The following is a 542,229-nucleotide window of genomic DNA, read 5'->3' as shown; positions in this document are numbered from 1 at the left end:
CTTCATCCCCACTCTCCTCTGATGACTCCTAGGCCCTGGTGGGAAAGGGCAGAGATTTCTGATGCTCAGGAAGCTCTGACTGACCCCACACTCAGAGAGGCTGCAGAGCCAGGGGAAAGCCTATTTGTTCAGATCCCTTCCATTGGTTTTTGATTCTTTCCTTTTTCTCAAAGAGATGGGTCAAAGGTGGTTTCCCTGGAAGGAAAACCCTCAAGATTGTCCTAATGCCCACTCTTCCACCGTGGCCAATTCTGAAAGGGGGAAGTGAAGGGGCGAGCCTTTCTTGGCCTTGTTGGGAGAAGGGAAGGGGCAGGTAAGCGTTGGCCAGAGGGAGCCTCACCGCCACTCTGAGCCTGGGGTCTTTGCCCCTGAGCTGTGGATTGCCCACTGCGAGCACCCAGACAACGAGTCTAGGAGCCTCACAGAACCAAGCGTGCTCCCCTGATGCGCGGCGATTCCATGCCATGCTGCGCAGCGCGGGTCAGAGCCCCTGAGTGCGCGTGTATGTATGTGGGGGGAGAGTAAGGGGGGATCCCCCCGCCAGGACAGAAGGGCTTGTCTGTACCAGGGTATGACAGATCTGTTACAGTTATGTCCATTTCGTCTTATCTGCCAAATGAAAGGTAATTATGCCAGGTGACCTCTTGCCAGCCCTTCCAGTTTAAAAACGTTGCATCTGTGGAGGTTAAAGGGGGCGCAGAGGAGTCTGAGAAACCACTTCCGGCAGAGGAAAGCCCCTGCTCTGATGGGGGCCACGACAGAGCTGCCAGCTGGCCAGGCCGGTCCTCACTCTCACCTCCCCACTGCCCCCCAATAGTGCTGTGGGGGAGCTCTGAGCCTCTGTTTTATGGAAGACACTGCAGCTCAGAGAGAGGAGGTGGCAAGCACAAGACTACAGAGCGAGGAAGCCTGTGACACAGCTTGGCTCGTCTTCCATTCTCCCTACAGGAAGGCCCCGAGCAACTGAGGCTCAGTGTGAAGGTTTTGCTCTCCGTGTATCTCGTCTCTGGCCACCTGCCACCCCATTCCAAATGAGGAAAGCAACAGCAAAGCCACTGGGTCTCTGGTGCCGATGCAGTGCACGGAGCCTGGTTCCTCTGCAGCCCTGCAGCCCTCTCGGCATCCCCGAGGGCTGAACCCCTGCAGCAAACATCCAGTCAGCCCAAAGGAAGCCCCCAGAGCCAGTGCTCACCAGCCCAGAGCGGTTCCCAACCAGCTGGGGCACGAGTTCCTAGAAGAGCCTGCCCCCAGGGAGGCAGTGCCGAGCCTCCAGGGAACCAGTGGGAGCCGCTCCAAAGGGCACTCCCCAGCCTGTCCAGCCAGGACTGCCTCCTGGCCCTGGGCTTGGCCACCAGGTCTGTCTCAGGATGCACACAAGAGGTGGGGACGCCAGGTAGAAGGGCAGGTGGCTGGAGGCAAGAGAAACGGGGAAGTCAGTGACCGGAAAGAGCAGATCTCCTGAGAGCAGCACAAGCCAACTGGTCTTCCCAGTTCAGACCAGGGGAGAGCAGAGGGGGTCCGTGTTCCACTCCTGTGTCAGGAGGAGATTGGGGGGGGGGGGGGTGTGACTGTGAGTGAAGAGAGAGAGAGAGAGAGAGAGAGAGAGAGAGAGAGAGAGAGAGAGTGTAGGGGCTGGAGTGATAGCACAGCGGGTAGGGCGTGTTTGCCTTGCACGTGGCCGACCCAGGTTCGATTCCCAGCATCCCATATGGCCCCCCAAGCACCGCCAGGAGTAATTCCTGAGTGCATAAGCCAGGAGTAACCCCTGTGCATCGCCGGGTATGACCAAAAAAAGCCAAAAAAAAAAAAAAGTATGTAGAGGTGTGTGTGTGAGGAGGAGTGTGCGTATGCAAAGGAGAGGGGTTTGTGTGTGTGTGTGTGTGTGTGTGTGTGTGTGTGTGTGTGAGAGAGAGAGAGAGAGAGAGAGAGAGAGAGAGAGAGAGAGAAAAGGGTAGAAATGTATTAGGAGTATTAGGTAGGAGGAATGTGTGCATGTAAGAAGAAAGGATTGTGTATGTGTGAGGAGGAGGTGTGTGTGTATGTGAGTGCATGTTAGGAGAAGTCTGTGTGAGGAGTGAGGAGGAGAGGCTGTATGTGTCTATGTGTGTGTGTGTAGCAGAGAGTGCTAGGAGAAAGTGTGTGTGAGTGGGGTATGTGTGTAGGAGTGTGTTAGGAGAGTGTGTGTGAAGAATGTGTGCGCGCGTGTGTGTGTGTGCACGTGCACATGTGAACACACACACGGATGGTGACTCAGAATTATCACACGCAGAGGGACCCCTGTTTGTCCCGGGACACTAAGAAAGCTCCTGCTCTTCCGGGAAAGCCCAGGAGCTCAGTTTTACTGCAGATATGACAGTGCAGAATCACTGACACATGAAGTGAAAGTTGTGGTTTGAGACGCTCCAGACCTTTCCACAGAGCTCTGGGGCAGCCGAGAAGAGGGCCTCGGGGGAAGGAAACAAAGTGTTCCCGGGCCCTGGACCAGAGCGCAGGGCTTCTCCCCGAGCAGGACGGCTGCACACCGGGCAGGGCAGAGGACAGAGCTCCGCCAGCAGGACAAACGTTCAGGAAGCAGAGCAGGGGCAGGAGTCTCAGCACTGGTCCCCCGAGGCCGAGCAGGAGGGTGACTGACTGTGGGATTCAAGAGGCTTCCTGGGACCCCACCAGCTCTCTGGATGCTGCAGGATGACCTGTCCCTGCCCCCAGCACACACCACCACTGTCCCATTCTGGGACAACCTCAGGCTATTACCCAGCTTCCAAGGGTGGATTTTGTGGCATGTGAATTATACCCCTAATAAGGCTGTTATTACGCGAAAACAAAGCTTCGAGAAGCCAGGTCTCACCGCCCACCTCCCTCCCGCCCTCACCTTGCAGCTGCCATTACTCTACGCCGTCAACTTGGGGGGAGCAAGGGGGTCTCTGCCCACCCAAGCAGCATGCTTGTACTACTGTCCCTTTTTCCCACTGTCCCTTCCACTGCTTCCTTCGAGGTCAGCACACGCGATGTGTTTGGGTGAATGACCAACCTTTACGGGAGTATGAGGAATTATGCTGCAGAAATCACATGTCTGCAATGCCGGCTGCCTCCAGCTTCTTGGCAGAATAAGGACCCCAGGAGCTGGCTGCCCAGCTAGAGTTACACCAGAAGAAAGAGAAGGTTGTAGAAAGAGCAGGTCTGAGCCGGATCCTGCCTAACTAGAGCCTCAAGGACGCCAGCCCTCACCTTCTCTGAACCTCACTTTCTCGAATGGGCTGTGGTTATCTGTTACCCCGACAGTAAAGGACCGAGTACCCACCTTCCCTGGGCTTGGAGGAACCAGGAGGACAAAAACCCACGTGGACATACAAAAGGATACAATTTTTATTATTTCACTCTTTTACCCTACCTCCCTTCTCCCCCAAACTAGTCTCTTCTTTTCTTTTGTTTTTTTTGGGTGACACTTAGAGGTGCTCAGGGCTTACTCCTGACTCTGCACTCAGGGATAACTCTGGGCTAGGCTCAGGGGACCATATGGGGTGCCAGGGATCAAACCCGGGCCAGCCATGTGCAAGGCAAGCACACTACCTGCTGTACTATCACTCAGACCCAAAGGGCAAGTTTCTTGGTGCCAGAGTAATAGTAATAGTAATAGTAATAGTACAGCGGGTAGGGCATTTGCCTTGCACGCAGCCAACCCAGGTTCAATCTCCTACATCCCATATGAGCCCCCAGGCACCGCCTAGAGTAATTCCTGAGTGTAGAGCCAAGAGAAACCCCTGAGCATCACCAGGTGTTCCCTCCACCTCCACTCCCCAAAAAAGAAAGGCATTTTTTTTGTTCGTTAGTTTTGTGTTTAGGGGCGAAGGGAGGGAGCTATTCTCAGGTGTGCTCAGGTCCCCTTCCTGGCTCTGCACTCAGGGTCATTTTTGGAGGATTCAGAGGATCATATGGGGTGTTGGGAATGAACCGAGGTTTTCCACGGGCAAGGCAAATGCCCTACCCGCTGTACTATCTCTCCAGCCCTCAAACTAGCTTCTTTCAAGACACTAACCCAGGAGAGAATCTTTTCAATGAGGGCCAGGAAGATACCCAGGTGAGGGGGCCTGATCTAGATCCAATCCCCAGCACCAGCACTGATGGGTTGGCCCTGGAGGCCCCCTGAGCACCGGCAGGTCCAGCTATGGGAACCCCAGCACTGAGGGAGTGGGGTGGGTGGGCTGCAGTACCCAAGCAGCACCACATTCTCGCAATGATCCAGGCCAGTGGGCCCAAGAATCACGAGTGAGTGACCCCTGAGCACCACTTAGAAGACCCCCCCAAAAAACGATTATTTCCCCCTAAAAAATAAATCCACCTTAAGGCCTCAGGGTAACCCACCCTGGCTCTGCCTAAAAGCTTGCCAGAATCAACTTAGAGCCCCCCGTGTGGTCCTGCAAAACTCTCACACCCTTTGTGTCCTTTTCCCAACTCCCCCTAATGCTGCCCACCCAGCCTGACCGGAGCGCCCCTCTGAGGTAGTGCCTTCCCTTCACCCCTTTTTTGCCTTGTCCTTTCTGAGATGGCAGGAAGCTAATGCCTGCCTCTCCCTCTCCCCCCCACCATTATACTGAAACTGAGTAATAAGTCACTACACGTCTTCTCGTTTATCCCAGGATCCCCAGGCGACCCCCTTCCTTTCTCTATTCACGTTCACGTCACCTGTTCCGGGTGGGCTGGAAGACCCCAGCCCCCAGCTGTCAGCATCCCTGGGTCTCCCACTGTCCCCGCTGCCACCTCGCCTCCCAAGGCTGGCCTGGGCTGAGTCCAGAGTGTCTTTGTCAAGCCTGCGAGGGAGCTTCTGCAGATGGCCCCAGTTGCTGCTGTCACTCTGAGGGCAGCGTCTGGCTGGGTGGAGGGAGAAGGACAAAACAGGTGTGGCTGCCAGGAAGGACGGGCCAGCAGGGCTGCCCCCCCAGAAGGCCCCTCCTCTTCTTCTGTTTTTGGTTTGGGGGGTCACATCCACTGGTGCTCAGGGCTTACTCCTGGCTCTGAGCTCAGGGATCACTCCTGGAAGGGCTCCAGAGACCATATGCAGAGCCAGGGACTGAATCTAGGTTGGCTGCGTGTGAGCCAAGCACCCTGCCCGCTGTACCATCTTTTGGGCCCATGAAATGCCCTTTCTTCACAGAGACAGACACCCAGCCTCCCCAAGGCTGTGTTTCATCACAGTCCCCTGCTCTTTGCAGAACCAGCCCAGACAGACTTCTTTTTTGGCTCATATCTGGAACGTGGTTTCCAGCTCGTGAGCCAGAGGGCTGAAAGGGAGGGCGGGGGGGTGGGGGGAGGGTCAGGACCTCCCAAATCCAGTATATGCCCTTGGGCATGCCAACTTGAGCCTCGAGTTCCCCCAAGATTCCTGCTTTCTCTCACATGCTCCTCATTCCCTCCCTCTCTGCTACAAATAAACCCACCAGGATCTCCCGTGGGTTTTGACCTTCACAGCAGCTCTTCCAGGAAGGCCCCCATCCTTGACTGCTCTGGGCAGAGGATGGTCCCTGGACTGTAGACTCACCCAAGCTCTTCTGGCTCCCGTTTCTCAGGCTGAGAGCCTTTCCTGGGCACAAGCACTACAGCCAATGACTGACATGCGAGACCAGGGGAGCGAGTGGGTCATCCCTGGGTGGGTGGTGGTCCTGGGGGTCCCCAAGCTCCAGTGAGCTCCACCTACAACGCTTCCTTCCCCGCTCAGCTTCTTCTCTAGCTCTAGGGGCTTCCCTCACTCACTTCCTCCTGAGAACGTTTCCTAAAAAGCCAGGTACCCCAAACTATCTCAGCCTCTGCTCTTCTGAAGGCTCGGAGCAGCCACTCTCCTAAAGCTCCCAATTATCTCTCCTCCCATTATCTATGTCCATCCACTCCACGTTCTCCGAAGTCCCTTCCTGGGCCATGTCCCCACAAGCAAAGCATCTTAGGGCCTGCAGAATACAACGTGGATTTTTGTCACTTTATCGCCCTGCAATGCCCCGAGCCTGGTAGATACTTAGGTGTTTGATGGTAAATGCACATGCTTGATCAGTTTCCCAGACATGAACATTTGAGGTAAGCCATGAAACAGAACCCATTATTAGTTATTGCTACTTTTACTAGGAGTCTATGTGTTCCATCCTAGAGGCACATTTCCTATTTTAACATCTCTGAAATCAAAGTGTGTCTTATTCATTGTTAGCATGTCATGGCTTAATTAGCATCTTCTCTTTCTCGGTTGTACATAAAATCATGCTTCCCTTTCCAATCACTGGGTCCTTAGACTCCATGGTGATGTTGTTATTGTTATTGCTGCTGCAGCTCCAGCTTGTTACTCACTCTGCTGTGAGGCTCTGGATCCTGGGCCCTGGGCTGCAGAACAAAGTCCACGGAACTGAAAGCACCTGAGCTCAGCTGCAGAGCCAAGTTCTCATAACTTCATGGGCTATTATTGCCCAGGCAGCAGAACGTCCTTTGTGTCTAGACACTTCTAGAACCTCCCACGGAAGCAGGTCAGTGTGATGTGGAATAGGCTCAGGTCTGGGAGTCAGGAATACAAAGTGCTATTCCTGGTTCTTACTGTAACCTGGATGATTCCATGAAAGATGCACCAACACATTTATCAAGTTAAATACTTGACACAATGTGAATCTGCTCAGTCCACCCCGCTCCTTCTTGGAAATGCAGTTACTATCCCCATTTTATAGATTAAAAAAAAAAACAACAACAAGGTTCAAAAGGTTCAATGGGCTGGAGAGATAGTACAGGAAGTAAAGCACTTGTCTTGCACACAACTCTGCTCAATCCCCAGCACTACACACTGCCCCGTGTGGCCCTCTCTCAAAATGATAATTAAAATAAGTTTTGTAGGGGCAGTACTACAGCAGGTAGGGTGCTTGCCTTGCACATAGTAACCCAGGTTAAATTCCTGACATCTCATATGGTCCCTCGAGCACCGCCAGGAGTAACTCCTGAGTGCAGAGCCAGGAGTAACCCCTGAGTATCACCAGGTGTGACCAAAAAAGGAAAAAAAAATTTAAGGGGGGGGTAGAGCAATAGTTCGTCAGGTGGAGCACTTGTCTTGTACATAGCAGATGCAGGTTTGATCCCTGGCACCCTAAGTGGTTCCTGAACCCTGCCAGGAATAATCCCTGAGCACAGAGCCAGAAGTAAGCACTGAGAAGCAGTGGGTGTGGCCTAAACCCAAAACCAAAACCAACCAAACAAAAAGTTGTCGAGTAGCTCTCCCAAAGTCATCCAGAAGACATCCATCACTGGACCTGAGTCCTTCTCTGTGCTCTGGGAGCCTTTGTGCCTACCCTTGTGCCTTATCTTCCCCAGTAAATAAACCAGATGATGAGAGGTCAGGCGGCTATTTTCACACCCCACAGGTACTCTATTTTACTAAAAAACTTTGCTTTGGGGAGGATGAAGATATAGTATAGCAGGTAGGGTACTAGCCTTGCATGTGGCCAGGTTCAATTCCCGGCATCCCATATGGTCTCCTGAGTACCGCCAAGAGTAATTCTTGAGTGCACAGCAAGGAGTAACCCCCGAGCTTTCCCGGGTGTGGCTCAAAAGACAGAAAAACACAAATTATGTTTTATTTGAACCGAACTGATTTTATTGCCCACAAATTTTCCCCCTGCAGTGCCAGGTCTTAAACCCAAGGCCTCAGTCAGGGAGGGCATTTGTTCTATTTCTGAGACCCAAATTGCCAACATTTAAAAAAAATAATCAGGTAATATGCTAAGGCCAAAAAGACAGGATAGGTCTTAGGGCACTTACCTTGCACATTGCAGACCCTCATTGGATCCCTGGCAATGTAGTGGGTCCCCAAGTACCACCAAGAGTGATCCTTGAACACAGAGCCAGGACGAAGCCCTGAGCACAGCTGAGTGAAGCCCCAAAACTAAAATTAATTAATTAGTATAAACATAGCCCAAAACTCAAGATTTTAGGTTGCCTGGAAATAGTACAGGACACAGGCAGAGAGTTCACCCTTTCCTAGGTCACCGTCCCTGTTGTCTCCACCTCATTTGTGCTGTTTTCTGACATCCAGCCTCTGTCACAGAGACCTCCTCTGTTCCCTGCATGCCTTTATGTGCGTGAACCTTAGACCAGCTGAATTTTAGAACCCTCTCTAGGCTAACTGTGTGGCTCCTCCCAGAATCTTCCTCTAAAGAGATTCATCACTTTATGAACTTAGTCGGGCACCACTCAAACAGGCCGGGCCTTGCATCCAGCGACGCCCCAGGAGCCTCCATCCCAGGGCCCCCAGTGTCTGGGGCCCCGCCCAGCACCTCCCTCCCAGCCAGTCAGCAGATGGAGCCTGAGTGACTAAGGTGAGTGGAAGTGAGGCAAGGGGAAGGTTGGGGGGTGGGGGAGGAATGTGCAGGGAGCCCCACTATGGAAGGGCACGACTGACCCCTGACAGGAAAGGAGCTCTAGGAGATGAATGTGAGCTGGAGGGCTTGACACCCGCGGAAGCACACACAGTAAATGGGCCGGGAGGAAACTGCAGCCTCAGCAGCAATTTAGGATATTAGAACACCGTCCAAGGGCCCATTAGGGCCGAGTCAGTGTGAAAATAAGCAAACAAATTAAATAAGAAAGTTGCCGCTGGCCAGCAGGCTGCACACAGCTGCACATACATTGCAGGGCCACAATAAACTGTTCCGCCTTCCGAGTTTTGTTTTTCTTTTTGCGGTGCTGAGAATTGGAGCCAGGACCTCATACATGCGAGGCATGTGCTGAACCACTGAGCCACAACCCCAATCCTTCCAAAGCTTTCTAGAGGTTTGGCATGATGTGTCAAGGGTTCTAAAACATTGACCAGGTCATTGGGGTGGGGGGACAGCATTCCTTTTAGCTATTTTAGAAGTCATCTAAAATATCTCCACAAAGGAGTTTTTAACAGAAGTTGACCATAGCCCCTATTCATAGAACACAAAACACACACACACACACACACACACACACACACACACACACACACACAACCTGTAGATCTGAAATTGAAATTGGTTCACATTACAATTATAGAGTATTTGTCCAGAGATGGAACAGGTGAGGTAGGAAAGGGACTAGATGGGGCCTCAAAGATAGAACAATAGGTAAGGCATTTGCCTTGTACATGGCCAACCCAGGTTCGATCCCTGCCCCCAACAAAACAGAATAAAACAAAACAAAAAGGTGAGAGACTAGAAGCAATTTGATAAAACCATTGATGAAGTCAAATGAAGTGTTTAGGGGCTTGCATACCTCAACTTCCAGGAGGAGGAGGGGGAGAAAGTAGAGAGGAAGGGAGAGGAAAAAGGGGAGGAAAAAGATGAGGATGGAGAGCAGGAGGAGGAGGAAGAGGTGGAGGAGGAAGAAGAGGAAGAAGAAGAGGAAGAAGAGGAGGAAGAGGAGGAGGAGGAGGAGGAAGAAGAAGAAGAAGAAGAAGAAGAAGAAGAAGAAGAAGAAGAAGAAGAAGAAGAAGAAATTATATGAAGTGATAATCAACATGAAGAATTATGCAGACATAGACACTATATAAGATGTAAATTGTGTCGGGGTAGGAGTGGGTAAGACACTTGCCTTGCATGTGACCGACCTCCTGGGTTCAATCCCTAGCACCCCATATGGTTAACTGAGCCCCACCAGGAGTGATCCCTTAGTACAGGGCCAGGAGTAAATCCTGAGTACCACTGGGTGTGGCTCAACACCCACTCCCTCCCCCCACTGGCAAAAAAAAAAAAAGTAAATTGTGTTAAAGCTCCCAGATAGAAGTGTGAATGCAGTTCGACGGGCACCAGATCACTTGCCTTGCATACATGAGACCCTTGCGTTTGATTCCCAATGGGGAAAATTAAAATTAAAAAATGCCTTCCGAAGGATCATGAGCAGCAAACAGAAGAGAATTTTGAACAATGCAAATTGCTAAAGTGGAACGTTTATTCTGTTAGTGGATCAACACACTTTAAATGATGACGAAGGTGGTAACAATGCTGGTATTGATGCTGAGGGACCACTGACTAGGTAGAACCTTCCCATCACAAAAATACCTCAGCCCAGACCATGGGGAGTGGAGCGGGGGTGAGGGCAGGGCAGGCAGGCCGAGAGTCCTGTCTTGAGGAGGAAGAAGGGAATATAAACTGGGAACAGAGAGGAATGACAGTTGGCAACAGGAAGGTGCGGTTTCCCTCTGAAGACACCTCTCACCGAAGAAGCAAAGTTACCCAAACAAGCCCACGCCATCCCACCTCCACCCTCCTGGCTGCTACCTCTCACTGCTGCCTTTGTGCTCTCAATTTTACTCAGACCTTATTTCAGCAACTTCGGAGGTGACACCGGCGCTGTTTGTGGGCTAGCCCAGGAACCTACTCCATTTATAGTGTTGTTTCTATGGAAATGTGTTTCGAGCTTGAAGAACTCGAGCTGCTGACAACCCTGGGGCACACACGTGGTCTCTAAATTAGGGAACTGAGACGAACAGTTATTGTTGGGTCCTGGGTACAGGAAGACAGCTTATTCACTTAGGATTGTGTGTCACTTAATACTCACAAACCAGCAGTGATCCCTCTGGAGTGGGCGAAAGGCCCCTGCAAGGCGTGGGGATGGAAGCCGGGCTTCGAGGAATGAGCGAGGCATTCTAGGAGAGCGCAGGGGACGTTCCCAGCCCAACCTCCCAACACAGATACATCCAAGCTCATGTGCCCGAGAACACGTGCCACTGAGCCGGGGACCGTCAGGTGCATGCAGTCGGTCAAGCCCACGTGCTTGAATTTCTCTCTACCCTGGCAAAGCTCCAGACCTAAGACACGATGGCCCATTTCAGCCTGATCTCCAAACTAGAAACTCTGCATCTTGGACAGTTCTGGAATTTGGCTCTAGCAGATTCACAGCTAAGATCTCTCTACCCACAGGCCTTATGGCAGCAGCCCTGTCCAAGCAAGCGCAACCTTTGCACTCAAGGTCCACCCAGGACTCTCCAGCACTGAAAACTCCAAACCAAACCACGGAGTCTCCACTTCCGGTGCCAACCCTCAGTGGTCATGGGAAAGGATGGCAGAGGGTGGGTGTGCTGGGGGGAGCCTTCAATCAGATGATACTCCATGTGCCGAGAGAGTTTCCCATGAAGAAAAGCCCACATACATGGGGGGGGAGGGGAGGGACAGACAAAAGAGAGAACAGTTAGTGAGAAGACCACTCAGCAGGCAAGCCCGGGTTCTAAGAGAAAGTGCAAGAAGAGCTGCAAACTTTAGGCTAGTTCATGACAAATTGCAGGGGTAAGGAGGGTCCTGTCCACCAAGATCAGCTGGCCATTGATGGGGCTTGCACTAAGGGCAGCTCCAAGTTTCAATGCTGCACTAAACGTTCCCAGGCCCCACCATGAGTCTGTAACACAAGGGCTCCACGTGGGCCTCAGTGCTATAGGCAGTCGGTCTGCACAGCTGACTACAGTCTGCTCTGCAGGAGAATCAGTGGCTTCCTGCTGTGGCCGGGCCTGGAGGACCAGCAGCCGCAGAGGAGTGGGTGGCTCAGAGGCGACCTCGTGGCCACACGTGCTCACTGAGTCGGTGCCCTTGAAATAAGGTGCAATCAAGTCTGGGGATTGGAGGCCACTTGGGGTTGCCAGCACCAGGCAGAGTATAAGGTGAGCCACACAGTTACAAAGGGAAGCATAGTTACACAGTTACGCAGTTACACAGGCAGCTCCACAAAGTCAGGCAGTATCGGACTCAGTCAGCCCCTCTGAATTCGCCAGCCTCTGCGGTGCAGGTGACTGATAAGACCCAGCAGGGCTGTCCTCCCAGAGGTCCCAGGGGGAAGGTTTCCAGCACTTCCCCTCCCATACCCCCCACCCCAGCCTCTTTCCCACCCAGACCTCAAGTCTGTGACTTGCTAAACTCTCAGAAAAAAAAGCGTATCTATCTCTTATTACACTACAACAATTGAAGACACACAAATATGATACCCATGACTGTTTTACCTAGATCCAGTATTTACCTAATGTATATCCTAGCCAATATAACCACTTTTTATATCAAGCTTTTTAAAATCAGTTTTTCTTTTTAATTCAGCAGATTTGCAGTTTACCTACCAACACAAGTTACCTTCTCACCAAAATTCATAAACATTTCCCTATGAATTAACTTTACAGTGGCATAATATTCTACCTTCAGTGCGGCACCGTTTGGAAGGACGAGTAAGGAGAGGCTGCTAAAATCTCAGGGCTAGGATGAATGCAGACATTACTGGTGCCTGCTCAAGCAAATCGATGAATAACAGGATGACAGTGACAGTGACAGTGAACATTCCACCAAGTCTAGGTATCATGAATTATATAGTCATCTGAAACATTTAGCCTGCTTACAATGTCTGCTATTTAAAATAATGTTGCTGTAAATGTGTATTTGTTCGTGCTGTTCTTTTCTTCTTCAGAATTTATATCCTAGAAATTGATCCCCAGGAGCAATAAGGTAAGGTAAAGGTAAAGGCCCTCCCGTTGATCGTCGATTTGCTCGAGCGGGCCCAGTAACGTCTCCATTGGAGACTTTGTTGTTACTGTGTCTGGCATATCGAATACTCTCGGTAGCTTGCCGGGCTCTCCGGGAGGGGCGGAGGAATCGAACTCGGGTCGGCCATGTTGGCCGCTTGTAAGGCAAACGCCCTACCACTGTGCTATCGCTCCAGCCCCCCCAGGAGCAATAGTAATATTAAAAGAAATTAACACTGGGGAGGGGAGGCACGTTATTTCCCCCTCCCCCCACCCCGCCCATGGCAGTACTCATAGGCTATTTCTAGGTCTGGGCTCAGAAGTTACCCTTGAAAGTGCTCAAAGGGCTATAGTAGTGCTGGGAATCTGAACTAGGGTCTCAGTTGCAGAGGCTGAGAAAAATGTAAGCACCTTACCTTCTATACTATCCTCTCCGGCAGCAGGAAATAGCATTTTTAATACTTCAACTTATAAATTAAAAATAAGTAATTCTTGGGCTGGAAGATAATACTAAAGGGCTAAGGCACTTGCCTTGCAAACAACTGACCCCAGTTTGATCCTGGGCACCACATTTAGTCCTTGGAGACTACTGGGAGTGATCCTCCCCTCAGCACAGAGCCAGGAGTAAGACCTGGCTTACCTAACATGACAACCCCCAAACCAAATATATATATTTGGAAGGTCCATTCAACCTGCAGGAGATTCAGTTCGGGCAAAAACTCTTGTAAGAAAAGAAGGTCACTGCTTGGCGGGCAGGGAGATGCCTCTTAGGGCACTGCTCCAACTGAGGCCCTCCGGTAAACCATTTCAGGGCAGGACCACCTTCAAGTGCACACGAAGTCCTTTGTGATATAGCAAAAGAAGCATCTGAGAAGCTCTGCTTCTGGGCTCCTGGGCTACTCCAGCAGGAGACAGACACAGGCACTCAACGCCTCTCATTTTCCAAACAAATGAATAACCCTCCTTCAGCTCCACTTAGGGACTCCTGCTGTATCCTGAAGCTGCTGCCGAGGGGATGTGTTCCTCTTTCTCCTAAAGATCCTTGAAGGCCAGAATAGTACCCCAGGTAAGGCACTTGATGTGTCCAACCCGGGCTCAATCCCGAGGACCCTGAGCCCACTAGGAGTGATCCCTCGCTGTAAGAACCAGGAGAAAGCTCTGAGCACAGCCTGTGTGACCCAAAAACACAAAAATAAACAAACCCACATAAATGAAAGAGCCACGGCCTGTCCTAGTGGCTGGGCGTCTGCTTTAGAGAGGTTTCTGGGCTCCCCTCTTGCTCATTTTCCCTAGTTCTTCAGCACAAATCTAGCAGACAGCTGTGGCCATTAAAACTTACGAGTCCTCCCCCAGCTGCCAGAGGCTGGGCCCTTGGGGTGGCAAATCTCACCTGCTGGTGTACGGTGGGTGCTCCTAGCTCTGTGCTCAGGAGTGACTTCTGGCCATGCTTGGGGATCCTCTTCAGGGGATTGTACTGGCTGGGGTCTGCAGTATTGTAAAGCAAGTGCCTCACCGCCGCCCCCCACACTCCCCTGGTACTTTCTCTCTAGCCCCTATACACCTTTATCTTATGTATCTAGTTAGTTTTTGAGCTTCACCCTGCAGTGCTCAGGACTCACTTCTGGCTCTGTGCTCAGGGATCACTCCTGGTGCTGCTGAGGGAACCAGAAGGGAACCATGTGGGGTGCCAGCAATCAAACCAGTGTCAGCTGCTTGCAAGGCAAACACCTTAACCTTGTACTGTCTCTCTGTGCCCTACTCCCCACGCCTTTAAACCAGCTCCTCACCACAGATGTCTTCTTGGAGTCCTCCTCTGGGTGAGGGAGGCCCGAGGTGCTAGACTCTGTGTCCCCAAGTGCCCCTCACCAGGAGCTTGTGGGCAGACTCAGAGAAAGAGCAGAGCCCCAGGTGGGGCTTCCTTGCAGGTGCAGAGAGGCCAACTCTGTGGCTGCCAGCTCTGTGGCCACCCATGTGCCCCCCGACCCAGGCTGTCCACTGCTCCTCACCCTCCTCCAGCTGCCCCTTTTGATCCTCTCAGGGGGCCCTGATGGGGCGCCAGCCAGGTCTAGGCATAGGCAGGCCTCACCCTGGATGGCAGAGATGCTATGGGTATAGCCAGGGAGCCGGTGACCTCTGGCTGGTCACGCAAGATCTGCTGGGAGGAAGCGGACAGGGAGGAGTTCCAGGCAATGGCAACACTCCTGGCCAGCCCCGAGGAGGGGAAGCACACAGAGGAGCCGGCCGGGCCTTCCAGGGAAGGGGCAAGAGAAGAAGCCGAAGAGGGCAGCTCTCAAAAGCCTGGAAGAGCAGAAACATGATCAAAGTGTGGTGGGCCTGAGGACTTCAGGAGCCTTTGTCTTCTCTTCCACTTTTGTACTGCTTGTAATGTGATTCTGTTTCATTCGGACAAAAATGAGCAAGTTGGTGAGTCAATAAGTCAATTAAAAAAAAAAAAAGAGCAAGTCCATGTAAATCGTGCAGCAGCCACTCCCCTACTCTAGCCCTCCTCTCTCCGGAGGAACATCCCCCCCCCTTCCCCCAGACCTCATACAAGTCACCGAACCTGAACCTCAGGAACCCCCTCAGACTTGGCCTGCCAGTGCCCAGCCCACGACCGTGGCGGCTTCCCGAGTCGCGGCATTAGAGGAAATCGCTGGAACACCGGCCCTCTCCACAGCCAAGAGTCTAGTTAGTTCAGAACTGCGTTTCTCAGCCCAGGGATATGATTCAGCGGTACAGCGCCTGCCTTTCAGGCATGAGGTCACAAGTTACATCCCTGGCACCACCCCATATGCCAGGTGCAATCCCCACGGTGAGATCCCCGGGCACAACGAAAGTGTGTGATCTCCTGGGAGCACTACAACCAAGGGGTGTGCGAGCACCACCACCAAACGTGCAAGAATCAGAACCAAGTGTGTGGACCCCGGCGAACATGGCCACCGAAGGGTGAGACCTCTCCACTCCACCCTAGGCGCTAACCAAGTAAACACTGCCACCAACTGTGGAACCCCAGCCAATGCCACAGCAACGGTGCTAGGGGCCACCGGGGCTACCTCCAGCAGTGCTGTGGGGTGAAGAGGAGGCCATGGAATGCTGGGCTTAAACCCAGGGCCGTGCACATGCCAGGTAGACGCTCCCCTCTCTCAGCAACTCCCTCATTCCTCCTGCTTTTTATTTTCTTTCTCTTTGGATCACACGGGCGATGCATGGGGGTTACTTCTGGCTCTGCACTCAGGAATTACCCCTGGTGGTGCTCAGGGGACCATATGAGATGCCGGGAATCGAACTCGGGTCGGCCATGTGCAAGGCAAAAGCCCTACCCGCTGTGCTATTGCCCCACCCCCTCCTCTTTTTGACTTTTGTTTTGGTTGTAAGGCCTCATCAAGCAGTGCTAAGGGGGTACTTATGGCCCCATGCTTGGGGTTGCTCCCATTGGTGCTTAGAGAAACATGTGGTAGAAGGGATCGAACCCAGGCCCTCTGCAGGCAAAGCCAGCTGCACTCTTACCCTAACCCTTTTGTTTGTTTGCTTCCTGGCCCAGAGACCAGTGATGCTCAGGGGATACTCCTGGCCCTGCACTCAGGAACTACTCCTGGCAATGCTCAGGGGACGATATGGGATGCCAGGGATAGAACCTAGGTTGGTCACATGCAAGGCAAATGCCCCCCTCCCCCCCCCCCCCCCCCCCCCGCTGTACTATGACTCACTAGTATCTTTTTTTTTTTTTAATAGGACATTAAGTCCTTAAAAGGACATAATTTGTCTCAGGTTATTGAAAGTGAATGGCCAAAATTTCCCTCAAGATGCCCTTTCAAGAGGTAAAACTCTTAAGATTAGAGGACAAATATACAAAGCACTCAGCTAACCGACATCTGTCTCTCTTGCATGGCAGAGGAAACTGGCAGGAAGAAGAGGCCAACAGTCTCTGAAGATGAAGCCTTACTTCCTTAGGCTTTAGTTCCTTTTATTTTATTTTTTTATAGGCAAGATAATAGGGAGAACACGTAAGCAAGTTGACCGTCCCAAAGTGGAGAGATGGCCAGGCCTGCAGCACAGGCTCCAGGCACCTCATCATTCCACCAAGAGAGCCTGAAACTCTGACCTCCCATCAGAAAAACAAGGCAACACCTGCCAAATGCCTCATGGTCCTGTGAGTCTTGCCTAGCTCCAGAGAAGAGGCAGAATTCAAGCTGTCACTGATAATTAGAGAGAAGCTAGGCTCGGCCTCAGTCCCTGACACTCAGCTGTGATGGTTCCCGAGTGGAAGCAAACGTGTATGGAGGCTCCAGAAGCAGAGGTGACCTCTCTTTTTCCACCCCAATCATTCTGATTCCAGAGAAGAAATACAACTGTTAATGAAATGGTTTCGCTTTCCAGAACACAGAAGAATGCCAAAAGTTAGCTGGCGGCTAAAGGTTCAGAAAACCATCCAGAAAGAAAGATGAAGATCAAGATGTGCATATTTGCAGGGCCTTAGGGGGATGCTGCTTCTCCTCCATGTCCAGCTACAGCCCATTCCTCCCCTCTGCGGGCTAGAAGATGCTGACTTTGACGGAGGGGATGGGGAGGGTAGGATTATGCATGTCCCACAGGCACATGGACCCCTCCCCACTACAGGAAGGTCCCTGGGAGTGGGAGGCAGAGTTCCACCACCCCCGGAGAGCTTGTGACCTCCAGACTGTACTTCCAAGTCCCCCACAATGAGCACAGAGCCCACTGGATGCCCACTGGATGGGCTCTGCAGCTGGCCTGAGTGGCACGTGAAAGTAGAGAAATAGGGTGGGGGATAGGGGTCATTATTCAGGTCTGTGGGCAGTAAGGGTGCCAGGCCAGCAGTGTCCGCCTCTTGACTGGGGTTCCAATCCCCCTACTTGCCACAAGTGCTGGCCGATTTCTGAGCATCATTCTCAGAATTCTCCCAACACTCCCCCACACAGTTCGTTCTTTATTTCACCAGAGACCTTTCTTGGATTGCAGACCCCAGAAAGTTCTTCCTCCAAACTGATCCTTGGGACAGCACCTTTATTCACACCTCTGATTTTTCCTCTGTGAAGACTGCAATGCGATAGCACAGTGGGTAGGGCATTGGCCTTGCACGCAGCCGACCCGGGTTCGATTCCTCCATCCCTCTCAGAGAGCCTGGCAAGCTACCAAGAGTATCCCACCCACATGACAGAGCCTGGCAAGCTCCCTGTGGCATATTCGATATGCCAAAAACAGTAACAATAAGTCTCACAATGGAGATGTTACTGGTGCCCGCTCAAGCAAATCGATGAACAATGGGAGGACAATGCTCAGTGCTACAGACTACAATATAGAGACTGGAGAGATAACACAGAAGGAAGGGCTCTTGCCTTGCAAGTGACTGATCTGGGTTTGATCCCTGGAAGCACATATTGTCCCTCCAAGCCCCACAGGATGATCCCTGAGCACAGAGCCAGGTGTGGCACAAAGACAAAAACAAATCCCAAACATGGTGTGTGTGTGTGTGTGTGTGTGTGTGTGTGTGTGTGTGTGTGTGTGTGTTGGGGGCGTGGAAGGTGGAGAGTAGTACAGCAGATAAGGTGCTTGCCTTGCACACAGCTGACCTGGGTTTGACCCCCAGCATCACAATAGTCCCCTGAGCCCATCCAGGAGTGACCACCAGGAGAAAGCCCCAAGCACTACTGGGTGTGGCCCTAAAATAAAACAAACAAACAAGAAATACTTTTGGAGGGTTGGAGAGATAGTACAGAGGTAGGGAGTTGCCTTGCACGGCAACTAAACTAGGTTTGATCTCCAACACTACATAGGGTCCCCTAAGCCAGGAAAGAGTTCTGAGCGCCACTAGGTATGCCCCAAAACAAAACAGAAAATACAAGAAATACAGAGAAACGTCCGTGGGCCCTGAGTTATACCACGTGAACACAATCATGGTCCCTACTTTTATAAAATATCAAGCTTCTTCCGCCTTTGGCTTCTTTAAGGCTGGTTTCCTTCTTTCTGCTGTCCTGCTTCCTTCCTTGTCCACCAACCGTCCCTTCTCTGCTGCTCACTCCCCTCAGCCTGGGCTGAACAGCCTAGAGCACCACCGTACGGATATAGAATGAGACAAAATGGTGAGAAAACTCACCCTTTTCCATGGTGGTTCTCCTTTCAAGCCTGCACCTTATTATTACATTTGCCTTCTATGTTCTGGTGATCCCCAAATGCCTACGCCCCAATCCCCACTGACAAAGCAGACTGAACGCCGGTAGTCAGGTGTATCTGGAACTTGTCCTAACGCTGGAGCTTCACGGTGCACGGTCACTTTTACTTACAAGACTTATGTGACCTGGTTAGGACGAATGGAGGTTTCAGGGGCCCACGCCCTCCATTTCATCTTTCTCAGGATCTCTTCTCCAGACCCGAATTCCCAGCGGCCCTCAAGACACCAGCCTCAGATGTCCCATGGGCACCTTCCTCTCTCCTTGTCTGAAATTATCATTCAGACAAGACTCATCATTCCCAAAAACTTGTTCTCCTCCCAGTCTTCCAAGCAGAAATCTAAGCAAACGTCTGGACTTTTGTCTCATTCTATATCCATACAGTGGTGCTCTAAGCTGTTCAGCCCAATTCCCTGACACCTCCCTGCTCACTGCTTCTCGTCCTCCCCCATCTCAAGTCAATAGTCCATGTCAGAACTACAGCGTCTTTTTTTTTCTGGTGGGGGGGTGGGGTGGGGGAGCTTGAGGCCACACTCAGTGACAATACTCAGGGTTACTCCCGGCTCTGCAATCAGGAACACTCATGGCTATGCTCAGGGGACCATAGGGGATGTCGGGGATTGAACCCAGATAATCGATGTGCAAGTCAAATGCCCTACCTGCTGTAACTATCACTCTGACCCAGAGCCACATAATTTTTCAAAAAAGGAAACCCTATCAAAACCCTTCGAAGAAACAGGGAGGGGAAAAAAGTGGGGTGGGGGGGGTCTCATGAAATTTGTATGGAACCACAAAGACTGCAATGGTGGAAGTCATCCTGAAACAAAACAGACTGGACACGCCAGGATCGAGGACTTCAAACTACTCGGGGCTGTTTAGTTAAGGTCAGCTCTGTAAAAAAAAAAAAAAAAAAAAAAAAAAAAAACAGTCCATTGGACCCAGAGATATCTCAGAGGGCAAAGCAAATGCTTTAAATGCCAGAGACCTGGGTTTGAATCTTTATACTACAGGGTCCCCTGAGAATTCACTAGGAGTGACCCCAGAGTTCCCACCAAGTCTGGTCCAGAAATCAAACCAAACCAAAAAAAAAAAAACCCACAAATAAAAAACAGTACATGAATACTGTTTAGTATAAATACTCTTTAGTGTAAAATATCTACTAAAATTTTAGAAGGGGGGCCGGAGCGATAGTACAGCAGGGAGGGCATTTGCCTTGCACGCACTGACCCAGGTTCGGTCCCCTACATCCTATATAGTCCCCCGAGCACCACCAGGAGTAACTCCTGAGTGCAGAGCCAGGAGGAATCCCTGAGCATCGCCGGGTGTGACTCAAAAAAGAAAAAAAAAATTAGAAAGAAGAAAAGAACATAAAATAATTCTGAAAATAATGTTCACTGTTAATTAGTGGAGAAAGCTCATGTTAATGACTATTTCTAAAAATGGAAATTGTGTGTGTGTGTGTGTGTGTGTGTGTGCGCGCGCGCGCACATGCGTGTTTTGTTTGGGGGCCACACTCATCAATACTCAGGGATCACTCCTGGTGGTGCTCAGGAACCATATATGGAGCCAGGACAAACCTGTGCCAGCAGCATCCAAGGCAAGTGCCTTACCTACTCTACCATCACTCCAGTCTTGGAAAAAATTTTAAGGAAAAATAATTGAGTACTGGAAATAACTCATGCTAATCATTTATTTCTAGGAATTGCGGTAGTCTTTCAATCTCATGGTATAGGAGTATGAACTATAACTGCTAACATGTACATATTTAAAAAATTGAAATGGGATGAAATTGAAGATTCAAATATTTGCAAAATCTTATCCTAAATCTATTCAAATCTTTTTGTTTTGTTTTGGTTTGGTTTTGGATCCCCCATCCAGTGATGCTCAGAGGTTACTCCTGGCTCTACATTCAGAAATTACTCATGGCGGTGCTCGGAGGACCACTTGGGATGCTGGGGATTGAACCTGGGTCTGCCTGCTGTACTATCACCCTGGCCCCTCTATTCAAAATTTTGAATGGTTATAGAGCAACATATTTAAAATGGAAAGAAAGAAAAGAAAACCTGGGGCCTGGAGATAGTCAAACAATTTAGGCACATGCATGGTGCCAGCCAGGTTCAATTCCTGGCACCAGAGAACCCCCAAAGACTGCTGCGTACAGTCCTGGGCACATGAGGGGGCCCGGTGTAACCTCAGCACTGCAGGACCCAAGCAACAGCACATCTTTGGACCCCTACACTGAAGCACCAGTTTGGTGGGCTGAGAATGGCAGCTGGGGACCTCTGTGTCCACCGCCTCAGCACCACTTAGGAGTCACCACTCCACGCTGCAAAACCAAAGGAAAGCCAGGTGCACACGTAGGCTTTCTCTTCTGCTCACGGACACGCACACAGGCACGTTCACGCATCATCAGTCTCAGCCGTTCTCGCAGTCTGCAAGGTCAGGTCCAAACCTCCTTGCTGACGCCAACGGCCTCCCAGGACATGACAGAGGTGCCCTCACAGCCCTTCTAGCCTCCTGGGGCTAGAACACAGCTGTTGCCCACAGCCCCCGCACCCCCCTCCAGATGGGCAGTGGGCTGTATTCTGCCCCTCCTCCATGCCAGCTTCGTCCCAGCTACTACTTTCTCGGCCACCTGGTGAACGCCTACTCATTTCTCAGGTCTCTCTCAAACATCAACTCCTCCAGGCAGTCTCCCGTTCTTAAACCATGAGACTGGATTGGGGCTGGAGAGATAGCACAGCGAGTAGGGCGTTTGCCTTGCACGCGGCCGACCTGGGTTCGACTCCCAGCATCCCATATGGTCCCCTGAGCACCGCCAGGAGTAACTCCTGAGTGCAGAGCCAGGAGTAACCCCTGTGCATCACCAAAAAACAAAAAACCTGAGCCAAAAAACAAAACAAAACAAAAAACCATGAGACTGGAGCGGTAGTACGGTAAGGTAAGGCCAACCCAGGTTCGATCCCCGGCATACCATAGGATTTCCCCCAGCACTGCCAGATCAACTCCTGAGTGCAGAACCAGGGTAACCTACCTGAGCCTCGCCAGGTGAGGGCCTCCAAATAAATAAAAGTTCACCTTACTCACTCAGATCTCAGTTTCCTCACATCCCCCTCTCATCTGGTGGGGTGACCCAGCCCACCCAGGAACTCCACCAGGCCAATGTTCTGGCGCTGGCACACATGCATCTCCCTCTCAGGCCTCAAACACCCTGAGTAGGGGGAGTGGGATTGTCTTTATCTGGGAGTCCCAGGTCCAGGACACGGAAGGGCATCGATAGATGCAGGAGTGTGAAAAATGAAAGAATGAAGGAGTGGAGCTGGGGACTCAAAGCATCAGCCTAGACTTCACATGCAGGAGCCCTGGGTTCAGCACTTCACGGTCCCCTGAGCACCACCACCAGCAGACAGCCCCACCCCCAACCCCAAGCACAGAGCTGGAAGTAGTTCCCAGGTATAACCAGGTATGCCCTCCCCTCAATCACTATCACTATCATTATCATCCCGTTGGTTCATTGATTTACTCGAGCGGGCACCAGTAACATCTCCATTGTGAGACTTGTTGTGACTGTGTTTGGCATATCGAATATGCCATGGGGAGCTTGGCAGGCTCTGCTGTGCAGGCAGGATACTCTCGGTAGCCTGCTGGGTTCTCCGAGAGCCAGAACTAGACAATAAGAGGTTGCACAGCTGCAATGCGCGCTTCAGGGAACTTGGTTTTATAGTCTCTGGATCCCAGCCGTTGATAGGATCACACAGGCTGGGGGCAGTTGGTGGGTGTGACTGCCTAGCTACTGGAAGATGGGGAATCTGGGTGGAGGAGACCCAGTCCCAATCCAAGCAGGCTTGGAGATCTCAAGCTCCCGGAAGAGGACAACGCAGTCTCCTGCCCCCGCACCTGGCTGTCTTCACTGGGGACCCTTGGAGGGGGGCAGGCTGAGTTTCCCTCCCCACCCCAAGCAGAGTCCCGGAAGCTGAAGACTTCCAGAACCCAGCCACAGCCATGCTCAAGACCACTCTCCACACTCTCGGACGAGCCTCACACATGAAGAAACCAGCAGAGGAACCCGGGTGTATGGGATCCAGGGCTGAGATCTCCAACCTTGAGATCTCCCCTCAATACGACCTAAAAAAATTGGAGAACAAGAGGGACAGTCCCTTGTCAGCCATAGTGGGCAGGGTTGATGCCTCCAAAGCCTGCTTTGGCCTCCTTAAAAGGACAGTGCAGCCCTTAAGTGCCCGCAGCCTGCCTGGAGAGCTGGTGACCGAGCAGGAAGGTGGCAGTGCGGGGGGTTGTGGCTTCCTGTGTCTAGGGGGCCCAGAGGACAGGAATACAGAGTCTGGCTGTCGCTGCCTTGCAAGGCTCTGCCTGGCATTAGGGAAAGAGAGGGTCCCTGTTTCCAAAATCACAGTCCCTGTTTTCCAAAAGATGAACTGTTCCCTTCACTGTTGGCTGGATGTGCAAGCCACAGGCCTTGGTTCTGCCAGTGTTTATTTATCTATTCGTGTTTTTTTCCATCTGTGGAAGCTGTATCTGTAAATGCAGCTGAAAAAGGACAAACTGTGATTAAAAGGACAGGGACATGGATGGATTGAAGAAATGGGGACAATCAGAGGAGAAGAAGAATACTTTTTAGATGATGCTATAAAATTTATCAATATTTTCTTATGACTGCCACTTGGTGCCTTAAGAAATTCTTTCTTGAAACTTTGGTACATTTACACAATGGAGCACTATGTAGCTGTTAGAAAAGATGAAGTCATGAAATTTACATACAAGCGGTATTACATGGAAAGTATCATGTCAAGTGAAATGACTCAGAAAGAGAGGGATAGACATAGAAAGATTGCATTCATCTGGGGAACATAAAGTAACAAAATAGACTAACACCCCAGAATGGCAGAAATTAGTACCAGGAATTTTGCTCCATGGCTTGGAGGCCAGCCACACATGCTAGGGGAAAAGGGAGCTCAGATAGAGAAGGGAGCACCAAATAAAGGGTGTTGGGAGAATCCTCCCAGGATGGGTGAAGCATGCTGAAAGTAGACTATTGACCAAACATGATTGCCACTCATTGCCTCTTTTGCAAACCACAACACCCAATAGGAGAGAGAGAACAAAAGGGAATGCCCTGCCACAGAGGCAGGGTGGGATGAGGGGATGGGGATGGGAGGGATACTGGGATCCATGGTGGTGGGAAATGGGCACTGGTGGAGGGATGGGTATTTGATCATTGTATAATTGAATTTTTTATTTTATGTTTTTTGCTTTTTGGGTCACACCCGGCGATGCTCAGGGGTTACTCCTGGCTCATGCACTCAGGAATTACTCCTGGCGGTGCTCGGGGGACCATATGGGATGCTGGGAATCGAACCCGGGTTGGCTGCATGCAAGGTAAACACCCTACCCGCTGTGCTATCGCTCCAGCCCCTGGAGCATATGGCTGGAGCGATAGCACAGCCGTAGGACGTTTGCCTTGCACGCAGCCAACATGGCCGACCCGAGTTCGATTCCTCCGCCCCTCTCAGAGAGCCCAGCAAGCTTCTGAGAGTATCTCGCCCGCACGGCAGAGCCTGGCAAGCTCCCTGTGATGTATTCGATATGCCAGACACAGTAACAACAAAGTCTCCAATGGAGACGTTACTGGGCCCGCTCGAGCAAATCGATGATCAACGGGAGAGCCTTTACCTTTTACCTTTACCTTTATGATTGAAACCCAAGCACAAAAATTTGTAAGTCTACAACTGTACTTCATGGTGTCTCACTAATAAAAAAAAATCCTTTATTGGGGGCTGGAGTGATAGCACAGTGGGTAGAGCATTTGCCTTTCACATGGCCGACCCGGGTTCGGTTCACAGCATCCCATATGGTCCCCCAAGCACCTCCAGGAGTAACTCCTGAGTGCAGAGCCAGGAGTATCACCTGTGCATTGCCAGGTGTGACACAAAAAGAAAAAAAAAAGAAATTCTTTCTTAGGGCAGGAGAGATAGTACAGCAGGTAAGACACTTGTCTTGTGTGTGGCCGAGCCAGGTTCCATCCCTGGCATCCCATATGGTGCCCCAACCACTGCCAGGAGGATTCCTAAGTGCAGAGCCAGGAGTTACCCCTGATCACCACCCATAAAAAAACAAAAAAATTCTTTCTTTCCTAAATGCTAAAACAAGCATGTATGTTTGTATTCCAGCTGCATTTGTCTATGCATATGTGTGTATGCATTTGTATAATCTCTTGTCTTATATTTCCAATATTAAGGCAGGAGAGATGGCTCAACAGACCACATGATGCTTTGCATGTAGGAGACCCAGGTTCAATTCCCAGTATACATGCACCCCTGAATACTGCTGTCGCTGCCTTGCAAGAAACACCTGAGCACAGAGTGGGGTGCAGCCCAGGAGCACCACCAGGTATGGTCTCAAAATTTAAAAAAAAAAAAATATATATATATATATGGGGTCTGAAGAGATAGTACAGCAGGTAAGACAATTGCCTTTCATGTAGACAATCCAGATTCAATCCCTGGCATCCCATATAGCACCCCAAGCCTTGCCAGGGCAGGAGAGGTATCACCTAGTGATACCTGAATCCAGAGCCGGGGGAAGCTCTGAGCACGACCAGGAATGGCCCCCAAACCAAAAAAAAAATAGATTTTAAAAAAGCCCAAAACTTCCAGGGGCCAGGGATACAGCAGGTAGGGCACTTGCCTTGCATGTGGCCGACCCAGTTCAATCCCCAGCATCCCATATGGTCCCCTGAGCATCATCAGGAGTAACTCCTGAGTGCAGACCCAGGAGTAACCCCTGAGCACCACCAAACCAAAAATAAAAATAAAATAAAACTTCCAGAATTATTTTACACTTTCATGAATTCTGAAATATATGAATTGTCCCCCTTCTGAATAGAAAGTTGTGACAAATTCTATTTTTAAATGAAACAAAAAAAAGTGTTCAATCTAACTTATAACAACTGGGAAGGAGCACGGGGGCCAGGGGTTCATGCTTTGCATATATAGGGCTCCAGTTCAATTCCTGTCATAGCATGCCACCTTCCCTGCCCTGAACACTGCTGGATATGGCCCTGGGAGTCCCAGCATCACAGGGCCCAAGCACTGAACTGTCTGGTTCAGATGGCTGAGTACTGCCTGGAATGATGAACCCTGAGCTACCTGAGCACTACTTCGGAACACTCCAACCCCCTACCCCCCACCTAGCTTATAGTGTGCACTTTATGGTATGCATGGTATGTCAATGAAAAAAGGCAATCTAACTTACACAACACATTTGAGATTAACAGTATGCATGGGAACTACTCCTTACTCAATACTCAGGAGTCACTTCCGGGAAGCTTGGGGAACAGGGAGGGCCAAGGAGCAGACCTGGGGCTACTTCATATGAAGCACACTCTAGGGGCTCTGAGACCTCAAGTCTGGCCCCATCAAGTCTCTGTTTTATAGCTTACCCTATTTGGGGGGAAGAGTGGAGTTAGGGGTTTGGGGACACATCCAGCAGTGCTCAAGACTTACTCCTGGCTCTGTGCCCAGGGATCACTCCTAGTAGTGCTCAGGGGACCACATGTGATGCAGGGGATTGAATCCTGGTTGGTCATAAGCATGGCAAATAGCGTTAACTGCTGTCCTATGTTTCTGGCCTGAGTGCAACTTCGTTTTTTTTTTTTCTTTTTGGGTCACAGCCGGTGATGCACAGGGGTTACTCCTGGCTTGCACTCAGGAATTACTCCTGGCGGTGCTCAGGGGACCATATGGGATGCTGGGAATTGAACCCGGGTTGGCTGCGTGCAAGGCAAACGCCCTACCCACTGTGCTATCACTCCAGCCCCAACTTAGTTTTATAGGCTCAAAATCTGTTGAGACAAAATATACCCACAGCCACTGAAGAAATGACCCCGTGGCTTCTGACCCTCTGGAGGTGTCTGCTCTCTGCACTAGTGGTGCCTGAGAGGGGCCCCACCTCCCTCTTGTCCTCCTCCTATTGGTCTGATTCTTTGCAAGCCAGGTAAGGAATGTTCTCCCTGCAAACAAGTGCTTAGACAAGACTGTGCGGTGGGTCGACCAGACTCAAATCAGGACCCGGAGGCAGCAGGGTGGAAACTGGACAGATACTGTCTGGCACCCAGAGGAAAGGATCAATGAGGTGCAAAGCCAGACCTGAGAACCGAGAGAGCAGCAGCCGATCAATGTTGACACTAAACACAGAGAACCGTGGGGTCGTGAGACTCGGTTTGGGTGCACGTGCCAATGTGCCATCCACACGGTCTGATGCCGTTTGAATCATTACCCCCACCGTCAAACATTCACCAGGTCCTGCTAAGCATGGAGTAGCAGGCCTGCGGACACAAAACTCTACAAAACAGGCACTTCCAGTTTCCTTGAAAAGCTGATAATGTTTATCCAGAGGAGGGCACACACTGAAGAAGCTGAAGGGACGGGAAGGTCTGCGCCGCTGAAAATCTTTAAACCAGATTTAAACATGATTTCTGCAGCCTGGAAATCTTCAGCAGCAACCAGAGGAGGTGACTGGCAGGGGGGTGGGGTGGGGTGGGGTGGGCTGGGGGGTGGGCGGAGGGAGTACACTGGGTGGAACGGGGGAAATTCTTGGAGGAGGGCCTGGAAGAGGTACCAGGCTGAGCCAAGTGGAAGCAAGGCAAAGGGAGGTATCCCGGCTTCTGGGGAAGTATGGGCAGGAGGAATGCTGGCCACCTACGATGGTCAGTGGAGGGACATTCAGAGAGAGAACAGAGGTTAGGGCGGAGAGAAGCAGAGGCCCCAGGTGGAAGGCCCCAAGGGCCAGACTCCATCTTTACCCCCCAGTCAGTGGTGGTGGTGGGGTGGGGGGGTGGTAGGGAGGTCACTAAAAGGTGCAGGGCAGGAGTGGCACCCTTGCCAACAGGCATTTTAAGTGCGATTACAGAGAAGCCCTTCATCCCGGGCTCATTCAAAGAGCTGTGTGTATTTCAAGTGGCACTCCAGACAGAAAATCTTAAAGCATTTGCCCTGTGTCATGCAGCCGAGGGGGAGAGAAAGGTTTAAGGGTCTCACAAAGAGATGCTTCAGCGAGGAGAGAGATGAAGGGAGACATGTTGGAGAGAAGGAAACACAAGTGAAGGCCGGGAAAACAGCACTTTCTTTAGAGCCCGGAATGCCCTCTTTTGGCCGGGGGTTGCTCTGGCTCCTTTTTTGGCTGTTCGTCATGATGTCAAAACAGCGGATTGTGGTACAGGGAGTGAGGCAGCTGGGAAAAGACAGATGAATAGAAATAGAAATACGGGGCCCGGGGAGCATGCAAGGCCGACATTTGAGCGCACCCTCCGGCCGACTTCTCCACATCCTCTCTCGGGGACGCCCCTCTCCTTCCCAGGGGTTTTGCTAGTTACTGAGTCCCTCTAATCACCTCCAGTGATTTTTCCTTCTGAAAACACTCCAAAGATTCTTGAACTGTCAAATTTTGACTCAGAGCGTTTCTGGTATTGTTCTGTATTGTGCTTAGCGAGGCAGCTGGCAGAGGCTGCAAACCCAGTGGCAAGTCCACCCTGGAAATCAAGAGAGAGAGCGAGGTGGGAGTGGAGGGCAGCGAGTGCCGACTGGGCTCACCAGCTGACCCCGGACCCTGGCTGCGGGGGCAAGCCGGAGCAGGGGAAAGAAGGAGCTAAACCGAAGACCTGGGCAGGCAGCACTCCTGTGCCAGGGGATTTGCTCCCATTTTTTCTGGCCTTTATGGAGGTGACCCTCCAGGCAGTCCCCCCTGCCCACATTCTGATTGGTCATGGCCCTCGGGGTGCTGTGATCTCTATAGTGTCCACCAGAGCGCAGAGGGCTGCAAAGCTGAAACTTCCTTGTCTTTGGGACTGGAAGGGAACGTGCCTTCAGCCTGCCCCGCCAGATCAGCACTGGGGCCCGGCAGGAGAATCCAGGTCTTGCAGTCAAGTTCAGTAAAAGCCCACGGACCTTCACCAGGCCTTGCACAATCCCCCGGCAACTCCTTCCCAGGTGGTGTTTTGCTCTAAAACCCATCCTCCAGAGGCAAATGGGTTCCTCCATTGCACACTTTCTAGAAACGGCCTGACGCCGCATGCACGTCCTTGAGGCTTTGGAAACAGAGCTCTCTGCCAGGGACTGCGCCCTCGTGTTTGGGTTTGACAAATGGTCACTGTGCCCGTGACACACGACTGGCTCGAGGCTGGAACAGGGCATTTCCCCTCTAGCTGAAACTCGGTCATTTGTTCGGGGGGAAGGTCAGGCGTGGGGGAACACCTGCCGCTCAGAGCACAGCGGCTCCCCAGTCACTGAGGCATTGAGGTACCCCCAAATTACACTGTGCCCTGAGCAGGGCCGACTGCTTTGGGAGAGGAAGGGGGCCTTGAGATTGGGGATGTGAAAAGACAGGACACTTCCCACACAAACTTTCTTTTTGCATTTTTGCTTTTGTTGTTGAGTCACTCCCAGTGGTGAGCCGAGCTTATTCCTGCCTCTGTGCTCAAGGATCACTCCTGGCTCTGTGCTCAGGGGACGGGGGATCATCTGGGGGGCCAGGGATCAAACCCTGATCAGCCATGTGCAAGGTAAGTGCCCCCATCCACTGCACTATCTCTTCAGCTCCTTCCTGGACAATCTTCTGTCCGTGTTTTATCTTACTAGTTTTATTTTTTTTATAGGGGCCACACCCGGTTTGTGCTGGCTGGTGAGATCAGCCCAGTGTAGGCTGGCAGTGCGTAGGGGCAAGTGGGGCTCCCGCCAGCAATGTTGGAAAGCCCGGGCCATCCTGGGGACCAAACTCAGGGCCTTGCTTATGCTAGACATGTCTCCACCATTGCACTTCCAGCCCACCAAGGGCTTTGACTGTGATTTATTGTTGTCTTTCTTTTCTTTCTTTTTTTTTTTTAAATTGTGGGGTACCTCAACGATGCTCAGAAGTTACTCTTAACTTGGTGCTTGTGGGGTTGCTTTCTACTGTGCTGGGAATGGGAGGGCCTGGCCTTCTGAATGCAAAGCAAAGTCTCCCGCTTGGGCTCCCTCCCAGGAGTGATCCCTGAGCCCTCTTCCTTTGACCATGTTTTAAATCCCTCTGCTACAGTCAGCCACCTCTGAGGCCCTCTCGGAGTGAAGTCACGAAGAACCTGTTCGCCTTCTTTCCATACTTGCAGGCTTGGCTCCCTTCCTGCTGCTTCCAGCTCAGAAGGTGTGGGACCCCTGCCCTGGCCTGAGTAGGAAGTGGGGGTAGGGGACCTCTGGAGAAAAGGTACATGAGTCCCTTCTTCTGCTCCCCTCCCCTAAGCCAGACACCATGACAGACATGGATACTCAGACACAGATACTCAGAGCCAGGCGCTTCCCCCTTGGTCCCTGGAACACAAGCAAGGCCATTAGGACCCACCTACCAAGTTTCTGCGAGCCGCTGACACTTCAAGGCTCAGAGTCTAGCTCACCAGCTCAGTCACACACCACCGACCTGCAATCTTTGCAACCAGGCCCAATCCGGCAACAGTGCAGGTTTTGCAAATTCCAAAGGCTTCAGGGAAGTTGATAGCAATCTCCCATCTCCTTTTCCTGCTGACGTCATCCCACATTTTCTTCAGAGGCTAGGGTACAGTTCCTTGGATCCGTTTCTGGCAGGCTGTCGGGAGTGGAGGAACCCAGCCCTCCCGAGTCCACTCCACTTGCAACCATTGAGCAAGTTGTCCAAGGTTAAGGGAGAGGCAAAGAAATAAATCACCTCGCTTAAGGTTAAAGGCCAAAAAAAGAACTGAAAGACTGCAGCTAGGCCTCGATCAGTCCTGGACATTTGCAATGTAAATGCGCGTTTTGTGCCCTGCCACCGAGGTCTTGCACAATACCCAGTGTATAAACATCCCCGCCAACAATGCCTGACTGTGCAATCATGCCGTAATTACAGGCTGGCAGGAAGCTGCTGCTAGGAACTGCACCATTCACCCAATGCAAGCGCGGAGTGGCCCCGCGGCACCGTCGGACATTCCTGCACACCGCAGCGTGTCCCAGGCCGCTGTGGCTCCCGCTAGTGTCTCGGAACCCCAGAGCCACGCTCGCACCCCGACCGCCATCCCCGAGTTACACTGCAGGGATGTCATAAACTTCTCAGCTGTTAAAAAGCTCTGCGCCACGCGGCTGCCCAGGCCGGCGGGAAACACCATCCAAGAAGTTCCCAAGCACATTCCTGCAGCGTCGCCTGTTTCAGAAAACAGGCAAGAACGGGAGGTGCCCCCGGAGTCCATGGGAAGCCGGCTTTCGGAGTTTTATTTTAGAAAACACTCACATATGTCCGTGGGCGTACTGACAGTTTTTATGGCTAAATTGCAAAGTGTGAAGGCCTTAGTGAGCACCGTCAGGTTCAGGAGGTGGCCGTGGGGGGCAGAAAGGGTGGCAGGGGAGTCAGGACCGAGTTTGTTGAAAGGGGCTTGGCGAGGAAGGGAGGGGGAATAGCGTGAGGGAGGGGCGGCGGGGGCGAGGTGGTTTGCAATTTCGGTTTTGCTTTTTGGAAATGCGTAGGGTTGTTTTCCCAACTTCAGAGTTGCTCTGGAGAGCCGGGCAAAGAAAAGTTGGGGGGGAAAGTTCCTTCAACTTCCTTCCTGCAACCTCACTGAGGGCTGCAAAGAGGAAGAACACGCTTCCCCGGGAAGCACGGGGTTGGGGGTGGGGTGGGGGGGATGTTGTTGAATACACGCAACTAAGAGCAATGTGGGGGGGGGGGGGCGACGGACGGAGGACGGGTGGCAGACGCAGTCCCCGGAAAGTCCCTTTCCTGCACCCCCTCCTCCTGCAGCGGGCCCGGCTGCAGCCCTGGCGGCCCGCAACCTCCACCCGGGCGATGCGGCGGCCGAACTCCCCACTCCCTGCAGCTCCTCGGAGCACCACAGCCCCCGCGCCGCCAAGCCAGCCCGGCCCGCCAGCTCCCCGCCAGCGCCGCCCGGTCGGGGGCGGGGAGGGGGTCCGAGGCCGGTGCCGAATCCCCACGTCGCTGCTCACCTGCACGCCGGCTCCCGGGGTGGCTCCGAAGGGCGAAGGGTTTTCGGGGTGCGAGCGGCGAGCACGGCCGACAGGCTCAAACTTTGTTGCTCTCGGGACGGCTCAGTCGTCACTTCCTCGCCAGCCGGCGGCGCGGCCAGGGCTGTGACCCAGCAGCTCGCGCGGCGGCGCGCCGGGCCCTGCAGCCGCCCGCGCGCCCCGGCCCCGCGCGCCCCCAACGCAGCCTCCCGCCGCGTCTGCACCCCGGCGGGCCAGGCACGTTCCAGCCGGGTCGCTGGCCGAGTCCGGAGGATGGGGTAGGGCTCAGGGACCCCTGGAAAACTGGGGTCCCTGCAGAAATGCACCAAAAGGGGAATAGAAGAGGAAAAGAAAGTTTCTTTCTCTCTCTCTCTCTCTTTTTTTTTTGGGGGGGGGGGGGTTGCTATTCAGGCCAGAAGATCTTGCCAGAAAGCAGACTGCCCTGTTTTGCCAAGTTAATGCCTAGGCTGGGGCCTGAAACAGCGGTCTCCTTTCTCAGAGTTTCCTCCGAAGGTTTGCACGCAGGTTCCCCACCACCAACCACCACCACCAGCCCGTCTTTTGCACTGGTGTAAGTGCGCGGGGCGTGGATTTGATCGCTCTTGGCTAAGCTGGTTCGGCGCCCAGGTTGGGGCAGCCAAAATGGTTTCTGTTCTGATCCTCCCCCGCAATTTCCACCTCTCCCTTTTACATTCAGCTGAGACCATCTCTGAGGGGCCCGATGCGGTAGGTGTTTGAAGTCTAAACGCCTCTCCGATGGAGTCCGCAGAAGTGGAGCTTCGGAAAAGAGTCATTCTGAAATATATCGCGGCCCAAAATAAATTGGCTCTCGGTGTTCAAAAAAGTACAACCACAGAAAGCCACGGTTCTGAAAAATGGCAACAGAGCTGTTCAAGTGCAGTCTGCGGAGAATTCGCTTCAATGTAGCCGATGGAAAACAGAGACCTTCATAAAAGGGGTTCAGAGGATTAGGGCTAACAATTCCTTTCCACCCACCCCCACCCCTCGCTGCCTCTATTCTCACATTGATTACACTTCACAGAACCTCCAGTTCCAATGCTTCATCTTTTTTAGTAAAGCCCAGGAAACCATAGATTTGAGTGACGGCTTTGTCCAGAAAGATGCATGTGAAATGGACTGACAGTGACATCTGGGAAATAACCCCCAGGAGGCTGTTAATACCTGAATGGGAAGCCACGCGCAGCCTCACCAAAAGACACAGTCTGAAGATCGAAGCTCTCCTAGCAACGTGAAATCCCCCACGCGGCAGCCTGTTATGCTCAGTTAGTTCTAATTTCTACTGAGACATTATTGATGATACATAATACAGAATGCACCACTTTACAAAATACTGTTTTGAGAAAATGAATTGTTATACTAATGGTGACATAAGGACAGTAGTGGATGGTTTTTGACACACTGGTGGTGGTAGAGGTACATAACTGTATTCCAAAAACTCAAACATTGGGGGCCGGAGAGATAATAGTACAGCTGTCAGGGCACTTTTCTTGAATGTGTCTGACCTGGGTTTGATCCCCAGTACTGCATAAAGCGCCCAGAGACCACCAGGAGTGACCCCTGAGTGCAGAGCCCTGAGCACCACCAGATGAGGGCCCAAAACTAAATAAGCAAAAAATACAAACATTAACTTAACTCTATTGAGAAAGAAGATACATATATATTTATTTATCTATATTATTCTTTTTTAACATGGGACCAGGGTTGTAGCTCAGTGGAGAGTACTTGCCTTGCATGAATAAGGTCCTGGGTTCATTCCCTGGAATCACAGAAAAAAAAAAAAAAATAAAACGAGAAAGAAAGTAACCTCAATAATTACAGTTCTCTGAAATTTCTATTACATCAGACTGTTGTGGAGAGGTGGTGGAATGAATGCCCATTTCAATTTTGGGATAGAAGTAATTCCTTAGTGCATCCACTTAGGCAAGCCGTGACATCATCGAGAAAAGCAGAGACAATGCCATCCTGCCTTCTAAAAACAATCTTGCAACATTCTGCAGAATATTTCTCTCTTCCACACCATGATTCTGAATTCTCAGTCACAATTTCATGCATATTTAATATTTCTGCCTGCCTAGGAATAATTAGCAGGCAGTATAAATGGGTGAGGGCCTCACACTTAGATATGTGTGCACACGCATTGCTTTTATTCTGTACAGGGAGACATCTGCTGGAATGCACCAAAGACTGGGGGCTGTGGTAGGCATCCTCTATAATAGCCTTTTCTGCCTCCAATCACCTATCTCCTCCTGGTGCTCACGCCTTTGTGTAGTACCCTGTTCTTGAGTGTGGACTGGACTAATTGACTCTGTTCTAATGAAGAGTGCATGGCAGAAGTCATGTAATGTCACTGCTTGAAACAGGTTATAAAACACATACAACTATGGTTGCCATTCTCAGTGCATTTCTTTGTTACACCTTTCTTTTTGTTTGTTTGCTTCTGTCTTGAGGCCATACCTGGTGGCAGTGCTCAGAGCTTACTCCTGGCTCTACACTCAGGAATCACTCCTGGCAGTGCTCAGGGGACCATATAGGTGGGTGGGTGGGAGGGTGGGTGGAGGAATTGAACCCAGATTGGCCTCAAACAAGGCAAGCACCTTAACCACTGTACTATCTTTCAGGCCCCTGGGTGCTTTCTCTCCTACTCTTTTGGATCACTCACTGTTAGAGAAGCCAGCTGCTATGTCCCAAAGGGCCCTGTAAGAGAGGGACTGAAGCCTGGCCCAAATCTCTTAAATTTGTTGGTCAAGGATTACCTCCTCCTTCCCCCAGGCTGATGAAACCTTCACATGATACCTTCAACCCAGCCTAACAAGAGACCTTGAGGCAGAAGCATGTTGCTAAGCAGCCTGGATTCCTGATCCAAAGAAACTGTCTGATAACCTTTGTTTGTTGTCTTTTGCTGTTTTATTTTGGAGTAACACATTTCATGGGCCAAAAGAGAAGTCAAGGTGGGCCTAAGGCTAAAGCCAAGCTGCCTGCCCCATCCCTCATCTGGAACACAACCCAGAAAGAGAGACCAGGAGCAGACCTGAGGGTAAACCCATCAATCCAAGCACAGAAGCCAAGCACAGAAGGCTGAACCTCTTGCAGGACAAGGGTCAGCCTTGAATTTAAACTAGGTCAGAGGGTGTGGGCTGTTGCCTGATGCCAGGTAGCCCTGGTATTGGGTGTCACCATTGAGGGCACGTGCAGATGTCTTTGTGTCACAAGAATTGACCCTGTCCAGGTGCCCTCTTCCTCCGCAGAGCCCTTGGCATAGCCTGTGGCTGTAGGGCCAAGTCTGGGTCCTGCTTGGAGAACTTGACCTGAGGACCCTCTAGCTCACAGCCGGAGAAGCAGGTGACTTCAGTGGGGGCCTAAAAACTGGAAGAAAATCCTGTAGTCCTGCCGTTGAAAATCAGCTCTTGGACTGTCTCTGATAAGCATCGCCTCCACCCTGCTTCCAGGGCTACCAAGAACATTCTGTCCACGTGATGGTATCTTCCCTTCAGCATCATTTCCTCCCTGACTGGAGCAAATTATTTACTTTGAAAATATAACCCAAGGTTTTTGGAAGCAGGGAAGATGGTGTACTTCTGTGTCCCTAAGCATGGCACTTTTGTTCCACAGCTCCCTCCCTGGAGTCAATCCCAGGCTTCCTGGTAATGGCACAGCCCCGTTCTCGTTTCCCTCCAGAGATCCAGGCTCTGATTTTTCTCATGTGCCATGGCCACAGCTGCTGTGTTGTCATGCTGTCATCCGGTTGCTATGACTTGTGAGGCTGCGAATGTGCCAGAACGTGAATCTATTCATTGAACAGGAACTAGGTTCGGCACATATATTCCTTGTTAGGTCATTTGCTTTGCTCCCTAAACCACATCCAACGTGTGCAGCAATGGGAACGTTTCCTAGAGTCTGGCTTTGCAAATATGCCAGATCTCCTGGATTTGGAGCCTGCACAGTCACTTTTATGTGAATAAATAACGGAAGAAGACATAAAGGCATTCAAGCTCAGGCATGCAAACAGGTCAGCTTAGGAAAGAGATCAATGGGAAGGAAAGAATGAAAATCTCAAGTCTTTAGTCTTAATTTTTTTTTTTTTTTTTTGCTTTTTGAGTCACACTTGGCGATACTCAGAGGTTACTCTTACCTCTGCACTCAGGAATTACTCCTGGTGGTGCTCAGGGATCATATAGAATGCTGGGAATTGAACCCGGGTCAGTCACATGCAAGGCAAACTCACTACTCACTGTACTATCGCTCCCCCAAGCACCACAATTTTTTTTTAATGTTGCCAGGATGAAACTCAGTACTTCATGCAAAACAGTCACTTTACCACCAAGTTATATCCCACCCAGTAACCACCTCCACCCTGCCCTGGCTCTGAATTTATCGATTTATTCTTTATCCACGTGGGTTCTTTCTGCAGAACGCTATAGGCACTAAATTCTGTAAGAATCCCACTCGGAGTCCAGTTTGCTCACCGGTAAGATCTAAGCTCCATACCGGGACTAGGTGCTGGGTCATGATAAGATAAACCCTGTCCTTCTCTGAGTAGTTTTCATCCCCCACCCTCGGTGAACACTGACTTCATAGGGATGCAAAGCTCAAAAGGACAAAGTCTCTCCCTAGAGGAAGATGTATAAATTGTGATGCTGCGGGTGTATAGACATCAAACTTTGTATTAGGCATCATGAGAAACAGAGAAGGAAGTCAGTCAGTCTATCTGGGAAAAGGTTTATAGATCACCACAAGGATTTTTCTCTAAAAAAAAAAGGAATATAAGTGTCAGGGAGATAGTACTGTGTTAAAACTCTTGCCTTACATGCATTTGACCCCAGTTCAATACCCGGAACAATAACCACTCCCCTCCCCCCATCATCCCCCCCCCATCCTCCACCTCTGCTAGCATCATTCAGTATAACACTGTATCACTGTAGCACTGTATCACTGTCCCGTTGGATTTGCTAGAGCGGGCACCAGTAACATCTCCATTCGTCCCATCCCTGAGATTTTAGCAGCTTCTCCTTACTCGTCCTTACCAACCGTGCTGTATTAGAGGCTCTTTCAGGGTCAGGGGAAAGAGACCCATTATTGTTACTGTTTTTGGCATATCAAATAAGCCATGGCGAGCTTGCCAGGCTCTGCTGGGTGAGGGATAACACTAAGACCCCTAAACACTGCAGGGTTTATCCTAGAGCAGAACATGAGTAAGATCATATCCTTAAGCCCTTGAAAACTTCAGCCTGGATGGTCAAGAATTGACCTGAGGGGGCCAGAAAAGTAGTATAGGGATTAAGGCGCTCGTCTTGCATTACAAGCAACTGATCCGGGTTTGATCCTCAGCTCTGCATCCATTCCCTGAGCACCGCCAGGAGTGGTCTTTGAGCACAGAGCCAGAAGTCAGCCCTGTCCACATTGATGGGCCTAATATAAAACAAACCAAAAGAGAATTGCTGGAAGAGATCACTACACCCCTCAACACTGCTTGCAAAGTCCCTCCAAAATAATTTTTTGTTTGTTTTTGGCCACACCAGTAGTTTTCAGCCCTACTCCTGACTCTGCACTCGGGCATAACTTCTAATGGTGATTGGGGGACTAAATGGGGTTCCAGGAATCGAACCTGGGTCAGATACATGCAAGGCAAACCTTTAGCTTTTGGAACACACCCAGAGGCACTCAGGGGCTTCTCCTAGCCCAGTGCTCCTGAGTTGCTCTGGGAACCGTACGATGCCAGGAGTTGAGCACACTTTTCTCCATTGGCCCCGAGAAAGATACTCTGATTCCTTCCAAATCCTCCTTCCGTTGCAAGGCAAAGGCCAAGCCTAAGGGGCCAGCTCCTCAAGGCTTCTCTGAAGAGCCAGAGGCCCTTTGCAGCCAGGCCAGCCGGGCCAGTGCCAGTAGTGAGAGAAGTGCCAGCTCCTCTGTGAGCTGTTGCCTGTGGGAGGAGCGAGAAGGAAGCAGAAGCCTGTCATGCTTTTCCTCCTCTCCAGGTCTCATGCCAGCAGGAAAGGTCCATTACCTAAGGAATGCAAACACAGGGGCACTCTCTCCCAGTTCCCACGGGCTTTCTGAGGCCAAGCTGCCTCTAAGGAGGTTTCGTACCAGAACAAGGGCAGACACGCCGGAGGGGGGGGGGGGGGCGGGGAGGGTGTGGGTCCTGGGTGGGTAGAGAGAGGTTCTGAGGCATCGCTCTCCCGAATCCCCACTGTTTCCACACAGCCGGGCTCAGGGCTGGGAGAAGACCCGGGAGCCAGTGCCGCAGGTGGGACTCAGCTTTGCTGGGGAGCGGACCAAATTTCACCTCTCTCCGTGGGAGCAGCAGAGACATACAGGCCAAGCCCAGACTGAGCTGACTGGCTAGGCTGCAGAGGAACAAGTGTTCTGGACTACCCACCGCATTGAGCCCCATCTCTGCACATGCTGTTTAAGGTGCTTGGGTTTTTTTTTTTTCATTCTATTTATTTATTTATTTATTTATTTTTGGGTTTGGGGGTCACACCCAGCAACGCTCAAGGGTTACTCCTGGGCCCTGCACTCAAATTACTTCTGGTGCTGCTTGGGGGACCAGATGGGATGCTGGGGATCAAAGGTGCAAGATAATAGCCCTACCCACTGTATATAGAGCTCCAGCCCTGTCTGAGGTGCTTTGAACAAGCTCCTAGCCAAACTAAGGCCTCATTTTAATTTCCATCCTTCCTTCCCCTCCCTCTCTCCCTCCTTCCCTCCCTCCCTCCCTTCCATCCTTCCTTCTTTCCTTCCTCCCTTCCATCCTTCCTTCTTTCCTTCCTTCCTTCCTTCCATCCTTCCTTCCTTCCTCCTTCCTTCCTTCCTTCCTTCCTTCCTTCATTCCTTCCTTCCTTCCTTCCTTTTCTTCTTTCTTTCTTCTTTCTTTCTTTCTTTCCTTCTTTCTCCCTTCCTTTCTTCCCCTCTCTTTCTTGATAATTTTATTTTGCTAAGTTATTTTTTTAATGGAATCGTTGTGAGACACAAGTTACAAAGTTGTTCATAATTTGGTTTCAGTCATACCATGTTCCAGCACCCATTCCTTCACCAGTGTAAATTTTCCATCACCAACCAATGTCCTCAGTCACCTTCCAGCACTGTGCCTCCCCCATTTGCCTCTATAGCATGCACTTCCTGTCTGTCTCTGACTCTCTGTCCCTCTGTCTCTCTGTCTCTCTCTGTCTCTCTCTGTTTCTCTCTGTGTCTCTGTCTCTGTCTCTGTCTCTCTCTCTCTCTCTCTCTCTCTCTCTCTCTCTCTCCTTTTGGGCATTATGGTTTGCATACAGATACTGAAAGGCTATCATGCATATCACTTTACCTACTTTCAGCACTCAGTTCTTGTCCAGAGTGCCCATATGCAGTGCTGGGGCTCACTCCAGAGTTCCCCACGTTTAAGACCAGTGCCTTTACCCCTGTACTATCTTTCCAGCCCTGTGTCTCATTTCCTTATCTGTAAAATGAGGGTAATGGCAACTATTGAACCTCCTTGATAAGCTTCTTCTAAGAATTAAATTAGTTTGTAAAACACATGCATATGTACTTTTAAAGTGTCAGTTAAAAAATGAATCATTCGCCAAAGGACTCGATGTGACGTATCACATCCCCCAAAACTCCCCACAGCCAGCTTTCAACAAAGTCTCCCATCCTCATCCATTAGCTCACAGGAAGCCCCAGATCAGCTGTAAACTATACATTACAGTGAACTTAACAGAATAGGGAGACAGTTCAATAGGCTGGAGCCTCAGGCTTGATACCCAGAAGAACATGGTTCTCCAAGTGCCGGGAACAGCAACTGAGCACCATCAAGTATACACACCCTGAACCCCAGAAAGGTATAGTATAGGTAAAATGATTTGACCCGTCCACAAAGTCCAGCTAGGAAGAGAGATATTGAGCAAGTCTTTACAGTTCCTTATCTCCATTGTTCAAATGTAGTTCAGGAAGGAACTACGATAGCAGAATGATTGTCTACCCCTAATAGCCGTGCCTGAGCCCCAGAACCTGTGAATGTGTTAAAAGACAAGACAGGACTGGAGTGATAGTGCAGCAGGAAGGGCATTTGCCTTGCACGCAGCCGACCTGGGTTCGTTCCCCAGCATTCCATGTTGTCCCCTGAGCACTGCTAGGAGTAATTCCTGAGTGCAGAACCAGGAGTAACCACTGAGCATCACTGGGTGTGACTCAAAAAGCAAAAAAGAAAAAGAAAAAAAAAAAGGCAAGACAAACAGGAATAAAGATCGAAGTGAGAATTAAAGCTGCTAATTAGCTGATCCTAAAATAAGATTACTCTGAATTGTCAGGGTGGGCCAAAGTGATCACAGTTATTAAAGTAGAAGAGGGAAAACGGAGAGATGGCTCAAAGGGCTGGAACCCAGGCTTTGCATGTGGGGTCCCCTGGGTTGATCCCCAGTAACACATAATCCCTGAGCACTGAGAATAGCCTCCACCCATACCCCAGACCCCCCCCCCCCCCAAAAAAAAGTGAAAGAGGAGACAGAAAAAGAATCTGGAAGAATAACCAGAGACAGACAACACTGCTAGTTTTGCAGGAAGAAAAAAGGGGTCGTGAGCCAAGAAAGGTTGAGGGACTTCTAGAAGCTTGGAAAGGCAAGAAAACAGACTAGTGATAGAGACCACAGAGAGGAACACAGCCCAACCAATACCTTGATTTTATTTTATTATTATTTTTTTTTTATGTAGGAGTCTATGAAGCTACCGAGAGTATCTCGCCCGCACAGCAGAGCCTGGCAAGCTCCCTGTGACGTATTCGATATGCCAAACACAGTAACAACAAAGTCTCCCGATGGAGACATTACTGGGCCTGCTCGAGCAAATCGATGAACAACGGGAGGGCCTTTACCTTACCTTTACCTTTATGTAGGAGTATTGCTATTTAACACCTTGATTTTAGCCCGAAGAAAAATCTGCAATGTTTTACACTACAAATCTTGTGGTAATTGGTTCTAGTAGCCATGGAAAACTCATGCAGAGGCATTTTCTAAATGTGGTGTTTTCTGGGGTGTTTTGCTTCCTCTATTAGTACATGTGTTACGTGGCATATTAGAAGTCCTAGTTTTCAGATGACAACGTGAGCAGGAAGATTCACTGAGCAGGCCAAGTAGAGTCCCAGGATGCCAGCTCACTGGCAGTTTCTCAAAGTAACAGCCCCTAGAAATTCTAAAACAATACTCTAGGAGTCAGGGAGATATCTCTAAGGGGTGGAACAGCACATGCTCTGCAGGCAGGAGGCCAGGTTTACATTCCTGGTGAAGCCTGGTTCCCCAGAGTACCAGCAGGAGCAAGCCCTGAGCCCTGAGCCTGGAGTAGGCCCAGGCACTGCCAAGTATGACCCCCCAAACAAAAATAATACTGAAAAAAAATAAAACACCTTGAAAGCATAATCAGCATATTATGATCTGCATCATATCTGCATATTCCCTGCCATGGGGACTCGCTTTAATTCACTAACCAGTTCTTGGAGCTTCTGAGACTTTATAACTGTTGGAATAGCAGGCCACAGGGCAGAAGCTGAGGGAAAGGACTAATAAAGTCCACCAGAGTTCACTGTCTAAAACTGCTGTGGAAATTCGATGCATTTGATGACCACAGTTCCCCGGCAAAACTCTGCAGCCATGGGGAGTTTGTAAATGAATCTTTCTTTCATAATGACTAGAAAAGCAGAAACCCAAGAGTGGAGATGGTCATGCAGCACACCCGGGACCAAGGCTGATGGCGATGCTGGGGTTCAGTCACCCCGTGCAGGTTGCTTTTTCCTGTATGAGATAGGTGACTATTTATCGGCACGTACAGTTCAAAGGTTGAGCACACTGCCCACTAGGGAGGAACTTTTTCATAATCCTCTGCCAGTAATAAATTGGTCCTGGAACATTAAGTCTGAGTATATTAGTGTAGAAAGTGTCATTTGAGTTCATAAAACATGAAGATGCTATACATTTATGAGAGTATTTAGGGCTTATGACTTAGTTTTTTGGGGGGAGTGCTATTCTGGCCATACCCAGCAATATTTAGGGACCACTGCTGGCTTGGGGAACCATATGTGATGTCAGAGAGAGAAACCCAGGTCAGTCTCATTACAAGGCACACCTCTTACCTGCTGTACTATCTCTTCGGCTCCTAAAACTCCCCATTTATCCTCTTCTACTTCCTAATTCCAACTACAATTTCCCAGAAGGCAATGAGATAGAAGGGCCACTTTGTCTTTTTTTTTTTAATTTATTAGTGAATCACTGTGGGGTACAGTTACAGACTTACAGACTTTCGTTCTTGCGTTTCAGTCATACAATGGTTGAGTACCCATCCCTCCACCAGTTCCCATTTTCCACCACCAATGGTCCTGGCATTCCTCCTACCACCCCCACCCCATCCCCCACCACCCTGCCTCTGTGGCAGGGTGTTCCCTTTTGTTCTCTCTCTCCTTTTGGGTGTTGTGGTTTGCAATAGAGGCATTAAGTGGCCATCATGTTCAGTCTATAGTCTACTTTCAGTCTGCAGCTCTGGAAAGACCACTTTGGATAGCCCCCTCTAAGTAAGTTCACATTCTTTCATGTTTAGGGCAGCCTATTAGAGCCACTGGACCACCGTGGCTGCCAGATCACTCCTTCAGAATCAGTGTCTGAGGCTGTCCCACTTCAGTGGCCTTTGCTCTGTCATGCCAGACTTCCTGACACAAATTTTGTCCTTTGCTCCTTATTGGAGGGTGTGGTCCATGACTCACCAGCCAGGATGTCAGTGTTTGAGTCTACTCAACCCTCTGAGATGGTTGTGAAGAGCCTGAGGAATGCCACAAACTCCTCTGTGTGGAGCACAGCCCAAATCTCTGTGCAGTTCTCCTGATATCTGTCAGTGTCTGTGCTAAGCTGCTTTGACCAGCCACAAGCTTTGGAATTCATTTATGCCGCAGCAGAAGGATAAACTAGCACCCTGGAGCCCAGAAGTCTGATCACAGCTGCAGAATGATTGGTCTGAGAAAGGACCCACAGAAGCAATCAAGTCTTACTTCGTGGCCCATCTAGCTCTGTTCGGATGAGATTGGACCAAGTCAAAGGTCTTGCTGATGGTATCACAGAGATTGAAAAACCCAACCACATTTGTTATAGGAACTGAGAGGGATGATGCAAGAGGCGGGTGAGCCCGCACCTGCAGCAGCATGGCCACCACGGGCTCTTGCGTACCCTTTGATGTCAGAGCACCACATTCTTCTCCCTTTTGTATAGTGATGACACTTCTAGAGAGTTCTGTATAAGCTATGCAAAAGAGTGGTTTGTCTACATGTTGTCAAGGTAGTGAATTTCTCAATTCCTGTGCCAAAAAGTGAGACCCATGCCCAGTCCACAAACAAGAGCCTCCATTGGCTCTTGTCATGATGGATGAAGACTGAAACTCACTTTCCAGAGAGGTACTTCACACACCAGGGTGACAGTTCTCCATGGACCTGTGGCATGTCCCCATGTTCGCTCTAAATCTGGCTCTCTAAGCTCAAGGCTCCTCTCTGTCGACACACCTTGTTCTGTACAGTGGCCGTCTTGGCATTGCCTTTGGGAATTGGCACTCAGGGCACCAGCACAGGAAAACCCCAGTCCTCTTGCTGTGAACAAAGAAAATCTTTTTTCAGACCCATTTGTGTGATTTTTGTTTGTTTGGGTTTCTTTTGTTTGTTTGTTTTTGGGCCACACCCAGCGGTGCTCAGGGATTACTCCTGACTTTGCATTCAGGAATCACTCCTGACAGGCTTGGGGCTTGGGAGACTTATTGGATGCCAAAAATGGAACCTGGGTTAGCAGTATGCAAGGCAAACATCTTATCCCACTGGTACCATCTCTTTGGCCCGTCATTTTTTTTTTTTAAAGAAAGAAAACAAACCAATTTTTAAAATGTGTTTGGTTGTTTGATTTTTTTTTTCTCTGCAAGTGGGGACATCGGGGGTGGGGGTGTGTGGGAGTGCAGATACCTGATGGATGGTACTCAGGGCTTATTTCTAGCTCTGTGCTCAAAGCTCACTGCTAGTGGGGCATAGGAGACCATATGTGGTTCTGGAGATTGAACCTGGGTGAGCCATGTGCAAGGCAAGTGTCCTATCTGCTATACCATCTCCCTAGCCCCTGTTTGGGTTTTGTGCACCTGGAGGTGTACAGGACTTACTCCTAGCTCTGTGCTTAGGAATCACTCCTGGTGGGCATCCTATGAGGTTCCAGGGATCCAGCTGAGGTTCTGTGTTCAAGGCAAGTGAGTATCTGTACTATCTCTCTGGCTTTAGCAGAAACCTTTAGCACCATGCATGATCAGATCTAACCCTCCTGCATGCAAACCAAGCACTTAGAGGCTGGAATGATAGTACAGTGGATAGGGTGTTTGCCTTGCATGTAGCTGACCCAGGCTCAATCCTTGGCACCCCATACGGTTCCCCAAGCCTACCAGTAATCCCTGATTGCAGAGCCAGGAGTAAGCTCTGAGCACATCTGGTGTGATCCCACATACACACACCCCAAAATTGCATATGCTTAGCCCATTGGGCCATCTCTCTGGCCTTAGACATAAATTTTAATTCTTTGCAATCGAACCCAAACTTCCTTTCAGTGTCATTTAAAATGTGTGTTTCAAAAAAATAAATTAAATAAAATATAAATAAATAAAATGTATGTTTCTTCTACTTGGTCCAGAAGTTTTGTGATCTGCTCACATCCTAGAAACTGCAGTCTGCTCATATGTTAGTTGGTGAGAGGGTAGAAATCCTGCAACTGGAGGGCTGGAGAGATAATCTAGGGATTGAAACACTTGCCTTGCATGTGGCTCACTCTAGTTCAATCACCAGCACTACAAATGGTCACCCAACAACTGTCAGGGTCTCTCCTGAGCACAAGCATGTGTGACTCAAAACTAAAACCCCAACACCCCACCACCACTGCAAAAAAACAAACAAAAAAAACTGAAACAAAACAAAAAATTAAAAAACCTAGACCCTTCATTATTCTTACATTCTTTTTATTCTTTCCCAGATAACATGCTTCACCTACCCACTAGTGAATGCCCTTCATGCCTATGATCCTTAAGACTACCTTAGTGGTTTGAGCCAAGGGGGAATTAATCATACAAAGGTGGGGACAGACCAAGGGATCAAGTGCAAGACTAAAGCTGGGGCAGAGCCTAGTTATATAAGGAGCTTTGGATTTTGTTTGTTTGTTTTTTGTTTGGGGGCCACATCTGGAGGCAGTCTCCTGCTAGGGTTCAGAGGACCATATGGGGCACCAGGGATCGAACCCATGTTGGTTTTGGCCACCTGTAAGGCAATTACCATACCTACTGTACTATTCCTCTGGCCCTGAGTTAAGGAGGTTTGGGCTAAGTCTAAGACTAGAGAAGGATCATTGTAATTCTGGAGAGTTTAAAGTTACATTGGTGGTTGTGTGTTCCAGTCAGTTATGGGTAAACAATTCCAAACATGCACAGGTAAACAAACTCATTGCTTTTATCATATGGAAAATGAAATTAAATTTGACGTTTTCTGAGGCCCCTGCTGGCTGGAAAAATACATGTGATTTGTGATTTTGTAACCGGGCTGCTAGCACACACAATAGGGCTTGACCTAATTCAAAAGAATAATTACAAAGAAGGCCACGGGGTTGTGGAAAGAATACAGCATCCCCGGTTTAAAAGCCTTAATTCTAGGTGCCCTCTGCTGCTTAGCTTAGCTATGTGACACTGGACGAGTCACTAACCTCACCCGAAGGAGGCAAATGTGAGATGTAGACACAAGATGGTTTTATGTGACTCACACATGTGGCATTAAATTACGAACTGAGAAAGAAAGTTTTTTCTCAGTCCGCTTTTAGTTTTCTGGCTGTGCTCCTACATGCTTCTGACTGCTCTTTAACACCTGCTCATCTCCCGCTTTGGGTCAAGAGACTCAGTCTCGGGCCTGAGCGAAAGTACAGCTGGTAGGGAGTTTGCCTCGCATGCAGCCGACACAGGTTTGATTCCCAGCATCCCATATGGTCCCCCAAGCACCCCCAGGAGTAATTCCTGAGCACAGACAGGAGTAACCCCTGAATACTGCTGGGTGTGACTCCCCTGCCCCTCCCCCCCAAAAAGAGACACTCAGACTCAGTAAAACCTTTCCCAGGCAACACCAGCTAGAGTATTTAGTAGCATTGTCTGTTGTAGGTTTTAACTTTTTTTTTTCTTTTTGGGTCACACCCAGCATTGCTCAGGGGTAACTCCTGGCTCTGCACTCAGGAATTACTCCTGGCAGTGCTTGGGGGACCATATAAAATGCCAGGACTTGAATCTGGATCGGCGGTGCACAAGGCCGATAGTACAGCCCTACCCGCTGTACTTCACTCTGACCCTTCTTTTGCCTTTCATTTATGGTAAATAATGCAAGCTTTCCATTTATGGGAATTATACAAAGTTTCCTTTACAAGTAAATTAGTCGTGAAAGTCTTCCAAAATTAGTGGTAGCAAAAGTTGCGAATTCTTAGATGACACTAAAAAAATGGAAATGTGCACTTCCATATGGTGGCTGGATAGTGTATGGATTGACTCCACTGACCGTAGAGAGAGTTGACTTAAAAGTATAGTCGTTCAAGCAAAAATGGGACTGATTTAAGAGAAATGTCAGACAAAACATGGTGTAGGTTGTCAGTCAAAGTTAAAAAAAAATATTGTTCAGAGGCTGCTGACTGACAATTGGGGAAAGACCAGTGGGTTTGGGGGGGAAAAATGGCTGGACTAGAGGGATAGTCCAGAAGTGAAGATGCTTGCCTAGCATGCAGTATTGGGGTTTAATCCTGAGCTCACTTCTGAGCACAGTGCCAGTAACAACCCTGAGCACTTCAGGATGTGCCCCCCCCACCTCTTCAAAACCGCTACTAATTTGCTAGCAGTGTGATCTTGGTCACATGCCTTAACCTTGATGAGCTTATTCCCTGGTACACAAAATGAGGCTATCATCCCTTGATTCGTGAAGAAGCAGATAACAATGAATCAGCAAGCCTCAGACCAACACAAAGATGAATACTAGAAAATGGGACTGGCCAATGAGCACCTCCCCTTCACCAGCTCTGCCCAATCACAGGTCAATACTCACATCTTCACAAGAATGTGCTGGATTAGGTACTGGTCTTCCCATCCAGTAACCCAATACTCTTATCCCCATGTGATATACGGAGTGCACGCAGGCTTAGGGAGCTAACTGAAGTCATAGGGCTGGTGAATAGCTCCAGAGGAGTTCAGACCCCAGTGTCTGACATCTGAATTCTGATTTCTCCTCTCGCCAACCTGAAAGTCAGTCCTAGTCATACAGCCTGGTCATAGAGGGCGAGAGGAGGACACAGGAGTCCTGCATACACATCTCCCAGATGGCCGTCCTGGACAATTTGGGGACACTGGTACTGGTGTCCCCACTTGTCAAGTGAAAGACTCCTTCATCAGGTCTCTAGGGGTTAGAGTGACAGAGTAATTGAGTGACAGTGGTGACCAGTGCTGCTCAGGGACTGTTCCTGGTCACCAGTGCTGCTCAGGGACTGTTTCTGGTTTGGTGCTTGGAGGTTACTCCTGGTGCTCCTAGTGGTGCTCAGGGCTCTATGCTGAGCCAGGAACTGAATCCAGGCCTCCTGCATGCAAATTCTGTGCTCTAGCCCAGACTTCCAGCTAGCTCTCTGTCTCCTTGCCAGGAGAATTGATGCTCACAAATTTGTGTCCTAAATTTCTCACCAGGAACCTAATCACTAACAAGTGATTCAGTAACTGTAGCACTGTAGCACTGTCGTCCCATTGTTCATCGATTTGCTCGAGCAGGCACCAGTAATGTCTCCATTGTGAGACTTGTTGTTACTGTTTTTGGCATATCGAATTCGCCACAGGGAGCTTGCCAGGCTCTGCCGTGTGGGCGGGATACTCTCAGTAGCTTGCCAGGCTCTCCGAGAGGGACGGAGGAATTGAACCTGGATTGGCTGGAGTGATAGCACAGTGGGTAGGGCGTTTGCCCTGCGTGTGGCCAACCCGGGTTCGATTTAGTAACATACAGGGGAAAAGAAGTCTTCATTAGAAAGGTGCAAGTCTTCATTGGAAAGGTGCAAGGTTAAAGCCACCTTTCCTGCATGAAGAAATGGAGACCCAAGAGGTGTCTTATGCGAGGAGGCCAGCCACACAGCAGGTCGATGGCAGACTTGAGACCTCACACCTCAGTCCTGCTGATGGTCAACAGTGACCCTGCCACTGAGGAATGAGTAAAGGAACGGCTCAGCCCTCCTGCTGGACTTTTCTTCTGCTGTCCATGAGACCTTTCTGACATTTACCCATCTGAACCCTTCACCCTCTGGGGCTTACCTAGATCTCTTGATCTCACTTCTGGTCACCAACATCTCCAGCCTTGCTTGCACCATTCCTTCCCCACCGATAGCACCAAGTTTTCTAAAGGGAGAGCACCCAGGTTATGAAGCTTCCTTGCTTATCTTTCAGTAGCTTTCTTATGTTGTTGGATAAAGCCTGGCTCCTTAAGTTGGCTCCTTTGTGAACTGCTGTTTACTTAACTCCATGGCGCCTCTTTCTCTGGTCTTTACTCACTGTGAGCCAGTCATGTTGACATCAATCACAGCCTCTGAGGCTTCTACAAGTATCAGTGCACAGGAAGTGGTCCCTACAGAGTAATCAGTACACCAGGGCGAATTTCCTCCTTTGCTTACACCATTTCTAGTCTCAAATACTCTTGCCTTTCATTTTCTCCCAACTAATTCTTATTGATCCTTTTCAACTCTGCTTACATGTTGCCTTCTCGTGGATACCATCATGCTCTTTTATGGGAGGTGGACCTTCGTGTGCTCTGATAGTAAACTACACTTTTTTTTCACTGTGATGAGGCAGAACTCTCACAGAAGAACCAGAAGCATTGGCACTGAATTATAGAGAATTGAGATATGCCACATGCCCCAATTGTGTGACCTTGAGAAAATCACTTAACCTCACTGGATCCCCATTTCCTCACCTGTAAGAGATATATAATAATAATAATAATAATAATAATACCAATGCTACTAAGGTTGCTGTAAGGATTACATGAAACAATGCCTCATCGACGGCTTCATGCAGAGCCCGGCAGAGAGCTCTCAGTAAATATACGCTGTAATTATTTGAGCTCACACTCTAATTTATTTGAGCACCAGTACCTTCTCTGTCTTCTTGTTCTCAACATCTTGAGGGAAGGGATTGTGCCTCATTCCCTTGTGATTCTCCAGGTGCCTAGCACAGACTCTGACAGATGGCTTTCAAATACATATCTATGGAAAGAAGACTAAGACCAAAACAGAAAGAGAGAATGAGAGAAAGAAGGAAGGAAGCAGAAAGACTGTCTTGGTTTCTCACTTAATCTCCTTTTACTTTATCTAACCCTGAAGATCTCTGATTCTTGGCCAGTTTCCCCGGTTCTGGCCTGGGCAGGACATATCTCAAATTGCTTCTGCGACGTTATGATTTCAGCTCTCCACAACAGTATGAACTGAAGACAGAATTGCTCCCAGCTCCAACAAAAGGCAAAACCTCTCTCCCACAGCGAGTCAGCTCCTCTGCTCTCCCTTTGCTCCAGTTTGTCAGGACTAAGTAGGTGTAGGCAGGACTCCAACCGGGCAGGTGATTCACCTCTTCCTGGGGAGTGGCTGCACCATCCTCTGTGGGTGCGGGGAAGTTCGGAGAAGGTAGGGGATGAACCCTGCTTCCGGGGAACTTCCTGAGGAGTGGCGAGTCCCCACTTAAGAGGCCCAGAGAGGAGATGGGCAACTGCAGGGCTGCATACTCTGCAGATGTCAGGATCTGACCTCACCGCCTGCTGGGAACCAGGACACCCATACAGGACCGGGGAATCTGGTTCCCAGCATCTGGGGCAAGCCGAAATTTAAGGCAGGAGGTTGACTGCATTGAGAGGAAGCAGAGTTGAGTCTGGCAAGGTCAGAGTGCAGATGAAGTCAGCAGCAGTGTGGGAGCTACTGTCTGGGTGCTCTTCCTCCCCCTTCCATCCCTCCTCCTCCTCCCCTCCCTCCTCCCCTCCTCTTTCCCTTCTTTTTCATCTCCCCTCTGCTCCTCTTTCTTTTCCTCCTCCTCTCTGTCCTCCTCCCCATCCTCTTCTCCCTTCCCTCTCCTTATTTCTCCTTTTTTTCCTTCCTCCTCCTCCTCTCCATCCTCTTTCTCTTTCCTCTTCCCCTTTCTCCTCCTCCTGTATATTTTTCTCTCCGGTGAAAGCACAGAGAAAGCCACTCAGGACTACTGGCCTGGGAGGAGAGGCTCACTGTAGCAGCGGCATCCACAGGCCAGCATTCCTGCACCTCCTGTCAAGACCTGCTTCGGGAAGGCAGTGGCAGAGGGCTGGCCTGCGGGTGAGCCAGCCGCTGACTGACAGCAAGAGGAGACAACTGAGGCTCGAGGTCTCGAGTCTCACTGTCAACCTGCGGTGTGGCTTCCTTGCCTTAGACACTTCACCTTCTCTGTTTTTCCATGAAATGAAGGAGGGTTTTACAAAGATTTCCAGACTTTTTATTTATGTTACTTAATCGGTTATTTGGTTTTTTTGTTTTGTTTTGTTTTGTTTGGGGGACACTATGAGGGGATACTCAAGGATCACTCCTCTGTGCTCGGGGTTTTCTCCTGGCAGCGCTTGGGAGACCATATGGGGTACGAGGGATTGAGCCTGGGTTAGCTGTGCTTAAGGCAAGTGCCCTACTTGCTATACTATCACTCCGGCCCTGCTTCATTTATTGAATTAATCTCCTTGTAAGAAATTTAGGGGGGGCTGGAGAGATAGCACAGCGGGTAGGGCATTTGCCTTGCACGCGGTCGACCCGGGTTCGATTCCCAGCATCCCATATGGTCCCCTGAGCACCTCCAGGAGTAACTCCTGAGTGCAGAGCCAGGAGTAACCCCTGTGCATCTCCGGGTGTGACCCAAAAAGCAAAAAAAAGAAATTTAGGACACCAATTGGTGAGGATCAATTTCACTCGAAAGAAGGCAGAGAGATAGCTCAAATTTTGGACTCGAGAGCAGGTTTTGCCCGCAGAAGGCCCAGATTTAGGTTTTGGCACTGTGTTGTCCTCTGAGCACCATCAGGAATGACCCCCAGGTGCCAAACTGGGACTGGTCCCTAAACAGCACTGGGCATGGCCCCAAAAGTGAAAGAAAAATAATAAATTCCGTTGGGTGGTAGAGAGATAGTATAGGGATTAAAGTGCTTTGTCTTGCCTTCAACTGGCCCCAGTCCAATGTCTGCATCACATATGGTTCCTCCAGGACCACCAGGAGTAATCCCTGAGGACAGAGACAGGAGTAAGTTCTGAGCCCAGCTGGGTGTGGTCCCCAAACCAAAAAAATTCCACTGGGGAGAGCAAACACAGAACAGAGGTAGCCCTTTGCCGAGCTTTGATCTGGGACAGAGCTGGCAGTGGATGGACAGCTTTCTGGTCAGCCTCGCTCAGCCTCAGAAGGGCCTTCATGTTTCTCCTTCTGTGGGAAAGGGCTCATTATGTTGGTGTTGGGACTCTGTAGCTTCTTCTGAGAAGGTGTCGCTGAGATGTGCTGGGGTTTTCTGCTGTCAGCTTGGTGCAGGTGCTGCTGATGGCTTTCTGGTGTGTTCTACACAGAGGAGCTGCATGGAGGGATGGCAATCCTGTCCCAGGGAGCAAGGCCTGCTTAGTGGATCAGGAGATTTTCTGCTGCCTCTGTGGGGTGGGTGAGGATAGGCGAGGGTCCCGAGAGAGAGGTGAGCTCAGTGCTCCCTTGCTGTGGAGAGGGGGCTCATGTGGCCCTCAGTGTGGAGGGCCACCATCACTGGGTTAGCACGACACCGTGCAAGGTCTAGCCACCCCCAACGGCCTTGCGGTCACTGCCTTCCTGTTTGTGACAGGGTCAGAACCTTCTCCCTTTCTTTTCTTTACCTGCAGGATGTTTCTTCTTCAGCCCGGCCTCTCTGGAACACTCGGCACCTGGGGACAATCCTTGCAGCAGCTTGGGGGCTCAGCTGCAGAGGGGTTTTCCCTTCTCAGGCCTTTTGGCCTTGGGCTTGTCCCTCTTCACTTGGCCGTCTTGTCTGTTAAGTGTCATCTCATCATTGCTGCTTCTCAGCCTTTTCACCCACCAATTTGCAATATGGGAAAGAATCCAGACTTCTTTTCCCAAGAAAGAAAAAGTGTTACCTTCTATTTTTTTTTTTTTTGGCTTTTTGGGTCACAACTGGCGATGCACAGGGGTTATTCCTGGCTCTGTACTCATGAATTACCCCTGGCGGTGCTCAGGGGACCATATGGGATGCTGGGAATCGAACCCGGGTCGGCCGCATGAAAGGCAAACGCCCTACCCGCTGTGCTATTGCTCCAGCCCAGTGTTAGCCTTCTAAATGTGTTAGCAAAAAAATTACCGGAGCCACAGGATGGCTTTTGGTAATTTTTATATTAACTGATGGAAAAATACACAAAATAATAAAAACCAGTCATTATTTTTGTTACTGTCAGAGGACTTTGCACTTTATTAATTACAGGATCATCTACTCTCCTTTGGGGTACAATCTCTTTTAAGGCCTGAGTCACTGTCTCCATGAAATGCTCCTCCCCAAATCCAACAGCAGAGCTTTCATCTTCCTTAGAACTCGCAGAAATTAGTCACCTACGTCTCTGACTTCACAGCAATATGAGAGAGGCCGGGGAGGTAGATGAGCTGTAAAGTCCTTGCAGGCATGAGATTCTGGATTCAGTCTTTGGCACCACAACAACAATCACACACATAGATAGACAGACAGACAGACCCCCCCCCCCCCCATACACACACCCTGCAAGATATGGGGCCAGGGAGAGAGCTCAAAGAGCTGAAACATATGTGTGAGGCCCTGAGTTCTATTCTTGCACCTCATAACTCCCACAAGCTTGATGTCATGGTAGAAACCTCCCTTTCCACCCACCCCTAAATAAAACAAAAGGACATAGATGTGGCTCCCAGATAGAGCTCTTACTTCACATGTGGGGAGCCTAGGTTTGATCATAGAATCACATGGTCCCCTGAGCACTGCTGGGAGCAATGCCCAAGCACAGAGCTGGGACCAAACCCCGAACACTGCTGGGTGTGGCCAAAAAGAAAAAAAAACTTCACTAAATAAAAAGAAAGTGAAATAAAGAGAAAAATACAAGGGATACCAGAACACTGGGTTAGTGTTCTCAAACTTTTATTACAATGCTCAACAGTGATGCTAATATGATGAAACAAAATTTGTTTCTATTGTTTAATTAAGATGGTTACATCACGTTAAAGTTTATGGTATTGATGTCCAAAGTAATTGTACCCACCCCCCTCCAAAGTGTCCATGACCCTTGTCCCTATGTCACCTCTAGTCCTGTTTCACCCCTTGCTCGTGCTTGGTTATACATGTGATCCAAGGCTGAGGATTTGTCATTGTTAAGTATTATCTGTTTTCTTGTTTTGTCTCACTATATTCCATAGATGAGTGAGACCATCTGGGTTTTTTTTCAATTTCACTTAGCAGGATTCCCTCCGGTTCCATTCAAATTATAGTGAATTGTATGAGTAAGCAAAATTTGAAAGCAGAGAGTAGATTTGTTACCTTTGTCTGCTCCATTTCAGATCCCTTACCCTAGGGTGTGAAAGCCTGAATCCTGTGAGTTTTCAGGAGTGTTAAAGCCCGTTGCTCACCTCTCACTATTAAGACCGAAGACAGCAGACACTTGCTTTCCAGGTTCCTTTATGGGGGGCTTAGACATGTGACCTTGGCTTGGTGAATCAGGCACCATCCTGTCTCTGATTCGGAAACCACAGAGCATGCCCCTTGAAATGTTTTCTGATGGAGTTAGTAGCAACTGCAAGGCCCTGTCGAAATCCAGGGCAATTGGGTAGAAAAGACACCAACCTGGTCCCAACCCTGGTTGTGAAGTCCCAAATTCTTAAAACCCATGCAGGACTTTTTGAATAGCTTCTGTGCCTCAGTTTTGGCCACACTTCATTCTGCCTGCTACCCAGCATCCTTTATTCTCAGTCTCCGTCAGTCTCTTCTCCCTTCTTACCATAGATGCTTCAAGCTACCTAACATGCTTTTTGTAAATTCATCTTCTACCTTAATCACACAAGATCAACCCCTGTTGCACTTCTGAAGAGGTGGGGAAGGGCACACCCTGCAGTGTTCAGGGGACCTTGCAGTGCTGGGGCCTGAAATTGGGGCTTATAGTTGCAAAGCCTATAGTCCAGCCCTCTGAGCCATCTTCCCAGCCCTACCTGTTGTATTTGTGTGTGGGGGTGTTGTTTTGGAAGCCACACCTAGCGACGCACAGTCCTTACTCCTGGCGCACTGCACTCAGGTTTGTTCGTGGTGGTCTCGAAGGACCATGTGGGGATCAAACCTGGGTCAGCTCCATGCCAGGCAAACATGCTATCCACCGTGCTATCGTCCTGGTCCCCTACCTGTTTTATTTTTTTTTTCTTTTTGGGTCACACCCAGCAATGTACAGGGGTTACTCCTTGCTCCGCACTCAGGAATTACTCCTAGCGGTGCTCAGAGGACCATATGGGAATCAAACCCAGGTTGGCTGCGTGCAAGGCAAACGCCCTACCCACTGTGCTATCACTCCAGCCCCTACCTGTTTTACTTTTAATACCTGATGTACTCATTCAGTCTTAACATCCACTTACTTTTTAATTTTGTTTTATCCACACAGTTGTGAGAAAATCCTGATCCCACAGATCTATGGTGTTTTGATTTGATAGGGATGCTTGAACGGAACCCCACAGAGTAGCTCATAAGCAACAGAAACAGATCCTCACAGTTCTGGAGACCAGATGTTCTCAACAGGCATCAGCATGGCTGTATTTAGGCCACTTCCTAATGTAGACATCTATGATGTTCTCTCTAAGGAGATCTCCGACGGCCTTTACTAAAGACTCTGAGCCCAAACATCAGGATTCCACTCTCATGACCTAATCCCCTCCCAAAGTCCCCAGCCTCACCTTTCCTTTTCCTTAGAGGTTAGGATTTCAACATAAGAATTTGGAAGGATGCCAATAATCAGAGCACAGTCAAGGGGTATAGAAAATAGTGAGCAGGAGAGGGAGTACAGGAATTCAGACCCTCTCCTCGCATACTGCCAACATGTGTTCTCCTGAGCATGGTCAGGAGTGGCCCTTGAGCACAAGGCCAGGAGTAAACCCTGAGCACTGCCAGTCATGGCACAAAAGCCGAAAACAAATCAGTAAAGAGAAAGAATAGTAGTAGACACTTCTTCATAATCCCCACTGTGTGTATGCCAGGCCCTGTTCTATTTTAGGTCTATTAACTGACTTCATGAAACATTTACATTGGGGCCATTGTTAACATTCTCCTTTTATTTACTTTTAAATTATTATTGTTTTTGTTTGGGGGCTATTCCCCCCCAAAATTGAATTTACATAAAGACAAAACAAAAACCCCAAACACCAAAGTTCTACACTGGTAGGGCATGTTATGGCATGTAGGAGTCAACTGGAATGACTCCCAGTAGGTCCCTTAGAATAATTTGTGAGATAAAATTATGTATAATTAGATCACAACCCAAAGTGTAGAAGAAATATCCACAAATACACATTTCATACTTTTGTTTTATTTGGGGGCCATTCTCGGGTATGCTCAAAGCTTACTCCTGGCTCTGTACTCAGGGATCACTCCTGGCAGTGCTCAGGAGACCCTATGGAGTATTAGAGATTGAACCCTGGTGAATTGCACTCAATGCAAGCAACCTACCTGCTGCATTATCGCTCCAGCCTCCATATCTAAAAAAAATTATTAGTTTGTTTAGGTCCAGTGAGATATTACTTAGCTTAAGGCACTTGCCTTGCAATTCAGCCACCCTGGGTTCAGTCTCTGGCACTACATATGGTACCCCTTGCACCTTCAGAAGTGACCCCTGAGCCCAGAGTCAGGAATAACTCCTTAGTACCTCTTGGAAAAGCATAAACACCTCCCTAAAAAAAGTGAGAACTTGGGGCTGGAAGTAGAATTCAGTGGGGAAGGTGCTTGCCCTGCATGCTGGGTTTGATTTTTAGCATCCCGTATGGTTCCCAGATAGTCTGCCAGGAGTGATCCCTGAGCACAGAGTCAGGAGTAAGCCTGAGCATAGCTGGGGATGCTGCCCAGAGAGAGAGAGAAAGAGACAGAGACAGAGAAAACTCTAAGGGCTGAGAGTTCAATAAGCTGAGCATATGTTTTGCATGCAGGAGCCCTGGGTTTGATCCTTGACACTGCATCGTCCCCTGAACACCACCAGGAGAGTAACCCCTACATAGAACTAGGAGTAACCCCTAAGGTCCATGGGAATAGCCTGATCTCTTTCCCCTACAAATAAAGAAAAATTGACTTTATTAGCAAGTAGTATAAAATGGACTTCTCTCCTACTAAAAGTATAGTTTACCCGCTGATACAACTTAATTCCCTATTAGCCTATTAAGATCTTAGAGTCTTTGTATTTAATGCAGTAACTTTCTTATAGACTAGATACTTTTTGTTTTGTTTTTGGGCCACACTTTGGCAGAGCTCAGGGACAGGCTACTCCCAGTTTAGTGCTTAGGGGTTTGACCCTGCGGAGCTCAAGGGACCATGCAGTGCTAGGGATCAAACCTGGAGGCCCTGCATGCTCCTGCATGCAAAGTATGTGCACCAGCCTATTGAACTCTCTGGCTTAAGAACAGACATTTTAATAGTCGTGTTTGTGAAAATCTGATCTTCACATCAGCATTCTTAATGATGAGTCGCTGAGGACCAGAGAGATAGCTCAAAGGGCTGAGTTCATGATTTGCATGCAGGAAGTCTGGGCTGGACACTCTGTATGGTCCCCAGAGAACCACTGGGCGTGATCCCCAAGCACTGTGCCTGGAGTAGCCCTGAGCACTGAGTTAGATGTGTCCCTGAAACCGAAATGAAAAAGCTAAAGCTGGGTCAGAAAGATAGAACAGCAGTTAGGGAGCTTGCCTTGAATGTGCCCGACCTGGGTTTGATCCCCTGTACTCCATATTGTCCTCCAAGCCCAACAAGGGTGATTCCTGAGTGCAGAGCTAGGAGTGAGCCCTGAGCACTTTTAGGTATAATCCAAAAACGAAAAGACCAGTGGGGCAGAGCGGTAGTATAGCAGGTAAGGTGTTTGCCTTACACACGGCCGAGCTGGGTTCGATCCCTGGCATCCCATATGGTCCCCCAAATATCTCTGAGTGCAGAGCCAGGAGTAACCCCTGAGCATCACTGGGTGTGACTCCAAAAGCAAAAAAAAAAAAAAAAAAGACCAAAACACTAAAGCTGAATATCTGAGAATAGTTTGAGCTGCCCTGATAGAGAGACCACAACTAACGAGTTTTACCTCTGTCTCAAAAGCTCTGGATCTTTAAGCTAAAGAGAAAAGTCATCCTGTAAGGCCCAGTGGTTGGACAGGGCAATCACTCCCTTCCCCCTTCCCTTGCAGGATGCTCTGCAGGCAACTGTCTGAAGCCGGCACAGCAGTTGTCTTTGCTGTGCATTTGCCTGTTGAGCCCAGGGCCCTCGGCAGCAGCAGGAAGAGCAGAAGGCTGGTCTGAGAGGGACAGCAGATGGCTGCGATGCATCCTCTTGATGCTCAGCTGCCCTGTCCAGCCTGCCAAGCTGTGTGCATATCAAACGTCTGAGCTGCAACCCAATGAGATGGGTCATGATTCCAAATCACTTGTGGAAGCACATGGCTAATCCTTAGGTAGCCAGTGACAAGTGCTTTAAAAACTCACGTAAATCCAGTTGGGGTGGGTGAGGGGCAAGGAACACCCCCCTCCACTTGGTGTTTTCTCCACCAAGTGTTTTCTCCACTTGGTGCCCAGATCAGGCTATCTTGAAGGCAGCTGGCCATTTGTCCAGGACCCCAAAGCTTATCCTATTTTCTATACTTTTGGTTGTATGTGGGTTTTTTTGTTGTTTTGGTTTTGGTTTGGGTTTTTTTTTTTTTTTTTTTTTTTTTTGGCTTTTTGAATCACATCAGTGATGCTCAGGGGTTAGTCTTGACTCTGCACTCAGGAATTACTCCTGGTGGTGCTCAGGGCACCATATGGGATGCGGGGGCCCGAACCTGGGTTGGCCATGTGCAAGGCAAACAATCTACTTGCTGTACTACCATTCTGGCCCCCTGCTTTTTATACTTTTGGAAAGAATGTGATGTTTCCATATAGTGTTTGTTTGGACTGAGGGTGAGGAGGGGAAATGTTGTTTAACAAGTAGGTTTGGAGCCTGAGGAATCATGCATGCTGGCATTTTTCTTCTGGTGTGGAATTGGGGGGCTTCTAGGTCAACCTGCTTCGTGAGATCTCTCTGTTCTATGTCCCTGTCCTGGCTCAGGATTAGAGGCCAATAGTTTCCTACAGTTGTTTCTTTGTCCTGAAACAGGAGACCGTCAGCTCCCTGAGGTCATCTGCATTGTTCTATAGCATTTCCATGCTTGAACATGCTGGTCTCTGGGCACACCCCTCACCCCCTACGACTGCCACTCCCCCTTCAACCCTGGGCTGCTTGACCTGGCTCTTCACTCTTGGTCACTTACTGCCCCCTCCTGCTACAGCTGCGCCGACTACCGTCCAGGCCACCAGCGACTTGGATGCTGTGAAATTTAATAGGTTTATTTCTTTCCTTGAGGAAGCTGATTCCTCAGGAGCACTGGACTAGGGCACCCCTCTCCCTCAGCCTCCTTAGCAGGCTGGTAGGTGTGGGGCCGTGAATTCCAGGCACTACCCCATGAGTTGAAGTGTAACCTTGGTGACACTGTTAATCTGGATTCCTGGTCCCACTGCAGATGCTCCCCTCGGCGAGCACTGTGATCAAGTGCGGGCAGGCCCCGGTCATTGAGACAGCAGTGAAGGGTGGCGGGCAGCTCTGGGCCTGGTGCCTGGTCTTCTGCAGTTTCCCTGGCACAGCAGTTAGGTACGTGAGCATCACCACACGCGCACACACACACACACACACACACACACTCACACACACACAGAGGGGTGCAGCCTCAGGCCCTGCCTGTAAAAAATAAGTGAGTGAGTGCCACAGCTAGAAAGTGCGACATCTGATGAGTACCAAGAGAGCATCACAACTGTAACTTGTGTGTCCACCGAGGAGGCCCACAGTAAGCAGGTGTGTGGCACAATTAAAGAGGTGCCAACCTCAGGGAGCATCGTGGCCAAGCGTACAAGTATCACAGCCTGATGCATGACCTCCAGCAAGTACTACAGCAAAGAACATGAGAGCAGCATGGATAGGGGTCTGTGCAACTTCCCCCAAATGATCATCGCATTAACATCGACAATGAAGAGAAGGGGAAGGAAGGAGGGTAGGGTGCTTGCCTTGTGTGCGGCTTGCATGACCTGGGTTCTATCCCCAGCATCCCATATGGTTTCGCACACACGCTAGCTGCAACTGCTGAGTGTAGAACCAGGAGTAACCCCTGAACCTTGTTGGGTATGACCCAAAAAGCCAAGAAAAAAGAAAAAAAATATGGCAGAGCGATGGCTCAAAGACTGAAGTACCTGCTCTGCCTACAGAAAACCCAGGTTTTGTCCCCAGCACATCATGGTTCTCTGAAGAAAAATACACAAGCAAATGTTTTTTTTTTTTCTTTTTGGATCACATCCGGCAATGCACAGGGGTTACTCCTGGCTCTGCACTCAGGAGTTACTCCTGGAGGTGCTCAGGGGACCATATGGGTTGCTGGGAATCGAACCTGGGTTGGCCACGTGCAAGGCAAACGCCCTACCCGCTGTGCTATCTCTCCAGCCCCGCAAATTTTTTTTTTTTTTTTTTTTTTTTGCTTTTTGGGTCACACCCGGCAATGCACAGGGGTTACTCCTGGCTCTGCACTCAGGAATTACTCCTGGCGGTGCTCAGGGGACCATATGGGATCCTGGGGATCAAACCTGGGTTGGCCACGTGCAAGGCAAACGCCCTACCCGCTGTGATATAGCTCTAGCCCTGCAAATGTATTTTTAAACTCTGAAAACTGGTAAATAAGAGGGAAGGATTTTAGATGCATTTCTCTTTTCCTTTGAAAAGAATCAGGTAACCCAAACTGTTAAAGAGGAAAAGTTTCTCTGTAGAGTCAGAGTTCAGCAAAGAAATGAAGCAAAATAATAGAATTAGAACATCACAGTTTTACAAATGCTAGGGAAATAATCAATTTAGGCCACGACTGTCAACAGCTGTGAACCTCTCAGAAGGGGCTAGGGAGCTATTATGCAGACACAATGCCTCTCGTGAAGTGGTTGGAGTTTCAAGATAAAATACATCATGCCTGCTAACATTTTATTTTCAAATAAAGAGCAAATAATATATAGGTGTATATCCCAAATAGTTCACAAGGTATTCTAAAATGTAGTCAATATTTATTTGAAATTCAAATTTAACTGAGAAGTCTGTGTTTTAATTTCAGCAGGTGATAGTACAGCAGGTGGGGCTTTCACAGGGTTGAACTAGATTCGATCCCCAGAAGCTGATATGGTCCCTGAGCACTGCCAGGAGTGATTTCTGAGGGCAGAGTCAGGAGTAACACCTAAGCATCGCTGAGTGTGGCCCCAAAACAACAACAACAACAACAACAAAACAAAGATTCTGTTGGTCTGAGTCTCCTTTCCATGAGCTCCTCAAGGGTAGAGACTTTCTGCCCCTGCCTGACAGGCACCTGTGACTCCAGACACGCCTGGGAATGAATGCATGAATGGACAGGCAAAGCCCCTGCATCCTTTATAGAGGGACCGGTCATCTTCTAATAGAAGAAACTATGATTATTACACACAAAATGTGCTCCTTAGATAGACAGTTGCACTGTCCTCCCGTTGTTCATCAGTTTGCTCGAGCAGGCCCAGTAACGTCTCCATTGTGAACCTTGTTGTTATTGTGTTTGGCATATCGAATACATCACGGGTTGCTTGCCAGGCTTTGCCGTGGGGGCGAGATACTCTAGGTAGCTTGCCAGGCTCTCCAAGAGGGGCGGAGGAATCAAACCCGGGTCAGCAGGGTCAGCTGTGTGCAAGGCAAACGCCCTACGTGCTGTGCCATCGCTCCAGCCCAGATAGACCATTATCTCAGGAAACTGAGGCAAAGCATTTTCCGACTCCATAGAGAGTCAGAAACACATTCATGTGTTTCTTTTTCCGGTCCTCGGTAATCAAAGCCAGGGCTTCCCGCACAGGCAGGGTTTGCTCTGTCACGGAGACCTCGCCCCCAAGAAAGAATATTTTAGGTCAGCCACGAGGGTGAGTGAGGCAGAGCTTGGGAGTTGGACTCAATAGCCCGACAGTTCCTCTAAACGGAAAAGCCTGGGTGGCTCCTGGTCTGCACAGGCTGTTTCGAGTTTGCAAACATGTGCTGTGCGTGGGCCTCATGGCATTTTCTGGCAGCTGCACGAGGATCATGTCACAAGTCCACAGAGACCTGGGAAGAAAGCCCTGGACAAATTAGGAAAAATAATGAGAGTCAAGCCAACTCTCACCCGGGAAAGTGCTGGCTGCTCAGAGAGACCCGAGCCCCATGTGAGCTCACCTCATTGCACCAGCATCGTCACAGGAAAGGAAGAAGACATGGTCCTTCTCCAGAGCAAAGGGAAGACAAAGGAAAATGCCAACAGCAAAGGCCGTGGCGCTGAGCCCTTGGTCTGAGTCATAGTGGGTTATCAGACTGTGATGCCGCAGACCCTTATTCAATATCTAAAGAGCACATTCTTCTGCAGAACCTTCTTAGGAGTTAGGCAAAGGGCCCTCTGGAGCTGCTATAAAAACATTTTGAGGGTTTCATTTTTTGGTTTTGGCCGGAGGCACACCCGGCAATGCTCAGGGGTTACCCTGGCTCTGCACTCAGGAATTACTCCTGGCAGTGCTCAGGGAACCATATGGGATGTCGGGGACTGAATCCAGGTTGGCCGCGTGCAAGGCAAGCACCTTTCCCACTCTACTGTCACTCTGGCCCCTTGCAGAGGCTTTTAAGGAGAAACAATAAGTCTTTTTATTTTTAATTAATTTATTTATTTTTACTTTTTACTTATTGGGTCACACCCGGCGTTGCACAGGGGTTACTCCTGGCTCATGCACTCAGGAATTACTCCTGGTGATGCTTGGGGGACCGTATGGGATTCTGGGGATCGAACCTGGGTCGGCCACTTGCTAGGCAAATGCCCTACCCACTGTGCTATCGCTCTAGCCCAAGTCTTTTTTCTTTTTGTTCCAGCTAAGTCATGCACTTCATTCTTCAGATATGGCTCTGGAGGTCACTAGGTCCTTGGAAGGAGGTTTGTTGCCTCTGAGTTGGAGATGCTGTTGGTTAGCAGGATATTCCTCAGTGAGGAGGCCTGGAAAGGTTGAGTGGCACAGAACATCACGCTGTCTGTCCACACTGACACATCATGTGCAGGAAGGGTTTGAGAATGAATGAATGGATGAATGAAAAAGAGGGGCAATGGGAGTGTAAGTAGTGTGATGTGTGTGAGAGCAGCCCAATGCTGTTTGTTTTCTGCCAGGACCTCAAAATGCCTTTCCAGGTGTTCGTCCAGGAGGCTGAGGCCATTGCATTGGAGTGTGGGTAATCAGGGCTGCCAGACCGCCAGGATTGCCTGCATAGTCCAGTCTTTCCGGAGGTCCCGGACATTTGAAACACATACACGGAAATGCTGAAATTCAACCCTTCCTGGGCCCAGCACGATAGCATAGTGAGTAGGGCATTTGCCTTGCATGTGGCCGACCTGGGTTTGATCCCCGACATCCCATATGGTCCTTGGAACACTACCAGGAGTAATTTCTAGTGCAGTGCCAGGAGTGAGCATAGCTGGGTGTGATCCCAAAAACAAAAAGAAAGAAAAGAAAAGAAATTAAATCCTTCCTTCACATAAAGATAAAAAATACAGGATTTTGTGAAGCTATTAAAACTGGGATGTTTGGGGGGCCAGAGTGATAGTATAGCGGGTAGGGCATTTACCTTGCACATGGTTAACCCGAGTTTAATTCTTGGCATCCTATATGGTTCCCCAGGTACCATCAGGAGTAAGTCCTGAGTGCAGAGCCAGGAATAACCCCCTGCCAGATGTGACCCAAAAAGCCAAAATACTAGTAATAATGATACATTTTTAAAAATAAAATAAAACTGGGAGGCTGGGGTTGGAGTAATAGTTCAGTAGGTAAGGCATTTGCCTTGCACGTGACTGACCCAGGTTCAATCCCCAGCACCCCATATGGTCCTCCAAGCCTGCCAGGTGTAATTCATGAGCACAAAGCCAGGAGTAAGCCCCGAGCACTGCCAGTTGTGACCCAAGCCCATTCCCACCCCCTCCCAAAAATTGAGAGGTTTTAGAGGTTATATTATTAGCTTCTTAGGGCTTCCATGACAAAGTAACACAGATTTGGTGGATCAAACAACATATTTATTATATGACGATGATGATATGAATAATAGTAATAACATTGTCACACAGTTTGGGAGGCTAGAAGTACAAAATCAAGGTGTCAAAGGAGTTAGTTAAGGGGCTGGGATGATGACTTATCAGGCCGAGTGCCTGAGGCTGGAGCACGCAGATGTCCCGGGTTCCAGCCCTGGCACTACATAGTCCCCTGAGCACTGAGACTGGAGTAACCCCAGCACCAGTAGGTGTGGCCCCCAAACAGACAAAATAAAACAAAGTCTTGCTTCCTCTGAACTTTCTGAACTTCGGGAGTCTGTTCGGCTCTTCCAAGTTTCTTTTGTCTTCCAGGCAATCCCTCACATTCCTTGACTTGAGACTGCAGAACTCCCATCCCTGCCTTAGCCCGTGTGCTGTCCTCTTAGGATCCCTAAACACACAGGGTTCAAGCCCAGATCATATTCTGAGGTCCTGGAGCTAAGATTTAAGTCTATCTTCTGAGAGGAACACAATTGAATTCATAATCGAATGGGAGGGTGCAGAGATAGTACAGCAGGTAGGGTGCTTGCATTAGAGCCGACACGGGTTCAATCCCCAGCCCCTCAGAGCATCCCCCCAGGCACCGCCAGGAGTGATCCCTCAGCACAGAGTAAACCCTGAGCATTTCTGGGTGTAGCCCCCCAAAACAAAAAAACAAAACCCCATAGTTGAATTGGGGAATTGTGGGGAGCATGTTATAATTCAAACAGGGCCCAGCAAGGAGCTGGTAATGAGTTTGTCCTGTACGTTACCAACACAGATTCAATCTCTAACACTTTGTATGGTCGCCTGGGCCCTGCCAGGAGTGAGCTAGGACTAAGTCCCAAGCACCACTGGATGTGTCCCCAAATCACACCAACCAAATAAATAAATAACATCAGGACCATGCAGACTAGCTCTGGGGATGTCTGATTCTTTCTGAGTCCCTGGGTTGCCACAGGTCAGGATTTTCCCACTGAGAAGAGAGGTATTGACAGGCGGGGGGCCTGACCCTCGACCTGTGGGTGTCTCCTTCGGTTTGTTCCTCACTCATCCCTCGGCACTTTGAGCGTGGGCCAAGCTACACCCCTCACCACCCAGGGCTCCGAAGCTTGAGCCTGCCTGTAGAAGAGGAGACAGGGCCAGGAAGCTGGCTCAAAGGGGCTGTGCCTGCTTCACATGCAGGAGACCCAGGATTCAACCCCAGCAATGAGCACCACTGGGATCAACCTCTGGGCACTGAGCCGGGAGTCTTCCCTGAGCTTTGCCAGGCATCTGCCACCCATCCTTCGCCCCTGCAGAAACAAAACAAACACCACATTGACAGTGAGCGAGCACAGGCCTGGCATATGTGAGGTCCTGGGGTTTGAGCCCTAGCCTCTCTCTCACACACCCAAGCTATAAAAGAGCAGCCTATCCTTTAATTTATCTATTTGGGCCACTTCTAGTTTATGCATTTGCTCTCCGAGCTTGACGGAGATACGATTCACATGGCATACACACCCCACCCCCCCGCCTTAAAACCTTCAATTCAGCGGTTTTAGTACATGCTCAGAATCGCGCAGCCGTCATCACTACCTAATTCCAAAATATTTTCCACTCCTCAAAAGAAACCCCACACCTATTAGCGGCCCCTCCCTGTTCCTCCACTCCTACCCCGGGGCCCCCGCAGCCGCTAACCTCCTCTCTGTCTCCAGGGATCCGCTTCTTCCAGACATGTCATCTTCAGGACATGAAATTACACACTACGTGGCGTTTGGGGTCTGGCTTCCCTCCCTGGCACAGGGCTGGCAGGGTCCGTCTACGCCTCGGCGGCCTCGAGCGCCCCTCCTCCCCGGGGTGAGTCAGAGTCCGTTCCAGGAACACGTTTCACTCACCCGTCCGTGCGCTGTGGACACTGGGCTGTTTTCATTTTGGGGCTATGCTGAGCAAGGCTGCTAGGAACATTCATGTACAAGTTTTTTGTGAATCTGCTTGAAAAAGAAATTTTTCCCTCTTGGGAATGTACCTAGGAGAGGTATTACTGGATCAGAGGTGTTGGTTGAACGTCTTTGAAGAACTGCCAGGCATTTGAAAAGAGCTCAGACTTTTTTTTTTTTTGAATCAGCGTGAGATACACAGTTGCAAAGTTGTTCATGGTTGTGTTTCAGCCATATAATGTCCCAACATTGTCCCTTCACCAGTGCACATTTCCTACCATCGGTGTCCTAATTATCCCAGTTCCTCCAGCCTGCCTCTTCTCTGTCTCTCTGTCTCCCTGTCTGTCTCTGTCTCTGTCTTTCTGTCTCTCTGTCTCTCTGTTTCTGTCTCTGTCTCCGCCCGCCCCCCCTACTGTTTGCAACATTGTTCCTGAAAGGTTCTCACCTTTACCTCCTTTCATCTCTCAGTTCTTGTCCAGAGTGATCATTTCAATTATAATTGTACTTACTTTTTTTTTTTATTTATAGGAGCCACACCCAGTGGTATTGTACAAAGGTGGGAGTGGGTAGTGGGACGGTCAACTCAAGAACCTTGGGCCATGCTGGGAACTCGATGTACCTCTGAAGGTAGCTATCTCCCCAGCCCTGAAGATCTGTGCTTGGTTTTGGTTTTAGTTTTGGTTTTGGTTTGGGGATCACAACTGGTGTCCTCTGAGGTTACTGCTGGCTCTGTACTGTACTCAGGGGTCACTACTGACAGTGCTCAGGGGACCAGGTGGTAACTCGGACCTCCATACATAGCACATACTTGGTGCATTGAACTGTATCCCCACCACATCTTTTATTTTTTTAATTTTAAACATCATAGTGGGTATGAAGTGCTAGCTTGATTAATATTTCCCCTGCTAGCTAATGATGTTAAGTATCTTTTTTGTGTGCTTATCTACCATTGTATATAATTGTTTCACCTACTTTAAAACTGGTTCGTCTTTTTATTGAATTGTGAGGGTTTTTGGGGGGAAAACTGAGGGGATTTGTTTGTCTGGGTCACATCCAGCAGTGCTGAGGCTTTCCTCTTAGCTCTGTGCTCAGAAATCACTTCTGGTGGTGCTTAGGGGACTGTATGTGCTACTGGGGATAAAGCTGGGGTTGGCTGAATGCAAGGTAAGCACTTAACCTCATACAGGGGTGTAGTGTATCTCCCTGACCCCTGAATTGTATGGGATTTTTGTTGTTGTTGTTTTTGCTTTGTTTTGTTTTGGGAGGACACAACTGGCTGTGCTCAGGGCTTCATCTTGGTTTTGCACTCAGGGATCACTCCTGACAGGGTTGAGGGACATCATAATGATTCCAGGGAATGAACTCAGGTCAGCTGCATGCAAGACAAGCATCCTACCTGCTGTAGTACTAGCCCTAAATTGTGTTTTTATATATTCTGTCTCCAAGTCCTTTTCCACACATATGACTTGCAATTTTTTTTACTTCTATGTAAAAGTAAATAAAAGTAAATGCCCTCCCGTTGATCATCGATTTGCTTGAGCGGGCCCAGTAACGTCTCCATTGGAGACTTTGTTGTTACTTTGTCTGGCATATCGAATATGTCACGGGGAGCTTGCCAGGCTCTGCCGTGCGGGCGAGATACTCTCGGTAGCTTGCCGGGCTCTCCGAGAGGGGCGGAGGAATCAAACTCGGGTCAGTCATGTTGGCTGCGTGCAAAGCAAACGCCCTACCGCTGTGCTATCGCTCCAGCCCTAATTTACTTCTATGAGTTGTCTTAATTTTCTTTCTTTTTATTTTAATTCTTTTTTTAAAAAAATTTTTAATTTAATCACTGTGAGATAGACCCTTACAAAGCTGTTCATGATTTGATTTCAGTCATACAGTATTCCAACACCCATCTCTCCACCAGTGTACACTTCCCAGTACCAATGTTCCCAGGTTCCCGCCCATCACCCCCCACCCTCACCCCCTTGCCTGCCTTTATGGCAGGTGTTTTTCTTCTCTCTCTCTTTTCCTCTCTCTCTCTCCTTTTGGGTATTGTGGTTGCAATATTGATACCGAAAGGTTATCAAGAATATCCCTTTACCTACTTTTAACACTCAGTTCTTGTCAAGCGTGATCATTGCCAGGCATTGTTGTCTGTTACTGTCATAACGTTCTCTTCTCTATCTTACCTACCCTCAGCCCCACACTCACTTTGGTTAGATCTAAACATTAACCAGTCATCCTAACCCATATTTTTCCTGGTCATGGATATTAATCTTCTACTCTCTATATTTTTATATGCCACAGATGAATGTAGTCATTCTATATCTGTCCCTCTCCTTCTGACTCATTTCACTCAGCATGGTACTCTCCATGTCCATTCATTTATAGGCATGAATTCTCTTCCTTGAAAAAAAATGTATTGAACAAAAGTCTTAATTTTTTCTGCTTTTCTGAGTCACACCCGGCGATGCTCAAGAATTACTTCTGACTCTGCACTCAGTAATTACTCCTGGTGGTGCTCAGGAGACCATATGAGTTGCCAGGGATCGAGCCTGGGTTGAATGTGTGCAAGGAAAATATCTTCCCCACTGCACTATTACTCTGGCCCCCCATCTTAATTTTGGTGATGTTCAATTTATTTTTCTATTGTTACTTTTATTTTTGGTGTCATATCAAATCTAGGAAACTATTGCCAAATCCAAGGTCATAAAACTTTGCTTTTATTATTTTGCTTCAGGGGCCACACTCAGCAGTGTTCAGGGCTTTCTTATAACTCTACACTCGGGAATCATTCCTGATGGTGCTTGGGGACCAGGAATGCCAGGGATTGAACCAGGATTGGCTGTGTGTAAGGCAAGCACTTTGCCCACTATACTATCGCTTGGGTCCCAAATTTTGCTATTTTTTTTATTCTAAAAGCTTTATAGTTTTTTTTTTTAAATATGGAATGCTTCATGAATTTGCGTGTCATCCTTGCTCAGGGGCCATGCTAATCTTCTCTGTATCGTTCCAATTTTAGTATATGTGCTGCCGAAGCGAGCACTAAAAGCTTAATAGTTCTTAACTCTTAGATTCATGAACTCTTTCCTTCGTTTTAGGTTTATTTCTAAAGGACAAATCCTATTTCCTGCAGGATTCTACAATATAATCGTTTCTGCATCATGTCATCTTCGCACTAGCGTGAAACAGTTCCTTAATGAAGTTGTTTAGGGTCAGAGCTATAGCTCAACAGACTGAGCACTTGCTTTTTGTGCAGAAGGCCTGGGTTCAGTCCCTAGAACTGCATAATCCCCCATAACTAGAACTCTGAGTACCGTGCCAGTAATAGCTCTTGAGCATCACTGGGTACGGCCTAAACACAAAAGGAAAATAAAATATGAACGAGAGAGAGATAGTGCAGAGGTTAAGTCTTGCAAGCTACTGACCCCAATTCGATCCCCAGCATATGCTCCTATGAGCACTGCCAGGACATAAGCATTGGGCTCCTCTGTGCTAGCATATGATCCCTGAGTACAGAGGCAGAAGTAAGCATTGAGCACCAAGCTCTGTGACAGCAGCCCCCCGCTCAAAATTTAAACATGAAATTTTTTTTAATTTTTATTTATTTATTTATTTGCTTTTTGGGTCACACCTGGCGATGCACAGGGGTTACTCCTGGTTCTGTGCTCAGAAATTACCCCTAGCAGTGCTCAGGGGACCATATGGGATGCTGGGAATCGAACCTGGGTCGGCCGCATGCAAGGCAAACGCACTACCCGCTGTGCTATTGCTCCAGCCCCCTAATCATGAAATTTTTAATATTTAGTTACTCAGCAAAATAGCCATTCAGGGGCTGAAGCGATAGCACAGCAGGTAGGGCTTTTGCTTTGCATGCAGCTGACCCAGGTTCGATTCCCAGCATCCTATATGGTCCCCCAAGCACCACCAGGGGTAGTTCCTGAGTGCAGAGTCAGCAACCCCTGAGCATTGCTGGGTGTGACCCAAAAAATAAAAACCAAACAAACAAACAAAACAAACCAGTCATCCATACCATTAAAAATCTTTGCTTCTAGGATGTTAAAACAAAACAAAACAAAAACCAAACATACACATAATAAAATCAGCTCACCTGTCTTTAAGCAAGCCAAACCCCATCAAAGATCTGGACTGGAATGTTTCAAAATGTTAGAGGTGGTTGGAAGCTTGGTAGGTTAAACCCTGACAATCTCCTGTGACCTTGATTCTTAAGAAGAAGAAATACAGTTGAGAGGCCTTCAGCGGGGTGACTGCCTAGCTCACTGCTGCCTCCCCCAGTCTGACCACCCAGGGCCCTACAGTGTCTGTGGCTCATTGTTCCCATGGTTTCAATGATGCCATTCAGCTATTGTGTGAGTTATTGTCTTGCCAAGACATTTGAGTCTGGAAATCCTTATTATGCCCTTGAGCAAATGATAGCACAATTTCTTTCCAAATTCTGCGAGCTTTGGTCTTTGGAATTCAGGGCAAAATTTGTCTTGAATATGAGCTGTCTATGCATGTTGATTCTTTCCAAATGTTTTGTCTATAAGTTCTTCATCTTCATATTTGTTTCAATCCCTTCTTAAATAAGAAACAAATTCATTTAAAAAAAATATCAGGGCCAGAACAAGAATGCAGTGGCTAAGGCACTCACCTTATAAGTGACTGACCAGGGTTTGAACCCTGGAATCCCATATGGTCCCTGAGCATTGCTTGGAGTAATTCCTACCTGCAGGATTCACCCCTGAACCTCACTGGGTATGGCCCAAGAATGAAAAAAAAAGATGGAGAACTTTTAAAAAATAATAAAAATACAAAACTTTTTTTTAATCTGGTAAAGTCTCTTGGGGATTAGATTCAGCACAACTGGAAGAAAGTGCCAGAAAGAAGGGAGAGTTCAAATCTGCCATATCTTTATATATGAAGCCATGTCTTTATTCATTTTTAATCCAATCTCCAAAAATTATGTACTTAGACATGGTTACAATGATAAATTTCAACAACAGTTTTCCTAAGGAGAAACAGCTGAAATCCAGCCCTCCAAAGTCTTCACTGTCTAACCAGTGAATCCACACACAATATTCAGAAATAGTCCACCCATAATTCCAAGAGATTAGAGTTGATCTGTGATTGATTGATTCCTCTGTGCTAGCATATGATCTGCTAGCCAATAATAATTGGTAATAACAACCACCAACCAGGTTGCTCGGCAAGGAGGCACCTGTGAGAAGATACAGAGCACATGAGTTCTTGGCTATCAAAATGCACACCAGAACCTGGAAGATGGTATAGGGTGTAAGGTGCTTGTTTTGCATCAACTGGCCCCCGTTTGACCCCAGGCACTGAATACTATCCCATGAGGACAGTCAGGGGTCTCTACTGAGCCAGAGCCAGAAACAGCCCCTGACCATTGCCACGCGTGACTCAAAATTTCAAAACAAACTAATAAAGCCCCCCCCCCACCAATCCCATGCCAGTTAGAGTGTGAGTTCAAAGAAAAACCAAGCTTCCTTTACTGTTGATGTGTTCCAAAACAATCTAATCAGACCCACAACCCAAAGAATAGCATGGAGCCTTGATCACTCACTACTAGGATGCTTTGTATAGCACTGTATAGCACTGTCCTCCCGTTGTTCATCAATTTGCTTAAGCGGGCACAAGTAACATCTCCATTGTGAGACTTGTTACTGTTTTTGGCATATCAAATACATCACCTTAGCTTGCCAGGCTTTGCCGTGCGGGCGCAATACTCTCAGTAGCTTGCTGGGCTCTCGGAGAGGGGCGGAGGAGTCGAACCGGGATTGGCCCTGGTCGGCTGCATGCAAGGCAAGCGCCTTGCCACTGCCGCCCAGGATGCTTTTTAATGAAAGTATTGCATTTACAAAATATATGCAAATTTTATTTCATATTCACCTTTTCAGGATTACCTATGATGGGACAGGAGGCTGTAATATAGCAGGTAGGAAGCTCACTTTGCCTGCAGTCATCCCAGGCCAACCCAATACTTGGCACCCCATATAGTCCCTTGTGCCCTGCCAGGAGTTATCCCTGAGCACAGAGCCAGAAGTAAACCCTGAACACTGCCATGTGTGACCCCAAACAAAAACAAATAAAAAAGTAGCTTATGAAATCATGTTGTTCTAACAGACAGGAAGCAGCTTTGAAAGTGTTGGCCCTTTGGCTCAAGTGTTTCTCCTCCCACGTTGCTCCTGCCTTGAGACGCACACGCCGGGTGCAATGTTTGCTGGGCTTGTCCTCAGTTCTGTGCTGGTGCACATTCAGATTATAATTCTGGTCAGGGATGCTGCAGTGCTCATACAATACTCACACTTGTTGGTCGGTACTCACTGCCTTTGTGGTGCTTACACACATACACATGCATACACATGTGATGTGACTGTGTGATGGAGTCTCAAGCTGTTGTGAGGTGGTGTGTGAGCAGGAAGGATTCACTAGGGCTGGAACTTATGGCCTCATGCAAGGCAGGTGCTTTAGCCAGAGTCCTCCCCAGGATCCCTGTTTCTATGTTTTTAAAAGTCTACAGGGGGCTGGAGAGATAGTACAGCAGGTTGGGCACTTGCCTTGCACATGGTTGACCCGGGTTCTATTCCACATGGTTCCTGAGCACTGCCAGGGTTGTGAACTCTGAGTCCAGAGCCAGGAGTAAGCCACTTGGGTCTGGCCCCAAAACCAAAGTAAAATAAAATGAAAATCTAGAGGACCTAGAGGAATAGCTCAGTGGCCTGGCAAGCATGTGACCGCGAGTTCGATGGCTAGTCAATACATATATGGTGAGGTTGATCCTGCTGACATCTCTGAGGTCTGGCTGGAAGCACTACTGCTTGTGACCCTCTGCACCACAGTGACACCTGCTGCCTGTGACCCTCTGCACCACGGTGACACCTGCTGTCCATGACCCTCCACCCCGTGGGTGATTCTTGCTCCATAGTTGATTTCCGGCTACAGCAGCCAAGTGTTCGCCCCTGCACAGGGACAGCTGTGAACCTGGTGAGTCCTCAGCCTAGGGTGTCTGATCCCTAGCAAACTCAGGTGTGAGCACCACAGCAACCCCCAGAGAACTCTAACAAGGTGTGAGCCCAGAGAAGCCATGTGCAAACTCCATAGCTAGAACTGCCTTCAGCGAGTCCCCAGCGGAGGGTGCAAACAGCCTGCTGGATGCAGCAGCATCCCCATCCTGAGCACCACAGCTGAAGGCGCACGAGCTGGCCAGTGTATGTGACACCGCCCCCCACCCCCCAGCATCACCAGGGCACCAGCAATGAGGGAAAGAGAAGGAATTTTTTTTTAAGTCAGGAGGAGAGATTCAAGAATCAGGGAGAGACTCAGTGGGTTGGAGTATATGCTTTGCTTGCAGAAGCTCCAGGCCCCACCGGGAATGACTCTTGAGCACTGAGCTGTGATCAGCCCCCAGCTCCATATTTCTATGAGAGATGGGACAACCTCCCCCCCACAGAAAACAAGAAAGGAGGATACATTAAAGCGTTTTCTAGGGGTAGCTCAACAGATAGGGGTGCGAGTGCATGCTGTGTATCTAGAAAGGTTGGGTTTGATTTCAAGCTCTGCATTTGAACCTGAGCACCTCTGGGAATGAGCCCCAAATAACAAACTAAGATTAGCACCCTGAGCAACACTGGTGTGACATCAAAACAAAAAAGATATTAATCAAAACTTAAAGTATTTTCTATAGGTAATCAAATGACATTTATCATTTTATACTTAATATTTTTGCTAATGAAAATATTTTACTTCCAGAATACAAAAATCAGTTAATCATATTCTTCTTCTTCTTTAGACCTTTTTTTATTTTCTTTTTTGGCTTTTTGGGATACACCTGGCGATGCTCAGGGGTCATTTCTGGCTTTGAACTTAGGAGTATGGAATGCTGGAGATTGAACCTGGATCAGCGACATGCAAGGCAAAGCCCTCCCCACTGTACTATCTCACATTATTCTTCTTCTTATTGGCTTTGAGGCCATACCTGGTAATGCTCAAGGGTTACTCCTGGCTCTGCATTGCCGAAGATAGAATCCTGGTCATTCATGTGCAAGGCAAATGCATTAGCACTGTACTGTCTCTCTGGCCCTGACCAAATTTTACTTGTGTCTTGGGCTGGAGAGAGTGTACAGGATATACGGTACCCTTCTTGCATGCAGAAGTAGCCGTGACCCAAATTCAATTCTCTGAGCACCATCCAGGGTCACTCCTGAACACAGAACCAGAAATATTCCCTGCACATCTCAGTGTGACCCAGCACTCTCTATTTCTCCAAATTGGTCTTTTCTGAACTCATAGTTAATCATTATTTTTTTAAATACGCAGTTAAAAATACATATTTGAATCTGCTACTCCGCAGGAAAACTTAAAAATAATTACCCTTTAATTGTGGAGAAGCAAGTCAAAGTTGGCTTTTGAAACTAGCGGAGCCCAACCCTAAATTCCAGGTCACAGGGCAGTTTGCCAGGACAGCTGACTCATGGTGTTTCTGCCCCCTCCTGGGTAACTCTGGAAAATGCAGCTTCTAAACCAGGAGCCAAGGAGCTGCGGTGAGACCAGGGGAGAGATTAGCGCTTCCCTTCATGCTCCCTTATCTTCTAAAACACACTACACCGAAGGAAGGTGCTTGCCTTGTACACAGTGAACTCATGTTCCATGCTTCCCATGCTGCATATCGTCTTCTGATCCAGGAGTGATCCTTGAACACAGCTGAATGCGGTCAAAAATATGGAAAACCCACCCACTATATTTAAAACATCTCATACTTCATTCTATGTATTTACACATATATAGGATATACAGTTAAAAAAAAAACAAAGACAGAGTCCAGAGCGTAGGGTGCTTGATTACAAGAATGTCGTCCCAGGTTTGATATATTGGTACCCCATGTAGTCCCCTGAGCCTCACCAGGAATGATCCCTACGTGCAGAGCCAGGAGTCGGTCCTATGCACAACCAGATGTGGCCCAAAACTCAAACCAAAACAATCTTAGCACAAAACTCTCAAAAGTTCTTGAAGTGAACCCCAGGAACCCTGAGCACTGCTTGGGAGTAATCCCCACCCCAGAAAAAAACCAACATAGATTTATTATTGTTACATTCTCCACTTTATTGTATAAATCATGTTACAGTGTGGTTGGAGCAATAATATAGCAGGGAGAGAGTTTGCCTTACACATAGCCCACCCAGGTTCAATTCCTGGCATCCCATATGGTCCCCCCAGCATGCCAGGAGTAACCACTGCTGGGTATGTGGGAGTGACCCCCCAAAAACAACAGAATCAGGTCACAGTGTGCTTTTGAGGCAAGCTAGAGCTGTGCTCCCACCTGCCAAGAATTATCTCTTTACTTTTGAGTCTTGTTGGTACACACAGGTGGCCTGGAGACCCTTGTTTGTTAGGGGCCCTGAATAATATTCCATGAGGAGGGCAGTGCAGGTCACAATGAACCATTTTCTGCTCCATTTGCCCTGATTCAAAAATATTTTTTTTTGTTTTGTTTTTGGGTCACACTGCCAATGCTCACACCTGCAAATGCCAGTTACTACTGGCTCTGCACTCAGGAACCACTCCTGGCAGTGTTCAAGGGACCATATAGGATGGCTGGGATCAAACCTGGGTTGAGCTCATGGAAGGCAAATGCCCCACTGTATTATTTCTCCAGCCCCTTGATTCAAACTTTAAGCTCTAGCTTAAAGGCTGTATGAAAAGGCAGTCTTTAAAAAATTTTTTAAAAATTTTATTGAATCACCTTGAAATACAGTTACAAAGCTGTTCATCAGGGGTTGGAATCATAGCACAGCGGGTAGGGCGCTTGCTTTGCACGCGGCTTAGTCTGGTTTGATTCCCAGCATCCCATATGGTCCCCTGACTATCGCCAGGAGTAATATACTGTTCTAATACCAGTCCCTTCACCAGTGTTTATTTCCCACCACCGATGTCCCCAGTTTCCCTCCTGCTACCAGCCTGTCTCTATGGCAGACACTTTTCTTCTCTCTCTCTCTCTCTTGCTCCCTCGCTTTCTCTCATGTTCTCTCTCTCTTGCTCTCTCTAGCTCTCTTTTTGGGATTTACAGTTTGCAATACAGGTACTGAAAGGTTATCATGTATATCCCTTTACCTCTTTTCACCACTCCTGTCCAGAGTGATCGTGAAAGGGCTTTCTTATAGATGCCTCATCATGCATGTTCTCAACGTTTCTTTATGGTTATATCATTTACACTTTGGTTTAAGAACTCTTCCTCACTCTCAGGTTATAACCACATCTGTGTATATTTTTTTTTTCTTTCTTTTTTAAATTTGGTCCTCAGCTGTAGAAGTGAGTTAATTGTACTCTTTGATTACTCAGGCCATACGTAAGTCACACAGTTATGGTGAGGCCTTCCTTAGACAAATCTGTCTGCCCGTTCATCTGTTTCTTTGTTCATTTTAAACCCATTTCTAGCTCTCTTTTGATGCCCCTAGGGGAAAGAACTCTGACATGTGTGAAAGCTGTGTTAGAATTTATCTGTGTTCTAATAAAATATATATGACATATAGAAGAAAAATGTGTGCATGTATGGCTTTTAGTCTAAATCTTATTTTATCTAACAGCAACCTCATGAAATAAGTACTATCATCATATCAAGTACACAAATGCAGGAACAAGCTTGGAGAAGATGATTTCTGGCTAATGAAGATGGACCTCAGGCACAGTGTCTGGCCCTAAGAACGTTTGATTGATTAATTGATTACAGTTCTAGGGGCAGTTGAACCCAGATTCTCATTCATGCGAGGAAAATGCTCCACTGCTGAGTCACATCCCTGGACTAAGGACTTCTTTTGGCCATTCCTGTTGTTTAACCATTAACAGCTGACAGCCCTGGGAAAGAGCCTTCACTTCCGGTGCCTGGTTTTTGGTTTTTCATCTAGAACTGTCTTGCAACTTCCTTTTTTTATTCTCACAATATTATGGAAAGTGTGAAATAATATTTTAAAAATATTAAATATGACAGCTCGCCTTATATTTTTTCTTGTTGGTTTTGGTTTATTGTTTTAATTTTTTTGGTTTAGAGTGTTAACAGCCTAGTGGTACATTTTTATTCCAGAGCTCATCCTAAGGGATTTCTCCACCAGCCACTAAGACTTGAAATACTACAGTTAGAAAGTCATAAAATAACTCCTTAAAAATTTTATTTATCTGGGAGCTCAAGTGATAGCCCAGCGGGTAGGGCATTTGCCTTGCACGTGGCCGACCCGGGTTTGAGTCCCAGCATCCCATATAGTCCCCTAAGCACTGCCAGGAGTAATTCCTGAGTGCATGAGCCAGGAGTAACCTCTGTGCATTGCTGGGTGTGACCCAAAAACCAAAAGAAAAAAAGTATTTATCTGAAGGCCAGAGTGATAGTATAGTAGGTAGGGCATTTGCCGTGCACGTGGCTGATCCTTGTTCAATCCCTGGCATCCCATATAGTCCCCCGAGCACTGCCAGGAGTAATTCCTGAACACAGAGCCAGGAGTAACTGCCTCTGAATATCGATGAGTGTGACCCACAAAGTCAAAACAAACAAAAAAACTTTTATTTATTTGACCTCACATCACACTTACATGGAGAGGACATGTAGTGACCCTTCTTCATTGTTTCCTCAGCATGAGTGACTGTTGGGCCTTCCCTGTGAGAGAGCAGGCACAGAAGTAGCATGAGGGGATCAAACTGGATTAAAAGGAAATCACACTTGGTCATCACTCCAGAAAGCCTCCTGCACATGAATACTGGGGTTTAGGCTCCACTATACTCTTGGAAGCATCTTTCATGACAGAGTCAAGCTGGAAACACGCCTCTCCATCAAGAAAGGGTTGGGAAAGCACGTTGGAGTCTAGTCATCGAACAGAAGGCCATGCTGTCGAGAATGTGGAAGGTCTCTCACTATAACCAGAGCCAGGCTCGAATCTCAAACACAGTCAGTACTCAGGGAAAGAATGTTGACCTTAGGGCTGGAGAGATAGTACAGCTTGTCTTTTCCTACACTGCGCCTGATGTTTCCAGGTGAGTTAGAGGTCGGGGAGGTGGAGTGTGTGGGAGGTGCAGTTTTGCTTCTGGTTTACTTGCCTGCTACCTGGGCAGCTCAGGGGCTTTGCTCAGACTTCATGGGCAATGGATGCCCTTTGGGACGTAACCAAAGGCTACCTGGAAGGGAGTATGGCAACAATGACGGTGTGTGTGCCTGAGCAGATAGAGCCTGCTTTGTGCTTTCATCCCTCCTACTCCCTTCCGTCAGCAAAGAAGATGGAGTTTGGGCATTGTACCAACCACATAAACTTTTTCTTCTGACATCAGTGCCAAATAGAGTAAAGCAAGAAAGAATGTTGAGGTCGGCGAATTTCTGAAGCCCCTTTGTACCAGTCTGGGTTTGACCGTCTGGACAAGAGTAGTTGCCCTCTGGGAACCATGAGCAGGATGGGGAAAGGGCAGACAGGGAGGCGCCATCTTGCTGGGGGCGGGGCCTGGCGGTTACCTGCCGCAGCTTCCGAGGCTGGCGTCCAGATGACTCAAGGGCTTGAAGTTCACTGGCCACCCTGCAGGCCACAAAAATAAACTGAAGAATAAAAACGAAAAAGAATAAGAACTCTGGCCTCCTCAAGACTTACTTCTAGCAGTGTACTAGTTTTCTTTCCTTTCCCCCCCCCCCCCCCCCAACAACTGTATAGTATTCCGTTGTGTAGTACAAAATTTCTTTAACTAGTCGTAAGTTCTCGGGCACTTGGGTTGTTTCCAGACTTTGGCTATTGTGAACAGTGCTGCAATGAACATGTACGTACAGATGTCATTTCTGCTGTGCTTTTTTGCACCCTCAGGATATATTCCCAGAAGTGGTATTGTGGGCTCATATGGAATGCTCTTCAGATTGTATAAATCATTCTTTTTTTCTGTTCATTTTTGGGCTACACCCATTCCCCAAAAAAACTGAGTCTTAATTATGGTGGGCTTGGGAGACCATATAGGGTGCAGGGACTCAACCAGGGTTGACCTCATGCAAGACACGTACCCTACCTGTGTTTTATCTCTCGAGGCTACATACATTCTTTTAAAAATAAGCTTTTAAAAGTTACAATCAATTTATAATAGAAACATTATATTCAAGTATATTGCTGCGTATACTAGTTTTCTAGGCTAATTTTCTCTGAGTGGAGGCCAGACACTGATGAGGAACGGGTAGTAGGTCCTGAATTTCTGGTGACAGGACAAGAATTTGTTTTTGTTACTCAGGGGCTGGGCTGAAGCGATAGCATAGTGGGTTGGGCGTTTGCCTTGCATGTGGCTGTCCCGGGTTCAGTTCCTCTGTCCCTCTCAGAGAGACCAGCAAGCTACAGAGAGTATCCCGCCTGCAGGGCAGAGCCTGGCAAGCTCCCCGTGACATATTTGATATGCCCAAAACAGTAACAACAAGTCTCACAATGGAGACATTACTGGTGCCCACTCAAGCAAATCAATGAACACTGGGAGGACAGTGCTACAGTGCTACTCAGGGATTATTCCTACTCTGCACTCAGGAATTACTCCTGGTGATGCTTGGGGGACCATACGTTATTAGGGTTTGAATTCGAGTGGGCCATGTGCAAGGCAAGAGCCTTACCTGCTGAACTATCTCTCTGGCCCCAAGAATTTTTTTTTGGGGGGGGGGGCACACTCAGTGGTGCTCAGGATTTACTCCTGGTTCTGTGCTCAGGGATCACTCTTGGTGATGCTCCAGAGACCATATAAGATGCGAGGGGGTCAAACCCAAGTCAGCAGCATGCAAGGCAAATGCCCTACCTGCTGTACTGTCAATATATATATATATATAGGTAAATCTAATTAGTCTCTCCTCCCTCAGCTTCCCCCCTCACCCATCCTGTCTTCCCTACCCCCCACAACCATCCCCACCATCTCTAACCTCAATTTCTGGAGGGCAGCTCTTGGTTTGTGAGGCATGGATCCCCCACTGTTTGTGGGTGCAGAGCTCAGAGTCTGGGGGAAGGGAAGTGATCCCACTGGGAGCCACAGGCTTTAGAGAACTGGAGATTTAAGCAAGTGCTTTAAAGTGTGGGGCTGGAGGACTGGCTGTCTCCTGCAGGGCATCACTTCTTTTGCCTCTCTGGGGGTTCTTTGGTGACTTCCATAATGGCTGTAATCAGGCTCAGGTTTCTTTTATGTCCTCAGGTGGGGAGGCGGGGTTTGACCTATGGTACTTTCGTTGGGGTAGAGATATTCCTGGAGCAGTACTCAGGTCTTGCTCCGGTTGGTACTCAGGGGTCCCTGTTGGTGCTGGGATCAAACATGGGCCTCCTATAGACAAAGCCCGTGCTCCAGCGCTTTGAGCCATCTCCCTGCCCTTTGTTTGATCAAGGTGGAATACTAAGATGGGTCTTAAGGATAGAAATTGAGGCTCTGTTGCATGTGGTTCAAACCCAGGTGGCTCCCTTATGCTGCATCCTATATGCAAGTAGCATACATTCTCCCAGCAGGGCTGCGTGGGACAGTCAAGTACTGGAAACCTAGGACTCTTGGTCCCCTGTCCTCCCCCCAGGCATGGGCAGTGGTCTGTGGCTGAGCCAGCAGCTGGACTCTTGCCGCATGAACACGGATCTCTCTGTGGATGGTTCTGAATCCTGAGCTCAGAGCTGTACCTTCTCCGTTTGTTGGGTTTGGCTCAGATTGCTTGCACGTGGCTTCTTTGGGAAGCATCCCGGAACGCTCGTGGGAGCTCAAGTTGCGGTTCCCACCGCAGTGAGGCACGAAACATGCTGGCAGGGCAGCAGGGAGCCGCATGAGTACAGTGGAATTCCCGTCCGACCTCTGAGCATTAGAGGCAGCTGCTTGGCCTCCATCTACCGACTCTCACACACTTTCCCCTGGGCGCCAAGCATCCTGTGAATAAGAGAGAGGAGGGACTTTTGGCAAATGTTCAGTCCCAACCAAGCTCTGTGAACAGGGAATAAAACTCTCCTGCTTTTCTGCTGAGTGGGAGAGGGCAAGGAACCCCCATCCTAGGCCTGCCTTGCAGAAACAAATTTCTTTTCTTAGTTTTCTATAGCAATCCAGTTTCTGCCTTGGAGCCCCATTCCCAGAGACAGACTCAGAATTGTGAATTTAGGTCCTTCCTGGAGATTCCACCTGGGGACCAGGTGACGTTTCTGTGACCTTACCAATTCCTCATTGAAGGTGCTGCCACAAGTCATCCATATTCATGTTCAAGGTCTTTTCTACATTGAGATAACATACCTTATCCCTTTCCCAGAGTCCCTGCGGAACTGGTGACACCTTTTAGTGTCCATGCCCCGTTGAGGACACTGATCTTGTTTGCCAGGCTGAGAGCCCTGTGCCTTTCCTCACTGGTCCCCTGAGCACTTCCAGGAACAAACCCAGAGCACTGAGCTAGGAGTAGCTCCTTGTGCACTGCCAGACCCAAACAATAGCAACAAACAAACGAAGAGCATCTCAGTGACTCATCAGAAATCTCAGTGATGATGTGGATACCCAACTCACACAGGTGGATGCCTGGGAACCACTGTAGCAGCTGAACTGAAAACAAGCATCTGTCAGAACTCTGGGTCTGAAATAGAGATGTAGGTTCAAGTGGTGGGGAAATTCAAAATAATGGTGGTGGGAAGGTATAAAGGTAAAAATGGAACTGGTATTAAAGTATTGAATGTAATCCATTATTGTGAACAACTTTATAAAAATAAAAATTTTGAATAAATAAATAAAAATAAATAAAGATGCAGGATTAAAGTCAGCCAAGAGAGGCTCCCAGGAAAACAAGAAGTATTTAGGTGCTCAAAGATGCATGCTACAAGGGTTAAGAGGTGTTGTATTGCAGGTCTGCCTGCTCAGGCACCTAAGACAAGCGCCTTGGTACCTGGCCTTGAGCTCACCTGAAAGCCTGGAGAACAGTGTTGGAGGACCACAACACCCACAGAAACTTGCTGTAACCTGGAGGGCTCCTTAGCGAGTTGCTTCCGGTCGACCCTCCCAATATACGACTTTTAACTCAGAGTAATGTAATGTTCAACACACAAACACGCTGTCATCATCATTCAGACGTTTATCTCACCACCTTTCCTATGATCCATCTGTCATTTGGCTGTTTTTCTGGCTGATATGCAGCAGTCCACGGCTTCACAATCCTTCTCCAACCCGTTTCTGAAAATAGAGGCTTAATTGAGTGTTCTCGCTGTGAGTAATTTCATACTGTTGCCAGGGTTTTGGTTGCACATTGTGTTTTAGACTTGTTGCACTGACACCTCTTTTCGTTTATTTTCATTCCTGCGTTTATTTGACAGCCCCCTTCCTGAGGTACATCCTCCAGCTCCTGTCCGCCCCAGCATATGTGCTCCGCGGGGGTGTGCCCTCTGACAATAATACTGTAATGCTGCTTGCTTGACTTTGTCGTCAGGTTGATGAAACGGTGAAACCAAGGGGAAGAGATATGTCTGTAATCATGCTGATTAATAATATCAGGAAAAATGGAGGAAGTCTCTGCAGCTGTGAATGACTAGAACCCAAGTTTGCTGCTGCTAGGTGATATGTATGCCGTTCATGGGTATACTCTGAGTTTCTCCTGGGTCCAGCTACTTCTCACTTTGTAAATAATTACAAACACTAGAAAAGGAAGACACATAAGTGATGCCTTAAATATAATCTTCAGGGGTTGGAGCTATATCACAGAGCTTTGCACAAGGCTGACCCTGGTTTGATCCCTGACATCCCATATGGTCCCCTGAGCCTGCCAGGGGTACTTCCTGAGTGCAGAGCCACGCCCCCTGACCACCGCTGGGTGTGTCCTCAAAACAAAACCATATATATAAAATTATATATAAGATTTATATATAAAATTTTAAATTCCCTTTGCTTCTGTGTAATCACTACATTGCCATGTCATTTATAAAATGATCTCCAGCCATAGAAAACACTGAAGCAGGATACAACTTGCATCCCACTGACACTGGTTCTGATAAGAATGCATGCTGGGGTGTGAAGTGACCTCTCTGAACCCACAAGCCCATCATTTTGAGGGATCCGCCTAACAAAGGAGAGGCTGGGTCAAGAATTAGGAAGATAGGTATGGAATATCAGGGAAACCATGAGGAGTGATTCATAGGTGCAGCAGCTGAGGGAGAAATGAATATTATTTAGGAAGGTCTCAGGTTATATAATGCTGGGTCTCATCATCTCTTGAAGGTTCAAGAATTAAATGTGGAATCACAAATGCATTTCAAGTGTTTCTACTGCACTTGCCTTTTCTCTGAAGATCTCTCTTAAGCAGTGATTCAACACAACGAGATTCTTGTGAAATGACAAGATCACAAGTGAAAGTGTTAAAACTGAATAATGTATTCTTCACTTTACCATTCCTGAAAGAGAAAACTCTCTGGGGAGTGAAACTCAACATTCAACTTAACAATCGCACTGCATGCTAATTCACATTGCAATGTCGAACCAAGCTAGTTGAGATGACATCCAGATAAGGTGGAATGGACCATTGATAGTGCTATGGTTTTTCAATTATGAGTCTCTAACTAGGAGGATTACAAATTATTTCCCAAGTATTAAGGTTCTCAGCATCTCTAGTGGGAACTTTGAAGGTAGTCATTTTGTCTGTGACTGGTCCAGAAGAAGCTGTAGAGGGGGAAGCAACATTGTTGAAAGCCCTGAGTTCTATCCTTGGCATCACTGTACTCCCTGCACTGCTGGATGTGGCCCCTATTAAGAATAAATGGAGGGGCTGGAGTGATAGCACAGCGGGTAGGGTGTTTGACTTGCACGTGACCGACCTGACTTCGATTCCCAGCATCCCATATGGTCCTCTGAGCACCACCAGAAGTAATTCCTGAGTGCAGAGAGAGGAGTAATCCCTGTGCATCACTGGGTGTGGCCCAAAAAGCAGGGGGGAAAAAAGAATAAATGGATCTGGAGAAATATGCCAGTGTTCGACTAAAACCTCATGGGAAGGGGGGCGTTCTGGTCCGTCCTTCACGCCCTACCGAGGTCACCAGTTGCCCCCCGCGAGCGGCTCTCCAGCACGGCCACGGCCCCAGAAGCACAAGGACTTAATGCAGAACCCAGCAGCTTGGAGCAGAAAAGTGAACGGACTATGCATTGATCCAGGCCATCAAGTCTGCCGGAGGGGAAAGGGTGTTGCCCCATTGGCCTTCTCCTCTCTGGAAAGAAAGATGGCGGCCACATGGGAGCCTTGTGGACAGCAGGTATGAGCCGGGAGTGTGGGGGCGACTAAAACCTCATGGGAAGGGGGGCGTTTCGCTCCGCCCTTCACGCCCTACCGAGGCCACCGGTTGCCCCCCGCGAGCGGCTCTCCAGCACGGCCAGGACTCCAGAACACAGAAACCAATTTCTTAACTATCTGACTTTCAGTAGAAATACTTCCAGGGTCAATAGGTAAAAGAGCAGAAATCCAAAACCAACATTTAATTCTTGAACCCAGCCGTAGAAAGCAAATCACTTCACAATGCTTTTTCAGCATGTCTGATTTGGGGGGGGGGTAAACTCTAAATAATAGTGGTGAATCTTTTATTGAAACAATGAATCTAATCAAAGCAGATAGAGTGTTAACTAGAATTCATCTGCCTCACAGGGACGGGGAGGGGTGGGGGGTGGGGTTTTATTGGGGTTCTTCATGGTAAAAAATAAGTATTGGTAAAGGGAAATGTGTCTGATATTTGCATGACTGAGACATAAACCTGAAAGCTTTGTAACCTTTCCCACAGTGATTCAATAAATAAATAAATAAATAAAAAAGAAATATGCCAGTGTTGTGGCGTTAATGCTCTTATGCACTCATGAATTAGATCCCTAGCATCGCATGTTCCCCCAGAATCCCCGGGCTTGAAGTATCCCCTGGGCACCGCTGTATGTGTGGCCTCCAAACCAAAAAGAGGAAAAAGAAATAAAAATTAAAGGAGCTCTATTCATTTTAATAATATAAGGGTGAGAAACGCATTTGTTCTAGTGACAACAAAATGAATGTCAAAAAATATTTGCAATACCTGCTCACCATACCACTGTTTTCTCCAAGGACACCAATGATTTATTTCTCTGTGGTTAGATGACCTTTGGGGAGGAAAAGTCATCTTGCATTTATTCTTCTGAGTTCTTCATGAAAACACTTGGAATATAAAGATTAATACAAGAAAAATAAACAGAATTTTATCATCTGACTCTCAAAATAAATGGGAGTTACCTTCCCAAAGTGGCCTAGAGCTCAGAATTAATGACCATCTTCACTAGTCCAGGGAGGAGGTTACAGGTTTCAATGGGGAGGGCCTCCTGAGTGGTGCTGGGGGCTAGGAGGGAGTCAGGGTCACTTGGGGTGATACTTAACTAACCCAACTGGAAATTCAGAGCTAGGGCACAAATGTGGTGTAATGCTGGGATCTACCCAGGCTATACCCTTTGGTGCTTGGGAGGCTATGTGGTGCCAGGGATCAAGCCGGGTTCAAGGCAAATAATCTTTAGGGAAGATAGATAATGAATGGGTTCTTAGAAGGACAAATGGAGATGTGATCCTTTGGGACAAAGTTTTCCTGGGTTCCTTCCCATATTTCCTGAGTGAAGAGAACCCTAGGGAGAGAATTGACTGACAACTGAATTCCATTTAGAGGATCTCTCTACAGGCAGATAAGAAAGCCTCTCCCTACATTGTTTCCAAGTACCTACAGCTCAAAACTATCGCCAGAGTGGCATATCCTCAATTCCTTTAGTCCTATTCTGAAGTGGCATATTACGCTAACCTTCAGAACCAAAAGTTACAACTCAGTTCTCATCTTCTTTTGGCAATATCGGATGCTGTTGGCTATACATATATATATATATATATATGTATATGCTGTTGGCTATATATATATATGTATATATATATATATATTTTAGAGAATGGTGGATGCCACACTTGCTGTGCTCAGCTCTTATTCCTGCCTGGGACCATATGGCAGTAACCTACCCACTGCACTATCTCTCTGGCCCCTTCCTCTACATATTTTAAAAATGAAATATTCAGGGGCTGGAGAGATAGCACAGAAGGCAGGGCACTAGCCTTGCCTGAAGTCAACCCAGGTTTGATCCTTGGTACCCCATATGGTCCCCTGAGCCTGCCAGGAGTGATCTCTGAGTACAGATCTAGGAGTAAGTCCTGAGCACTGCTGGGTGTTGCTTAAAAACTAAAAATAAGACAATAATAAAATGACTTTCTACATAATAAAATTTTATTTCAGAATATTTACATAGTAGCTTACAAAGGCATATGAAAAATGTAAATTAAAACTGGTTGTCATAAGGCTAAAATAGAATTAATTTTAGATTTGATGTATTTATACTTGGTAAGCATGAAGACTCTGGGGCCAGGAATGTGGCTTGCATGCATGAAATCTGGGTCCAACCCCTCGCACACACACAAAAAGACAAACAAAATGAAAAGAATAAAGACTTCCTAGCTGGTTTTAAATATAGATCTTTCTCAGTTTGACTATACAAACTGAAATCATGCAAAGCAGTTCCGATCTAGGAGATTTATAATCTATAACTATTCTATGACCTTAAATATGTCAAAATATTTTAAAAAACTCTTCAGATTAATTATAAATGTAAAAAATGGTAAAACTAATACTTAAAACACTAGAAGTACTAAAATGATACTTTCTTTCTTTATTTAGAAAAAATTCAAGAGTAGATTGACCTATGCTTGTTTTCTTACCATCACTTAAATTTACCATCACAAAGCAGCATCTTTTCTAGCCCTTGGAAAATTATCAGGCTCATTCATTAAGTTGGATCAGCTCCTAATATTCTAGCTTCTGCTCTTTCAATGCCATGAAATATCTGAGAGTTCCTTTGATGTAATGTGTCTGACTGGTATCACTTCCTGAGGCATGATCTTTACGACACAGCTATTTTATTCATATCTCTACATTGACTTTGACAAGCTCCTTGGCTGCATACTCAGAACTGCTTCTTAAATAGTGACCGTGTCACCATCCCATGACCATCCCACAGCTTCTATTACACCATTAGATTACCTCTGAAAGCTGCAAGGTTTTGATTTTTTGCATAGAAAAAAAATCTCACATTACTGTGCAAAGCAAGTACTACCTATATTCTTGGAATCCAAATGCTAATTTCTCAAGTGAGCTCACCGTTCCACTAATTGATAACATTAATCAATTAATGTCAACTTCTAAAGGTGATGAAATCAACCTTTACTGGCAGTAAAATTTTCTTTTTCAGTTCCTTGCAATTACCATAATAGCAACTAACTTCAATGCTTTGATCTGAATATCAGCCAAAGTAATTGTGATTTATTTCTTGATTGTATTCATCAGTCCAAAGTAGAAGTAAATGTTCCATTTCAACCACCACTGGTTTCCTGTTCCTAGTACAACTGAAACTAAAAGATGTTGAGGCAACCTGACCTTGTTTTTTTATATCAGTCTTCAGACTTTAGGTCCTATTCTATCTTTGCTTCTCTCTATCTTGAAATCTAGTAACCACATCCAGTTTCACTTCAGGTGTTATCAGCTTTCATTTCTTTGAGGATCTGTCATTTTTGTTTCCTCTTTTAATTATGATTTTTGTAAAAATGTCACATGTGTTTACCATTGGGTGACAAGGAGACAATAGAAAATATTTTACTGTATGTCTTTGAACTAATGGATGATGAGTGAATAATTCCCAACTGACTGAAAATTATGAATGTAACTGATTCTTGAAAATAATGCACAACTTTTATTGACATCATAGTTTGTGGACTAACAAGCTAGCTAGCAACAAAGTTCATGCAGCAATTCAGTTAATATGTTAACAGTTCAACTGCATCATTGAATATTATTTAAACTGTGAAAAATTGATATCCATGCATATTGAAATTATGCAAAGCACTCTACCCACTCTTCTATCATTCCAGCCCTGTTCAAATTATTTTATCTTGGGTAATTCAGCGAGCTTTCGAGTTCCTTTTCTTCCTTTTTTACAATAAGAGCATTGAGTTATATCAGGGAGGAGTTTGGAGATATTACAGTGGTTAGGGCCATGTCTAGCATGCACCTGATCTTTCTTCAGTTTCTGACACCACATGGTCCCTGAGTAATGGTCAGTAGAGCTCTGGAGGCAGGTATTCCTGACATTGAAGGATCTTAGTTTCATTGCATCCTTGAGTCCTTGCACTGAATTGCTGGCCTGGTTGACCAAAAATCACCAGCACCCCTCCCCACAAAAGAGTAAAGTTAGGGTTCCTCAATTTTTTTTCAAATTGAGTCACGAGATTCACAATTACAATGCTGCTCGTGCTCCGGTTTCAGTCATACAATATTCCAATACCTATCCCTTCACTAGTGTACACTTCCCACCAACAATGACCCCACCTTCCCCTTCCATCCCCTCTGCCCCCAGCCTTTCTCTGGCGTTTTTCTTCTCTCTCTCTCCTTCTCTCTCTCCTTCTCTCTCTCTCTCTCTCTCTCTCTCTCTCTCCCCCCCTCCCTCCCCTTTTGGGCATAACGCTTTGCCATACAGATACTGAGAGGTTATCATGTTTGTTCCTTAAGCTACTTTCAGTGCACAGATCTTATCCAGAATGATCTTTTCCAACTATCACTGACATAGTTGTCTCTTCTCTATCCCAATTGCCTTCTCCCCCAGAACCTTAGGCAGGCTTCCAACCATGGACCAAACCACCTGGCCCTTGTTTCTACTGTCCTTGGGTATTAGTCTCGTACTATGATTTTTTTTTTATGTCCCACAAATCAGTGCAATGTGTCTTTTCCTGTTATTCTGACTCATTTCACTCAGCATGAATACCCTCCATGTCCATCCATTTATAAGCGAATTTCATGACTTCATATTTCCTAAGAGCTATGTAATATTTCATTGTGTAGATGTACCCTAGTTTCTTTATCCAGTTACAATACCCGGTTTCTAGCTTCTGGCTATTGTGAATAGTGCTATAATGAACATAGAAATGCAGATGACATTTCTGCTGTGTATTTTTGTGCTTCCAGGATACATTCCCAGAAGTGGTATTGCTGGGTCACACGGGAGCTCAACTTCCAGTTTTTTGGGTCCTTCAGTTCTTTCTTTTCTTCTTCTTCTTCTTCTTCTTCTTCTTCTTCTTCTTCTTCTTCTTCTTCTTCTTCTTCTTCTTCTTCCTCCTCCTCCTCCTCCTCCTCCTCCTCCTTCTTCTTCTTCTTTAGCCTATTTTTTTTACACACACAAATTTCAAAAATTCTCTAAACTTTTTAGGAATTTAAAGATAAAGGCACTCCTTTTTATCATGACTCTTATACCCCTTGCTTGATATTCTAATCACCTTTCAGCTACTGAATACCATGAGTTTTGCTGGGCCATTTGCAAGGACATGAAAACAATATCAAGAGCAATTTTTTCACCTAATTAATTCTGAATAGTCTCTCTCAGGGTTTGAAGTCCCTGGGGGAATTGAAACTGTCCTGGGAATAACCTTGCTGAACCCAGTTTCACAGTAAAGAAGGTAATCAGAGTGAAGTCAGTCAGAAGGAAAGAGAGGTATGGAATGATCTCTCTCATAGGCGGGACTTAAAGATACACAGGAAGGTAACAATAAGGGGCCAAAGGCAACACGATGGGAGAAATGAACTGAATCCACTGGGGGTTTGTGATGAAAGTTAGCGGTGTTGGGATCCTTAGGGGAGCCGGGTAGGTACACTGGTGTGGGTTAGGTATTGGAATTACGTACATGGGGAAACCGTCATTAAACATACTGTAAATCACAAAACCTCAATTAAAAAAAAGTTTTAAAAGAAGAGATTAGGGGCTGGAGTACAGCGGATAGGGCGTTTGCCTTGCACACGGTCAACCATGGGTTCAATTTCCAGCATTCCATATGGTCCCCTGAGTACCACCAGGAGTGATTCCTGAGTGCAGAGCCAGGAGTAACCCCTGCGCATCGCTGAGTGTGACCCCAAAAAAGCAAAATAATAATAATAATAACAATAATAATAAAAGATTAAAGAAAGAAAAAAATAAATCAGTGGAGGTACATGAGCAATAGTACAGCAGGCATCGGTGGTTATCTTCCACAAGCCGAACTGGGTTCGATTCCCGGCATCCCATATGGTCTCCTGAATCAGGATTGATTTCTGAGTGCAGAGCCAGAAGCAACCCCTGAGCACCGCCGGGTGTGGCTCAAAAACAGAAACAAAACCAAATCAGTGGAAAATAAAAATCAGCCCATCCAAGGTAATCCATCTTTTGAGGAATTTGGGATTCTGGTAACAGAAAAGACTCAGAAAGAGTTCTGGCCTAATAGCCTGAAGAGAGTTTGTATTCCAGCTCAAGTCCCAACCAGCAGACAGGTGGGGAGAGATCCAATCACATAAATTCTGTGAATCTTAGTTCCTTCCTTTACATAAAGAAGGGCTATACTAGAATGGACTTCTTTCATAGCAAATTTTCAATCCGAACTTAAGGAAGAAGCTCGTAAAGAACTAATAATATTCCTTCAAGGACTAACAGCTGGAAGTGAATTCACTGCTTAGGGCTTAATGAATAGTTCCTAAGGGTCTAGGCAGTAAGAGAGCCCTAGTTCAAGGGCAACTTTCTAAAACTCTTTTGACCAATCAGGTGACTCTCCCTGGAAGTTCCGCCCCATCCCCGCCTCTCGCAGATACGTACCGCTCCAGGATTCGTGCCCAAACCCCAGAAGCCCTCCTCGTGGGCGGGACCGGGCCGCGAGCCGACGCCTACTGGTGCGTCTGCGCCCTGAGGTCGGAAGTCCAAGTTGCGCCGCACGCCCCCCGCAGACCCTCAAACCGCGCGAGATTTCCTCTCTTGCTCCGTGGCGGTGAGTGACAGGCGAGGGGCTGCGGGGCTCAGGCCAGCAAGCCCGAGGAAGCCTACACTGCAGGCTTTGGCTTCCTGACTTCCTCCGGGAGCAGCCGGGGGCGCAGGCGTTAGGACACTTTGCAGAGGGCGTGCAGGAGGAGAAGCAGCCACAGGTCTTTGTTTTTGTTTTTAAGTTTCTTTTCTTTTTCTTTTCTTTTTTTGCGCTGGCCTGGGAGGGCGGGAGTCAGCATTCTCAATTTTGGACAAAATCCGGGGCTTCGGGAACATCCAGCTCATATTTTTTTGGAGCACCGACTCTGTACCAGGCTTGGAGAGTGGACATATACCATTCATGAGAGCGAACACACGATTCCTGTCCTCTGGAGCGCTTAGTAGAGGTAGTTCGGAAATTCTGGGCTGTAGCTGTAGGCTTTTATAAAGGAACTTCCATGAGTTGTGAGGTCACTGAGATAGAGTAGAAGAGCCACGCAGGGACCAGCCACGGCGTAGCAGGGATCGAGGAGGAGGTCCTGGAGACTCACACATTTTAGTGCCAAAGCTCTTGGCTAAATGAGCCGGTGATGAGAAAGCCCAGTTGAAGGGGTGGGGAGCATGTTCAGGAAAAGACTGCCAGGGAACTTGTGTCGAGAGTCTGGCTGGGTCTCATCCTGTCCCTGACCTTTCTCTTACTCTGGGCTGCAAGGGTACCTCGTGACCTCCACCAGCGTGACTTTCCCAGTTGACTGTTGATCAAGTTTTCTTTTTTCCTTTGGTTTTTGAACCACACCCAGTGGTGGTGCTCAGGACTTACTCCTGGTTCTGCGCTCAGGTATCACACCTAGGAACCTATAGGGTGTCGGGTGTCCAACCCAGGTCACTGTCTGCAAAGCAAGCCCCTTTTCTGCTGTACTAGCTTTCCAGCTAGTTTCTTCTTTCTTTGTTGCCTTTATTTTTTTCAGTTTTGGGGTCACACTTTGTGGTCTACAGGGACTCCTTCTACAGTGCAGTGCTTGGGAGACCTTGCTGTGTCGGGAAGGAACTCAGGCCTCCCCAATGCCTGAGCTCCAGCCCTTTGAACTATCTGCCCTGCCCCGATCCTTAACACTAGCGAGGAACTCACTTGATACCATACTAGGCAAAACGGGAGGGCTTAATGTCAGTAAATAAAGACTTGCTTCTATCTTCACCCCAGTTTGGTGTGCAGAAAGCCTCACCCTATACTGCTTAGCCTTGGACACCATTGGGTATGGCTCAGAGGACAGAATATATTTGCACTGGAGAAAGAGTACAGAGGTTAAGGCTCTTGCCCTGCAAGCAGCTGTGTTTGTGACAGTGGCTTGAATCCTAACACTGCTTATGGTGCCCTGAACACTGCCATGTGTGCCCCCTCCTCCCAAACAGAACAAAACCAGCAAAAAAAAATGTAACTAGACATATTTGAATAAGTCAAAATTTGAATATGCACTAGTATTAGATAAAGTTGAGGATGGCCTTTACTATGAATTGTTTCAGGTATAATAATGGCATAGGTTTTATATTCAAAAAGCTTGTTACTGAAGATGCAGAATTGAGGAATTGTTAGGTGAAATGGGATAATGTCTGGGATTACTTTAAGTGGGAATGCAACTTTTTTTTTTTTTGGGTCACATCTAGTGATGCTCAGGAATTATGTCTGCCTCTGCACTCAGGAATTACTCCTGGCAGTGTTCGGGGCACTATATGGGATGCCGGGGATTGAACCCAGGTGGGCCACATGCAAAGCAAACACCCTACCTGCTGTACTATATTCATTTTCGGGAATGCAACTATTTAACTGGGCAACTTTCTGTTTGGAAGGAAAGAACGGATATTGAGGCCAACTAACCATTCAATGGTGAGATAATAAATATATTTAAAAAGCTAAGAAAGGGCTCTGAGATGTGGGTCTTCCTTGCATGTATGAGTCAGTGAGTTAGGTCTCTGGCACTGTCCCGTGTCACCCAACTGCAGGCCCCAGCAACACTGCCATTGTGACTCCTCAAATAAATGTTTGATCTTCTGTACACAGCAAAGAAGTGACACCTCCCACTGGGAACATTTAAAGGACAACAAGGGAAGGGGAGAGAGAAAGTAAAGAAACAACAGGGCTGGGGGTCTGGGGACATAGTACAGTGGGTAGGGTGCTAGCCTTGCACCTGGCCAACCCAGGTTCCATTCCCCAGTCCCCCAGCCCCAAATGGTCCTCCTCCCCTGCTAGAACTGATACCTGGGCTCAGAACCTAGAGTAGGCCCTGAGTATTGCCAGGTGTGGTCTGAAAACCAAACCAAAACAAAAAAGCAGAAACTCCCAAAAAAAGATCAAAGAAGCAATGCGTTGCAGATTCTTATGTTATTTTAGGGAATGCCATTAGCATCAGACATGTTATTTTTTAATTAATTTTTTATTGAGGTTACATCGATTGACAATACTGTCACTGTCACTGTCTTCCCATTGTTCATCGATTTGCTCGAGCGGGCCCAGTAACGTCACCATTGTGAGACTTGTTACTGTGTTTGGCATATTGAATACGTCACAGGTAGCTTGCCAGGCTTTGTCGTGCTGGTATGATACTCTCGGTAGCTTGCTGGGCTCTCCGAGAGGGGCGGAGGAATCGAACCCGGCTCGTCTGGGCTGGCAACACCCTACGGCTGTGCTATCGCTCTAGCCCGTGATTGTATAGTGATTAGTACTCTGTGTTGTGACAATACTATTATTCCTAATTGGCACTGCTTTCTAGTTCTTCAAATATATGTTACCATATTTTTCCCAAAGCACCAATATGTCTCCATCTGCTGTAGTCCATTAGACCCCCTCCACCCTTGCAATCTCCTTCCCCATGCTAATCTGAGATCAGAACCAAGTGATCGCTTTCACTTGGTTTTTATTCCCTTTGAGTCTTTATATCCTTCATATGAGTGAAACCACTCATTGTTTGTTGTTTTCCTTCTGGCTTACTTAGCATGCCATGTGTCCCTCCAGCTCCATCCCTGTTCGAGCAAAAGGCAAGGTTTTTTTCTTGTAGTGTTCCGTTATGTCTAAATAAAACACATCTTTATCCATATGCATATTACTGGGCACTTGGCTTGTTTCCACCTCTTGACTATTGTAAGTAGAACTGTAAATGAATGTATGTAGGAGTTAGATCAATGCTTTTGCGTCCTTGGATAGATATGTAGGACTGGGATTGCTGGGTCTTATGGTAGATCTATTTTGAATATTTTGAGAAGGCCCTGCTCTGCTTTCCATAAGATTGAATCAGTTTATGGTGTATAACACTATAACTCACCAGCATTTGTTGTTTCTGACGAAACAACAAATGGGAAAGCTGTGTGGAGCAAGGGACTGAATTTAGGATTCACACATGCTAAACATATGATTTACCACTTACGTCATATTCCCACCCGCTGCCTTCCCTTCCTTCCTTCAGTGCTTGAAGGACATATGGGAGGACCAAAGGACCATGTGTCCCTTATGTCTCAAACCCCTTTTCAAGTTTGTTTTGATATGAGCATTTAACAGAAATTGCCCATAATTGACCGTGTGCGTATCGGTCAATACCATCTTTGACAAAGTCTCTGTTCAGTTATTCTGTCCTTTTTGGTTGTTTTTGGCCAGTACTGTGCTGGGGACCATGCAGTATGAGGGATTGAACTGGGATTGGCTGCATACAGGGGAAGTGCCTTAACCCCGTACTGTCTCTCCAGTCCCTCTTTTATTAACTCGGATTGTAAACACAGAATAAGCGGACCCTTTATTTGTTTAGCCTTTCTATGGCTGGAGTGATAGCACAGCGGTAGGATGTTTGCCTTGCACGCAGCCAGCCGGGCTGAGCCGGGTTTGATTCCTCCGCCTCTCTCGGAGAGCCTGGCAAGCTACCGAGAGTATCTTGCCTGCACAGCAGAGCCTGGCAAACTATCCATGACATATTGGATATGCCAAACACAGTAACAAGTCTCACAATGGAGACGTTACTGGGCCTGCTCGAGCAAATCAATGAACAACGGGAGGACAGTGTTTGTTTGTTTGTGTTCTATATTAAATAACTTCCTATAAGGTGATGATTTAATTTAATTTGTTTATTTTACTGTTGGTGCTCAGGGGCTAATCCCAGTTTTGTACTGGGAGAGAGGGGACTGGGTGCTGCTCCTAGAAGTGCTCAGGGGCTCATTCAATGCTGGAAATTGAACCTGGGCTTCCTGCAAGTAACACATGCACTTACCCTGAACCACTTTGTCTCTAAAGTGATAATGTTTTTGAGGTGCTACTCTTGTAATCAGCAAAACTACAAATAATTTCCATTTTGATAAAGGAAAGAATTTTTGAAAATTTGATTACATTTCATTTAAGCAGCTAGTGTTTTTATTTTGCCTATTGGATTAGTTGTCTAGCTCTGGAGTATATCATGTTGTTTTCTTTCAATCAAGCCACAGTAGGATACTTTCTCATGATGGCATATAAAAGTGAGTGTGATTGAATCATATGAGACCAGAAACATTTTGCCCCATTCAGTTTTCAATAAACTTTTTTTTATTAACCAAAAATTAGATTTAGAGGTCAGAGAGATAATACAGCTGGTAAGGCAATTCCCTTGCACATAGCTGACCTGGGTTTGACCCATGACACAGCATAAGGTCCCCTGCTTGGACTGATCCCTGAGTATGAGCCAGGAGTCTGCCCTGAGCACTGACTGGTATGGGTCCCCTAAAAAAAGAAATTAGACTTTCTTTTTGTATTTGTTTCAGGGCCATTTTCTGATAGGAGACACTATCATTTTTGGACTTTAAGTATTCATTTTTTCCTTGTTCAGAAATACAAGTAAAAGGTAAAGGCCCTCCCGTTGATCGTCGATTTGCTCGAGCGGGCCCAGTAACGTCTCCATTGGAGACTTTGTTGTTACTGTGTCTGGCATATCGAATACTCTCGGCAGCTTGCCGGGCTCTCCGAGAGGGGCGGAGGAATCGAACTCGGGTCAGCCATGTTGGCCGCGTGTAAGGCGAACGCCCTACCCGCTGTGCTATCGCTCCAGCCCCAGAAATACAAGTGTTCTGCTTTTTAAAAAATCGTAAAAGCTCTTGTTTATTATCTTAAAAAAATTCTGTTCACAGGACTGGTTTTATACAGATCTTTCTGAGACCACTGGACAAACAAGGCAATGATTGTACAGAGAGTGGTATTGAATTCCCGTCCTGGTATGTACCTGTCTGTGATAGATGAACATCTCTGATCTTTGATACTATAAGTACAAATGGAGGGACAAAGAGTAATATGATGTCAACGTGGGAAATTATAGTAGGAAGACACTAATTTAGATAGTAGAATATATGTATATATATTATTTATAGTGTGTTTGTGTGTACACGTGTGCTACATCTAGCTGTTTTTCAGGGCTTATTCCTGACTCTGTGTGCAGAGGTTGGCAGTGTTCACTCTTGGAAGTGCTCAGGAAACTATATGGGATATCAGGGATCTAACTGGAACTGGCTGAATGCAAGACAAGTGCCTTAACCCGTGTACTATTTGTCCAACCCCTAGAGTATCTTTTGAAAGAATAATAAGTAATTGTATAGGAAAGTGACTTTTTTAATTTATATTTTTTGTTTACTGTTTCAGGGAAAAATGGCAATCCAGTGGCAGAAAATTTTAGAATGGAAGAAGTAAACTTGCCTGATAATGTCAACGAAGGACAAATAAAAGCTAGAACTCTTTATCTTTCTGTGGATCCTTACATGGTAAGAATTAGGCTTTTTGTGACAGTGAAAAATAATTTTACTTTTGTGAGATTTCACATTACACATGAGTTTTGTTGTGTAGACCTCATGATTAATATTTGAGTCTTCATGTCTCGGTGCCTGTGAATGACATATTTCCTTTGTTTTTATTCATGTTATTAAGGAATTTTGTAGATGAATGCTTTTGTAATAGTAGCATGTGTGATTAATCAGTTTCTTCCAAATGTCTAGATTAGTCAGCCTTTTTCCAACTTGGGGCCTCTTTCTGAACTTGTTTCTTTCCTGTCACCCTCCTTCTATCGGTCGGCCCCCTAGGCTTGTGCTGTGGTCTCCACGAACTTGGTTTTCATCTGTGAGCCCCTTGGCATATCCTGGGTGGCCACAGGGAGCCATCTGGCCCCCATATTGAGAAGTACAGGTCTAGATCACTTCCCAGTATAAGTAAAACTTGAAAATACTTCATCCATAGCAGAAATTCTCTCAATTGACCTGTTTTATCAGATAAACTCTATGCTAGACTTTTGTTCTAGTTGGGTCTCTTTTTGAAAGGCGTAGACTCACCTCTGGTGCTCTAAAGGAGATTTATTGATGGCTGGAGAGATAGTACAGGGATGCTTGCCTTGCACATCTTCGACCCTGGTCTGATTCTTGACACCATCTAAGGTCCCCTGAGCCCTGCCAGGAGTGACCCCTGAACATAGAGGCAGGAGTAAGCCCTGCACACCACTGGGTGTGACCCCAAACACAAAACAAAAAAGAAATTCTGCCTACGCCCCCAGCCTAGCATGGGCTGCGTCTAGGGGTCCGCCTGCACACACCTGCGCTGCCACAGCCTGGCTGCCCCATCACCTGGCATGCATTCGGCGGGGAGGGGCCCCCACACTACCCGTGGCTCTTCTGCATTGGCCTGCACTCAGCACCCCGCTTCTTGGTGGCCCTGACCTACTGGAACCCCTCCATCAGTGGGGACACTCTGGTCCTGGCTGCCTACTCTGCCAATGTCAGCTTCTGTCTCAGCGTTGTCAGGCGCCTCCCGCTGGTAGCACTCACCCAGCTCTCCTGTTCCAGGGGGCTTCCCCTGCCACAAGGACTTAGTGAGCTTCGTTAGGTTCACTGCTGCTTGCCTCGGCCACATGTTCCTCATTCGCGTTCTCTGTAGCTGACCAAGAGGTACCCAGTCATCCCTGAGCATTCACCATCCCCGCCATCTCAGAATATGCTGCTTCTGACCAACGTGGCACCCCAAAGAGAACCTGGGGGGAACTTCAAGAACAAGGAGATAACAGTTATCCGCCACCCTGAGGAAAAGCCGTTCTGAATCCTTCTCTTCTGCCAGGGAGGAGGGGGTCCACTGCCCAGAACGCAGAAACAAGATGTCACTCTGGCCTTTCCCTTCCCCTGTCTTCTCTCTGCCCTGTTGAAGCTGGGCAGGGGGAGAGGGAGGAAGGGCATAGTGCAAGGATTGCCCCAGATCTGCTGGCTTCTCTTCTCCCTCAGCCTCCTTGAGGATGGCCCAGGGGCCTTCAAGCAGCAGCATCCTCACTGGAGAGGCCTCAGGAAATGGATCTAGCAGGAGAGCTCCACCCTCCGGTGCTAAGAAAAAGGCACGAGGTTCATAACTGCCATTGGTTCTAGGCCTTTCCATAGCCACCTCTTATTGAAGTTAGGGACCACCAAGCAGTGGCCATTTCCTGACAGCCACTGCCACTTCTCTCGGAGTCATCCATTTGACCGACATGTCTATGTCTACTGCGCATGTCCAGGCCTGTAGCCACAGACCCTTCTCAAGTTGCCAAAGGGTTCTAGTGCCGACTGCACCTCTCCCATCCTCATTCAGTGCATGTTCATCTTTCTCTACGCCCCACTCTGTCCGTGCAGGTACTGCTGGGTGAGTGGACTACAACTTCCAAGGGCTTTGGAGCTGACTTGGACATCATCATAATCAGATGCAGTTCAGTGCCTGAAGGACATCCAGACTGGAAAGGACACTTTGATCTTGTTCCCTTCCCTTCTGCCACCTCTGGCTTATAGATGCGCCCTTTGCAAAGGTGTGGGGTGAAGGAGTTCCCAAGTAGATTCCAGCCCCCAATTGGACTCTCTGATATCTCCACCCTCCAACAATCCCCCCCACTCTCCCATGGTTGTGCATCTTATTTCCAAAGAAAAGTTTAAAAACAAAATTTAGCCAAAAACAAAACTTTCACAATCTTGTGTTGCCATCAACGCTTTTCTTTTTCTTTCTTGCTTTTTTTAAAACCTAGTACCTAAGGTTATAACATTATGTCTTTTTATAGTCACTGGGTAAATGAGTAAACATGTTCAGTGTTATCTGAAAGAATTATCCTAATTAGTATTTTCTTTGTTTAGCGTTGCAGAATGAATGAGGACACTGGTGCTGATTATCTAACACCCTGGCAGCTGTCTCAAGTCACTGATGGCGGAGGTATTGGGATTGTAGAAGAAAGCAAACACACACAGTTTACTAAAGGAGATTTTGTGACATGTTTTATGTGGCCCTGGCAAACCAGGGTTATTCTGGATGGAAATGGTCTTGAAAAGGTGAGGTATATAAAGTATCTGATATCCCCCCTATAATTCTTGTTGTTTTGGTTCTGTTTTTGAGTCATACATGGTAGTGCTTAGATAACTATTCTCAGCTCTGCGCTCAGGGGTCACTCTCACAGTGTTCAGTGGACCATGCGATTTACTCTCAATTCTGTGCTTAGGGATCTTTTCTGGCTCTGTTCTCATAGATCATTCCTGGTGGGGCTCAGGGGAACAATTGATCATATGTGGTGATGGGTTAGTCACGTGCAAGCCAAGCACATTAGCAGCTGTACTATTCTTGCCATTTTAATTTCTTTGCAGCAATTTAACTACAAATCAAACCAACGGGGTAAATCTTACTTTCGGTGTAATTATCTTTTTATAAAATTATTCAAGTCCTTAAAGATTGTTGGGCTGGAGTGATAGCACAGCAGGTAGGGTGTTTGCCTTGCACGCGGCCGACCCGGGTTTAATTCCTCCATCCCTCTTGGAGAGCCCAGAAAGCTACTGAGAGTATCCTGTCTCCACGGCAGAGCCTGGCAAGCTCCTTGTGGCGTATTCAATGTGCCAAAAACAGTAACAACAAGTCTCACAATGGAGACATTACTGGTGCCGTTTGAGCAAATCGATGGAACATCTGGAGGACAGTGCTACAGTGCTTAAAGATTGTTATAAAACCTTTACTGTTGTGTTTATATCTTTTTAAAACTCTTGGCTGGTAAGAAAGTAGACAGGGTACCAGAGACGTGATTAAGCAGGGAATCATATGTGTGTGGCCCTGGCTTCGGTCCCCCAAGTGCACATATACATGTACAAATATACAAATATAGCCACACATGGGAAATATAAAAGAAGAAAAATTGATAGGACATGGTAAAGATAAATGTAAAATATTTAAAAGTTTAACAGACACTTCTTTTTATTCTGTAAAATACAAGAAATTACATTAAACCACCTTCTTTATAATTTTATGTTACATGAAATTATAATGAGAACTGTTAAGTTACGGTCATGGTCCTCCCGTTGTTCATTGATTTTCTCGAGCGGGCCCAGTAACGTCTCCATCGTGAGACTTGTTACTGTGTTTGGCATATCGAATACATCATGGGTAGCTTGCCAGGCTCTGCCGTGCGGGTGAGATACTCTCAGTAGCCTTCCGGGCTCTCTGAGAGGGGCGGAGGAATTGAACTCGGGTCGGCCATGTTGGCCCTTGTAAGGCAAACGCCCTACTGCTGTGCTATCGCTCCAGAACTGTTAAGAGTTCAATTTATTTTTATATAGGTAAAGTATCTACTTTGGAATTGCTTGGAGTTTTTTTTTTTTTTAAATTTTGGGGCCACCCCCACTGGTGCACAAGGCTATTCTGAGCTTGGTGTCAGAGTTGCTCCTGACCGTGCTTGAAAGATCAGAAAGATCAGTGGGAGTGTTGCGGATCAAACCCAGGACTCTTGCATGCAAAGCAGAACCCTTTAAACCATCTTCCCGGCCCCACTAGTTTTTGTATTTTACTTTTTGGCTTTGCGTAATCAATTATAGAAATTTAGCAAGCCTGAAGAATGGTGTGCCATTCTAAGCTATATTAGCCATTATTCTACTTAAGCTACCATGGAGGCAGTACTACAGAAATGTGTTTTCCTACAGTTGTGGAAAACTGAAGTCTGCGACAGAGGTTCTGAAAATGGCTTTCAGCAGAAACTTCTCTTCAGCTTGCAGAAGGCTGACATTTGGCTATATCCTTAGATGAGCAGGGAAAAAGGAGCTGCAGATATCTCCTCTTAAGGACACCAGTGCAGCTGGGATTGGTCCCTCTATGACTTCGTTAAGCTTTTAGTATCTATTTAAAAGTTTTGTCTTCATGCTGGAGATTGAACAGATGATTGTTGGGGTGGGGGCGTCTAATTCTAATCTCTACCTTGTGTTAAATCAGAAACTCCTAGTACTGTTTTTAAAAAGGTCTGTGTTTTATTTTAGGTAGATCCAAGACTCGTGGACGGGCACCTGTCATACTTCCTTGGAGCTATAGGTATGCCTGGTCTGACTGCCTTGCTTGGCGTACAGGAAAAAGGTCATATCACTGCTGGATCGAACCAGACCATGGTTGTCAGTGGGGCGGCTGGTGCCTGTGGATCCTTGGCTGGGCAGGTAAGCTTTTTATTTTAAAAAATAATTACTTTCACTGTCACTGTCACTGTCAAAAAAAAAATTACTTAATGAAAGAGCCATGATTTAGAAAGTTACTGATCACAACGAATCACAACCATCCTGTTAATCGTCGATTGCCTCGAGCAGGCCCCAGTAACGTCTCCTTCATCCTAGTCCTGAGATTATATTCAAGGCTCTTTAGGAGAATGAGACCCATCATTGTTACTGGTATTTGGCATATTGGTACGCCACGGGGAGTTTGCCAGACTCTGCCAAAGTTACTGATAGTTGGGTTTTATGCAGACAGTATTTCAACCCCATTCCACCCCGAGTGTCAACTTCCCTCCACACTCCCTCCCGCCCCACCTTCACCTACCACCTTGACAGGCACATTTCAAAATCTGTACTGTTATTTTATACACTTCTAGTAGAAAATCACATCATTACCTGCTTAGATTCTTTTGAACACAATATAAAATATGTTAGGCTGGAGCGATCATACAGCAAGTAGGGCGTTTGCCTTGCACGCAGCTGACCTGGGTTCGATTCCTCCACCCCTCTTGGAGAGCCCAGTGAGCTACCAAGAGTATCTCGCCCGCATGGCAAAGTCTGGCAAGCTACCCGTGATGTATTTGATATGCCCAAAACAGTAACAAGTCTCACAATTTGTTGTGAGACGTTACTGGTGCCCGCTCGAGCAAATCGATGAACAACAGGAGGACAGTGCTACGGTGCTATAAAATATGTTGTGAGTTTTTGTATCTTGTTCTATATAGACGTGGTAAATGCTGGAGTATTGCTTGAATCAACATAAGAAAGAAAATCAGGTAACTGTCTGGAATTCTATTAATGAAAAAGAAAAGCACACATTTAAAGACAGCTTTAGGGGCTAGAGCCATAGTACAGCAGTAAGGCATTTGCATCGCATGCAACTAAACTAGGTTCAATTCTCGGCACCTCAAGTGGTTCTCTACCATACCCCAGGCATGATCCCTGAGTGCAGAGCCAGATGTGACCCCGAGACAAACAAAAGCAGATTCATATAAGAAAGTGCTTATTGGTTTCTAGGAATATAGTATTTTGCTAGAATTTTATAAATATTATTTTTAGAATAAGTATCTTTTAGTGTGAAACCACTGAAACACTGTATTTTAGTAGTGATTTTAATCCCTTTATAAGTCTGAAAAATAGTGAATTGCAAGATACTGGTAGTTGCAATGTGATTCTGCTTGTTATAAAACCAGCTTTAAACTATGAGACTTAAAATAATCAAGCTAAGAATGTTCTTTTTTTTTTTTCAATCTTAGGTTTGAAAAGACAGTTTTTAGAAAAAGAATGACATTTTGGGGTAGAGATTTTGCATAGGAGTAGTAGAACATGTCTCATGTTTAAAGCCCTGGGTTTGATCCTTGGTACCAAACAACAACAACAACAACAACAACAAAACACAAAAAGAGGGGCCAGAGAGACAGCATAGAGGTAGAGCATTTGCCTTGCACTCCGCCGACCTCGGTTCAATCCCCAGCATCCCAGATGGTCCTCTGGACACTGCTGGGTGTTGCCCAAACCATTAAAAAAGAAACAGTATCTATTCTCAGTTTCTTTAGTTTTAAGTTCTAACACTTGAGCTAAAAATTATTTTTTTATTGTTTAGAGGCCACAGCTGGTGTTGTTCAGGGACTGCGCTCCAGCCTGGGTTTGGGAGTAACTCCTGGTGATCAGAGGAGCACACGGCACTGGGGACCTAACCTGAGCCTCCTGCAGGCACTCTGCCTGCTGAACTGTCTTTTTGGCCCCAGGCCTTTTAATTTAACCCAATTTGTGATGAAAATTCCCTACACTTAGAGTAACTTGCATACTTCCAATTGTACTTTTTTGCTTTTAAATGTGATCAGTAGAAAATCTAATTTTCAAAAACATTCCCCTGTAGATTGGCCATTTGTTGGGCTGTTCCAGAGTGGTGGGAATTTGTGGAACACCTGAGAAGTGCCTCTTCTTGACCTCAGAGTTGGGCTTTGATGCTGCGATTAATTATAAAAAAGGGAATGTGGCAGAGCAGCTCCGTGAATTGTGCCCTGCTGGAGTGGACGTGTACTTCGACAATGTTGGTGGTGACATCAGTGATACAGTGATAAGTCAGGTTGTGTGTGGATTTGTTTCATATTTGAATATTCCATTCTATTGGACACATCCTTTTGGCTGATACTATGAAAGAAAAAACAAAACAAAACTTTGAAATTTTAAGATTTATTGTGAAAAATTGTGGTGATACCAGTATTATGGGCTGCAGCAATAGCACAGCAGGTAAGGCGTTTGCCTTGCAAGCGGCCAACATGGCCGACCCGAGTTCGATTCCTCTGCCCCTCTCGGAGAGCCTGGCAAGTTACCGAGAGTATATCGCCCTCATAACAAAGTCTGGCAATACCTGGGACGTATTTGATATGCCAAACACAGTAACAATTGTCACAATGGAGATGTTACTGGGCCCGGTCGAGCAAATCGATGAACAACGGGAGGACAGTAACAGTGACAGTGACCAGTATTATAATTCAAGGATACAGAACTTGTATTAAGCTCTTGTTGGCTTGCAGAATTGCACTGGGCATTCATTGCATCTTTGCCAGTAATATTTGTCTTTGCTCTGTAATTTATCTTTGTAAAATAATTAGTGTTGTTATTCAAATGGTGATGTTCTGGTCACTAACTCATCACTAGATAATGCTATAGCCATGGCCCCTGACTATAGACTCCATATAGATTGTAGGTATTAACATACTTTTATTGGCAATATTATAAAAAATATCAATATCACTATTTTTTTAAACTTTTATTGAATCACTGTGAGATAGACGCTTACAAAACTGTTCATGATTGGATTTCAGTCATACAGTGTTCCAACACACATCCCTCCACCAATGTACATTTCCCAGCACCAGTGTCCCAGGTTCCCTCCCATCACCCCCCACCCCCCAACCCCTGCTCAATATCACTATTATTCTTTTTTTGTTTTTTGTTTTTCTTTTTGCAATGCTCAGGGGTTCCTCCTGGTGCATGCACTCAGGAATTACTCCTGGCGGTGCTCAGGGGACCATATGGGATGCTGGGGATCGAACCCGGGTCAGCTGCATGCAAGGCAAATGCCCTACCCACTGTACTATCGCTCCAGCCCCAATATCACTATTATTCTTTACATTGTTCTTTATATCCACTGCATTGTCTTTTGCCATATGTTAAATTATTTGCAATTGAAGTTTATTTAAATCTAAAGAGTTAATCTACTATTACTAATAAAAGGAATGACTCAGGGACTGGATTGATACAGCGGGTAGGACACTTGCCTTGCATACAGTGACCTAGCTTTGATCCCCAGCACCCCATATACTCCCTTGAGTCTTCTGGGAGTGATACCTGAGCACAGAGCCAGGAATCAGCCCTGAGCACAGATGGGCATGGCCCTCAAACAAAAACCAAACAAGCAAAAAAGGAACACACAATGACTATAGCTAATTTATTTGCTGTTGATTGATTTAGCTTTGTTTCTTTTGATTGAACTTACTGTCTAGCAAACTGAATCTCTTAAATACAGATGGATGAATCTACAAAACAAAAATCAATTAATTGGCACTAAGTTAAGATGGCTTTCACTGAAGCAGCCATAAAATCAGTAAACATAGTAAAGGCTCATATCGATGCCCATGTGACTAAGCACCTATGGTTCCCAAGCACATGTGTTGCCTACATCTTCTCTCCTGAGATATGTACTTTCATATATATTCTAGGATATGTGTAGGGGACTCTCTCCACCTTTGGAGAAGCCTGCATTCTCTCTTGAGCGTATTACTCTCTCTCACTTTCTCTCCCTTCTTCCCCCTCCTCAAAGTCCCCAAATAAAATCTGTTTCTACTTTAAAAAAAAAAAAAAGAGGGCCATATCTTATGGTTTAATCTTTTTTTGTCCTCTGAACAGATGAATCCTAATAGCCACATCATCCTGTGTGGTCAGATTTCTCAGTACAACAAAGATGTCCCATATCCTCCTCCACTACCTGCTGCTGTAGAGGCAATCAGGAAGGAAAGAAACATCTCAAGGTATGTTGTACTCTTTGGCCTTTTTACCAGATTCAAGAGGGTTGATCATAGATACATGGGGCCAGAGAGAAAGTACAGAGGATAGGGTGCTTCCCTTACCCGTGGCTGACCCGTGTTTGATCCCCAGCATCCCATCTGGTTCTCTACCCCCCACCCCTGCCAGGAGTGATCCCCGAGCACAGAGGCAGGTATAAGCCCTGAGCATAGCCAGGTGTGGTCCAAGCCTCCAGCCCTCAAAAAAAAAAAAAAAAAAACCAAAGATACAAGGGTCATGGATATGGCTCAAAGGGATGGAGAACATGTCTGGTATGTGCAAGGACCCCAAGTCCCAGAGCCTTGCCTCTTAGTGCTGTCTGTAGCCCTGGTGGTGCCCCGTATCACTCCAAATACCATAACTCCAGTCTAGACACTGAACACTCATGCCACAGGCCACATCTCCCATCCTTCTCCTCAGTGCCACTGAGAGTGGCTGGCCCCTGTTTGAAAAAAATCATAGAGAGGCTGGAGTGATAGTACAGCAGGTAGGGCATTTGCCTTGCACACGGCCGACCTGGGTTCGATTCCTTCGCCCCTCTCGGAGAGGCTGGCAAGCTACCAAGAGTATCTCGCCCGCACGGCAAAGCCTGGCAAGCTCCCTGTGACATATTCAATATACCAAAAACAGTAACAAGTCTCACAATTTGTTGTGAGACGTTACTGGTGCCTGCTTGAGCAAATCGATGAACAACGGGAGGACAGTGCTACAGTGCAGAGTTTGGGGAAAGAATTTTACTTACAGAGTAATACCAGATGGGACTGTACTGTGGCACTGTAGCACTGTCCTCCCATTGTTCATCAGTTTGCTTGAGTGGGCACCAGTAATGTCTCACAACAAATTGAGACTTATTGTTACTGTTTTGGGCATATTGAATATGTCACGGGTAGCTGTACGAGGTGGACAAAATTAGAAATCTACACTTAAATCTAGAGCTGTCCCTAAAGCTGTATCTTATCAGGCACTGTGACTGAGCTCTAATATTTTTTGGAGGGGGGCACACCCAGCAGTGCTCAGGGACTTCTCCTTCCTCTGAGCTTCGGATCACTCTTAGTGGTGCTTAGGAGACCATATAGAATACTGGGGATTAGACTGGAGTTGTCCACATGCAAGATAAGAGCCTTTACTAACTCCTGTATTATTTCTCTAGCCCCAAGCTCTATTAGTTGAAGGATTAATAGAGCTCTGGAAGAATCTGATTACAATTTCTCTTATTCCCTCCACAGTCTCTCTGATCATTATTTTTTTCTTCCTTACTATAGAGAAAGATTTATGGTGCTTAATTATAAGGACAAATTTGAGTCTGGTATTCTACAGCTGAGTCAGTGGTTTAAAGAAGGAAAACTAAAGGTAAAACTTGCTTCTATATAATATTTTCTGGCTACTTGATATGCTTTTGCTATAATGAACTTATTATAGTATACATTTCATAATACAAATTCTAACTAAATTGTACTGAATATTATAAATGAACTACCTCCCCATTGACTTTAACCTCCTGATTGAGAAATTGCATTATTCCCTTTGTATAAAATTTTTTTTCTTATATGATACTGTAAGAAAGATCCCCTCACAATTGTAATAATCATCAGTTTGTCCAGTATTTATCGAATCCACATGTTAGAAGTTGTTCTTTCTCAAAAATCATGTATCTCCTTATATCCCTATTTCTTTACTATCACATTTCGTTTTTGACCTCCGCACCTCCGTGGACATGTGAGGTATGTGAGATATCTCTTGGTTATTTGTTGGAAGTTGCGAGTTGTAATCTGAGGTCCAGAAACTTTGACTAAAGATATTCTAGGAGTTGGGGATGTGGCTTATAGACCTAGATTCAAGACTTAGCACTACCAAAAAATATTCCTGAGGAAGCTGGGAGAAAATACAGGGTTCAGGGCTAAATGCTTTGCATGCTCTGGATCCCCAATTTGATCACTGCTGCTACCTCCCCAGCACCACCCAGTACAGTCCTGAAGACCCCCCAAGCACTGCTAGGTGTGGCTCTGGTGGCCCAAACACTGCAAGGCTGAACATCGCAGAGAGTGTGGCCAAGGCTTTCTGATCACTACTTGGGAGGTCCAAAAAGCAAATTAAGATATTCTTGAAACCGGCACATGATAAGCAAAGTTAAATGTGTATGTGTATGTATGTGTACTTACATTATTTAATTGGCTGGGGAGGCAGGGGGATAACTATTTTGGACCACATTTCAACAGTACACAGCTGTGCTTAGGAGTCATTCCTGGTGGTGCTCAGAGGACCATATGAGGATGTCTGCCATATGGGGCACATGCCTACACAATGTACTATCTCTCTGGCTCCTATTTTGTGGTTTTCTGTTTGCACAGCAGTTAGGTATGTACCCTAACTGCTGTTTATATATTTTCTGGAAAAGAGGGTTTTAGCAACTGAAGATCAGATAAAGGGAAAACAGGAATTCATTTTAAAATATTGATAGGAAGTATTTATTGGCTACTTATATGAAATGAAAAATAGCTTGTTTTAGACAGACTATGCTAAGTAGTACTGTTGCCTTTTGCACAAATGGGAAGTCGTAAATAGAAAAATTAAGGTTTAAAGACTATTAGTAGCTGATATCTGGCTCAGCAGTAGAATTCTTGCTTCACCCTCGTGATGCCCCAAATTCAGTATTTGGCATTAGAAAGGAAAGGAACTAAATATTTATTTTTTATTTGCAGATCAAAGAAACTATGACAAATGGATTAGAAAACATGGGAGGTAAGATGAATGTATATTTATTCTGCATATAATCAGCCCCTTCTTTTAATTCTGCTTGTCTGAATTTTTGTTTTTGTAATGAAGCTCTTCTTTCCTACAAAACCATCCTAGAGGTTATCTTAAATATATTCATCATGGGGCTGGAGTGATAGCACAGCGGGTAGGGCGTTTGCCTTGTATGCGGCAGATCTGGGTTCGATTCCCAGCATCCCATATAGTCCCCAGAGCACCGCCAGGAGTAATTCCTGAGTGCATGGGCCAGGAGTAACCTCTGTGCATTGCCAGGTGTGACCCAAAAAGCAAAATATATCTCTATCTATCTATCTATCTATCTATCTACATCATGGGAGTTAGAGAAACAGTACAGAGGGTAGAGAACTTTGCTCAGCATGCAGCCTTCCTTGGTTCGATTCCCAGCATTCCATATGTTCCCTTGAGCCTGCCCATCAAGAATGATCTCTATGCACAAAGCTGGGAAGCCAGGAATAAACCCTGAGCATTGCTGGGTATGGCCTAAAGACAAAAAATAATCATTTTTGTCTAGTTTTTTTTTTTTCTTTTGCCACATCCAGCAGTGTTCTGTGCTCAGGCCCGACTCCTGGCTTTGCATTCAGGAATCACACCCGACAGTGTTCATGATCAAACCTGTGTGCAAGACAAGCCACCTACCTGCTGTACTATATTTAAGCCCTTCCTAAAACATCTTTGCTAGTTTTTGGGCCCACAGCTGGCAGTGCTCGGGCTTACTCCTGGTGGGCTCAAGGGATCAAGGGGTTCCAGGGACCAAACCCAAGTCGGCTGCATGCAAGACAAGAGCCTTACTTGAGTTATTATTCCTTCCTTAAATATCTTAAACAAATTACGCGAATGTTCAGTTTAGTGGCATTTACAAGGAACTGTTTTCATGTTTCAAATATATTTTTTTAATTTCATAGTAGCATTTGAAAAAAAGAATAAGGATTGAGAACCTCATTTACCATCTAGGTAAATTTTTGTTTTGGGCCACACCCAGTTCTGCTCAGGGCTTAACCCTTTACTCGTGACTCTGTGCTCAGGAATCACTCCAGTGGGTTGGTGCCAGGGATTAAATCTAGGTTGGCTCCATGCATGGCAAGTGCCTGCTGTAATGTTTCCAGCCCCAGGCATTACATTTTTTTGTTTTTGTTGACCTTAGCTACATATTTACCTCTAGAGTACAGACTCTAATAAGTAATGACAACAGACTCTAATAAGTAATGACAACTGTTGTTAAAACATTTAAACATTTCTAATTTGAGTAAAAACAATTTTTAAATGACTCTATTAGGTTAGTTTGTTCTGTAACTTTGCCAGTATTTTACTCGAGGTTTCTCTTCATGAAGATTCCCTTGTACCTTCATTATTAAATTATCATTGAAGAATCATTTAATTATGTGTCTGCCCTACGGATAAACATGTTTGACAGCAATATTTGTATTTTCAAATAACTGAATTCTATTTTTTTCTTTTCAGCTGCATTCCAGTCTATGATGACAGGAGGTAACACTGGAAAGCAGATAGTCTGCATTTCGGAAGATACCTCTCTATAATCTCTCTTAATGTTTCCATCAAGGAAATACATTTATTGCTGCCAATCCTGCACATTTTCAAGATGTTAAAAAAAAAAAACAACCCTTAGGTTAAGGATAGTTTTTTTGCTTATATTATTTTTTGGGCCACACCTAGCAATGCTTAGGGCTTACTTCTAGCTCTGTACTAAGGGATCACTCCTGGCAGATTCGGGGGACCATATGCAATGCCAAAGTCTGAACCCAGGTCCACAGTGTACAAGGCAAATGCCGTACACACTGTACTGTTGTACTGTTACTCTGGTCCCCAGGTTTTTTTTTTCAATTTAAATGTAATCATAGGTGATTTTTGAGATTTGTTTATGTTTATAGGGGTCACATCAGGCAGATCTCAGTGGTCCACATCAGGTCTTGGGACCAGGCTGTTCCCATCAAACCAGACCTTTTGCATACAAAACATGTGCTCAGCCCAATCTGGCCTAGGTGTTATTCTCTTAGTTGCACAGCATAATTCTTTTCCCATCAATGTCTGTTTTACATGGAACATAAGATTGCTTAGAATAATACTAAGTCAACCGGATTTTTTTCTTTTGCTAAAACTAAAATTACTTATATTTTTACTAGATAGTCTAAACCATTAGATATTAGACAGAACTGTTAATGGATTATACAGAAGATGCTTAAAATAATATTTTAAAATATAATGCTGATGTGAGGGAGGAGATGGTACGAGTCTTGCAAGCATCTGCAGAGGCCACAGCCACAGTTCAGTCTCAGCACCATATACGGTCCCCTGAGCACTGCCAGGGGTCACTTCTGAGCGCAGAACCAGGAATCACTCCTGAGCATCCTGGTGTGGCCCAAAACCAACCAACCAGACCAAAAAAAAATATATATATATATAGTGCTTGAGGCTGGAGAGATAGTACAGAGGTTAAGACATATGCCATGCATGTGGCAGACCTTGGTTTGATCCCTAGCACAACATGATTCCCTGAAAATCTCTGGGTACAGCTGCTACAAAGGCCCCCAAGTACTGTAGGCCTGGGTAATCTCAGGCACTACAAGATCTGAAAAGCACTGTATCTTTAGGGCCTTGCATGAACTACTAGCCCAGCTAGCCAAGACACTAACTTAAAGGCAGGATGTGTATTCTATAATGTTGGAGTATTCAGAGTGTATGGCCATATGTTTGTGATAGGCAGAAGCTTTGTGTTGGTAGTAGTCCAAAAATAATTGAGGTTGGTTAGGTTGATGGGAAAACTAGGATTTACTACAGTTACTGTGTAACCTGAAATCTCAAATATGTATCATTAAAAGCATGTTTATATTAGATTAGCAGACACACAGGAGCAAAAAGCTATAAGGCAAATAGATAAAACACTACTTGAAGTTTTAGGTGCTTAATTTTTTTTTTGAGTGGAGCAAGATAGTTTTTATTGAACAAAACTTAAAATGAAATGGGAAGAGAGGAAATTTGTGTTCAAGAGAGAACACGTGTTTCTCCAGAGTGGAGAAATAAAGCAAAGAAAGAGACAAGCTAGAGAGAGATATGTTCAAAGGAGAACATGGACTTGAAGGAGCAACCTGCTGTTTAAAAAAATTTTTAAGAGAGGCCAGCAAGACACTCAGGAGCTAGCTTATGCTGGGTATGTACAGAATACTGAGTTTGACCAGGGGTGGTACTGATAGCTGCCCAGCAAGCACCATCCCTAGTGTCCAGAACTGCAGAAATTTCAGCAGCCACAAGTGAGCACTAGTGGGAGTGGCCTTTCCACCCAGTTATTGTCAGGGGAGAAAAAGATTTAAACAGCACAGGCTGCTTCAGAAAAGGTCAGGATGGGAAAATTCACAAATGGCTGTAAACATGTCACTGTCACTGTCCTCCCATTGTTCATCGATTTGCTCGAGCGGGCACCAGTAAGTCTCACAACAAATTGTGAGACTTGTTGTTACTGTTTTTGGCATATTGAATACGTCACGGTAACTTGCCAGCTGTAAACATGAATATTAAAAAAAAATAAAAGTTTGTTTTATTAATTGTAATCCTTTAAAACAGTAAACATTGAGAATATTTTTCTGAGTGTTATGCTGCTTTATAGTTACCTGTTTAATACAGTGCTGTTTTTTCTTTGTTTGGGGGCCAAACTGTCCAATGCTTAGGGGTTGCTTGAGACCATATAGAATATCGGGTTCACCATGTGCAAAGCAAGTGCCTGACTTGCTGTATTAACACTCTGGTCTGACAATGCTGTACTTTTGTTTGCAACATTAGTAGAAAATAACCTGCCATCCCGTTGACTTTAGAGGCCATTTCTTCTTGTTTCATGTATGTTTCATGTTCCATTTCTTATCCATACAGGGCTTCATCTCAGGTCTGTGTGTGACGACCTTCCAAGTTGGCCTCTCTATTTCCCACCTAGTACTTGAGCTGAGAAATCTTTACCTAAAAGTATCTCTTCAGAACCTGGAAAGATACTGTTACATACAGCATCATTCTCTTCTGAAAAGAGGTGCTCTTTTGTTTTCTAGATCAACGTGTTAAATTACCATTACAGTACCCAAACTAATCCTCCCTCCCCCCTAAGTCCTGAAGACTCCTCTTTAACCAGACAACTGCCTTTTTTTTTTTCCTTTTTGGGTCACACCCTTCAGTGCTCAGGAGTTACTCCTGGCTCTGCACTCAGGAATCACTCCTGGCGGTGCTCGGGGGACCATATAAGATGCTGGGAATCGAACCCGGTTCGGCGGCGTGCAAGGCAAACGCCCTGCCCGCTGTGCTATCACTCCAGCCCCTAGGCAAATGCCTTTAATTCCTGCCCTGCTACGTGCCCTGCGACAATCTTAGCCGAGTGCCTTCTGCATTCAAAACGAGTCATTTTACAAGGCCAACAAGTTATTCCATGTAGAGCCCGTGGACATCCAGCCAGGACATCCGAGAATGCTTGACATCCCACTATCGGGAACTTCATCTCCCCCCTTCCCCCCAAAAAACATGCGACGCGAGTCTCGTTCCTTACCCCATCCCATTATGCACCTAACTGATTTCTCCCTCGGGAGGGGGCTGTCAAAGCTTCTAGATGTCTTTCCGGAGAACTTGGCTACTAGTCCTTGAGCCATCGCCTCTACTTTAGCAAGCAGCACTGACCTCCGCCGACCTGAAAACCAGCCCAGGATGCCGCAGGAAGGCCGTGACGTCAGGGCTAGGACTCACGCCCCCCTGATTTTCGGCCTGGGCCGAGCGCCGAGCCCCGGAGGTCCCAGGGAGCAAGAACCGAAGCAGGAGGATGAGCGGCTCCCCGGGGGCGGCCCGCGACGCTCGGGGGGGGGGGGGGGGGGGGGTGGAGAGGGGCGGGGGCGGCCGCCAGACTTCCGGTCCCGCGCGCGCCGCTTCCGGCGGGAGCCGGAAGACGCCGTGTGTGGACGGAATTCGGGGCCGACGGTCGGAGACGCCGGGCTGCCGGGGACGCGAAGGTGGGTTAGCTGGGGTCGCCCCGGGCCACACCCACCAGCGGGCGGCCGGGGACCCTGATCGGGGCAGGGGGTAGGCACCGGCGGCCCGGGGGCTGGGGTCCAGGCCGCCCCCGGGGAGGACAGGGAGACCCCCCGCCCCCACCCCCGCGCTCTGGGCACCTCTCCAGGGGTTGGAGGGCCTGGGAGCGGCCGAGCTGACGCCCCGCGGGCCCTGGCCTGCGTGGACCTGGGCGGCTCGGGTTGCAGCCACTCGGCTCGGTTCCGGGGGCAGAGGGTCCGGAAGCCCACCGTCCGGACAAAGCCCGAGCCGGCGGGGGCCGCGGTCTCAGGCCGCTGCCCGCCGCGACACTGCGAGCCCAAGCCACCGCCCTCGCCGGTCCCTGCCGCCGCGTCCCGGCCGAGCCCCGGGCGGGAGAGCTGCGGGCTGCGCCTCCTGCCCCCCGCGGCTTTCCGCGCCGCCCGGCTGGGGGCTGCCCCCAGCTTCACCCCGACCTCGGAGCTTCCTGCTCAAGGAAAAGACTTCCCGTAGTTCGTTGGGAGTTTTAGCCCACTTGCTCCCCGAGGCTCCGAACAGCTAATTTAAATACCCTTTGAAAGCTCAGTCTTATTTCATTCGGGACTTAAGCGTTTGTGTACTTCTTTGCGCTGGCCTCGGCAGCAGTAGTAGCCTAGAGAGGAAAAGGAGTATATTTCAGTGGCAGGCAGGGGCGTTCGTTGTCAGTGAGAATTCTCTTTGGTGCTTTTGTGCTTTGTTTTCTTTAACCACATCCGAAGGGACGAGAGGGCTGCTATGGGGTTGGGGTGTGGAGGGGACACCACCATGTGGTGTTGGGGATCTAACGCTACAACCCTTTGAGCTGGCTCCTTTGGTGTTGCCCTGAAGGGGACAGAGGAAAATGAACTAAACTTGATGTTAGATTTTTTTTTTTTAAGTTTTACATCTATGCAGACTGACCAGCTTTTTCTCTCTGTTGATTAAGGAGTGTGCTAGTTTATTCAGCAAATATTTCTTAAATGCTTAGTTGGTACAAAGGAATGTGCTATATTAATAGCAGGAGGGCCAGTACATTCAAGGAACCACAGCAAGTGAGGAAAATAATGCAAGTAGACAACACCAGTTGCTGAACAGAGGAAGGACAGGTTTGTTGGTACTGGAAAGGAATAGAGACTTTTCTTGGAGCACGTGACATATAAATTGGGAGTTACAGATTAAGGAATTCCACCACATCAGAACTGGTGGTGGGTGTGCACTGCTGGTTTAAGAACTATGCCATGCAGACTTGCACTGAGATCGGTGTGTTCATTTATTTAGAATGGTCCAGGGTGCGCTAAAGTTTAAGGGTTTGTTAAAAACAAAAACAGCAGATGCTGTTACAGAGGACATAAAGTAGAATACTAGAAATTCTGTGTTTCGGGATTTAACTCTTCTGAGGCATTGAGTAAGAAAAGTGACATAAGCCTTTCCGTTTTGGAAAGATTAACTCTTGTGGCTGTGGAAACAATAGATTGGGAAAGGGAATTTCAAGGGCAGCATGACCAGTTGGAAGCATATTTTAGTAGTGAGAAAGTATTGAAAGACCTAAATAAGGCGATCCAGATGGAATTAGAACCAGTGGTGTTTAAGTATGGAGGATGAAAGAGATAGTTAATAGACCTTGAATTTGCAAGTGAGTGGGAGGAAGATGAGGCAATAATTGAAGTGGATAGTATAGGAAGAACAGGTTTGGTGGGGGTATGATAATTTGGATTTTGATCATTGTTAGGTTTGAGGTGTTGAATATCCATGTGAAGATATACACAGCAATCATTAAGAAATGAAAATTCGGTGCTCCGAAGAAAAGTCAGGAATAGAGTCAAGTATTCTGATGTTTAGCTGAGGACTCAAGGGGCTAGAGGGCTTGCTTTGAATGCGGGAGGACCCTGATTAGACTATGTGGCCCAGCACCACATAGTCTTCTGAATATCACCAGGGATAGCCCCCAACACCACAGATTATTTGTAGTATCATTTATGATACCAATATTTGTTCAGTACCTACTAGGTACTTATAAGAAAGTTTATGTGGAAATCCTTTGAGCTCATAACTCTATAGTACTCGGGACTTATTCCTGACTGTACTTGGGGATCACTTCTGACGGGGCTCAGGGGACTCTGTGTGGTGCTGGGAATGAAATCTGTGTTGGGCAAGTGCAAGGCAAGCTCCTCACCGAACTTAGTATCTCTCCGTCCCCTGGAAATGACTCTTGGAGACTTAAATTCCTTATGAATCACAGTACTTTGCCAGGCCCTGTGCTAGGTGAGATGCAGTGGGGAACAGGACAAGCCAGTTACTATTTTGCTTATAGAATTTAAGAGGCAACCAGTCAATAAATGAATATATAAAGACAAGAAAAATGAGAAATTATGATAGGAGCTATAGTAAAGAGAGTAAAGACAGAAAATAATGGTGGAAGAAAGGTGGAAAGTCTTGGATAAGGCAGTCAGGAAAACTTTCCTAAGTGAGTGTAGTTGAAATGAATCCTAGAAAATGAAAAAGAGTGATGGGAGAGACTAGGAAGTGAAAGCTTTCTAAATAGAAGAAATGACATGTGCTAATCCCAAACACAGAGAAGAACTTAAAGTGTTCAAGGAATATGTAGTAGATTCAGCTAGTTAACAAGATTCCAGAGTGGGGAGAAGTAGCAATGGGTCATATGAGGTTCTACTAGCCAGGATAGGAGTTGGGATTGGTAATATAACAGGGCTCATGTTTCTTTCAGCCTGGAGTGATAGCACAGCGGTAGGGCGTTTGCCTTGCGCACAGCCGACCCGGCCGAGCCGGGTTCGATTCCTCTGCCCCTCTCGGAGAGCCCGGCAAGCTACCGAGAGTATCTCGCTCACACGGCAAAGTCTGGCAAGCTACCTGTGATGTATTCGATATGCCAAACACAGTAACAAGAAGTCTCACGATGGAGACATTACTGGGCCCACTCAAGCAAATTGATGAACAACGGGAGGACCGTGACCGTGACATGTTTCTTTTGTATTATGCCGCAGTGAGGGGCACATACTCCTGGTGGTGCTTGCTTGTCAGGACCATGCAATGCCTGGTATTGATCCAGGTCTCCAGCATGCAAAACATGCACACTAGCTCTTTGAGCTATCTCCTCCCACCAGATGACATTTGCTGCTATGAAAGGGATAAAGTGGAGGGAGATAAGGAAAAATACAGACCAGTTAGGCAGTAACAGTTCTGCAGCAGTGTTTCTCAACAGGCTGGGGGTGAGTAGGAGGCAAATGGAAGAAAATCCAGGACTATCCGTATTCCAAGAGGACCACAGGTGAAAATTATGTCAATGGGGACCACTGCACAAGAGGAGGGGGTAAGCCGTTTTGACTAGGGTGGGAGTTGGTGGGGAGAGGGGTGCCCCACAGTGGAGAAAAGGTTGAGAAACTCAGTTGTAGAGCACTTGCAATCCCTTTTGACCAAGAAATGTGGCACAGGTGAGCCTTGCCAGAAATGCCTTGTCTTCAAGGATAGAGTCATTATATGGTTGATTTAACTTTTGGTCAGTGCATCACCTTTTAGTGATGCCAATTTTTTCTTGACCCTCAAATTTCATATGTGACAAGTGGCTGTTCAGAAAGGTGGTCTGCTGAGGGAGGGTGGTAGCAGAATTAGATGGATGTGCCATTTCTTTTGGAGGTAGAATGAATAGGACTTGAGCTGTTGGGAAATGGAGCAAAGGAAAGAAAGTAACAAAATGACTTAGAGGCGGTATCTAGCTCAGTGGTAGAATGCACACACTGCATGGAGGCCTTGGATGGCCCTTATCAAAAAAGAGCTCATCTCTTACAAAACAAAATAAAAAATGACTCCTAAAGGAGGTGAATGAGGGTCTTTCTTGATATATTGATGTGAGGGGAAATAGAATTGGGAGGTAATAAGTTATGATATCATGTTAAAATGTTTGGTAGATTTCATGTTAGCAAGTGTATACGCACAACCACACTTAGAAGGAACATGTAGGTTCTACGAAAAGCTTTTGGAGCCATTCCAGACGTTTTAAACATGAGGGTCTGACTATATGAACCTGTGTAGAAGAGTATAGAGGCTATGGAAAGAGACTGGCCCAATGGCTAATGAGGTGGGAGTGAACTAAGGAACCTGTTTCTTGGGAGCAGAGTGAAGAGCCTGAGGAAAGAGGCAGTGCTTCTGAGTGATCATATCCATTATGACATTTTGGTAGCTGGTGACTAATTTACTTCGGTGAGGGGGGGGCGGGGAGAGGAATTTCTAACAAGGATTCAGGCTGCTCACAGGATGTAAGGGAATGCTGAAGGCACCGACTTCATGAAGGTCTGGAGAGATCAGAGCAGCCCATATGTTGGCTGCTAACTCATAACTGGAGTGCAGAGGATGATGTAGGAGCAGTTTCCTCCAACATTGTCTGGTGTAGAAAGAATACCTAAACTACAGAATATACCCAGTGAGAGGAGGGACAAACGCCCAGACAAAATGTGGATCCTGTCTCTCAAAACAGAAGACTTGAATCGGGGGCCCTTAGAGAACAAAAGTGAGATAAGGACAGCAAAATGTTCATTGGATTTGGAAGCATGAAGATTACTGGTAACTTTTACAAAGAGAGGTTTTGCCAAAGTGCTGGGGAGGGACAGTGATGAGAGATGATTTTGTTTTGGGGTCCATATCTGCCAGTGCTCAGGGCTTACTTTTCCTGCCTCTGTACTCTGGGATCACTCCTGGCAGGGCCATGAAACCATATGAGATGCCGGGGTGTGTAAAGACTTAATTTAGGAGCTGGAGTGATAGCACAGCAAGGTAGGGCGTTTGCCTTGCATGCGGCCGACCTGGATCTGATTCCCAGCATTCCATGTGGTCCCCTGAGCACCACCAGGAATAATTCCTGAGTGCATGAGCCAGGTAATAACTAACCTCTGAGCATCGCTGGGTATAACCCAAAAAGTGGGGGGGGGGGAAAAAGAGTTTATTACTTTCTCCAGCCCCAAATTTGGTTTTGGGTGATTGCCAAGAAATGGGGCGGGATGGTGTGGTGGTGGGGGTTGGTGGTGATTAGAATAAAAACCAGGATTGTGGGATTGGAGCGCCCTAGATGAGGAAATGCCCAGGTTGAACTCATGGTTTCTAAAATTCATATAGGCTTCACTTACAATTCTGTATTTCAAATTTTATCAGGATTCATCTATCACTTCATTACACTTTGGTCAACCCTATTGCTACTAGTATGGTGTTAAAAGTTAGGTTTTCAGGTTTTGTTATTTTCTCTCTCTTTGTTATTGATGATATCGAGATGACCAGGGCTTGCACGTAGGCCTAAGTGTGGTGCTTGCAGGGCTCATGAAACTGCAGTCCTTGCACAGATGCTCGTGGTGCTCACATGGAGGGGTGCTGCAGTGCTCACACATTCACATGCCAGAGGTTGCATTTCCTGTTTGGGGCACTCTTACAGCTTTTTTTTTTTTTTGAGTTTGGGGACCCTGTCTAGCTATGTACAGGTGCTATTCCTGCGTGTGCACAGGATCACCCCTGGCAGTGCTTAGGGGACACATGCAGTGATAGGAATCTAGCTGGGGTAGGCCTCATGTTGGGCAAATACCTTTATATTTTGTTCTGTCTCTGGCCGCCCTCTTTCAACTTTTAGGTCATGCTTGCTAGAGGTCTTGCTGCTTACATGACTGCAGTGCCTCCGTTCTTTCCTTCCTTTCCTTCATTTCTCCCTCTGCCCCATTCCCCTTCTTTCAATATTGTGGGGGTCCAACTTGGTTTTTCCAGGTAGAGGAGTGGAGCATTAAATGCAGGATGTAACTCAGACTCAGGGCCTTTAACATACAGGTCCTGTGCTCTACTACTTGAACTGTACCTGCCACCCCAACTTTTTTGTTGTTGTTATAATTTACAGGAGTATTAATGTTAACATTTTTCACTATTGAAGCATTACTCTTTGGCTTTTTTTTTTTTCTTTTTAGGTCACACCTGCAATGCACAGGGGTTACTCCTGGCTCATGTACTCAGGAATTACTTCTGGCGGTGCTCGGGGGACCATATGGGATGCTGGGAATCGAACCCGGGTCAGCCACATGCAAGGCAAACACCCTACCCGCTGTGCTATTGCTCCAGCCCCTCTTTGGCTCTATATTTAAGGTCAGCCACAGCTCGCTTGAGAAGCTGTAGATCAGCATTCCGTTGGAGAGCCTGGTGTCGTTTTTCCACTCTGGGCGTCTTCTATCCTCCTTTTCCCCCCTCTGGCTCCTTCCATTCTCCTTCCTGCAGTGTTTCAAGGAAAAGGCACTTCTGCTCTCCCAGCTAAGAGCAGTCCTGATACTAGTGGCTTTTTAGTCTGCTAGGGTAGAGAGCCTGTGTTTCAAAGGGGGTTAACGATACTGAGGAGGAAAAGCCCCAGTTAGTGTTTCCTTGGGGGATACACACCTTTCTTTGTACAATGGAAAGGTGTGTATCTTTTATAACTGCTAGTTTGTATCAGCTCACACATTCCTGTTTTTATTTGTTGACCTACTTTGGATTGTTTTCTTTCCTTCCTATTATTTACCCGTTAGTCTGCACTGATGTTATCTCTACTGTGGGGAAATGGTGTCACCACTGATTTCTGGCACGGGACCTGTACTGGTTAATCAAAAAGATTACTGATTAGGAAGAGGCCAGCAAGGAAAAATACTATTTCCTTCTCTAGACTTCATAGGGAGTGCTTGAGAATAGATAGGATTCAATAATCTCAATTTTACCAAGACTCCAAGACTCCTATCAATGGTGATTGCTGATTGTACTATATATATTTGCAATTGCCTTGTGTCTTTGACTTTTATTTTGTGACTGATGATTCTATGTTCAAGATAAGATATCTAGATATTTAAGATACTTCAATATTTAAGCATTTTTGCAGTCTGCAGACATAAGCAGTTAGTAGTTTGTGAGACCAGCTTAGCAGTTCTTATTTTATTCATTTTTGGTTACTTGGGCTGCACCCAGTGATGCTCAGGGGCTAGTCCTGGCTCTCTGGGCGTAGGAGTGATCCCTGACAGTACTCGGGAGACCATATATGGTAGAAGGGATTTGAACTAGTGTTGGTGGAATAGAAGGCAAGTGCTTTATTTAACCCCTTATTTTATTTTTATTTATTTTAATCTTTGGTTTGGGGACTCCACCTGGTGGTACTGGGTGTCACTATTCCTTGTTTGGTGCTGGGGACTGGGGAGGTCATTCCTGATAGGGATTGGGATAATGTTGTATGGGGATTGAACCAGGCCATCACCTTGTGGGGAATGTGCTCCAGCCTGGCGGACTCTTAGGCCCCACAGTTCTTTTTTTTGTTTGTTTGTTTCTTTGGAACCAGGGCTGGAGCAATAGCACAGTGGTAGGGCATTTGCCTTGCGTGCAGCCAGCCCAGCTGAGCCGGGTTCAATTCCTCCACCTCTCTTGGAGAGCCCGGCAAGCTGCCGAGAGTATCTTGTCCGCACGGCAAAGCCTGTCAAGCTACCGTGACATATTCAATATGCCAAACACAGTAACAACAGGTCTCAAAATGGAGACGTTACTGGGCCTGGTCGAGCAAATCTTTGGAACCATCTGTATCACGGGGGATCAAATTAGGGCCAGCTGCATGCAAAGTGGCAAAAGTGCCTTAGCTGCTGTACTGTCTCTCCACAGCTTAGTTTTCCAAGCTGCCAGAGAACCAGAGAAATAGCACAGGGAGCTTGAGCACATGCTATGCATTCAGGATGCTGGTGTTGGAGCAATAGTACAGCAGGTAGGGTGTTTGCCTTGCATGTGGCCGACCCAGGTTCGATTCCTAGCATCCCATATGGTCCCCTGAGCACCGCCGGGGTTATTTCTGAGTGTGCAGCAAGGAGTAACCCTCATGTATTGCTAGGTGTGACCCCAAAAGAAAAAAATTGTATTCAGGAGGTCCCTGAACAACTAGGAACAAGCTCAGAGTAGCTCTGCCATCATAGTCCCAGAACAACATCGTCAGCAACAACACCTGTCCCAGAGTATGAGATTCCTATAGGTTACTACTACTGGTACTTGTGCATCTCTTTGTTTTTTCTTCCTTTGGGTTATGATGTGAAAGGTGGGGAGCAGTCAAAAGAGTTTAAAAACCATTGCTTTCTATAGAAAGTTTGACTCAGTAAAAGACTTATTAACCTTTTATAATAGCACTGTAGCACTGTCCTCCCGTTGTTCATCGATTTCCTCGAGCGGGCACCAGTAATGTCTCCATTGTGCGACTTGTTACTGTGTTTGGCATATCGAATACGTCATGGTTAGCTTGCCAGGCTTTGCTGTGTGGGCGCTCTCGGTAGTTTGCCAGGATCTCCAAGAGGGGCGGAGGAATCGAACCGGGGTTGGCCCGGGTTGACTGTGTGCAAGGCAAGCACCCTACCTGCTGTGCTATTGCTCCAGCCCACCTTTTATAATATACTAAGCATTTGACAGTTTTATCTTTTTTTACACACTTGTGCAGAATTTTATTTCTTAAATTTTAAGAATTATTTTTATTAAATGGTGTAAAAAATCCTAGGGGGATCTGTGCTTCAGATGACAAGAACATGAGTAACTTGCCAAGGTTTAAACCAGGTTAGAGCCAGAATTTAGATTCCTGCTTTAGAGACCTTCAATTTTCTTTGTATTTTTGTTTGGGGGTTCACACCTGGCAGTGCTCAGGATTTAATCAGGAATTACTCCTGGCAGGGCTTGGGGTGCTGGGGATTGAATCTAGGTTTGCTGCATAGAAGGCTCCAGCCCTGAGACCTTGAATTTTCTTGTAAGAATTTTCTCAGGTACTGGTAAGTACCAGGAGGTTCACTCCATGGCTTGGAGGCCAGCCGCACAAGCTAGGGGAAAAGGCAGCTCAGATAGAGAAGGGAGCACCAAAGAAGGGGTGTTGGGAGGATCCTCCCGGGATGGGAAATGCATGCTGAAAGTAGACTATAGACCGAAAATGATTGCCACTCAGTGCAAACCACAGCACTCAAAAGGAGAGAGAGAACAAAAGGGAATGCCCTGCCACAGAGGCAGGGTGGGATGGGAAGGCTAGGGGGTGGGAGGGATACTGGGATCAGTGGTGGTGGAAAATGGGCACTGGTGGAGGGATGAAACCCAAGCACAAAAAGTTGTAAGTCTACAACTGTACCTCATGGTGTTTCACTAATAAAAATTTTTTTAAAAAAAAGATTTTCTCAGGTACTTTATTTAACTTGTTCAGTTACTTGGTAATAGTGCATAACATATTCGGTATTTTGGTTCTTTAGTATTTATTTGGTTAACAATAGAAGAGCTGTTCTCAGCATGGTCCTGATCATGGAGATTTGTTATTCTAATCTATTTTGCTTTTTTCTCTCACTGCTATTCCCCAGGACTTTTCTGGGTTCTTTGTGTTCTTTGCTTTGGTTCATTGCAAATTTCTGTTGACTGTGCTCTCCCCACCAGCCACCTCCCCTTGGTTTTTGAGCCACACCCGCTGTGCTCAGGGCTTGCTCAATGCTCTGCTTGGGGCTTAATCCTGGCTCTGCAATCAGAAATCAGATTCCTGGCAGTGCTGGGAAACTATATGTGGTGCCACAGATTGAATCTGGATCAGTTGCATGCAAGACAAGTTCTTGACCTGCTGTAACATTTCTCTGGCCTCTCCCTATATATATTTTTTAACCTCAAAGCTGACCGAGTAAACAATCATAATAGCAGAAACAGGAACAGTTAGATGGTTTCTAAAAATAGGACATATTCTGGACCAAGATTGCTTGTCTTTAGGATTTGGGTGGGTGTACACATTTAGCAGTCTTGTTTTTTTTTGGGGGGGGGAGGATCATACCCGGCAATGCACAGGGATTACTCCTGGCTCATACACTCAGGAATTACTCCTGGTGGTCCTTGGGGGACCATAGGAGATGCTGGGAATTGAACCTGGGTCAGCCGCATGCAAGGCAAATGCCCTATCCACTGTGCTTTGCTCCAGCCCCCACATTTAGCAGTATTGGGGGATTACTCCTGGCTCTGTGCTCAGGGATCACTCCTGGGGATGTTCAGGGAACTGTATACAGTGCTGGGGATCTAACTGGGGTCAACTGTTTCCAAGACAAGTGCCTTCATACCTGTACTATGCCCAAAATTGCTTTTTTTAAGCAGTTAAATATGTCTTAATGACCTTTTAGAACCCATGCACACAGAATTATTTAGTTGTTGCAAAGGGTAGAGGGAAAAGAGAATCTGAACATTATTATTTAATAGTGTTTTATTGCAAATGCCTTATTTTGAGCCATGTTCTTTTCTTTGTTATTGTTTTATTTGTTTTGGGGCCACATCCAGTGATGCTGAGAGCTTACTCCTGGTCCTGTACCACTCCTGGTGAGCTCAGGGGACCATATGAATTCTGGGTTTGAAACCTAGTTGGCCTCGTGCAAGGCAAGTGTCCTACCTTCTGTACTTTCTCTCTGGCCCCCAAGCCAGATTCTTTATGATTTGTGGGAAATGTAATTTAGATCTGACCTTGGTTACTGATTGTTAAATGTCATTATCTAATTTTTTTATATGAAATGACCATAAACTAAAGATAGAGAATAAAAATAGGGCCCTAGAGATAGTTCAGCGGGTAGGGCATGTGCCTTGCAAGCAGTTGACCTGGTTCGATCCCTGTCATCCCACATGGTCCCCATAGCCCACCAGGAGTGATTCCTGAGTGCAGAGCAAGGAGCTTCACCAAGTGTGGTCCCCACAAAAAGAAAAGAAAAAAAAAAGTTTGGGTATTCTCAAAGTTGCCGTATGCATTATATCTCTAATCTCTTCTTTAATTAATAGGATACGAAATCCTGGAAATTTCAGCAACCATAATTGTCTTGAAAATAGCTTTTCTTTGAGTAAGAACAGTATCTTTCACTCTGGTGTCATGTAAATTGCATTTAAAGGGAAAACATTGCATTGACTACCTCGCATCCCTTAATACTGGCAAATTATTTTAATTATAATTATATAATAAAACAAATATGTTTAAACTATGTCCCTATAGTTCTAAATATTAAAGCAAAACAAACTTAACTGGGAATTCATTAACATCATGCTCAATAAACATAAACATTTGTATATAAAAATTTAAAACATATATCCTGAGCCAATTCTGTGTTTCTCCCCACCCCCCACTTCCATATGTTGTTGTGTCAGCTGGTATCTCACACACTTGGTTGTGGTGTTTGCTCAGTATGGAGTTGCATGCACAATTGGTTCCAGTGCTTGCACACTCAGCCAAGGTGCTTGCTTGCTTTTAGTACCTGCATTCTCTAGAATCACACTCAAATCATCTTCACATATTAGACAGTGCTCCAGAGGTCATTATGGTCCTCTTTATTGTGGCACCCCATGTTCCAATTAGTAGAGCTGCCAGACAGTGCTTGGTGCACATGGGCAGTACCAGGAATTGAGCTCATGGCCTCACACTTGCAAGACAGGCTCTTTGAAACAAGCTACAAGATTGTTTCATTTAATATGTTTTGATGGCTGTAGAGAACTATGCACACAATAAACTTAGGTTATCCTGTTTGTGTCAGTTGTCATAAATTTATATCTATGAGCAAGCATACAGATGTAGACAATACCATAAAGCTAGAAAATTCAAATTACTGTTTGTATTACATGGTAGAGATATTGTTTTGCTGGCATGCAATAACATTCAATAGTGGAAAGGTTTAGCCTTGGATTTGTTATCATATTTCATCGACTTATGAATTTTAACTTTAGTAGCACTAATGCCGAGCCTATCATACAGAGTAGTATTTATAGTGTCAAGGTATTATGAAACAGTTTATGAGATTCAGATCTCATTTAACCAAAATGATGAGAAATCTTTGTCAGTTTTAATGTGGTATTTGATAATTTTGTAGACTTGAAGCTATCTTGTTCATAGGAAGATAAGATTTGCATTGCAGGCAAAAAAAATTAACAGAATGAGGACTGTGTCAATCAAAGATCTAATAATAGATATATATTTGAATATATCAAGAACTCTTAAAACTTAGCAAGATAAAGGAACTCAATTTTAAAATGACCCAATGCTTAAAAAAAGCATTTCTCAAAAGAAAAAAGATGTGCTACTAGTGAAGGGATGGGTGTTGGAACATGATACGACTAAAACTCAATCATGAACAACTTTCTGACTGTGTATCTCACTGTGATTCAATAAAGAAAAAGAAAAAAAAGGATGTGCAGATGGGGGCCAGAGCAGCAGGTAGGACCCTTGCCTTGTGTGCCGCTAACCCGGGTTCCATCCCCAGCATTTCATATCTTAGTGAGTGCAGAGGCAGGAGTAAGCCCTGAACATTGCTGTGTGTGCCCCCGCCCGCCTGCCCCCCATAACAAATGAACAGCAAGATGTACAAATAGCCAATAAGCATATGAAAAGATTTTCAAAATCATTAGCCATCAGATAGTGAAGCTCAAAACCATGAATTGTTTGTTCACATTACAGGATAGTTAAAATGAAAAAAGGTACCTACTCCTAACAGTTGGTAAGGATATAGAGAAATTGGGTCCCTCACACCACAGACTGACTATAAAATGGAACTGTCATGGTTTGGGCATAGAGCATTTGGCCTGCATGTGTGCGGCTGTATTCCTGGCTTTGGACAAAAACCTTTTAAAGTTTTCTGTACACACACACACATACACACACACACACATACACACACACGTATAATACGTAATAAAAATAATGGCACAGTCACCAGAATCACTCTGACAATTCCTCAACAAGGTTAACATGCGACCTAGTAAGTCTGTCCCTAGATATATATCCCAGAGGATGAAAACCCAAGTGCACACAGAAACTTGTCCATGAATGTGCAATCTTTGGAGCATTGCAGTCAAATATTTACCTCAACTAAAGTGTGCAGTATCAGAAAAGCACCACAACCAAAAGTTTGTACATACTGCAAACTAAGTATACACAATCCCCCAATTACCACAGAAAAAACAAAAGGAAGGAAGCATTGAGGGTAGGGTGAGAAGAGTAAACAAAACCAGATCTTGTCCCTAAGTGCTCATAGCAGCAGCATTCAGAATAATTCAATTGTGGAAACAGTGAATTATGTGCAGATAAATGTCTGTTAGAATATTATTGGCAGTTAATCACAGACAAATGCTATAACAGAGATGAACCTAGAAACAGTAGGCTCGGTGAAAGCAGCCATGCACAAAAGATCACATTTAATATGCCCCTTTATCTGAAATGTCTAGAATGGGCAGATCTGTACACAGAAAGTAGATAGTGGTTGCTAATATGGAGAGGGATTGGGAGGAAGCTAGTGACTGCTGTGGGTGCAGGGTTTCCTTTTAGAGGTGATGGAAATGTAGAATGAATTATGCTGGAGCCAGGGTGATAGTACAGTTGGGTAAGGTGTTTGTTTTGCACACAGTTTACCCAGATCCACAGCTTACTCCCTAGCACCACAAATGATCCCCTGAGCCCCTCCAGGAGTGATCCCTTAGCACAGAGCCAGGGTTAAGCCCTGAATACCACTGGGTATGGTCCACCCCTGCCACTGAATTATGCTGTTGTTCTACAACTCTGACTATACCAAAAATAGTTTAGTTCTGCTTTTTAATGAGTCAGTTGTATGGTATGTGAATATATCTCAGTGAACCTATTGTTTAGAAATTCCTTGCATTGCTGTTTTTTTAATCTGTGAAATCAATCACCACAATTCATAATACAGATTTAATTGCATATTTGCAGTCACAATGTCACATCTAGCTAATGTCAAAGTAAGTTGCTGTTAAAGTATGATACACAGAGTGTATACTTGATGTGCAAAATTATCTTTTAAGGAAAAGCATGGTAATAAAGTGACCATGGACTAGAAAGTGGGCGGGCAGCTGTTGAAGACAGGGACTCACACATGCAAGTGCTCTCTGCTATTGACTACACCATCCTGTCCCTCATGGACGACCTGTTAAACTAAGAAAGATGGCTTCTCCATGCCTTCAGTTACGAGAGCTTTGAAATCTTGTCAAACATATATACCTAACTTTTTTGTTCAGTACACATAATTCATTTACCTCATATTTAAATTTTTTCATTACGTAGGGATAACAAACCTATCCCTGGATAAATGACAGCTAATTGTTGTCTGGGTCTTGGAGTTTTTATATCCTGGAATCTTTTAGAGTTGGAGAAACCTTCAAGTTAATCTAAACAAACACTTGTTTTTTCCTTTGCTTTTTGGGTCACACCTGGCGCTGCTCAGGCTTACTCCTGGTTCTGTACTCAGGAATCACTCCTGACTGCTTGTGGGACCATATGGAATGTTGGGGATCAAACCTGGGTTGGTCATATGCAAAGCAAATGCCCTACCCACTGTACTATCGCTCTGGTCCAAATACTTCATTTCCTGACTTACTGAGATGAGTTAAAAAAGACAAACAAACAGTTTCCTAAGTATTATCAATGCTGTAAGTATTCAAGGAAGAGCTCCGATATTCTTAACTTTTTGTTTTGATTTTAGACCATACCCAGTGATGCTCAGAGCTTACTCCTGGCTCTCCTCTTGGGAATTGCTCCTGGTGGGATGCGGGGATCAAACCTGGGTCAGCCACATGCAAGGCAAGCACACTACCCACTGTACTATCTCTCTGGCTCCATCTTAAATTTTTTTTTTTAACTTTTTGAATTGGGCTGGAATGATAGCACAGCGGGTAAGGCGTTTGTTTGCCTTGCACATGGTTGACCCTGGTTCAATTGCTCCATCCCTCTCGGAGAGCCTGGCAAGCTACCGAGAGTATCTTGCCCATACGGCAGAGCCTAGCAAGCTCCCTGTGGCATATTCGATATGCCAAAAACAGTAACAAGTCTCACAATGGAGACGTTACTGGTGCTCACTTGAGCAAATCGATGAACAGCAGGAGGACAGTGCTACAGATAGTGCAGTGCTACTGAGATGAAAAAGTTAAAAAAAGAAAAAAATTTAAATCTTTTCAATTTATTTAGTAGTATAATGCTAAACCCCAGAGGTACTCAGGGGCTCTGTACTTAGGGTTCAGCATCATGCTTGGGGTTTACTCCTGCTTGTGCTGGGAACCATGAGGTGCTAGGGATCACATCTGGCCTCTTGCATGCAAAGCAGACATTCAGCCGTTGAGCTGTCTTTCCAGCGTCTGGAGTTCCAATATTTGTCTACCACTATAGTCCGTTGTACCCTTTCAGCCCACACCTGCCTATCTTGGTAACACAGTTCCGTCATCTAAGTGTTGGTTTCATTGGACATTACGCATTTCCTTACATCTTTTCTTTCTGTATCATGGGGAAGAGCTTCTGGTATTTTTCCTTCCTCTGCCTCAGTTTGCTTATCGAGATCCCCTTTTTGGGGGGCCTTGCCTGAAAGAGTACAGCTGGTAAGGTACTTGCTTTGCACACAGCTGATCCTTGTTTGATCCCCGGCATCCTGTCTGGTCCCTGGAGCACTGTCAGGATGAGAGCAGAGCCAGAAGTAACCCTGAGCATCTCCATTTGTGTCCCAAAGAACTAGAGGGAAAAAAAAGAACAAACCAAACCAAAAATTCCCTCTCCTCTGCCCATGTTGTGGTAAAAGACAAGGTTTTATCTTTCCCAGTTGCTAAGTTGTGTGTGTGTGTGTGTGTTTGTGTGTGTGTGAACATACATATGTATATCTTACATTTTCTATAGCTACTCATCTGCTGTGGGAAGTGTGGGTTGGTGCAAAGGAAATTTGCACCAAAATCTCTTAAATACTGATGATTCAAGAGCAAACCTAGAGAGAAACAGTCACTGTTCATGGCAACTATTCATGCCATGAGGGTAGAAAAATAAGTCATGCTTGCCTTGCGACCAGTGACTACTATTATAGCTGAGAATTTTCTTTTACTCTTTTCTGTTGAAAAACTAGGATACTTTTTGTTTTCAACAAGTATTAATACTGACAAGTGTATATGTTTATGCCTTTTAAAAATCATTGTTTCATAAACATCTTGGGGCATGATGTTGAACTAGGATTTACTCCTGAACTCTGCTCAGGGATCATTGCTGGTGGGGCATAAGAACTACATACTGCCTGTAGCAAAGATAGAGGAGGCTGTATGGAAGGCAAGTGCCTGACCCCGGTGTTACCTCTTCAGCCGTCACACATTTCTTTAAAGTGACAGCCGTAATGTAATCAGCATTTCCTTAATTGTTGACTGTAGGTGTATATAATGTCTTATTTATAATCACAGTTGATGCAATGAAATTCTTCCAGAATATGGTTATATCTAAAGCCTTTTAGAATAGTTTATCAAAAGTAGAAATCCTTCATCAAAGTATGGGTTTTGAAACCTATTTGGCTTATTTTATTTTAAAACAAGTATTTGGGGCTGAATTCTTTATTTGCTGCCTTGTGGTTTTTGTTTGTTTGGGGGCACCACAACTGGTGGTGCTCAGGGCTTACTTTTCTGTGCTCAGGGATCAGTCCTCATGGTGTTTGCGGACCATATGAGATACTAGGGATTCAACCCAGGTCCACCACATGCCCTTTATCTCTCTGGCCCCCTGCTTCTGACATTTAGATAAATGGCTTATTTATCTAAATGATAATTTTTTTAGTGATATTTTTTATTTGATTTTAATTATCTCTTTTTTCTTTCCTGTTTTAGGTTAAATTGATTACCCACTTAGCATAGCATCTTACAGGAAAAGTCCAGCATATCTTAAAGGAATATGAGCACAATAGGAAGGTGTCATTGATGCTGAATTGAAACTTAAACCTGTTCCCTGAACAGTTACAGGATTTGGAAGCTGAATCAATGTTATCAGATGAGTTAGAATCCAAACCAGAGGTGAGTTCAGTTATCTTCCTTTCCTTTTGATTGGCCTAATCCAAAGTTTGTCCTTTAGTTTGAGGATCAGCAGACTTTCTCTTATGGGTCAGATGGTAAATATTTCAGGCTTTGTGGGCTATTTAGAAATTATAAAACTATTATATTTTATACATCTAGGCAATTAACATAATGATACCTTTGTTTTGTGTATGGATATGTAGGAATATATATTTGTGTTTGTACACACACTCTACCACAAACCATTCTCTAAATTTATGCTATGTATATAAAATATATGAATTTATTTTTTCTAAATGTGATTGGGGATTTAACTTGATTGTTTGGTTCTGGCTTTTGTTCTGGGGGTACACTCAGTCATTGCTCAGGACTTAAACTTGGCTCCCAGGGTTTACTCCTGCTGGTACTCAGGGTACCGTTTACATTGCCTGATATGAAACCCAGTTTGGCTGTGTGCAAGACAAGCACCCTACCCACTGGTTTACTCTCTCTGGGCTGGGATTTAACATTTTCGTTTTAGTATTTTTAATTTTGATGGAAGGGTAGCTGAATTTGGAATCAGATTATGATATTTGTTTGTTTGGGACCAGTGTTCAGGATTCATACCTGTTGGTGATCAAGCCTTACTCCTGATAATGAAGTGTCAGAGCTCAAACCCAGGCTGCCTACATGCAAAGCACACATTTAGTCCATGGAGCTGTCTCTCATGGCTCCATGGAATCAGATCACTTAAATTTGAACATACTGCTTCTAATTAGTCATTAGAATTCTAATTAGTTGGTAGCATCACAATGTATCTTTAGCTTGATTCTTCTTTGTATAAAATGCATGTTTAATCAGACTGGGTTATCTATCATAAAGATTCAAAGAGCAATGTGTATAAAAATCGTTTAGAAAATGTAATTGGTAGGGCTGGAGCGATAGCACAGCGGGTAGGGTGTTTGCTTTGCACGCAGCTGACCCAGGTTCAATTGCCTGCATCCCTTATTGTCCCCTGAGCACCGCCAGGAGTGATTCCTGAGTGCAGAGCCAGGAGTAACCCCTGTGCATTGCCAGGTGTGACCCAAAATGAAAAAAAGAAAAAAGAAAAGAAAAAAGAAAATGTAATCAGTATAGAGCAATGGCAGTTTTTTAAAAATAGGAGTCACACCCAGGGACAAGGTGTACTGTCAGGTTTGCTCACCCAGCATTGCCCTCTTGATGGTTTAAGCTATGTGTACTGTGTCAGGGCCTTGCATAGTCTTCCTAGCTCCTACAGTTGTGTTTTTAACCTGTCACTTAAAGTTATTGTTTTTATTATTTCCCTAAGTTTTGCAAGATCAGAGGTTAATATGAAATTCGCACTTTTCTCTAGAACAAAAGACTTAATAAAAATAAGTGTTTTGTGATTGATCTGTGAATGTAGATGGAACTATGAACAGCTAGTAATTTATTTCATCATCACCTCTTGGTAAATTCAGAGGTTCAGATCTATTCCTAACAATTTTTTAATGTTTCCTTTCCCTCCGCCCCTCTTCCCGCCACTTCAGCTCCTGGTACAGTTTGTTCAGAATACATCCATCCCACTGGGACAGGAGCTAGTAGAACCAGAAGCCAAAGACATTACTTGCTTGTCTCTCCTACCAGTGACTGAAACCTCAGAATGCAGTCGGCTAATGTTACCAGGTACAAATTCAAGTCATCATAGATAGATGAATGTTAAGAGCATAGTCTATTTTGGGGAACCAATGAAATGGATAGTTGATTTTACAACTCGTAGAGATTGTAAATGTTAAGGGTCATGGAGAAAAAGCACCATGGAAATTTTGTAATTGCTTGGGGCTGAGCTGTGTGAAAGCATACAGTGTGAGGGAGAGAAAAAGAAGGCTGAGACAGAACTCTGCTCTCAGTCATGAAACTCAGTCATGAATATCTTTGTAACTTTTAATTTATGGTGATTCAGTGAAAAAAAAATAGTACAAGGGTTAAGATGCTTGCTTTGCACACAGCCAACTTGGCTTGAACACCAGTACCGTATTTAATTCTTGAGTACAACCAGGAGTGAGATACCTGAATACAACCAGAAATAAGCCCTGGACTGCCAGGTGTGGGCCCCCTCAATTTGTAGGGCATTTGCCTTGCACGCAGCCAGTATGGCCGACCCGAGTTCGATTCCTCTGCCCCTCTCGGAGAGCCCGGCAAGCTACCGAGAGTATCTCGCCCGCACGGCAGATCCTGGCAAGCTACCCGTGAGGTACTCGATATGCCAAACACAGTAACAACAAGTCTCATGATGGAGATGTTACTGGGCCCGCTCGAGCAAATCGATGAACAACGGGAAGACTGTGACTGTGACCGTGACCATAATAAAATATACATAACATTGACCATTTTAACTAGCTATTTTTAACTAAACCAGTTGTGGCATTAAGCATATTTATATTGTTGTATAGGTTCTTTAGGTTTTGAAATTTCTGCACTGTCCCTAAAATTCTTTCATTCCTGTGGTCTTTTCCATTATCTTCCCAAAAGAGGAAGTAATGTTATATACTTTTGGTCAAGATTAATGAGATACTTGCAAACATTGAATGTTTTAGTGCAGTATAGTACTCATTATATTACAGTCGAAACTTTTGGAAATACAACATCTCCCTAAAAATAAAGTTTTAGAGAGCAAGTCTTCTGAATTATTTCTTTACTTCGGTGTAAAATCCAAGCTATAATAAAATATATTGATGAGTCTAGAAAATTGCAGTTATTTTCTAGGCTGTGGTTTTTCTCCTCCCAAAGACTGACTCATCAGAGCTATCTCATACATGTTACAAAAATTGAAAGGAGAGATTTCTTCCTGTGAATTTTGTTTTTTTTGGGGGGGCCATAAATGACAGTGCTTAGGACTTGCTTCCAGCAGTTCTGGGATCTATGTGGTGTGAGGGGTTGAACTGGGACCTCTCACGTGTAGAGCATATCTGTAGCTCTTTCAGCTGTCTTCCTGACCTCTTGATCCTGTTTGTAAGTTAATTTTGATTGCTCATTTATACTTTTTCAAAGGAAAATACTGATAGCTGGCCTCAAAAGATTTATAATTGGTTATTAATTACTGCCAGATTATTGGTGGAGTCTGTTGCTCATGTTTTGACAGATACCCTATAGAACTTAGAGTCACTGTGCTACTTGTTGAGGTAACTTGCCCACAGCTGACCCCAGTTTCATTCCCAGCACCACAAATAGTTCTCTGAGCACTGATAAGAGTAAGCCCTGAGTACAGTAGGTGTGGCCCAGGCCCCTCCCACCCCACACCCTAAATAAAATCTTTCTGTTCTTGATATTAGAAACTAAAGGATTTTACAAGGACGTTAGGTGTTATGTATCAAAATGTTGAATTTCTTGGAGTTAGATACTACCTAATAAAGCTGTGCTGTTTTTCCCTTAACCAGATGATACTCCCAATCATACTACTTCCTCCAAGGAGGTCCCTTCCTCGGCTGTGTTGAGAAGCCTTCAGGTGAATGTGGGCCCAGACGGAGAAGAGACCAGGGCCCAGACTATCCAGAAGTCCCCCGAGTTCCTGTCCACTCCAGAGTCTCCTGGCTTATTGCAAGATCTACAGCCAAGTGATAGCACTTCTTTCATTCTTCTTAACCTGACCAGAACAGGTATTTTTAAAAATCGTTTTCTGAACTCTGTTCGTGTTTAATTATTTGGGAAGGTGGGGCGTGTGTGGATGTGGGTGTGGAGGGCTCATGCAGTCATGCTTAAAATGGAAAGAAGCTCTATTATTTTGTCTTTCGCTTTATTTGCGTTCGTTTGGTTTTATTTTGGGGCTACCCCAACTGTGTTCAGGGATCACTCATGGTGGGCACCGGGGACCATATGGGATGCTGGAGGATGAACCCTGGTTGGCTGTGTGCAAGTCAAACACCCTTCCCTCTGTATTATTACTCCAGCCCCATTATTTTCTGTTTTAGAGAATTGGCAATTATCTCGTGATAATTAACCGTATAGAAAAATAAGGCCAGATTCCAGAATGACTTAGAATTTTGGGGGTGCTGGAGCAATAGTACAACGGGTAAGGCACTTGCCTTGCACATGGCTAACCTGAATTCTATTTCCAGCATCCCACATGGTTCCCTGAGCACCTCTAGGAGTGATTCTTGAGTGCAGAGTACAGATTCCCTGAACATTGCCAGGTGTGACTCAAATCCCTTGCCGGCACCCTCTACCCCCAACTTTTCTTCTGTGGAAAATGAAGTAGTTCCTATCATAAGATAGCGCAGGATGACCAGGGTTTGGAAAGGATGATCATTTCCACTGTACTTGTTTGATATTTTGGAGGGACATTCAGGAGATCTTTGGAGAGTTTAGAAATAGTAATCCTGAGTTTTAGAGAGGTCTGGTGTAAAATCAGTAGTTTTAGTACTTATTAGCATTTAAGAAGTGTATGAAAGAATGGGCATGGTTTCTTTGATTCACGAATAATCTGGAGCTGGGGTTGGAGTGATAGTAGAGTGGAGAGGGTGTTTGCCTTGCACACGGCCAACCTGGGTTTGAACCCTGACATCCCATATGGTCCCCCCAGCACTGCCAGGAGTAACCCCTGAGCATCTCCAGGTATGACCCAAAAAAGGCAAATAATAATAATAATAATAACAACAACAACAACATCTGGAGTTTAAGAAAGACCATTTAAGAGGGAAATAGAAGAATTGGAGCAACTAGAGAAGGATAGCAGGAAAAATGATGGTGAAAATTTGGAGACAGGGACATAGCTCAGTTGTACAAGCATGAATGCACTCACACATGCACACAGCTGCAAAAGAGTTCCTCCAGGGGAGGAAATATTTTAGAGAAAAAGGATAATATATCAGGGTGGGCCAGTGAGGTATGGCTGGACATGTATACTAGATTATTTATTTATTTATTTATTTATTTTGCTTTTTGGGTCACACCTGACGATGCACAGGGGTTACTCCTGGCTCTGTACTTAGGAATTACTCCTGGTGGTGCTTGGGGGACCATATGGGGTGCCAGGGATTGAACCTGGGTTGACCACGTGCAAGACAAGTGCCCTACCCACTATACTATTGCTCTTACCCCAGAATTTTGTATTCATTTTAAAAGTGACGATAGGATAAACTTGCTTAAGACCAATATAAAGGCTGTCATCTAGCCAAGAGAGAGGAATGGGTTGCCATTAGAGATAAGTGAAGGACACAGGGAAGGGCAATTGAAGGATGAGATTGGGATTCTAGAAGGATGGGAAGCCTAGGTCTGAATGAGTGTTTTTACCTCAGAGAGGAGGTGATGAGGTAAAGACAGACTTGCGAACTTAGAGTAGAAGGACGACCTAATCTTAGAGCAGAAGCATATGGGAGGAGAGATTCTGGAAGAGCCAATTCAGCACATGGCGTTTCTGAAAGAAAGGGGTATTGTTGAAAGAAAGGGGTATTGTTGGCCTAACTTTTGTATATCTTACATTTTTTACAGGTCTGGGCTCTTCAGCTGAGCACTTAGTGTTTGTACAGAATGAGGCAGAGGATTCGGGGAATGATTTCCTCTCCAGTGAGAGCACGGACAGTAACATTCCATGGTTCCTCCGAGTTCAGGAATTGGCCCATGACAGTTTGATTGCCGCCACTCGTGCCCAGCTGGCAAAGAATGCAAAAACCAGCAGCAATGGTGAGGCCCCTGCGGTGTTACCATGTTCTGGGAAGAGTTTTGATGATGCAGCAGCTCTCTTTTGAGTTGTATATAATCTTTCTCTCTCTTCTCTTTTTAAGTTATTTTTTTGTTTTCTAATCTTTGTTGTTAAGAGCAGAAGATTGAAAGTATATGAATTTGCTAGTGTTAGCATACATGCCTGGTGAAGGTTCACGGTGCTGAGTTGGGTCTCAGGCCGGTACCTTCCTGATGAGCACCACTGAGCTGTATAATACATTCACACATGTAATACATTACAAAATACATAAGTTACTTGTTTTATTTCCAGTAAAATAAATTCAACCATGCATCATCAACTAAATTAGCCTCTTAATTCTCGTCTTTAAATAATCTGTTGGGCAGGGGGCTGTGAATGGCCCTGTCAGTTGTGCACTTGCCTTGCATTTGTGAGGACTTGGGTTGGAGTCTCAGCATCTCATATCCACATAAAAATGATAATCTACAGGGCTCCCTTTAAAGGAGAAGTCTTTCATCGATGCTGGTAGTGTTTTGAAGGGTCTTTTGTGTGTAATGTTTCTTATTCTTTTGAGTTATTTTAAACGTTTTTGGGTGGGAGGACTATACTCAGCAGTGCCCAGGGACTTGACCCAACTTGTTGCTCATGGTCTGCCTGACGGTACACAGGGGAATCATGTGGTGCCAGATACTGAACCTCAATCTCCTGCCAAATCATATGCTCAGTTGAGCTGTCATGTCAGGTTTTTATTTTCAATTTGTATGCCATTATGAAAAGAATTTTATTGACTAATAATAAATTACAGGACAAGAGAGAGTACAGGGTTAAGGTGCTTTCCTTTCATCCCACTGATCGTGATTGAAATCACTGGTACCACATGGTCCCTTGAGCACTGCGATGGGTCATTCCTGATCACAGAGCAAGGAATTCCTCCTGAGCACTTCTGGGAGTCCCCTCCTATCCCCCTCAAAATAAATGAATAAAGAGGAGAAGAATTGGGGAAGATGAGGATGGAGACCTGATTAGTGATCAGGAGTTAAATACAGAAGCTTTGTTTGAATCAGGGTGTTTCAGTTGGGTCCTTCACTGGATTACACATATGTAACTAGGATCCGGAGAGATAATACAATGGGTAGGTTGGCCTTGCATGTGGCCAACCTGGGTTCAATCCCTGTCACCCGGTATGGACCCCAAGCTCCACCAGGAATGATTCTGATCACAAAGCTGTGAGTAAATCCTCTGAGCATTGCGAGATGTGGCCAAAAAACAAAGTTAAAAAAACAAATGTGTGACTCTTGCAGGAGAAAATGGTCACCTGGGTTCTGGTGATGGGCAACCTAAAGATTCGGGACCCCTTCCTCAAGTGGAAAAGAAACTCAAATGCACAGTTGAAGGTTGTAACCGGACATTTGTGTGGCCAGCCCACTTCAAGTACCACCTCAAGACTCATCGGTGAGCAAATCTAGGATTCCATTCTTGTAGCCCAAGAGTGCTGATCCTTTCAGATGAACTTATCCCAGAGTTTCAGCTCACTTACGGTTAAGATAAAGTCCTTTTCTTTAATAAAAAAGGATTTGCGTGTCTTGTTAACTCATCCTTGATAATATATAAGAAGTTGTTTTGGCATTTAAATGTCTTAAACCAAGAGTTTTGAAATCACATATTAAATAATTTCTAGAGTTGGGGAAATGACTTCAAGCACTACAGCACATGTCTGGCTTTTTCAGAGTCCCAAGTTCTCTCTCTGCAGTCACTGGAACTGCTGTGCCTAAACAGCAACCAGTCATGGGCCTGAGCATTGGCCTGTCTGACCCAGTTGACTGGGTATAACCAGAAGTGTTTTTTTCAAGCACTTCTCGGGAGCTTTCCCTCACTCCCCTAAAAGTCCAACCCTTGGATTTAAAAATACAAATGCTGGACGGTGATAAGAATAGTACAGCAGGTAGGACACTTGCCTTGTGCACGGCTGACCTTGGTTTAATCCCCAGCATCCCAGTATGGTCCCCTGAGCTTTGCCAGGAGTAATCCTTGAGCTCATATCCAAGAGTAAACCCTGAGCACAACCAGGTGTGGCCCCCAAAGAGAAGCAAACAGAATACCTCTGCTTGGGCCTCACACCCAGCGTGTGTTTCTGAGAGGTGGAGCCTGGGCGTCTGGTGTTTTAGCAGACCTCGGGTGATCATGGGGTAGCCATGTTCTCAAATTTTGAAGAATCAGTTTAACTTTGATTTTTTTTCCTCTCTGGCAAAGAATCTTTTCAGGTGTTGTTGCTTACGTGTTTCTTTTGTTTGTTTTTGGTAGAAATGATCGCTCCTTCATCTGCCCCGCAGAAGGTTGTGGGAAAAGCTTCTATGTCCTGCAGAGGCTGAAGGTGCACATGAGGACCCACAATGGGGAGAAGCCCTTCATGTGCCCAGAGTCTAGCTGTGGCAAGCAGTTCACTACCGCTGGAAACCTGAAGAACCACCTGCGCACCCACACAGGTTGTCCACCCGACGTTTATTCGCAGTCTGTGTTTGCTTGCCTACTGCGGCATGGGGTGAACTAGAGATGAAGGTCCAGAGTTGTTGCTAGAACTCTGGAAATGAGGGCCCCCCCAAATGCCCTATAGCAGTCTTGGATTCATTCAGTAACATCTACTGAACTTTGATCTATGTGTGAGAGCAGCGGTCTGATTTCTGCCTCTAGGAATTGTAGGCAGGGAATAAGACCACTACATGGCTTTCCAAATACCTTTGCATTTGTGCAGTTGTAATTTGGGGCTTTCCATTGAGTTGCATAAACCACAAAGTCTGTTCTAGTGCTAAGTGGGGAGAGTGGAAATATGAAAGCTAAGGTACAGGACTAGAGAGATACAGCGACTACACTTGCTTTGCATGTGGCCCACTTGGGTTCAATCCAGGGCTCCCCATTTGATTCTCCAGGCTCTACCAGGAGTGATCCCCAAGTACAGAGGCAGGAGTAAGCTCGAAAGCATTGAGCAGAGCTAGGTGTGGCCCCTAAACTGTAACCTCTCATTGTGGTTTTTGGAGCAACACTTGGCTGTCATCAGGGATCACTCCTGGTGGGGCTCAGGGAACCCTGAGGTACTGGGGATTGAACCCAGGATGGCTGCATGCAAAGTGAGTGCCTTCCCCCTATACTATCTCTTCCATCCGTAAGCCCTGATTGGAAGAGTTTGCTTTCTCACCGTACCTTCCTAATACACAAAGCAAAATGAAATAATTTGTTCCGGGTCACTTGGTGTATTAATATCAAAGGAGCTAATAATGATACCATGACTATTAGTCTAAAGGTGACTTTCCAAGCTGCTTAGCTTAGCATGATCTAAGTCTCAAGCCAGAGCTTAATCACTGAACTCAGACCGCTGTCTTGGAACGTGTAACTCCTTTTCTCCACTTTGGTGCTGCTTTGTCTCTTGCTCATTCTGGCACTGCTAGAATTATAGCAGATACAATGAAAGGGAAAGGGAAACCTAAGCTGAAGCCACACATTGGTTCCAGGCAGTCCCTAAGAGGTTAATATTACCACTGAATAGGTTTCAGAGTAGCATGACTCTGTTCTCAGCTTTTTCTTGAGAGTAAACTATATCTGCTTCAAGAAAACAGTATAGAAATAGAAGAATAAGGGTTTACTTCTGGCTCTGTGATGAGGGACCACTCCTGGTGATGCTCAGGGGACTGTGCGTAGTACCAGGTATCAAACTGGGTTCAGCTGCATGCAATGCGGGTACCTTACCCCTGTACTGTCTCTAGCCCCTACAATCTGTTTCTAAGTAGGAATCTTAAAAAGAACTGACTGTAAGATAAAATTCTCTGAAGGGACTGAGATAGCTCAGAGAACTGCTATAGCGCTTCCCTTGAATGTAGCTGGCCCGGATTCAATCCCCAGCACCCCATTTGGCCGCTTAGCACTCCTAGGAGTGATCCCTTGCCAAGAGCTAGGATTAAGCCTTAAGCACTACCAGATATGGCCCAAAAACAGTCACAGTCACAGTCGCAGTCACAGGCATCCCATTGTTCATCGATTTTGCTTGAGCGGGCCCAGTAACGTCTCCATCATGAGACTTGTTGTTACTGTGTTTGGCATATCTAGTACTTCACGGGTAGCTTGCCAGGCTCTGCTGTGCGGGCCCAGAAACAACAGCAAAAAAGACAGGGGGCTAAGGGAGGGAAGGGAGAACTATGCATGCTCTGTGTTGGGTAAACCCTGTTAGAACCTAATACCACATGGTCCCCTAAATGCCACTGAGAGTGACACCTCCCACCCCAGCAGCAATCTGGAAGTAACCCCTGAGCACTTAATGATGTGAGATGGCATATGCACAACCTGATCTTAGAGGGGGATGGGATCACTGCAGAGGGTGGGGCAGTGCAGCTAGGGATCAGCCCTTCAGCCAGGACAGAGCAGCCACCCTAAAGGAGAAGGCAGGGCTGTGTGCCGGGCTGCCTGCGAGGGGAGCACTGAGAGGTCTGAGAGGCAACACTTGCTAGATACCAACTGAAATTACACAGATTGAAGTTAAAAAATCAGAACTTAGTCCTACACTAAGGACAGAGGTCCAGGTCAGAGAGGGTATTTTGTGTGTTGTACGTGTGTGTCCCCTACCCTCAGGGGTTTATTTCTGGCTCTGCACCCAGAAATTACTCCTGGTGGGGCTCAGGGGACCATATGGGATGCCAGGGATCAAGCCTGGGTCAGCCCCATGCAAGGCAAACGTCCTCCTGCTGTACTAACGCTCCCCAGATTGGAGAGTTTGCTTCTTTTTTCCAGCTACATAATAATAAACCTTTCTATTTAGAGATGGAGGGCGGGCAGGAGAAAAAAAAAATCAGTCAGTCATAGGAAATGGTGAATTAGAATGGAAAAGAGAGTAATTGTTCATCAGAACACTGAGTATCTTATTTTCTGCTCTAGGAGAGAAACCTTTCCTTTGTGAAGCCCAAGGATGTGGCCGTTCCTTTGCTGAATATTCCAGCCTCCGAAAACATTTGGTGGTTCACTCAGGTACTAGAATATGTGCTAATCATTGATTTCAGGGAAGGAGGTAGCTGAAAGTGATTACCTGTGGTCTTCCGGAAGTGGTGCAAGGAAATTTAAAAGAAATAAACAGTATTAGAGAGAGTGCAGAGGTTACGCAGCCTTGCATGCTGCTGACTCTGGTTCTATCCCTGCCACCACATATGGTCCCCTGAGCACAACCAGGTATGGCCCCCAAACCCAAGGTAAATAAAAGAAACAGTTTGCTTTAGAGTTTTGTTTTTAGCTGAGCCACTGAACTTCTTTCAGTCCAGATCTTTTTCTGAGAAGATTAGCAATTTTTTTCTATAATTGCTGTTACTTTCTAAGTTTCACCAGAGGAAGCTTCTGGAGGATATTCAGAACAGAGAGTTTCCAAGTTGGAAGTGACCTCAAAAGAAGGGAAACTGTCAAATGGAGAAGGGATATGATGAAGGAGAAGTCTCTGTCCAGTTTAACATTCCCCTGGCTTCTCCATATAGGGCTGTGCTTTGTTTTGTTTTTGCTGTGTGGGTCTATCTTGAGTCCACTCTCTTGCGGTCTGAAATGTATCTCGTCTTTTTGGTCCCCCCATCCTAACCTCAACCCTGTTTGCAGGAGAGAAGCCTCACCAGTGTCAAGTCTGTGGGAAGACCTTCTCTCAGAGTGGGAGCAGGAACGTGCACATGAGAAAGCATCACTTGCAGATGGGAGCAGCCGGGAACCAAGAGCAGGAGCAAACTGGTGAGTAAAGTGGAGGACTGTATTTTCTGGGTTCAAAAAGCCAAATAACTAGCCTTTTCTGGTTATCTGGAAACTGATTCTGTTTTGGGTAGAGACCAGGTCTTAGCTAATGGACTGATTAGTTTCCAAATAATAGTAAAATCATCTGAAAGCTTTTAAAACATATGTACTTAGTTATCCATACTTCCCCTTAAACAAATAAAACATCCTGATAAATAAGCTGATTTGTAAGATCACAGAATCTGTAGTTGTTAACAGCTCCTGTGGTTTCCCATGGATATGAGGTCTTGGGTTCCAAACCTACCAACTAAAATTAAATCAATCACTCAATCAATAAATGTCCTGCAGTGATTTTGATGGTAACTTGTACTGATTTGTGAACTAGCAAGTGTCACTGTGATAAAGATTTTATATTAATTTAAGATCTAGAGAGATAGTACAGGGGTTAAAGAGATTGCCTTGCACACAGCTGAGCCAGGTTCAGTCCTTGGTCCCCTGAGCACTGCCAGGAGTGATCCCTGAGCACAGCCAGGAGTAAGTCTAGTGTGGCTCAGAAATCAAAGGGGTGGTGGTGGGGGGATTTTCTACTAGTTTAAGTGTTGTTTACTTAATAGCCATTAATTCCCATTTTACACTAACTTAAATTGAATATAATTATTCCTTTCCATCCATTCCCTCAATTCTTTTATTCAACTCTTTTAAGGGTTTATCTGTCTCATATCTTACATTAATTATCCGGCTGTTGATCACAAGCACGGTTTTTTATCTATGAACTCAAGCCTACTCTTCTAGGTTTATTCTTACTTTCCAAAAGTAAGTTAAATAGGAAGTGGCATTCAAGATACAGGGGAACTTCTGGTGTGGAAGAAAAGGCCAGCTTCCTGTGAAGTCCAGTGGGGTTTAGGTGCGGCCTTGACTGCTCTATGTCTCTCCCATCCTGTTCTCTGTGCAGCTGAGCCACTAATGGGGAGTAGTTTGCTTGAAGAAGCTTCAGTAACAAGTAAAAACCTGGTGTCTATGAATTCCCAGCCCAGCCTTGGAGGAGAATCCTTGAACCTACCAAATACCAATTCTATCCTAGGAGTTGATGATGGTAAGACTTTCAGCTCTCCTTTATTTGGGGAAAATGAGCTGTAACTAGGGACTAAGGAATGGGGTTGTCTTCAAAATGGAAGTTTTAATTCATTTCTTGTGAGTAACTGTAACATTATTAAGTAGTATTTATGTTCTTTGTCTTGGGGGTGGATAGTAAATCTGATTTTTAAAGTTTTTTTTTTAAAAAAAAGATAATATAACGAAGAATTTAAAAAATTTTTAAGAAGAAAATTATCCATAATCCTAGCATCCTAGCCCAACTATTTCTATCTTTCCTGTTGCAGTTATGGAAGAACTTAACTTTTAAAACATTTAAACAGAACATAACCAGGTTTTACAAAGGAGATATAAAGCAATTTCTCCATACCTTCAAAGCCATATCTTCTGGAGAAAAGAAAGGGCTCTCTAGGAAACACTTGCTCCTCTCTGATATAGAAATTTCACCCAAGTTACACAGGCCAGGCCCTCTTCTCTGAAAAACTTAACAGGTGAGGTCAGCATGCATTTATTCAGTGCCTACAGTGTGCCTGGCACCATGGGAAAGAAAAGAAGATAGGGACCTTAGAATCTAGTTGAGTCAAAACTTCTATATGGGAAACAAGTTTGAGGCAATGTAAGATGGTATGTAGGCATATGTGAAGTTATATGCTTATAAGCTAGAAAGCCCCCAAAAGAAACTTAACTTACATGAAGACTTAATTGGTTTATGTATTGACTATTTCCAGAAGATTTTCACAGTGACACCATAAGTCTGAGTTCAGTATTTTACTTACTCATGTTCTACTCAGTCATTTTTTGAATTTGTGAGCACCTTTGTGTCATACATATGTATATTGAGCTGACAGGGCCTGTGTGTGCTTTCATGGTAAACCTCCTGTTTCCTGAGTACTGTTGGATAACCAAGCATGAGTACAGAAATTGCATGAAACTAGTTTGCCAGCCATAAGGAAAGTCTCAGGGGAGAAAGGGACATGGAGTAGGAATGTTGAAGCCAGGTTTAACTGAAGCTCTTGACTTGTGAACATCTTTATTGTTGGTGATGCTTTAAGAGTTCATTCTGGTTCCCTGATTTGCCGGCCTAAATACACTGTTTCATAGTCGTCTTAATCTTAATTTACAGTGTGATTTAGCCATATTGCTTCAAGTTAGTATATTGAAACGGTCAACATTCACATCGAGGCTCTGAGGCTGGAACTTCGTGGTAGAGCGCATGCTTCACTGTATGAAATCCTGAGTTTGGTCACCAGCAGCAGAAAAAATGTGTCTTTTCTTGCCATCTTCTTTTTGAGTACTTTTCAAATATATTGATAATGATGAGTAAATAGGACTTAATTTGGAAGAATTACAGCAATGTGGAATTAGATTTTTCTGGGAACAGTTTTTAGAACCTTGATAAAACAGGTAGGTATGTCTGTGGATTTATATTTCACTAAAGTGTTTTGCTGCTGTTTCACAGAGGTGCTTGCCGAAGGATCCCCACGTCCCCTGTCTTCAGTGCCTGATGTGACACACCATTTGGTGACCATGCAGTCAGGGAGGCAGTCATATGAGGTTTCTGTCTTAACTGCTGTGAATCCACAGGAGGTAATTCTTTCTCTTGCCTGTACTTGGTCTTGTGGATACTAATGTGGAGAGTAATTGGGAATGTAGTTGTGTTATTTGAAAACTATCCCAGTTTCCATTTTCTGGAAACTTTTGACTAGAAGATATTCCCTTTAAGGTAAGCTTGAGTCCAATTCTGAGGAGATCCAGAAAAGTGAGAACTAGTTCTGCTTCTGGAACCTTAGAATATTAGAACACTAACTCGTTACGGAACTAGATGTCATCATGAGCTCATTCCATACTCATAAGCTTTCGCTAAAACCCAGGTGTCCTGTATCCTTCCAGTAGTATGCAGTCTTTCATAATGCTTTTTATCGTTTCCCTATCTTTTCATTATAACCTTTATATTATCATCAGCTGGTGCTTTTGTTGGGTTGATTATTTGGGGGGTCACACCTGTCTGTGCTTAGGAACCCATGTAGCGATAGACCTTGGTCTTCCTATATGCAAAAGCATGCTCTCAGGCTCTGTACCACAATCAGCATTCAAATGACTAGATGTTACACTGAATATTGTTTTTATTTTGTAGCATTCTTTTTTTTATTTTTCTTTGTTTTTTCTTTTTGAGACACATCTGGTGATGCCCAGGGGTAACTCCTCACTTTGCAGACAGGAATTATTCCTGGAAGTGCTCAGAGGACCCTGGCGATTGAACTCGGGTCAGCCATGTGCAAGGCAGATGCCCTCCCCGCTGTTCTATCGCTTCAGCCCCTATTTTGTATTATCCTTGATGATACCCAGGATCATAGAACTGTGGACTAGCATGTTTTTATTTTTGCTCGGACCTTTCCGTATGTTCACATTGTGACACATCAGTTCAGTTTTGCTTATATTAAACTGGAAGTTTTGCTACTGTCAGTGTCATCATTTCTTTCCTAAATTGGCTTCTCTGTGCCAGGGACATGGCTCAGTGATAGAACTCAACTCCACACATGTGTGAACACTGAGCTTCATCCCTGGCACTGCAAAAAAAAAAAAATCTAATAAAACAAATTTCTAAGTAACCGTGCCCTCCTAATTATTGCTGGAACATTATTTTATCTAGTGGAGTCCTCTTCACTCTTTTTCATTGCTAACATTTACAATTTTTGTTTTTGATTTTTGGGCTATACCCAGTGGTACTCAGGGGTGACTCCACTCAGGAGTAACTCGTGGCAGGCAAGGGGGACTTCATGGGATGCCAGGGATTGAACCTGGTTTGGCCGCATGTGAGGCAAGCATCCTACCCGCTGTGCTATCTCTCATGCTCCCATGCCGAATCAGTATAACTTATTTTTTAAATAACATTATGTTATAACATTTTATAAGTTTCAGATGTGTATCATAAGTCAAATTGTCAATATTACATTTAGTTCATGTGTTAGAGTATTTAAAAGCAAATCATAGGCATGTTTCTTTATTGTTTTGACTTGCTTCCACATCCAGTATGAAGTTTTTCTTTTTTTCTTTTGCTTTTTTTTTAATTTGTCATTTTTTATTATTGCAGCTTGTCTTTTTGAAAACATTTTGTTTATATTTTACTAAATTGATTTTTAAAAATATGACTTTTGTTGCTATTCTCATTGCTAATTTTTTAAATTTTCTTTTTTTTTTTTTTACAAAACTGTTCATGATTAGGTTTCAGTCATACAGTATTCCAACACCCATCCCTCCACCAGTGTAATTTCCCAGTACCAGTGTCCCCAGTTTCCCTCCCATGCCTCCAAGCCCCCCCAGCCCCACCCCTGCCTGTTTCTATGGCAGGTACCTCTCTTCTCTCTCCCTTTCTTTCTCATTTTGGGCATTGTGGTTTGCAATACAGAAGCTGAAAGATTATCATGAATCTCCCTTTACCTACTTTCAACACTCAGTTCCTGTCCAGGGTATTCATTTCCAAGTAATAGTGTTATAATGAACCCTCCTCTATCTTAACTACCCTCCACCCTCCACCCTTCTGGTGCTTTCCAGCCAGTGACCAGTCCTCCTGACCTGTTTTCATGGCCTTGGATATTAGTTTCATACTGGGTTATTTTGTTTCTTTTTTAATCCCACAAATAAATGCAGTCATTCTATATCCGACCCTCTCCTTCTAACTCATTTCACTCACCAGTATACAGTTTTTCGTAAACTGTCTTTTTGGGGGCTGGAGAGATAGCACAACAGGCAAGGCATATGCCTTGCGCAGCCAACCAAGGTTTGATTCCCTAGGGATGCCATGTGGTCCTCCAAGCCTGCCAGGAGTGATCCCTGAACACAGAGCAGGAGTAACACCTGAGCATAGCTGAGTGTGGCCTAAAAAAACAAACACAAAGTCTTCTCATGGTTGGTTTGAAATAGGATTCAAACGAGAACCATCCATTGTATTTGGTTAACAGTTAGCTTTTTTTTTTTTTGCTTTTTGGGTCACACCCGGCGATGCTCAGGGGTTACTCCTGGCTCATGCACTCAGGAATTGCTCCTGGCAGTGCTCAGGGGACCATATGGGGTGCTGGGAATCGAACCTGTGTTGGTCATGTTGGCTGCGTGCAAGGCAAACGCCCTACCCGCTGTGCTATCTCTCCAGCCCCAAGGTTAACAGTTATCTTAGTCTGAATAACTCTTTCACTTTTTTAGTAGCACTGTAGCACTGTCTTCCCTTGTTCATTGATTTGCTGGAGGGAGCACCAGTAACATCTCGCAACAAATTGTGAGACTTGTTGTTACTGTTTTTGGCATATTGAATACCTCATGGGTAGCTTGCCAGGCTTTGCTGTGCGGGTGAGATACTCTCGGTAGCTTGCCATGCTCTCCGAGAGGGGCGGAGGAATCAAACCTGGGTCGGCCACGTGCAAGGCAAATGCCCTACCTGATGTGCTATCGCTCCAGCCCCTTTTTTCAGTATAGTTATCAAAAGAATTTTGTTTGACTCTTGTTATTTAGTATATTTCTCTATATAAATAGATTTTCTAAAGCTGGTAGTACATTTAGAGGCCAAAATGTATTTATTTAGTGCTTCCTGTTGGTTGCACATTTAGAGACTTCAATATGTTTATTTAGTTCTTCCTGCTGGGCACCCCAGCATGGGAACTCAGGAATATCCAAGTTTGTGACCTGAAAGACAGCAGCAATAATCTTGATGGAGTGGTTGGAAGAAAATAGTAATAAAAATAGCAATCATGGGGCCAGAGGGTGTTTGCCTTGCATGTGGCCAACCCGGGTTCGATCCCTGGCATCCCATAGTAGCCCCTGAGCATTGCTGAGTATGACCCCCCCCCCACCAAAAAAAAAAGCAATCAGTGTTACCAACAGCAGAAAAGGTGAGAGGGAGCAAGACATAACAATTACTTTAATAATAGAAGCTTCATACACTTAATAGAAAAATATTAACACATATGAAAAAGTGCAGCCTTAGGCTTAGCTGAAAGTCCTGTACTCTCACTTTTCCTTCATGAGTCTATGTTTATTTAAAACACACCCTCTACAATAAAACTTACTACTGGGGCTGGAACAAGAGCACAGCAGATAGGGCCTTTGCCTTGCACGTGGCCAACCCAGGTTCGATTCCCAGCATCCCATATGGTCCCCTGAGCACCACCAGGAGTGATTCCTGAGTGTGTGAGCCAGGAGTAACCCTGTGCATTGCTGGGTATCACCCAAAAAGAAAGAAAAAAGAAAAACCTTACTACTTCTGTTTCTTTCATTACTACTTTTATATCTTCCTCATGTCGTGGTCATCTCTAATACCCATCTTCATCCTTTTCTTTCTCAGATCTTATCCTATCCTGTAATACCTTCTTTTTGTCATAGTACACATCATCACATCTTTCAAGGCCCTGACCTTATTCGTTTACCCTCATCAGGGATCTAGGTTCTGATCATCACTTTTCCAGTCAATGAGGAATTGTATTCTTCAGTAATTCTCAGATAGGGACCAGAGCTACAGAGCATAGCACCCATGCTCGTGGCTCATCCAAGTCTGATCCCCTGCATCCCATATGGTCCCTTGAGCCCATCATAAATGATTCCTGAGTGTACAACCAGTGATTCCTGAGCATCATTGGGTGAGACCCCCGCCCCCCAAAAAAAAAAACAATTCTCAGTTGCTAGAAAAAGGTTTAAAACAATACATGTTCATTTCACATTCTGGTTTTCCAGATCCTTATATGTTATAGAATAGACCTGTAACAATCTACTGACATACTTGTAATTTGGCTCATGAAAATGCTTTAAAAGTTAAAAAAAAAATTACTTATTGAACTGCCAGAGAGACAGTACAGCAGTTTAGGCACTTACTTGCCATGAATGTAGCTGACCTGGTCCGGTCCTGGGTACCACAGATAGTCCCCTGAGCACCAGGTGTGGTGCACTCTGCAGTGAGTACAACGCCAGGATGGGCCCCTAGCTACCACAAATGTGGCTCAAAACCAAATAAACAACTTGTTGAGAATTTGAGTGGAGCAAAAAGTCAAGTATCGGAACTTATCATGGAAAATCTATCAGAACTACAAGCTCTCATTCAGACATTTCAGATGAGACAGTTTTTCCCTTGTTATTGCTAGGTCTTTGGAGAACAAGAGGACCCATTGTGCAGGCCCTACAGGGACAGCCCCATAGGGCTTTTAGACCTCCTGCTTCCTAAAGGCAACAAAACGGGGTTCCAGAGTCACACTGAGTCCACATTCATTGGGGGTGGGGGACAGACATGGTCTTGGGCCACAGCAGTAATCACTGCTAATAGCGCTTGAGGTCATATATGGTGCCAAGGAGCAAATTGAGGTGTCTCACATGAAGGTAAGTGCCTTAACCCTAGTACTGTCTCTCTGGTCCCACTTTCTTTAAATTCCATGTGATTGGGCCAGAGAGAGCTCATTGAGCTGGAGCACCTGCTTTGCAGTCTCTCAGAGCACAGTGCCTCCTGAGCATCGCCAGGGCCCCAGCAGGCGTAGCACTCAATCCTCAGCCCAATTGGCCAAAAATCATTGGCACTTACCCCTGGGCTCCTTGAGCATCGTTTGGGAGGCCCCTCCAATTTAAAAAACATCAAACTAAATTCCATATAAATTAATTCTACTATATAAATCACCATCATCCAAACTAAGATGTCACCAAGTAAATAGTGTCACTGTCACCAGGTAAATAGATCTCCAGCTTAAAATCTTTACCTGATATTTTATTTTTGGGGTACCAGGGGTCTGGCAAGTAGAAGCCTTACAAAGTTGAGTATCTGCCACACTGTTGGGGCCACACCTGACTGTGCTCAAGGCTTATTCCTGGCTCTGCACTCAGGGATTACTCCTTGTGAGGTTCGGAGGGGTGGGGAGGGAACCATATGGGGTGCTGGGGATAAAACCCATGTCTGCCACTTGCAAGGCAAGTGCCTTACCTACTGTATTACCCTCCAGCTCCTCAGGCTTGTCTCTTTTGGGGTTTTGTTTGTCTGTTTGTTTTTTTTTTTTTTTCTTTTTGGGTCATACCCAGTGATGCTCAGGGGTTACTCCTAGCTCTACACTCGGGAACTACTATTGGTGGTGCTCGGGGAACTGTATGGAATGCTGGGAATCGAACCTGGGTAGGCCGCGTGCAAGGCAAACACCCTGCCCACTGTGCTATTGCTCCAGGCCCAGGCTTGTCTCTTTGATCACAGAAATGATAGTTAAGCCCAAGGAATCCCTGGGTTCACTTACATGTGGGGTTATAACTGTTACCTAAAACTCACTTGCCCATACCCTTTACTACTTCTGCTTGAGTTTTTACTGAGCTAACACTTGACGATGATTTTTGGTTTCACCATTTGTGATTTTCTGGAATTTAGATTCATAGTAAGTGTCTACATCAACAGTAGTTTGGCTAATAGTCTTAGGATATTATTGCATGTTAAAAACGCCGACATCAGGGAGTGACCAAATTGTTCTCCAAAGGCCAGTGTTTGAATACAATCTCTCAGTCTGTGCTTGTCTTGTATTTTGGAGCTAGATAATCCTTGGCTCATCCCTGCAGTGTACTCCCCACTCCTGCTTGTAAATCTTATGAATTTTTCCCCCGTTATTCATAGCCTACTCCAGATTTTGTTTTAATCTTTTACAGTTACTAAACCAAGGAGATTTAATTGAAAGACGGACATGAGCATGGGTGCTAACTCCTAGAAAAGCAGCTCGAGCTGATCCCAGGATCACATAGTGGGAACTGGAGGCTTATGGCTCATGATCCGTCAGAACCAAAAAGAATCTATGAAGGACAAGACCCACTTCTGCTCCTGTTCATCTTTCCTGGCATAGAAGATGGATGTAGAAGAGCCTTTTTTCAAACCACCACCTGATCCAGACAAAAAAGAAAGCAGTGCATGTGGGCTGGGTAACTGTGCCGACCTCTGCAAAATTTGGAGTGGACTTCTCTCAGAAGAGAATTTGATTATGTGTTAGCTGAAGTTTCTCAGTATGACTGTTAAAGGATGTTTTCCTTTGAAGAGTTTTCATTCTACACTCAGTTGTCTTTTCACACGGATGAAGTAAGTCCTGCCATCAACCATACAACTTCAAGATGTTGAGCTTTCAAGATGCCTTGTTGCTTTGGAGAAGGGAGTGATGTCAAATCTATTGTGCCATTCTCCCTTTAGCAACCTGAGTAAGAAACTCTGCCACTGGGCTGCAAAAATAAAAATTACTTGAATCCAGTCTTGACCCTGGCTGAGGTACTGTCTGGGTCCAGTACACTTCTCCGACGTCACTTTGCTTTCTTTGTTTATGGAATATAAAATAGCACTCTAAGGGGGTTTTGTTTGTTTGTGTTGAGGCTCATAACTCTGAACTTCCCAGTTGTTTTCCTTTGTTGCTGGAGCAGTAGTACAGTGGGTAGGTTGTTTGCCTTGCATACAGCCGACCCAGGTTCAATCCCTGATTCCCTGAGCACTGTCAGGAGAAATTCCTGAGTGCAGAGGCAGTTGAGCATTGCCAGGTGTGGCCCAAAGACAAAAAAGAAAGAGAGTCATGGAAAACATAATCTGAGCATTTTCAGCTCTAGCTTGCAGACTTGGTGGTGTCATTAAGATCATGTCTAAATCTGAAAAACTGGCAATAACAAGTTTTGAAATTTCCCAGAGTTTTTGAAAAACAAAAGAAAGTTATTTCTGTTAGAATTGGTTCTCTAAAAATACTGGGAAGGAGTAATTGTTGGTGAAAAGTATTCCTATACCAAACATCACAAATACAAAGGTAGAGTTGTCAGAGAAGATTCAGATTTATTTAAAATGAACCCCAGGCTGATATATACACAACCGTGGTACATTCTAAACAGATAAAGACATAGCCATGTTTTAAATAAGTTAATGGCATGCAGAGTCAGCTCTGTGCTATGCAGACTGAGATTGTGTCAACATATTTTTAAAATGTTCATCCCCGTGACGTATTCGATATGCCAGACACAGTAACAACAAAGTCTCCAATGGAGACGTTACTGGGCCCGCTCGAGCAAATCGATAATCAACGGGAGGGCCTTTACCTTTATATATATATATATATATATGCTGTCCCCACAAGCCTTGGGGACATCCGGCAATAGCTTGAGACAGTGTTGATTGTGCTCCTGGGGAGAGGCTGTTTCTGACATATAATGAGTAGAAGCCAAGGGTGTTGCATATGACACACACGACATCTTCCTCTCCCATCAAACACTTACCTGGAACAAGATGTTGTTAATGCTGCATTTGTAATTAACAATATTAGAAGTTGCAAACTTTTCATCTCTAGGTAAGTTGTTTTACTCACAGACTATTTCCAAGTAATTTTTCGTTTTTGAGTGGAAGGGATAAAATTTAGGGGTGTGGTTAACAGGTGCTTGATTTGTTTCCTAATGCAACTGGCTTGGTAGTTCTGGACCTGTATTCCAGTAGGGTTAGTACGCTCCAGACTTCTCTATCTCCTACCGCCTTAAAACTAGTCCATGTGATCCTGACATTTCCTGACTAGCCTTTGTAGATCTGAACTTATCCCTTTTTCTGTATTTATAATCTGAGGCACAAAACCAGAAGAGTTGCTTTTTTTTTTTTTTTAAATAATTGGGGCCACACCTGGCAGTGCTAGATAAGCAGCTGCTTTTCACTTTTGTGTTGTGGGGGGTGGGGGGGGCAACCAAGTGGTGCTAGAGATTGAGTCAGGCCCAGCTGTATGCAAGGCAAGTGCCTTAACCCTTCTAGCGTTAAGCCAGAACTTTTTGGGGGACAGGGTGGAGGGTGACAGGTGAAGACTAGGTCACTGCCAGTGGTGCTCAGGGGCTATTGCTGGCTCTGAACTCTGGATCAGGCTTGGTGGCATGAGAGGCAAGTGCCTTAATCCTGTACCGTATCTCCAGCTCCTAAAGCTCTTAAATTGACTCAGATCCATTCACTGTGACTAGCACTTTAAATTTTTTTTAATCATTCCTGCCAATTTGCTAGTTTTTCATTCTCTCAAAAACTTTGACTCAAAATTCAATCTTGCCTGACTTGAAAGACTAATTTTAATGGTCAAGCCAGTGATTTGGCATTCTCCAGAAATTCATGAGATAGATCCTCCGAATCTTTCTTGGAACTTAAAGGCCATTCCAAAGATTCTTCTAAATCCTGTTGTGGACTTTTGATGCTGAGTTCTGTAGTTTCACGGGAACTGCAAAATAAATCAAGGTATTACAAAATTAATTTAAAACATTTTAAGGGCTCAAGAACAGGGGGTTAAGGTGCTTGCCTTTTATATGGCAACTATGGTTTGATCCCAGGCACTGCCTATAGCCTTTGCTACGAATGACCCTTGAGCACAGAGCCAGGAGTAGCCCCTGACTACTGCTGTGTGTAGCCCAAAACCAAAAATGAAAGAAACAAAAGACATTATCTAAGGCTTATGAGTGGGAGAGGGAGGTATACCTGCTGAAGTGCTCAGGGATCAACTCCTGATAATGTTTTTTGGGTCATATGTGGTGCCAGAGATTGAACTGAGGTTAGCTGTGTGCAAGGCAAATGCCTTAACCCTTGTATTATCTTTCCAGCCCCTGGATTCTACTTTTTTTTTTTCCTGCATTGGCGATGGTCAGGGTTCACTCGAGCACCAACAGGAGCTCTGAGCATCTCCAGATGTGACCCAAAAAAACTTCCTGCTAGTGGCATATCTAGGGATGAAATTTTTAAAACTAGAAGCGTCTCAGATTACCTGGGACAATCGCGGGCTTCTGGCTGACCCTTCCACTGCATAGCCCGAGCTCCCTCACCCTTGTTCTTCACAAAGTCTTCATCCAGCCCAGCCTGCTTCAGGGTGTCTCGATACCTTTGTTCTGCTTCTTTTCTGGCGAGGTTCTGTGAAAGGCAATTTGTTACAGCTCTCATAAATTACCAGATAATTCCAGATTATTTAATATATGTCCTTTTTGTTTTGTTTTGGGGTAATATCCCATGGTGCTCAGGAATCACTCCTGGCAGTCCTCAGTGGACTGTATGGGATCCTGGGGATTGAATCTGGGTCAGTCACCTAGAAGGCTAGCACCCTGCCCACTGTACTGTCACTCTGACCCCTTGATAAATATCTGTTAATTGTTTCCTACCTCCAACCCCCCCCCCCCAATGTACACTGATTTACCTAAGAGTTACTTTGACCCTAGGGCCAGAGAAAGTGCAGAGGCTAAAGCACTTAACACAGCCAACTCAGAGCACTGCTAGGAGTAACCTTTGAGTACTGCCAGGTGTAACCGAAAAATTAAAGAAAAAATTATTGAAGCCATTATTTTCAAGATTTAAAGTACCTAGAAACAACCAGAAAATCTGGTTAAAATGCAGATTATTGGCCAGGGATATAAATCAGTTGTAGAGCAGATGCCAGCCTGGAAGTGCACACACACCACGCACTGCAGATTCTGGGAGTTGGCATGACTCAGCAGGAAACTGTTCTTCATCTCTATAAAGCCTCTGGGTTCAGTTCCTGCTACCACATACATACATACAAAGATCTGTATGGGGCTTGAGACAGAGCCTACAATTCTGAATTTCTAACACCCCAGGAGATGACAACTTGAGTTGGAAGCCATCCCAATGAGAAGTGAGAACTCTGAACTATTTTATGTCTTTACAGTTTTTTCCTTTTTGTTTTTTTTGGGGGGTCTACACCCAGTGGTGCTACTGATCACTCCTGGTGGGACTTGGGGGATCACATACATGGGATGCTGGGAATTGAACTTGGTTTGGCCCTGTGCAAGAATAGCGCCCTCCCTACCTGTCGTACCCTTTCCAGCCCCTAATTTTTTTAAGGTTCTAGGGACTGAAGCAAGGACCTCATGCATGCAAGGCTGAATCTAATTCTTAATATCCTTGGCACTGAGGACTTCATCTTGGAGAACTAAGAAAACTCCTGATGAAGAAGTGAACTAAAAACCTATTAATATTGAGGGACTGGGGAGATAGTACAGTGGGTAGGGTGCTTGCTTTGCACACAGCCAATCTGGGTTTGATTCCCAGCATCCCATATGGTCCCCCCAAGTGTAACCAGGAGTAATTCCTGAGGGTAGAGTCAGGAGTAACCCCTGAGCATTACCAGTGTCACCCCAAAACCAAAAGCCCTTTTAAGATTTGAAAGCGCCCAAACCATCATTAGGAACACAGAAAATAAGCTGCATCACTTAGAGGGAAGGTTTTTTGTGGAACTGAAAGAACACTGACTCCAAGAGAAAAACTCATATAGAGTATTTCCTGTTTTCTTCTAGAGTGCTGAGTGTTAAGATCTCTGTGATCTTGTTTTAAAAAATTGACAGAGGAAAGGTCAAAATCAGAGACTTGGAGCAATGTTTGTTACTAAATTAATCCCAGTGCAAAGAGAGAGATTCAGAAAATGCCTACACAACACGCTAGCTGTAATTACATAGATAATGTCCAGAATTGGAGTTAGATCACAGAGAACTCCAACTTTAGAAACTTTGGAGAGGAGAGGGATTCCCAATCTGAGGTATCCCAAAGTTGTCTGAGAGGGTGACTTTGCCATCGCTATTAAGTCACACCAGAGCTTTCTGAGCGAGATCTCAACCAAATTCAACTTCCCAAAGACTAGAAACCATTTGCCTGGCCTGTTGCACTCTTTCTAGCAGCTTTTGAGTTACCTTAAAAGTGCTCGAGGGACCAAAGAGGTAGTACGGCGGCTAAGATCATTGCCTTGCAAATAGCTGACCAGGGTTCCATCCCCAACGCTGCATGTAATAAGCATTGAGCCAGGAATAATCTCTGAACACAGCTGGGTATGGCCCCAAAACAAACTTTCACAGGGCCAGAGATAGTATAACAGGTTAAGTACTCACCTTGCATATAGCTGACCAAGTTCAATCCTGGTACCATATATGATCCCCTAGCACAGAGCCAGGGTAAGCCGTGAAATCAGCTGGGTATGGCCCACAATCCAAGTAAACTGTTTCAAAATTTCTAAGAGCCCAATCATCTGAGACAAATAAAACGGTAGATTAATTTTACCTTGGTAACTTGTTCAAAAAGGTAAGGCCTTCTTTGTATTCTCTTTCTCATTTCCTCCAATTCTTTCTTGTACTCTTTTGTTCTTTTACGGTCATTGTTCCTGGGATTTAGAATATATATGTTAAAATACACTCTCCAAGACCCCCAGACTAACCCTGGAGAGAACTACACAAATCTACAGTCAGTCCGGTAATATTAACAACAAGGGGAAGGGAAGGGGGAAAAAATGCTAAATGAATTTACAAAATAATTTTGTTGTCATTCTAGAATATCTACCCTTCATTCTAGTTAAGCAGCACAACCCGATGTCCATCGAGGTATGCCGTATACCATACGCCCCAGGTATAAATTCCTAAAATCATAAGTGCAGTTTGTTCCTTTAAGCCCCTTAGACATGTAACTCACTTGCTTGTCTGTTTCTTTGCTTGCTCTTCAAGCTCTGTTCTCTACTGAATATATGTATTCCTTTTTCTTTCCCCACCTCACATCTTTTTGATGTTCAATAAAAACTCTTGCTTCACCAACAAAAATTTAAAACTAAATCATAAGTGTCTGACAGGGGCCAGAGTGATAGAACAGTGGGAGGGCTCTTGCCTTGCACATAGCTAACCTAGGTTTGATCCCTGCACCCAGTATGGTTCCCAGAGCCCCATCAGGAGTGATCCCTGAGCATAGAGACAAGAGTAAGCCTCAGCACTACCAGATGTGGCCCAAAAAGCTGTCAAACGCCTAGCAAAACCCCTCGACCCTGCAATATAAGAGCCTACCCATATGGCTCCATTTTGGCATTTTTCTTTTTTTTCAAACTTCTTTTAAATTTAAAATTCTAAAGATAAATGGTGGTGTTTACTGCACAGGAATGTGGATGTTGTTTGGTTTGGGGGCCACAACTGGCAGTGCTCAAGGATCAGTCCTGCAGTCCTCAGGGAACCATATGAGGTGCCTATACTCAGATCAGGGTCAGCCTCATTTACAGCAAGTGCCTTACTCCTGTATTATCTCTCTGGCCCATTTTTCTCCCTTAGTTCTTGAGCCACACCTGGCAGTTCTTAGAGGCTACTGGATCCGTGCCTGAGGGTTTCTTATAGTGGATCTTATGTGATATCGGGGATCAGACCAGGGGCTCTGCATGCAGAGCACACACTCCAGCCCACTGAGCAACCTCTCCAGCTCCAACTTCGGCACTTTCAGGGCCAATGAGCTGTTAGAGCTTAGAGCAGGGCACTCCTTCCATGCTGGGCAGATACTGACCTGTTCTCTCGCAGCTTGGCTCTGAATACCTCTTCCAGACTTTTGTGGGGATCCATGGCTTTCGCACGCAAGGTCACAGACTTGGACATCGCTTGGCACTTCTTTTTGTGCTTCTCCAACCACTGAGTACTCTCATCTGCTTTGTCCCTTTTTTCAAGTGAACTCCTAAAGTGAGGAAGCAAACAAAATACCGGTGATCAACTTGAGGTCATATGTTAAAATGTGGAAAGTTTGAACGGGGTAGGTAATCTACCATACTGGCATTTTGGGAAGTTTTCTGGGATTAAATACCTGGCTGATAGACACAGTGATTTTTCGACCCCGGGAAAAACTTCCTGAACTGAAAAACATGAGTTAAAATACCTTTATTTAGGAATTCACTCTGGCTTTGTGCCTATCTGGAAATTTTACTAACAGCTACCATATGCTGAGCAGCCTACCCTCAATCAAGTACACAGAGCCAGTCAGCACCTTCATGCTGATCAGCTAATGAAATCCTCATGACTCCCGTGAGAAATAAGGGCTATGCTTGCTCCCTTAGCTTGAGCCCAGAGAGGAAAAGCCCCTTGCTCAAAGGTTCTCAGCATGCCTTGAACAAGTCACACTGAGTCAGGTTGCCTGACGCCCAAGCCCCCACCTTGACCGTTGACCTGAATTGGGAGGAGCTGGTTTACAGGCCCTTAGGAACCCCACACTCTGGAAATGGGTCTCGTGGTCCACCTGCAGCACAGACTGCATACCTGTCATTCTGCAGGGTCTCGGGAGAGTCCCGGTGAAGTCAAAATGGCCAAGACTTGCATTTGGAGATTTCCATTCAAGTGGACAGGAAGGTAAGGAGGGGGTGTACGTGAGGGACAGATGTGGCCATGCTCTAAGCAGCCTCTCTGTTCCCTCAGGCCAATTTGAGGCGGTCCCTGCAGGCTGCTGAGTTTAGCCTGGATGTAGAAGCTCCAACTAGGAATGTGAGGAAGGAAGAAATTCCCTTGACTTCTAAAGCCATTGACTTCTAAAACCCCTCTTGCGGATCTTGTTTTTGTGGGTTTGGAAACCACTTGGTGGTCACCCCTGGAAGAAGGGATGAAACCCAGGCTTCCTGCAGGCAAAGCACATAGCCCATTGTGCTCTCTCTCCAGCCCCCTACCTGTGAGCGCCACAGAAACCAGACCTTTGCTGACCTCAGCTCAGAGAGAACAAAGCTCCAGGAGAACAAAGCTGTGATGGTGAACTTAGTGGCAAACAGGCAAATGCTCCGGCTTCTCCAAGACATGCTCAAATCTGGGCAAGGGATTGCCACCTGCCTTCACACTCCTCTCAATTCCTGATCCTAATCCTTCCCCTTCTATCTGTGGGCCTTCACTCATGCCATTCCCTGTTTCAACATTTGTTTTCCAGCCTTCAGCTAATTTCTGCTTCAGGTTTCACCCCAGACATCTATTGCAAGAGACCCCTGCTTAGGCTGCCCATTGCCATCTCCTGTGTCCTCCCTCCTCATTGTACCACTCACAGAACAAGGCCGTTACTCTACTCCTTCTCTGTATTTCAGACTTGACAGTAAACAGTGGGTTCCATCAGCGATATCCTGCCTAACTCACAGTACAGAGTAAGTCCCCAGCGATAAATATTTCCTGAATGGTGGAATACTTCCAGTGTGCTGCAGCCCTAAGTGTGGACAGCCATGGTGTTCCTGTCCTGAGCAGAGACTTGCCCTCCACCCCCGGGTCTGCTCACAGTACAGCTGGCAGCAGTGGCCCCCTCTCCCCACCCAGACCTGCCGCTCACCTGACTGCAGATTCCCTCTTCCTGGTGGCGTCTGTGATGTGCACTGGGAGAGTGTTGGCCGAAAGGGAAGCGAGGCCACTCAGAGAACGGCTCCTGGGCAGCGGGGTGGTGGGTGGCTGCGGAGAATCCTAGCAGAGATGGGGATTAGTTTGTGATTTTACGCAGTGATTTTACTTCAGTCTTACCTAGGATTCAACTTAAGTGAGGAATGCATCAGACTGAAGAGTCTTCCTTCTTTTTCCCCTTCTTTCTGGTATTAGGCAAGAGGAATGAGATCTTGAGTTTAGTAACCAGGCTAAGACTTGGAACTCAGTCCTAAAGTTTTGACTCAAACAAAGAGATCTTTGGAACTGGTAAAGGAACACAAGCAACCGGTACCAGCTCCCTGCCTCCTGGGCCTGCCCAGCTGTAAACCTCCATCCAAAAGGGAAGGAAGCCATCTTGTACTTTAAGTCTATCAGAATTGTAATTCTATATACAACTAAGCTCATATTTATTTGTTTTTTTAATTTGATTTTTTTAATTTGATTTTTGAAGGATTGTTTTTATAATCCAACAGTGCTCAAGGATTATTCCTGGCTCTCTGCTCAGGAGTCACTCCCGGTGGTACTCGGGGACCCTGTGGGATCCCAGGGATGGATCTCAGGTAACCATATGCAAGGCAAGTACCCTACCTGCTGTACTGTCACTTAGGCCTCACTAAGCTCGTGTTTAAACTGAATTTAGAGGACAGCTCAGGAGACATGTCTTCCCACCCCACCCCCAGCCCATCCTGGATCTCGCGCCTCAGGCCCTAGCTGTCCCCTCTGTCTCCTGGGCTCTCACCTTCTGTCCTCCAGAGGTGGCCACATCACAGGGCCGCCGAGGGTGATGCAGGCTGGCGGTTCTCAGCGAGAAGGGCTTGTTGCGAGTCGCCTCCTGGGTGTCCCTTCTCTTGGCGGCTCTCCTCTGGAAGGCCTTGTACAGGCATTCATAATCAGGGACCACAGGGTTCACCCGGGGCTGGAAGCCGAAGTCCCTGTTGAGGAAGCCGAGCTGCTTCTCCCAGGTCCGGGTGGCTGTGCGAGGCTGTGCGTCTGCCCGGCCTTTAGAGGCACTGATGGGTGAGGAGGCCATCCGGAGCATGTCCAGGGCTCTCATTTGGATGCGAATTTTCCTGAGGAGTTCAGCCTCTGGAGAAAAAGCCAAGGTAGTGATGGGGGAAAAGGGAGACCTAGCCTCAAAGCCCAGGGTTCAGAGGTGGACTGGGGTGGTTCAGGAAGGTGCCAGGAGTTTGATGAGCCAGTTGCAATCACATGGGAAACCTCGGAGTGGCCATGTGCTAGGATTATTAATAATCTGGAAAACAGTTATCACTACAAACCTGCTTGCTTTTCTCCCCATTGCTGGAGAGCCCATTAACTGTCACCAACCAAGCAAGTTGCAGAAGCAGCTGTCATCCACTGAGCAACTTGACGGAGAAGGAGAGAGAGAGCCAGACCCCTGCGCCTCCCTCCAGTCTTCCCAACTCAGAGAAAGGCCCTGCCAGACCCCCAGACCCTCTCTCACCTCATCCATCACAAGCTCATCCCCTCGTTAAATTCCTTCCACCCTTCCTTGGTGCTCCGATTTCCTAACTTCTCAAAAGCCCTGTTGCAGTAGTCTCACTTTTAGTAGTCTTGGGGCCAGAGTAATAGTATAGCAAGTGGAGTGCTGGCCTTGCATGTGGCCTACCCAGGTTCAATCCCTGGCACCCCATATGGTCCCTCAAGCTCTACCCGAAAGTGATCTGTGAGCGCAGAGCCAAGAGTAAGCCCTGAGCACTGCCGGGTGTGCCCCCCTTTAAAAAAAAAAGCCCAAAACAAGGCTTGCCTCACCCCCTTCAATTATCCACAGGCCATCATGGAGATCCTTCTGCTTTTATTTTTGCTTCTTGAGTCACACTCCATGATGCTTAGGGGTTACTCCTGGCTCTGCACTCAGGAATTACTCTTGACAGTGCTCAGGGGACTGTATAGGATGCTGGGATCAAACCTGGGTTGGCTGTGTGCAAGGCAAATGCCCTACCCCACTGTATTGCTCCGGCCCCAGGAGGGTCTTTTTTTTTTCTTTTTGGGTCACACCCAGTGATGCTCAGGGGTTATTCCTGGCTCTGCACTCAGGAATTACTCCTGGCTGTGCTTGGAGGACCATATGGGATGCTGGGGATTGAACCCAGGTCAGCGGTGTGCAAGGCAAATGCTCTACCTGCTGTACTATCGTTCTGGCCCCACAGGAGAGTATTTCTGAACTGCCAGTCTGATCATGAACCACCCTGAAAGGGTTCCCCGGTGCCCCTGGGATGAACTCCAGACATACCTCTGGAGAGAGATCCCACCTATGTCCTAGCTCTGCCTGTGCCTGCCTCTCCCGTCTGTCTTTCTATCCTGAGTAGGCTCAGCTTTCTCTTCCTCCAGGTTAGCTCTCTGCTCACTGTGCTCTTCCTCCTTCATCCAGCCAAATGCAGCTCCTCTTTCCCTAACTAGTCCCACACCTAGACACACCCCTGTTTCACTTCCAAAGGATCCCCAGATTTCCTCCTTTAATTCTTGGAAATGTGATCCCATTAATAGCTCTTGCCTGGGACTCTGTCCAAAATGTCCGCCTCTGCTGATTCACAGTGGAGGAGTAGGTGTGAGTGGCACATGCCAGTCCCTGAGGGGCTGAACTTCTTGAAATGGAACTTCCTCAGGAACAGGGAGGGAGGTCCCCTCTTCTCAAAGGCAGCTGGCCAATGGCCCTAGTCACACTGCCCCTGGAATGCCATAGTGAGTCTCTGCTCTTACCTGGGACACCGTGGAGCCATTCACACCACTCAATGGTCAACCAAACAAATCAAGAAAGACAGTAAAGGACCTTTCCCCTGCCCCTCCCCAGTATGGACACACCCAACATTACTCGACGGCCTGCTGTTATAGTTGACCACGCAGGTCAACTCCATGCCAGGCTAACGTGAGCCTGACCAAACCCCTTCAGCACCCCTTAGGCACCCCCCTCAGTGTGTTGGCAAGAGCAGATTTACCTTGCAGTTTCTCCCCAAGGGCTGGCTCTAGAACGGACTTGGGGATCTTTCTGATGGCCTTCGGCTTAGGGCTGTTGGCCTTTGCCGAGGCGGCCAGTTCCCTCTGTTGAGCAGCTTCTTTTCTCTGCGCCTCCTTTTCCACAAAGCTGAAGGGCTTCAAGGAAGACAGAAGGAGTTCCTTCCGCTTCTGGATTCCTGCCTGCCTGCGGGCCTCCTTGCGCACCATGATCTCCTGGTAGAGGGGCAGGTAGACATGTGCAGGCACAGGCTGTGCCCGGAACTGCCGCTGGCACTCGGCTTCCTCCTGGCCTTGCTTCTGGGCCTGCTGCCTCTCCTGCTCGAAGCATGCAGGAGATGCCAGCCACTGGGCCTTCTTCCGGGCCTCACGGAGGGTCATGCGGAAGGGCTGAGGGACAGTGATGGAGGATGCCCAGGAGCTGACACTTCTGTGCTGGGAGGCAGGCCTGGAGTGGGGCTGGGGCTGATCTCTTGGGGTGCTGGAGGGAAGGCTGCTGAGAGAGCTGCAGCGCCTCCTGGAGCTGTTCCTGGGGAGGGCGAGCAGGTTGGTATGAAATGCCCCAGCAACTCCTCCCGCTCCCCACTCACCCTTCAGAAGCCCTCAGCCTGGCTGGGCCCTAAGTCTGCACCTTTCTCAACATACCGCCCTCCTTCCCAAAGGCCGTTTCCTCGGAATTTCCTCAGAAGCCACTCACACTTGACTGCTTTCAGGTGAAGAGAAGGTGCCCTGGTGCAGGGCCACACAGTCCAGGTTCAAATTCTGCTTCAAACAAGCATAGCCGTGTGGCCCTGGGGTCACTGTTCTCCTGGGGTCTCAGTTCTCTCCTGCTACCTCTCCAAGCCCCCATTCTTCCTTGTATATGTATCTCACTTGCTTCTCTCTCTGTCTCTTTGCTTTTCCCACTCTAGAGAACCTGTGTTCTCTCCTGAATACATACTTCCTCTCTTTCTCTCCCCTCACATCCTCCTAAGTTTCAATAAAAACTATCTTACTTCACATACACAAAACAACAACAACAAACAAAACACCTTGATTCTTTTCTCTATAGAATGGCAATAATTACTAGAGGTGTTAAGAGAGGAAAATAGATATTAAATTAGATAAAGTATGTACACATTTAACAGTTTTGCTGTTATATTTGTATATTTTGCTATCATGCTTTTGCTTGGCCAGGATACCGTGCTGCATTTTCAGGGAGGTGGTATATGGGAAAGCATCCCTTTATTTTTATTATTTTTTAATCAGTGTGAGGAAAAACTGGATATTAAATGAGATAAAGTATGCATGCATCTAACAGTTTTGCTGTAGTATTTATATTTTTGCTTCATATTTTTGCTTGGCCAGGATACTGTGCTGCATTTTCAGGGAGGTGGTATATGGGAAAGCATCGCTTTGTTTTTATTATTTGTTTGTTTTTAATCAGTGTATAATCAAAGAAAGCAAACTAATCAGTTAGTGCAATGATCCATTTGTGAGGTATGGTTTGAGATGATCTGCCAGCTTCAACTTTCTTTGAAGCACTTAAATGATTTGGCATAGTAAAGTTCTTACAGCTCTCTTTCATCAGCTCTACTGCTTCCAGCGCATTTGGCTTATCCAAAGTGCTGTGGGGATCGCTGGGAATCAGAAGACCTCCCTGCATCTGATTCTGGGCTGGAGCCTGGATATGTGGCAACTTGCCAAAGAGTTTGGCATTACAGAGGCGGGAGGTGGATTACAGAGGACGAAGATGAGTCATGGCAGGGCTAAGCGCTGTGCAGTGAGACAGCCATTTCAGCTGCCTGGTCTTACCTCGGACTCTGTGGCATCCCCCTGCCTCTGTTCTGGAAGAAGCTCTCCAGGTCCTCATCATCTTCTGAGAGGTTCTCATCACTGTCTGAGGTGGATGGATAAAGGGACTTCAATAGGCCCCACTTGCCTTTCTCCTTTAGTTCTCGCAGCAGCTCAAAGAGGTTTCCCATTGAGTCAGAAGTGGAATCTGTCTCATCATCGGGACTGAGGAATTCATCAAGCTTGCCAGCTCTGGGCAATGCCAGTCCATCACCGGACAGCTCTTCTGTCTCTGTGTCCGAGGAGGATTTGGGGGGAAATATCTAAAATGAAACACAACACTCTAGGTCAAACTGTAATTTCAAATTTTACTCATAGTTTAATTTCACTTTGAATAACCCTCTATAATAAACCTGGGGAGTTACAAGGGAAAAAATTGTCCTAAAAATCTCTTGTCCTAAAGATATTTCATACATTGGTGTGTGGACAGGACCAAATCGTGCCTGACTGATGGACAGAAAGAAAAGCAAAGAGCTAGGTCCATCTCGGGTTCTTACAGTGCAGTGAGAGGCTCAACTCTGCCTCAATCTTCCCCTGGCACTCCAGAAACCCAACCCTTGACCTTGGCCATACTTTGGCACTGCCCAACTTCTTTTGGGGGGAAGGGTCTTAGGTGGTGCTTGGTGACAGTATGGTGATGGGGACGGATCCAGGGCTCCTTTATGCCAAAGCATTTGCTTCAATCTGTTCAGCTATCTCCCTGGCTCCTCCTTGGGGGTCTACCTCCTGTCGCCCACTGTGCCTCTCCTGCTTCTGTGACGGGATAGAGGCAGTGTCTAGCTGGAAGAGCAATGTCTGAGAAAGTGGGCAAACCAACTGGGTTCAAACACTTCATTCAGAAACTATTTATTGGGGTCCATGAAAATAGCTCAGAAGCTAGAGCACAGACTTTGAAGGGCCAGAGGCCCAGGTTTGATCCCAAGTACCACATGGTTCCCCAGCATCCCCTGAATTCCATGCTGGGATCACACTGCTGGATAAAAGCAACCACCAACAAAGGCCAGATAGTATAGCAGAGAAGGCGGGTGACCTGGCTTTGATCCCCAGCACCCCCATATGCTTCCCTGAGCCCACCAGGAGTGATCACTAGGCTCAGAGTCAGGAGTAACCCCTGGGCATGAAGAGTGGCCCAAAAGACAAAAGAAAATAACAGAAAAGCAAAGTGTACGCTCCAACAGATTTTATTGAGTGACCAGGACATAACCCATTTTAGGAAGGATGTATTCTCCCCCAGAATTTCATACCCTTCAAGCAGCCGCTGTTTGTTTCCTATCACCCTACCCCGCAAACACACACACACACACACACCCCTCCCGCTGGCTCAAAGCAACCACCAATGGATTTTCTCTCTCCGCGATTTTTTTGAGGCAAAAATCTTCATCTCGGGGCTGGAGCAATAGCACAGCGGGTAGGGCGTTTGCCTTGCACGCAGCCGACCCGGGTTCGATTCCCAGCATCCCATATGGTCCCCTGAGCACCGCCAGGGGTGATTCCTGAGTGCAGAACCTGGAGTAACCCCTGTGCATCGCCGGGTGTGACCCAAAAAGCAAAAAAAAAAAAAAAAAAATCTTCATCTCTCTGTGCCTGCTTTCTACAAAAATGGAGACAAGCGAAGTGTTAGTTCTGGGGTAATTCGAGGCGAAGCGAAAACTGAGCATCGTTGCTATGGGTCTACGAGGAGCCTGACGGCTGGAGTCCACCTCCGGGTGCCTAAAAGCTATTTTTAATCTCACACCCCCTAGGACACGCCCCTGTCGACTGTCTCCAAGGCAACGCCAAACAGTTTTCTATTTTTAAGATTCCCTCCAGGGAACTGTGCGGATCCCCCCACGGCCCCCATTTCTTTCGCTCCTCACCTGCTGGCTGCCCTCAGAGCTGCTGGAGGCTCCCACCGGCCTCCCCACGGTCATCTTCTAAGCTAGACAGACCCAGAAACATCAGTGACAGCGGCCGCAGCTGAGTGGGAGGTGCGAACGACGCATGTCTGAGCCCCGCCCCTTTCTAGTTCTGGATTCTGATTGGCTGTAGGCCTACGTGCGAACTAGTTCCCGCCCACGGCACGCTTTAATTCATTCCGCCCAGGGAGGCAAGGGCCAATATGTGATTGGCCCATGGCCTTTGCGCATGGTCTTTCCGGTGAGAAGCCGTGGCCGCCGCGGCGAGGGATTGGAGGACTCTGCTCCGGAAGTGCTAGCTCGCAGGCAGCGGGCTCGGCACCTGTCCGCACCATGGCGGCTCGCGGGGCTGTGTGTCGGTGGGGTGCTGCCGCGGCCGCTACTCGTCGGGGGCTGCTCTGCTCCCGAAGGGGCTTCAGCGCTTCGGCAGACACTGTGTACGATGTAGTGGTGTCGGGCGGAGGCCTGGTGGGAGCCGCCATGGCCTGTGCCTTGGGTAAGCGCCCCTCCAGCCCAGTAGTGGCGGGCAGCCGGGCAGTGGAGCGCGTGGGGACCGTGGGCGCGTCGGCACCGATTAATCAGAGTCAGCGTTGCGGATCACGTAATCCTTTTCCAGTCCTCAGCAGCCTCAGGGGAAGCGTTTGCACCTTTCTTGATCCATTGGGTCAAAAGTGGGAGGGGCCTTAGGAATCATTCTGCGTGACTTTAGAAACCGTACCCTTCGATTATTAAAAAAATTTTTTTTTTTTACTCTTTGGTTATTTCTTAATGGGCACCGTTAGAAAACAGCGGACAGTATTGTTCTTTGGGCTAGGCATTTTTGCTTTTAAAAGTTTATTTGAGGGGCCGGAGCAGTTGTGCAATGGGCAGGGCACTTGCCTTACCCGCGGCTGACCCCAGTTCATTCCCCAGACCTGCCAGCGATGATCCCCGAGCTCAGAACCAGGAGTGAGCAAACCCTGAGCACTGCAGGGTGTCCCCAAAAACCAAAAGGAAAAAAAAAGAAAGAAAAGAACTCCTAGGAGTTGTTCAGAATTAAAGACTTACAGGCAGAATGGAGCAGAAACAAGGGAGTTTTTCGCATTTAGCCCTTTCCTTCTCTTTTAGTCATCTTCCTGTTCAACTAATTGCAGTTTGAAATTATGTGCTGGTAGTTGCTTCTGTATAAACGTAGACTTTCCCCCTCGTCTTTATTACCCTAACCATACTATGGAACAGCTATTTTACCTAGCATTTTTATGGTGTAAACTATGTGGGGGGCAGGGCTGGGTAGTGCAGTCAATTTATTTTTGTAAATAAGGGTCACCCCATCAGACATCAGGAACCTCCTGGTCATTCCGAGCCTGGGAAAGTTGGGGAGTGGGGCAGGTGTGTGGTCATGGTGACCAAATTTGGGGCCTCCCATGCTAGGCTATTGGCACACTCTCCCCAGCGCGAATTCATTATTACTGTTTTTTGCATGAGGAGGATGAAGTTTTGTCCCTGGTGTTTCACAAACCCTAATTCTTTATCTTTTTATTTTATCTCGAGGCTTCGGTTTTGAACAGGATTTGTAATTTTTAGTACCTTAACACTTTGAAGACTAGAAATATCTGGTATGTCAGCCCTCCAGCATGCCTTTTAGGCTATGCTCTTCCCTTTGTAGTGTGTTCTGTTGCCTCCTGGTAGGCTTTGCCTTTACTTAAACTATTTTGTCCAGGGCAGGTATTTATGGTCTGAAAAAAAGCCTAACTGTTCTACAGGGTGGTTTGAAATGGCATTGTGTGTCCTTATTATTTGTTTGCAAATTGTATCCTGAGTACTAAAGGATTAGGTCATGTGGTGCTTTCTGAAAATGAGAATGAACCGGTTCTGTTCAGGGCAGGGGTAAAGTTTGGGATAGAAAAATGTGAAATATGGTGGTGGGAAGGTGTAATATTGGTAGGATTGGTGTTTGAATATTAAATGTAGTCAAATATTGTGAACTACTTTATAAAAATAAGTTAAAAAAATAAAAATAAATTTCTTTGGAAAAAAAGAAAATGGGAATGTGCGAAAAAAAATATTCTGGTTTTCCTTTAAAAATATGTGTTTGTTCTTTCAAGGATATGATCCTCACTTTCGTGACAAGAAAATCCTGTTGCTAGAAGCAGGCCCCAAAAGAGTTTTGGAGAAATTGCCAGAAACTTACAGCAACAGGGTCAGCTCCATTTCCCCAGGTTCTGCAACCCTTCTCAGTAGTAAGTAGAAGATTGTCTCTCTTTCTTTTTTGTGGTTTTTCAACATGTCCCAAGGACAGTCCCCAGAGAGTCTAGAGAGGAAGGAACTCCCTGAGATGTGTCATGGTTAGTAGTCAATGGAGAATGCAGACCCCTGAAATGTTTATATTGTTTGTTTTTGTTTTTTCAATTTTTTATTGAATATTGTGCAAATTGTATCCTGAATACTAAAGGATTAAGACAAACTTGCAGGCTATCGAATGTAGCCTGCCCACAGGGCAGAGTCTAGCAAACTCCCCGTGGCGTACCAAATATGCCAAATACCAGTAACAATGATGGGTCTCATTCTCCTAAAGAGCCCTGAATATAATCTCAGGGCTAGGATGAAAGGGACGTTACTGGGGCCTGCTCGAGGCAATCGACGAATAACAGGATGAATGAATGAATTGAATATTATGAGATTGACCATTACAAAACTGTTTATGATTGGGTTTTAGACATACAATGATCCAATACCCATCCCTCCACAAGTGTATATTTCCTACCACTAATGTTCCCTATTTCACTCCCACCGTCCCCCTAACCCCCTCCCCAGCCTGCATCCATGGCAGGCATTTTTATTTTTTCTTTCTCTCTCCTTTTATGCATTATGGTTTGCAACACCTCTTTGTACTAAGAGGTCACTGTGTTTGTCCAGGGCATTCAGTATTTTTATTGGAAAGGTAAGGTTGGAATAGGTTGTTTTTTTTTTTAACTGTATGGCTGGAGCGATAGCACAGCGGGTAGGGCGTTCGCCTTACACGCGGCCAACATGGCCGACCTGAGTTCGATTCCTCCGCCCCTCTCGGAGAGCCCGGCAAGCTACCGAGAGTGTTTGATATGCCAGACACAGTAACAACAAAGTCTCCAATGGAGACGTTACTGGGCCCGCTCGAGCAAATCGACGATCAACGGGAGGGCCTTTAGGGCTGGAGCGCTAGCACAGCTGGTAGGGCGTTCGCCTTACACGCGGCCAACATGGCCGACCCGAGTTCGATTCCTCCGCCCCTCTCGGAGAGCCCGGCAAGCTACCGAGAGTGTTCGATATGCCAGACACAGTAACAACAAAGTCTCCAATGGAGACGTTACTGGGCCCGCTCGAGCAAATCGACGATCAACGGGAGGGCCTTTAGGGCTGGAGCGCTAGCACAGCTGGTAGGGCGTTCGCCTTACACGCGGCCAACATGGCCGACCCGAGTTCGATTCCTCCGCCCCTCTCGGAGAGCCCGGCAAGCTACCGAGAGTGTTCGATATGCCAGACACAGTAACAACAAAGTCTCCAATGGAGACGTTACTGGGCCCGCTCGAGCAAATCGACGATCAACGGGAGGGCCTTTAGGGCTGGAGCGCTAGCACAGCTGGTAGGGCGTTCGCCTTACACGCGGCCAACATGGCCGACCCGAGTTCGATTCCTCCGCCCCTCTCGGAGAGCCCGGCAAGCTACCGAGAGTGTTCGATATGCCAGACACAGTAACAACAAAGTCTCCAATGGAGACGTTACTGGGCCCGCTCGAGCAAATCGACGATCAACGGGAGGGCCTTTAGGGCTGGAGCGCTAGCACAGCTGGAAGGGCGTTCGCCTTACACGCGGCCAACATGGCCGACCCGAGTTCGATTCCTCCGCCCCTCTCGGAGAGCCCGGCAAGCTACCGAGAGTATTCGATATGCCAGACACAGTAACAACAAAGTCTCCAATGGAGACGTTACTGGGCCCGCTCGAGCAAATCGACGATCAACGGGAGGGCCTTTACCTTTACCTTTTACCTTTAACTGTATGGCAGCTTTGAAGTGTGGATGTGACTGCTGAGGCTTCTGAAACTACAGGGAGATGGGGGGGTGGTAGCCCATCCTGAGACAGAGTCCAGCTGGGGGCATGGTGGCAATGTTGAATTGTGGAAGCAGGCGGCTACCGGTAGGGCTCTGCTTGGTGGCCACCAGGCTGACTTGCTTCCTTCTCATTTACCCTGGTCTGTTCACCCTTGTGTGGGTCTGAGATTAACTGTGGCTTTTGATCTCTTTCGAGATTTTTTTTTTTTTGCGGGGGGGGGGCTCACCCCCAGCACTCAGGAATTACTCCTGGTGGTGCTCAGGGCACCATATGGGATGCTGGGAATCAAATCTGGGTCGGCCGCATGCAAGGCAAACGCCCTACCCCCTGTGCTATCACTCCAGCCCCTCTTTTGAGATTTATGGGTCTCTGAAGCCGGGCGATAAATGAGCTTGGATAGATGAGCTGGAGGTGGTTTGTGAGTATGGCTCCCATGTACCTAAGTTTTGGCTGTTGAATTTCTTGGGAAACTTAATCCGGAGTTGTTGGGGTTTGGCCAGAGGCACAGTGACAATTTTGAGTTATCAGGAAGCCTGACGGTATTATCAGGCTGCTGGTGCACTCGCCCTGCAGGTACAGGTTAACCTGCTGGCGGCACCGCACCCCCCCCCCCCCATCTTGGCCAAATGTTAGTCTGTCAGGACACCTATCTAAAGGCACTTCATTTAAAATTAAACTCTTCCATACACCAGCTCTACACCATTTCATTTTTCACTAACAGTACTAGCTACTGCCTACACATTGGTTATCTGTTTGGCTATTGTCTATTCTCAAGCATGCAGATCAGCTGCAGAAAGTCAGGAACGTAATATGTCCTTGTAAACTTTCATAGCGCAGTAAAGTAAAAGCAATATGACCTCGTTTTTTCTTTTTTTGTTTCCCCTACTTGAATGTTATGTGACCTTTTTCCCAAAAGCTGGGTGTTTATTTTCTCCCCCTGCTCCTATGCTGTTTTATAAACTGACTGAAGAAAGGAGTAGGGCAGCTGCTGTTACCAAGTAGAAAAGTGGGAAGTATTTTTCTTTTATTGGAGAAATTGACCTCTTTCTTCTATAGCTGGGGGTACGGAGCCCAAAAGACTATGTGGTCACTGCACTGTGGCTTCTCTTGCAGGTTTTGGTGCCTGGGACCACATCTGCAGTATGAGATGCAGAGCCTTCCGGCGGATGCAGGTGCTCCCTCTGTCTCTTGATCCTGGTTTATCTTGTGTTACACTGTTGGCATCCACACGCTCTGATTGTCCACTGACATGGGAAGAATCCCAGCTCACGCTCAGCCCCAGGAGTGCAGGGAAGCATTCCCAAGAGGATTTTCCTTTCTCCTTGTAGTGTCTGCCGGAGGGGCAGGCAAACTGGTTTTCTACTTGTAGTTTTTTTTTTTGAAGCAGACCCTTTTCAAGGCTTAGTGGGGGGGAGGGGGGACAGGCAGGGCTGCCACTCCTAGGTCCACTCAGCCACATGAGGAGCCCCACGCTGGCACTGCTGGTCAGAGGCAGCTAGCCCGATGCCATGAGCAGAAACGCAGACTCTGAGGCTTTGAGTCCTCATTGCCTTTGGCCCCTTCATGGGCTCCCGGAGCTTAAACTGAAGGCTCCCCGGATTTTGCCTAGAACTTTGTGTTTGAGAATAGCACATTCACTTGCATAGTTAGCGCTGACCTGCAGTTTCTCACTGGTTTTTGTCACCAGGTCTTTGTGGGTCAGTCTCTCAGTCTGCCGGTCATGCTGTGTCCCCTGGCCCCCCTCTAGGGTCACCTGGTCATCTTGCAGCTCCTCCTTTCCTGGGCAGGGCTAAACATGTTCTTGGTGACTGCTGCTTGTTCTGGCTCACAACCTGTTTCTTGGAAGTCTCCACCTCTCCTCGTCTCTGAGCTGCTAAAAATGCTGCTTGGCCTCGGCCTGGGTCACCATGGTGCCCCTCTTAGTGCCCTGTCACTGTGTCCCAGTTACGCTCAGCCATGGGGGGATTGGGGGGGGGCGATCCATCCACATTGTGACTACCTGCTGCTGTCACTTGGCGCAGCAACACTTCGGACTGTAGCTGCGTGTCCTGTCCGTGGGATGATGCAAACTCTCCCACGGTGTTTCCAGGTGTGGGATGCCTGCTCCGAGGCCCTGATACTGTTCGACAAAGAAAACTTGGATGACATGGGCTACATAGTGGAGAACGACGTCATCCTGCACGCTCTCACCAGGCAACTGGAGGCCGTGTCAGGTGTGTGGGGGAGCCCCTGCCTGCCTTCCCCTTTTGTAGAGAGGTGCTACTGCTTTCAGTGAGTTCAGAAGAAGGGAGTCCTGTGAAGTCTGAATGTCCACCACAAAAAATGTCTTATTAGCAACTCAGGCTTTGTGTTTCAAACTTTATTTGGTGTGATTTTTTTCCCCCCTTTGGCTAGGGGTATGGGGGGCTGTTGGTCAGACCTGGGGATTATCGGGGGTTACTCCTGGCTCTGCACTCAGGAATTGCTCCTGGCAGTGCTCAGAGGAACATATGGGTGCTGGGGATCGAGCCCAGGTTGGCCACGTGCAAGGCAAACACCCTACCCGCTGTACTATCACTCCAGCCCTATTTTTTTTTCTTGTATTACAAAATTCACCCATTTGAAGTGTGCAGCTCATTGATTGTAAATACTCACATATTCCCACACTTTTTAGTCTAAAAGCACATGAAAGCACGCCTCTGGTGACACTAGAGGAGAACAAACAGCAGGAGGAGGAGTGCATTGCCTGGTACAGGCTTAAAATTCCATGAAAGCATGAATGTTTGGGAATTGGGGCCAGAGCAGTAGTACAGAAGGTGGGGCACTTGCCTTGCATGAAGCTGACCCGGAGTAGTTCCCAAACCTGGATTCGTTTCCCAGCATTCCATATGGTTCCCCCACCATACCAGGCGTGATTCCTGGGTTAGAGTCAGGGTAGCCCTTGAGTGCTGCGAAGAGTGGCCCAAAAGCAAGCAAACTAAAAAGATATTTGGAATCTTACACGAATTATCCCTTCAGTTACTTACCAGCCTACAGACTTTTTTTTTTTTTAAATATGACCTATATGTGGCAGTATTTGGGGTATACATGGCACCAGGGATCAAACTCAGGATCTTGTACATCCTAGCTGTGTGCTGTACTTCTCCATGGTTAACTTTTAGATTTTGCCTTGTTTAGGGGTAATTGATGGGTTGGAGCGATAGCACAGCGGGTAGGGCGTTTGCCTTGCACGCAGCCCACTCAGGCTGACCTGGATTTGATTCTTCCACTCCTCTTGGAGAGCCCGGCAAGCTACCAAGATATCCCGCCCGCACAGCAAAGCCTGGCAAACTACCTGTGATGTATTCGATGTGCCAAACACAGTAACAAGTCTCACAATGCAGACGTTACTGCATTGTGAGACCGCTTGAACAAAACGATGAACAACGGGAGGACAGAGCTACAGTGCAGTGCAGTGCTAAATGACAGCTACGACCTTGTTTTAGTTTAGTTAGAGCTTTTCCCTCAGCTTATGTCAGTTGCTTTTCTAACAATTTGCTTTTCTGTTCTGACCTCTCTAGACCGAGTAACAGTTCTCTACCGGAGCAAAGCAGTCGGCTACACCTGGCCCTGTCCGTTGACTATGGCAGACTCTAGCCCATGGGTTCTCATTACCCTAGATGACGGCAGCACGCTCCAGGCCAAATTGTTGGTAGTTGAAGAGTCTTTATTTTGTTTGGGTTTTGCTTATCCTAGATTTTAGGGCCTTCAGTTTCAGAGCAAAATCGTTATTTAATTTTAGGCAAGGTTTCTAATTACACACACCCCTAAAGCGATCTCCAGTTGTTTTACTGGTACCTGAACGATAGTACAGAAGGTAAGGCGCTGGTCTCGCAGGTGATCAGGCCAGGTTTGAGCCCTGGCATCCCATACGGTCTCCTGATCACTGCTAGGAGTAATTCCTGCGTGCAGAGCCAGGAGTAACACTGGGCATTGCTGGGTATGGCCCAAAAACTTTTTTTTTTTCATTCTTTAAAGATGATTTGTAATCCTGTGCTGGAAGAAACCCCATGGGTCATCTTAGTCAATGAAGACTGAGTGGCCTCTTTGGGCCTGTAGAAATAGCAGAAATTGTTCTTTTCCCTCTTGGGGGGTCCTGTGCTTGCTGTCTTATTGGCATCTCCGTTTTCTCTCTCCCTGCTTAGCCATCCTTTTACATAGTAGTACTCCCAACCTGAGATCAGGAGCCATTCAGCTATCGGGCCTGCCTCATTCTGCACCATTCCTTAAGGCTGTGTAGTTCAGCTGTCAAGAAAAACTGATCGACTTTAACCTGTGGTTAGATGTTCTGTTTATTCTGTTTATTAAGAGGTGTAAGACTGGAGAGATAGATGGTACACTGGGATAGGTGCTTTCCTTGCAAGTTCCATCCCCGGTACTACAGATGGTCCCCCGGGCTTCTTCAAGAGTGATCCCTGAGCACAGAGCCAGAGTAAGACCTGAGCAGAGCTAGGTCACAAGGTATGGGCCCAAAGAATAAAAGAGGTTGTAAGACTTAGCAGAAACTTGTCTGTCTGCAGATTGGTGCAGACGGTCACAACTCGGAAGTACGGCGGGCTGCAGGAATCCAGAATATTAGCTGGAACTACGATCAGTCTGCTGTTGTGGCGACTCTGCATCTGTCAGAGGTGAGAGCCTGCACCCATCACAGGGACACTGCTCATGTCTCATCCTCAGATGTGTTTCTCACCAGCTTCTCTCTGTTGTAGGCCACGGAAAACAATGTCGCTTGGCAGAGATTTCTTCCCTCCGGGCCCATTGCTCTCCTCCCGGTAGGCAGCCCTGCTGGCCCGTCTTGTTCAGATATGGCCGACCTTTCTCTTAGGCCTTCACTTTCTGCCAAGCCTTTATTTTTTGGCTTCAAGGAAATACTCAGGCTTGTTTGGCTCCTCCTCTCATCTCACTGGATTCTTGAAAGGCCCCAGTGAATGTTTTGGTCCTGAGTTTGGACGTTCTTCCTTTGAAACAGCTCTCAGACACCTTGAGCTCCTTGGTTTGGTCCACATCCCACGCACACGCAGCAGAGCTGGTCAGCATGGAGGAGGAAGAGTTTGTAGATGCCATTAACTCGGCCTTTGTGAGTATCACTGTCTTCCGCTGACGTATTGTGAGAGAGGCAGCTTTGACTAAGACGGAATAACCAAGCAGCTGTCTCCTTTTAACTATAAACTGGGCCTGCTGATAGCACAGGGTAAAGGCACTTACCTTGCATGCGATCTCCACCACTGCATATGGTCTTCTGAGCACAACCATCTATGGGCCCCCTCCTCCATCCCCCTACCCCGAAAACAAAAAAACACCCCAAAAGACTAACTATACATATGATCTGGAGAAGGGCCTTCAGGGAAATGCAGAACGAGTGAATAACTGCTTCTTGGAGGATTGGGGGCTGCTGTTCTGCTGACTCAAATAGTTACATGGGTGGTGGTTAGCATTAGCCCTATTTTGTGCTATCGTTCTAATGATTTTAAATGAGAGAATTTATGGAAAATGCTTGGAGCTTACTAGGTATGAGTGCTCAGTTATCAGTAATAATTTTATTTGTGGAGTAGACACAGCTGCTAGGTAATTTGGGCATCCGTGTCTCTGGAGCATAAATGCCATATTCATTTAAATACATTAGTAATGACTAGTTAGTACTCACTGAGTGTACTTTTAGTATATGCCAGGTGCAGGTGTTACAAATATGTTTATATCCTTAATTCAGTAAACCTTTAGGCTAGGTACTACTGTTAGGCTTCTTGAGAGAGGGCACCCTGTAACCTGCCTGGGCTCTGAAATGCGCTGGCCCCTATACCAGTGCCTGTACCTTCCAGATCAGCTGCTGCACTAGTGATTTCTCACTGGTGTATGATGAAGAATTTCAGCCCCTTGCTCTAGATGGGTCGGACCTGAACATACTAAAGCAACTCCAGAAACGCCACCCTCCCTGGGTTGCCTGTCACCTGTCCATGTGCATGACTTTACGCTGCATCATTCAGTTGCAATTACAAGGGCCTTCTGTAAGAAGACTCTGAGCTGCAAATAGTGGGACAGACCCTACAGACAGTGGGGAGCCTTTCCTTGGGTGGGTAGTGTGTGTGTGTGTGTGTGTGTGTGTGTGTGTGTCCGTGAGAGTGGAAAATCCAAGGGCTGGAAGGCAGTGCAATTTGGCTTGATTATAAAACCCTTGGGGATGGGTGGTAAATTGACCCCGCATTTGTTTTTTGTTTGGGAGCTTGTCACTTGTGGTCCATGTCATTTTAAGCATGTTACATTCAGGCATGACAATTGACACAGGATTTTTCTTGTGGGCCGTAGGCATAGTACAGTGGGCAGGGCGCTTGCCTTGCATGTGGTTGACCCTGGTTTGATTCCAGGAATCCCATACTGTCCATCAAGCACCGCCAGGAGTAATCCCTGAGCATGACCAGAGGTGGCCCACCCTCCAAAAATTTCTTTGTTGAATTTCTTTTTTGTTTTTGTTTTTTGGGTCACACCTGGCAATGCATAGGGGTTACTCCTGGTTTTGCACTCAGGTATTACTCCTGGCGGTGCGCGGGGAACCATATGGGATGCTGGGAATTGAACCTGGGTCAGCCATGGGCAAGGAAAACGCACTACCCGCTGTACTATCGCTCCAGCCCCTTTGTTGAACTTTTGACTCTTAGTCACTGATAGAATTTTTACACTGTTATATTTGTGGCTGATACTTCTCAGTGGAGCGATGCTAACCACACAGACTTCGTTGACTCAGTGAGCACCTTGCTGCAGTCTACGATTGCCTTTCTGAAGCCTACCAAGGTCTCTGCACGCCAGCTGCCCCCAAGCGTAGCCAGGGTGGATGCCCAGAGCCGAGTACTGTTCCCCCTTGGATTGGGACACGCTGCTGAGTATGTGCGGCCTCGCCTCGCACTCATTGGGTAAGAGTAAGGGCCAGGCTGTGCATTCCCTTCTCACTCAGCTGCTGGAGGCGGCACCTGGACTTTGCTTTCCCACAGGGACGCAGCCCACCGAGTACATCCGCTGGCAGGACAAGGGGTCAACATGGGCTTTGGGGATATCTCCAGTTTGGTTCATCACCTCAGTGCTGCAGCCTTCAATGGGAAAGACTTAGGTAAGGGGCCAGGGCCCTTAGAGGAGTATCCAGAGGTCAGATGGTTCCGGAATCAGGCCCTCTACAGTCAGACGTGAACATAAATATATCTGGGACACTAGGAAAGAAAACGTTACAGTTGGGTAGGAGTGTAACCCTCACTCTTCCTTCCAGGCTCTATGAGCCACCTCACACGTTATGAAACAGACCGGCAGCGTCACAACACTGCTCTTCTCGCTGCCACCGACCTGCTCAAAAGGCTGTATTCCACCAAGGCCACTCCGCTGGTGCTGCTCCGGTCGTGGGGCCTGCAGGCAACGAATGCAGTATCTCCCCTCAAGGTAAGATAGCGCTGCCTCCTCAGACCTTGAATGACTTGCCAGTGACTCCTAATTTCTCTTATTTATTTTTCCTTTTCATTCTATAACCAGTGCTCATTGGAGTCACAGACTTTGTGTTCATGCACATCTTATTTTTGGTTGTCGTGCCTGCTTGGGTCATACACTTTTGCTTGTGCAGTTTGTTGCTGTACCACTGCTGTGGTCATATTGGCATGTGGGAGTGATGCAAAGGATCAAATTTACACCTGCAAGGCTGGCACCATATTGCTAGTGTTAGGTGGCCAGAGATCTTGGTGGAGCCTCCAAAGTGGCCACTAGCCTGAGCTCAGCTGCCAGCTGAGACACACAAAGACAGGACAGATTATTTCAAGGTTTTATTCACACACCAAACCACACTCATACAAGGGACTCAGCAAGGGCATTCATACAAGGAACTCAATGCTAAGAGCACTAATAAAAGGGATTCAGTGCTAAGGGCACTCATACAAGGGATTCAGCGCTGAGGGTTCACAAGCCTAAGACTTGGAATTCTGAGCACTAGAGACTCAGCACTGAGGGTTTGCAAGCCTGAGAGACTTGGAACCCCAATCGCCCCCCGGGAGAGGATTTTAAGCCCTATGCCTTCCTGCCTACATGCCTGGGTGCATGCCAGCATGTCTGGGTGCCCCCTGCCAGGTGCATTCCCACACACAGCCTTGAGCAAGTGGGAGGGTACAGAAGCGAAACAGAGCGGTTAACACAACTTTTTACATTTACTTGAATCATCCTTGTTTTCTGTGGTCAGATATCTCGGTGTGTATGTCCATGCCCTTGGGGGGGTCTGGCATGTTTTCTTACTAGGTCGTAAACTTATGACCCTACGGCACAAAATGGAGTCCTAGTGGTTCTTTAACTGAGAAATGGTCTAAATAAAGTAATAAAGTAACTAAAAAATGGTCTAAATAAATGGTCTAAATAAATGGTTTAAATAAATAAAGTTTTTAAATAGCAAATTGACACTTCAACATTTCTTTTGTTTTGGGGCCATACCCTGTGGCTCTAGGCTTGGTGTTCTGTACATAGCGGTCTTCTGGGATTGAACCTGAGCCTCGCGTGTAAAACATGTTCGTCAGCTCTTTCAACTATTCTTCTGACCATGCTTCAGTCACTTTGAAATTTTTAAATCTTTTATTCCCCTTCCCTGGTACTTCAGTGTCCTGGTATCAACTTTGTTTCATTTTTCCCCCAGGAACAGATTATGGCCTTTGCAAGCAAATGAATGCTTCTGTGGAGATGACTTTGATGAAAAATCAACATTCTTTTCCACGATGTCACATATTTTCAATAACACCTTTTCATATTTAATAAATGGACATTAGAATTTTCCAGTCTTCTCTTCTTACTGCGCATTTGTGGCTCTGATAATGAACAATAACTTTTTGTGAGGAGGGATCAGTCAAACCAAGAAAAAAACTCCAAAGAAAGACTGTGATTTGGTTGAAAAGAGCTTTTTATTACTAAAACAAAAATGGCTGAGGTACTGTCTCATTTATTTTTCACTTGTTAACAACTTAGTGAACGGGAGTTATACAATTTGTATTTTAATGCTGGTAATAAATTTATAGTTTCAAAAATAATTATAAATATTCAACTTATTCATATTTGTTAGAGTTGCTGTTTTAGAACTATAAATGTTAAAATGCAGATTAAATATAAATTGTTTGAATCTCCAGGTGCACTGAGCTTTCTGAAAAGAAAGCCACAATGTATTAATGCTATTTATTACTTTGTCATCACAGCACCATATTTGTTTTACTTACGGTTTCTCTCTGAGACATACACTCTGTTCAGTAATAAAATAAATAATTTAATTGCACAGGTTTACAAGTCTCTGGAACCAGGTCAAAGGGGGAAAATTCTAGCAGCAGAATGTGTTCATGTTTAATGGCAAACTAATGGCCAGGTGGGGAGGGTGTTTTAAAAAGCTCACTTCACAGTACCAGAGATGACTCTTGAAATTTTTTTTATTCATTAGATTTGTGGACTAGAAAAAATATCTTTTCAAAAAGTCTGATTTAAATTCTGTTCTCTCTCTCTCTCCCTTCCTCTCTCTCTATATATATTTACACACACACACACACACACACACACACACACTCGGTTCATGGACTACACCTAGTTTATGACCCAGACCTGACCATGCTCAGGGAACCATATGTGGTGCTAGGGATTGAATTAGGGTCAGCAGCATGCAAGGCAACTGCTTAAAACCCCTGTTACTCTCTCTCTGGCCCTCAAATTTCTAGGAATAATTTTCGAAGCAAGAAAAATTTTTAATAGAGGGGAGATTTTCAGGCAACTGCAGATTTATAAGCTACTGGAATTTAAAAAAATGACAGTGTCACAAACCATCCTGGCATCTCTGGAAAGATGTGCTCAGTTAACAAACAGTATGGCAGCTACTGTGAAAAGCTGTGTGCCAACTGGCAGAGTCCACAGTCCAACTGTAGGAGAAGAGGCCATCTTCACAAAAAATGGAAAGACAGGCCCAGTTAGGAGCATGTAGCCTGTTCCAGGAGTATGCAAACCAAATCAAGCAAGGCAGGAACTTTAAGGCACACCGTGCAAGGAGAAATAACCCATGAATCTTTTTCACACGACAATTAGAACATACAAACAACATCCACAATATACCAGGCCATGTCCTCAGCTTAAGAAATAATATAAACATTTACAGAAAAGAAACTTTACTGGCAATTATTAGAGTCTAGTACCCCTAAAGAAGATCTAAAAGGGGTAGGACAATCTCCTCAGAAAACAATTCTCATTGCAATTTCTCCTATAATAGATAAATTGGTTAATTCTTTTTTTTTAAAATCAATATCAGTACATACAGATACTGCATACAGGTGCATTTCTGGAGTAAGAGTGTATTAGTTGAAGAGTCCTGAAGGTCTGTGGAGTGACCGACAGAATCTGCTAAACAGTTCCTGGCCCTTGCTTATGAGCTCCAGATGTGCTATTTGAGAACCAGGAGCAGTCAGGCTGAAGGAAATGTTAGTGAACACAGTTTACCTCCGGGGAAAACAATTCGGCTTCTACTAAAGGAAGCTATTTCTCCCTAGACATGGAACAAGGTTTAGCGTGTGATGACTTTTTTGATCGTCTAGAAGTCATAATATATATGTTGAAAGAAAGGCCATAAATAACTTGGAAGTTTTTTAGAAGCAGAAAAACTGTAAAGAAAGCATTCAAGCAGAACTAAGACTCCTGAGCAGACAAGTGGGTTTCAGCTATGAGGAATTTAACATTCATATAGTTACCAAATGGGATGAGATGCCTAGAAAGAAACTAAGGATGATGTTAATAACCTTTGCAATGGGCAAAAGTCTGGAATAGATCCTTGGGCCATTTCCAACTCGGAAGATTCTATTATTATGTTGTATGGGGCAGGGGGGGCTGGAGCAATAGCACAGAGGGTAGGGCATATGCCTTGCACGTGGCCAACCCGGGTTCGATTCCTCCACCCCTCTTGGAGAGCCTAGCAAGCTACTGAGAATATCTTGCCCGTATGGCAAAGCCTGGCAAGCTACTGTGACGTATTCGATATGCCAAAAACAGTAACAACAAGTCTCACAATTTGTTTTGAGACATTACTGGTGCCTGCTTGAGCAAATCAATGAACAACAGGAGGACAGTGCTACAGTGCTATGGGGCAGGGCAGTGGGTACCACAACTTGCAGTACTCAGGAATCATTCCCAGCAGGTCAAGGGAACATATGGGGGTGCCGGGGAGTATCATGAGGATTCTTATCGAGTTAAAAAGAAAATCTATCTTGGGGCTGGAGTGAGAATACAGCAGGCAGGGCGTTTGCCTTGCATGTGCCCGACCTAGGTTCGATCCCCAGAACCCCATATGATCCCCCAAGCACCGCCAGGCGTAATTCCTGTGCATTGCTGGGTGTGACCTAAAAAGCCAAAACAAAACAAAACAAAACAAAACCCTTACATTTAATTAAAATGATGAAACCTAAGGACTGAGAGAGTAGCTCGATGACAGAGCTCTATCCTAGTATTTGTGAGGTTCTGGGTTTGATCCTAGATACTACCAAAAACCCCGCAAAAAACAAATAAAAACCACAAAACTCCTAAAACTAGGGGGGATGAGAAAATAGAAGACACCTAGTTCAGATGTTACATATTGACTAAGTGGAACAACAACAACAACAAACAAACAAAAAAATCAGAATTCCAAAACTAAGTTTCTCTAGGAATGAGTGTGGGGGCCAGATATGATAACACCGATCTATATGAGAGCTGAGAGAGAAGAGAATCTATTGTGAGAGCTGCAAGTACGGGGAGACAAAACTGGAAACAAGTCAAAAATATGAAACCAAGGCAAGCCAGACTACAGGATGATCTTAGCTCTGTGAATGTTTGGGCTTGGGTATGTGGACCAAGAAGCAGAAGATGGTCATAAAAAAAAGCACACGATATTTTAGGGAAAATAATCACAAGAGCTCCAAGAAAGAAAATCCATTATTCTAATAAGGATCAAAATGACCAATGTGTCATCAAAGGGTATGAGAACCCCTGACATTAGACAATTAAGACATTAGCGAAAATGAGCAGGGGCTACACAGGAAGGAAAGAGACTGTTACAAACTGAATAAAAAGGCAAACTAAAAGGGACTGTTACAAAAATTGAAATCTTTGAACAGCACAGCCATAGATCTCTTCACAGACCAAGCTATGTAAGGTACAGTTTGTAGAAAGGGCTGAGGATGACACTTCACTATCAATACATTAGCCTGAAGGAAGTACTGGAGCTAAAATACACACAGAGACTGCAATGAGGTGACTAAGTGTTCATTAGTCCCAGGATTTTTTTTTTTTTTGTCAATTTGGGTCAAGATGGCTGTGTATAAGGTAAACACCCTACCCACTGTATTATCGCTCCAGTACCCTAGTCCCAGGATTGACTAATAAACCGGTGAGAAGGTAGATTTATATGAGAGTCAAACTCTCCAAAACACATCCCAGATACTGGCACGCCACCTTCTTTGGGGGGGGGAGGAGAGGGGGAGGCACACCCAGTGATGATCAGGGGCTACTCCCGGCTCTGCATTCAGGAATCACTCTTGGTGGTGCTCAGGGACCACTCATGGGATGCCGGTGAGCAAAACTTACTTTGTGCAAGGCAGCTGTTGAACTATCCTCTAGCCTCCGTGCCTCTGCCCTTAAGGCTGGGATCTGTCTGCTTCGGAGCTGCTCTCTAGCCTGCTAACTTAGTTGGTTGGCTGAAGCTAGCACAAAGCAGTATGACAAATTTCAGACATGGTACCTTTTTGTTCCCTTGAATTACACATGAAAAAGCAAAACCAGGTAAGTTTCTCTTTTGCAAAAGGGTGGTGGGTAGAAAGAACGGTGAGGTGGAAAGTGTATGAGAAAAACAAGTCTAAAATCAGTAGCTATGGGATTACAACCAGTTCATTTAGTGTGAAAGAGGACAATTCAAATGTTCAAAGGAATGAGGCACTAAGTTGAAATGAGATTTTCTTTGGTTCCCAGGGTCTGTCCCTGGGCCCTCCAGGTTAATTCCACAGCCCACAGCGATTCTTTCTGGTTCCCAGTGAGAGAGGAATCTCAACTATTTAGACTCTAGTGCCAGCTCTAGACACAAGAGTAATGACATAACAGTTCACATTTGATGTGTAAAATTAATAAAATCCAAAGGGCAAGACCCATTGACAAAGCCCATCGACAAAGCTGATGAAGTCAACTGGGTTCCAGTCAAGGCAGCTTCCCAAGGCTGGCTAGAATGTGATGGGGTCTTCGCTCCTCCCCTGACAAAGGCAGCAGCAAACGTGGCCTCTGAGGAAGGGTGTGGCCTCAATGTGTCATGCCCAAAGACTGCAGCAGGTGAAAAGTCGCCCCCAAGGCCCAGCCCGTTTCTATATTGTTCACCTTCTTTGTGAGCTGTTAGGGAAGAAACAAACAGTTCACATTTTCATCCAATTTTCAACATTAGCAACCAGGACACAGACAATATCTGCAAAGATAATCCATGGGCAAATCAAAATTTGGATACTCCATTCACTCTGTTTCTTTCCTACCTTGTCCTACTGGACTCATATGGACTTCTTCATTTGTTTTCATTTTGGGGACACAACCAGCAGTGCTCAGGGGCTCCCCCTGCCTACACTCAGGAATTACTCTTAGTGGTCCTTGGGGGACCGTATGGGATGCCAGGGATCGAACTGGAGTTGGCTGTATGCGAGGGAAGCTCCCGACCCCCTGTATTCTGATTCCTCACACCAACTATTTGATCTCTATATTTTTGGCTCAGGACATGCTTTCACTCAGACTTTATAAACAAATTTCTAGGCAGGCAAGTTTCTTTTTAATCCTAAAACCAAGTATTATATTCTGCTTTCTAAATCACCTAGTTTTCAAAAGGCAACTTATGATGGAATATTAATGGACAGAACTGGGAAGAGGCATTTAGAGAAAGAAAAGATTAAAATCTCAATTAATTCATACTTCATAAGCAACTGCTTCGTCTCAAGCACAAATAACCAACCAAGATACTAAAGACATTCTAGGTCAATTTGTGCCTCAATTAGTACAATAATCTTGGGTAAAAAATTTAAAGCCTATTTTCTCAAAACAAGGGGATTAGATTAGAGTTCATCAAATTATTTTCTTTAGAATTCAACAGGTTTCTTGAATGTGTTTCAAAAGAAAAAAGGAAAGCCAACATGTGAAGGCATTTCAGCTCCCCAACCTCTACCTCTACCAGACTTTAGTCTCAGTTTTACTGGCATTCTATCTATCTGCTGACGATGCTACCATTACATACAAACATTCTATATGAACATTTATAAAATGTTAGAATGGATTAAATTTTGTTTCTAACGTCTTGTAACAATAGTTTTCTGTTAAATTGATGAAACCTTATTCTGCCAACAACTCAGAAGAATACATACTTCATGACCTTGAGCTTTAATCAGAGACACGTGAATTAAATGGGAGTACTCCTCAGCAAATGTCCTTCCTCTGCCCTCAGGACTGCACTAGCAGACTAGGTATATTGTCTATCCCAGACTGCTATATTATTTACTGAGGAAATCCTCCAAGTAGTGCTCACAGGACTCAGGAACCACTCTTGATGACACTTGGCCAACCAAGCTGCACAGCTCAATGCTAGGACCCTATGCAATGCAGAGCTGCCTGAGTCGGGCTCGCTGCGGACCACAGGTGTACAAGGGCATGCTTGGCAGCCTCCAGAGGCATACTCGGTGGTATTCGAGGGGTCATGTGGTGCCAGCATGTGATTGCAGGTAACCACTTAACTATCTCCCAGATTCTCTACTCCTGATTAAAACTCTTTTTTTTTTTTTGAGGGGGAATTTTTGGCCACACCCGCAGTGCTCAAGGGTTTCTCCTGACTCTGTAGTCAAGAATTATTCCTGGGGACCATATGAGGTGCTAGGGATAAAACCTGGTTGGCCACATGCAAGTCAAATAACCTATCCACTGTACTCGTTTCTCTGCTGCCATTAAAATAAAAACTAAAAGGATGTCAGTATTGGAAATGGCAGAAATAGTCCTTTGATTCCTTGGTTAATATTGAGGCCTAAGCAGAAGAAATTGGTTAAGGGTTTAAGAATGATTTTTGGGCCACTCCTAGTGGTGTTCTATGCTCAAGGATCACTTTTAGAGGGTTCAGGGAACCATATGGAATTCTGAGGATTGAAACAAGGTTGGCCACTTTAAAGTTAAGTATCCTACTCGCTGCACTATCACTCCAGCCCTTAAGATGACTTCTTTTACCTACAAATTTATCCCCAACTGGTACAAAATGTCTACTCAAACAGTAATACCGATCATGGACTTACTAAATGCCAAACACTGCATGTCGTATGCATTATCTCAATTTTCACAATACCATGTTTGTGTTTTGGATGAAGAATCTTAAAATTTGATAGGGGAATCAAATAGCACAAGTTGCAATTAATAGGCTTATAGAATTTGAACCTAATTCAGATCTGATGGCCAATCAAAAGCATGCATTAAAATGAGCCTACTGGCAACTAATGCTTCTGTGTTAAGTAGGGCAAATGGCAATATTCTTGGTAGATACACTTTAACTTCTAGTGTCTTAGTACAGATGAATTTGTGAATTTGTGTAACAGAAACTGAGCAACACAAAATCATCGGGAACTGAGGCAACAGGAAAGGGAAATGTCATTAAGGAAGGTGGGGGTGGGCAATGGCTTTAGAAATAAAATACAGTTCACTTACTTGTTCCCCAAAAACTGCAATGTTGCCTTGTGCCATAGCTATATTTTTGTCATATTGCGTCTAATAGGCTGTAGGTTATTTGAGGGCAAAGTATACCGTACTCATATTTGTAACGATACTATACAATGTTATATGGAAACAAAAATAGATTGAATAGAAGAAAGTCATGAGTTTAGAACAGGTGAGTGTAAATCACTATAGATAAAGTTGAGTTTGCAATGTTCTGAAACAGATCAAAAAAGACAGGGAGACAGAGTGAGCCAAGATTGTAAGTGTAAAGCACATGTAGAATATATATGATCCATGAAAAAAATGGTCTTCATGTCCGTTCCCAAATAAAATTAGCTAACGGGCTGATAAGTCCCTGTAGCTGTCCCCAGGTCTCCCCAAAAAGAGCAAATTTTGTGTCTTGGCCACAGCCACTTCCCATCATTTTGCCCCTGCCCATTAATCCAGTTTCACAGCCTGGTAACCATGCCACCAGTCACATGAGACAGGGTGCAGTATTTCCAACCTGTGTGTTTCCTTTGTTCCTACGCCTGAGTTTTGAAATTCATTTAATAAGCCATTAGTCTTGGGCATGTTAATTTGGACTGCAATCCTTTCTGTGACCCCTGGTAGAGTTTTCTTGGTAATAGCTTAGAATCTGTATGCAATGAAGGAATTCCCCACATTCATGCCTTGCATAATTCCTTGTCCAAAACCCATATTAACATACCACTTAATTCCACCCATGACAACTCTTAATGAACAGGTTCTTAACACTTTATTCCCAACTCCCAAATAACAATTATTCCATAGCTCTCTTACCTGTAAGACAGTGTTCTCTGCAAAGCCAAAACCATCCTTCAGTAAGGCTGTGATGTAACTGAGATCCATGCACAAGAAGGGACTGCCCGAGCTGAAGTTCTCCAGGTTATCACATACTACGGGTGACAGAGGAAAGAGTGGAATTCTAGCTAGCAGTCACCTGAGAGGTGAATGATTTTCTCTAAATACAGACTTACAACAATGAAAGAATTCTCCATCTGCAGGTGCCTGGGAATGCTAGAGGCCTGGACTAGATCTACACTTCCAGATTTATTATTATTATGTTTTCATTTGAATACCACACTGCCATCATTGGAAAGAACCAAGCAGAGAATCAATAGGGGAAAAACAATCTCTTTGTTTATAATTTTTTTTTTTGTCTTTTTGGGTCAAACCCAGCGATGCTTAGGAGTTACTCCTGGCTGTGCACTCAGGAATTACTCCTGGCAGTGCTTGGGGGACCATATGAGATGCCAGGGATTGAATCCAGGTCTTGCCGCATGCAAGGCAAGTGCCTTACCTGTTGCACTATGGCTCCAGTCCCCTACTTTGTTTATGATTTTTAAATCTTTACTGTGGTTCTGTAATTTACAATACTATTACTGGTGGCTTACCATGCACATAATTCCAATACCACACCCATCACCACTATACCCACCTCTCTCCGCTGAACTAGAGCTTTTACAAAACTATAATGTCTGAGAACTTGCACATTTCTGACACTACAGCATATATACTCATATGTGCATGGATCCCAGTCTATTTGCTAAATTTCTATGACCTATTGTGAGACTAACTTTTAAAGTCTCATACATTACTGATGCTGAGGCCCAGATGATAAGGAAATATCAGTTAGCCCTATGTTGGTGTTGCTGGATAAAATCATCTATGGATAAGATTATTTATTTGTAATTTTAACAGACTTTTGCAAGGAAGCCTCTGTAGCTATTTCCCACACACTCTTTAACACTAAAATATTTTAATTTCATTATTCTGCTGTGGTTTTTTTGAGGAGAGGGGGCTACACCTGGCAGTGCCCAGAGTTACTCCTGGCTCTGTACTCTCAGGATTCACTTATGGAACGTGGGGACTATAGGGGGTGCTGGGGACTGAACCTGGGAAGGCACCATACAAGGCAAACACCCTGCCTGCTGTACTCTTTGGTCCCCCTCCCACACTCTTCAATGTCACTTAAATGTCCTTTTGTTTTTGTGGGGGGTTTTGGTGTATGCAACTCCAAGCTCTGTGCTGGGAGTCACTTCTAGTGGTGCTCAGACATGAAAGCTGGGCTTCCCTCATGCAAAGCAGGTTATCAGCATCTCTCTAGCCCCCACTCAATATTATCAATTTCTGGCAAAGACAAAGACAGCCAAGTCTTCTGAAAGGCTTCCTGTGACTGGGCATTGTGACTCACGGCAAGGGCACTGCAGCTGAAAGGTGCAGCCTCACCGGCCCACCTTCAAGGGGTGCCATTGATACTCACCTTCCCTTGCTTTTCTTGCAAAATCTTCAACTTTTAAAATGCCACCCTTCTCATAATCTGAAATTAAACAGAATGTCTAAAAGCTTTTAAAGAAATTAACCTAGGGATACTTATAATAATGAAAAACTGGAAATAAAACTGCCAACATTAGAGGATGTGATAAGCCATATATTGTATGAATGATAAATGCATACAACATAAATTATGTGATCTATACCATTCATCTAAAATTTTATATATGTCTGGGGGCTGGAGAGAAAGTACAGCAGGTAAGGCATTTGCCTTGCATATGGCCAACATGGGTTTGATCTCCGGCATCCCATGTGGTCCCCTGAGCACTGCCAGGAGTATTTCCCAAGTGCAGAGCCAGGAGTAACCCCTGAACATTGCTGGGTGTGACCCCAAAACCCACAAATAATAAAAATAAAAAATAAAATTTTATTTATGTATATTTAATCACAATACATATGCTAATCCATAAGAAAACAGCAAAAATAAGGAAATTAGTCATTGCCACAGGAATGACAAAGTATGTGCATACATTCTCACAGATAAATACAAAACATTACTATTATGATTTTTTAAAAAAAATCAGAGGAGGAAACCACGATGGCTTATAAATATGTTCATTATATTTCATTTGGTAGGGTTAGGCCACACCCTGCAGTGCTCAGGTTTTACTCTTGGCAGTGCTTGGGGGATCATGTACAGTGTCAGGAATGAGGCCACTTTATGCAAGCACCTTACCTCCTATGCTATCTCTCCTGCCCTCTGTTCATTATTTTTATATATTATGTTTTTGTTTTGGGGCCATACCTGGAAATGCTCAGGGCTGACTCTTGGTTCTGTACTCCTGGCAGGCTCGGGGGACCATAAGGGATGCCAGGGATCAAACCACAGTCAACTGCATGCAAGGCAAGAGCCCTAGCTGTGTACCATCGCTCTGGCTCTTGTTCACTACTTTTAATTTAGTGATAATTTCTTGGATGATGCATACATAAGTTAAAACTTATCCAACTGGGGCCTGGGAAGTAGCTCGAAGGGCTGGAACACATGCTGTGCACACTGAAATCCCACATTTGATTCCCAGAACCACCAGGTCCTCTGTGTACCTCTAGGAGCAAGCATCACCAGGTGTGTCCCAAAAACAGAAACAAAAAAATGTAGCAAACTGTACAAATTGCATACATGCATTTTGTCAGTTATATCTCAAAAAATGTTTATTTATGCTAGAGGTTCTAGCTCAATCGCAGGCATTGCCCTGCTTGAGGCCCCCCGCCTCCTCCCCTGCACTGCTGGGTATGAGGAGTGGTGCCCTGAATCACTGGATCACCAGGCCCATGCACTGAACTTCTGTGCCCTCACTGCAGAGCCGAATATTGCTAGGTACACATCTGGGTCCCAGAGGACTGCCAGGGAGATACCTGCCCAAAATAAATATATATGTAAGAGGGTCCGTATTTATTTTTTCAGACCATTTTCTATCTCCAACTGATTCTAAATCATAGTCATGCTTCCACTTGGGTGATGACTATCATGTGACCAGATCACCTCTGACAAGCCTACCGAGAAGCCTGCTTCTACTGTACCTTCCAACAGCCATCCCCACTTTCCTTCTTGGACTGACACTAGGAATGAACTTACCAATCAGGTCGGTTTCAGCAGCTCGATCGTAATAATAAGAAAAAGCATAGAAGGAGCTTCTCCGGACCTCATCTGGCTGATGAAGTTTGCCTTGGACCACCCTCAGCACTTCGGCATAGCAGGGCTCAAAGCCCATTTCCCCTGCCAGGGAAAAAGGGCAGAAGAGACCAGGTGAGAAAAACAGGGAAAGGGAACTCTCTCATAGGTAAGATGCTGGAGCTAATGAGAAGAGCAGGAGGATCAAGGAAAGCAGAAGGCTGAGGCTAAGAACAAAGGGCTGACGAAAGATGGACAAACTTCAGCTGCCTTATCACTCTGAAGAAAGGCACCTCTTCTCCACGGCAGCTCCCCTCCCGTACCAGAGCTCTAGTCACAAATAACCCTGACCAGCTGCCTGACATTATGCACCACAGAATGTAGGAGCGGTATCCAGAAGGTTACCTATTTATCTCACTGAAACATCAAGTTTTTTCTTTGACGTTAATATCCCAATTTTAGGTTATTATACCTTAAGTGTGGGAAGCTGGCCCTTTAACTGACCAAGGGCCTACGTGCCTGTGCTATGTATGGTTATCTTGGCCTATGTGACCCTGAACAAGCGGGTCCTGACTAGTGCAAATCTGGTATTGCGTCTGCTCTGACCGCAGCCTATGAGCTATGTATGGTTGTCTAAAAGAAAACATTTGTCACAGCTAGCCCAAGAATAAGAAGTAACTGACACTGACTAATCAAGCACATAAAACATGTAGTTTTTGTAACTCTCCTAACAATATAAGATATGACCTAGTGATATAATTGCCTTCTGTGATGTAAGCATAGTTTCCTCCGTCGCAAAGTATATAATACCCCTGCTGCCCTGAATAAAGTCCTGTCCTGTCCTGTCCTGTCCTGTCTCTTTATCTGTTTCTAAACTGTACTCTGTCTCTTGTGTCTTGTGTGTTCATTCGGTCGGTCCTTCCCTGCACCTACGGATCCTAGGGCCACCTCCGCGGGCTGGAGAGTGGTCTGGCGGGGCCCCCTGCACTTAAGCAGCTAAAAGTTAACTGACCCTGAACCAGTATCACTCTGCTGTAGACAGTGATCTTTAACGGACTAGAACAGATTCCTAATGGCTGCATCCCATTGGGCCACAGAAAGGGCGGGACATAGAGTGGCTCCTGCCACATTTACAGACACAACTTCCCCCAGAGGCAGACCAAGATCAATTTTGAGTGAATCCGCAACATGACAAGCTTCTCGTGAGCATAGAAAAAAATTTTCCGTACGATTTTTCCAGATTCTGACTGTGAACATCATCCCATGGGGGAAAGTATCACTTGCCTTCCTGGTTGCCACCATACTGGTATTTCACACCCCCAAAGATCCACTCTGCTTCCAACCATCTTGGCAAACATGCACTTCGGAAGGTGTGTCCCTCAATCCCTGAAAGAAATCAGATCCCAAGTAAGAGGCAAAGGTATGAGAGAAAAGGAGGAGCAAAAGCAAGAAGCCAGTGACATTGGATCATCCAAGGTGGATGGTCCTTAAAATCATGAATCGATATATGATTACATCCTATGACAAGAATTCCAAGGCTTTTGTTTTGTGGTGCTAGAGATTAAACCAACCCTCTGAGCCATCTTCCTCTGACAGAAATTCTTAACTCAGGTTTATAGGGTTAATGAATCCCCTGAAACTACAGGGAAATTTATTTATTTATTATTTATTTTTACAGTGAAGTTCTTATGCATCTGGTAAAAGGATCTATGGCTTCCGTCTCATCTCAGATGAATCCAGAAGCTACACCAGGGTAACTCCCTCTTTTCCGCTTTCCTCATCAGGCCGTTGTGAAATGAAATCCACCTGAAGACCCACTATAGACTTGGGAATGACTACGCATTCATCTTCACAAGTCAGGCACCATACAAAGTGTATTAAATGTCAAATCTCATTTCAGGTCATGAAAAGGGTGAAGAAGTTAGTCATCTTGCCCCAAATCATAAAATGGGAACTGAATCCAGTTTTGCCTGACCCCGGAAGCTGAGCCCTGCCTCCTCCCACCACCTGCAATGAGGGATTTGGGTGGGCCCAGGCTATTGAGGAAGCTCCTGCACACACTTCAGCCTGCTGTCCACACACTCAGCTCCTGTATTTAAAAAAAAACAAACAAAAAAAAAACAAAACCACAAAACAGCACTTATTCTGGAAAAGGCTGATAATGAACTCAGGAAACATTATACAGCATGCTTCTTAAATCAGCCCTGTGCTCTGATCACTGCCCAGTTAGGGAAAAATCAATCTAAGTGTCAGTAGCGTTCTCACCATACCCCACCGAGCACAAGCACCCAGACGAACCTTCCGTTTCCAGGGCTCCCAGGGTTGCTAGTCTTGCAGCTTTCAATCCAAATCCCAAGTAACTGTAAAATACAGGACTGATTTATGCAATGCTGCTCCTGGAGTTCTCCAACCTAGAGTTATTTCTTTCAAAACATGCTCAGTCTCTCTCTGGAGGGAAGAAAACCTTGATCTTTGCCCTATTCATCTCATTCAGTAATTTCCACAATTTAGATCAAGGCCATGCAGTAAGAACTTTCCAGAGCTATGATGTAAAGATCAGAGACCCCATGACTTCTTGGCAATCATCCTGCTTCACACCCCCAACATCACCCTGTACCATCCCCAGAAAAACTTTGATTATCTTAGTTCCCAGCCCCACTAGGATCAAATACACGCAGAATTTTAAATAGCTGAAGATCAGCTCAAAGGCACCATCAGCACAGAGATTTTTCTGTCTTTTTTTTTGTTTTGTTTTTTTGGGTCACACCCGGTGATGCACAGGGGTTACTCCTAGCTCTGCACTCAGGAATTACTCCTGGCTGTGCTCAGGGAACCATATAGGATGCTGGGAATCGAATCTGGCTCAGCCATGTGCAAGGCAAACGCCCTATCCGCTGTGTGACTGCTCCACCCCCTTTTCTGTCTTTTCTAATGAGAAGTCTTCTTTTCCAAGTCTTCTCCAGGGAGAACTTGATTCCTTAAATTACAATCTTTTTTTTTTTCTTTTTTGCTTTCTGGGTCACACCTGGCGATGCACAAGGGTTACTCCTGGCTCTGCACTCAGGAGTCAATCCTGGCAGTGCTCAGGGGACCATATGGGATGCTGGGAATCGAACCCGGATCGGCCGCGTGCAAGGCAAACGCCCCACCCGCTGTGCTATCTCTCTAGTCCCAAATTACAATCTTTTGAGGCCAAGAATGGAGACAACTCCTAGGTCCCTTGAGGTTTGGTAAATGGTCAGTGTTTCAATAACAGGCCTTTGGGGATTGACATTGACTCTATAAGGCTGGTCAGATGCAGTAACTGATGTGAAGATGCTTTGAAAAATTTGGAACATCATACAAGACAGAATATCATTCCTCCCTCTGCCCCTCCTCACCTATGTGTATAGAGTTTATAAGTGCTGTTAAACATCTCGAAGGAAGTGAGGTAGTCCCTAGGGGTTTGTTCCAGGGTTTTCTGCAAACCAGAAAAAAGCAAAAAAACACTAGTCAGGATCTGAACTGTTTGATGTTTTTATCATCACCATCCCCATTCCTCCCCCAAAATCAGAGGGGAAGGAGACAAACTGCTTATCTCAAAAGATTTGACAAACAGAGGGACTCTTGTCAGTGAGTGGGCAAGGCAAGGTCACTCAGTAATGAACTGACTTAACTCATCCAGCACATGGCAGAGCTGCTAGCTGAAAAGGGGAACGGCTGGCTGAGCACCCCCACAGGCGTGGATGAGGGGGTTTTTAAGTCACAAGACCTGCAAACCAGACCTTTTTGCACATGACTCACCTCTAACTGGGGCAGGAAGGTGATTTGAGTGGAGGCCCCCCCCAGGTCGAGGGTACCCACAGTCTCCTGGCCATGACCATGCAGCTGACCTGTGAATGAGAGCCAACTCTGACCATCTCTTCTGTATAGCGCAACCCACCTCTCATAAATTTCTCTTCTGCTCTTGTTCAATGGAGAAATACTCCCATGATAACTCAGGGACTCCCACCACAGCTGAAGGCAGCCTCTAACCACCAACTTTCTGTTTGTCTTGTCCTTTCATTTTTAATTACGGGGGACAGTGGTACTCAGGAATGACTCCTGGCTCTATGTTCCACTCCTGGTGGTGCTCTGGAGATCACAGTGCAATGCCAGGGGTAAATCCAGACTCAGTCACATGCAAGCAAGCACCGTGACGCCTATAATATTTTTCCAGTCTCATCTTTTGTTTTTAACAAATCAGGAGAAACCCGTATTTGGTTTCCTGGCCATATATAAGTGATACTGGGTGGGTCAGAGGGGACCAAACTCAGACACGCACTCTACCACTTGAGCCATATTCCTATCCCCAAACCAGTACAGTCTTAAAATAAACTTAGAAAAGTTTTACCTGTAAGAAAATTCACAGTAATCCAAGCTAAGATGCCTGAAAGGGAAATAAAGACAAGATTACTTTTAGGAGCCTGTTCCTGCCTTCTCTGGCTGCATCTTGTGTTTCTAAATCCATTAACATTTTCCTTCTTCCCCATCCTTCCGTTTCCCCTTATCCCATTCTCCCTCTCCTGTTTCCTTTTCTTTAGACTCTAATCTCTGTTCCCATTTTCTTTTTCATTTTTTCCTGTGTTTTATTTTTGAGGAGGGCCACACCCAGTGGGACTCGTGGATTACTCTCAGATCAGTGCTCAGAAGACCATGGGGTGCTGGGGATTGTACTTGAGACTCCTGCATACAAAGCATGCACTCCAGTCCTCTGAGCTACCTCTGTATTCTCCCTGATTCCTTTTATCACATTTTGGGGGTGGGGGTTGTTTTGTTTTTGTTTGGGGGCCACACCGGTCAAGGCTCAGGAATTAGTCCTGGCTCTGCATTCAGAAATCACTCCTGATGGTGCTCAAGGAACCATATGGGATACCAGGGATCAACCCCAGGTCTGAGCACATGCAAAGCAAGCTCCCTATCCTCTGTACTATTGCTACGGTCCCTAATCACATCTTTAATTAATGCCAACCCCTTCCCTCTAATTCATATATCAACACCTCTCCCACCTTCATTGGATCCATCCATGATGCTAACACTGTCATCTGGTACCAAGAAAGGTGACTTCTTGAAGATTTCTTCTACCTAGAAAAAAAGAAAAATTCTGGATTCTAAGGCAATAAAAGCAGTCCCATATTTTGTCTCCTACGAAACTTAGAAAACTACTCTTACTATTTCCTTGGTGGTGGTGGTGGTGGTGGTGGTGTGTGTGTATTAAGGCTAAACTCTCAGGTCAATGTAATAGAATTTTTTTTGTTTTTGTTTTTTTGTTTGTTTCTGAGCCCCACCTGGTTGTGCTCAGGAGTTACTCCTGGCTCTGCACTAGAGATCTCTGCTGGTGGGCTTGGGGGACCATAGGGGATACTGGGGATAAAAACTGGGTTGGCACGTGGAAGGAAAACACCCAAGCCCTAGAATCTTTGCTTGAAATATAATCCTCAACCAACCTATCTCAATTTATAGATGTCTTGACCCAGAAAAAAGTATATACTTGATCCCGACTCAAATAAGAATCTTCTAGTTAAGAAACAAAAAACAAAAAAAAACAAAACAAAAACCTGATAGATTCTACTAAGTTACACAATGGAAGCTGAAGGGTCTTTTACTACTCTGTTTCTTAGATGAGTAGGCAAACTCTGATAATGAAAGCAGGTCTGGTAGCTCCTGAAGCTACAGACAAACTATTCCTTTCCCATTCAATGCTACAGGCTTTTCCCTTCCTGGTAAAGGTGCTCATTGAGGCAGTCTGCTGTCAGTTCCTGACTGATCTTGGCATATGGCTGGAGCCACAAAAGTCTGGACAGAACCAAGATCTATTATCTTGTTTTTCTGTTTTTGTACCACATCCAGAGATACTCAGAAACTACTCCTGGCAGTGCTCTGGGGACCATATGGAATGCAGGGGGAATTGAATCCAAGTCAGCCACATGCAAGGTAAACGCCCTACCCATTGTACTATCACTCCTAGATCTATTATCTTAAGAGATAGTAATGATGATACCACATAAATGTTCTAGACTTTCCATGAAAACCAGTAAGTGATGTGGCTATTTTGGGGAGGAGAGGGGAAGGGTCTGGGCTACACTCTGCAGCACTCAGGGCTTACTCCTGGCTCTGTACTCAGGGGTTACTCCCGGTAGAGCTCATGGGACCATAATCAGTGCGGGGGATTGAACTATGGTCAGCAGTGTGCAAGGCAAGTGCCTTAAATCCTGTACTACCTGTCTATCCCATAGTCTGCTACATCTTATTTTTATGATTGCCATGGAAAGACAAAAGATTTCCCAAGTAGTGGGGCTGGCTATGTGAATCAGTTGTAGCGGGCCTGCCTTGCATGTGTGAGAACACACATTCAACCTCCCAGCACCACACAAAAAATTTTTTTGTTTTGTGTTGGGGTCATACCAGGTAGTATTCAGGGATTATTCCCAACTCTGTGTTCAGGGGATCACTTGCAGTGCCAGAGATGTGAACCAGGGAAACAGTTACCACAGCAAGATGCAAGGCAAATGACTTCCCCCCTCAACTATCTGGTGCCTCAAAAGTTTTCCAGGGGCCTGGAGATAGCCCAGAGGGAGACATACTTGCCTTGCCTGTGGCTGTGGCAGCCATGACCCTGGCTCAAACCCCATCATGCACAAATGGTTCCCTGAGTATTGTCAGTGGTCACTCCTGAGCACAGGGTCAGGAATAGCACCTGACCCCCAGATGTAGCTCCTCCCCCAAAAAGAAAATATTGTTAAAATATTTCCTTTCGAGTGAGACAGTATTTCCTGCAGTAACCTCTGGACCTTGTTTCAACCAGGAAAAGCCAGCCAAGTGATCCATAAATAAGTTTCAGAGAGAAGATAGATAAGCAAATAGGAGTAAACAATGAGCTTCTGCTCTTGCCCTTCCCACTCCGTGCCCTGCCCACAGTTTATCTGCAACACAGCAGTCCCGCAGCCAGTTTTACTTTGCTTTTTTATTAAACAAGTAAAACCTACCATACCTTTTCCTTTATCTGCCTCTTAGGTCCTCTCTCCACTCTCTCAGTAACTTGAGGCCTGTTGTCAATGTTCACTGTTTTGCATTTTTAATTTCTTTTTTGTCTGTTCATCAATCCTATTTGCTTATACCACACACCTGGGTGAAATCCAATTCCAATCTTTTCCTATCTAACTTCTTTCACTTTGGTGTAATCTCCTTGAGTTTCTTCCTTTCTACTACAAACAGCAACATTTCTTTTTTTGTCTGAAGGGATTCAATCCAGGACCTCACAATGCAAAGCATGCATTCGACCACGGAGTCACAACCCTGAGCCTTTTTTAAAAATAACTGAACATTAGGGGCTGAAGAGACAGTATAACAGGTAGGGTACTGACTTTGCATGTGGCCGACCAAAGTTAAAATCCCAGTAACCTCATATATGACCTCCTGAACCCTGCCAGGAGTGATCCCTAAGCACTGCTGGACGTGATCCAAAAACAAAACAAACACAAAATAACTGAGTATCATTCCATTATATAAATACCTTCCTTATCCAGCCATCTATCAAGGGGTACTACAGTTGCTCCCAGTTTTACTATTACAAGTAACATTGCAATAAACATTGGAATGGATATAACCTTATGTGTTAATGTTTTATGATCTTCAGGAAGTTACCCTGATACGCAGGGAGGGAGGGAGGGAAGGAGGGAGGGAAGGGGGGTAAGGAAGGAAGGGAGGAAGGAAGGAAGGAAGGAAGGAAGGAAGGAAGGAACTGGGATATATATATAGATAATGGAATACTACTGTTAGAAGAATGAAATTCTTCAGTTCACTGCAATTTGATGAAACTATAGGGTGTAAAGCAGAGCAAAGTGAGTCAAAAGAAGGACAAAGACCCAATGAACTCTTATATGGGGACTATAAAGAAACACAGTGAGGAAATAAATGATGATCAACAATTATAGAGTCTGCATAACAGAACTGAGCTTGCAGGTATGACACAGGACCTAATAGAGGCTAGAGGCATGCTGGTACTCTGATGACAGACTGTTAAGCGGAAACACCATATTTCTGAAATATCAACCATAACACTATTGTAAATCATAGTACCTAAATTTAAAATAACTAATAAAAATTTTAAGCTAAAAACATAAAGTAAGAATCCACAACCCTCCAACTATGAGAAAAAAGTCAGATGCAAAAAAAGACAATATAAGTTGTTAGATTCCATTTAAAATACAAGAAAAAAGAAAATGGATAATGATTTAGAGCAAATCGGTGGCTATAATTTCAGGGATAAGAGAAACTGAAAATAAAAGGGCACGAGGAAGTTTCTATATTCATCAACACTCATTTAACTATTCACTGAAAATACATTTAATTATGTTATACCTCAAAGAAGTTGACTGAAAACAATTTCTATGATCCTGCTATAGAAAATTAGGAGAGATAAGAATATTTCAGAAAAGAAATACTCGAAATTTTTCAGGAAAAAGCTCTACAAAATTGAAAATAGTATTTAAACATGTAAATAGCTATAACAAGTAGCCAGAATCACAATGCTTTAGTAATGGTGAATTTAAAGGTAGCAGTAACACTCCAAAGGGTACACACACACACACACACACACACACACACACACACACATATACACACTGATGCAGGGAAAAGAACTACCCAACATAAAAGTTTTAAAGAATTACCTCATAGAGAAGAGCCTGGGCTTTCTGTTCTGGTAGTAAGCGAAGTCCTGCTGTTGCCTTTAGGACCACTGGGGTCCTCTTCCAGTGACTTCGGGGAATCGAGTCTTTGGCCACCTCTAAGAGTCCTTGAACAGTCTCAGCACCCTTCAAGAGAGAGAACCCACCCATGCAGGAATCAGTCATTTGAATGGCACTGTTCTAGCCTGAACCATCAACATGGTTAGGGGGATTGGGGGTTAGGGAAACTGAGGAAGCAAAAAGCTCTAACCCTCCTCTGCTATGGGAGGACCACACTCAACCATGCTGGGGGTCTGGGGAGGTGGATCACTCTTGGTGGAGCTTGGGGGAACCATATGGTGCCAGGGAGGGAACTTGGCCTCTAAGAAGAAAAAATTGGGCTATCTCTCCCACCCCAAGGAGTGGACTTCTTTGAATAAAAAGAATTGGTTTCACTTTGGTGAAGTTAATGTACAGATGGGCTGGAGCGATAGCACAGCGGTAGGGCATTTGCCTTGCACGCAGCCAACATGGTCGACCCGAGTTCGATTCCTCCGCCCCTTTCAGAGAGCCCGGCAAGCTACCGAGAGTATCTCGCCTGCACGGCAGAGCCTGGCAAGCTACCTGTGACGTATTCAATATGCCAGACACAGTAACAGTAACAACAAAGTCTCCAATGGAGACGTTACTGGGCCCGCTCGAGCAAATCAATGAACAACGGGAGGACAGTGACCCAGTGACCCAATGTACAGCTACTGTGTATCTCATATAAATTCATTTCCAGCCAAAAGGTTGGGTAGAATAAAGAAAAAATAGGATTTGGAGGTAGAAGACTTGCTTGCTATTCCTGTAGTCTAACTAAGGTCACCTGGCCTTCTGGAACTTGGCTTTCTCAGAGAGAGATGGGAGCAATACTTCATATTACAAAACTGCTACATATACGCATTAGACAAGACAGTGTCAGATGCCGCAGGAATGTAACTACAGCGTCATCCACACCTTCTGACCATGTAAGAATTGAACCTGTTGGATTCTTTTAATTACTATTAGCAGATATGTATATGGTACATGGTAGAGCCTCAATTTTTGGTTAATTTTAAAAAAACTATTACTTTAAATCCACTATTTCTCTCAAATAAATATCTATTCTGACAATATATGGCCCCATCATACTTATTAATAATTACAACACTATTGTCTTAAAATTTTTATCAGTTTCTGATACTGTAGTTCTTTACAACTTCTAATTTTTTTGTTTGTTTGGTTTTTGGGCCACATTCGGTAATGTTCAGGGGTTACTCCTCTGACTCTACACTCAGGAATCACTCCTGGCAGTGCTTTTGGGAGATGATATGGGATGACAGGAATCAAATCTGGGTCTGTTGCAGGTAAGGTAAAGACCCTATCTGCTGTACTATCTCTCCGGCATCCCAACTGTCAATTTTCTATTACCATTTTGTAATAGAGGGGGTTGAGAAGACATCCATGCATTCTGCTCTTCATTTTTGTTTTGTTTGGGGGACCACACCCAGAAGTGGTGGTGGCTACTTCTAGCTCACAGCTTGGGGAGTTGCTCCCGGCAGGTTCTGGATGCAAAGCCTAGGCTCCAGTTCTTGAGCTGTCTCCCTGGTCATCAAGTAATTTTTAACATCAGGTTTCCTCTGGTTAATGATTATGCTTATCACACTGAAGCTTTACATCTAATACCAAAGTTCAACATTCTACTTTATCCTGTTCTATTTCAGTGTGTCCTCTGAACCAAGGGAGTGGTATGTGGTATGAAATAGTCAAGTATGAAATAGTCATGATGAAACTCTATATGCATCCTCTGTACCAAAGATTATGTAAGCATGTTCTCCTGCATACATTCTACAGTAGAGGTATAGTTTTATCCTGCATCAGGAAAAAAAGTAGAGTTCATTTGCTCTACATTCCTTCAATTCTATATTTATACCTCATATCCTACAGAACTGCATGTTTATCTTCTGCATGTGTATTAATGCAGTCAATGGTATCAATTAAAAAAACTTAAATAATAAATGCATAAGGGCAACCTCTTTAAAAATGGTATACATCTGCAAGGTCACAATCTATTTTCTCTCATATTCTATAAAACCCCAGTGAGGTTGGGGTTGTATAATCACTGGTATACAATTACTGTAATTCATATTTGTTGAGGATAGAAAACTGATCTCACATCAGATCTCAATACAATCAGAGAACATTAGGAACTGTTAAAAAGCATGATCAAGTGTTCAGAGCAGTGAGGGGCCGAATATTAATCTGAAAGAAACGTACCCTCTTAGGTTCCTCTACGAAAGCAGAAAGCCCTGGCTTCACAGCATCAAAAATTTCTCCTTCCAGAACTGGAAGCTGTCCTATTTTATCAAGGAGCAAAATAGAAGAAAGATGGCTGATTACCAAGTGTAACTTCTGATACTGGAATCTATATCAAATAACCTACCAGATTAACCTGCTATTCCCTGACTACTGCAAGGAATTTCGTTTATGAGCAGTGGCTCACAAGAGTACTGGATGAGGAGACAGGCGATGTTGGCAATCCTTCAGGGTCCTCTCTGCCATTTCTCTGGTGGTCACCTTTCTCCTACTCCTTTCTCAGACTTTAAAATGTAAACTGAGAAGGGAACACTGAAAATTCAGACAAAATTCTTCTTCAGGGTCCCTTCATGCCCTTCTCCAAGATAATCCTTCTCCCAATATAATCAATATTCTGGACATTGGAGAATTTACCATGTTTAGAAAAGAAGAAAGACAAAATTATAACTATACTTATCACACACACAGATTTCAGAATGTAAGCAACCCAAAATTTCTGTTAATCTCACATTTCAATAAATCGTATATGTTCAATTATAGTCGAAAAAAATCTCTGAAGACAGATATTTGGTAAATCACATCACAGTACGTTTCTGGAGATATTAAAGCATGGATCTACAGAGTCTGGTAGGGGTGGCAGTGGTACTCACCTGGTATTCTCTGCTCAAAGGTGTAAACATGAATCCGTGTGCCAGTGCTGCCTGCATCAAACATAATTCCATATAAGGTGCTATCACTGACATTGATGGGGCACATGGAAGACAGGAAGACACCCTCAAACCAAGTCTGCTGGTCTCTGTGGAAGACAGTCGTGCAAACACAGGATGCCACCAGCATGCAAAAGACTGCCCCCCAGGAAGTGGCCATTCTCTTCCTAGGATGTGGTGAGTCTAGGCTTTTGTTGCAGAAGCAATGTTGTTCACACACCTGCAGTGACTTATATGACAAAAACACACACAGTTAGACAAGCTGGCCTTTTGTTTAGACCTGTAAAAGAAGAAACACCCATTACAGCAATCCCACCACTTCCCCCAACGTGCTCCTTCTCTATTTCTAATAACCAGTACAACAAGCTAGACCAAGGTAACCTAGACCCATAGCACCTTTTCTGAAAGGTATCTGGTTGCAAAAGGAAACTTGGATTTTAAATCTACTTTCCCATGCTCTGCTTTTAACTGCAGGGCAGAGCTCATACACTAAAGGCTCTCTGTGGCACCCAGCTCCAATCATCAAGTCTACCTTTTTGCTTTCCATTTCGACAGTTTGTCTTTAAATCATATACTGATACGCTCACCCTCTTTCTATCTCTCCTTTTTGATTGTTAAGATGCTTCAATTCTACATTTAATGTCCAGGGGTTCTGGCAGAGAACCTGCCTTATATGCATGAATCCAGGAGCTTCATCCAGAGCACCAACCCACATGCCCAGGGTGATCCAAGTAGCACTACCAGTTGGAATCCTGGACATCACAAAAAACAGTGGATAGCCTCCAGCAAGCAACACAACAAAGTGTGGAAACGACAATCAAGTGTCTGACCCCTTCCCCTACTATCTATTCCATGAATTCTTCAGCTAAAGTGTGTGACTCCACAAAACAACAATGAGAGAAAGAGAGAGAATGAGAGAGAGAACGAGAGAGAGAGAGAGAGAGAGAAGTGGAAATTAAAAAAATGTTTTAAACATAAAAATCAGATGCCAGATGGAGCAATAATATAGTCGTGCACAAGGCAGACCTGAGTTCGATATCTAGCATCCCATATGGTCCCCTCCCACGCTGCCAGGAGTGATTCCTGAGTGCAGAGCTAGGGGTAACCCCTGAACTTCACCAGGTATGGCCCAGGCTAGAGTACAAGCTTTATATGCAGAAGGCCTTGGTCTGATCCCCAACATGGCTCCCCCTAAGCACCATTAGGAGTGATGAGAGTCTGAGTCAGTAGTCCTTGAGTACCCCTTATGCCTCTCCCCCAAAACACACACACACACACACACACACACACACACACACACACACACACACACACACACACACACACAGAGTTTAATTTAAAAAAAAACTTAACAAAACTATAAAGTGCCAGATTGGGAGATAGTAAAGTGGTTAGGGCACATTTAACTCAGGTTCAATCCCTTACATGTAGACCCCCAGCACTGACAGATACTGTCCTAGAAGTCCCCCAAGTACAGCTAGGTGTGGCCCAGGGGCCTTGGAGCCTCACTTCATCTTCTGGTTGTTGCATGGAAGTGCAGTCCTACTGGCTGTGATTCAGCAGGTAGGACGCTTAAGTCTTCTCAGCACTGCTTGGGAGGCCATTGGTGCCCCCACCCAAAAAAAAAAAAAGAACCCCCAACAAAACCCCAGAGACAAAGTCCCTACCACTGGTATATTCAGAGCCTGCATAGTTCAACCACTGAACTAGTCCTCTGAACTATCTCGTAGACCTACTGTTTGGTTTTGGAACATCATTCTGCAACAAAGTCATCATACTGAGTTTAGATATTCTTTGATTTTTTTAGGGCTTGGGGGGAGGGTGGACCACACTCTGTGATGCTGAAAGGCTACTCTTGACTCTGTGCTCAGAGATACTCCTGATGTGCTGGAGATCACGCCTGGATTTACTCAGGGGATCACACGGGTGCCATCAAGCTAGGGTTGCCTATATTCAAGGCAAGTAGCTTAACACCTCTACTATCTCTCTGATATCCCCTGACTTTGGCTATTCTAAACCCTATTTTCCAAAGAGAGACTCTCTCCAGTAGTGCTTGGGAGCCTAGAGGCCATGCCTGGCAATAGTCTACCTGGTATGTGGTTGGGTGCTCAAGCCTGGTGAGAGTTCTGCTTGAGTCCAGCAGTGCTATTCAGTAGGCCCAGCAGTATTGAGAGCCAACAGGGTTATACCTGGCTGTGATCAGTAAGTCTTGAGGTGCCTGAGATCAAACATGTGACCCAGTATACACTATGCAGGCATTTCAACTCTTTGAGTTATCTCCTTGGCCCAGGATGTTCTATTCTTTTTGGGGGTAAGAGATGGAGGTATATACCTGGTAGTGCCCAGGGCTTATTCCTGGCTTTGCACTCTTAGGGGTCACTTCTGGTGCGTCAGGTTGGTCCAAGACAGGTTGGGAGGCTGGAGATCAAACCTGGATCTGCTGTGTTTAAGGGAAGCACTCTACTCTCTGTATGGGGACATTCTATTCTTAAGCCCATGATTAAAACAAACAAGACTTGGTAGTAGCGTTCAGCGGAATAATGGTGTTCATTCTCTCTGGCAGCTCATTTTAACATTTCCCCCATTTTTCTGGAGGGACATTAAGTGAAAAATAAAACAATTTAGTGGTTTTGTTTTGGTAATTTTTAACAGGCCTGTGATTAAGCTCAGGGTTATTTCCTCCGATATCAACAGTAAAGGAGAAATAGCTTTTTTCAAGGTCAGTTCTTCAACCCTGGGCACTGTTGATATTTGGGACTACAAACCTCATTGTGGACACTGTCCTCCATGTGGCAGGAAGTTGAGGAGCATTTCTGGATTCTACCACTAGATTCCTGCAGTATCTGTACACCCCAGCATACATTTATAGCAACAAACCTTTATGACAACCAGAAATGTTTAAATAGTGCCTATTTTATCCTTACATTAACAAAGATTAGTATGTGTCTACCCACTAATACTGTTTTTCGCCTTTGTTGCTCCTGATGCATTTTGCTTAAGATAGTTTTTGGTTTCTAATTGTTTTTTTATGCTGGGGTTCAAAAGCAGGTCCTCAAACACACAAAGTATATGCTCCAGCAGTGAGCTATATCCCTGGTCTGCCCAAGACAAGTTTTAATTATTCTCATTCATCTTTTTTTAAAAAAATTTTTTTTGGGCTTTGAGGTCACACTGGATGTGGTCAGGGGACATTCCCAGCGGTATCTGGGAAATCATGGGGTACCTATAATCAAACCCCAGTCTTCTGCATGCAAAGTAGATGCTAATCCATTAAGCTCTCTCTCCAGTCCTCATCTGGACTTCTCCTTGTTGAAGTCATAGTTACTGGTTAACAAGGTCTAATTCCAAAGTTCTTACTTTTCAGTGCCCTTATCTTTTATAGAGAGCTCAGCATGTTTGGAGTACAGCTGAGAGATTTTTTTTTTCTTTTTGGGTCACAACCAGAGATGCACAGAGGTGATTCCTGGCTCTGCACTCAGGAATTACTCCTGGAGGTGATCAGGGGACCATATGGGATGCTGGGAATTGAACCCAGGTTGGCCGCGTGCAAGGCAAACGCCCTACCCACTGTGCTATCACTCCAGCCTCAGCTGAGAGATTTTTAAGCATTCTCAGGACTATCAGTCTCCTAGGGTTTGTAGAGCGCTCTCTCTACAGGTAACATATTACATAAAATAAAGCAAATTAAACTGTATTTGGAATATAAAGCTATTTTTAAAAGCGAGAGCTATGCTCGGGATGTGATTGAATAATAAAGTGCGTGCTCTGGCTTGCTCGTCACGCCTGTGTTCTCCATTGAACATGTATCTCGTGTGTTTGTCTCTGTTTCTTTACTTATTTCCACTCTGGAGAAGCCTATGTTTTCTCTTGAAATGTACTTCCTCATTTATCCCCCCTCACATCTTTCTAAATAGCTTTAATAAAAGTTTTCTTGCTTCACCCTTTCCCCCAAAAACAGTATATGATTTGCATGCATGAGATCTAGCACACACACACGAAAAAAAAAAAATGTGAAAAAATATCTAGAGTTGTCCCAAAAGGGAGAGATTAGTCTGAACACTAGTCAAGATTGTATTTCTCTCCTGCAGATAAAAATGAAAGCTATGAAAGGAACTAACAGAACTGTTTGGTTTTTAGAATCTCAAACAAAGGAAATTTCATCCCCAGAAGTCAATCACTGAAACGGGGCATTTGCCTGACCAGGTCTGTACTCACTTTTTAAATCGCTTCCTGTGGCTTATTCTTCTTTTTCAGCAAACAGGCTGGTTACGTCGATCAATCTAAATAACAGACAACAGAAAACAGCAGTCTAAGAATGTGTAAGTATTAGTGAACCTCCATTGGTCCGTGGGAGTAACACTGGGTCTCTTCTCCGACAGAAAGTGGACAGAAAGACTCTCTAGTCATCAGCCTTCCTCCAACTCTGTGACCACTCACACTGGAGCATTTTCAGAGATCACATATCTTATCCATTATTGTGGCTTCTGAAAATCCTTCCCAGCTTCTATTTCTGTTAAAAAAAAAAAAACATTTGTTTTTCTTCTAAAACAGACTTCAAGGATGAAATTAAAAAAAAAAAAAGCAAACTAGGGATCTGTTTTCATGTAGTAAAAACTGCAGAGTCATACCAGAAGTGCAGTGTAAAATGAAAAAGGTTATTTGAGAGAAAGCAAAAGATGAACTCATAAAATGCCCTTTTTCTCTCAATGCTTACTTCCTAACACCACTTCCAATCTCATTTTTAAGATTAGTCACTTCAAAGAAAGAATGACAATTTAAGAGCATAGATATGGCATCTTATTTTAAAGCTGACGCTGTGGGCCAGAGAAATAGTACAGCAGGTAGGACACTTGTTTTGCATGCGGTTGACCCAGGTTCAATCCCTAACACCACAACCACATTGGGTCCCTCAGGACTGAAGAAGCAACTCAGCAACTCAAACAGAGCTGACTTCTTTCCAAAAGAAGATTAATTACTCATTGGGAGATGACAATTCCAAACTTTCAAGGCAGGACTTTCTCTAAAAGTATCAACCATCTATATGCTGGTTAAAAAAAATAAGTTAGCTTTTTATAGACATCAGTATAGTCAAATTACTCCTTTCAGATTTGTTATTTCAGTCTCCTACTCACCCCCAACAAAGTTCCTTCTGGGATTCTTTTCTCTGGAATTGGTGGCAGCTAGTATCTGTCACTATCCCCAGCTCCTTTCAAGTCTTCTCAGTGTATCTTTGTCTCTGTAGTAAGTATTAAGCTTCCCCACTCAGCACTCCCAGAGCGTCACTCTGAAATCCTTTCTTCACGTCACCCAGTCTCAGAGAACCACAATTCCACTGACCTGGGCTCTGCTTGAGTACTCGCCTGTTCTTGTTTGTACCATTCCCAGTCAATCATTGCTTTCACTGTAGTTGCCTTTTGCTCTTTGCTCTTATTTCAGACCTTCTGAATCAAGTTCACTTGATGAACCACATTCACCTTTGTTCCACTTTGCAACTATCTGCTGAGTGTTTGCTAACTCACTGCTTTATTCTTCACTCCTCCCTTACCCGCCTTTTTGTCTGGATACACAGGATTGTCTGGTTCATCTACTTTTATGAGAGTTAAGATCCAAATGGTACAAAAGTTTCTTATATAGAACATCACTTGCTCAGGAATGAAATTCTGTATTCTTTCTCTCTCCTAATGAATGCCCTTATATTTAATAATGGGTTGTTTACAAATGCAAATATATAAGTATGATAACATTATTAATTCCCACTAGGTTATGATTTGCTTTTTCCCTTTCTTTCTTTTACTGCTGTTGTTGCAATGTCCAAGAGTTGCACACTTGGTTGCTATCTGCCAGAGGCAGCATATATTGTGGTGTTGGAGATTATGCCAGCAGTCCAAGCGGGAACTGCACTTAGGGATCCAGGCTGTGCCAGGGATCAAACTTACACATGCAAGGCAGGAGCTCTAGCAATCTCATAGATCTTGGGTTATTTTATTTTATTTTAATGTTACCCCAGAAGTTGAGAATGTAATAATATCCTGTAGTATATTCTACCCTTGAGAAGAATTAGAAAGCTAGGCACTGAATTGTTAAGTAAGCATTTAGTGAATGTCTAATATATACCAGACACTGCTATATTCTTAAAATAAAAAAAAGATTCAGACCAGCTCTTTCAAGGCCTTTGGTTTCTCATTAGACTACAACCAGCAGTTGTTAAGTACCTTGATTTAAGTTTTCTGAAATTTGCACAGGTTGTTACAAGAAAAAGGGCAAGTCACTTATCTTAGATTGGGAAAGAATGGAGACAGGAAGGGAGTGTGAAACTTCTCCAGGGATAAGATGCTGGAAAGTACTTAAACAGACATAGGAGTTAACTTGGAGATATACTACAAGAATTATGAGAACTTTAAGTATTAAGAGTTCATTAAGCCTAATTGGTGGCAGTTAATATACACTGGTGAAGATCGGGTGTTGGACATTGTATGACTAAAACCTAATTATGAACAACTTTGTAACTGTGTGTCTCATGGTGATTCAATTTAAAAAACTAAATTGAAAAAAAAGCACCAGAGCAATAGTACAGTGGATTGGGCACTTGCCTTGCAAGCAGCTGACCTGGATTCCTAGCAGCCCATAACGGTCCCTGCAGCATGCTGGGAATGATTCCTGAGTTCAAAGCCAGGAGTAACCCCTGAGCACTTCCAGGTATGGGCCTTCCCCCCCCCCAATTTTTTTTTAACAAAAGAGTTAATTATGCCTGAAAGAAATATAGAAATGTATCAAAATTAAGTGTGCAGTTAGAAAGGTGGTTCAGAGGCACTGAATCAAATTTCAAAAGTAGTGGTGAGACAAAACCAAAAATAAATGGAACATCATCAAATCAAAAAGTTTCTGCAAGCTGGAGAGATAGCATAAAGGGCAGGGTGCTTGCCTTGCACATAGCTAAATGGGTTGGATCCCTAGCACGACACACAGTCCCCTGAGCACTGCCAGGAGTAATCCCTGAGCAGTGAGCTAGGACTAAGCCCTAAGCACTACTGAATGTGGGCCTGAAAACAAAACTCTTAAACAGCCAGTATTGGTGGGATTATGGTGAGAAAGGAACCCTTATCTGCTGTTTCCACTGTTGGGAAAGTCATCTGGCCCAGTCTCAGTGAAAAACAACATGGAGAACTCTCAAAAAAAAAAAAAAACCAAAACAGAATAGAACATGCAATAGCCACCACTTCTTGGCATCTATTCCTCCCACCCCCCCTCCTGCCCCCCCCCCAAAGAAACCTCTCCAAAACGCCACAGTAATTCAAAAGGATGTATGCATGTCTGTGTTCATCACAGTGCTTAGCCCATTAGTTATGAATCTGTGTTCATCACAGTGCTTAACACATTAGTTAAGATATGAATTTCTTCTGGAGGGGGCACACCTGGCGACGCTCAGGGCTTACCTCTGACTCTGTATCCAGGTGTCACTTCTGGCAGACTCAGGGGACTATATATGATGGGGATAAAACCCAGGTTGGTTGTGTACAAAGCAAGCACCCTGCCTACTGTACTATAACTGTGGTCCCTCGCCAAAATACTGAAACAACCCAAATGCCCAACTACAGAAGAATGGATCGGGGCTGGAGCTATAGTACAGAGAGTAGGGCATTTGACTTGCACACGGCCAACCTGGGTTCGATCCCCAGCATCTCATATGGTCCTCCAAGCACCACCAGGAGTAATTCCTGAGTGCAGAGCCAGGTGTAACCCCTGTGCATCGCCAGGTATGACCCAAAAAAAGGAAAAACAAAAGTAGTAGTTGTGGTCTACACAATGGACTACTATGTAGCTCTCAGAAATGATAAAATCATGCAGTTTTCTATGCCATGGATGGAACTAGAGGATATCATGCTGAGTGAAGTCAAGAGAAAAGCGATAGAAACAGAATGATTTCTCTCATATGTGAGACTTAAACATATACAGCAAGGGAGTAACAATGGGCCAAAGGGAACACTACAGGAGAACTGATCCATACAACCAAGTTTAGGAGGGTAGAGTGAAAGGGAGAGGTGTTGGCCTCTTTGGGGTAGGGAGGTGGGGACACTTGTGATGGTTGTGGTGCATGGGAAATCATCATAAATAGTATAATAAATCACAGAACCTCAACCCGTAAAAAAAAAGAGTAGTCAGGGGTGGGAGAGAGTTCACAGGGCTGGACTGCATGCAAGAGGCTGTTTTTTTTTGTTTTTTTTTTTTTGGTTTTTTTTTGTTCATGTGCTACCTGGCAGTGCTCAGAGCTTAATCCTGGCCTTATGCTCAGAGATTATTGATTTTAATAAAATTAAAAATAGAAAAATAAAATACGAAGACAGCATGAAATGTAACTACAATAAAAAATTTAAACAAGAGCTAGGGAGGTGGGACACACAAAAGAATTAAACAATAAGTTGGACTATCAAAATGGGTTAGCCAAACAAAGTAAAAGCAAGATGGTTCTAATAAAGAAAGATCAGGACAGATTTCAGCACCATGAGCTTTGGGAATATAGCATGGGACTTAGATGCCCAATACCAAGGAGTAGAGCCCTGGAATGCTTTTGCTTTTCTATTTGAAAGTCATCTAAGGTGATGAAAAAAATGACATCTTTTGTATTTTCAAGGCCAAATCTCAGTCCAAAATATGTTAACACATCAATAATTTTGTCCTGAATGGACCTGGGACCATTAGGCCAATGTTTATCTGCAGACAAAAGCACTGGGGCACAGAGAATTTCATTTCCCAGAGACTTACTGGGATTATATTACACTGCCAACTCTTCATTCTCCCTCCAAACCACTGTATGAATAGGACTGCTTATTTCAGAAAATCTATTTACTCACATACTAACTTATTCAATTTGCAGTTCCAGAAATTACTTAATGGTTGCCCAATAGTTCTTACAAGTGTAGTTACTGGGCCAGAGCCGTAATACAGTAGGTAAATAAAATGGATCAGCATGCAACAGTTACAATGTTCTGACATGTCAAAGCAAAACATGAATAATTCCTGTTAGAAGCATCAAAGAAGAACCTGTGAAAGAGGTGGCCTCTGAAGGACCCAAAGAGGGGATTTAGAACAGGAAAGAATACTTGTCAGGAAAAACATGAATCAAGACATACATATAGAAATGGGAAGGGGGAGTTCTGGGAAACAGATCAGTTTGATCAACTAACTGCAAGAGAAAATAAACTTAAAAAGGCAAACTGAGGTTAGAAACAACAAAACAGCAGGTTCCAAATAAGGAGTTAAGACTATTCTGGGGCCAAGGAGTGGGGAGATGACTCTGGGGCCAGAGTAATAATCCAGTGGATAGAGCGCTTGCTTTGCACACAGCCATCCCAAGTTTGACCCCTGGCATCCCATATGGTCCCCCGAATCCACCAGGAGTAATTCCTGAGTGAAGAGTCAGAAGTAACCCTTGAGCACTGTGGCCCAAAAACCAAAAAGGGGGGGAAAAAGTCTTCTGCAGGTGGTGTGAATCAATAAAGATTTTGAACAAGGAAATGTTATAGACTTGAATCTAGCCATTGCATGTAAAACAGATCGGGAGAAGGAAGCTCTGGTGGGCAGGTGAGCTCCAGTCCATTGTATAACTCTCCAAATGTTTACTGATTCCTACTAAGTACGTGGTGTCAATAAATTAAAGGTGAATTATACTGACATTTTAATTCAAGATGTACAGAATCTGGCAGAGCTGGCATATATAAATAACCAGGCCTGCGACAGAGAGATAGCTCAATGGGCTGAATTCATACTTTGCATATAAGAAGCTGAGGTTCAGTCCTCAAGATCACAAGGTCCCTCAAGCACCACCAGAAGCAAGTCCCCTGGTGAGCAAGGGACACCCTCAGCATCACTGAGTGTGGCCCAACAAACAAAAACCAAATAACCACACCTTTAAAAAATAATCATAAAAGGTTAAGGAGAAAGAGAGCTCTATGGGCTAGAGTGCAAGACTGGCATACAGGAGGCCCAGGATCCCACGGTCCCTTGAGCATGGCCAGGGGCAACTCCCACGGAGTCAGGAGCCTGTAGTCCCTGAGCACTCCCTGAAGTGGCTCCAAAACAAAAATAATTACTCCAAATAAAGGTAATCATAAAAGTTCTAGCGGCTGGATAGGTAGTAGAGCAGGTAGGGTACTTGCCTTGCATGTAGCAGACCTGGGTTTGATACCTAGCACCCCACCATCCGCAGAGCCCTGTCAGGAGTGACCCCTGAGCACAGAGTCAGGAGTAAGCACTGAGCACTGCCTAATGTGCCTCTCCCCCAAAAAAATATTTTTTCAAAGTGAAATTTTCTGGTTTAGTGTCATGATGATTCTATTTTCCTTTAAATTTAGGACGTTTCCAGTGGCGACAGGTCTGTAGGACTGTTTGCCTCTTGCCACTAAATAGTCTGAGACTGCTATGCCATGCTTTTTTGTTTTGGAGAAACACCCAGCAGGGCCAGGGGCTATTCCTAGTATGGTGCTTAATAGTGCTCAGGGAACAGGTGGTGCCAGGGATTAAACCTGGCCTCCCACATGGACCATACATACTAGTCCTTTAAGGTATATCTGCCCAGTTCCAGTTAAGTTGTTTGAGATTATTTTCCTCAGTATCAAGCTATTTTTAATTACCAGTTCTATACACATACCTTCAATAAGCTGCTTTCACCTAGTTTAATTTTGGGGGAGATTTGTGCCATACCCAGGCCTGGTAGGCATAAACCCCCAGATGTAGTAGGCAGCCAGAGTGCTATGGATCACATCCCAACCTCCTGCACACAAAGCATGTGCTTAGTTATTGAGCTAAGCCACTCCTAGTTAAACATCTGGGTGCCAGAGAGTCCAAGGGTTAAGGCACTTATCTTGCATGTGGCAGTCCCTGGTTGGATTTGCAGCACAAGAGTCCCTCAAGTACTACAGAGAGTAGTACCCACACTCTGCCTGCCAGATGTGGTACCAACCTCTTTCTGCAATCCCACTGCACTGTAGCACTGCCTTGTCCTCCAGTTGTTCATCGATTTGCTCGAGCAGGACCAGTAACGTCTCCATTGTGAGACTTGTTATTACTGTTTTTGGCATATCGAATACGCCATGGAGAGCTTGTCAGACTCTGCCATATGGAGTGGGGGGAGGCGGGGGGATACTCTCAGTAGCTTGCCAGGCTCGCCGAGAGGGATAGAGGAATTGAACCAGGGTTGGCCGCATGCAAGACAAACGCCCTACCCGCTGTGCTATTGCTCCAGCCCACCCCACCCCCCAAAAAATTTAAATTAAAAAAAATTGTGCAACCATAATTCAGTGGACCATAATTATTATAATTTTATGTCAGTTATTGCTAATGAGGTCCTCTTTCCAATAAAGTATTATGGATAGAATTTTAGTGAAGCATAGATCTTTTTAATTTACTTTAAGCTCTTATCTAGAAATAATGAAACAGAATTTACAGAAATCTGTCCTTTGGAAAAATGTTACTTTAGATAGGCTACTCACCAGTTTTTTTCTCTTCCTTTTGAACTTTCTCTTTTGTTTCCTTCAATTACTATGTCACCTTTTTTAACCTGCAGAAGATAGACAATAGTAAGAAAAGTCCTCTTTTCAGTAATCTAATTTTGATGCAGATATATCTTTATCAGTTTTTTTTACCAATTTTTTTTATCTTTATCAATATCCCCAGGCTTTGAATAACAAAATCTTCAAGTTCTAATAAATCTTTTTCTATTTCTTTTATTTTTTAAGTGGGTTTTGGGTCACATTCAGCATGTGGTGGGGAAGGATAGGGCATTCCTAGTATTACTGAGGGGACATGTGGGACCAGGGACAGAATCTGAATTTGCCTCATACTAAGGATGCACTCAGTCCATAGAGCTAGCTTGCTGGCTTCCAAAGTAGCATCCCTAGGCTCCTTTCCACACTTTCTTCTCAAACTATAACTCAAGTCATTCTTATAAAATCACTTTTTTAGGGACCAGAGAAATTATACAGTGAATAAGGTAACTGCCTTGCACAAGACTGACAAAGGTTCAATCTCTAGGACCGCATATAGTCCCCCAAGCACTGCTAGGAGTTGGGGTATTTGGGTGTATTTTTTTAATTTAAAATAAAAATTGATTTATTGGCACTTGTGAAAATATCATATAATCATTTATATGATCTACTTGGCTGGTAGGAAAGAACACATTCCAGTAAGAAACAGGGCATACTGTTTTTCTGCTGCTCAAATATTTTTATCTGGGGATATCTACAATGCTGGCAGGGAGATAGGCCAGTGAGGGCCTTGCCTCCAGCCACAGAGGATGAAAGAAGAATAAAAGGGAACAGGCAGCAATGAGTACAGAACAGAAGTACCTGGGATAAGGCAAGGTATGGAGCGGGGGACATGGAGAAAGCAGAGGAGAATAGCATTTGCTAGGGGCTGACACCATGAGTCTGGACCTCAGTGGGCATCCTCCTGGGAACATGCCCAATGGAGGGTCACCGAGCAAGAGAAGGTCACTGTCACTTGATATCTAGTGTCAGGGAAGGGAGGCTGCTGTATCCCTGGTCAGCTACTGAGCCCTAGCCACCGAGTCCCTGAGGCAAGCCAGAAGTAAGCCCAGAGCACTTCTGAGTGTGGCCCAAAACCAACCAAACAAAAGAGGCAAATAGAGAATGGTAAAGAAATCACATAATCAGAGATGATGGGCCAGAGAGATATAGTACAGCAGGTATGGCAATTGCCTTGCAAGTAGCCAACCTGGATTTGACCCCCAGGATCCCATATGGTGCCCCAAGCCCTCAAGGAGTGATCCCTAAGCACAGACCCAGGAATAAGCTCTGAGCACCCCCAAGTATGGTCCCCAAACCAAAACCAACCAACCCAGAGATAAGATTGTACAACACCTCTTTGGATCCTGTCTGAAGTCACAAGAGGCAGGAGAAAGAAAAGTTAGCATCCATTTGGCAAAAGACAGAGAACGCTGTTCACAAAACCAAACAAACCCACAGGAGTATAGAAAGACTATCTACAGGTTTTAGCTAACAGAGATATTACCTTACATCAAGATACTTGCCATAGAACCATAAAGATCTTGTCTGCATGAGGACTCAGCAAAGAAATTCCACATTTCTACGTTGACCAGGAACTATACAAACTGGGGAGGGGTGGGGGATTACAAAACGAAGTCAAAAATAAGCTCTGTGTGGCTTACTTCAAGTTTAAAAGTATTAGCATTCTAAGCAACAAAGCAAATTTATTATCAAACCAAGTAATCCCTGAAATTTCATAATACAATCGCAGACCAGAACTTATGGAAAGAACTGCTATAGCAACTTCTTACACACATCTGTATCACCTGTCCTCCCGTTGTTCATCGATTTGCTGGATCAGGTGCCAGTAACGTCTCCATTCATCCCAGCCCTGAGATTTTAGCAGCCTCTCCTTACTCATCCTTCCCGATGCTGCCATATTGGAGGCTCTTTCGAGGGTCAGGGGAATGAGGCCCGTTTTTGATACTGTTTTTGGCATATCGAATATGCCACAGGTAGCTTGCCAGGCTCTGCCGTGCAGGCGGGATACCCTTGGTAGCTTGTTGGGCTCTCCAAGAGGGACGGAGGCTTTTGGGGCGACCTCTAATCACTTTTACAGGTGTTCCCGGAATACAAAATAAATTATGTAGGACCTGCTTTGGGGGCAGGCTTGAGTGGGGGTGGGAAAATTCAAAGTAACCATCAGTTACTTCTTAATAACCATTAGTTGAATAACACTATCTGAAACAGGCCATAATTAAGATCTGGATTCAAAAATTAAAAACCCACAAACTCTTCAGAAGCTACTGAAAATAAGACCATTTCCTCTGTCTTCCTGCCAAAGTCTACCACAAATAACTCATATGCCAAACTCTTTATTTTTTGGGGGGGGGAGCCATACTTGGCAGTGTTCAGGGCTTACTCCTGATTCTACACTGAGGGATCACTCCTGGCAGAGCTCAGGGACCCATTTGGGGTGCTGGGGACCAAACCTGGGCTGACAAATGTATAAGACAAGCGCCCAACCTGTATACTATCTTTTCAACCCCTCATATGCTGAACTCATATGCTGAACAAAAATATGAAAAAAAATTTTTTTTTAATTTTTTATGAAGTTGTTCACAATATTTGATTAAATTTAATATTCAAACACCAATCCCACCACCATTACACCTTCCCACCACATTTCAGATGTTTCCATCCTGAACCCCAAACTCTGCTCTCATAGAACCAAAATGATTTATTCTGTATTGCTTGTTATGAATAATCTGCTAAAAACAATCCAAAAAAGGTTTCTTAGAGGAAAGTGTGTGAACATTGTTGGATTTCACCCAGGAGCCAGTAACGCCTTTTCCCCCTAAAATTGGTTCCCTTCTACTCTAAACCCCATCATATGTGGTGTTCTACTCTTGGTATATTAATGGTGTAAAATATGAGATGTTGCATGGCCACGAATGCAGCCGCACATGCTGAACTCTTAATCAGAAATCTTTGCTTAGATTTTTCAAAGACAACTGAGTCTCAGAAGACACATCTGCACTGGAATTTATTGGCCACCCTGGCACCCACCAGTCCGCAAGTTTTAAAAATTAGACTTCTCGGAGGGCTGGAGTGATAGTACAGCGGGTAGGGCGTTTGCCTTGCACGCGGCCAACCCGGGTTTGATCCCCGGCATTCCATATGGTCCCCCAAGCACCACCACGAGTAATTCCTGAGTGCAAAGCCAGGAGTAACCTCTGAGCATTGCTGGGTGTAACCCAAAAAGCAAAAAAAAAAAAAAAATAGACTTCTCTGTTGTCTATATAAACTGCTTATGAGCATGTAGGTAAGATGACTCTTCAAACCTATCAACTTGTTGCCAATAAAGGTCTTTGCTGGGTGCAAAGCCAGTAGGGTGCTTCAGCAACTGACCTGTTTTAGATTCTGGCATTCCATCAAGTCCCCAAGCCCTACCATGAGTGAGCTCCACCAATGGTGGTGCGGTTACACTCAGCACTGCTGAGAGTGGCCAAAAAAAAAAAAAAAAAAAACTAATTTAAAAAAGAAAAAGCTGGGGCTGGAGAGATAGCACAGCGGGTAGGGCGTTTGCCTTGCCTTGCACATGGCCGACCCGGGTTCGATTCCCAGCATCCCATATGGTCCCCTGAGCACCGCCAGGAGTAACTCCTAAGTGCAGAGCCAGGAGTAAGCTCTGTGCATCGCCGGGTGTGACCCAAAAAGGAAAAAAAAAGAAAGAAAAAGCTCTTTCCCTACCTTCTATCTCGTATCTCCATTGCATTGATACAGCCAATTTAAAACCCAAATCTCTGAACATACCTAATTCTTTGGCAATGAAACCAGAGATTGAGAAAGTCATAGATTCTAAAGCTGTTTCTATATGGTATAAGTCTAAGCATTTCTCTGGGCCAAAGTCTTGTCACGAAATTACTTACAAAACAGGCCTAAAGATCAACATCTGAAACCATAAAACTTGTCTAGATAAGACTTCTCTCAAAGCTGAAAAATGATAGTTATCTCCATCGCACCTTTCCCCCAAAAGCTTAACACTGGCTTTACTTAGTTTTTTTGAGTAAGGCAATGTGCCTCAGGGGACTAGCTTTCAAGAAGACTTGTTCTGGTGCCTATTGGTCTGCAATCCACCCTTTCTAAAAATGTGCTTCTCTGGGTTATTTTTCAGGTTACATTCAGCGGTGCTCAGGGATTACTCCTAGCAGGCTCAGGCACCAAGTAGGGTGCCAACTTCTGAACTCAGCACGTTAGCAAGTGCCTTACCTGCTGTACTCTCAGGCCCAATTCTGTTCTCTTTTCCTGTAAAAACCACTCCTCCTTACCATGCAAACATGGAGGCTCCATGAGGACAAGTGTGCCATTTTCCAACCTGCCAGCCTGCTGCCATTGAAGCTTTTTTTTTGGTTTGTTTCTGGACCACACCCGGTGGTGCTCAAGGCTTACTCCTGGCTCTACACTCAGGAATCACTCCTGAGTGGGACTTGGGGGACCATCTAGGATGCCAGGGATCAAACCCAGTTTGGCCAAATAAGGGAAGCACCCTACCTGCTGTTCTACCTCCGGACCCATCACGCGTCTCTTGATTGATGGGGTCCCCTAGCAGCCATCAAACGGGGCCTTCAAAACTCAAATTTGGAGAGCCAGCCAGAAGTGTTTGTGTACAATTCCCAGATCCGGTAAACTTGCTTTTAAGGGGGGAAAAAAATAAGTTTGCTGGGGGGGGGGCGGCGGCAGGGGATGGTTGAGTGTAGGGGTGTTAAGGATGGAACTGTCTCTAGATAAAACGCAAAGAGAGGCTCAACAATGATGTTTTATTTTGCTGCACGCAAGGTGAAGAGCCTCCTTTCTCTCCGGCCCCAACAGTGACGTTTTATTTATTTTTAATAACTGACTTTTAGGTTTTGAACCACAACTGGCAGTGATGCTCAGGGTTTCACTCCAGGCTTTGTACAGGGGGGATCACACCTGGCGGTTGCTTAGGGGAGAGGGACCATATGGGATGCCGGAGATGGAATCCGGGTCGGCCCCGTGCAAGGCAAACAAACACCCCTCCCTGCTGGACTATCTGCTCGGGGGCCCCGGAATAGTCTTTCTGAAAAAAACGTGAATTCCAGAGGAAGTGGGAGTTGGTAAAGCCCGAGCTCCCATCCCCAATCTCCTAAATCTTGGCGACCCCGCCCCCCCCCCCCCCCCCCTACACACACACACACCCTTCCTCCGTCCTGACTCAAGGGCGCCCGGGAGGAAGCGCATCCTCCCAGAACTCCTCCGAAAAGGACTTCTCGGAGAGCCCGGAGACAGCGCCGCGGGTCGCCGAGGCCGAGGCCGACGCCGCCTTTGCGCTGCACACTAGGGGCAGCACACGGGGCTGCGGGTGCGAGGCGCAAACGGGCAGACGCGGGGCGGGCGGCGGGGTCACCCGGGGCGGCCCGGGCCCGCGGCGGGCAGCAGCCTCGTCCGCCCGAGCCACCCGCCTCACCCACGCCGCTGCCGCCCGCGGGGAAGCGCCTCCGGGCCCGACACCGACGAGCGGGCGAGGGACCCTCGAGAAAGCGGGAGGCGGCGGCGGCGGCGCAACCGGGCAGCGCGGGCCACGGCGAAGCGTGAGGGAAGCGCAGGAAGCGCGAGCGAGACGCAACGCGGCGCGGGGCCCGCGGGGGCGGCGCTCGGACGGGCCGGGAGGGCAGCGCCGGCCGAGCGCGCCTCCTGAGACGAGGCCGGGACGCCCCGACGGTGCCCGCTCGCCCCTGCCCCGCGCCCGACCCGCGCCGACCTCCCCGCCCGTCAAGCTCGTCCCCGCGGCGGTCGCGGGCGCCTCGGCCGCTCACACACACAGACACACACACTCACCGTGCGCGCGCCGCCCCGGCGCGGCCGCCCGCCGCCCTCGGCGCGATCCCGCCCCGCCCCGCCTCGCCCCGCCCCCAGCTCCGGCCCCGCCGCTGGGCCCGGCGGCGGCGGCGGCGGCGGAGGTGGCGCCACGTCACACGCGCGTGCGCTCTCGGCGCGCCCGCAACGGGCCCGGGCGGAACGTTACCCACTTGGCGTCCTGGTTTCCTTAGAAACGGGCCTGGGCTGGGCTCTGGTGGCTGAGAGGTCTCCACGACAACCCGTGGGGCGGGCTAGATGCCGTTAAAGGGGAGGAGAAAAGACAAGAACAAGAAGAAGAACAAGAGAAAAGAACAGAAGTGAGGACCAGCCCTCTCGCTGCATCAGCCTTCTGGGATTCGAGACTGGCGCCACTCCTGGGCTCTGACACTGAGATGGGGGGAACGGGGAGGAGTGTGTGTGTGTGTGTGTGTGTGTGTGTGTGTGTGTGTGTGTGTCACTGAGATGGGGGATGGGGAGGAGACGTGTGTGTGTGTGTGTGTGTGTGTGTGTGTGTGTGTGTGTGTGAGCTTTTCCATGCTTACTAGAAGTTCTTTTGGGATAGCTCTGCACAGTCAGGGCTGCAAGTTGAAGACGATGATTTTTGCCCTGGAAGGATGATTTAGCCACTGTTGGGCTCTGACACTGAGATGGGGGAAACCGGGAGGGGATGAGTATATGTGTGTGTGTGTGGGGGGGTGTCTGTGTGTGAGAGGGGGGTAGAGAGAAAGAAAGAGTGAGAGAGAGAGAGAGAGAGAGAGAGAGCTCCATCCTTACTGAAAGTTCTTCTTTTGGGATAGCTCTGCACAGTCAGGGCTACAGGTTGAAGATGATGATTTTAGCCCCTGAAGACTGATTTTAGCACCCAGAGGACATTTGGCAAAATCTGGCTACATTTTTTTATAATCACATGAGAATGTATGCTGTGGGCATCTAGTGGGTACAGACCAAGAATGCTTTGATTTGGGGTCAGAGTGAGTGTCTAGGTTCTTACTCCTGGCTCTGTGCTCAGGGATTATTCCTGGCAGGCTCAGGGTACCTACCATACAGCAGTGTCAGGATTGAACCCAGGTTAGCTGCAAGCGCCCTACCTGCTGTATGATCTCTCCAGCCTCGAGACAATGGACACTCTTAAATAATTAACAGTCAGGGAGGGGCTGCCTGCCACCCCCACCCCCTACTTCAAAGGATCATTTGGCTCAGTCTATAGTGGCAGAATTGAAAAACCATATTCAGGACTTCCAGTTTCTCTAGAATATGTACTTAATATTATTCATCAGATCTCCGCCCCTAACAGCCCACTACATAACAGAAACTTAATATTTGTTCAGTAAACAAATTATGGTAGGGGCCCGAGAGTTAGTACAGGGTTTAAGGAACTTGCCTCGCAGGCTGGAGACCTTGGTTCGATCCCCTGAACCACATATGGTCCTCTGAGTCCCACCAGCAGTGATTTGCCAGAGCAGAGCCAAGAGTAATTTGAGCACAACTAAATATGACTCCACAACAAAACAAATGAAGATAGCTGCATGTGCCTGAATTTAGATTTTTGCCTCCCATCTCCCACAAGAACGTTGCTCTGACTTTATTCTTTCTTGCTCCCAACTTGGAAGATCTCTGATAGGTATTTGATCTCGAACATCCAGAAGATCTCTCTGGGTGATCTTGGGCATTTTTAGGGAATGTTTTTGGTTCAAAGGAAAGCCTGTGATGGTAGATGTTGTATAGTAACCTAATCTGAAGACATCTGAATTTTAAAAATTTTTTTTGTTTTGGTTTTGGGCCACACTGATGATAGTTAGGGGTTGCTCCTGGCTCTGTACTCAGGAATTACTCCTGATGCTGCTGAGGGGACCATATGGGATGCTGGGAATTGAGCCCAGGTCAGCTGTGTGTAAGGCAAGCACCCTACCCACTGTATTATCTCTCCAACCCCTTAAAGCATCTAGTCTGGTAAATTGCAACCTTCATAAAAAATTTTTAAATTTAAAACTTGGAAAAAATAGACTGGAAAGATAGTACGGCCGAACTCAGGTTTGATCCCCAGCACTCCATGTTTCCCCTGAACCCTGCCAGGATTGAGGGATCAATGCGTAGTGAGATAATCCCATCATCTCTGTAATTCCATCATTCAAAGATAACTGCTATCACTTTGGGATTTTTTAAAAGTTGGGGACACTCACCAAAGTGCTTAGGTGCTACTTCTGGCCTATTGTCAGGGGTCACACCCATTGGTGCTAGGGAGCCAAAACAGTACCAACAATCAAACCCCAGGGTTCTGCACACAACCTCATCTCCCTGACCCAGACTCATTTGCAGTCCTCTACAATTTTTTGGTTTGGTTTTGGTGTGGTTTTGGGCACACTCACAGTAGTGCTGCGGATTATTCTACACTGGGACCACACTTGATAGTGCTCAGGGGACACTCCTGGCATGATCTCAGAGGTCATTTCCAGTGTGACCCAGGGGACCATATAGATCCTTGGCCTCCCGAATTTGAAGCATATTCTCTATCCCTTTGAGATAAAGCCTTAGCCCCTTTTCTTCCTTATACAATGATAGCCTTGGGTCATAGTGATAATATAGCAGGTAAGGCACTTGCTTTACAATTGGGGTTTTATCGACCTCAGTATGACCAACAGCCTCCCAAGCACTTTCAGGAATAATCCCTTATACTTATTTGTAGTTCCCTCTTGCCCAACTTGCTCTATAGTATGCTCCCCCCTCCCCCACACACCCAACATAGCTGCAAAATTAGTTTAGCACTTACATAGTGCCAAGAGCTTGTCACATTTTTGGATCACTCAAATGTGTTTTCTATTTTTAGCCATGTATTATAGAACACGTGAAAATTAACATTAAAGGTAGCAAGTGCCTATTCTTTGTATATTCTATATATAGCACTGTCCCCCTGTTGTTCATCGATTTGCTCAAGCGGGCACCAGTAACATCTCCATTGTGAGACTTGTTACTGTTTTTGGCATATCGAATATGAAACGCGGAGCTTGCCAGACTCTTCCATGCGGGCGGGATACTCGGTAGCTTGCCAGGCTCTCCAAGAGGGATGGAGGAATCGAATCCAGGTCCGCCACCTGCAAGGCAAATCCCTACCCGCTGTGCTCCGCTCATATAGAATAAAGTCACAATATTCTATATGTATGTATAAGTTAAGTAAGTAAAGGCCCTCCCGTTGTTCATCGATTTGCTCGAGCGGGCCCAGTAATATCTCCATTGTGACAATTGTTACTGTGTTTGGCATATCGAATACATCACGGGTGGCTTGCCAGGCTCTGCCATGCGGGCGAGATACTCTTGGTAGCTTGCCGGGCTCTCCGAGAGGGGCGGAGGAATCGAACTCGGGTGGGCCATGTTGGCTGCATGCAAGGCAAACGCCCTACCGCTGTGCTAAAATAGAATAAATTTGATATGTCTTTCCTGTTTGTTTTTCTAATCCTTTAAGGATGCATTTTTCTTTTGGAAAATGATAGGAATTGAATCCTAGACATTTTATGCATAAGAGACACATTCTCCACCAACTGGGCTATATCCCCAGGCTATTTTTCTAGTCCTTTGGATTATTCTTTAAAGCTCCACTCCCCAGGAAGAAGTAAATTTTTAACTCCTCTTTCAATTTCTTAGTAATAATTTCATCCAACATTATTTACTTATAATTACCAGGCAATCAAAACAAAATAAGTTAGCAGATATAATGCTAACTTAGTAGGAAAATCGTTATGTACTGTCAATTTTCTCTTCCCATACAGGAAGGTGGCAAGTTTCGATGAATCTGTGGTGGAAAGAGCAAAGGCCAATGCCTCCCTTTGGGAGTCTAGGCTGGAAGTCACAGAACTCTCCAGGATTGAGTATCGGGATAGTTCCCGGAGACTGGCAAAATGTAATGAAGACTTAAAGAAACAGCAGTATAAATTGGAGAAAGACACAATGTCTGTATTAAGCTATCTCAGAAAGCAGGATCAAGAGAAAGATAATATGGTAGGTTGGTTAGAAATCCCCTCCTCACCCCTGCCCGTGGCCTCTATAACTACCTTCATGCTTATACTGTGGTATGATTATATATTTTCAGTTTTTGTTTTTTTTTTTGCTTTTTGGGTCACACCCGGCGATGCTCAGGGGTTACTCCTGGCTCATGCACCCAGGAATTACTCCTGGCGGTGCTCAGGAGACCATATGGGATGCTGGGAATCGAACCCAGGTTGGCCATGTTGGCTGCGTGCAAGACAAACGCCCTATGCGCTGTGCTATCGCTCCAGCCCCTATTTTCAGAATTTTAATTCCTTGAAATTATGTCACATAGTTAACACATTTCAATTAATTTGTTTTGTTTTGTTTTGGGACCACACCTAGTAATGCTCTGGGGTTACTCCTGGTTCTGCATTCAGAAATCACTCCTGGCGGTGCTTAGGGGACCATATGAGATGCAGGGGGTCAAACCTGGGTCAGCTGCATGCAAGGAAAGTGCCTTACCTGCTATATTACCACTTGGACCTGAAAATACATTTTTTTTCTTAAGAAACAAACATATTAGCTGTTTTGGAGTTATGGGTATGCTGTCTTGAAGTGATTCTCACACGATCCATTAAAATATCTATATGTCTTGTATACTAGACTTCAAGCGGGGGATGCAAATGTGGCAAAATTGGGTGAAAAGCACATGAGATCTCTTTGTACTCTAAAAAGTGACTCAGAATATTGTAGCTTTGTTATCTAATTAATTTTAATTCTAGAATTGTATCAAGTTGTGGCTTTTTTCCCCACATTAAAATAAATAAAAAGAAATTTAAGTTACTCAGAGACTCAGAGGCGGGGAGGGGGCCTACAGCAAAGTACAGCAGGTAGGACATTTACCTTGCATGTGGCCAACCCCGGTTTGATCCCTGACATCCCATATGGTTCCAGAGCACCGCCAGGAGTAACACCTGAGTACCACCAAGTATAACCCAAAACAAACAAACAGAAAAGTTACTCAGGGGCTGGAGAGAGCTAAAGAGACTGAGCACATGCTTTGCATGCAGGAAGCTCAGGTTTGGGTCCTCTATAATGACTGAGCACTGAGCTGGGAGTAGTCCCTGGATCTTCTGGGTGTGGTCCCCAAAATATCTTAGAGGTGCAAAACACTTGTCCTCATGGAGCTATCTTGTTTGCATGGTAATAAAGAGTGTTTTTTACAGGAAAAGAGAACAGAAAATTGGGCCTGAGAGATAGTACAGCAGGTAAAGCACTTGCTTACGCCCTGAGTTCAGTCCTTGGTACCCTGCTTGGTGCCTGAGCCTGCTAGGAGTAATCCCTGAGCACCACTGAGTGCAACCCAAAAAACAACCCAGAGAAGCATATTTTTAGAAAGGGTGGATTGCAGATCAGTAGGTACCAGAACAATATATCTCCTTGAAGGCTAATCCCTCGAGGCACATTGCCTTACTCAAAAACCTAAGTAAGAGAGGTACAAAACCAAAACCAGATACCATTTCATGTTCAAGACACTATCAGGAGGATTTGGGGGGGGGGGACGGTTTGCGGGGAGGCACACTGGATAGTGCTTAAGGCTTACTCCTGGCTGTGTTCGGGTATAACTCCTGATGGTGCTCAGGGGATCATAAATGGTGTTAGGGATCTCATGGGTTGATGGAATGTGAGGAAAATACCTTAAAAGTACTCTGGCCACTAAATATAACCTGAGAGGTTATATTTAATGTTGAAGAGAATGAAGATAAACAGAAACCCTTGTTCACTGTTTGTGGGAATGTAAATTGGTACAGCTATTATGGAAAAGGATATGGCAGTTTCTTTCTTTCTCTCTCTATATGTGTATATATATAAATATATATATACGTATATATAGTTTATAAGTACAGGTTTGAAGGACCATATGTGGTACCAAAGATTAAACCCAGGTTAGCTCCTTGCAAGGCTTAGTGCCTTACCTTCTATGTTTTCATCTCCAACAGATTGAAAGACTGAAACAGCAGTTAATTGAAACAAAGGACAGAGCACAAGAGGAAAAGGACAAATTGGTGAGGACCTGTGTTGTACACAATCAAGCACTTCCTGTGTTGTCAGGTTTCTGGCCAATCAGACACAGTGAGAGAAAGGTCCCTCAGAAACTCCCTGTCAATCTGACACATGATTAGACTGAAGCTTAAAAGTAACAAAAATAGGGTATTGTAGAAAACTTAGAAACAAATTTGATAGTAGTGGTTCTTACTGCTCTTGAGTTTATTGATCCTTGTGGGAATTTTCAGAAAACACAATACTTTTTTTTTAAATGTAGGAGTACTGCTATTTATTCAGCCACTGATTAGCTGATTGAATTTGGCATGAACTCCACCTTACTTTTTTTTTCATTTTTTATAATTTTATTTATTGAATCACTGTGAGAGCAGTTACAAAGCTTTTGGGTTTAAGTCTCGGTCATACAATGAAACACCCATACCTTTGCCAGTGCCCTTTCTCCAACACCAAAACCCCCAGCATACCCCCATCCCACACCCTCTCCCTACCTGTGGGGCAGATGACGTCCATGTGACTCTCTCTCTACTTTGATCACATTCAATATTTTGACACCAGACCCACCATTATTATTTGGGATTTTACTCCAACATTCATATATGCTGAAAAGGCAACAGTAGACAATTTGTTTTCTATTGCTAGTTGCTCCAGCGGGCCCAGTAACGTCTCCATTGGAGACTTTGTTGTTACTGTGTCTGGCATATCGAATACTCTCAGTAGCTTGCCGGGCTCTCCGAGAGGGGCGGAGGAATCGAACTCGGGTCGGCCATGTTGGCCGCTCGTAAGGCGAACGCCCTACCCGCTGTGCTATCGCTCCGAATAATATATGGAGTTGCATGGCTGCAGTATTGGCTTCGTGATTTTGAAATTCTGAAATTTTAACACTTAAATCTGGAGGGATTTCTGCCCAAACCTGCTGGGTTCCAGGATTTGTTCCTGAGTCTCTGGGATCATGGCCGTTAAGCAGCTTGATCAGGAGCCAGAAAGGCCGGGCGGCAGCTCGGGGTCTCGTTGGGACGGGGAGGAAAGGACCGTCTCCACCCCCATCCTGTGGGGCCCGCATGTCTCGTCACTGAGGGCCCAAACCTGACTGTCCAGTGGCCTCTGGAGGATGGCAGCCACCAGGCCGCCAGGGGGAACAGGCCAAGGCACGAAACCTATTCCCACCTGGGGTGGCCCAGCGCTGGTAACCTACTGCAGGGATTGGATGCATTTCTGCCCAAAGCTGCTGGGTTTCGAGATTTGTTTCTGAGTCTCTGGGATCATGGCCATTAAATGGCTTGATCAGGAGTCAAAGAGGCCGTTCATGGGTGGCGACTCGGGGTCTCTTTGGGATGGAGAGGAAAGGGCCGGCTTCACCCCCATCCTGTGAGGCCCTGCGTGTCTCGTTACTGTGGGCTCAAACCTGACTAATACCTGTCTAATGGCCTCTGGCGGATGGTGGTCACCAAGCTGCCAAGGGGGAGCAGGCAGAGGGATAGCACCCTTCCCCCCCCCCCCCCCCCCCCCCCCCCCCCCCCCCCCCCCCGGTGTGGCCTGGCAACAGTAACTTCTGGCAGGATTTGGAGGCCCATATTAGATGCTGGGGATTTAATCTGGATTTACCTGCAAAAACCTATCCTATCTTTAAGATCTCTCTAAGCTTATTTGTTTTTAATTTTAGGGTCGGGGATGCGATTTTTTTTTACAAGTTAAAGATTTGCTTATTATTGCTATTCAAACATTAAGAAGCCAAAGCTTAAACTAGGGATCATAATGCTGGTCTAGTGCTGTTTTGGGGATATAATTACCACTGGCCAGCTTCCAAATTCCCATGTTTAAAAAAAAAAAAAGATTTGTTTAGTCTTCTCATATCTCTTTTTATTAAACATTTGCATTTTCTATAAAAATCAACTCATTCTGATATTTTTTCTCATTCCAGGAAGTTGATTTTTTTTTACAAAGAGTAAAACTTCAGAAAAATAAAAAGGGGGCTGGTCAGAGAGGTAGTACAGTGGGTAAGGTGCTTGCTTGCATGCATAGTGCCCAGATTCAATCTTAGCATCTCATAAAGTCCCCCGAGCCTGCCAGAAGTGATTCCTGAGCATCATCAGGTGTGCCCCCGCCAAAATAAATAAATAAATAAATAAATTTTAAAAAGGGGGTATTTCTGTGAATAATTTAGACAAAAGCTTAAGTCTTAAAATCACGTTCAGTCACGGTCCTCCCGTTGTTCATCGATTTGCTCGAGCGGGCCCAGTAACGTCTCCATCGTGAGACTTCTTGTTACTGTGTTTGGCATATCTTAAAATAGTATAGGACTTTCTGGGATTTTTCCTTAACTCAATTATCCTGTCTTTTTGCATCCAGGAACAAATGTATATTATGCAAATAAATGAGCTGGAGGCACAGTTCAATCAAAAAGCCAGAGAAATTGGCATGATTCAGTCAGAGCTGAAAACAATAAAGCAGTTCCAGAGGAGGAAAACCCAAGTAGAGAAAGAATTGGATGACGTAAGTTATTTGTCTAATTTTTTAAGAGAAATTAGAGTGAACTAGTTATGACTGCAGAAACTTTAATAGCCATTTACTTCTATGTGATGATCAAGGACATTTTAGGAATTATTTACAAAAAGAAAAAGTGTAAGGTATATAAATTTAGGGCCAGATGTCAAAATTTTTTTTGTGGGGGGAAGTTGGGGGGGGCACACCTGGCTGTGCTTTACTTGTGGCTCTGCACTCAGGCCTTGCAGGCTTGGCATATCATATGAGGTGTGGGGGATTGAACCTGGGCTGGCTGAACTATACCTCTGACCTTAATGCCAAAGGTTTTAGGGTTAGACTTTTTTTTCTAGGTGTTTTTTTGCGGCGGGGGGGGGGGGGGCTACGGGGAGCCACACCTAGTGATACTCAGGGGTTACTCTTGACTCTGTGCCCAGAAATTACTCCTGACAGAGTGTGAGGAACCAAAGGGGATGAACCCTAAATCCAAATTAAACCCTAAATCCGAAAAGGCAACTCACTATCTATTTGTCCTGACTATCTCTACAATTCCAAGACTGCATTTTCTAAGCATTGGTCTCTTTGTGTATTCACCAAATCTTAGCTAAAGCACCCTTCCCATGTTTACCAGTGGTGAAACCTTTAGAGTGAACTCAATAAGAAACAAACTGCAAATCTTGAAAAAGATTAGGGACAAAGCAGCAAACTCCTAAAGACTTACACCTTTAGACCTTTAGGCAAATTACTCAAGATTTTTAGAATGATGATGATGATGATATTGTTATTATTTTTGGGGGGGCATGCCTGGTTGTGTTCAGAGGATACTCTCATACCTGTGCTGGGGTGGGGGTTCACTCCTGGCGCAACTCAGGGGACCATGTGGTGAATGATAATTTTAGGAAAGTTAGAGAGCTCTCCGAGAAGGCTTGAGTGGATGAGGGATAAGGAGCCCCTTCAGAAAGTATCTCTGGCCTGACTATGAGATGCTTACTTTCTTACTTTCCATCCTCTCAGCTCAGAATATAGATTTTTTGTTTGTTATTTGTTTTAGTTTAGTCTTCATTTTACACTTATTTATTTAGCCAGTGATTTATTTAAATTATAGTGAAATACAGTTACGGAGTTGTTCGTGATTGGATATCAGCCATATCACATTCCCATACCAGTCCGTTCTCCAATATACATTTCCCATCACCAATGTCCCCAGTCTTTCTCCTGCACCACCCCCCTCATGACAGGCACTTTTCTTCTCTTTATCACCCTCTTCCTCTCACTTACTCACCCCGCTCCCAATGGTTGCAAGTTACCGCAAGTTTCTTGGGTTTGGGGGACAGTAAGAATAGAAAAGGAACCAATATGACAATCATGTGCCCGGAGCTGGAGTTTCTTCGTCCTCTTAGCTATTTCTTCGACGTTCTTGAAGGCGTTCCAAGCCGCTCTCTTCCTCCTGTGCAGCTCGGGTGCCAGGTCATTTGTCATGTTGACCTCTCGACCTAGGTACACATAGCTGTTGCGTTCGGAGATGGTCATTCCGTTGAGAGTGAATGGGGCGTCAGGAACGAGGCTGTTTCTCATAAACATTGTCTTTGTAAGATTCAGCTGTAGTCCTACCTTTCCACACCCACGGTCAAAGTTGGCCAGCATTTGTGCCGCTTGGCTGATGCTTGGTGTTATTAAAACAATGTCATCAGCAAAGCGGAGGTGGTGTAGTTGCCGACCATCTATCTTCACTCCCATTCCTTCCCATTCCAGTCGTCGCATGATGTTCTCGAGGGTGGCACTGAAGAGGTTCGGTGAAATGGTATCACCCTGCCGCACCCCTTTCTTGACATCACCGATCACTTCTTTGTAGAATGGTGAAATCCTGGTAGTGAATCCGCAATACAGCTCACGGAGGATCCTGATGTATTGGGCTTGAATGCCCTGATTGGCTAGGGCTTCAATGACCGCTTCCATCTCAACAGAATCAAAGGCCTTCTTTAAATCAATGAACGTTAGACAGAGCGGCATCTTGAACTCCCGAGAAACCTCAATGAGCTTGGTTATTGTGTGGATATGGTCGATGGTGCTGAATCCTTTGCGGAACCCGGCTTGCTCGCATGGTTGTCCTTCATCTAGTATTCTGCCAATCCTATTTAGGATGACTCTAGTGAACAACTTGTAGATGACAGACAATAGGCAGATCGGGCAATAGTTGCCAATGTCATGGACGTCTCCCTTCTTGAACAGTAGTACGGTCCTGCTGGTTTTCCATTGGGATGGAACCTTGCATTCAGACAGGTAGCGAGTGAAGAGCCGAGCCAGTGTATTGATGAGTACTGACGGCAGGTTCTTCAGGTGTTCAGGTCTGACCTTGTCTGGGCCGGGTGCTGTTTGTTTCTTTACCAACAAAATGGCGTGTCGGATTTCGGAAGGGAGAACATTGGGAACGACATATCCATCCTGTGGAATTTGGTATGTCAGCAAGTGGACATGGCTATCGAAGAGATTTGAGTAGAAGTCATGGATAATCTTCTCCATTGCTGTTCTGGAGGATGTGATGAATCCATCAGGACGTCGGAGGGCAGTTATCTTGGTCTTGTAGTTGGTGAAGGACAGGCGGGCGTTACGAATACTTTTTCCTGGCTTCTGCCGCATCTACCAGTACTTCTGCTCTTCTCTCTTTGAGGTCTTCCTTGATTGCATCTCTGCACTGCTTTGCGAGCTCGGACGTTAGCTTGCGGTTGCCTGAGGCATGCGCCAAACCACGCTGGCGAATTAGCTCAAGAGTTTTCAAAGATAGGCGATATTTTGTGGCTATCTCTCTCTTGGCGTTCCTCGCACATTCATGGAGGTGCTGAACCAGTCGATCGTATTCCTCGTCAATGTTGTCAACAATGGCATCTTCCCATGTTGCTGCAATAGTACCAAAGAGTTCCCAGTTGGTGGTCATTCTGGGAGTTCTCTTTTTGAACTTTGCAGCCCTTTCTCCCCGCTCTGTGAAGTAGAATTTTGCACGAAGGAGACGGTGGTCCGATCCCGTTCGAAATTTTGGGACAACAGCGACATCGGTCAGGCAAAACCGTCGATTGAATATGATGTGGTCTATTTCGTTGTGGAATCGTCCACCGGGAGACTCCCATGTCCATCGTTTAGATTCTGCCTTTTGGAACTGTGAGTTACCATGAATGGTTTTGGTCGACATGATGAACTCAGACAGTCTCTCACCCTGTTCGTTCCATTCTAGGCCATGGGTCCCAATGTGAAGTTCTTCAGCTGATCTTCTCAGTCCTATCTTGGCATTAAAATCACCCACAATGATCTTGTAGAAGGTGTGGTCTTCTTTATAGAACTTCTCTAGCTCCATGTAGAACTTCTCGATTTCTCTTTCATCATAATGAGATGTTGGTGCGTAGACAACGAAGATAGAAACTGCAGGCAGTGAGCCACATCTATTCAAATGTAAATGTCCAATTCGGGTTGTTAGGCATTCAAATGAATCAATGCTCTTGGCCAAGTTTGTGTTGACAAGGACACTGACGCCTCCAATACCTCTTTTATCGCATGTTCCGAGGAACAGTTCTTCTTCAGTGTCGAAAACGGCATGGTGAGATTCGCGCCTTCTTGTCTCGGTCAGACCAATGATGTCATACTTGATCATTCGGGCTTATACCATCAAGTCCTCGATGGATGCATCTGATGCTAGCATACATGCATTGAAAGTACAGACGATCATTTTTGTCTTCCTTCGTTGTGGCAGCCTAGGTCGGCCTTGAGATTTTGTCGGCTTCTCCTTTCTCATCCTTCTCAGAGGATGAAGAACGAAGAACCTCCGGCTCCAGGCACATCTCTTTGATTCCACTGTTCTTCCTGCATTAACATATGCCTCAGAGACCTGGGCCCTATGCAAACAAGATGAGAACGCTATTCAGGTCTCCCAAAGAAGAATATTAAGAGCTATGCTTGGAATATCACGTTTCACTCAAATGAGAGAAAGAATCCGGAGTTCTGACATCCGTCGACGATCAAGAATCAGGGACGCTGTTTCATTTGCCAAGGTGTTGAAAATCAGATGGGCTGGTCACGTAATGAGATTTAAAGACGACCGCTGGACTAGAGCTGTTACCGACTGGATTCCACGGGATGTCAAAAGACCGCATGGCCGCCCACCTACCAGATGGTCAGACTTCTTCGTCAAGATCATGAACGATCGGTTTGAGGCCCTTCATGTTCCCGGAGCGAACAGATGCCATTGGGCTACACTAGCACGGGACAGGGACAAATGGAGACGTTACTGGCGCCCGCTCGAGCAAATCGCCGACTAACGGGAAGTTAAGTGATTAAGTGATTAAGATGACAATCATGGTCACGGTCCTCCCGTTGTTCATCGATTTGCTCGAGCGGGCCCAGTAACGTCTCCATCATGAGACTTGTTGTTACTGTGTTCGGCATATTGAATACATCACGGGTAGCTTGCCAGGCTCTGCCGTGCGGGCGAGATACTCTCAGTAGCTTGCTGGGCTCTCCGAGAGGGGTGGAGGAATCGAACTCAGGTCGGCCATGTTGGCTGTGTGCAAGGCAAACACCCTACCCGCTGTGCTATCGCTCCAGCCCAATATGACAATAATAGTTGGAAATTATCACATTGGACAAGAACCGAGTCTTGAAAGTAGGTAAAAGGGATATACATGATAACCTTTCATTAACTTTGTATTATTATTGTAAACCATAATACCCAAAAGGAAAGAAGGTAAAAGGTAAAGGCCCTCCCATTGATCGTCGATTTGCTGGAGCGGGCCCAGTAACGTCTCCATGGAGACTTTGTTGTTACTGTGTTTGGCATATCGAATACTCTCGGTAGCTTGCCGGGCTCTCCGAGAGGGGCGGAGGAATCGAACTTGGGTCGGCCATGTTGGCCGCTTGTAAGGCGAACGCCCTACCCGCTGTGCTATCGCTCCAGCCCAAAAGGAAAGAAAGAGTCAGAATATATTTATTGCATTAATAATAATGCAATAAATGTGACAGATATGTGCCATGTACAAGTAGCTGAAATCAGTTTTGGAATTTTTGGAAAATTACTTAACCTCTCTATACCTTCGTTTCCTCAACTGTAAAATGGGGATAATACAAAGTACTCTTATGGGGTTGTTGTAAGGATTCACTGTATCACTGTATCACGTCATCCATTCTTCATTGATTTGCTTGAACGGGCCCAGTAACATCTCCATTCGTCCTAGCCCTGAGATTTTAGCAGCCTCGCTTTACTCGTCCTTCCCAATGGTGCCACACTGGAGGCTCTTTCAGGGTCAGGGGAATGAGACTCATCATTGTAAGGATTAAATGAGTTGAATATGTGTAAAGTCTTAGGGAATTATACGGACAGTGCTGTGTTGCTCTGCAAAAAAAAAAGAATTCTGATTTATAGAATTTAATAATTTCTTTAGTATCATACTTTTACTGTGGCTAGTTTTAACCTGCTAATGGTTTCACAATCTGCTAGCAAATTTCCTGGAATGAGCCAGCTCTAACACACAACTGAATTTACATGAATAATGCTATTAATGTTAGTACCAGTATTAGTGTTATATTGTCATCTAAAAAAACATGAGAATAACTGAATAGAAATAAAAGGGGCGTTATCAACATGGAAAAAAATCAAGCTGAGGAGGTTATTTACCAGCACTGGCTGGAGAACAGCTTCCAAGAAAGGAAGTCTTCTTCGTGCCCAGAAGAGATAGAGTGATGCAAGAGTTTATAAATATTCTAGTGTTTTATGTTTCCACAGGGATAATGGTGAGTTTGAACAACTGAGGAAAAGAAATACCATATGGAAACTGGCAGGAGAAACATCATGGGTGTTTTTCAGTATGATAATGAGAAAGGCGAGGAAAGGTTGAGAAAGGCTCCACTGCACAGTGTCTACTGGCTAGAATTGTCCAGCCAGAGCCAGATGTCCTCATCTTGGCCCATAGAGAGATAAAAGAATCTTTGAATAGTACAGAGTACTATTGTACCTAGTATAATAGTATAGAGATAGTACAGTGGGTGGGGTGTTTGCCCTGCCAACATCGGGTGGCCTGGGTTTGATCCCTGGCATCCCATATTGTCCCCCCCAGGATTGCCAGAAGTGATCCCTGAGTGCCCTGAGCATCACTGAGTGTGCCCCCCCAAACTATAACAGTGCCAAAAGAATGTACTATCATTGCGGAGTGATAGTACAGCCAGTAGGATGTTCCCCTGAGCCTCACCGGAGGTGATGGCTGAGCACAAAGCCAGGAGTAAGCCCTGAGCACTGCCAGGTATGGCCAAAAAGACAAAAAAAAAGCTATTAGGGCAGCTTTTCCCAGAGAAAGGTTGTCATACTCTTTAAAATACAAGACAGTTTGTTCATCATTTCCTTCCTTCCTTCCTTCCTTCCTTCCTTCCTTCCTTCCTTCCTCCCTTCCCTCCTTTCTCTCCCTCCCTCCCTTCCTTCCTCCCTTCCCTCCCTTTTCCTCCCTCCCTCCCTCTCTCCTTCCTTCCTTCCTTCCTTCCTTCCTTCCTTCCTTCCTTCCTTCCTTCCTCCACACTCAGTTCTCATGGCTTACTCCTGGCTCTGTGCTTAGGGATCATTCCTGACTGACCACATATATGGTGGTGAGGATTGAATCTGGGTCAGCTGAGTGAAAAACGCAAGCACCTTACCCATGATACTATCACTTGGACCGCCACTCTAAGTTTTCAAGAGAAAAAGTAGCAGAAACCATTGATAAGTTTAAAAAAGAAAGCCAGATAAAGCCAGATCAGAATCAGGGATAAATATTAATATTAACTTTCCCCTAGAAACCAGGTTCTTCATTGCAGAAAATATCAAGAATGAGTCAAGAGAAATAAAGTTCAGAAAGCAATTTATTAATGCTAAGTACAAACTCAAATATACTTACCATGTAGGCATTATCTAAAGAGAGTAATGTTGTTTACAAGTAAGATGTGTTTACCAAAAGTGAAGAGTATAAGCTCAGTGCTCAGTGTAGGCATGGGGTAGGGGAGAAGAGAGAGAGGAGAGTGGTGCCATATTTATTTATTTATTGCTTTTTGGGTCACACCCGGTGATTCACAGGGGTTACTCCTGGCTCTGCACTCAGGAATTACTCCTGGTGGTGCTCAGGGGTCCATATGGGATGCTGGGAATTGAACCCAGGTCGGCCATGTGCAAGGCAAACTCCCTACCCGCTGTGCTATCTCTCCAGCCCCGTGGTGCCATTTTTATAAGGTTATATAGATAGAAATGGGGGAAAACTGGGGTCTGGGTAAGATCACTACCAGGACATCTGTCTTGCAAGGAGGGACCATGAGTTTGATCCCTGAACCACCCCATGTGCACTGTGCAGGATCCCAGCAGCACTGCTGTTTGGGATTCCCAGCACGGTAATGGAGCATGCCAGCACCACAGCCAAGGTGTGCCACCCAGGGCCATTGCAGTGATAGCATCAACAAGGAAACAATTCGGGTAAAGTAATCAGGGGTGGAATATGATGGGATTTCAGAAAAAGGGAGAGTTTTTATGTGGTTGTTTCTCAGACTTAAAGCACTACATGGTTGGTCACTTGGTTGCTGAGGCTGTTGTAAATTTAGGGTGTTTACTCCTGGCTCTGCACCCAGGGATCACTCCTGGTATTCTCATGGTGGCATATGAGATGCCAAGGATCAAACCTACGTTGGCTGCATGCAAGACAAGCACCCTACCTTCTGTACTATTGCTCTGGTCCCTAAATTTAGATATTGAAATGCGGAGGGTCCGCAAACCACTCACCATCCTGCGGAGGTGGCCCTAGGATCTGTAGGTGCAGGGAAGGACCAACCGAATGAACACAAGACACAAGAGACAGAGTACAGTTTAGAAACAGAAAAAGGGACAGACTTTATTGAGGGATACAGGCTGTTTATATAGGGTCCGGGCAGCTCAGTTAGGAGCAGAAGCAGTATAACCTTATATGGTAAGATCAGCAACAAGAGCTTTACCTAACATTCAAGGTAGACATTTGTACATTAAAGGGTCTTGTGGCAGTAGGTGTATCCTGAGCTTTACATTTGTATATCAAAGGGTCTTAGGGAGTAGATGTATCCTGGAGGTTACTATAGATAAGGCCAGATAAGCTAACTGTCAGCCTGATGTTGCTTGCTATAGATCAGGCATTCACTGAGATCAGGAAGTCCTGGGAGACTGTCACCAATGTCTGTTCCAAGCAGTTCTTAGTATGGGAACCACGGCCAGGGTCTATGAGAGGGCTCTTGGCTTCCCACATTGAAACATATTTAAAGCAGAAATTGCAAATGAAAAAAATTATTTTTTTATCTACCCAGTTAATAGAACAAGCATGTCTTTGTAACTTGCAGTGATTGTGTTTGTTTCTTTTTTTTTTTTCCCCACTCCAATCCCTATTTATTTCTTCTATGGGACTAGGGATCATATCCAGGGCCGCCTACATATGAAGCACCTACTCCACTACTGAGTAGCATCCCTGGATCCTCTCTCTGTCCTATTTTGTTTTGTTTATGGGCCACACCCGTCCTTGTTCAGGGCTTACTCTGTGTTCAGGAATCACTCCTGGCAGTATTCAGAGAATCCTAAGTGGAACAGGGGATCAAGCCCTATACACTAAGGTGGTAGATGTTTTCTTCATCAATGTGAATATTGACATTATTCTTTAAAGTTTTGTACAATGTAAGAGGTAGCACTGCACTGTAGCACTGTCCTCCCATTGTTCATCAATTTGCTCAAGAAGACCGAGTAACGTCTCCATTGTGAGACTTGTTACTGTGTTTGGCATGTTGAATATGTCATGGGTAGCTTGCCAGGCTTTGCTATGCGGGAGAGATACTCTCGGTAGCTTGCCAGGCTCCCCGAGAGAGATGGAGGAATCGAACACGGGTCGGCCAGGTTGGCCACGTGCAAGGCAAATGCCCTACCGCTGTGCTATCACTCCAGACCATGTAAGAGGTAATTTTAATAATATGTGTAAGGGGCTAGTGAAAGAGTGTAGGAGGTTAAGCACTAGCCTTGCATGTGGTTGCTTTTCCAAACCTATGGGTTCCGGGGCCGAGACCTCCAAGCCTACTCGAATTGGAGTCGAGCATCTTCCACCCAGATCCTCCAAATTCCAGTAGGCGGGGGTCACACCCACCACCTGGCCCCCTGGCGCCGTGTAATCCCATCAGCGGCCAAGACTCAGAGACTATAAAATCCAGATCCCGGAACCGCGCGGCAGCATTCGTGGCCGCGCGACATCTTATCAGAACTTTTTTTTTTAATGACATCTTATTGTCTTATTTCTACTTTGGACAAACTTGCAGGCTATTCAATGTAGCCTGCCCACAGGGCAGAGTCTGGCAAACTCCCCGTGGCGTACCAAATATGCCAAATACCAGTAACAATGATGGGTCTCATTCTCCTAAATAGCCTTGAATATAATCTCAGGGCTAGGATGAAAGAGACGTTACTGGGGCCTGCTCGAGGCAATCGACGAATAACAGGATGATGAAATGAAAATGAAATGGTTTCATCCTCAGCACCACATACAGTCTTCTGTGCCATCTGAACATAGAGCCAGGAGTAGCCCCTAAGCACCACCTTTTGTGGCCCAAAACTGCCCCTTTCACCAAAAATAAAAGTGAATTGTCCAGAATCAAATACCTAGTAAGAGAGAGAGAGAGGGAGCACTTGAAAGCTAGTCTGTCTGGTGGGGACCTCTGCTCTACTGCTATATTTGTGGCATAAATAAATATCGGATTGAATATGTCTATTTTAATGATTGAATCTTGACAATGTCATGGTTTAATTAACTCAACTTTCTTGGCCTAGAAGAATTTTGTGTTTTATTTTGTGTGTTTAATCTACGTAGGTTTTATTTTTGGGTTTTTTATTTTGTTTTGTTATGGACCACATAGCACAGCGGGTAGGGCGTTCGCCTTACAAGCGGCCAACATGGCCGACCCGAGTTCGATTCCTCCGCCCCTCTCCGAGAGCCCGGCAAGCTACAGAGAGTATTCGATATGCCAGACACAGTAACAACAAAGTCTCCAATGGAGATGTTACTGGGCCCGCTCAAGCAAATCAACGATCAACGGGAGGGCCTTTACCTTTACCTTATGGACCACACCTGGTGATGCTCAGGGGTTACTCCTGGCTCTGCAATCAGGAATAACGCTTATGAGAAGCTGGGGATTGAACCCAAGTAAGTTGTGTGCAAGACAAGTGCCCTACCACGTGTACTATCTCTCTGGCCTGTCTACATAGTTTTAGAGGGCAGAAAGTACCTTCTGTGAGAAATAAAGGGAGATGTTTTCTAGAGGAATACCAAGAAAAATACTTCTAGAAATGAGATTTTTTTGTTCTGTTTTGGGGTCAAACCCAGCAGTGTTTAGGGTTTAACTCCTGTTTCTTCACTCAGGGATCACTCCTGGTGATGCTTGGGGGGACCATAGGAGTGCTGGGACTGAACCTGGGTTGGCTACATGCAAGGCAAATGTCCTATATGCTGTACTATCTCTCCAGTTCTAAAGTTTTCTTGTTGTCTTATTGTTTGTTTTTTGGGCTATACTTGGAGGTGCTCAAGGTTCACTCCTTACTCTGTAGTCAGGGAACACTTCTGCAGTGCCTGGGAGACTATATGTGGTCCTTGGAATTGAACCTGTGTCAGCTATGTCAAGGCAAATGACTACCCTCTGTGCTATTGCTCTAACCTCCAAAATAGGAACTATTATTAAAAGATCAGCCAATAAACTGATATTTGAATTATTGTAACCCTCTCTAGATATTTCTCTCATAAAAGGGATCCCTATATTAAATGGGAGATTATGTAATCCAATGCCTACTGTCTTTCCCAGTTGTAAGATACTATGATTCACTGAGTTTCTCTGTATAAAATTAAAGGTACTTGGGAAATATGATTATGAGAACAACTTCAACTCTTTCAGATTTTTCAGAAACAAATATTCATTTTTTTTGCCTTTGGGGTCACACCTGGCGGTGCACAGGGGTTACTCCTGGTTCTGTACTCAGGAATTACTCCTGGCGGTGCTCAGGGGCCATATGGGATGCTGGGAATTAAACCGGGGTTGGCCCCATGCAAGGCAAATGCCCTACCCGCTGTGCTATTGCTCCAGCCCCCAAATATTCATTTTGTAAATGTATATACAATTATGAGAAATATGAGAGTCTGGGACATAGGGATATTTTCAGTGTTCATTATTGAGGTGATATAAAACAGAAAATGTTTAATAACGAGTATTTTCTGGTAATATGTCCCAGTCAAACCCATTTCCTACTAACCACTTTTTCGGTTGTTATTTTAGCTGAAGGAAAATTTAAGAGTCACAGAGCAGAAACACCAGGAGACTCTGAGAAAATTGGAAGCCAGGTTTTTTGAAGAAAAGGTATGATATTTGAAATCAATTAAGGCATACTCTATTTTATTTTATTTTATTTTGGCTTTTTGGGTCACCTAGTGATGCACAGGGGTTACTCCTGGCTCTGCACTCAGGAATTACTCCTGGCGGTAGCTCAGGGAACCATATGGGATGCTGGGAATAGAACCTGGGTCAGCCGTGTGCAAGGTAAACACCCTACCCGCTGTGCTATCACTCCAGCCCCAAGACATACTTTATTAAAACAAGTGTATTTACATACACTAGGAGACATACTAATTATGTAATTATAGGAGTTACTCTTTAGTTGTTGGTGCTAAGCCAGGACATTGGACGAGCCTCTAGATGTTGCCCTACAAGCAGGAAGCAGAACCGAGGCCCCACTTTTACATTAAATGGGCAAGCTAAACTTGTACTTGGAGAAGTACAGCATACTCCCATATGCCAACCTGGTCATACATTATCTTGGCAGTACAAAGCAGCAGTTTCCCCCTCTCTTACACATCCTTAATCTGGGTTGGCCTTCAAGTATCGATATGAGCCTTTTCTTTGCCCTATGTGTAACCAACCACAAAAATGTGGGGGGATGTAATCTATAGAGCCTATGTGTCCAGCTCCATATCTTCCTCTGACGTTTTAATTATGACAACATAACTTTGACAAGACAATATACCCTGATGTTCTTTTGATGAATGCTCATCCTCTGTTGGTACTCTCGCTAGTGATTCTTTCTCTGTGATGTAGTCATTAGGATGTAACTGATTAAAAAATAGAATAAAAGGAGGCCTCTGGAAGTCACTCTTTGCCTCGAGCCAGATTGATGGCTTGGCCCTCCATGCTCTCTACATTACTCTCGCATGTCTTGTCTCTGTGCCTCCGACCGAAAGAATATTCATGCAACATTTGGTATCTTTTAAAAGATTGTTATTGAGTCACAGCAGGATTTTAAAAAAAAAAGGCTAACAGAATCCATTCTGAATATTTTCAAGCCTACCCTTTATTTCTACTCCCAGTTAGAGATTCAGGAAATCCTCAAGAGGGATCATTTGTCTAAAGGTTCAGGACACATCCAGCTGAACTTGGAGTTCCCTGTCGAACTGAAGCTTTAAGGCCACTAGGACTGGAGTGGCCCACTCTGCTAGGTGTGCAGATGCGTCCTTGGTCAAGCTGAGCTGAGGATGTTTGTGATGGGGTGTGGGGAGCTCAGAATTGTTCTTTAGATGGGACTGGAGTGATAATACATTTGTCTTGAACATGGCCAACTCAGGTTCAAGAAGTGACTGCAGGAGTGACCCCTGAGCAGGGAGGGAAGAATAAGCACTAAGCACAGCTTGTGTGACCCAAATCCTTGCCTCCAAAATGTTCCTTCGCATATCACAAGTTTTTGTGTGTCTGAAGTTGATTCTCCAAATTGTGGGAAGTTTAATTTCTCTTCCTTAGAATTGTTTCAGTGGCCCCATGGTTTTTCTTTAATCCATTAAGTTCTACCTCACCCTGACAAGTACACACTGCAGTGCCGCTGCTTCAGAGCAGTGGATTTTCCAGTTGACTCTGGGTTTTCATCTTGTACATGAGCTGGCCCCCCCTGCTCTAAGACCGATTTTCCTCAGGTTATCGTAGGGTTTTGTTTTTTTCAAATTTACTAATTTCTTTTGGGGGGGCACACCCGGCAATGCTCAGGGGTTCCTCCTGGCTCTGCACTCAGGAACCGCTCCTCATGGTGCTTGGGGGACGATATGGGATGCTGGGAATCAAACTCTGGTTGGCCATATGCAAGGCAAGCATCCTACCTGCTGTACTATGGCTCCAATCCTGTCCTTTCAAATTTAACCCTCTGTGTTTCCTTGTATCACCAAGTTCTTTTCCACTTCCACATTGTTTGTGTTTTGGGGGTGAGAGAAAGTGTGTTGTTGGGGCACACCCAGCTGTGCTCAGGGATCACTCTGGAAGTGCTTAGGAGACCACATGTGTAGTGCTGGGGATCCAACCCGACTTAGCCTCATGCAAGGCAAGAGCCTTAACCCCTGTGCTGTCTCTCCAACCCTCCCATCTCTTGGTGCTTTTGTACTTGTTTATTCCTTCCTCTGGCTTATTTTTATTCTCTAGTGCTCAAATGTTATTTCCTCAGAGACAAATTCCCCAAATTCCAATCTAAAATTAGTCCCTGGGGCCAGAGAGATAGAACAGGGGTTAAGGCACTTGCCTTGTATGAGGCTGACTCTGCTTTGATTCCTGGCACCACATACACTTCCCCAAGCACTGCCTGGAGTGACCAAGAATAGCCCCTGGGATACTCTTCATGTTAGAACAGGGGTTAAGACACTTGCCTTGTATGAGGCTGACTCTGCTTTGATTCCTGGCACCACATACACTTCCCCAAGCACTGCCTGGAGTGACCAAGAATAGCCCCTGGGATACTCTTCATGTTCAATGGGAATTTACTGAATAGATACATGTGTCTGACCCTATTGTATTTAGCAGAAATTTCTCCACGTACACTTTCCAATGTTTATGTGGACATTATTTTCCCTATTTATATTTTCTATTTCTTCCTGAGTGGTTAGGTTGTTGGGTGCCCTAGGTTCCTGTATTCACATTCTTCTCTTTGTTGGCTGCTTTACAAATATTTGAAGTACTTCAGGTTATGGAAACAGAAGTATTCCATTGGACATTATACCTTTGCTTAACCTTTTGATGTGTAAGAGTTTTTGCTAGTAATATGGCTCTGTGTTAAGATGCCTGTTTCACAGGGCCTTACAGTGGGTAAGGCACTTGCCTTGCAGATATCTGACCTCTTTTTGATCCCCAGCACCTCATACAGTGTCACCCAAGCCTGCCATAAGTATTCTCTAAGCACAGAGCCAGGAATAAGCCCTGAGAACTGTCAGGTATGGCCCCCAAACTAAATAAAATAAAATAATTATTTTGGGGCTGGAGAGATAGCACAGCAGGTAAGGAAGGTGTTTGTCTTGCACCTGGTCAACCCAGATTTGATCTCCAGCATCACTTATGGTCTCCAAGTACCTCAGGAATGATCCTGAGCTCAGAGCTAGGAATAGGCCCTGAGCACTGATGGGTATGCCCCCAACAAAGCAAAATATAAAATAAAATACCTGTTTTCATTTTTTTTTTAGCGCCGGTTAGAGCAAGAAGCTGAGAGGAAGATTCTATCACTTGCAGAGAGGGCGCACCAGGAAGCTGTTGTGTGAGACTGTCGGCCTTTTCCTTTAACCTCTCTTACTTCTTGGCTGGTCGGCTTCCTCTTTCACTTGTGTTTTGTTTTCTGGCTTCCCTGCCTGTTTCTTCCTCTTTGTGTCCCCCCTCCCTTTTGCCTTCAATCTTTATAAAAGCAGCATGCCTTGGGGAAAAGATCCTGGGCTTTGAAGTAGACTTTGGTTTCTCCACATGTATCCTAACTGACCAGAGGAAGATTTCTTTTTTTTTTTCTTTTTGGGTCACACCCGGCGATGCTCAGGGGTCACTCCTGGCTCATGCACTCAGGAATTGCTCCTGGTGGTGCTCGGGGGACCATATGGGATGCTGGGAATCGAACCTGTGTCGGCCATGTTGGCTGCGTGCAAGGCAAACGCCTTACTCGCTGTGCTATCGTTCCAGCCCCAAGAGGAAGATTTCTTAACAATCTGGAGGAGCTTGGAGGATGGGTCACACCAGCTTGGAGGTTGGGTCACACCCAGCAGTTCTGGGAGGTTATTCCCAATTCTGTACCTGGGGGTCATTCCCAGTGGTGCTTGGGGGTGAGGGAGATCATGTGGGGATTGGCCAACATTGGCCACTTAAAAAAAAATAACTCCTGTTCTATCTCTCTGGCCCTTACCTTCTTTGAGATCAGTTTTATTCACAAAATGAGATTAACAATAGCAACACTGCCAAGATACCATGAAGTAGGTTAGTGAGAAGAACGCATCACTGTCTGGGTTAAGTAAACCCTCAGTTTCCATTGTTTGTTTCTTGCTCATGAAACAATTCAGTGTGGGTCTAGCTGCTCTTCTCCCTTTGTGGTTCAGGAAGCTGGACTTCCTTCATCTTGGGATTCCTCCCACCCAGTCACAGGGACAAAGAGCCTGGGAAAGTTAGACAGCTCTTGATTGCCTTGGACTGGAAATAATCTTTCACTTATCCATGGCAAAAACTTTGGGTATCACAGATCTTAACTAAATAAGTGTTGGTCTTTTTTTTTCTTTTTTGCTTTTTGGGTCACACCCGGTGTTGCACAGGGGTCACTCCTGGCTCTAGCACTCAGGAATTATCCCTGACGGTGTTCAGGGGACCATATGGGATGCTGGGAATCGAACCTGGGTCGGCCGCGTGCAAGGCAAACGCTCTACCCGCTGTGCTATCGCTCCAGCCCAAATAAGTGTTGGTCTTAATGATAAAGTAATTGTTTTAGTTTGGTAACATCTAGGACTTAGACCTGTGTGTATGTTTCTATTTCAGGCAATTGAACAATGTGGGAAGGAATGTTTTTAAGGAGAATATTTATCTCCAGAAAGCCCTCACGTACCACCTGAAAGAAACTGAAGTTCTACAAAAAAGCTCTCAGAAGTTGCGAGAGAATCACTCTTGTCTTTTACAGGAAAAGGTTCTCATTCTCACTTATATAGTATTTCCCCTTCTTTTGGGGGGACAGGGATGAATGAGGAGGACCAAACTTGGCAGTTGAAGGGTTACTCCCAGTTCTGTGTTCAGGGGTCACTCAGTGGTGTGCTGAGTTGTCCAGTTCCTCCTCCTCTTCTTTTAAGGATCAGGTTGGTGAATACTAAGAATTGAGGAAAGTTATGATACAGAAGAACAATGGGACCATTTTTCTTTTATCTGCATGATCTTTCCTATCTACAAAGAGTAATTACCAGATGGGTTTAATAAACATTTGGTTTGGTTTTTATAAAGAAAATGGAGGTTAGGCAATTCCTGAGGGCAGAGCCAGGAGTAAGCCAGGAGTACTGCTGGATGAGGCTCAAAAACCAAAACCAAAACCAGAAGACTAGAAGGACTGGAGAGTGAGAACATCAGGTATGGTGCTTGCCTTGCATGCAGCCCACTCAGGTTTGATCTCAGTCACCTCATATGGTTGAGCAAAACCCACCCGGAGTGATTCCTGAGTGCAGAGTCAGAAGTAATTCCTGAGGGTATCCAGGTGTATCCTAAAAAAAAAAGTAGTATATATGAAATTTTATGGTATGTGTATATAGATGTATGTGTGTGTATTATAACACTCGTTTGTCCTTCCTCAGGTAGCTTAGGTTTGTCAGGTCACACCCATCTAAGGACACTGAACTTGTAAGCAATGTCCTTTCTGTGTGGACACAGGAAGACAGTTAATATTATGCTTTGTAACTTGGGAGTTGATTGACTCCGAACATATTTACTCCTAGGCATCTGATTTCTTGACTCAGTTGCCCTTAGTTCCTAGCACCCCCAAAGCAGGGTCCCGACGAGGGACTGAATGGACCCAGGGCAAGCGGTGAGCTACCCTGGCATCGAAATGGGCCAGGCCAAAGAGCCACAATACTCAACTATAGGTTGAGGGCATGATCATGGACAAATGCTGTCATGATCCAAAAGTAAGTAACGATGAGACTAGGACCCTGCTGGAGCTAGGAAGATTAACCTGGCCTGAGGACTGCGGAATGTATAGTGAGATGTTCTCAGGAAGAACCAAACTAAGTTTATATCTCTTACTGTGCTCATACAGAATGACATTGCTAGAAATATTAGAAGTAGATTTATTACAACTATTTAAGTAGATTACTAACTGAGGGAAGAACACACCCTTGTTGGGATCCCACCCTTGAGCGGATCTCCTAGTAATCTGAAGTAATCTCTGTAGATGAGATTTTATCCTTGAGTTAATCTCCTGGAGGAGTGGTCTTACCTCTCTTTGTTGATTCGTCAGTATTCAACCCACCTATATGTCACCGCCTTATGTGACTGCTATATAAACTAAAACGTAAGCTCGGAGAGATGAGAGTCAGAAGCGAGAGAACTCAGGCTCCAGAGATCCAGAGTCAGAGCCAGAAGGAGAGAGGTTCCAAGATTGGGGCCCAGGAGAGAAGGAGGCAGAGAAAGATAGGAGTGAAGAGGATTGGAATAAACTACTATATATATAGACCGGCCTGGCCCTCGGTTCTTCTTCCGTCTGCCCTTGGCCAACAGCCGTTCCGATCCAGGCCACACACAGCGGCTCAAGAGCACCGAACGCAGGCGGTGAGACAGTGCTATCCAGTGAGCCCGTGAACACACAACCTTCGGCATGATAAGATTTTACATGTGTGCATATATATTTATATATATGAGAAGGTCTAGGGATTTGACACAGTGGTAAAGCAATTGCTTTGGATGTATGAGGTCCTGGGTTTAATTCCTGGCACTGTGTGGTCCCCCAAGTAACACTGGAAGTTATTCACAAGTATTAAGCCTGGAGTGTCCCCTGAGCATTTCTGGGTGTGGCCCAACAACAAATAAAAACAAAAGCAGAAAATGCAACATATGAGAGCCCCAGGGAGATGACTTAAAGGGCTGAAGCACAAAGCATTCGGGAATGCTGAGTTTGATCCCCAGCTCCAGGGAGCTCCCAGACAGAGCTAGGAGTGACCTCAGGTGTGTATGTATGTTTATCTATATAAAATATATATAAAATATATATAACTTCTATCTCTGCCTTGAACACTAATTTAACTTTGCCTTGGGTTGGTTGGGGTCTAAATCACTTCAGCTGTAACTGTCCCAATACTCGTGGATTCACTGTACACAGGTTTACTTTCTCACCTAAGAGAAGTTTGAAGGTAAGCAATCCAGAGCTGGATATAATGGTAGCTCTGCTAAGGTAGCAGACCTGTCTGAAACTTGTGGATGCATCCTCAGTCTCCTCCAGGCCCACAACAGCTGCTAGGATCCTAACCATTGCTCAAACAAGGGGAAAGAAGGACAAGGAGGAAAAAAATATGTGCTTCCCTTTAGAGGTCGTCTTGGAAGCCTGCCGACATTTCTGTCCCATTGATCAGAACTTAGTTGCATCATTATGCTGATCCACGGGGGAGACAGGGGTGTTCAACTGGGCTTACAGCTGGGCTTTCTGAGTAAAATTGTGGTCTTTAGTCGCTAAAGAGAAAAGAGAAAATGGACACTGGGAGAGGCAACTAGCAAGCAGACTGCTGGTTTCCAGGATATCATTGCTAAATTGATGTTTCAAGACATAGCATTACTGCTTTTGGAATTATCTTTGTCAGGGGCAGGCATTGTTTGGCCACATCTAGCAAGTCTGTGAGGGATACTCCCAGCTCTGGGCTCAGGGGTCACTCCGAGAATTGCTGAGTCAAACCAGGATCAGTTGCACACAAAATCACAATCACAAATCATCCTGTTAATCGTCGATTGCCTCAAGCAGGCCCCAGTAATGTCTCCTTCATCCTAGCCCTGAGATTATATTCAAGGCTCTTTAGGAGAATGAGACCCATCATTGTTACTGGTATTTGGCATATTGGGTACGACACGGGGAGTTTGCCAGACTCTGCCGTGTGGGCAGGCTACATTCGGTAGTCTGCCAGTTTGTCCAAAGTAGGAATGAGATAATAAGATGTTGTAATAGGATGTCGCGCGGCCGCAAATGCGGCCGCGCAGTTCCAGAAGCTGGTTTTTATAGTTTCTGAGTCTTGGCCGTTGATGGGATTACACGGCGCCAGGGGGCCAGTTGGTAGGTGTGAAGTGGGTGGGAGTGAAGAAGCTGGCCAAGTTGCACACACTTTATTTATTTTTTAAATTTTTATTAGTGAAACACCATGAGGTACAGCTGAAGACTTACAAATTTTTGTGCTTGGGTTTCAGTTATACAATGATCAAGTACCCATCTCTCCACCAGTGCCCATTCTCCACCACCACTGATCCCAGTATCCCTCCCACTCCGCATCCCCCCCATCCCACCCTTCCTCTGTGGCAGGGCATTCCCTTTTGTTGCGTACACTTTAATCTCTGTACTATCTCTCTGGCCCAGGAATTATTTTTTTTGATAATTAAAAATACTTAACCTTTCAGATTTTATTATTTAAAAATTTTTCTTTTTCTTTTTTGTGAAGCAAGATCTTTTTTTTTTTTTTTTGGTTTTGGTGTTGGGGCCACACCTGGCAGTGCTCAGGGGTTATTCTTAGCTCTATGCTCAGGAATCATTCCTGGTAGTGCTCTGGGAACCATATGGGGTGCTAGGGATCAAACCTGGGTTGGCTACTTGCAAGAAAAGTGCCCTACCCATTGTTCTATCTCTCTAGCCCCAGGATCATTTTTATTGAAACTTATTTAGAAAGATGTGGGGAGAGGAGAGGAAGTACATGTTCAAGAGAAAACACAGGCTTCTATAGAGTAGAAATAAATAATAAAAGAAACAAAGACAAGCAAGTGAGATATGTATTCAAGGGCAAACATGGGCTTGAAGAGCGAGCCATAACCTTTCAGAATTTTAGAGGAAGGAAAGTATTAATGAAATCCGTCATCATATGTCCAGACAAGGACCCTGGGAAATTTTTCACATTCTGTTCATAGAATATCAAAATACCACCATCACCACCTTCCATCACACTCAAATCTCATGATGTGAGGGCAAGTTAATGAGAAACTCTCATATTACATAACTAAAAAAAAAAAATCTTACCTCTCTCTTTTTTTTTTTTTTTTGGTGTTTAGGAGATTAAAGATCTGTTGGTTAAGGAAAAGATTTTACAGCTTTCCCAGCAGAGATCACAGATACAAACTCTGCAGAAGAAAGTGACAACCCTGGAGAATGCCCTGACTTGTATGACCAAAGAGTTTGAGGCTGAAGTTTTAAGAGTGCAGCATCAGGCAATGATCGAGAACCAATCAGGTCAGGTTGAAATTGGCAATCTACAGCACCTTCTTCAGATGAAGGACAGGGAAATGAATCGAGTGAAGAAGCTGGCCAAGAACATACTGGACGAGAGAACAGAAGTGGAGGGATTCTTTTTAGATGCTCTACATGAAGTGAAGCAACAGATCCTACTTAACAGGAAGCATTACAAGCAGTTAGCACAGACAGCTTTCAATTTTAAAATGAGAGAGGCATGTGCAGGAAGATCAGAATATCCCAAAATCCGTACATTCAATGGCAAAATGCACAGCTCTAATAGTGTGAACCAGGATCTTGTGGAGGCTGAGAAATGGTACTAATGATGCTTTAATATTTTTATCTTTTGCATTGCTTATTTTTGTGCCCTTCAGAAGTGGAAGTTCAGTTTGAGGATATATAAGTATTGAGTAGGTTACTCAGTAAGTTCCTGGAAGATGGAGATTGATGGACTGTGCGCCTCCCACGCTTAGCATGGTGTGGGGGGGTCTCGCAGGTATCTTATCAGTGATCCTCCCCCCACCTTTTTTTGTGATTGCATGGGTTCTATTGCTGAGCCATTCCCTAAATGTGACAGAGAAGTTTTTTAAAACTGGGTAAATATAGTTTATTCGATCAGTTTATCCATGCTGTCTACAAAGGAAATCATCTTTGTGCATTTATTTTCTGTAGCTGCTGTGACAAATAATACATATTATTGGGGCCAGAGTGATAGTACAGTGGGTAAGGTGTTTGCCTTACACACAGCTAACCCTGCTTTTAAACATATATATATATATATATGCACATACATATGTGTGTGTATATATATATCACATATACATAAATACATATATGCATGTATATAAGGTAAAGGTAAAGGTAAAGGCCCTCCCGTTGATCATCGATTTGCTCGAGCGGGCCCAGTAACGTCTCCATTGGAGACTTTGTTGTTACTGTGTCTGGCATATCGAATACTCTCGGTAGCTTGCCGGGCTCTCCGAGAGGGGCGGAGGAATCAAATTCGGGTCGGCCATGTTGGCTGCGTGCAAGGCAAACGCCCTACCTGCTGTGCTATTGCTCCAGCCCAATGCATGTATATATGTGTATATATATATAGGAATGCCAGTGGAAGGAAGTTGACACTGGTGGTGAGACTGGTGTCAAAATATTATATTCCTAAAACTCAACTCAAGAACTGATAGTTGAGTTTTAGGAATATAATATTTTGACACCAGTCTCACCACCAGTGTCAACTTCCTTCCACTGGCATTCCTATATTCCCTCCCCACCCCCAGCTCCCACCCCATCAATCCCTGCCTGTCAACTTCATAGGCACATTACTAAGTTCCAGTGGTTGCAGCTTAGATCCCATGTTTTCAGTGTTGTTGAGTCTATATTTTGGATACACGGTTATACCACTCACCCATATCACCAGTATAACTGAAGCCCTGTTCACCAGGCTTCCCTTTCCCCTTTATTTCTTTATTCCTCTGTCCTTCTCCTCTCTAAAACTGGGGTCAAGGGTGATCCAGGCATTCCCCTTCACTAGAATATATGTCCTCATCCAGTACTCTGTATTCCACAGAATACAGTGAGATCACCCTGTGTTTATCCAACTCTTGAATCATTCGGCCTATATTTTCCTCATTGTTCTTTATAGTTTCTGGTCAGGTCTCAAGGTCTTTGATACATTTTGAATTGACTTTTCTGTGAAGTGTAAGATATGGATCCAGCTTTAATTTCTTACATGTAGTTATGTGGTTTTCCCAGCACCATTTGTTGAAGAGGCTATCTTTACTCCATATTGTGATCTCAACTCCCTTATTGAAAAATTAAGTGTCCATATATATATATGTATATATATATATATGTGGGGTTTTGTGTGACACAGACTTTTAAAAGAGACTAGATCATTTTTCTCATGGAATGTCATTGTATTATCTTTCTGTTTTAGTTTTTGGGCCATATGCAGCATGGCCATCAGGGCTGACTCCTGGCTCTTCACTCAGCGGTCACTCTTGGTGGGGCTTGGGGATTGAACACGGGATAGCCACATGCAAGAAAAATGCCCTACCTTCCCTAAAAATATGTTTTTAGATAAGCTATTTAATGAACATTAGGCAAATAAACTTCTAGAGAGAACTACCCAGATGACTTCTAAGCAGAAATATTTCTCTTTTTGTTTTGTTTTTGTTTTGGCGGGAGGTGGAGGGGCACACATGGCGGTGCTCAGGGCTTATTCCTGGCTCTGCTTAGGGATCACTCCTGAAAGTATTTGTGGAACTGTATAGGATTCTGGGGATTGAACGTGGGTCGGTTTTGTGTACCACAATCATCCTACTCGCTCTATTATTGCTCCAGTTCCAGGCAGAATATTTTTTGCATTTTACCACATCGGTGCTCTAAATTCTTGTCAGTTAGCTTTTGCTAATAGAGAACACACTATGCAGTCTCTGGGAAAGCTATAGCTCAGTTAGAAACCTGCTGGGAAAGCTTGGTTGTGACTGTAATTGGAGATAAGAAAACAGGCTAGAGGGATGGGAGTAACACCTGAGCATTGCTGGATATGGTTCAAAATATCAAAAACAAGAAAATAAAAAAAGAAAACAGGCTAGAGAATTTACATGATACTTTTGAAATTTTTCTTTTAACATTTTTCACTTCTGGGTTGTGGTGGAAGAGGAGTGGATGGTTTAGCCACACCCAGTGATACGAAGGGGCCATCCTTGATTCTGTGCTCAGAGTGACCCCTGGTGGTTCAGGGGATAGAACCAAAGTCCCAAACATGTCAGGGGCATGCAAGGTCTTACCTCCTGCGCAATCTTTCTCCAGGTCCTCCTTTTATTACTCTTTTCATAGCAAATGTCTAATACGAAAGAAAAGTTAAAAGAAATTTATTAGTATTCTTACCAAACTGTTTCATTTCTGTGTGTGTTTCTTTTGTGTATCTGGATATATAATGTTATGTCACAACTTTCTATTTTGCTGATTTGTTTAATGATTGAGTTGTTATAATTTTCTTGTGATCACATATTTTATATTTTTCTTGAAAAGAAGAAATGGGGAACCAGAGCAATAGTGCAGCAGGTAGTGCACTTGCCTTGCATGCTGCTCACCTGGGTTTAATTCCTGGCACCACATATGGTCCCCTGAGCCCCATTAGAATGATCCTGGAGCACAGAGCCAGGAATAAGCCCTGAGTACTGCAAAGTGTGGTCCAAAAAACAAAAGAGAGAGAACTGCGGGGGTAGGGGGGAGAGTGAGAGAGGAGGAGGAGAAGGAGAAGGAAGATAGAGGTTAAATTATATCGCCGACCCCAGTTTGATCCCTTGTACCACCCTGCCCCTTCCCTCTCACTGCTGGGACCAGAAGTACGCCCTCGGTATGCTCACAAACCAATAAACTAATAAGTTAATTTAAATTAATAAGGCGATGTACTTACTCTGACTACAGTTTTCTTTTTACTTTTTTTAAAATTTAGGATAAATATCCAAGGAGATGTGGATATTGGAGATTTGACATGGGAACAGAAGGAGAAGGTCTTGCGATTACTCTTTGCAAAAATGAATGGTTTTGTTCCTAGGTAACTAAGTGAAATACCAAGTTTTTATCAATCCTAGAAAATATAGAGGAGCAATGGACTTTTTTTTCACTTAGAATGAAAGGAATTGGAAAGGAACATAAAAATACAAAAGGATTGGGCCAGAGAGCTAGTACTCAGGAAGGCACTTGCCTTGCATACAGCTGACCTAGGTTCAATACCTGGCACCATGTATGGTCCCCTGAGTACTACCAGGAATGGTTCCTGAGTACAGAGTCAGATTTAACCCTGAGCAGCACCAGGTATGGCTAAAAACAAAACAAAACAAAAAAGGAAAAGAAAAAATAAATGGTCATACTTAGCTACTGTGACTCTCAGAGCTAAAGAATGGGCTGAATGAATGGGAACAAAAACAAAATGAATTCAAATTCATGGGAGGGAAAAAGAGAGAAGAAGAATCTTAAAGTTTAAAGATAATGCTTGCTAAAGAGGTATAATATTGCTTAGCTGAACTAGGAAGTATAGCATTACAATTATTAGAATCTAGTGGTTTCAACGATAAAATAACACGTGTGTGTGTGTGTGTGTGTGTGTGTGATGCTGGAGATCAAACCCAGAGCTTCAAAGATGAAGGACATGCATCCTACTGGTTGAGCCATGTCATGGTTTTATAAATGATTTTTTTCTGGGGGGTCGGGTGGGAAGTTTTGGACCACACACTATTTATTTTCTGTATTTATTTATTTTCTGTGTTTCTGGTTTCTGTGTCTATTTATTTTCTGTGTTTCGGGTTGTTCCTGGTTATGCTTACTCACAGGGGGAACTCATAGTGTTTGGGACTGTATCAGGGTTGGCCACATGTGAGGCAAGTAACTTTACTCCTGTACCATCTCTTTAGCCCTGTCCTGTTTTCTGTTTGTTTGTTTTGTTTTGTTTGTTTTGCTTTTGGGGTCACACCCGGCAATGCACAGGGGTTACTTCTGGCTCTGCACTCAGGAATTACTCCTGGTGGTGCTCAGGGGACCATATGGGATGCTGGGAATCAAACCCAGGTTGGCGCATGCAAGGCAAATGCCCTACCCGCTGTGCCATCGCTCCAGCCCCAATGTTTTGTTTTTTTAAGAGAGGAACACCTGGTGATGCTCAGGGATTACTTCTGATTCTGCACTCAGAAATAACTCTTGATCAGTTCTCAGGGTCCATTTGATATGTCAGGGATTGAACCTGGGTTAACTGCATGCAAGATGAGTGCCATACCTGCTGTACTATCCCAGCAACAAAACAAAACAACAGAAAAAAGTTAGGCGACATCATGAACTACAGTTGGAGTTCAAGCAGTGTGTCAGTGGGTAAGAGAGTAGCCAGGAAAGTATTTCCTGGCTATGGCTCTGTGGGTCTCTGATAGTGTCATGGGACAGAAATAGGGGAATGGGACATCAGGCAAAGGGCCCAGTAGACAGCCTAAGCCCCAAGACACAAAGGGAGTAATAGATGAACATTGACTGCATAATTTTGGGAAAAACCTGCCTGGGTTGAGGAAATTTGGTGATGCTACAGAGATAATTAGCAATTAAAAATAAGGCACAGGTTATGACAGCCTTCAAAAGTGCAGAAAAGCCGGAATATGCTATGCAGTTGTTCAGGTTGTTTTAAATCTATGACTGCATAGATTTAGTCTTGCAGATGTATATTTAGTTGATTTAGTCATATTAATCTGGTCCCGGTAGGGGTAGGGTGGGTCTTCTGTGCGTAATTCGATCCCTGGGTCTCTGGTGGTTGGTGGAAGCAGACAGAGCAGGGTAGGGTGGGGCTCCTGATTATAATCCCTTTGTCACCTGTGGTTGGTGGGAGCAAGCAGAGAAGCTCTGTCCCTGGGTCCGCTGAGCCTGGAGTCCAAGGTCTCAGAGAGTTCCGCTTATCTTGTTCTGTGGGTCTTCAGTCGTGCGTGAGTCTCGGCCAGAGCTGCCACGCGGGTCCGGAAAGCAACATGTTTTTCTCTTTGTCATGAAGAAATACAACATACAGCAACCCTGCTCTCATTTTCTCTCACAGCCAGGAGCAGGGTTATTATTCTGAGCTGACCCTAGTCCAGTAACCAAGTGGTGGATGGGGGGACAGATAATGGAGCCAGGGAAAGCAGTAGAAGCTGTTGTACTATTCTGGGTCTGCAGTGGTGAGGGGCTTAGGGAAGAGTGGAAGAGGTCACTAAAAAAGACACTTAAGGAAGGAAAAAAGAAGAAACTGATGATTAAGGACAAGAAGAATAAAAAAATTAAAAAGGAATAAAAGTTTACATGTTTTAGCTTAAATGAAAAATTATATGGGGCATGAGAGATAGTATATCAGGTAAAGAGCTTGCCTTGTAATTGGCCAACCCAGGTTTGATCCCTGGCACCATATATGGTTCTATGAGCTCTGCTTGGGATGATTCCTGAGCACAGAGTCCAGAGTAAATCTTGAGCACAAACAAACAAACAAACAAACAAGATTATGGTGTGAAAAGCAAATGGAAAATTTGAAAAACAAGTTTAAGAAATTTTGAGTTTTATTTTGGGGCCAGAGAGATAGTACAGGGGTTAAGGTGCTTATCTTGCATGCAGCCAAGCCCAGTTCAATTCCTAATCCTCAGTCCTCTATATAGTGTCCTGAGTATGGGTGGAAGTGACCCTCAGCACACAGCCAGGAGTCACCCCTCAAGCACGGCCTGATGCATGGCCCCCAAACCAACCCTCCCCACCAACTTACTTAATCCATCCATTTAATTTAATATGAACCTCTTGGTGAATGAAGGTAGAAGAGTAAAAGAGCTGGTTAGAACCTTTAGAAATTACTACTATATTTTCAAAGAAGTGTATAAGCAAGTGAGTTTAAATAATGTAGATTCAATGTAATCTTTAGTGTAAGGTAACTTTTCTGTACCCAGGAAATAAATACAGCCAGAATTCTTGGTCTCAGGTATTTATACAATGTTAGTGTAAACACTGGAGAAACAAAATTGAAACATCTTTCACACCAAACTTGAACCTGCACACTGTAATGAGTGATTTTGGACTCTCAGGCTTGGGCTGAGTGAAGGAATGAACAACAAGCGAGGAACTGAATAGAACAGTGAAATATTTCCTCCCTGTCCTGCCCTTCCAACTTGTACAACTGAGGATTTCACACTGGCTGTGGTGCACACTGGGGGATGCAGACTGGGTTGCATGCCTTCCAGTCGCAGTGCCCACACACACTTGGGGAGGCACGTACTTTGTGGTGGCACCAGGGACCACAAATAGTAGTGCTTCTGGGATTACACTCAGGTATGTAGTACCAAAGACACCACGTGAACATCAGCACCAAAGGCTGAATTTGTGGGCTGGAGTGATAGTAAAGCTGGCAGGGTGTTTGCTTTCACGTGGTTAGCCCAAATTTGATTCCCTGGTACCTCAAATGGTCCCTCTAGCACCTCCAGGAGAGATACCTGTGCATAGAGCCAGGAGTAAGCCTTGAGCACTACTAGGTATTCCCCTCCCCCACCAAGAAATGCAACAAAACTAAAGATTGAACTTGTGGTCTAATGTCTAGAGTAAGGCAGGAGGCACTCTACCACAGAGCTATCCCTGGACCCCTAGAATGGTGAAATGTTGAGGCCAAAAAAAAAAGATTAAATTAGAAAGGAGATTAAATTGGAAAAAAAGGAAGCTTCCAGAGTGGGGATGGAAGTAGATAATACAAGGTCTACCAAGGCAGGTGGAGTAATAAGGAAATTGGTAGGGCCACACCTGGCAATGCTCAGGGTTTATTCCTGTCTCTGCACTCAGGAATCACTCCTGGCGGTGCTTAGGAAACCATATAGGATGCTGGGGATCAAATCAGGGTTGGCCACATGCAAGGCAAACATCCTACCCACTGTAATATCACGACTCCACAACATTATATATACACATATATTTACGTGTGTGTGTGTTATGTATGATGGAACAAAGAAAATTAATTACATACAATACATGCAATAAACTTCTTTTTTTAGGGGGAAGTGCAGTCTTTTTTTTTCTATCCTGCTAGTACTTGGGAGGCTGGTGATGAGTTCTGGGGATCAAACTAGATCCCTATGCATGCTAAGCCTGTATTCCAGCCCTTTGAACTAGCTGTACTCGGCCTTAATCTTTACTTGGTAGTACATCAGCTGCCACTCAGCTATAACTCAAACACTAGTAATATCTAAATTTAGTCTTTGTCATGTAACACTATTAGACTATTTAATATGATTATTCATGGGGTTATGTTACTTTCATATGAACCTAATTGAGGATGAATATTGGGAAGGGGAGTTGTGTCTATCTGCTGGCAAATCAGTGTACTATATTTTTATAATTATATTAGTTTACTTTCAGAGTATTAGATTGATTATATGTTTATTTTCTCTTAACTAAACTTTCCAAAGAATAAAAGGAAATTTTCATATTGAAGAAAATTTTCACATTGGTTCTATTGCCATTGGAAAACCTGTCTGTGTTTTGAGAAAGGAAATTTTTCTGGCCATGTTTGGTCAGTATACTAATCCAACCTTGCTTTGCTCATCACTATTAACTGTTGTGTATTAACATTTAATGATCTCAGCTTTTAAGAGTATATGTTTATTTTATTTTTTGAGTATATGTTTGTTTTAACTTGCCTAACAGCCTTTTATGTCTTTTTTTACTAAAAGCTCAGTTTTGAAAATAAGAAACCTATTTTATTTAGCATGTATTGTTTTATTTAGTATTTTTTAACACTTTAAGCACTGAAATGTTTTATTTATCACTTTTAAAATGTAACTGGGAGCCTGGAGAGGATAGGGTGCTTCCTTGCACGTAACTTATCAGATTTGATCCCTGACACCTCATATGGTCCTTCTATCCCTGCCAGAAGTGATCCCTTAGCTCCGAGCCAGGATTAAGCCCTTAAACCTTGCTGGTGTGGTCCCAACCTCCCCTTCTCCACCACAAAATATGTAACTGAAGGGGCCAGAGCAAGAGTAGAGTGGATAGGGCACTTACCTTACATGTAACTGACCCAGGTATGATCAGGAGTAAGTTCAAGACAGGAGTAAGCCCTGAGCATTGCCTGGTGTGGTTCCAAAACAAAAACAAAGTGTAACTGAAATATATAGCACAAGAAGACAATGCCTAATTGTACAACTTCTGCCATTACAGGAAAAGAAGCCAGATCCGTAGGTCTTCAGTGCCAGACTATGTTGTTCCTGATACTGTAGAAACAGAGGACACTGGGTAAGAAGCTCTCTTGGCAATTCAATGAACGTGAACCTAATCACGCCAGTCATTGTAGAAATCTTACCTGTGCTATCAATGAGAAAAGTAGAACACGTTTGCTCTGAATCAAGGATGTGTGGTTGTTGACAAGCCTCTTACTGGTCTTTACAGGGATGAAAGTAAGCTTCAAGACCAAACCTTCATCACCCAACAAGTGCCACTCTCACACCCTTCTGATGAACTGGGAATGAAAGAATCACAAGATTCTCCCATAGTAAGGAGTTTGAAATCTAGCTAAGCAATAATACGTGAATGTTATCCTTCTCCAAGCTGCTTCTTGTTAAGTCACAGTTCTCTACTCTCCTGCTCTTAGAGATCAGTTTAATAACAGTGTAAGATTGTAGATATCTCTCTGTGTGTGGTGCTTGTACAAGCAATGTGTATCCCTTACCATTAAGCTGCATCCCATTTCCAACCTGTGAGGACATTTGAATTTTATTTACTTTGGATTTGGGGACCACACGTGGTGGTGCTTAGTGGAAACCAATGGTAGTGCATAAGGGACCACATATGGTGCCGGGGATTGAACATGGGTCAGATTATCTCCGGTCTTTGTGAATATTTTAATTTTATTTAAAAATTTAAAAAAATTATTTTTGTTTTTTGGGGGCCATAACCAACAATGCTCCAGGGTTAATCCTGGCTCTTTGCTCAGGAATCACTCCTGACATTGCTCAGAGGACCATATGGGATGTTGAGGATGGAACCCGGGTCGACTTCATCCAAGAAAAAATAGTACAGCAATATTCAAACTATAGGCAATTGAAAAATACCTACATGTGCTTAAGAGTGTAGAAAACAATGTTTTTCAAAAATCCAACCTTACTCTGAGCTTTAGTCAGAGTACTGTAATTGCCTTTTGCAATACCCAATCTAGCCAAAATATGTACCTTTTACTTAGAATAAACATGATGACTATGTAATTCCTTGTTGATTCACTATAAGCTAGGGAATTAAGAATGCAGAGGTCAATAGTATAAAAGATAGGGAGGGTACTTGTCCTGTAAGCAGTTAACCTGAGTTCAATCCCTAACACCACATGTGGTCCCCCGAGGCCTACCAGGGGTGATCTTTGAGCAGAGGACCATGAATAAACCCTGAGGACTGCTAAGTATGGCCCAAAAGCAAAAGAGAGTATAACACCATTAAAAACAGAAGCCATATGTTCCTTTAAATTATTTAAAATTTTATATTTATAATTACCCCATTGCAGAAGCTGAGAAATTTCAAATGAAGTCACTTTGAAAGCAAAAATAAAATGCAGAAATTTTATCTGCACTAAGTATGTACCTAAAACTACTGTATAGTTTTTTTTTTTCTAAGAAATGAGACTTTCTGAGCTGCCAGCACCAGCCGGATGAGTTGATCTTGGGGCCAGAGCGATAGTACAGTAAGTTGGGCATTTGCCTTTTGAACGTGACTGACCCAGGTTTGATCCCTGGCACCCCATATAGTTTCTTGAGTACTGCCAGGTGTGATACCTGAGCACAAAGCAAGGAGTAAACCCTGAGCACAGCTGGGTGTGACCCAAAAAAACAAAAATAGAAACACAAACACCCCAAAAAAAACAATCCTGCTTAATCCTGCTTAAGGGAAAAAAGGCAATTTCCCTTAAATGTAAGGTCAAACTCTGATTATGTGAAATTCCACTTGGTATGTAGACAGTACAATCTTTCATTCAACCCAGACTATATTTTGAGTTAAGTAACATTACTACTTGCCAGTCAGATGTGATAAAAAAAATAAAGCAGGGGCTGGAGGGACAGTACAGGGCTAAGACACTTGCTTTGCACTCAGTGAACCCGAGTTCAATCCCCATCATTCCATTTGGTCCTCCGAGCACTGCCAGAAGTGATTTCTGACTATCGCAGGATGTGGCCTCATGACCAAAAAAAGAGAAAAGGATAAAAGAAAGGAAATTTTATTACCAAGTTAAAAGTTTCTGTTGCCTCACCTTGTGGGAAAAAAAAAACCCAAAAGACTTAAATATAAGGGTCATAAATATATTTTATTAGAGTTCCAGTCACCTCATTGATAATTCTGAATTCTAACCATCAGGTGGTAACAATCAGCCTAAAATCCAGAGTGCACAAATGTTTTCGTGATTTTCACTACTCGATTCACTGAACCCCCCTCCCCCCGCCCTGGAGCAAGTTAGTATTATCCATATCACTAATGAGGAAACAGAAAAATGAATAATCTGTGTCCTCTGCCTGAGGGCCTGACATGACTCTCGGAGCCAGCAGGCTTCTTTTCCTAGATCACTGAGTAAAAGCAGAAAGACAGGTGGGACAAAAGGAGAGAGTCTATTTTGTTCGGCACATCAAGTTCTGTTGTGACTTATTGTTTAGCTGTACCAATGACAGCTAAATTCTTGACACAAGAACCTGCCAAAGAATTTCATTTTAACTACTTTATGCCATGAAAAGTTTTGAGTTTCTTAGAACCTCATGAATTACCATACATTAAACATTCTTTCATAGAATTCTTAGTGATACTTTTTAAAATGTCACTAAGGAGAAATGCAGGCAGGAGGAAGAACATAAAAAATCCAGCAAGTAATGTTTTGGTAAGACTTGAGGAAGACAAGACACTTGCCAACTCTGATGGCTGAAACACCCTTAGGCGTCTAGGCCTAAAATAAAGTTTGAAATAGTTTTGCAAGAAAAGAAAGGAAAGGAAAAGAGAGAGAGAAATCCTTATTTGCATCTGAATTATTAATTGTTCATCAAATCTGAAATGTAACTCTTGGACACAGACACATAAAAAGCCTTTTACCAGCGCAGACTGATGTATGTATCCTTGAGTAGCAGGTACAACAACAGAGGCATATCAGTGGTTATGAAACATTAAGACAAAGTGGCATTCAGCAGGAGAGAGAAGCAGCTGTCCCATTTGGGATAAGTGAACATGAATTCTGTGTATTATGGGATAAATGAGAAGCTCTGGAAGGGTTGGCACGAGGGCTCTCTCCTGCCGGCACTTATATAGGACCGTGTTTGTGGATTGACCAAAGTATAATTCCTCATATTGAGGTCCTCTTCCAACTGTTGGAAGTTCTTTTATTTCCACCAATCTTCCCTTCCTCCAAGGCAACAGAAGAGAGGAAAACTTTTAGAAAACAGGTTTACGCTCACATTCCAGATAAGCATTTCACTGTTATAACAATTACTTTAAAAAAAAATTTTTTTTTTAAAAAAGAAGAGAAGAAGAAAGAGTAAGGGAAAATCTGGTATCAAAGTTATACATACTGGGTGTCTCCCTTGAGCAACTTTGCAGGGACTAATGGTCCTGGGAAAGATTTTTAGTTATAAGATACTCTGATCCCAGGGATCTGATTTGTGCAAAGTTGGCAAATGAAGAGTACAGGGAGAGCACTCAGGATGGATTGAGTCTGGATCTATCTTGCTCCTAACGGCCCATGGTAGGCATGACGACAGCAGGTGAGGAAAGAGTAGCATCCTCTTCTTTCCACTGAGAAGTGATTGTCTTTAGCTGAGTATAGAACTGGATGCCCTAAAGACAACGAGGGAAAGAGAAAGAGAGAGAGAGTTAGCATTCAGGGTTTCATTATTTCTCTTTTAATTATAGCTTTTGGAGGAGGGGCTGTGAACACTACATATTTTCCTGCTTGAGAAATAGGTATAATCGAAATTCTATATATTAGGGCTGAAGAGATTGCTCAGTGGGCTGCATGTTTGCTTTGCATACAGATCTGATTTTGATCTGGCACCACATGTTTTCCAGAACATCCAAAAACTACACCGCACAATACTACACACACACACACACACACACACACACACATGCACACACATATATACACATATATACACATATAGGTGTGTGTGTGTGTGTGTGTGTGTGTATATATATACACAAATAAAATTCAAAGTTCATAATTGGTGGTGAGGGGGTTGAGGGTTCGGGTCATACCCAGCAGTTCTCAGGGCTTAGTCCTGGTTCTGTGCTCAAGGGTCATTCATGGTGGTCTTCACGGCAGGTTAAGGCAAGAGCCTTAACTCCTATATTATTATTCTGCACCCCAATATATTGCTCATGAGCCAGTCTACATAAAAAACTTGAACAGAATACCTGTCAAATCTTAAGAGAATACCTAAGTCAAACTCAGTGAAAACACTGAGGACTGAAGACATAGTACAATGTTGGGCTTATCCCCAACACCACATGTCTCCAACATACCCTTGGGAGCAACCCTCTAGCACCATGCCAGGAATAGCCCCTGAGCAGTGCCCCCAAACCAAAATAAAAACAGACAAAAAAAAAAAAAACCCCTTGCATCCTTGAAAAATACTGTTAGAAAGAAATAGAGGAGCCTGATTAAATAAGCTCCTCTAGAATTATTTGTAAAAATCTGATAATAATATTAGGGATTATCTGATAATAATATTAGGGATTATTACATACTTTTTTTCCTCCCTTTTCTTATTTTTTGTTTCGGGGCCATACCTGGATTTGCTTAAGGCTTATTCCTGGCTTTGTGCTCAGGGATCACTCCTACATAGCTTGTAGTGGTGGGTTAGAACCTGGTTTAGCCATGTTCAAGATAAGTGTCCTATCTGTTGCTCTAGACCAAAATTCACTGTTATACTTATAAAGCCTGATAATTACCAAGTATAATGTTGAATACAATGGGGAAAAAATTTTATAAATAACTTAATGAAGAAATTTCTGTGAACTTTTACTTTTTTCTAGGGGACTTAGTTACAAGCACTTTGGAACCACATGACCCCCACAGAAGCCACTGGCACACCCAGATTTCTTGCTGAATCTTGTTCCTGAATATGTTCAAGAAAGTTTCTCAGAGGAAAAAAAAAATTTTTTTTTTAAACTTAGACTTACCTGTTTGCCATAAAAATTGGTGTCACCTCTGAATGAAGAACGAGAGCCGGTGAATGAGAACATTGGCAAAGGCACTGGAATGGGGACATTCACACCCACCTAAAGCAGAACAAATCCATTAAGGATCCTGACAAACCAACTCTCCATTTAGAAGCACAGAGACTTGGCATCCGGCCAAATTTTAAATATCCACCTTCCACCCCATTCTTTCCCTCTCAGAAATTCCTATCCCCGAGGAAGAAATACAGGACTGCGAGGAATAAGGAGGCAGTGACTGGTCACTGTTCACTGTGTCCCTTTAGGCAGGAATAGAGAACCTTCTTAAAAACAGCACACGGACCTGTCCTACATCCACCAGGTGTGAGTATTTCCGAGCAGTGGCCCCGTTGGTGGTGAAGATGGCTGTTCCATTCCCATATGGGTTGTCATTCACAATCTTGATGGCTTCATCCAGAGTTTCTGTTTCCAGAACCACAAGAACTGGACCAAAAATCTCCTCTTTGTAACAGGTCATATTTGGCTGCCAGGTGCGATGCATCCAGAAAATATGTCAGTATTTCATGCTTTTCAGTATTTCATTGCAAGTTTACAAGTACAGCTTTCATATTAATAATCTCTTTTCACTTAAAAAATCATTTTAATGACAAAAAAATCACCTATTTAAAGAAAAATCACATTGCTGTGTTCCAAGATCTAACAATCATATAAACAATCTGAAATTTTAGTACCACAACTATACTCCTCTTAAGCATTGTATTTTCAGATCCTATCACTAGGTTCCTCTTTAATATCAATAACCTTGTGCATGCAATTGCCATGATACTGAAAAGAGAAAATTAATTTTTATAAATCAAATATATCAAACACAACAGAATTTCATGTATGTTCAAAGAAACTGTGCTCAGATTTCTGTAACACAACAAGTATTCTCATTCTTCCTTTGCCTCCCAAATGAGTCTATGCATTTATATTCTAAGATGAGATCACATTAAACATTCACTAGTTAGCTGTATTGGCTGCTGCTAAGTGGATTTTTCCTCTATAGTTCTGTGGTAAAATTTAATAATTTTTACTACACTTAATTTAATTTTCAATTATTCAGGATTGATTGGATTAGTGGGGATATACACATTTTTAAAAAGTCTCCTCAAGTCAATTTAGTCATTAATTTTAACTGAGAGACCTACAGTTTTTTTAATAAATAAAATATGACAGACCAATTTTTCTTTTGTCACTTTCTGGTGGAAGTGTAGCTGAATTTTGGGCACAGAATAGGTATTCAATAAATATTGTGTTTGGCCTGGAGTGGCCCCAGCCAAAACTACCTCCCAGGTACTCCCCCACTAAATAAGAACCCTGGGTGGTTGATAGCTTGATGGAGATACTGCGGAAGTTGTAACAGTAAACAACAAGAACATAAGACAGGGATTAGCAAATATGGTTCACGAGCTGAATGTGCCTTGATGTTTATTTCTGGATAGACCACAAGCTAGGAATAGTTTATACATTAAAAAAACTTTGGGGTGGGGGAAGAGGTCAGGAGTAGTGACTCTTGGTGGTGGCGGGCTATGGGGTTTGAGGTGGGGGTACCATACGTGGTTCCAGGGATTTGCACCAGGGCTATCTGCATGCAAGGCAAGTACCTTACCTTCTCAACTTATCTCTCAGGTTCCACTCCATTTTTATTTTATTTTATTTTATTTTGCTTTTTGGGTCACACCCAGCGATACTCAGGGGTTACTCCTGGCTCATGCACTCAGGAATTGCTCCTGGCGGTGCTCAGGGGACCATATGGGGTGCTGGGAATCGAACCTGTGTCAGCCATGTTGGCTGCGTGCACCTTACTTGCTGTGCTATCGCTCCAGTCCCCATCCACTCCATTTTTAAATGGTTAGAAAATGACCTAAAAATTACATGATACTAAACTTTCATTCTCTATAATTTTTTTTTGAAAAGGGGTTGGGCCACACCTGGAAGAACTTGGGGGACCATATGCAGTGCTGGGATTGAAGCTGGGTCAACTCTAACTTTCCAGCCACCATATATAAAGTTTTATTGGCAAATAACCACATTAGTGGCACTTTTCTCACAAAAACATTATGGTTGAGTAATTGTGACAGAAGAGAGAGATTGATTGATCAATAATTTTTATTTACTTTTATTTTAGAAATTTAACCGCTGGTATATAAAACTCTAGGTAAGGGCTGGGGAGATAGCTCAGAGGTCAGGGTATATGCTTTGCATGGGCAAGGACCCAAGTTTAATTGCCATCATGACAAGGCCCCCTCAGAACCACTCTGAGTACCTCCTGACTGGTCAGTGAAATTTTCCTGCTTGGGAGGCACCCGTCCCCCCTAAAAAATAACTCTAGATAAAATAGTGAACTGAATAATCCAGGAAGAAAGGAGTTCACTAGTCACTAAATGTCTTCATTTAAAAATTTAGAAGCAAGACTCTCTAAAGAGCCTTAAGTTTTCATATTTATGAAATAATCTAGTTGTTCACCTTGACTTTTGAGATGATGGTTGGTCCAACAAAGTTGCCATTTTCATAGCCTTTGACTTTAATTTTTCGACCATCAAGAAGAAGGGAAGCTCCCTCCTTGGTTCCACTATCAATCAGATTACACACTCGCTCTTTGGCCTGTGGGGTGATCAGAGGACCAAGATCTGCTCCAGGCTGGTCTCCTGGAAATCAACAGGAAGTATTTAAAGGGTCTCATTAACATAAATCATGACTGCTAACAAAAGATGAATCCAGAAAATGAGCACAGCATAAAGAAAGACAAGAATAGCAAATGTGATGGCTCCTCCTGGGTTGGGACCAAATCTCAAACAAGTCATTTTCCAAGTCATTACCTGCATTGACTTTCAAGTTTTTGGCACGTTCCACTAAGTCAGGCAGCCACTTCTTAGCTTCTCCCACAAGGATCGCCGTGGAAAGAGCCATGCAACGCTGGCCAGCAGCTCCAAAAGCCGCCCCAACCAGCTGATTCAGAGTATTTTCCTTATTGGCATCAGGCATGACTACCCCATGGTTCTTGGCTCCCTAAGAGAAAAATACAAAGTACATGAAATTTCCTTGACAAAATACAATAAAGTTAGGAAATTAAGCAAAGAACTTGAGATTTCAAACGAAAATTTAAAGAACTAGAGAACCATTTGTCCCTTTGTTGCCTCCCCTTTTTTTTTGGGCAGCAGGGAGAGGGGGCGCATACCTTGCAATGCTTAGGGGTTACTTCCTGGCTTTGCACTCAGGAGTTACTGCTGCTGGTGCTTGGGGGACTCTACGGGATGCCAAGGATTGAACCCAGGTCAGCCACACACAAAGCAAACATCCTATCCGCTGTAGCTATACTAGATGTCTCCAGTCACTTTTTTGTTGTGTTGAGAGTAGATTATCATTTTGATATCACTGAAGTCTTGAAACTATTGAGCAAGTCTCTAGATTGCTTTTTTTTCAGCTGAAAAACTGATATTTGTTACCATAAAATAATATACAAAATCTCACAGCCTACTTAACAAGCTAAGCACTATCCAGGCACCAAGGACAAGTTTTCTTTTTCTTTTTTTTTTTTTTTGGCAATACCAGGGCTTACTTCTGAACTCTGCACTCAGAGATCACTCCTGGCAGATTTGTGGGATCATACTGGGTGCTGGTGTTGGAAACTGGTTGGCTGCATGCAAGTTCCCTACCTGCTGTACCTCTAGCTCCTCTTTTCTGAGTGAAAGAAGAAAGAATTTGTCTACAGGGGTTTCCCAGTTATATGAGAAGAATTGTAAACAGCTTCAAAAGCTGGAAGATAGGCATAACAGGAGAATTGATAAATATTATTTATGAATAAATTTATCAAAAAATAAATATTATTTATCAACAGAACAATTGATAAATATTATTTATAGAGATTTCTCATATTGTCCTGTTTCCAGAAACAGCCTCATATGTCTTTTTCCATGTAGAAATGATATAGTGATACAGGAAGAGAATGTCTACAGTGAAAAATTTCTGGTATGGAATGTTATATGAGAACGAGCCCAGGATATGCACCTGGCATACAAAGATAATCCTCTAAAACATGCTGCTCGGTGATATGGTGCCGCCAGCAGGTCAATCTGTACCTGTGAGGTGAGTGCATCAGTAGCCTGATGGCACCATCAGACTTTCAGATACCCCAAAATTGCTGCTGTGCCTCTGGCCAGACCCCAAAAACTTGGGGCAAAGTTTACCAAGAAAGTAAACGGCCAAAAGTTAGGTATGTGGGAGACACACCCACAAACCACCTTGGGCTCAGCTATATAATTGGAGGCATGGCCTCTCTGATCGAACTGCTTAACAGCCAGGATCCCAGAGACTCAGAAACAAATCTTGGAACCTAAAGGCTTTTGGCAGAAATGTGTCCTGTTCCTGCAATAGGTTACTGGCGCTGGGCCACTCCAGGTGGGAATAGGTTTCGTGCCTTGGCCTGTTCCCCCTGGTAGCCCGGTGACTGTCATCCTCCAGAGGCCACTGGACAGTCCGCTTTGGGCCTGCAGTGACGAGACACATGGAGCCTCACCAGATGGGGATGGAACCGGCCATTTCTTCCCCATCCCAGCGAGACCCCGAATTGCCACCTACAAACGAACTCTCTGGCTCCTAAACAAGCTGATTAACAGCCATGATTCCAGGGACTCAGAAACAAATCTCGAAACCCAGCGGCTTTTGGCAGAAATGCATCTGGACCACATACAAGGTGGCAAGCCACCTCAGAGCTTATTGGAAAGCCAGGTATGAGCCAGCAGTGACGGGGCAACTGCAGTCTCATGGGAAGGGGGACGGTACTGGCTCGTCCTTCACGCCCTACAAAGGTCACGAGTTCCCCCCCACGAGTGGCTCTCTGGCACAGCCATAACACCAGACACACGGAAACCAATCTCGTAATTATCTGGCTCTTTGCAGAAATCCAAATCCAAATATAATGTTGGCCACGCGACATTATGATTCTCATAACCAGCTATAGAAAACAAAGTATTTCACAAGTCTTTTCAGTAATTCTGATTGTTGGGGGGAAATTCTAAACAATAATGGTGCATCTTTTGTCGAAATAATGAATGTAATCAATGTAGAGAAGCGTTAAGTGGAAATCATCTGCCTCACAGGCATTGGGAGGGGTGGGAAGGGGGGTATATTGGGGTTCTTGGTGGTGAAAAATGAGTACTGGTGAAGGGAGAGGTGTTTGATCACTGTATGACTGAGACTTAAACCTGAAAGCTTAGTAACTTTTCCCACACTGATCCAATAAATATAAGAAGAAAAAAAAATTATGAAAAAAAAAAAAGTAAGGTGGAGTTCATGCCCAATTCAATCAGCTAATCAGTGGCTGAATAAATAGCGGTACTCCTACTAAAAAAAAAAAAAAAAAAACAAAAAAAAAACCATGCTGCTCTTCTCAGCTCCTGCATCTTACAACTTTGCATGCCCTAAACCCAATCAATGTAAAGTGCTCATCCATCTCCCCCCAGTTAAAAAAACTTCAGCCAGAGTTGAAGGTTTTTTCCCACCTTTCTTGGGAATCCCGTGCCCTAGCTTCGCTGCCTTTCTCTGCCTTTCCTTTGCTCAAGGTTCCTACTGAACCTGGCCATCTTGCTTCCGGTCCTCTGCTTTCAGTCTTGACTGCCTGAGGACCAAGAATATGACTGTACTATCCAGGGAAACATATGGTCGCATCCACACAGATACTTATAAACTGTAGTGGCATAAGTGGGTATACATCATGACCACTAATTACTGTGATACTATTACACTGAATAATATTAGACATAATATACTCAATAAAAATACAGTGAATTGAGAGGAACTTCAGTCAAGTTAGCTAAAACATATCCAGCTATGAAAATAAGTGAGTATATCATAAACTGTTTTCAAGTCTGCATAGGAGGTTATCCTGCAACATTAGCCAAAGGCTGAGAAAGTGGCAACTGGACTTTATATTTACTATTAACATATTGCGGAAAAAGAAGCTGGTAAGAGAAGAACAAATATACGCAACCAAATAAACCGCACACATATGAGATATTTTCAGGGCCTTAAATAGCCTGAACTCTTAGGAAAGCATATATATTTGCTATTACTATTTAGGGCATACCTTAAAGGAAGAAAAACTAAGGGGCCAGAAGCATGGAATCAAGAAACAGCAGAAGAACCAGAATGTGGCTGTTACTGCTGAATTTCAAAGAATCTGAGTGACATTCAAAGGGAGAGATGCCCTTAGTCATCAAGATTAGTTATAGCAGATAAAATGTGAGACAAAATTCCTCACAAGACTTTATGGTTAAAAGGGAGATATTTATGATGAAATGGTAATGAACACTGATCTTACAGTGGGGTGAGAGGCCCCTCTGTTGAAGGGCTCTTTCTAGCTATTTTCATACGTAGAAGAGTTTGGGGAGGAAAGTAATACATCACCATATTGGCTTGAACTCTCTTGCCATGTTTCGACCCTCTCTCGAAGATGTACTCTCCTGCCTGGTTGGATCCTACAAAGCTGATTGCTTTGATATCCGGATGATCACAAATAAAATTTACAGCTGAAAGAACAACAACAAAATTACCACAAAATAACAAATGGTTATAGACTTCTACATTTCCTTTTCCCCACTGCTATGAATGAAAAGATTTTATACTTGGCTTTTCTACTCTGGATTCCCATTCTGAAATTCTCTCCTTGTTCTCAAATTATTTAAGTTACAGACTCTATTTAACTTCTCCCTTTTCATTATTTTTCTCTCTTGCTATTTCAGAATTTCTACTTTCAATCTAAATCTGAAGATGACTACTACTGACCTTCAAAACAATAGCCTTTCAATATTCAACTCTTCCATTAGTCCTCTAATACCCTGTTTCCATTTCTTTTGTTTTTGTGGGGAGGCCCACACCCAGAGGTGCTCAGGCATTCCTAATGGTTCTGTGCTCAGGGATCATGGCTGGTGGGACTTGGGGACCCCTTGGTGCCAGGGATTGAATCCAGGTCGTTCACTTATAAGGCAAGTGACATGCCCACTGTCTGGTCTCTCTGGCCCGCAGAATGCCCTCTCTTCTCAACTCTCACTATGTGCTGGGAGACTCATATTACTGCGTTCTTACGTGCAAGGTGACATGGTATGGTATTTATTTATTTATTTTGCTTTTTGGGTCACACCCGGCGATGCACAGAGGTTACTCCTGGCTCATCACTCAGGAATTACTCCTGGCGGTGCTCGGGGGACCATATGGTATGCTGGGAATCGAACCCGGGTCGGCCGCGTACAAGGCAAACACCCTACCTGTGGTGCTATTGCTCAAGCCCCGACATGGTATAGTATTTAAAGTGAAGCCAGGCCCAGAGCGACAGTACAGCAGGTAGGGCATTTGCCTTGCATGTGGCTGACCCGGGTTTGATCCCTGGCATTCCATAGGATCCCCTGAGTCCTGCTAGGAGTAATTCCTGAGACACTGTGAAGGGTTGTTGTAAAGATTAAATGAAATAAAAAAGGTACAAGAATGGTGCCCAAAACACAGATGCATTGTTGGCTTTTTGGGTTTTTGGGTCATACCCAGAAGAGTAGGGCTACTCCCAGTGGTGCTTTAGAACCACACAATACTGTGGATCAAACTTGGAGCTTCCACGTGCAAAGCCTGTTGAGCTATCTTCCCTGGGCCGGAGCAATAGTACAGTGGGTAGGGCATCTGTTTTGCAAATGGCTGATCTGGGTTAGATCCCTGGCATCCCACATGGTCGCCTGAGACCTGCCAGGAGTAATTCCTGAGCACAGAGCCAGGAGTAAACCCCAGCGGGTATGGCACAAAACCAAAAATAACAATAAAAAGATATCATCCCTTAACCTGGAAGAACTTTTAAAAGTACAGCTGTTTATTAGTATTTTGGTATTATTATATGAATTAAAAGTCTTTATTCTAGGTGCTAGAGAGATAGTACAGCAAGTAAGGCATTGGCCTTGCACTTAGCTGAACTGGGTTCAATCACTGGCCACCTCAAGCACCACCAGGTGCTCTATGATCCCTGAACATAGAGGCAAGAATAAGCACAACCAGGTGTGGCCCACAATCCTCCCACCAAAAAAAAGTCTTCAATCTCTTTTAAATTTATAAATTCTGTTAAAAATCCTGGGGCTAGAGCAATAGCACAGTGGGTAGGGCGTTTGCCTTGCATGCGGCCAACCCAGGTTCGATTCCCAGTATCCCATATGGTCCCCTGAGCACCGCCAGGAGTGAAGGAGTGATTCCTGAATGCAGAGCCAGGAGTCAGCCCTGAGCATCGCCAGCTGTGACCCAAAAAGCAAAAAAAAAAAAAAAAAAATCCTCAGACATTCTCTCAGTATTGAAATGAAAACTTTGTTTTATGTCATCTATGTCTTGCCTCATCCTCATCCCAATGCAATGCCTTTTCTCCCAATGTAGTCCAAAGGGAAAAACTGCAGCTCACCAGTGTACTTTAACACAGAAATGATTAAAAAAAAAAAAACAGAAAAGAAAAAAAGTGAGCAAACATTGCCTTCAAACATAAACAACACCACTGGGAAAGGCCATCTTTCCTTGGATCCTCATCCTCAATGTCTTCTGTCCCCACTGGCACTCAACCCCTCGGTTTTTGGTAGCCCGATAAAGTCCAACATGCAGAAAAGCAGTTACCATCATGTTGTCCGTGAATGATGTTCAGTGTTCCATCAGGGGCACCGGCGTCCTGGAGCAACTTAGCAAGAAACATAGTTGCTCCAGGGACTCTCTCTGATGGCTTCATCAGGAAGGTATTCCCACATACCATGGCCATGGGGAACATCCACAGGGGGATCATGGCAGGAAAATTGAACGGGGCTATGCCTGCACACACCCCCAGAGGCAGACGGTAGGAATAAAGGTCCATGTCTTTAGTGATGGATGGCATGGTCTCTCCCAGCATGAGGTATGTCACGCTGCACGCATGTTCAACCACCTCTGGAACGGAGAAGACGCAGTCAGCCATCAGCTCTCCACACTGGACACTACCTAGTGTCAGGCTAGGTAGGATAGGGAGTGAAGAAACACTGACTAGCTCTTTCAGTGCAAAATAATGTTCTCTGAAGGATACAAACGGAAATGCATGTCTTCTCTGAAAGCATAAGAAGGAAATCAGTCTCACAGATATCTGGAAAACACTACTATTTTCCACAAGTACTAAATAGGAGATATCAAGAGCTAGCCACATCCCAGAAGGAAGAAGCATCCTCCCACTTGGGCATCTTGGCCACTCATCAATCTACCTTTGCTCCTTCCCAAAGGTCCCTGAATTCCCCATGAGAAAACACAGCTTACGAAGGCCTCGAAATACATCTCCTTCAGCATCAGCGAGGGTCTTCCCTTGTTCCAACGTGATTAACTTGGCAATTTCTTTCTAGAAAGAATACGTGGATCAAAACCGATGCAAGGATGTGCCTCCTTTTAGTTCTTAGGCAACTAAAAAAAGAGTAAACCCGGGGAAGAAGCAGTACAAAGGAGGCATTCTTCTCACAGCGGGTAGGGCGTTCGCCTTACACGCGGCCAACATGGCCGACCCGAGTTCGATTCCTCCACCCCTCTCGGAGAGCCTGGCAAGCTACCGAGAGTATTGGATATGCCAGACACAGTAACAACAAAGTCTCCAATGGAGACGTTACTGGGCCCGCTCGAGCAAATCGACGATCAACGGGAGGGCCTTTACCCTTTACCTTTACCTTTGTGGCAGGGAGACAGCTGAGAAGATCTCCGTGGGAGAGACCGTTATCTCCCAGGGAGCAGTTTGGGAAATTATAGCATTCAGCTTTCTTACCAAGTTATCTTTAATAAGTTGCTGATAGCGGAGCAGGAGCTGCTGACGGCTTAATATGGAGGTGTCTGCCCATGCGGGAAAGGCACGTTTGCAGGAAGCAACGGCTGCATCCATTTCAGCTTTGGTGGCCTGAGGAACCCGACCAATGACCTCATTGGTGGCCTGATGGGGAAAAACAGCACATCAGCCATTGTCTCGTCCTACCTTCTCCACTTCACATTTCATCCCAGAGGCAGCAATATGGCAGTACCGCACACCGGAGGCTTCTCACTTCCCAACTTGTTCCCAGAACTTTTGGCTAGTCAAGTTCAGTCCCAAGGCAGCTTCACTTACTGGATTGTGGATGTCGATCCATTTGTCACTTTTGGAGTCGATAAATTTCCCATCAATGAAGAGCTTGACCGTTGACTGGAGGAAAGAAAAATCCAGATTATGTTTTAGTTGCATTACTTTTCTTTTTCCCTTCACAAGGCTGGTCTGGTGCTTGATAATGGAATGATCTGCTCTCTAAGGACCTCTAGACAAAAGATATGCTGTATACAGTTGGAGAATTCATTAAGATGCTGTACAGCCTCACAGTACTGTGACCTATCTGGCAAGGGGAAATTTCCTGTGAATCATATAGTGGAATTTCATGAGCAAACATGGATCACCCCAAGGCTTATACAAATAAGCAACACATTCATATGACAGCATAGCACTTGTCTTGCATGTGTGAGGCCACAGGTTCAATTACCAGTACCGTCCCCTGACCCAATTACTTAAAAGTATCAGGTTTCATCATATTACCATGGAAAGTATTACCCTCGGGATCGAAGGATTTGTTTGTTTGTTCTTGTTTTGGGGCCACACCAAGCAGTGTTCTGGGCTTATTACCTGGTCCTGTGCTCAGGAATCATGCCTGATAGGGCTAAAGAGGCCATATGTGATGTCAGGGATCAAACCTGGTCAGCAGTGTGCAAAGCAAATGCCCTACCTGCTGCACTACCACTCCAACCCCCAGGATCATAAAAATTTAAAAAACATTTTCTCTGGATAGAGAGAGCACAGGAGGAGGTCAAGGCACTTGCTTGCTTGGACACAGCTGACTTGTTTATATACTGGCACCACATATAGTCCCCTCAGTACCATCAGGGGTCACACTTGAGCCCAGGGATAGCTTCCCAGGACTGACAGGTGTGGCTCCCAAACCTGAATGAATAAATAATTTTTCTTTCTGCACTCATGCTTTCTCTCCTCCCCTTTCCTTCCCTTTTGTTTTTGTTTGTTGTTATAACCACTCTAACCGTGGTATCTGCACGCACTAGAGTGCAAGAGATCACACACACCATTGTGGTGCCAAAAATCCCCATAACTGCAAGGCAAGTGCTCTAGCAACTCAGTCATCCCCAAGTCTTCTTGCGTGTATTTTATTTTTGGGGGCCCACACTCAGTCGTGCTCAGGGGTTACTCGTGGGTCTGCACTCAGGAATTACTCCTGGAGGGCTTGGGGGGGGACCATATGGGATGCTGGAAATTGAAACTGGTTGACCTGTGCAAGGCAAATGCCTTATTCACTCCAGCCACTCTGCATGTATATATGTTTTTTTCTTTTTCCCCACTAAGAAACAGTTTCCATCAAATTGTCAAAAGGGTCCATGTAACAAAAAAGGTTGACACTTCTGTGTTACAGAATGTGTATGCCTCTGTATAGACTTTCTGCAACAGTATTTATTCACACATATGTAGGTACTGAAAAGGGCTGAGACAGAAGGTCTGTCACAACAAAAGGGGTCAAGGGATGTGTTCTGGCGCTAGATCATGTGTGCCTTGTGGTTTTGAGGTTGTACATCCGATCCCAGGACTGTCCTGTAGGGACAAGTGCAGTTCCTGCCAGGGCTTGCCAATGTGAGCCATGGCACCACAAGAAATGTGCAGTCTCTGGCATGTTGCAGCAAGCCCGTGTACGTACTACAGCTGAGCATGTGCTGCTTGGGGAGCACTGTAACTGAGTTTGTGGGAAACCAAGTGTACAGCCCTGCATGTCACAACAGTGACAGTGACAACAGCAGCAAGGGGCAGGGAAAAGAAACCCAACCATCTCTAAAGGCTGATTCAAGGGGCCTGAGCGACAGATAGCAAGTAGGGCATTTGCCTTGAATATGGCAACGATTCCTGGCATCCCATATGGCCCCCCGAACACTGCCAGGAGTAATTCCTGAGTGCAGAGACAAGAGTAACCCCTGTGCATCGCAGGGTGTGACACAGAAAAGCAAGCAAAAAAAAAAAAAAAAAAAGAAAAGAAACAAACAATATGGCTCAAAGGGCCAGTGCTGCATAGTTCCCAAGCACTGCCAGGAGCAACCACCAAGCAGTAAGTTGGAAGCAGGCTCCAAGCATCACCGAATGTGACTCCAAACCCTAAAATAAATAAAGGAAATGATGATCCTGGGGTTAGAGAGCGATGAAAGGACTGGAGTGCATGCTTTGATTCAATCCCCAGTGCCACATGGTCCCATGAGCACTTGCCAGGAGCTTCTAGGAGCAGCCCCTGAGCACTGATGGTGTGTCCTTGCACCTTCTAGTAAATAACCAAAGCCCTGACTATCTAGCAGGGTCAACAAAGCTTCTAGAAGCTACAGAAATTTGGAAAACTATGGGAGGGGACAGGGGTTTAGCCACATCTGGCAGTGCTCTACAATTACTCCTGGCTCTGTGCTGAGGCATCATTCCCACAAGAGCTCAGGGACCATATATGGTGCTGGGGACTCAGGGATAGAATTGGGTCCACCAGATGCAAGGTAAGTACCTGACTCACTGAACTATCTCTTTGACCTTAGAAATTATTTTCGATGGTAATCGTATTTCAGTAAGGAAATAATATGAAAGGGAAAACTATATAAAGCAATGTTAGGTTTTTAACATTAAAAACTGAAGCAATCTAAGTATTGGATGGGGACATTTCATTTAATTCAGGCTATGTCTACCCAATGGTTTGACTCCCAGGACAACAAACAGTTCCCTGAGCACTGCCAGGAGTGACCCCTGACACAGAGCCAGAAGTACCACTGTGCACTGCCCAGTGTGGCCCCAAACCTAATCTCCCAAATATACATACCTATAATGACCATCATGCAATATTAATAATGCTTACAACATAAAAGATGTAACATTGGATAAAAAAAATAACAATAGAAAATTTCACATACACTGACAACAATTATATATAGGAGATCAATGGAAAATACTCCAAATGACACTGAACTTCTATTTAGAGGTCAACCTTTAGAACAAAATAAACTTACCACTGAAGAAGAGAAGGAAGATGCTGGGTACCAAGCGGAGTTCACCTTGGAAGAAATCTATGAGGTAGGAGAATGATTATTTCAGTGAGAGCAGAAAATCACTAAACTTCTGCTAATGGCTATATGCATTATTCTAAGCTGGTTATTTTGGGTATGTGAAATAGGACTGGTGTTTTCTCTCAAAGGTCATAATAATATCAAAAGAGTTATGAAATTATGAGTAACCGTAAACAATGAGAATTGGAGTTTCCTACTTTTAGTATGAAAGGTAGTTACCAAAAATTAAATGCCACAGAAATACAATAGGTATTGAAAAAGACCGTATGAAACAAAATGACAAACATTAATGTGATATGTCATTAATTGAGTACTTCAATATGAATATTCATAACCATTTTTCTGTAGCATCGTCAAACCTGCAAACATCCCAAAGTTCAATGTGGGATGAACTGGGAAAATTAACATTTAAGGTGCTTTAGCCATATACTGGAATACCACTAAAGCAATAAAAAAAGAAGAATGCTTTATTTATTGATACATGCAACATGGGGAATTCTATCAATTATACGGAGTAAAGGCATATATAAAAAGAAAGGGAACATACTGTGTGAGTCCACACATTATAAATCTGTAGTGTCAAGACTGGTGGGGGCGGGGAGGATTAGCAAGGAAGGTAAGAGAGAAACCAGTGATTTTTCTGTCCAGTATCTTGATTGTGACCTTTTTATAGTTGAACATTTTTTTTCTTGTTTCTTTTTTCTTTTTTCCAGTTACTCCTGGCTCTGCTGTCAGGAATTACTCCTGGCGGTGCTCAGGGGAACCATATGGGATGCTGGGGATCGAACCCAGATTGGTTGTGTGCAAGGCAAACACCCTACCGGCTGTACTATCACTCCGGCCCTGTTAAACTACTTTTGAAGCAACAACTTGTACATTAAAAAACATGTCACCCACTGCCACCTACAATGAGTCGTGCGGTCCCAGCACCGTAAGAGCATGCACCAGCTCCAGCTCACAGTCGGATAGGTGCGATCACAACCAAAAGGTGTGCGATCCCTTTCTAGCATCACAACCAAGTGTGCAAGCACAACCGTCCACATGCAATTTCCAGCTACCAAAACAGCAGTCACAAAAGAAAAGAAAAGTATGTAAAAATATATAATTTTATTTGATTGATTTTATTTCAATACTTTTTTAATGCTATGTTGGATCTGGAGAGAGGGGACAGAGAATAAAGAACTTGCCTTGCTTGCTGCCAACCTGGTTTAATCCCCAGCATCAGATATTGCGCCATCCCCCAACCCTCAAACTCAGCCACTAACAGGACTGATCCCTGAACCGTGAGCCAAGAGTAATCTAGGAGCAATCTGGGTGTGGCCTAATTAACAATGTCCCCTGAAAAACTGATTTAAAAAATATGAAAGGGGTTGGGGAGATAGCTTAAAGAATGACTTGCATGTTTGAGCCTCTGAATTTGGACCCCAGCACAGCATGCCCACAGGGCTGGAGCGATAGCACAGTGATAGGGTATTTGCCTTGTGGGCAGCCCGGCGGGCTGAGTTGGGTTCAATTCCTCCGCCCCTCTTGGAGGGCCCAGTAAGCTACTGAGAGTATCTCGCCCACACAGCAAAGCCTGGCAAACTACCAGTGACGTATTCAATATGCCAAGCACAGTAACAACAGTATTCTCACAATGGAGATGTTACTGGGCCTGCTTGAGCAAATCGATGAATGGTAGGACTGTGACCGTGAGGAAATGCCCACAATCCAGCACAGCACAGTGGGTCATGTGCTGTGACCAGACTGGAGCAGCACCATATCACAGGCCCAAATGCAATGCCATCAGCCTACACAGCCAGGCCAAGTAGCACCCAGGCATGGTCCCCAAACCCCTGGTTACTGTGGGGAGAGCCCTCCCGACTCCAGCACACATGAAAAATTAAAAAATATAATCTGAGAGCAAACTGCGATACTCAGGACTGGGGAGTAAAAATAGCTGCAATTAATAATCTTGTCTCAAGAGAATGCTTGTTAATGAAGAGTTTAGGGCTGCATGAAGTACAGGAATGTGAGTGCGCCTTTAACATTAACCAATGTACTAGACCTTTGAACCAGCAAAGAGTCCTTGTAAACACCTACTCTGCTTTCTCTCCTATTCCCCACAAAAGCGATTTCAAACTACCAACACTCTCTGGGAACCCCACATGACTTATTTCCGGTCATGGTTCCAAAACTGATATGACTGGTTCATAGAAGAAGGTTCAATACATATCTGTTGTGAGCTGAAGTGATAGTACAGCAGGTAGGGCACTTGCTTTGCACAGGGCTGGCCCAGGTTCAATCCTAGTACCCCATATGGTCATGGTCCCCTGAGCACTGCCCAGGGTAATTCCTGAGTGAAGAGTCAGGAGTAACCCCTGAACATTGCCAGGTGTGCTGCCCTTCCCAGCTCCCTGCACCCACTGCCCCCAAATACATATCTACAGATCAGTGAAAAGTTCCTATAGCACATTCCTGGTCTCTCACACACACACCGACACAGATACACACACACACAATCACCAAGCATCTATATATTTTGTTTTGCGGGGCGGGGGGCACACACCTGGCAGTGCTTAGGGCATAATCCTGGATCTGCATTCAGGGGTCAGTTCCGGTGGTGCTCAGGGAGCTATATGGGGTTCTGGTGATAGAACTGGAGTTGGCCATGTGCAAGACAAGCACCTTACCCACTTCCTAGCCCCAAATCACCAAGCTTCTAAATAAAGACCCCAAAGACTTATTTTATTATTAAACAATAATTTGAATTAATTTTCTAGCCTCCTTATCCCATTTCCTGGTGGTAGGTGATTAGAGTCTCTCCCTTTCAAGGCCCAAGGAAAGCAAAGCACTGGACAGGAGCTATTTTATCAGCGTGCAGTCACTCATTCACACACCCCCCACACACTCACTTGGACTAGGTGACTTACACATGCCAAGGAAGCTAGTGTGAACATCTTTGGAATGTAGGCAGAACCTACACAGAGAAAAGTCAAACATCCAAACTCCACAGGGGCCTTGGCCAGGAAGCCACTGTTTTTTTCTTTTTTTATCCCCTCATGAATCTTATAATAAAAGAAAATAATGCATTGCTCAATGGCCTACTATATTCTCTTTTAGTTATTTGACTGACTTTTAAGACTTTATTATCTACATCCAGGGCTGGAGCGATAGCACAGCAGTAGGGCGTTTGCCTTGCACGCAGCCAACATGGCCGACCCGAGTTCGATTCCTCCGCCCCTCTCGTACGCCCGGCAAGCTACCGAGAGTATTCGATATGCCAGACACAGTAACAACAAAGTCTCCAATGGAGACGTTACTGGGCCTGCTCGAGCAAATCGACGATCAATGGGAGGGCCTTTTATTATCTACATCCTGATGATGCAGCTGCTTCGGACACCTGCATCAATAAATAATCATAATGATAATGATGATGATGATGCAATTTTTATCTAGAATTTTCCCGTCCTGGTAATACATAACAGTTCCCACTATACTTCTACTTAGATGTTATTTGGGTATGTGATGAAAAAGCTAATCTCAATTTCCTCCCACCAACCTAACTGCTTCTTGTAGCCCATGTTAGAGTGAAATGGGTCACAAAAATCATCAAGTTGCTCAAGCGGAAACCTGAACATCACTCTGACTCCCTCTCACTGTCCACAATGACTCAAACAAGCCCTAGCACTCAGTTCTCCTAAGTCTTTGGAGCACCGTCCTCCGTCCTCCCACCCCCATCCCGGCCCCAAACCACCGTTTATTCCTTTAGCCTTAACTCCAGCCTATACTTCACTGGTCTCTCACCTGGATTTCAGTGATCTCAGGTCTCTCAGCCTCTTAATCTAGTTTCTACCCCTTACCCCTTAGTCGAAGGGCCCTTATAAAACACTTATGTAGTCAGGACATTTCCAGAACCTTGCTATGGCTTTCTACTGCCTTTAGGATAAAAACTAACTTCACCGTTAGAGGAGTCTACAGAGAATCTTTAACTTCCTCCGTGCTCTGTATGTTCCAGCCATTCAAAACCTATTTGGAGGGGGTTGGAGCAGTAGCACAGCGGGTAGGGCGTTTGCTTTGCATGCAGCTGACCTAGGTTCGATTTCCAGCATCCCATATTGTACCCCGAGCACCGCCAGGAGTAATTCCTGTGTGCATGAACCAGGAGTAACTCCTGTGCATTGCTGGATGTGACCCAAAAAGCAAAAACAAAACAAACAAACAAACAAAACCTATTTGGAACTTTCTTTGTTCTTGCACCTCCCCCTTGCCCCATTCATTGGGAATCAATTCCAAATGGAATTGTTTCCTTCGAAACAACTGGAATTGTTTCATTCCAGTTGTTTGGCTCACTCCCACATCTCAGCTCCCTTACCACTATCTCAAGGAAGATTCAGTCTCAGATGTTTGTCAAACACCTGACCAATGGTAGAGACCATAAATTTCCAAATTTTTCTACTTCTCACAGCAAATAGCTTGTTTAATTATTGACTCTCTACCCTGCGATCACCAGACCGATGTGTCACCAGACCCTAGCCATTCCTGGAATAGAGTACTCAAGAATATTTGCAGAATGAAAGAATGAGTACTCATTGAACATCGACATAAATTTTATTTAATGTACACTCTCTTATTGGGGAGAAAAGGTATGGATCAGCCAACTTCATCATTGGAGGCCACTTAATTTTTGTTTTTGTGGTTTTTAGGTGGGGGAGGAGTGAATTCAGCAGTGCTCAGGGCTTACTTCTGGCTCTGTGCTCAGGGATCACTCTTAGTAGTGTTAGGGGGGCTTCTGGGGTGCTGAGAATTGAAACTAGGACAGTCATGTGCAAGACAAGTGCTTTACACACTGTGCTATTTCCCTAGTTTCCACATAATTTTGTCTCACTTGCACACAGACTCTAGTTGTTAAGAGGGGTCAGAAAACTGTATCTGGTGTTTATCATACAATTTGACAGGAGATACTTCTATCTTTTCATTTCCTAAGAGACACAGTGCTTTCCAGAGACACTGCCTGAAGAAACTATCATGAATGTTTATTTTGTATGTACTATTTGCCTTAGAGTAAAGCTCTTCTTCCCTTGGCAAAAGACCTAATAGTCTCACAAGACACTAGCCCAGAGCAACATCCCTTTGGAAGCATCTAGAATGGAACAAATTGGGTCTGAGGTTTTCCTTCTGTGTTCCTATGTCCTGCATTACCCTACTGCACACTCCTATTATTTAGCATGTATCACTGCATTGCAATAGGGGACTTTTCAGCATTTCATTGCCCTCCTCAGGGTCAAGGCAGTGCCTGACACAGAAAGAGACGCCAAGATTTATGTCCTGACTTCTCAGCTCCAACCGTTACAAGTTGGAAAACCTTGGATGACCTTAAGCGTTAGGTAACTTCCTTCATCAGATCCATTAATTCTAGTCTTCACACATATTATGAAAGTGGGAGAGCTGGTTTGGCTGTTAAACCTGTGTTCTTTTCACCGTATCACTGAGTTAAGTCACAGAATCCCTTTGAGACTATTTTTCTTGGGCTTGGGCTAGAACAATAGTACAGAGGGCAGAGCACTTGCCTTGCATGTGGTGGACCTGGATTCTATCCCTCGCATCCTATGTAGTCCCCTGAGCACTGCTAGGACTGATTCCTCAGTGCAGACCCTCAGCATTACAGGGTACAGCACAAACAAAACAAAACAAAACAAAAAAAAACCCCAAAAACCAAGACTGGTTTTCTTATCTCTGAGTGGGAGTGACAGTACAAGAAATATTAGATAAGATTTACTTGCTAATATATTGCACGTAGCACTGCACTGTCCTCCGGTTGTTCTTCCATATGCTCGAGTGGAACCAGTAACGTGTCCATTGTGAGATTTGTTGTTATTGTGTTTTGGCATATCGAATATGCCACGGATAGCTTGCCAGGCTTTGCCGTGCGGGAGAGATACTGTTGGTAGCCTGCTGGGCTCTCTGAGAGGGGTGGAGGAATCGAACCTGGGTCAGCTGGCCGCAGGCAAGGCAAATGCCCTACAGCTGTGCTATCACTCCAGCTAATATACAGGGGAAATATCTTATCAACAAACCTTGAATGCTCTCCTTTATAGATTATTTTAATAGTCCTCTAAAATTCTTGACAGCCAGATTTAGATTAATTCTCTCTGCAAAAGGTTTAAACTATTGAAACTGCTGATTAAGAATCATTATTTCTGTTCTCCTCAAAGTCAGTTCAGAAATGTCTTCAAATGAGTCAGAAAAGGTATTTCCAAAAGAAATATAAGGCATATTTTTCAAAAACCAAAATGCCATCCTATGGCCCTCAACGACTCATTGTGATTGGATCACTGTCACTGTCCTCCCATTGTTCATCAATTTGCTCAAGCGGGCCCAGTAACGTCTCCATTGGAGACTTTGTTGTTACTGTGTTTGGCATATCGAATACATCACGGGTAGCTTGCCAGGCTCTGCCGTGCGGGCGAGATACTCTTGGTAGCTTGCCGGGCTCTCCGAGAGGGGCACAGGAATCAAACTCGGGTCGGCCATGTTGGCTAGATGCAAGGCAAACGCCCTACCACTGTGCTATCGCTCCCTCCCAAAGCTGCGCGCTCAGTCGAAGAGGACGGCCTTCCCCGAATAGAGACTGACCGGTCTTTGGTCGAGGGTATACTAGTAGCTGCACTCCCCTGCTAGAACCTCCAAACAAGCTCTCAAGTTCTATTGTGATTGGAAAGAATGAAAAAAGTCAATTTTAGTAAAAGATAAAAAATTTCAAGGTGACATTAGCAATGGAAAATACAGGGTGGATATCTTGTTTCCCTAGTACTGAAAAAAAGGCACTAGAAATACAGAGCTGGATCACAGCAAGAAATAACACAAGCAAAGCCAGACAATTCAACACAATTTTTCAACCCACTCTCCACATTGTCTCACTAGTGTATTTAGATATGCACCATTGTTGGTTTTGCTAAGAAATTTTTTTTTACAAAGAGTACATTTTGCATAACTCACTGAAACTTGGGAAATAGTAAAATTATCTAAAATTTTATCAACATATAGGAATATATCTAGTTAGGAATATATCATATATATGTATACATATCAAATATATATGTAGTTGCCCCCAGACTGAATACAGAAAGGGCAACTTGTTTACAGTAAGTTGGAGAGTGTTGCCTCTAAAACAACTTGCATCATAGCCTAGGCTGTAACATTAGGGGAAAGGCTATTGCACAGCAGCGAGGGATCACAGGGTCAGCTCCCCAGCGGCTCCAGAGAGGCCCAGTCCCCTTCACTGGACAGTTGACAGGGCTGGCACTTGGAGAACCAACTTTGGGGCGGGAAGTTGGAATTTACACTTCATGCCTTTCTTAGCTCCCACGTTCCATCACCTGTTTTAGAGTTGTTCAGCCCCTTGCATGTGCTTGGAATATCCTGGTAGTATAGCTAAGTGACCTTATTCAACGACAATGTGAACAGTGAAACTTTGATAAGAGGTTTAAATTCAAAGCCTTGGCAAGAAATATGACAGCTCACAGTAGGAGGAAAATGCAAAGATCCACACTGGGGGAAAAAAAAAACCAGCTTACTAAATGCCTTTTTTTTTTTTTTCGGTAAAAAAAAAAAAACAACCAAAAACCCAAACTAGTGCACAGTTCTAGAAGGAGATTCAAAGTTCATTCACTGACCCTCGCCCTTCATGTGCTTTCTTCCTCCTCTTTTCAACCTCGGATTAAAGACACTGAAATAGGATGGGGAAAGGGAACAATCTGGAAGCTCCTGGTGGAAGAAAACTTCGAATAAAGGGGACGAGAAATCGAGAGTTTTAAAAGAGAGCCGCGATCACGAGGTGGAAGGGAGATAGGAGAAGGCGAATGACCGCAAGAACGGGGGGAGGGCTGGAAGAGAACGGACCAGAGAGCCGTAAAAGGCGAGACTCGAGAGGAAAGGGACGCAGAGCCAGCCGGGACGGTCCTGTGCGCTGGACCCCAAGGAGGCCAACACAACGTGAGAGATGGGACGAGGCCGCCCGGGTCTGCTGAGAACATCAGGATTGGGCCACGAAGGGGTCTACTCAGAGAGCGAACCGGGAGAACCCAATTCCTAGCTCCGCGATGCCTCGGCGCCACCCTCCTCACTCGCCTGCAGGATCCGGGACCGCATCGCAGCCGCAGACACGAGAGCCGCCATGGTTCTGCGCTCTTCCTCGCCTCCGGGCGACTCTCCTGCCCGAGATACCGCCGAAGCACGTCGGCTGCCAAGTCTCGCCCCTCCATCCTTTCTCACCTCGTCATTGGTGGGAAGGGGGCACACGATTGGTCCAAAGTGGCATCGCTCTCGGGCCCCTCCAGTCTAGCAAATTCTATTGGTCGAGGCAGGGAAGACGCCCCCAGACACGCGTGATCCTATTTTGAGCACACGGGGGGGGGGGGAGAGGAGAAAGACGCCCCCTAAACGAGAACTCCGATTGGCCACACGCCCCACCGCGGTCCCACCCCCCTCTCGGCGGAAGGTAAATAAGGCTACCAAGAATTCTGTGGTGGCTCCGCCCACTCCACATGCGTGGAGGGGCGTGGCCCGAGCCGGGGGCGGGGCTAAGAAAAGTTTGCCCTGTGGGGCGGGGAAACGAGAAGGCGGCGAGTTGGGGGACCGGGTTTCTCTTTGGGGGCGTGGCCCCTGCGCTCCGCTTTCCCGCCGACGGTTGGCCACGTCACGTGACATGGGCTGGAAGATGGCGTCTCCCACTGACGGTAAGAGCCGGCTTTGAGCTGCTTCTCTAGCGATCTCGCCTTCTTTTGCTCTCCTACGAACTTCCCCTCTTCATTGGCCCCCTCGGGCTTACGTTGTTTTCTTGGGATCCGTCTCCCTCCCTTTTCATTTCTTTTCTTTTTTTGGGGGGGGTGGTAGGGTGCGACTTGAGCTCGCCAAGGCTGCTCAGGGACTCTTGTAGGCTGGGTCCAGTCAGCCCGCGGTCTGCCAGGCGGGTGGAGCAGGGCACCCGGGAGGGACCCACTCGGGCCAAAGGGACGCGATCGTCCTGGCCCGCACTTAGTCCTCTTTGGGTGAATAAAACTAAAGGATCGAGTTGGAGATCTTTCTGAGCAAAAGGAAATTCCTTACTGTTATTTTATTTTTCCGGGAGCCGGGTTGAAGGATCGGTTCTTTTCGTCATGGCATCGGGATCGATTCTCTCAAACCCCAGCTAGGGTTGATATCCTGACCTCATCCCAGGACTGAAACGCAGGAGAAACATACTTCTCTGGTGTCTTCTCAGATAGGTACCCTTGGCCCCCCCAGAGAAGCAGGGACTTTCTGGACCTGTCAGAGACCAGAGGGGGGAAAAAAGACCGGAAGAGCAAAAAAAATTTTTTTTAATGATTTTTAACGTAGTTTTGCACATCTTTCAACTTGGGCTTCTGTTCTTTGTGTTGTTTCTTCCTCAGACTGACTGAATGGTCTGTTCCTGCTATATGTCATCCAAGATGCAAGTCATCTCAGCAATGTAGTGATTTTGCTTTAAAGAATTATGGGTCTTGCAGTCATTTCTAAAGTCACTTCAGGTTTTGCTTCTGCTATTCCCATCTATCTTGATTGATACATACTTTTTACCGAGATGTAGTTTCTCTCAAATAATCGTTTTCCAGTTTGGAAGGAATCTTGGAAGCTTAAATCAGAAATGAAAAAGTTGAGACCTGGAAAACTATTTTTGTGCCTGTTAGTATGAAAAGCATAATTCTATGTGTTTTGGGAGATGAAGATTAATCAAGCATTTAAAGAGTTTTGCATCTTTTTTTGGGGGGACGGGGGGAGTGACTCGGTGTAGAACAGGGCCACTCCAGCCCTACTCAGCCAGTCAGGCGGGGTGATTGAATGCTAGGGTGATTGAATGCTAGGACACAAGGATGCAGTGTTCAGGCCAACCAGGGCCACACCAGAATCTTGTGGAACTCCAGGGCTACATCCTGTGGTTCTCTAGGTCACGTGATGCCAGGGATAAAACTAGGGTTGGGTGTCTTTGCATGCATCTTGATCCCAGTGCTATTTTCCCATCCCATGGATTTTATTTTGGTGACACTCCAGGATTGATATTCAGGAGTGACCTCTGATGCTGCTCAGGGGACCATGTGTGCTGTCTGGGAACCACCTATGGTGGCAGCCAAAGCAGGTGCGTGTAAGGCAAGTGTCTTACCTCCTGTACTATCTGGCCCCTCGGGTATTATTTTAGATGTCTCCTAGAGAGGCATCTCCAGAATATAGTATCTGGCCTTATCCATTCCTGTTAATTTACTTTCTCAGTACCTTCATTGTGCTAGCAATGAATTCCAGCATCATTGTTCTGAAAAGGTTACTCCTTTCATACTGGATTATAAATCTCAGATCTGTTTGTTCATAGCTGAATTTCAGATTTAAGTCCCTCACAAGCAGTAAGCCTTCAATGGACATTTGTTGAAAGAATGATTATAGAGAGGTATGAATAATGTATTTCAGATTTAACTGAGTTATTTGCTCAAGCGGGCCCAGTAACGTCTCCATTTTGAGTCTTGTTACTGTGTTTGGCATACCGAATACGTCACGGGTAGCTTGCCAGGCTTTGCTGTGCAGGCGAGATACTCTTCGTAGCTTGCCGGGCTCTCTGAGAGGGGCAGAGGAATCGAACCCGGCTCGGCCGGGCTGGCTGCGTGCAAGGCAAATGCCCAACCACTGTGCTATCGCTGCAAATCAATGAAGAACGGGAGGACAGTAACAGTGACAGAACTGAGTCATATTTTTAGAAATGTATTCTCTCTTTTGATGATACTCTGACCAGGAATTGCACACATGCTTGGTTGTGACCACTGGAGGTGGCAGTCTTGAGTTGGGGCCATCTTTTAGTTGTGGTCAGTGTTTACATGCCTCTGGCTGAGGTGTGGCTAGGAAATCACTGCAGAGCTTGAGACAACAGACTGCAAGTCATAAATAGGAAAGCTGACAGGATTACATCCATCATGTGGGCAGCATCAGGGCTTGAAATGGCAGCTTCATTCTTACAAGACTAGTGCTGTAGCTACCAAGCCATCTCCTTACTGCTAAGTCCTGGAGTTTTTGTTTTTTGTTTGTTTGTTGTTATTTTGGTTTTAGGGCCACACTGCTCAGGGCTTATTTCTGGTTCTGGCTCTAGAATCACTCCTGGTGGTGCTTGGTGGATCACTAAACTATCGCTCCTGTTTTAGAGGCCAGACAGTGATGTTTGATGAGAGAATGATTATTTGTGTAACATAGCCTGTAAGTTTCAAAAGAAAGTGCTCACGGGGGCGTAGGGGGCACACAGGACTGAGCCTTCAGTGGCCGACAGCTGTCTCCCCAGGCCAGTCAACTGCGACAGATGGACAAAGGACCTGGGGAACAGCGAAACGGCCCCAGGCTGGTTGGTCATCAGTTTATTTCTCTCTCCTCCCCAGTGTAGTTCAATCTCTCCCCTTACAGCTCAAATGTAGTCTTTTTTTTTTAATTAATTTTTAAATTTTTAAATATTTTTTAACAAGTCACCATGAGCTGGTAGGAGGAGGCCTAGTCCCAATCCCGAGCGGGCTTGGAGATCTCAGTCACGGGGCCCGCATACCTGGCTTTTTCTGCTGGATTCCACTTGGGTGAGGCTCATTCGAGCGTGTAGAGGGTGGCCTTGAGCATGGTGATGGTTGGGTTCTGGAGGTTTTTGGCTGCCAGGGTTCTGCTTGGGGCAGGGAGGGAAACTCAACGCACCAGTCTCCAAGATGCCCCAGTGAAGACAGCCTGGCACAGGGTCAGGAAATTCTGCCTATAGTCGTAGTTTTGGTTGTAGTCCCAGTTATCATAGTTCCATCATCCTAGTCTCTTTGTAGACCTCAAAGTCCTCTTCTCTTCTACCCCTCACAGCATAGTTATGTAGAAATCATGAAGGGTGGGGGTACACATAGATGGGGTTGAATATCATAACAAACAGAGGTAAAGCCACTCCTTCAGGGAAGTTCTAGGGGATTAATTTAAGGACAAAATCTCATCAGAGGGTTCAGCACCCCAGATTATTTAGAAGATCTGCTCAAGGGCGGGATTCCATCCTGGTTGTATTGCTTCTCCTGTCCTCAGCAAGTAATCCATTTAAACAATCATAGTAAATTTACTTCTTATAATATTTCTAGTTTGGCACAGCAGATAGGGTGTTTGCCTTGCACGTGGCCGACCCGGCCAACCCAGGTTCGATTCCTCTGCCCCTCTCGGAGAGCCCGGCAAGCTACAAAGAGTATCTCGCCTGCACAGCAAAGCCTGGCAAGCTACGCGTGGTGTATTCGATATGCCAAACACAGTAACAAGTCTCACAGTGGAGACGTTACTGGGCCCGCTCGAGCAAATCAATGAACAACGCAAGGGCAGTGACAGCGACAATATTTCTAATAATTTCGTATGAAAACAGTAAGAGATATTTTAAGCTTAAAGGTTGGCTCTTCCTGGGGGCATCTCGCTGTATATTCCACACCACAGTCCTCAGGCCAGGTTTGTCTTTCCTAACCCCAGCAGGTTAGGAAAAAAGTTACTTCTTTTTGGTTCATGACAGAGTTAGTTTCATGACCATGCTTTTTAGCTTATTATACTTATTGCTCTTGGCTTGTCCCCTTTTAATGCCAGGCTAGCTAACAGCTTGCCCTGGTTCTATCCAGTCCCTACGTTGGGACCCTCCTTTTGGGGGGTGTTAGGAAGTAAGGGTAACTGAGGTTTAAGTCAGGTAAGTAGGATGGATGCCCAGGAGTAAAAATTATTTGGAGTCAATTAACTCTTATGTTACAAAAGCATAGCATCAGCTGTCTTCTTGTGTCTTGTGTGTATACAAAAAGTACATTGCTAAATAAACCATGCAAAGGACATAATGGAAAGAGAAAAGCAATATAGGATTATTAGTATTTGGTGGAATTGCGTGTGCCTCTCACAACAGGGGCACTTTTGTGAGAGTAACTCAATAAGTCCAAGCACCCTGCGGGAGGAGCAAGGACAACCCAATGTTATCCAACAATTACCTACTAAAAATAGTTATAGAATTCAAATTTAGCTCTTCAGGAGAGTGCTCCATGTTATTTTCTTTGAGACTGAAAGTCATAAAATAGAAATTAATGTATTTTGTATTTCCTTGAGTCAACTAGGTGTTCTTTTTTGTTTTGTTCTTAGGGACAGATCTGGAAGCATCTTTGCTAAGTTTTGAAAAGCTTGACCGTGCCTCACCAGACCTTTGGCCAGAACAATGTAAGTTTTGAGCTTCTTTATATTAGAATCCATATGTAGGAGTTCTTTGAGGAAAAAAATTACAGCGTGTGTGTGTATGTGTGTATTTGCATATGTATAGATTTTGGCCCAACCCAGAAGTGTTCAGGGCTTACTTCTGACTCTGACCTCAGGTGTCACTTCTGGTGGACCTGGGGGAACTTAGGGGGTGCCAGGGATTAAATTTGGGTCTGCTATATGCAAGATAATTTCCCTGCCCACTGTTCTATCTCTCCAGCCACCTGATGTATATTTTATAAAGTTATAGAGGTTTTTTTGTTTTCTTGTTTTGTCTTTTTGGGCCAGTGCTCAGGGTTACTCCTGGCTCTGTATTCAGTAACTACTATGGGTGGTGCTTAGGGGACTATATGGGATGCCAGGGATTGAACCCAGATCAGCCATCTACAAGGCCACTGCTTTACCATTACACAATTGCTCTGGTCCCAAAGTTATGACTTTCAATATGTTTATAGTATTTTTGTATGGTTTACAGTATCTTTAATATTTATGCTTTTGATATACACATTTGTTGCACCTCCACTACCACCCAGAGTACCAGGACTCCTGTACCCCTATTCTTTTTTTTTTTTTTAACACAGTTACAAAGTTGTTCATGATTTGGTTTCAATCTTATAATATTCTGACACTCGTCTCTTTACCATTGTACATTTCCTACCACCAGTGTACCCAGTTTCCTTCCTATGACCCCCCTAACCTAACCTCCTCCTGCCTCTATGGCAGGTACTTTATTCTCTCTCTCTCTCTTTCTCTCTCTCTCTTTCTCTCTGTCTTAGGTTACTTCTAGTCCATCTCTCCATCCCAGTTCCACCAATTAGTAACTTCAGATCTGTAATCAAAGTCCACTGGTTTCTCATCCAATACTGTCAATTCCCTTGCTTTGTTTCTTTGTATACCACATAGGAGTGAAATCATCTGGATTTCACCTTCTCCCTCCGACTTACTTTGCTGAACTAGATACCCTCTGGGGAAATTTTTGAACATTTAACTACAAGAATTATCAACTCTCTGAGTACAGAGCCAGGAATAAGTCTTGAGCATTGCCCAAACAAAACAAAGCATCACAGAACAATAACAAAAAGAATTAAAACTATTTTACTTTAAGGGAGTAGATATTGAATTTTGTAGTTCCGTCTTAAAAATAATGTCATTTTATTTGAGAGATTTTTCATTTTGCTGCCTCAGTTCGATTTAGATTTTCATTTCCCCCCCTCTCTTTGTGCCTGGTATCTTTTTTAGAACGTTCAGTATTATAGTTATTGATATGCTCTTTTACTTGTATATTGTAAACTTCGGTCTACAAGGCTTTTTTCTTATCATTTGACTCTGCTATGTGAGAGCACCAAAGTGTTGAATTAATCACGCTGTGTTTTTCCTATTTAGTACCAGGTGTTGCTGAGTTTGCAGCTTCCTTCAAAAGTGTAAGTAATATCTTATTTCCATTCTAAAGTTTATTTTTATTTATGTTACCTTTAGATAATTTTTGGTTTTGAGCCTTTTATGGTGGTGCTGAGGGCTTACTCCCATCTCTGAAATCAGAGGTCACTCTTGGAGGGGCTCAGAAGTCCATATGGGAACCGGATCCTGGTCAGCCACATGCCACAGAAGTGCCTTACTTACTCTGATATTGCTCTTGTCCTCTGTTATAGTATATTTAGTGTTTTGTTACTGATCACATTTCAAATATCTCTGATTTCTTTATTTTCATATATATATATATATATATATATATATATTTGGTCATGCCCAGCAGTGCTCAGAGGTCACTCCTAGCTCTGGACTCACTTAGGAATTACTCCTGGGAGTGCTCAGGGGACCATATAGGATGCCAGGGATCAAACCTGTATTGGCCACATGCAAGGCAAACGCCCAATCCACTGTACTATCACTCTGGCCCTATTTTCATATTATTAAAGCCTTTGATTAAACTTATAACTACATCCTTAGATATCTGTTCATATTGTCATTATATTAATTTCTTTTTGTGTTTGTTTCTTATTCTGGGGCCAGACCCAGCAATGACCAGGGGTTACTCTTGGCTCTGCTCTCAGGAATTACTCCTGGCAGTGCTTAGGGGACCATAAGGAATGCCAGGGATTTAACCTGGGTCAGCCACATGCTAGGCAAGTGCCTTACCCACTATACTATATCCCTGACCCCTTTTCATAGTAATTGATGGTAAAATTTTCCTGTCCAAATGATCTGTTTTGGCATTTTGACTTTCATTTATTTACCCCCTTTTCTCAGCTTGAAAGCTTTTTATTATTGTTGTTGTTTTTTTATTGTTGTTGTTGTTTGGGGCCACTCCTGGCTCTGCTCAGGGAATCATATCGGTTGCTAGATTGAAATGAGGTTGGCCTTATGCCAGGTAAGCACTTTACCCACTGTACTGTATCTCCGCCTAGGTTGAAAGCACTTAAGACAGGGAAGTCAAAATGTTTAATGGATATTAGTATTCTTTTTGACCTATGATTTAAATTTTTTTCTCTTTTATGTAGTGTCTTTTTTTCTTCCATTGGTTTTTGGGCTACAACCGGCTGTGCCCAGGGCTTTACTCCTGGCACTATGCTCAGGGTTCACTCCTAGCAAAGTTTGGGGCTTACTCCTGTCTCTGCATTCAGGAATCACTCCTGGTGGAACTCAGGGGTATCATATATGTTGCTGGGGATCAAACCCAGGTCATATGTGTGCAAGGCAGGCACCCTACCCACTATGCTGTCTCTCTGAGCCTGTGTGAGTCTTATAGCATTATGTATCCTTAGAAGGTTCTGCGAGCTCTCATTAATTCAACTGAAACCAAGGGAAGACATCCATTAGAGCCACAATTTCTCTACTTCCAGGCCAGCAGGGACCGCATTAGATGTTCTACATAACTTTTCTTACATATTCTCAGAACCCAGCATCTGATGATTGTGATAGTAACTGCTACTGTCATAGTGCTTACCATGTATCTTGCACTATTATAAATTCTTCACATATATTAATTTAATCCACACGAAGCTGTGTGAGGTCTAGGTACAGTTGTTACTCCTATTTTATGTGTAAGGAAATTGGCACAGAGAGGTTAACCAAGTGAGACAGGCTCTGAGTGATAGATTCAGGCATTGATTAATTAGGGCTTTCTGAGAATTGCCCAGAGGGTTCGGGGCCACTCCCAGTGATCCATGGCTTGGCTCTGCAGGCCAGCAGCAGTTGAATGCTTGGAACCAGTGGTACTGGCCAGGGGTGTTAATGATACCAAGCACGCATTCCGGCCCTTTGAGCTGTTTCCCTCGCCCCTGTGTTCATGCTCAGCATGACTGGAAGCATTTGAGCTTAACGTCTGAAACATAGACTGTCAGAGAAACTTGGAAACAAACCCACGTCCTACTGAGTGACAGAGCAGAAGTCAGTCTCAGGTCTGTTTGAGTTCCACACCCACGCTCTTTCCATTAAATGCTGCTATTGATGATTTGTATTAATAGAGCTCTCAAAGTTCCTTACTGTATATTTGCATTCTCTACTCACTATGGGAGTTAATGATATAAGTGAAATCTGAAGGACCCTCAGAGCCTGTGACTTTCAGCTTCCTGGGCGAATTTGTTGAGAGTATGACTTTGTAGTGTAGGCTTGCTCATTTTTAAAGAGCTAAGGTTAGTAGGAGAGCTGGCCTGTGTTCTTTTAGCATCTAGTAAGGCTAAAGCATGAAGCTTTGCAGGAAAGTGGAGATAGTGTCATCTACTTTTGTCATCTACTTGGATTTGGGTTCTGAATTTGCTAACTAGTTGTTTGTACCCTGAGAGGTTTACTAATTATTTATTTATTTATTTATTTATTTATTTTGCTTTTGGGCCATACCTAGCAATGCTCAGGGGGTTTTGAACCAGGAATTGTCCTGTCAGTGCATAGGGGCCACGTGGAATGCTGGGGATCAATTTGGGTCAAGCAACGTGCAAGGCAGTCAATTGCCTTACCTACTGTATTATTGCTGAAGCCCAAAGACTTCATTTATACATATTATTGTTTGTTTTTGTTTTCCAGCAGTGCTCAGGGCTTACTTCTAGCTCTGTACTTAAGAATCACTCCTGGTGGGCTCAGTGGACCATATAGGATGCTGGGAATCACACCCAGTTCCTGGAGTTGACCACATGCAAGGCCCTACCCACTGTACTGTCTGTCACCTCCTAACATTTTTGAGACACAGTTTCTTTTACATTGTTGCTATTGAACTAGTGCATTGGGTTCTTAGTGTAAAATGCCATAACATTTATAAAACAAGTTCTTGCAATGTCTAGGTTAATGTATAATAGCAGTCATTAGTAGATAAAGCTTTGTTTGTATATTTGGTTTTCTCACTTATGAGATTATGAGATCACCGGCACCCCATATGGTCCCCTGAGCTTGCCAGGAGTGATCTCTGAGTACAGAGCCAGGTGAGTGTAGTTCAAAAACCAAGACCAACCAAACAAAAACATATGTAAAAGTGATTTGGTACTGGAGAGATTGTTAGGGGTAAAGCACTTGCCTGCTCATAGCCGACTCCCATTCGATCTCCGGCACCTTAGTACCATCAGGAGTGATCCCTGAGCACAGACCCAGACCCAGGAGTAAGCCCTGAACACAATGGGTTTGGCTCAAAACTCTCTCATGCATGCACACGCATGTGGACGCACACATGCACACACACACACACACACACACATACACACACACACACACGTAACTCAGGTAAGTGCTTTTAAAAAAACTTTAAAAAAATTTTTTTAAAAAAATCTGAATAAATAGCTATACCTTCTTGCTGGAGTAATAGCATAGCAGGTAGGGCGTTTGCCTTGAATGCGGCTGACCTGGGTTCGATTCCTGCGTCTCTCTTGGAGAACCTGGCAAGCTAGCAAGAGTATCCTGTCTGCACGGCAGAGCCTGGCAAGCTCCCTGTGGCGTATTCGGTATGCCAAAAACAGTAACAACAAGTCTCACGATGCAGACGTTACTGGTGCCTGCTCGAGCAAATCAATGAACAACAGGACAGTGCTACAGTGCTACCTTCTCCCTAGAGGAATGAACATATTTGTATATCTTACTGAGTTTTGTTTTGGGTGTTCAGTGCCATCCCAGGACCCTAATCAAGAGCCGTTGGCACAGGGGTAAACATTTGAGCTAATCTTCTAGGGGAGATTTATTTTTATATTTGGTTTCAGTTTGGAGGCCACACACGTCAGTGCTCAGTGCTTACTCATGGCTCTATCTCAGGGATTATTCCTGGCAGTATTTGAGGGATCACGTGATCCTGGGGATCAAACCCCAGTCATCTACCTGCTAGGCAAGTGCTTTACCCACTGACCTATCTCTTTGGCCCCTCAAGTAATTCTTTTATGGTTATATGTATTTGTTATGTACAAAAGAGTTACAGTAGACAGGCCTACTTCTAAGATCATCTCCTGTGTCTTAACTTTATTTTTTATTAAAAATTTTTTAACTTGGTCTTATTTTAACAAGTTTTATATACAAAAGTTTAGATATGTAGTAAAGTTGTGACAATAGCAGTTTCCCCACATACACCTACTACACCACATCTAGTTTTCTCCATCAATTGTATCTTCCATTTTTATGGTATATTTGTTATAACCAATATCAACACACTATCTAAAGTCCATACATTCTTCGGTATCTTTGGTTTTTAACCTATTGTTCTACCAAGATTCTATTAAGGGAGATCTATTAGATTTAGCCACCATATCTCCTTAAATTCTTCATTGCTGTGTCTTAACTTTAAAGCCAAGCAGAATTTTTGTTTTGTTTTATTTTGTTTGGGGGGCCACATCTAGCGGTGCTCAGGGCTTACTTCTGGATCTGCACTCAGGGATCACTATAGCAGACTCAGAGCACCATATGGGATGCCAGGAAATGAACCTAGGTCAGCCATGTGTAAGGCAAGTACACATAAAGCAACCTGCTACTGTATTTCTCAGCCCCCCAGTATTATTTGACTACTTACTGGCTATATCTGAACCTGGTGAAATCTGGGTCTTTCACATTATAATTTGCCACTATCTCAAACAAAGTGCAGTCTGTGAAAGTAAATGACTTATATAAAGAAGGGTGAGTAGGGTCTCTTTCTACTTTGTATTTGAATGGATATATTCTTGTTTTCTCGATTTGCTCGAGCGGGCCCAGTAACGTCTCCATTGGAGACTTTGTTGTTACTGTGTTTGGCATATCGAATACTCTCGGTAGCTTGCCGGGCTCTCCGAGAGGGGCGGAGGAATCGAACTCGGGTCGGCCATGTTGGCCGCTTGTAAGGCGAACGCCCTACCCAGGGCTGGAGCGATAGCACAGCGGGTAGGGCGTTCGCCTTACAAGCGGCCAACATGGCCGACCCGAGTTCGATTCCTCCGCCCCTCTCCGAGAGCCCGGCAAGCTACCGAGAGTATTCGATATGCCAAACACAGTAACAACAAAGTCTCCAATGGAGACGTTACTGGGCCCGCTCGAGCAAATCGACGATCAACGGGAGGGCCTTTACCTTTACCTTATTCTTGTTTTCTGACAGCCTATTACTAGTTCTCCACCCAAATGGATGGCTGAAATAGAACGTGATGACATCGACATGTTGAAAGGTAAGGAGTATTGGTGACCTCTAACTTGACCCTGACATTTATATTCCTCCATAAACCACATTCTGATTTTTTTCTCACGCTTTTCCCTGTGTAAAATTCTTGCCAATTCAAGACTCACTCACAATGATTTCTTCTGCTCAATTAGTTTAATATTAATTTTTTTTGAAGCTTACAGTAGAAAAAACCCTCAAATTTTCTTTTTTCATTCTCATAAAGTTTCTGCTGAATGATATCAAAGATTAGGAATGGCTGTGTCTAAGACTCAGGTTAATTCAATTAAGATTTTATTAAAAAAGAGTTAAAATTTAAATTCTGATCTTTCAAGCCCACTATAACGCAAGTGCCTCATTTGGGATTTGTTACTGTCATATAAACTGACAACCTCTTTGTGGATTACGGTCTGTCATTTTTTTTTTTTAGCCCTTCAATTTCTCCCGTAAAGAATGCTATAAGTAGTGTATATTGTTGTTTGATAAATGACTTAAACTCAACCACAAAGTGGAAATTTAAATTAAAAACATTAATTTTCCTTGATTTTGCGCTACTTATTTATTAATTTTTATCATCCGTCAGGTGGTAAGATTCATGATAGTTGTGAAGTAATAGACTGAAATGAAGGTAAAAATCTGGTATTCTTAAGCTGTTTAAGCAGCTGAACAGATCAAGGAAGTCTTTGTATGCCAGATAGAAATAATGAGCAAGATATGATAAGTGGAAGAAAATAACACCTTTATTTGATTTCTGAAGTAATTCATTGTTCTCCAAGAGATGCTTAACTGTAGATGCCCTTCTCTAACCATGAAAGAAAATAAGTCTCAAGGGCATCTTTGGTTCATTGTTCTAATGTTTCAGACAGGCATTTTTATGATATCCTATCAGTATGTTTTTTTTTAAAGAAACTTAATCTTTTTTAATAAGGGACCATGGCGCTGTGATTTATGTGATTTGACCTTGGTCTTGAACCTAAAGGAGACTCTAGATACTATTTAAATGAACATGTGGGAAACCAAGTTTTTATATTATATGTACTTGTTTTTTTAGCTGATAAACATACATTTTACTCTTACTTTTTAATGTTATTAGTCTCTCAAAAGGTGCTTAGGAGATCGGGGGGGAGGGGGCCACTGGTGATTTTTGGCCAATTCCAATGATGGTTCAGTGCAAAGGCTTGAGGATGCAGTGCTGCTTGGCTTTTGTGGTGCCAGGTATACCCGGGCACCCTGATGGTGGCTGGAGCCTCCAGGTCATACCCAGCAGTGCTCGGGGGAGTGTGTAGTGCTGGGAATTGAATCCAGGTCACTGTACTAACTCCTGGCCCCATAAACTTAATATAAACATTTGTTACAGAAATTTCACTTGAGAAACAGATTTAGATTAATATTTAATCTTTGTTTTCTAAACTGAGAGAAGGAGGGGGGGTGGAGTATGTTTTGTTGCTCTTTTATTGTTAATTAAAATTACTGAGTTAATTAAAATTATGGCCAGGAACATAACTGTGGGAGTGTTCATGCTCTCATGTATGATGAGGCCTGGGTTTGATGTCTGGCACCACCACCTCCCCTCAAAAGGAAAAAATAGGAGAAGTAAAAAAAAAAAAAAAGAAATAATGAGGACTTAAGTGATGGAGACTATGTGTGTTTTGCAAGTCAGAGCTCTATCAGAGACTTTCTCAAATAAGGTTTTAGATTTTGTGTATTTGTGTAGAGGCAGTATCAACTCCATAAAAGGATCCTATGGCTAAAACACATAATTTGCTACTGCGTTTTCATTTAGTGGGTAAAAATTTGAAGCGTTTCACAGCAGTCAAAAAATAAGTAGTTTATGTATGTGTGTGGCGGGGGAAATGATTGAATTGTTAGTTCAAATCTCTACTTATTCAGTAGGAATTAAGCTTGAAAATTTGTGCAATACATTTTCCCAACTTATATGACTTGTTACTAGAAAAGAGAGGGAAGAAGTGGCATTGAAATAAATGATTTTGTTTCAGAACTCGGGAGTCTCACCACAGCTAATTTGATGGAGAAGGTACGAGGCCTACAGAACCTGGCTTATCAGCTGGGGCTGGATGAGTGTGAGTACCAGATCACATTTATTTAGGGTTGCACAGTGTATGTTTCCTGATGATTCCTAATTATGATTTGGGTGTTCTGGAGGTAAGTCAGCATTCTCTCTTGATAAGGTAGGATGCTGGAATAATTACTGAATTAGTATGCTAAGTAACATGTTCTTATTCTTTGTATAGTAAAAATGCATGAGAAACTCTTCTCAGTTTTAAGCCATACAGTGTCAAAGCAAACTAACTTAAGCAAAGTGGGACTTTATTATTCATAGAGATCAACAGTCCAGATACAGAAATTGCTTTTTTTTTTTTAAGTGGGAGTTGGGGAAGAGGGTTGGTTCACATCAGCAGTGCTCAGTGGTTACTGGGACTGTTCTCAGGAGTGACCCAGGAGTATTTGAGAAATCCTGTATTGTGCTGGGGATTCAGTGTGGAATTAGTGAGATGCAGCTGCCTAATCCTAGTAGTATCTCTCCAGTCCCAAAAATAGGAATAGCTTTTTTTTTGGGGGGGGGAGGGGAGTGTCCCACAACTGTCAATGCTCAGGGATTATTCCTGTCTCTGCACTCAGGAATTACTCCTGGTGCTTCTTGGGAGACCATGTGGAATGTCAAGAGTTGAACCCAGGTTGGTCATATGCAAAGCAAGCATCCTACCTGCTGTATGAAATAGAAATGGCTGTGCACCTGTCCAGATCCATGATGCTCCCCTCCACCCCAACCTTTTAAGCAGTACTCAGGGTTCTTAGAGCTATCTCAGCAAGACTTGACATGGGTGAGTGGGCCTGATGGCTCAGTGCTTGGCAGGGAGGGAGGCAGTGTGGTACTGGGAATTGACTGGAAATCAGGGCCTAGGTCACGGAAGGCATGAGCTTCCCTCCTGCATGATACCTCCCCGGCCTTTCTTGCTTGCTTGCTTTTTTGGGTCTACCAGAAGATGCTCAGGGGTTATTCCTGGCTCTGCACTCAGGAATCGTCTCTGGTGTTGTTCAGGGGACCATATAGGATGCCAGGGACTGAACTCAGGTCGGCTGCATGCAAGACAAATGTCCTCCTCGCTGTATTATTGTTCCAGACCATCTCCCTGACCTTTAGATTCATGACTCCTAATGATGTTATTGAGTATCCTTTATGTTTTGCTTCTGTTTTGCTTCTTATGGCTCTGACTATTCTGCAAAGTCTTGTTTTCTTTTCTTTCATTGGGGAAGTTTGCCGTAAGGAGACACATAAGACAGTTTATGTGTCTTTAAATCTTACACCACTAAAGGGAAGAACATGTGTGTTTTGATAGTTTCAAAAGAAAGATCCTTCCTCTGCCTGCTCCATGTGGGCTCACGTGCCAGTCTTAGAACCTGTCCCTGACAGGGAACATTCTGATGAAGCAGACTCTAGGCTCCTGGGGACTTACATGGAGTAATGGCTCCTCAGGCTGATACATGCTTTCCCTGCAGGAGGCCTGAGTTTCACCCCACACATAGCGCCAGGGGTGACTCCAAGCATCGCCATGCACAGCCTCATAACCTAAACAAAAACAAAGTCTCAGATCACATGAAATGGTTGGGGGTGATCTGGATCCTTAATGGAAGAGATACATAGGCTGGAACGATAGGATAGCGGGTAAGGTGTTTGCCTTGCACGCGGCTGACATGGCCGACCCTGGTTCGATTCCTTCACCCTTCTTGGAGAGCCTGGCAAGCTACCAAGAGTATCTCGCCCACACGGCAAAGCCTGGCAAGCTCCCCGTGACATATTCAATATGCCAAAAACAGTAACAAGTCTCACAATTTGTTGTGAGACATTACTGGTGCCCGCTCGAGCAAATCGTTGAACAGGAGGACAGTGTCAGTGACATAGTGTACCTAAAGCATTTTGCCCCCATGAGTAATTCTGTAAGACTTCTCATTTATTCTTATTCTTGGCTTTTTTATTTCTTTATTTGTGGAGCCCATACCTGATAGTGCTCCAGCAGTGCTCAGACCTGACCAGGATCACACACCTGGCAGTCCTCCAGGTGTGTGGCATGTACTCCACCACTTAGCAACATACTTGACCCTCTACTCGTCTTTTAGTTTATTACTTCTTTATAAACTGTCTCTTTTCCTCATGCAGTGTTCATTCTAAAGCTGGAAAAGAATTCTAGAATATTTTTATAGTTGGAAGAGACACTTAAGATTAAATATAGTAGGTAGGATTTTATTCTCAGTCATCCTATAGAGTCACAGATTTGAAAGACTGTTCTAGCTTATCATTTTTTTTTTTCTAGTTAATGCTGTGTAGAGCAATCCTAAAAAGTGTTTCATAGTGACTGGAGAGGTAGCGCAGCAGGTAGGGAGCATGCCTTGCTTAAGCATAACTTAAATACAATATAAACAGCATAAACACAACAGCAATTTCTGTTTGTTCATTTATATTATACCCAGCTATGCTTAGGGATCACCCCTGACTGTGCTTGGGGAACCATATGAGTCAAGTTGCTGAGAACAACAGACCACTTCGAGATAGGTTACTAGATGGTCTGCTACATTCACTCATTATTATCTAATGCCTCTCTGTGTACTGGTTGTTTATTTCTTGTGATTAAAGTTTATGTCTTGGCAGAATTACTAATTACCATGTATATCATGCACCTCCAGGGTATATAATGAAAAGATAAACCTGTGATTATTAAATTCTTGAATGTGCGGCTTGTGGAGTATACTACTTGTGCCTGCTTTTGGCTCTGGATAATAAATGCTGAATGATCATAATGGCTAACTTTTATCTCTGTCAATTTTTTTAATGAAATAAATTTTATGCTTGTTAAATTAAGATGTTATATTACCGAATGTATTTATCAACAACATTATATCTAGTTGGTTGTACTTGAGATTCTTATATTCCTTCTGATTTCTTTTTTTGACTTTGATTTTTTTCTTCTTTTTCCCCTCCTCTTCCCTCCCCTCTTGGGGTCATGGTACTTGTGGGGAGTCATGCATGCAGTTGTAGGGCTCACTGGCAGTTGTGCTCTTTTAGTTGTGCTTCCCAGAGGAAGCTCTGATGCTTACCTATATGCTCGCTGGAAGTCACACTACTGGCTGTGATGCACGCCCATCTTTCAATGTAGCGCCTGCTGGGGGTTGTACACTTTAGGTGCTTGTACTTGGCCTCTTTTTCTTTTTCTTTTTTTTTTTTTTATACAGTGAAGAATCTTCCCTCCCAGTATTTACTATGAAAACGTTTACAAGTACACCAAAGAAGAAAGACTAGAATATGGTGAATCTTTTTTTCTTAGACCAACTTTCCATAATTATGTTTTTTTTTTGCCGGCAGCACACCCACTGTGCTCAGGGCTTACTCCTGTGATCAGGGTTCACTCTTGACTGTGATTGGAGACCATTTGCCATGTTGGGGAGTAAATCAGGGTTGATTGTATGCAAAGCAAGCCCCTAAACCTCTGTACTATCCTTGTAGCTCTTAATTATTTAAAATCAAATCTCTGGGGGCTGGAGTGATAGCACAGCAGGTAGGGCATTTCCTTGCACGGGGCTGACACAGGTTCGATTCCCAGAGTCCCATATGGTACCCCGGGCACCACCAGGAGTAATTTCTGAGTGCAGAGCCAGGAGTAACCCCTGTGCATCCCCAGGTATGACCCAAAAAGAAAAAAAAATCTCTGACATCATGTTACCAAATAGCCTCATCTGTGTTTGCAAATGATAAGGAGACTGACTCTCTGAATTCAATCCCTCGAACTACATGATCTCCTGAGCACCAATGGCTGTGACTTGGTGGCCATCAGCTTTTGGGAGGTGATGAACCCAATTTCATCATCATACTTAGGAAATATAATTACTTAATATTGTTGTATAGCCAATCAGGATTCACATTTTCCCTGGGTTATTCATAGTTGACAATATTTTGGGTTGATTTGGATTTAAATAAATTTTGTATTCTATATTTGATACGGGTCTTTCTTTGATTGTTTTTGGGACACATCTGGCTGTGTTCAGAGTTTATTTTTGGCATGCTTGAGGTATTACATGCCAATTCCTAGCACCCCATATAGTCCCTCTTGCCCCAGTTTGACCCAGAAACCAAAACAAAACAAAAAACAAGACTATTTCATAAATGTTATTGTGTATATCCATCAGAAGGTACATTATGTCTCCTTGTTTTTGTGATTAAAGGTTAGTTAATAAAGGCAATGTTAACCTGTTCAATTATTCATTGTAAAATTCTTCATCAGTCTTACACCTAAAATTTTTTAAAAAATATTTTAAATTGAGGTACTATAATTTACAAATTTATTCATAGTACTGTGATTTTACAGACATTCATGATCAAATTCCAGGTGTACAATTTTCCAACACCAATCTCATTACCAGTATGAAGGACCACTCCTGACTGGGCTCCGGGACCATATGGAGTACAATTGAGACCAAACCCGGGCGGGCCATATGCAAGGGAAACACCTTAATCACTGGACTATCGCTCTGGCTCCTACACCTAGAATTTTATCAGGCTTTCATAACTACTTATATCCACCATTTTATTACAGGTTGCAAAATGGTAACATTCTAATTCAATTCTTTCACATCTTCTCTTTTTCCACGTTGTTTTCTTTGACATTATACAAGATAAACCCCCAGTTTGCTTGAGTTTTAAAAGGGCACTTCCTTTGCCCCACTTGAATGACCAATTAAGACATAAGTCTAATTGACAAAGTGAGAAGGGGGCATAACTCTCACTTTTTTTTTTTTTATAAATTTATTTATTGAATCACCGTGAGAGCAGTTACAAAGCTTTTGGGTTTAGGTCTCGGTCATACAATGATAAAACACCTCTCCCTTCACCAGTGCATATTTTCCACCACCAAAAACACCAGTATACCCCCTATCACACACCCTCCCCCTACCTGTGGGGCAGATGATTTCCTCATTACTCTCTCTCTACTTTGATTACATTCAGTATTTCAACATCTGACCCACCATTATTATTTGGGATTTTACCGCAACACTCAGATCTGCCGAAAAGGCAACATTAGACAATTTGTTTTCTAATGCTGATTATGAATAGCATATGATGTCGTGCAGCAGCAGTAGTGGCCGCGCGATTTTGGAATTCTGATATTTTAATAATGAAATCTGGAGAGATTTCTGCCAAAAGCTGCTGTGTTCCGAGATTTTTTCCTGAGTCTCAGGGATCATGGCTTAAGCAGCTTGATCAGTAGGACCCGTTCGTCGACTTGGGGTCTTGTTGGAGCTCACTTCTTATTATCTAGAATTTCCTTCTTCCTTCCTTCCTTCCTTCCTTCCTTCCTTCCTTCCTTCCTTCCTTCCTTCCTTCCTCCTTCTTTTTATTTTTTGGAGCAGGGGTACCAATAGTGCTCAGGTCTTACTCTTTGCTGTATGTTCAGGGATCATGTCTGACGGGGCTGGGGGGGGACCATATGTGGTACTGGGGATCAAGCCCGGTTTAGCTTCATGCAAGACAAGCTCCTTGCTTACTGCATTATCTCTCTGATCCCTATCTAAATTTTTCTTTTCTGTTCTTTTTACTTTTCTTTCTTTGCAGAGAATCTGGCCAGGGAGGAGTAGGGTAGGTGGATGAGTGAAAGGGCACAGGAAGAATCTAGAATAGTGCTACTCAACCTCTTTTCAACCATGGGTCCCTTGGTTCAACCATGGGCCCCTTAAGACCCCTTGATTTCAACCATGGGTCCGACCTTGCTTCTTTCCTGTGGCTCCCTATCCTACTTGTTGGACCCCTAGTTTCATGCTGAGACCCCCATTCACTTGATGTTTTGTTTTTATTTGGTTGGGCCAGGGCTACTCCTGGCTCTGCACTCAGGAATCACTCCTGAGGGTGTTCAAGGGACAATATGGGATGCCGTGGATTGAACCTGGGTCAGCTGCATGCAACTCAAGTGTCCTAGCCACTGTATTATCTCTCTGGCCCCCCACTTGTCTGAAATTTTCTATAAAGAACTTTCATCAATAATTTATGCTATATTGAAAGTTATTCTTACTAGACAATTATTTCTCTTTATTTGTATTTAGCATAATAAGTCAGTTTCTAGGCATCAGTAAAGTTTATTTTTAATGGTTTCCCATATAATTTGTATTTTGTGTTTGTATTTATAAAATTTATATTTCGGAGGTTGGAATTTGAAGTTACTTTAAGAACGGAACTAAAATTATGCAACTGCCAGATACGTCCCATAAGCACTAAAATTTATCAGAATGATCTTTGGTTTAAAATTCAGTCTTATTTTTAACCTGTGTAGCATGACTTTGCAGTTGTCATATTCCCTGACCACATAAGGAAAATAAATTTAAAAGTTTTGAATTAAAAAAATTACTTTGATAGGTATTGGACTTCTTGGATCATTCTTTCTTTGTTTTATTGTGTGTAGTATATTTGCATAAAAGCAGGATCTTTATTATTTTCCTTACAGATTATTCATCTGCTCTAAGAGTTGACATTTACTTGACACTCTAATCTGGTGTTTCCATGTCTCAATCCTCCTTCCTGCATTAATTGAGAGAATGACATGGATGAAAAATAAGCAGTAGGAATTGATGAATCCCCAGGGACCAGTGATCCTGTTTTTATGCAAATATCTACACTGATAAAGATGATGGGAAGGAAAAAAAATGCGCAAAAAAAAAATTTGTCCTCAAGGCACGATTGTCACTTCCCAAGAGCATTGCTAAATGTTAGTACAGAAATTGTGTGAATCTTCTAGTTTTGTGGCTTTTGCCAGATACTCTTTAATATGGCACTTGGTTTTTCAATTAATAAACCTTTTGGAATGTAGATTTGGGGATGCAGTGCTTTTTTTTTGTATTATTATTTTTAGCTTCTCATGATTTGGGACCTATGATTTGGGCATTTATTTTATGTGAAAGTACCATGAAAGATGTAGAAAGATATAGAAACACAAAAATAATATAAACTGCCTAATGTACATTATAATTAATGTGCTAAAGGATTCTATTTCTGTTATTTTCATCAGAGCTTAGTGTCCTTTCACTGAAACTATTGTGGATAGCTTCTAACTAGTCTCTTTTCAACTATTTTTCATTTGAAAATCTTTTTGTGGTTACTGATAGGGTTTCAGACATAGAACATTCCAGCACCATACCCCAACCCGAGTGTCTGCTTCCCTCCACCATTGTCCCAGTGTTCCTCCCCCAATTCTAGATTAATTTTTTTAAAAGTACCATTTGCTTCTGTTTGTCTTTTGCTTGTGTCAGTAGTAATATTTGACTTGAAATTCAGATTCCTTGGGCTAGCATTCAAAATCCTCTGCACCAGACTTCCAACTAGATGATCTGCTTTTCCTCAGCCATCATCTTAATTTTGTTTATACAATTCATTTTACTCATAAAGTTTAATCAATTCTGATCAGTTCCTGATATTAGAACTTTGATTCTTACCTCATTATCCAGCTCAGATTATCCCTTAATAACTTTTCTCCTTTTTTGCAGGGGGTGAAAGGGACACACTCCAGTGTTCAGGGACTCTCTTGGCTCGACTCAAGAGTGACACCTGACAAGTGCTTGGGGGGGTTAAATTATGGTGCCAGGGATTTGGACCAGGGTCAGCAGGATGCAATGTCTTATCTCTCCAGCCCACTTTTCTTTTTCATATCTGATCTAGAAAGTCAATTCTTTCCTGGCTTCCCAAATTGTTTCTGGAGCAATTAAGTTTGTTTTATTTGTGTGATAGTTTTTAACATTCTGATAGATTTTGGTGTATACTTTCAGATTGATTAGAATTCTTTTAAGATAATATTTTCCTTAGAGCATTTCACATATAGTAAGTGCAGTGTGTATTTGCTTATAGAAAGAATGATGAGTTGATGATAAAATGACAATCTTCTTGTGTTTTTGACTTGAGAACCATACACGGGCCCCCAAAATGTGCTCAGGAATCATGCCCAGCAAGGTGTGATCACCATACTATACAGCAAGCACCCTGCCCACTGTATACTTTCTCTCCAGCCCCTAAAACTCAATTTTTCTAACAAAATCACTTGCTTTCAGAATGAAAGGTAGAGGTTTCTGGAAGTTGGGTTTTTGTTTTTGAATTTTAGACAATATTGAGCATACACAGGCTCTGTGCTTGGGGTCACTCCCAGCAGTAGGGCATGCAGTGAACCCACAGATTAGTGTACAAAGTCCTGCCATCTTAATATTAAGATAACTTGTGAAGGTGGTAAGAATTTATATTTATTTAAGAATATTATTCTTTTCAACAGTGTTTGCACGCACACATACACACACACACTTTTAAAGGAGTCCCTCCTGATGATGTTAGCTGGGCAGTTGTAGTGTTTTGGCCTATTGGGGACAGTGGGGAGGACCTAGGTGCTAGGGATTAAACTGAGGGCTTCATCCATAATATTCATGTGCTCTACCCTGAGGAAATTCTTTTGTATTCTTAGTTTGTTGAGTGTTTTTTTTTTAAATCATGAACAGGTATGAAATTTAATGTATTTATGGTTTTTGACTACACCTCACCACTTACTATAAAATTAGTTTTAAAAAAAAAAGCATAACTTAGTTTTTACTTCTTTACTTGGTTGGTCCCATCAACGGCCAAGACGCAGGGACTATAAAACCCAGCTCCCGGAAGCGCGCAGCTGCAAATGCAGCCGCACGACATCTTATTATCTCATTTTTCCTTTGGAGAACCTGGCAGGCTACCAAAGGTATCCTGCTCGCACGGCAAAGTCTGGCAAACTTCCTGTGTCATACTCAATATGCCAAATACCAGTAACAATGATGGGTCTCATTCTCCTAATCCTGAAAGAGCATTGAGATGGCTCTTTTAAAATCTCAGGGCTAGGAAGAAGGAGACATTACTGGTGCCTGCTTGGGGAAATCGACGAACAACAGGTTGATCGTGATCGTACTTGGACTTAGAGAAAAAATAGTCAAAATATTTTCAGTGAGAGCACGGCAAGCTACTGAGAGTATTCAGCCCCCACAGCAAAGCCTGGCAAGCTGCCCATGACTTATTTGATATGCCCAAAACAGTAACAAGTCTCACAGTGGAGATGTTACTGGTGCCCGCTCAAGCAAATTGATAAACAACGGGAGGACAGTGTTACAGTGCAGTGCTACAATAAAAGAAAATATTGATTATATTACCATCTGAAAACACTAAGAAATTTTGTCTTGTCTGTGGTACTGGTGAAATTCAGTACTTCACACATGCAAGGCATTGAACTACATTTCAGACTCTAAAACTAAGTAATTTGACTGGTACCAAAGAAAATGTGCTTCCAAACTAGCCTGTGGTATAGTAGACTTCTCTACCCTCATCCCTTTATAGACATATAAAAATGTCATTTACATTTAGAAATTGTTTTCCATCTTAATAAAATTCTCAAGAACAGTTTTAATGGATTTTTAACATCTGTGAAGATGGTAATGGAGAGAGTAACTGGGATTCTTACTCTCTTGCGTAGTCTTCTTTGTATCCTGATATCAGAGTTGTTAGTCTGGCTTACTTTTTGGTTGTTTTTTGTGTCGTTGTTGTTGTTTTTGGTTTGGGGCCACACCCAGTGATGCTCAGTTATTACCCCTAGCTCTGCACTCAGGAATTACTCCTGGTGTTGCTCAGTGCTCAAAGGACCATGTGGGGTGCCAGGGAACCGAACCCTAGTCAGCCACGTACAAAGCAAATGCCCTAGCTGCTGTACTATCTCTGGCCCCTTTTCTGGTTTTCTTTATAAATCCTGTTCATCCCTATCTCTGTAAAATGAAAGTTAAATTAGCTACGCTTGACTGAGATGAAATATTAACATTCAACCTCTAGATGGCAGTATGAGTCTTACTGTACTATGAGGTTTCTTCTTCCTACCTCTTGAACTGTTTCTGATTTCTATTTTTAAAACCTTGTCACTAAAACACACACACACACATACACACACACACACACACAAAATCTTGTCACTTTACGATTTGCCTACTTTGGTGATTCTTTGCTTTTTTTTCAAGCTTTTTTTTTTAAATCTCCATATTTTTTATAACAGTTCCTTTCTTAAAGGCCCTCCCGTTGATCGTCGATTTGCTCGAGCGGGCCCAGTAACGTCTCCATTGGAGACTTTGTTGTTACTGTGTCTGGCATATCGAATACTCCCGGTAGCTTGCCGGGCTCTCCGAGAGGGGCGGAGGAATTGAACTCGGGTCGGCCATGTTGGCCGCTTGTAAGGCGAACGCCCTACCCGCTGTGCTATCGCTCCTTTCTTAAAGCGTGCATATATTTTGGGCCGGAGATATAGTACAGTGGGTAGGATGTTTGCCTTACACATTGGCCAACCTGGGTTTTATTCCTGGCATCCCATGTGGTTCCCTGAACACCGCCAAGAGTGATCCCTGAACACAGAACCAGAAGTAAGCCATGAGCACTCCAGGTTATTTATTTTTGGGTCCAAGTCAGTTATTTTTGGGTCCAAAAATAAGCAAACAAAATGTATGTATTTAGTTTTGATGCTTGAAGTCCTTTTTTATTTCACCATTGTCAGAATTAATATTTTGCTTTTAATTATGGAGATTAAAAAAATCCCCCAAATGTGATTGCTTAATTTGTTAGCTTATATACTTGGATATCAAAATCTAAAAATGGGTGAAGTCCTCTTATCTCAGCTTTTCTTACTCTCTTTTCTGACTCTGTTGATCATAATGTCAAATCAGACCATACTTTATTTAAGCAGTAATGTTAGATGGAATTGAAATGAACTTGGAATAATTTGTCCCTTAAGAAGAATTTAATTGTTTTAAACTAAAGTTTTCCATCTTTTAGACATTGTGAATGATGAGATCATAACCCAAAAATGAAGACCCCCTGCAACTGTTTGTGCATATTTTGTGCAAGAATCTGTAAGAGATATGAAGATGAATAAGACATAATGAATGCCCTTGTGGGAGTTGAAATATAGCAAGAAAGGGAGATAAGACAATTAGGTAAATGCTTCTTAATAGGAGGCAGAAGAGATAAGCTCCAGAAGCATGAAAGAATCACGGGCTAGAGAGAAGAGGACAATTACATGAGATTACTGCTGAAAAGGCAGGACAATTTCATTTAGTCAGGCCTAGAGCCATTGCGTGGAGAAGGATTTTGAGGAGTCTGAATTTTGAGAAGTCAATTAGTGATGTCTCTTATGAACAAGGGAAAGAAATGTGGTTCTAGCGAATTAAACTTAAATCTTAAAGAACACACAGTATTCTGATGGGCTGGAATAGGAAGGGACCAGAGCCCAGATGGCACAGTAAGCAGTCAGAGCAAAGCTGTGCTCAGAGAACTGTGTGAGTGAATTAATCTGGTTCTGAAGGAGCCCAGATTATGGGAGGGGTCAATCTAGAAAAGAAAAAGGGTCTGGACTAGGATGGTACTTAATGCAAAGGAGGTGAAGAGGTAATGAGGACCATGTGAAACAATAATAACATTAACTGTATTCATTATAGTTTATGGAGAATCTTTATCTTAAAAGATTTATGGCAAGTCAGTTTCTTGTAAAGAATTCTATATATTTCCTTTCCCTTTATGGTTCCAATAAGGATTGAGATTTAAGTGATCATTGCCAGTGAGAATGGAAAGAAGCGTTTTGACGGTTTCAAGTGTATCATTACTGATGTTTTTCAGGACTACCATTTTTGGGGGGGACTAGGCACATTATTGATGAATGCATCTTAAGGGTTTAAGCTAAGTTTTGTCATGGTGTTTCGAACCTGGTTAATGACAGAAATTCATAGGAGAAGAGAGATCAGAAGAGAGATTATATAGCCACCTCTTCTACAGTTCCATCAGTAGGCAGACATAGTCATTTCTTCCAGAAATCAGTAATAGCCGTTCATATAAATTGGAACAATTAGTAGAGAGGGAGCTGGAGAGATAGAGCATTGGGTAGGTTGCTTTCCCGGGTTTGATACCCAGCACCCCATAAGATCCCCTAGTTCACCAGGAGTGATACCTGAGCACAGAGCCAGGAGTAAGCCCTGAGCACTACCAGGTGTGATCCAAAAACCAAAAAAAGGGAAGGAAGGAAGGAAGGAAGGAAGGAAGGAAGGAAGGAAGGAAGGAAGAAGATATTTTTGTCTAGTTTAGGCAACAAGTAATTTGGGGGGGTTATGTTTTGGTATTTTTTTCTGTGTTTTGGGGCCCCACCCACCCTAATCTTTATTAAAAAAATTTTTTTATGTAGGAGTATTACTACTTATTCAGCCACTGATTGGCTGATTGAATTGTGCATGAACTCCACCAAAATTGTTTTTTATATTAACATACCGTCTCACCATAGTCATTAGCACGGTGTCCTATTTAGATATAAATCTAGAAATTCCATTTTTGAAGATATCAGGGTTATTGCTCTTAATTAGAAATTGTTGATTTAGCCTTAAGTATTTTGTTTTCTAAAAAGGTATTATGATAATGGGAAATAAAACATGCCATTATTTCTCTTTTTTCCCTTGGTTAACAAATTAAGGCCCATAAAGCCTCAAATTGCCTTTAATGCTTATAAGCATTTGTATCTTTTATCCATTAGTCAAGTTATTTCATAAACCCGACATTGCCTTGGTAGTGGCTTTAGACACAAAGAGGATTTTCCTGAAAATGCCTGGTGTTTTATGCCCTTCTGATTTGGGGTGGGCAGGTAGGAGATGAAAGCAGGCAGGATATAAATTAATTTGGATGGGATTGGATTCAAAGTAGTATTCTGTATAATTCCACCAAATGTAGGACAGGTAAGAAGACAGACAAAGTGAAACAATATAAAGTTCAATGTTAGGGGAATAACCCAGTCAACTTTAGAGAGTCTATACAGTAGAAGCAATGGAGCTATATAAAGACCATTGCTTTTACTAAAGGGTATCTAATGACAAAAAGTGCTTATTGTACTGTACATATGGATAGTTGGCCAGTAGAAAAATGAGAAAAGAAATCAGCAAAGTCTTTTCATTTTTATTTTGATTTGAGAACCTAGGCACAGACACATGACTAGAAGGAAGTGCATAAATATATTTAATGGTTATTCTGAGTGACTTTTCCTTTTTTTTTTTTTTTTGCTTTTGGGGTCACACCCGGCAATGCACAGGGGTTACTCCTGGCTCTGCACTCAGAAATTACTCCTGGCGGTGCTCAGGGGACCATATGGGATGCTGGGAATCGAACCCGGGTTGGCTGCGTGCAAGGCAAACCCTTTACCGGCTGTGCTATTGCTCCAGTCCTGTGACTTTTCCTTTAAAATTTTAAGAATTTTTTAACACCTTCCATTCTATTAGGAGAAAAAACTATATGAAAAATTATATACAATTACAATTTTAGAAACAAAATCATAGTTGAAAGATCTTTCCTAATTTCTTCCACGAGTAAAGTTTTAAACACTTTTATAGACAGTTTTTAAATAAAAATGACTAGACCCATTAATGACAATTGATCACTTTAAGCAAGTGATGAATAGCAAGGTCAAAGTTAATGATACTTCATTTTCCATCCGTAGCATGTCTTTAATAAAAGTGGTAAGCGTTGTCAAGGGCAAGAAATGATTTAGTTGGTTGAGGTGGGATTTTTAATAAGCAAGCATTGCCCAAGATTTTGTCAAACTTTTATGTTTTCTCAGTCTTTCACAGAACTGAACTCTGAGCATTGTACTAAATACTCAGTAGTAGCAAAGAGCTGGTTAGAATGTCAGTCTGAAATGGACCAGCAGCTCAGTTGGTTGAGAAATGAAATGAACTTGGATTTTTATTTTGAATTTTGGACTGTTGTTTTGGTATGATGAAATGGAAGGAGAACTGAGTAATTGAATAGATGTGTGTAAGAGTGGAGTTTAATTTTGGTATGAGTTGCTGTCTGCTCCTAGACTTATTTGGCATTGCTGATTTTTGTGTATCTGTCTAGTTATTTATATACTAGAAATTACTATAAAGAAAACAAGGTTTTTAATTTTGGTTGCAAATATAAGATCATGTTCTCTTGTTTTTTTCCTCTGTAGTTCTTTCCCCTGACATAGTAAATATATGATCTGGGAGAGTGATAACAGCATGTGATTATTTTGCTGTGGGAAACCTAGAAAAATGACTTGATATGTAAAAGAGAGGTGTCTTTTTTATTTTATTTTATTTTATTTTATTTTATTTTATTTTGCTTTTTGGATCACAAAAAGCTCAGGGGTTACTCCTGGTTCTGTACTGAGGAATTAATCCAGCGGTGCTTGGGGGGATTATATGGCAAGCCAGGGATGGCACCTGGGTTGGCTGCGTGCAAGCCAAACGCCCTGCCCACTGTACTGTCTCTCCTGCCCCAAGAGAAGTATCTCTTAACTATTCAGTTGTACTGAAAGCATGATAAGACTACTAAGTTTGGTACAGGAGCAAAAAATTGCAGAAATATTTTTGAAAGAAACGATAGTTCTAAGGGAGGATTTAAATTATTATTTTTTAAATTTTCATTTATCTACTTTTGTGTTTTATCTTGTTTTGGGGGGAGCCACTTCTGGCAGTTCTCATGGCTTACTCCTCGCTCTACTTTAGGGATCATTCCTAATGGGACTCAGCAGCTATATAGGGTGCTGGAGGTTGAACCCAGATTGACTGCAGGACAAAAAAAGCCTTACTCACTATACTGTCACTTCGGCCCTGTAGGAGAATTCGTTTTGAATTGATTGGTTGGATAGCAATGAAGTTTTTTGAGAGTATAGGTGAATTTGACAGCTTGAAGGTTTGGATATGGAATGCAAAAAGAAAACACCTATGTATGAGATTCTTATATCCAGGGTATAAAAATATTCTGCTGTTCCATCGTTTTAGTATTCTCTAATTTTTTTTCTTTAGGTTTTTGTTTGGGGGCCACTCCCATCAGTGTCCAGGGGCTACACCTGACTCGGTGCTCAGGGTGATGTTCTGCAGACTGTGTGGTACTGGGGTTTGAACCTAGGACTCTAGCATGCAAAGCTTGCACTCCAGCATGCAAAGCTTGCATTCTAGTCCTTTGAGCTATCTCCATGGCTCGTCTTAAATCTTTAAAACTTAAAAGTATAATCTACAGGAAGAGATATACACAAATTAATGTTCAGTAAATTTTCACAAAACCAGCTGAGATAGGGCATCAGAAAAGATATAGGTGAATATAAAATATATTTTGCCTGTCCTTAACTAATTTTGGCTTTGGGGTCACACCCAGCAATGCTCATGCTCCTGGCACTGCATATGTGATGCTGGGGATCAAACTGCAGGGTTGTATGCAAAGCAAGAACCCATTTGGTTGTACTATAGCTCTGGCCTGCATGTCCTTAATTTATGTAAATGTAAATATTTATTTAAAGCAATGCTAGTAATAATATTTTGTATGATAGTAGCATATAGAAAAGAGAAATAAATGTCAGCAACGTAATCATGACCAAGAACAGGTCAATAAATAAATACCAGGGGCTGAAGCATTAGTATAGCAGTTAGGATGCTTGCCTTCCATTTGGCTAACCCTGGTTCAATCCCTCATATGCCATCTGGTCCCAAGTACTGCCAGGAGTGATTTCTGAGCACAGAGTCAGGAGTAAGCATTGAGTACCACCAGGTGTGACCCAAAAAAAGATACATAAAGAAATAGATACCAATAAAGAAAGTCTCTGGGATTGATCCCTAGCACCACATGGTCTCCAGAGCACAGTGCTAGAAGTAACTTTAGATTTCTGTCTGGTATGACAGAAGAAACAAAAACAAACTAACCAAAATAAACAAAGTCACCACCTGCTTGTTCTCCAAAGGCATATACTCTTTTTTTTTCCCATTTAGATTATTTTAATTATTTTTTCTTAAATTTTTATTGGTGAAACACCATGAGGTACAGTTGTATGTAGACTTACAAATTTTTGTGCTTGGGTTTCAGTTACACAATGCTCGAATACCCATCCCTCCACAAGTGCCCATTTTCTACCACCACGGATCCCAGTATCCCTCCCACCCCCCATCCCCCCATCCCACCCTACCTCTGTGGCAGGGCATTCTCTTTTGTTATCTCTCTCCTTTTGAGTGCTGTAGATTGCAAAAGAGACATTGAGTGGCAATCTTGTTCAGTCTATAGTCTACTCTCCTCACGCATTTCCCATCCTGAGAGGAACCTCCCAACACCCTTTATTTGGTGCTCCCTTCTCTATCTGAGCTGCCTTTTCCCCTAGCGTGTGCGGCTGTCCTCAAAGCCATGGAGTAATTCTCCTGGTACTTATCTCGGCTATTCTTGGGTATTAGTCTCCTATTTTGTGACTTTATATTCCCCAGATGAATGCAATCTTTCTATGTCTGTCCCTTTCTTTCTGACTCGTTTCATAAAGGCACATACTCTTGTGACTTACAATAGCATAAAATAATTTTGCTCCTGTTGTGCTTCATGTAAATCACAATGTAAGTAATCTGACTTATTTTGATCAACGTTTTTTTATTTTCTTAATTTTATTTTTATAAAGTTGTTCACAATAATTTATTACATTCAGTATTCCAACACCAATCCCACCGCTATTACACCTTCCCACCACCATTATTTTGAATGTTCCTACTATCACCCAAACCTTCTCCCAAATCATGTCCTAAATAACTTATTTTGTATTGCTTGTTATGAATAATCCACTGAAAATTACCCAAAAAGTACCCTTAGAGGAAAGTGTGTGAAGATTGCTGTATCTCACCCTGGATCTATTAAGTCCTTGTATAAGAGATTTTGATCAACATTTTAATTATAATGTACATCCATGTCATTGTCTTTAACAGTCCTCTGTTTTGATTCCTTTTTAGTATTCCACTATAACGTAATTCATGTTCTCTTTCTACTAATGATGGACATTTGGGCAATTTCCAATAATTGGTCATAAGGAAAAAAATATTGTGAACTTTCTTGGTGCATGCTATTTTTGGTTGTGGTAGTGGGGCCTCCCCAGCAAAACTCAGGGATTCCCAGGGGCTACTTCTGGTGATGCTTGGCCCAGCTCTAAAGACCTGACAGTGGGCCAAGGTGATGCTGTGGCACCCGGGCCACACAGTGCTGGGCATCCTATATGGCAGTATGCCCCCCAGCCAGTAGTATGTATAAACATTATCATTGACTGTATAACTAAAGTAAAATTACTAGACCATTGAGCTTTAGGAAATTCTTCCTGTTTTCCAAGTATTTAATGCCAGTTTACAAGCCATCATCAATTTTAATTGCTCCAAGTCACTACCTTTGTCAGTCTTTTAAATCCTAGTCATTCTAATGGTATCTCTGTGTAGTTTTACTTTGCATTCCCTAATGATAAATGAGATTATCCACATTTTTAATTTTCATTTCAATTTTATCCATTATCATTTGGATAACCTCTTAAGAAGGGCTTACTCATGTCTCTTGCCTATCTAAAAAAATTGTATTGTCAATCTTTTAAAAGTTAATTTGTAAGTATTGTTAATATATTCTGGATAAGCATCTTTTGTCATTTATATAAATTGCACATTCCTCCCCCCACCCCACCCCTCGGCTCTCGCTTGCCTTTTTTCTCCCCTTGATGGTGTGTTTTAAGGAATGAACATTTGTTTTTAAAAATTTTTGCCTTCTCAGCAATGCTCAGAGGCCTCTAGGGCCACACGGCCCAGGGGCATGTCTTGGTCTCCAGTATGGGGTCAAACCTTAGACCTCCACATGCCAGGCCGTGCTCTCCAGCTCTTTGAACACAGCCCCTGACACATTTTGGGGAGAGGAGGAGGGGATGCACCACACCCAGAAGTCCTCACAGGTTTCTTTGCTCTGTGTTCAGAAGTGAAGCCCTGGTGATACTCAGGGGACCCTATATAGTGCTGGGGCTTTGAACCAGTGTCATTGTGATTCAAGGCAAGTGCCTTTAACCCTTGTCATATCTCTCCAACTCCTCACAATTGGTTTCTTATTATCAAGTTTTAATTTTGTTGAATTTGATATCTTTCAAAAACGTTTTCAGAAGCTTGCCTCATGTGCTGGGGGGAAAGGCAGTAGGAATGGAGAAGAGACCACTAAGTCAATGGTGGTTGGAGGGATTGTTTGGGTTAGGAGATGTGTGCTGAAAACAAACTAAGGACCAAACATGATGCCTCTCAGTATCTGTATTGCAAACCATGATGCCCCAAAGTAGAGAGAGTAAGACGAAAGGTGCCTGCCACAGAGGCAGGGTCTGGGATGGAGTGGGGGTGGCAAGACATTAGTGTTGAAAAATGCACACTGGTGGAGGCATGGATGTTGGATCATTATATGACTGAAACTCAATTATGAAAGCTTTGTAGCTGTCTCATATTGATTCAATTAAGGTAAAAGGTAAAGGCCCTCCCGTTGATCGTCGATTTGCTCGAGCGGGCCCAGTAACGTCTCCATTGGAGACTTTGTTGTTACTGTGTCTGGCATATCGAATACTCTCGGTAGCTTGCCGGGCTCTCCGAGAGGGGCGGAGGAATCGAACTCGGGTCGGCCATGTTGGCCGCTTGTAAGGCGAACGCCCTACCGCTGTGCTATTCAATTAAAAAAAACAATAAATTTTCAAAAATGAAAAAATATTTCAAGAATAATATAAAAATATGTAGTTTATCTTTTTACCTGTTCCTCAAATGTTAACATTATCATATTTGCTTTATCTCGTTCTATAACCATAATTTTGTTTTATTCTTACTCTGTTTGGGAACTTATTGTAGACATCAGGTCACTTCATAGTTTTTTGGTTTTTGTTTTTTTTGTTTTGTTTTGTTTTTTGCTTTTTGGATCACACCCAGTGATGCACAGGGGTAACTCCTGCTCTGCAGTCAGGAATTATCCCTGGTGATGCTCAGGGGACCATGTGGGATGCTGGGAATCAAACCTAGGTCGGCCACATGCAAGGCAAATGCCCTACCCACTGTGCTATCACCCCAGCCCCATAAATAGTATTTTTTAAAATTTTATTTTAATGTAGAGGTATTGCTATTTATTCAGCCATTGATTAGGCTGATTGAATTGGGCATAAACTCCACCTTTACTTTTTTTTTTTCCTTTTTTATAAATTTATTTATTGAATCACTGTGAGAGCTGTTACCAAACTTTAGGATTTAAGTCTCCATCATACAATGATGAAACACCTGTGCCTTCACCAGTGCCCATTTTCCACCACCAAAAATCCCAGTATACCCCCCATGCCACACCCTCCCCCTACCTGTGGGGCAGATGACTTCCTTATTACTCTCTCTCTACTTTTATCGCTTTCAATATTTCGACACCAGACCCACCATTATTATTTGGGGTTTTACCCCAACACTCAGATCTGCCAAAAGGCAACATTAGACAATTTGTTTTCTATTGCTGATTATGAATAATATGATGTTGCGTGGCTGCAGTAGTGGCCGTGCGATTTTGGAATTTTGAAATTTTAACAAATCTGAAGGGATTTCTGTCAAAACATGCTAAGTTCCGAGATTTGTTCCTGAGTCTCTGGGATCATGGCTGTTAAGCAGCGTGTTCAGGAGCCAGACAGGCCGTTCGTGGGCAGCGACCTGGAATCTCATTGGGGCTGGGAAGAAAGGGCCGGCTACACCCACATCCCGTGAGGCCCCACTGTCTCATCACTGCGGGCCCAAACCTGTTGTATTTTATTTAACTTTATTTTAGAGTATGTGTGGTGCTGGGGTTTCTCATATGTGTAAAGCATGAGCTTTATGACTGAATCATATCCATGGCCCATCTATTATTGTAGAATCAAATGAGGAAGATAATAGTCTCACATTGGCAGTTAAATTTTTTATCACTTAATTATAAAAATAGAAAACATTTTTGTTCATATATAAAAACCTTTAAGGCTAATGGTATATGAAATGGAACAAGTTAGTAGTATGGAATGGAAGGGAAGCACACATCTAAGCAATGGAGAATGGTTAGACTAGAGAAAAGTCTTTCAGGTGAGAAGAGAGAGTTCTCTAGGGATTATACTGGAGCCATTGATTCTAGTGGGCTACTAATGATTTAGGTAAGTGATATGCTTATAAACTTTGGTGTGATCCTGAATGGGAAATCTGTCCCATACAATGGATTATTTTTAGAGCCATTTGTACCTACTAGATAGGTTTCTTTTGAAGGATAGTTTCAAACATTTTTTTAAAGTAACTTCATGGGAATTGAAACTCCCTCTTTTGAAAATGAATCTGTACCCAGTTCCCCAGGGAACTAGAAAGAAAAGCTAGCCTGAAGAAAGAGATGCATTGTTGTGAATATGCCTGAGCAAGAAGCGCTTCTTTGGGCATCATTTTTGCAAAGGTTTAAGAAATCAGTGTGCATTTTATGTGATCATTCGTGGTTCACTGCCCAGCATGGCTGTGATTGTCAGTATGTGGATCCTTTGAATATGTTGAACAGATTGTAACTGATATAAAATGTGAGCCATTTTGTGGATTCAAAACATATCCACTAACAGATTAATATCTCAGTTGATACTGTGGTGGACATTTTATAAGGTTTCTGATTTTTGATTTATGGCTGATGGCATAAGCGGAGGTTGTTACCAACAATACTCAGGGCACCAGGTGGTATGGAGGTTGGACTTAAGACTCAGGCATGCAAACATGCTGTTATCAGCCTTCCTGGCCGTGGGAGGTTTGTTTTTAAGGAAGTAGTCTTTGCGGGGGAGGATTGGGACTCACTTGGCAGTGCTCAGGGACTATCCTTGGCACTATGTTCCCTGTGGTGCTCAGGGGACCACACAGTGTTGGGTTTGAACTGGGATGTGCTACAGGCAAGGCCAACGCCTAAAGCCCTGTACTATCTCTCTAGCTCAGAGAATCTGAAAAGCAAGATCCAGGTAATTGTGTTGTATCTGCAATTGATATCTAGAGGTTCTCAAATTAGCCTGATTTAAAGAAAACTTTGGAAGCATATGTACAGTTATACTGTAGTGAGCTGCTTATAGGAATTGTTTTTAAAAATAGCTTGGGGAGTGTTTGGGGGGTAGGCGGGTACAGACTGGAGCGGTAGTTTAATGGGTTGAGTGCTTGCTCTGTATATAGGAGGCCTGTGTTGGATTCCCCAGCACAGTAGGGACCCCTGAGAATAGTCAGTAGCCCTGAGCATCATTGGGCATCATTGTTGGAGTAGCCCCAAAGCTATACACACACAAAATAATAAAAGCTTAAAAACCCCCTACTTGAGGAAACTTAAGGTAAGACAAGAAAAGTGATGACTTCATGTATCATGTCAGGGAAAGAAAATAACCTGGAGAGAGGTGGGTGGACAGGCACCAATGATACAGTAGTGACACATAGTGGCTAAGAGCTTGGCTTTACTGTGAAACCCTATCTGCTACTTATTAGAATAACTCCAGTGTCGGATTCATAGTACATTTAAAGATCATCTCCATATTCCGGGATCTCCAGAAGTATAGCAAGGAATTTCTGATGGTTTAAGTTCATTCAACCCTATGACCAGCATTAAGGGATTGCTGGGAGGATCTGTGGGAATGAGTGCTCTGCTCTTGTAACTGGCTGTTTTGTTTTATTTTATTTTAAGTTCAAGCAGTACAAAGTTGAGACCCAACAAAGACAGGCAGCTCAGGCCGTTATGATGACCAATATCCGTCATAAACAAAAAGGGGGAGATGCTGGTGCCCAGATGACTCGCAAGCGGGCAGAAACACAGGCTCCATGAAAATGGGTGAGCTACGACTCATGTGTCCAGACTGGTTTGGAAAGGGTTAACAGCTCTTCCCTTGGCTGCCTTTTAGCTTTTAGTGTTACATAGAGCAGTGTTCCCTCTCTCACAGATCCCTCACCCAGATCCGCTCTGGAATGCAGATATTCTCCCACATCCCCTTATCACTCTAGGTACAAGGGGCTGTAGCTCATGTTGCCAGGCTGCTTGGTCTTGGATTCCACTCTGAAGGCTGCGACCTTTGTATTTGCAAACATGACAAGAAAAATGTAGTTTTTGATGTCTTGATATCCTCCTGTAACCCTGTTAATGCTTTCTTTGTACTAGTGCATGTGTGTACGTAGGATAGTGAATAAAAGAGGCTGTGGGACGCTTCTTCACCACTTCTCTGCCTGAGCAAGCAAGGAGCCTCTCCAGCAAATCTCATTTCTTATCTCAGTGCCCCCCCAACCAAAAGAATATTCACACAGTACTATATAGCGGTTAGAAAAGATGGAAGTCATGAAGTTTACTTACAAGTGGTACAACATAGAAAGTATCATGTTAAGTGAAATGAGTCAGAAGGAGAGCCATAGACATAGAAAGATTGCATTCATCTGGGGGACATAAAGTCACAAAATAGGAGACTAACACCCAAGAGTGGCCGAGATAAGTACCAGGAGGTTTGCTCCATGGCTTGGAGGCCAGCCACACATGCTAGGGGAAAAGGCAGCTCAGATAGAGAAGGGAGCACCAAATAAAGGGTGTTGGGAGGATCCTCCCAGGATGGGAGAAGCATGCTGAAAGTAGACTATAGACCTAACATGATTGCCACTCAGTGCCTCTTTTGCAAACCACAACACCCAAAAGGAGAGAGAGAACAAAAGGGAATGCCCTGCCACAGAGGCAGGGTGGGATGGGAGGGGAGTAGGGGGGGATGGGAGGGATACTGGGATCCGTGGTGGTGGGAAATGGGCACTGGTGGGCACTGGTGCAGGGATGGGTATTTGATCATTGTATAATTGAAACCCAAGCACAAAATTTGTAAGTCTACAACTGTGCCTCATGGTGTCTCACTAATAAAAATTAAAAAAAAAATTCACACAACAGCTACTTTGGTGCGGAACGTAACTGTCAAGTCCTAGTTTCTTTATTATTTGAGAAATGGAAGTGATGATTCTTTGTCTTTGGGTTTACTCCTTGCTCTCTGCTCAGGGATCACTCCTGGTGGGGCTCACAAGACTAGATAAGGTGCCCGGGATTGAACCTGGATCAGCTGCATACTATACCACCGCCCTATGATCTTCAAACAGGGATCTCAAAATTTTGGTATCAGCAATGGTACTGTAACGAGCTCTTGTTTGTGTGAGTTATATCTACGTTTATTTACTATTTCAAAATTTAAACTGAGAACTTTAAAAAAAATCTTAATTTAAAAATACTCCAGAGACATAGTACAGTGAGTAAGGCGCTTGCCTTGCACACAGCCAGCTGAGTTTGATCCCTGGCATATCTGTTCCCCCTGAGCCCTGCCAGAAGTGATCCCTCAGCACTGCCAGGTGTGGCCTCAAAATCAAAATTAATAAGTAAAAATATGGAGTTGGGAGGTAGCACAGCATGTTTACCATGCCCCAAACCCAGCGTCAGTTTCTGGCACCACATAGTCCCCCCTGGCACCAACGGTTCAGCCCTGGAGACCCCCTTGAGTACCACTGGGGTAGCCTGGGTATCCCTGGCACTACTGGGACCAAGCAGCATGGTGTCCTCAAGCCAGCCTTTATAGGGAATTGTCAGCCTGGTTGTTTGAGAATTGCCAGTGGGCCCAAGCCCTGAGCATTGCTGATTGTGGCAGGAATTGAACCCAGGTCGGGCATATGTCCTAACCTACTCTGCTATCACTCTGGTCCCCCAGGAAACACTTTTCTAGCATGATGGATTGGTGAGAAAAGAAAGTGGCAACAGGCAGGCACTTATCAAATTAAGTCTATCTGAACTTCTTTTTCCTTGTTTGCAAAATGGAAGTAATAATACTTAGCTTACTGGATTGTGGAGAGAGGATAAAATTAGGTGATGATTATGAAAAGCCTATTGTACTGAGTAATAGTACAGCAGGTAAGGCGCTTGCCTTGTAGCTGACCTGGGTTCAATCCCTGGCATCCCATATGGTCCCCTGAGCACTGCCAGGAGTAATAGAGTATTACTCTGTTATTACTCTAAACTGAGTATAGAGCAACGGGTAACCTCTGAGCATTGCTGGTGTGGCCCCAAAACAAAAAAGCCTATTGTGACTCTTGATTACCTTGGATTTGGTTGTGAGTTATCTGTTTTTTTAAAATTTCCCTTCCTGTCCCTTTGTGCTCAATCTCCGTGCTGACCTGAGAATACACACCAGGGATAGGTCATACATGTTAGTTGTGGTGCTCAAACACTTGCTTACCGTGCTCATCAGGGATGGATCCATTTGCTCCTCAGACACTTAGTTATGGTGGTGACACACACTTAGTTGCTTTGTACCCTCCAGTAGTTTGTGGTGCCAGGGATCCCAAGTGGTGGAGCCATTGGGATTGAACTCAAGCATGTGGGTTGATGCCAGGGATCAAACATTGGCTTCAGGCATGCAAGGCAGGTGCTCTTCTTCAAGAGTTCATGGCTATGCCCTGGGCCATGAACTCTTCCTGGGGTCCAAATCTGCCCTAGGGAGAGGAGTCAGTGACTTTGAGTATGATTCTTGATCAGTTGTCTGTGAGAGCTGAGAAAGAGGAGAGGTAGGTGTCTAGACTTTCTCCCTTCAGCATGAAAGTCAGTGGCGTGTGAAGAGCAATTGAAGGATTTGGGGCTGTAATGGGATATCAGGGTTAATAATTCACTTTCCCAACTGGAAAAGTGAGTGTTTTTGGTGTGATGCTGGGAATCAAACCTAGGATCTCATCCGTTCAAGGCATTGTACTTTACCACTGAGCCATATCCCCAGCCCTCTGAGACATTTTTTTTTAAATGGCAGTAGCTTTAAGGGCATTGGAGAAGGCAGTAAAGGACATGGACCTCTGAGAGATAGGAATAAAGGGCGTGTACCCTGTGTTGTCCCATCTCACTGCTTTGAGAATTTCTAGGCTGTTGGCAAAGCCTAGCTGACTTCCTGAATTGGAGAAACAGAGCTAAGAGTATAGACAGATCGACACAGCTAGAGTTAACAGAACAGAGTCGGAGAGGACGGAGCCAGAGAGAGTGAAGCTTGCAGAGCTGCAGAACAGCTCCCTGCAGAGTATTCAGCTGAGGACTGGTGGAACATTTATGAGAGGAACTACTTGAGGTTGAAGAGAGACGCTCCCAAAGAATTAGAGGGAACAGTACTGACACAAGCACTGTCACACACAGTCAGTACTTGTGCCTACCGACCCCAGCCAGACTGAAACCAGAAATCTCTCCAGGACTCAGGGCATTTTGCCTCAGTAGAGGTTGAGTACATTTGTCAAAATTTACTAATCTGTTCATTTCAAATATGTGAGATGTATCAAATGAAGTTACTTCCAGTGCCACCAGTAATTCAGTGATGCAATTGGTAATCCTAACTTGTGAAAGCTAGAAGGAATCAGAGATCACCCACTCCCAATCCACCAAGGTTACAGATAAAGAAACATAAACTTAAAGGACAGCTCAATAGCTCTGTAGTGACAGTTGGGGATCTGAGGTCATGTCTCATGAGAGGGAAAGATAGGTAATGACAGCCCCAAATGACTCACCCAGAGTCACACCTAGTTATTCACAAAACTGAAACTAGAATCCATGCCTTCTTATTCTCTTTTTGGTGGGAGTTGGGGGTGGGGGAGGGTGGGTACATGTTGGACTATACCCAGTAGTGCTCAAGATTTATGCATGACTTTCTGCTCAGGGATTACTTCTGATGGTTCTGGGATTGAATGTGGGTTGACCATGTATAGGCAAATGCCTTAACCCCTGTACTGTCCCTCCGGTCCCCCAAGTCTTCTCATTCTTAGTCCATCTATTGCTATTATACTTCATGGTAATGATACTTTATTACCATGTAGTATAATAACAATAGATACAGTCCAGTATCTATTATTATGTAGCACTGTAGCACTGTCCTCCCATTGTTCATCAGTTTGCTCAGCTGGCACCAGTAATGTCTCCATTGTGAGACTTGTTACAGTTTTTGGCATATGGAATACACCATGGAAAGCTTGCCAGACTCTGCTGTGAGGGCAGGATACTCCAGATACTTGCTGGGCTCTCCGAGAGGGGCGGAGGAATCGAACCCGGGTCAGCCGTGTGCAAGGCAAACACCCTATCCGCTGTGCTATCGCTATCTATTATTATACTTCATGGTAATGGTACTTCATTACCATGTAGTATGATAACAATAGATACATATTGACTATACTCAAGCACTTTTTTGATAAAATATGATTTGTCAGTAAAACTCTGTTTTATTGGGGTTGGAGAGTTAGCATAACAGCTGAATTCTTTGCCTGCAAGAGGCCAGGGTTTGATTCCTGTTACACATGGTCTCTGAGAATGCCAAGAGCAATCCCTGAGCAGCTAGTCAGGACTAACCCCTGAGTGTCCCCGCCCCCCAACCCATAACAACAATCACCAAAAAAGAAAAAAACTATGCTTTTGTTTAATAGTTCTTATTTGAGACCGGTATCAGCCTGCAACTTAGAGAACCGGAAGGACTCTTTATATAAGCAGAAGCAGATCAAAGACCATGCATGACTTTATACTAAGATAGTAATAGAGTTGAGATCTGTATGCTAGATGTGATATAAGGTTTTTATAAGTACTATCTGGATAGAAGCTTAGTTTTTCCTAAGAATTATTTTTATTTTGTAAAGTATAAAATTTTAATATATAAAGGGTTTTGGAGTGATAGGACATTGGGGTCAGCACTTTTCTTGTACGCAACTGACCTGGGTTTGATTCCCAGCATCCCAGATGGTTCCTCAAGCACTGCCAGGAATGATTCCTGAGTGCAGAATCGGGAGTTACCCCAGAGTATCACCAGATAAGGCCTCAGCTCCCCTCCCCTCCCTCAAAATCTTAATATATAAAATGAAAATGGCATTTGTGTTCTCTGAAGTATAAAATAGACCTCAAATCTTTAGCAGGGTCAAATGGGAACAAAACCAAAACCATGTTTGTTGCATCCTTCATATCTATCTATTTCAAAAGTATGTTTGCCTTCATTTCTTGACAAGGCTCATAATTTCAGAATCATGTTAGAACTAATTTGGTTGAAACTTCATCTTATAGAGATGCATAGAAATGAGTATTGACTAATGTATAATTTTGTTGACACTTTTAGGTTGGTTCACTTACTCAAAAGATCATTAGTAAAATCTGTTTTCTTCCTTTTCTGTTTTCCAGAGAGTTCTTGTGTTTGAATTTATGTTTCCTAAATCTGCTAGTTTCATCTAAATGGGAAAAATGTAAGAGTGCAGTATATAAACTCTTTATTTTTCCCCCCTTCATAAAGGATTCTTTAGACATAGAACATATAGAACAATTTATTCCCATTATCCCACTCTTCCATAGGATCTGTTTAGTCATATTAAAGAAATAAGCATCATTTCTTATCTTGACTTTTTCTTAATTTACTTTATCTTAACAAGTGTTGTACATTAATTCTTTCAGGTTCTAATAAAGTATGGGTTTTTTAATTTTGTTGCTTTAGTTTTCTTGTTTGCTTTTTCCTCTTCTCCTGTAGTCTTTTGTGACTGAATTTTTGGAAAGGAAGAGTTGGATAATTAGGAGTTCTGGTGTATCAAGTCCTGCCATATTTAAGTTCATGCAGAGATAGTTACATAAGAGTGCAGCCCAGGGGCTGGAGAGGTAGCACAGCGGGTAGGGCGTTTGCCTTGCACGCAGCCGACCTGGGTTCGATTCCCAGCATCCCATATGGTCCTCTGAGCACCGCCAGGAGTAATTCCTGAATGCAGAGCCAGGAGTAACTTAGGTGCATCGCCAGGTGTGACCCAAACAGCAAAAAAATTAAAAAAAAAAAAGAGGTACAGCCCAGAATACTCAGTTTACCACTGAAAAACAAGTAGTACCAGAAGTAATTCTTATTCTAGTATCAAACATAACAGTCCTTTAAAATCTCCTTTAGAATGTTGAAAAGAGATAAAATGAAACCTTTAGAATGGTTATTTATTGGGGAAGAAGAAACCTCCAATTTTATTCACCCTTTGTCGCTCTACTTTCTCATTTTAATGCTCCGTTCCCGGTGGCCCTGGTAAAAGATGTCCTGCTCCTACAGGGATGGCAGTGGGAAAGGGCCATCACCTTTCCATTTATGGTTTGTTGCAATTTGGCCTGTTTACAGACAGAATTGCTCGGTGAATGCTGCTGGTGGAGAGCAAAGGAAATCAAGGGAGCTGGAAGAAATCAGCCATTTACACATGACCTGTGAATTGGCTAATTTTTAACATGCAGTTAGTTAAGAAATGATTACAGCCTCAGGAGTCATGACCTCAACTTTTCATCAGCTCCATTGGATTGTGCCTCTGTTTGGAAATGAAGGAGATATGCGGGAAGTTTTAATTGTACCTGTGTGATTTATCCCTAGTCAGCTCTTTAATTTCTTCTGGCTGTCTGAGGTTTCCGACATGCTGTAAATTTCCTCAACTTTTTCATTATCTGCAATTTCTTTATGACTCGTGAATCGGAGTGGAGAGAGAGTGTGGATTTACAGCGGAGATAAACATGTCCATAAAGTCTGTATCTGTGTCAGTAATTGTACTGCTGTCAGTGACTGTCCTGTTTTACAGGCCTCTCTTGGGAAAGGAACAGGCTTCACTACCAGCAGAGCACCAAAGTGCTTGCTTTGATTTGCATTAACTTGATGGGAGATTAGGAAGGGATGGGAAGTTAGGAATTGATACTAAACCCTGTCCTCTTGCTTGTTTGTTTAAGCCAAAATGACTGTGTTGGAGAACTGTGTATTGAAGATAGAGTAAGAACAGTATTTGCTTTCGAAATGAAAATGCAACTCATTCGTTTGTTTGGGGGCCACATTCATAGGCTACTCCCAGCTCTGTGCTCTGGAATCTCCTGGCAGTGCTCAGGGGACCGTGCAGTGCTGGGAATCAAAGCTGGGTCTCCTGAATGCAAAACATGCTCTCCAGCCTATTGACCTATCTCCCCAGGTCTTTTTCTTTTTCTTAGAAATAGAACAGGGGATTTTCCTTTCAGAAACTTCTTCCTCATGGGTGGGGGTAACTAGAGTTTTAATGATGACTACATCTGCCATGTCTTCTGAACTAGTAATGACTTTTTATTTATTTATTTTGGATTTTGGACCACACACCCAGTGATGTGCTCAGGGGTTACTCCTGGCTTTGCACTCAGGAATTACTCCTGGCGGTGCACGAGGGAACTTACGGAATTCTGGGGATCGAACCTGAGTCAACCTCATGCAAAGCAAGCTCCTATCTGCTGTACGGTCTCTAGAGCCCACAGTCTCACTTTAAAAAAAAAAGAAGAAGAAGAATTTTTAGTGGGTGTTGGTGGGGGACTTCAGGCCACACCTGGCAGTGTTCAGGAGTTACTTCTGGTTTTGCATTCAGGAATACTTTTAGCAATGCTTGGGGGATCATATGGGGTTCTAGAGATTAAACCCAGGTCTGCGTGCAAAGCAAGCGCCTTGCTTTGAGAGAAAGCAAATATTATCTCTCTGACCTTTAATGGTCCTCTCTTAGCCACTTTGAATATCTTAACTATTTTACATAACTAAGGAAGTCTAAAAGTAAAGCAAAATTAGGCCAGGTGCACACGGATTTGAGCCACAATAGTGGTGCCCCCTATAGTAGAGCAGTTGAATTGGGTGAGCTGTGTACAAGGCAAGTGCCTTATCCCCTGTACTGTCTCTCTGGCCCCCAAAGAAAATTTTTTTATATCCCTGTCTTTTTTGTTTGTTTTGAGACCACACCCAGTGATGCTCAGGTTACTCCTGGGTCTGCACTCAGGAATTATGCCTGACAGTGCTCAAAGCACCATATGGGATGCCAGGGTTGGAACCTGGGTCTGCCACATGCAAGGCAAATGCCCTACCCTCTATCCCTCTCTTTATTTTTTTTTTCTATCCCTCTCTTTAAAGGCACGATTTCTTGGGATCTTGTCTTTAAAGTGCCTTTACCTACGAAATTCTTGCATGCAGCTGACACAGGTTCAATTCCTGACATCCCACAGGGTCCTCCAAGCACTTCCAGGAATGACCCCTGGTCACAGAACCAGAAATAGGTCCTGAGCACAGCTGGATGTGGTAAAAAACAAACCAAAAAAAAGGATTTCTTCAGTTTTTTCTTTATAGAAATAGTGAGAGAAACTGAGAATCCCGTTTAGAATAGATGGAGAAGCAACCACATTTCCTTTTTTTTCAATACGTTGGATATCTTGCAAGATGGTTTAAAAGATTGGTAAAGGGCTGGAGAGATAGCACAGCAGGTAGGGCATTTGCCTTGCACGCAGCCGACCCAGGTTCGATTCCCAGCATCCCATATGGTCTCCCCTGAGCACCGCCAGGAGTAACTCCTGAGTGCAGAGCCAGGAGTAACCCCTGTGCATTGCCAGGTGTGACCCAAAAAGCAAATAAATAAATAAATAAATAAAAGATTAGTAAAAAGAAGAAGGAAAAGAGAAGAACAAAAAATAGTAGCTGGCAGTATAGTTTAACAACAAAATAAGATGCATAATTAAGTCTCAACCTTTACTCAGCCACAGGTACCAATAGTATGGAGTTAGTGAACAGGTTTTTTCTCAGGGCTGGAGAAAGTAACAGGTGCTTGCCTTGCGTGAGGCCAACCCGAGTTCAATTCCCAACATCCCATATGGTCCTCCAAGCTTTGCCAGGAGTGATTCCTGAGCGCAGAGCCAGGAGCAATACCTCAGTATCACCAGGTGTAACCACCCCCTTACCCCACTCCTTGTCCTGAAAAAGATATTGTTTGATTTCTTTCCCAAAACTGGTGAAAAGTGTGGCTGAATTATGGCTAAAGTGAAATTTGAAGTCATCTGTATTATTGTTTATTTTTTAATATCTCCAATTGCCATAACAAAACTATTTCTTATCACATAAGGAATGAACATTGGGACTAAAAAATGAGCTAATATGCTACTCAGATCTTGCCCTAGGAATAGCAACACTGGTTTTCATTCTTTTCTTTCCCCTCATTCCACACTGTATTAGGGTTGAGAAATTCAGTGTCTCTTAGTTTTATGTTGGGAAAATTTCTAGTATAAACCTACATGCAAGACCAAATTGAACAAGCATACACAAAAACCCAAAAGCAATCAGCCAATAAAAACTCAAGTTATTCTCTTTTTGTTTTGTTTTGATTTGATTTGATTTGATTTGGAGTCACACCTGGCTGTACCTGTCTCCAACTGTAATGCTCAGGAACCTTCTGCCCCAAACCCAAGACTCCTGCATGCAAAACATGCAGTCCAGTCCTTTGAACTATTTCCCTTGTCCCTACTCTTTCTTGTTGCTGCAACTCCTTATTTCTTTCTTTCAAAAAATTAAAAAAAAAATGTGATAGCACAGCAGTAGGGCGTTTGTCTTGCGCACAGCCAGCCCGGCCAAGCCGGGTTCAATCCCCCCGCCCCTCTTGGAGAGCCTGGCAAGCTACCAAGAGTATCTCGCCCGCACGGCAAAGCCTGGCAAGCTACCCGTGACGTATTCAATATGCCAAACACAGTAATAAGTCTCAAAAAAATGGAGACGTTACTGGGCCCGCTCGAGCAAATCGATGAACAACAGAAGGACAGCGGCAGCGTGTTACTTAAAAAACATTTTTAGTGGATCCCATATCGAAGTGCCAGGATTCATTTTGCTGCAAACCTTTGGGTTTTTTCCTTTTGTCATGTTATGCCATCTGATTTTGAGCATAGTAAGTTTTTGTTAAATTAAGGTGTGTCATCATGCTTCTGCCTAGTTAGTCAAGAGAAGAGTGAGAAGTCTATTTCTATTTGAATAGAGGGTTTCTGATTGCTTAGGTTGAAAGGCTTGTCATTATTAAGACTGTCTTCTCCCAGAAAATAGTTTCTGTAGGTGGATAAAGTAAACTACTCTCGAGGAAGCAGTTTTCTCTCTGCGGGAGAGAATATAGTTTATGGTTGTTGGCTTATTTCTGCTCCTGTCAATTGTCAAATTCAGTAAAAACAAGGATTTAATTAGTCAACAGCCTTCCAGTGTTGGAGGATAATGGTATTAGTAAATGAAAGAGCCACACAATTAAAGATTATTTGATACAAATTTGTGTACCCATTCTTCTCTGAAATGACTCTACAGTTGGAATTAATAACTTTGTTATGTATTAAGGATTTAATAAACATAGGCAATGGAGAATGATTTGGCGACTTGTCTCAGGATTGATAAAGGACAGGCAGCTTCTTCCGTTCTCTCCTTAATCAGATAGAGTGGAATCAAAGAGTAGCCAGGCTTGAAACTAATGGGAGGGCAGGAGTATTGATCCGTTAACTACTTGTAGAAGGGATAATTCCTGGGTGAGAAGTCTCTTGTGGTGTTTTGCTCTTTAAGATCCTAAATTCCTTGGGAGCTATAGGTTAAAAACGATTTATTTCAAATTACCAAGTAAATGAATATCGGTGTAACAAATAGGTCAGGAGAGAAGCCCCTCTTCACTAGCTTAAGAAGAAAGGCCATTAAGTCTCTTTTCCTTTACTAGTTTATTATGAAAAGTAATTAAATGCCTTGTGTGTATATATGAACATTTATGTATAGACATATGAAAAAATATATATGAACTTTTTTTCCTCTCCTAAAAAGAAATAGTTTATTTTTATTTTATTTTCAGTTTGGAGACTATACCTGGCAAGGATCAGGGGTTACTCCTGGTAGTGTTTGAGGGACCATAAGGGATGCCAGGGATTGAAACCAGATTGGCCATGTACACTGTATTTTTTATCTCTTCAGTCCCAGAAATAGTTTCTTATATAATAAAATTGTCATTTCATCCAAGAAAAAAATGAACAATAATGACAATACATATAATATATGTTCAGAATTTCCCAGTTGTTCCTAAAAAATCTGTGAGGCTTTAAAAAGTTTGAACTAAGATCTTACCTTAGGATTTTCAATACATTCTTGACGATAGTTTATACACAGCACAGTGAGTCTTTTAACAGATATCTTAGTTTTTTTCAAATGGTAAACATATATTTACTCAAATTACTATTATTTTCCTCTGAAGTATTTTGTTTCAAGTTCTCTATCAAGCTTCTTAAATCTTTTTCCTGGTTATTTCCCCTTCTAACTGAATTAGCTGTAGAATTGATCTTTTCTCCAATACCTGCTCCACGCTGCAGTTAGTATGGTTTTTGAAACGCAAATTAGCATGTGAACTAATTACCTTCTTAATACCCATCAGTGACTTTCCCATTGGTCTTATGATCAAATAAAAACTCTGACTTGCCCTTACACCACTACATGGTTTGATCTTTCTCTCACAATACTTATTCCTTCCCTGCAAAAATGTTCTGTAAATTCCTAAAGAGGAAAATGTAAGGATTCAGGAAAATACCCCTTGGCTTAGATGAAACTTGAACTGCGATAGCTAATATTTGCTTATGGGAGGTAAAAGACCAGATTGGACAGTGATTTTGTATTGGTTTGTGTGTTTGTTGTTTTGAGGTCACACTTAGTAGTGCGCAGGGCTTACTTCTGGCTCTGTGCTCAGGGATCGTTCTGCCCATTGTGCTTTCTCTCTAGCCCCTGGATGGCAATTTTTGAGTGTGGAGTGCTTAGAGTTCTAGAAATTGTGATTGAAAAGGGAGAAGCTATGGCTGAAGAGGTAGTACAGAAGGAAAGGTACTTGTCTTGCACGAGGCCGACCTTGGTTTGATCCCTGAAGTTGCATATTGGTCTCCTAAGCACTCCTAGGAGTTGCCTCTAAGCACAGAGCCAGGAGTAGCTCCTGAGTACCACCACTATACCACCTCTCCCCCCCCCCCCCAAATATAAAAGCATATTTGCAATGCAGGACACCTGTGTTTGATCCTGGATTTTGCCCGGAGTGATCCCCCACTCCCAGTAATTACTCCAAGCAGTGCTAGGAATAGCCTCTGAGCATTGCCAGTTGTGGCCCAAGTTTACCCCCTCCACAAAAAAAGGGTCAGTGGAGAGGAGTAGCCTATGGAGAAAGTCTCAAAGACCGGCCAAAGGAATTTTGTTTCAAAAGTTTGATAGCAGCAACCTCACAGAGAAGACTGAAAGGTCACAGAGATAGCTGGGACTCTGTTGGCCAAGAATACAAAAACGGGCTGGAGCAATAGCACAGCGGGTAGGGCATTTGCCTTGCACGCGGCCAACCCAGGTTTGATTCCCAGCATCCCATATGGTCCCCTGAGCACTTCCAGGGATGATTCCTGAGTGCAGAGCCAGGAGTAACCTCTGTGCGTCGCCAGGTGTGACCCAAAAAGCAAAAAAAAAAAAAAAAAAAAACCAAACTTGTCCTCTATGGTGTGAACGCAAAGGAGGGAACAGCCAGAGTTAAAACTGTGAGGGGTGGAAGGGTGGGGATAGATAGGAAATTACATCAGACCAGACACTGGAATCCAAAGGATCAGACCAGACACAGGAATCCAAAGGATCCAAAGCAAGATTTTAAGCTTCTGTGACTAGAGAAATAGAGTTTAGGGTGAAAGTGTGAACCTGTTTGTTTAAGTCATGGTAAGATACCTGTCACTGTCACTGTCCTCCCATTGTTCATCAATTTGCTCAAGCGGGCCCAGTAACATTGTGAGACTTGTTACTGTGTTTGTCATATCAAATACATCACGGGTAGCTTGCCAGGCTTTGCCATGTGGGCGAGATACTCTTGGTAGCTTGCCAGGCTCTCCGAGAGCGGCGGAGTAATCAAACTCGAGTCAGCCATGTCGGCCACATGCAAAGCAAACGCCCTACCTCCTGTGCTATCACTCCAGCCCAGGTAAGGTACCTATGAAATGAAAAAATTATGGTCAAGTAGGAAAGGTCAAGTATAGATAAACAATTGTGGCTAGTAGTTCTATGAGTAAGAAGGAAGTCCCAACTACATATAATAAATCCAAAACCATTGTGGCATACACAGGCAGAAATTTTTTTCTCTCTCTCAGAAAGGAAAACGGAAAATAAAGACATCCAGGGTGGAGCCAGCTGCTCCCGTGTCATCCAGGACTAATGCTTCATTCTTTCCACTCCCACTTTCTTGGTGCTTGGCTTGACATCCTGAAGAGAACTGCCTAGTCCAAGATGAATGCTAAAGCTCTACTTGTAGGACTGAACAATGGGGCTAGGCAGGAGGCATCCCACACAAATGATCTCTTTCTATTTAAGCAACATCCTTGGAAGACCCACAGAATGTAGTCATTTGGACCAGTCTGGCTGCAAAAAATGTACTCTTTCATTCAAGGTTGTAATATTACCTGTAGAAAATTAGAACTATTGATAAGGAGAGAGAACAACATTCTCTGCCACAGTCATGAGAGGCCTGTGCCTCTTTTACTGAGTCAGTAAAAGAATGAGAGGGACTGGAGCAATAGCACAGCAGATAGGGCATTTGCCTTGCACGCGGCCAACCCAAGTTTGATTCCCAGCATCCCATGTGGTCCCTTGAGCACTGCCAGAAGTAATTTCTGAGTGCAGAGCCAGGAGTAACCCCTGTGCATTGCCAGATGTGACCCCAAAAGCAAAAATAAATAAATGAATGAATGAGAGATGGGAATTGGGGAGAAAGGCAAATGCCCTACCTGCTGTACTTTCACTTGGGCCTCTGTACTCACTTCCTATGTTAGGTTCCCAGAAAAGAGTGAATATGCCTCACAGGTCCTTTTAATAAACTTTCAGGAGAGAGAGAGAGAGAGTTGGGGGTGTGTACAGCTGGCAGTGCTCAGGGCTTACTCTTTACTCAGGGATCACTCCTGGCAGGAATCAGGGGACCATATAGGGTTCTGAGGATAGAATCAGGCCGCCACTTGCAAGAAAAGCACCCTACCCACTGTACAGTCACTCTAGCCCCCTTTTCTTTTTTTTAGGGGGTGAACCATACATGAAATGGTCAGCTTACTAATATTTATATTTACTCATCCGATTCTGAGTAGAACCTGTGTGTGATATTTCTAGTTGTAGAGAAGAGAAATATTTTGTTTACTTTCTAAAACAGATTCCAGACTGTAAAAAAATTTTTTTAAAGATTATTTATGCAAAATTTTCTTTTACGCGTTTAGCCTGAACTCATTGATTCTAAGAGCTGATTGTTATTTTCACTGTGCCTCACATATATTTGATGTAATAAGTTACCAGTATTGTTGAATAGATTTCAGAAGTTCTATTTATATATGTGCTGGTGAAATTAGAAGTAAAAAAGCTGGGGCTGAAAGATAGTGCAAAGGTTGAGCATTTGCCTGACATGATGTTGACCCTGGTTCAAATCCCAGCACTGCATTATTGTACGGGAAATTCACTTAATCAGGTACACCAAGACAGAGACTTGGTCTACAAGTTTGGAAAGCAAGGACGTCTTTATTTACATCGGCTGACTGGGTCAGAGACCATTGCCTGGCCTGAAGCTATCGGCCTGGATCAGGAGTTTCAAGAACATTTATATAGCGCATTTGTGGGACATGTGACTCCTAATCTAGCATGAGACAGACAACACAGCACAGACATTGGAGTTACAATATTGCAGCAAGTACAGCACTAACATTGGGGTTACATACAGCAAGGACATAGTAAGATAAGGAGATATAATCATGGCATCATATGATAAGGGCATTTATGTCAAGGGAAATTTGGCAGTGTCATTTACAGCAATGCGCAGGGGTTACTTCTAAGTCTGCACTCAGAAAGTACTGCTGGCAGTGTTCAGGGGACCATGTGGGGTGCTCAGGTCGGTTGTTGCAAGGCAAGTACCCTTTCCTCTATACTATCTTTGTGGTCCCTCTTATTGCCTTTTTTCCCCCCAGTATGTTGTGCTGGGCATCAAACTGGTTTGTTATATATATATATACCCAATATACTGTTTCTCCAGCCCTCTTTTTGCCAATTAAAAACAAAACAAAAAAACTTAAGAATATTTTTCAGGGCCGGAGAAATAGTTCGGCAGCAGATAGGGCTCTTGCCTTACATGTGGTTAATCTGAGTTCAATTCCTGGTACTCTATATGCTTCCTTAAGCCCTACCAGGAATGATCCCTGAGTGCAGAGCTAGGAGTAAGTTCTGAGCACTGTTGAGTGTGCCACCACCCCCTGATGCCCTCCCCCCCCAAAAAAAATATTAAAAAACTTTTTCAGCAGAAAATTTGAAAATAGGTAGAAGCTGGGAGGGTTGGGGGCAGGCAAAGGTCAGGAATCAGACCCAGAGTGTCCTACATGCAGAATTTACATTCTATCTCTAAGCTTATATCATTGATGCTGAGAAAGTTGTTTCTTGTTTGTTTTGCATTACTGGGGATCAAACCTGTCACTATCACTGTCACTATCCTCCCATTGTTCATCGATTTGCTCGAGCAGGACCAGTAACGTCTCCATTTTGAGACTTGTTGTTACTTTGTTTGGCATATAGAATAAGTCCCGGGGAGCTTGCCATGCTGAATCAAATCTATAAGTTAGCTTCTTCTGCAGTACTAGAAGCTTTCCTTAAATGAAGGGGGAAAAATTTGGTTTATGTTGCTTAATATGATAACAGTCGGGGCCACAGAGATAGTAAGTATAGTGGTTAAGGTGCTTGCCCTGCATACAGCCAAACCTGGTTCAATTCCTCACACCATGTATGGTCATTTGAGTACTTGCCAGAAATGAACCCTTAATGCAGACCCAAAAGCACCTGATCACCAAGTGTGGCCCAGTATCCCCCTTAGACACACGCGCGCGCGCGCACACACACACCCACACACACACACACATCAGTAATATATGCATAATGGTATCAACAGTTTACTCTTATATTTAAAACCAACTCCTTTTAGTACTTTCTCTGTTTCTTACTTGCCCTGCTTCTGGTGACTGGATTCTCAGCCTCTCAACAGGATCAATATTAAGCTGGCCTTCTTTACCTCCTCGATCCATATTAAACCTGTCTTGGAAAGAGTCTGTTTATTGGATAATATAGCTACACCAGGGCTCTATGACAATATCTTTTGCTGCCTCATTAACTCTGGCGCTTTAGAACAAGATAAAAATGCCTTAAAGCCTCTTATCTGATGTCTGGTGTAACCTGCTGAAAGGAGGAGTGCCATTAGTTTATGTTAGAAATCAAATGGCCCTTGCCAGCACAGGAAGTCCTGATTAAACCTGAAGCATCCCGGGGGAACTGTACAGCTGTCAGAGGGGTGGGAGCTGTCCCTCACTGAGACGGAAATCTAGGCCAGAGGTCCCAGGGGGGCGGTGCTTCAAGAACCGGCACGTGGCTGCCCCAGCTGCTCCGCTTTGCCTAATGAATTGTTTTACAAGAGGAGGCTGGGGATTGTCATCACAAGCTGCCTTCCTTGGGGACTGGAGCAGGCCAAGTCATAAGTAATGGTAGTGATGGTAATTGAAATGTGATGGATCTCTTGGGATCCGTAGAGCCCTGGAGCTGGTTGGCACTTGTGGATTGTCTTGTCCTACCAAGGCCCATTTTACAGTGTGCCTTAATTATTCAGTTAGTTACATTCATAATGCTGTTGTATGGATTTGTTTCTCTCCCCGCCACTATAGAAGTTCATTGATGGTAGCATTCGTAAGAACATTATAGTGACGTCAAAATACAAACGGAGCAATTCTGACATTTTTCACGTAAGAAAATGCAACAAGGCCCACCGCACCTTAGTCTCTTGGAGAACCACTGCAAAGATCTCTCAACTTTATGAGGCTTGTAAAGAAAAAAAAAAACTTCAATAAGTGCACAAGCCCTTGATTGAGTTATTAATGATTGCATGGAAGGGTAGAAAGTGAAAAGCAAAAGTCTTACCTACCCAGCTTGCCAGCCTTAACCACTGCTTTCTTTCTCTTTGTTTTTTTTTTGTTTGTTTGTTTGTTTTGGGGACACACCTGGCTGTACTCAGAGCTTACTCCTAGGTCTGTGCTCAAGGGACTATTTGGGGTGCCAAGCATCATACCTGGGTTTCCACATGGAAGACAAGCATTCTATGTTCTGTACTATTTCTCCGACCCCATCACTAAGAATTTCTCTACATTCACCTCCAGACATTTTTTTTTTTTACCTTTTTGGGTCATACCCAGCAATGCACAGGGGTTACTCCTGGCTCATGCACTCAGGAATTACTCCTGGCGGTGCTCGGGGGACCATATGGGATGCTGGGAATTGAACCCGGGTCGGTGGCATACAAGGCAAATGCCCTACCCGCTGTGCTATCACTCCAGCCCCAACTGCCAGGCATTTCTGTGTGTGTGTATACACATACATACATACATTATGCATATAAACATGTATAATCAAGTATATATATATGTTACCACATACAGATGAAACCATGTTATATATATAACTTTATGACTTTATTTTTTGCTCCATAAAATAGCCTGGATATCTTCCCTTAGTCGTGCATACAGATCTATCTCATTTTCCCCATTTACTGCATAGAGTTTTATTGTGTTTTTGCCCGTTCTGGACTTTGGTAGTTGGACTTGGTCCTTTGGAGTGAATATGTATTTCTAACAGTTGGTATAATCACTGATTATACTCAGTGATTTGTCTTTGGTGGCCTAATCTGTGGTTTTACATGAAGGGATTGTCCTCTCTTCAGGAATGTTGTCTTTAGTTCCATCCTGTTTTTAAAGGTGGAATTTTTGGATAGGGTAGTGTGTCTTGTCATAGGCCATCAGCTGGATATTTTACTATCTATGCTTAGTTAAAGGAGAAACACTCTGCCCTAGCTCGGTGGGGAACTAGCCTTCCATGGATGTGATTCTTTGGCATTGACTGGAGGCTTCTTCTAAAGTTGACTGAGTGTTTTCTCCCTTAATTTTCTACTTCAGAAGTTCCAGGAATCAAGTTATGAATGCATTAATGGACTTGGAAAATGATTTGTCAGCAGGTGGAAATGAGGACTTAGGTTTCTTGTGTAACAGCTTGACTAACAAAGCAAGTGTGTGCCTCTGGAGCGCTAGGGGGCTTGCTGGGAGTGGCAGTGTGATGAATGAAGCAAAGCAATTTTCCAAGAGCCTTTTCAGGTCAGTGATGGGAGAAATCAATTGTCTTTTCAGGCAAACAGAAACCCAATTTTAGGTGGACCTGTCTTCAATCGAAGAAACTATTCAAATTGAATGGTAGAAATTGTCATTGTTATCAAAATAGAAATATTTTGTGTATTTTAATGCAGACCCCTTTAAGAGTCATTCTCACAACACCAAAATTCTGATTTGACAACACGTTATTGTAAAGGTGTCAAATTAATAAATCGTAGAAATGACCAACTAATTTTGTTTCAGATTTCTTACGTGAGTTTTTCCTCTCCTTAAATGCTAGTGATTTGAATTGATACACATTGCCTAACTTGATAATCAGAGACTTGGGCCAGGGATGTGACTCAATAGTTAAAGCACTATTAGTTAAATAGTAAATATTAGTTTAATATTAAATAGTTAAAGCATGCATAAGGCCCTGAGTTCAATATCCAGCGCAGTAAAAATGGTAGTAGTAATAGTAATGATGATGATGATGTTGATACTAATATTCTATTGTTAATAGCAATTACTGTTAATAGCAATTACTGTTTATACTTAATTTACATTTTGTCCAAACTTCAATAGGTTCTTGGGAGACGTAGCTATACAGAGATTTCTGAGGCTCTTGTAGGCTGTTGATCCTCATGAATTGTTGAGAATGGTAGCCACCAGCTACAATGTAGGTCTTTAAAGTTAAAATTAATTATTCAACTGCTTGTTATACACTCACTTATACAATTACTTGAACACTTGTTACACTAGCAAGTGTTCTATAGCCACATGAAGCGCATGTCAACCATATTGGGCAACACAGAGAGAAATTTCCACTGGGCACTACCCTAAACTCACTTAAATCACTTAATCACTTAACTTCCCGTTAGTCGTCGATTTGCTCGAGCAGGCGCCAGTAACGTCTCCATTTGTCCCTGTCGCGTGCTAGTGTAGCCCAATGGCATCTGATCGCTCTGGGAACATGAAGAGCCTCAAACCGATCGTTCATGGTCTTGATGAAGAAGTCTGACCATCTGGTAGGTGGGCGGCCACGCGGTCTTTTGACATCCCGTGGAATCCAGTCGGTAACAGCTCTAGTCCAGCGGTCGTCTTTAAATCTCATTACGTGACCAGCCCATCTGATTTTTGACACCTTGGCAAACGAGACAGCGTCCCTGATACTTGATCGTCGACGGATGTCGGAACTCTGGATTCTTTCTCTCATTTGAGTGAAACGTGAAATTCCAAGCATAGCTCTTTCAATTCCTCTTTGGGAGACCCGAATAGCATTCTCATCCGGTTTACGTAGGGTACCCTAAACTAGCAGCAAAATATGGCCACAGCCGATTTTGTGTCCCCTCTGTGCTTTGGCTTTTACACTTTTTAAAGAAATTATAAAAGTAAAATAAAACATGGGGACTGGGGCAATAGTACAGCAGATAGGTGCATGCGGCATATGCTGACCACCTGGGTTCAATCCCTAGCACTCTGCATGGTCCCCTGAGCACTGCAAGGTGTGATCCCTGAGCCCAGAGCCAGGAGTCAGCTCTGAACATAGCCGGGTTGCACCAAGAAAGAAATCAACAAAAATAAAATAAAACAAGAATGGGAAGCAGATTAAATGTGTCCTGAAAAAAGCCTAACTTATTTATTACCTGGCCCTGTACAGGAAAAGTTTGCAGACCCCTGGCCCTGTGTCTACTTGGTCCTCAGAGATTTCTGCTTTCTGATAGTTTAGTTAGGCCTTTCCCTAAGCCATCAAGAGTTGTGAATCTATTAGTCAGATTTGGAAGCAAAGCTTTCTTGCAATCAGGGGATAAATTTAGAGTTTATACAAATTTGTTTCCTGGAGCAGCACAGGTACTTTGAAATAGACAGGATTCCTAATTGTAAAAATTACCCACTTGCTACAGCTTTATGAATAATAGCTAGTAGTGTTAATAGAACACCATTCTGATTTTGTACACTATTTTGTGTCTCTGCTCATCTCTGAAAGAAAGATTCAATACATTGCAGCAAACACTTGCTCTTTCAACAAAGACTCCACCACACAAAACTTTAACTATTTAAATTATTGGGTTTTTTTTTTTTTGTGGTACTGTGTAGGCCTTGTTGGTTTCCACATATTTTAGGAGTGCAGGTTCACATGTCTTAAAGTGTATTACCCCCCATTCTCTGTTTATTTTAATCTGCAGATTATTTCAGTCAGTTTCTCCTAGGAAGAATAAAATAAAACTATCCTACTGGAATTCTCAGAGTCTGAAAGATAACCTTTCCTAGTCAATTGTAGCTCTAGCAGTTTTTAATTAAATATAAAGCTTATGAAGACTGCCTATAAAATGAACGTCTGGTACTTCTCTGGTATCTTAGAGTTAGTTTGTGCTTCCAAGGTAAGACTTTGACATTCGTGAGGAACTTTGTGAATACTAAAGTTTCTGATGACTCATATTTCTTCATTTTTACCCCAGAGTGCAAATGCTATGGTTCAAAAATTCAGCGCCCTTGAACTTTGGATGCAAATTATTTCATAATTGGAAGTAACTAGTAAAGTTGGACATAATTGGAAATAAAATAATGCCCTCAGATATTATTCTACAACATATTGGAATATTAGTAGATGGACTAATTTGAAATATATTCAGATATCTAGACTCAAAATAGTGATGATGTATTTGGGGGGCAGGGATGGGGATCACAGTATTCAGGGGCTACTTCCGAGTTGGTGCTCTGATTCACTCCCAGCCATAACCTGGGACCACATAGCACCAAAGGATTGAACCTGGGGCTTCAGTGTGCAAAAACATGCTCTAGCACATTGAGCTGTCTTTTTTTTTTTTCTTTTTGGGTCACACCTGGCGATGCACAGGGGTTACTCCTGGCTCTGCACTCACGAGTTACTCCTGGCGGTGCTCAGAGGACCGTATGGGATGCTGGGAATCAAACCCAGGTCGGCTGCATGCAAGGCAAACACCCTACCCACTGTGCTATCTCTCCAGCCCCTGAGCTGTCTTCTTGATAGAGTGATGTCAAGTTTTTATAGACTTCGTTTAGGGAGACCCTGAATCATACTGAACCACAGGAAAAGTTGCATTTCAATGTTAGCCTTGAAGAAAGAGGCAAGTGGTACAACAGATAAGGAAGCTATGAAACAGAATTTTGAGAGAAGCAATAGTTTTCTTCTAGAGAAATATGGAAGTTGTGTTTTGCTTTTATTTTTATGCACAAAATTAGTACAACTTTTTTTTTCACTCCACCCCACCTCCCACTCCCCAAATCTCTTACAACTTTAATGACTTAACCCTATTGGTTTTAACTGGTTATGGTGGAAATTAGCAGTTTCTCATCAGAACTTTCACAAAGTTATGATGGGCCAAAAAACCACTGATTCTTTTTTTTCAGTGTCATCCTCTTAGTTTACCATCCGCCCCCCCAACCATTGTACTGCTTTTTTAGGTCTTTTATAACACTTTTATGTATTCCCTCCAAACCTTTGTCACTCTTATACCTAACCAGTATTAATGGTACTCTTCCCTGTGAAAATAATCTCCTTAAAACCATATTGCTCCTCTCTTCTATAAGACATGCCAATAATTAGCTATTGTTCTGGGTCATCAGGTTTCTAGTTAGAGATTCCATAATATTTCTTAGTTAATTTTTTGGCCACATTTAGGGGGTGCTTGGGGCCACTCTTGGTTCAGTTCTCTGGAGCCTGTGCAGTCCCTAGGATTAAACCCAGAGTTCCCCCATGCAAAACATATGCTCCTACCTTATACTATCTCCCTGGAACCTCCATAATATTTCTTATGCAATCGAGGATGTTCCAAACTTGGCTGTTACTGAGTTTGAGATTTTTGTCCATGGTATTTTATGATGCTAGTAAAAAAGTTTTGTTTGGTTGGGTTTTTTTGTTTTGTTTTGGGGCTAAAACTGGCAGTGCTCAGAGATCTCTCCTGGCAGGGTCAGGATTTTATATGGGGTGCTGGGAACCGAAAACAGGCAAGCACCCTACCTGCTGTACTATCTCTTGAGCCCCAATGCTGCTGAATGTTTTTGTAAAAAAAAAAAAAAAAAAAAAAAACCTGGTGCTCTTGCTAAAACACTCCTACACACTGCTGGATGTGTAATAGAGCTACTTATGAGAGCCAGCTCTGAGAAAAACGTTTCATTCTTTATTCCAATTGCTTAAGGGAAATTCCTCTCCAATTCTCGTGTGATATTTTCAGTATGTTGGAGGATCCTGTTAGGGACTGTCCCAGACACACTGGATCCAGGTGGGAGGTGGACAAGTAGGCTGACTGAATAACTGGTTCCCTCAGTATAGCAGAACTACAATGTATATAACACTTTTATGTATTCATTGTAACACTGATGTATCGTTACCGACTTGGGTCTAGTATTAGAGATCTGCAAGCATTTGGTGCACTAAGAGGTTCGAAGAATTGCTCTGGGATTGTGTCAGTCCATCTTTCAAAGATGGATAGTTCTCTTCTTATTTTTCTTTGGGGTCTCCAATGTTATGCAAAAATGAGTAGTGCTGATCTCTTAATTGTTTGGGGCAAGCTGGATCTGGAGCAGTGATGGGCTTTTGGTTTTTCTAAGTTGATGTTGCAAATAGAGGACAGGCTACCAGTTCCCTCCAGGAGATCTTTCTCATGAAAGAGAGAACTTTTTTACTAGCATCATAAAATGCCATGGACAAAGTATAGCAGAACTACAAATAAAGTCCTGTTAGGTTGACTTTCGGGCTTTTATTAATTGCTGAAATCCCACAATTAAAAAATTGAATTAAAAAATTGAATTCAGGGTCAGAAAGATAATTCACTAGGCTGAGTGCATGCTTTGTGTGCTTATAAGAGGCCCAGTCCAGTCTCCAGCACTGTGTGGTCTCCCAGGCTCTGCCCTGAGAGACTCTGAGTTCAGAGCTGGGAATAGTAGCCCCTCAGCACTGCCAGTTGTGATCCCCAAACCAAAATGGGTTAAAAGCACCTTGAACCCAGATGCTAATTAGCAATCATGTTGCTTAGAAGGGCTTGTTTTGTTCCATAAGTAGAAAGGAATTCAGCTCTTGGGCCTCTCTCCCATGGCGCTGTGGAGGCAGCTTTTCTCCTCAGCCAAGGCTAGAGGCCTAGACCAGACCAAGAGGTTCATTGTCGGGGCTGCCGTGAGTTGGGCAGCCTTGTTTTCCTGCCTCTGACATTTGCAGTGGTCTGTGACTCTTGAGTGGCAGCACTGAGCATGGGGGCCTTTGGCTTTCCCTGGATCCTGCTACACTCTGGTTGCCTTCCCAAAGCTATGCCTGTGAGTAGGTCCCTTTATCCCACAAACACCTGAACACTGTCTGGGGCTCTGCTGTTTGAATCTGGTACTGCAGCAGTTCCTGGCCACACCACCGCCAGGTGTGTGTAAGCACAACAAAACAGGGTGCGACCTCCAGTAAGCTCTGCAACCAAAATTACCTGCAAGTGCCAGTCAGGGACTTTGGTTCCCGGAGAGCATGTGTCTGTGTGTTTGTGCCACAGCCACCTCTGGTGAGCGCAACCATAGCTTGTGTGCTTCAAGTAAGAATGGGAGCCCCAGCATGAGCAGTCTTCAGTGAGTACCATGGCCAGCTCTGTGAGCGCTTCAGTATGATATATGACCCCTGGTGAACACGATGGCTAGAAAAACTGTAAAACCCTCAGCCAGACTGTGCGGCAACAGCAGCAGCATCGATATCGCAGAGGGGAACAGCATGGGGAATTAGAGAACTGCAAAATGGAATCATGATATGATGTAGCAGTTCTGCTTCAATTCCCAAAATAATCAAGAGCGGGGATTTGAAGAGGTATTTTTACACTCACATTCTTAACAGCATCATTTGCAATTACTGAAAAAGAAACAATACAAATCTCAGTGGATAAGTAAACTATACATGCAGTGGACTGCTACTCAGTTTTAAAGAGAAAGGAAACTTTGACATCTGGTACAACTTGGGTGAGCTTAGAGGTTTACTAAGTGGAACAAGCCAGTCACAAAAAGTCAAATACGGGACTGGAAAGATAGTACAGAGATTAAGACACTTATCTTGCAACGCTGCTGTCACTATTATGATCTTTGGCACCTCACGTGATTTCCCAAGCACTGTCAGGAATCACTCCTGAGCACAGAACAGAAATAGCCCCAGAGCACCTCCAGATATGGCCCAACCCTAACTCCTCTCCCCCTCCCCCCCCACACACAAAAGAGAAATACTGTATAATTTCACTTATGTTGCATGTATTCTAATTCATAGAGACAAAAAGCAAAATTGTGTTACAAGGCACTAAGGAAAGAAGAATAGGAAGTTGTTCTTTAATGGGCAGAGCATTTCATTTTATTTTATTTTATTTTATGGTTTTGGGGCCCACCTGGCAGTGCTTAGGGCTTATTCCTGGCTCTTTGCTCAGAAATTACTCCTACTGGGCTTAGGGCACTATGTGGAGTCCTGGGGATTGAACATGGGTTGGCCTCATGCATGATAAATGCCCTCTACCTGCTGTACTATTTCTCTAGCCCAGAGCGTTTTATGTTTGCTAAGTAAAAAGACCTGAATATTTGTTGCGCAATAATATGAATATACTTAACCTTTGAACTATGCACTTAAAAATAATGGAACCTTTGAACTATGCACTTAAAAATAATGGTTTCAGTTGGGGTTGGAGAGACAGAACAGCGGGGATGGTTCCTTGTGCAACCTCAATCCATGAGCATAGGTGTGATCCAAAAATGTCAACAACAACAACAAAAAAATTGTAAGGAGTTAAAGCATTTGTGTTTGGTCCCAAACGAGTCTATAGCCTTCTGAGCACTGCCAAGAGTGAGTAAGCCAAAAGTAAGCTTGAGCACCACTAAGTGTGATCCAAAAATATAAAAAGGGGGATGGTGTAGTGAATTTTATAATATGTGAGTTATATTTTAATTTTTAAAATAATTAAGGTAAAGGTAAAGGCCCTCCCGTTGATCGTCGATTTGCTCGAGCGGGCCCAGTAACGTCTCCATTGGAGACTTTGTTGTTACTGTGTCTGGCATATCGAATACTCTCGGTAGCTTGCCGGGCTCTCCGAGAGGGGTGGAGGAATCGAACTCGGGTCGGCCATGTTGGCCGCGTGCAAGGCAGACGCCCTACCCGCTGTGCTATAGGCAGGGCTGGGGAGATAGCTCAGTGAGCTGGAGCACATGCTTTGAATGGAGGCGGCACAGGTTTGATCCCAGACTTCACAGCCCCCTCTCTCCCCCAGCACATAGCTGGGAGCACCTCTGAGGGCTGCTGGTTCTGGCCTCAAAACCAAAATAAGAAGAAAAGGGAAAAAGAAATGAAATCAGCCTAGGAAGTTGAAAAAGTATCAGTGAAGTCCATATTAAGGCAGCTTTTAACTGAATGCCCTTACTCACATACACTGATTTAATTTTTTTACTTCTTTCCATTTATAATTGGGTCCCTTCTGCCTCTTTTTTTCCTTTTCCTTTTTCTCAAAGTAAATGTGAAATCACTTCCTGATCATCCCTTGACCTTATCAAGAATACACATCCATTTCTTAAGATTTGGATATTATAATAAACAATTATTTATAACCTGTTAGACCAAGTGGTGTGCTAGGCCCTTGATATAAAAAATGCATATATGTTTGAGGTACTTATTAATCTGAATATTGGCAGCTCTGAAAAAGCAAATGTATAGCAAGATTACAATGCATAAAAGCATGTACCAAGTGCCACTTGAGCACCTCAGTCATTCAGAAATAAAAGATGAAAGTAACCCTAAGGTGGCTGGGTAGAGTCTTTGAAGTTATGTCACTGGCAAATGGTTCCCCAGTAAGATTCCATGTAGCACTGTAGCAGTGTCCTCCCATTGTTCATTGATTTGCTCGAGCGGGCACCAGAAACGTCTCCGTTGTGAGACTTGTTACTATTTTTTGGCATATCGAATATGACACGGGAGCTTGCCAGGCTCTCTAAGAGGGGCAAAGGAATCGAACCCGGCTCGGCCACATGCAAGGCAAACGCCCTACCCGCTGTACTATCACTCCAGCCCAGCATTCTATATAATGTGTAACATTCCACCAGCAGGTACTATTTAATTAGTCTCCATATTTTGTGTTTCCTTATGTCCTTGTCCCTGCTATCTGCCCAGTTTGCTTGTAGTATGTCTGTTAATCCCCAGAGGGATCAGGACCAGTATTTAAATAGCTGGGAAGTCAGAGTAAACATACATGGTAATTTGGCCACTGATCACAAAGCAGTTCTTTAGTTTTACCCTTTAAGTCTTTAAGTGGCAACAAAGAGTAGGAAAGCCCCATCAAGCATCTCTGGACACGAAGGGATTTGACCTGTACCCTGACAATGATTTTGATTATTTCTGCTTTCAATACAGAATGAATTTACTACCATTAGACTCCCAAAGACCCTTAATTAATATGTGTGTGTGAGTGTGTATCGATCTCTTGTATCTAGTCTTATATATGATAAATGTTAGCCTCCATCTGACATGCAGTGTGATTTCTGAATTTTCATTAGACATTGTTGAGACATTGAAGCAGTTAGTTACTATTGCATCTAATTCTTACTTAAATAAACAAATAACAGCCCTTTAAAAAGATTAGCCTGAACAGGCTTACCATTCACAACAATTCTGTTGTATATCAGTCCTGGCTTGGCAGACTTTGACCCAGGGCTATGCAGTGTTTTATTACTCTGAGCTACATAAGGACACGTACAGCACTGCTTCTGTAGCAGATATTTTTATAACTCTACAAAATGATTAGACTGACATAGAGCAATTCTCTAAATTCATAGGTATTAAAATATTCTGGCAGCTGTCTCCTTTTTGCCTTTAACTTGAGACATCATGATGAGATAAGACTGCATCAAGCCTTATCTGTACATGAATGAACTTAGGCATAGTATTTTCATGTTATTGACAAGGGTTTTTGTCACTGTAAATAGGAGAAATCTTCAAGGAGGAATTTCCATTATAGCAATTCCAACTCAATTCCAGTAATATTCCTGTTTTTCAGAGACCTTTTTACTTCAAAAAATTCTGTTGTAATCATATGAGGAAGTCTTGATATCAAAACGTCTCTAAATTCTAACTGAAACAACTAAGCTATGCTCAGTCTCATCTAGGAACTTTATCCAGGAGTTTTAATTATTGATTGCAGTTAAGAGAACAGTTAGGAGAACCTGGATTGGAGAAACCTGGTAAGGTTGTAAAGAGAGGTGAACAGGCTGGCATGCATGCTTTGCATGTAGAGACTCAGGTTTGATCCCCCAGCATCACATACTCCCCTGAGCACCACTGGTATGACCCAAACACCTTCTGATAAATTAGCTTTACGATATGCTGACAAGGGCTGGAGACTTCGAGTGACCCCTGGATCATAATCCTTCAGAGAGACCAAGTGTGGGGGAAGGTTATGATCTCAGCAATTCTCTGACCTTGTTTCCATTAAGAACTTTCTACCGTCTTCCAAGAGTCTTGTGTTCTTTTAACTGAGAAGCATAATGAAAAAGTTAGTCCTTTGCTAAGAAATGCTGAATGCAGATGTCAAATAATTGTTAATAAAACTTTTGGGGGGATCCATATCCAACAGTGTTCAGGGCTTACTCCTAGCTCTGTGCTCAGGAATCACTCTTAGTAATAGATATGGACAATATGGGGTGCTGGGAATTGAGCCTGGATTGGCTGTGTATAAGGCAAGTGCCTTACCCCATACTATCATTCCAGCCCTGAGTAAAACAATTTTGGAAAAGAACTAGATACTGCCTAGTAAGACTGATCATACATATACCACATTACCCCATCATTCTAGTTTCAGATACATACATCACAGGTAGAAATGTGGAAAACTTGCATATCAGAAGATATCTACAAGGGCTAGAGATAGTAGGGTAGGTAGGGCACGTGGCTGACAGTGTTCGATCTCCGGCATCCCATGTGGTCTCCTGAGCACCATTGAGCATTGTAAGGTGTGGTCCATACACAAATAGAAAGATGCATATAGAAATTTTCAACACTGCATTATGTATAATAGATCCAATGTAAGAGTCCAGGAGAATGTGTATCTAAATTATATGTTCATATATCAGAACCTTGTGTATAGCTGTGACAATGAACCACTATAGTTGCATGCCACAATATAAATAAGTCTCGGAAAATAATCTTGAGTGAGTGAAAAGACCTAGAATAGAATATACAATTTCACTTTAAAGTTGAAAAACAAAATTAATCTATGTTTGTTTTAGTCAAAATAATGGTTGCATCGAGGATATGGTGATGGATTGGAGGGACAGGGAAAGGGTGGGTTCTGGGGTTTTGATAATGGTTCTCAGAATATAAATTTTTTTTTTTTATGTAGGAGTACTGCTATTTATTCAGCCACTGATTAGCTGATTGAACTGGGCATGAACTCCACCTTACTTTTTTTTTCATAATTTTATTTTTCTTCTTAATATTTATTTATTGAATACTGTGGGAAGTTACTAAGCTTTCAGGTTTAAGTCTCAGTCATACAATGATCAAACACCTCTCCCTTCACCAGTACTCATTTTTCACCACCAAAACCCCCAATATACCCCCCACCCCTTCCAATGCCTGTGAAGCAGATGATTTCCACTTAACTTCTCTACATTGATTACATTCATTATTTCGACAAAAGATGCACCATTATTCTTTAGAATTCACTAACAATCAGAATTACTGAAAAGGCATTGTGAAATACTTTGTTTTCTATAGCTGGCTATGAGAATCATATAATGTCACGTGGCCGACATTATATTTGGATTTGGATTTATGCAAAGAGCCAAATAATTACGAGATTGGTTTCTGTGCGTCCAGTGTTATGGCTGTGCCGAAGAGCCGCTCATGGGGGGCAACTTGTGACCTCGGTAAGGCATGAAGGACGAGCCAGTACCGCCCCCCTTCCCATGAGACTGCAGTTGCCCTGTCACTGCCGCTTCATACCTGGCTTTCCAATAAGCTCTGAGGTGGCGGCCACATTGCTGCCAGGGAGAAAAAAGGTGGAAGGGAGCAACACCCTTTCCCTTCCAGAGAGGCATGGCGCAGTAGTTTAACGCATGGTCCATTCACTTTTCTGCTGTAAGCTGCTGGGCTCTGGATTAAGTCCTTTTGCCTCTGGAGCCATGGCCGTGCCAGAGAGGCACTCATGGGGGGCAACTCGTGACCTCAGTAGGGCATGAAGGACAAGCCGGTACTGCCCCCCGTTCCCATGAGACTGTAACTGCCCCGTCACCTCCAGCTCATACCTGGCTTTCCAAAAAGCTCTCAGGTGGTGGCCACCTTGTATGTGGTCCAGATGCATTTCTGCCGAAAGCCAGGGTTTCAAGATTTGTTTCTGAGTCTCTGGGATCATGGCCGTAAATCAGCTTGATCAGGAGCCAGAGAGGCTGTTTGTAGGCGGCGACTCGGGGTCTTGCTGGGATGGGGAGGAAAGGGCCAGTTCCACCCCCATCTGGTGAGACCCCGTGTGTCTTGTCACTGCAGGCCCAAAGCGGACTGTCCATTGGCCTCTGGAGGATGGTGGTCACAGGGCCGCCAAGGGGAACAGGCCAAGGCATGAAACCAATTCCTACCTGGAGAGGCCCAGCGCCAGTAACCTACTGCAGGAACAGGACGCATTTCTGCCAAAAGCCTTTGGGTTCGAGATTCGTTTCTGAGTCTCTGGGATCATGGCCGTTAAGCAGTTTGATCAGGAACCAGAGAAGCCATGCCTCCAATTATGTAGCTGAGCCCGAGGTGGTTTGTGGGTGTGTCTCCCACTTATCTAACTTTTGGCCATTTACTTTCTTGGTAAACTTTGCCCCAAGTTTTTAGGGTCTGGCCAAAAGCACAGCAGCAATTTTGGGGTATCTGAAAATCTGACGGTGCCATCAGGCTGCTGATGCACTCGCCTCACAGGTACAGATTGACCTGCTGGCAGCACCATACCCCTACTGAATATAAAATTTTTTCATGAGGCCAGAGTGTTCAGCTGGCTAAGCACATGCTTTGCATTCAATCCCCTGTACTGCATGTTTCTCCCAACACCACCAGAAAAGACCCCTCAACAGTGACATAGGAGTAGCCACTGAGCACCACTGGGTATGTCTCCAAGACCCACAGTTTGTTACCAGAAAGTCATTAAATGAGAGGGAATAGAGAATGAATAGTAATGAATGTGATTCAGTAGATGGCAGTATTCCCTTTGACGTTATTCGCTGAAATGTGGGTATACTGTTTTTTTTTTAATAGTGTTACAGGGTCATCTATATATTGAGACAAAAAGAGCAGAAAAAAACATTAAATTTTTTTTCAAAATACTTTTGTCCATTGTTTCATATACTACTGTCTTATGAACAGTAGAGATTGTTTTTATTTGGGCCAGGGAAATGGCTTAAGGGGCTGGAGTAGGTCCTTATGGGAGTTTGGGAGTTCTTCCCTGGCACTGCATGGTCTCTGCTGGGTCTCTCCCCAGAGTAGACAGGAAAGCCCCCATGCTCTGCTAGGTGTGACTAGAAAAACAAAAAACAAAAAAAAATTGAGAGACCACAAATCTAAAATTCACATGAATCTCTGATAGTTTGTGGGGGACATTAGCTCAATGTACTATCAAGGGCCAGGAGAAAACTGTGGACCACTGGTTAACAGGATAAAATAGTCATGAAGAATTTAGAGTTTGTCTTTCTCCCCTTTCCACCTTATTTTAGTGATATGTTTCTGATAATGACTAACTTGCTTTGGACAAAGATGTGAGTGAAAGTAAACTTGAGGTTTACTTGGTCATTGTTTTTGTTGATAATTTCAATACTATTTGAATAGTCTGATCATACTGAAATTTTTTCAGAAGTGCAGTGCTTGATGAAAATATCAGGATTTAAAGAATCTGATGATAAATAGTAGTTTTGATTGTAAAGAATTTGATGTGATGTGAGTAATGTGAGAAACAGAGTTTTTAGTCAAAGAACAAGTCAGACTTGTCATGTTGAATTGACTGGTAAGCAGTTGGAGTCTGAACACATTCAAATCCTGAGTTTGCTTGTTTTTAAGTATTGATTGTGGACGAACCACTTAACTGGCCTAACTTTTCTTTATCTCATCTATGATTTGTAGATGATGAATTGCTGCTTTGCCCTCCATGTCATTTGTTGTATATCAGAAGGGTACTTTAAGACTGCTGTCATAATGGTGGTTAATTCTACAGGTGGGCTCTCCTTTGTCTTTGTGCCTGCTATTCAATTAATTTTTTTTTTTTTTTTTTGCTTTTTGGGTCACACCCGGTGATGCTCTTTGGGTCACACCCGGCGATGCTCAGGGGTTACTCCTGGCTCATGCACTCAGGAATTACTCCTGGCGGTGTTCGGGGGACCATATGGGATAGCTGGAAATCGAACCTGGGTTGACCGCGTACAAGGCAGATGCCCTACCCGCTATGCTTTCATTCCAGCCCCTCAATTAACTTTTGGTTCTTCAAGTTTCCTCTGTGTAGTCAGTGAGTACCTATAGAGAAACAGTCAACAGCTAGCATGATGAGTACCCATTAACAGGAAACGTGCTCAGTGTAAGTTCTTTAAGTAGTTTCCAAACTTCACAACTTCCTTATATGAGTAAGTTGGACCATTGACCCTATTTTAGAGTTTCCAAAGTTCTGAACTAGCCCAAGAACCAAGAATCAAATCTCAGCCTTCTGGCTCCACAGCAATTGCTTTTAGTAGACTTTGCTTGAAATGATGAACTTTATTTTTACTTTCCAGTTAGTATTCTAGAACCCAGGCTCTTATATCATTCATTTTGTTGTTGTTGTTGTTGTTGCTGCTGTTTTTTTTGGGACAAGAGTTCAAGGGCTACTCACAGGAGAGTGCTCAGGGGTCACACCCTGCAATGCTCTAGCGACTATGTAGTGTTTTATAGTGCCGTGGATTGAACCTAGGGCTCCCACATGTTGTACATGCACCTGAGTTCTTTCGGCTGCCTGGTCCTCACAGTACTGTTTTGAATGGAGATCATATCCTGTGGTGCTAGTGGAGAGCCCCAGGGCACTGTGGTACTTTTGGGTTTGGAGGCAATAAAACCCAGACCCTTGGGGCTGGAGCTATAGCACAGCGGGTAGGGTGTTTGCCTAGCACATGGCCGATCCAGGTTCAATTCCCAGCATCCCATATGGTCCCCTGAGCACTGGCAGGAGTAATTCCTGAGTGCATGAGCCGGAGTAACCCCTGTGCGTCGCCGGGTGTGACCCAAAAAGAGGCGGTGGGATTCAGACCCTCAAACTCTTAGGATATATGCTGTGTACCCATCCCTGTACTGTGTGTGTGTGTGTGTATGTGTGTGTGTGTATGTGTATGTGTGTTTTGAGGGCCATACCTGGGTATGCTCAGGGATTATCCCTGGCTCTGTACTCAGGAGTTGCTCCTGTTGGTACTCAGGGGACCATATGAGATGCCAGGTTTCTCTTGGCCCTGTACAAGGCAAGTATACTATACTGCTGTACTATCACTCCGGCCCAGTGTTTTATAGGGAATTTCCCCCCCCCCCTTTTTTTTTTGTCCATTACACTCATTAATATGCCTGAAGATAATATTTTCTGGAGAATAAGTTATAAACTGATAAATAAATATATTTTTGCTATTTCTTTCAAAGAAAAGTGAATATAGAAAAGTTGGTTTTGTTGTTGATTTTTGCTTTGGGGGCCACACGTGGCCGTGCTCAGTGCTGCAGAGTACTCCTGACTCTGCACTTAGGACTTACTCTTAGCAGTGCACGGGGGACCATATGAGATGCTGGGGATCAAGCCTGGGTCAGTTACATACAAGGAAAGCACCCTACCCAATGTACTGTTGCTCTGGTCACTAGGTAAAAAAAATTTTTTGTGACTGTGCTACCTTCTTTTTTTTTTTCTTTGGAGTCACACCCAGCAATGCACAGGGGTTACTCCTAGCTCTGCATTCAGAAATCACACCTAGCAGTGCTTGGAGGGACTATATGGGATGCTGGGAATCGAACCCGGGTCGGCCGCATGCAAGGCAAACACCCTACCCGCTATGCTATCACTCCAGCCCCAAACTGTGCTACCTTCTAATGTTCCAAAGGTTTTTTTTTTTTTTTCATTTGTGCTGGGGGTCGGGGTGCAGTTTGGGCCATACCCGGCTGTGCTTTGGGCTTATTCCTGGATATTTGTTCAAGGACCACACCTGGAGGGGGGGCAAAGCAGCATCCCGCCCCAGCCCCCCTCCCCAATCAAAATTTTCAAAGCATACATTTATCCTCTTTAAAAAATGAAAATTAGTTATTTATGTTTTGACCCTCTGAATTAATTTCTAAATTCACTTTCTACTTTTTTAACAATTCATTTTAAAATAGCTTTAGATATTTTTAGGAAGACTGTGAAGGAGAGTTTACATAGAACCCATATTAAGCTTCCCCTATCATCATCATTATGGAACATTTTTTACGTTTACTATAATTAGTGAATTTTACTTTTTTTCCCATTCCTTATTTAGATTTCCTTAGTTTTTCTTCTTAATAAGCTTTTTCTTTGTCATGTGGGTGAGATACTCTCTGTAGCTTGCCGGGCTCTCAGAGGGGCGGAGGAATCGAACCCTAGCAAGCTACCCGTGACATATTCAGTATGCCAAAAACAGTAACAAGTCTCACAACAAACGTTACTGGTGCCCACTCGAGCAAATCGTTGAACAACGGGAGGACAGTGCTACAATGCTGTGCTTTTTCTATTCCCAGGTCCTGTGCATGATACTAAAGCTGTAATTAGTAATTATATCTTTATATCTCCAGCTGTGGCTTTCCTTTTTAGAGCTGTCTGGGGTGTTTGACCACATCTTGTGTTTTGCAGGGCTTACACCTGGCTCTGTGCTGGGGGAATCCAGCCTGGTAGGAGCTAAGGAACCATATGCTGTGTCAGGGATCGAACCCAGGTCAGCTGAGTGCAAGGCAAGCACTTTACCCACTGTACATAACTCTCCAGCCTACATAACTTTCCTGTTTGATGACCTTGACAGCTTCAAGAAGTACTGGCTGATGTAGAACAGCCCTCAGTCGGGCTTTGACATTTTTCTTATGACAATAGTTTGCCTTACACTGCACGCAATAAGTTATGTGCAGGAATAGGGGTTATTCTTAATCAGTGAGAATGATTTGCAGAAGGTAGGTTCAGATTCAAAAATAATTTTGACTGACTGGGTAATTCACACAAAAGTAAGCATTAACAGCATTGAAACATTGACTCCATACTTGACATTTTTTATTTGTCACCAATTTCAGAGGAAACCCAGTCCTATTTTTTGCTGAAAACAAGAGTCTTGGTTATGATCTATCTGCTCGTGTCTCTAAAACAGTTTCTTTTCTAATTGCACCTATTGGGGCAGTTAGTGTGGGTTTTAATGTTACTCCTAAGTGCTTTATTTAATCTGTATTGGCCATTTAATTAGTAACAGGCAATTTGGGGTAAATTGTTAATTGATTAGAATCGTGGAAATTATATGCAAAGCTCTTTCATCACTGCAGTTTAGAACAGACCAGGATTAAAACACGGTCTGGTTTAGATATTATCCCAAGATGAATGCCTGAAAAAGAATTATTTTAGTAATTTGGGTTTGTATTCCAGCCCGGTGTTGGTTTTAACTCAGTTAAGAGTGATTGTCTTTTAACTCACTGAGTTCCTCAGTTCTACTCCATTAAGGGCCACTTTTCTGCCAATCAAAAAGCAGCATCCCTGAGATTGATCTTTGTTACAGTGGCTAGTAATGGCTGCCTAGTGACAACATTTCAGACTCTTTCATGTAAACAGAAAGCAATCAAATACGTACTAATCCAAGGATTATGTGCATCCAAATCCGGAGGCCCGGCTGAGACTCTGCAGTGTCTGTCTGGCCCCGTGCCTGCTGGTGGCAGACAGCGCCTGTCCTTCCCGGAAAGCTTGCTCATCGCCGCCGCTGCCTTTCGATTGCAGCAGGCGAAGACCAGAACACCCCAGCAGCTCCCGAATGGAATGCAAAAAGACACTTACATTTCCATAAATAAATTAGGAATTCAGTGGTTTCTTCGGGCTAATCAGGGCAGGCTGATAAACCTTGCTAGCTGTTTAATAAATGAATTGTGACTGATTACCTATTAATATGGACGCCTCAGGAATTCAGCCCGGGGGAAGCAGAGCAGTGAAATAGAGAGGGGCATGGCCCCTTGGGAAATCAGGGCTTCATGTTTGCAGCTTAAATATCTCTGTGAAGTATCAATAAGGAGGTAATTGAATTTTGAACACAAACATGAGCGCTGGATGGATGAAAGGGGGAGGGGGGAACCTGATCATCTCTTCTCTGCCCCTTCATTCTCCCCTCCCCTTTTCCTTAGAGACCACTCTAGTAAAGATAGATGCTAAATCCATTAAATAAAGATTAGACTCTGTCGTAGTAGAAAATGGCAGCTTAGCTAGATCCCCCGGCAAATTGGAGCCTTTTGCAATACCGAAAATTAAAATATACATTTTTAACAAGCGTGCGCTCTTCCCCGCAATAGTGTCGGCACGCTTGTGGGGTTTGCCCTTCCTTCAGATTGGCTTTTGTTTGGGCAGATCACTTTCTCTTGTATTCATGCCAATCTTTTCTGTATTCCTGGAGCAGAAGGAAGCTGGGTTTATTTATTTATTTTTAAAGCTTCTGTTGAGACCGCTCCTCTCGATCCTGCTTGCTTGTAATCAGAGGAGTGGGAAGGAGATTAGTGTCCCATGAATTGACGGTAGATAAATGTTCCCTCCTCTTAACTGGTGGGTCCAGAAGAGCCCAATCACTTGTATTTCAGGGATGATTGGAGATTGTACAGCCGAGCAAGAAAAGGGCTTACAGACAGAAATAAACATTGATGTTTTAGGTGCAATTTTACTTGGCTTTATTTCCTCTGTATCAGCTTATTGATTTGCTTTGTCCTTCTACTTTAAGGCAGATAAACTCATATTAATGCAGAAAAAGAATTGGCATCATTTGATTACAGCTCCTAATACCCCCTGTTGAGCAGTAACAAAAAAGCAACATCAGGCCTTGAATGCTTTTGTTATTGTTCAGTATCCATTGTTGACTTTTTGTAGGTATGGCCCTTGTTTACTTGTCAGCCTGCAGTTTAGATGACCTTTCCTAAAGCTTCCATCAGTCTTTCTGATACCCAAGTTTAATTGAGCATCTGGTAGGTGTGGAGTACTGTAAATTGCCATGTCCAGCGGTGAAATAGACTATCTTCTGCTACACATACTTAAAACACATACTGAAAAAGTGAATCATGTCAAACTTCTACAGGTAAAAGTTATTTGGCTCCTTAGGTTCTTATCCAAAAAAAAAAAAAATCCGATTCCTCAGACCTTCACAAAATAATCTGCTTAAAATTATGTTTTCCTCCCCGTTCTCTCTCACTTTAGTTCCTGACATTTTGCTGGGACCATGGAAGTGAACATTTCAGGGTCCTCCATTATTCCTGGTGGTTAGATTTCAGCTGTTAAATTGGACTAAAATTTTGAACTGAAATTGATTTATCTCTTTTAAGACAAGATTATTTTGGTGACCCTCTTTCTGAAAGTTTTCTAGTAATTTTAACATAACCTTCATTCAGTAAAATATTTCTTGTCAGCCTTTGTGGATGTATAACACAGTACTCTTAAATTATCTGCATTGGAAGAGACCTTTGCAGACCGAAGCACAAGCTTTTCATGCCGGTGTCCCAGGCTTGCTCCTCAGCACCACATGGTCCTCCAAGCACAGAGCCAAGAGAAGCCCCTGAGCATCTCCAGACATGGCCAAAGACAAAGCAACACAATTATCTGCATTGTAGTATTGATATTAGGCAGCTAATAATTTAAACTTGTGTATGTGTGTGATTAATGATCATATCTTGCTTAGGAAGATTCTGTATCTGTGGTGCAGAGTATCACAATCTCTTGAAATTATAAACAAAATGTCACGTGCATGCATATTCATATTTGTTTTTCTATTTTTCCTGCAGAGAATCTATATGGCTTCCATTACATTTTTTGAAAGGTTTCTTTTCAAGTTTTTTGTTTGTGTGTGTGTTTCATTTGGGGGCCGTATCTGGTGCTGCTCAGGGCTTACTCCTAGCTCTGTGCTTAGCTATCACTCCTAGCGGTGCTGGGGAAACATATGGGATGCCAGGGCTTGAACCTGGGTCAGCCACATGAAAGGCAAGTATCCTACCACTGCATTACCTCTCTGGGTATTAGTTTGTTGTTGCAGGGGGTACACCTGGCAGTGCTCAGGACTTACTCCTGGGTCTATATGCTTAGGGATCACTCCTATTGGTGCATGGAGGAACCATGTGCAGTGCCAGGAATTCTAACTAGGTGGGCTGTATGCATGGCAAGCACCTTAGCCCTTGTATTCTCTCTGGACCTAATGGCTTATCTTATGGGTTGATTGTGTCTCCCTAAAAAATATAGAGTCAAACCTACATTCATCAGAATATGACCTTTTTATGAGATAGGGTCTTTAAAGAGATAATCAAGTAAAAATGAGTTCAATATGTTAGGCCCTAATCCAGTCAGATTAGTGTCCTTATAGAAGGGGAAAATTGGGACAGATATGCATAGAGAAAAAATTGCTATCTACTGATTACAGAGAAAGGATGTGGAACAGATTCTTCCCTTAGGGCCTTTAGAAAGAAACCTCTTGCCAAATCTTGATCTCAGATCTCCTGCCTCCAGAAACATGAAAGGATACTTTTCTGTTTTTGAAACTATTCAGTCTGTAGTAGTTTGTTATGTCAGCCAGAGCAGACAAATACTCTCTACTAGTTAGAATGCTTTTGTCTGCAAATTACTGAACTAAAATTACAGGGAGTTAAGATGGCTTAAAGGATAAAGATGTTCCATATAATGATAAGGCCAGAGGTATTTCATTTTCAGGATAGGTTAATTCAGCAGCTCAACATTATCATCAGAGATTTCTGTTAGTTCCAAGTTCCATCTTTCTGCTGTGCCACCTGCAGAGTGTTGGATTGGCTTCCATCCTTTTTGCAATACTACCATTTTTGCATCTTTTGTAGAGAATAGGATCATGAGATAGAAAAAATAGTTCTCAGGGCTGGAGCAATAGTACAGTGGGGAGGGCTTTTTTGCCTCGCACAGGGCTAACACATGTTCAATCCCCGACATCCCATATGGGCCTCCGAGCACCGCCAGGAGTAATTCCTGAGTGCAGAGCTAGGAATAACCCCTGAGTATCACTGGGTAGACCCAAGAAAGAAAGAAAATAATAATAATTAGATCTCCCCTTCTTCACCCTTCTCTCTCTCTCTTTCTCTCTCACCTCTCTCTCTCTCACACACACACACACACACACACACAGACACATGCGCGCGCGTGCGCGCACACACACACACACACACACACACAGAGTTTCTTATCAGTGAGACTCACCCCAGAAGCTCCAAAATAAACTTCCATTCTTACTTGCCATTGAATGTTGGCCTAAACCCAGATCTTGTTGGACTTTAGAACCCTGTCATTGATTTAGGTTAGTATTTCCCAAAGTGATACTACCTTTAGGGGCTGCTAGACCCATCCATGGGGGGTAGTCGTAGCCTTGATGAAACTGGGGGCCATTTTCTAATTGTTTGAGTAAACAGGATAGATTTCAGGACCAAAGAGAGCTCAAAGGGCGGAGAGTATGCTTTATATGTGATAGACCAAGGTTTGATCCTCAGCAACATAAGTCTCCTGAGCCCCGTAGAAAGGACCTCAGGTAGTAGACTTGGTAAGTAGCCCCCAAGCACCTCTTTTCAAAGGAGTGCTAAATAATTTTTTTTCTGCAAAGGGGGTGCTAAATGAAATAAGTATGACAACCTCTGCGATAAATGTACGTGACTGACATTCTGGGAAGGAGCCTGGTCTAGAACTCAGGCCGTGCAATTGCTAAGCTCCTAAATTGCTGAATGTGGCCCCAGTGCTCCAACCATGGTGGCTGGGTAAGTCTTTGATTCTAGTCTGAGTCCCGCATAACACTCGTGAACTACTTAATTCAATTCTGTAGACCAGTGCTTGCCTTCTCTTTACCCAAAGAACTACTGGAAAGAAGCACAAAGCACAGTGTATCTGTATGGGTACAAGTGGGCGCAAGGGAAAGCTTAAACTAGGCCCTTTCCTAGCAAAATTGTGACTTGCTAGTATATATAGGGTCCTAAATTTCTCAAGACCAGACTTTGTGTTCCTGTTGACAGAATAAAGTTAATTTGGGAAGAAATCTTAAACTCCTCTGTGTCTCATAGAAAGAAATTACCATTGACTACTCATCCCCTTGAAAAGGAAGGAATATCCACTCTGGAATTAGAGCAAACTCCAGGTTTAACTGAAATTTCAATTCCTTTGAAGGCCATGTCTGACCCCTCGACTAATTTAGTACTCCCTTTACTCCATGCCCATGGTATATGCTCTACCAGCACGGGCTACTACTTCCACCCTATTTCCATATTGCAGTTACTTTATCCAGCATCTGCTTTGGTCTCCTTTCACACATACAGTGCTAGGGAAGTCCAGGAGAGGAGGGAAGGGACTAGGTAGTGTTGGGTTTTTTCGTTTTGTTTTGTTTTGTTTTTTGTGTTCGTCAACATGCTCGAGATTTTTTAAAAATTTTTATTAGTGAAACACCATGAGGTACAGTTGTAGGCTTACAAATTTTTGTGCTTCGGTTTCAGTTATACAATGATCCAGTACCCATCCCTCCACCAGTGCCCATTCTCCATCATTTACTTTTTTTTTTTTTAATTTTTGTTAGTGAAGCAAGTGTTGGGAGGATCCTCCCAGAATTGGAGAAGCATGCTGAAAGTAGACTATAGACCAAACATGATTGCCACTCAATGCCTCTTTTGCAAACTACTACTGGTAGTGTTGGGTTTTAGGTAGGTATTGTCTTTATTGTGGTAAAGTGAGATCTTTATCTGCCCCCGCCCCGCCCCCCCCCCAAATTGATTTGACTGCCTGTGTCACTCTTGCTTCTGTTTGTCTCTATCTCTGTGTATCTGCAAATGTACTAATCCACATGAAAAAGAAATTCTGTCATTAACTCAAGCTGCTGGTTATATAGCTATGTAAAGGATTATGTATAGAAGCCATCAGTTTTCTCTCAAGAATTTTTAATCTTGGGGCACATATGCTGCCTGAGCTCATGTGCTGCTTGTGCCCATATGGCCAAGCACATGTGGGCTGAGTACATGTGTCACCCACATCTCCCCTCTTGAGATGTGTACTTTCACGCATTTGTGTCAAATGCTAGGATGTGTTTAGGGGCTCTCTCCACCCTTGGAGAATCCCATGTTCTCTCTTGAGTACGTTATTCTCTCACTTTCTCCCCCTCCACATCCTAAAAATCCTCCAAATAAAAATCTGTTCTACTTCAAAAAAAAAAAATTTTTTTTAATCTTGGGGCTGAAGAGATAGCACAGCATTTGCCTTGCATGCACCCAACCCAGATTCGGTCCCCAGCATCCCATATGGTCTGCCAAGCACCACCAGGAGTAATTCCTGAGTGCAGAGCCAAGATCACCCCTGAGAACCACCAAGTGTGGCCCCAAAACACAAAACAACACCCAAAAAGGATTTACTCGGGGCTGGAGAGATAGCACAGCGGGTAGGGCTTTTGCCTTGCACGCGGCCGACCCGGGTTCGACTCCCAGCGTCCCATATGGTCCCCTGAGCACTTCCTGGAGTAACTCCTCAGTGCAGAGCCAGGAGTAACCCCTGTGCATCGCCAGGTGTGACCCAAAAAGCCAAAAAAAAAAAATGGGATTTACTCTTAGAGACTCCTGAGGGGGCTGTTCTTGGGTCTTGATAACAGATTTTGCTTTTTTCCCTATCCAGTTTATGTTACCCCATATCCAATTGAGATCATAAGGTTGAATTCCCTTTTTATATTAATTATTTGTTGTAATTGGAAAGATTTTACTTTTTGAAAAGATCATTTTTTCTTTTTAAGATCTTTTATAGTTTAGACCATACTGGTTTTCACAAATCCCTTCTACTAAATGTCTTCTAAACATTAATTAACTTACTCTTTACTTTTCCAAAAACTAATGGAAATACTGGATTATAACCAATCTAATACTGTCCGGACAGTCTACCAGACACTTTCCTCTGTGATTTAAGGCAGTTTATAATCACTCCTTTCGGTCTTGAGGCTAGTTTTCAATTCATGAGACTCATATATCCTGACTAGGTTTAATTAATTTTGCAAGGAAGATGCCAGGAGAAGCAGTATTAAATGCTTTCTTATAATCAGGTTCTTTCATCTATTGGGTTCTTGTCAGCCACTAATCTTGCTATTTTATCACAAGAAAACCCAAAAGTTTCTCTGGCATACTTCTTCACTGCTTAATACTTTTAGTTTGGGTTCCCTTTTATTTATGATCGCCTTATTTAGAAATGCTGGGGAGATTATGTATGATATGAATTTCCAGAATTTGAATTTTGACATTAGGGCTTGGGTCTCAGCTTTACTTGGTATCACCTATGTTCTGTTTATTGAGATGATTTTGTCTCCCAGAATTCAATCAGGAATAATTTGAACAGGGAAAGGTTCAAATAAAGAATTTTTAACTAGGGTTGACAAGCTGACTCAGTGGACTGAATGCATGTTTTGTGTGCAGGAAAAATAGGTTTGATTCCCAGTACCACATGATCCACAAGTATCCTCAGGGAGTGACCCCTGAATGGGACCTAGCATAGCCCCAAGTCCCTGCCAGGTAAAACCCGAAAACAAAACAAACTAGAATCAAGAAGGTTAAAAGGTAGTTAACTTTTTTTCTTTTTTGGGTCACACCCTGCGATGCTCAGGGGTTACTCCTTGCTTTTGCACTCAGGAATTACCCCTGGTGGTACTCAGGGGACCATATGGGGTGCTGGGAATCAAACCTGGGTCGGCCACGTGCAAGGCAAGTGCCCTACCCGCTGTGCTATCACTCCAGCCCCATAAAAGGTAGTTAACTTTTAATCTTGTTTAAAAGGGGGTTTTAAAAAGCCCTTAAGCTACTTCCTGTTTGAAGGAACTTGAAAGTTAGAGGAAGCCCCCCTGCAGACTGAGGCTTAGCCCTCTGAAGGAAGGGGGTCACCGTAGGAACAAGTTGTCTGCAGCCAGTGGTTCTCTGCTGGTGAGTTGCAGGAATAGCCGCCCCCCCAGGTGGGGGTGAGGAATCTTAGCAGGAAGGGACCCACCACCACCATCACCACGGTTATCTAGGCAAAGTTGGTGGGATCCTTCCCCCCCCCCCGCCCCCGCAAGCTACTTGTTGCTGCACAGAAAAACCACACCTGTCAGAAGGAAGAAGCAAAGTCCCTTCTCTGTGCTGCCACCTTTCATCCTCCCTGACACCTTACCTGTCGGCAAGCTTGCCAAGCAGGCAGAGAGGAAGCGTGACTATGGTCCATAGTCACAAAGCTGAGCAGAGAAAGTGGAGTTAAGAACACAGATGAGGGCTGAGCGATAGTACAGCGAGTAGGGCGTTTGCCTTGCACGCGGGCAACCCGAATTCAATCGCAAACATCCCATGTGGTCCCCCGAGCACCACCAGCAATAATTCCTGAGTGCAGAGCCAGGAGTAACCCCTGAGCATCCCTGGGTGTGACCCAAAAAGAAAAAACAAAAAAAAAAGAACTCAGATAAATGAATTACCAGCACCGGTGAGCAAAAGCTTCAAGTAAGAGTTACACAGTAAAATCTTACACAGGAAATCATTTGTTTTCTAATAGACAGTTATTTCTCTTAAAACCAGCCCCCTTGAAACTTCTGCAATTCACTCGGTAGGAGTCAGCACCTAGACCAGGACATCTAAATTTGTATTTAATTTAGCTGTAGATGGTCCCCTCAAATTCTCTTGATTCTTTTCCTAAAAGACTTTAATAAATAATATTTAATTTAAAAATCTCAACAGAATTTTTAAGGGAAAAAAATCTGTTGTTATTAGACAAAGCATGTATGTGAGTAAAGGAATGGCTCTACCTACCTCTAAACCAAGTTGAATTCTTCTTAATTCTACTTACATGAATTCTGCCTTCTAACCATTTTATTTTTCTTGAGCTATTATTATTCTTTACCTGCTTTTTTTTAGGGAAGGGGAGAGGGAGAATGGGCCACATCAGGTGATGCTCAGGAGTTACTCCTGGTTCTGCATTCAGGAATCACTGCTGATGGTGCTCAGAGGACCATATGGGATGCCAGAAGATCGAACCCACATTGGGCGCATGCCTGGCGAGCTCCCCACCCGTTGTTCTATCCCTACTTTTTTGAGCCCTTCTGTTCCTGATTTCCTTTCGCAACCAGTATTTATCCATATCTTCCAACTGGTAAATTGTAAGACTCTTGGTCAAAAACTATGCTTTATATTACTTTGGTTTATTATAAGGCAGTGAGCCAGAGCGATAGCTTAGCAGGTAGGGCATTTGCCTTGCACGCGGCTGACCCAGGTTCGATTCCTCTGCCCCTCTCAGAGAGCCCAGCAAGCTACCGAGAGTATTCAGCCCACACGGCAAAGCCTGGCAAGCTACCCGAGACGTATTCGATATGCCAAAAACAGTAACAAATCTCACAATGGAGACGTTACTGGTGCCCTCTCGAGCAAATCGAGGAACAACGGGAGGACAGCGACAGTGATTATAAGGCAGTATTGTATGAATACCTGTTGCGTGCATGGAATTTTTATGTTTGTAGGATAAGAACTGGAAACATAGCTGCTTCTACAGAAATTAGAAAATAGATAGCTTCTTTGCCCATTCTTTTCTCCTTTGCCACTGGTTCAGAAGCTATGCTCGCTCTCTGTCTCTCTGTCTCTCTGTCTCTCTGTCTCTCTGTCTCTCTCTCTCTCTCTCTCTCTCAAAAGTATAACAATAGGAATGTAAAGCCAGAATAGGAGTGGGAAGGATGAGAAAGCAGATTCATAGAGAAGACTGGGAATATCTATAGTGAAAAATAAATTTAATGAGAGAATGCTTCCAGGATAATGATGGCTTTAATGCACATATTTGCTTTCCTTTCCTTCCTAGTACCTGCTAAAATAAATACTTATGTGTGTGAATATTTTTATTTAGGAAAATATGAGAAACAAAAGAACACAGGGAGGGGGATGGAGAGACAGAAGGGAAGAGAAAACATTTGTTTGGGGAGGTTTTGTTTGTTGTTGTTGTTGTTGTTTTGGGGAGAAGGACACACCAGGAAGTGCTTGGGGCTTCTCCCGGCAGTGCTCAGGAGACCTGGTAATGCCAAGAATTAGCTCCTTAACACTTGTATTCTCTTGGGCCTAGAAGTCCCATAAAGGAAAATAACAGTTCCCTCTGGGATGTAGGCATCTCCAGAATGGAGTGCTACTGAAAAATAAATAAAATACTTTTTAAAAATTTAAAAGAAAAAAAAAAGCTCTATCCTCAAAGGGAGAAAAGAAAACAGCACCAAATTTTCAGAAGGGTTCTGCAGCCATAAGGGCTGGAGAGATGGTATAGGAACTAGGGTACATGCCTTTCATCCAGCTAGCCCTGATTTGAGCCTGGAGGCCCTTGAGCACCACCAGGGTTGCTGGGTGATTCCTGGTACCACAGAATCCAAGAAACACAGCATCCTCAAGCTCTGGCATTGAATCATCAGCCTGGGTGCCAAGAATTTCAGGGATTGTGCAGAGCACCCTGAACACTGCTTGGGAGGCCCAACAGAAAAGTTATTTTGTTTTGTTTTTTAAAAAACACAGTCTTGAAGTAGAAAAAGCCAGGAATCTAGCCATTCTCACATCAGTGCTCTAAGAGACTGAAAATTGATACCAGTTAGGAGTTGGAAGAAGGTTTAAATGAAGAATTAATTCAGGTCTGTATTAAGATGAATCAGATGCCTAGATTACATTATTTCTGCAGCCCCATAAAAGACTGGAGCTTTATTATCTAAAGAGACCAAAACAAAATGGTTTATTAACTAGAGGAAGGGGGGGGGGGCTGGAGAGATAGTACAGTGGGTAGTGTTTGCTTTGCATGTGGCTCACTCGGTTTTGATCCCTGGCATCCCACATGGTCCCCCAAGCACTGCCAGGGGTAATTCCTGAGCTCATACCCAGGAGTATATTCCTGAACATCACTAGGTATGCCCAAAACAAAACAGAACAACAACAGCAAAGAGATTAACTGGAGGAAGGATCTTAGACCAACGGAGTTTTGAAAATGCAATAGGTTTATACCCTACACACCAAGACTACTGATTCCTCTGCAGCCAGCCTTTCCTCTCCGACTTGAGGTTGGGAAACCAAAAAATCCAAGAGTAAAAGCACTGACATAGAAAATTGTAAAACCAGACAGCCTGCTTATGCTGTAACTCACTCCCAATCAGCATCCCTAACCCCTTCCTACCCTCAGACTTTCCAACCAGCATTTTAATTCCCTATCCTAATACTGTTTTTTAAGCAACATTTTTTGAAAGTCTAACATAAGTAAACAATAGGCGAAATCAACTTAGAGAAGACAGACTGTACAAAGTGATCTCATTAACATTTTCAGCAAGATATTGCAAAAGTAGTAAGAATAGAGTATTAGGCGCAGAGAACAAAACGTGCTCACACACACACACAAAAAAAAACAATATATGATAGAAATTTTTTTTAATTTTTTTTTTTTTTTTTTTTTTTTTTTTTGCTTTTTGGGTCATTCCTGGCTCATGCACTCAGGAATCACTCCTGGCGGTGCTCAGGGGACTCTGTGGGATGCTGGGAATCGAACCTGGGTCGGCCGCGTGCAAGGCAAACGCCCTACCCGCTGTGCTATCGCTCCAGCCCCTATGATAGAAATTTTTAAACTCAGTAAAGTGGCGGGGATGCAGGAGTCGGGAGAAGGAAAAAAATACCTCAGTAAATTTTTCAAAGTCAAGTTAGGGAAATCTTCCAAAAAGTAGAACAAAGGACGTGAACAAAAGAAAAGAGAAGAGTAAAAATTTGAATAATAAGAGTTTCAGATAGAGGAGAAGAAAGAAAATCATTAAGTACAGCAAGAAAACTTTGCAAAATAAAGGGCATGCATCTCCAATCTGAATGGTATTCCCAAGAGACCAGCAAAATGATGAAAGTTGACTTCCTGTGAGACATGTCATTATCAAACTATGAAACTCTGAGAGAAAGGGAAAATTCTATGGGTTTCAAGAGCAGAAACCCCCAGTCCTGGTTTTATATGAAGGATGAAAATCAGAATATTATCACCGTTAAAGACACTGAGGCTATACCTCTAAAACTCAGGTAAAGTGTTTTTGACTTAGATGCTTAAGTAAAAAAATGGAACTAAAAGCATTTTGGTTATCGACAATCTAAAAAAAGAAAAACTGGCTCTTATAAATATTTAACAAATGTAAGAAATTATGTACCACCATAATGAGGGATTTAACCAGGAATAAAAGTATGTGGGATCCAGAAAACCAGGGGAGAAGTCCCAGAGTAATTGCTGAGCACGTCTCTGAGGGCAGTGACACCTACTAGAGAATCCGCTGGGAATCTGAAACTGATAAATTACATAATATATCTCAGTATCTTCAAACTTAGACAACAGGCAGCCAGTTGTTGAATTAGAGGTAAGTTAATAAATATTTTTCAGTGACTAGATTAAAAACCAAGCAAACTAAAAAGCCCAAGGAAAACAACAACAACAAAAAAATGGCAAGAAAGGAAGGGCAATTTGAGGTTTGTTACATGGCTTAGCTATAAATAATTTTTATATAATCACAGTAATATAGGTAGTTTGAATATTGAGCTAAGTAAATTATAATATGTAACCAAGACTAGGAGAGGGGATGCTTGCACATGTATTGTGAGGAATTAAGATGGAGGTGTAGAGGAAGGAATTAAATCATCACTTTCTGTATTGATGGAAGTCAATATATAATGCCTGAAATTGAGAAATTGAGAAGTAGTAATATGAGCGTATTATTTTGCCATTTAGTAGAGACATAGAGATAATATAAAAAATAATCTGCTAAAGCAAGGTGAAAGTGGAAAGGTTTGCCACTATGGTGTTAAAGCTGAATTGCAGTTTTTCCTTCATTACAACCTTAGAGAATTGCTTGATTTTTTAAAGTGCTTTATACCTTGTAATTTTAATTGTTAAAATAGGTGAAGTAGGTCATACAAAGGAGACTGTATGCTGTACCATTTATAGACCAAGGCTAAATGATGTTTAATAGAATAGCAACCAAAATAGGAAATACATGGATGGAATAAACCAGTAAGTCTCTGCTTCTTGTGAAAAGGATGCTGATTACTTTGAAATGTAATTGCTTCCGGGGAGAACATCTCTGATCATCATAGCAGTGTTGGCATGTTAAGTCATAAGTTGTAACCAAATGCCTACTTAAATCTTTCATTTCTCCAAATAAAGTAGTTTGGTACCCCAAAAATATGATTGAATGCTGCTTACATTTTTGGAATTTTAAGCCTGCTTCCCAAAGTCAGTACAATCCATTAATAAATCATTTATTGTTTTTGTGGATAACAACCATTTTTCTACCCATTTTTCCACCCACCCTGGGATAGAAAATAGAACCTGAAACTCAAGCCTGTAGCAATAGGTTTGCAACACAATTTAATCATGGAATCTTTTCCTTCCCATTGTTCCCCCTTTAAGTGATGCTTTTTTTATGTTTTATTGGAAAAAATTAAATACTATGCTAATTTCTATTATTAGTGTCCTCTAACTTTTGACCTCTGGTAACTGATAGGTTTTGGCAGAGGGAATTTTAGTTTGGGGCATGGTGTTGAACTGTACATTTTCACTCTAGAGCTGGGTGATCTCCCTGGGGAGAATGGAATTAATGGATTCTTTTTCTCTCAGTCCCCAGTGACCTGTCAGGAGAGCAGGTGCTGCTGGAATGACTCATGCATTCAAGAGTCATAGTGCAAATCTGATCAAGGCAATAGTCCCCAAGCCACTCAGGCTAGTGTCTCTCATGGGGAAGAGACCAACAGTGGCCTCATGCTTCTGTGGAAAAAAAGGAAAAGAAAGAAAAACTAATTATCATCCTACCACAAATGTCATTCAACTCAAATCCCTGAAGGATGAAGATGTAGGTGACAAATGTTCCTACAGAGAAGGTTGAGCTGTCACTTGTCTTTTTAATGGATCATCTATGCTTAGGTATAGACTCAAATGCTCTTTCTCCTTATTGTGTGTTTTAGCTGAAGAAATACTGAATATCTGCAAGTACAAAATAACTGCCATGTCCATAAAGCCCTGGAATTTGACGGAGTGGGAAAAGATAATCAACGGTTACTTTTTGTTGCTCTGAAACATTCTGCGGACAGCTATCTCTTCACTTAGTTGTACCTAATAACTTCACTACTGTAGAATCATTCCATTCCATTTTATTAGTCTTGACAGACTGGGGGCATTTTCCATACCCCCGTTTCAGAGCACAGAGGAAAAGGGAGTTAGAAGATTGGTTTAGTTTGGTTTATTTTGACCATGGAACTTAAGGAAGAACTCTCCACATGTTCAGAAATTAATTGGACTCAAAAATTCTCAGGTTTGCCATCACTGGGAATGCTTGAACAGCCCTTCGGACAGCTCTGATGTGTTGGTACCTGCTCTGAGAGAGTAGGTGGAAACTTCTACTAGGTCATCTTGATTCTTTCACCATAAGAACTCAGAATTGTTTCTTTATCCTTTCAACATAGTCCCAAAATAGACAAAATAGACAGCTAGTCCCATGATGAATTGTTGTAATTGTATAGTATTTCTTTTATAGTTGATTTTTTTTTTTAGTTGAAAAACTATGTATTTCACTGGAAAGGAAAAAAAAGGTGATCCAACTCTGTAAATCAGTCTCAGGAATAGTGATCCTCTCACTGAGTCATTCCCAGATCCAACACTCACTTAAGCAGGAGTCAGGGGGACAGTTCCCACCACGGCTCTTGTGCAATGAGGCCTGCAGGGAAGGCAGACTTGAACAGAAGTACAGGAAGAACAGGGAAATAAATCGGCATAAGAGCGAAAAAAAGGTGGTCATCCAGTTCTCTTCATTGTAGCAGTTATTCATTAGTGGAAGGAGAAATATTATTATTACTTACCTTAATATCCTGAGATATTATATCCTGAGTAAATATCCTGAGAGAAACCAGTTTTTGTTTGTTTTCTTTGTTGTTTTTTTTTTAATGAATCACCATGAAGTACAGTTATAGACTTATAAACTTCCGTGATTATGTTTCAGTCATACAATGATCGAGTACCCATCCCTCCACCAGTGCCCATGTTCTCCACCACCAATGTTCCCAGTATCCCTCCCACCACCACCCCATCCCCCCCCCTGCCTCTGTGGCAGGCACATTTCTCTTTTACTCTCTCTCTCCTTTTGGGTGTTATGGTTTGCAATATGGGTACTAAGTGGTCATCATGTTTGGTTCATAGTCTACTTTCAGCATGCATCTCCCATCCTGAGTAAGCCCTCCAAGTATCATTTACTTAGTGGTCCCTTCTCTATCTCAGCTGCCTTTTTCACAAGCATGTGGCCAGACTCCAAGCCATGGAGAGATCCTCCTGGCCCTTATCTGTACTATCCTTGGGTATTAGTCTCCCATTATGTTACTTTATATTCCACAGATGAGTGCAATCATTCTATGTCTGCCCCTGTATCTGACTCATTTCACTTAGCATGATACTCTCCATGTCGATCCACTTATATGCAAATTTCATGACTTCATGTTTTCTAACATCTGCATACTATTCCGTTGTGTATATGTACCAAAGTACATAACTAGTCTGTTCTCAAGCACTCGGATTGTTTCCAGATTCTGGCTATTGTAAATAGTGCTGCAATAAACATACAAGTACAGATATAATTTCTACTGTAATTTTTTTTGCATCTCCAGGATATATTTCCAGGAGCTCAATTTCTAATTTTTTGAGAAATGTCCACATTGTTTTCCAAAAGGGCTGAACCAGTCAACATTCGCACCGGCAGTGAAGGAGAGTCCCCTTCTCCCCACATCCACGCCAACACCAGTTGCTTTTGTTCTTTAGGATGTGGGCCACTCTCTGTGGTTTGAGATGATATCTCATTGTTGTTTTGATCTGCATCTCCCTGATGATTATTGATGAAGAGCATTGTTTCATGTGCCTTTTGTCTATTTGGATTTCTTCTTTGAGAAAATTTCTGTTCATTTCATTGCCCCATTTTCTCATGTGATTGGATGTTTTCTTCTTGTAGAATTCAACCAGTGCCTTGTATATCCTTGATATTAACCCCTTAACAGATGGATATTGGGTGAATATGCTTTCCCATTCTGTAGACTATCTTTGTATTATGGTCACTGTTTCTTTTGAGGTACAGAAGCTTCTTAGTTTAAGATAGTCCCATTTGTTTATCTGTTTCCACTTGCTTGGTCAGTGGTGTTTCATCTTTGAAGATACCTTTAGCTTCAATGTCGTGGAGGCTTTTGCCGACCTTTTCTCCAAGTGTACCTTATGAATTCTGGTCTGATGTTGAGGTCTTCAATCCATTTTGATCTGACTTTTCTGCATGGTGTTAGGTAGAGGTCTGAGCCCATTTTTTTGCACGTAGCCGTCCAGTTTTGCCAGCGCCATCTGTTAAAGAGACTTTTCTTGCTCCACTTCACATTTCTTGCTGCCTTATCAAAGATTAGATGATCATATTTTGAGGGTGTGTGTAAGGATATTTAATCCTGTTACATTCATCTGCAGCTCTTTGTTCCAATACCATGCTGTTTTAATTATTACAGCTTTTAGTTGAATTTGAAGTTGGGGAAGGTGATGCCTCCCACCTTTTTTCCCCCCAAGAATTGCTTTGGCTATTCGTGGGGGCTCCATATGAATTTCAGGAGTGTTTGATCACTTTCTTTGACGAATGTTATGGGCATCCTTATAGGGTTTGCATTGAGTCTGTATAATGCTTTGGAGAGTATTGCCATTTTGACAGTGTTAATTCTCCCAAGAAAAAAAGTTTTTTAAACATAATATAAAATAAAAGGAATATAGTAAATCTGAAGTCTGAATGACTTGGCTTAGATAACAGTAACAATTTCTGTATATAAAGGCTGACCTGGGTTTGATTCCTCCGTCCCTCTCGGAGAGCCCTGCAAGCTACCAAGAGTATCCTGCCCACATGGCAGAGCCTGGCGAGCTCCCCGTGGTGTATTCGATATGCCAAAAACAGTAACATCAAGTCTCACAATGGTGACATTACTGGTGCCCACTCAAGCAAATAGATGAACAACAGGAGAACAGTACTACAGTGCTACCGAGACAGCAAGTGAGACTGCCTGTTTGCTAAACCTAAATAAAGTAGAATTTCATATCTGGAATATCTCACTGACTTAAGTTTTTCCTAAGTAACAGTTATGTTTTCTCAGGTATGGGCACGCATCTGATAGTTTCCAGAGGCCATTCCTGACTCTTTTCCTCAAGAGGGATGGTTCTCAAGGGATCATATGCAGTGCCAGGGTTGGCCACATGCAAGGCAAGCATCTAATCCCCTATACTATCTCTAGCCTTACTTTTATATTTTCTTTCCCCACTTGAATTTACTTTCTTCTCAAGAGATGCTTCTACTTTACTAAGATTTTTATTTTTTGTATGAGGTAGGAGTAAGAAGTAAGGAAGTAAGGAAGGAAGGATGTAAGGGAATTCTCACAGAGTAAGCCCTGGGAACTGCTGAGTGTGCCCCTACCAAAAAGAAAAAGCCTTTGAAGGAAGGATAAAATTTCTGTTAAAGCTGACTTGCCATGATAATGAAGTCTTATAAAGATAGGTGAATGCATTATAGAAGGTCTTGACATATTTACCTGTATTTCTGAGATTTTCACAGATTACCCTGTTTGTTTATATAACAACTTGAAATCCCAGCATACCTTCAAATAGAATTTTCCTGACACTAGAAAGGTTCTTGCTGCCCTCTTGTGAAAAACTAGGTAATATTGCCAATTAATAATGCTCAGAAAAGTCATTTTCATCTAAATTCCACAAAAAGCAGCATTTTGTTTTTGTTTTCCTACCACAAAGGTCTGTGCTCAGGGCTTCTGGCTCTAAACTCAGGGATCACTCCTGGCTCTGTGCTTGGGGATCATTCATGGTGGGGCTCAGGGGACCCTGTGGGGTGCCAGGGATCAAACCCAGATCAGCTACATGCAAGGCAAAAGCCCGACTTGCTGTACTATCACTCTAGTTCCTCCCTTGATTTTTTTTGGTTTTGAAGATCACACCCCAAGGTGCTTGGGGCTTCTAACTCTGTTCCATGCCTGCTCCCAGTAGTGCTTAAAGGACTATCTGGCGCTGGGGATGGAACACAGTCCTCTCACACGTAAAGTATGTGTTCTAACCTGTTGCACTATCTCTTTATCCCCCATTTTAATTTTCTTATATCTTCCACAGATTCTCAGACTTCATTACTATGGATGATTTCTTTCCCTTTTCTGTATATCTGAGGTGAATGTGAAAAGTAATTTGATTACCTGCCAGAATTTCATAGTTTTACTTTTCATACTACAAATTTTAAACCAAATAAAATGATTCTTGGCATGTCAGGATGTGATTCTGTCATACAGTGCCTGCCTTATAGGCAAGAGGCCAGTAAGTTTAGTCCCTGGCACCAATGTATGAAATCTCTGGTGTGACAAAAGTTAGTGTAGGAGCACCACAGTGAGGTATGCAACCTCGTCACCCCAGCAACCATGGCAGCACTAAGGGAAAGGAGAAAAAAATCGCCAAGATAGTATAAGTTTGCCTTGAAGTTTTATTTTCTTTCTGATTAAAAACAGAAGTGCTGGGGGTGCCAGAGAAATAGTACAGCAGGCAAGGTGTTTGCCTTGTATGTGGCTAACCTGGTTTTGGTCCCTGGCACAACACTTGGTCCCTTAAGCATTGCCAGAAATGATCCCTAAGTACCATTACATGGAGCCTCAAAAAGAAAAACAATGAAAAGCTGAAGGGCTGGAGAGATGGCTCAGTGTAGTCACTTTCTTTGCACACAGGAAAAAGACCCAGGTTTGATGGGGATATGGCTCCTTCATTTGGCCCCCTGAGCACAGCCAGGAGTAGTGCCTAAGTACCACCAGCTCTAACCCAAAACAAAAGAATAAGAAGGGGGGGTAAAAAAGTGATGTGAATTTTTTTTAGTTTAGTAAAACATATGAAAATAGAATAAAAGGTAGACAATGAATAATCCATACCATAAACTCCTTTTCTCACTTGAGATTGTCATTTTTTGTACCTTTTCCTTTCTCTTTCTCTTTTTTGGGGGGAGGTTTGGGTGGGAGTGTTGGGGACACACCCAACAGTGCACAGAGGCTGTTCCTGGTTCTGTGTTAAGAGGTGACTCTTGGCAGTGCTAAGGGGACCTTGTGGTATCAGGGATCAAACTTGGGTGAGCTACAAGCAAGGCAAGTATCTTAACCCCAGTGCTATCTCTTTGATCTTTTCCTTTCCATAAAATTTTGCTTTTCCTGCTACAAACCGTCACTGTCACTATCCTCCTGTTGTCCATCGATTTGCTCGAGCGGGCCCGGTAACATTGTGAGACTCGTTGTTACTGAGTTTGGCATATCGAATAGGGTAGCTTGCCAGGCTTTGCTATGCAGGCAAGATACTCTTGGTAGCTTGCCGAGCTCTCTGAGAGGGGCAGAGGAATTGAAGACGGAGGAATCAAACTCAGGTCAGCCTCATTAAAAAAAAAAAAATCTGAATTTATGCCTGTAATTAAAGTCTATATTCCATAAATATATATTGAATGAACCAAATTTTAAATGAAACTATTTTATTCTACTAAAATAATAGAATAGTATCTTTACTGTTTAATTTTTTTCTTATTTTTGCTGGGGGTGGGGTGCTGACCACTTCTGGCAGTACTCAGCCTTATTGGGCCACATCATTCAGAGGGGACCAGCCTAATGGTGCTGGAGGTGAAGTTCATTGTCTTGTGCCTTCCAGGCACGTAAACCAGCCCTTTAAGCCACCTCCTGGCACCATAGTAAGTAGTACCTTCATTGTGGGCTGCAGTGATAGCACAGCGGGTAGGGTGTTTGTTTGCCTTGCATGCAGCCAACACAGCCAAGCCAGGTTCGATTCCTCTGCCCCTCTCAGAGAGCCTGGCAAGCTACCGAGAGTATCTCGCCTGCATGGCAAAGCCTGGCAAGCTTCCCATGATATATTCGATATGCCAAACACAGTAACAATTGTCACAATGGAGACGTTATTGGGCCCGCTCGAGCAAATCGATGAACAGCAGGAGGACAGTGAAAGTGACAGTGACCTTTATTGTAGCATAAAGAGCACATGGAAAATCTGCAGTTTAACACAGTTATATACCTGTACTGTGGGTTACTTAGTTTTCATAGCAACTTTAATCTTTCATTTCATGGGTTTTGATATGTTTAAATATACAGCTTTGTTAAATATTTAATGCATTTGCATTAATCTAATCTGCTTATATTAAATCTAATTGCATCCTGACTTCTGGGATAAATATTTAGCCATTAAACAAAAGCAACATTTTTCTAATAATTATTCATGGTTTCTAAGTAATATTAGTACTGTACTTACTGTAATTCAAAATATTATATCTGCTTTGTAAACATACATTTTAAATATAAATTCTGATGTCATAATATATTTATTTTGATGTCTGGATTTAAAAAGAATTGACCTGATGAAGTATATTTTTCTTGAGGTATATGACAGTAATGTCCCAGTGCCCAAATCTTTTTTTATTCTGATTATAGATTGGTTAGCTTTTTACTCCATTCTTTGGCAAGAACAAATCCAGCAGAAAAGGGCTATTGTCCTGTGTGCTTCAGGACAGTGGTACAAGCCGGGTGCCTGAGTCTTCAGTGCAGATAGACTATTTCTTTTAATCACTCTTCAAAGACTATTTCTTTGAAGAGTGAAGTCTCTTATCAAGGGTTTGACTTCAGCCCAAAGGGTTTTTTTACACTTCTGCATTTGATATTGCAAGTTCTTGGGTCACACCCAGTGGTGCTCAGAGCTTACTTCTAACTCTGTGCTCAGGGATCACTCCTGGGTTGGCTCTGTTACAAGGCAAAACATCTTACCCACTGTGTTGTCTCTTCGGCTCCTCATAGATTCTTTTGTAAATTCTTAACTAGAGTCTAAACAATGAAAGAGTACTTTTTCTTTTACCCCATGTTTATTTTACATTAACTGTGAAAAGGCAAAATTCCGGAGTGTCAGTGATATAGACTAAAATATACAATATAATTTTCTGGTCAAGGATATTTTAAATTAATAACTTGGCAATGTTATAAACAAAAATATTCTAAAATATCAAAACTGGGTGTTTTGTAGAAATAGAAGAATAAGCTAGCTTTGATTTTAATCACAAATAAAACAACCCCTATATATAACATACTAAGTAGATACTTCACATAAGCAACTTCTTAATTCTGATATGTTTTGGTGGTTTGTTTTGTTATTGTTTTGACAGAGTTGGGTATCAAACCCAGGGTCTTACATATGTGAGACACATGTGCTCTAATTATACTTTTATACTGCTACATAATTTTATGAGGAAATCAAAAATTTTAATTAAGGCTTATTGCATAGGTACCTGTATTTTTTCATGTTATTAGGGAAAGCTCATTTATTTATTTTTATTTTATTTATTTTGGCCACACCCAGCAGTGCTCTGAGTTTACTATTCAGGGATTATTCCTGGTGTGTCAGGGGATTACATGGGTTGCCCAAAAAAAAAAAAAAAAAGTATCTTCCATTGGTTGATTTATCCTCTGATTAGGTTGAGAACATGAACCATTATTTACATGAAACCATAGAGCAAGCCATTAGACTTAAATTATCAGCTAGAACAGGTAATTTGTTTTAAATTGGGTATATCAGCATCTTTGAAATAGAAGAGGAATCAAAGTGAAGTCAGGTTAGTCATCATTTATATACAGTTGAAAATGTGATAACAAACAAGTTGAAATTTAGTTGAACTAGTGAACAATCTAGATTTTTTTTTTTTTTTGGTAATTTATTTGTAGTCCTTTAACTGGCCTAGATTTTATTTCTTTTTTTAAAAAAGTATGTTCCCTTAGTTAAGGAAAAATAGTCTCCTCTTCTTATAGATGTTGTCTTGGATTTGTTCCTCTGTCGTTGGGGGGTCACATACTTTTGTTGTGGTGCTGGGGGTCCCAAAGTGTAGAAGCCCTGGGATTGGCACTTGACCTGTGTGTGGTACCAGGGATTGGACTCATGACCTCACTCACAGCCTCGTGCTTGTTACAAGGCAAGTGCTGTACTGCTGAGCTATCCCTAGGTCTCTGCCCAAGAATTGAAAGTAGTCTTTCTACTAACCTCTGAAGCTATCTCTAGAAGATTCCATGAATGAGTAACTAAGGGCTCACTATTTCCAACTCCAAGTGAATTTTTTAGAAGGAATATGTTGAGTCTGAGAACTTTCTTCATAGCTGTATTACGAATAAGCTGAAATCTTTGCCCTTGGATTTGCCAGTATAAATTCTGGAATTAGTAAGAGAAATTTTGGAAGGCAGTCGCTCATTATGAGGCTATACCTGAGTAAGATTTTCTAGACTTTAACATATAATCTGCTTTTGATTGTTTGATCACGTGTAATTTTTCCTCGTCCAAAGAATTTAATGATGGAAATAAACTTCCATGACATGAAAAGTCACCTCCTTTCTAAAGCTTTTCCTGTTCATCCATTTCCAAGCCTTCTACAAAATTAATTATCCATGTCTCTGTTGCCTGGCCTACTCTTCATTGTATTATGATATATAGTGATAATGAGAAAAAGCTGTATTTCCAGAGAAGGCTTTGGTGAGGTTTCCTTTCTATTATGAAGATTTTTGAGCATTTACTAACTAGGAATGTTATAATGAACCTCAGGTACCAACCTCTATCTTCAGTAATTGTCAATTTTCTGACTTCTTATTTAATCCCATCCCCCTTACAACATATTTTTTGCTGTAGTTGTGTTGTTGTCTAGAATATTTGAAGCAAAATTTGGTATTATTTCAAATATATATATGTATATATATATGTATATATATGTACCTGATAAGACCCTTGAAAAAGAACAACACTGTAAAATAAAATTAAGGATTCCTTAATAATACCCAATAATCCATATCTGTGTGACTTAAGGTTGTGTTTTTTTTATGATTGTTTGAATCAGGATCCAGACAAAGACCGTAGGCATCTGACATGATCTTGAGTAATAACCTTTACTGTAAACCCTACTCACTATCTACTTCCTTTAGGACTTTTTCATATAGGATTTCATTGTGCTTGTTTTTGAATCACACCTGGCGATGCTCAGGGGTTTCTTCTTGGGGATGCCAGGATTGAACCTGGATTGGCCACATGCAAGGAAAACGCCTAACCCACTGTACACTTGCTTAGACCCTAGGATTTAATTCTTGACTGGAACTTGGTTATTGGTGCTGTGACTTATCTGGATTATTTGATGGAGGTGGTGCTATTCATACATTTCTCCTCTCCCTCTCCTCCAAATTTCCTATAAAATCTGATAGAGCTGGAGATTAAGTTAGGTTTGGATTTGGGTTTCCAGGCAAGAATGCATCCTTCTTGGTGATCAGGGTTTGTTCAAACTGTGCCTGGTAATTCCATTTTCAATGAAGAGCTCTTAGTCTCATCTTTCTCATAATCATAATGGTGAGATTATTGCTTATCTTTTTTTAATAGGGGTCTCATCCAGTGATGTTTATGAGCACACAACTCCTGGCAATGCTCCCACCACATCAATGCTGAGGGGACCTGGGTGGCTAGTATTGGACTCAGCCTAATACATGCTAAGCATGTGCTTTGCCACGGGAGAGCTTTCCCAGGCCCCTACTATTATTCTAATAGATGATCAGCTATTCTTTTCTTTAAAATGCAGTCCAGAAAAGAGAGGAAAAATATCTCATTTTTCAGTCCCCACACCTGCCTTTTAAAATCAACCCTTGATACATGAAATGAGGTGACTGGAGGCTTGTAAATAATATCATCAGGACTGGGGAGAGCACAAAGACTACAACACAAACATGTTCAAGGCTCATGTGTGATCCCTGACAGTATGTGAACACCTGAGCGCCACTGGGTGCAGTTCTGGTGACCCCGCAGGTTCCTGGGACATGCAGAAGCACCATACACACACACACACACACACACACACACCAAGAGATAGCTAACCAAAAACTGCCTACCTTTCATTAGTGAAGTCCCCATCAGATTGACTCCTGTGTTGTTTGTTGTCTGGGGTAGCTTACGTCTTTGCTTTCAGGAATGTCATGATACAGCTGGTTCATTTACGTATTGAGAATTTCATCTATTTCTCCAAGGAATCCTGATTCTTTTTCTTTTAAGAATACATCTGTATTGATAACATTGGTGATTATTTTTGTTTGTTTTGTTTTGTTTTGAGCAATGATTACTCCTGGCACTCCTGGCTCTGCACTCAGGAATCGCTCCTGGCAGAGCTTGGACCAAATGGGATACCTGAGATCAAGCTCAGCTGACTTTGAGAAAGGCAAGCGCCTCTACCAACTGTACTATAACTATAGCCGTATTGGTGGTAGTTACCGTCATTGTTTGTCTGCCTTTTGCATGCACAGAGTTAGTAAATATATTTGTTGTTTTTAAGAAAAAAGGACATTTCTACCAATATAAACAAATTAAAGATGTCAAGGAGTTTCTCTTTAATGGATTTAATTTTATGATGACCTTTTCTCTTATGCCAAAGACTAAGTTCTTTAGAGATTGGAAAGAAGGGACAGCAGGTATTCCATCACCCCCAGATGATCTCCCAAACCCCACCAGGAATAGTCTCTACACCCAGAGCCAGGAGTAATAAGCCCTGGGCACAGTCAGGTGTGGACCCAAAGCAAAATGTTTTAAGAAATGAAATTGCTTATATCTAATGTAATGATTTAGGGTTCTGTTTTGGGTTTTTTTTGGGGGGGGTTGTTTGGTTTTGGTTTTGGGTCACAACCAGCAATGCTCAGGGATTACGCCTAGCTCTACACTCAGGAATTACTCCTGGCATTGCTTGGCAGACCATATGGGATGCTAGGGGTTGAACCCAGGTCATCCACATGCAAGGAAAACACAGTGATTTGTTTGTTTTGGAGTTATACCTAGTATCGCTTGGGACTCACCAGCACCATACTTTGGGGTCATTCCTAGTAGTACTTGGGGGGACACAGTGCCAGGGATCAAACCCAAGCCTCCTTTATGCAAAACATGGAGCACGCTGTCTCTCAGGCTCTATTTTTGGGGGGAGGAGGATATGGGCCACCCCTGCACTGCTCAGGTGCTGCCCTTAGCTCTGTACTCAGGGAGCCATATGGGTGCTGGGGAGTGAGCCAGAGTAGGCTGCATGCACTCAAGTGCTTAACCCTTATACTATCTCTACAGCTCCCTGTTTGTTTTTCATTTGTTTGGATTTTTGGAGCCACTCCTGGTAGTGTGCTCTGGGCTCATTCCTGGCTCAGTGCTCAGAAATCACTACTGGAGGGGGGTGAGGGGCAGACAGAATCATATTTGTTGCTGGGAAAGAATGGTCAGCCACTTGCAAGTACCTTAAGCTTGGACTACCTCACCAGCCCCTGTGTTTTGTTCTTGTCATTGTTGGGGGGGAGGGGGGCCATACCACGCAAAGCTAGGGAACAAACCCAGGGCCTCACGGGTGCAAGGCCATGCTTTACCACTTAAGCCACATCCCCTGCCCTATTTCTGTTGTTTACTTAACATACCTTAGAACAGGTTCGTGAACAAGACGCTGTATGGAGCCAGAGAGATAGAGACACCGCAGGTAGGGCACTTGCCTTGCACACAGCTAACCCAGGTTCCGTTCTGAGCACATCCCCATCCCCCAAGCCTCTCAGGAGTACAAACAAGGAGTAAGCCCTGAGCACTACCAAGTGTGCCCGAGAAACAAACAGCAAAATAAAAGGGAGAATGCTTGAGCCAAACCTGACAATGCTTCGACTTTCTCCTTGCACTGTACTTCGGGAGTGAATGCTGGTAGTGCTCTGGGGATTGAACCCAGGTCAGCCATAGGCAAGGTGAATGCTTTATCTCCTAGGCCATCTTTCCCATTTGAGATTTCTAAGGATGTATAATTTTTTTAAAAAATTTACTTTATTGCTTATTACAAGGAATTAATCAGAAAATAGATCAGCAAGTCAGTTTGTGATCATTATTAAATCTCACAATGGTGTTACTAAAGTCGTTCATTGTCTGAAGATTTATTGAGCTGGTTGGTGCAAGTTCAGCCTTCTGTGTTACTGTTTTTGCTCATTGAGTTGGTGGTCTTCTACGCAACTTTCATGTCAGGTGTATTGTGAAATTACATGACTGTGCACTCCAGGAGCTGGGACGATTTGGTGGCTTTACGGCTTGATGAGTTTACTTGTGAAACTGGGCCATTTCTATTCTATACTGGAAAATGTCAGGTGTTGGCAGAGGCTGCTGAAACCTTCTGGGGAGGTGTGGGGAGGGATGGGGGTGTGGAATCTACCCACCCCCAGTCTGAGAAGACCTCAAAGTTCTTGCTCCAGACCAGTCTACTAGGAAGAGTCAGTGACTTTGTGTTCTTCTCAGAACTTAAAACAATTTTTTTTGGGGGGGAGAGGAGTTTGTTTGGGGGGGTTGTTTTGGTTTGGGGGGGTTGAGCCACACCTGACAGTGCTCAGGGGTTACTCCCAGCTCTGCACTCAGGAATCACTCCCAGCAGTACTCAGGGGACCATATGGAATGCCAGGGATCAAAGCTGAGTCAGCCTCATGCAAGGCAAATGCCCCACCCATTGTACTATATATAGCTCAAGCCCTGTTTTGTTTTGGGGACCACATTCAGTGGTGCTCAACGGCTCAGAGCTCCTGGCTCTGCACTTAGGGGTTTCTCCTGGTGGTGCTCAGGGGACCATATTGGATGCCAGAGATCTAACCTGGGCTGACCATATACAAGGCATTTGCCCTGCCTGCTGTACTATCTCTCCGGACCCAAGAAATTAAAATAAGTTTGAAATAGTTTTAAATTATTTAAACATTTGTGGTATATAAAAATACAAATTTTTAGATTCAAGATTTTTCCCATTTACTTCAATTTTTAGAAGATTTTTCTATTTAATAAGTTTTTGTTTTTAAGTATTAAATACTTACAGTATCCCAAAGTAAAACATAAAACAAGGCATAGTTAAAGTGTCTTATCTTGCATTTCTATTTCTATCTCTCCCTATTTTCTTCTCTTAGGTTTCCATCACTATTAGTAAATATTGGTACTAAACTTTATTCTCTCCCTTCCCTTCTTTGGAAGTACTGGGGATCAAGCCTAGGGCTTTACACATGTGGCGCTCTTCCTCTGAGTCACATCCCTGACCTTTCAAATATTTGTATTCAAAACATATGTTTTCTATATACATACGTATATTTGCCTGCACCTTGCCTTTTTCACATAACAGTATATTTTGGAAATCACTCCATTGCAATATTTAGGTATCTTCATTCCTTTTTCCAGATGAACACTACTCCTTAATAAAGAGAGAATTCATTTTCTCCCATTGATAGACATGAGTTGTTTCCAGTTTTCTTTATTCAAATAGTGTCAAAATGAGTAGGTATGTGAATATTATATTTAACCTTTATGCAGGTCTATCTTCAGGTTAGCTTCTTAGAAGTAGACTTGCTGGGTCAAAGAGTAAATTGTATATGTAATTTCACTAGATTTTACTAGAACATTTTGTGTGTGTGTGTGTGTGTGTGTGTGTGTGTGTGTGTGTGTGTTAAAATAGTTTTATTTAGGGAATCTGAGGAGGGGAAAGTGAAAGCAACACATTCAAGACAAAATTGAATTCTCTCCAGAGAAGAGACAGCCCTATATCCAAAATTTTTTACTGAAGAAATATTGCAGGGGTTAAAGTGCTTGCCTTGCATTCCATCGGTCCTGGTTCAAACTCCGTATGGTCCCTGAGCACCACAAAGTGCTTTCACCTCCCACCCCCACCAGGCCCACCAAAAACAAAATTCTCAAGCTCAGTTTTAAGGGTTGAAAAAAAAGCAGAGTTTCTCTTTCTCTGTATAAATAAATGCATTAAATAAGTATATCATTGACAATATACTATGGCTATAATAAAAATTCTGTTCAGTTTCAAGGAGCATGAAGGTGAATAAACAGTGAAAATTTGATACTGGTAAATGCTGTGGATACATGAGTTGATCTGAGAGAGAATAACTAAAGAGGACTCCCTTTGGATGGGATGGTCAGGAAAGACTACCCAAAATTGAGCTGAGGAGGGATAAAAATGATTAACATGGCCATATATTGACTTCCCTACTGTATACAGGCTGTGTGAAGGATTTTTTAATATATTACCTTATCTAATCTCACAAGATTCTGCAACATCTATTTTATAATTCCCATTTTACAGTTGAGGAAACAGATGCTCAGAAAAGTAAATTACTTACTCGGGGTCTTAAAATTTGGAAAGAGATTGGGGTTTTAATCAAATCTAGATCTAATTCTAAAGTCAAATAAGATAGTCCCTTTCGACTCTATCCCATTGCTTATCAAGGAAGAAAGCAGTTAATACTGAGTAAATGGAGAAAATAAATAGACTCTTGTTTTCATCCAACAGAAATTCAGTATCTTTTTTTCTTTCAAAATACTATTCCTGTTTATCACCAAATAAAAATTAAAACTACAAATGCTTGTTTTCAATTGCTAATAACATGTTTGGAATATTTGTAATATAAGAAATAGAAAAACATTACCTTGTCCATGCTAAAAAACAATTTCAATAGTTTTTTAATTTAGTGATCGTTCTGTATATAAAATACTGTAGCAAAAATATGTTCCACATTTATCTTATTTATTAAAATGATATACCTTCTAAATATTATTTATTTTATAAATAAGTCTATTATGTAGATGTACATAATATATGTCACTGTCACTGTCCTCCCATTGTTCATCTATTTGCTCGAGCGGGCCTAGTAATGTCTCCATCGTGAGACTTGTTGTTACTGTGTTTGACATATTGAATGCATCACAGGTAGCTTGCCAGACTTTGCCAAGCAGGCGAGATACACTCTCTGTAGCTTGCCAGTCTTTCCAAGAGGGGCAGAGGAATAGAACCAGGCTCAGCCAGCCAGCAGCTCACAAGGCAAATGCCCTACCTCTGTGCTATCGCTCCAGCCCAATATGTGTATATTGCTAAAATATATTTGCAAAATATTATACGAGTTTTCACATAACTTCAGTAAATGAAATAAAACATTTTGCAGATTTCTGTAAATAACCATAAAATTAATCATAGGGAAGAATTTTTTTCTTTTCTTTTTTCTTTTTTTGGGTCACCCCCAGTGATGCACAGGGGTTACTCCTGGCTCTGTACTCAGGAATTAACCCTGGTGGTGCTTAGGGATGCTGGGAATTGAACTCAGGTTGGCCGAGTGCAAGGCAAACACCCTATCCGCTGTGCTATTGCTCCAGCCCCGGGAAGAATTTTTTTCTAGCACTTACTGAGCACTTTAACCAGTCTCACAACAAGGCTACATTATTTATCTGAAATCACCATCTAATAAGTGATAGATTGAGGCATTAGTGTCTAGTACTATGTAATCATGTAATCATAGTTTTGTTTGGTTTGGTTTTTGCTGTATTAAGTCGTCCCAAGGAGCCAGAGCAATAGTACAGCCAGTAGGACACTTGCCTTGCTGACCCGGATTCAACCCCAACACCACATATGGTCTCCTGAGCCCCACCAGAGTTATCCCTCCACACAGAGCAAGGAGTTAACCCTGAGCACCATCAAGTGTGGGCCCCTCAAAGAAACAAAAATCACAAATCATCCTGTTATTCATCGATTGCCTCGAGCAGGCCCCAGTAACGTCTCCTTCATCCTAGCTCTGAGATTATATTCAAGGCTCTTTAGGAGAATGAGACCCATCATTGTTACTGATATTTGGTATATTGGGTATGCCACGGGGAGTTTGCCAGACTCTGCCCTGTGGGCAGACTACATTCGGTAACCTGCCAGTTTGTCCAAAGTAGGAATGAGATAATAAGATGTCATAATAAGATGTCGGTTCCGGGAGCTGGTTTTTATAGTCTCTGAGTCTTGGCCGTTGATGGGATTACACGGCGCCAGGGGGCCAGTTGGTGGGTGTGATCCCCGCCTACTGGAATTTGGAGAGTCTGGGTGGAGGATGCTCGGCCCAAATCCGAGTAGGCTTGGAGATCTCGGTCCCGGAACCCGCGTGACTTTGTCCCTCTGCCAGTACCTTCATGTGTGCGGAGAGTGGTCTCAGCATGGTGGTGGCTGGTCCTGGAGGTCTTTGGCTGCCGGAGCCCTGGTCGGGGCGGGGAGGAAAGCTCAACCCGCTCCCCTCCAAGGGGTCCCGGCGAGCGAGGACAGTCAGGCGCGGGAGACCAAAAGAAACAAAAACAAATAAATAGTCATCTCAAATGACAAGAAACTAAGGCTATGTTACTAGAACTAACTGCAGTTGATACTCATATTCTTTTTGTAGTTGATTTAAATTTCTTTTGTGGAGACATAGGGGTGCTGGATGCCACACCACCACTTTTCAGGTCCTACTCCTGACTTTGTGCTCATGGTCACTCCTAGAGATGCTCAGGGGACCATGTGCAGTGTCAGGGATCAAACTGGGGTCAGCTGCATTCAAGGCAAACATCTTAGCCCCTGTTCTATCTCTCTGACCCTTAGTACCCATATTCTAATTTTGCAGATAGATCCATCTTAAAACTGACTTAAAGAAAAGCTCTCCAGTCATTCCCCAGAGTGTCTTGACTTTTGAAGACTACAATATAAATCTCCACGCCAGTCATACACAATGTGTTGTTGTGGTAGAAAAACAGTGATGTGAATCACTGCTTACAGATCAAGACACTTGATATATCTTGGGCCCCATGTTTGTTGGATTTTTCAGTTTCGTGTGCAAAATTTAAGTGTTTTAAGTTCTATATTTTTGTGTATTGCACTTTATTTCAGATCTCTATTCTTAGATTGTAGGGTTCCATTAAAAAAAATAAATAATCTCAGCCCCTCCTCTCTCTCCACTCTCCCTCCCCCCCACATTCATTTTGTATAATATGGTAATGATATCACCGTAGCAGTAATTACGGGTCATCTTCATTTCTTTCATCTCTGCCTGTTCTGATGGCTTCATTCCTTTGACGGAAAAGATTTGGCTCTGGGTGCTATGATTATTTTGTTAAGCGTTATTCGAATAGACAGGAGTGAGAGAAATTAATCAATCCAAATGCAATTAGCATCATGTTTAACCCAGTGATGGACCTCTCAAGGTGAAACAGCCAGGGGAGTTTCAGACATTATTATTCAATCCAGTGGTTCTTATCTAAATTATAATCAAGAGAGGTTTTTATTGGCTTCTCAGTGTGAAGATGTAACTCTTTCCCTGCCCTGGAGGTCAGACTGGGCCTTCATCCTCTGCAGACTGTTCTAAGTTGGAAAGTTATCTAATATCCAAATCATTGGAAATGTGTGGTCTGTACTGTGATCTTGGATCTCATTTCCCTGAGAGCGGATTCTAGCCTAAGGATCTAACTTGGAGCTAAATATTTTGTGTACTGATCAAGTCACTTTGACTAGTTGCTGTTCTGTCTCGACCTTACATGATAGATTATTATTGCTGTTCTTACTTTATGGATGAGGAAATTAAGGCTGTGTGAAGCTACTAGCCTTTGGTCATAATAAGTGTTTCACCACGATGGATTGCTATGTAAAGGCCCTGAAGCATGAATGTTCTGCACAAATTTATGAGTATTTAATAAAAGTTCTCACCCCAAGAGTATCAATCCATCCTTTGGTCTCATTGCCTTTCATTCAGTTGAGTTTACCCTTGAAAAGGGCTAAGTGAAACTGTGAAGTACGCCTGCCGGCTGGCCCTCTGAAAATGAAAGGAAGTACAGAAAGGAAGTTGTTGATTCTCATTTATTGAACACAGATCTTTGGGGGTGGGAGGTGCTTTATTATTGGTTTGGTTTGGTTTTTCTTAGGGAAAAGGATGATGGGAAAATGTTGAGTATCTAGAATCCAGTCTTGGTTCACTCTTAAAAGAGGGCAGGGCAAGGAGAGTTGATAGAGAAACACAGACTTTGACCTGAATACAACATTTTTCAAATGCCTGACAATTAAGATTCTTCTACTTGTGCTTTCAATCTTCAGGCATCATGCCTGACACTTCCCATATTTTATGTTCGTGCTTGATGTTTTATATGCTGAGAATAAATCTGTTGGTGGGTATTCCTGTCCTTTTTGCCCCCCTGTTGTGAAAAAGCATTAAAATTATTTTCCATATTGAAACTGTCCATATTTGTTTACCTGAACATGGAGTCTTAGATTTTCAAGGATAAAACATTCTCCGGAAGTAGGTTTTACTCTGAATTGAAGGAAAAATGATTTGCTATAAAATTATCTTTCTCAGAATCCACTGGAAGATACACTATCCTTAGCCAGCCCATCTCTTTTTCAGCAAAAATGTTCTGTTAGAGAAACAGAACACGAAATGGAAAGCAAATCAGAAAAGTGTTCCCTAAAAAGGTATTTTGGAATTCTGAAGGTAAAGATTTTGGTGGTCTTAGAGTCCACACCCAGGAGAGTTGGTAGAAAATTGTCACAGATCTTATTGCCATCCCATCACCTTCTGAGGGTCACCAAAAGTATCCTAATGAGACAAGTTCAAAGTTCTGCCTCCTCGAAGAAATGGCACCGATGCCACGTGCTTTTATTAGAGAAATTAGAAAGTGCTCAGTCCTTCACTTGAGTTATTGATCATTCAATGGTACACTTTGTGCAGAGGTTTCAGCTGAACATGGTGAAGAAACTTGGTCTGGCAGACTGCCCTGCCACTGCTCTGCTGCACCCTGGCACTGTGCCAGGGCAATGGCAAAATTTTCTATATCCCTGCAAGAGAGAAATCAACATTATTTATCACATTGGTTTTCTTTTCTTCCCCTCTGAGGTACCAAAGCTCCTGTGAACAGCTAATTCCATCATCTTAAGGCCACTTCTAATTTTTTTGAGTCTTCTCTAATATCTGGTTTATAGTGGTACTCCATGGGACTCACTGTACTATTTTGCACGTGCATGCGCACGCACGCGCACACACACACACAGAGTCTGCTCTGTAACACACTGATAACTGGGAGATCCCTCTTGTCATAGTTCTTAGAATGCATTCAGTTACAAGGACCATAAAAAGTAATTTGGGGCAGAGAACAGAGCGGGTAAGGTGCTTGCCTTGCATGATGCTGACCAAGATTTGATCCCCGGGACCCCTTATGGTCTCTCTGAGCCCACCAGGAGTGATCCAAGAGAGCAGAGCCAACAGTGAAGCCTGGGCACCACTGACGATGGCCCTGACCCCTTAAAAAATGTAATTCGGAGCAGAGGTTTGGGCCACACCCCTGCAGTGCTCAGAGGCTACTCCTGGCACTGTGCTCAGGTATCACTTCTGGTTGGTGCTGGGTATTTAACTGGGCTCAGCCACAGTCAAAATAAGTTAACACCTATACTGTTTTTCCAGATCCATTCCCCAAGAAAAAGTAATTTGAACGAACAGTTAAAACAATTACTCTAGGGGTTAAGGAGATAGGGCAGTGGATAAGGTGCTTGTCTGGTACCAACTGACATGGTTTTGATACCTGCATGCAGAGCTTTGGAGGAAGCCCTGAGCACTGCCAGGTGTGACCCAAAAATAACAAATTTATTATTTTGTAAAAATAACAAAACAAAACAAATTTCTACAAGTATTATCATTTCTACAAAGCATCATCTATGCAGTTAATTAAGTAATCATTCATCACATTGATTAAAAAATTGGGTGGGGGTCCAGGGACCCTACTGACAATTCTAGACCAACTGGGCTGGTCTCAGTTCAGTGCAAGGAACTGAGGATGCCAAGCTGCCTGGACTTGAAATACCTGGGCAACCCGGGTAGTGCTAAGGGGCTTCTAGAGCTGCCCCTGGCAATGCCCAGGGAACCACGTGGTACAGAGAATCAGACTCCTATAGAGTACATGCTAAGCATGCGCCCTAACGCACTATTCTGTCTCCCGGCCCTAGATTCAGTTTTGATAGAGGGTATGACTGATATCGTTCACAAAGGCAGTTGCCTCTGCTAGCCAACATTACTCCAGCAGGGTTTTGATCCTCCAGAGTGTACATGTTGCACAGACCCAAGTTGTTTCGTGTTTGTGCTTGTTTTGCATTTGAGATCTTTTTAAAAATATTTAGTTTGGCCTCCTCACTCTGCTCATATGTTCATTTGATACAAACAGGATAACTTCTGTGAAGAAATAAGGAGCTGCTTCTGCTCTCTGTGGCTGATGAAAACCCAAGGGAGGCTGGGAAGAGAGTACGGCATTGTAGGGCCTTGCACGCAGCCAACTTGGGTTCCATCCCAAGTACCCCATATGGTACCCTGAGTATTGTTCATTGTGGCTTCCAAAACAAAATAATAATGATTTTGAAAACCAAAAGAACCTGCTATTTGCTGCAGAACTCTGATACCCCTAAACTAATTTAGAAAGCCACAATTTGGTTCCACCACATCCTAATCGGCATTCTTCCCTTTCCTTCTTCCTGTCCCTTCCCTTCCCATTTTCTTCCTTTCCTCCTTTTCTGTGAATTGAACCCAGGGCCCTGCACATGCAAGGCAGGTACTTGTGAGCTATGTCTCAGCCTCTCATTACATGCTGACCAGACAGTCTGGATTCTTCCATTCTTCCATTTCCCCCTTCCTTGCTTCTTTATTCTACATAGGTAAAGGTAAAGGTAAAGGCCCTCCCGTTGATCGTCGATTTGCTCGAGCGGGCCCAGTAATGTCTCCATTGGAGACTTTGTTGTTACTGTGTCTGGCATATCGAATACTCTCGGTAGCTTGCCGGGCTCTCCGAGAGGGGCAGAGGAATCGAACTCGGGTCGGCCATGTTGGCCACTTGTAAGGCGAACGCCCTACCCACTGTGCTATCGCTCCAGCCCTTCTACATAAGTAACTTATATATCTAAGCATATATTTGCAACACACACACACCCCTTGTTTTGTAACTGAGTGACTAATGGCATATTTTAAATGGATATGGGTTGAGAGAAATGCTTGTCTTGTGAAAATACCCTGTCTGTCCCCTAGTAGCATGCTCATTTAGCTCCGGTGCACAGCTGTTACTGTCTTCAATTAGGAATCACCTACTCCAAAAGAGATGAATCCTGTTTTTCCTTAGCCTCTTGCCACTTCAATTTCTCCAAGTGAAAGAAAGCGAAAGTCACACCACAGCTTGTATGTTTTTGACCTTTGGGTCACCTTGGACAGACAGGAAAGAAGCTGAGAAAGTGGACTTGGGTACTGTGCAGTGGCCCAGGGTCGTTGTAAGGGCCAGTCTTTGAATCCATGTTGGTCTAATGCTAAGTGGCCTCTTTCTCAAGGCTGCGTTTGCTGCTCTTTCTTGCTGCTTGTTGGAGAGACTCCAGAAGCGGCCTGCTGTGTTCTTTAGGATGTGAGAGAACCAGTGGAAAAGCAACTGTTCTGCAGCTCACTGTCGTTCTCAATTATATTATGGACAGAATAACTTAACATAATTTGCATTGGAAGTTAAAAACTAAACATTACGCATCTCTTCCTTTTCATTAAAAGTTATTCATCTTTGCACTGTTTCCTACATTAAAACCGTGTCCCGTTTTCTCAGGCAATTGCCTCAAAGTTATAATTTGGAAACTCTTTCTCTGTAATGAAACCCATATGTCATGGGCAAAAGTTGCAGACCCCGGCAGAGAGGGCTGGTCCCGTGAGACTCTGCACCCAATCTCGTTAGCCAGGGTGCCTGTGGTAATCCCTCATCCCCTCGTGGGGGAGAAATCAATCTGTACCACTGAATCTTTTCAACCAGCCACCAGAAAATTTACTGCAGCGAAGGCAGCCTGGAGGTAGTCATTGTAGAAAGGAAGCGGGAAATGAGGCTAAATGTAGAGTGGAGGAATCAGGGAGCCCAAAGGATAGATGATATCAAAGCACGTACTGGGCTGGAAAGATAGTACAGTGGGTAAGGCACTTGCCTTGCACACGCTAATTTAGGTTCAGTCCCCAGCACCATATATGGTTCCATGACCTCCACCAGGAGTGATCCCTGAGCACTGCTCGGTGTGGCCCAAAAACAGAACAACAAAACATGAAGCGATGCTCAGAGCTTATTCCTGGCAGTGCTTGGGGTACCATATAGGATGCTGGGGATCAAACCCGGGTCGGCTGCATGCAAAGCAAATGCTCTGTCTGCTGTACTATCGTTCCAGCCCCCGAATAATTTTTTTTAATAAAGCACGCAACACTTTTTTTTTATTTTGGGGTTCGGGGGGGAGCTTTTTGGATCTCACTTGGCAGTGCTCAGGGGTAATTCCTGGCTCTACGTTCAGGAATTACTCCTGCTGGTGCTCAGAGGACCATACAGGGTGCCAGGGATAAAACCCAGGTCAGACATGTGCAAGGTAAATTCCCTACCCACTGTTACTGTTGCTCTGGTCCCCCAGCATTTTTTGTTTTTAGTAAAGCACACAGCACCCTCAGACTAGGCTCTGGCAGTCATGGCCACCTCTAACCAGACAGCCCTCAAGAAACAGTGGTGGATTGGGTCTGGAGCAATAGCACAGAGGGTAGGGCATTTGCCTTGCATGCAGCCAACCCAGTTCGATACCCAACATCCCATATGGTCCCCTGAGTACCACCAGGGGTGATTCCTGAGTACAGAACCAGGAGTAACCCCTGTGCATCGCCAGGTGTGACCCAAAAAGCAAAAAGAAAAGAAACAGTGGTAGGGCTACAGAAGCAGCAGAAAGCTGAAACTTGACCTTAGTTGATCCGTATGCTGTTGTGGTGGTGTTCACAAAGTCCCTTCTCTCCCACTCAGCACTAGTTCGCATGACCACCCTCTGGTGACAGGCAGTCATGGCTTTCTCAGGTGATGTCGCATAGGAAGGACTGTCAGTCCTGGTGGGGTGTGAAGGTCATGTTTTCTGTCCCGGGCACCTAGCGGTAGCCGCCGACCAGGGGCTGCTTCTTGACTTCATGATTAGAGAGGAGTAGCACTGTGGTCTTGCTCTTTGATCTTGTATTCTTAGAGAATTCATCCAGAATTTGAAAATAGTTAACAGCTTGTAATGAATCTTTTTTTTTTCGGGGGGGGGGGCTAGTTTATTTTTTGGTTTTTGGACCATATCCAGCAATACTCAGGGGTTACTCCTGGCTGTACATTCAGGAATTACTCTTAGTTGTGTTCAGGGGACCACATGGGATGTTGGGGTTGAATCCAGGTCAGCCTTATGCAAGGAAGTGCCCTACCTGCTCTACTTTCTCACCAGCCCTTATATTGACTCTGAAATTCTCCCTGGCACTCTTGTCACTGGGTTTATCTTCTAACACATGGTGGAAGAAAAGATTTCCGAGAGAAACGAGGAGCTAGAAATGCCAAACTGAGGAGAATGCATTCTTTTTTTTTTCTTTTGGGGTCACACCTGGCAATGCACAGGGGTTACTCCTGGCTCTACACTCAGAAATTACTCCTGGTGGTGTTGGGGGACCATATGGGGTGCTGGGAATCAAACTCGGGTTGGCCGCGTGTAAGGCAAATGCCCTACCCACTGTGCTATCACTCCAGCCTCGAGAATGCATTCTTTTTTTTTTTCTTTTTGGGTTACACCTGGAGATGCACAAGGGTTAACTCCTGGCTCTGCACTCGGGAATTACTCAGGGGTGCTCAGGGGACCATATGGGATGCCAGGAATCGAACCCGGGTCAGCCACGTGCAAGGCAAACGCCCTACCCGCTGTCCTATCACTCCAGCCCCAAGAATGCATTCTTAACCTGGCCATTGGTGTTAAATTCTACCAAGACATCACTGTTGGGAAGAAGGGTTGGAAAAGGGCAGGGGAAATAGAAATACTTACCTCTCCTGTAAATAAGCTATAGCAATCTCTAAAGGTTTCAAAGACTTGAAATCCTTGGTGGGAATTACTTAATAAAGTGCATTTACATTTAAAAAAAACTGTTGGAGGTTTGGAGCAATAGTCTAGTGAGTAGGTCACTTGCCTTGCATGTGGCTGACCTGGGTTCAATCCCTAGCACCGTATGATTCCCAGAACCCCTGCAGGAATGATCCGAGCATCACCAGGTGTGACACACCCTCCCCCCCAAAAAAACTCCGTTTGGAAGGGTGTGTGTGTGTGTGTGTGTGTGTGTGTGCTCGCGCGCATAGAAGAGGAATCCAGAATAGTAGCAGAAGGCTGTCTCCTACTCCTAATGGGATTTTATAGCAGCATGTGCGAGTTTGTTTCAGAAGTCAAAAATGAACAGATGTTGGTATAAATTACCTCTGTGTCTGATGTCTTGCAAATTAAAAGCGCGGTTGGCATCACTAAACAATTTCACTAGGTTTGGGGGGGGGGGTGCAGTGAGTGGGTGGTGATTACTGTAGCGGGTCGGTAAGAGTCTTCACATGGCAGCAGAGCAGGAGAGCAGGGTAAAGAAATGAGGAATCAAATAAGGGGTCTATGAATTAATCAGAGATGTTAACATCTCTTATGACAAGTGAACAGGAGGGCACGTGCGCTGGCGCAGCCCCTGACCCACAGCAATTTCACCGTGCACAAAAAGGGGTTGGTGCTTAGGATGTGATTTATCGGGCACGGCCCTCTTTTAGGGAGCAGCTATGTCACCAATTCGTATATCTCCTATATGGGACTGGCAAGTAGGAAAACTTTCTCCCCTCCCATGTAGAAGATGATGTCTTTTGAATTACTTCTACTTTTACGGTGGTTTCCTGCAGCTCTGTGTACTTAGATTAGGTTGAAGGGGGAGGAATGATTGAGTGGAAAAGGGTTGTTAAAAGGGATTGGTTAAATTCAAGGAGAGCTTGCCCCTGAGAGACTTTGGAATATCCTTTTATTTTCCCTTTTAAATCCTTTTGATCCCTTGAATAGATTGGATCCTTTTGTATTTTAAGTCTTTAAATATTGGTCATTCTCCCAGTTAGGAAAATCAGTAGTTCAGAGTTGGGGGGAGGAGATGCGGGGGTGAATCTGAAGAGCAACATGCAGAAATAATAAGATCAGTATAACACTGCCGGTTCATGGTTTGGGGAATAAGGCTGCTTCCTTCCCAGCAGAGTTTTGTATTACCCATGTCTGGTTTCCTGGGCACCTGCTTCTTACCATGTTGTAGGATTATCTGATTCTGTGTTTATAGTCCTTAATAAAGGCAGGGAGAAATAGGTTAGTGGGGAAGGCACTTACCATGAATGTGGCTGGCCCCAGCATCACATATGATTCCCCGCGCACTGCCAGGAATGATCCCTGAGTACAGAGCCAGAAGTAAGCCATAAGCACAGTTAGGTGTGAGCCAAAAACCAAAAAGAGACAGAGAAGAAAGAATAAAAAAAAGAATCCCACAATGCAGAGTAGAGAATGGAGCATTCTGTGTCACAAACACAGCTTATTCTTGGTCTGTGGAAAGAAGAGGAACTTTCTGTATTGTTACTTGGTTTTGGTTTTGTATCTTATCATTCATTCAGCCAACACTTACCCAGTAGATAAGGTCTGGCACCATGCTAGGGGCTGGTGATATAAAGAATAATGGAAGACAGCTCCGTAAACAAATCATTGCAAGTCTTTAGAACTTTCCGTGTATTGCGTGTGGTATAAATCCGCCAAGAAAAGAATGGTCAGTTTGATTTCAGCCTGGGTGGGCTTGTGAGGAAGGACCTAGCACTGGGGTTTCCATCCTGGCTTCATGAGATTTCTTTGCCCTCTCTTGGGGCTCAGGCTCTGTGAATGTGGGCAGTGAACAGCCAGCAGCTCCCGAACCTTCCCCTGGTTACACAGTTCATCCCTTTTGAACAAAGCTGGAAACTGCCTGGAATGGTCCAGTGTCAGTGACGATGGGGTGAGGAGCCGCAAAGAAACCAGGCCAGGACCTGGAGCAATAGCGCAGTGGGTAGGGCGTTTGCCTTGCACACGGATGACCCGGGTTCGATTTCCAGCATTCCATATGGTCCCCCCAAGCACCGCCAGAAGTAATTCCTGAGTGCAGAGCCAGGAGTAACCCCTGTGCATCGCCGGGTGTGACCCAAAAAGGGGGAAAAAAATACGGATCAGACATCCCCTCAGCCCTGTGGGGCTCTGCCACGCTGGCCAAGTTGAGGCTTGTTCTTCGGAGGTTGTAAGACACAGTCTGCTCTGCGGGGTTCCAGAGCCCTTCATCAGAACTTTCAGCACAATCAGGTCCACTCATGCTCTCTGAGAAGCTGACCTCATGGGCATGAGAGGAAAGGGGCGTGGGGCTTGACAGAGAGTACAGTCAGGAGGGCATTTACCTTACAGTGGCCAACCAAGGTTCTAGCCCAGCACCTAATATAGTCCCCAGAGCCCCACCAGGACTGATCCCTAAGAAGTAAGCCCTGAACACAGTTGGATTGCCACCCCCCCCCCAAAAAAAAAAAGAAACATAAAGTCTTCTTTTTTATTTTTGAGTACTGGTTTATCAGAGCTCCCACAGGTTGGGGTAGTGGGGTTGTTCTAGAGTGACCCGTTATAATTGAGGAATGTTTTACTCTCATTTTGGTGCCTCGTGTAGGAAAGTAGCTGTATAAAAACTCTCTTGTAACTATAGCTTCCAGAGATTGATGATGCAGAAAGTCGGAGAAAGCAACATAAACCTTGCCTGGCTATATTAAATATCTAAGGACTGACAATGCCAAGAGAGAGAGGACCAAAGCTCTATAAACCGTGCTTTATGACACCGACCCCAGCTGAACTGCACCAAGGGAATATAAACCCTGCTGTATTACAGAATCCAGCTACTGGCGAGAGATGGGGAGAAATGATATCTGATTTTTGATTTGAGATTATAAATGACCAGAGACCAACAATCCAGAGGAGACTCTAATCTTGGTTGCATTTCAACCTCCAAGACCAAACCCCAAGAGCAGACTCCCTGAGATGTTAGCATGAGCATTTAGGTAGCACTGAGAAAGGGAGTGGGGAGGGAGAAAATGACCCGGGAGAGAAGAGAGAAATTGAAACTATTTTGGGAGCAACTTGATATCCCGTTTTCTTGTTGGCTTGCTTTTGTTTGGGGGCCAGACCCAGTGGTGCTCCAGATCTGCTCAACTCTTGGTGCTCCGGGGTCACTCCTCACAGTACTTGGGGGGGCTTTTGAGTGCCAGGAATTAAACCCAGCCTCCCACATGCACAGTGTGTGCTCAGCCCGTAATGGTCTCTGGGACCCTCTCCGTCTGGTTTAAATCCAACTGCGTTTAAATTTGTACTGAGGTCTTCCTGGGGTCTCCTTTGCAAATGGTAGGTCTTTATTGATCTCGCATTTGTTTTGTGATTCCAGCCAGAGAGATGACTCGGGGGAAGTTCCTCAACATTCTCGAGAAGCCGAAGAAGTAGCAGCTGCTGTGGAGAGGCTGTCCTGGGGCCTGGAACCGCACATCCTGCAGTGCCGCTCTGCATCTGCGCGCCCGGTAGAGCCAAGTGGTCGCCTCCTGGACCGACCCTCTCCCTTGCTCCTGGTCTCTGCGCCTCTGAGGACTTGCGGCAGCAGCAAGAGAAGAATCTGCTCTACTCACGGATCAGTGCAGTTGTTCAGTCAGCTTCTAGACTTCGCCCTTCTCGGCCTCTGATGTTGGTAGCAGGGGGTCAGGGGCAGATCATTCTTAAAGGCCCAAGTCCTGCTTTCTCGTTTCTAGAAATGGTTCAGGCATCCTCGGATCTCACCTTCGATTTGGCTCAGCAATGGCAAAGTCATTGTGACATGTTGATTGGATGGGTTCTTTTGAATGGTACTTGATCTCTTAGGAAGTATGCAGGATGCAGGGAAACCAGAGAACGATTTGATTTTAGATCAGGTCTTCTGGCCTGACCAGAGAGTTCTCCGGTGTGGACTAGGTTCCAAGAATCCCCAGCTAGAGATACCAGGATCTTCTTGAAGTGTAAAGAAGGTTGTTTTTAAAATTCTACCCCTGTCCTGATAACTCCTGTCCCCAATTCCTTTCTTTCCGTACCTCCCAGCCCCCGTTGTTGGTTCTGACATAGGGAAGAAGATGGAACCATGTGTATTGAGTCCATCCTGAGATTAGCTTATATAGTGAAAGGCAACAGTTGCACTAGGTACTAGACCTCAAGGCCAACTTCAAGGAAAACAGAAAGGATTTCTGAGTTCCAGTTCATCTGTTACAGATTCAATCCAGAAAGTCATGGCCAGAAAGCTAGGAAAAGGCGGAGACTTGCAGGATTCCCCATTTGATGGAAAACTCTACTTTTAAATGAAAGTGCTGTGGGTGATCGCCATGTTTGACTCCATATCCACACAGAGCTGAGAGTTTATTATACACCATGAAAGAAAAACAGAATTTCCAGGCTTAAACTAAAGTCTTATGGAGAACTCTGACAGTTATTTGTCTGTCTCTGTGTTAAAGCATAAAAAAAAAAATCCAGTCTGTAGGTAAAATTTATTATACATTTTCATATATTGTCTTATACGCCACCTTCAATCTCATGCTTGAGAGGTACATGGGGGTTTCTCAGCCTCTGAAAAGATGACCCCTGAGACAGTAGTTCACTGGTGTTGGGACACAAAAGTTGTGTTCAAGTTTTTGATCCTTGGTTTAATGACTTATACCCATTTTCTGACCTCTGACATTTGAACCCATGACCACCCATGCAGTTTTACTTACTGAAAGAGGGGAAATCGTATACGAAACACAAAGGATGGATATACATTCTGCTCAGATTGCTAGAGAGAAGTTTAGGTTGGAGAGACTTTGGTTTTAACATAATCTTATTAATAACATTCCTTTATCTCTAAATGCGGTTGAGAGAAGGAGGGAGGGGGAGGAGAGGGAGAATAGTGCCACGTGTCAAATCCTTCCTTTGCTCTATTTTTTAAGTGGATGACACCAAGCACTCTTCAAAGTGCGTGGGGAAATTGGGAAATACGGATATTGGGCTACCTTCCAAAACCAACTGGTGTATAACCTGAAACTCTTAGTTGGTTTTCTGGTCTGCTTTAGCCTCTTCCTTTTACTGTCACCAGCACTTAATGTAAGTAGATGTTTTAGAATTACAATATTTATTGGGTTTGTATTTGTTGTCCTTAGAAATGTCAATGATGTATTTTTATATTAATATAAATCTGTGTAAAATGTGTGTGTATATGTGTTTCAGGGTGTTAGAAGATTGTACTTTGTATATTTCTGTGTCCTTATAATAAATATATCCCTTTTATGGGAGAGTGTTTTTCTCAGAAAGCCAACGTGGGGTTGGAAAAAGAGTCCAAAGGTTAAGGCACTTGCCTAGCATGCATCTGTGTCTACAACCCTGGTTCGAATCTCAGCACCACATTTGATCCCCTGAGCACCACCAGGTGTAATCCAAACAAACAAAAACAAAAGCTAAGTTGAGGCCACAAAGATAAGAGAGAGAGTATAGAGGTAAAGGCACTTGCCTCTCATGCCGATCACCCTGGATCCAATCCCTGGTGCCAAATATAGTTCCCTAAATGCAGTCAAAGACTGAGAGTACTCCTGAGTACAGAACCAGGAATAATCCCAGAGCACTTCCAGATGTGATCCAAAAACCAAAATAAATAAATAAAAGCCAAGTTGTATATTTAAAGTGTAAATTTCATCAAAAAGTTCCACTGTAATTCCCTTAATATCACAGTGGAAGATGAGGGAATTGGGCTCCCCATGTCACTGGATTCTACCAGTCACCTATTAGAAACCTTTAATACCTGCCTGTGTTTGCTAACAAGGTCAGCATCTCCCATCCTGACATTAAAAATGCTCCCATGGAATCCCGATCAACCTCATTTGACGTCTTCCTCTCCCATATAGGAAGTCATTACTCTGATTAATTAATATCTGAGCAATTCCCAGTTCCACACTTGAATCCCTAGAGAGTCATATCCCTTTTGTACAGGTCAAACTCTCCTTCCTGGGGCTGGAGCGATAGCACAGCAGGTAGGGTGTTTGCCTTGCACACAGCCGACCCGGGTTCGATTCCCAACATCCCATATGGTCCCCTGAGCACCACCAGGAGTAATTCCTCAGTGCATGAGCCAGGAATAACCCCTGTACATTGCCAGGTGTGACCCAAAAAGCAAAAAAAAAAAAAAAAACCTCTCCTTCCTATACCATGTTTTCCAGTAGAAGTTCTCTTCCTTCCCCCTGCATTCCGACATCACGGATGCTTTCTAGCCTTAGGACTCTTACCCACTCTCTGACTCTTTAAGCCATCTTTGTACAGTCTTTCCGCCCTGCTTAATGTTAAGCTTCTCCAGGTTACAATTGCTTTCTGCTCATCTAGTTCTTAAGTGTCTCCTTTGATCTGGGAATTCCAAACCTGTCTGTACACTTCCAGGTAAATGTGATGGATTGAAAAGAAATGTTTCTCTGCCACCTATTAAAACCATTGGTGTGAGCTCTTTAACTCTGCAAGCACTAGAGAAGGGAAAGTATCATCAATAGCACGGCTGTCACCCATCTATAGGTTACCTGCTCTGACCTTTAGAGAAAATGTTCTTTTTTTTTTTTTTTTTGGCTTTTTGGGTCACACCCGGCAATGCACAGGGTTACTTTTGGCTCTGCACTCAGGAATTACTTCCAACAATGCTCGGGGGACCATATGGGATGCTGAGAATGGAACTTGGGTTGGCCGCGTGCAAGGCAAACGCCCTACCTGCTGTGCTATCGCTCCAGCCCCCAAAATTTTCTATTTTAAAGAAAACAAAATGCTTAGCGCTCCTGGCTCATCTCTGCTTTCTTTTTTTTTCTTTCCTTTTTTCTGAAATGAAATGTTAGTGAAAGGGAAAAAGAAGAAAACACACTCGAAAAACTGTGAGCTTCCTTCTCCAGAGAGAGCGGGATCCCTGTGAAGTCAAAGAAAGATATTACACAGCCCGGCTTGGGATGTGGCTCAACTTTTAGAATGCTTTCTAAGCAAATGCTTTAGTTGACAACAGAGCTTTATGATCTAGAAAAGCATCAGGTTATGAATGCCCTGCTCTAAATCTTCATAAATTGGGCCAGAGAGAGTACAGCAGGTAGGGCATTTGCCTTGCACGTGGCCAGTGGAGTTCAATCCTCGGAACGTCCTAGGGTCCCCTGGGCCCTCCAGGAGTAATCCCCGAGCACAGAGCCAGGAGTAAGCACTGAACACCAACAAGTATGTCATTAAAAACAAAAAAACTATTCTTATTTGCTCAGAGATTGGCTGTCCCTTTCCCTTTGCCATTCACAGGACCCTCATCATCATCCTCTGGTGATGACGTATCAGACACAGCCTGAAAAGCCTGGCTTTGATATGTAGTTCAAGTTTCCAGACTTTCACTCACATCTTTTTTCTTTCTTTTTTTTCTTTTGTGGGAGTCGGGGGGGGGGGTATTTGGTTTGGTTTTGGGAGCCACATCCAATGGAGCTTGGGACAGACACCATATGGGATGCCGGGGATCAAACCCAGGTCTGCCACACGTGAGGCAAACGCCCTACCCACTGTACTATCTCTCCAGCACTTCCGCACATCTTTTCCTCTCTTGCTCACTTGGTCTCACAGGTTTCAGGCTTCGGCTGATTTGCTTGCTGTCCTTCCCATGTTAGAGCACTGAGGTCTGCAGGGTTTGAATTGCACTGATAGCAAAATGCCATTGTTAATTTCTCTTTGTCTGTTCGCCGTTCATCGTATTTTGTAAGCGGAGCTTCTCACTGCACCTGCACTTCATTCTTGACCTGGTGCACTTTACTGAAGCTCCTCTGCCTTGCAGACTAATCAAATCAGGTGTTGCAGATGGAGCCTCGGAAAAGTGTTCCATTGCCAAACATGTTTCCAAAGGGTGTTTGGGCTCCATCAGAGCTTTGAAGTAACGTGAAGAAATTTCATTTCTAGTGGAACCAACACCCTGGTGCATTCTGCTTCTGCCAGGATTAAGGCCTCATAGGAAAGTCAGCAGGCAGAGCAGGGATTGAGGCAACAGTGGGGATGGGTCAACGTGGCAATTAGATTACACGGTAGCTGTAGACTCCATCTCCAAGTACTTGCCTGTGTGCCCTAGTTTCTGGTTTTGTCCTTTGAGAACTGGAGTCCGTGAAGTCTTCCTGCCTGGCTCCATTTTACCCCGAGGACTTACACGCCCGCCCTCAGGATGCACGCGAACAGCCGTCTCCAAGAGTTTAGAGAGTTCCAACTGGCCTGGAGCTGACTTCCTCTGCTTAGGCTTTGGGGCACTCGAGGTACGCCTTGATGCCTAAAGAGGCCTCTGGCTTCCCACCCTTGTCCTACATTTCATCTCCATGCCCGGGAGCAGTTAGAGACGCCGGAAGCAGCAGGTGTAACTGTGAGGCTCCTGGTTGGCACACATGCTGGCACAGCCTGTTAATTAGCACATGAGCACCCCAGTGTCCATTAGCTGGACCAGGCATTCGGAACCTGCTCCTCCTGGAGACCCCGTCTGCCTAATGAGAGCCGGGAGAAGGGCTCTCACAAAACACTGCCTCCAAATAATATTCTGCTTTGTCCCCACCAGTAACCGGGGCTGACAGGATCACTCTGTCCATTTCTTTTCTAATTAGCACAATTCCAGCCCAGCCTGAGCCAGCACATAGAAAAAAGCGATCAAAAGCGATCGGACAACCGTACGAATCACAAACACAAAGAGGGCCATTCCCCGTAATTAGGTGAGACAATCGCTCGGTCTTTTCTCGGCTGGAGTTTGCCGCTAAGACTCTTGCTGTTTGGGTCCCAGTGACACAAGTTACATGTCTCTCTGGGACACTAATAAGCTCCAAATTGTCTTCCGCTTCATACAACAGTAACCCAAGGGTAGATGTGGGACAGGGGGTACCCTGTGAAGGGACAGGGTCGTTAAACAGTGTTTCACACTCCGGGCACTTTAGGACTATGGGACAAGGGACAAGATAGGTGGCTCTGGCACACCTAGTGTGGCCGCCTGAGCCAGGCTCTGAAGCACTGAGAATGCCCCACCCTCGGGAGAAGCCCAGTGTTTGCTAATCGTTCACCATCACCTGCCTATGGGTCCCCTTTTGGTCTCCATCCTGTGTGCCCGTTGTCTCCATTGGTGGCATTGTGGGCAGCTCTCCCAGTGACAAGCATCTCTGGGATGACCTCGAGGCCCTGTTCAGCTGTAGCTAGTCTCCAGAATCCACACGACCCCAGCACACTCATGAATTCTGCTCTCTGGGGAGGAAAGAGTTGGGCCACACCCAGCAGTGCACAAGCCATGCTCCTGGCTCTGTGCTTAGTGATGGTTTCCAGTGGTACTCAGGGGACCCTATGCGGTGCTGGGGATTAAAGCCAGGTCAGCCCTGTGCAGGGCCAGCACTTTACCCCCTGTACTATCTCTCTGATTCCTAAATTATGCTCTGAGAGGACTTATGACATGAAGGACCCCCTCACTTCTGGTGCCACTATCTATGGGCCTCTGGCTCTTCCCTGCTGAAGCCCTGGCTGCTTTCCTTGTTCTTTCCGCCTGGAAAGTCCTTTTTAAAAACAGTAATAAAGGCTGGAGCGATAGCACAGCGGGTAGGGCGTTTGCCTTGCATGCGGCCAACCCAGTTCTATTCCCAGCATCCCATATGGTCCCCCAAGCACCGCCAGGAATAATTCCTGAGTGCATTAGCCCTCAGTAATGGTGCATCGCCGGGTGTTACCCAAAAAGCAAACAAATATAAATAAATAAAAATAAAAACAATAATATCAGCCACCAGAAAAGCGGTATATCAGCTGCTAGAGCAAGAAGTCACAACTGGCCATACTCCGTGTGTCTCCAGAGTTGACCATCTAGTAAATAAATAGCTCTGCTAAGGTTACAGCCCATGACAGGGACGGCCATGATTTTGACCTTAGAGACAAATGCAGGCAGGGGAAACAGTCGGAATCTCAGTTAAACTCAAGCCTCGAGCTGAGGTGGGCTCCCCTATTTCCACCTTTATTTCTGCTGCTGCCTTCTGTCTTAATTTCTCTTTTGGTACTTCTGAAAGTGGCTTCCAGTTCCAGAAAATACTCAGTGACTTGGCTCCAAGGAACCGGAAAACACAAGTAGTCAGTTGCTTTGTTTTTTTTGTTTTTTTTTCCCCGTCATCCTCTATCTTAGACTCAAGGAGCTAATGATCAGATTTTATTTATTTATTTATTTTTTGGTAGGGTGGCAGGAGGTGGGTGTTGAGGGTCATACCCGGTGGGGCTCAGGGGCTATTCCCAGCTCCATACTCAGGTGCTCTTCCAGTTCCTGCATCTGAACTCATTTCCCTGTTTGCTCTCCCCCCACCTCCCTCCCCAGGGCTGAGCATTGTCCACTCGGGCCTGGTGCTGTCCCAGCAGCCCCTTCTCAACTCTTGCCCTGTCTGGGAGCCCGTAGGGAGCATCTCGCCTGCAGCCCCCAGCCTTGGGGTCAGACTGGGCTTCGGGTCAGCTCCCAGGGCTTTTCTGCTTGCAGCCAAACCCCAGGAGCTGAGCCAGGCTGAGTCAGCGGCTCCACACAAAGGAGCAGCTGGGCCGAGTCAAGTGGGAAAGTCAGTGACTTGAGGCTGAGTGGAGATGAGAAGCCCTGGTTGTGCCGCCAGCCGAGCTGCAGGGGTCACCAGCAGAAATGGTCTCGGGAGAGAGCAGTGATTCACAGGAAAGCAAGCTTCCGGTCTTTCTTCCTTGGCTGCCTCCTCCCCGCTATGATTCTCTGCTGCTGCTACTGCTGTGGCCTCCCGCTCCTAGCCCGCTCTTCCTCACCCCTTGCTTCCCTCTCAGCCACATGCACCCAACCAACTGCCCAGGGCCCTTCCATAGTGTGGCTCGGGAGTGCCTGTTGACACCGTGTGGGTTTATAACATAGATCTCAGGCGTCCAGCCCTTTATAGCAGCATCTATGTAACTGCCTCGGAAATATTGGCACCTTCACATGGAAACTGTATGCAGCCACTTAGTGTATTTGCAGAGAGCACAGTACCCGGGAAAGTGGTCGTCAAAAGGGCATGTGAAAATAGCAAGATATAAAATTATACTACTGCATGCTTCCAAAGAAAGGGATATTGGGGCCTTATTCTGCACGGAAACAGACCGAGATGATTCAGGATGCCTGCCTTGAAGGATTATGGGTAAACTTTTTTTTTCTCTGCGTTTTTCAAAAATATAGTATTTTCATGATACAGGGAGAAAAGAGTCTCTGGCATGCTTTGCATAGAGGGCCTAGGTTATATCCCTGTCACCTGAGTTCTACCTGAGTCAGAGGTAGTCCCTAAGCACAGCCAGCTGAAGTCTGATACCAAAACAAAACAAAAAAGGCCTCTTGGTGCCAGAGGGATAGTATAGATGGTAGTGTACTTGCCTTGTAAGCAGCCGACCCGGGTTCGATTCCCAGCATCCCATATGGTCCCCTGAGCACCACCAGAAATAATTCCTGAGTGCAGAACCAGGAGCAACTCCTATGCATCACCAGGTGTGACCCAAAAAGCAAAATAATTAAACAAATAAATAAAAATGAATACATATGTTGTTGTTGTTGAACCCATCTAGCAGTGCTCTCGGGGCCACGTCCAGTTCTGTTCAGTGGCCTTGCCCGGTAGTGCTGGTTGACCACATGTGGTGTTAGGATTTTAACCATGATCTCGGTCGCAGCCACATGATAAGCAAATAGCTTAGCCTTTGTACTTTCTCTCAGGTCCCTGGCCACAGTCGCAGTGATGGAGAATCAGCGGTGGTGATGGGGACATGTAGTGTTGGGAATTGGACATGGGACCTTCAGTGTGTAAAGCATGTGTGCTCTACCACTTGAGCCACGGGGCCGGAGCAATAGCACAGCGGGCAGGGCGTTTGCCTTGCATGCAGCCAACCTGGGTTCGGGCCCTGGCATCCCATATGGTCCCCCGAGCACCACCAGGAGTGATTCCTGAGTGCAGAGGCAGGAGTAACCCCTGAGCATCGCCGGTATGACCCAAAAAGAAAAAAAAATTTAATTTTTAAAAAGGAATAAATATATATATATATATATATATATATATCACTTGAGCCACATCTCTGGCCAGAAACTCATCTTTTCCTCACAGACTAAATAGAGGCAAAGTGTCTTTGGTGCAGTTGGGGATCTGAAGGGGCTCTGGAGAATAGGAGGTAGCATTCACCTCCCCGGGGGCATAAAGTAGGAGCATAAAGTTGGTTTCCTGCCAGGTCAGAGAGAGCTCAGCAGACTAAAAACATGCTTTGAATACAGAAGGCTTTCTCCAGGCATCACACCACACCCTGGGCACTGCAGAGAGCAGCCCGCAAGCACCAAGCTGGGAGAGGCCCCAGGCACTGCCTGGTGTAGTTCCTAAGGCAAATACATGATCAAGTTGATGTCCTTGTGAGTTGAGAGTGGTGGCGTTCACAAAGAGACAAAAGCATTTCAGAATGGACTTTTCCCAAAAAGTGATTTAGCCTCTCACCCTCAGGCCCCCAGAATCTCCAAGCCCAGGCATTGAACAAGACCTTAGAGGGTCGGAAAGAGCCTTGGTGGGCTCCTTTGCTTTCAGCAGAAATGGGCATCCGGGTGAATTAGATTTTATGCCCGCCACCCCGCTCCCTCTCCCATCTCATGGATGTGCTACTGCCATCCTACTTTCTGCCCCTCCCAGAATAGCAAAACAAAAGGAGACTGTCAACCCGTGGCACGCCGAGTCCTGCCTGAGTGTTCCGTTAGCTCTAACACAATCGGCCTGAGGAGCCGGAATGGCCATGTCTGATCAGCCCTCCGAAGGAGAGCGGAACGCTCCGGAACAGACAGCCGAAGCAGTTGGTACACAGCGAGGCTCGCAGGGCAGGTGACACTTCACGCCGTCACCAAAGATTGATGCAAATTGGTTTGGTTCTGACCCTGTCACACCAGGAAGGATAATGATTCCAGCAGCGCCCGGCAGGGGGCCGGCGGGGGGGGGGGGGGTGGCTGCCTGAGGAGGGGAGTCTCGCTGCGCATCTTCATTAATGATCATAAAGACAAGGGTCAGCAGCATGGTAATGAAACCTGCAGATGATTGGTGTTCCAAACCCCAGAGAGGACAGAGAAATAGCACGCGAGGCCCAGAGAGCTTAGAAATATGGGCAGGAGATTGTCAAATGAGATCCGCCCTAGGAAAATGAAAGTGGACGTGTCGGGAAGGAATGATGAAGATGCCTCTGGGTGGGGCCCAAGGACCTGGAAAGCAGATGTGGGTGGCAGGGCCAGGAAGCAAAGTGAGGGGGTTACAATTTGGGAGACAACGGTCAGGAGGAGTGAGGAGCTGGCCTCGAGGACCCAGGGGACAGATACCCCTGTGCACTCCCCAACCACAGCACCAAGAAGTCTGGAGCCCAGCGCTGGCACCAACTGTGCACACAGGAGGCCGAGGACCAAAGCAAGTTACACTGACCAAGTGGCCTCATGGCAGCTTAGAGGCCTCTGCCAAGCCGGCTCTCACTGCACGACCACAGTCCTACTTGTTTTCATTCAGTGGCACTCAGCAAATAGCTTTCTGATCTGAATTACTAAGTGAAATAATCAAAACAATTTTTTTTCTTTTTGGGTCACACCTGGCGATGCTCGGGGGTTGCTCCTGGCTCTACACTCAGGAATTACTCCTGGCGGTACTCGGGGGACCATATGGGATGCTGGGAATTGAACCCGAGTCGGCCGCGTGCAAGTCAAACACCCTACTCACTGTGCTATCACTCCAGCCCCGTCAAAACAATTTTTTTTATACTTTTCCTGCATCCTTGCAGAACAGTATACCCAAGGGTAGGGGGGAAACGGGTAGAAAGATAGCACAGCAGATAGGGCCCTTGCTTTGCACACAACTGACCTACATTTGATCCCCAGCACCATCATATGGTCCCCTGAATCCCCTGGAGTGATCCCTGAGTGCAGACCAAGGAGTGCACTGACCCTGAACATAGCTGGGAGTGCTCCCTCCATCTCAATAAATAAATACAATTAAGGGGAAAAAATCCTCCACCATAGTTAATGGTTTTTACCCTTTCCATGAACATGAGCATTGCATGGAGGTATCGCTCATTTACATTCACTGTACACAATTCTGTTGGGGTTTTGGTGCCACATTCAGCAATGTTAGAGGCTACTTCTCGCTTTGTGCTTGGGAGTTGTTCAGTGTCAGGGATGGTACCTGGGCTTCCCGTATGCAAAATAATGCACTCGGCCCACTGAACTATCTCCAACCCCAGGTGTGCTGCTCAATGATTTGGGGGCCTGGGGCCTCACCTGGTGGTACTAAGGGCCTGTTTCTTGCTCTATGCTCAGGAAGCAACCCGTGGTTGTTCTTAGGGGACCACATATGGTGTTGGGTGTTCAAAAATTGCTGGATCATGGCCGGTAGGGTCACGTGAAGAAATGCCTTGCTTCCTGTATTATTTCTCTGGCCCTCAGTGAATTTTTTGTGGATGTTGTTTTGGGCCACAAGTGGCTAGAGATTGAATCAGGGATGGCAGTGTTAGAACTTTTTTTTTTTTTTGGTGGCGGGTCGGGGGGGTGGGGGAGCACATCCAGTTATGCTCAGGGTTTTCTCCTACCTCTGTGCTCAGGGATCACTCCTGGTGGTGCTCAGGACCATATAGGGTGCCAGGGATCAAAACCAGGTCAGTCGCGTGCAAGGCAAATGCCCATCCTGCAGTATTATCACTCCAGCCCCCCATTATAACTTTTTAAAACTTGAAGTCTGTTGTCTGATGTAAATATAGCCAGCTGGCCTTTTTAAGAGAATTGTTTGCTTGAAATATTGTTTTTCAGCCTTTGACTTTGAACCTATGTTTTCCCTGGCTGTTGATATCTCTTGTAAGCAGCAGAAAGTTGAGTTCAGTTTTCTCATCCATCCTGCCACTCTGTATCTTTTGATCATTTCGGCCCTTGGCATTGAGTGAGAATATTGACATAAAGGAGTTTTTTTCTCCATAGTTCTGTAAAAATTATGCATTTTGTGAAGTTTGCCTTGTCTTAAAGAAGCCCCTCAGTGCTTCTTGCAAAATTAATTTCAAGGTTATGAAGTTGCTGAGCTATTTATAACTTGCTAAGTTCTGTATTGTTCCTTCAGACCTGAATGATAGGGCTGGAGCAATAGTACAGCAGGTGCCTTGCATGCTGCCGACACAGGCTGGATCCCTGACATCCCATATGGTCCCCCTGAGCACAGCCAGGAGTAACTTCTGAGTCAAGAAATAACCCCTGAACACCACCAGGTGTGACCCAAAAACAAAATAAAATCTGAATTATGGTCCAGCTGGGTAGAGTACTCATGTTTACATGTTCAGATCATTGAGTTAACAAACTTCTTGAAGTTTGGGACTGTCTTAAAACTTTTACTTTTAGGACCAGAGATATAGTACAGAAGCTACAGCACTGTCTTCACATGCTTTTCATAGTTCAGTCCTTGGCACTGCTAATGGTCCCCTGAGCACCAATAATGGTCTCTGAGCACAGAGCTAGGAGCAAGCCCTGAGCAGTGCTAGGAGTGGCCCAAAAACAAAAAAATAAATAAGGTAAAATAAAATAAATAAATTTTTTAGGACTGGAGAGATTGTACAAGAGATAAAGCACTTACCTTGTACCCGGCAGATCCCAGTTCAATCTTTGGCATTTAATATGTCCCCTGAGCCCCACCAGGGATCACTCCTGAACACAGAATCAGAAATAACCCCTGAGCACCACTGAGGATAGCTCCAAAACAAAAACAAAATACTTTTAGTGCATGGATCACTTATCACTTAAGTGCATGGATATTTGAAAACAAACTTGTTTGAGGAACTGATACACTAGAATTCCCCTGTAATATGAAAATATTTGCTCTCATTCAAGTCGGATCTACTTCCAATAAATCTTTTCTTTCAAAATGAAATGAAACCAAAAATAGAAAGAAGGGAAACAGGTCAATGAAGTAAACTCCTTCTGTGATAGAGGTTTATTTTGAGACAGTTAATGCAGTCCGATGAACTCTTAAGCCAAGGTGGGTAGAATGTGGCCTACCTCCAGTTCAACCAGAACCACTTGGCCTGGGAATTCAGATTTTAAGTTCAATTTCACTTGTAGGAGAAAAAAAATGATCTATTGCCTTTTTTTTTTTTCTGCATTTTGGGTCACACCCGGCGATGCTCAGGGGTTACTCCTGGCTCATGCATTCAGGAATTACTCCTGTCCGTGTTTGGGGGACCATATGGGATGCTGGGAATTGAACCCGGGTAGGGCTGTGTGCAAGGCAAACGCCCTACCCACTGTGCTATCACTCCAGCCCCTCTATTGCCTCTTAATTTTGTGAAAAACACATCTTGCCACCCCGACCCTCAGGCCTCAACTTCCAGCTTGTGAGTGCTAAGGCCTAGCCTACATCTTGCTTTTATCCCTCCAATTGCTCCTGCCTCTTGCTTGTCTTCATACTGTGGGCTCCGCAGCTCCATATGTGCATGATTTATATTCAGGCGGTGATATATTCATTTATTTAGTCAAACAGTTCTTTTTTGTTGTTGTTGTTCTGGTCCAACTGGTCTTATTTTTATTTTTTATTTATTTATTTTTCTTATTTTTTTTTTCCTTTTTGGGTCACACCCGGCAATGCTCAGGGGTTACTCCTGGCTCTGCACTCAGGAATCATTCCTAGCGGTGCTCAGGGGACCATATGAGATGCTGGGAATTGAACCCGGGTTGGTCGCGTGCAAGGCAAACACCCTACCTGCTGTGCTATCATTCCAGCCCCTATTTAGCCAAACAGTTTTTATGGTAGACATTTAGGTTGTTCCCCATCTTTTGCTACTAAAAATGATGAACAAATCTTTCACGGGTATAATCTTGGTATCTGGAAGTTCAGAGTGTAGCTGAATGGTAGAGCACTTGCCTTACATGTGTGATGCTCTGGGTTTGATCCCTGGCACTGAAAACAAGACAAGCCAAAGAAAACAGGGGCTGGATATACAGTACCTTGGTGGTAAATACCATGTGATCCCCTGAGTACCACCAGGAGTAATTCCTGAGTGCAGAGCCAGGAGTAACCCCTAAGCATCGTCAGGTATGATTAAAAAAAAATCCACCTCTATCTTGGGGGACCAGAGTGATAGTACAGCAGGTACTTGCCTTGCATGTAGCCAACCTGGGCTTCAATCCCTGGCACCCCATATGGTCCCCCAAGCCAGCCAGGAGTGACTCCTGAGTGCAGAGCCAAGAGTAAACCCTGAGCACCACCAAGTGTGCCCCCCACAAAATCTCTGTCTTGAGACTGGAGAGAGAGTACTACGTAGGCGAAACACATACTTGGCCCGCAAGGAGCCTCCGTCCCATCCTGGGCCCCACGTGGTCCCAACACTGCTGAGTCACCTCTGAGCACAGAGCTGGAAGTAGTCCCTGAGGACCAGCAGCAGTAGTCCTCAGTCAAATAAATAAACAAATCTGTGGAATCAATTCCGAGTGAGGGAATTGTGAGGGTCAAAGTCGTGTGTGTAATTTTCATATTACATTTAATGCACAGTGCTCAGTGGTAGCTGTGGGACCCTTCCCCACACTCTCATTATGCTGTTTTCACGCACACAATGCTCCTGTAGAGGACACTGGCTTCTTGGGGGGCCCCAGGGAGAGGTGGGGGAGTGAGAAGGTTCTTTGGCCTCTCCCAACCCATTCCACCCACTTCTCCTCCTTCCTGTCACTGCTCCCTGGTGCCAGAGTAGTTTAACATTTCTTCCCACATTCCCCAGATCCTTCACTTCACCATCTCTGCAACCTCAGGGTGGAGGCACCATTTATTTCAGCCCCAGTTTCCAGATGAGAAGGCTGAGGTTTCCCCACACCCCGCCCTGCCCTGCCCTAGACTCTGGCTGCTCCCCGCCTCCTGTTACCATCCACCCTCTGCCTCTCCTTCCCCCAGGATGGCTTCTGCTGTCCTCTGTCCTGGTGGGGTTGGCCTTGAGACCTGCCTACCTGCACTGCGGGGTCAGCCAGGTGAGCACTGGCCTGTGGGGCAGGGGAAGAGGAGGAGGGGAAAGACTGGGCTCCCATCATCTGACCCTCAAGGACAGGATGTCAAGTTAATGAGCCTGTGGGCCTCTAATTAGCTGTCAATTACCTCAAATGAATCAAGTTCTCGCCTAATTAAGCATCATCGGCAGGTGGGCACAAAGCCCATCATTGTGTAGAGGCCATGAGAAAAGCTGGGCTGGCAAACTTGGTTAGGATCATCCTTGTGCACAGTGCTCGGCCAAGGCTCATCTCCCCCTGGAGCCCTCTGCGTGTCTCCCCCCACCCCTCCCCGCCCCTGCCTGTCCCCAGACCTCCAGGGCTCCAGGAAGGCATACGCCCAGCTGGGAGGCTGGTGGCAAGGCCAGACAGAGGAGGGCACAGCGAAAGGGATGCAGCACTTGGTGCAGGGGCAGCACTGGGCAGAGGGGAGGCCTGAGCAGGCGGGCAGGGGAGCAAGGGCTGGTCCATCCTGCCCCTGCCACTTGCTGAGTCACTGTTTTTATCTCTGCGGGAGAAAAACCATTTCTTTTCCCCTTCTCTCCTCATTTTATTTTTTTTTTAATTTTTATTAGTGAAACATCATGAGGTACAGTTGTAGACTTACAGATTTTTGTGCTTGGGTTTCAGTTATACAATGATTGAGTACCCATCCCTCCACCAGTGTGCCCATTCTCCACCACCACTGATCCCAGTACCCCTCCCACCCTTCCATCCCCCCATCCCACCCAGCCTCTGTGGCAGGGCATTCCCTTCTGTTCTCTCTCTCCTTTTGGGTGCTGTGGTTTGCAAAAGAGACATTGAGAGGCAATCATGTTCGGTCTATAGTCTACTCTCATCACACGTCTCCCATCCTAAGAGGATCCTCCCAACACTCTTTATTTGGTGCTCCCTTCTCTATCTGAGCTGCCTTTTCCCCTAGCGTGTGCGGCTGGCCTCAAAACCACGGAGTAATCCTCCTGGTACTTATCTCATCTATTCTTGGGTGTCAGTCTCCTATTTTATTACTTTATATTCCCCAAATGAATGCAATCTTTCTATGTCTGTCTCTCTATTTCTGACTCATTTCGCTTAGCATGGAGTACTATGCAGCTGTTAGAAAAGATGAAGTCATGAAATTTATATACAAGTGGTACTACATGGAAAAACCATTTTTTTATGAGGCCTTCTTGGGTGTTTGTGGAGATAGAAGGCCTGTGGAGCGTGTGTGTGAAAAGGGCCCTGTGGACCCCCAGCAGAATGACGCAGCAAGGCGGGGGCGGGGGGGAGGCTGCCTCACCTCAGACCCCCAAGACCGTGAGGTGTGCCGGGCCAGAGCTGCGGCTCAGTGGGCTTTTTGTGCAGGAGCCCCGGGTTCAGTCCCCAGTAGGCTTGAACAGTGGAGAATAGTTCCAAAGTATCTCTGTGTATGGCCCCCAAACACCAAAAAAAAACAAGGGATAATGTGTCCCCAAATTCTTTTTTTTTAATGTAGGAGTACTGCTATTTATTCAGCCATTGATTAGGCTGATTGAATTGGGCATGAACTCCACCTTACTTCTTTTTTTCCTTTTTTATAAACTTATTTATTGAATCACTCTTAAAGCAGTTACAAAGCTTTTGGGTTTAAGTCTCGGTCATACAATGATGAAACACCCATCCCTTCACCAGTGCCTATTTTCCACCACAAAAAACCTAGTATACTCCCCATCCCTGGAGTGGTAGCACAGCAGGTAGAGCGTTTGCCTTGCACATAGCCAACCCGGCCGACCCAGGTTCGATTCCTCCACCCCTCTTGGAGAGCCCAACAAGTTACCGAGAGTATCATGCTCATACTGCAAAGCCTGGCAAGCTACCTGTGACGTATTTGATATGCCAAACACAGTAACAAGTCTCACAATGGAGACATTACTGGGGCCCGCTCAAGCAAACTGATGAACAACGGAGGACAGCGCTACAGTGCAGTGCTGCTCCTCATCCCACACCCTCTCCCTACCTGTGGGGCAGATGATTTCCACATTATTCTTTCTACTTTGATTGTATTCAATATTTTGACACGAGAGCCACCATTATTATTTGGGATTTTACCCCAACACTCAGATCTGTAGAAAAGGCAACCGTAGACAATTTGTTTTCTATTGCTGATTATGAATAATATATGATGTTGCGCGGCCACATTAGTGGACGTGCGATTTTGGAATTCCGAAATTTTAACAGTTAAATCTGGAGGGATTTCTGCCAAAGCCTGCTGGGTTCCGAGATTTGTTCCTGAGTCTCTGGGATCATGGCCATTAAACAGCTTGATCAGGAGCTAGAGAGGCTGTTCATGGGCGGTGACTCCGGGTCTCATTGGGGTGGGGAGGAAAGGGCCAGTTCCACCCTCATCCCGTGAGGCCCCATGTGTCTCGTAACTGCAGCCCCAAACCTGACTTTCCAGTGGCCTCTGGAGGATGGTGGCCACAGGGCCGCCAGGGGGAACAGTCCAAGGCACAAAACCTATTCCCTCCTTGGGTGGCCCAGCACTGGTAACCTACTGCGGGGACCGGACGCATTTCTGCCAAAAACCACTGAGTTCCAAGATTTGTTTCTGAGTGTCCCCAAATTCTGAGCCCTCAGCAGCCTCTCAGCCAGAGTATCTGCCCCCTGAAAGGGACAGAGAGGTGCTGGGTGCTGGGATGTCCTGTCACGACCTCTCCAGCCCCATCTCCCAGTGCCTTTTAGTGTGTACACGGAGAGCCCGGTGTGCCACAGGGAGCTCACCAGTGAGGAGTCTATGGGCCTCCCACCTGGCTCCCCACAGTGGCAAGACCTGAAGAGGAGGAAGTCTCCAGGTGACCCTGAGACAAGCCCCTGACCATGGTCCTGGAGGCAGGACAGGTGCCCCCTCTCTTTGGCACAGGGCAGGGTGTAGCTAGGGTCAGGCGGGCACTGCACCCCAATGATGAGCAGATGCACCTGTTCCCAGGCTAGGATCCCGTCCCCTCAGTTCACTGTGTCCGGGACCGAAGCTAAGGTCTTATGTATGAGGCATGTCCTTTGCCACTGAGCCACACTCCTGGCCAGGAGCTCAGGGTTGTCACTGACTCTGAGCTGGCAGGATGGCAAAGCTGGTTGTGGTGCCAGGTCTGACTTCCCTCCGCCATGAGAGGAGGGGGAATCTAGTGACAAGACCCAGAGTAGGGCAGGGTGCATGAGTAGCCAGCTGTTCAGGGCCACGCAGGAAGAGCAGGACATACCCAGAAGAGGGAGCGCCAGAGGCCCAAGAGGCCCGCAAACATGGCAAGTTCAGGAAATCTGGTTTACTTCCTAGGTCATTCTAGGAACGGCAGCAAACAGGGGTCAGGAAATAGATGTCATCCTGTAGGAAACCTTACCGAAATTCTGACCCCCTCAGGGATAGTATCTATAAACTTGGCAAGGTTGTTTTATAATTGGGGTCCATGCCTAGCAGTGCTAGGTGAGGGGCGATCCCAACTCAGTGCTCAGGAGATTGATCCTGTGAGTAAAGCATACACTTGGCGAGGGGTCACACCTGGCAATGCTCAAGGGTTACTCCTGGCTCTGCTTTTAGGAATTACTCCTGGCAGTGCTCAAGGGACCATATGGGATGATGGGGATCGAACCCCGGTTAGCTACATACAAGGCAAATGCCCTACCTGCTGTACTGTCACTCCAGCCCCATGCTCCACCTTCTCTAGCTCTCCAGCCCCTACTCCTCTCTGTCCGGATTGCCCAGTCTGGGCCTTTGTGGCTGCGAGGCTGGTTCCATGCTTGCAGAACATTCCATATGGGTCCTGGCTATGTAGAAGCATGGACATGGATGTAGGAACAGGTTGAACTCAGATTCTCGAGGGGACACTGAGTTCCATGTGCGTTTCAATGGAGAAGACATGAGTTAGGGAGCTGAGAGACCCCAAAAGTTTCACAGCCTATCTCAGGGAGCCCAGGAGAGATGTGGCTGCTTCCTATCTGGGACCCCTAAGGCCCTACCTCCTTCCCCATTAGAGCAAGTCCCAGACACCTCCCCCCAGGGTCCCCCTGGTAAATACGGCACCAGAACAGCCAGAGGAGCCCTCTTCCCCAGGGTGGAAATGCCTCTGCCAACCAAGAAGGCAGTTCCCCCAAACTGCCCTAGCCCGCGGGACCCCACCTGGATCAAACAGTGCAGGGGGCAGGCACCGATGAATGCACTTGATCAGACTCTTCCATTAAGTTATTTATGGAAAGCCCATGCAGAGGCACCATTTTAAAACTAAAGGTTTACAAAAGGGTATCGAGTAATATGGGGGCTCCCCTTGCACCGCTATTCTCCAGCCATCTGAGTTCCACAACCAACCTGTAACCAGGCTTTCAGATCGCCTCGAGTGTGTGTGTGTGTGTGTGTGTGTGTGTGTGTGTATGTGGTGTGTGTGCGTGTGTGTGTGTATCCCAGCAGTGCTCAGGGGTTACTTCTGGCTCTGCACTCAGTAATTACTCCTGACAGTACTCAGGGACTACAGGATGTTGGGGAATCAAACCCAGGTTAGCTGGGTGCAAGGCAAATGCCCTACCCACCCACTACCCCCTGTACTACCAGTTGCGCCTCGGGGCCTGGTCGCACACCTGGCCCAGCCTTCCCCGGAGCCCCCTGGGCCGGACCCGCGGGTCTCGCCTTTCCCCGGCGGGAGCGGCCGGTCCGCGCTATGCGCGCTTTAGCCGCTAGAGGGAGCCAGAGCGGCTTTGCGGCTACGTCTTGTCCCGGGGCTCCAGGGCTCCCGGACTTGGTCCAGTCTCTGGGCTGCAGGTCGCTGCCTCCTGCGGCCCTGGCTAGGCGAGGTTCCCCGTATCCTGAACTCCACAGCGTGGCGCACGCGGCGCAGACCCGAGTTGCCCCCCGCCCCCTTGCTTATGCCCTCGTTCCACAAAGTAGGGCACAGAGAAAGGAGAACAGGTGTGCCAGGGTGCGCAGCAATTGCCTGGGAGCAGAACCAGAAACCCAGGATGTTGGTCCTGACCTTTCAGAGGTTTCTTAGCAGCCTCACATTAGCCATCTAGCCATACGGGGAAACTGAGGCACGGGACCAGGCCAGGGTCTGTTTGTGTGTGGCCCAGCCTGTCAAGGGCGGGCGGGAGGCCAAAGCCAGGAAGGACACAGATGGTCCCAGCAGGAAAAGCTGCAAGGGGGCAGGGGGTGCCCAGGGAGGGGGTGTGACTGGGGCTTGTGACTGTCTTGGAGGATAGGGGACAGATGCAACATCAGGCAGGGAAGCCTTGGCCCAGCACGCTAATAACTTTCACTCTAGCCTGGGAACTAATCTTGTTACTCTGCAGGGACCCTTGGACCACCCTCCCGAATCTGCTGGCTTCCTTTTTGGCACACACCCTCCCACCAGTCCGGCCCCATGTAGATGGCCCCTCCAGACAATATCAGCCCCCTGGGTTCCATTCCCAGGGCTCCCAAGGGACAGTCACGGGGCCCAAACCTCCCTCACCAGCCTCCCCTGCCAGCCCTGGCCCCATCTGCCCACCCTCAGGTCACCCAAGATTCTTCAGTCTGGATCATCCCCCAGGCCCGGTATCCTGTCCCTTTCTTTTTGCTTTAGTATTGGGGCCACACCTGGTGGTGCTTAGGGCTGACCCCTGATGCTGCAGTCAGGGATCACTGTTGATGGGGCTTGGGGGCTGTATGGGCACCCCAGCCCCAGTCCCCTATCCCTGGTGGGGCTTGGGGGACCATATGGGGTGCCCCAGCTCCAGACCCCTGTCCCTTTCGAAGCAGGTTCTGTGTTCATTTCTGCTGAAGGGTTTGTCCAGCGAGAGCTTGGGCCTCCATTTCTACTAGCAAACTGAAGACAGCAGTGCCCACTCCGTGCAGTGCTCATGGTGGTAGGATGAGGGAGAGCAAGTGCTTATCAGGACATTGATGTCCTTATTATTTGTGGGACAGACCCAGCCACCGTGTGTGGGGCTCAGATTTATTCCATGTGACCAGGAAGGCCACAGGCAGCCACTCACCCCAGGGTCAGGGCTGTGCCAGTGCAGATGAGGCTCCCCAGGAAAGAGCAGGAAGAGGCAGAACATTCCGCTCACCCCAAGGGGGCTAAGGAGGCCACTCACCCTGTGGGGCCACTTCTCCAGGTCACTCCTCCAGCTTCCCGTCCCCCGAGACCCCCAGCCCCCCGCCCCACTGTGCAGGTTGGAAAATCGAGCCAGAGACAACTCAGCAGAGGTGAAGCTGGCATAAACACAGCTCTGTACCCCAAACTCTTTTGTTTTAGGGCCACACTGGGCAGTGCTCAGGGCTTACTCCTGATAGGCTCAAGAGTAAGGGGTGCCAGGAATTGAACCCAGGCCGGCTGTATGCAAGGCACCGGCCCTACCCACTGTCCTATTGCTCCAGCCCCCTGGACCCCAAACTCTTCAGGGCCTTCAACTACCTCTGGGACCCACTGATACCAGGCCCCAGCCCCAAGTAGTGGGCGCCCCATTGGTCAGAAGTATTCAAGGCGACGCTGAGGGACAGCCGGTCAGGAAGCCTGAGGTCACTGCCCTCTCTGTAGCCTGGCCATGGGGCCCCATTTTGGCCCTCTGCCTCCTTCCCCCCTCCTACCTTCTGCTGCTCCTCATTTACATAAATTAACTCTCCCCAATTATCCATCCAGCTGTCCCAACCGTGATCTGTGAATGAATTAAAATCGAAATATAATTTAATAATGGCTGATTAGAAGGAGATTAGTTGTTACATAAAAAAAAGGAAAAGCCGAGAGCCAACTAGTTGCCCTTAATCCGAGCCAATACCATCGTTATTCGGGGAAAGCCATCCTGGCCCGGCCCCAGTCAGGCCAGGCAGGCAGGGGGAGGGGCGGGGGGAGCCCAGGTGGGTCCAGACCAATCAAGAGAGTGACCCCAGCCTAGCTTTGGGTGCACAGATCCCCTTCCTTCCCTGGCCTCACTCTCCTTCCTTCCAAGTGGGCTTGGGGGCCCCCTGGTGGGACCTTCTCTCTCTCCAAATTCTAGGTGCCCTCAAACCAAACCCCTGAATGTTCTCGGGTCGCTCCTTCCAACCCTGCTCGGTGTCAGACCTGGGTTCAGAAGTCCAGCCTCCCAGGTACTGTCAGGAGCTGGAGATGCAGAAGTCCCTGGAAGGGCATCATGGTTCCATGTGCAAGAGACTGGCCTAGACAAAGAGGGCTGAGTCTACCCAGCAGAGCCCCAGGGACCCCTGCTCCAGCTAAGCCTGGTTCCTGTGAGGAGGGTGGGTCTGAGCAATTCCCAGGCATCCTTATCTGTCTCCAGGAAGCCTTTCCTGATCTCCCCTCCCCCCACCACCTGGGCATCTTCCCCAGGGCTCCTGGAATGTCTGGGTGTTTTCCATGAGGTTCCTTAGCACTGCACTTACGGGGCTCCCAGTGAGCAAGCAGGGCCCGTGGCCTTTTTCTCTCCACATGACCAGTGTAATGAGATTTAAAGACGACCGCGGGACTAGAGCTGTTACCGACTGGATTCCATGGGATGTCAAAAGACCACGTGGAAATGAGTCAGAAAGAGCGGGATAGACACAGAAAGATTGCATTCATCTGGGGAACATAAAGCAACGAAACGGGAGACTAACACCCAGGAATGGCCGAGATTAGTACCAGGAATTTTGCTCCATGACTTGAAGGCCAGCCACATGTGCTAGGTGAAAAGGAAGCTCAGATAGAGAAGAGAGCACCAAATAAAGAGTGTTGTGAGGACCCTCCCAGGGTGGGAGAAGCATGCTAAAAGTAGTCTATAGACCAAACATGTTTGCCACTCAATGCCTCTCTTGCAAAACACAGTACCCAAAAGAAGAGAGAGAGAGAACAAGGGGGAATGCCCTGCCACAGAGGCAGGGTGGGACGGGGGGGATGGGGGGCGGGAGGGATGCTGAGACCCGTGGTGGTGGAGGATGGGCACTGGTGGAGGGATGGGTACTTGATCATTGTATAACTGAAACCCAAGCACAAAAAGTTATAAGTCTATAACTGTACCTCATGGTGTTTCACTAATAAAATAAATAAATAAATAAATAAATAAATAAAGACCGCGTGGCCGCCCACCTACCAGATGGTCAGACTTCTTCGTCAAGATCATGAACGATCGGTTTGAGGCTCTTCATGTTCCTAGAGCGAACAGACGCCATTGGGCTACACTAGCACGCGACAGGGACAAATGGAGACGTTACTGGTGCCCGCTCGAGCAAATCGACGATTAACGGGAAGTCAAGTGATCAAGTGATGACCAGTGTGGCCCACGGTTGCTTTGCAGTATTGAATGACTCAGCTCACTCCCTCCAGGAACCTGTGACTGTCCTCTGGAGATTCAATTGCTCCTTCCTCATACACACACACACACACACACACACACGCACACCCATGCACGCACACACAATAATCACATCTTTAAAAATAAGAAAAATAAATAAATAAAAAATAAAAATAAGACCAGTTGGACCAGAACTTGTGTCTTGCATGCAGATGACCATGTTGACCCATTTGATTCCCAGCACTACATGGGGTCACCAAGCACAGAACTGGAAGTAGCTTCCAGCATCCCTGAGTATAGCCTAAACACACACATGCACACAACACACACACACACACACACACACAATCAATCAATCAAATAAAAGTTTGTGGCCAGGAGATAGCTCAAGAGGCTGGAGCACAGGCTTTGCATGTAGGAGCCCTGGGTTCCATCCCAGCCCCACATGGTGTCCCAAGGACCAAGCCGGAGGCCCCTGAATACCTCTGATGGCCCAAGTGATCTGTGTATCACTTGGTCACTTGATCACTTAACATTCCGTTACTCATCGATTTGCTCAGACGGGAGTCAGTAATATCTCCATTCATCCCTGTCGTATGCTGGTGTAGCTCAATGGTGTCTGCTTGTTCTAGCAACACGAAGAGCCTCAAACTGATCGTTCAGGGTCTTGACGAAGAAGTCTGACCATCTCGTAGCTGGGCGGCTATGCGGTCTTTTGACGTTCTGTGGAATCCAGTCGGTAACGGCTCTCGTCCAGAGGTCGTCGCCAAATCTCATTACGTGTCCAGCCCATCTAATTTTCGATGCCTTGGCAAACGAGACGGCATCCCTGATTCTTGACCGTCGATGGAGGTCAAGAAACATCTGTGTATACATAGAGCAAGTCAGTTGGGGGTGTACCTCACGGGTAAAGCACTGCCTTGCATCTGTGAGATGCTGGGTTCATCCCTAGCACCACAAAAAGAGAAAGAAAGAAAGTGACTTGCTGAGAAGTGATGGGCAGACAGTCATAAAGATGGTTGGATGGACCCAGAACTGAAACTACCTGGCCATCACTCCCAGGTCTACCACTTAGGATTGTGGGGCCTGGAGCCAGAGCAGCAGTACAGCTGATAGGACGTTTGCCTTGCACGCCTCCAACCCAGGTATGATCCCCCGCATCCCATATGGATCCCCAAGCACACCAGGAGTGATCCCTGAGCACAGAGTTGGGAGGGAAGCCTGAGCACCGCTGGGTATGGCCCCCACAAACAAACAAACAGACAAAAGGATTGCAGGAGGCTGCATTCGTGGCCGCAAGACAAACACATCATAAGACACACCCTACCCATACTCCAAGAGTACCACACCACATTTGATGGGGTTCAAATAGTAGGCAACCAATCATAGGGGGAAATATATATATGTGTGTATATATGTATATGTATATATAAATTTACAAAAGTTCACAACATTCACCCTTTAACAACATGTTAGTGATATCTTATAGAAGGTTTTAACGGCCCCTGTCAAAATAGAACAATCTTCACACTTTTACCACTATGGATATTTTTTTTGTAGCATTCTCAGCAGTTTTTCATAACAAACAATACAAAATATATTATTTTGGTTCTGCTTTGGGACAGGGATTAGGGTTTGGGGTAGAAACACCCCAAATATAATGGTAGGAAGGTGGTGGGATTGGTGTTTGAATATCAAATGTAATCAAATATTGTGAACTACCTTATAAAAAAATAAAAAATAAATAAAAATTAAAATTAAATAAAATTGCTCCAATCTTCATCGTGAAAAAAATAATTAAATTAAATTAAATTAAAACTTTCTGGTTAAAAAAATAAACTGTTTCACTAATTAAAAAAAAAAAGAGGGGCTAGAGCAATAGCACAGCGGGTAGGGCGTTTGCCTTGCATGCAGCCAACCTGGGTTCAGTTCCCAGCATCCCATATGGTCCCCCAAGCACTGCCAGGAGTAATTCCTGAGTGCATGAACCAGGAGTAACTCCTGTGCTTCGCCGGGTGTAACCAAAAAAGAAAAAAAAAATTTTTTAAATAAATAAATAAACTGGAGCTACACTAAAAAAAATTTTTTTAAAGAGTTGCATGACCTGGGGCATGATACCAATCCCTCTGTGCCTCAGTTTCCCTATCTATGACATGAAAGGATTCCATAATATTTTCTACCTGGGGGCTATTGGGGGGTGAGTGAGTGTAAAGAGGAAGAACCGGGGCTGGAGCAATAACAGCAGGTAGGGCGTTTGCCTTGCACACGGCCAACCCGGGTTCAATTTCCAGCATCCCATATGGTCCCCTGAGCACCGCCAGGAGTAATTCCTAAGTGCAGAGCCAGGAGTAACCCCTGTGCATCGTCAGGGTGTGACCCAAAAATAAAAAAAGAAAAGGAAGAATCCTGAGGACTGTGGGTGGGTCGTTCCTGTCACCCTCTTTTCTCCGGCTGAGGGCTCCTGAGGATGACACCTACTCCCCAGGGTTGCCCCTGCTGGAGTCCAGAGCACTTCAGCCAGCCACCAGAGCTGATAACCACACTACAGCTCCGAGCAGCAGTGACTGCCCAGGAGAAGTATCTCAATGAACATAGAGGGGCTGGGGAACGGGCAGTCTGGCCCACATGGTTCCCCACGGACCATGTCAGGCAGGCCCGTGGAGGCACAGCAACACTCTGAGGGATGGTTTGTGAACCAGCTTGGGGACAGGAGCATCTTGGAGCACACAGAGAAGAGCACAGGGTCTGTTCCCCGGGAGGCAGGTGCCCTCCAAATCTGAGGCAGCACGAAGTTTCCCTGCAGGAAGATTTGCCAAGCTGCTTACCAAGGTGCTCCAGAATTTTGGGTTTGGTTTTTGGGTCATGCCGGTTGATGCTCGGAGGTTACTCCTGGCTCTGCACTTAAGGGGATCAATCCTGGCAGGCTGAGGGAACTGTATGGGGTGCTGGGGATCAAACCTGGGTCAGCCACGTACAAGGCAAATGCTCTCCCCACTGTACTATCGCTCCAGCCCCGAATCTGCATTTTATTGGGATCCTGAGTGAGTCTCATGAACAGGACAGGTCTCACGCCCTCCAGCGCCCCTGCCTGAGAGTTGCAGTGCCCTTAAAGGAGACTTGGGAGTTGACGCACCCCACTATCCCAGGCCCCCTGGCAGCCCCCACGCCATGCTCCTCACCCAGCCCCATCTCCACCTCAGTCTGTCCTATACAGCCTCCCCACAGAGCCCCCAGTCCCTGCCCATACCACGGGCGGGAGGGGGTGCATCTCTCCGGTAGCCTGGGCCATGGGATAATTTGATATTCAAATCCTGGCAAAGACCCGCTTCAAATTGCTGCAAATTAAGCTGATTTGGTCCGACTGAGGGATTTGCTTCTGTGGATCAACCCTTCCCAGGACTTGATGAGGTCAGGATTAGCGCTCGCAGCATCCCCAGAACAAGCCCCGGGGGCTGGCCAGGTTGGCCGGGAGTGGGATGCTGCCTCCTCATCACTCTGCATTACCTTCCCAGGCCCTGGAGTTGGGGATACTTCCCGGGGGAAGGGGGGTCCCAAAAGATAACACTTCCCAGGAAGGCGGGACTTGTGGACTCCATATGAACCCACTTCCCCTCCCCCACCCCCAAGAACCGGTTCTGTCCTCTAAATTATTTGTGGCCCTCACCTGAGCTCACCACCCACAGGTGATCAGGCCGATCTGATGGCTTCAATTCACAAATGGGAGCAGGGAAGCTGATGGTTCAATGCAGCTCCGCTAGCTAAAACGAGCTAGTAAGCCTTCTTTTCTCCTTCCCTCCCTCCCTCCCACCCTTCCTCCCTTCCTCCTTTCCTTTCCTTTCCTTTCCTTTCCTTTCCTTTCCTTTCCTTTCCTTTTCTTTCCTTTCCTTTACCTTCCTTTTCCTTCCTTCCTTCCTTCCTTCCTTCCTTCCTCCCTCCCTCCCTCCCTCCCTCCCTCCTTCCTTCCTTCCTTCCTTCCCTCCTTTCTCCTTGTCTCCCTCCCTCCCTCCCTCCTTCCTTCCTTCCTTCCTTCCTTCCTTCCCTCCTTTCTCCTTGTCTCCCTCCCTCCCTCCCTCCCTCCCTCCTTCCTTCCTTCCTTCCTTCCTTCCTTCATTCCCTTCTCCTTGTCTCCCTCCCTCCCTCCCTCCCACCCTTCCTCCCTTCCTTCCTCCTTTCCTTTCCTTTCCTTTCCTTTCCTTTCCTTTCCTTTCCCTTCCTTTTCCTTCCTTCCTTCCTTCCTTCCTTCCTTCCTCCCTCCCTCCCTCCCTCCCTCCTTCCCTCCTTCCTCCCTCCCTCCTTCCTTCCTTCCTTCCTTCCTTCCTTCCTTCCTTCCTTCCTTCCTTCCTTCCCTCCTTTCTCCTTGTCTCCCTCCCTCCCTCCTTCCTTCCTTCCTTCCTTCCTTCCTTCCTTCCTTCCTTCCTTCCTTCCTCTTTCTCTCCCCTTTCTTCCTTTCTCTTTCTTCACTCAGCAATGCTGGGGATTGAATCAGGCCTGGGCTCCAGCCATCTGGAGCCACGGCTGCTCCCAAGCAAGGATGTCTCTGAGCAATCCTCAGCTCCAAGGAGGCATAAGGCCAACACGACAGTAAACGGCGCCTGCCCAGCAAGCTCTCCACCAAGGTCATCATTACAAGACCCGCCGGGAAGGAGCAGAGCGAGGATTGGGACTTGAGCCCCTCGTCCCCCTGGCCAGCCTCACCCCTGGCTCCTCCTGGAGGCTGCCAGCCCCGCTTCACTTCTCCCTTCTCGCCCTGCTCCCGGCAGCCCCTCCCTGGCAGAGCCTCATTTCCATCTGTTTGATCAAGGCCTGGACTGTATATTGCAGCCATTCCGAATTGCACCATTAAAGATTTTATGCTGGAGACGTTAAAATTAAAAAGATCTATGTGCAAAGAGTCACAACGAATTTAATCAACTTGATTTAATAGAAAACAGCAAATGGAATTTATGATGCTCCAAAGACAAGGGAATTTTTTTTCCCAATGAAAAATAATAAAAAGCACTTTGTGGAAAACAGAAAGTGGGGTGGGGTGGGGGAGAGTTGATCAGAACCTAATCCGCCGCAAACAACCCCACTCTGGGCTGTCGGCCTGAGAATCCCAGCTGCCATTAAAATATTAAAGATAAATCTAATCGTCTCTTTATCCAAAATAAGCGACTTTTGTGTAGGAAGAAAACACTAACCCTTTGGGAAGAGAATTAGTCCTAATGCATCAAATGGAATTCGGTCCAGGCTGGGGCAAAATAGGGTTTAGAGGTGAAGGAGCTGGTAATAGAAATAAACCCCAGAATAACAAATTAAAAACCCTCATTTACACGAATTAAAAGGGCTCACAAAAGGGCTGGAAGCCCGGCCATGCCCTCCGCGGCCCCTCCTCCCTGCCTTGGTGCCCCAGCCCGCTCCTGACTGCCCCGCCCCCACCCAGGCCCCAGAGAGACGCTAATCCTCCTCCCATCTCTCTCATTTATTTTTTCATCTTCCCTTTCTTTCTTCCCACCTTCCTTCTCTCTTGCCTTCCCACTTTCCTTGCTTTTGTCATTCCTTCCTTCTTTTCTCCTTCCCTTCCTTCCTTCCTTCCTTCCTTCCTTCCTTCCTCCCTCCTTTCCTTCCTTCCTTCCTTCTTTCCTTCTTTCCTCCTTTCCTCCCTCCCTACCTCCCTCCCTTCCTCCCTCCTGCCTTTCCTTCTTTCCCTCCTTCCTTCCTTCCTTGCTTCCTCCCTTCCTTACTTCCTCCCTCCTTTCTTTCTTCTCTCCCTTCCTTCCTTCCTTCCTTCCTTCCTTCCTTTCTTCCTTTCTCCTTCCCTCCCTCCTTTCCTTCCTTCCATCCTTCCTTCCTCCCTTCCTCCTTTCATTCCTTCCATTATTCCTTACTTCCTCCCTTCCTTCCTCCCTCCTTGCCTTCCATCCTCCCTTCCTTTCTTCCTCCCTCCCTCCCTCCTGCCTTTCCTTCTTTCCTTCCTTCCTTCCTCCCTTACTTCCTTCCTTTCTCCTTCCTTCCCTCCCTTCCTTCCTTTCTCCCTCCCTCCCTTCCTCCCTCCCTTCCTCCTTTCCTTCCTTCCTTCCTTCCTTCCTTCCTTCCTTCCTTCCTTCCTTCCTCTTTCTCTCCCCTTTCTTCCTTTCTCTTTCTTCACTCAGAAATGCTGGGGATTGAATCAGGCCTGGGCTCCAGCCATCTGAGCAACACCCCCCATCCGCCCCGCCCCTGTCTCCCACCTTTCTAAGTCCCAGCCCTCCTGTTCCTGGGGGCTCAGTCTTGCCTTCCCCTCCTCCTACAGCCTCCTTTTGTGCTCTGGGTCACACATGCAGGGCTAGGGACCGAGCTGTCCTTCACTTCCTTCAGGTCTCTGCCTACCTGGGGGTGAAAGGAGATGCTGCCAGCCCCCCCCTCCACAACCCTCCTCCACAGCCTGGACCCCTCTAGGCTTCTGAAGGGATCTCCAGAGAGCCCACCCCCGTTCTGCCTGGTCGCTGGGGACCACTCAAGGACCCTGGGGAGTCCTGTACCCCTGGAGGAAGGAAAGCTAAGCTGGGTCAGTGGCAGGGTGGGGGTGGGGGTGCAGCAGAGGGGCAGACGGCAGCCATTTTCAGTAAGGAGGATGGACCAGCCTGGGACTGAGGCCACCTCAAATCTCTGACTCCTCACTGAGCAGCCCCAGGGTTGTGCTTGTGACTTCTCATGGTTTGTATTTCAGGGGTTCCGACCCCCCCCACACACACACACGCCTAGAACATCACCCCACCTTCTGGTCCGGTCACTCAGTTTACACAGTCATCTCATTCAGGTTCTGGCTCATACAAGTCTGGGCCAACCACAACACCAGTGCCAGAGCCCAAGTTACCAAGTCAAAGCAAACACCGCAAGATGCTTCTGGTGTTTGGGCTCACGTTTAGCCAGTTGGTTCTGTGACTCCAGTCGCCGACTGACTGCAATTGACTGGGACCCTTCTTTCTTTCCAGACTCTTCCAGAGTCTTTCCTGATTGGCTGACTTCTAGGTATGGTCAGTTACTCCTTGATCTGACTTCCCAAACTCTCTCTCTCTCTCTCTCTCTCTCTCTCTCTCTCTCTCTCTCTCTCTCTCTCTTTCTCTCTGTGTGTGTGTGTGTGTGTGTCCCTCTCTGTCTGTGTCTCTCTCCCTCTCTGTCTCGCTCTATCTCTCTGCTATCTCTCTGTCTCTATCTCTCTGCTGTCTCTCTCTCTCCCCCTCTCTCTCTCCCCGTCTCTCTCCCTCTCTCTCTCTCTCTCTCTCACACACACACACACACACACACACACACACACACACACCAGCAGCTCTTCTTTCCTTTGGTTGCACGAAGCTTTCCCTCTTGTTCATATTTCACACACGCTCTCATCTGCAGACTGTTCCGTTACCTGCTTTTACAAAAGAAGACACTCAGGCTCCCAGAGGCCAAATAAACGCTGGAGCCCAGGTCTGACCCAGAGCTGTGCTCGGAGGGACATACCAGCCATGGAAGACAAAGGGCCCAAAGTTCAGCTCCATTGTCAGGTGGCTGGGCTGGCAATGCATGTGTCTCCTTCCCCCGCCCCCGCTAGGGCTTTCCTGTGGGGAAAGGGGAGAGTGTTGTTGGTACCCCCCGCTCCCCATCACCTTTGGTCTTGGCCAAGAGAAACGCTTAGGGCTGGCCCCAGCCATGCGCTCACTGGGCTTGTGTGCTCTGGTTCCATCTCTGCTACTCCTCACCTGTCCCCACCACGGCCACCCTGAGGGCCACCACAACCGCGAGCCCCCAGACTCCACACACCCCAGCCCAGGAGTGCCTCCACCCTGGGTTCAGTGAGCTAGAATGAACGCTTGGCATTGGAGGGGCCTTTGATGCATTTTCTGGTTTGTTTTGTTTGGGGGCCACACCTGGTGATGCTCAGGGCTTACTGTGTCCTCAGAGATCACTCCTGGTGGGACCAACGGGATATCAGGGATCAAGCCCAGGTTGGCCATGTGCAAGCCAAGCACCCTACTGCTGTACTATCATGCCAGCCCCCTTTGATACATTTTTACATGACAAATGACCCCTGGAGTCTTAGCCCCAACCACCCACCCCATGGTTAAGTCGGGGTTTCTGTTTGAGGGGGCAAAAATGTTGAGGTGAAAACCTCCAGCATCCTGATGGTGGCTCAGCATTACAATGACATCATCACTCTGCTGTGCTGCAGACGCAGAGCTGGGCCCAGGCGTCTTTGCACTCCTGCACCCCATTCTAATTGCTACTGGCCGAGATCCCTCACGTGCACTAGGGCTTGCGCTACCCCACATTGCTCCCTCCTCCCTCTCTTTCACTAGTGTGTAACAGCAACTACTGTGAAGCTGGGTTCAATGCCCAGCATCCTCCTCCCAAAACAGTGCTCTTTCAAAGACGCTCCCAGTACTCCATTGCACCCCACAAACCACATGTGACTCTCCACAGCCAGCAGGACACTTCAAGTATTTTCCAATTCTGACCCAACATTTGTCCACCAAGAAACGCAACATGGACCAACTCTATCAGAAACGCTTAGGACTCATAATACGGTTGAATTCAGATTAATTTTTAGTCATTGAGCATTTAGGAAGTGATTGTTGTTAACAAAATTGGTATGACCCCCATATTCAGGTATGTTTGTGTTGTTGTTGAGTGAGAGGGCTACTCCTGACTCTGTGCTTGGGGGTCACTTGATGTTCAGGGGACCATGTATGGTGCCTTGGGACCAAACCAGGATGGGCCCCATGCAAGGCAAGCGCCTTCACCCCAGTACTCTCTTTCCGGCCCTATGAAATGACAGTCTTTGCTTTTTGTTTTATGACAGGTTTGGGGCCACACCCTGCTGTGTTTAAGGATCTGGCAGTGCTAGGAGACCCTATGAAGTGCCAGATATTGAAGATGGGGCAGCCACGTGCAAGGCAAGTGCCTAACCTATGTAGCATCTCTCCAGCCCCAAATGACTCATTCTTAATCCCACCAAACCAAAGTCGCTGGCTATGAACCCCAGTGACACAATCCTCTGCTATCACGGTGGCATGACTCAGTTTCTCATCAGTGAAAAGAAGAATAAGAATGTCCTTTTTTGGTGGTTTGGATGAAAATCAAATAAGATAATGCATGCACATCCATGAGTGAAACACCTCGGTTATTCCTAGAGAACAAGAAATTATAGGTGGAGTGATAGATAGTACAGCGGATACGTTTGCCCTGCATGCAGTCAACCCAGGTTTGATCCCCAGCATCCCATATGGTCCCCTGAACACAGCCAGAGGTAATTCTTAGAGTGCAGAGCCAGAAGTAACCCCTGAGCATCGCCAGGTGGACCCCAAAAGAAAAAAAAATAAAAGAAGTTACCGGTGTTTGGAAATAGGTCCAGATGTTTGAAGCAAATGCTCTTAGTAGCCCTGGTTCGTGGATCCCAGCCCTAAGCTTGGAATCCCCTCTCTTTTCTTTCCCCTCCTTCTTCCTGGGTAGGGGGCAGGAGGGGGCATTAGTTCCAACATTGCAGGCCAGTACCTCACATGTCCCCGGACCATTCCTCTGCTCAAGGCTCTGAGTCCATCTTGCAGAAAACAAGCAGGCAGTGGGCCGGGCACCACCTGGCTTTTGACAGCTGTGTATCCTGAGGTGACGCCTGGTCTCTGGGAGGGTCTTTTCTCATTCAACAAGGGACACCTGTGCTCACGGTGGCAGGGAGGAGTCACTGAGACATGGAGAAAAAAATCCAACAGTGAATCGATGTTTATTGTATATAAAGATGAATATCTCCTGTTTCTCTCTCAGCGTCAGGCCCTTGATGAAACAAAGGGTACATCCCAGGCAATGCAGAGGGCAGGAGGATGCCGGAGTCATAATCTTACCTGGGAGAACCGGATAAACCCAAAAGTCACAGGAGAATTAACCAAAAAAGGGAAACACACTTACAGGTGACAGAGTCATAATGGGATTATTGATTCAAATTCAGACCCTTTCTCTTCCCGGCTTCGCCCAGCCCCTTCTTCCCAAAATTGTTCCTGGCATCTGGGTATGACTGGGGAGGCAGCTAAGCAGGGGAGAAAGACTTGTTGCAAAATGACAGCAGGAGGCAAAGGAGGGAGCCAGAGTGATAGTACAGCGGGGAGGGCGCTTGCCTTGCACATAGCTGACCCAGATGTGGTCCCCAGCACCCCATATGGTCCCCTGAGCACTGCCAGGAATAATTTCTGAGTACAGAGCCAGGAGTAACCCATGAGCATTGCCAGACGTGGCCCAAAACAAACAAACAAACAAAAAAAAACAAGAGGCAAAGGTGGGCATGGTGCCTTCCTCCTTCTTGGGCTCCCTCCTGAGCTGACTGTCTTCTTTGTAACACAGGAGACAGTTCCTGGCTTCTCAGGCATGGTGAGTGGATTAAATGCCACAAAAAAGGAAGGGATGGTACCCATTAAGAATAACAGTAAAGGGGGCTGGAGTGATAGCACAGCGGGTAAGGCTTTTGCCTTGCACGTGCCCGACCCCGGTTTGATTCCTAGCATCCCATATGGTCCCCCAGCACTGCCAGGAGTAACTCCTGAGTGCAGAGCCAGGAATAATCCCTGTGCATTGCCAGGTGTGACCCAAAAACCAAAAAAACAAAAACAAAAAAGAATAACAGTAAGGGAACCATAAGGCCCAAAAGGAAAGGGAGGGGGAGAGAGAGAGAGAAAGAGAGAGAGGAAAAGTGTGTCTGCCATAGAGGCAGGCAGGGGGGCTAGGAGCAGGAAGGAATTGGGGACATTGGTGATGGGAAATGTACACTGGTGAAGGGACAGGTGTTGGAACATTATAGGACTGAAACCCAATCATGAACAACTTTATAACTGTGTATCTCACTGTGATTCAATTTAAGAAATTAATTTTTTAAAAAAAGAATTTCTAAATAAATGTAATCAATGTAGAGAAGAGTTAAGTAGAAATCATCTGCCTCACAGGCATTTGGAGGGGTGGGAGGGGGGCATACTGGGGTTCTTGGTGGTGAAAAATGAGTACTGGTGAAGGGAAAGGTGTTTGATCATTGTATGACCGAGACTTAAACCTGAAAGCTTAGTAACTTTTCCCACAGTGATTCAATAAATAAATATAAAAATAAAAAATAAAATAAAAAATTAAGGTGGAGTTCATGCCCAATTCAATCAGCTAATCAGTGGCTGAATAAATAGCAGTACTCCTACAAAAATAAAAAAAGAATTTCTATAAAGAAATTCCATATTCATGGATTGGAAGGACTCAACATTGTAAGATACTAATTATTCTCTGTTTGACCTATAGATCTGATTTGCATTCCAAATAAAAACCTCTGAAAGCAATAAAAAAAATTAGCAAATAAATAAAAATAAGACAGAAAAAAATAGCAGTGAGGCATTTAGGTGCTGCCTTGCATATGGCCGAATCCCTGGCATTACATAGGATTCCCTGGGCACTGCCAGGGATCATTCCTGAGCATAGAGCCAGGAATAACCCCTGAGCACTGTCAGATGTGGCCCCCAAACCAAAATAATAATAATAATAGTAGTAGTACTGTAGTACTGTCCTCCCATTGTTCATCAATTTTCTCGAGCGGGCACCAGTAACATCTCCATTGTGAGACTTGTTGTTACTGTTTTTGGCGTATCGAATACATCACAGGGAGCTTGCCAGGCTTTGCTATGCAGGTGAGATACTCTTGGTAGCTTGCCGGGCTCTCCAAGAGGGCGGAGGAATCGAACCCAGGTCAACCGCATGCAAGACAAACGCCCTACCCACTGTGCTATCGCTCCAGCCCAATAATAGTAGTACTAGTAGTAATAATAATAATAAAAAGAGTCCCCAGGTCCGGGCAGCATGTAATTGCTGTTAAAGAGCCCCAACTGCAAGAAAGCCTGGCCGGAGCTGTCTTGTTGCTCACCACATTGCCAGTCCCAAGTTTTCTTCTAGGAGTTGGCAGTACAGTGGGCAGGGCACTCACCTTGCATCTGGTCGACCCGGGTTCAATTACTGGTACCCCATATGGTCCCCCAACCCCCACCAGGAGTGATCCCTGAGCTCGGAGCCAGAGTAAGGCCTGAGCACCACCAGGTATGGCCCCAAAACAAACAAACAAAACAGGTTTTCTTCCACATGAAGATAAGAACCACCATTCACAAGAACTGGATTTTGTACTCACGTCAGAATCTTTACACTGTGCATTTCCAATCTTCATGGAAAATCTAAGCAGGAATTTGACCTGTATTCTCATTTTATGGATAAGACAAATAAACAGAGGGCACAGGCCACGGAGAGAATGAGGAACTCTTCCAAGGCTACCAAGCCAGGGAAGAGCAGTTTGTTGTTTTGTTTTTTTGGAGGTTTTATGTTTGTTTGTTGTTGTTGTTGGGTGTTTTGGCCACACCCAGTCATGCTCAGGGCTTTCTCCTGGTTCTGTACTCAGAGATCACTCCTGGCAGGCTTGGAGAACCATATCAGATTCTGGGGATCAAACCCAGGCCAGCTGCATGCAAGGTAAATGTCCTACCTGCTGTACAATCTTTCTGGCCCCTAGAGCTAGAGTCTCTCTCTCTCAGGTCCATGCCCTTGACCCCTGTGCTAACTCAAGGGGTTGGGGGATGCTTTTAGAAAACAAGTCCAGTGTTATGCTGTTTTCTGAAAGTAACGCAAAGCGAAGAGAATCTAAATGGTTGGCTAGAGGATTGGGCCGGAGGGATAGCTCAGAGAGCTGGCCTGCATGCTTTGCCTGCAGGAGTCCTGGGTTCCATCCCTGGCACCCCAGGCTCCCCTAAGCACCCTAGGGAGTAACCTCTGAGCAGTGAGCTGAGGTGTAGCTCCTGAGCACTGTCAGGTGTGGCACGAAAAAAAATAATAAATTGGCTCAAAGCCAAAGACTGCCATGGCCAGTGTGGACAGTGTGGACAGTGTGACTGCCATTTGGAGCCAGTGTGACAAGCTAAATGCCTCACAAAGGATACTCATCCCTCTGCCCAGCCCAGTCTTAGCCTGGAGAATTTCCCCAAGAGCTTATACATTTCCTGAGTCTGGATCTTGCTGAAGTTGGGCAACTCTGAAAAGGTTGTGATGCCCCAAAATTCAGAGATAATCCCCTCAGCCAAGATTCTGCTGGGATTCAATACTGAGACTGTGGCTGGTGCTGGGCCTTTCCTTACTTGGGCCTCTGGCCGAGGTGCCTCTCAGGGTCTGGGGTTGCTCCCATCCCCAACATCCTGGGACAGGACAGGGACCTTCCTGTGTGTCAGGAACTGGCTGCTTCAAATAAGAGAGTTTCAGGCTTCAGTCAAGAGAGTTTTCACCCCCATTCTGGCAAGAAGAGGCGTCCATTGGTCAGATCTGCCCACAGACTCTGGCTCAATGTGATGCCCATAGGTCAGGGCAGTGACGAACATGTTAATAGGTCGTCTTCATTCTCTCAGGATAGGTTGACACGGCAAGGAGTTGGGCAAGGGATGGCGTCCAGGCCCAGTCCTGGACACCAGGCTTATTTGAGATTGAGTATGGAAGAAGCTACTTTGATCTCACTGGGAATTTATTTTCCTATTCAGAAAATGGGGCAGGGAGTGGAAATTTCTTTTAATTCTTCCCTTTTTGGGGGGGAGGTCACACCCGGCCATGCACAGAGGTTACTCCTGGCTTCGTACTCAGGAATTACTCCTGGCGGTGCTCTGGGGACCATATGGGATGCTGGGAATCGAACCCAGGTTGGCTGCATGCAAGACAAATGCCCTACCGTCTGTTCTATTGCTCCAACCCTTTATTTTTTCTTTTTGTTTTTGTGCTGGGGATCCAACCTGTGGCCTATCGCATGCTTAATTGCTGAGCTATGTCTGGGCAAGAGGAACCTTTTTCTCTGGAAGGTAGCTAAGCCGTGGGCACCACACACACACACACACACACACACACACACACACTCACATGTTGTGTGTGAATGGTGCCACTTGCACCCCAGCTCCACTGACTAAGAGGGGGCTGAAGCCCTCAGATGCCAGAGCCTTGCCAGTGAGGTGTTGGAGCAGGTGCCAACCGAACGCTGTGAGGACCACATAAAGGGCTGGGCAATGTGGGTGGGTCAGGCAGGCCCTCTGAGAGGCCGAGAAAGAAGCCCCTGGACCAAGCAGTTCTCCTCTCCCCCTCCCCTCTTGCTTTGTTTCCAGTTCCGGCTGTGTGGATCAGATCAGCAGGTATAAAGATTCACCTACACGAAGCCTCCTGGGCCTCACACAGTCCTCACCTGCCTCTCCTTCTGGTCCCAGGGCAACAACCACAGCAGGTCCTAGATCCCTGGATGGGGCTGGGGAACTGGGGATTGATTCATCTGTCTCATCAGGGACTTCTGGATGCAGTCTCCCCAGGGCCTCCCTAAAACAGCAACCCTGTCTTTATGTGCCTTCAGACAGCACCTCCAACTCTCCAAACGTGTTAAAAAAAAAAAACCTGCTGTCTGAGAGCCAGGAGCCAGGGTAGGGGTGCCAGGGGAAAACATCGTGCCTCTCCAGCGCAGCCCCACACTGAAGAGGCAGAGGACAGGCACTCCCGAGTTCGTCTGACTCATGCTCCTGCGGCTGCGCATCCCATCACTTTTGCTTAAAAACTGGGACTGGGTGGGGGTGGGGAGCCCTCCAGCAGGAAGCCAATAGCTCCAGTGTCCACCTTTGAAATTCAGACCCTTCTCTCCAGGTGAGGATCCCACCCCACCACTCAAACCCCAAGTCAGCTGGCCCAGTTGGTGGCAGTTGGACCCCTTGTGAATCAGGATTTGGGAAGGACTGACCTCTGGCAGGCTGAGGACCCCAACCCCTGTCCCCCTCACTCTGGACTCAGCACTGATTGATTATAGAACCCCGGTGTCCAGGCACTACTCGGAGGTTGAATGGATGAAAGGGTTTGTGAACTGAAGGCCTCTCCAGGGGGTCACACTCTACCTCTCCAGAGGATCCCTTTCCTAGCTCCCAGGGCGCTGTACCCTGGGTCTTCATGTGGGGCCTCTTTGCCCCTGTCCAATGGGAAAGGGACTGAGGACAGGGGGTGGGGGCAGTCCCCATCTTCCTTCAGCCCTCCCTCCCACAAGGGGCATGTTCCAGCCAGGCTCCCACCTCCTCCAAGGGCTCAGAGCCTTGGGTCTCATCTCAGCCCAGAGGAGGGGGCGGGGAGCAGGGAGCCTCTGACCCTGGGGGTCCCACTGCTGTCCTGGGACCTGGCTCCTCAATGCTGTGGGAGCTGCCAGCTTTTTGGAATTCCTAATCGCTCCTGGTCCCAGTGATTGGCTGCTCAGCTCTGACCCCACTTGGGCTGCCGCCTGGTTGGATAAAAGGGGAATCTCCTTGGGGCTCCAGAGCATTAGGCACGGGCGGGGGCACTTGGGACCAACTTCGCTAAGCGGGGAACCCGCGGGGGGTGGGGGGAGCAAAAGACCCGCAAGCCTCGGCCCCTGCAAAGAGCCAGGAGATGACGGGGAAAGCGGGGGAAACGCTGAACAAACCCAAATCCGAGACAGTGGCCAAGAGTACCTCCGGGAGCGCCCCGGCCAGGTGCACCGGGTTCGGCATCCAGGAGATCCTGGGCTTGAATAAGGAGCCCCCTAGCTCCCACCCGCGAGCTGCCCTCGACAGCCTGGCCCCCGGGCACCTGCTGGCAGCGCGCTCAGTGCTCAGTCCCGCAGGAGTGGGCGGCATGGGGCTGCTGGGGCCCGGGGGGCTCCCCGGCTTCTACGCGCAGCCCACCTTCCTGGAAGTGCTGTCCGACCCGCAGAGCGTCCACTTGCAGCCTTTGGGCAGAGCATCGGGGCCGCTGGACACCAGCCAGACGGCCAGCTCCGGTAGGTGAGCGCGAGGCTGCGTGGCCGCTGACTCGGGTCCCGAAGTCCCCAGCTGTGCGCTTTCCCTGGAACCGCATGACCCCCTCCGGACGCAAAAGTTCGTGCCAGGCCGAGGGGTGTTCGCCGGAGTCTGGGGCCCCCGCGCCCCGCGAGGATGCTCCCCGCGCCCCCCGCCTCCCGGGCCCCGGCGGTTGGCGGCTGCCGCGCTGCGCTCTGGCCCCGGTGAAGGGCCCGGCTCTGCCGCGGCGCCCAGTCGCGGCTCCCCAGAAGGCCAGGGTTGAGGTGTCAGAAGCCACCGGGCGGGCTGAAGTCCCTTCCCCTCTCCCAGCTCCAAGGTTCCGGGAGTACTTCAAGGTTGTGCGGCCTCCAGGGGGACCCGCGCCTGGAGACCCGGGTCCAATCGGTGTGCGGGCAGCCCCGGCGTTGGCGCTCAGCTCCGGCCGCAGCCCCAGTGCCCAAAGTTGTCTCTGCGACCGCCGCAGCGTCAGTCCGGCTGGGGGATTATTTTTGGCCCCCACGAGCTAAGGAGCCCTGGCCACCGCTGGGAGAGCCGCTCTGCGCACCCGGGGACCCTGGATGCCCCCGCCGCGCTTTCCCGGCAGTGCCCTCCCGGGTTCTTGGGCGCGCTAGACAATCCCCCCTCTCCCACCGGGTTTTCCGTTGTCGATTTCGTTTTATCTTTGTTTTTATTTGGAGGAAGGGGGATAACGAAAAGTGGCGCATCGCCGTGTCTCTAGCCTGGTGCGGCCGCTGGAACCGGACTGCACCCTGGGGGACCCGCAGCCCTTCCCCGCGCGCAGCTCCCGGCGCCCGAGCTCAGCTCCTGGGGGCCAACTTTGGTCCCCGGCTGCAGGGCTACGAGCGCCGGCGAGATGCGGAGCCTGAGGCCCGCGAGGCTGCCTGGCTCCCGCGGCCCCTTGCTCCGGGCGTGCCGGGGCCTTGCTCGGCCTCTCTTCCAACGAAATCGATCCCAAACGCCCGGCTTCGGGTGCGGGGTGTGGGCAGCGCCTGCCGGGGAGGAAAGAGGGGACTCCTCATCTCTCGGGGAGACAGAGCCGCTGCCCGGGAAGGGGCCCGCGCGGCGTTGGGGGGCTCCTAGCGCGCCCGGGAGTGAACGAACGCGCTCCCCATTCTGCCGCCTGTGTCCTCCGCCCGCCTTTCAGATTCTGAAGATGTTTCGTCCAGCGATCGAAAAATGTCCAAATCGGCATTAAACCAGACCAAGAAACGCAAGAAACGGCGGCACAGGTAAGGGTCCCGCGGCGCGTCCCGCGACCTCTGTGGTCCGCCCGCCCGCACTTTGCCAGGCTCCCACTCAGGGGATCGGGGTGGCTCGAACTATCTTTTCAGCAACTACAGATTGGGGGGTGCAGGCTGCGCCTGGGCAGGGAGACAGATGGGCGCTGTTTGGAGGAACCCGTGACCCGGCGCCCGCGAGCCAGAGAAGGATGCGCGGCCGCCGGCCGGTGAGACGTACGGTCCAGGCTTTCTCCGAGTTGGCGAGACTGCAAGGCCCGGGGGTCGGGGTCACGCCCAGAAAGTGGGGAGGAAGACAGAGGCGACCCCACACCCACTCGTCCAAGGAGCTGGCCGGCCTTCTACAGCTCCCCGAGTCAGAACGTTGCCCCCCTCTCTGGCCGGCGCCTCTGCCGCTGCCCTTGACCAATTCCTTAGCCTCCTGGTCCCCGATTTCTGCACGAATGGAAAATGTTCCTTCGGCTTCTTTTCTCGCGTCTTCTTTTCCGTGAGCCTCGGTTTCCCTGTCTGCAAAATAGAAAAGGCGGGGGGTCTGCGTGAGGGTGGGTGCTGCCTGCAGCCCTCGCTGGAGTAGACTACACTGGGCGATAGAGCTTTAAAAATACCCTAAAATAACCAGAAAATGCACCAAGTTAGAATTCCAGAGGTGCCCGAAGGCATCGTGAAACCCTGTCCAGCCCTTGGTGTTTTCTCAAGCTCCAGTCCTCGCTATGAGAGGGTAAAGGAAAATAGGAAGGGGGCACCCCAAAAGACTAACTTCCCCCTACTCTCTGCAGGGGTTCCCCCAACTACTCTCTGGTTTCCAGGCCTTGGGGCCACTTCCACCTTCTTTCCCCTCATTTGTTCTCAGCATCTTTTGCCTTTCTCCAGGCACTTCCCTGCGCTTTCCTGGCAGAGCTGCCGACTGGCCTTACCAAGGGCTATCCCGCTGCCCTCTGCGAGCCAGGGTCCCGGGAAGGGGAGAGCTGTGACTGGTTTTCCACAGTCTTCACTTCCTTTCCCACCTGCAGTTCTTTTTTGTTTTAAATGGATGCAATTCGTTTGAGTCATTTATTAATAATTTTTTTTCATTCAGCAAATCTTCATTAAAACACCTCATTGGTCCCCCTCTCCTTCTCGGGTGTGTTGGGGGCAGACAATGGGTTCAGCTCCCCCAGCAGTGACAGGGGTCCACCCTGGAACTCCTTCTGTGGGATGCCTGCGTGAGCCACGGGGGTTCCTGCACCACCGGACAGCCTGAGAAGGCACCAACCTGGGGCTGCACCCCCTGCATCAGCCTCGCTGGCAGACCTGCAGCCCTGACCCCTGCCCGGGGTCCAAGACCCTCTGTCCTCTCCTCGAGCACCCTCTCCACCGCAGGCTTCCCTGTCCCTGTCCGAGGTTTTGGGTTATTTTAATGCAGGATGACAACAATAACCAGATAGGAGAAAGTGGCTACTGATTGCTTTTCATCCGTATAAAAATGTATTTTCTGAGCTTCTCTCCTTTGGGGTTTCCAGGCAAACTGGCCTGGAATCTGAAGGCAGGAGATGAGCATCTCTTATCCGCCAGAGCGTTTCAGGCTTAGCTGAGGTTGGAGCAAAGAGTGAGGATGGAGGACCAGAGAGAAAGCTGAGCGCAGGCATTGCATGCAGGAGACCTGGGTTCTGTCCCTGACACAGTGTACGTTTCCCCCCTCCCCTCCCAGCACTGCCAGGAGGGACACAGGGACACACACACACACACACACACACACAGAGTGAAGAGCAAAAGGAACCCCTGAGCAAAATTTGTTGTGGCCCCAAATCAAAGTCAACGAACTAACAAAAAGAGTCGGGGTGAAGCAGTAGCCTTGGGGATCTCCGTTCTCTTCCTTTGGTGGGGGACCTCGGCTCCCGGCTCCCGCACAAACTGGGTACAAAGGGAGTCCCAACGGGTCTTTGGTTCTGCATCTGGGCTCAGGGTTTGGAGTGCATTGTGGGGACATAGCTTTAGTCCTCCTCCACCCCACCCCCAGTTTGTGAATATCAAAGCTTCAACAGGACTTGCTCTGAGACTGGAGTTTGCCAGGTTGGGGGCTGGTTTTTGATTTGAGTTGAGAGCTCTTCCTGCTGGCCTGGGGCCCACCCACCCTTGCTCACTCCACGCTGGGCTGTGCACAGCGCTTTCAGATTTCGGCTTCGTTGGAAAGGATGAAGCATGGCTTGGGGTGTTTATCTGTATGCAGCAAAAGATTGGAAAGCAACAGCTATTTTAAATTCTGAAGAATTAACTTTGTGTATGCATAAACTCCCCCCCATCCCCTTCCCAAGAGAATAGGAGAAACGATTTGGAATCAAAGCAGTCAGTTTCCATAAAGAGCAGCCTGTCTGCCTCCTGTGCTCACCCCCCATCCTCCCCCAAGATACGGTATGAAACCCACAGACCCCAGCACAACAGCCGGCTTCCACTGGGGTGGGGGGAAGGGAGGGGAGGGCAGCACTGCCGTGTGGGTCCCATACCCCCACCCTGACCGGCCTTTCTCAGAACCTTCCATTGTTCCAAGCTGGACCAGGACCTCGGCCCCAGGCTTGTGAGCTCAGGCTCCTCTTGCTCACCTGGAACCTGGTGAAATTAAGATCCCAAAGAAAATGTGTGGGAGGGGATAGGGGATGGTTTATGCAGAAAAAGGGATCATGAGCCACCTCATGGGAGGCGGAAATTAATGCGTAGGAAGCTGTTCACTCGCACCCTCATGGAGGCTGCAGGATGTGTGTGGCTGGGCTGAGTCTGAAGCTGCTTCTGGCTCCCCTAGGTAACTATGAACAGCTGGGGAGGGGCTCAAAGGGAGCCTTACAGCTGGGGGCCACCTGAGTGGGACCCCACCCTGTGAGTGGGGTGCTGGCAAGGTGGCTCTTGCCTCCCGAGCACAGGAAGTGGGGGGTTCTCAGGGCTGTTCTTGGGTCTAGGTGGGTGCAGAGGAAGGTGGAGTACTGGTGTGAGTTGGGGGTGGAGACTCAGCTGGGGAGCTAGCTGCGTCTGACCGCTGTGGAGCCTCTCCTCAGTGCATGGTCACTCAGCGGGTGGGGTACCTGGAGAGCCCCTCTGGGAGCAGGTCGGGTACCTGGTGCAAGCCTCACCCTCTGGAGAAGGGACAAGGTCCTTGCAGGGCTCAAAAGTTCCTCTCAGCACCTTTCCCCACAAAGCACCCCTGGAAAGATTCCCAGCGTGAACTGTCACAGAGATGAGATGACACCCCTCCCCCCAGAAAGGAAGTGTGTCCTCCCCTCCCCCCATCCCCCCCACAAACACACGACCTCAGCTGGAGAAGAGGCTAGAGGGTGAAGCTGTGAGTTTGTGTATCTATGTGCATGGGAGTGCATGTGTGTGTGCATTTTGTGCCTGTGTGTTCAAATGCACATCACATGAGTGTGTGTATGTGCAGTCATGTGTGTGCCAGTGCCTGTGTGCCTGTGTGTATGTGACCATCAAGTGGACACATACACAATGGTGGTGTGTGTACGGTGGTGGGGGGCAGGAGGGAGGCATTATCCAGGGGCCATTCTGTCCCTTTCTGGAAGGCTCTTCCCAACCCCAAGTGTCTGGTTTTGCCCCCTCAGGACAATCTTTACCTCCTACCAGCTGGAGGAGCTGGAAAAGGCCTTCAATGAGGCCCACTACCCGGACGTCTACGCGCGGGAGATGTTGGCCATGAAAACGGAGCTGCCCGAAGACAGAATACAGGTAAGAGTCCCAGGACGAGGACTAGCTCAGGTTCTGAGCCAGCCTGGCACCCCACCTCCCGCCCCGGCCCCGGGCTCTCCTGGAAGTGGGAGCCAGTGGGCATCTACTTCACTGAGGAAGAGGAGGAGGAGGAGGAGGAGGAAGTGGAGGAGAAGGAGGAGGAGGAGGACTAGGAGGAGGCAGAAGAGGAAGAGGAGGACTAGGAGGAGGAAGACGGATAGTTGGAGGAAGAAGAGCAGGAGGAGGAAGAGGAAGAACAGGAGAAGAGGAGGATCAGGAGGGAGGAAGAGGAGGAGGAGGAAAGAGCAGGAGGAGAAGAGGAGGATCAGGAGGGAGGAAGAGGAGGAGGAAGAGCAGGAGGAAGACAGATCCTGGGGACATGGGAGAGAGTGAATTCTGGAGAGTCTCTACCAGCCAGGGTCTCTGCAATGGCAGTTATCCCCTGCTCCCAGGTCTGAGGCACCAGGCCTGGATGGGTGGGTCAAAGCAGCTTCTGGTTGGCTTCTCCCTACCCGCCCCCTCCTGCCTGATGCTCCTTTCTCCTCTCCTCATGAAGCCTGGCCAGAGCTCCTGTTCCTTTGCATCTTACAGCCCCTCAATGTGGTTGGGACCTGGGCCACAGGTGTGACTCATTGAAATCCTCCTGGTTCTGAAATGAGTCTGGGGGCTTGAGTGAATGTGCCTGCAGAGTTCCAGCTGGAATGATCAGGGAAATATCCCCACCCCCATTAAGTTCTTCCTCCTCGTCTCTGGGGCATTGAGTAGCTTAACTGGAGAAGCTCAGGCAACTGCAGGGGACATAGGGCATCTTCCAGAGTACAGAGTCCACCATCAGACTCCACCATCAGGCAGATGGTTCTCAGAAAGAAGAGGAACTGATGGTTTTCTTAGACCCCTGGTGGGGTGGAAGGAATGAGAGGGATGGGGAACATTCCAGATTTGGAGCAAGGACTCCGAGCAATAGGACAGCAGGTAGAGTGCTTGCCTGGCACATGGCTGACCTGGCTCAATCCCTAGCACCCCATATTCCTGAGCACAGAGTCTGGAGTAGGCGCCAAGCATAGCTGAGTGTGGCTCAAATACCAAAAAGAGGAGAGGGAAAAAACTCCAAAGATTTGGGGGGCTGGAGCAATAGCACAGCGGGTAGGTAGTTTGCCTTGCACGCAGCCGACGCAGGTTCGATTCCCAGCATCCCATGTGGTCCCCTGAGCACCGCCAGGAGTAATTCCTGAATATAGAGCCAGGAGTAACCCCTGTGCATCGCTGGGTGTGACCCAAAAAGAAAAAAAAATAACTCCAAAGATTTGGAGCCGCCTTAACTGTACGGTGACCCCTTTTATGTGAATGAAACAGAAGTGGAAAGGAACTGTTCCCATCAGGTAATGGTCCAGAGCAGCTCACCGCGGAGCTTGGGGAAAGCAGGGGCGGGGGGACTCTGCTCCCTAAGACCCCTTACATGTTCCTAGTCTGTGCGTTTGCACTAAATCGGAGTGGGGCTAGAGAAGGGACGGAAATAAATGGTGTGGCTTGCTTGTTGTCCTCCTGTGGAGAATGGAAAAGGAGTTATGAAGTGCTTTTCTAGAAGAGTCTGCCTCTCTGCTGGAAATCTATTTGGAACTGCAGCCGGTGACTTTAGTCATTGACACTAATTACCCATAAGCAGATTATCTGTTTGCTGCCTTCATCTTCACTCCCCCTCCAACTGGGTTCCTGTCGAGGGGGGAAGGGTGGTTGTTGATTCTGAATAGTGTGTCAGTGGGTATGTATATGTGCATAAGAGTGTGAGTGTGGGAGAGTACGAAAGTGTGATTGTGAGTGTGTGGGGTGTGTGAGTATGTGTGAGCGTAAGATGTGTGTGAGTGTATGAGTATGAGAGTCTGTGAGTGTGTGTGAGTGTGCATATAAGTGTGTGGATGAGAGCATGTCTGTGTGAGAGTTGTGTGGATGAGAGTGTGTGTGTCTGTATGAGAATGTATATGAGAGGGAGTGTGCGTGCGAGTGTTATGAGGATATATGTGTCTGAGATTGTATATGAGAGCTTGTGTATGAGTATGAGTGTATCTGTATGAGAGCACATGTAGCAGTGTATCAGAGTGTATGTATGTGTATCTGTGTGAGTGTGCATGAAAGCATGTGTGTATGAGTGTGAGTGTGTGTATGATCGTGTGTGAGTGTGTGCAAAAATGTGTGTATGACAGCATGGGAGTGTGTATATGAGAGCGTGTGTGTGTGTGAAATTGTATATGAGAGCAAATGTGTCTATATGTATGAGAACATTGTGTATGAATGTGAGTATGAGAGCATGTGAGTGTATGTGTCTATGAGAGTGTATGAGAGCATGTGTGTATGTGTATCAGTGTATATCAGTGAGTGTGTATGAGAGTGTGTGCATGTGTGTAAGTGTGTGTATAGAGCATGTGTGTGAGTGTGACTGTGTATAAGAGTGTATATATGAGAGCATGTGAGTGTGTATGAATGAGTGTGAATGTATGAGCATGATTGTGTGTATCTGTGTAAAAGTGTGTATGAGAACATGTGAGTGTGTGTATGAGTGTATGAGCATATGAATGAGTGTTAGTGTATGAGCATGAAAATGTGTATCTGTGTGTATGAAAGTATGTGTATATGAGTGAGTGTATGAGCATCAGAGTGTGTGTTGGTGTGTAAGACTGTGTATGAGAGCATGTGAGTTTGAGTGTGACTGTGTGAATAAGAGTGTGTGTGTATATGAGAGCGTGTGAGTGGGTATGAATAAGTGTGAATGTGCGAGCATGAGAGTGTGTATCTGTGTGAGAGTGTGGATGAGAATGTGTGTGTATGAGTGTCAGTGTGTGAGCGTGAAAGTGTGTGTGTCTGTGTGTGTGTGAAAGTGTATGTGTATATGAGTGTGAGTGCATGAGTATGAGAGGGTGTGTGTGTGTCTGTGTAAGAGTGTATGAGAGCATGTGTGTCTGTGTGAAAGTGTATATGAGAGTGTGAGTGTGTATCTGTGTTTATGTGAGAGCATTGTGTATGAGTGTAAGTCTGTGTGTAGGAGAGCATGTGAGTGTGCGTATGAGTGTGCGTAGGGAGCATGTGTGTATGCGTGTGACTGTATGTGTATTGGAGTGTGTGGGTGTGTGTATGAGACAGCCCAAGCCAGTCCCTGTGTGGAGGTAGCCCTCCCGTCCACCTGCTCTCCATTAACACCCAGCTGGTTCTGCTGGGCCCCGAGATGGGTGGTGGTTGGCAAGTCCTATTGGAGGCCACGTCGTCCTCCCGCTCATTCGCTGGATGGTGAGGACCTGTGGGGAATCTAGGGTGGGGAGAGTAAAGGTGAGACGCTCTCAGGGCTTTCTTCGGCCAGACCATCCTGAACGTGCCCTGTCTCGTCTCTTCACAGCTGTGAGTGCTTCTGATCTCTTTTTTTCTTCTTCTTCTTTTTGGGTCCTACCCGGCAATGCACAGGGGTTACTCCTGGCTCTGCACTCAGGAATTACTCCTGGCATTGCTCGGGGGACCGTATGGGATGCTGGGAATCGAACTCGGGTCGGCCACGTGCAAGGCAAATGCCCTACCCGCTGTGCTATTGCTCCAGCCCGCACCCCTAATCTCTGAGCCCTGCTTGGTCCCCGGCTACCTGCTACCCCCGAAGGTGATTGCGAGTGGCCAGGTGGCCCTGCCTCCGTGTTCCACAGAGTGTGTGTCTGTGTGAAAGTGTGTAGGAGAACGTGTGAGTGTGTGTATGAGTATATGAATGAGTGTCAGTGTGTGATGGTGAAAGTGTGTGTGTGTGTGTGTGTGTGTATGAAAGTATATGTGCATGTGAGTGAGTGTATGGGACAGATCTTGGTGTGAGCCAACAACCAGCAGCTGCCGTCTATCAGGAAGTTCCCACCTGCTGCAGGGAGGGCACCCAGGAAGCAGGGAGGTGTGGGCAGTGGCCACGGGCCACTGCCTCCAGGGCCACAGGCACCTCCAGTTTCCTGCCGAGGCAATGGCCCTCACTCAGCACAGCTCCAGTTGCTCATTTGTGATAACAGTGTGTGAGGTGCAGACAGAGGCCATGAGCCATAGGTGACACCTGCCCAGTGCTCTTGGCTTCAGCTCTGATCTCATGAAATCCTTCTGATAGCTGGTGGGGCACAGACCAGGAGCCTTCATAACTGAGAAACTGAGGCACACAGCGACTTACCCAAAGCCATCTATCAAGAAGACGGGGCTGGGGGACGGGGACCCAGGTCAGCGTCTAGAACCCCGCTTCTCGCCCTTGAAGTCTGCTTTGACTTGAAGCTGGCGGGACAAAGAAGGTTTGCGGTGACAGAGGAGAGATCTGTAGCAAACCTTTATTTTAAATAAATAAACTTTTTTGGGGGAGAGAGATTGTTGGACCAACCTGGCAATGCTTGGGGCTGTCCCTCCCTGTGAGAGTGAACCCCTAGTGCTGCTCAGGGGAGTTTTTCATGTTTGGTTTGGGTGTCTACACCTCACAGTGCTTCAGGTCTACTCCCAGCTCAGTGCTCAGGGGTTGCTCCTGGCGGTGCTTGGAGGACTTTGTGGTGCCAGAGATCAAATCAGAGTCAGCCACTTGCAAGACAAGTGCCTCAATCCGTTACTGTCACTCCGGCACATAGAGAAAACCTTCTTTATAAGAGTCAGTATGGAGGGGCTGGCGAGACAGTGCCATGGGCAGGCAGAGACTCGCCTCGCATGCTGCTGACCCATGTTCAGTCCCCGGCACCCTGTTCTCCTAGGCATGGGTACCCTGGCCTCCTAATAGTGCCCCCAATCATTGTCTCTCAACTCGCTGATGGAGGGGGCACCTCCTAGGAAGACAGAGGTGCTCTGGCAGACCTCTGCCCACTGTTCCAGGCTCTGTGTGTGTGAGTGTGTGTGTGTGTGTGTGTGTGTGTGTGTCCGGGTGAGGCTGAAGGGTCATTATTAGAGCTTCCTAGGCTGAAGCTAGACATCCACAGGTTGGTCAAGGTCCCAGGTCTGCACTCCCGATACTCATCTCCTAGGTCTTCACCTGCAGAAGGAAGTGTGAGGCTGCTTCCTGGGAGAGGTCTCCGCTGGGACCCACCCCAGGGCTTCCCTGGACACATGATGGGCGAGGTGTCATAGTCCAAGGAGGCAGGCTGGCCCCATGTCCTCACGGGACCAACAAGAAACCCTGAGTGTGTGCGGGGCCACGGGGGCTGGCTCCTGCCTCCTGAGCGCCTTATGGGCCAGAAGCCAGGCTCACTACTCTCCTCCTGGCCCCGTGTCTGCTTGGACTCTGCCCCACCTGTAAAGTAACAGCCTTCCCAAGTGCCCCCTTCACAAAAGATTTTTTTAAATTTATTTTTGTTTTGTTTTGGGGGCCACATCTAGCAATGCTCAGGGGTTACTCCTGGCTCTGCACTCAGAAATCCCTCCTGGCAGTACTTGGGGAACCATATGAGATCCTGGGGATCGAATATGGGTTGCCTGCATGTGAGACAAGCACCCCACTCCCGTACTGTTGCTCCAGCCCCATAAAAGACTTTTTAGCACAGCGGGTAGGGCGTTTGCCTTGCACGCAGCCAACATGGATGACCCGAGTTCGATTCCTCCGCCCCTCTCAGAGAGCCCGGCAAGCTACTGAGAGTATCTTGCCCGCACGGCAAAGCCTGGCAAGCTCCCCGTGACGTATTCATTATGCCAAACACAGTAACAACTGTCACGATGGAGACATTACTGGGCCCACTCGAGCAAATCGATGAACAACGGGATAACAGTGACAGTGACCAGTGACAAAGAAAAAAATTGCAACAAAGGCATGAAGAGCCTGCCCCTGTGTTGCTTCCTGAAATTCTCTTAACAATAGGCTGAGTTGGAGGCTCTTGGGACCCCATTTTGGGGAGGAGGAAACGGAGGGGCTGAGCCGCAGTGGGTCGCCGGCACTCTGGCGCTGCTGCGTGTGGGAGAAGGCCCAGGAGGGGGCAGGTGGAGCCATCTGGGTAACGGGCAGCAGCGATGCCCAGGTGATGAGAAGGGCAACTCCGCTGCTCCTTGGGCTCTCCAGCGCCTGGGGGTGGGGTGAAGACGTCAGAGCATCTCACCGGAGAGAGAAGCGAGGGCTCCACTCCTCTCCTGTCTCCAAACACTGCTGGACTCTGACATTCTGGGGGCCCTTGGGAGGAGATGTTCCAGGCTTCATTCCTTCAGGAGCTCACGCCAGGCACACACTGGGTTCACTTGTTGATTATCTGTGTTTTTTTGTTTTTGTTTTGATCACACCTGGCAGGGCTGGGGGTGGGGGTGCATATGGGGTGCTGGGGGCCGAACAAACGCAGGTTGACCACATGCAAGGCCTTACATCACACAGCCCTACCCATTGTACTATCTCTCCAGTTCCAATTATGTGCATTTTTTTAAATTTTATGTTGTTTTTATTTCACTTTTGGGATCACAACCAGCGATGCTCAGGAGTTATTCCTGTCTCTGCACTCAGGAATCACTCCTGGTGGTTCTCAGGGGACCATATGGGATGTTGAGGATCAAACTGGGTCGGCTTATTGTAAGACAAACGCCCTACCACTGTACTATCACTCCATCCTGTATTTTTTTTCTAACAAAAATTGTTGCCTGCTTGAAACAGCCAACATTGCAGGAAAACAGGATGGGAAAGAGCAGGACCCAGGCCCTCCTGGGAGCAGTGAGCTAGGAGGAGAGTCTCTGTCCAGCCCTTCCACTCAGCCTGTCTCTAAAAGCTTTGGGGCTGGAAGGTGGTGAGGGTTTTATCTTCTACAGGTTAGAGATTACACCTGGGAAAGGGTTATGTACCTCAGCGAGGATGCATATTAGAACTGCAGGACAGCTGTGATTTTATTATTATTATTTCAGAAAGTAGAAAAGTTTATTGGAAAGTAGAAGAAAAAGAAAAAGGATTACCGACATGAACTTAGTATAGGACTCAATTCTGTGATTTTATTATTATAAATGTATTGTTTTGGGCCAAGACTGTCAGGTAGAACCTGAGCCCCCCCGCCATGGGTGCAGTCTGCAATGAAGGGAGATGGAACTTTGGCAGCTGTCTGTTATTTATTATCACTATTTTTCATTTTTACTTATTTTTATGGTTTTACGGTCATATCCAGCAGTGCTCGGGGCTTACCGATGCCCCCTTTAGGGGGTCACACCTAGAGGGGCTCAGGGGACCATATGGGGTGCTGGGGTTAAACTCGGGTCTGCTGCATGCAAGGCAAGTGCTCACCCGCTGCACTTTCTCTCTCCAGCTTCTTTATCATCATCATCATCATCATCATCATCATCATCATCATCATCATCATAACTTTGCGGGTTGAGGCTGGAGGCCTGGCCTCAAGCACGGAGGCCTGTGCTTCCCGGTTGGGCTGCATCCCTAGCACGGCAGCCTTTGTAGAAGCGCTGGATCAGAGAGGGTGAATTAGAGAGGAAGAAAGTGCAGTCTGGGGAACCCGGAGTAGCTAGTGGGTAGAGCTGCCCCCTTGCGGACAGCCGTGGTACTGCAAGGCCCGGTGCTGCCTTGGCTGGGGAGGGCGGCACGCGCTGAAATACGTGAAATACGGCGTCAAGAAGTGCTGAGTGCGTGAGGCAAGTCCTTAAATCACACCAGCAATAAGCCCAAGTTAATCAGCGTCCGCGTCCAGCCAGAGGAGACGGGAGGAGGGGAGGGGAAGCTGCGGGCGGACAGAGGCAGGGCCGAGGCCAGGACAAGTGCGGGTGGCAGGATCGGGGAGGAGGCGCTGGCGGTGACTATTCAGGTCCTCTTAGAGGGGCCAGGCTGGGTTTGCTCTCCCTGCCCAGGACAGCAACAGGCGGGGTGGGAGCTGTGTGAGCACAGCCCGGTGGCTCAGGGCTAGTCTCCCCACACTGGGGAAGGACCAGGTGGTGCGCCCTGTGCAGAACTGCACCCTTCTGGGAGAAGCCCTTCCCGGGACCCCCGTTCTGTTGGGGCAGGGTCTTGGAAGCCCCTCAGTCAGCTGCAGAGACCCAGCCGGGCCCCCTGCCTGGGTTTTCTGGGGCCCCACTTAAGGAGTTTTGCTGCTCTCACTCCGACTCAGCCCTAGGGTCACCTTAGGTCCCTTCTCAGGCACAGGACACCCTGGGAGACAGCGCTTTGGGTGGGCCTGACACAGGCCTCCTCGACTCCCACGTAGGAAGAGCAGAGTCAGCTAGAAAGGTGGGCGAGGAGGAGGAGGGCCTCCCAGACCTAGGGGGACCCTTGTAGGGTGCAGGGGGGATCTAGTTTTAGGTGACACATGTCATCAGGCATTTGCTGGAAAGCAAAGCTTCATCTGGCTTAGATCTGCCCTCATTTTCTTTCTTTCTTTTTTTTTTTTTGCAGGGCAGTGGGGGAAAAGGGTTTGGGGCCACTCCCAGTGGTGTTCAGGGGCTACTCCTGTTTTTATGCTCCATGGTATTCCTCCTGGGTGCTCAAGGGACTGTGTGGTACTGGGTATCAAACCTGGGCCTCCTGCATGCAAAGCATGCACACTAGCCCTTGGAACTACATTCTTTTTTTTTTTTCTTTTTGGGTCACACCCAAAGATGCACAGGGTTTACTCTGGCTCTGCACTCCTGGCAGTGCTCGGGGGACCATATGGGGTGCTGGGAATTGACCCCAGGTTGGCCATGTGCAAGGCAAACGCACTACCTGCTGTACTATTGTTCCAGCCCACCTAATATTCTTTAGCTCTTATTATGCCATGCATTTCTCACACAATTTTCAACCTAATTTTCACAGCAAAGTTGCAAGGAAGGCATGGCTCCAGGAAGAGAAAGGTCTGGAAGCTCAGGGGCTGGAGAGATACTACAGTGGGTAGGGCACTCGCCTTGCATGTGGCTTCTGCGGGTTTCATTCCCAGCTCCCCACATTGTCCCCTGGGTCCCTCTAGCAGTGATCCATGAGTGCATGGCCAAGATTGAGCCCTGAGCACATCTGGATGTGACCCAAAAAACATTAAAAAAAAAAACTAGGAGCTTAGAAAGGTTAATAAATGCACCCAGGTGTCAAGGGCTGCTGGGATCTTCAGCTAAGGTCTCCTGGGTTCTGATGATGGCCCATTTGTAGGGAAAGCCCATGACATGTCATGTTTAGAGACTCGGACCTTTGGGGATTGAACCCAGACCCATTGCATGCAAAGCATATACTCAGTCCTTTGAGCTCTGTCTCCAGTCCCTTATAAAAGTCTAAGTTGGTTTTTGTTTTGGTTTGGTTTTCATTTTGGGGTGATATCCAGTGATGCTCAGGGATTACTCCTGCTGTTGCTCAGGGGACCACATGGGATGCTGGAGTTCAAACCCAAAACCTACAAGGCAAGCATCCCACTGGCTTGTACTATCTCTCCAGTCCCCCCCTTTTTTTTCCTCTTTTTGGTTTTTGGTGTGTTTGTTGGATCACACCTGACATGCTCAGGGGTTATTCCCTGCTCTGTGCTCAGGGATCATTCCTGAAGGGACTTGGGTGACCATATAAGATGCTGTGGATAGAGTTGGCTCAGCCGCAAGGCAGGCTCCCTACCCATTGTACTATCATAACTCCAGCCCTGTGAAAGTCTAAGCTCTATCGGGAAGGGCAGAGAAAGGCACGCAAGAAGATTAGGGTTAATTCCAGCCCCTTGTTCTCTTTCCCATTGAGACACCACCGCTTTTCTGCCAACTGTCCTAAAAAGAAACTGTGTTGGCTGTCCAGGTTTCCGCCAGAAATTGGAGCAGCAGCTGGTCTTCGTGGAGAGCCAGGCATTCCAGGGGCCCATTACAAGGATCCCGATGACTCCTGGTCTGAGCAACCAGCTGGCTCAGCTCCCCTGGGAGGGTCTGTGGCCAAAGTCTGACCCACAGACCAGTTATTCATTTGCTTGAGTTAGAAGGTTCAGGAAAATAGATTCTGTTTCCAGGTCCCAAAGAGAATCTGAATGAAGACCAAGTCTGCACCCGCTTTTTTGTGTCCAAATCAAGATGCAGTTTCCAGGCCAGGGATGTGGCTCAGTGACAGAGCATTTGCCATGTATGTATATGTGAGGCCCACCCAGTTTTCCCCAAAACTGTGAAAAAAAAATCAGAATAAAAACAAGGGCCAGAGCAATAGTGCAGCAGGTAGGGCGCTTACAGCAGTAAGCTCTGAGCACTCTTGGGCATCGCCCAAAACCCCCGAATCCAAACCATATAAAAACAAACTGTTTCTAGACATTCACGGGTCCTGCAGAGGCCAAGACCATACCCAGTTATTGACACTAGTATGGGTATTTGTGTGTGTGTTTATGTGTGTGGTCTTTGGTTTTCTGCCTTTGCACGCAATCCCTTTTCTAAAACTCCTAAATCTAACCCAGGCTGAAAATGGACAGTTTGTTAGTTTTCCATCAAAACTCACGCTGCCAAACCAATGAGGTGGTTTTCTTTTCTTTTCTTTTTTTTGTTTGTTTTGTTTTTTGGCTTTTTGGGTCACACCCAGCGATGCTCAGGGGTTACTCCTGACTCTGCACTCAGGAATTACTCCTGGCGGTGCTCAGGGGACCATATGGGGTGTCAGGGATGAAACCCAGGTTGGCTGTGTACAAGGCAAATGCCCTCCCCACTGGGCTATCGCTCTGGCCCCAACCAAAGAGTTCTGGCCTTATTATACTCTGACCTTATTGTTCTGACCTTATTATACTCTTTTTTTTGCATTGTCTTTGGGCCACCCCCAGCGATGCTCAGGGCATATACACACTCAAGAATCTCCTGGTGGGTTGGAAAGACCATATGGGATGTGGGGGATCAACCCCAGCCAGCCACAGGCAAGGCAAGTGCCCACCCCACTGTTCTGTAGCCCTGACCCCTGCCCCCTCCTTATACTCTTTGGCTCTCTGAGTGTGGGCCCGTGTCCATTTGACTGAAGAAATCAAGAGCATGGCTGGCTTCTGTTTCAGTAGCTGCCGAGGTTAGGGACATGTGGTATGTGCACACCGATTCTTTCTAAAATCCAGAACATTCTGGAATCTGGCTGCAGGAGTTCCTGTGAAAGGTGCTGAGGCCTCACACAGGCAGTGAGTGCATGAGCTCAACACTGATCTGCACCCTTGTTGCCCACTGTTGTCTTATTTTTGTTTTTTTTTTTGTTTTTTTTTGCAGGGGAGGGAGCACATCTGGTGGGGTTCAAGGCCGACTCCTGATTCTGTGCTCAAAAAATCAGTCCTGGTGGGGCATGGGGGTGCTGCAGAGTGAATCCAAGCCCGACCCACTGTCCTATCACTTGAGTCCTCAGGTGGTGTTGTTTTTGTTTTTGTTTTACAAAGTATGGATTGGGGCCAGAGCAACAGACAGAAGGTAGGGCATTCGTCTTGCACTTGGCCGATCAAGTTTAATTCTCAGCATCCCATATGGTCCCCTGAGCACCACCAGGAGTAATTCCTGAGTGCATGAGCCAGGAGTAACCCCTGTGCATCGCCGAGTGTGACCCAAAAAGAGTAAGATATATATATATATATATACACACACACACACACACACACACACAGTAATAACAAGTCTCACAATGGAGACGTTACTGGGCCCGCTTGAGCAAATTCGATGAAAAATGGGAGGACAGTTCATATATATATATATATATATATACATATATACATATATATGTATGCCCACTGTACTATCTCTCCGGCCCTTATATATATAGGGGCCGGATATATTATATATATATATATATATTTGGGCTGGAGAGATAGTACAGTGGACAGGGAGTTTGATTTGCACACAGCAAACCCAGGTTGGGTCCTAGCATACCATATGGTCCCCCGAGCACCACCAGGAGTGATTCTTGAGTGCAGAGCCAGGACTAACGCCCTGAGCATCGCCGGGTGTGACCCAAAAAGCCCAAAACAAAACAAAACAAATCCAAAAACCAAAGCATGGATCCTACCAGGAAGTAGGGGCTCCACATGTGGCTGACTTTTGGATTCATAAAGAATTCCCTTCCACTTGGCCAGACTTGGTTCCTGGATTCCACCACCAAGGAACTGATCTTGGCAGGCTTCTGGGGGACAGGGCGGTGCTGGAAGCCTGATCTCACAGGTCTATGGGTGGCTTGTCAGTTTCTCTCCGGAGGCAACTAGGAGAGGGCGACCCAGTGATGAGGCCACGCACAGTGGGACGGGACAGGATGGAGGTTTCAGGAGCTGCCCTGGACAGCACTGGCGACAGCGCGCCACCGCGAGGCCAGGGCACGGCACCAGGAAGCCTCAAACTGCAGAAACCCTCTTTAGGGTCAGGGAGGTGGGGCGCGGGGGTGCCCGCACCTCTGGGTGCTGTGTCCAGACAGGGGAGAGGCCTTGCACCCTGACCTCCCGGCTGGCAGGAGGGCGTCTGTGGTGCCAAGATGCATTCCCCACCCCAAAGTGGGGTGATCGGTCATTTTCTAAAGTCTAATAGGGGTTTGGGGGGTGGAGAGAAGTTGGTGCCATTTACAAATGAAGAAATGCCAAAAGGGTCATACATACCTGGGTATTTAAAGGTATGCATGGACCGCGCGGGCTTTCTGCAGCCGGCGGAGTGGGCAGGCGACCACCGTAAGCATCCTTGGGCAGCAAGTGTCTCGGGGATGCCGGGCTGAGAGGCCAGGGGCGCCCTCTGCTGGACACGCTCCGCCCAGACAGGGAGCGGCCGCCGGCCGCTCACTCCGCCCTCTGGCGGCCGCGGAGGGAAGTGCTGGGAGGTGCTCCTGCACTCATCGTCCCCCGAGGAGGGTCCCCTCCCCACCCCCCGCCCCCCGCCTGGGCCTCCAGTCGGCGGCGGAGGCAGCAAAGGGTTAAGCTGTCAGCGGCGCGATGTTAAACAGGTGTCAAAGGCGCCCCATATATCTGCAGATTGAAATCAAATTCTTTGCCGTATAAAAAGATAAATTACCCAGGCGCTGCCGCGCGTCCCACTCATCACGCCAGCGCCAGACGGCAAGCAATTTTTTTTTTTTAATGTGCTAACGACCTAATCAAGCAATCAAGTCGGAGAAGATTGCAGAGTGACCGGGGCAGCCATCTGCCGGCGAGCCCCGCATTCATTTCCCGCGCCCCCGCGCCGGGCGGGGACTGGCGGGGAAGGAGCGGCTGGGCGGGGTGGGGGCTGGGGGTGGGGGGGAAGAAGGGGGAAAAATCCTAAACAAATTAACACCCAATTTTGCCCGTCTAATTAGTTAAATGAGAAGTGCTGGGGGTCCCCCGGGGAGGGGGCGGCGCTCGGCGCGGCCCGCGCGGCCTCCCCAGCATTAATTAGCGCGGGTCAATGCCGCGGCTCCCGGGAGAGCAGCCGCTTTAATTTCCCGTGATATTTCAGTGCCTGAGGCCCATCGATTCAAACTGAAATTAACTTATTTTTCAATCAGCCCAGGGCTGCCCCTGGGGGTGACTCTTCTTTTGCCGCCTCCTGAATAGAGCTGGAGCAATTTTTCATCAAAAGCTGAAACCTCCGGCGCGGGGCGGGGGAGGGGCCCGCGGGGAAGGGGTGGGGGCGCCCGGGCCTAGGGACTAGAAATCGCAGAGGAAACGAATAGGTTCCCCCCCCCCCCCACTGCAAGCCCCCACTACCGCGGACCCCCAGGGATCAGAAGCCCCGGGGGGCTGCGAGGGGACCCAAGGGGCCTTCCCAGCGCCCACCACCGGTTCCCTGCCAGGCCCTTCGCTTCCAGGGGCGCAGGCTCCTGCTGGCCACTGCACTCCCTGCCTGGCAGCCCCAAGAATAAGTCGTGCCCCGCGCAGGGCAGGAGCCCTGAGCTCCTCTAAAGAGGGGCTGGTGTGGGCAGTCAGCCCGTGGGCGCCGCGTGTTTCCAGACCCTGCACCATGGGCCAGAACATTCCCAGGTGTCCCCCTCTGCAGCTGAACTCCCACTTGCTCCAGGCCCTGGAGAGAACTCTGGAACTGGGGACCCTGATGCGGGGCTTTCTAGAGCTGGATGAAGTGGTCTCAGCAGAGGTGCACGCACACACGTGTACATGAGGGCGTCCACACAAGCACATGCATACACACATACACACGCATCCTTGGGTCCCTGGGAAGGAGTGAGTCCCATAAGTCCTTCCACAGCTCAGACAGAGCTTTCCGCTGTCAATCACTGGAGGTCCAGGTCTGGAAGGGAGCTCCCAGGGCTGGGGGGCAGGGGTCGGGGGTGTCTCAAGGGCTGCCTGAATCCCCAAGGCGATTGGGTTTAGGTGAGTTCCCCGGGGAAACCCCAGCAGCCACAAGGAAGGGGGTGCTGACAACTTTGAAAGACCCCTGCCTCAGGTGGATACTCTTACATTCCTTGGGTTTTCACTCTGTCCCTGTAGGAATTAGTCCATTTTCAGTTCTTTTTGGGGTCGTACCTGGCTCCGGGAGCTCCGGGGTCCATATGCAGTTTTGGAATTGGAACCTGGGTTGCAGTCATAGCTACGTGCCTTCCTAACCTTGGCAGGGCCTCTCTGCCCCTATTTTATTTGGCTGGAAAGAGGGGACCACATCCAGCTGTGTTTGGGGGGCTTACTCCTGCCCCCATGCTCAGTGATCACTCCAGGTGGTGCTCAGGGGACCATCTGGGGTCCTGGGGATTGAACTGTAATCAGCTGTGTGCAAAGCAAGCACCTTCCCCCACCTCCATAGTCTCTCTCCGCCCTCAGGGAATGGAATGTCCAGGTAGGAATGTCCTAACTGGTCAGTATGGAATGTCCAGGCTACCCATGATGGAATCTTTTTTGATCCAAGGAAGGTAGAAATGCTTTTACAGGGTAAGGGCGGGTTACCTAAGCCTGGAACCCCTTATGCCTGTGGCCCCTTTCGGCCTAGAACCCTCTTTATTTTGGTTTTTGGGCCACACCTGGCAATGCTCAGGAATGACTCCTGACCGTGCTCAGGGGACCACATGGGATGCGGGGGGTTGAACTCGGGTGGCCCCAAAACCAAAAGCCTGTCCTACACCCCCCCACACACACACCGGGCGGGGGCCTCGCTCACCGACCCCGCGGGTCTGCTCCTGCAGGTCTGGTTCCAGAACCGGAGGGCCAAGTGGAGGAAGCGGGAGAAGTGCTGGGGCCGGAGCAGCGTGATGGCCGAGTACGGGCTGTACGGGGCCATGGTGCGCCACTCCATCCCGCTGCCCGAGTCCATCCTCAAGTCGGCCAAGGACGGCATCATGGACTCCTGCGCGCCCTGGCTGCTGGGTAAGAGCCCGCGCCCTCCCTGGGCAGGAGAGCGGGCTCCCACCCCCTCCTCCCCGCACCCCTCCCTCCAGAGCAGAAACCCTCCCTCCCAGCTGGCCTGCGTCTGTCCCTGCGTCCTAGGTGAGCTGCAGGGGCTGAGGCAGGAGGCCCAGGTGTAGTGGCCTCGCCCCTGGCCTGGCCAGAAGTGGGCTTGTGCGAGTGCAATGGCCCTGCCTGGGCGCTCAGGGGACCCTGGGTCCCTTTGGCCACTATGCTGGCTTAGCCCCAAGGACTTCTCCCTAAAGCTCCTGTCATTTAGGGGACATGTCTGATAAGCCATGCCCATTTGTTTTGGGGGGCGGTGGTGCTAAGATCTGGGGGGTCCCAGCAGGGAGAGGGGGAATAAATGCTGTGCTCAAGGAGAGAAACAGAACTCCAGGTCCCAGGAGCTTGACTTAGAGGGACCCCCTGCAGGCCTGGGCCCTACTGCTGGATTGCACCCCTCCCGCCCCTCTCCCACCCCCCTGCCCCGCCCCCTCCCGGGACGCGCGACCTTGGGATGGGCAGGAAGGTTTCTACCGTCCTTAATTCTGGCCTCTCTCTATCTTTGCCGTTTTCAGTTCAAGATGGCTTTCCCAGGCGCTTTTCTAAACCCGAATACCAACAATTCTTTTTAGGGATGCACAAAAAGTCGCTGGAGGCCGCGGCCGAGTCGGGGAGGAAGCCCGAGGCGGAGCGCCAGGCGCTGCCCAAGCTGGACAAGCTGGAGGCGGAGGAGCGGGGCGCTGAGCCCCCAGCGGCCATGTCCCAGGAGGAACTGAGGGAGAACAGCATCGCGGCCCTCCGGGCCAGGGCTCAGGAGCACAGCACCAAGGTGCTGGGGACTGTGCCGGGGCCCCCCGGGGAGCCCGAAGAGGAGGAGGCTTTGGACGAGGACAGGCCCTTGGAACCCAGCGCGGCGCCGCTAGAGGATGTGGCTTAGGCCCGGGACTCTGCTCCTCGCCCGTGTCCTGGGGACCTCTGAGGTCCGGTGTGGCCTCCGCCGCCCTGCCCCAGTCCCGTGGGCCCTCCAGGCGGCGACTTCAGACATTCAGACACAACTTGGCTCTGGCCGAGGCTTTGGGCTGTGCCGGAATGTCCCCTACCGAGTCTCCCTGGCCGGCTTGCCCCCTCGAAAACCTCTGCTGCCCCCTGCCCCGTCCAGTGCTGACCCACATCGCAGCCCCTGGCCTGGCTCCTCAGCCCCCTCCCACAGGCCACACTGGGTGCCAGACCCTCAGCAAAGCTCTGCGCCCAGCCTGTGCCTTCCTGGGGGGACCCAGTTCGGGGGGGCTCTGCTGGGTGCAGGTGTGACCCCTGCCCCCCCACCTCATGCGTGCAGCCCACATGAAACCTGGAAAGTGTCTGCCTGCTTCCGGCCATCCTCCAGTGCGGGCTCCCCAAGGTCCCCCTCAGGAACCCCCCCTGTCCACAACCGGCCTGACCACCCCCCCACCCACGCACCCACACACACGTATACATGCACACACGCAGAGCCAGCCCTGCATGTGGCCACGCACCATCGCTCTGCGGCGTCCCTCCCAGAGGCTTGTCCAGGGCTCATACAACCCTTTCCCTTGTGGGCTCTGAGTATCCAGACCCCAGAGGCCTCCTGTTCCCTCCCCCACCCCCCACCCCAGGACAGGCGGGCAGTGCGCTCCCTCCCCAGGCTTCTCCAATGCCTGGTCCCATGTGCACCTGCCTCGAGTGACCCAGACCAGTGTGCAGAGAACAGCCAGAAGCCGCAGACCTCGGGCCCCTGAGAGGCCAGCAGTTAGGGTCTCAAGGAGGCCCCAGGAGGAAGAATAGGTTCAGCCTCCCACAGCTCAGGGCCGGGGGTTGGGGGGGGGTGGGCTTCCCTGGTTGCGAGGTGAGAGCCTGTCCCGCTCCTGGCCGCAGCTGTGCTCTGGCATTACCCCCCATCCTCCCACCCACGGCTGTGGGGGGCTGCGGGTGAGAGGGAGGCTGGAGACACTGACTGTGGCTTCCGGGTCCACACCAAAAGCTGATTCCTCCTTGGTCGAAGCCCTGGACACCTCCCACTCCCCCCGCTCCCATTCTTGTCTTTGTCCCCTGCTGGTCTGAAGGGTTAGACGGCAGCCCCGTCTGGACAGTGTAAATAATGTACAGAGAAGGAAAAGAAGGAAACCAGATGTGAGGTGTTTGATGATGGAACCAGACGAACTTCTTAGGTATTTGAGACCTGTGATTTCTGTGCCATTTTCTGTAAAGATACAAAGTAAGAATAAATAGGATCTGACATCAGCGGGGAGGGGTCTGGAGTCATCTGTGGGCAAGAGGTGTGTGTGTGTGTGTGTGTGTGTGTGTGTGTGTGTGTGTGTGCGCGCGCGCGCGTGTCTGCAGAGCATAAGAATGGAGCCCAAAGCCGGACCAATAGTACAGCAGGTAGGGCATTTGCCTTGCACGTGGCCAACCCGGGTTTGATCCCCAGCATCCCATATGGTCCCCCCAGCACCACCAGGAGTAATTCCTGAGTGCTGAGTCAGGAGTAACCCCTGTGCATTGTCGGTGTGACCCAAAAGGCAAAAAAAAAAAAAAAAAAAAAAAAAAAGATGGAACCCAGAGGTACTTTTAGATGGAAATGACTAGTGTCTGGGGCCAGAATAATACCAAAAACAGGTAGGCTCTTGCCTTGTATGTGGTGAACAAAGGTTTAATCCGAATCATGCCATTCAGTCCCCTGAGCACTGCCAGGAGTGATTCCTGAGTACAGAGCCAAGAGAAAGCTCTGAGCATTGGTGGGTGTGCCTCTCTGCCCAACTCCCCCCAATAAAAAGAAAAAAAAAGGAAAGAAAAATAAATTACTAGTGTCGGCTCTGAGTATGAATTCAGCAGCAGAGGCATGGGGACTGTCTTTCTTCCGGGAGCTGGCAGAGGGGACCCTCCTCATTGCAGGCCCAAGTAAAACATCCCAGACTCAAAGTCCCAAAGTTACCATCTCCATCCTCCCTCCTGTCCCCCACAATAGGCCACGTCCACCTTTCTGTGGCCAGCTCCTGTAAGGAACATCGTCCTCTGCACCCCTGGGAGAAGCCCACCCTGGCTCCCTGGTTCTGAGTCTCTCCTGCGACCGGCATATGAGCACCATTTAACCTACAACTCAAACACAGTGATGGCCATAAAAGAGCTCTGCGGGCCCTCTGGCGGGCCTCAGAGGTCAGAGAGGACCCCTGGGCTCAAGAAACCCCTCAGTCGCTTCACACTGGCCAGTCTCCTGCATAAGGCACAGTCTCTGAAGGACAGGTGGTCAGGGGTCCCTGAGCTGCGCTGGGCCCATGCATCACCTCCCCAGCCACAGGGCCCACCAGCACAGGTGGGGGGTTCTGCACCTCCCCCTCTCGGAGAGCCCGGCAAGCTACCGAGAGTATTCGATATGCCAGACACAGTAACAACAAAGTCTCCAATGGAGACGTTACTGGGCCCGCTCGAGCACCTCTCCCATGGAGGAAGGAAAGATGCAAAGGAGAGTCTTCTTTTTTGGTTTTTGGGTCACACCCAGCGATACTCTCCACGGCAGAGTCTGGCAAGCTCCCGTGGCATATTTGATATGCCAAAAACAATAACAATGATGTGTCTCATTCTCCTGACCCTGAAAGAGCCTCCAATGCGGCACCGTTTGGAAGGATGAGTAAGGAGAGGCTGCTAAAATCTCAGTGCTAGGACAAATGTAGACTTACTGATGCCTGCTCGAGCAAATTGATGAGTAACAGGATAACAGTGATACCGTGATACCCAGCGATACTCAGGGGTTACTCCTGGCTCTACACTCAGAAAATACTTCTGGTGGTTTTTGTGGGATCAAATGGGATGCCTGGGATTGAACTCAAGTTGGCCGCGTGCAAGGCAAATGCTTTAACCGCTATGCTAAGGCTACAGTCCCGCAAGCAAGAACCTTGCAGTCTAGTACAGAAGGGAAGGCCATTGCCTTGTGTGCACCCTTCTCAGGTCCAACCCCCGCCCCCCCCCCCCCCCGCACCATACATGGTCCCCTGAGCCCTGCCAGGAGTAGGCTGTGAGCGCTGACAGATGTGGCCCCCAAACAAAAATAAAACCGAAAACAAATCCACTTCCTGACCCGCCCCCCCCCCAATCCCAGCCTGATTACCACATCCCCAGAAGTTCCAAGGCTACAATGTCGTAGGATCACCCCCACGCCTTTGGTGGGGCTTCTCTTCTGCACTTTGCTGTGTGCTTGTCTCAACCGGTTCTCTTCCAGCCCCTCCCACTATCTGTCCCCTTCACTCAGGCGAGCAGTGCAGTGGTTTAGGAAGAGAAACCACACACGCAGTGATTGCATTTCCTTCCCTTCTTTGTTCTGGCTGGCTGCACTCAGGGCTGGAAGAAGGGAAGTTCTCCCGAGGGCAGAGCCAGCCTGAGACCAGGCCTTCCTGCTGGGACGGTGTGTGTGTGTGGGGGGGAGGGGGGCGGTGCCAGAAAGTGAGACCCCACACCCCCCCCTCCCGAGAGGGCTTGCATGGCTGCTGAGCACTGTGGGCCAGTGTACAGTCCCCCTCTTCGCCCCTGAGCACCACAACCTAGTGTGCACATGACCCCTGGTCTTCGCAAGAACCTAAGGAGCATGATGGGGGAAACTTTCCAAAAATAAGTAGAGTTAGACCCCAAGAGGCTCAGCACCACACAGCAGGGAGGACACTGGCCTTGCACCTGACTGATTCTGGGTCAACCCCAGGCATCACACATGGTCCCCTAAATCCTGTTGCAGTGATCTCCAAGCACAGAGCCAGGAGGAAGGTCTGAGCACAGGTGGTGAGACGATGTCGGGGTCCTGGACAGTCGACTTCGGTTCACTGGAGTACGATCCCCCAGAGTCGCCAGATTTACTCCCTATACGAGAGGGAGTGGGCAGGAGAGAAGCCGCTGCCCTGGCCCTCCATGCACAGCGGACTCCAATCGCCTCAGAGAAAGAACCACGTGGAAAGGAGAAAGCTGGTGGTTAATCAGCAATCCGTTTATTAGCTCTCACACAGGGGTTTTTATACATACATTTCAGGGGGCAGTCCACAGGTATCACATTGACCTCTTCAGGCTCCTTACAGATGTTGATGATTTACGCTCGGGCTCGCAGGACTGGGTGTATCAGCTCAGGCAAATGGTAACTGTTACATCCTTCATCCTCAACCAGAGTGCCCACCTGTGTGGAGTGTTGGAGCAAGCCCCTGGGCCCCTCTTGCTTTCAGGGACAGGGGATTTGGTCAAAGTCTCAGGCTGGCTGCTGAGACCCCAACAAGACCCCAAAACCAAACCCTCGCCAAACAAAAAAGAACTTGAGAATGGGGGCTGGGGAGAGAGTACAGTGGCTAAGGGCACGTGCCTTGCATGTGACTGACCCAGGTTTGATACCTGACACCCCATACGGTCCCAAGTCCCACCAGGAGTGATCCCTGAGCACAGAGCTAGAAGTAACCTCTGAACACCATTGGTTGTGGCCCCCCAAACAAAACAAATCGGGGCCAGAGCCATAGTATAGCAGGTAAGGTGCTTGCCTTGCAGACATCTGACCCAATATCCCGAGTCCCCCAGGAGTGATTCCTAAGCACTGAGCCAGGAGTAACCCTCAGCACAGCCAGGTGTGGCCCCCCCAAAAGAACTGTAGCACTGTCCTCCCGTTGTTCATGGATTTGCTCAAATGGGCACCAGTAACGTCTCCATTGTGAAACTTGTTACTGTGTTTGGCATATTGAATACGCCACAGGGAGCTTGCCAGGCTCTGCCATGCGGGCAGGATACTCTCGGTAGCTTGCTGGGCTCTCCAAGAGGGACAGAGGAATCGAACCCAACTTGGCCACGTGCAAGGCAAACACCCTACCCGCTGTGCTATCGCTCCAGCCACCCCCCCCCCCAAAAAAAAACCCATGCGAAAAAAAGCAAATAATAAAAATAAAAACAAAAATTACAATACAGGGCTGGGGAGATGACCCAGAAGGTGGGAATAAATGCATCTGTACATGGGAGTCCCAGGCTCGGTCCCCAGCCCCCCCTCCAAGCACTAAGCCCTAAGGGGTGCTTGCCATCCCCACCCAGCAGTCACTGGGTGTGGCTTCAAAACCACAGTAGTAAAATTAGAACACAGACTTGCTGGAGATACAGCTCAGCAGTACAGCACTTGCCTTGCATGTATGAGGCCCTGTGTTCAATCCCTGTCACATCCCTAATCCCCACCCGCACCAAAACAAAACAAAAAAAAAAACAACCTACAGTATGGACTTTGGCTCCAAACACAACTTTTCACTTCATGCTTTTGCACTTTGGGTTTTTATCTGATCAACTTGTTGCTATTTAATATAAACTATTCTGGAACAGTAACAACAAGTCTCAGAATTTGTTGTGAGACATTACTGGTGCCCACTGGAGCAAACCGATGAACAACGGGAGGATAGTGAACAGTGAATTTTGGAAAAAACCATCTTGTTTGGGAAGGGGATTCATTTTCCTGGAGGTTAAGATTATATATAAAAAGAACTGGAGAGAGAGTTTAGAACCCAGGAGCACATGCCTGGGACCCCCAGCACCGCTGGGGAGGCCCCCATCCCAGAAAAAAAAAAAAGCCCAACGAGAGGGTTGGGCACAGCTGGCAAATGTTAGAGATGTGAAATGCAACTATCTGGAGAGAAGATTCTAGCACAGTGGAGAGTCCTGAACAAGGCCAGGTAGGACAGAGGGGAGGGGATTTGCCTTATACACGGCTGACCCAAGTTCGTTTTCCGTATGGTTCCCTGAGCACTGCCAGGCACAGAGTTGGGAGTCAGCCCTGAGCCCTACGCCTGCCAGGTGTAGCTCCCAAACACACTCACACACAGAAGCCTGAAAGAGACCAAAGGCGAAATGCTACAGAAAAACACCTGTTTAATGATTTCCCTGATAAAAACAAAGTTACCACGCTGAAGAGGTCAGTTAAAGTGAAAAGTCACAAAATCGGGTGGATTGAAGTGATTCCGGGGTCCCGAGCTCTTTGCCCAGCATCGTCTCCTGGACCCTTCTGCTGGGGCAGGATTCTCTTCAGAAAGCACCGTGAGGTTCTGTGTTGGGGATCAGCACGCCATGGAGCCCCAACAGGCCTGAGTGTTCCAGGGTGGGCAGGGTTTCCTCTGCACAAGCAGCGGGCAACGGGGCCCTGGTTCTTCTCCCTGGGTCTCTGCAGGGACCTGCTCCAGCCCTGAACTCAGTTTCCTTCCAGCAGCCATGGGCGTTCCTGGGCGTTACTCCACTTTGATTCTGCTCAGTTCCCACCTTCCTTCTCCACAGAGTTTCAGACACAAAGAGTGGAACTGGGAGAGAGGGGGACAGCAGGCAGGGGTCAGGGGGGCAGCCCCGAGCACCCGTCCCCTCCCCCGGCTCTCTGTCACCTTCCTTCCTCTCCTCCTCCCCCTCCCGCAGGTCCATAGCGGTGACAGCAGGTACCTTCTCCAGGCTGCGCCGGTGGCCCACGCTGATGAACGTCATGCCCAGCTGCTGGCCGACACGGTAAAGCTCACTCTCCGCTTCCTCCGTGAGCGCGCTGGTGGCTTCGTCCAGCACTGGGGGGCAGAGCCCACCAGGGGAGCTGAGTCCTGCCCCTCCTGAGCACCCTCACCCCTGTAGGCACCAAGGGAGGCCGGGAGCTGCCCACGGGAGCCCTGCCCCGGGGGAGGGTGGCCAGAGGGGCAGAAGGCCAGGCTGCATGCGGGCAGCCCTTGCCCTCAGCAGGACAAACATCCCTCAGCCTCCGAGACACAGGCCCGGCCACTGGCAGGCGGGTCCTGGAGAGTCCCCATCCACCGGCCCTAACCGGGCACCACTGGGCAAGATGCCAGTTCACGGACACCTTGGTCCCAGGGTGTCAAAAGCCCGGGTCCTCTCAAGGCAGGCCCCACCCACTGCAGGAACCGATGCAGCTGAGGGACACACCAGGGCTGCAGCTCGGGGGACACAGAGGGGCCCAGCCCCGCCTTCCTTCCGTGGGGAGGGGGGCCACACCTCACCTGCGTACTTGGGCTGAAGGTAGAACAGCCGGGCAAAGGACAGTCGCTGCATCTCCCCAGGGGACAGAACATCGTACCTGACACGGGGGGAGGGGGGAGACAAGGAGACGGCTTGTGCCCGATGGTCCTGAAAGGCCAGGAGAGGGGCTGGCTAACAACTGAGTGGACTCTGGGGCCAGCAGGCAGGACCATCTCTGGGCTCTGGGGCCAACGAGAACAGTAGACACGGTCATCTCTTACCCGAGGAGGTCAGCGTGGCAGCACCCCCCACCCCTTCCTTACCAGTTCCAGTCGACCGGCTGGTCCAGACCCTCCGTCCTGGCCACCAAGCTGGACTGCAACACACCCAGCGGGATGGACAGCCATGAGAGGCCCCAGCGTTGCCCTCCCACCCCGCCAGCCTGTGAGACCTCAGGTCCCTACCCAGCCCACGCCAATGACAGAAGGCGGCAAGCACCCCCCTCCCCCCCGCTCCCCTCTCCCCGTGGCTACTCTGAGAGCTTCTGAACTTTAGTGGTGAGGAAGAGCAGAGAGAGGGCTGGGCAGAGAGGGCTCATGCAGGGGACCTGGGCTGGCTCCCTGGCACTGCAAGGGTCCCCTGAGCACCATCAGGAGTGATCTCCAAGCACAGAGCCAGGACTAGCCTCTGGGCACTGCCAGCTGTGCCCCCCCCACACCCCAGAAAGAAAACAAACCCTAAAACCCCTGTTTTCGTCCGCTTGCTTTCAATTCAGCTGGAAGGGGGCGCCCCCTGGTGTTCGGCTCCTGGCAACACCCCAGCGGGCTCCTGGCCCCCTGCAGTGAGGCTAACAGGTGGGCATGGAAATAATCCCCCACTTACCAGACCTGCCAACTCTAAGAACCTCATGATCCTCTCGTCATCAATGGAACCTGCAAAACAGAAAGAGAGATCTTCTTCAAGAGGCAGTGCCAGTGCCGTGGGAGCACCAGGGAGACTGGGCTCAGTCTGGCAGGGGGCGGGTTGGGGTCAGAGCCGGGGAGTGATGGACCACAGCCCTCCAAGGATGAACCTCCCTCCTTCCACTCCTGGGTGGGGAGGGGAAGTCAGGGACCTCCTGGAGCCAAAAGCTGAGGGGGGGGGGGGGTGAGGCTCTTTTGGGATCTTGCTGGGGGTCAGGCTGAGCAGGGGAGGGGACGGGAGGCCAGCTCACCCGAGTCAGGGTAGATCTCCTTCAGCGGGTAGATCACCTGCAGGAACAAAAACCCCGCGAGGGTGCACACGGTCCACGGCCCCCCCCTCTCCCAAGCCCCGCCATCCAACTGCCGTGTGAGAAGGTGAGAAGGTGGACTCCCAAAATCCAAGAAACACCAGGAACATCCAGCCTGGGACTCCACAGTGTGACCTGCCTCCAGGGGTGCTCTGCCACCAGCCCCCACCCAGGCCTGGTGAATAAAGTGATTTTGTTGTGGGGCCCCATCCAGTGGGGCTCAGGGGATTATTCCCAGGCATAGGGACAATACTGGGTGTCAAGGATGGAACCTTTGTGTGTGCAAAGTAGCGCTTTACACATGGTACTATTTCTCTGGACCTAAAATGTTCTTAGAGGGCTGGAGTGATAGCACAGCAGGTAGGGGGTTTGCCTTGCATGTGGCCGCCCCGGGTTTGATTCCCAGCATCCCATATGGTCCCCTGAGCACTGCCAGGAGTAATTCCTGAGTGTATGAGTCAGGAGTATCCTCTGTGCATTGCCAGGTGTGACCCGAAAAGCAAAAAATAAAATAAAATGTTCTTAGAGGGACCAGAGAAATAGTACAGCGGGTTGGGCATTTATTTGCCTTGCACACAGCTGAACCCGTGTTCGATTCCTGGTATCCCTTATGACCCCCCTCAGGAGCACCGCTGGGAGTGATTCCCAAGGGCGGAGCCAGGAGTAACCTGAGTCTCATCAGGTGTGGCCCCGCCCACCAAATGATCTTATCATGGGGCAGTTCCTGGGTACGAACTGGGTGACAGACCTCACCACCTGCCCAGCAGCGCCCGAGGCTGAGCTAAGATATTGTCAGGGGGTCCCCGTTGGGGAGGGGCGGGGTAGACGGGATCCTGGAACCCACTGACCTGCTCCCGGAGGGTCCCGTCGGTGAAGAAGGGTTTCTGGGGTAGGAACAGCACCCCCCGGGGCCCGAAGTCCGTCAGCATCTGCACCGACCCTGCAGACCCCCAGACACCTCCGCTGTGCATCTCCCCGGAAAGGGAAGCAGCCGCTCGGCCCCGCCCCCCACGAGACCCTGAGTGCACGCCCCCTCACCCCGGGAGCTGGCCCAGAGGCCACCCAGCACGCGCAGCAGGGATGTCTTGCCGGTGCCCGTGTTCCCCGTGATGAGCAGGCTCTGGCCCTCGGAGACCTTCAGGCTCAGGTCCCGGATGAACGGCCGGTCCGAGGAAGGGGCGGAGATGCAGACGCGCTCCAGGAGGAAGGCGGTGTCTGCTGGCTCTGTGCCGGGCCGGGCCCTGGGGTCCGAGGGGAGACAGGGTGCAGGGGCTGAGGGCGTCTGCTCTGAGCAGAGGCTGGCGAGGGGCTGAGTCACGGCCTCACACACCGCGCTGCAGTCCCAATGCCTGGAACCTCAGCACGTGAGCCGGGCTGGAGACAGAGTTTGGGGGGACATGCTGAGGTGACATCAGCATCAGGGTCGGCCCTGGTCCAATACCGCTGCTGGGGTTTGAGCAGGGAGGGGTGGTGGAGGGACTGATCAGGGGTAAGGGGCTTTCCTGGCATGTGGCGCCCCCCCCCCCCCATTGCAGGGTCCCCCGGGGCACTGCCAGGGGCAATCCTGGAGCACCCTGCCTATGGCGCTCTATTCTCTTTGGCCCTCTCATCCAGCGGATGAAATGAACTGAAAACCTGGTTCAACGGGCGGGAGCACATGTTCTGCATCCGGAGCCTCAGATTCAGTCCCCAGTTCCACACGCGGAGATACCCAATCCCCCAGCACTGCTGAGAGCGACCCTCCAATCAGAGCTGGTGTAGCCCCTGGGGCACTGCCCGGTGTGGCTCCCCACCAAAGGAAAACAAGGAGAGGGAGAGTAACCAGGGGTGTGCATGCAGAGGACAGGCTGGGGAGGGCATGGGAGGGGCACCGTGCTGGCCTCAGGGAGGCCTCCAGAGAAACCAGCCCTGCTGAGACTGGTGGGTGGGAGGCAAGTGGAGGGGCGGGGACGCAGGGTGTTGGAGGGAAGAGGACACTGGAGAGAGGACTGGTGTTCAAATGATGCGTGCCTGAAACCCAATCATGAATTACTTTGTAATCTCACGGTGACTAAATAAAAGCAGAAGAAAGGAAGAGAGGGAGGGAGAGAGGGAAGAGGGAGGGAGGGAGAGAGGGAGGGAGTAGAAAAGGAAGGAAGGCAGGCAGGAGGGCCAAAACAACAGTGTAACAGGTAGGGCACTTGCCTTGCATGCGAAGGACCCAAGTTTAGTCTCTGGCATCCCATAGGGTCCCCCAAGCATTCCCGGCATCCCATATGGCCCCCCCAAGCTCCGCCGGGAGTAATTCCTGAGTGTAGATCCAGGAGTAACCCCTGAGCATCACTGGGTGTGACCCAAAAACAAAGAAAAAAGAAAGAAAAATAAAGGAAAAGGAAGGAAGAAAAGGGAAAGAAGAAAAAAGAAAAGAAGAAAAGAAAATCAGTCCTACCGATACCATGATCTTGGATTTCGATTTGGTTTTGGTTGTGGACCACACCTGGCAGTGCTCAGGGCACCTGGACTTCAGCCTCTGGCTGGATGAGAACCCAGTGCCTGCCATATCTGTCTCTCTGCAGTTTCCTTACGGCAGCCCCCAGTGCAGGGGCACCCGCTCTGTGCCCAGCTGCAGAGGCACACACCTGCCTGATCTGAGGGTCCACAGCTGGGCATCCAGACACGGCCCCCAACAGCGAGGAGCCATGCCAGGCAGCAAAGCAATGTGCCCGCTCACAGGGTTGAGCCTCCTGATCCTGCCGGTGGGTGTCCATGGGGGCCTAGAGGATTTTTGACAGAGAACGAGAGTGGCAATTTTTTTTTTCTTTTCGGGTCACACCTGGCGATGCACAGGGGTTACTCCTGGCTCTGCACTCAGGATTTACTCCTGGTGGTGCTCAGGGGACCATATGGCATGCTGGGAATCGAACCCGGGTCGGCTGCGTTGCAAGGCAAACGCCCTACCCGCTGTGCTATTGTTCCAGCCCCTGAATTGGTTTTTTTTTTTTTTTTACAGTTTTTGCTTTTTGAGTCACACCCAGTGATGCACAGGGCTTACTCCTGGCTCTGCACTCAGGATTTATTCCTAGTGGTGCTCAAGGGACCCTATGGGGTGCTGGGAATCGAACCCGGGTTGGCTGGGTTGCAAGGCAAACGCCCTACCAGCTGTGCTATCACTCCAGCCCCAATTTTTTTTTTTAAACAGGGGAGATGGCTTGAGGGCTGGAGCAAAAGCTTTGCAGAACCTGAATCCACCCTCAGCTCTGCGTGGTCCCCTGAGCACTGCAGCAGGAAGGCCTCACTCGCCCCCACCACACAAGAACAACAAAACAGAACAGAATAAAAAGAAAAGGGCGGGAATATTGAAAATAATTGAAAGGACTAAAATGGACAGAACAGGATGGTGCTTGCCTTGCATGCAGCTCACCTGGCTCCTCACAGGAGCACTGCCAGCATCACCCCTGAGCACAGAGCCAGGAGCAGCCTTTCAGTACTGTTGGATGTGGCTCCAAGTATCAAGTATCACCCCCCCCCAAAAAAAAATTAATCAATAGAGGGATGTATAAAACATTTGCCTTGTATGGGGCTTACCCAGCCATTCTCCAGGACCACATACAGTCTTGAGCACCGAGCTAGGGATCACTCTTAAGCACAGAGGCAGGAATAGCCCCTGAGCACCACTGGTACGGCCTGAATGCCTTCTATCTCCAAAGCAGGTGTCCAAGAAAGCAAAGGATGAAAATGGCCACGCTAAATAAGTTTGGAGCTTTTTCGTTTCCCTTGCCACACCCAGAGGTGCTGGGGCTTACTCCTGGCTCTGCCCTCAGAGATCACACCTGGAAGGTTGTGGGGTGCCAGGGACACCAGTTGGTCACAGGCAAGTGCCCAACTGCTGTGCTATTGTCTAACCCCACAAGTCTGGAGTTTCCGGCTTGGCCAGGTTCCCCACAGTCACCCTTGTTCCTGCAGCCCCTCACACCGTCACCCCCCACCTCAGGGCTCCCAGGAAGCTCCACTCTGAAGGGGGCAGGAGGCAGCCCTTATCTCTCAAAAGAGAGTCGGGGAGGCCTCCGGATGTAGGTCCGCACCCCGGCATGAACCACAACCCCCAGAGTGGGCGCTTGCTCGCCCCGTAGAAGCAAGAGGTTACGGTTTGCTTTTAGAAGTAAAGAAACTGAGTCACAGAACAGCGAGGGCCAAGCAAAGCAAGACCATGATACAAGTCCATAGTGTGCACGAAGGCTAGAAACACCACACAATGGCCATGGACACACCTGCATACATGAACATGCCTGTACACACGGACACACCTCCACACAGACACGCCTGCAGGCACAGACATGCCTGTAGAGGTGCTGAATCACCCCTGGAGGGGCTAAGGAGACCCTAAGTGGTGCCCGGGGTGGAACCCAGGTTGGCCGTGTGCAAGGCCAGCGCCTTCCCTGCTGAATTCTCTCTCCAGCCCAACCACACCGATTTTGCCGCCTGTCTGTTTGGGTGGTGGGGGTCACCCTGCAATAGTCGAAGCCGCTTCTAACTCAGTGATGGGGAGCTGCTCCTAACCGCGCTTGGACACTGGCTCCCGCTCACAGAGCATGCGCTCTGCCCTCTGAGCCGATTCCCTGGCCCACCATTCTGGATCCTGCTTCTCTCAAGCCCAAGCAACTGGGCGTGGATCCTTCCATCCAGGGGAACAGGGTCAGTGAACATAACGACGCCAAAAGAGCCTCACCCATGGGCACATTCGGCATTCCACTCTTGGCACTGCTGCCCACCGGGAGGGCAGGCTCTGGGCTGTGCAGGTTCTCGGCCCTGTGCCCACTTGGCAGCCCTGCCCGCTGGGCTTACCCATCAAAGTCCCACTCGCTTTCATCCGGGATCTCGTCATCCTGCGATTTATGCGACATGGCCAGCAGGGTCTCCTGGAGCTCCCCGATCCTGCGCAGGAGGGGTAAAGGCTGAGGGGGACTTGGGCAGGGGAAACAAAGCGCCCCTCACAGTCCTCTGTGCCAGGCGTGTGGGGAGCGCTGGTTCCCGTTCATGCAGGGTGAGCGGTTTTCCCATTTTCAAGCGGGTACCTGCCCTAGGTCCGCAGCCCACGGCCCGCAGCCTCACCTGTGTGTGTACCCGGCCACGTCTGAGAGCGTGGTGGACAGGTCGATGAGCTGGGTGAAGCAGCTGATGAGGTAGATGCACACAAAGGCGTTCTGGATGCAGGGGGCGGGGGGAGATGAGAACAGGAAGTGTGGATTCCCCTCCTGGGGGGACGGACAGGGAGCGGGGCAGGAGGGCGTCTTGAAGAGAGGGCAGCTCACCTTGCTGACCAGGGTGCTGAGCTGGGTGGGGCTCAGGTCTCCGTAGACACCACTGAAAATGGGGATGGCGATCACCACGTAACTCAGGATGCTGCCCAGGTAGTCGAAGGTGTTGATGCCAACTGTGGGGGAACCTGGCTCTGAGGCCCCGAGCCATGCCCGTGCTCTGAGGGAGTGGCAGGGTGGTCTCCCCAGGACCCTCTGCACAAGGGCTGCCTCTGACTCACGCCCTCAGCAGAGCACGCTGGGCGGCATAGGGAGATGTGGGGAGGGCAGGGGACTCTGTTGGCCGGGCTCCCACCACCTACTGTACAGCCAGAGCTCCTTGGTCATCAGCTGCCTCTGGGTCTGCAGCAGCGTCTGCAGCCTGCGGTTGGTCCTCATGTGCTCCACGTGCCCGGCTCTGCAAGAAAGACCGGCACTGCGGGAGGCCTGTGGAACCCTGGGCCTGTCATCAACGGACACACCTCTAAGCATGCACACACACACCTGCAAGCCTGAAGAACACTGGGCCTCTCATAATAGACATGCCTCCGCACGCGCGCACACACACACGAGCCTGCAGGCTCGAACATACCTGCAGAGGTGCACGAATCAATCCTGGAGGGCCCAGGAGACCGTAAGTGGTGCCCGGGATTGAACCCAGGTTGGCCACATGCAAGGCCAGCACCTTCCCTGCTGTAGCTGTATTCTCTCTCTAGCCCGACCAAACTGATTATATTGTTTGGGGGCCTAGTCCATCAAAATGACTCCAGGATCCTTTCTTTTCTTTTTTTTTTTTTTTAACTTTTTGGGTCACACCCGGCGACGCACAGGGGTTACTCCTTGGCTCATGCACTCAGGAATTATTCCTGGCGGTGCTCAGGAACTATATGGGATGCTGGGAATTGAACCTGGGCCTGCCGCAAGGCAAACGTCCTACTCGCTGTGCTATCACTCCAGCCCCACCAGGATCCTTTCTGCCCAGAGCACCCGTACACTGTTTTGTTCATCCAATTTACTGTTGAACGAACATGACCCGGCTGACCAGGATAACCTGGCTGGTTACAACCCTGAGGGGAGGCGCTGATGTCCTTAAACCTTAAAACATCAGGTGCTGGGGCAATAGTAGAGCGGGGAGGGTGTTTGCCAACCCAGGTTCGATTCCAGGTACCCCATATTATCCCCTGAGCAGCGCCAGGAGTGATCCCTGAGTGCAGAGCCAGGAGTAAGCTCTGAGCGCTGCTGGGGTTGGCCCAGAAACAAAAAACCTGAACATCCACTTCCTCACCCGTACAAAGGAGCCAGTCCCACCTGCACTACAAGTTAGAGTCAGAATTTCTGAATACAAGCACCAGGACCCGGGAGGACCCTCTGCCCACAGCACCTATTAGTAGACACCTGGAGAGTAAGCGCCTCTGGCTGACTCTGTGCTAAGTGACGGCTACAGAGCGTGAAATGGTCTCTGGTGGGGAGTGCTCCTATTTGTTTTTATTTGGGGGTAAGTCTGGCTGTGCTAAGGGTTCACTCCTGGTTCTGAGCATGGGGATCATTCCTGGCAGGGCTCAGAGGACCATATGGGCCTCCTGGGATGAGCTGAGGTCTGCCACAAGCAAGGCAAGAGCCCTACTCACTACACTCTCTCAGGCCCCAGGGTGCTCCCCACCCAGAGCTGGGCGGGTACACTACAGCCTCTGCCTGGAGCAGGAAAGGTGTCAGCAAGGAAAGAGAGAGAGAGAGAGAGAGAGAGAGAGAGAGAGAGAGAGTGTAGGGCTATGGTGTGTGACCACTGCAGGAATATAACTAGGCCAAAAAAAAAAAAGTAGAGGAAGACAGAACCGGGAGGGACATGTCCGATTTTGCAGAGTGGTCAGAGAGATCCCAGGGGAAATCCATCTGGATCTCCACAAACTAACTGCTAATGCCCAGAGCTTCCTGAACAGAACTGCTCTAGGCCAACTCTGTCCCCGACACAGCTTAACTCCAAGCCGAGATTCCCAGGGCTACTGGCACCCCCAAGTGGTGGCAGCTACCAACTGCTGCAGAGACTGAGACTAAGGCTTCCAGAAGCCCGGACTCCCCGCTCCCTACCCCAGCATGAGGCCCAGGACGGGCTCCCACCCTTTAAACCTCTAGTCCAAACACAGGCCTTGAAGGAGCAGCAGTGGAAACTGTGTTTCCACTGAGGCAAGAAATGCGATTCCACAACGCTGCTGTAAGGGCCCTGGTGCTTGGCCTCAGTGGGGTGAGGGCCCCTGATTTCCTGGGGGCTCCGTCCCCTCCTGCTAGAGACAGGGGAAGCCTTGGACCCTGCAGGGGGAAGATGTCCACTTCCAGGCAAAAACCAGAGGCAGAGGCCATGCCCTACAGTTCTCAGTGAAGAACGAGGCATTTGCTCATTTCATCCTGGGAGACTGTCCTGTCTGCCCCTCTGGACAGCAAGGCCCTGGGCCAAGGATGAGAAAGATGAGAACGAGAGCAGTGGGTGAGGAGAGCTGAGGGGAGGAACCCGCACTCCCTGCTCACCTGTAGAATGCAGCAGGCTCGGCATTCACGCGGATCTGCATGTGCTTGAACCTGTGTGGGCCCAGGAGAACTGCGCGTGGGTGTGAGCAGTGCAGGCCCTTCTGAGCCTCGGGTCAGGGAGGCCTCCTGGTGGGGCCTGGAGCTGGGCCTGCCCACCCCTTCCCAGGGAGAACCAGCAAACTCCTGCCTCCACCTCCCCAAGAGGAGGGCAGGGCACGGGGCATGGTCCCCCGCAAGGCAGTGCGTGGACCAGAGCATGGGGAAGGCCAGGATGATGCTGATGAGGGGCCACCTTACAGCTCTCCCGTTGGCCACAAGGACCCTTCAGAGTTGCCACGGCAGAGAGGTCAGACTGTCCTGGGGCCAAGGGCTGGTGCCCGCACAGGTGGGATTTGAATCAGTCTTTTTTGTTTGGTCTGTTTTGGAGCCATAGCCAGCAGTGCTCAGGGTTGACTCCTGACTCTGTGCTCAGAGATCACTCCTGGTGGGGTTCTGGGGACCATGTGGGGTGCGGGAGATCAAACCCAAGTCATCCCTGTGCAAGGCAAGCGTTCTCCCTGCAGTGCCATCACTGTCTTTGCGGAAGCAGCCAGACTTGCAGGTGCCCCAGCTGGGAGACCCTGCCTGGGAATCTCAAGCGACGGACGCACCGGAAATCCCCCTCCAGCTTCTCCTGCTGGACCAGCTTGGCCACGATGGGTCCCATCAACATTTTGTTCACGATGGTTCCCAGGATGAAATAGCCGAAGATACTCACAGGCCCCAGCCAGCCGGTGCTGAAAGACACGGAGGGCGTGGCCAACACACGCCCCGCCTCTGCCCTGGGAGGGGGGGCAGCCCCACCTACCTCAGCCCCGCCAGTGCCTGGGTGGGGTGAGGTACCCCCACTAAGCTGCGGGGACCCCAGGATCCCTCTACAAGGGACCACAGCGTGGTAGAGGGAGGACAAGGGCTGAGGAGGGCTTCCTGGGGGAACAGGTGGCAGGAGGGAAGGCTGGTGCTGGGAATGCTGACCCCGCGAGGCCTGGGGCAGGATGCAGGGAGGCGGGTTACCTCTGGAAGCACTGGTAGGTGTAGTAGACCAGGGTGAAGGGGGAGATGAGCAGCTTGCTGGCCACGCTGCTCAGCTGCCGGCAGAACCGCTCTACATCCTGGCTGATGCGCTGGTCCCTGAGGCGGAGAGGCAGAGTGGGACCCTCAGAATTCCTTACTCCGCGACCCTGCCTTTCAGCGGGGTCAGCAAGACGAGATCAGACAAGGATTCTCGCCCTTTCTGGGGCCATGGAGGTCCCGGGGCTCAGCTACTGCCTCTGGTGCCCAGAACCTACGGGGCAGCACTGTAGTACTGTCCTCCTGTTGTTCACTGATTTGCTCGAGTGTGCCCAGTAACGTCTCCATGGTGAGACTTGTTACTGTGTTTGGCATATTCAATATGCCACGGGGAGCTTGCCAGGCTTTGTCGTGTGGGCGAGATACTATCAGTGGCTTGCTGGGCTCTCCGAGAGGGGCGGAGGAACTGACCCTGGGGAAGGGGGCAACACGAGGGACGAGGGTTATGGCACTGGCCTGGTATGTGGTGGCTGACCTGGACTTGTCCCCTGTATGGTCCCCTTGAGCACTGCCAGGAGTGATCCCTGAGCACCGAGCCAGAAGTAAGCCCCTGATTAGAGTCAGGTGAGGTCAGCCTCCCCCCTAAATCAAACCGAACCAAGACAAAACCAAACAGGGGCTAGAGACAACCGAGGAGCCCGAGCACATTCCACCCCCAGCAGCACACAGGGTCCCCACAGCACAGCGGGGGTGGCCAGAGAAATCCAGCCCGAGCAGCAGGTGACATCCTCAGGTCTGATTCCAGAGATGGTTCCTGGGCCCCCTGATCACTTCCTAGGAGTCTCCCCCACTGTTGCCCCCCGCATACACCAAATTAGACAAAACCAAAGCAGCCTCCCAAGAACCTCCCAAAAATAAACTGAGCTTGAGGAGAGAAAAGGTCTTTCCGGAAGGAGGGAATAGAGCACTGGGGCATGAGTCTGCACACCGCCAGCCCCAGGCCACACGAACTCCTGTGTCCTGAGATGAAATCGGGCCAGTGGCCCACACTCTGGGGGGGCAGTGTCCTCTGGAGAGACACAGGACCACTCACTGGCAGAGAGGCACCATGCAGGTTCCTGCACAAACGCCCCTGCAGAGCAGGGCCTGGGTACTCAGTGGCATTAAACTAGGCGGGGACAGACTCCTCGGCTGATCTGTCACCTGGGCTTCTTGTTTTGAGGGGAGGTGTTGCTCAGTGGCTCTCAGGTGGCTGTGTGATGCTGGGAGGGGAACCTGAGCCCCCGCAGGCAAGCATGTGTTCAGCCCATTGGGGCTTCTCTTCCACCCACAAGCACAGTCATGGTTTTTTTTTTTTTTACAATGGCTAAAAATCCAAGCAAGTTTTTGCGTCACCTAGCATTGCTCAGGGGTGACTTCTGGCTCTGCACTCAGGAAATCACTCCTGGTGCTGCTCAGGGACTGTATGGGATGCCGGAGCTTGAGCCCAGGTTAGCCACATACAAAGCAAATTCCCTCCCCGCTACACTATGGCCCCACCACCCCCAGCATTTTCTTTTTTTTTTGGGGGGGGGTCACACCCGGTGATGCACAGGGGTTACTCCTGGCTCATGCATTCAGGAATTACTCCTGGCAGTGCTCAGAGGACCATATAGGATGCTGGGAATCGAACCTGGGTCGGTCACGTGCAAGGCAAACACCCTACCCACTGTGCGTGCTATCGCTCCAGCCCCCAGCATTTTCTAAATGAGGTCATTTTCTCTAAAGGGAGCCTGATTTGGAAGCCCCGCACCCAAAATGGGGAAAGAAAGGACACAGCGCTCATGTGTTGGCTGCCTGCTGGGGCTGGGAGTCCTCACACAGGCCCCTCCTCCCAGCGATGGGCAACTGCCCCACAGAGCAGCCCCTGCAGGGTCTGTTCTCGAGGGAGGGCTGCGCAGGTGCGGGTGTGCGGGAGCACCTACGGGTTATCGATGTCATCCCGCAGGACGTTGAGGGTGTAGTAGACGCGGCCCCGGAAGTAGAGGCGGTGGAGGTGCTCGGTGAGGTCCTTCCTCCAGCTCACGTACAGCAGGTTGCAGGTGAACTGGTCAAAGCTCTTCAGCTGTGCAGTGGGGATGCAAGGACACGGAAATGGGGGGTGGGTGGGCGGGGTCTGTTTCCTGCTCAGGTCTCAGTCACGGGACACTGGGGTTGCAGGGACCCAGCGCCCTCCGTCCACTCAGCACCTCCGCCTGTTTAGAGCATCACGTGGGGGAGGGGGGGTCCTGCGTGTAGAGCTATGCATGTTGCAAGTGGGAGGCCCTGGGTTTGATCCCCATCACCACAGAAATACAGAATAAGGGATCAAGTTATGGGATGACTCTTCCTCATACCATATAGGAAGCTTTTGGGTTTTGTTCTTTTTTTTTTTTTCAGGGGGATCACACCCGGAAGTGCTCAGGGCTTACTCCTGGCTCTGAGCTTAGGGATCACTCCTGGTGGCCTTGAGGGGGGCTATATGTGGTACCTAGGATTGAACCCAGGTTTGCCTCAAGCAAGGCAATTGCCTTACCCACTGTATTATTTCTCTGGCCCCACAATTTAAAAAAAAAAAAAGTGTTTCTTTCTTGACTGAATACAAGCCTGTACATTTTTTTGTCTCCCAACTTTGGAGTAGGTTCGGCACACATCAGGTGCTTGAAAAACCTACCAGGATTTGGAGTGATAGTACAGCAGGTAAGGCATCAGCCTGGCATGCGGCTGACCCAGGTTCAGTATCTGGCACCCTATACAGTCTCCCAAGCTTGTCCCAGGAGTGATCCCTGAGTTCAGAGGCAGGAGCATGGCCAGGTGTGGTAAAGGAAAGAGAGGGAGGGAGGGAGAAAACCCATCAGAAGTGCCACAGTGCAAGGAGAAGTGGCTTCCCCTCAGACCTGGGCAGAACAGCCGTTCAGCCCGGGAGGGGCAATGTGGGCTGAGAGCCTCTCTAGAAGCCCCCGGAAGTCCCAGCGCTCCAGCCACGCGAAGAAATGGGGAGAGGGCAGAGTGTGGAGAAAGAGCAGAGACTCGGGGAGCAAGCAGGGAAGGAGAGGAGTAAGAAAGCAGCAGGCAGGAGGTGGCACGGTCTGGCCCTGCTCCTGTCTGCTCTGCCAGCACCAAGGTTCTCTGATCCCCGCAAAACAGTTCTGGGAATGGAGGAGACAATGCTGGCTTCTACTTAATGAACCCGATCCTCGTGGTGGCCCGCAAGGACTTGCCAACAGCAAGACCAAAGGCCTGCTCACAGCATTGACTGCCAGTTCCTGGAAAACAGGGACTTCCATTCTCCCCCACCACCACCACCTCCACCCCCAGTGCAGTTCCCGCTTCCTGGTGGTGGAGTCCCATGGGTGCTTCCTTCACACTGGGCTAGAGGGGAAGCGAGTCAGGGAGCAGAGAGTACCATGGAGTTGAGGACGATGAGCAAGACGGCCAGGAGCGTCAGGCTCTTAAACCCTGCCAGGTCTTTGCTTCCCAGGACCCCGTAGTACTGGCTGGGGATCAGGCCCACCTGGTAGACCACCAGTTGTTCTGTGGGAGGGAGAGGAGTCGGGAATGAGTGATGAGGGTAAGGAATCCAAGGGGCGGTCCCTCCTGAGTTCCTGCTGCATCATTACTCCCCAGGAAAGGGAAGGCCCCACCCCAGGGTGCCTGCAACTCACCCAGCAGGGCCACACACAAAAGGGTCAGGAACATCAAGGCAGTCTGGGATGACCAAGAGGGAAACAAGACCCTCTGAATCTGCAGGAACCGCTGGAGAAACTGCAGATCCAACCGGGGCCTGCAGAAGAAAAGCGGGAAGAGCCGGGAGAAACCTAAGAAGGCAGGCGGATCTGAGCAAACAGTTACCACACTTAGCCACACTGTTCTGGTGTTCTGGGGGCCTAGGACCTGAGAAGGAATGGCTTATGAATGCAGCAGGTGGGACGGAGCAGGGCTTAGGAAAGGAAATTCTTTAACCTGATAATGCTGTGAAAGGTTATTCGCTAATCTAACAAAAGATTATTTATCAACCTAGCAAAAACATAAGTGACAGGGGCTGGAGCAATAGTACAGTGGGCAGGGCGTTTGCCTTGCGTGCAGCCAACCCGGGTTCAATCCCCAGCATCCCACATGGTCCCCTGAGCACCGCCAGGAGTAATTCCTGAGTGCAGAGCCAGGTGTAACCTCTCACCACTGCCAGGTGTGACCCAAAATAGCAAAAAACAAAACAAACAAACAAACAAACAACAACAAAAAAAAACCAACATAGTGACAGAGCTGGGCAGATAGCTCAGTGAGCTGGAATGTATGCTTTGCCTACAGGAGGCTGAAGTTCAATCCTCTGAGCACTGAGTAGACCCAGAGCATTGCTAGACATAACCCAAGAACCAAAACCCCCAAACTAAAATCAAGCTGGGGCTGGAGAGATAGTGCAGCAGGTAGGGCATTGGCCTTGCAAACAGCCAACCCGGATTCAAGCCCCGGTATCCCATATGGTCCCCTGAGCACCTCCAGGAATAATTGCTAGGTGCAGAGCCAAGAATCACACCTGAGCATCACTGGGTATGACCCCTCCCCCCAAAAAAACCAAACAACAAAACTGAAACCAGCGGCTGAAGAGATAGTACAGAGGGTAAGGCCTTGCACACAGCTGACCAGTTTAATTTCCAGCATTCCATATGGTCTCCCAGGAGTAATTCCTGAGTGCAGAACCAGGAGTCACCCCAGAGCATTGCCTGCTGGTGCGGCCCAAAACCAAAAATAAACAAAAAACTGAAACCAAAAGTATAGTCACTGAAGAAACTTTAGTTGCATCTTCTTTATGGTCACAAACAAGATAAGTAACTTCACCTTATCAAGGATTTGTAAGATCCTGTGTAAAGCAAAAAGCAAAAGAAATCAGGAAAAGGATTCAAGGTCATTATTGGCATATGATGTATCATTTACCCAGGAAATGCAGCAAGCCAATAAACAAAATGTTGGAAGTGGGGGCTGGAGAGATAGTACAGCGGGTAGGGTACTGGTAGGGTGCTTGTCTTGCACGTGGCTGGCCCAGGTTCAATCCCAGAATCCTTTACGGGCCCCTGAATACCTCCAGGAGTAATTCCTGAGTGCTGAGCCAGGAGTAATACCTGAGCATTGCTATGTGTGGCCCCAAAACTAAAACACATTTATTTAAACAAATAAAAATGGGGTTAAAGCTCTTCCCTTGCACATGGCTGACTCAGGCTCAGTCTCAATCGCTGGCCAGCATATGAGCTGCAAGGAGTGATCTTTGAGCACAGAGCTAGGAGTACGCCCCAGAGTACAGCAGGCTGTGGCCCCCAAACTAGAAGAAAATAAAATCATAGGATCAAAAGAGTAAAAAATAATTAAGTTATTTATTAATTCTGGGGGGCACACCCAGCAATGCTCAGAGGTTATTCCTGGCTCTGCACTCAACAATTACTCCTGGCGGTACTTTGGAGGCTGTATGGGATGCAGAGGGCTGAATCCAGTTCAGCCGCGTGCAGGGCAAACGCCCTACCCTCTGTACTATTGCTCCAGCCCCCCAAAAATGTTTTTGGAATAGGGAACAATCTGGATGTCCCTCTCAAGGGGAATTCGCAGGAAAAATGGGGTGTAAAGCAGGGTCCTTGGATCTTTTTATACCCACCACGGGCACCCCAGATGAAGTCCATGGGTCTAATGCACTTAAGTAGCACCAGGCAGTGCTCCCAAGGGGAAGACAGGTAATTACTACAGGGCTGCTCCCCCAAACACCACACAGGGTCGGGGTGCAGCACAGCAGCCTTACATGGGTCAGGCCCTATGCTCCATCCCTGGGACCACAAAAACAAACAAAACAGTACTGAGTAAAAAAAGGTATGTGCATGGTGGTAGGGAAACTCCTGGGTTATCACTTGTTGGAGTTCCAAAGCATTCTACATTTCAAGGGAACAGCAAAAAGCTTAGGCCAGTGGGCGATCAAGACGCCCACTTAGCACAGCAGGGCGGGTGTCTGAGAAGGGCAGTGCAGTGAGACTGGGAACAGGAAGGAGATAAATGAAAAAACAAGCGTCTTACATGCGCCCACAGTGGGCTAAGAAGTTTAGGGGATTATTAACCAGAAACTGTGCAATTAAGGTTTCTAAAGCCAAACCAAAATAGTAATAAAAAAAACCCAGGATACCCACAGTCAGAGCACAGGAGATGGCAAGAGTTCCCGTGAATCCTGGGGCAGCTGAGGACCCTGCTGGGGCGCCCCTGGGGACCCCCTTCCCGCAGGGACGGGGTGCAAGGGGGAGCCTTTCCCACACCGCCCCGGGAACACCCCGAGTCCGGCCCTCTCCCCAGTCTCAACTGCTCACCTGGCACCAGCCCGGGGCGCGGACCGCGGCACTGCCATGGCCCGTGACCTGCTGGACACTGGGGCCCGCAGCGCGCCCCCAAGTCGCTGGGGGCAGAGTCCAGACAGCGCGGGAGCAGCGCGCAGCGGGCCCCGGGGGCGGGGCCCCGCCCGGAGACCACAGAGACGGGCGGATAGAGAGGAAGACTCCAGGCATCCCGGCGGCTCCCGGAAGAACCAAAGAGCGCCCGGCGCGGCACTCTGACGACCCTGAGCCTACAGCGCCCCCTCGTGGATCTGGGCGCGTTTTTCTTTAACTAGAGGCCGCCAGGGGACCAAACTAATGCACTTCAGTAAGGATGGGACCAAAACTAACGCACTTAAGTAGCACCAGGCAGTGCTCCCAGGGTGAAGACAGATAATTGTTGTTATATATTTTTTTCTCTTAAAAAATTGTGGTTTTTTTTTTTGGAGGGGGCAGAGCGATAGTTCAGAGGGCAGGGCGTTTGTCTTGTACCTGGATTCAATACCCAGAGTCCCACACAGTCCCCTGAACCTGCCAGGGTTCTGTGATCCCCGAGCACAGAGGCAGGAGTAAGCCCAGAGCACTACCAAGTGTGTCCCCCGCCCAAATTGGCTTTGGGCCACACCCAACAGTGCTCAGTGCTTACTCCTGCCTCTGTGATCGGCGATCACTCTGGGCAGGGCTGGGTGCATGCACGTCCCCTGTTATAGATATTTTTCTAACCCCTTTTATGCCAAGTACTTGATACTTTGAATCATGATGCTTCATTCAGTCTCCCACAGAAGCCACGCTGATCTTTTAAACAAAATAAATCAGGTTTCCGATTGTGTTTAGAATAAAAGCCAAATGTTTACTTGCATAAATGACAGGGCCTCCCTCTGCTCTTTATTAAATGTCCATCAGCTACCGGTAGGCTGGAGGGATAGCACAGTGGTAGGGCGTTTGCCTTGTGCGCAGCCGGCCGGCCGAGCCAGGTTCGATTCCTCCGCCCCTCTCAGAGAGCCCAGCAAGCTACTGAGAGTATGTTGCCCGCATGGCAAAGCCTGGCAAGCTACAAGCTACCCGTGACGTAGTCAATATGCCAAACACAGTAACAACAAGTCTCACAATGGAGACGTTACTGGGCCCACTCGAGAAAATCGATGAACAACGGGAGGGCCATGACCGTGACCAGCTACCAGTCCTCTAGCTCTGTGGTGAGCACTGGCCACGCATGTGTGAGACTCAGGCTCATCCCCCATATCATTGGTGGGGGAAAGGTGAATGGCCATCCCGCTCCAGCCTCAGGGACTTGTCTAGGCCAGGATCTCTCTTTATCTGGGCCTGGATAAAGTCAGGGATGGCTCACATTCCTTACATGGTCAGATGCCACCTACTACCCCAGTCCAGAATAAACAGTCTTGCTGTATTATTCCCTATGTACACCTCTATCTTTTCTCTTTGGAAGTGCCAGGGATCAAACTCAGGGTCTCACACCTGTAAGGCTGGGCTCTATGGATAAATTCCCACCCCTACAATGCTACTTTCTCCCTAATGTTTATTACTGTCTGAAATATCTTATCTCCTTACTTATTGTCTTCCTTTTGATGAATGAATTTTACTTACGCAGAGACTTGGTCTCCATCATGACAGTAATATCTGTCCTAAAAAGTCGATTAGCACAGGGAAGATGGCAAGTGCTTAATAAATACTTTATTAAATGTTCGGGGCTGTAAAGACAGCACAGTGGGTAGGGAGTTTGCCCTTCACGCGGCCAACCCAGGTTCGATTCCCAGCATCCCATATGGTCCCCTGAGAGCACCGCCAGGAGTAACCCCTGTGCATCGCCAGGTGTGACCCAAAAGAGCAAAAAAAAAAAAAAAAAGACTTTATTAAATGTTGGATGAAAAAAAATGCTTTTCCAATGACTGTTTGCTGTGCCCAAAGGTATGGGACCATGGAGAAAGCAAGCAGCATGATTTCCCGAAGTATGAATCTGGATGTATTTTATTATCTTTCTTTAATCCCTGCTAAGAGTCAACTGGGGGAGGGAGGCGGAGTGATAGTACAGTGGGGAGGGCATTTTCCTTACATGCGGCCAACCCCAGTATCCCATACGGTCCCCTGAGCACCGCCAGAAGTAATTCCTGAATGCAGAGCCAGGAGTAGTCCCTGAGCATTGCCGGGTGTGACCCAAAAAAGCAAAAAAAACAAGAGTCAACTAGGGGGCTGGAGCGATAGTACAGTGGGTACACAGCATTCACCTTGCACATGGCCAACGGGTTCAATCCCTGGCATCCCATATGAGCATAGCCAGGAGCAATTCCTGAGTACAAAGTCAGGAGTAACCTCTGAGCATCACTGGGTATGGCCCCTGCAAAAACAAAGCGTCAACTGGAGGTGAGGATGGGGAGATAATACCGAGATTAAGACACTTGGACCTCAGTTTGTTTCCTAGCACAGCATATAGTTGCCCAAGCACCACCAGGAGAAACCCCTGAGCTGACCCTAAGCACTGCTGAATATGAATTCCCCTGCCCCAAAACACAATAGGATCAGCTAGGGGGTGGAGGGTGCAGCTGCACAGGAGCTAAATGCATGACTGGGTTTGAGCCTCAGCACCACCACCACCAACAAAAACAACAAAAAAATCAGAGGGCGGGAGATAGCACACATGGCTGAGTGCACACCTCACATGCAGGAGACCTGGGTTTGATCCCCAGTATCACAAAGTCTCTGAGCACTGCTGGGAGTGTCCCTTGAACACAGAGCTATCCATAGCCCTTGAGCACTGTGGAGTGTGGCACAAAAAAAAAAAACAGTCAACTATAGGGCAGCCACTCAAGTTCTACCTAGCACCTCTCCTCAAGGAGCTGATGGTCTAGGTGGGAAAGCCACCCAGTTGACAAGGACAATTGTCTTTATGAAGTGTCATGGCAAAGGTACCACCCAACAGAGTTCCGCAACCTTGGGACAGCTGATTTGATTTAGGTTTGTCTTTTATTTGGGGCCATCCCCAGTAGTGCTTGGAGGCTGCTCCCAGTGACACTCAGAAGACACTGTAGTTCTGGGGATCAAATCCATGCACTCCTGGGACCGGAGCGATAGCACAGCGCATAGGGTGTCTGCCTTGCATGCAGCCGACCTGTGTTCGATCCCTGGTGTCCCATATGGTCCCCCAAGCACTGCCAGGAGTAATTCCTGAGTGCAAAGCCAGGAGTAACCCCGGAGCATTGCTTGGTGTGACCCAAAAAGAAAAAACAAACAAAACAAAAAACAAATCCATGCACTCCTGGGCTGGAATAATAGTACAACGGGTAGGGCATTTGCCTTGCACACGGCCAACCTGGGTTCGATCCCTGGTATCCCATATGATCCCTGAGCACTGCCAGGAATAATTCCTGAGTGCAGAGCCAGGAGTAACCCCTGTGCATCGCTGGGTGTGACCCAAAAAGAAAAAAAACATTCATGCACTCCAGCCCTTGGAGCTACCTCCCTGATCCCTAGCATCTTGACTGGGGGGTAGTAATTCTGCACTGGGGGAGTGGTGACATATCCACCCTAGATTGTTGAGCAATATATCCCTGGCCTCCTGCTTCTACCACTGAATTCTGCCTAATCCCCATTCCACAGTAAATCCATACAGTTGCTACAACCAAGACCATCCCCCAGTGGGAGGGGTGGGAGGAACAAAATTCCAGCTTCTTGCTACCTCCAGCACCGAGGTCCACTGCCTCAGACCAGAGAGGGTTTGCTGACTCAGGATGGCGAGAGGAGAGTACAGACACTGTGGGAAGAGGAGGTGAGTGAGTGATCCTGAGGAAAGGTAAGAGTGGAACTAACTTCCTCCCAAGGAAGATTTCACAAGTATGTCTGTTACAGAAAGTCAAACACAGGGGATCAGAGCAAGCGATAGTACAGCAGGTAGGACATTTGCCTTGTACACAGTCGGCCCAGGTTTGATCCCCAGCATCTCATATGGTCCCCCAGAGCCCCACCAGGAGTGATCCCTGAGAGCAGAGCCAGGAATAATCCCTGAACACTGCCAGACAGCCAAAAAAAATAGGGAAAAAGGAAGGAAGGAAGGAAGGAGGGAAGGAAGGAAGGAAGGAAGGAAAAAAAGGAAAGGGAAGGAGGGAAGCAGTCAAATAAAGGAGCTGGAGACAAAATAAAAGGGCTAAGGAGTTTTCCTTGAGTGTGGCCGAATCCAGTTTGATCCTTGGCACCATGTACAGTCCCCCAAGCATTGCTAGGGTCACTTCTGAGCACAGAGCCAGGAATAAGCCCTTGATAACCATAAAATTGGGGGGGGGGGAATGGGGGGATGTGTTAGAATGCAATTTCTGAGCAATTATTAAGACAACAACCAAAGTACAAGGCCAGTGACCCATGTCCCTAGCAACCCAAGTGTCCGGCTCTCGCCGCCTTCCACTTGCTAATGTCCCAGGTTGGTGTTGGGTGGCTTCACTGTCCCAGAACCCCTCCACAAGGCCTATTTCTTTCAACTCCCCTCACTTGGTTTCCATCTTGTGACCACACCTGGCTGTGCTCAGGGCTGACTCCTGGCTCTGCACTCAGAGATCACTCCTGGCAGTCTAAGGCGATCACATGGGGACCACAGGGGGAGCCAGGGATCGAACCCAGATTGATTGTGTGCAAGGCAAGTGCCCTACCCACTGTCCTATCACTGCATGAAAAGTGGCTGCATCCCTGGAGTTTGCTCACACTCCTGGCTGCGGTGCTTACTTTGTGTAGGTTGCAAAAAAAAAAAAAAAGATTTTTTGACAGTTTGAAGAACATTTATTTAAATACAGAAAAAAATTAACTTTGGAGGGCTAGGGAGATAGCACAGGGGCAAGGGTGCCTATAAGGCTGAACTCGATCTCAGATACCACACGGCCCAGGCAGCAACTACACTGAACTGTCCAGCCCAGCTGGCTGAGCACTGCTAGAAGTGGCCCTGGATGCTGCTCGGGAGGCCAAAGCAGACTAACACACAAACAACAGAAAAAAACAAAACTTGGGCCTCTTTGGTATTTCAAACTCAACAATCATCAAGCGCTAGAAAGGACAAATACCTCCCCAAGGCCCATAAGGACAAAACCACAGGCCTCCACAGGGTTCTGAGGTACAGCAAGGAGGCACAAAGCCCAGGATGGCGGAAATCTTCCCCTTTCACACACACGTCATGCTGGACCTCCAGAAACCCCTGCTAAGATTTGCTATCTGCAGTGCACTGTAGCACTGTCCTCCCGTTGTTCATCGATTTTCTTGAGCGGGCACCAGTAACGTCTCCATTGTGAGACTTCTTGTTACTGTTTTTGGCATTAGTTTGCAAGGCTATTTGCTATCTGAAGGGACGCAAATGCCAACGGCAATATTTCAATAAAGATAAATTAGAGAGCCAGAGAGATAGTATTGCAGCGAGTGCAAAGCCGAGAAAGAACCTCACGTGCGTCATGAGAGGCTGCACTTCAGCAAAACAAGCAGTAAGCCTAAGTTTCTGTTTCCTGCCAAAGAATTTCCTGAGACTGTCCTTGACCGAAGCTGGAAATCCCTTAGACGCCTCTAGCCAGTCCTATGATAAGGAGGGTATCTTTGGGCACAGCAGGTGGGCATGACCAATTAGCTCACAGACTTGGGACTGCTTTGTCGCAATTCTTGGGAAAACTACCAACGCTGCTTACGTAATGATATGCCATATAATATTCCCTAGAACTAGAGTTGGGGTCCTTGTCAAGATTCCACTGCGTTGTATTGGATGAGGCTTAAACCCTAGCTCGAGCTGACAATAAAGGTTCCTTTGCTTTTGTATTCTCACATGTGGAACTAGTTTCTCTGCAAATGGGAAACCCGGAACACGGGTATAACAGCAGGACACTTACCTTGCATGCAGCTGACCTGAATTTGATCTTTTTTTTTTTTTTTTTTTTTTGCTTTTTGGGTCACACCTGGCGATGCTCAGGGGTTACTCCTGGCTTTGCACTCAGGAAATCACTCCTGGCAGTGCGCAGGGGACCATATGGGATGCTGGGAATCGAACCCGGGTTGGCCGCGTACAAGGCAAATGCCCTACCCGCTGTGCTATCACTCCAGCTCCCTGAGTTTGATCTTTGGTATGTTACCACAAATGACTCCCATCAGGAATGACCTCTGAGCACAGCCAAGTGCTGGGAAAAGAAGAAACCAGAGAGAGAGAGACAGATAGACAAAGACAGAGAGAGAGGGAGAGAGAGAGAGAGAGAGAGAGAAAGAGAGAAAGACAGACAGAGAGAGAGAGAGAGAGAGAGAGAGAGAATTCCAAGATTAAGACACTTGCTTTGCATGTGGACAACCTCAGTCAGATCCTGAGCATCGCATATGGGTCCCTAAGCACTGTAAGATATGACGCCCCTGAGTACAGAGTCATGAATAAGTCCTGAGCACAGTATAATATGGCCCAAAATTAAAAAAAAAAAAAGAAAAAAGAAAGAAAGAAAGAGGACTGGAGAGATAGTCCAGTGGGGAAGGTGCTTGTCTTGCACATGCCTAATCTGGGCTATAATCTTTGTCAACTCATTTAGGAGTGATCTCTGAGCACAGAGTCAGGAGTAAGCCCTGAGCAGAATAGAATGCACTTCTATTCCGGGTTTGGTCCAGAATAGAAAAAGAAAAAAAAAAAAAGGAAGGAAGGACACATGAGGTCCTGAGAGAGCTCAATAGACGGAGCACGTGCTTTGTATGTGGGAGGTTCAGGTTTGATCCCCAGCACCACAGGGTCCCCTCCCTCAGTATCCCTAGGAGCCACCCCTGAATATAGACAAATAGTCCCTGGGACCGCCAAGTGTGTGCACCCCCCCCCAAAAAAAAAACCGAAGAAGAAATGATCTCCCCTCCACACACATTTGGCTTCAGAGGTCACTCTGAGTGCGCCTAGGCAGCTGTGTGCCCCCCCCAAACAAAACAAATAAAAACAAAGTCGCAATGCTAAGAGACTAATGGGGAGCATCCCATGCTGAGCCAGGGGCCACACTTCCTGAGAGGCTGCTTAGTGACCTCCAGGTTTCAGGGGGTCCTCTGGGCTCACATCTGTGGGAGAGCAGGGCTGGGCAAGGGGGAGCAGCCTCTTCTAGGAGGGGGGTCTTAAGCTTCCCTGAGGCAAATATAAGTAGCAACCTGCGGAAAGGAGGCAAAGGCCTCACAGTCGCAGACGTGCAAGAAAGAGAATCTTCAATGAGAGGAAAGGTAAGTGTAGAGGCCCCCAGGAAGGAATGCTGTTGCCACAGGCAGGGGAAGGTGACCAGCCGGGCAGTGTGCAGTGAGTCAGGGGGGAGAGAGAGGACAAAGGAGCATACGCCGGCCAACTCCGAGTCAGGATTTAGGATTTAGCATTTAGTGTTATAACAAACTATGAGAGGGTTAAAAACAGGAAAGTGTTAAGAACACATTTTTTAAGAAAAGGATTGGAAAAGTGTTCAACACTTAAAAAAAAAAGTGGGACTGGAGCAATAGCAAGCTGGTAGGGCGTTCGCCTTGTATGCCACCGACCCAGGTTCGATTCCCAGCATCCCATATGGTCCCACGAGCACCGCCAGGAGTAATTCCTGAGTGCATGGGCCAGGAGTAACCCCTGTGCAACGCTGGGTGTGAGCCAAAAAGAAAAAAAAAAGCAGAAAAGTGGTCAAAACCAGAAAAGTCTGATGCATGATTCAAAATCATCATTTGGGCTAGAGGGCATAGTAAGGGGGCCCCCACACTGGGCAATGAACTTTGTGGTTTGTGGACCAAGGATTACTACAAGGCTCTTATGACTCTGGGAACTGCTTGAAGAGACCCCTGTACCCCGCAAAAGAAAGAGTCACTAGGAATACTGGAAGCTCAGGACAGCTGAATATGAGCATCTAAATATATAGAACTTACAAGCTGAGAGGCCAGAGCAATATGGTACAGCGGGTAGTGCATTTTGCCTTGCACACAGCCGACCCAGGTTCGATGCCCAGCATCCCCCTGAGCACCGACAGAAGTAATTCCTGAGTGCAGAGGCAGAAGTAACCCCTGAGCATTGCCAAGTATGACCCAAAAAGGCAAAAAGGAAAACAATGTACAAGATGAACCTATACAAAAGCATTCTTGAAATTTTTGTAGTGCAGGGCTGGACAAGAGGGCACAGGGGTAAGTCACTTGTCTTGCAAGTACCCTGGTTCAAATCCCAGCATCAGATGAGGTCCCCGGAGCACATCCAGAGTTCATTCCTGGTCATGGAGCTAGAAATAGCCACTGAGCACTATCAGGTGTGGTCCCAACACTACCTACCCTCCCAAAAAATAAAATAACACTCTTCCAGGAATTTGAGCCATAGTAGGGATGGGGGAGTGTGCTTGCCTTGCATGTGACCGACCCAGGTTAGATCCCAGCACCCCATATGGTCCCCTGAGCATCACCAAAAGCAATTCCTAATTGCAGAGCCAGTAATCCCTGTAGCTCAAAAACAAAAAGAGAGCTTTCTTCTCTTGCCAGAGAATTCCATGTTTTAGCACATGTGGGTCGACTACGGAGCCCAGGGAATTGGGAGATAGGGGTTCCCGTCCACATTCCAATTTTTATCATCTGGTTAGGTGTATGAGGTGAAATATTGCATTCCATGTTTCATACACCTGTACTAAAACAAAAAGTATTCCGTAGTTTTAAGATATTCAAACTTAAGCGCCTATATGTTTATTTGCTTAGCTTTGCAAACTTCCAGCTGCATATTTTGATCAAACAGGAAAATAACCCTCTTGAACATCAGTCTCATCTATAAGATGGAGAAATTTGAATCTTTCTTACTGTTACAAGGATTAAATATGGTTGAGGATTATTAAAATAATAAGGCTTAGGGGCTGGAGTGATAGCACAGTGGGTAGAGCTTTTGCCTTGCATGCGACCAACCCAGGTTCGATTCCCAGCATCCCATATGGTCCCCAGAGCACCACCAGGAGTAATTCCTAAGTGCAGAGCCGGGAGTAACCCCTGAGCATTGCTGGGTGTGATGCAAAATAATAATAATAATAATAATAAAATAATAAGCTTAAAAAGTGCTTTGTAAGATAACATTGGTTTGTCCTTTCTCCCTTGCCACAGGGAGCTTAGGTTTATCAGGTTACACCCATCACAGTGCTCCCCAGTCACTCTCATTTCTCTGTGTTTATCTGTAACCTCTTCTGTGTGCTCTCCTCCCCAACCAGTTAATCACCTTTTCCCTCTAATTCGATTCTGTTAACTTGTAAGATCAGATCCTTCTAAGGACACTGAACTTGTAAGTTATGTCTTTTGCATAGTTTACCTTAAAGCAATGTCCTTTCTGTATGTACACAAGAAGACAGTTACAATTATGGTTTGTAACTTGGGAGTTGATTAACTCCGAATAATATTTACTCCTGGGCATCTGCTTTCTTGACTCAGTTGCCCTTAGTTCCCAGCACCTCAAAAGCAGGGTCCTGACGAGAGACTGAATGGACCCAGGACAAGCTGTGAGCTACCCTGGCATCAAAATGGGCCAGGCCAAAGTGCCACAATACTCAACTATAAGTTGAGAGCATGGTCATAGACAAATGCTGTCATGATCCAAAGGTAACGACGAGACTAGGACCCTGCTGGGGTTAGGAAGACTAACCTGGCCTGAGGACTGCGGAATATATAGTGAGATGTCCTCAGGAAGAACCAAACTGTAAGTTTATATCTTTTACTGTGCTCTGTATGAATGACATTGCTAGCAATATTAGAAGTAGATTTACTACTATTTAAGTGGATTACTAGTTGAGGAAAGAACACACCCTCATTGGGATCCCACTCTTGAGAGGATCTCCTAGTAATCTGGAGTAATCTCTTTAGATGAGATTTTATCCTTGAGTTAATCTCCTGGAAGAATGGTTTTACTCTCTTTGTTGATTTGTTAATGTTCAACCCACCTTTGTATCACAGCCCTACTAGATTGCTATATAAACTAAGACTGTTAGAGCAGAGTAGGCAGAGTCAGAAGTGAGAGGGGCTCAGGCTTGAGAGAGAGAAGCACAAGGGGAGTGAAGATTGGAAAAAACTACAACTGATACCGACCAGCCTGGCCCTTATTCCTTCCTTCGCCTACCTATCGCTGTCGGCCTCTCCGGGGTGGGGGAAGCGGCCGAGACCACCGAACCGCAGTGATGAGAGAGATAGAGCGCCACCGGCCCTTTGAAAATACACAGTTGCTTGATGCAGTAAATGGCACTTGGTAAATGCCCAATAAATAAACTACAAGAAAAGAAATTGGGGGGTGGGGGCACACCCAGAGGTGCTCAGGGCTTACTTCTAGCGCTGCACTCAGGGGTCAGTCCTGCATTTGTAGTGGTGCTTGGGACACTCTATGGAGTACCATGGGATCAAACCCAGGTCTGCCATGTGCAAGGCAAGCCCCCTACCCACTTTGGCTCCTGAGCTAGTAGAATTCTTTTTTTCTTTTGCCTTTTGGGTCACACCCAGAAATGCTCAGGGGTCACTCCTGGCTCTGCACTCAGGAATTACTCCTGGCGGTGCTTGGGGGACCATATGGGATGCGGGGGATCGAACCTGGGTCGGCCGCCTGCAAGGCAAACACCCTACTCCCTATGCTATCGCTCCGGCCCTGAGCTAGTAGGTAAAGGTAAAAGGCCCTCCCGTTGATCGTCGATTTGCTCGAGCGGGCCCAGTAACGTCTCCATTGGAGACTTTGTTGTTACTGTGTCTGGCATATCGAATACTCTCGGCAGCTTGCCGGGCTCTCCGAGAGGGGCGGAGGAATCGAACTCGGGTCAGCCATGTTGGCCGCTTGTAAGGCGAACGCCCTACCCGCTGTGCTATCACTCCGGCCCTGAGCTAGTAGAATTCTTAAAATTTTATTTTATTTTCTCCCAGAGCATTAAAATAAAACCATTGGGCCAGAGAGACAATACAGTGATTAAGGCACTTGCCCTGCATGGCCAACCAGTGTTTGATCCCTTAGCATTGCATATGTCCCCAAAACTGCCGGGATCACTCCTGAGCAGAATAGAAGTTGCCTTAGAGCAACTGCCAGATATGGTTCAAGGCAGCCCCTGTCCCCCAAATATAATCCACCAGATTTGATTTACATAATGTGCCCTAGAAATGCACCATTAAATGGTCGGTTCATGTGACTCTGGGCAGCAGGCTGGATGGGACCAGTTCTGGGCCCCAAAGAGGTGGGAGGTGAGCGGGAAGCATCTATTTGTTCTCACTGCATCTCAAGCCTCCTTCACGCTAGCTCTGGTGTCAGGGTTTGGAGTTTCCCCAAATCACAAACCGTCAATAACCAGTAGAGGGCAGCATGTGCATCTGGGAATGGAGCAGGGATCCAAGTGCGGCGGTCTGGGCTCAAGCTGCTGTTTTTCACATTTACAGAACAATGAAGGGCCCATGACAGGATTGTCTTCACAGTGCACAGATCTTGCAGAGGGAGAGTTAGTTGGGCCTTCAACCCCCAAGCAGTCAACCTCCCAGAACCAGTCCCCTTGGTGTGGAAGGAAAAGAAAAGGAGGCTTTGTGTTTAACGGTGCTCATTCAAAAGCCAAAGAGGTGGCTGAGGCTGACCAAGAGGAACTTTTTAAAAAAGGTTTTTGAGTCACACCTGGTGGTGCTCAGTGCTCGGGGCTTACTCCTGGCTCTGTGCTCAGGAATCACTCCTGGCGAGGTCAGGGGATGGAACCCCGGTGAGTCAGTCGGGTACCAGGCAAATGCCCTACCTGCCGTACTAAGCCTCCAGCACCTGACCAAGAGAAACTTTTTCCAAATTGTCTAACAAAGAATTCCAAAACGTATACCGACAGTCTGCCAATCAGCAAACCAATGACCGGAAAAAAAAATACTAAATGACAGATGTGAATAAATAGTTCACATATGGAATACAAATGCCCAATAAACATGCAAGGGGTAAAGATAATCCCTCAGGAGAGAGGGGGAGAGAGAGAAGAGAAAGGATTGAATAGGAGAGGACAGAAGCCAGGGAGAGGGGAAAGAGGAAGGGTAGGAAATGGGGGAGAGAGAGAGAAAAGAAGGGAGGGAGAGAGGGAGAGAGAGAGAGAGATAGTGGGAGAGAGAAGGCCTACATGAAGGAGGCCTTAGTTACTCCTTCAACACAGGGTCCCTCAACACTGCCAGGAGTGATTGCAAACACAGATGTAAGGTCCAGTCCTAACACAGAACTAACTGCACACAACACACACACACACACACACACACACACACACACACACACAGACCCTGCAGGTTCATAGCACGCACAGGTGTGGCCCGAAAGCGAAACAAAACAAAAAAAGATTAATCTCTCTAGCAACAGGGAAATGTAGGTTGAAACAACTGAAAAATTGCCAGGGAGTTTCTGCCCTATTTCCCTGGAATTAATAAAGGAGCTAATCGCGTACTTACTCCGTGCTAGCTCAGCATTTCAACTCTACTGGAGCCTGGAAAAGTTAAATCAAACACTCTTCCCCTTCTACCCATAGTAAATGGAATCTCAGAAAGTATCTGGCCTGGAATTCAGTCAACAGTAAGGGCATACAGCCACACACGCTGGGGGGGAAAGGCAGCTCAGACAGAGAAGGGAGCACCAAATAAAGGGTGTTGGGAGGATACCCAGGATGGGAGATGCATGCTGAGAGTAGACTCTAGACCGAACAAGATTGCCACTCAGTGCCTCTTTTGCAAACCACAGCACCCAAAAGGAGAGAGAGAACAAGGGGAAATGCCCTGCCACAGAGGCAGGGTGGGATGGGGGAGATGGGGTGGGGGGTGGGTGGGAGGGATACTGGGATCCGTGGTGGTGGGAAATGGGCACTGGTGGAGGGATGGGTATTTGATCATTGTATAATTGAAACCCAAGCACAAAAATTTGTACGTCTACAATTGTACCTTATGATGTCTCACTAATAAAAATTATTTTAAAAAATTGTAAATCTACAACTGTACCTTATGGTGTTTCACTAATAAAAATCTAAATAAAAAAATAAAATAAAATAAAAATTAACTTATTTCCCAAAAAAAAAAAACAGTAAGGGCATAGCAGGGCACTGGCCTGGGTTTCTGTGGGTCCCTTCACTCAATGCTTGAATATAGACCTTAGGGAGAAGTCCCCAGAGGCTGTTTGCTTCCAAGAGAAACCCTGGAAAAGTAAAAACCAACAGAAACCTCCCAAGAGCCCATTGCAATGGGAGGTGGCTTGGGGATTAGCGTGTTTTGGGCAGTGTAGGAAGTAGGAAGCAGGATTTGGGGGGCTCTGGAGGCCCTCTGGGGTGTGGGGTAACAGGACAGGACGGAACCTGGCTGGCCAGAAAGTTCCCAGCCTCCAAGGCTGGACCCGGAGGAATCTGTTTGTCAGCCCGCAGCATGCTGAGTTGCAATTCTCATTTCTAAACCTTCCAGGCCAGAGTCCACCCACCCTCCCCCATTCTCACACCTGCTGGCAGCAGGGGCTCCCATGAATGGACAAGTTCCACAGATTCTTGCCCCTTCCCCCACTTTTTACATAGCCAAGCCCTGGGACAAAAGGCACCCCGGGTCTGGGGCTCCTTCCTCGGCCTCTCGCCAGCTCCGGTGAGTGCCAGACAGCTGGAGCCAAGCGCTGCTCCATTTACATTTCTTACGGCCACCCCACCCAGCTCCCCTCTCTCTCCTTCAGGGCCCTTACGCCCCAAGACCCTTCTCAGTTCCCCGGAGAGAAGAAGGCGGCGGGAATATGGCTAGAATACGCTTAGAACTCCAGGCTGGCGCCCACCCTGGCGTCCTAGGCTGAAAGCACAGCCCTTGGTGGCCTGGACAGCCGTCTGCCCTCCCCCAGCCGACCGACCGGAAGCTGCTTCTCCTTTGTGCTTCCTAAGTCCAGGCCCCACATGGTGGTAGCCTGGAGGATCCTGGTCCCTATCTCGCTTCCCGATGGCTCCCTAATCTACTGATAAACGCAGCTTCTATCTGTTGAGCACCAAAGGTGCACCCGGGACAGGGTTCAAGATTCTGTCGCGATTTGTCATTGAATTCTCCAGACAAGCCAAGGTGAAATGCACCCATTCGCCAGACAAGAAAAAGAGGCCTCGAGAAGGGCTCCCCAGGACCCCCTGCAGTCAGTGGACTTTCAGCTGTGAGCACGCCTTGAACAGGAAGGAACGGGCAACTCCTTTCTCAAATTTTCTTGCAAAATTTCTCAGTCCCTGCCGTTTGCCTGTTTGTCCGCAGCCTCCTGAATCAGACAATCCATCATCTTGACCTTTCACGTTCCTCTGGGCCGGCCTCCTTTTTGTTTTGCTTCAGATATTAGTGCAGAGAGGCAGGTCTGGAATAGGAGAGAGAGGAGGAGAGGGAGAGAGAGAAAGAGAAAGAGAGAGACAGAGACAGAATATGTGTGTGAGGGTGTGAGAGAGAGAGAGAGAGAGAGAGAGAGAGAGTGTGTGTGTGTCTATGTGCACACATGCTTAGTGAGAAGCACTGCAAGAGCCAGTCTGACTGGTGATTGACTGCCCTTCCCTTTCTGCACACCCTGCACAGGGCAGATGCAGCCTCCCCAATGCTAACTATTCTGCTTCTTTTTGTTTTTAGGCCACACATGGCAGTGCCCAGGGGTTACTCCTGGCTCTGCATGCAGGAATCACTCCTGGTACTTGGGAGACCATATGGGATGCTGGGAAATAGAACCTGGTTCAGCTTCATGCATGGCAAGCACCCCACCTGCTGTACTATCTCTGGCCCATGTTCCACATCTTCTAACACCCTCTAGGTTATGGGACAAACGCAGCAAAGGGTTGCAGAACTCGGGAGGCTCAAAGGGCAGAGCCAAGATGGGGGAACCACACGGTCCTGAGCACTGAGCACCACCAGGAACATAGCCGGTAGCATAGCATTGCCCCCATCAAAACACCAAACAATAAACCAGACAGGATAGGGGAGTTCAGTGGTAGAGCACCAGTCTTGCAGGCAGGGAGCTTGAGATTAGTCCCGGCTCGCCCTTACAGAGTGATTGAAGATCAAGGGGTCACAAAAAGGGAGCTAGGAGGAGGAGCCCCACAACACCCAAATGTATATGAACCCAGAATTTGGGATCCCTTTATTGCAATCCCTGTACCCAGACCCCAATTGTGACAACAATGAAAACGAAGAGGGAGTGGGGAGTGTGAAAATAAGAATAATAAACCACTTTCTGGAGAGGAGTTTCAGGTGACCTTGAGTGTGAGACCTGCCTTGCAACCTTTCCAGGTTGACATTCCTTGGCAGAACAGTTAAACTCCTCTGGACTGGAGAGCTAGTGCACAGGTTACCTTGCACACGCTGGATCCCCAGCCCCACCTGGAGTGACCCCTAGCCCAGAGCCAGGAGTAGCACCTGAGCACCACCGGGCACAGCCTAAAACACCAAAGAAAGATGTGAAACTTCCCAATATAGGCATACTTGCTTAGAGATAACAGACAAACTGATGAGCATATATTTTTATGAGCATCCTTTTGTTTTTGTTTTGGGGCCGCTCCCAGGGGTGCTCAGGGGCTACTCCCAGCTGTTGTTGGCTCACAGTGCAGTGACCCAGCCCAGGCAAGAGACATGCAGAGTATGCAGCCGCCGAACTGATGCTCAGATCCCTATTATGAGCACTTTAATTTATCTTTAAAATTATTTGGTTTTTGGGCCACACCTGGCTCTGCTCTCAGGGATCACTCCCTGGCAGGGCTCATGGGACTATATGGGGTGTTTGAAGATCAGGAATAGGAACAAAACAAATCGAGGTCAGAGGCTAATAAGGCTATTATGTGTATTTTACACCAGCCCTATTTTGTGTAATTTTATTTTACATTTTTAATTTTTTGGGTCATACCTAGAGATGCTCAGGGATTACTCCTGGCAGTGCTCAGGAACTGGGGATCGAACCCAGGTGGGCCACATGCAAGGCAAACATCCTACCCTCTATACTATTGCTCTGGGCCCTTTATTTTCTCTGCGCGCACAAGCACGCACGCGTGTGTGTGTGTGTGTGTGTGTGTGTGTGTGTGTGTATTTTTGAAACATTAAAGCAGAAAAGGGAAAGATTGAAGCTAAATATAAATACACAGAGAAATAGCACTATAGCACTGTCCTCCTGTTGTCCATCAATTTGCTTGAGCGGGCACCAGTAACATCTCCATTGTGAGACTTGCTGTTACTGTTTTTGGCAATGTACCTCAAGTATACCATGTACCTCAAATATACCATGAGGAGCTTGCCAGGCTCTGCCATACGAGCGGGATACTCTGGGTAGCTTGCCGGGCTCTCTGAGAGGGACGAAGGAATCGAACCCCGGTCGGCCGTATGCAAGGCAAAGAATTATCTTCCTTACACCCTGGGGTCAAAAACAGGCCCCACTTGAGTTCCCTGGTACAATTCTGGGGTTCTCTGGACTCCTAATAGACAACATAACTAGTTTCTTATCCACTTTTCTCATAAGGCTATCCCATACCTACCTCTCTGATAGGCTAGTTTGGACGAATAGTACGGATTTTAAAAGTCACAGTACTGGGCTAGAGAGCACAGCGGGTAGGGCGTTTGCCTTGCACGTGGCCGACCCGGGTTCGATTCCCAGCATCCCACATGGTCCCCTGAGCACCGCCAGGAGTAACTCCTGAGTGCAGAGCCAGGAGTAACCCCTGTGCATTGCCAGGTGTGACCCAAAAAGCAAAAAAATTAAAAAAAAAAGTCACAGTACAGACAAGTGACTGTACTGTGACTGCATCTTGCATTTCCTTATCTACACCCATCACAATCCTAGAGGTAATTATCATTACAATCACCAGTTTACAGAGAAGGAAGTAGGGCTGGGGCAGTTAATTTGTTCTCCACTCCAGGTTATCAGAATCTATAGCCAGAACTCCTAAAGCGTTTTCAGCCATTTTACCTTTGTAAAATGTAAAAACCCTCTCCCCTGAAAATAGGAGAAATATTTCACTGACTGCTAAAGCAAAAAATATATATATATAATATATATGTTTAAAATAAGAATATTCATATAATAACAGTTACATATCAGTATCTCTAAAAGTATAAGGTATAAGGTCCATGGGTTGGAGAAATAGTACAGTGGATAAAACAAGTGCCTACCACATGGCTGACCTGGATTTGATCCCCAGCATCCCATTTGGTCCCCCTCAAGCCCTCCTGAATGCAGAGCCAGGAGTAAGCCCAGAGCACCAGCACCGCCAGGAGTAGCCAAAAAAAAAAAAAAGTATATGGTCCAGACATACCATATGGTAAGCTGCAGACCTGTGTGAAAACCTTGGTTTTACAGTTCTACAAATTTTATTTATTTACTTTTGTCTACAAATTTTAAATGCAAATGATCTTATACAGTAGTTTCTCCCCCTTTACACATTTTTTTTTATTGGGGTCTGAAGAGTTTGAGCCACACCCAACAGTATTTGGGGGCTGGAGAGACTGAACTGGAATTGGACCCATGCAAGGCACTCAACTCAATCCTCGGACTATCTCTCCAGTTACTACAAATCTTTTCTTTTCTTTTTTGTGGAATATATTTTAAATTTTAAACGCTTTTGAATTAATTATATAAGTATTCTTTGTAATAACTAATTTGTATTAAATTCTAAATTCTATTTTACATTTTTACTTGAAAGTTTGACTTGACATTAAATAAATTATGCTAACACAAAATATTAAGTATAGCTTCATTAGTGTTTTATGCCATAATATGTAATAAATATCATATATATAGCAGGTATGCATATAGGCTCAATAACCATTCAATAAGCATGGGTATGATAAAATATCACAATAGAAGTAATGTGATATAAAAATTTATATACAGAGAACTACAAATCTCTTTTATTTACAAAAATAATTCTGGGGCCAGAGATCATACAGAGATCAATTGGTCTTACACATGGCTAACCTCTGAGTTCAATCCCTGGCATCATATATGATTCTCCAAGCACCTCCAGGAGTGATCCCTGAACATAGCTAGATGTTCCCCAAAAGTTCAACTAAATAAAGACTTGTTCTGGCAAAAGAAGAAAAAAAACAAACAACAAAACTAAAATGTGCAGAGAGCCAGAGAGATAGCACAATGGGTAGGGCCTTGCATGAGGCCAATCCAAATTCCCTGATACCTCATATGGTCCCTTAGGCCTCACTAGGAGGGATTTCTGAGTTTAGTGCCAGGAATAAGCCCTGAGCACCACCAGGTGTGCTCCCAAAACAAAACAAACAAAACCCAAAGACTGAAATGTGTAGAGTAAAATATCACCTTTTTCCACCAATACACCAACTGGCCTTTTCCATGAGCTTGTTCTTTTTAAGTCTTCCAGACCTCTTTCTACTTACTGGACACAATATTAGACCCATGTTTGCAAAAGTGGGACTGAGGGGTCCATTTTATTTTCAACATTTCTGTAACACAGTCACCGGTGCCTCTCTCCTTTTTTAAAATTTTTTTTCTTTTTTTTTTTTTTTCCGGTTTTTGGGCCACAGCTGGTTGGTGCTCAGGGTTCACTCCTGGTGGTGCTTCGGGGATCACGAGGGGTGCTGGAGATTGAACTTAAATTGGCTGCATGCAAGGCAAGTGCCTTACCTGTGCTTTCTTTCCCTAAAATGGTCTCCTGACTTTCCCGCTGCTTTTGTTTTCCAAAGAGTGGGACCTTTCCCCCTCCTTGGTCTATTATCTCTTCCACTCCTTTGCCTTGGAGCTTATCAACATGAGAAAAACTTCCAGATTTACTTCATTCTTTACCTTATACACTTAGTAATCTTCTGTAGTTTCCATTTGCTTGTCGTTAGTTTCAAGCCTGTCCAAAACATATATATTTTTTTCTTTTTTGGGTCACACCCAGTGATGCACAGGGCTTACTACTGGCTTTCCACTTAGGAGTTACTCCTGGTGGTGCTCAGGGAACCATACGGGATGCTGGGAATCGAACCCGGGTCGGCCGCATGCAAGGTAAATGCCCTACCTGTTATACTACCTCTCCAACCCCTCAAAACATATTTAGAGGGACCTGGGGATGTGACTCAGTGGTAGAGCACTTGCCTTGTATGTGGTGAGACCCTCATTTAATCCAACACCTGAAAAATATGAAAGAAAACAAAAGCCTATTTCATTGTTTAAAAAGCAGCATGTAGAGAGGGGAGGGGTGTCTGCCATAGAGGAAGGCTAGGGAAGGGGTGTGTGTTTGGGGATGGTGGGAAACGGGGGACATTGGTGGTGGGAGGTGTGTACTGGTAGAAGGACAGGTGTTGCATCACTGTGTGACTGAAACCCAATCATGAACAGCTTCGTAATGGTCTATCTCATGAATATTCAATAAAGATAAAAAAAATCAATAGTCTAAAATAATAATAAATATAAAGTGATGTTATATAGATACTGTAGCACCATAGCACTGTCGTCCTGTTGTTCATCAATTTGCTCAAGCTGGCACCAGTAATGTCTCCATTGTGAATTTTTTTTTTTTTTTTGCTTTTTGGGTCACACCTGGCAATGCACAGGGGTTCCTCCTGGCTCTGCACTCAGGAGTTACTCCTGGCGGTGCTCAGGGGACCATATGGGATGCTGGGAATCGAACCCGGGTTGGCTGCATGCAAGGCAAATGCCCTACCTGCTGTGCTATCTCTCCAGCCCCTCCATTGTGAGATTTGTTACTGTTTTTGACATATCGAATTATGACAGGGGGAGCTTGCCAGGCTCTGCCCTGTGGATGGGATACTTTCGGTAGCTTGCCAGGCTCTCCGAGAGGGATGGAGGAATCGAACCCAGGTCGGGCACTTTCAAGGCAAACAAACGCCCTACCCGCTGTGCTAGATACTAATGAGTATTAATATTGTGTATTGATTTCAATGTTTTTACTTAATAAAATTATGTTGACAACCCTGTCATTGTCATTGTCACTGTCCTCCCATTCATCAATTTGCTCAAGCGGGCCCAGTAATGTCTCCATTGTTGTTACTGTGTTTGGCATATCGAATATGTCATGGGTAGCTTGGCAGGCTTTGCTGTGCAGGTGAGATACTCGGAGGCCAGGCTCTCTGAGAGGGGCGGAGGAACTAAACCCGGGTTGAGCAGGTTGGCTGTGTGTAAGGCAAAAGCCCTACCCGCTGGGTTATTGCTCCAGTCCATTGACAACCCTAAGAACAAAAAGTGAAAATGAAAAGCAGCATGTAGGGACTGGAGTGATAGTACAGTGAAGTAGAGCTCTTGCCTTTTACACACTGACTCAGGTTTGAGCCCTGGTACCCCATATGGTCTCTGGAGCCTGCCAGGAGTGATCCTTGAGTGCAAAGCCAGGAGACAGTCCTGAACATCACTGGGTGAGCACTCCTCCCCGCCCCCCCCCAAAAAGCAGCTAGTTTATGGGGCTGGAGAGATAGTTAGAGACAGTACAAGTAGGTAGGGCACTTCCTTTGCACACAGCCAACCTAAGTCTTGATCCCTGGTATCCAATATAGTCCTCCAAGCACCACCGGGAATAATTCCTGAGTACACAGCTGGGAGTAAACCCTGGCCATTGCCAGGTGTGGCCCAAAACCCAATAATAATAAAATGAAATTAAAAATTAAAAGCAGCATGTTTAGAAAATAGGGTCAGAAGGGGCCGGAGCGATAGTACAGTGGGGAGGGCGTTTGCCCTGCACACGGCTGACCAGGGTCGATCCCCGGCATTCCAATATGGTCCCAAAAGCACCACCAGGAGTAATTCCTGAGTGCAGAACCAGGAGTAACCCTTAAGCATCGCTGGGTGTGGCCCAAAAAGCAAAAAGAAAGAAAGAAAGAAAGAAAGAAAGAGAAAATAGGGTCAGAGAAGTGGTCCAGTGGTGCTTAAAGTGAAGGCATTGTATGTGGTCAACCTGGGTTTAATCCCTGGCACCCCACATGACCCCTCCCAAGCCCACCAGGAATGATCCCTGAGGCAGAGCCAGGAATAAAACTTGAACATTGCTAGGTGTGGTCCCAAAGCCAAAAAGAAAACAAAAACAAAAACTCTGGCACCAGATGGTCCCCCAAGCATCACTGGTGCAATCCAGGAGGGCCCTGGGCACCATGAGGGTGGCAGGTGGTCCTGAGCACCGCATCCTACTCAGCCCCGGCGCCATCACCCAGAATAGCTCCCATGCTCTCTGAATACCACTTGGGAGGTCCCACCCCTTCCTTTCTTCCAGCATCTGTTGCATTTGCTCGTACTTTCAAAATGGAACCTTGGAGGGGTATGAAAATGGTTCCCTGTGAGTAGAGGTGGCAGTGCAGGAATTTGGGAAGGAAGCAATGAGACCCCGGGCACCCAGTCTGAGAGTGAGAACGCTAGGGGACACTCTGAGCTGTGGCCTACTCTTTCGGGTTGAAGTTGAAGTCACATCAAGGAAATGCCATGAGCCAGGATAGACGAGGACAAGCCCTTAAAAGGCCATGTAGGTCTCTGGGCATCCTCATCCCCTCATCTCCTATTGGGGTAGCCAACTGTGTTTGTCTGGGGAGGGGTTAGTTATCCTTAGAACATCACCTCCCCCCCCCCCTTTTTTTTTTTTGCATTTTGGGTCACAACTCGCGATGCTCAGGGGTTACTCCTGGCTCTGCACTCAGAAATTATTCCTGGCGGTGCTCGGGGGACCATATGGGATGCTGGGGGTTGAACCTGGTCGGCCATGTGCAAGGGCAAATGCGCTCCTCGCTGTAATATCCTCCAGCCCCAGAACATCTCCCTGTTTTAGTGAATTTCCTAGGACACTTGCAGTGGTGTTGTGGGAAATGTCACCCTTGGCAGAGCCCTGCAAACAAAGCTGATGTCCACCTAGGTGGTCATGGAAATACCTACATGAACCTGGGCTCACTCTCTCCCTGACTCAGGACAGTGGCTCTGCAGATTGGGACATGCAGTCTGGGTCTCTTCCTTACTTCTGTAAGGTGCTAAGAAGGCCCCTGATCTTTGATGGTTCAAGTTATGATTTTCCAACTTTGTGAAGGTGTGAGAGCAAGACACGTTCAGTAGAACGCCCAATACGCGTTCACCTTCACGCTGAGATCCCCTACAGCCATTCTGGGACCAAGCCCATCCCTACAGAGTGTAGTGAACTGAGAGAGATATTCGTGACTATAGACTCAAACAGGCTTTGTGTCAGATGATTTTGGCCAACTGTAGGTAAGTGTTTTGAGCTCATCTGAGGTAGACTGGGCGAAGGTATGATGTTTGCATTAAGTGGCATATCAAGAATGAGAACTGGGCCTGGGGAGAGTTACAGCAGGTAGGTGCTTGCCTTGCATGGTTGATCCCCAGCACCATATAAGGTCCCTCAAGCACTGCCAGAAGTGAGCCCTGAGCATGGAGTCAGGATTATACCCTGAACACCAGCAGGTGTGACCTCAACCCTGCTCCCCCCACAAAACAAAACAAAAAAAAACCAAAAAAACAAAAAACAACTGTTGTTTATTGAGCATCTGTCACTAGACCTGGGTCCTTTTTCATTTATGTTCATAACAACCTCTCTGATGTTATCATTTTTATTTATTTAGTTTTTGCTTTTTGGGTCACACCTGGCAATGCACAAGGGTTACTCCTGGCTCTGCGCTCAGGAATTACTCCTGGCGGTGCTCAGGGGACCATATGGGATGCTGGGGATTGAACTTGGGTTGGACGCGTGCAAGGCAAATGCCCTACCGGCTGTACTACCGCTCTAATCCCCTGTTATAATTTTTATTTTTTTAATTAATTAATTAATTGCTTTTTTTGGATCACACCCAGTGATGCACAGGGGTTACTCCCTGACTCTGCACTCAGGATTACTCCTGGCGATGCTCAGGGGACCATATGGGATGCTGGGGATTGAACCCGGGTCGGCGTGTGCAAGGCAAATAAATGCCCTACTGCTGTACTATCAATCCAGGCCCCTGTTATCATTTTTATCATTTTTAAAAGAGGGGAATGAGGTTAGAGACTTGCAGAAACTTTTCCAATAGCACGCAGGAACAGAGAGAACATTAAACCTGCATTGCCCGCCAAAGGTCAGACTTCACCATCCTGCCGTGCTCAGTCAATACTTGACTCAGCACAGCACTTGTTTTTCTGTAGAGGATGCAAATACAGATGAACCCCCACTTATGTAACCCCTGGAAAGCTGTAAGTGTAAACATCACTAATTACTTAGCTCAGCTCCTTGTTTAAAGGAAGCTTTTCTATTGTGTGTCCTTTTATAAGTAAAGGATTACCCAGGACCCATCTGCTTCCTAAATCTGAATTTTGTTCAAAGCAAGGTACCTATTAACTAAAGATGTCTACTTGTAGAAGTTCCTTTCATTATCGCTGAGAGTCCAGGTTTTTTGGTGCTTGGACATTAGTGATTAGACCCTTAATCTGATGACACCCCATCTCAACAGTTGAAATAAAGATCATTAAAATTTAGCAAATGAATGATCCATTTAAGAGAAAAAAGTTCAATATACGCAAAAATAAAAATAAAGGGTTTTTGTTAGTTTGTTTTTTAGGATAAAGGCAACTATAAGCAAAGAGCAATTATAAATCACAAATTTCAGGGAAAAAATTATAATGCTTATATAAAAGTCAAGGTTGTTTTAAGCAGCACTATAAAAAAAAAAAACAAGAAAAAGACTCATCACTCTGTTTTGTCCTTTTAGATTTGGGGGTCACGCCTGGCAGTGTTCAGGGCTTGCATTCAGGGATCTGGATTCAGATTGTCCCAATGTAACTGAGGGACCATATGGGGTGGAACCTTCCTGGGTACAAGGTAAGCACCTACCACTGTACAATCTCTCCAGTCCCAAGAAATAGACTTATAAAACCCAATAGCAGAAATTCAAAGAAAAGGAACAATTATATGGAAGGGCCAGAGCGATAATACAGCAAGGAGGGCCTTTACCTTGCACGTGGCCGTCCAAGGCTCGATACCCAGCACCCCATGAGGTTCCCTGAACCCACCAGGATTGATCCCTGAGTGCATTGGCAGGAGTAAGCCCTGAGCAGCACTGGGTATAGCCCCCAAACAATTTTTTTAAATTAAATTAATTTTTTTTTATTTTATTGAATCACCGTGAGATATAGTTACAAACTTCCATGTTTGAGCTACAATCACACAATGATCAAACACCCATCCCTCCACCAGTGCAGACTCCCCACCACCAATATCCCCAGTATACCTCCCCTTTCCCACCCTCCCCATCTCCATGGCAGACAATTTCCCCCATACTCTCTCTCTACTTTTGGGCATTATGGTTTGCAATACAGATACTGAGAAATTATCATGTTCCAAACAAAAATTTAATAACAAACCTCAATCCTCCCCCAGAAAACCTATATGGAAGTGTTCTCCCTTATTTAGGATGGAAAAAAAAAACCCTCAAAAAATTGGGGTCTTTTTTCACCCATTAGATTGGCAAACATTAACAAAATGTGGTTAAAGGGCCAGAGAGATAGTGTAGGTGGTAAGGCACTTGCCTTGCATGTGGCTGACCCGGATTTAAACCTGGTATTGCATATGATCCGGTAAGCACTATCAGGTAAGGCTGCAAACAACAAAAATAGACACTATACAGGCAGTCAAGAAGTCAAGAGTCAGCCCTGAGCACTGCAAGGGCCCCCCCCCCCACAACAAACAAACAAAAAAAGCCTATATAAATGACTACTACCCATACACTGGGGAGGCATAGCCATTTGATGTATGCAAAATTAAGTTATGCGCAAGCCTAAAAGCAAACTTTTTAGCAAGATTTCAGAGCAAAAGATGAAAAAGGATCTTATTATTCTTCAAGAGAGGACTGCATCAAGACATTAGTTCCTTCATCAAACGAGGTCCTTGTTATGTCTAGATTTGTGCTAATACATTTGTTACATGTGGTGACAGAACATTGAAAATGTGGCTACTTCTAATTAAGATGTGCTTTAAACCATCACCCCTGGCAAGTACACAACTCCTGGCAAGCACTTAGAGCACTTCAACTCAAGTGTGGAACCCCATCATCTCAACACTAGCTAAATAACCACAAAAGGGAAGGGAAGGGGGGTGGGGGAGGAGACTTTGGAGACCTCGAAGACTTAAGTGGAAAAGATATACCGAATTTTGAAGATGTAGTACCAAAAAAAAAAACAAAAGGGGGGGGGAATGTAAAACTTCTCATTCAGGTCTCTCCCTCTTTTGTTTTATTTTTGGTGGTGGTGTTGGTGGGGTGGGCAGGGTGCATACTTAGGGAGACTCTTCATTCTGCACTCAAAAAACACTCCTGGTGGTGCTGGGGGACCATATGGGATGCAGCGAATTGGACCCAGGTAAGCCTCATGAAAGGCAAACGCCCTACCCACTGTACTATCTCTCCGTCCCCTCAGGTCTCATTTTTATATAACTTTCCAATGAAAATGCTGTTTTTAAATACACTAGTTGGGGGCAGAAAGATAGTACCGAGGTTAGAGTACTTGCCTCGCCCTTGGCTGACCTGGGTTCAGTTCCCTGCACCACATCTGGTACCTCGAGCACTGCCAGGAGTGATCCCTGAGCCACACCCGGCAGTGCTCAGGATTTACTTCTGGCTTTGCACTCAGAAATTACTTCTGGTGGTATTTGGGGAACCCTATGGGATGTGGGAGATCAAACCAGGGTCAGCTGTGAGCAAGGAAAATGTCCTACCCTCTGTACTATTGCTTTGATTGGAATTTTCTCCTCTTTTTCAATTCATGCTATTTGAATATTTCATAAAAAGTGCTTTCTTTGGTGGGGCTGGAGAGATTGCACAGCAGGTAGGGCATTTGCCTTTGCACATGGCCAACCTGAGTTCGATTCCCAGCATCCCATATAGTCCCCTGAGCACCACCAGGAGTAATTCCTGAGTGCAGAGCCAGGAATAACCCCTGTGCATTGCTGGGTGTGACCCAAAAAGAAAAAAAAAAGTGCTTTCTTTGTTTTGGGGAGAGTCATACACGGTGGTGCTCAGAGTTTACTCCTGGCTCTGTGCTCAGGATCACTCCTGGCAGGCTCAAGCAAGCAGGTGTGGTGCCAGGGACTGAACCCAGCTCAACTGTGTGCAAGGCAAGTGCCCTATTTGCTGCACTATCGCACTAGCCCCAAAGAAGCATTTAAATTGTGTAAGTCAACAAAAAGAAATCAAAACCAACTAAATTAGAAATAGGCTAAGATGTTCAAATTAGCTGTATTTAGATAATGAGATTATAGGTAATTTTTTTCTTCTACTTAAAAATTTTCCCAATTATTCTAAGATTTCCTAATTAGCCTATAAATGACTTACTTTTATGAGGGAAGTACAACAAACCTTTTTTTTTACTATTATCATTTCTTTTTAAATATGCTTTGAGATTCCATTAACCTTTTAAATAATTTTCAATGACGTTCACTGCTTTTTAAAACGACAGTAAGACTCCTTATAAAATGTCAAACCACACCACACAGGAAGATATATGGGAAGAAAAAGTACCTCGCAGTCCATCTCCTGCAAGATAACCACTCTACTCTGAAATGTTTTCAATACTGCATTTCTATTAAGAGCTTAAAAATAACTTTTTCCTTTTTCTTACCATATCGGGCAGTACTAGGGCTTCTGGGGCTCCAAGCTCAGGGTGTTGCTTGCTGATGATCCCAGGGCCTCTTGTATGCAAAACAGTCCTTTGAGCCATCTCCCTGGATCTTGAAGCTATTATTTATTTTGGGGGGAGGGGGCCACATCCAGCAGCACTCAAGGCTTACTCCAGGTTCTGCATTCTGGGATCATTCCTGAATGCAGGCTCAGGGGACCATAGGAAACGCCAATGATTGTACCCAGGTCAGCTGCAAGACAAGCACCTTAACCGCTTTACTAGCTCTCTAGCCTCTTGAAAATTATTTTTAAATTCGTGGGTTGGAGAGATACCTCAATGGACAGAGCACAGTCCACGCTGTATGCAGGGGGCCTGATCTCCAGGGCACCACGTAGTCCCTGAGCACAAAGCTGGGAGTAGCCCCTGAATACTGCCAACTATAGACCAAAAACTGAGACCAAACCACAATCAAGGGGCTGGAGCAATAGCACAGCGGGTAGGGTGTTTGCCTTGCACATGGCCAACCTGGGTTCAATTCCCAGCGTCCCATATGGTCCCCTGAGCACTGCCAGGGGTAATTCCTGAGTGCAGAGCAAGGAATAACCCCTGTGCATTGCCAGGTGTGACCCAAAAAGCCAAAAACAAACAAACAAACAAACAAACAAAAAAACCTCCCAAAAAAACCACAATCAAATTGTGGGAGAGGCTGAGAACAGAAATATAGTACACCTCCTTTATGCTAAAGGCTCCTGAACAGTTTTATTTGCTTATTTATCTTATTTATGGACCTCACCCATCAGTGCTTGAGGGCAAGTCCCGAGGGTGGGGGAATTATTCAGGTTTTCAAAAGTGGGCACAACAGCCCTCAAGGCCATCTCCAGACTCCCAAGAAATGAAACACCTCAAAGGACGGCCCCAACAACTCTGGGGTCAATGTTCTATACCCCGTAACCAAATTCAGCTCTCTAGGGTTCAAACAGCCTGCCTAGGGCCACACTCCGGCAGGCTTGGCACTCAAATCCAAGTCCAAGTGGCCACAGGCAGGCAGAGATACCAGGGTGGCGAGTGGAGCAGGAGTTGCAGGGCTGAGGCGGGATTTGAATCTCCATCTGGGGTCCCCCTTGGGGGAAGAGTTGAGCTCAGGATTTGCAGAGGAGGAAAAGGCAACAATGGAATAATGGAACTGGGGCACGCGTGAGTAAAGGGATAAAGAGGGGAGGTGGCTAGACCTGGGAGCCCGGGAGAGGAGCAGCCAGCTGTGGGCCCTCAAGGGTTAAAACTAGGCAGGAAAGCCCCCGGGGGGGAGCCACCGAGAAGGTTGCAATCCCCAGCCTCCTCCTCCCCCACCCGGCCGGGAGGGGCGGATGGGACCGGTTCCTTTGGGGATTATCTTGACTCCCTGGCCGAGGTGAGCTGGGAGGGACCCACGCCTCCACCTTCCCAGGGGCGCTCAAGATTAGGTGTCGGGAGACTGGAGAGGTGTCTCGTCTCCCCCCACCACGGAAGCAGCTCTGGCTGGTCCAGGCTCTCTTAGGGGACGAGGGGGTGTGGGGGCCCCCACCCCCATCTAAGGGATGCTCGGGCCAAGGTGGGGAAGGAGCCCTGGGCTTTTCTAGAAGGGAGGAAGGCCTGCACTAAGGTGGGGGCAACCCGGCTCCCTGGTTTATAGGGAAAGGGAAGGAGTCGCGGCATCGAGGTAGAGATGCCCTTTTGGGGGGGGTGGTGCTCAGAGAGCCTCAAAGTCTTAAACCAATGACCCAAGGCCAGCTTGCAGGTTCTAGCGCGGCTCTCCAGGCTTCCTTCTGCCTGCTGCCTCCCCCGTGGCCCCCTACCTGGCTCAGACTCTTCTTCCTTAGTTTCTTTCCCTGGAATCTGTCTTTCTCCCCTTCTCTCCCCTCCCCCCCACCCCCCAGCTCCTGGGAGAAGTTTCCACCTTCTTTCAAGTTTCCCCGGGGGAGTTTGTGTCTGTTTCAGAGTTTAGGTCAGGCCCTTTAACACCCCCAGCTGGATGGAGTGGGCGAGACAATAGCTGCGATCTCTTTACCATTGGAAGTGACCCCCGAATTTGCACTTCTTTCATCTCGGGGCCAGAGCACTGGAGGGTGGGCGATTTCCTGGGGGGGAGTGGCTTCCGCGCCTTGCCCTGGGCCACCAGTTGGTGTAGACAGTCCACGCTCAATGTTCCCCTCCAGGTATGAGGCCGGCGCTGGGCTGAGAGCGGCGCTCGGCGGGGCCGCTGCTGCCGGGGAGGGGGACTTCGATGTCCCGGGCTGGACGGTGGAGCGCGAAGTGGACGCCCCGGGGGCTCCGGGCCACCCTCGAGGTCAGTAAACCGGGAAGCACGAGGCTTCCTGCTGCTTGCAGGCCCCCGCGCCCTCCGGGGGACTCCAGGCCGGTCTTGGGACCGGAAAGGGCCCCGGGGCCAAGGAGTGACTCGGGGGAACAGTTTGCCCAAGGTGCGCGCGGGTGCGTGGAGGGCGAAGAGGCATTGTTTCAAGGTCTCTCCCCACCCCCACCGCCCGCCTATCTCCCTCCCCACCCTGCTCCGGGGCAGGCTCCTCCCCGAGCCACCCAGGTTGGGTCCCAGCTGAGGCGACCTCCCCATCCCCCATCCCTACACTGGCGGGAGGGACCTCCTCCGGCTTTTACCCGTGACCTCCGGGTGCTCCTGGACCCCTGCCTTGGGTGGGCTGCAGCCGACCCTTACCCCATTCTTGCAGACACGTGGTCCGCTGGACGCCTGAACTTGGGAAGCCCCCGAGGGCTGGGCCTCTCCTGGGCCCCCAGGCGCTCCCTCCACCCGAGGCTGGACGGCTATGGGGCAGTCGAGGCCCTCCTGTGCCCAGGGGAGGGAGCCAAGATGGCTGGTACCTTCTCCCGCCAGGCTGGCCAGCCTAGGGCAGGCGGCAGGGTCGCCTGGTCTGGTCCCCCGGCTTGACCAGTTCTGAAGCCTGAGGCCTGGGTGGTCCTCCTGCATGCTGGCTGGGCCTGGTTGGCTGCTGAGGCTGCTTTGAGACGGTGGGGGAGAACGCCCGGTTGGGGCGAGATGGAGTAGAGCCCTGAATCAGTGCAGCCGGGAAGGAATTTTATTCTAGAGCCCAGAGACATTATCTCCTTGGAGTCTCTGCTCCCTGGCTTCCCCATCAGGATGGAGATCAGACCTGAGATCCCACGGGCTTGAGAGCGAGAGACGGTGTTGGTGGGAGGAGAAAAGCCGGCTTCGGTGAAATGAAATGCGGCAGCGGCCTCGTGCCTGGCTGGAGTCCATTCATTCCTTTTTGGCTCCCTCTGATCCGTCCCGATCTCCCCACCCGCCCCTCCCACCTCCACCTCCAAGGAGAGTGCAGGAGCCCTCCCCGCTGGACCAAGGGGAATGAGGGAGTCCTGATTTCCAGCCTTTTCAGATCTCGTGCCTAAGTCTGAGCCGAGGCCAGGTGGCCCGAGCCTTAGCTGAACTCACTTTCTGCACTTCGGTCCCTGAATGCACCTGGCAGTTGCCCGCTGGGCTCTGTCTTGCCCTCCAGGAAGAGGGAGCTGTGCCGAAGAGGCTGTTGCACCTGAACCTTATCACCACTTGTCTACTTAAGAGGATGCCCTGGGCGCCCTGCCCTCTCCCCACACCCACTCTCTGGGGGTGCCGGCCTGTTGGAGTTGGGGCGGAGCGGGGTCTGTACCACGAGAAGCTCTTTCCCAGCAAGACTGAGGAGGAGGGCCTGGAGCCATAGTGCAGTGGGTAAGGCACTTGCTTTGCACGCCGCTGACCCGGACTTGATCTCCCGGCATCCCAAATGGGCCCCTAAGCACCGCCAGGAGTGATTCCTGAGTGAGACCCAGGAGTAACCCCTGAGCATCATCAGGTGTGCCCCCCCCAAAAAAAAGACTTGAGAGGAGTGGGGTATTACCTGCCTACTCATACCCTTACCCCTTGGGAGAGGCAGGAGTGAGCTTTGGGGTGGGACTGGCAGAGGGCCTGGCTGCTGGGGAGGGGGGAGGGTTTGTGCAGGGGGAGGAAGTGCGGGTATCTGGACCTTTTGGAAGGTACCTGGGTACCTAGGTCCTGCTGCACACATTCAGGCACGTCTCCTTTACCTTTCTGCACCTTCCATTTCCTTCCCTATTACGTGGCCAGTTTGGTCTCAAGCCTCGAATTCGTGTTGGTGGATGAGCACTAGATCTAGTTCCCTGAGCAGTGAAATGCCAGCCCTGAGGTTCGCGACTCTGCTGAGGTTTCTCAGCTTTGAGAACTGCATGTCCAGGGAAAAGGATTTTTACTCACGATGGTGGGGGTGGGTGGGATGGAGCTGCTCACGTGGAGGGAAAGCGAGCCCCCACCCCCCCCACACACAATCACCTTGAAAAGCTTGATGTCTTAATGCTCCCCCAGGCAAAGCCCACAGACTCTTACAGTCACCGGAGAGAAAGAACATCATGCTGGGATGGGGTGTGGGGGTGATAGGCTGGGTGAAAGGAGAACCACCCACACTTCTGAAGTTAATTGTCCCCCGTTATTTTTCTGCCATCTGGGTTGAATTGCCTAAGTCAAACACACATTCCGGAAGTGGTCAGTAAGAGGGGATTTCGCGTCCTTTCCTTTGCAGGGTGCTGGGCAGTGCCCCCACTTAGATGCGGCGTCCAACAAGGGGAAAAATGCAAGAAGGAAAAAGGGCTTGGGTATTCATTCGCAGGTTTTCCAGGCTCTGGACTCTGGCATAGGGAAGTACGTAATTTCCTAAGGACCAATGTGGAGTTTTATCTCCTGAGTTCAAAGAAAACTAGTAGTCTCAAAGAAGGTGAATATCAAGTCCCCACAGGATAACCGATTAAAAGCCCCCCCCCGCAAAAAATCCATCAAAACATCTGGTACAATAGAATTTTGGTGAGAAATTGTACTAGATTTGTCACAACATGCATTTAAATTTACAACTGAAAAAAATTTCTGTGCAGAGATGATCGTGGTTCCCATATTTTTTAAAAGCTTTTTTTTTTATGATTATCATCTGAATTGGTGGTAGTATTCCTTGGGCACTTTAAAAGTGCTTTTTTAAAAAAAACTTTAATGAGCCATAATTTCCTCTCAGACACCTTTTTTAGCGAGAGCAAAATACGTGTCTTTTCAGTGTGGAGTTTGATAAGCTGGCAAGTCCATACACTGAGGTGCAATTTGCACCCTAAGGCTCCTTTAAAGCAATTTATCAAAACGGGAGACAGAGTTCTGAGGAGAGACAAAGGAAAAGCAGGCTTGGTGGTGATTTTGAGAGTGTCTCTGAAGGCACAGAACCCCACGAAGCAGCCCACTTGCCCACTCATGAGGGTGAGGAGTTTGGGTTGGAAAGGTGGCCGCAAAGGTGGAGTTAACCTCAGGCCCTAATAAGCATCTGGTTCCATCTGTTGGCTGTGCAGCTAACTTGGGTCACCTTTATCAAATTTAGCCTAGATTTGACAGCCTCAGTTTCTGCACCTGGAAGTCAGGAACCAGGGGAATGGCAGGGGAAACGCTGAATGCTCAGTAAATCTTGGTTATTTGATCTTTGGTGGCCAGGCTGCCTTTTCCTTTTCTTTCTTTTCTTTCTTCTCTCTCTCTCTCTCTCTCTCTCTCTCTCTCTCTCTCTCTCTCTCTGTCTCTTTCTCTTTCTCTCTCTCTTCCTTTCTTTTTATTCCTTTCTTCTTTCTCTTTCTTGTCACACCTAGTGATGCTCAGGGGTTACTCCTGACTCTGCACTCAAGAATTATTCCTGGTGGTGCTCTGGGTCATGTGGAATGCCACAGATTGAACCCAACTCCCTAGGCCAGCCCTGCGCAAGGCAAACACCCTACCGCTGTACTATTGTTCCGGCCCTCCACTGATTTCTTTGAAAAGCTGTTCTCAGACACCTGTGTACTCTCTACGTTGAGAACTCAGCCCCCAGGTAGTTCAGCGCTAGGGTAGCTGCCTTGCACGAGAGCTGCTGGGTTGCTGGTTTCCATCTCCAATCCCTGCCTCCCCCCTACCCCCATCGGGGGCTCTGGAGAGCCTTTTATTCTCCCCAGGATATGTCTTCTGATGTATATTGTATTAGAAATTAAAAGACATTTGGAAAATAATTTATTTAAAAGTAGGCCTAGTTGAGGGGTTGGAGTGCTAATACAGCAAGCAGAGCATTTGCCTTGAACATGGCTGACCTGAGTTCCATCCTCAGCATCCCATATGGCCCCCCAGCATCGCCAGAAGTAACCCCTGAGCACAGCTGGGTGTGGCCCCCAAACCAAAAATCAAATGAAGTCAACCTGTGAAACCTGCAAGATAGTAGTGGACTGATCACAGCCCTCTAAGCCCCTCATCACTGCCGGGAGCAACCTCCAATCACAGGACTGGGTGTGTCCCTGAGCACTGTTGGCTGTGCCCCCAAAACAAAAGTAAAAACCTGTGATACTCTTAACACATAACACATTTGTGAAAAATAACATTTTTGAGGACTGAGGAGATAAATTCAGAGGCCTGAAGCAAATGATTCATGAAACAGTGCCAGGAATGACCTGAGCACCAACAGCTGTGGCCCCTAATCCAAATGTGCTCTTTAACTTTTTTTGTTGTTGTTGTTCTTTAATTTTTTAAAAAATCTCTGTAGCAGCTAGTTTCACAGTTGATTTTCCTAGCTGCTCTGTTCAGTCTGTTGTGATCCTGCAGAGGAAGTATTCATCTAGTTATGGGGATGGGAAAATGAAGTGCATTGCTGGCTTCGCCATTGGCAGATATTTGGTAACTATTTCAAGTACAAAGATTTCTCCTGTTTTGTTTTGGGGTCATTCATACTCAGCCATAGCCATGCTCAGGGCTTCTTCCTGGCTCTATACTCTGGAATCACTCCTGGTGGTGCTCGGTGCCCATGTGGGATGTGAGATGCTGGGGATTGAACCCGTGCCTTACCTGCTGTACTATCTCTCTGGCTCCTGGAATTATTTCTCAAGCTTAGTGGAACCTAAGTGCTTCCCTACCTTGTTATGTTAAAAACCCTTTGTTCTTTTTTTCTCCTTGGAATGGTGCCTGGCTTTGTAGCATGTCCCACTGGGAGCGTTTCAATTTGAGATCAATTGGAGTACAGATCTCCAAGTGCTGACAATTCTATTCTACGGTATAAAAAGTTACTTGTTAGTGCCACCTCGGAGCCCATCAAACTCAGCTTACTATATTGGACACCAAAATTTTAATTTCAAATGGAAACTTAAAAATGTTTCACAGATAGCAGTTTTCCTTGAAGTAACAGGCTTACTTACCTTAATTCATTATTTTTGAGAAAATGCCTGCCAAATCAACCCCACTTTAAATAAGCAATATCTCAGTCTGCCTTGTATGTGCGTGTGTTTTGGGTCATACCTGCTGGTGCTTATTGCTTACTCCTGGCTCTGTGCTCAGGGAGACCCTATGGGGTGCCAGGGATCCAACCTGGGTTTGCTTCATGCAAGGCAAATGTCTTACCCACTGTACTGTACTATGTCTCTGGCTCCCCTTTTATTCTTTTATTCTCTCTCCTCTCTCTCTTCTCTCTCTCTCTCTCTCTCTCTCTCTCTCTCTCTCTCTCTCTCTCTCTCTCTCCTCCTCCCCACCCCTCTCTCTCTTCTCTCTAACACACACACAGAGTTTTTGGACCATACCCAGTGAGGCTTGGGTTTCTCTTCGCTTTGCACTCAGAATTATTCCTCATGGTGTTTTGGGACCACATGAGATGCTGGGATCGAACCTGGGGTGACCGTATGCAAGGCAAGTGCCCTTAACCCACTGTATAATCTCTCTAGCCCCCTATTTTTCTTTTTTTGGGGGGTTGTTTCTTTTTGGGAATTACTCTTAGCAATGCTTAGGGGATCACGGGAGGCCACTCCTGGCATGCTCCAGGGATCATATAGGATGCTGGGGAGCAAACCTGGGTTGTCGTGTGCACGGCAAGCACCTTACTCCTTGTACTATCTCTCTGGCCCTACTTCTCTCTTTCATGCAAGGGATTGAACTTCGGGCCTCACACATATAAGGCATTCATATCCCTGATGGCTCACTTAAAAAAAAATAACTCTTTTATTAGATAAACTGAGTATCTTATAGAACATTCTTAACTTTGGGGAGTTTGATACATGCTAAGGTACTGTGGTACATTACAGTTTACTCAAATGTTAATATAATGAAAAAGGCAAATCATTAGTGTTATGGACATACTTTAATCTGTAGACCCCCTGCTAAAGTCTCAAGGCCTTACCCACTGTACTATCTTTCCTTTAATTGTTTTTCTTGGATCATATCTGGTGATGCTCAGGGGTTACTCCTGGCTCTGCACTCAGGTACCACTCTTGCCTATGCTTGAGGGACCATTTGGGATGCTGGGATTAGAACTAGGTTTGGCTGTGTGCAAGGAAAATGCTGTAGCCCCTGCACAGTCTTTCCAGCCCCAACTTCTCCTTTCTTTTATTTTAATTAATTGATTTATTTATTGCTTTTTGGGTCACACCCGGCAATGCACAGGGGTTACTCCTGGCGGTGCTCAGGGGACCATATGGAATGCTGGGAATCGAACCCTGGTCGGCTGTGTGCAAGGCAAATGCCCTACCCGCTGTGCTATTGCTCCAGCCCCTCTCCTTTCTTTTAGAGGGGGCCTCCACACCCAGTGGTGCTCAGGGACTACCCCTTGCTCAATGCTCAGGAGAACATACAGTGCTAGGGTTCGAACCTAGGCCTCCTGCACGCGAAGCATACACTCCAACCGGTTGGGCTTTCTCTCCCTTTCATACAGGTTAAGTGCCTGGTACCAGCCAGTCTTCAAGGTCAGGTTTCAGAACCTGATTTGGTATTGCCCATGGAGCAAGTAGCCATGATCTGGTAGGAGGCTACAGCCCTTATGTATTCAGGAATGGAGGAAGGTGGAAGGTAGTGGGGGTGGACCAGGTACCATTGCTGGGCATCACTTGGGGACCTCCCTGGGCCTGACCTCTCTGCCTTCTGCCCTCTTCCCTCTGCCCACAGGATGACATCCCAGGAGCAGCTGGTGCAGCAAGTCCTTCAGGAGCTGCAAGAGGCCGTGGAGTCCCAGGGCCTGGAGGGGCTGGTGGGGGCTGCCCTGGAGGCCAAGCAGGTCCTCTCGACCTTTGCCCTCCCCACCTCGCGGGAGGGGGGCGCCTGCCCGCAGAGGCTGGAGGTGGACTCGGTGGCCCTAAGCCTCTACCCCAACGACGCGCCGCGGAACATGCTGCCGCTGGTGTGCCAGGGCCAGGGCAGCCTGCTGTTCGAGGCGGCCAGCCTGCTGCTGTGGGGCGACGCGGGGCTGAGTCTGGAGCTGCGCGCGCGCACCGTGGTGGAGATGCTGCTGCACCGTCACTACTACCTGCAGGGCATGATCGACTCCAAGGTGATGCTGCAGGCCGTGCGCTACTCGCTGTGCTCCGAGGAGTCCCCGGAGATGACCAGCCTGCCCCCGGCCACGCTCGAGGCCATCTTCGACGCGGACGTCAAGGCCACGTGCTTCCCCAGCAGCTTCTCCAACGTGTGGCACCTGTACGCGCTGGCGTCCGTGCTGCAGCGTAACATCTACTCCATCTACCCCATGCGCAACCTCAAGATCCGGCCCTACTTCAACCGGGTCATCCGGCCGCGCCGCTGCGACCACGTGCCCGCCACGCTGCACATCATGTGGGCTGGCCAGCCGGTGGGCGGCCACCTCTTCCGCCACCAGTACTTCGCCCCCGTGGTGGGGCTGGAGGAGGTGGAGGCGGAAGGCGCCAGCCCGCTCTCGGCGCCCGCCAAGACCCTGGAGCTGCTGAACCGCGCGCCCGGCCTCAGCTACTCGCATCTGTGCGAGCGCGCCAGTGTCACCAAGAGCACCTTCTACCGCTGGCGCCGCCAGTCCCAGGAGCACCGGCAGCGTGTGGCCGCGCGCTTCTCGGCCAAGCACTTCCTGCAGGACAGTTTCCGCCGCGGCGCCGGCCTCGTGCCTCTGCAGCAGTTCCTCCAGCGCTTCCCCGAGATCTCGCGCTCCACCTACTACGCCTGGAAGCAGGAGCTGCTGGGCAGCAGCTCCGGGGCCTGCCCCGCCCTGCCCGCCCCCGAGACGCTCACCCGGGAGGCCCTGGAGAAGCTGCCCGAGGAGTCGGGCACCACCACTGCCGCCGCTGCTGCCACGCCTGCTGTGGTGGGGGCGCCTGGGGCCGCCTCGCAGGCCCTGGCCACCCCCGGGATGGTCCTGATGCAGCGGGCCAAGCTCTACCTGGAGCACTGCATCTCCCTGAACACGCTGGAGCCCTACCGCTGCTTCAAGTGCAGGTTCCCCGGCATCTCCCGCTCCACCTATTACAACTGGCGCCGCAAGGCCCTCCGGAGGAACCCCGACTTCAAGCCGCCGCCTGCCCTCTTGGGGACCCGGACTCCCCAGCCTGCCTTGGTGGGAGAAGAACCCCAGCAGCTCTGGAAGGGTGAGGCGGAAGAAGGGGCGGAGAAAGCGCGGGATGAGGGGCCCCGCGCGCCGCAGCAGCTTCCGGCCCCGAGGATGCCCCTGTACCGTTGGCAGCGGCGCCAGCGCAAGGCAGCCCGCAAACAGGTGCTGAGCGGGCACCTCCCCTTCTGCCGCTTCCGCCTTCGCTACCCGGGCCTGTCCCCGTCCTCCTTCTGGTTCTGGAGGAGTCTCGTCCCCCCCGGCTGGTCCAGACCCAGGTCGAAACTCCAGCAGCGGCAGGCTCCCCCCTCCAGCCGAGGAGGGGTGCAGGAGGCTGAGAAGAGAGAGAAAGAAGCCATCGGGAGTGGAACCGCGGCCCCAGCCACGACCGTCCCTCTGGGGACATCAAGTCTGGGGGTGTCCCCGGGAGAGGATCCTGGGCAGACTCAGAAAAGGCCTTCCAGAGAGGGGATCCCTGTGCAAGATGGGGTGCTGGCTCCAGGCCACCCCCACAGTGGGTCTCCTTCCAGCTCCGCAACCGCAGCAAGGGGTGGTGAGGGCCAGGGACTGGTGATGGACATGCTGACCAGCCCCAGGTTCAAGGCTGAGGCCAAGCTGTTCCTGCAGAAGCGCTTCGAGTCCAAGAGCTTCCCCTCATACAAGGAGTTCAGTGCTCTCTTCCCGCTCACGGCCCGCTCTACCTACTACATGTGGAAACGGGCGCTCTACGAGGGCCTCACCCTGGTGGATGGCTCACCAGCAGCTGACAGGCAGCTGGTACGGGGACAGGAGGGACAGGGGGAGCCTGGACAAAGAGGCCAGGGGCCCGCATTGCCGACTCGCTTGGCTCGGCCAGGGGGCCCTGGGCTCGGCCCCCGCAGTGCCGAACCCAAACTTGCATCGGTCCTGTTCCCTGGCCCAGGAGCTGAGGGCCAGCAGCCCAGCCCTCCCGCCCAAGCCTCACACCAGTGATGCTCTCTCCATCGTTTGCTTGCTTTTTTTTTTTTCCCTTTTTGGGTCACACCTGGCGATGCACAGGGGTTTCTTCTGGCTCATGCACTCAGGAATCGCTCCCGTCGGTTCTCAGGCGACCATATGGAATGCTGGGAATCGAATCCGGGTTGGCCGAGTGCAAGGCAAACACCCGACTCGCTGTGCTATCGCTCCAGCCCCTCGTTTGCTTTCTTTTGATGCTTGTGTCTTGACTTTAGGTTTTTTTTTCTTTTCCCATTTAAGGGACCTGTGTGTAGGGGGCTGGAGGAGGGTGGGTTATCTGAGACTGCTTTCTTTCCTGGAGACAAAAAGTGAGAGCAGGGCCCACTGTTGCACCCCAGGGCACTATCTACAGTCTGCATTTCCTTTGGGGTGTTGGCACTCAACTCACTCAGGTTTTCCAAAGGAACTTAAGGCATCTCAGGTCCTTGCAAAGCCTTTGGGCTGATGCTCACAGGGAGAGTGAGGGGAGGGTTGTAAGGAGGGGGGAAGGCCTCTCACCTCTGCTTGGCTTGGGCTTGGCTGCTCTGTGTGGACCCTGCATGCTTCTGCCTCTGGAGGGCCCACTCCCCCATCCCCCCCACTGCCCTTTCCTCTGAAGGGTTCTCTGAGCCCCATCTTCAAAGAACCTCCTGGTGGCCAGAAGGGAGAGAGGGGCATTGTGTGATAGTGGAACTGGAAAACCAAAGAAATAAAGTGACGTGGTACCCACAGCCCTCGGTCTCTGCTGTTTGTTCTGCTAGGAGGTGCATGTGTGTGTCCACTCCCGGCCTCTCCTGGGAGTCTAGGGGCTGCACAGGGGCCGTTTCTCTTTCCTGCTGAGCTTAAGGACAGAGGGTGTGACTGAGGATTCTGCTTAGACTTGGATCCTGAAGTGACGCAGGGGCTCTTCAGCTCAGATCTGTGTGGGGGCGTCCTGGGTACCTTGCACCCTGCTGTGGGTGCAAGCACCAGGCCTGTCCCAGATGGTACCCCAGCGTGACTGCTGCTTCCCCAACTTGGCAGCCTCACGGGTAGGCTTTTGGGGCTGGGGTGTGTTTTGTTCGTCTTCTTGCCTCTCTAGGTTCCCTGCCAGCACCACCATCCTTAGGCAGGTGGAGGTGGGGGGGAAATCTTCCTACTTAAAGTGTTTTTTTTTTTTCTTTTTGGATCACACCCAGTGATGCACAGGGGTTACTCCTGGCTCATGCACTCAGGAATTACTCCTGGCAGTGCTCAGGGGACCCTGTGGGATGCTGGGAATCGAACCTGGGTTGGCCACGTGCAAGGCAAACGCCCTACCCACTGTGCTATCACTCCAACCCTACTTCACTTTCTTTTTAAAAACTCCCCAGCATACTTGCCAGCAAACCCTTTGCTCTGTAGCACTGCTCTCCCACCCACCCCCAGCCCGCTCCCCTCCCCACTATTGCCCTCATCTCTCTGGCTCCGCATCCCAGCCCTGTTGCCATCTTGTTCCAAACTATTGCCCAGAGAAGAGCTGGAGACTGGAAACAAAATTAGATTCTCTCACCCTCCACTTCAATCGTGTCAGTGGCTTCCTCATTGCTGCCTTGCCGACATCTTCACAGAGGGAGGGAGCCAGGCTCGCTGTATAGGGCTACTCCCTGCCACTTTTATTACATGGGGGATGTGTGTGGGGGGGGGGGCGGGGTCAGGGGTTGGTCCACACTCAGCCATGCTCAGGGGCTACGGGGATCAGACTTAGTGCCCAGGGATCATTCCTGGTGGTGGTCAGAGGCTCTGGCTCTGGGTATGCACATGAAGCATGTGCTCCAGAGGCCGTCTCTGGCCCTTCCTGTCACCTTTGCATGCATCTCCTTATCATTCCTATCGGAAGGACACCCTTTGGTCCTGTCTCATGGTTTCATTATTTTTCCCCTTCACCCTGCTTCCTTCCCTTTGGAATAGAAGCTCTGGAGCAAGCAGGGCTTTTCCCTGCTGTAATGACCTGCCTGTAAGCACAGCACGTAGATAGGTGGTTTCCTGGCACATTATCGGTGCTGTGCATTGTTCAAAGAAGGAAGGAGTACAATGGAGCCACTGCATTACCTGATTTCCTTTATTTTTACATTTTCTTAATTTATTTTTGCTTTTTGGGTCATACTCTGCGATGCACAGGGGTTACTGCTGGTTCATGCACTCAGTAATTACTCCTGGCAGTGCTTTGGGGAGGGGGACGGAACCATATGGGATGCTGGGAATCGAACCCAGGTCGCCCGTGTGCAAGGCAAACGCCCTACCCGCTGTGCTATTGCTCCAGCCCCTCCTGATTTCCTTTAATATGGAGACTCTCCCAAAGGGTGCTCCAGGGACCACTCCCAGGGATTCTCAGCCAGCTGAGCAGTGCCAGGCCCCAAGGGTACGGCTCTAGCCCTGCAGTGTTGGGGACATCCAGGCTACACACCTGTCAGTGCTTTGGGATCTCCAGGGCACTGTTCTGATGCAGAGGGGCCATGCAGTGCTGGGGATCAAACGGGGTCCTAGCAAGTCTGGTGTTCTGACATCTGCTCCATCTCTGGGCTCCCTAGTACCCTTTTAGATTTGGTTTTCTCCAGCCTAAATCACTCTACTTTCTAAATACTTCTCACGGAGCATTCATTTTTCTCCATCCCCGCAGCCAGTCTAGCTCAGACGCTGAATTTTCAAATGATCTACCCTCATTCAAACGATCCCATTTTATTCTCCAAAAGGTCAAAACTAGAAGCTAGAGCCTAAATGACTCACTTCTTTGAGTTCCCATTGTCCTCTCAGAGCACCTGCTGTCTGCCCCCGCCTCCCTCCTGCATATTTCCTCCACTCACCTCTCTTCCTGTCAATCCAGACTCACCTTTCCTCTCCTATCTCCCTCTCTCCCCAAAGCAGCTTTGTCATGGATTGTCTTTCTCATGGTCTGTCCGACTGCTACCACGGAGGACCTCTTGACATTTGGTGAAGGAAATGGACAAATGGGATTACCTGACCTGCAATGGTCACCTTCAGCCAGCAGGTGGCAGCGCCGTGCAGCAAGAGACAAACCTGGTTTCTCAGCGGGCACAGCCTGACCCAGCTCTTTGCACCACAGGCCAGGCCCTTTTTGCCTTGGCTGCGGGGTTCCCAACAACTGCTCTTGGCCTGGGGTGGGAGTGGGGTGGGTTTGGATTCTCTATCCCTTCCTTAAACTCTCAGAACTGGAGCAGATGTATCTTTGTCTCCCAGTGGGCTCTAAATTGCCACTGGGTGGGGGAAGAGGAAGGGTCACCTGTCAGACCTAGCGATTCCAACCTTAGAAGTGTATAGATATGGGCCAATTGCTGAATTTGACTTTGCTTTCTCTACCGTTTGGGGTGGGACGGATGTGAAGGTTTGGGCCATTGAGGGCTGCTCCGGGCTCTGTATTCAGGGGTCACTCCTGGAGGGACTCAGGGGGACTATATACCATGCTGAGGATTCAACCACATCAACCACATGTAAGACAAGTATACCTTAACCCCTGCACTGCCCCTGTTTTTTTTTCCATCTGTAAAATGGGGACAATAGTACGTGTGTGTGGTAAATGCAGATAAACATTTGTTTTTTAGTAGCAGTGATTTATATCCATATGAGAATGTAGACTCCCGTTTTTAGAGTCTAGAAAGCTAATGTCCAAGGAGACTATTTTTTGAGGGGAGGGATGCCACATGCAGGGGTGCTCCAAGGTCCTTGTGGTGCTGGCATTGAACTCTTACCTCTGCACAAAAAGTATGTGCTCAGCCCATGGTGCTCTCTGGGCCGCCCACCAAGGAGACTTTTGCTTCTGTCTTCTCTCAGATATGAGACATTCCTGCCCCATGACTGAAAGGCCCTTTGTCAGGCACCAGCCCGAGTCCCAAACCCATAAGCTGAAATTTTAGCTCCTGTTGGGAGAAATATAAGATAAAGACAAAAAATAAGATAAAGACATGTCAACATTTTACTGATTTGAAAGAGGCTTGAGGAGTGGCTAATTTATTCTTGTGTAGAAAAGTTGTTTCCTTTATTATCTGCTTAGAAGGGCAGAGTTACCTAAACTGTGACCGCATTTAGTGAGAATTCTACAGGCTGGTTTTGAAGCTGACATTTGAAATTATTTGTATTTTTTTCACACGGCTTCTGTCTCGGATGTAGATGTGGAAATAAATTCCGGTGAAGTGAACAATGTGTGAATAAAGGAAGAAGACGGAATGTGTGAGATTAGCTTTACATCTGCTAACATTCTGTTCCATTGTAAAGAAACATCTGGTTCTAAATTTTTTTCTATTATAAGCTTCATCCTAAAAGAGAAAAAAAAAGCAATCAGGTAAAACATGAATAATTTGGGGGATGGAGGCATACCCAGTGATGCCCAAGGGCATGCTTGGAATCAAAAATCACTCTTGGTGGTGCTCGGGGGACCATATGGGATGCTGAGGATCAAACCTGGGTCAGCTGCATGCAGGACAAATGCCTTACCTGCTATACTATTGCTCCAGCCCCCCAAACATGAATAATTTTTAAAGATGGTATATTTATTTCCTGGTATATTTATTTCCTGGGAGCACAGGCACTGTGTTTTGTTGAAGATGCAGTTTCTCTATCTCTTTTTAATTTTTTGTTTCTGGGGCCACACCCATTGATGCTCAGGGCTTACTGTTGGCTCTGTGCTCAGGGTTCACTCCTGGTGTGACTCTGGAGACCCTGTGGGTTGCCGAAACCTAGGTTAGCTGCATACTGCAAGGCAAATAGCCTACCTATTGTGCTATCTCTCCAGCCCCTTTCCTCAGATATTTTCTGGAAACCAGCAGTTGGTCTCCTGGGTCCTGAGCCTGTACCGCCTCTTTCCCCTACTCCCCTGGGAGCCTCTTCATCTCCTCTCCACCAATCAGAGCTCCTCCCCCGCCCCCATCAATCTGTGTCTTTCTGACTTCCACCCTGGTTGCTTCCAGCATCAAGGTCAACGCCTGTGGTGACCAGAGATCTGGTCATGATTCCGGAGGTTCTCTGCTCCAGCAGATCCCTAGGAATGCAGCAGGCACACATTCAGCTTGGCTGGGCGACCACAGGGAAGGGACTTGGGTGGATCGGCCAGGCCTGATCTTTCTCCCAAGCACATTCCTTCTGCCAGCTCCCCTTTGAGACCTCTGGCCCGCCTGAGGCAGAGTCAGTTGTCGGAATCAGTTTTCCTTCCCAGGAGATTTGGCTGGTGTCACAGGCAGTTCTAGAACTCATGCTGGGCTGACCAATGCCTGGGTCAGCCATTTAGGGACCGGAGTGATAGTCCAGCAGGGAGGGTACTTGCCATCCACGTGGCTGACCTGAGTTTGATCGATCCCCAGCATCCCGAATGGTACCTTGAACCCCACCAGTAAGTAGTGAGCCCTGAGCACAGCCAGGTGTGGCCCCCAGACAAAAAAACACCAACCAAACAATATGCCATTTGGCCTCAATTCTTGTCCTGGCCTCAGGCCTGACCCATTAGGATAGAGGCTTCCCTAGAGTATCAGGAAAGGGCTAACACGGGGCCTGGTTTTAACTTTTCACGGCTCCTGCAGACTTCTCTCCCGGCCCACAGGGGCGAGTCTCCTTTGATGCAGTGCCGTCTCTGGGGGAGGCTTCCCTCATTCCTGCTCCCGATCCTGGTCTGATTGGAAAATGTCCCAGTTTGGTGGCTGTTCACAGGAGGACCGGAAGTTGAGGGAGGGACAGCCCTGACACAGGGCCTTGTCGGTGAGAACTGGAGTCGAAGAAGCCAATCTCGGGGTGTGTGCACAGGTCCCCCCGACCCTAGCATATGTCCTGCTCCACAGCCCTGCCCTGTGGGGGCAACAGGGCCTGGCAGTTAAGTGCTCTGGGTTATGGGGTTTTCTCAGAGCAGAGGAAGGGGAGGAATCAGCTTTTGGAGAGAGAAGCAGCAGAAAGGAGGTTTAATGTTGTGGGGAGCAAAAAAAGAGCCAAGGAAAAAATGACTTTGAAAATAGCACAAAATCTGCTAAACGCTGATGGCTCCTGTCTGCAGGCAGAGAGCTGGGGTGGGGGTAGGGGGGTAACCCTGAAAAGGGGAGAACAGCAGGAGATGTTGCAGGCAGCTGCTCAGGTGTCAGTCCTGTTGGAGGCGATCTTGGGGGTGGCAGGGGAGAAAAGGGTACTCACCCGCCCCTCCCTAGTGCAGGGTCGGGAGGTAGACCGGGTGCTGGGGGCGGGGCACAGCACTGGCTGGAGGGTCAGGGAGACCAGTGTGGCCCTGTGAGCCGTGGTCACTGACGGTCCAGCTCAGCTTTGAGGCCCACTGACTTCTAGGGGAGTCCCCTGTTGTGCTCAAGCCAGAGCTGGGGTCTGGGAGGGGCAGAGTAGGTGTCATGGTGGTCCCCGGAGTCTGGCAACTGGGGAATGGAGGATGACTGCGGGATACTTCACCCTTTGGTCAGTCACTCTGACCAGATTTGGGGGGCCCGGAGGTGAGGGAGAGGCAGGGTGCAAAGCTCCAGTGCAGTCATTCATCAACACTGATGAAAAAACAGCTTCCTGATCCCCCCTTGGAGAATTATCAGGGGCCCAGGAGGTGTAGACTGTGACTTTATGGCTTCATTTAGAATGTTTGATGATAATCTTAATTCATTTTATTAGAGAAAGACACAGCCTTTTTACAGTTATCCATTCTTCCCGAAAGACATTCCTCTGCAGTAAGTCTGTTTTTGAGCCCAGCAAGCTACCGAGAGTATCTTGCCCGCACGGCAGGGCCTGGCAAGCTCCCCGTGACGTATTCGATATGCCAAACACAGTAATAACAAAGTCTCCAATGGATACGTTACTGGGCCCGCTCGAGCAAATCGATGATCAACGGGAGGGCCTTTACTTTACTTTTTACTTTTATTTATTTATTTATTTTGCTTTTTGGGTCACACCTGGCAATTCACAGGGGTTACTCCTGGCTCTGCACTCAAGAGTTACTCCTGGTGGTGCTCAGGGGACCATATGGGATGCTGGGAATCGAACCCGGGTCGGCCACATGCAAGGCAAATGCCCTACTTGCTGTGCTATCTCTCCAGCCCCATAAGTCTGGTTTTAAAGACAGCTGCTCGAGCCACTGCCTCAGGTGTGCTGTGAGCTGAAACTCTGGGACAATGGGGGGGAGCCTGGCTCTCTGGGGGGACCTGGAGGAATTTCAGGAATAGCCTCTAAAAGATTCAGAGGGTGGCACGGGAGAGATTGCCTTGCATGTGGCCTACCCAGGTTTGAGACCTGGCATCCCATATGGTCCCCTGAACACCTCCAAATGGGGAAAAAAAGGGAGACTATTAGAAACACCCATTGTGGGTGGATGAGAGGCTAGAGCTGGGAACCCCCCAGAAAGCAGAATTGGGCCCCAGCATTTTGATGAGGCCCCAAAGCATTTAAGGCAGCAAATTCCAGAGGTCTGGGAGAAGTTTAGGGGGAGAGCTGGGTTTGATTCCAAGCAACACACACACACACACACACAGATGCACACACAAGCACACAGACACAGACATGCACACATGTATGCACGCACACACACAGACACACACACACAGAGTAAACTGTCATCTTCCTGGGCTGAGGGCTGAGTCTCAGTGGTTGGGTCCCTGCTGTGCACTCCCCAGCACTGCTGAGTGCAATCTCTGTCACTGCTGTGAGATTCCTGGCGCCACATCAAATTGTGTCATCTCCAGCACACTGTAACCAAGAGTGTGCGAACACAGCTCTAGAAGTGTGCACCCCCCACCCCCGCCCCGGGCACGATGACCACATCACAACAACAGGAAAGGGAAGAAGGGGAAATTGAATATCACCTCTTAACATTCTCTGTGCAGTGCCCGGGCTGGAGAGAATCCACACGGGAGGCCCCTGTTGATTCTGGATCCTTCCTGAGCACCCCGGGGGAGCACTCCTGAGCACCGCCAGGTGTGCAAGCCCCCCCCACCTCTAACCTCACAATTCACCAGGTCACATGGGAAGCTTGAAACCGACACCCAAGGGAGAACAGAAACGGACAAAGTCTGGGACTCAGCCAGATGTGTGGTGACTCCGCTTTGATCTTTCTTTCCTCTGGAACACCCTTCCTGTGGTCTTTCCATCACTAGCTCTGCATAGCCTGTAAGTCAAAGTCCTGTCCACCGCTCAGGGAGACCTTTCCTGACCCCTGCAAGTAGGCCTCGTTGCCCCTCCATCCTTATGTCTTGGCCTCTCTGTCGAAAATAACTGTTTTCTGGATTCCTGTCTGCAGCCCCCCACTGGAATGCAAGTCCCCGGGTGATCAGTACTGTGTCCCTCTGATCAGAACAGGGCCTGGCATAGAGTGGGTTCATAAAACACCCCGCTGGGGTTCATAGTGAATGGTCTGAGGTAGGAGACTTGCTGTCCCCGGGCCCCATGCGGGGGATGCCCCTGTGTGAGCGGCAACGGAAAAGCTGATGCTGGGTCCCGCCTGCTCTGGGCCTGATCGGAGCGGAAGTGAGAGGCGAGAAAGATGAGGAAGAGGAGGCAGAGGAGGAAGTCCCACTTCGCATGGAAGCTTGTTGTGCTGGATGTGAATTGGTCAGATCCTTCAGATCCATGCTTGGGAGCTCAGGCGCCAGGCCCAGCCATACTTGACTTTTCTGTACAGGCCTGATGGTTAGGTGATCTGTTTGGTGCTGTGGTGTCGCTTGACCCAGTGATGCTTGGTGGGGGCGAGAGGGGGGAAGAGGGCAGTAGGGGGTCACTAGCGCCAGAGCCAGAGGTACTAAGATTGGGTGGGATACAACCCAATGCCTCACGCTCCTTCCTCTGTGTTACCTCTCAATCCTGATTTATTTATTTTTTTTTTGGCCACATCCTGAGGAACTCAGGTGCTGCTCCTAGTCCTGTGCTTGGGGGTCACTACCATGTGTGCTCAGAGGACCATGCAGTGCTGAGGATCAAAGCTACAGCATACAGAGCACGCACCCTGTCCTCCTGAGCTATCTCTTTGAGCCCAGAAGTGCTGTTTCTTTTATTTAATTCTTTTTTTTTTTTTTGTCATGGTGGGGTGTTTGGAGCACACCTGTGGTGCTCAGGGGTTATTCCTGGTCCTGTGCTCTGGAGTAGCCCCTCCTGGTGCTCAGGAACCATTTGTGATTCTGGGGATCAAACCATAGTGAGCCACGTGAAAGGTGAGGGCCTTAACTCCTGCACTCTCTCTCTCTCTGGCCCCCAAATGCTGGTTTTCAAACTGGATTCTGGGTGAGTTCAGTTTGTAAGGATCAGACCCTTCTGTTTATGTGTATTTTTCTATAATGTATATACTTCCATAACAAGTTAATAAAACTCTGATTCTCAGATTGAAAAAATACCACTGAGGAAATGAATAGGCAATCTACAAATTGGGAGAGAAATATTTGTAAAGCATCTGATGAAGGACAAGCATGCAGGATATAAAGGAATTTCTACAATGTAATAATAGAAACAAGCAAACAAATTAAAACAAAATGGGCAAGAGATTTAAGCAGAAAATTAACAAAAGAAAACATACAAATAACCAGGGAGCACATGAGAATGTGTTTAAAATTATTAGGCAGGGGATTGGAGAGATAGTACAGCAGGTAGGGCGTTTGCCTTGCATTTGATGGACCTGGAACTGACTGCCTGCACTATATAATGATTCCTGAGTGCAGAGCCAACAGTAAGCCCAGCTGGGTGTGGCCCAAACAAACAAGCAAACAAAATCACTAGACATAAGGGAAATGCATTTTTCAACCTTCTTAAGAGGACTGGGGACGTGGTGCTGAGAGGCAGGGCCTGCTTCCGGCTCTGAGTTCAATCTACCACCCACCCCATGTGTTGCATTCTGTCCTGGCAGCACAGCTAAGTGTGTCTGGCGGGGCGTGAGCTCTGCAGCCAAGCACGTGCGAGCCCCCTGGTCATGCTCACAATATCAACAGGACAAAGGAAAAAAGAACAACAAAGAATTGAGAATGACTGAATGAATGGAGGAATGACCCACAGAGTCCTCATGTTGAGGAGAAAAGCGAGGAGGCTATTTATTGTAAAATTCTCTGCTTTTCTGTATGTTTGGGAATTGTTTTATTTATTTATTTATTTTTGCTTTTTGGGTCACACTCGGCAATACACAGGGGTTACTCCTGGCTCTGCACTCAGGAATTTCTCCAGGCGGTGCTCAGGGGACCATATGGGATGCTGGGAATCAAACCCCGGTTGGCCGCAGGCAAGGCAAATGCCCTACTCGCTGTACTATTGCTCTAGCCCCTGGGAATTGTTTTATAAAAAAATGTCGGGGGAAGTGTCCTGGTGAAATCTCTTCCTCCAAATATTGGGTTTGACATGAAGTGAACTGGATTTTGTTGTTGTTGTTTGTTTTGCGGTTATATCCGGCAGTGCTCAGGACTCACTCCTGGCAGGCTCAGAGAACTATATGGGGCACCCAGGATCGAACCCAGGAGGGCCGTGTGCAAGGCAAACGCCCTACCCGCTGTGCTATTGCTCCAGCCCCCTCAGTGAGCCATTTTTAAGCCACGTCAGAGGTGATGTTCACGTGTGCAGAGAAAGGCTGGGCCATAGCTCAGCAAGCTGCACTCAGGCTTCCTATTCCACCCCGGCCCCAAAACAGGGGCTGCTAGGAGACAGGACCTCCCGGCTTGCCTTCTAATTCATCGGGTTCACTTATTAAGCACCTCCCGTGGCTTGGATTAGGTCCCAGTCCTCTGGCCTCTCAAAACCTGCGGGGGCGAGAAGGGAATGAATGAGCAGCACAAACTCTAATGACACGCACCATTTACCCTGCGAGTCTGAATGAAGTGGGGAAAGTCATTAGCCGTGCCTGTGGGAGAGAGATGCTGAGTCCCTAAAACCCAAACACCCAGAAGCACAGACCTTGTCCGCAGCTCTCGGGAAGTGGGCATGAGCTGGGCAGAGGAGGGGGGCAGAGCGGAGGATGGCCTGGGTGCCCGAGAACCGGGCAGGGTTGGGGTATAAAAGGTAAAAGGTAAAGGCCCTCCCGTTGATAGTCGATTTGCTCGAGCGGGCCCAGTAACGTCTCCATTGGAGACTTTGTTGTTACTGTGTCTGGCATATCGAATACTCTCGATAGCTTGCTGGGCTCTCCGAGAGGGGCGGAGGAATCGAACTCGGGCCGGCCATGTTGGCCGCTTGTAAGGCAAACGCCCTACCGTTGTACTATCGCTCCAGCCCAGTTGGGGTATATGTGAGTGTAATTTTGGCCACATGTATTAGCTATTGTGGACAGTTACCAACAGGCTTTAGAAACCGCCCTGATGCTCCGCAACCTTGAAGTTGTGCAAAAAATTGTGCCTGTATGTGCCAGGTCCTGGTTTTGACCCTGGACATCGCATGGCTCTTCAAGCACCAGTGTGCTCCTATGGACCCCCTCTGGCCCCCTGAGTACCACCGGGTGGCTCCTCCCCTATCAAAGAGCTTTGAGGAGAGGTCTGGGTCAGGCGTCTGTTTTGCCCACGTGAGATCACAGGTTTGTGATCCAAGGTCCCAGCACCGCCCACAGTCTGATTACGATTTGGGATTCCTGGCCCTGTCACAGAACTTGCCATCTGGTGTACCACCTTCAGGTGGGCAACTTCAGGGGGCCCTGGCCACTAAAGTGGGTGCAATCCCTGGCAAAGTACCGCAATGATGGAAAATACCTGAACCTTACAACCAGGCGAGCCAACCCCCGACCCCCCACCCCTGTCACAACAACAATGACATGACAGAGGGAAGAGAAAGGGAAAGAAAGAAGCCGTGGGTGGAGGTGTGTGTTTCTGGACGGGGCCCGCACCTGCCGTGGTCCTCTCAAGGGGATCTGGGTCCCCAAGAGGCAGACACTTGTTGGTAGCTGAGCGGCTGATGGTCACTCCCCACAGCCCCAGGGGTGCAACAGACCCCACCTCTGTCTGTCCTCTTCAGCCCCCCAGCGTCCCTGCCTCTCATGCCACCACCCTGTGAGTCATAGGCATTTGACTCGAGGGCTCAGTCTGGGGTTTTCTCTCTGTGGAGGCCCACACCCCCCCTAACCTGCACGGTCTCCTCCGATGCCCTTCCTTGCATTTCCCTCACGATGCTGAGTGCTGAGTGAACACACCACCACCGCCTACTCATTTTCTTAGAAGTCCCATTCCTTGGACCTCCCTGACAATTGCACCGCCAAATCTGAAATCTTCTGCTGCTGAGATCACTGCTTTTCTGTTTTTGGTTTTTGGGCCACACTTGGTGTTGCTCAGGGCTTATTCCTGGCTGTTCACTCAGGGAGCACTCCTGGTGGGGCTCAGGGGACCATAGGGGTGCCGGGCATAGAACTCAGGTTGGCCACTTGCAATGCAAATGCCTTATCCGCTGTAGTATAGCTCATGCTTTTTTTGTTTCTTGTTATGACTTTTCTTTGTCCTACCATTAAAATTTTCTGTTTTGAAACAGGGGTAATGGATCACGTGTAAGAAAAGAATCAAAACAAAATATACATGACAGTTATATTTTCTCCCTCCCCTGATTCAACCCTCTTAACCCCTACCCCAAGAACAATGGGTTGTACCATATTTGTCCTATTTTCAGAGCTGCTGTCCACCGCATTACAGATATGCAACTAATGAGGCTAACTTGGGGCTGGAGTGATAGTTCAGTGGGTGGGGAACTTGCTTTACACATGGTGGACCTGGGTTTGATTCCCAGCACCCCATATGGTCCTTGCCCCCAGGAGTGATCCCTGAGTGCAGGGCCCGAAGTAAGCCCTCAGCACTGCTGGATGTGGCCCCAAAAATAAAACAATAAAAGAAAATGTGGCTAATTTAAATTGATTGTTGTTTCAAATATTTAGGACAAAAGTAATACAAGTATTTCACTAACAATTTTACTGTTTGGGTCACACCTGGTGGTGCTCAGGGGCTATTTGGTGGTTGAAGTCACTCCTGTTGGGACCATGTCATGTCAGGAATCAAATCCAAGACTCTCGCAAGCAAAACATGCCTTCAGGATCCGTAGCAATAGTACAGTGGGGAGGGCATTTGCCTTGCACGTGGCTGACCTAGGTTCCATCCCCAGCATCCCATATGAACCCCTGAAGCACCACCAGGAGTAATTCCTGAGTGCAGAGCCAGAAGTAACCTTTGGGCATCTCTAGGTGTGACCCAAAAAAGTCGAAAGCGAACAAACATGCATTTAGATGTTTGAACCATCTCTCTAGACCTCATGAATGGTTAAAAAAATAATTATACTGAATAATAAAACCGGAAAATAGTTTCAGTACTGATTAAATGTTGAAATAATATTATCATGGATATATTAAGTTGAATAAAATATCTTCAAATTAATTCTTCCTGTTCCTTCTCATCTTTTTTGAGAAGAGGATTGGGGCCACACCTAGATCATTCCTGGCAGTGCTCAGGGGCTATATTTGATGCTGGGGATCAAATTCAGGTGGGCTGTGTGCAGCACAAGTGCCTTAACCCTGTACTACCTCTCTGGTTTCCTTTTAAAATCTTTTTTTTGGGGGGGGGTCACACCTGGCGATGCACAGGGGTTACTCCTGGCTCTGCACTCAAGAATTATCCCTGGCGGTGCTCAGGGGATCATATGGGATGCTGGGAATCAAACCCTGGTCGGCCGCGTGCAAGGCAGATGCCCTACCCACTGTGCTATTGCTCCAGCCCCTTCCCTTTAAAATCTTTTAATGGAGATTTTGGGCACAGAGAACCTCATATACAAGGTAAATGCTCTACCTCTGAACTACAACCTGGGCTCTGGATGTTGAAAATTTTAAATGATATATGTTCTTGCATTTGTGGCTAATGTCACAATTGAATAGCCAGAGAGATAGCACAGTGGGGTAGGCATCGGGAAGTCCAGATTCTCTTCCCCAGTACTGCATGGTTCCCCAAGCACTTCTGGGAATGACCCTTGAGATAGAGCCAGGAATAACACCACTGGGCATGGCCCCCAACCAAAAATAAATCATCATTTATTTCTAGAGCTAGCTAGAACATCACCTCTGTTCAAGAGCCAGTCTTTGCAAACATAGGTATATATGAATTTCTTAGGAACCTGATAGATACACAAACGACAAGATGCACATTGGACTTCTGAAAATGCTTTTGCACTTGACCATCAGGTGATGCTCTATCTGATCCATCTCATGCTAATGTGTGCATAGTCTTTCAATAGATGATGGACCAGCACTTACGTGCATTTCGCCTGCTTCTTTTGTTTATTTATTTATATATTTAGTTTTGGAGCACCCTCTGCCATGCTCAGGGCTTAATTCTGGCTCTGTGCTGAGGAATCACTCCTGGTGGGCTCAGGGGACCATATGGGGTTCTGGGGATTGAACCTGGGTCAGCTGTGTGCAAGGCAAGGGCAATATCCACTACTGTAGTATCGCTCTGGCCCCATCACTGTGTTATTTATTTATTTATTTATTTATTTATTGCTTTTTGAGTCATACCTGGCAATGCACAGGGATTACTCCTGGGTCTACACTCAGGAGTTACCCCTGGCAGTTCTCAGGGGACCATATGGGATGCTGGGTATCGAACCTGGGTCGGCCGCGTGCAAGGCAAACGCCCTATCCTCTGTGCTATTGCTCCAGCCCCCCACTGTGTCTTTTAGAGCTTCCAAAACACGAGCAGTCGGTGAGGAAGCATGGCTGTATGCTTTTGGGCATGTGGGTATCTGTGACATGGACTCCAGTAAGCAGGTACATAGGGAGTGGGTATTCTTAGACACTGCTGGTGGCATATCTCTGTGTCCTGCAGGGCCCAGGTTGTTTATATCACAAACATTTTTTGAACTTCATGGGTCTTGGTGGGGTCTCAGATGAAAGGATGCGGTTCCTGCCCTTTAGGGACTCGTGGTAGCGTGGAATGGGCAGGCAAAGAAATGACTGACTGTCTGCAGGTGCCGCTGGCTGAACCGTTGCCCCAGCGCCTTGCCTTTGGCTCCCGAAGCCTGGCTCCAATGCGAGGACCGTCACTGCTATCTGCGTGACCTTGAGCACTGGATTTCATGCTTCATCAGAGTGAGTCATAATGACAGTCCCGACCTCGGAGGACTTGCGGCTGAGGAGGGAAGAGGCGGAAGCATCTCTGCTGCTTAGCTGGGCGCCTGGCTCCAGTATATGCCCAGCGGCAGAGACTGCCTGTGTGAAATGCCTGTCACTCCAGGGAGAGTCATAGAATCCTCTGGAAGCTGTAAAGCTCTCTCTCTCTCTCTCTCTCTCTCTCTCTCTCTCTCTCTCTCTCTCTCTTTCTCTTTCTCTTTCTCTCTCTCTCTCTCTCTCTCTGTGATTCTCTCTGTCTCTGTCTCTCTCTCTCTCTCTCTCTCTTATTATATATTGCTCTGATTTTATAACCTCTTATCTACCACATTTTATCTCAGTGGTCTGGTCTTACCATAGATTTGGAAAAGCTTTCAAAAGCCGTTCCTTGGGGGGAGGTGGGCAGGAATGTGGCTTACGTGCTACAGCGTAAGCATCGCTCAGGTGGGTCCCTGGGTTTTATCCCCAGCACTGCACGGCCCTGGAAGAATATCTCTGGAGGGTCTCTTCACCTCCTGAGCATTGCTTTGAGGCCCCCCACAAGAAAAACAAAAGCCAAACAAACAAACAAACAAAAAAGGATATCCTTTGCCTGCCCTGATCCAGATTAACATGATCTGATTTGCCTAGGGAAAAGTTAAGCATTTTTAAGGTGGGGGAGGTGTGGAAGGAGGTTTGGGCCATGCATAGTGATGATCAGAGCTTACTTTTGTCTCTGTGCTCAAGGGTCACGCTGGTGGTTTCAGGGATTCAACTTGCTGTCAACCATGTGCTGGGCAAATGCCCTGCCCCCCATACTATCTTTCTGGGCTCTGTTCTCTCCACACCTGCCTGGGTTCCGGAAACCCCACGTCTCCCTTCCTGAAGCCCCTAGAGGCCCCTTTCCCTTTCCCATTGCTAGGGTGTGGCCGCTCCAGGGCCCTCACCGCAATGGAGCCCAACTGGCCTCTGCAGTCTGTGATGGCTCAGTGCCCTTAGCAGGCCATTGTCCAGCTCTGTCCTCCTCAAGGCCCAGGGGACATCACAGTTGGGGAGGGAGGGGGGGGGGGCAGGAGGAAGACTTGGCTGCAGCGAGATGTGAGATGCTTTGGAGCGGGTCGAGTCAGGGGTTGGGTGAAGAGTGACTGAAGATTGTCGAGGTCAGTGCCTTGGCCTGGCTTGACCTTGGGAGCAGCTGTGGTCAGGCCTGTATTATCCAGGTTTGTGGGCTTCTCTGAAGGAAGCGGTGAGGGTGACCCTGGTGCAGGAGCCGATGACACAACTCTTTTTTTGGTGTGTTTTTGGGCCACACCTGGTTGTGCTTAGAGATTCCTCCTGACTCTGTGATCAGGGATCACTCCTGATGCCTGGGGGACCATATGTGGTGCCAGGGATGAAACCTAGTTCTGGTATGTGCAAGGCAAGTGCCCTGCCTGCTTTACTTTATTTTGCTGCCTCTCCAGCTCTGTTCTTTAAAACTTTTTTTTTTGCTTTTTGGGTCACACTTGGTGATGCACAGGGGTTACTCCTGGCTTTGCACTCAGGAATTACTCCTGGCAGTGCTCAGGGACCATATGGGATGCAGGGAATCGAACCCAGGCTGGTCGAGCACAAGGCAAACGCCCTACCCACTGTTCTATCACTCTAGCACCCCAATTTTTTTTTGAATCACGGCGACAGACACATTTACAAAGTTGTTCATGATTGGATTTCAGTCATATAATGTTCCAACAACCATCCCTTTACCAGTGTACTTTTCCCACCACCAGTGGTTCCAGTTTCCCTCCACCCTCTGCACCTCCCCTTGCTTCTTTCTCCCTCTCCTTCTGACTGATTTCACTCAGCATGATACTCTCCATGTCTGTTCATTTATAAGCAAATTTCATGACTGCATTCTTTCTAATGTCTGTGCAGTATTCCATTGTGTAGATGTACCATAGTATTTTTTTTATCCAATCATCTGTTCTCAGGCACTTGGGTTGTTTCCAGATTCTGGCTATTATGAGTAGTGCTGCAATGAATGCAGAAGTGTTGATGGTGTTTCTGCTGTGTGCTTCTGCCTGGCTCTGTTATTTTCTTTTTCTTTTTGGTTCTGTTCTTGATCAGAGCTTAGTGGAGACCAGAGGTGCTCAAAGAGCAATCACTTTGGCTTCCTTTCCTTCTTGTTGTTCTCTCTCTCTCTGGCAGTAGTGGTGGGTTTGGGCTCATATCCAGCAGTGCTCAGGGCTTACTCCTGACACTGTGCTCAGGGGTCACTCCTGGTAGGATTTGGAGGATTATATGTGGTGCTGGGGATGGAATGTCAGTGAGTGGCATGCATAGCAAGCTCTCTGACCCCATTGTTGGTCTCTACCCAGCACAGACCCAGAGTTCCTGAAAAGGGGGCAGGGAGGATCTTTTTGACACCTTGGAAGAGGGACACTGGGAGGAGGTGCAAGGACTCCATGATCTGTTACTGCTGAGACACCATCAGGGGATCCATTTCTAGCTGCAGTTTGTCAGCAGAGAATCTCCCCTCAGAGCCTGGGATGAACCCTGACCTGACCCTCTCCAGCTGGGGTTCCACCTGGCTTTGGGCTATGGGGCAGAGTTGCAAGAAGGTGAGATTTTTCTAGGAGTACGTGCTGGAAGCTGTTTGTCATAGTGGAGGAAAGGGTCAGGGGAGGAAGGCAGAAAAGAGAATTCCAGGCACAAGAGCCCTGGAGGGGCATTCCTGCCTCCAATGGGCTCTGTTTGGACCTGGTGTCCCAGAGCCGCGGGCCCTGGCTGTGGAGGGTGAGGTGGGTGGGGGTGGGGATTCACGTAGGGAAGCGATTCAGGGTGGCGTGAACTTGGAGTTGGTTCCAGGTCTTTTCCCACGGAAGCCTTCTGTACACCTGCGCTGTGGGGATCACTCCCACAAGTATTCACTTCCGTCATTGTCATAGCAACCCTAAGCATTGTTAACCCTGGTGAACCCCATTTCCCAGGAGGGCAGAGGCCCAAGGCTGGGCAGAGGCAGGTGTAGGCTCGGAACTGGGCACTGGCTCTAGGCTCTTCTCAACGATCCTGATGGGTCAGCCCTGCAGCTGGCTCTGAGACAAGCGGTAGATCAGGTCGGGGAACCTGGGCCAGGTGTGGTGTGGCAGGAGGGAGGCTCAGGGGGCAAGAGAGCCTGGTCCCTCCCAGAAGAGAGCAACATAGAATGCCCGGACCCTGTGCCAGGCTGTCTTCACCGGGGAAGCTGGGAGGAAGGGAGGGAGGCTGGGTTTCTCTCCCTGCCCTAGCAGAACCCTGGCAGCCCAAAACCTCCAGAACCCAAACATAGTCATGCTCAAGGCCGCTCTCCACAGGCTTGGATGAGCCTCACCTATGAGGGAACCTGCAGAAAAACCCAGATATGCAGTACCTGTGACTGAGATCTCCAAGTTCATTTGGAGCAGGACTGGGCCTCCTCCCCCCAGCTCCCCAGTTTTCCAGTAGCTTGGTAGTCACAATCACAAACTGTCCCCGGCACCATATAATCTCATCAACAGCCGAAATCCAGAAACCCTGAAATAAAGGTTCCAGAAGAGAGTGACATAGAGTGTCTCCTGGAGTGGTGACCTCTTATATTCTATCCCACTGTGGAACAATAGCACAATGGGTAGGGCATTTACCTTGCACGTGGCAGACCCGGGTTCGATTCCTCAGCCCCTCTCGGAGAGCCTGGCAAGCTACCAAGAGTATCCCGCCCTCACGGCAAAGCCTGGCAAGCTCCCTGTGACATATTCGATGTGCCAAAAACAGTAACAACAAGTCTCACAATGGAGACGTTACTGGTGCCTGCTCAGGCAAATCGATAAACAACGGGAGGACAGTGCTACAGTGCTACAGATGTACCAAAAGTAGCACAGATTTGTTTGGGTTTAGTACACATGATGGTAATCTCTTATACAAGGGCCTAAATGGTTCCAGGATGAAATACAACAATCTTCACACACTTTCTTCTTATGGTGGTGGGAAGGTGCATGGTGGTGGGATGGGGGTTTGAATATTAAATGTAATGAACTATTGTGAACAACTTTATAAAAATAAAATTAACTTTTTTTTTCCTTTTTGGGTCACACCCGGTGATGCACAGGAGTTACTCCTGGCTCTGCACTCAGGAATTATTCCTGGTGGTGCTCAGGGGACCATATGGGATGCTGGAAATCGAACCTGGGCTGGCCGCGTGCAAGGCAAACGCCCTACCTGCTGTACTATCGCTCCAACCCCTAAAATGAATTTTTTTTTTTCTTTTTGCTTTTTGGGTCACACCTGGCAATGCTCAGGGGACCATATGGGATGCTGGGAATCGAACCCGGTTCGACCGCGTGCAAGGCAAACACTCTACCTGTTGTGCTATCGCTCCAGCCCCTAAAATTAAATTTTTTAAAAAAGAGAGAGAGCCTGGTCCACCTCAGTCTCCCTGTCTTAAAATGGGAACTGGAACACGTGCCTGGGGACAGTGACAAGAGGTGTGCTGGGCCTTTGAATGTGAAGCCTCTGTAGGCTTAGTCGGCCTGAACCCCTTCCCGGGACTGGGCTCCTGCCCCTCCCCCTGCCCCTGTTCCTGGCCCCGCCCCATCTGCTCCCTGGCCCCGCCCCTTCTCTTTCCCCTGGCTCCACCCCTGCCACCCTCCCCGGGCTCTTCCCTCTGTTGCAAACATGCCTGCTGTCCCCTTTGATCCCCTCTGGGCTGCCCCATGGGGTGCCCTGCCCCCTGGGAATTTCTTTCTCTGTCATTTCCTCACCGAGCTAGAAGTCACTTTGAATCCTGCCAGGCTTTTAAAGATAGAGCCGGGCAAAAGCGGTTCAAGGGATGTAGGTTGGCAGGATCTGGAAATGCAGATGGGTTGCTCGGGCACCTTTTATTTTTGTTCAGAACATCTGAGTGTCTCTGTGGGCCACCCCCCACCCCTCCACCACAGCCATCCCAGACATTCAGAGTAGCACCTTCCCCTGTGGCAGAGGATGTGAGAGAGTGAGAGCATCAGAGTGTGTGTGTGTGTGTGTGTGTGTGTGTGTGTGTGTGTGTGTGTGTGTTTGCGCATGTGCGCCCTGCGCTCTTGTGTGCTGCCTGTCATGATCTGGGGCCGACAAGTAACAAGCCCTCAGGCTCCCATGCCACCCCTGCCAGGCCACTGAAATAGAAGGGCTGAGGTGTGAGCCTCAGGGAGGGCTGGCAGGAGAGACTGAAGCTGAAACAGGCAGGGCGGGTGGAGCAGAGTGTGAGGCAGGGGTTGGACCACTTTGTTCAGCTTTGCAGGGTTGGCGGCAGGAGAAAACCCTTCTTGGTCCTGGAAGCAGACATCGCCAGTCTAATGGGGGGGTGGGGGAACCTGGGCCCTCTCACCTCTGAGCCTTGGGGGTTCTCTGGGCCAGGCAGGACTGCGTTCGTTCAGCAGCTCCCACTTCCTGCTGCAGCAAACGCTCAGGATTCACCTTCCTGCCCACTGGGCCACCTGCCGTGCCTCAGTGGATGGGGCTTGCTCAGAAACCATCTCTGCAAAGCAGTGGCCTGCAAGGGCAGACCCAGGGGTGATGTGCTGGCCTGGCCTCCCCTCCTTGCGGGGGGCACCACAGAGGAGAGGGGCAAGATGTCCATACAGTCTGGGGGAGGAGAACAAACATTTGAGGTATTTAGCAGCAGCCCTGGGCCTGGACTGGGGCCTGTCCGGGATGGTGCTGAGGTGTGTTAGTCAACCCCACGGCAGCTGGGAGAGGTGGCAGGGAGGCAGGAAGCAAATATGTTGGCGGGGCCCAGAAGGGTGCAGGACACTGAGCCCACTGGTTTGGGGGCGCTTCCACATTGGGGAGCGGTGTGACCGTACTTACAATCTGGTGTTTGTTGGCCCTTGGGAGCAGCTCGATGGGGTGCAGTGAAGGTTCGTGCCCTGTGCCTTTGCACACAGTGCCCGGCTGGCTCTGGCTGGAGCCTGACAGCAGTCACCCTTGACCAGGGACCAGTGCCTCTGCTCCTAGCTCCTTTGTCCTTGCCAGTCCTGTCCCCTGCTCTGGAGGCCTCATGGAACTGCCCTCGCTCCGGGCCTAGGACCTGTCCTAGGGGGAATGAATGCCTGGCCAGTGCAGGAGAACTGAGGTGCGGAGTTTCAGAGCAGGTGAATTTCAGGGCAGCTGGGTGTGCGGGTGGGGGAAGCCCGGGGTCCTGGTGCAAGGCCCTCGTCTGGCCCGACTTCCCTGCGCAGCAATTGTGGTTTCTATTTTAAACAGTTTGGGTTGGTTGCTTCCTGGCCTTCCTGCTGGGTGTTTATAGTGCGGGAAATAATTGGTAATATTTGCACAGATGTGCTGGCATTGCAGTTCGTCACGGGCACCTTCACCCAGGGGACCCTTCCTACCTCCAGCCTTTCTCTGGCAGCCCGAGGAACTGCAACCCCCAGGCCTCCCAGGAGACTTCTCTGGGAGGTGCAGGCAAAGTGCCCCGGGCGTGCCAGAAGGAAGGGGTTGCTGCCAGTGAGCAGAAATGAGGAGCCAGAGCGCAGGATCCCCAGGAGGGTCTGTTTCTGGGGGCTGTGGGCAGGAGAGGGGAATGTTTAGCTACTTACTCGTTTCATTCCCTCCTGCAGAGTCTGAATTTGCAGCTGGGAGGTAGGGTAAGACGGGGATTGGGAGCAGGATTCTGGGTCCTGGAGTTGAGTCTGTAGAGCCTTTCTGTCCTTGGGAGGGAGGGTAAGGGTGTCAGGGTAGGAAGGGGAGCCCAGCCTGGAGTCCAGCAGATAGTAAGGGGGGGACCGCAGAGCAGGCAGGGCTGGGGTGGAGGTTGGGGGGAAGGATTCCTCACTGCCGTGGTCCCTTCTTCACCTGGCATACGTGTGTGCTACACGAGTGTGCCCACACCCACATGGGATCTGTGCACTTGTGGGCTGTCATGTGTATGCCCGCGTGCATGACTGCACGCCTACGTCTGTGCACAAGTGCATATGCATAGGTATGCACAGTGTCCCGACCACACACACATGTACATCATGACTCTTTGTGTCTTTTTTTTTTCTTTTCTTTTTGGGTTACACCCGGCGATGCACAGGGGTTAGTCCTGGCTCTGCACTCAGGAATTACTCCTGGCAGTGCTTGAGGGACCATATGGGATGCTGGGAATCAAACCCGGGTTGGCTGTGTGCAAGGCAAACACCTCACCCACTGTGCTATTGCTCCAGCCCCGACTCTTTTTTGTGTCTTGGTTTGGTTTTCCCTAGAAGTTGAGTCCAAGATGGGAATTCAGGTGTTTTGTTTTGAGGCCATGGCCATACCTGGTGGTGCTCAGGGCTTACTCCTGGCTGTGTGCTTACTCGGGATCACTCCTGGCAGTGCTCAAGGGACCATATGGGGCTCTGGGGATCAAACCTGAGTTGGTGTGTGCACGGCAAAGCACCCTCCCTGCTGTATTATTGCTCTGGCTCCAGGTGCAGACAGACTTTAGTTATTGGCTCTTAGGAAACAGAGGAAGAAGATGAAGAGCAAGGCAGTTGGTCTCCGGGGGAACATGCCTCACAGAAAGGGCTGCCTTAGCACATGAAGCTCAACCCTTCTGGGGAATCCTGGAGCTTCTCATATCCCTCGGGCAGGAAATCTGGGGCTTGTCCAGCTGCCCCTATTTGGGACTGGCTGGTGTCTGCTACCAGGGCTGGGAGCTCTCTGATGCCTATGACTTGTCCTACCTGTGGGCAGGAGTTTCCAGGAGGCAGCCTTGGGTGTACAGGTACATGCCAGGGGTTAAGATGGCATCCATGGGTCTGCTGCTGTGTGGCAGGCATGGCGGCTGCAGAATGCCCAGGGAATGAGGCCTTCATCCTCCTGCGGCCACAGCAGTTCCCAAGCCCCCTTTTCTGTCCTAGGAAGGAGGGTGGGGGTGTCAGAGATAAAGGTGGGAACTGGACAGGAGGGTGAGCACAGGAGGGTGAGCACAGCCCGGAGTCGGGGAGACAGTGGGATGGGGCCACAGAACAGGCAGGGCTGGGGTCAAGCCTCAAGTCCCCTTGGGCTTACCCCATTGGAGAAAGCCCCCGAGCGGGGACCCCCGAACCCTCCATCACCTCTCTTTCAGAAAGGCGCGTTCCATGATGATCCGGGATACGCAGCTCAGCCCCGTGTTCCTGCTTAGTTAATGAGCTCAGTGGCCGTTGTCTCTCAGCCCGGCGTGGCAGCCTGCCCACCTCCTCTTCCTCAGTTCACCCGGAGCAACCCCTCCTGATGTCCATGGACATCTCTGTCTCGGGGCTGGTCCCCTTTCTCCCCCCGCACGTGCTTGTATATGCAGAGCTGTCTTTTCTTGGGGGGGGCGGTACACAAATGTGTTTTGGGGGCATATGTTGGTGCCAGGGATGGGAACCCGAGGCTCCCACAGGCCAGTTGCCTGCGGGACGCTCCAGCCCTTGGAGCATCTCCCGGCCTGGCTCAGGGGTGCCTTGCGGACAGACGCCTGGTTTGAGGCCACCTCCTGGTCGTGCAGCACAGAGACCAGATGGACAGAGAGGGACTGTGGCTTAGGATTCAGACCCTGCAGGCAGACGTCTGGGAGCCAGGAGGGAGCCGAGAGCAGCCTCAGGGAAGTGGGGCTCCCTCGGGACTCTGACCCTGCGTTTTTTAATCCTCAGAACTCCTGGCAGCTCTGTGGGTCACAGGACTCATGACTCCCAGGCTCTAAGGCTCTAAGGCTCAGAAGGGCTTTTTCTGCAGGTGTCCCTGTGTGCCCCCCACACAGACACCCCATCACCCAGGGCCCCTGGGGCCTCTAGCCCCCTGCCCACACAGACCCAGATCAGAGGTAGCTCTGTTTGTTTTAGGGGGTGGGTTTGGGGCCATATCCAGTGATGCTCAGGGGTTACTCCTGAGATCACTCCTAGCAGTACTCACTCAGGGCATACTGCAGGGTGTCAGGGATAGAATCTGGATTGGCCATGAGCAGGGAAGTGCCCTACTCACTCTCCTATCACTCTGCTCTTTGTCTCTTTGTCCCCTAAGAAGGCTGCCGGACCATGACATGGGGAGGGTGGTGGGTCTCGGAGAAGAAAAGGAGGAAGTGGGGAGGACAGAAAGAGGCCCAGAGGAGCCAGGGAGACAGTCAGGGGTTATAGGGTGTGACCCCAGCACTGCATGCCCCATGTCCCCAAGAATTCCAGGTGCAGCTCCCCTGAGCACTGCTGGGGGCTGGCTCTGGTGTTTGCAGGCACAGCAGGGCCCGAGCAGCACCATTTCCTCAGGCCATTGTTCTGCACTGCTGGCCTGGCTGGCCATGAGCACCAGGAAGAGCCCCTGGTCTCCGGAGCACTGCTTGGAGAGTCCTCCAACAAGAAAAAGGGAAGGAAGGAATGAAGGAAGGAAGGAAGGATGGAAGGATGAAAGAAGGATGAAAGGATAGAAGGAAGGAAGGAAGGATAAAAGAAGGATGAAAGGATAGAAAGGAGGAAGGAAGAATGAAAGGAAGGAAGGAAGGAAGAGCCAGAGGGCACCAGATGTTACAGAAAGGTTTATTAAAGGGAATATATACACTATTAGGATGTTAAAATACTGCCCTGGGCCTGGGGAGCTTCAGAGGAGGTAGGGGTGAAGGGGGTCTGGGGTGCTGGGTGAATCCTTCTTGGTGTTTGGGTCCACCACCAGGACCAAAGCAGGAGGACAAGGAGCAGAGAACAGGGTTCCCCAGCTGGGGCCCCACGGGCCTGTCCTGTCGCCCACAGTGACGCCTCTGAAATTCTGAGTGTTCCTGTGACTGGGGGTTTGACAGCAGCTCTGAGTGGGATGTCAGTGATAGAGTTCTGGAGCTCCGGAACTCCCCCCCACCCCCCCAGCACTAACCACGCAGCTTTCAGAGGTGGGAGGGCATCACTGGTCTTCGAAGTTATCCAGTCGGAGTCTCTGACGCACCCAGCGAGGACTGGATCAAACTCAGGTTGGTTCCAGTAGGACACCTGGCCTGCCACCAGGCCCCGAGGATGGCTGTCGTTTCGCTCAGGACACAAAGGCTTCTAGGAAACCTACCCCCTTAGGTCAGCGCTGTCCCCCAGGGAGGCCTCCTCGAGGACGTGTCCTTAGCACAGCTGCTTGCGCAGTGGCTCGGTCAAGCTCAGTCCAGTGTCCCTGTCCTCATCTGGAACTCACCGCAGCTCCCCAGTGCCAGGTGTCAGGCCCCTCCTCCGTGGCTGGGCTGGTGACACCCTCTACCTGGGAGGTGACAGCTCAGGGCCGTGAGGTGAGTGCAGCAAAGGTTGCCGTGGGCAGGGGACAGGGCACGGGAGTCCCAGAGTCTAGCAGTCCCACAGCCTCTGTCTTTGCATCTGCCTCGCACTCCTGCAGTCTCTAGCCCGAGATGCCTCTTGTATCTCTAGAAGCTTCTCTGTGCCCACAGGAGAGGCCAGCCTCTTGCAGAAGGAACCAGGGAGCCCTTCTACCTGGCTGGGGTCTGGGCATCAGGGGGCCAGAGAGAGGATCTGGGCAAACTCAACTGTACCCAGGGTGGAGACACCTCTGGACCAGAAGCCCTGGGTCAGGTGCCCTGACCGCAGCACCCTACCCCCATCTCTGAGCTGCTCCTTTGCTGTGTAGAGGGGTTGGGCAGAGTTGGGTGGTAGGCTCCCGGCAGACAGAAGCCCCTCTAGTGAATGGCTGAGCTCCCAGCTGGCCTCCAGCCAGAGGGGGCATGCGGGGGTGCCCTGCTGGGTGTCCTGCTTCCCAGCATAGTCCAGTGGGGAAGCGGTGACCCCTTGCCTGGCCCCAGAACTGGGGGACATGGGTAAGATGAGGTGATGGGAAGCCTGCAGGCCCCCCCAACAAGGCACCCTCAGGGGTGGTCTTCAGGGGCTCCTGGAGCATCTGCAAGCCCAAGGCCCGGGGAGCAGGGGAATCGGATGCCAGCTCCTGGGCCCACTAGCCATGACCGTTCTGCGACATGTAAGCTGCCAGGGCCACCACCACAGCCACGTAGAGTCCGGCTCCCACCGCGATGGAGAGCATGGCCAGGAAGAGCGCCCGGCGGGAGGTGGTGCTGGCCAGCCGGAAGTCCCCCTTGGAGATGGCCTTGCTGGTCTGGGGAGAGAGACATTGTGATGGCAGTGAGCACCTTATGCCCAGCCAGGGACCCCAGAGCTGTGCTGCCCTTCAGTGTGTGTATGTGTTTGTGTGTGTGTGTGTGGGGGGGATATAGCCAGTGTGCAGCCCCCAGGAGCTCTTACCCCCTGGGAGAAGTAGAAGGCAGCAATCCCCAGTGGCCAGAAGCAGCAGAGCATGGAGAAGATGGTGAGGCCCAGGTGGTCCCTGGGGGGCAGTGTCAGAAAGTTGTCTTCACTCTCGCTCTCGGTGGAGGTCACATCACTCTGCAAAAAAGGAGTGGGGTTCTGTGGGCCGGCCCACGATCCCACAATGGAGGGCTTGAATAGATATAGACAATATATCTATTTTTGTCACTGTCACTGTCATCGAGTTGCTCGAGCGGGCCCAGTAACATTGTGAGACTTGTTACTGTGTTTGGCATATCGAGTATGTTATGAGTATCTTGCCAGGCTTTGCCGTGCGGGCAAGATGCACTTGGTAGCTTGTGGGGCTCTCCGAGAGGGGCGGAGGAATCGAAGGCGGAGGAATCGAACTCGGGTCAGCTGGTCGGCCACATTAAAGGCAAACACCCTACCCGCTGTGCTATCGCTCTAGCCCTTATCTATTAATAATATTTCTTTTTAAATTGAATCACCGTGAGCTACATCTATAGATAACATTTGATAAAGCTGAGCTCAGTAACAGATTGGTTATTGCAAGGATTGAGGGGAGGTAGTGATTAAGAGGACAAACTTCCAGTTTGGGATATAACGGGTAGTTGTGGTGCTCATTTAGAATGGGGTGGCTTGGGCCATACCTGGCTCTGTGCTCAGGGATCACTCTTGGTGGTGTTCAGGGAACCATGTGTGGTGCCAGAGATTGAATATGGCTGGCTGCATGCAAGGCATGCAAGGCAAGTGTGTTGCCTGCTGTACTCTCTCTCCCGTGGGGTTTGTAGTAAGCAGTACCATATTATCACGTGAACGTTCTAGGAGAGTAGATCTTAAATGTTTTCACTGCAACAATGGCAACGAATAATGGTGATTATAGATCCATTTGGTCTCTCTGAACTTGGCCATTTTAGAGTCTACACACAAGTGAGATCCTCCTTATTTCACTACATAACTTTTGTCTTTATATCTCTGACTTATTTCTCTTAGCATGATGCATCAAGCTTAATCTTGTAAATAGCAAGAGGTCATTAATTTGTATGGCTGAATAATATTCCACAGTGTATGTGTGTACATATGTGGAAGGAGATATATATGTGTGTGTATATATATATATATATAGTCTATATAATTGTCTATATGCATCTATGCATCGACTCAAAGTCTTTTTTGTCGGGGGAGATCCACACCCAGCAGTACTCAGGGCTTACTCCTAGCTCTATGCTCAGGGATCACTCCTGGAAGTGCTCGGGGGACCAGATGGGGTACTGAGGATCAAACTCAGCTTGGCTGCAGGCAAGTCAAGTATCCTACCTGCTTTACTACCTATCTGGCCCTGATATTTAATTTTTGTAGAGAAGGATATCTTCATAACATATTGTGGTAATTACAATATGTACATAACCACATCACCTTAATCACCTTAAGTTTAACCAATTTTATGTATCAACGGAAAATTACTCAATAAAGCTGGGGAAAAAGGAAAACAAGAATAGGGGCACACTCCATTTTGGAATCCCTGTACCCCCAGGCTGGCTTACCAAATTTCTCTTTGTTTTATGGTTTTCTCTCTCTGCTCATATTCCCTAAGTAAAACTATTTTACTTCACACATATAAAAATAAGTCAGGAAAGATCCATGCTTTTAAAAAAAACTAGTCAATTTACACTAGTTTTTAAAAATATAGACTATCTGTGTTTCTTCTCCTTCTCCTTCTTCTTCTTTTCTTCTTCTCTCTTTTTGGGTCACACCCAGTATTGCTCAGGGGTTACTACTGGCTCTGCACTCAGGAATCACTCCTGGTGGTGCTTGGGGGGAATATAGGGGATGCCAGGGATCGAACCTGGGTCAGCAATGTGCAAGGCAAACACCCTACCTGCTGTACTATCCGGCCTCTCTCTGTGTTTTTTCAAGTGTATATAATATCTGTGTCAGAAATGCAGGATTTTCAGTAACATCAGATTTCGGGGCCCTAATCTAGACCTGCTAGAGCTCAACATTTAGAGTATGGGTTCAGGAATATGCATTTTATTTCCATTTTTTTGGGTGGGTGCACACCTGGCAGTGCTCAGGGCTTCCTCTTGACTCTGCACTCAGGAATCGCTCTTGGCGGTATATTGGGAGACCATATAGGATGCTGGGCATCGAACCCAAGTGCTTGCCTTGCAAGCACCCTATCTGCTTTATTATCTCCCCAGCCCATTTTTACTCTGTGTTTTTGGGTTTGGTGGCCACACCTATCAGTGACAGTGCTCAGGACTGAGTCCTGGCGGTGCTGGGGGTGGGATGGTGGTGGCAGGCACCATGTGGCGCTGGGGATTAACATGGTAGCATGCACTCACCTCCTCCTCTCCCTGCTCATCTTCCTGACCCTGCAGTTCCTCTTGAACCCCGTAGGACACTGTCTGGATGGCGACCTCCTCTTCTTCCTCTTGGTCAGCTCCTGCCGCCCGCTCCAAGGGCCCGGCCTGGGGCTCTGTGCTCTCTGTGAAACTGGTTTCGCAGCTGCCAGCCCTGGGCTCCTTGGCCTTGTCCTTCCCCAGGAGGCAGCTGGGTCTGTACCAGGCCTCCACGGCCAGCTGCAGGGACCCTGGGTCCAGGAACTGGTGGGCGCGCGCAGGACCGGCGCCCCCCAGGAGGTAGGAATAGAGCTTCTCCTGGCACGGCCAGCCTGGCGAAGCCTCAGGGTAGGGGTAGGTGCCCTGAGGCAGCAGTGGGTTCTCCAGTTCACTCAGACTCTCCATGGTTCCAGGAGCTGCTCGGGGGAGGGACGCAGGGAACGGCTGAGTGGTCTTCAGAGAGCCCGCGTGGACAGACACGCAGACCAGCTGGAAGCAGGGTTGGAAGCGGTGACAAGAGCGGGCTCTGCGGGCTGGTGGGGCTCAAACTGCTGATGCCCCTGGGCCAGCCTCGAGCTGCCCAGTGCTCTCTGTGCGTCCTTGATGTCCTTGGTGCAGCTGCAGGTGGTGGTGATGGTGACCTCAGAGTGCCAGTCATTCACGTGGCCTGTCCACACACCAGGC

General features: G+C 46.5%; 12 protein-coding genes and 4 non-coding genes across 29 annotated transcripts; 9 read left to right on the top strand and 7 right to left on the bottom strand.

The window, feature by feature from the left end:
• Nucleotides 1–67,925: 67,925 nt before the first annotated feature.
• LOC130042142 (U6 spliceosomal RNA) lies at nt 67,926–68,032 on the bottom strand. The gene has a single exon (XR_008795117.1). It is a non-coding gene; the product is annotated as a U6 spliceosomal RNA (small nuclear RNA).
• Nucleotides 68,033–89,731: 21,699 nt separating this feature from the next.
• Nucleotides 89,732–110,741, top strand: PTGR2 (prostaglandin reductase 2). Of its 4 annotated transcripts, none has more exons than XM_056133615.1 (10): nt 89,732–89,850; nt 94,945–95,028; nt 95,450–95,568; nt 97,936–98,127; nt 100,087–100,257; nt 102,188–102,397; nt 104,224–104,345; nt 105,642–105,729; nt 107,079–107,118; nt 108,610–110,741. In XM_056133615.1, exons 2-10 carry the CDS (start codon nt 94,992–94,994, stop codon nt 108,684–108,686), a joined length of 1,056 nt encoding a protein of 351 aa, XP_055989590.1. In that variant the 5' UTR covers nt 89,732–89,850; nt 94,945–94,991; the 3' UTR covers nt 108,687–110,741. The 4 variants fall into 4 exon arrangements, with proteins under 4 accessions (XP_055989590.1, XP_055989594.1, XP_055989592.1 ...); XM_056133617.1 differs by having other exon boundaries at nt 89,749–89,839; XM_056133618.1 differs by lacking the exon at nt 89,732–89,850 and adding an exon at nt 89,864–89,993.
• A 1,323-nt stretch (nt 110,742–112,064) lies between these two features.
• Nucleotides 112,065–149,708, top strand: ZNF410 (zinc finger protein 410). 6 transcript variants are annotated; one of them, XM_056133493.1, is made up of 12 exons: nt 112,065–112,139; nt 128,803–128,985; nt 130,515–130,650; nt 132,402–132,620; nt 134,452–134,643; nt 135,943–136,093; nt 136,943–137,124; nt 139,559–139,648; nt 140,258–140,383; nt 141,336–141,476; nt 142,935–143,062; nt 149,123–149,708. In XM_056133493.1, the coding sequence occupies exons 2-12, from the start codon at nt 128,953–128,955 to the stop codon at nt 149,159–149,161; spliced, it is 1,437 nt and encodes a 478-aa protein (XP_055989468.1). In that variant the 5' UTR covers nt 112,065–112,139; nt 128,803–128,952; the 3' UTR covers nt 149,162–149,708. The 6 variants fall into 6 exon arrangements, 5 of the variants coding, with proteins under 5 accessions (XP_055989468.1, XP_055989467.1, XP_055989469.1 ...); XR_008795062.1 differs by lacking the exons at nt 112,065–112,139; nt 149,123–149,708 and adding exons at nt 127,528–127,548; nt 141,763–141,966 and having other exon boundaries at nt 142,935–143,065; XM_056133492.1 differs by lacking the exon at nt 112,065–112,139 and adding an exon at nt 127,528–127,548.
• A 1,812-nt stretch (nt 149,709–151,520) lies between these two features.
• FAM161B (FAM161 centrosomal protein B) lies at nt 151,521–164,358 on the bottom strand. Its single transcript, XM_056133845.1, has 9 exons — nt 164,281–164,358; nt 162,386–162,687; nt 160,576–161,120; nt 158,361–158,707; nt 157,536–157,663; nt 155,757–155,921; nt 154,506–154,605; nt 152,212–152,354; nt 151,521–151,674 (listed from the first exon to the last, which is right to left on the bottom strand). Exons 1-9 carry the CDS (start codon nt 164,332–164,334, stop codon nt 151,536–151,538), a joined length of 1,923 nt encoding a protein of 640 aa, XP_055989820.1. The 5' UTR covers nt 164,335–164,358; the 3' UTR covers nt 151,521–151,535.
• A 276-nt stretch (nt 164,359–164,634) lies between these two features.
• COQ6 (coenzyme Q6, monooxygenase) lies at nt 164,635–177,181 on the top strand. Its single transcript, XM_056133700.1, has 12 exons — nt 164,635–164,815; nt 166,404–166,538; nt 169,498–169,556; nt 170,474–170,597; nt 171,924–172,054; nt 172,923–173,030; nt 173,112–173,174; nt 173,372–173,479; nt 175,102–175,304; nt 175,383–175,498; nt 175,652–175,818; nt 177,047–177,181. The coding sequence occupies exons 1-12, from the start codon at nt 164,653–164,655 to the stop codon at nt 177,074–177,076; spliced, it is 1,407 nt and encodes a 468-aa protein (XP_055989675.1). The 5' UTR covers nt 164,635–164,652; the 3' UTR covers nt 177,077–177,181.
• A 3,957-nt stretch (nt 177,182–181,138) lies between these two features.
• ENTPD5 (ectonucleoside triphosphate diphosphohydrolase 5 (inactive)) lies at nt 181,139–211,349 on the bottom strand. Of its 4 annotated transcripts, none has more exons than XM_056133703.1 (15): nt 211,295–211,349; nt 204,024–204,088; nt 199,752–200,037; nt 199,063–199,142; nt 196,768–196,911; nt 193,105–193,180; nt 192,450–192,485; nt 191,861–191,949; nt 191,458–191,537; nt 190,376–190,437; nt 189,362–189,463; nt 188,042–188,182; nt 186,398–186,454; nt 184,915–185,030; nt 181,139–181,776 (listed from the first exon to the last, which is right to left on the bottom strand). In XM_056133703.1, exons 3-15 carry the CDS (start codon nt 199,966–199,968, stop codon nt 181,690–181,692), a joined length of 1,287 nt encoding a protein of 428 aa, XP_055989678.1. In that variant the 5' UTR covers nt 199,969–200,037; nt 204,024–204,088; nt 211,295–211,349; the 3' UTR covers nt 181,139–181,689. The 4 variants fall into 4 exon arrangements, with proteins under 4 accessions (XP_055989678.1, XP_055989680.1, XP_055989677.1 ...); XM_056133705.1 differs by having other exon boundaries at nt 199,752–199,897; nt 211,295–211,344; XM_056133702.1 differs by lacking the exon at nt 211,295–211,349 and adding an exon at nt 204,941–205,150.
• Nucleotides 211,350–217,444: 6,095 nt separating this feature from the next.
• On the top strand, nt 217,445–259,546 carry BBOF1 (basal body orientation factor 1). Of its 2 annotated transcripts, XM_056134008.1 has the most exons (12): nt 217,445–217,506; nt 220,951–221,179; nt 223,150–223,215; nt 225,560–225,703; nt 237,005–237,085; nt 240,211–240,281; nt 241,532–241,676; nt 245,768–246,261; nt 249,409–249,510; nt 254,646–254,720; nt 254,874–254,976; nt 259,479–259,546. In XM_056134008.1, exons 1-12 carry the CDS (start codon nt 217,445–217,447, stop codon nt 259,485–259,487), a joined length of 1,581 nt encoding a protein of 526 aa, XP_055989983.1. In that variant the 3' UTR covers nt 259,488–259,546. The 2 variants fall into 2 exon arrangements, with proteins under 2 accessions (XP_055989983.1, XP_055989982.1); XM_056134007.1 differs by lacking the exon at nt 259,479–259,546 and having other exon boundaries at nt 254,874–255,000.
• On the top strand, nt 224,900–225,031 carry LOC130042216 (small nucleolar RNA SNORA23). Its single transcript, XR_008795166.1, has one exon. It is a non-coding gene; the product is annotated as a small nucleolar RNA SNORA23 (small nucleolar RNA).
• On the bottom strand, nt 256,752–281,022 carry ALDH6A1 (aldehyde dehydrogenase 6 family member A1). Its single transcript, XM_056134006.1, has 12 exons — nt 280,896–281,022; nt 272,730–272,786; nt 269,779–269,853; nt 269,446–269,607; nt 268,953–269,031; nt 268,293–268,595; nt 266,070–266,191; nt 262,484–262,673; nt 262,131–262,312; nt 259,966–260,145; nt 259,626–259,724; nt 256,752–258,278 (listed from the first exon to the last, which is right to left on the bottom strand). The coding sequence occupies exons 1-12, from the start codon at nt 280,941–280,943 to the stop codon at nt 258,174–258,176; spliced, it is 1,602 nt and encodes a 533-aa protein (XP_055989981.1). The 5' UTR covers nt 280,944–281,022; the 3' UTR covers nt 256,752–258,173.
• Nucleotides 281,023–281,386: 364 nt separating this feature from the next.
• LIN52 (lin-52 DREAM MuvB core complex component) lies at nt 281,387–393,808 on the top strand. The gene is made up of 6 exons (XM_056133766.1): nt 281,387–281,503; nt 285,927–286,001; nt 287,421–287,458; nt 292,567–292,633; nt 294,621–294,704; nt 391,917–393,808. The coding sequence occupies exons 1-6, from the start codon at nt 281,473–281,475 to the stop codon at nt 391,970–391,972; spliced, it is 351 nt and encodes a 116-aa protein (XP_055989741.1). The 5' UTR covers nt 281,387–281,472; the 3' UTR covers nt 391,973–393,808.
• LOC130042235 (small nucleolar RNA SNORA27) lies at nt 299,282–299,408 on the bottom strand. Its single transcript, XR_008795182.1, has one exon. It is a non-coding gene; the product is annotated as a small nucleolar RNA SNORA27 (small nucleolar RNA).
• Nucleotides 339,555–339,685, top strand: LOC130042249 (small Cajal body-specific RNA 20). The gene has a single exon (XR_008795187.1). It is a non-coding gene; the product is annotated as a small Cajal body-specific RNA 20 (non-coding RNA).
• A 36,400-nt stretch (nt 393,809–430,208) lies between the features above and the next one.
• VSX2 (visual system homeobox 2) lies at nt 430,209–451,638 on the top strand. Of its 2 annotated transcripts, none has more exons than XM_056134353.1 (5): nt 430,209–430,578; nt 431,742–431,826; nt 435,414–435,537; nt 450,497–450,677; nt 451,334–451,638. In XM_056134353.1, the coding sequence occupies exons 1-5, from the start codon at nt 430,209–430,211 to the stop codon at nt 451,636–451,638; spliced, it is 1,065 nt and encodes a 354-aa protein (XP_055990328.1). The 2 variants fall into 2 exon arrangements, with proteins under 2 accessions (XP_055990328.1, XP_055990327.1); XM_056134352.1 differs by having other exon boundaries at nt 451,277–451,638.
• A 5,933-nt stretch (nt 451,639–457,571) lies between these two features.
• ABCD4 (ATP binding cassette subfamily D member 4) lies at nt 457,572–475,305 on the bottom strand. Its single transcript, XM_056133665.1, has 19 exons — nt 475,121–475,305; nt 472,451–472,569; nt 472,192–472,319; nt 470,732–470,871; nt 468,771–468,887; nt 468,368–468,493; nt 467,718–467,768; nt 465,521–465,615; nt 465,213–465,334; nt 465,013–465,104; nt 464,746–464,835; nt 460,963–461,165; nt 460,773–460,864; nt 459,868–459,904; nt 459,537–459,586; nt 458,978–459,030; nt 458,696–458,772; nt 458,136–458,251; nt 457,572–458,002 (listed from the first exon to the last, which is right to left on the bottom strand). Exons 1-19 carry the CDS (start codon nt 475,156–475,158, stop codon nt 457,934–457,936), a joined length of 1,815 nt encoding a protein of 604 aa, XP_055989640.1. The 5' UTR covers nt 475,159–475,305; the 3' UTR covers nt 457,572–457,933.
• A 35,305-nt stretch (nt 475,306–510,610) lies between these two features.
• VRTN (vertebrae development associated) lies at nt 510,611–513,671 on the top strand. Its single transcript, XM_056133340.1, has 2 exons — nt 510,611–512,788; nt 513,606–513,671. The coding sequence occupies exons 1-2, from the start codon at nt 510,611–510,613 to the stop codon at nt 513,669–513,671; spliced, it is 2,244 nt and encodes a 747-aa protein (XP_055989315.1).
• Nucleotides 513,672–538,676: 25,005 nt separating this feature from the next.
• On the bottom strand, nt 538,677–542,027 carry SYNDIG1L (synapse differentiation inducing 1 like). The gene is made up of 3 exons (XM_056133895.1): nt 541,549–542,027; nt 539,180–539,320; nt 538,677–539,033 (listed from the first exon to the last, which is right to left on the bottom strand). Exons 1-3 carry the CDS (start codon nt 541,948–541,950, stop codon nt 538,875–538,877), a joined length of 702 nt encoding a protein of 233 aa, XP_055989870.1. The 5' UTR covers nt 541,951–542,027; the 3' UTR covers nt 538,677–538,874.
• Nucleotides 542,028–542,229: the final 202 nt, after the last annotated feature.

The sequence above is a fragment of the Sorex fumeus genome, unplaced genomic scaffold (genome assembly GCF_029834395.1).
Source record: "Sorex fumeus unplaced genomic scaffold, SorFum_2.1 ptg000098l, whole genome shotgun sequence".
NCBI lineage: Eukaryota > Metazoa > Chordata > Mammalia > Eulipotyphla > Soricidae > Sorex > Sorex fumeus.
The sequence above is the reverse complement of the archived record's forward strand: the minus strand, read 5'-3'. Positions and strand labels throughout refer to the sequence as shown.

Coding starts and splice junctions, on each gene's coding strand:
- PTGR2 (XM_056133615.1), top strand. CDS start 94,992: ATGATTGTACAGAGAGTGGTATTGAATTCCCGTCCTG. Junction 100,258..102,187: donor GTGGATCCTTGGCTGGGCAG/GTAAGCTTTTTA, acceptor ATTCCCCTGTAG/ATTGGCCATTTGTTGGGCTG. Junction 105,730..107,078: donor TTAAAGAAGGAAAACTAAAG/GTAAAACTTGCT, acceptor TTTTATTTGCAG/ATCAAAGAAACTATGACAAA.
- ZNF410 (XM_056133493.1), top strand. CDS start 128,953: ATGTTATCAGATGAGTTAGAATCCAAACCAGAG. Junction 130,651..132,401: donor CAGTCGGCTAATGTTACCAG/GTACAAATTCAA, acceptor TCCCTTAACCAG/ATGATACTCCCAATCATACT. Junction 139,649..140,257: donor ACATTTGGTGGTTCACTCAG/GTACTAGAATAT, acceptor CCCTGTTTGCAG/GAGAGAAGCCTCACCAGTGT.
- FAM161B (XM_056133845.1), bottom strand. CDS start 164,334: ATGACCGTGGGGAGGCCGGTGGGAGCCTCCAGCAGCTCTGAGGGCAGC. Junction 157,664..158,360: donor CCACCTCTGGAGGACAGAAG/GTGAGAGCCCAG, acceptor CATCTCTGCTAG/GATTCTCCGCAGCCACCCAC. Junction 155,922..157,535: donor AAGAGGGAATCTGCAGTCAG/GTGAGCGGCAGG, acceptor TCCTCACTTTAG/GAGTTCACTTGAAAAAAGGG.
- COQ6 (XM_056133700.1), top strand. CDS start 164,653: ATGGCGGCTCGCGGGGCTGTGTGTCGGTGGGGTGCTGCCGCGGCCGCT. Junction 170,598..171,923: donor GCAACTGGAGGCCGTGTCAG/GTGTGTGGGGGA, acceptor TGACCTCTCTAG/ACCGAGTAACAGTTCTCTAC. Junction 173,175..173,371: donor GGCCCATTGCTCTCCTCCCG/GTAGGCAGCCCT, acceptor CCTTTGAAACAG/CTCTCAGACACCTTGAGCTC.
- ENTPD5 (XM_056133703.1), bottom strand. CDS start 199,968: ATGGCCACTTCCTGGGGGGCAGTCTTTTGCATGCTGGTGGCATCCTGT. Junction 191,950..192,449: donor TACTGTGAATTTTCTTACAG/GTAAAACTTTTC, acceptor TCTCATTCACAG/GTCAGCTGCATGGTCATGGC. Junction 190,438..191,457: donor TATAAACTCTATACACATAG/GTGAGGAGGGGC, acceptor TGTATTTTACAG/TTACTTGGGATTTGGATTGA.
- BBOF1 (XM_056134007.1), top strand. CDS start 217,445: ATGCCGTTAAAGGGGAGGAGAAAAGACAAGAACAAGAAGAAGAACAAG. Junction 221,180..223,149: donor ATCAAGAGAAAGATAATATG/GTAGGTTGGTTA, acceptor CATCTCCAACAG/ATTGAAAGACTGAAACAGCA. Junction 225,704..237,004: donor TAGAGAAAGAATTGGATGAC/GTAAGTTATTTG, acceptor TTGTTATTTTAG/CTGAAGGAAAATTTAAGAGT.
- ALDH6A1 (XM_056134006.1), bottom strand. CDS start 280,943: ATGGCGGCTCTCGTGTCTGCGGCTGCGATGCGGTCCCGGATCCTGCAG. Junction 272,787..280,895: donor TGCGGTCCCGGATCCTGCAG/GCGAGTGAGGAG, acceptor CCTACCTCATAG/ATTTCTTCCAAGGTGAACTC. Junction 269,608..269,778: donor GGATCGACATCCACAATCCA/GTAAGTGAAGCT, acceptor TTTCCCCATCAG/GCCACCAATGAGGTCATTGG.
- LIN52 (XM_056133766.1), top strand. CDS start 281,473: ATGGGCTGGAAGATGGCGTCTCCCACTGACG. Junction 287,459..292,566: donor TTGCAGCTTCCTTCAAAAGT/GTAAGTAATATC, acceptor GTTTTCTGACAG/CCTATTACTAGTTCTCCACC. Junction 294,705..391,916: donor TCAGCTGGGGCTGGATGAGT/GTGAGTACCAGA, acceptor TTGTGATTCCAG/CCAGAGAGATGACTCGGGGG.
- VSX2 (XM_056134352.1), top strand. CDS start 430,209: ATGACGGGGAAAGCGGGGGAAACGCTGAACAAACCCAAATCCGAGACA. Junction 430,579..431,741: donor CAGCCAGACGGCCAGCTCCG/GTAGGTGAGCGC, acceptor CCCGCCTTTCAG/ATTCTGAAGATGTTTCGTCC. Junction 431,827..435,413: donor CGCAAGAAACGGCGGCACAG/GTAAGGGTCCCG, acceptor TTGCCCCCTCAG/GACAATCTTTACCTCCTACC.
- ABCD4 (XM_056133665.1), bottom strand. CDS start 475,158: ATGGCAGTGCCGCGGTCCGCGCCCCGGGCTGGTGCCAG. Junction 468,888..470,731: donor CGGGATGACATCGATAACCC/GTAGGTGCTCCC, acceptor TCTCCGCCTCAG/GGACCAGCGCATCAGCCAGG. Junction 464,836..465,012: donor GTGGCCGGGTACACACACAG/GTGAGGCTGCGG, acceptor CCTCCTGCGCAG/GATCGGGGAGCTCCAGGAGA.
- VRTN (XM_056133340.1), top strand. CDS start 510,611: ATGACATCCCAGGAGCAGCTGGTGCAGCAAGTCCTTCAGGAGCTGCAA. Junction 512,789..513,605: donor CAGCAGCTGACAGGCAGCTG/GTACGGGGACAG, acceptor TTTCCTCTGAAG/GGTTCTCTGAGCCCCATCTT.
- SYNDIG1L (XM_056133895.1), bottom strand. CDS start 541,950: ATGGAGAGTCTGAGTGAACTGGAGAACCCACTGCTGCCTCAGGGCACC. Junction 539,321..541,548: donor ATGAGCAGGGAGAGGAGGAG/GTGAGTGCATGC, acceptor CCTTTTTTGCAG/AGTGATGTGACCTCCACCGA. Junction 539,034..539,179: donor CCTTCTACTTCTCCCAGGGG/GTAAGAGCTCCT, acceptor CTCTCTCCCCAG/ACCAGCAAGGCCATCTCCAA.